The sequence below is a fragment of the Parasteatoda tepidariorum genome, chromosome 2 (assembly GCF_982258835.1).
Source record: "Parasteatoda tepidariorum strain Cologne lab strain chromosome 2, Ptep-v5.0, whole genome shotgun sequence".
In the NCBI taxonomy this organism is placed as follows: Eukaryota; Metazoa; Arthropoda; class Arachnida; order Araneae; family Theridiidae; genus Parasteatoda; species Parasteatoda tepidariorum.
This window is the reverse complement of record NC_141756.1, coordinates 30,735,342-31,278,772: the sequence shown is the minus strand read 5'-3', so window position 1 is coordinate 31,278,772 and position 543,431 is coordinate 30,735,342. Positions and strand designations below refer to the sequence as shown.

General features: G+C 29.6%; 10 protein-coding genes across 18 annotated transcripts; 3 read left to right on the top strand and 7 right to left on the bottom strand.

Annotated features, from left to right (window-relative positions):
* Nucleotides 1-180,768: 180,768 nt before the first annotated feature.
* On the bottom strand, nucleotides 180,769-208,710 carry UGP (UDP-glucose pyrophosphorylase). Its single transcript, XM_043050946.3, has 15 exons — nucleotides 208,374-208,710; nucleotides 206,953-207,078; nucleotides 205,601-205,708; nucleotides 205,329-205,511; nucleotides 204,021-204,154; nucleotides 201,907-201,975; nucleotides 200,419-200,552; nucleotides 198,529-198,617; nucleotides 190,006-190,074; nucleotides 187,799-187,830; nucleotides 186,266-186,362; nucleotides 185,038-185,116; nucleotides 184,114-184,280; nucleotides 183,506-183,610; nucleotides 180,769-182,443 (listed from the first exon to the last, which is right to left on the bottom strand). The coding sequence occupies exons 1-15, from the start codon at nucleotides 208,398-208,400 to the stop codon at nucleotides 182,336-182,338; spliced, it is 1,527 nt and encodes a 508-aa protein (XP_042906880.1). The 5' UTR covers nucleotides 208,401-208,710; the 3' UTR covers nucleotides 180,769-182,335.
* Nucleotides 208,711-218,900: 10,190 nt separating this feature from the next.
* Nucleotides 218,901-231,202, bottom strand: LOC107440884 (solute carrier family 25 member 3). Its single transcript, XM_043050950.2, has 8 exons — nucleotides 231,064-231,202; nucleotides 230,809-230,974; nucleotides 228,879-229,003; nucleotides 227,768-227,947; nucleotides 227,512-227,693; nucleotides 222,101-222,273; nucleotides 221,700-221,810; nucleotides 218,901-219,378 (listed from the first exon to the last, which is right to left on the bottom strand). Exons 2-8 carry the CDS (start codon nucleotides 230,957-230,959, stop codon nucleotides 219,215-219,217), a joined length of 1,086 nt encoding a protein of 361 aa, XP_042906884.1. The 5' UTR covers nucleotides 230,960-230,974; nucleotides 231,064-231,202; the 3' UTR covers nucleotides 218,901-219,214.
* A 150-nt stretch (nucleotides 231,203-231,352) lies between these two features.
* On the top strand, nucleotides 231,353-255,340 carry LOC107440883 (DAZ-associated protein 1). Its single transcript, XM_043050948.3, has 12 exons — nucleotides 231,353-231,489; nucleotides 233,350-233,390; nucleotides 234,609-234,775; nucleotides 236,146-236,184; nucleotides 236,592-236,690; nucleotides 240,633-240,681; nucleotides 246,202-246,284; nucleotides 248,113-248,263; nucleotides 249,940-250,068; nucleotides 251,454-251,642; nucleotides 252,778-252,867; nucleotides 255,165-255,340. Exons 1-12 carry the CDS (start codon nucleotides 231,461-231,463, stop codon nucleotides 255,230-255,232), a joined length of 1,134 nt encoding a protein of 377 aa, XP_042906882.1. The 5' UTR covers nucleotides 231,353-231,460; the 3' UTR covers nucleotides 255,233-255,340.
* Nucleotides 255,341-256,510: 1,170 nt separating this feature from the next.
* Nucleotides 256,511-390,571, bottom strand: LOC107440882 (uncharacterized). Of its 6 annotated transcripts, none has more exons than XM_043050953.3 (12): nucleotides 390,424-390,571; nucleotides 278,861-279,036; nucleotides 274,755-274,858; nucleotides 274,086-274,181; nucleotides 268,003-268,080; nucleotides 266,323-266,376; nucleotides 263,189-263,411; nucleotides 262,156-262,198; nucleotides 261,935-261,976; nucleotides 260,124-260,228; nucleotides 258,586-258,670; nucleotides 256,511-256,850 (listed from the first exon to the last, which is right to left on the bottom strand). In XM_043050953.3, the coding sequence occupies exons 1-12, from the start codon at nucleotides 390,435-390,437 to the stop codon at nucleotides 256,767-256,769; spliced, it is 1,104 nt and encodes a 367-aa protein (XP_042906887.1). In that variant the 5' UTR covers nucleotides 390,438-390,571; the 3' UTR covers nucleotides 256,511-256,766. The 6 variants fall into 6 exon arrangements, with proteins under 6 accessions (XP_042906887.1, XP_042906886.1, XP_042906885.1 ...); XM_043050952.3 differs by lacking the exon at nucleotides 390,424-390,571 and adding an exon at nucleotides 364,132-364,605; XM_043050951.3 differs by lacking the exon at nucleotides 390,424-390,571 and adding an exon at nucleotides 336,400-336,686.
* Nucleotides 390,572-396,940: 6,369 nt separating this feature from the next.
* Nucleotides 396,941-414,897, bottom strand: LOC107440887 (metaxin-2). Of its 2 annotated transcripts, XM_043050955.3 has the most exons (9): nucleotides 414,617-414,897; nucleotides 410,774-410,821; nucleotides 407,062-407,181; nucleotides 406,895-406,971; nucleotides 405,006-405,098; nucleotides 403,312-403,350; nucleotides 401,955-402,080; nucleotides 399,465-399,541; nucleotides 396,941-397,505 (listed from the first exon to the last, which is right to left on the bottom strand). In XM_043050955.3, the coding sequence occupies exons 1-9, from the start codon at nucleotides 414,660-414,662 to the stop codon at nucleotides 397,307-397,309; spliced, it is 825 nt and encodes a 274-aa protein (XP_042906889.2). In that variant the 5' UTR covers nucleotides 414,663-414,897; the 3' UTR covers nucleotides 396,941-397,306. The 2 variants fall into 2 exon arrangements, with proteins under 2 accessions (XP_042906889.2, XP_042906891.2); XM_043050957.3 differs by lacking the exon at nucleotides 410,774-410,821 and having other exon boundaries at nucleotides 414,617-414,772.
* Nucleotides 414,898-426,133: 11,236 nt separating this feature from the next.
* LOC147814907 (uncharacterized) lies at nucleotides 426,134-432,244 on the bottom strand. Its single transcript, XM_087157128.1, has one exon. It carries the CDS (start codon nucleotides 430,382-430,384, stop codon nucleotides 429,623-429,625), a length of 762 nt encoding a protein of 253 aa, XP_087013254.1. The 5' UTR covers nucleotides 430,385-432,244; the 3' UTR covers nucleotides 426,134-429,622.
* Nucleotides 432,245-446,388: 14,144 nt separating this feature from the next.
* LOC107440879 (protein phosphatase 1H) lies at nucleotides 446,389-467,215 on the bottom strand. Its single transcript, XM_016053944.4, has 11 exons — nucleotides 466,868-467,215; nucleotides 462,718-463,042; nucleotides 461,486-461,587; nucleotides 459,693-459,872; nucleotides 458,892-459,004; nucleotides 457,721-457,805; nucleotides 455,895-456,013; nucleotides 455,363-455,426; nucleotides 449,818-449,925; nucleotides 448,627-448,790; nucleotides 446,389-448,066 (listed from the first exon to the last, which is right to left on the bottom strand). The coding sequence occupies exons 1-11, from the start codon at nucleotides 467,101-467,103 to the stop codon at nucleotides 447,895-447,897; spliced, it is 1,668 nt and encodes a 555-aa protein (XP_015909430.2). The 5' UTR covers nucleotides 467,104-467,215; the 3' UTR covers nucleotides 446,389-447,894.
* A 179-nt stretch (nucleotides 467,216-467,394) lies between these two features.
* LOC107440878 (isocitrate dehydrogenase [NAD] subunit gamma, mitochondrial) lies at nucleotides 467,395-484,765 on the top strand. Of its 3 annotated transcripts, XM_087157127.1 has the most exons (14): nucleotides 467,397-467,642; nucleotides 468,693-468,746; nucleotides 469,877-469,980; nucleotides 471,199-471,314; nucleotides 472,634-472,691; nucleotides 474,806-474,938; nucleotides 475,592-475,725; nucleotides 476,298-476,400; nucleotides 477,556-477,702; nucleotides 477,875-477,969; nucleotides 478,563-478,623; nucleotides 481,632-481,714; nucleotides 483,387-483,484; nucleotides 484,557-484,765. In XM_087157127.1, exons 1-13 carry the CDS (start codon nucleotides 467,562-467,564, stop codon nucleotides 483,433-483,435), a joined length of 1,218 nt encoding a protein of 405 aa, XP_087013253.1. In that variant the 5' UTR covers nucleotides 467,397-467,561; the 3' UTR covers nucleotides 483,436-483,484; nucleotides 484,557-484,765. The 3 variants fall into 3 exon arrangements, with proteins under 3 accessions (XP_071033471.1, XP_087013253.1, XP_071033472.1); XM_071177370.2 differs by lacking the exon at nucleotides 483,387-483,484 and having other exon boundaries at nucleotides 467,395-467,642; XM_071177371.2 differs by lacking the exons at nucleotides 481,632-481,714; nucleotides 483,387-483,484; nucleotides 484,557-484,765 and adding an exon at nucleotides 478,734-479,771 and having other exon boundaries at nucleotides 467,410-467,642; nucleotides 478,563-478,680.
* A 5,544-nt stretch (nucleotides 484,766-490,309) lies between these two features.
* On the top strand, nucleotides 490,310-494,003 carry LOC107449229 (uncharacterized). The gene is made up of 2 exons (XM_016064701.4): nucleotides 490,310-490,820; nucleotides 492,989-494,003. Exon 2 carries the CDS (start codon nucleotides 493,018-493,020, stop codon nucleotides 493,984-493,986), a length of 969 nt encoding a protein of 322 aa, XP_015920187.3. The 5' UTR covers nucleotides 490,310-490,820; nucleotides 492,989-493,017; the 3' UTR covers nucleotides 493,987-494,003.
* Nucleotides 494,004-495,621: 1,618 nt separating this feature from the next.
* LOC110282127 (uncharacterized) lies at nucleotides 495,622-540,117 on the bottom strand. The gene is made up of 3 exons (XM_087157126.1): nucleotides 539,778-540,117; nucleotides 502,588-502,802; nucleotides 495,622-500,417 (listed from the first exon to the last, which is right to left on the bottom strand). The coding sequence occupies exons 1-3, from the start codon at nucleotides 539,944-539,946 to the stop codon at nucleotides 500,052-500,054; spliced, it is 750 nt and encodes a 249-aa protein (XP_087013252.1). The 5' UTR covers nucleotides 539,947-540,117; the 3' UTR covers nucleotides 495,622-500,051.
* Nucleotides 540,118-543,431: the final 3,314 nt, after the last annotated feature.

The window sequence follows — 543,431 nt, the reverse complement described above, 5'->3', positions numbered from 1 at the left end:
AATAAGGTTGCCCATAAATATGGTTTGATTGGGCAAACCTCGTAAGATATATATATATATATATATATATATATATATATATATATATATATATATATATATATATATATATATATATATATATATATATATATATATATATATATATATATATATATATATATATATATATATATATATATAAGTTGATTGAATAAGTTAGAAATATGATGGAGAAAAATGTAAAGATTTTTCTAAGAATATTTAAACATTTAAAAAAAAACTGAAACAGAAATAGAACTTATTTAGGAAAAAATGTAAAATAAAACAAAATTGAAAAAGGAAGTAATCAAACCAAAAATTTCACGCTTGTTCAGTAGAGAAATATTTATAAAATTTGCAGATAGCCTACTTTACATGCTGCTTATGCTAAATGACATCGTTCACTGCTTCGATAACAAAAACCCTCCAGCACGATAATGGGCGCTGCAGATTATGAAAATATCTACAGATTATTTTCCACCTCAAATATTTAAGAGAAAAAAATATACAATAAGAGGAGAAGAAATTGCCAACAACGAAAAACCGAGAATAAGTGACAATTAAAGATAAAACGAAAAAGAAAAGATTTTTTCTATCTTCCTTTATAAAAATAAGGAATATATTTCTTTCTTCGAAAATTTGATACCTGAAAATGACATTTAATGTGCATTTTTCTGGTTATTGTTTTATTTGTCAGTAAAGTACACGTAATGGTATGGTAATAAATTTCATTTGAAGAAGCATTCCAATAAGGAAGAAGCAGTAAAGGGCTCCAATAAAAACATCCTTTTCTTTAAGCAAGAAAGTTTTTATTTTAATACTATCCTTCGCAAGCTAAGTTTTTCGTTCCGTTTCGTTTATTGGGCGTAGTATAAGCACTGATTTTTTTCATTTTATCAAAGCTGAAGTATGATTGTTTAAAATTCAAATAAAATTTAAACAAAATAGAGTTTTAGTGAATAATTTATTTAAATTAACAAATTGAGTAAAATATATGTAAAATTAAGTTCAATTTCTACAATAATAATCTCAGCCTGATTGCGTTGAAGTCGCAGGTTGGAAATTTTGAAGATGGAACTGCAGGTTGATTCTGTAAATTCTGCTACCGGACTTCTTGCCTCAACGTCTATTTTTGTTGTTCTCTCTGGAAAACTACCTTTTTTTAATAAGAGGAACTATATGTTTTTTTTAATTTCTTAACTTTTTCTTTGGTTTTGAATACATTCTGCAAGTTTATGATAGAATAACAGACTTTTACTAATGTGATTCCAAACTCTGAAATTTAAATTTGTGTAGATTTGCGTAATAGAAAAATTTTATCAATTATTTGCAGAAAGTAGCATTGAAATCAAATCATAATGTTCTTTGATTTATAAACTCTTTTTAAATTGAATGACTTGCTTATATATCTGATGTTTTACTTCATGTATGTTTTGTATTTTTTTAGAGCTTCATATTAAATATTTTTAGCTCTTTAGTTCCGAGGATTGGCGAGCGCAGTGTGCAGAAGGCAGAGCTTCCCTAGTTCTTTTTCTTTTCTTAAGAGTAAGCCAGGTAGAATCTATGCACTTTTTAACGAACACGAATGCTTCACAAATCATATTGCAGATTTGGAACAATATACAAGGAAAAAAGGTCAGTATTTTAAATTAGTGAATAAAATGTAATTGCGTTTTAAGCCTACATCTAGACTGTCCTTTTCTAGGGAGAAAAATTTTATCTACTACAAGCTTTGAAAAATAAAAACGCATCACGGTTTTAATAATTGATCCTCCTTTTCCATCTGAATTAAATTAAAAGAAAAAGCAAATAGAATAAACATGTTCAAGTTATGAATAATTTAATTATTTTTAACTTCAATGGTTTTTATAGAACAATAAATAAAAAATAAGTTTTATGAAAGACATAAACTAATCGTAAATATTATCATCAGAAATGACACGTTTTTTAAAAAAAGATTTCCAATTTCAAATAAGAATTATATTGCTAACATTAATATAAGATAAACAATTTAAAGTAAGTAATTTATTTAATATTTTAAAATAAAGTATTCAATAATCTCTATAAGTAATACAGACAATAAATATTTATTCAAGCACTGTTTTTATGTATGCTGGAGTAAAATACAATCTCCTCTTCATAAATCTTATAAAATTTATTTGATTTCGATTTTTTTTTCTTTATCGTAAATGAAAAACGACTCAAACAAATAATTGCGGACATGCCCATTTGTCCCACCACAGAAATGTTATGTCATAAATGTTCCATAATTGTTCTCCCGTCATGCCTGATTAATCGCAGACGATCGGAAAAATGTTCACGGAGTAACAAAATACGAAGTACCGTATCGATTTCCATTCATAAAATCCACAAATAATATATTTCACTTCATTATTATTTTTTTATAAGAAAAGAATTATGTTCTTTCGAACAAAAGCTCAAAATCAATAATGCAAAAACTCATCATTAAAGGAGCATTCTTACTGTACCAGACAAAGTGCTTCAACCGTGTAATGAAGTCGCAGTTATTTTTAAACCATTATTCGAAACTCATCGTTTGCTTTTAAGGTGAAATGGATTAAATTTAGGAAAATTCATTTTATCTTTCACATCTTATACGCAATTTGTATAATTAAATTATATTTCAGTTTTGTATTAATGAATTAAATGCATAGAATAAAATAAGCTACGATTAGCTTTTCAACTTCTACAAAAGAGACAAAATTTGTTAATAACTTTATAGATTTGATTGTGATATTACTATTTATTATCGTATATTGCTATCAACTTGAAATTGCTCTTTATAATTTTGCAATTGCATGCTTTTAAAAACTTGGAGTTCTGCTAATTGTAAAAGTCTCAAAGTGTTTGCAATGAAAATGAAGCATAAGAAATAAACTAACGTTTCAGCATAAAATTTCTGTACAATTTGAACAGTAACAAATTCATCAATGCAATAAAATTTCTTATTAATTGATTAGTTTTCGGTAAAACTTTCCTTTATTCATTTTGAAAACATGGCTTTGTGAAACACTTTCCGACAACAAAAAAAAGAAGAGATTTACAAAGAAAATTAATAAGCGTTTTTAGCTGTGCCCATATAGAACCCATATTAGAACCCATATAGTAACATAAAAATATAAATAAAAAGAGGAAATAAATAAAAAAAGAAAAGCATCTTATAAAGAAAAAATAGAAAAACTACCAAAAATAACAAAATTCCTTTAAAAATTTTTTAAAAAAATTAAAAAGCCAGAAAACAAAATAATAAAAATATATAATTATGATTGATGCAATATTGATTCAATATTAAAAAGTACTCTAATTGGGGGATATAAGCGCATGAGCTAAGTCGAGATTATATGTTTTTGTTATTGTTGACGAGATAATATTTTGTTTCCTTCTCAAATATGTCACAAAATATCTTCTTTATTTTCAACTGAAACAATTATTTGAAGAAATGATTCGAGAGTTTCTTTATATTTTTGCACTTCACGCTACTATCAAGAAAATCAAAATTTTTAATTTATTTTTATTTTTTAATGGACGTCTATTTTTAAGATATAAATAGTTTGTTTACGTAAACATAAAACAAATTTTACTTGAGGAAAAGAAAATATCATCTTTTCTTCAAACTTTACTTTCAAACTGAGAAGTCAAACTATGAAAAGTATTTTAAATTGTTTTAAATTATTTTTAATGCTATTAATGAAAAGAATCAGAATATAAATCTTCGTTTGAAATTTTCGATATTTGATGTCTTTCTCACAAAGTAATAAGAAAAAATCTTCATTTTTAGCCAAATACAATGCATGCAAAGTTCACTTGAAAAGGCAATTCTTATCGAAACTTCGAATTATTATCGAATTAAAATGAAGTGACGTATTAGAGATTGCACTGCTCCCTTTTGCCCTTGTTCTTTATAATTATCTCTAATAATTTAAGAGAAAGAAGTTTAATACGGATAGTTTATTTGATTTGCATAATTAAAAAGCATCATTTTGTAATGGAATTTTCAGCATTGTAACAGTATTCCATCATTTGTAACCGGCGTTAACGCTATTGAACTTTAAGCGATGGTCACCATAAACTGAACTACTTAATAATTCATAGTTAAGCAATTTGGAAACCCTGCCAATGAAAGAAGAACATTCTATTAAAATTATATAATAACGGCCCTTATTCTCTGGATGTGTTACTCTTTTAACTTTTGTGTTAATATTTAATGAATAACCTTTTATGTTTAATAACCGTCGTTGAACAATGGACCCAATCATGAGTTAACGACATCCAATGTTCAATTCCGTAACCTTGCAATTTTGAACCTAATCCAGAACACGAAGAAACTACTGGATTAAATACTGGGAGAAGTTTACTTTTGTGGTGGACTTTCTGATGGAACTAACCCACATTTGCTTTACATGGAGAGAAAAACCAGGAGAACCTCCCACGGTTAGCTTGACTACAAGGGGACTCTAATCCATGATTTGTCTACTACTGAGGATATTTTACGTCAGCTCTGTCATCAATGCGAGCCGGATGCAGAATTCGTATCAACAAGCCCTCGCTGGGATTCGTACGAGGGTAACCTCAATTGGAGGTGAGCGCTCTATCCCCTAAGCAAATTTTTTATCCTAAATAGTACTTAGTATTGAATTTAAAACTTCAGAAAAAGGATTTATTAACAATTCTGAAACACATGTGCACATCATACAACCAAAAGAGAAAGGTAGTAAGAACATAAAGAAGCGATGTAGTTTACTAGCAGTAACTTTATCTGAGGGCTGAAATTAGCAATTTTTCACAACAAAAGGCTTCTATTAGTAACAGCTTCTGTACACCTCAGGTGATTTTAGAAATTTATCATGTTTTAAAACAATGCTTACGTGAATAATATCAATAGAAGCTTCTTTATAAAATTAATGTATATTGTTGAATGAAATATTTAACGACATTTTTCGAGTATTCAACTGTTGATTTCAATTGTTTAACTTCAACAAAATGTAAATTAGTAAAACAATTAATTGGGCAAGTTTAAATAGTTATTTATCGATAAAAATATCTGGATGAAGTATTTAGTTTCTTACAAGACGCCAAGCACGCAGCGTAAATCTCTTTTTTTACTAAATTGATAAATTTAGTTTTGTAACTTGTCTTTTATTAGTACAAAAACCATAGATTCTATCCTTTTTTGGATCAAGGCCAACTTTTGATCAACTGTGTTGTCAACATCAAGATGGTCTGTGGTTGCCAAAAAGGTCTACTTATAAGCAAGGGGAAGACTCTTCAATTACACTAATGGGGTTTGAAGGAATCAACTTGAAATGAGTGCTTTAGGTGCAATCCACATCTTCTCGTAGTGCAACCAGTTAAAAACCATGTCTAGTACTTGGGAAAACGTAAGTGGATGGAACTATCTCCAACCTAGAATTATTTTAAGTGCCTGGGGCGCTTGGAGACTGGTAGTTATTAGAGATATATCTGAGTATCTGGATACAGGTTCCGGTCTTCCTTGACATATCCGAAATCGGTGCCAGTCACACCTTAAAATAAAAAAAACCATATTTTCTATCCTTTTTTTGAATTGAGACCCACTTTCGATCAACTGTGCTGTCATCATCGAGATGTTCCGTGGTTGCCAAAAAATCAATTACCATAATGGGACTTGAAGGAATCAACTTGGGACATTTAAGTGCAATCCACATCTTTACGTGGTGCAAAGGGTCAATAACTATATCTATCGTATGGGTAACGTACGTGTATGTATTTAACCCTAACTTGGAATCGGTTAGCGTATCTGGGTAAAAGCGTTTGGAATATGATAGTTTTTAAAAATATCTCTGTTTATCTAGTATTAGGTTCGGTACTTCCTCGATATATTCGGAATCCGAGAGTGTCCCACCGGAGAACACCGCCAAATCTTTCGAAAGTTCTTGGCATCACCGAGATGGTTTTAAAAGGCCTAAAGCACTAATGTCTCCCTAATGTGTCATTCAGAAAGACTGAATTCGATACCTTTTCTTCCAACGCCCAATGAAATTATAGGGAGAATTAAATCGATTCATAGTTTGCCCCGTAAAGGAACGAAATACTCATTAAAGTCACCCGACAAAGTGATATAGGATACATTTCAGAAAATTGAAATAGGTGCTCCTTGTCAAAAGCTAAGATTCACACTACGGAAGCATCTAGAATTCCAAAGAAGAGAATAGTATAAGACATAATGTCCAAAATTTTGATTGCAAGCTACCATCCTAACAAACATGAAAGCAAGTTAATGGATGCATAGTAATTTGAGAAATATTGTCAAATTCTGAGCCAACCTTTATTTTTTAAAAAAGATGTATGTTGCAATTATCTATCAAATAAATTATCAAAAAGAGATTTTCTTTCTTCATCTCCTTTAAACAGAAACTTTATTCTAGTTGAAGGATTATTGTTTGCAGAACGAAAAATTCAGACACATCTTTCAGTTAGCATCAAATTATTAAGTATTATTTGTTAAGGGTCCTTCCGCTTTTTTTCAAAGGTGAGAGAACTACATTCTTTATTTTGTTTTTCGATACTAATTTCAAGGTTAAAAGTTGCACTAGTTTGCTTTCTGTACTGTTTCTTTCATCAGATTTTCTATAAACCAAACGAATATAAATAAGTCAGGAGCAGGGCCATTAAAAAAGTATCAATAATATCGGAATAACGATATTTCTCTACGATACTATTGAATTTATCGTTCTACAATATCAATTGGTGTCGACATTCCAGTTCAATAGTACCGACTGATACTGATACTGTTTGCAATATCATCGAAATAGTTATAACTTACATTTTTATAATAATGTAAATATACTTCGGTGAGTTATTATGCATTTGCATTTATTATGTTTGCTCACAATCACTTTTTGATAATGCCAAACACACAATCCTCAAACAAGAATAAAACAACCTAGCACAAGTAGTTCACTTCAACCAACGCGAAGACTCTGATAAAGCATAAAATTATTTTACCAGTAAAATATTATAGCCGTTGCAATTTAATGTTGTTATTTTACAATTTCTACATTGCTAAATTAAACACAGTGTCTACACAAATTCTTCTTGCAGTAAATCTATAAAAACCTGTCTTATCTTAACATTAAATTTCTTTTGTAGATTGTTTTTCGAAATGTTGCTTTTGTCAACTTCAGTTGCTTATTGATTTACAAAAACTACCAAATGGAGCTTATCGAAACCTAAATCAATATCGGTATCAATAAAGTGCTAATGATATTATTAAGCTAAAACTTAGATAAAAATTTAGTTCAAAGACTGAAAATTAGGCCGATTTTGGTAAGGAATCCATTCACTATAATTAAAACTGGTTTTGTACATAAAAATAAGCTAGAGTTTTTTAAAACTTGTATGTTTGTTTATTTGTTTTTATTTTATTATGAAAATTTGAAAATGTTTGTGTGTGAATATTTTATATGTTTGTCGTAAACTGCACCACTCTCTTTTCCCCCTTCTAATAGATAATAAAAGAGAGAGAGTGAGAGAGAAATCACCTATTTTTTATAAGTCTCGTTGCAATTGAAAATTACCTCTACGTCCTTCTCGGTTGAAATGGTTAGAAATAGATTGAGCTCTTAAATGTTGGTACAGAAACACTCCTGTAGTATCTTAGTAACTGTAAACCGTCAATCGTGTCACAAGAACTCTTTCTCTAACAAGGATCGTATGATCTCTATCTTAATGGAAAGACCTATTTATAGGGCCCCCAACACCTTTTACTCCTCCTCAACGATCCCTATCTACTATGGAAAAAATCAGGCTTTTATAAAAAGCCGTTTTGTCAGCAAAGGTAGGCTTTCCCTGAATTTAACAAACAAAAGTTCTTTATAGAATGATACAACTTTTCATAATATTAAGAATGCAAATTTGGACGAAATTAGGGTTTAATTGCAAGAAACATATTTGGGGAACATATTGTTAAAATACACTTTTATTGGAAAGCTTGAAGAAATTATTTTTAGAATACATTATACATCATACATATAGAATCTCTCAGGAATCAACGTATCTTCTTAATTTAATGCTTTTTAACGCTTTTTGATTTTACTTGAACCGAAAGTTGAAGGATTTGGAAGCTTTTCAATGTGTTTCGTTTCTAAGGTGAAATCTATGGTCATCAACGGTAAAAACTGACTGAATATAACGCATGGCAATAAGAAAATTATTTGTTAATCTTCAATTCTTCACCACTTTTCCCTCAAAAATGCACCACATGTGCATTTTATTAATATATTTTTTAATAAATATTGAATTATTATGAATATTTTGAAATATTTGGAAAATTACTTTATTTCAAGCTTTTTTTTTTGTTAAAATTCTTTTTCATTTTTGAAATGAAACTTGAAATGCTGACCTTTGTAAAATATTTAAAAAAATGTCTTGCATGATAATATTAACTTATTATAATTGTTTGAAATTTTCAATTTTTAAAAAAAGGGTTACATGTTTTAAGAATTAGCCACTTCTAAAAATCTTGCGACTGGCCATTGGCCAGTAGAAAATTTCCTAATTTTTCCCTTAAATTCCTCTATAATTTTCCTTAAACTTTTACAACGTTCAGAAACAACAATTTAGGTGTAAGTGTTGTAGTCAAATCTAATTATCCACCAAAAATTCTTGAATGGTTTAAAAAATTGGGGTTTAAATTTTTTGATATGTTTTCTGGTGAGATACTAAATCGGAAAACCGAAAATTTCCGATTTCCCCGAACGAAGCGTGTGTCACCTTCTTGAAAAAAGTTTCTGAGCTTTTCTCGTATTTTTTTTCTAAATATTTCCTGCAAATGAATAGAAATATAGAAAGATATGTAAATATCGCTTTTTATTACATAACTAAATTATCTACACGTGATCAATGCGAAGTCAATGCAGAAATCAATTCACATACAGTTATACAGACGACTGTACGACTGTAGACATACATACAACGAACAGTCATACAGAGATCAATGGAGATCAATACGAAGCTTGTAACTGTTATCATTTCCGAATACTTTTCAAATTTTAAATTATTTACCAAAAAATACGAATATTTTAAATGCTTTATTAGTTATCGTTCAATATGAACAAGAAAGTGAATTCTGTTGTTGTTGTTGTTTCTAATGGCAATTGCCAATATCAGCAAGCCTTCTTGGTGAGACCAAGCGAATTTAAGGCAGAAAGTGCGATTCTTGTTCTCTAGTGGCACCATATATTGCCAAGAATACTACTTCAGCCACACACACACGTCACAGCCCATTCATAGGGTGGACCCATTCGTACATTCATTCGTTCATCCAAAGATCGTAAATTTAACCTGAACCACAGAATGATCAATCTCGAATTCAATACCCCCAGAGGGATAGGTTTTTTATGGGAACATGGAGGACTTGGTGACCCGACAGATTTGTTCACCAGTCACCAACACATGGGGAGTCTCTAGCATTCCGGGGATCGAACTCATCTCCCCTTGGACATAGGCCTAACGCTTTACCAACCAGGTTATCTCGGTCAAAATGAAATTTAGGACTACGATATTGCAACCATTCATAGTAATTTGACTGAACCATTAATTTTTTTAAAGAAATTTAATGTTAAGTGTTTTATTTAAGGAAGTGAAAAAATATTTCTGTAAAATTAGTAACTACAAATGTAATTATCTCAATAGAAAAGAAAACGTTTTCCTTGATTAAAGTTTGTTATTCATAAAAAAAAGAAAGTTAGAAACTTATGATTGAAAAAAAAGCGGGTAAACTGCTCAAGATAAGATTTTTGAACTAAAGTATTCTTTTGCGTGATGGGGTAGTTCGTTTCTTTGTTTAATGCTTTGTTTCCACACTTTATCAAGACCTTTTTTAACACTTTAGCGACAGAAAAATGATCTTCTGAAAAAGACCGTGAGAGATGCCAGTTGTCTAAGGCAAAATATTTTTTTCCTCTTCATTTTGGGAGCAGTTTTTGAACATAATCTTAAATATGAGCTGCGGAGATAATTAATTCATTATTTCGAAATTCTTAAAAAAGATTTTGCCAAATAAAATTTCCTTAAAATTAACGAGAAAAAAAAGTTTTTTCTCTTTTTTAATTTTAATGATAAAAAGCATTTTTTTCTTATCTCTGCTATTCTTTTTATGTCATACATTTGGTACTAGTAAATTATTTACTATTCTTTTCGAGTTTTAGACGAGGGAATATCGAAATCAAAATTCCGACCTCTTTCAGGCTAAATAGAGTACTTAATTTTCTACTTGAACTGCATTTTGCTTTTCTGCTTCAAGAATTAATAATGTTCTTTTTCTAAACGGAACTTTCGTGAGTTTCGATTCCGACCACTTTCTGATTTCCTAGAGTGCTTGAAACTACTCTGAATCTCTGTTACACACCCGACCTGACAACACAAGTTCTAATCATTTTGATACATCTAGAACAATTTTGTAACCGTCTTTGAACAGCCGACCCAATTTTTGGATTTACGACTATTAATGTTCAACTCCGAAGCCTCGTAATTTTGAACCCAATCCAGAAGACAAGGGAACTCCTGGATCAAGTATTGGGAGAAATTTGCCTTCGTGGAGGACTTTTTGATGGAATAACCCGCATTTGCGTTACATGGAAAGGAAGATCACGAGAACCTCCCACGGTTAGCCTGACTGCAGGATGACTCCAACCCATGATCCGTCTCTACCACTGAGGATATTTCACGTCTGCACTGTAGTCGGTGCAAGCAAAGATGCGGAATTCGTTTTGACCAGTCATCGCCGGGATCAAACCCCAGTTCTCCTCATTAGAAGGCGAACGCTCTATCCACTGAGCCATCGCGGCTCTATGTAGAATCCATTGCCATTATCAACGATATTTCATTGTCAATCGCAATTTTGACAACTTTTCGACTAGCAAAAGTGATAAATTTTTTATTGGAATGCTGCGCTTGACAATACATGTTATATTTGTGTCCTGAATGTTTCAAGCTAAGTTTATTTCAACTGCATTAAAAAGAAGAAAATAATTTTGTTTTTGTCGGATCACGAAAGAAAAAAATTGTTGTGCTCACCAGTTTGTAATAAATTCTGAAAATTCTCTCTACGTTTTTCAAAAGTGATGCAAAAAGTCATTTGAAGTTTAAGATATGGCAAAAATAGAATTTTATCTTTTTCAATCCGTTTAAAAAACGCAATTAAGTTTTTTAATTTAATTATTACTTTTTCTTCGTAAACAGTTAAAACTGTTGTGACTATAAATCAGTAAAATATAAGTTTTTTCAAAGTAAAAGTCAGCCTAAATATACATTCAGTTTTAACAATTCTCCTGATGAAAAAGTAATAGTTTCTTACATCACTATGTTCCCTTATATTTTGAATGTCAGAAAAAAAAGAACAGGCAATCTATTGCAGTTTATGGCAAACTCGGTAAGAAATTCTCTTTAAAAAACTGGCTGAAATTACAAAACTTTTAAAACTCCTTTCTGAAATAAAAGTTAGGCTTTTGAATGTCTCATCTTTTATGAGAAACCTCTTTGCTGAAAGTTCTACAAAGAAAATGTCATAATAATCCTTCGAAGTAGAACATAAAAGTGGAAAATAATGTCTTTATCTCTGAAAATAAAATAATGTTTGGTCGTAATATCTGCTGATTTGATGACAATATATCGTAAAATTGGAAGAATATAGCATTTAATGGCGCAAGGCGGATATCGATCACCATTAAAACACTTTTTTTCTCGTTTTTACGCTTTATCGATTTTTATATTTTAAAAAAGATATTTTAGAATAGTTTTTAAAACTGATATATTAACAAATATGAATTTAGTTTTGAAGAAACATAATGGTATAATTTATGAATGAAGAAGGGAAAATTAGTAAATTGAATTACTTTGTCAGAATTCTTATTCAGTGACTAACGATTTTCATTTTTCAAAAAGGTAAGCTATTCTACTTATTTTTTTTTATCATAAGTGGGGTACACCACTTTAAAAGGTTTCGTTTTTGTTTATAATTAACTTCTTGCCCTAATTTTCATTAAAATTTAAGTTGAAACGCATATAAATAAAGAACATTTTATGCAAAAATAATTTCATATTCCATGAAAAAATTAAAAGTATTAAATACCTATAAATTTCAATTATTTAATTTAATGATAGAAAGCATTTTACATGCATTGCGTAAAAACGTTACATACGTTAACTATATTTCAAAGAATTCTATTTTAGTAATCTATAATTCTATATCCCTTGGATTAACCATTGAAGAATGCAGCTTTTCCTTCTAATTTACGTGGTTATTTTAATCATTTTTGCTTCATTGTTTTACATATATCATTGCGCTGATACGTTATTTAACCAAAGACGTGGCCGTGGTAGCCCATAGTTAGAGAATCAGACTCTGATCCGTAGAAAACAGAGTTTGTTCCTCGACTCCGATAAGATCGACCGAGTACATACGATATACGTGCTTGTAAAATCTGTAGAATCGAAAGTCCTGTGATCGGCCGCGGAGCAGTACCAGGGGTACAGGGATCTGGGGAAAATTTCCTTCCCCTTCAGATCTATTTCTAAATAGAGAAAGTGGTCACACGAATGAGTGATGCCACCACCTATCTGTGGGATCCTGAGTAAAGACGTACTTTCACCCTTGCGGTGCTTTCTTGTCAAATGAAAAGATCACCTCCCTAATTTGATTTGCTAAAAGCTAATGGCTAGAGAGATTGGTTATCCAAATGTCATTAGAAATAACAGCTAAAGACGTTTGTTAAGAAGCCTGAAGTATAAGTATGTAACTCCAAACACGAATTTATCAAAAATACTGTTTATAAATTTGAACTTACAATTTTTTTTAAAAAATTGAACCTATACACTTTTTGCTTGAAGGAAAATGTTTATATAGCTGTGACTATAGCCTTAAATGGAATAAGGTTTTGTTTTTAAACTTTGAATGCATTAAGACACAAATTTAATCGAATATAGTCAAAATATCTAAAATTTTTATCATTTAACATTTTTAGAAAGAGACAGAAATGACAAAAATCGAAAATTGTTTTTTTCTTTCCTTCCAATGCCCACCTGTGTTAACATCCGTCAATTCAGGCAAAAACAGGGCGATTTTGTTGGCCTCTCTTTCAGGCGCACCATATTAGGTGGGCCAACGTCGCTCCCACAGTGAGGACAGACAGTACGGAGAAGGAAAGAATATCCATGCCTTGCCCGGGATTCAAACCCAGAATCTTTCTGATGCAAGGACAGTTCCCTGCCCCCTACACAGGCCGATCGCCGAAAATCGAAAGTTGTTCATTCTAAATTAAATCTAATTATTATTCAAAATTATTAACTCTGTTTTCAAAATTTAAATTTGTTGAAGATTATAAAAATATCTGGTTATTCGTTGAAATACTTTATTTCATTTGACAAAAGCGTTCTCAACACTACCTTAAGTTTTTCTTTGGTACAATCGAAATGTTACAGAAAATTAGTTACATTTTCAGCTTATATAATGGTAATTTCTATCAGATCTAAAGATTATTGTAGACTGTTACTTAACTGTCTTCAGTGACGCTAGGTCTCTTCATAATCCCAATGTCTTTATTTTAAACTGTTCAGATATTGTAAAGAAAAAGTAAGGAAATATATTTATTTATAACACAAAAAATCTCGACTTACGGTTTATATTTTGTAACCAATTTTTTTTAAAGGAATCTGTTATTTTTAGAATCGGAACAAATAGGCACTATTCTATTACAAATGCAAATTATTAACACAAAAATTAGAAGCTCCCCTAGAATTCAGATTCTGTAATAGGTTAATTTGCATGCACGATGGCGCCACTTACTGCGCTGAGGAAAAAAATATGATTAAAATTGCAAGAATATTGTAAAGTTTACCGTGTTTTTGGCTCTATGGAATCTCCGATAAACTTTGTAATATTTACCTAAGAGCTGTGGTAATGAGTTTGGTAAAATTAACAATAAAATAAGGGATAAAATTTGGTAAATGTGGTAAAATCATGGCATAAAAACCATTTGTACATCTAAATTTATTTTTCAATTTGGATTTTTTTCTAAATGTTTGATACTAGGAACTATAATTTTGAAAACTAGATTTTCTGGTAAATCGTAACCATATGATTGAAAAAACTAACAAATGGATGGTTTAACTTCAGTATATTTTGGTTTTATTAACCAGAATTACGTTGTTTTTTTTCCACCTGATGCATTATCATGCAGTTCGGTAATTTCAACAAATTTTTTTTCGGTGCAGGCAAGACTTCTTCTCTTTTTTTTCTTAACTCAATAAATTTCACTAAAATGCTTGCAAAAAGTTACGCACTTGCTAAAGTAGTTTAATACTATTAAAAATGGTATTAAGAAAATAGGCTTCAATAAACTCACAATAAAAATCAGTATAATTAATTAACTCCATCAAAAAAATCACAGATAATCGTGAAAAAAAACTTGTAGAAGTAATTAGGTCAGTATCGTAATTAAAATCTAATTATCTGGAACTCAATCATTATTTTGAATATTCTTGTTAGAGCAAGAAATAATGAAATTCCGCCGTAAGGGAGATTTAATTGATCTTCGACCTCCCAAACTCTAATTGATTGTGAATTAAATTTCCGAAAAGGAAATTAAGAAAGATAGTGTGTTTGGAGTTAATTTCTGTTCTTTATCATTATTTTTTTATTTGTTTATTTTTATTAATTAATTTATTTATTTTTTAAAAAAGTTTCTTCAATAAAAGTAAAACTCACGTTAAAAGAACAAGCGCATATTTCAAGTATATATTAAAAAAGAATTGTTTGGTGTTAAAATTTTTTTTAATAATACTTTGTCTTAGAATTTTGTTGTTTAACTCTAAATGATTTTTCCTCGAAATATTTTATTATTCCTAAGAGTAAGGGAAATAAAATAGATATCAATCAAAGTTTTCCATGTTACATAAAAGGTTTTTTAACGATGTTACAAGCGTTTCCCCAGTGCTTCAAAATGTTTGTTTTTATTGATTTAACACCACATTTACAAATTAAATTTCAATAAAGCATTCAGTGGGCTAAGAAATTGTGAAAATTGTTGTCACATAAAAGCTGTTATTTTTGAAGTTGTAGTAATTAAATTCGTATATCGATATATTTAAAGGTTAATGTTTGAATGAGTTTAAAAATATTGGCAAAACTAAATAAACTCAGGACTTTTTAACACTATAAACTTTAAAATGCAATAATGGTTATTAAAATAGTAAAAAATAATAAACGAATTCTTAGTTTCAAATGGACATTTTTTCCTTTTAATAATAACATTTTAAAAGAAATAAAAACAAGAGTAAAGTTATGTCTAGATTTTTACACACATTGGTTTTATTGAAATGGATTTTTAATTGTCAAGATAATAATTAAATTTGTACACGTAACGACACGAAAAAATAACTTAATTATAAATAATAGTTATGCGTTTATGGTAAGTAGGTGGTTATGTAAGGCACTAAACTGATATTGTTGTAGGACGTTTGATAAAATGGCAACACTCTTGCGGAATTCTTTCATTATATTCTTTTTTTTTATATTTTGCTGTAATAACAATATACTATGTGAATGACACGTTCGCTACAGTTGGCTGATTTAAGAAATATGAATAAAAACAGCAGAATTTGCAAAAGAATACCTATCAAAATCAAATAAATTACTTCGAATTATGAATTGGTGTGAAAGATTACAAATTCGCAAAGTGACGCAAACTGATTTGCCTAACGAACTATTATTTCCAAGGCATACAGTAATTTGAGAAAGCAAAGAGAAAGTTGTTTTAACTTTAATTACAAGAAGTGGGCTTATTGCATTTTTAATAAAGCTAAACTGTTTTTTCAAAACATCTTTAATGAAAAAATCGATATGATCTTTTTAAGTGCTAATCGTGCTTCATTGAATAAATGATTAAAAGCATAAAACGAGGATATCTATTTCTTACTAAAATAACACTGACAAACAATTTATAGATATGGTGCTTACCTTTTCTAACGTAATTTTATATGCTGATTTCAAATCTCTAAAATGTTTTCCTCTATCACATTGTTTTTTAAGATCGTGATAAAATTAATTTTCATAGAACACCGTTTAATTTTTCAGGAATATTATTTAAAGCTTAATAAATTTGTTTGAATACTGTTTAACTTTTGTTAATTTTAATGGAATTCTGTTTAAATATTATTATTTATAAAGTATTACTGTTCAAATTTTATTAATTTAATAAAATATTCTGTACATTTTGTTAATTATAATTGAATTTGTTAGCAACGGGTATAACAATTGCACATTTGCAATAAGTGATATTTTATACTAGAACCACAATATAAAGCTTAAGGAAAAAAGTACAATAAGACAAAACAAAGAAAAGAGAGCATTGGGAAAAAAACATTATAAAAAAAACACAACTTTAACAATTACATGCGCTCAATGATCAAATTTATTCAAGATGTTTCACATTTATTTAATAAAATTAAATTTTGCTTCGAATGCGAATGAATACTTTTTTTAAAAACTTATTAATATCCGAAGTTAAGTTTGAAGCTTGTGGAAAAAACTCTTAATGCATATTCGGTTTTGTCTTAATTGTACATAGTAACAATTATACAATATACTTACATAACAGTATTATTACATAGTAGTATTATTGCACATTGTATCGATTAACAATAATTTCTTGGGAAGTTAATTTTGTGATAAGTTGAAAGTGTTGAAAAAATTATGAAACATTAAATTTTAATAAAAATTTTTTTTTTTAAATCACTGTTGATGAAGCATTTTACAAAACAATTATTGTAAACATCGCAATTAAGAAAGCTCATAGAGTTGCCAAGAGTCCTAAAAATATTGTTAAATGGTATGAAATGCGTAAAGTTTCTTTCAGAAACTTCAAATTAATCCTTGTACTTTAGTTAATTTCTTTGGTGTTATGGCAAAGCAAAATGTTTTACACTACATGTAGTCACATTTTTTAATTGCTTTTTCACTATTATAGTTCTATTTATTCATTTGTTTGCTTGTTTACTAACAACACATATCTTCATGCGCATTAGAATCAATTTATGGCTGCGTTGAATAATCTATTCGTTTAAAACACTAGCACATTTACAGTAATATATTTGCGCTATTCTTTCAAACAATTTTATTAAATTTATTGCACCAAAACTACAGTTCATTCAGAGCTTTAAAAAATGGATTTAGCACACATCATCACCGAAAATTGTAGCAACTATACACCAAAGTTTTTTACAGTGCACTCTGGCGATTAATCTACCTTTCAGAATTAAATAAAACTGATCTTAAACTGATTTTAAAAGCACGTAGAATTTAAAAAAAGGAAATTTGCTGATTTTCCCCAAAATAATGCATAATTGAGACGTCAAAAATTCCAAATCCAGAAAAAATGGCCCCAAGAAAATGTATTCTGGAATTATGATATCACAAGGAAAACCTCTTTCATTTTAAATAATAAGTTTAATCATTCTGAATTTTAGGTCCTAATTGAACTGAATATTTTGATTCCTACTATAATAAATACTTTTTTGACAGTATCATAATATCATTGATATCATTGATATTCATTCAGGAATTATAATATCACGAGGAAAACCTCTTTCATTTTAAATAATAAGTTTAATCATTCTGAATTTTAGATCCTAATTGAACTGAATATTTCGATTCCTACTATAATAAATAGTTTTTTGACAGTATCATAATATCATTGATATTCATCATCATTAATATACAGTACCATAAATTCCTCTTAAGTAATAACAAATTCTATTTTTTAATTCATAATTCAATTTTTTAACTTAATATAATTAAAGAAATAGTTGCTTACTAATTTAGCAGGGCTTTGATTTTTAGATGTACATAATCCAATTTAATTTTTATGCTAAACAGTCCCTAAAAATATTTAAACGAAATTTTAAAACTGCATTAAAATGTTATTGACAAAAATGAATGTATACTCTTTTAATTCAGGCATTATTCATTATGCGAAACAATTCCTCCTAAAGTTACTGCAATGTCGAATCATTATTATTGAGTTAAAGTTATTTTCAATTTAAAGTGAAAACGGCTCATTAAATATCACGCAACTTCAAGAGGAAGTGCTGCTCTCTTTTTCAAAGTAATCATTGTTTCGCTTTTATGTTACCGTCTTGAAAGATTAATTTCTCATTCTCTCAAAGAGAAGTTTTACAAATGGATTTTCTGTGCAATTAAAAGATGAATTTTATATTTCGCTTTTAAGAAAATATGCTAAATTGTAAGGGCTTGTTTGAATATTTGAAATACTTGAAACACATGTCTGAAACACTATTTTTTAATACAACTTTAGCAGTAAATACCCCTGTTGCATAAAAGAAATTCTTAATTGAGTATTTTGAAAATTCTTATTAAATAACGAACTTAAAAACTGGAAAAATAAATTACCTGTAGAGATTAATTTTAGTTTGAAACTGAGTAGAAAAAAAATACTGACAAAGAAACTTTTATTAGAATTAATTAACTTTTAAATTAATTAGTTAATTAATTAACTTTAAAGCTAATTAATTGATTAATTAATTAACTTTTGTATACTAAACAGTTCCTGAAATTTTTTAAATAAACTTTAGTGTTGGAATGAAATGTTATTGACAAAAATGAATATATTCTCTTTTAATTAAGCATTATTTATTTTGTCGAAATAATCCTTACTAAAGTTATTGCGAAGTAATATCATTATTGAATTAATGCTATTTTCAATTTAAAGTGAAAACGACTCATTAAATATCAAACTACTTCTGTGTTACTATCTTAAAAGATGAATTTCCCTTTCTGTCAAAGAGAAGTTTTTCAAAAGGATTTACTGCAAAGGCACATTTTGTATTTCGTTTTTGGGGGAATTTTTCTAAATAATAAAGGCTTGTCTACATGTTTGAAATGCTATTTTTTAATATAACTTAAGTAGAAAATGCTGAACTGGGTATTTTGAAAATTCCATTTAAATAACATGCCTAAAAATGTAAAAATAAATACCTGCAGATATTTATTCTTAGTTTGAAACTGAATACAAAAAAATATTGACAAAGAAACATTCATTAGGCTTAACAAAATTTGGACTTAATTCATTAATTTTTTTATAATAAACAGTTCCTAATATTTTGGAAATAAGCATTAGAGCTGCAATAAAATGTTATTGACAAAAATCACTTTATACTCTCTTAATAAAAGCATTATTTATTATATCGAAGCAATCCCTACTAAAGTTACTGGGAAATCAAATCCTTATTATTGAGTTAATGCTATTTTCAATTTAATGTGAAAACGGCTATCAAGCTACTTCAAGTGGAAGTGCTACTATATTTTCAAAGTAATCATCGCTTCACTTTTACGTTACCATCTTAAAAGATTCATTTCCCATTCTCTCAAAGAAAAGTTTTACAAAAGAATTTTCTCCGTAAAGACACATTTTGTATATCGCTTTTGAGGGAAATATGCTAAATAATAAAGGCTCCTCTACATCTTTAAAATGCTATTTTTTAATATAACTTAAGTAGAAAATGCCACCATTACATAAAAGAAATTCTTAACTGGGTATTATGAAGATTCTTATTAAGTGATATGCCTAAAATTTGTAAAAAATAAATACCTGCAGAGATTTATTCTTAATTTGAAACTGAATATTAAAAAAACTGACAAAGAAACATTTATTAGAATTAACAAAATTTAGAGTTAATTCATTCTTTTATACAAAACAGTTGATAATTTTTTTAAAATAAACTTTAGAACTGTAATAAAATTTTATTGACAAAAGCGATATGTACTCTCTTAATTAAAACATTATTTATTATGACGAAATAATCTTTACTAAAGTTAATGCGAAGTTGAATCATTATTATTCAGTTAATGTTGATGTCAATTTAAAGTGAAAGCGGCTTATTAAATCTCATGCAACTTCAAGAGAAAGTTCTTCTCTCTTTTTCAAAGTAATCATCATTTCACTTTTATGTTACCATCTTAAAAGATTCATTTCCCATTCTCTCAAAGAAAAGTTTTACGATGGGATTTTCACTGCAATTAAAAGACACATTTTGTTTTTCAATTTTTGAGGAAATATACTAAATGGTAAAAGCTTGTCTACACGTTTGAAATACTTTGTTTTAACATGAACTCAGTAGAAAATGTCACCATTAGGTAAAAGAAACTCTTAACTGTGTGTTTTGAAAATGTTTATTGAATAACATGTTCAAAACCTGCATTAATTTATTTTTAGTTTGAAATTCAACAGAAAAACATACGGAAAAAGAAATTTCTATTAGAATTAACAAATTTTAAAGTCGAGTACCCGTTTTAACATTTTCATCATCGATTTACAAAAGTTGCCAGAAGCGAAAAATACAATATTTTTTCTCTATCATATGATTGATTCACGTGTTACAAACGTCAATAAAAAATTCAGAAATATGTATTTATAATTAAATAGTGCACACTTTGAGTGCATGAACCCATATATCGACAATTTTACATTTGGATGCGTGAAAAAAAATTTTCGTTAAATTAATATACCTACATTTTTGAAACCTTTATCAAAAAGGAAATAAAAACTATACACAGGAGACAAAAAGCATGATGAAATGTATCAAAACTACCATGGTAACTTAGGCAATTTTAGAGATATTTCTAATAAGATCCTCACTGTTTCCTCCGGCAATCAAAGAGTTTTGATGTTTTAAGTCATGCTTTCCCTAGTAGTGACTCTAATCCTTTTCTTTTACCTACTTCACTTTTTATAAGCGTTCAAAAATATACTTAAAGAGCTATCATTACAACCCAGTATATAATGTTTCAACCCTACCATACGTAAAAATATTTCAGATGTCGATCTCGCCAAATGGAGCCATGATGGCTCAGGAGATAGAGCGTTCGCCTTCTAATGAGGTGAACCGGGTTCGAACCCAGCTATGGCTGGTCAATATGAGTTCCTTATCCAGCTTGCACAGACCACAGTGCTGATGTAGAATATCCTGAGTGGTAGACAGATCATGGGTTAGAATCCCCTCACCGTTAGGCTGTCCGTGAAATGTTTTCATATTTTTCCTCTTCGTGTAACGCAAATGTGTGTTAGTTCCATCAAAGAGTCCTCTACGAAGCCAAATTTCTCTTAATACCTAATTCAAGTGTTCCCTTGTATTTTCGATTGGGTTCAAAATTACAAGGCAACAGAGCTGAATATCAGTTGTTGTAAACCCAATATCGGGTCGGCTGTTCAACGACGGTTATAAAGTTTCACCAAACGAGCTGAATTTTTAACTAAAAAATTAAGCTTTTTATATACGTACCTGTGCTTGAATTTTTCGCACCAAATGCGTAATACAGATATGTGCAGTTAAACTATTTTTTATGATATTATAAAAACGCTCTCAATAATCAGTAATTCTTCATTTCAACAAAGCAACAACAAATAAAAATAACGATTAAGTAACTATTTAAAGCGCAAAGCTTCTACATAGTAGAAATAAAACTTATTATGGCGAGTCTGGAAATAATGCAGGCGTAGGCGGCGAAAAGTGTTTGGTAAACCATATTTCATTATTATGAAGATCTGCTTATCCTGTAATCACAAAAAATTAGAGGTGCTTAGCTTTATACAATAAGGATTATCTAGAGCATATTTTGCAAAATATAATTGCATTTTTTATTTCCTAACAACGCGATAAAGAGGAAAAAATTAACACTTTTGATTGGTTCTTCTCAATGACTGTAACTACTCTTACTGACTAAAAGAAAAACTTTTTTGTAATTATTCCTGAGAAATACTAAACAATTAAGATAATTCAAATAAAGAGAGAGATTATGTTAGCATGAGACAAACTACCGTAGAACACACATCATCACATTCGCTACCGGATCATGTGATATCACGTCACAAATTTTTTCCTTCAGTTTGTGTCAATATAACAGATTATGTAGTAACAAGATGCATATTATCATCCAAATATTTTAACAAAAAGCATGTTTTCTCATGATAATAACGTATACAATAACGTGACAATAGCAGATACAATAAAGTGGCAATAACATAATGTTGCCTAAGGTTTATCCTGATATTACTGCTTTAGTCTAAGAAGTCATCAATAATTAACCCCAACCTATTCCTATTTCTTCTCATCAAAGACGATGAAACAACATCTACACTTTTCATACTCTCTCCCAGTCATTGCTCATTTGCTCCTCCCCAACTGAAAATTACTCTTGATTTGAATTTGCATTTTATAAAATAATTAAATTTACAGTAATTTTGAATTTTGATTTGAAGTTTTCTATGTTAAAAAATCAATCATAAGAAATTGTTATGATTTCCTTCTGGCTAAAAGTTTTGATATTTGGCTAATTTATTGGCTATATTGGCTAATAATTTGAAGCCCTTAGCGTGGAACTTGTATGTGCATATATATATATATATATATATATATATATATATATATATATATATATATATATATATATATATATATATATATATATATATATATATATATATATATATATATATATATATATATATATATATATATATATATATATACATGTAAATAAAAATAAGCCATGAAAGTACCGCAAAAAGGTTAAAAAACGTACTTTAAGCTGCATTTTTTTTTATTTATTACATTTTTCATTCTTTAAAAAAAATTGGTTTTTGCTTTCTTTAAAAGAGAGGAAGCTCCGTTGAAAGGGGGTGGGGCATTCCTAGTTCGATAAAAGTAGTGAAATTTGAAACGGTGTAATATTTTTTTTTACCGCAGATATTATCGATTGAAAGAAATATCGATATGTATTCTCAAATGGGAGCAACAAAAAAAAACTTCATAACGAAGTGCGTGAAAAAGCTTTTCGATATTTATTGGATTCTTAGAAAGAGAAAAAATTATAACGCTTACCTTTGAAAAAAGTTAGTTCCTTTTTTTATTGTAAAAATGAATTTCCTCCCTTGAAGACTACTCAATAAACGCGACCATATATATTGTTCAAGAAACTTTAAAGGTACTTTCAAAAGAATTTTAAAAATCCTTTCTATTTTAAGATTAGTACTAACAAAGGATCAGGGAAATTCTTACGTATCAACTTAACTTTTACGTATCCTGTAAAAACAGTGGTGCGTTATTTTCCCGAATTTAGTCTTGAAAAGCTCCAAAAATTGTGTGATTGAATACTTTATTTCAAGTGAATACCAAATAAAGCATTTATTCAATTTCAAATGGCGTACCTAAACTTAAACACCATTAATTAGGTAAGCTTACACCAAGCTCAAACGCATTTACTTCATTCATTAACTTTTTTTTACCAACTTCAGCTTAGGTAAGGAAACAATGACAGATTGGGGATTGCAATCACAGATTGCTTACAATTGAGCACGATAAGGTGAAAACTTGTGGTCGCTTCTGATTATTTCACAGAATAAAAAGTTTCAATGAAATGTTGAAGACATGTATATAAAAAAACATGTAAGAAAAGGAGTAAAAAACATGTAAGTTTTCAATGCGTGATAAAGATAATTATTTTCTCATTAGAAGATTTACATAAATCTATCTATTGTATTTAATAATTTTTTAATATTTAATTTTTTACTCATTTCTGTTTTGTTAAGCCTGGTTGAAATTCTTCTTAATGCTCTCTGTGTGCTTTGCATATGTTTGATTTGCAAACTCATTTTATTTTAAGAATCAGTGCATTTATGCATCCTAACTTAATGACTTTTACTTATGGTATTATTAAAATAACTTTAATGACTCTAATGTATATCACATCTTACTGTAATTTTAGATTTTAGCGTAACTGAATATAGCAGCTACTTAACACCAGAAGAACATTTTTGGTGTTTGACTACACCAAGAGCTATCTTTATTCTTGGGGCAGTGAAAAATCAAAGAGCACGAGTTATCCATGGTGTTTCATTGCATCACTTTGGTATGAAGTTGTTGCCACCTTTTTTTGGTGACGAGTTATATACGAACATTTTTTACAGTGCCTGTTAAAATGTCTTTAAATAGCATAAGTAACCAAAGTGTAACTTGTATAATTTACTTTTGTAAGTTTGGAACTCGTTTCTAACTATGAGCTTCAATAAAACTTTGGAGAGAGTCATTTCAGCTTAATGACAAAGAATTTTACTTATCATGAAACTTATGTTATTTTTCTTTTCCTACTTTTTTTCTCTTACAGCTCACAAAGAATCATTTTTACACAAAAAATGAGTAAGTAAATAAATAAAAAGCGAAGATAATTTTTTGTTAAACTAGCTATAAATTGCAAAACCTTGAATGGTAATACAGTCGAATCATGTTATAGCGACCTGCTTGAGTTCCATGTAAAATAATTCTTAAAATAAAATTTATTTATTAATCAAACATATGCGTAGTAAGGAGAGAATATTCAGACGAATCAGGACTAGGCTTAACAGTAAAGAAAATGATAAAAACTATATATTCAGAGACTTGAAAGTTGATAGATAAATATCCTTATAACAAAACCAAAAACAAATATACATATTTTAACTACGAGCTTTTGTTTCTGTAAATGTATAGTAGCATGGAAGACATTAACATGCAATCGCAAACTTATAATCAAATGTAACAAATCTATGGAAATCGAAAGTACGCCAATGTTGGTGCTTTCGGATGCCATATTATTTAATGTATGATGGAAAAGTACGTGAATGTGGTCTAAACTTTTCCCATTATAACTGTTAAGATTTAATTACACCCTTTCAAATTGTAGATGAAAGCTCGATTTGTTGTTAACTCATAAGAAAATAGTTTTCCTTCACACAATTTTCTGGGTATTTTAACATCAAATTCAGAACGATCACAGTTTCTACAGTGTATGAAGAATTCACTTTATTAATTTAATTAGCTTCAAAATATCACTTTTTTCAAATTTGCAGTTTTAATCTCAAGTAAAAAGTTTCACTTTATTAAAAGACGAGGACACCCGGTGGCTGAGTGGTAGCGCTTTGAGCTCTCGTGCCACAGGTCCTTGGTTCGATACTCTGGCCGGGCAAGGTAGACTCAGCCTTTTATCCCTTTAATGGGTCGATAAAATGAGCAACAAGCATGCTTGGGAACTAAACGCTGGAAGTTTCGCGTTGGGTTGACCACCCAACCAGAACATCTGCTCTTGCACCCCAGAGCCCAAAGGTCAAGAAAACTAAGATGGGCACAGTAGGCCTTGGCCCTCTATGGGCTGTCACGCCACTGAGTTTAGCTTATTAAAAGACGAACTAGGAAAAATGATTGCACATCAGTTACGTTTATAGGAAATTACGCATAATTAATATGTTTTTCACTATTTATTTGTATTAATTTTGTTAAATAAGCCCTTAGTTTGAATTAAAAAATATTTGCTTAGATTGCTTATATTTTAACATTTGATGCATTCGACTGCATTGTATCACTCATTAATACGACACTTTATTTACATTAATGTAAATAGCCAGCAGCTATGTTAATCATTACGGATGACCAATTATTATCAGCCTTATAATCTAACCAGCTTTACTGTATAAATCGGAGCAGCGGTAAATTAGCTGTGAGGTGCATAAATGGGAACGAATGACAGATTCTCTATAAATTAATAATCACTATAAACGCGCCGTGTAATAATGCGGCTACGAAGTTAACTTACTGCAATCTCATGATAAACTTAGGGATATCTTGCTGGGAACTCAAGCTTTAAATAATTGCAGAAAATGGGATTTTAATTAAGAAAAATGTAGCTCAGAAAGAATGTGTACTCATAAAAGCGATATTTTTTTTTAAATTTGTTTTAACTAAACTTTATTATTTTTTTAAGTATTTTTAATTATTATTTTAGGAAATTATAACTTTTTAGCATTTTTGCATGTCGTCAGATATTTTTATTTACTGTGAAAATTTTTCGCGTATCTGAGCACAAGAGAAACACCTCGAATGTTCTTCTACACTACTTCGTGTAAAGTACCCGCTACCAGCCACCATATTTTTTTATTTAAGAACAGAAAATTTTTTAATTACAGTAAGATATGATACTCATAAGAATAAGTAGAATTATTTTTAAGAGACAATATAAAGTAAGAATCAATAATTTAGGATGCATATATACATTAACTCTCAAAATATAATGAGTTTGTGAATCAAACATACACGCAGAGAAAATACACGGTGTCCCAAAACGACAGCACAGCTAAATTCCACGTTGGGAGTACATAAAAACTGCCCGAAGAAGCTTTCCTGTACGATCCATAGTTTACGAGAAAAATACGAAAAACAAAGTATGACGTCACTGCCGGTGCAAGGAAAAAAAAAACACTTTATTGGACATATCCACGACGTGCTGAAGCCTGCCTCGACATGCACGGTGGACACTTTGAACATCTGCTTTAAAATGTACATAGTATACTGCTGTTGATATGTTCAATAAAGTGTTTTTTCTTGCACCGGCAGTGACGTCATACTTTGTTTTTCGTATTTTTCTCGTAAACTATGGATCGTACAGGAAAGCTTCTTCGGGCACTTTTTATGTACTCCCAACGTGGAATCTAGCTGTGAAGAGTTTATGCGGTCGTTTTGGGACACCCTGTATTTAGAAGAATTGGAACTGGGCTTAACTGAGCAGGAGCAGATTGAAATTATACATTATATAGTTATGTTATACAGTTTACTGAGACTTGAAAATTAAGATATATGTATCTCTTTACTGCGCAACTAAAGACATACATAAATATTTTTAACGGAGAGTTTTTGCACATAAAAAGCAGCATTAAAGACGCTAGCGAACTTGTTATTGATTGCAAACAGTTTTAGACGAAATCAAAAAGCACCAAATTGTTAAACGCAAATTCAGTATAAGAGTACTATACATATATATCGTACTTTCTAAAATTATCTTTGAATTACATGCAGCATGAATTTATCAACTTTAATGTTCATACTTCTAATTTTGTATTCTTTTAACTATTATATTAATTTAGTTAAAACAGTTTTCCGCGTTATATTTCTGAATTCGTAAGTCCTTCTCCGAAACGGACAGCTAATTCACGGAAACATATTTCTCTGTCCCAAAAGTGTCCACTTTAGTTTCTCAGAATTGAAATTCTGCACGAGAGGAAAATATGCTGTGCCTTGAAAATAACTTATTTCAGCTTGATTGTTACGAAACTCATAGAATTTATAGTTTTCTAATGCTACAATTATTTTTTGTATGGTATTAAGCTCTTCAGCAGAATTTGCTTTACAAAGTGAATCTTCAGCACAATAATACATTCAAATTTGCCTGCGAAAATAATACACTCAGTCAGAGTCTATTAATGTAAAAATTAAGCCTAACATGAGTACTGAAAGTTTAGCATATGAAAGGTAGATAAAACTATATTCAAAATATGTTCTTAAAAATTTGTTATTTTAATTAAAAAAATTTTACTCTTTTAAATGAAAGGTAAGAGGGAATATTTAGAATTTTAAAAAATTAAATTTGTCCCAATGTAGTTTAAAAACAGACGGTTATAGTTTACAGAAATTACAAAATTTATTTAAAAATTTTTTCCTGTCTTGTGAATTTTGTATTTTTTAAAATTCAATATATGTAAAGAACATTATGTGGAGTTTTTAAAAGTCATCACTTTTTTTTTGCTTTTGTTTTCTTTGCAGAGTAATTGAGTATGTTCAGGAATTAAAAATTATTTTCACTTTTTTTCTCTCGGTAATGTTTTGTGCTTTTTTTTTAATCTATGAAATAAAAAATAATTTTCAGAGCAATTTGTTTGTTTTTTTTTAAATATAAAATGAAAAATATTCTGAAGATGCCATGATCAATCTGTGAAGCCCACTGCCGTGCATGAGGATTTCTGTTACCAGGGTATTTAGATAATCTGAGAATTGCTGTGCCAAACCTAAACGTGAAATTGGCCAAATTCGACCACCCGGCACCTGATCCTGAGACTAAAAACCAGGTTCGGTTAATAATCAAGTATTATAATTTTGTCCTAGTAGATCATTTCCGGGCAATTGCTGGTACCAGGTACATCTCTTATAAAGATAAAGATTCATAAAAAAAAAAAAAAAATATTTTAGAATAATTGATTTTTAGTTCGAAATACTTCGTAGTAGATTGCATCCTGACTTGGTGAGCTTAATTTATTTTATTTTTAAAATATGTCCTAATTATTGGGTGACCGAACCAGCTAACCGAATAAATGATTTCTACTTAATATTTTCTTTACAACAAAAGCTTCTCTAATGAGGCGAACTCTAGAGTAAGTGGACGGTGATGGTTGTGATTAAGAAAGAGAAAGACAAGATAAATGGTCACTTCCGAATATTCTTCCCAGCTGAGAGATCATCTGATGTTGGTCAGCATCAATCGATAAACTGAATAAAGGATGAATTAAGGGATCAAGAAGATTACTTGTCAGAGGCACAAAGATTTCTCATCCAGTGTTGTTTGCAGAGAAACTCTTGTATTAGATTATCGGGAAGAAGCTCCTATTGAAGGTTAAACGTCATAAACAAGATACATATTTGTTTGTCTTTCGTTTAAATTATTTTCAAATTTTCATTAATGTTTTTGTGAATTGCTTAATTGAAACATCTTATTTCAGAAATTCATTTAAAGTTTTATTTTATTTTAGACTTGCACTATAAAAACTGCTATTTAATATTTTTCTAAATATGATGTTGAACAACCAAAAACATTGTTTGTTTGAAGGAACACTTATCTGCTTAAAAAATAGGCGTATGTTTAGAAATGATAGAATTTTTCTGCAGAAATTGTTTTTTTGTACTGGCACATCAGATGGCAGTTTTTTTCCTAGCAAACTTAACAGATTTTTTTACAGTGTGAATTATTTCGACTATGCGTGTATTTAGTAATAATAGCTCACTTATTTAGTTTAATTTAAAATCGATGAAATCACGTGTACTTCATAGCTTATTTTTGTAATAAATTTAATTTACTTGTATTAAATTTTAGTTATTGAAAAATGCTTAATTAAAAATGCTTGTATGTTTCTCTTAGAATGTTATTTCTTGTATCTCAAATAATATAATTTTATCCGAACTTTACGGGAAGTCATAAAATACTTTATCGGGAAAAGCGAGAGCGGTGCTCTTTTGGCTGTTAATCCGATCGACGAAGGGGATGAGAAAAAAAATTCCTGGATAATTCAACTGGTCATAAATTTTCTTTTACAACCCACATAAAACTCATACAGGTAGAATTCGGATATGGCAGCAGAAACGAACAACAATAAATGCAATAAATTGTCCCTACTTTTTCTTTTCTTTTTTACATTTATTTATGGATTGGTCTGATCCAAGAACATTTACTTTTGTCATCAATTCAAATATCATATAAAAAGAAAAATACGCATTTTATCTATATTCTAATAAAATAGAGAATATAGCGAAGGCAACCAAAGAGAAATTAACAATGTAAAAAATTATTATTTATTGTAACATTTTGCTTTCGTAATTTCTTTTTTTTTTACAAATTAACATTGAAAAAAATTTGTAATGTAGCATTTTGTATACGTGATATTTTTTTTACAAATTAACAATGTAAAAAATTAACAGTTATTGTAACATTTTGTATACGTGATATTTTTTTACAAATTAACAAAGTAAAGTTGAGTTTAAAATGAAGAAATAAAGAGTTGAACATGAAAGCCCTATATGTACTATAGATAGCTATTGACTGTTTATACTGGAGATGTAGAAATTGGAAATTAATGCTTTCAAAATTTCCATTCATTCATTAATATAATCACACATTATTATATTTGTGAAACTAAATTTATTCATTTTTATACTTAGAAAATTAAATTTGTTCAAAAAACTGCATCCATATCCTTCGATAGTTATAAAATTACATTTATTTTCATTGAAACAATTAAATAATTGCAATTATTCATTAGTTCAATCATAAAATTATATTAGTTTATTCGCAAAATTGTGCTTATTCATTGTTATATCCGCAAATTCGCTTAGTAATACATTCATGAAAGCTTATTTCATTCATTATTATGGTAATAAAATTTATATTATTCGTTACTGTTCTCGTAAAATTAGATTCCCTATGTTGCTTGAATGAAAAAAATATTAAGAGCATAATTGTAAATAGGACTGTCTAGTAAAAAAAAAATAACAATCATTTTATAGAAACAAAATAAAAATTGATTAAGTAGCATACGTAATAATGAAACAACTACTAATCTTTTCTTATCCAAACTGTTATTGCCAATATCATGATAAAAGAAAATCCCTTAGTAGACGCTTGTGGGGATTTCTGCGGAGAAACATCTTTTCCTGAGGGGGTGAAAGTAAAACAAAAAATCAATTATCTGAAGCGATGATTTAGGAGGTCATTGTGGTCATAAAGGGAGGCATGTCGGAAAGAGGGGAAACAATGGCTATTTGTCTTTCTCTTTCTTTTTATTCTTTACATCCTCCCAACACCCTATGCTTTGGTACATATTTGTATTTAGATATTGTATAATGTATACAATAACATCATCACCACTAAATGGAGATGAATGTTTTATGCAATATATTAAAAAACAAATGCAACGCTTATATGCCATTAATATTTTTAATGCCCCTTAAACGTATTCATAATTTCTGTATCCTTTATTTAATGTCTTTCTATGATGCCACCTTTGGTAACATATTTTAGTAGCATTTAAAACTCTTTAAGATTTGTTTTTCATAAGTCTTATCTCGATAATGCAAAGTCGAAGAATTACAAATAACAAATTAAACAATTAATAATTTTGAAGAATTAGTAATTTTTCAATTATCTTTTAAAGTTGACATGAATTTGTATTAACCGATGAAACAGAGAAATACATTTATAAGGATATAAAAAAAACAAATTATTAAACAAAAATATCAAAGAACTGTGTTAGGAAATAAGTTCTGTAGAGAAAGAGATGTAATAAATTAAAAAGAAAATATAAAAATATGTTTACCTATTTGGTTTAGACTCTGAAAAAATTAATTTATTGACTTCTGTTTGCAATTTTTTTTCTACATTCGTTTATAAAGGAAACCCACTTAAATCCACTAATTGTCCAAAGCACAACTGTTGTTTCCATGCTGAAACAGAAACCACTAAAGAATTATTGACAGCATGATAGTAACCAGATGAAACGTTCACAAATGAATGTTATGGTAGGGAAGATTTTGTAATGGTTCAGGCTGTAACGTAATGGTGCTGACTTTCAATTGAAATAAGAAATCACTGAAAGATTCACTGACAAGAATTGATGATCACTGAAAAACGCTCTGAAAAGACTACTGTCATGAATGGGAAATACCGGATCATCCATCATACAGCCCTGACTTAGAAACATCAGACTTTCCTCTGTTTTAAAATTTTAGTATTTTCTAGATGGAAAGAGTTTGGAAAATGATGACATGTTGAATGAAACTGCTACTAACTGGTTAAGCGGTCAGGAGGCAGAGATCTTCGATGATGGGATCGAAAGTTGGTGCCACTACTTGATAAATATGTTTCAGTATGACTATGTTGAAAAATGAATAAATGATCAAATTTTAGTTTGTTATGCAATTTACACTCATAAATAAAGCTTCTCTTTTCCATCAAAAAACGGGTCTTATTTAAAATATGACCACCGTACATTTATTAAAATGCTTTTTTTGACCATCTTGTGTTAGACATCAAAAGAATTTCTTGCAATATCCGTTTTAAAAAACAATCACTATCGATGATGTATCAAAAGCTACATTCCTCCTACGTGTGTTGTATGTTATATTAACCTTTTCAGGAACGTGATCATATTCGATTCTCCCTTCATGGTTCACAGTGTTAAATGAGCTTTTTTGACTCCAGCTGCCCATGATTATACGAACATAATCTCGTATCAAATCACGAATTAATACGTATACGTACTAGTTATTCTTGGAGTTCGCAGGCTTGGGGAAACGCGGCTTCAGTTATTTAATCATTCCCGAAAGGGGTAAAGTTAACTATAGTAACTCTTTGTTTCATAAAATCCCATCAAGGAATAAAATCGAGCAACGATGGCTCAGGGGATAGAGCGTTCGCTTTCCAATGAGGTGAACCGGGTCAGAATCCCAGTCGATACGAATTCCGCATCCAGCTTGCACCGACCACAGTGCTGACGTGAAATATCCTCAGTGGTAGACTATCATGGGTCAGAGCCCCTTTGCAATCAGGCTAACCGTGGAAGGTTCTGGTATTTTTCCTCTCCATGTAACGCAAATGCGGGTTAGCTCCTTCAAAAAGTCCTCCACGAAGGCAAATTTCTCCCAATACTCGATCCAGGAGTTCCCTTGTCTTTTGGACTGGGTTCAAGATTACAAGGCCATGGAGTTGAACATTAGTAGTCGTAGACCTATAAAATTGGGTCGGCTGTTCAACGACGGTTATATATATATATATATATATATATATATATATATATATATATATATATATATATATATATATATATATATATATATATATATATATATATAAATAAAAATGAAATTATACAAATTTTCGTTTTTTTTTTCAATTCCTCAATGGGAAAGGAAACTTTTTTTCTTTTTTCTTCAATAGACACCATTATTTTTGTCATCAACAATCCCACAATGGAAAGTCAAACTATGAAACTCCCATTAAAGTATTGAGAAGTGATCCTGAAACTAAGATCTCACATTTCTACTCCGATAAATAAAAATGAAATCTCGTCCCCATACATCATCCCATATAATGAGAAGATACCGTAAAATAGAAAGAGTATGGACATCTAAATGACTGCTCTGTGGGATCCCGTCGTCATTATAGGCAACTATGGGTTCCTTTTATTTTTATGTTGTGGATCCGGGTAACTTCAGAAGATATATGCTTTCCGGAAAGAGTTCCGGGGAACCGTAATGACCCAGGAACTTTCTTTTAACGAGGCCAATTCACCCGCATTAGAAGAAAGAAAGATAGTACGTGATCTTTTCTTTTGTGCCACGTTAAAAATAACATTGGAACTCTTAGTTTGTTAGGATTGAGAGAATTTCCAGGTTTTGATTCGGGATTGGATGTTTTTGCTCTTTTCTTTATCTGTTATAAAAGTCACGTCAAAAGAACTCCTGTTTTTAAATATAATTTATTGATTACTTTATTTTTGAATTCTTGTTGGAACTAGAGAAACTGCTCACTTTTGTAAGGATTTAGAGTTTTTGTAAATACGCTGCTTTAAACCGGGGCTGTGAACTCGGAGCTGGAGTTAAAGAAAATTTTGAAGGAGTTGGAGATAAAAGTTAAATCCTGCAGTTTAAGAACGAGGAGAAAAAAAAGTTTTTGCTGTCATGATAATTAGTTAGATAAATACTTACAATTAGCTTATGGACGAAAAAAATTACTCAATATTGCGAAAAAATTTATGAATCAAATTCGAATATTTTTGAGCCTATTAATTGGTTGTCATTAATATCAATTTCATTTAGATAAGTTACTGATTTATAAATTTAAGTTACTAAGTTAAGTTTAAACAAATCTAGTTAGCTAAGTAACTAAGTTAAGTTTACTAATTTAGTAAGTTACAAAGCTAAGTTTAAATAATTTTATTCGGCTAAATCACTCAGTTGATGAAAAAAATGAGAATGAATTTATTTTATCATATGTAATAGATGCGAATTTAATATATTGATATTCAGTTAATTTCTCACAACAACAACAACTCACAACTTAAACAATTTCAATATTTTGAACAAATATATATTTTTTTAAATATATTTCCTTAATTGGTGTATTTTAATACAGCTAAAAACTTTAACTAATATACCGCTAACTCTAATCTTACATAAGTGAAAATGAAAATGCTTAATTAGAAATTAAAATATATCTAATAATAATATTAAATGTTGGTTGAAGCTTTAACTGAATATAAATTGAAATTAGAGTAGATGTCTCAGCAATGTCTGAAATTAGATTTTAAACAAACTTGGCTTGATTCTAAAGATTTTAAGTAACGTTAAGTCTGAGTTTTTTTAATGTTTTATAAATAACTTAAACATGCAGGGCCTGATTATCGCCTAGCCCCATTAGGCATGGGCCTAGGGCCCACAATTTCTGAGGGGCCGCAAAAATTTGTAAAAAGTCTAATGGAAGGTGGGATAGCTTTGTGTTGGTTTAAGTACTAAATAAAAAATAATTACAGCCTACAATATAAAAATAATTCAACTAATCAGTGACTTTTAGAAAAAATCACTGATTTCAATTGTTTGTGGTCACCAAACTGTTTTTATTTTGACATAACATTGTTTTGTTGTTTTATATTTTGCTTTAATTTATAGATACGTAAACTTTATCTTAGAAAAATAAGCTTCAATTGTCTGCTTTCAAAATTTCTTAGAATGTTTATCTTGAATCATGCAGTTCAATAGATTCTTTTCTACTGTTAGGACTAATTACTCAAAATATTATGTAAACTTAAGTAATTTAATTTCAAAATATTTTGTAAGGGGCCTGGAGAATTTGGTGGGCTTTGGGCTTGAATTTGTCTTGATCGGTCCCTGTAAACATGCGTGTAAATAAAAGACATGCAAGCAAATAAATTTTGCTTACCTAGCTAAAAATAAACTGCAGAAAATTTTTTAAAAAATTGTTTGCAAATGTGCAGTTATATTAATAACAGAAATTCAGCAGTAAATATTTCGTTGTCTTGTGATTGAAGCTAGTTTTGTCAAGTTGCTAGCTGCTAGTTTGTGGTTAAGTTTTGTCAAATGAATCATAGAATGAGGCTTAATTAGTTTATCTGGTGGTGCCATCTATTGTGAGAAATAGAAAATGCTGTAAATTTTTCTCTTAATCAGCTCTGTGGTGTTGCCAGCTAGGTGTGAATGAAAGATTCTTATTTTAAAAGCACGCGTCTGAAATTGGGGTATGTAGGACACTTGGAACTCTTCATGTGCTGAAGGAACGTAAGAAATACAGTCGAAGCTAGGATTCGAACCACCCTACGGCTACAGCATGTGCCTTGTTGCAAGGAGCTAAATGGCTTCCTAGCATGGGCTCAGTTGGAGTGGATAAAATTCTGGTTGTTTAAACGTATTGGTGAAATGAATCAATAAACTATTTTCTGACAGTTGACAGTTTGAATATCACCCTTTTTTATGATTATTTTACTGTTTTAGTTGAATATGGTAAGAAAAAATTAAATGAATTGTTATTTAACAATTTTTTTAGAGAAGCTTACAATGTAGATTAAAAGAACGACTAAAAGTCAATTAGAGTCTTTTGCGTTGTTTGCATTAGCTTCTGGATTTGTCCCTTTTTTTACGTTTTTAGAACATATTTTTAAAACAAACTAATCTATGAATCTTATGCTTATTTATATTCAAATACTAATATTAATAAGCATGTTTTAAAAAGGAAAGTTAATGATTTAGTTTAGAAAAGTTTATTTTTAAACAATGAAAAAGTTAATTTGATTTAAATAATATAAATTTATTTAAGAAAAATTTAAAAAACGGACTGAAAATTAAAAAAAAAAATTATGGATAGATTTATCACTAAAACTAAAAAATCTTGAGCTAAATGTCCATTTTGAAATTCAATAGGTAAATTCTTTTGATTTGAAGTTGTTTGAAACTCACACTAGCAAATTTAAGTTATTTTAATTGAATTCGAATACATAAAAACAATTTTTATTTTGTTATAATATTTTTTCCACATAACTTTGTATAAAAGTAATTTTTTTTAAGTCAAAAATAAATAAATAAAAATAAATTTAGTAATAAATTAAAAACAGATACTATATTTAAATACCTAAATTTAAGCAGATTTTAAAATATCTAAATTTTGTAAAAAACTTGCTTAAAAATTTTCGATGCCTCAAAATCATAAAGTAACTACAATTATGTCAAATGTATTTATTACTTATTTTTTTAATAATCTTGATAGTGTGTGTTATTTCTGTTTTCAATGTTTGGATATGTTTAGAATTCTAATCAAAATCTAAGAAAGTAATAATCGCAAATTAATATTTAATTAAGAAAATAAAATCCTAAGAATGTTGAAGAATTATTAACGAAAGAAGCGAGTTTGAGGACACCAAAATCGTTTGATCGCCGGAAGACTCTCTCACTGTAACAACAATGCAAAATAGCTATAGTTTTTCGGTAGATACATCAGTAAATATATTTATGAAGCAATCACTGCATAATTACGTCAAATTTATTGCAGTATAATTGTGGATTTAAAAATTTCGTTATTTTTTAAATTTATGATTTTAAAGGGATTTTACATAAACTGCAGTAATTTTGTAAGCAATAACTAAGAAGTTTTTCGAAATAAATTACAGAAAAAGTACTTCAGATTTACAGTGAAATAACTGAAGTAAGAGTTAAGATTGCACTACAGAAAATCTACTGTTGACTGCAAAATAACTTCAAAAATACTTCAGTTCTGTAGAAAGACTGCAGTTTACTTTAAGTTGGGATTCTTTTAAAAAAACAATGCTCCTCATCACCCTCATAGTTTGCCATACAGCAAAATGTGGACCAATGCCTTCCTCTGAAGATTTCTCCATAGCGATTTGTCTTAGAACTCAAATTTTTTTTCATTAATTGCAAAAAAATCAGACTCAAATGAATAAGCTCATCTCAACCACGGCCTTCCTGGCTTTCTTGTTCCAGTGGGTCTAAAAAGAAATATAATTTTCATTGTATTGTCTTCACTTATTCGAATCACGTGGGCCATCCAATTCATTCTATATATTTTTATGTATTTAATAATAACAGGTTGTTGATAAATCTTGTTCAGATCAAAGTTTCATCTCCTTCTCCAGTTATTGTTTTCACATTTACACCACCAAGTATACTCCACAAAATCTTTCTCTCAAATATTGCGATACAATTTTCCTCCAGTTCTGTCATTGTCCAAGCTTCAAGACCAGCCTGACAAGAGTTTTTACCACAATATTATTGACACTAATTATAATTTTTTTTAACATAATTGGTGTCAATAATAGTATGGCGATATTTTACTGTCCCCGACATGAATAAGTATCTTTTATTCATTAATTTTCATTACGTTTTGCTTTTTAGTACAGTGCTTATTTTCCTTCCATACTTAATATTTTTTTAAATTATTTAGTTTTATAGATATACTCTGCTAAAGAGTAACTATAAACAGCATGAACGTATATTTTTTTCAGATAACTTTAGAAACAACATTTAGGAAAGTAGCTATATACCATATGCCAAACAGGTTGATGCATTAAATAAAATTTATGCAGGCATCACATAGTGCATAAATCTAATCGTTAAGTTCTTAATGATTTAACGAATCATTTTAACTGCAACTTATAACAGTAATGGTAATTTGCACCATGAAATAATAACTGTAAAATGAATAATAAGCTTAAAGACTGATTTAAATAAGTATATCATAAAATGTAACGTATTAAATTTATATCGTGGAATAACATTAAAATGAAGGAACAATCCTTTTAGTTCTTCACTCAATTTAGAAAACAGCCAAAATATTAAAAAAAACGCATTAACAACAGAGTAGAATAACAAAAAGGAAGGTAAATACCTGGAAATTCAGTATAACATTAAAACAGCACTTCAACTTTATATATTCTTACTAAAAAGCAGATTCTATTCATAAAATCCAGTTACCTCCTGCAGAAGTTGGTTTTTGCTAGGAATAACACTCTGGAAAAGTGAAGTGCGACGTGGTTGGCAAAAGTATTTTATAGGAAAATAATATTTTTATGAGTATTATTAATTTTATGTTGATGACAACCAAGAAAATACAGAAATAAATGTGGAATAATCTTCCCATGTGGTTCTCTGACCAATAAAATGCACCGTCAACAAGGAAAAGCTGTGTTATGCCATTATGTTTTCATGTATTATCGAGATTATATAGAGGTACGTTTTATAATAAATATTATATTATGGCTTAAAACATCCTTTACATTACTTTTTTAAAAAGTATATTTTTTAAATGCAGCTTCTCAACATTTGAGATAAAATTGCAAAAAGAACTCTCATGCAAATCTGCAGAATTGAAATGAATTTTTTCCCAAATCTATTTATTTGAAATGTCATCGACAATGAAGAAGAAAGGAGCATTTTCATTGAAATCTTGACGATTGTGTACGTGCAGAGCGAGAAAAATATCTTAATATTCATTCAGAATAGAAGATGAGGATAAAGCGGTTATCGGTATCGAGAAGAATGCTAAGAGAGAAGTTTCAAATTCTTCTTTTTCTTGTTCTTGAAAACATACCTTTGAATCTAATTTAAATAAAAGAATTCTTACTCTTTAAGAATAAAGTTTATTAGATCCAGTTGTTTTCTACATTTGTAACTAAGGATAAAGGGAAAATGTAAATCTTAAGGGATACCTAGAAATAAACGTCACGAAATTTTTCATAATTTAAAAAAAAAAATTCGATCATGTGTGGAAGAAACTAAACTATGCTTCTATTTTATCTGAATCCCACAAATCACAAGATAAAATTTACCAATTTTATTTCCCCGTATAATAAATTGTGATTGATACTAAATATTTGAATGATTTCTTATCCACGATAGTTTCTTTTCCTGTTTATTCAACTTTAAAAAGATTTTGCCCAACAGCATGAAGCTTTGAATGCATAATTCTATTATAGAATTTTAATTGGATTAGTCTTCAAGAAATTGTGATTTGTAATTAATATATAAATAAAGATAAAAGAAAGAAGATGGGAATTTTCCAATTTAGTTACTGTTCAAAGTTTTTTAAATTATAATTTCAAAAAATGAAGAACACATGCTTAACTGCGACTGTTGTTACTTTAAATAAACTAAAAAGTTGTTACAACTTCAGTTGTTATGCAATTGTGTTTATAATCATGTAATTATGTAAGTGTTTAACATGACAATTTAAACATAAATGCATTAAATTGAAGCTGAACAATATGCCTGATATAAAAACTTCATTTGCTTCAAAAAATATGAAGATGGTTACAAAAGACGATATGTTTCGCGTGCTTAAGAACAGGTTCTCATTCTCAAGACTTGCCACACCTAAATGAAGACAGTAAAGGAGATTTGAAACAAAAACGTAAAGTTGTCATTGAAGAATGAAAGTTAAAATTGTAATGCAAAAAATCCTGATGACACCTCGATGACAGTCGACAATCACCAAACAGTCTTTTTTTTTCTTTTTACTCATTTATAATTTAAAAAGTTCAAAAGGCCCCCTTCTTCTTACTCCCGTGCTCCTTTGCTTAAAAGAAACAGATTCTTAAGAATATAAATAAATAATAATAACAATAACGAAAGAAATATTTTAAAAGACATGCACACCTTATCTACTTTAAATCTGGTTAACTGAAAAGTAATGGTCGTTATTTTCACTATATTAGAAAAAAATATTAAAAGGAACTGGAAAAAATTAATTTATTAAGATGTTAAATATTTTAGGATTAGATAGAGTAAATAACTACACGTAAATTGTCAGATTATTATTTTCTGAATCTTTGCATACACCTTTACTTTATTTTTAATTCTTATTTTCTGTAATAATTTCTACAATACACAATTGATGAAAAAGGATTTCCCACTTAAGTTACATTTTAACAAAAGTTATTTTCATGGTGATTTCAGTAATATTAATCCCATATAGAAAAATACTAAATTTGATTCAGCATATATTTTGATGTAGTTAAAGCTTAATCTTTAGCGCAATTAAAACACTATATGTTCCTCAATTGCTACTACAATCATTGTACGATACATAAAAAATATATTTTACACCATGCTCGTTTGAAAACCTAATAATTTTTCTATTTGCTTTCACTCCACTTCTTATTTACCGACAGACATTTAAAGGACAGATTCCTCTTGAAAATGTTTTAGAGGGTTCGTGAAAACATTTCGAAAATTCTAAACACGTCTCTTAACAAGTCATTCTTCTTCTTTTTTTTTAATATTTCGCTTTTGACTAACGAAAAAGAGGAGAGGCATAATAATATTACCTAACGAACAAAAATAAGTGAAAATACGGAGAATTTGTGGCATTGACATTTTTTCAAAACTTAAGTCGTCAAAGAGGAGGATAGTCAAATTTTAACACGAATTAATTTTCTTTCTTTTTTACGTAACAAGATAATAAATGCACTTTCGAAAATATTGACATATGAGAGCTCTTACGTTGTCATTTTGGATTTCAGGTTAAACTTCGCCTTCTCGATGTTTTTTCATTCATAGCCAAATTTAATGCTATTATTTAACAGTACTTGGACTTTATATAAATGTGTAAAATAAAGCCGTTTAATTATTAGATTAGAGCGATTGATAACTGATAGAACTATAAATTTTTGCTGAAGTATATAAAGCAATAAAATGATGCCCCTAATCATTTTTGTCACTTAATTTAAAACTCTTCTTTTTCAGCTTTTATTTTTATTAAATTCACTCTCAACACACTTTTTAAGGCATCTCTCACAAAATTGTTTTCGATCAAAAGTTTTAAGGCTACTCTTCCGTTAGCAGGAGCAAGTAAATTAAAATATTTACTTATTTTTGTGTGGAGACCATTTTGTTTTAATAAAAAGGAATTTTAAACAAATAGTTGAATTTGCTTGCCATCATCTAATGGAAAAGTACCTTTCTGAGAGAAGTATTTTCTAATTAATACAACTAATAATTATTTGTTAATACCTAATTATAATTATTATTACTAATAATAAATATTTTTTTAACGAAGATACCGTTTATATATAGTTTTAATTGTTAAAGGTGTTTTATTGCTAGGCTGCTTGAATGAAAACTATATAGGTTGGTATGACTATATATATAAAGATAATAATATTAATAAATAAAAAACTCCGGGCAACTAGCGTTTTCGTCTCATCGCCAACTAACAAAAAGAAAGGAGGGAGGAAAAACAAACTTATTCTTCATAATTAACCGCCCGTTTTGCTTGTTTTCGTGCGAAGAAAACAGTAACTCACACCTGCTCTCTCTAATTAATTCAAATTAGTTTTCTCGGTGTTTGTTTTTGGTACTACAAAATGAATGAATTAATCCTCGGTTACTTTAAATATCGTTCTCTGTAACCCGTAACTTAATCTTCTCACATATTGATCCATCTGTTTCAATGCGGAGATCGTTTACTTCCTCAAGCGTTCGTGATTAATTGGAACCAACTAAAAGATTAAGTTACATTATCGGAGAACTTCTAATACATTCTGCGTTTAATTCGCTTTATATGTAAATAAGTTAGATCGGTGTATTCATATTAAGGCTTCGTAATTTATTTTTAAAGATTAAATAATATAGTTTTCAAACATGCAATCCTTTTTTTTTTCCTCAAAAAGTTTAAAGAAATGTTTCAGATAGAATAGCATAAAAAACATACTTTTTATAGTATTTTTCGTAAACGAGACGTTTTCGAGAAAAAAAAATTGGAAACGCCTCATGTATTGAAATGATGGGAAAAAAATATTATGGTGTCCACGTTGAGAGCAGAACCCCCGTTCAGCTGGTTATGAGATTGGCATCTTAACAATATCAGCTGAAGTATGCATCTAGCTTCAGAGGAGCTAAGGGCCTTCATAAGGCATGCACAAAAAAAAAAAAAAAAAAAAACGAATTTCTAATGGTTGGACGAATATTCTTTTTCTCTGCATTGTTTGAATATTTGTATAGATCATAGAATCAATTTAGACTCTATATTATGCCTTGATCTACGGGTCATGCAGTGTAACCAAAATAAGTCATCTTTGCTTATATCTAAAACAGCATTTGACTTCGGTTTTCTTTTTATAAGTAAATAAATATAAAAGTATCTAAGATTTCGATAAAATTTTCCTTTGTGTTTCCTAGTTTTGTTAAATTGTGTTTTTATATGTATTTAAGTAGCGGTTAAACATATTATTATTCAATATAGAAGAGGTTTAAAGAGATCGACATAAAAAAATTAAAACATTGTCGATTGATTATACTGCTTGAGGAAGCGTCACTACAGGTGTCTCTCATAAAAATTGCCGGATCAAAATACGGTATAAACACTGGCACTTTGGATGCATTATCTGTATAATCCATTTTAAAGTAAAATTTAATTTTACGGTAAAATGTTACACCATGATATTTATTTAATTAGAGGGGCTACTTACAGTAATATTTATTTAATTAGAGGGACTCAATGATTTTACTGTAATTATTGCTGTAAAAATTACGGTATATCAGATTTTTTTATTCGTAACATGCTTCGGTAAAAACGAATTTTACGCTCTAAGAAAGTATTGGTACTTTTTATTGTAATTTGATCCGGAATTTATTACAGTGTTGAGAAGAGAAAAAATCGACATAACATCTAAAGTGAATAGGAGACATTGAAGCTATTGAAAGAATTAGGGCATTGAAGAATGTACAAAAAATATTTTCAGAACAAAAATTCTTTTCTGTGAAATGTTGATTATGAGTAAGAAGAGGAGCAATAAAAGGCCTTGTCATCTGAGCTCAATAATAATTCAATGAAATAAAATAAGAAATTTTATACTTGTGAATTCGCTTAAACTTCCTCAAAACTTCCTCATTTTCATAAGCCTGTAAAGAAAGCAGCCACTTTTTTGTTATTATTGTAGAATCAACATGTTATTTAGATATTTAATGTAATTACTGAATATTTTTATTGATAAATTTCTAAGTTAACTAAGTTAACAAAAATAAAAATATGGAAGTATTATTTAATGAAAATTTTGCGTAAGAGCTACCGAGACAATTTCAATATCAAATGAAAAGTTCTTAATAAAATTTGAAAATAATTTAATAAATTGTTCATCTTTCAACTAACAAAAGTTTTTTTTGTAAAAAAATCGTAAATACCTGGAAATAAATTGAATTTGTATTTTAGATTTTACAAATATTTGCACAAAATAAAGTTGACAAATCTAATTTCATTAAAAAGAGGATTGAAATTAATTTAATAAATTTCTTAAACACATAAAAAGCGTGAGGATTGGTTTGAAAAAGGAAACAATGAAAAAGAATGAAGTGATAACAAACAAGTGTAGCAATTATCTTTGTACCATTTACTATATTTAATAAGGCTGAAAAAAATATTAAAATACGAATTTACTACCTTTTAAAAAGAATGGTTTTCGTTAGAAGTTATCAGACTGATTATTCGATTGTAACATTTTTGTAATAATATTTATTATGATTAAATGTAGTAAAACAGTGAGAGAAAATGTTAAAAAAGTATAATTTCCCACTCTCAGAAATAAAACTCTCACTTTTGATGATTCAGCAATTCTTGAGCAGTATTTCGTTATTTTTTAGAACCAATTTCTTTGCGAAATCACGTGATTTGTGACGAAACAGGAACTCTCAAATGTATGACGAAAATGTTTACCTAATTCGAAACCTCTTCCTATTGTAGGAGATAGTTAACTAGAATAAAGACTAGACAATCTAAAATAAACTGACGAATTACGCTGACCGGTTCGTATGGCGGGCGGTAAGAAACTTCTCTTATACGAGGAAGATCCCGAGTTCCAATCTCTCATCGGGAATGGGTGTAATTTATTTGTCTGCACATATTGTGCCCTCGTTAAAGTGATTTAACAAAAAGTTAAATACATTAAGTGCTATAATTTTTATTTTTTTACGGAAAAAATTGAATAATGAAATATTTCTTTAACTTTGAAGAAATTTGTTTCCTCGAAGAAGGGACGTTAGCTCTTCTGTCACTTAGATGAAAGTTTTGCTCGGAGCATATTCCTGGAAATGGTTTCATTAAAAATGAAGACATTTTAGTGATCATCAAGTATGCCTTTTTTTTCAGTGAAAAAAAGGCCCTTCTGAATATTTCCCCCATATTTATTTACTATTTTTAAGCATTATTTATTTTTATTTAAAAAAGGATATTTTTTTAATTTTACAGTTTATGATATTAAAATCGCTACAGATCGTAGTAGCCGAAAAACAATAGTGACTATTTGGATGAAGATGGTATTAAGAAGTTGCGCTTATCAGATATGTTTCTTTTATTTTTTGGCGATTTATAAAAAGTCTTGCCATTTACTACGGAAAAAAAGAGTATTAAATTTAACATGTAGCGTATCTACCACTACAAAATTACAACTACACTTCACTAGTATATAAGACATGTTAACTCGACTCTATGTCGGGGTACCTTTTCATAGATAACGGTTGACATGGTCTGTAACTACTCTCCCCACATTGGTGACCTTCGGACGTGATGTGAACACGCCTACCTTGGAAGTAACGCCCATTTCGATATGAATACGCCCACGTCGACAGTAACACCTACTTCGTTGGATGGTCCACATTGAACAGTTGACTTGCTACTTGTGACTGCATCATTATCCACCTCCTCACGCTGTTGCTACTCAGTCTCATCTCGATCACACACAACGTTGGCTTGCATACACTCGACTGCTAACGGCAACACAGGAGCGACTACAACCGTGAAGTTAATACACCTCTCACATTCAGCACTCAAAAAAATACGGTGATCTTAATACAGCTCTCCCGACTTCGCACAAAACAGCAATGAATCAACTAGTGGCATCCATTCAACGAATTCTATCATAGCTATAATTCTGGTGGGGGAGTACTGTAGCGTATCTACCACTACAAAATTACAACTACACTTCACTAGTATATAAGACATGTTAACTCGACTCTATGTCGGGGTACCTTTTCATAGATAACGGTTGACATGGTCTGTAACTACTCTCACCACAAACATTATTTTTCAAAAGATAAAATTTAAAGTACGTTACAAATTATGATAAACCTGTAATGATCTATAAGTTTCATTAAGCTACTTAGATCAGCGCCTTAACTTTAAAGAAAAATATTTATAGATTTCCGTTCAATTGCTTTTACATTAAAAAAGAAGTTAACAACTATTTTTATTGAAAAGATTAGAGCATCAAACATATGTTAAAGAATTAAACTTAATAAAAATGTTAAAATACACGTACTACCTATAATGGCTCGACAGTGACTGGATCCAAAAATGATTACTTTTCTTACATAATTGTGTCCAAATAACACGTTTAGTCTTATTTAATGAAACAAAAATAACCCTTTGTTGCGAGACACGTAACAGAATACAAGTAACTGCATTATTGTTCTTTTCAAGTTACGAGATAAATTGTTTTTGTTCGTGTAATTCGTTTTTCGAGAATAAACAAAATCAGTATTTTCTGGAATTAATTATTTCAAGAGAGTCTCCTTTCAGTTTGTGTTGCCACTTTGGGGACTGACAAGTCCTTGATATATTTTTCGTCACTTATTCTCAGTTCGTTCTATTTTCCTATCGATTGACTCGTTCTTTGTTATTCGTAATCTCCTTCGTTCCATCAATGGGATTTATACTCGTTGCTGTTATTCAGAGGGTCGTTCGTAAAGTGTACTTGCAAGATTGAAAAGGATTAAAAGATTATTTTTCATTATCGAGTGAGATTAAGTGGTATTCGTTGTTTAAGCCTTTCTTGGAAGTATTGAAGAATCTTTGAATAGCGAAGATACTGATCGATCCAAACTGAATTAGATTGGTGGTAATTACGCCTTTAGCTCGCACAACACAAAATGCCACTCAGTGATCGGATATGAAAAAAGCTGACTAAAAGTTTGAGAGAAGAGAATATAAAAAATTCTTTTTTTATTCATAATTATTCTTAGCTATTCCTAAAGCAAAGGTAACATTTTATGTTATCTTTTTTATTGTATATGACAGCCGGTTAGTAAAATGTTTAGAAATTTCACTTTCTTACATTTTAGAAAACCCAAATTTCTATCTCAGGTTTTTTCAGAAACTCCGTTGAATTTAAAAATTGTTTTTGTTTTACAGCGCCACGATTTTAAACGTTCTCGTAAAAAAAATATTTATATATATATTTCATATTATCTCTTAGCTTATCCTACTTAATATATTTTCCATTTCATCTTTCATTTCGAATTCAAATATATTTCTTGTATTTTCTCCTCATATTAACTTTAAAGTAATTAAAAACGAAAATGAAAACGAGTGTTTGAGTTTTGAGCGATTCTGTTGTGCCAGTAAAAGTAAATACGATTTAATTACAGAGGGGTTGGTGGTAAAACATTTTTAAAATCAAATTTATTAAACCGAAGTGCAATTTCAAAGACGAAATTTCCTTGCCATTATTTGAAAAAAATCTCCCTCCTTAAACTACAGAAGTTGGAGTTAAAGCAAAGTAAATAAAGTTCTTCTCTCTCTTGAATTGTACAGCTATATATATATATATATATATATATATATATATATATATATATATATATATATATATATATATATATATATATATATATATATATATATATATATATATATATATATATATATATATATATATATATATATATATATGTATGTATATTGACGCTTTAATTATAAGCAAAAATGTATTTGGTATCTTTTAACTATAAAAAAAACAGTGTAATAGTTATAAAAAAACTGTTGATAATCGGAATTATATTTGTACTAAAATATAAATCAGAAAAGAATATGAAGAATATGAAAGAATATGAGAAAGAATTAAGAGTAATTGATTTTGTAAATTAAAGAAATCTCAATGATGAATAGCTGTTTCTCATAGCTCCAAATAACTGCAAATAAGTGCAAATTTGAAAAATTATTGTTTGGAAGTGAGCCGTGTTTGGACGATTTTACCTCTAACGCAGAAAAAGAATCCGGTGTTTCATGCTGTATTTCATAATCATAAAGTACATAAAGTGCTAAATATAATGTTTTAAACTTATTTTGGCCTAAATTAATACAAAATAATGAAAAAAGCATGAAAAATGTAGTTAATAAAAAAATCGAAGTCAGACGTTTAAAGTCTGAAAAAGAATTAGGCGTTTCAGCATGAAATCTATTTTAAAGTATGTACTGTTTATTTTATCTATTGAAAAGTTTCTACATTAAACTTCATTCATGAAATAAAATTTTATTTTTACTAGAGACAAAAAAAAACTTTATTTCCAACTTTATAATTTTTATAAATTGAAATACTTCTGCAAATTTCAATCAAAACCTACAACAAATAATTGATGCTCACAGACTTTAATACTATAAAAGAATAATAGTTAGTAAAATATCACCAACTAAGTTTTTTTTACACCACCATATTAGACTTTAATATTCGTTATTCGTTACATTTCATGTTATTCATTATATTTCGTCATATATCATCATATTCGTTATATTTCATGTTCGTTATCAGAGAAGACCGCTATATCTTAAAAATTACATAATATACAATAACTTATCAAAAGGTGTTTTGAAATATATAGAAAACGTTAGGATTTTCTTTTTAAAAAAGTTGAGTTTTTTTAAATGTGTGCACCATTTAAATATATTTAATTATAATTTCTTTTAGGATTTGAGAGAACAAACTTGTTTGCAAACTTAATGAAATAATAAAAATAAAATCTGTATTATTTATATTTCAATAAAATAAACCGCAATATGGTAAAAAAAAAAAGCTAAGTCTTTTATATGCCTAAAAATAACTTATTATGTCATATTATGCGTTTGCTTTCGGTCATCAGAAAAGTTTCTTTGCATTTTCCAAAAGTAGAACATGCAATTTTAACGAGGAGCTTAATTTTTTTAAAATTTGAATAATTTTTTTTCGATATTCGTTATCGCGCTGCCATAAAATCTTTACCTTCTGAAACTAATTAATTTAAATGAGATCCTCTTTCTCTTGTGTTTGTGTTGCCACTCTAGAGAAATGAAAGACTTAATCCTTTGTTGCACTCTTTGTTACTTAATCTCTTCTGTACGTCCACTCTCTTTATCGATTCTCTCCCTCTTTGTAATTCTGTTCGAAAAGTGTACTCAATTAATTAGGATCTAGTACTAGGATTAACTTTTATCATCGAAAGAGATCAACTACTATTTTTAACAAACTGTGACAAATTGCTTCAGGTTTCGGTTTAATATCTCAAAGTGTAGCATTTTTCCCCTTTGAAATATGTACATATTAAAAATATAAATAATTGTGCTTTAATAATTGCATGCTTTGCACGAATTTATATGTTTTACTTTTATATTTAAACAAACAATCAATGGGTTTTAATTCAATAGATTTTTCATATACTTCCTATTTGTATTTATGTTTAACGTATTGCATTGCAATGTTAACCCCTCCATTGATACACGAACATAAACAAGCGTAAACCGGTTTCAACCACATAAAAACAATAAGGCTGTATAGTACATATAACCTGATAATTAAGACTTTACATGAAATCTTTTAGTGAGTCTAATAATTTGTCCAGGGACCGTATATATATATATATATATATATATATATATATATATATATATATATATATATATATATATATATATATATATATATATATATATATATATATATATATATATATATATATATATATATATATATATATATATATATATATATATATATATATATATATATATATATATATATATATATATATATATATATATATATATATATATATATATATATATACATATATATATATATATATATATATATACATATATATATATATATTGAAAGTTTCTTCCTTTTATAAAGCTTTGTTCAATGTTATAATTATGACTGCCAATCAACTAGGTTTAGGTTTATTTGATAAAATAATAAAAAAACGCTTTTAATTAAAATGCATCAGTTGAAGAAGATAATTTTACTGTTAACTAACTAAATATCATGTTTCTTTTTTTTAAATATTCCTTTAATAACAGATTGGTTTGAAATTTGTTTTTAAATTAATTTTTCGCGTGTACACGAAATCGCATCCAAATTTCAATACGATAAAGATTAGCAGTTTGAGAGCATAACTTTCAATTTTTGCATGTGTTGTAAGTTTAAGAAATCTATAATAATAAAATAACGATTTTGTCTACGTCTTATAACTCCAAAATCATTTGTGTTAGCTGCCCGAAATTCAGACAGCGATTGCTAGTTTCAATTTCAGCGTCAGTTCCTAAAAATTGGTCAAAGATTTCAGTCAGTCAGCCGCGCGGAAAGGATGTAGAAAAATTAATTTTTCTCATAGGTTAAGCTGCATTAGACAATTTTGTAAATCAAATGCAGGCGTTTTTTCTTTTCATTTAGTTAAACTTTTTTTTACCGTTCCAGTCGTAAGTCTGCTTTCAGCCACTGAAACAAAGGACTACATACTGACCTTAAGAATATTAAGATGCGTAAGATGGCTTCTCTTTACTTACCTTTCTACTGGAAATTCATCAATGATCAATCAGTTAGTTACAGGTGCAGCCAATAGGAATACGTTTCCATTGGAATAGGAATACGAATCGTCCAAAAGGAATAGAGCAAGCAAAAATGGATTGAATAATAGTGGAACACTGATTTATTTCAGCCTCTGAATGGGACATCTCTTTTGAGCAATATTGTTTGCTTAAATTGATAGGCTTTGGAGACATATATTTCAATTATATATTTCAACATTATATATTATTAGGAGACATATATTTCAAGACATATAAGGCTAATTGCTTCAATGTAATAACTCTTTTCCTCTATTCTTAAAACAGGCTGAATTTTTTTCTCATAATTATTCGAACTATGTTTGCCAAGAAATAATTCCTACAAGTAAAACAACTATGCATGAACTAAATATGATAACTGCAAAATATTAATTAAAGTAAGTATAATTATTTATGTCTATATGCTTACAATTCCCGCAATTTATAACCTAATTTAATTATTAATATTTCATACCACTGAAAAACGGTATCGTCTAAAATGAATGCTTAAATATTGCTCAGGATACTTTCTTTAAGTTAAAAAGCATAAAAATCGAGCATCATTTGCCGAAAACAGTTTTGAGAATTAATAAACAATTAAAAGTTAAAATTAATTGTTTGAGAACATTCCCCATACGGTAGTTTGGTATCAAGCGCACAATTTATATTCCTTGACTGTAATTAACTCCGTGTTTCACCAAGAGTCACACATTGTTCAACTAATTAATTTATAACTAGTCTCAGGAGAAATGCAACAAAGATTCTGACATTGTGCGAAGGTTCTGATCTTTTGTGTAGCATTATCCTTGTAAGTATATTTGAGTGTCTGTTTTCACTGGACTGCAGATGTCCTTTTTGTATTGTTAACTTAAAACATAAAAATAAAAACTATTACCATTGCAGGCTACATGCTCGAAAATGAACGAAAATTAATTGTTGTAGTGAGTTGGTCAAATTTTTTACCAAGATCGAGAATCATGAGATTTACATTATTCAACTACTCACACCATAAAATTAACTAGAGAAAATGTTTAAGAAAACATGTGCTGAAAAATTCTGTAAATTTCAATGGCAAATCATTGTACTCAATGGCGCAATTGACGCATTGCGCCATTTTTTAGGTGCTTTTAATTCCGTTTCTGGATTAGCGAATGTTCGTAGAGATTCAGTGTCTTTAACACTTTATCTCATTCACTAAAAAATAAATTGTTGTAATTGTAGTTCATTTACGTCGCTCTAGAGCTGTACAATGAGCCATTGGCGACGGTCTGGGAAACATCCCTGAGGATGATCCGCAGACATGCCATCACAATTTTGATCCTCTGCGGAGGGGATGGCACCCCCCTCTGGTAGCTCGATGACCTGCACGCGAAGTCGAGCACTTTACGGTAGAACAGTTTAACGAGGACAAATACCGCACACCCTCGGTCCCTACGCAGACTGATCCAAGTGATCACCCACCAGCACATTGACCGCAGACAGTGAAGCTTGACTTCGGTGATCAGCTGGGAGCCGTGTCTTAACGATCAGTGTTCACTACGGGACAATAGAAAATGAGATCACATCGAATATACATATTGCCGTGCAATTGAAAAATCAACCTAAGGGACAAAAAATTTAAAATTGAGATTTTTACACATTTCTCATCTTTATATACTAAGCTACCTATAGCAAAAAAAATTTCTTTAAATAAATTTTACTTTATCTGATTTTTTAAATTCTATTTTACCGTTCAACATTAGCAAACATTAGCAAAAAAAGTATAAATAGTTTCTCGAAATAAATAGTGAAGCACTTACGTTGTTTTTTGAATTGCTGGGCAGCATAGTTCTACAGAAGGAAGTAGATAGATAAATTAAATTATCTGACTTTTTTAAAATTCGATTTCATAAAAACTGTTTGATCAAATATGGTTCAAATTTTGTACATTGCGATATAGAATTACATCATTTAAAAAGATATGAAAATTTGTTTACCTCGCAATCTAAAATATTTGTGATTGATATTAAATAAAATAACAAACACTTATTAAAAGTTATTTTTTGGGTAGAGTTATTTTTTGATTAACAAATTTTATAATTGCGAGCAAATTTTCAATTCGAGATAGAAGTTCTCGAGATATGGTGAAATACGCAAAAAGTAGATTAATATTTCAGAGTCTAAATTTTCAATCGCTCTCCTGACCAAACTATTGCGATAATATTTGACCACCTCCTCGAACCACTGAAATTGAGTCCTAGTACATGAAATTCAATTCATTAGATTAAAAGTTATCTGGGGTTTTCTGTATACTCTACGAAACACTGTTTAAAATCCGTCAAAACTGATAGAGTGTTATATGATCAATATATATGCTTCTTAATGTCTTCTTTTGATAACATAAACGAGTTTTGTTGAGAATTTATTGCACATTCTATTATGCAACGTCTCATATTATAATCAGAACTCGAACAGAAGCGATGCAGTTATTTGCATACAAATCCAATAAACGTTCCCATTTAACATAAGTTATACAGTCACTGCAAAGTGCATCATTCTCACCAGCTGAACGAATCCCTTTCAGAATTTTAAGCGTACAAATATTATAAAATATTCTAACTATCTCAAATGGAAGTATTAAGATCGTTTAAAATTAAGACTAAAAGGGAAGATTTAATCTAATTACGTACTTAATAAATTGAAACTGTTGGATTATTAAAAAACCTTTCACCACTACCTATCAAAATAAAATGCGATCAAATAAAAATTCGATCAAATAAAAATAGTTAAAGAACATCATATAAATTTTTTTAGACATTTCGATGTTAATTTTTTTAGACGTTTTGATGTTTAAAGTACTTAATCTATTTTTGAATTGTTATATATTATTCAAAATAATGAAAATAATAAATGTATTTTTTCAATATTTGTTTATTTTAGCTTACTTTCATAGTTGCTTTTGAAAATTTAAATAATCTTATGCAGAAACTCGCAAAGATTACACAGAAAGTAATTTTAATAGGAAAGCGAGGGATTTAAAAACAATAGAATATTTTAATTGCTTCATCAAGCACGAACTAGTTTGTAGGGAATAATATATCGGATGAATTGTTTCCACGGTTTAGCTGATACATGTGCACTATTCTGTCAAAGTTTTTAATGGCCGTTTTGCATAAATTTGGCAAATTTTAGTTGGCATAGCTTTCAGTGTCTTTCTTGCTGGTTAAAAAGAGAGAGCGAAAGAGAAAGAATTCATGATCTGGGCGACTGATTTCACTCCGATCGAATTTTAAATATACAACTTCCTTAAAATTCGATTTCTCAACAGCTATTCAATAAATTTTGCTCAAATTTTGTATTTTTTTATATGCAAATTACATACTTTAAAATTACGTAAATTGGATATGCCTTACACTCCAAATTTTTTCGACTATTATTAAATAAAATAATAAAAAATAATAGATATTTACTAAAATATATTTTTTTGCATGGAATTACTTCTGGATAAACGAATTATATAATTCTGGCCAAACATTTTTCAATTCATTTAAAAAGTTGTCGAGATATGACGAAAAACGCAAAAAGTAAAATTAAAATTAAGGGCTCCTAACTTTGGCTCGTTGTCCTGACCGAACTATTTGGATCCATTGAAAAAAGATATGTTTGTCCAGAGAAAGTAAGTTTTTGTGGATGATTTCATAATTTAAAATATCGTCTACACTAATTAACCATCCTCAAACCATTAAGAATGAGCCATGAACGTGAAAATCCGATCATTAGATAAGTTATTCAAGGTGGTCCGATTTTTTTTAATATTTATTATTATTATTATTTTTTTGTTGCGCTATGTACTCGGAAAACAATATCTCCACTATCAGCAAGTTCAGACGCGTAAATAACTATAAGTATGAAACTGTGCTTTCAAGCACATAAAACTTTGTTTAACTGTTATTTCTTTAAAGTTGAGTTTGATCTTCATTACTTTTCTGCAAAAATATTCACCATAAGCAATATCGCACTTAATTGATCAGAAACTTCAAAAATATACTAATTGGAAATAACAGTCGGCATGTGTCAAGCGTTCAAAAAGAGGCGTCCATTTTCAAGACTTGACAGATGTGAATGACTCTCCTCATACTTCCGTCTCATTCACGACTGGCAAGTCTTGATAATGGGGGCCTATTTTTGAGTGCTTGAAACATGTCGACTATTATTTCCAATATGTATATAGTTAAAGCGAATGAAGTTTTTTAATCATGTAACTTTCCGCTTCACTTTCTTGGAAATATTTATTTAATACCTCCCATGTTTACATAATACTGTTTTTTTTATGCATTTCTCTAGAATATGTAAAATAAACATTTTTCTCCTTATCTTGAAACTTATTTTGGAAAAAATTCTTATGTGGAGGAAAAGTTGGATTCCATATTTGTCATCAGATAATCGAATGATAATCCCTTTTCATTCCTGGCATTGCTATCTTTTTTTCATAACTCAAGTTTTACATGCCTGCATAATGAATGATAGTTGAAATCTACTGAATCTCAAAAAACATCACATTTAAAACCTTTATTGAACTTAATAATTCGAATTCAAGTTCATATTTTTATATCAAGCCTTAGTTCCTTTCGTAGAGTTCCACTAATATTTCTTTCAATACAAAAGAAAAACGCCAAATAAAGAAACTTCTCTTTTTCTTGTTCCATAAAAAAACTAAAGAAAATGGCGAGGGTTATCGATAACTGGTGTTCTAAGGCGAACATAAAATTCTAACAGGTTAAATGAGAGGTGACTGTTACGAACACAACATATGGCAGACTGTCCGATCCAATTCTTTCTTTCCAGTTTCTTCCAAGAAGTTTTTCTTCTTTTCAAAAGTTTGTGGATAGAAATTTCTTTCTGTTGTATCACAGAAGAAAAGAAAATTGTTCTTTTTGACGTGCACAACAATTTACCGAGTGCTTAGGAAAGCAAGTCTTTAGAGTATAGTTTGTACTCATATCAGAAAATATTCGGTAGGAAAGGATGGATCATCGTAACCTGAAATAAATTAGCTCTATAGAGCTTTTTTAACAAGAAAATAGTGCATTTAAATACTTTAAATACTATGCTCAATATTTAGCAATGATTGAAAAAATCATTTTATTCCTAAATGCTATCTATTTATGATAATTACATACTATACTCATTTGAATTTTTCCTTACAAATATGTTACAACATGTTTCACAATTTCACGCAATTTACGAAACATTAACGTACAGTGCGCAAAATAAACATACGATACTAACTGCAAGAGTTTTTTTTCCTTTTTTCCCTCAATCTCTTGTCTTATAGTAAATTCAAATGAACAGTGCGCAAGAAACAATTACAAAAAATGAAACAGACTACCCTGAATAACTTTTGATCTATTGATCAGATTTTCAAGTTCTATGATTCAATCTTAATGGTTCGAAAGGGTGATCTCAAATATGCTAATTATAATTAGAACAGACGGTATTTTAAGTTACGAAATCAGACACAAAAACGTACTTTGACGTTTTGCACGTATACAAAAACTCTGCAAAATATCTTTTTTTCAAATGATTCAGATTTTTGACCCCCCCCCCTAAATAAAGGGGGTAGCTGAAATCTGAAAAATATGGTCCCACTTGTTTGATCAGGATCAGGAGAGCTGCGTAAAGCCTGGACCCTTTAATGTTAATTTTACTTCTTTGCGTATTTCGCCATATTTCGAGAAGTTTTTAAGCGAATTGAAAAATTTTTGAAAACAGTTATAAAATTCATTTATCCAAAAATAATTCCAAGCAAAAAATAACTTTTGGTAAATATTTCTTATTTTTCATTATTTAATTTAATAATAGTCGAAAAGAGTTTAATTGTAAGGTATACAATTTCTTATATTATTTTAAAAAATGTAATTTTATAAGACAAAATACAATATTACATTGAAATCGATCGGACAGTGCTTGAAAAAAACAAATTTTAAAAAAGCCGTAGACGTAAAATTCAATTTCCTCGTTTGATTATTAATATGTGACCCTTATGTTTTATTAATAATATTTTTAATATGTGAGTACAATTTTTACGACATTTTTGACAAAGATTCTAAAAAGGATGATCTTTGCGGAACATTAAATTTACTGGTTAAGTCAAGGATGCCTATTTTTCGAATGAATGTTTTATTGTTCAAAAAAGAAATCGAGCACTGTTCTTGGTTATAATCTTTACAAATTGTGGGTTAAAATAAATTATACAATATTGAAAAGCTTCACAAACATGAAACTTTTCCTCTTAAATTATATAGAGCGTAAAAAGCAGTTCTCATGGAAATACAATGGAGCTTCCTATTAACGTCTATGCCGGATTTTTAGTAGGAAAATTAAACATTCTAAACCAATTTGATTTTTTTTTTAAATTTTGATTCTTTAAAGACAAATCTGAATAAAATATGTTAAAATATTCATTGGAACCTAAAAATGCCGAAGCTCAGTTGCATTGAACTTTTGTTTTGAATTGAATTCCCTATTCCGAAAAAAAAATCTTTATTCCAGAAGCATGGAATAATTCTGACTTTATGATTCGACATTCCGCTCACCATAAATAATTCAGAAAGTTTAAATTGGGTGGAATCAGAATACATTTGAATTTTTATTTACATATTCTCAATGATCACATATTGAATGAAACATTTACTTTTCTTAGAAATGTGTTATTATAAATTTGCTTTAAAATCTAATGTGTTAATAGAAATGGAAATAAAACTTATGTTAATAAATCGAACTACAGCGCAGTTTTAAATCGTGGTTGATTAATATTTCCTATAAAGATACTGGATCAAATAATATTAACTACTAAAACGATTATTTTAATACCGGAATTAAATATATATCTCAATTTTCTTATAAAAATTTAAATAAAACAAAAATTTACTTTTAAATGATTGCATCAAATTACTATAGACTTCATGCGTTATTTTAAGACAAAATAAAATATATAAATTAAGTTCTGGAATGTTTCATAATTCTTAAACGTTTATACAAATAAAAATTTATAATGACACTTGTAAATCATAATTGCAACAAATATAATATGCATATATTTGTGACAAATTTTCCAAACTTAATTTTGCAATTAAAACGACTACCAAGCTTTTTTTTTTATCATAGTAATTTTTAGAAATAATGTTCTTACGAACAAGTATTGCGGTGAATAACTAATATTGCGGTGTTTTTTAAATTATTATGATTAAAATTAATTATTCTTGAATTTTTCCAAGAATTTAACATTTTCAGCTGTCTGTCTTGTTTGTTTTAAATTCAGAAATTTTCTTTTAAAGAGGACCCAAAGCCTTTTTTTAACATCCTTTCTATTTGTGAGTTCGTAATTTTTAATGCTGTAAGAAATAAATCGGGATAGTTTGAAATGTATTTAGTATAGATGAAGATTACTTTGACCACTTAAAATAGGAAAAATCAATATGTTTTGTCACTTATGTGTGAAGTTCAAAAAGAAAAATTTACACCTTGATTGCTTTAGAACATCTGCAGCATGAAAAACGGTAAAAAATTCCCAGAATCGCTTGTATTGATTCGAACACAATATGTCTGCTTTTTTACAAGTATTAATAATAACCTTTCATTAAATACCGCATTAATTTATTTTGAAAAACAAACGCTAAAATAAATTGTATGAAATTATCACTATTGAATTTATATCTATAACAGGGATTATCCCCTGATTATTTTATGCCATTTAATTAAAAACCTGAAATCAATTACATGCATCATCAAATTCAAATGTTTCAAACAAAAACTTGCAATTTGCTTTTATATTTTTAAGATTAAACCATATAAATTATCTAGTGAAAGTATATGTTTTTGGGTAATGTAATGTCAAAATCGTAGATGGTTCATTTTGTACTGTGTGAGTAGAAGATGGGTAACATTTTAGCTAAAATTGGTAAACTATTTCAACATAAACTTTTCGTCCCTTTTCTGAAAGTAATGCAAGATTTCAATCATATATTTACGATTCCCATGTACAATGGGTTTCAACACCAATGTAACTAACTTGAAAGGAAAATAGAGCACTATGTACAGTGGGTTTCAACACCAATGTAACTAACTTGAAAGGAAAATAGAGCACTATGAAACAAATTTTTGAAGGAAATAGAACACTATGAAACAAACGTGAGAGGAAAATAAAATACGATGAAACAAACTTGAAAGGAAAATAGAACAAGAAGAAGCAAACTTGAAAGGAAAATAGAACAAGAAGAAACAAACTTGAAAGGAAAATAGAACCTGATAAAGCAAACTTAAAAAGAAATGGAACACAATGAAAAAAATTAAAAAGGAAATAGAACACTATGAAACAAACTTGAAGGGAAATAGAATATGACCAAACAAACGTGAATGCAAAATAGAAGAAGAAGAAACAAACTTGAAAGAAAAAAAGAACATGATGAAAAAACTTCAAAGAGAAACAGAATATAATGAAAGAAGCTTGAGAGGAAAGTAGAACTTAATGAAACAAACTTGAAAAGGAAACATAACACGACGAAGCAAACTTAAAAGGGATATAGAACGAGAGGAAACAAACTGGAACATAATGAACTAAGCATTTTCTTTCCAATATACGACGAAATCGCAAATGCAAAGAACAATTGCTACAGTAGATCAACGAATCAATTTAAAGAAAATGATAAAAAATAAAGTATGCAAAAACAATAATGAAATTTTAAAATGAATTTGACTTTTTAATGCTAAAAAGTAAGAACATCAATTAAATACTTCCCCAAATAAAGCAGTTTAAAGTTATATATTTTTATTGTAACTATTTTTAAAATGTTTTATCTAATTATTAAATCTCTGCAACTTCTTAACCGGTTCACATCAAATTTTGTGTTTTGTCATAAAAAACAAAAACTATGCTAACACACAAGCTGAAAACGTTTTATTATAAGTTTTGTTAACTTCAGTTTTTAACATTTTCTTTTATTTGATTTGCTGGAAAAGAATCCTCTGTAGCAGTTCCCTTTGAATTTGTGACACCGTGATCTATGACATGGCCAACTAAAGCATGGCCAACTTGCTCTGTTTTTCTTAAAATCTTTCAAAATTCATGCATAATATACTTAACACCCATGTAACGACACCAATGTCTGTGGTTAACTATTTTACTAATTTTTGAGCTGTCATCTGTTTCTTAATTCGATAAATAACATAGATATTAAACCCTTTTACAATATAATTAGTATTATCTAATTAAGTATTGTAAGTAATAAGTATTTAAATATAATTAATATTATCTAATTATTCTGGTTAATTAGTATTATTATTATCTAATTTAAATTTTGTAAACAGCTTAGTAAGTTAAGATTATTCATTAAAAGTTTTATAAAATATGTATTTATTTACATTATTTTTCACGTAACGTGAGCTGTTTAGCTTATCATTGGATTAAATATATCCGAAACATTTTAATAAGCAGGGTAATAATATTAACATCTTTGTTACTTTTTAAACTGCAAAGTTTGAGGATTTATTTTACTTGATATTAGCATCAAATTTTAGTTATTTTGAGTAACGTATATGTTATGGCCTGATTAAAAACCTAATTTGCTTCAAATCACTTTTGTTTTTTCTCATTCACATCAGGCAAAATTTAAAAATGAGCTCCTATTTTTGAAACACTTGAAACATGTCAACTGTTAATTTCTTACTTGTATTTTTTTTAAGCGAATGAAGTTTTTAATCAGGTTATATCTTACTGCCTCAGTTTCTTGAGATTACTTATTTAGTACATGTTATGGATAAACAATTATACCACTGTGGGGAAATATATTGCCATGGAAATTTGAAAGTTGTTAAAATTGGTAAGCTTATTAACTGCAGCTTTAAGGTAAAAATTTATTGCATTGATAATAAAATTGGTTTATTGCATTGTGTATTGAAAAAAAAACGAGGAAATAGAAACTCGAAACCTTATGCTATTGATTATTATATGAATATTTCAAAGAGAGAACCCGCTGCCAGAGGGAACATAAAGAGAGTTATGATGAAAGTCACGTGGTATCATGAATGTAAGGAGCAAGATAAGAGAAAGAAAAGGTTCTTCCATTTGAGGTTAAAGAGAAAGAAAATATGGAAAGGGAAATAGCTATTATTACTCCAGTTTCCTTTCACACATTCTATTTCTTGAACTGCGGGGTATTTGTTCCACATCTTTATCTGTACAGATACATATCTGAAACAACAGGAAACTTTTTATCTTTTGGTAAAGGCGTATTTGCTATTAAGGTTATAGAAATTATTAGTAAAATAGTTAGGTTTTTGCCAGCTGGAAACTGTACCAGAAGCATTTAAACCATTTCGATAAGTCCCTTTTCTTCTTTTAACTAAAATCACACTCATTATTTTAAAGCGTAACTTTACCGCTACCTAGAACAAATAATCACAGAAACGTTGAAAAGTACATAAAATTGGTGACACACAACAAATGACAAATTTTTATTTATTCACGAAGTTATTATTATATTATTAATACTTTCAGTATTAATATTTTTATTGTTGCATATTCTAAAGTGTAGAAATGTATATTTTGCTCAAATTGCTATAAAGTCCCTTATAAGTTTCTGGATCGTCTTCTGAACTTTGGAAAAAAGTTAGAATTGCTTCTAGAGAATATAAAAAATACTGTGCTGCCATCTCTTTATTAAAGAACAAGCTAATAATAAAAGCTGTCATTTAGTTTTCTCGGTGCCTCTAACTTAAAGTCTTTAAAAAGTATCGTGCAAATATTGTAATAAATATATCTTAATTTAATGAGGTATAAAAATCAATGAAAAATGACCTTAGAGTCTTTAGCTAAGGTATATGCACCCTTTGTTTGGGGCTTGTTTATACAATTGTGTTGTGATATATATGTGTTATACTTTTCAGCGAAATATTTTAACACGATCAATCTTTTTATCACCCAACAAAAATTACGCCTTTATAAGTCAAAGAGCAAAAAGATACTTAACATTTAAAATTATCGTTATAGCATTCATTCATTTCACGTTGACGGTAGTCAAAGATAGGTGGCTTTTCTTTGTGCATTAAAAATCACATCATGTGATTTTTCTGTCCAATCAGAAGGCAAGAATCAATAATCAAAAAAATTTTTTTGCATCGTACCGCTATCAAAGGATAGAAGACAATAGTTATGCATTATTGAAGATAGATTCTAATTACTATTATGTTGTGTTGTTAAAACATTTAATTAAAAAAACACAGAAAGGCATTTTTTTAGTAATATTTTTCATTTTTCCTGTGTTTTAAATTTTTTAGTTGCATTATTTCTAATGTGCTGAGGTATATTAATATATATTAGAAGTATCTCACATTCTAAGTAAAAGAAAGAATACATCATTTTCTTTTTTAAAAATATTGCAGTTTTAAACTTTTGACTTACCGTAGGCAATGGTAATGTTGAGAGTTTCGATTTTAAAAAATATAAGAATTCTAATTATAAGAGTTGTTTTCGTTAAGGAATTTTTTAAAATTTCTAATGGCATATTATGAACAGTTACAGCAGAAAGCAAGTGAAAAGAAAGAACGCAGAGTACAGCAAAAAAGGCTGAACTAGGGTTCATTAATCTAACATATCTCTAGCATCCCAATAACACTCGGTGAGAAGAGTCTTGCCAAGAGCAGAACAATGGAGTAGATGTGCTGAGTCCATGATCTCTCCAGGGCTGCACAGAGAGCATATCGGGAAAGGAACAATTTTTAGGTCTATAACGATGGTTTCTTAGGCAGTCATGTCCGGTAGCTAGGCGGAATTCAGCGACTACTCTATGCTTTGAGCCATTAAGTTTGGGATGTCATTCTTCCAGAACTTTTGGGAAACACGGTTATAGAGGTCCTTCCGAGCACGGTCTTTAGTAGATATTTTAATGAGATTTTTAATAGTATGGAAGGGCGAAGGATGAGAAATCTTTTCCATAATTAAAGCAAGCTTTTTAGCCCGGAAGTCGGCTTTTCGTTGCCTGGAACTCTACAGAAGGCATTAACCCACTGAAGTACAATAGTTTTCTCAAGTGATGACAGGTTTTAAAATGTCCTGTGTTATGTGATTATTGTCAGAAACGATGGTTTGGGAAATAATCTGCCGAAATTTGGTAATTATCTGTATTGACGGGAGAGGAAATATTGCAAAATTAAGTATAACATTACATTGCATAATTCAGTAAACTTTTAACTACATAATCTGGGTAAGGAAAGTAAAAATTATTGTATTTAAAAAATAGTATCAGTAAATATGAGGTCGAAATGATGTAAAAATGAGTTTTGACTAATTTTACTGAACTTGAGAAACATTTTTATTCTTTAAAAAACGTAAAATTGATATTTTCAGGGCTACTCTGGCCTGAGTCTATAGTGTCAAAGTAGCTGCCCATATTAACAGCTTTTTACATTATTATTGATTTTTTTATCATTTTATGACAATATTATGACATTTTATTTAAAATGTGATTGTCTACGCTCTTTAGTACGTCCTATTTTACAACAACTTTTCAATTGCAACTACCGATGCATAAAGCTCCTTTTGCTATTGCATGTTATTGCAAAATATGCATGTCCGTAATGTTATTTTAATGTAGCTGCCGAAATTTAGACATTTGATACAGATAAAGTTTCAAAGAAATTGTAAAAAAACTTTTTTTCGTTTGATATTACTACACAAAAAAAGTAAATTATTTTGAATCTCTTTTGTAAAAGAAGGAGTATCATGGCCCTTTGAATTCTTAGACTTAGTCCTGGTGGCCGTAGCTAATGGTCATTCATACTCAGTGCAACTTTATTTTCAAAGAATGGAACAAATTTATCAATGATACTTTTATAAGACTATATTCACTCCTTTACTAAAATGTCAGCTCCTTTCTGTGGTTTATTTAACTTAAAACCTGGTTTTCGCAGCTACCTGTACGTATGTTATTTATCGGTAATGGCTACCTAGAACCAACATAGTATTTTTACCTATGAAGTATTATTTTTTTTTTTAAAAATACTTTTACCTATATATTATATAGAATTAAAGTTGCGTTATTATCAATTTTTCTGCTAACTACCAAATTCTTAAAGAAAGCATTGTTTTGTTACATTTTATTTTTTATTTTATAACCGGCGTTGAATAGCTAACCCAATTCTGATTTAACAACTATCAAACTTTTTTTAATGTTTTAAAAATAGTTCAACGACATGTATATGTATCACGCATTCGGTGTATTAAATTCAATCACAGATTTATAAAAAGCTGAATCTTTTAGATAAAAATTCAGCTCGTTTGGTGAGATTTTATTACCGTCGTTGAACAGTCAACCCAATTTTGGGTTCAGTACTACTGATATTCAACTCCATAGCCATTTAATTTTGAACCCAACACAAAAGACAAGGTAGCACCTAGATCATGCATTGGGACAAACTACCCTTCGTGGTGGATAACTTTTTGATGGAACTAACCCACATTTGCGTTACATTGAGAGAAAAACCCCTAAAACCTCCCATGGTTAGCCTAACGAGAAAAAGATTCTAACCCATGATTCGTCAGAAACTCAGGATATTTTACCTCAGTACTGTGGTCGGTGCAAGCCGGGAGCAGAATTCGTAGCAACCGGCCACCACTCGGATTCGATCTTGGATCCTTCATTAGGAGACAAACTTTCTCTGAGTCACCGAGGCTCGTTAAAATTGCTCAGACATTTTATTTTAGGTATGAGTGAATATTTGCAGTATTTTTGTTCACTCACAATACAACAACCTTACATTAGAAAGAACGTTTTTCCCAAACCGCGAATGTCTTTATATCGATCGTCGACTAGATTATTTTTAAAAAATGTAGCATTCACCTAAATTCGCACCTTTATTGGTGTTTCAGTAAAGTGCTTGTGGCATATTAAACTTTAAGAAAGAAAACTTTTAATCCAAACTCATTTGGTTCGAGTCACAGAACTTATAAGATCAATATTTATCTCAACTTCAAAATATTTGTTCGAATGATATACATGTTATTGAAAAGAGTAATAGTTGCAAACCAGAGTCTTGCAAATGATAAACTAAGCTTTTATAAAAAAAATATTTAAAAAAATTTGAATGAAAATAACTGAAAAAGAAAATCAGAAATTTATTACGAAATAAATCATAAATTTGATTTGTAGATTTTTATCAAATGAAAGTTATCCAAGCACGGTCGACTATTGTGACAATTCAAATATTTTGAATACTTAATTTTTAAAAAAAACTTTACAGTAGTTAAGTTTAAATGCTTATTATATATAGCAACAGAAAAGAATTAAATTCATTTGATTTATAAATAAACTAAGCGAGTAATTAATATACATACATAAAGTATACATTAAAAATAATTTAAAGAAATTCAGTTTAAAGATTTCGAAGTAAAATTCAGCTTTTTTATAATCTTTACTCTTTTTCAGGTTTCTAAATAAATGTATTTTCATATATAAAATAAATATGAATAAGAAACAGATATACTGGAAGACTTTTCTCAATAATTATAAGAGTTAAATGCGTGGAGTTTGGTTTATAATAATAATTTTAACAAAAATAGTTCGTGTGCATTCCTCACTTCCAGAGCTGTTTGCGTTCGAATCTTAATATTCATATAGTAGGAAAAAAATGCAATTTTATCCGGCGCTCTAAAACTTGTTGAAAAAAACAAGTTAAATTAATATGCGATTTTAACTTAAAAATGCTTAAAAAAATAAAAATTTAAAAAATATTCGAAAATAAAAAATATTGCTGGTGACAAATTAAAGTACGTATGTCTATTTTTCAAAATAAATTACAAGTTGTTAATGTTAAATTGAATTTTTTTAAGTTGCATAAAAATGAAAAACCTTAATTTCTTTAGTCTTTTAGAATTTTATTTTTATTTTTTACATTTTAATTTTTCAACAATTTCAAGTTTTAAACTTTTTTATTTTGAAAACAATTTTTGGTGTTTTTTTATTGCTTCGTTGTTACAAGAATATAAATTATTGACTTTTTAACGGAAAAACCTTTATAAAAAATATGTGGTGCAATCCTTGAGAATAATAGATGGAGATCATTGTTTAACTTTGACTGATATTTTTTTCTGATATGACTAATTTTTATTTTACTGATACTACTGATATTATTAGTTAACTGATATTTTTAAAATCATAAAATGCAATACTCTACGATGGTTCAGACATGCATTCTGATCTGATAATATAAACCCAGTAAAAAAAAACTCACTTTTATTAATCCCATGGGAAACAGAAAACTAGGAAGACCGACAATTAGGTGGAGAATGACTTTCACGTAGTAAATAAGGAAACTGGAAGAACCTTGCTGCTGATAGGACCAACAAAGACTACTTGGAACTGCCTTGGCTTGTAACAGGCTGTAGTGCCTTGAACGAAGACGAATTGCTTCTTTAAACTTAAAATTAAAATTTTAAAAAAAATTTATAAAAGAAAATAAAGTTTTGTAAAAATTTTTGAGTATCTATTAAATGTTGAAAAACACATAAGAATTTAGCGCAATGCGTGTATTTCTAAAAAAATTAAAAATATATTCTAGATCTCTGAAGCTTCAGAAAATTGAAGAGAGAATGATATTTCTTCCTTTTCAAGTAGTATTTCTGTGTCATAAAGAACTTCAAACGAATAAAATAAATATAACTTTCCATAAATAGCCCTATTTCCCTTTAAGCTGAACATTCAATTTTTTTAAGTGGTTTAATAACCCTCCGCTATAAGGGATAAATATGAGTCTCTTCAAAATGCGAATAACTTTCTGATACGTTTCATATGCATTCAGAAATATGGCATTTTGTTCGGGCTTCGAAACTTTGTTTCGTTCTTTTCGAATATCATAAAAATATACTCTGACTTTTTGATTTGGCTCTTCCATTGTAAAATACTCTTGATAAATAATTCAAAAGCACCCTCAATAGAATATTCTTTTGGAGTATCCAGTATTAAATTAGAATACATTTCTTCTTCCATTCCACGATTCGCCATTTTTTTTCCTAGTTCTTTTTTTCCCCCTGTTCTTTGGAGCAGAGAGCTTTTTGTAAAATTGACACGAAACTCGGTCTGAAATTTTGCAGAATAGAAATTGACAAAGCAATGCAGTGCTCTGACTTGTTTTTATTTTGCATGAACTTTTAGAACCTCGCCAACCATTTCTTTTTTCATTTGGTAAAAAAAGAATTTGAGAGTGAAAATAAGAATTTAAATGAAAGCGCATTGCTCTTCAACTTCATTTATTTGAAGAAGTAAAGATTCGATTTTTAATTTTTTTTCCCGACTCATACATTCTACTTACTTAATTTAGCTATAAAAAAATATTTAAATTTTTGCTTTTATTTTTTTTTCTGTAATTTTTTTTTAAATGTGACTTTGTGAAATGGTTACAACAATTAAAAAAAAGCTTTTGTAAGTTGAATTTATAAATTGTAAGGAATAAGTAATGTATTTTTTGTAAGTTGTAGAGAACTTAATGGGTATTTTATACGCTTAAGTTTGGATTTCGAAGACTTTTGCATATGTTTAAGGAAAATTATTATAAATCATAAAAATTTTCACACTTGGCTTATACGAAAACATATTTCACATATGTTTTAGTGAAAAAAAATTACAAACGAACAAGAAAATTGCTTACAAAATAAACGTTTCGGTTGGAAATAATTTTCCCTTAAAGGAATTATCAAATCACGAATTCCATCACAAATTATCAGATTTCATGACATGATTCAAGCTGTTTGGAGCAAAAGCATCAAGCCTACCTCAATATGCTTCTTTGTCTCTGACTCAGAAACTGACTTACTCTAATTTATTTAATACGTTGTTATTCATATTCTAATCACCTTTGTCTTTGCCATGTCATTGTAAGCCATCCAATTTCTTTTCTGCAACCAGGAGCCCAGAAGACAAAGGCAAACTTCTCTGTTGGCAAACACTACTAATCCGTGCATGGCTGTTTTCTTTTGTAAATTACCTTTCTTATAGTTGGGCAATTCCATATGTGACGGAATGACATTTTGACTTGCGAAATAACAATTAATTGAAGTTTCTATGTATCTAATTTCAAATAAATAAAAATTTTCTCATGCATATCATTATTATTGGCATAATGCGCTTCATAAACTAAAAAAGCAGGATTTTCTATCTTTTTTACTTTTAATTTTACGAACTTTTTATTTGCGTGACGGAATGACATTTTGGCAACCAAGCGTTTGGCATGCCGCTTAGAACTGGTAGTTTCTGCGAATTTTGCAGCTATTATTTTTCTGAACTATTTTATACTTTTAGTATAATGTGTAAGCAATGTAAAATGTGAATTTGGAAAATTAACCTCAGGTTGGCTAGCAGTTATTAACATCTATTTGCTGTGACGGAATGACCGTGACGGAATGACAAAAAGTTTAGTAGAAGAAAGCCTTCATTTAAAAAATGTTTTATTAATATGTAAATGATAAACAGAATGTAACAGATAAACAGGATTAATATTTATGTAAGAATTAGTAAAAATTTCACCATTTTGAAAATTAGGTTGTCTCTGAAGAGGTTTTATATCTAACTTGCCAATGTCACATCTTATCTTCGTTCTCAGGAAATTTATGCATTATTAAGACATGTGACGGAATGACGTAAAAGAAGTTACTTTCATTTTATATATTAAACTTAAAATGTTTAAATTTTGTTCTATATGCATATTTTTATCAAAATATTGCAAAAGAAAGATACATTTCTTTTATTTTAAAAGTATTTTTCAGGAAAACAATTTGAGCACAAATGTGAACAATTCACTTGTCAGTCATGTGATTACTTTAGAATGCTACCAGATTCAAAAAATTTAAAATTATCAAAAATGAAACGGCAATATGTAGACTTTGGCTATTTTTGAATATATTTTTAAAATTAAAATATGCAATTCATAAAAAAAAAAATTTCACTTAAAAGTTGACACTTCCGCGGAATTGCCTAGTAGCAAAGTGTTTGCTTTATTTCAAAATTGATTTATATCTAACTTTAACAGGAGAAATGTGAAGATTCTTTAGTTATTATTATTTTGAAAATTAAATTTTCGAACGTTTTATTTTCTAAAGCATTATACAAAAAAATTGCATTATCCATCGCTTTAGAGTAAAATCCTCCCGCAACAGTCAATTGTTGGTCAGGAGGCTCATGGATGCTATAGCTCCACAATTTCGAGACGAGAAGCATGCTGACTAAAATATGTTTAACATCGTGCACCGGCCACTTTTACCTCCCAGTCAATTTCGGACACCACCAGAAATTATTCATTGGTTCTTCATTAGGATAGCTTAACCAGTGTAACACCAAGCCTATTCACTACTGTTTAATAGAACATGTTATGTTGTGAATATTTGTTAATTTTTAGAATTTTTCAAGGTTTCTAATAGATGTTGTAGCACGAAGAATTCTGTTCCTAATATCTGGCTCAATTCCGTTGCTATTAAAAAATTTTAACTTCTGATTAATTTCTGATTTTACACGCTTTTCAAACTGTGTCCATTTTCGTAAACACGCATTTTGAGTTGTGTCCAAATTTAAAAACTCACCGACAAAATCTATGATAGATGAGCACGAGAATTTCTTAAACATTGTAGACCTTAAAGGAGGAAATTAAAATCTATGCACAATTCGCCACCGAATATGGATTTTTGGGTAATAAATTTGCATGAGTTAATTAATAAATTACCTACTTAATTATAAAATCTAAAATTAAATCCTCTAATATTCTAAATAACTTTCAATCTAATGATCAGTTCTTGATGTATTTTGACTCATATAAAAACGAATGAGTGTAATAAAAGCAAATGGAACTTGATCATAAAAATAAAACTAATAATGGGAAGATTAAAAAGACAAGGTCTCCCAAACGTGATCGTTTCTCTACTGTGCAAATACAATCTATACTATTATTAAAAATGCTCTTTTTCTGAAATTTTTGAAGTATAATAAGCTTTGTCTTAAGTTTACCACCGAATTCAACAAAGTCTGTTCACTTCCTTAAACCTTTCTTAATTTTTTTTGGAAACAAGTTTTTAAAAAAAATATTGATCTTAGAAATAAGCCTCCAGAAACCAATTCTCTTGGAAATCAGCATCCTAATTTTTAATTAAGAAAATTTAACTTTCGACCTAAAAATTTCATAAAGGCTATCTTTTATGAACGGCAAATTATCCAGTTAATTTTTTAACATATAAAATTCTTTTTTTGAAACCGTCTCCTACTTAAGAACATTTTAAAAACATATAAACCGATAACTTTTATCGCTGATAAAATTGGCTTCTTTAAAGCCGCAAATAAAAAAGCAAATCACAAAACTCAATGCACTAAATTTAGACGTTGAGACATTTTTACCCTAGTTCATACTTTATTGATCAAATTGTTCGGATCTTATTTTCGCTGTTGTCAATCTAGTTGAAAGAATAAAGTGTTATTGGCCGCCATCACTTCAGAACACCCCCACCCAATTTCTTGAGTCAATATCTTTCGAGCTAATATTGTCTTTGGGTTGTCTGGCTTAGAAAAATAGGATAAAAGCCTCCTTCAGTCATTTCAAAGATGTTTACCTAATTCTCATTTATGGAATCCTAATAATAAACTATAATATTTCCATTCTCACTTAACTAATGTTTTGAGATAACTATTTTTTCCCCTTTCTCATGCATTATTTTAGAGATTGAAATAGGTCTTGAAATAATTCGCACTTAGAACCATTTTTCCACCCAAACGAACTTAACTATCGTAAGTACGGAGACTGAGAGAATTTTTTTTAATATTTTCATCTCTTATTTTCACAAATAAACCGATGATGAATATTAATGGCAGAGTTTAAGGCTCAGTGGAAAGTTCTAAACTAGCATAGTTAAAAAGTATCTTTAAACGCTCAATACACATAAAAAAAAATAAACGGTCAAACCTGATTAACTTTTGACCCAATTATTTTACGTTCTAGTACTCAAACTTAATAGTTCGAGAGGATGACCTCAAATTCGCTAATTAATTAGTACTAACGATATTTTAAGTTATGAAATCAAAGACAAAAATGAACTTTATCTGAATAAACATACAGTTTTTTCGACGGATTAAGATTTTTGACAACCATTTTGGTTATCGGAGAGTCACAATTTTAGAAATATGGCTTTCATAGTTTGATCAGGAGAGCATCTAAAGTTCGGACACTTTATTACTAATTTTACTTTCTGCGTACTTCACCATATTTCGAAAGCTTTTAATGAATGATTAAAAATTTTGATACTCAATTATAAAGTTCATTTATCAAATGAGGTAACATTGGATTAAGGCCAGGGAATAACAGGATATTTTTGTCAGGTGTTTGCTGAGCTTTGTTTCAACTATAAAGCTTTTTCGCTAGTCATGGTCTAGGGTTTGGATACAATAGACCTCTGGTAGATGCGGCTTGCTTCTTGGAGCTGCCCTACCTCTAACGGTCATTAAGTAGGTGAAAAATTTTGACATCAAACACAGATATCCAGCTAAAATTTGAGTATTTTATCTAGTCGAAACAATGACAAAATTTTTTTATAATTATTTTTTTCTAACAAAATATTTCCACATCTGAAAAAATTACAATCCACTGCTGCTAGTCAGAAATAGATCGAAATATCTATGGATGATAATTTGAATTAGGCAGTATTATGATGATAAATTCTACTTGTGACTGTCATTAAATAGTTGAAAAAATATTGATATCAGACTATATTGTAAGAAAAAGTATTGATGTCAGACAGTATTCAAGCTAGTCAGAACAAAAATAAAATTTTGTATAATTAATTTTTTCTTTAAGAAACACCTATAAATGATCATTACTGTGAATAAGAAATTTCCATAAATGATAATTACAGTTTTTTCAGCATTGGTCATAAATTCTACTTGTCTATAAATAGCTGAAAAAGTATTGGAACCAGACAAAGATTTCCAGCTAAAATTTGAGTACTCTATCTACTCGGAACAAGTCAAAATTTGTATAACAATTATTTTTTTCTGTGATAATATTGTCAAAAAATCCTGGTTGTAGTAATCAGCAAACTTTTGAAACCAGTATTGTCATTCAGCAAGAAATTTCAGCCTCTAGACATCTTAAATAATGGAAAACACGCCATCGGGAAGTATTGAACGACTCTAAATGTAAACTTATTGAACATTTATAACTATACATAAGCCATACTGCGCGTAAATGTAAACTATTTGCATTCTAACTCAATAAACTTCCGGTGTATGGTGAGAATATCTAATGAACTCGGTTTTCCGAGTGAAGGTCTTGCTAATAAGTCCAGTTTACTTTGCATTTGGGACTAGTCTGAAACACAAATTTGGAAACGAGATAAAATAAGTTATTTCCTAAGCTAAATCACGAAGAAGAAAAAAGGATAGCAAAGTAATGTTTGCTAATCTTAAATTCTAAAAAACGGAATCTGCTTTTAAACGTGTACAATCGAATTAATTCGAGCGAACTAAAAAAGTCAAACTGTGCATTCTCGAGATATTTCAAGAGGGGGTCGTATTTTATGCGACCGAGACTTTCATACTCGAGCATAATCAGATTATTACATAAAAATATATTGTTGTTTTTATAGAAACAACAACTCAAAAAGGAAGAATAAAAGTCAATATACAGTGCGTAAAAATAAATAAATAAATAAACGGTCCATCTCGAATAACTTTCGATCTAATAATTCGATCTTTAAGACATAAAATTCAATTTTAATGGACTAAGGGGTAACTTATTTTATTCTTATTAATTAATGCAGACGATACTTTAAGTTACGAAATCAGACACAAAAACATACTTTCTCTGATTAAACATACCATTTTTTCATCAGATTCGGATTTCTGACCCCCCAAAATATAAAGGGAATTATGGTCCCCTTAGTTTGGTCTGGAGAGAGCTCCAAACATTGGATCCTTTATTGTTAATTTTACTTTTTGCGTATTTCGCCATATTTCGAGAAATTTTTAAAGCGAATTGAAAACTTTTCAAGTACAGTTATAAAACTAGTTTATCCAAAAATAATTTCACGTTAAAAATAGTTTTGCTAAGTATATATTATATTTAATTAATTTATTTAATTATAGTCAAAAAATTTTGAATTGTGTGGTATATAATTTTTACATCATTTTAAAGAACGTAATTTTAGATAGCAAAATATAAAATTTTAACAACGTCTGTCGAGTAGTTCGCGAGAAATCGAATTTTTAATATATATATATATATATATATATATATATATATATATATATATATATATATATATATATATATATATATATATATATATATATATATATATATATATATATATATATATATATATATATATATATATATATATATATATATATATATATATATATATATATATATATATATACTAGCTGTACCCTGCGTGCGTTGCAAAGCTTTCAGTTTGAATTTAAATTTTGTATTTAAGTGTGTACATGAGAATTGTGATTATGATTTGAATAGAGAATTTTATTTAATGGTGAAAAAACCAGTGATAGTCTCAACAGTTAATTCTCTAGGATATCGTTAGTGCATTTTCAAACAGACATGTATGGTGATGCACACCGACCATGAAACATATTTTGGATGATGATCTGAAATATTTCTGGATCAATGGCGTCATGAATATTTCTGCTGATATGAGCTGACCAATTTGTCCTGGTGTGAGTTTTTCAATAAGCCAAATCATGTGGCAATTCTCTTTTTCTGCCGTTCAATAGAATGCATCAAACACCGTGTCTCTCTAAAAACATGACTTTTCGCAATAAAACCAAGTTTAGAGCTTAATATTTGTTTTAACTCACGTGTGATAATGCATCATGAAGATCCGATGATGTTTGCCTAAGTTACTAAAGCTCTTTAATTTTAGCTCAAGCAGGATTGCATGTGAATGTAATAAATAACTCTAGCTGTCCATATGCGCACCGATACTTGTAGCAGCACCGAATGAAGTCATTTGGAAACACGAATGTACTGACCTATATTCGCCAAGAAAAGTTTCTATTGATTTGCTTGACCCGATAACAACGTTGATAATGGCTCGGCTGGCGACGTTAAATCTGGTAGTTACACTTTGCCTCCAGAACAGTAAATTCCAGCTGTTTCATTCTTAAATTTGAGAGCACTACAAAACATACATAATTGATCCATTTTTCCGATGATGACGCTTGGGTGAAAGACTATAGTTGGTTGTCGGATCATAGTGAAATGCACTCAGATTCAAATCAGAGTATTGGCAGCGTCTGAATAGCGAAGTGCGTTCTTGATTGATTTTTATTCTTGCATCCCGTTGCTCTGATGTTTCCGACGAACGGGCTTGATAAGTGCGTAGTTGATTTGTTAACAGTCTTCTTTCCCGTTGCCCTGATGTTTCCAAGGAACAGGCTTGAGTAGTGCGTAGTTGATTTGTTAACAGTCTTCTTTCCTGTTTCTCAGACGTTTCTAAGGAACGGGCTAAAGCATTGTGTTCTCGATTAGTTTCAAGTCTTTCTTCCCGTTGCTCCGATTTTTCTGAAACACGGTTAGTTCACTTCTTGCGTGCTTGAGATTTTAATCGACTAAGAGCGATTCGTTTAGGCGGCATATTTTTGAAAATATTCTCTTTCAAACAAAAAGAAATGTAGAAGTTGACAGTGGTCGCAAATTTGCTAATTCGAAAATTCACGTATTTATTTTAAATAATAAAAAAGCAATAAAAATGAAATAAATTAAATAAGAAATATAATAATGATAAAATTTAAAACAAAAATCTATTTTTGGTACAAATATACTTGTGGGTGCCCCTTGACGAAATTGGTAACTTATGTTTATCACCATTCCTGTTTGCGCGGAACACCGCGGTAACAGGAATGGCTGCCGAAACATAATGATATTTTAATAATACATTGGAAAATTTCAGCAAGACATCGGCCAAAACTTTATAAAATTGCAATGAACCCAATGTAAGCAAAATTAATAAACCCAATAAAATGCATTTTGAATCGAAATAAAAATTAATGGAGTAAGCACAGAAAGAAAAGGAAAAAAAAAACATCTCACTTATTCATTAAGCTTGAATTTCCTCAGTTTTAGGTGCACAGAATTCTCTAATAGCAGTTAGATACTGTCTAAATTTATCATGAATAGAATCTGTGTTCCTCCATCGCCACATAAATTCGGCGAAATACGAATTGAAAATGGCGTCTGTGGTATCGGAATGGCGGTGACATTTTTTTCTAAAGTCCTTTTTTTATGACTGCCCACATACCTTCGATCCTATTGATCAGAAGCAAAAGTAACCTAACCAGCCGGTATCCAACATAGAACTAACGGACTTCTGAAATTACATATACCGTTGAACATTTAAAAATAACGCTGAAATTTAAACGAATCAGAATCACGATTGGGATTCAACATCGGCCAGCTTGGAGATCAACCGCTATCACAACTTGGTGAGAATCAAGGGGCACCCTCAAATATAGTCTACTCCTATTTTTTAAATGAAATAATTAAAATGAATGTGAATTCGCAAACTTTGTAATAATAAACAATCTAATAGTTTTCAAATGACAACTGTCAGCAATGAAAAATTGCATACTGAATTGAGCTAAAATTGCATACTAAATATAAATAATTATTAAAAGCGTGCAAGATGAATAAAATTTGCTTTTGCCTTGATTTTTATTAAACAGTTTTCACAATACTAAATCCGTGATACGACCAATAATTACGAAACTTATTCTCGTTGATTTTACGTGCTTGTGCTCACCTGAAATAAAGAACCGAATTATGATTAAATATTAAAGTATATGTAATTTACTTTTCTAAAAGAATAGAGCTATAAGATAGAAAATATCACTGTTGTTATCTTCAAGATATTTGAAAACTGATTCGTATACAGCAAAATTTAAAACAATGGCTAACTTTTAACCAATCAGAAAATTCCATTTCGATTTTCGCTGATACCGCTGGAACGGCTTGTGGCAGAATGTTCTATTGTGAATCTAAACCATTCTCGAATCCTTCTGAAGGTACACAGAAAATTTCATTTAAATCAGTCCAGCCGTTTAGGAGGAGTTCAGTGACATACACACGAACAGTCGAAATATATATATAAAGATATATATATATATATATATATATATATATATATATATATATATATATATATATATATATATATATAAGTTACAGCAAAGAACCGTAAGACAAAAAAGTTAGCTTTTCCATAAAATGACCATATTTTTATAAATATTTAATACTTAATATTATTACACTTCATGCAATTTTCGAAAATAACAATCAAAGTAGTCGATATGAATTACGAACTTATTTCTACATTTTTTGCTATACGGTGTTCAAAAATACTTGTGCTCGTTCATAATTTATTGTCGGTCCTTCAAACATCTCAAATCTCTAAAAAAGTTATTGATAAGTATGAGAAATCACATGACAATAGGAATTTTCAGAGGCTGTAGCATTTAAATTTAATCATAATTTGAGATGTAATGAATGCGTTATTTTAGAGATTCCCTAATCATTTTTTTCTTCAGATAAATGCATACCAACACAACTCTGCAATCTGCATTTTTCGAAAGGTAGTTTAACTAAGTTTACACATTTGTCTGTTTTTAGTTATTTGATAGATATTTTTGTTTTTGCCTAATTTACGTTAAAGAAAACTTTTCTGACATCATCCAAATTGGTTTTCGTTATTTTAAAATGTATTAAAGCTGCATTTTAAAAACCTGAAATAAAAAAAATATGTAGATTTAATTTACTTAATTAAAAAAATCACAAATAGCGAAATTTTATTGCTTCACATATTTGAAAAAGAAATCTGTTGATGAATCTATAGAAATTTATCGAGTATTATTTCTTCTAATCTAACAAGGCAAACGCTTTATTTTTTAATCTCTATGAAAAGTATGGTGTTTTCAAATGACAACAAATATTTAAAAAAACGTTTGAAACAGAATGAAAGAACGCAAGTAAAAATTTAATCTAAAATTCAAGATAGTGGGGTAAGAAGCCTCTTAACATTAAAATGACAAGAAAGGAAAAAACTTCTGCCACATAGTAAAAAAAATATTTGTTAAAGAAATAAATACAATTTCTTTCTTCACTCCAAAAAAAATATTTGATTTCTATATTTTTGAAAACTAGAATTTCATCTAAAAACATTTTCCCTGAAAGAAATTTCGATCGATAATTCTTTTTTCATCAGAAATAGAATATAAAGCATTTTTTCACTAGAATTGTATGAAAATGCCTTAAGAAAAAAAAACCGTACAAAAACATCTTTAAAAAATTGAAAGAAAACTTGTCTATTCAATTTCAATAACCTGAAATATGTTATAACATGAAACGCTCAACAACCAAAACTTAATTTGCATGTTTCCATACAATTTATAATAGCTTCGCTTTATATTAATTTACCGTAAGAACAGCTGCTGCCAACGCCATTTTTAATGCTCATATTCACATCAGCATTTCATCATCGCAGTGAAAATAATGTAGCATCTACATTAAGCTTCATTTTGTTTTACTGAATGAAAATTGTAAATTTTAAAAAATTATAACTATGAAGAAGAGGTGAAATGTGTGCAACAAATAAGATGGAATAAAACAAACTAATATTCGATAGCTTTGAAAACTTTAAACATTAAGACTTGAAGTAAAAAATAACATAAGAGCCACTCTGAAGTTTGCGAAAATGCAACTACAGAGTTGCATAAATGTAGCATCCTGTTTACGCTAATTTTTTTTTATTTGCTTGAAAATTGCTAAACTTAGAAACTTATAAATACGAAGGCGTATAGAAAAGTGTACAACAAGTACGATGGAATAAAACAAACTTATGATCGAAAATTAGTTCAAAAATTTTAAACTATTAACGTGTAATTAAAATTAACGTGCGAATCACTCTGACCACTGAAATGCAACAACAGGGTTAAAATTTGTAATGTTTAAAGGATTAATTTTATTTATGAACTTAAAGTGAAATTTATTATTTTTTTTTTTCAAAATATGGATTCGTTCAAATTTTATTTCAATTTTAAATGTTTTTTCACAAATTTCATCTCTCTTTATTTACTTCACATAACTTTAATAGACTTGTTTTGTATAAATTTAACTTAATTTTCGTTTTGCTGAGCAAAAACTAAAAAACTTAGAAATTTGATATTACGGTAGAAAGTATACAAGAAGTATGATACAATAAAAAAATGCACATTAGATAATTAGTTCAAAAATTACTTACTGTTGAACTTGTAAGAAAATAAATGCACCCAGCTATGAAACCCGTAGATCTGTAGAACTGAAATTTAGAGTGCTAAACAGGCCAGTTTCATTTGTAAACTTACCTCAAATTTTTTTTACGAAATTTTAATTTGCACGAAAATTATCGAAATTTTAAGTATCGAGATACATTGTTTTCCGGTCACTTTGAAACCATGTGATGGATTAATGATCTGTTTTATTTCTGAACCTTTATTTTCCGAAGCTGGTATGATCCTTAGTTTATGAACTTTAGTGTAACAAAAAAAGTCACAAACTTTTTACTACTTCTTTCAAATGCAACTAAATTAATATGCTAATTGAAGGCTATTTATATTTATGCTTATTTGAAGCGATACTATAAATCGAGCTTTATTTTACAGTCTCATTTGGCAACACTAAGAATTTCTTGCAAAACGGGAACTCCATTATAATAACAGACATTCAGTAATTAAAAGAAAGCAATAAATATTTTAAAATTGCATACTTTGTTTAAATTACACGCTTATGAATGAAACGAAACGAATAATAATGTATAATTTAAAATTGCAGTATCATTAAATTAACGTATTTTGTTTCGTGTTATGTAAACTATTTTACTGAGCTAATTTTAAATACTACTGAGAACATGAAAACATATTTGGCAATAAGTTCAAAAGATAAAACAATGGAACATATTTACATGTTCGTCATAAATAGCGGTTTAGGCTTCTTCCACTGGAAACAACATTCTCATTTTCACTTATGTACTTTAAAAAATTTATTATAAATTATGAAAGCAATTTCAATTACAAATAATACAACGCTGTTGCCAACTGTTCACCAGTTTAACTGACGGAAGCTAGGCAAGATCTTGAAAATTTTCCCAAAGTTATAATATGTTCAGTTTTGATTTAATTCTATTTCTAACATTCGTTTCAATTGTTGCTAAGTAATTGAAACTGTTGAGAAAGAATCTGTCTAAGTAAAACTTAAAAGCAAACTTTTTCAACCTTTTAAATTATTTAATAATTTATTTCTTAATGTTATTATTTACTTACAATCATTTATTTTTTAATACAGTTTCTGCATTTAATTATGTTCCAAATTACTAGGAAACATCTTGAACTTGATAGCAAACGAAGCGAGTTTATTTTGCAAATAAGAAATTAGATATCAGTAAGAAATAAGATAAAAGATCCACATAAGAAATAAGATAAACGATCCTCATAAGAAATAAGATAATGGAGTAATCTTTGGGGATTTGCAAGCGTTATCAAGTCAAGAAAGAAATTCACTGGCAGTTAAACCTTACTTTTGTCACAAAAAAATTCTCTTCCTGCTATCAATTCCTAACTAACATCTCGCAATTTAGTGTTAACTGACTTTGGCTTTACTGTGATTTTGAATTACATAATTTATGAGGCTCTTTTGATACTATTCGGCACTGAAGGTACATTGCAAAAAAAAACTTTAGTGTATATCAACACTAAAAATGGAAGCAACCACTTTACACCAATGTGGTGCAGTGAACAATTATACACAACACTTTTTTTTACTTTTTATCATACGGATAAGCTCTTTTATATAAAAAAAATAAAATACTTTCATAGCATGGAGTGAGGACCCAGATAGCAGGCAATCTTTCGGCAGACGTTGTACTTTAATTTAAATTTAATTGACATAGAAAGGTTGGCTAATTAATCCGTTTTTAGATTTAGTAGAAATATTAGTATGCTAAGCTTGCTTCCTTCGCGATTGAATAAAGGTACTACTTCTTAAATAGAAGTGAAAGGTTAGTTTTAATGTAGCAGCAAGCTTTATCAAAAATCCCCAACAAGGCTTATAAATGATAACCAAACAAACCAAGTTTGAAAAAATGTTAAACTAATTTATGCTAGTTAACGCGCAATGAGATTCGCATTAAGCTCGCATAAACAGCCCTTCTATATTGAGATTGAATCTAAAAAATGACATATCATCATTTAAAAAAACGTTGCGTTTGATAATCTTAACATACGAAGGAAAAAAAAGTTCAAAAACAAGTTTTGCAACAAAAGCTAATAATTCTTTTTAGGCTCATGCGTGCCTTTATTCAATCTTTAAAAAAATGATATTATTATTATAATATTTCTGCTTTGTAGAAACAATGATTAACCAATCAATCTTATTTTCTCAATCAAAGAGAAACCACAAGTACAACGCTTGCCTACCAATGTTTGCCTATGAAACTAGAACAAAGTTTACAAATTATTTGTTGCTTATACTAACATTTTAACTTCTACGCAAATTACATTTAGAATTTACGTTAAAAAGGAACAGTACAATTACTTAATGTCTAAACGAAAACAGTTTGATTTTTCTGGTCTTCACATAAAATGCATTAAAAATTTTATTTTTGTAAACAAAATTTAAATCAATTTTAAATCTGCAAATTAGGGCTGTAGTAATTTTTATAGAATTTGAAAGTGTTTTAGATCAGTGTTCCCCAACCACCGGTCCGTGGATCAAATGGTATCGGGCCGCCCATTTCATTGAAACTGTATTTAAATTCCTAGGTTTATACCCCAAATTAAAAATGAATCCCAAATAAAAACTATTTCCATTAAAATTTTATTTATTTAAAAAAAAGGAGCCCCCGAAGGTAGTGACATAAATTTTTTAATGTCTTAAAAAGTAAAAAAAAAATAGAAAATGAAAAGGAAAACCACTGCATTTATTTCCGCTTTCAATTAGTTTTAATTAAAAAAAATCTATCATCATACCTGTAAATATCATAAATAAAACACGAAAGCGCGGCATGAAATTTACATTGGAACTAATGAAGAACTTCGTCTTTTTTTTCAATCGTGACTAATTGATTTAAGTAAGTTAAAATGTTAGTAAGTTAAAAGTTAAAATGTTATATCACTTTATATTTATTATTTGGTGTAACTGTTTTTTATTCAGAAGGCATGTTTAAATAAAATTAAATTAAAATTAATAAATCAAAATAATCTAAAATTTAAACAATCAACGTCCGTCCCATCAGCGGCCTGAGGTAAAATTATCAAACGTTGACAGGTCCGCGGTGATAAAAAAGTAGGGGAACACTATTTTAGATGATATATCAGTAACTGTTTTATTGTTTTAATTTATTTGAATCCTTGTACACATAATCTAGTGTTATTGAGACTGTTTCTTTTTATCATATTTTTTCATATTCTTTGTTATTTAAATTTAATAAATAAAAAATTCAGCTTCTGTGAAAATAATTCTTTTTTAGTGAATCAAGAATATAAATTTTAGAAAAATACAAGCCATCTATTTTTTCCACCGATTATTTGTGCTGTCACATCTACCGATAATTTCAGAAAATACTGAAAAAAAGTTTAATTAAGAGTTTTGTTTACATAAAAGGGGGTAACAGCAAAATCCCACCTACATTTACAACAAAAATTATTAATTTTAAAATTCAAATTGATTTGAGGTAATTAAAAGGAATTTATTTTTATGAAGCAATCTTAATTCCAAAACATGCAATTAGAATTATTATATTGTTAGAATTATAGATATAATATTATTAGAAAACAATAGAACTTAATTAAAAGTTCAAAGTATGTATGCTAATTATAAAATAATTATGCTTTATATGATAGGGAAAAAATTAACGCGTGGTGAAAATATTTTGAAGAAAAAGAAAACTTTCATACCGTTAGAACGTTTCAAACGATTCTGTAAATCTGTTTCACTGCATATAAAGTATTCACGCAGTGAAAACAGAGAATATTATCGACACGCTTTCGTTCAAAGCGTTGAAAAGAATATGGTTTTAAGTGTTCAGGGTCATAATGTTAAGCTTAATTCGTGCAACTATATTTTAATTAAGCTCGATTTTTAGATTAGATTTTACTTAAACATCAGATTATATTAATGTCATTTAACGGAGAAAGCTGTGTGTATTTTATCCAAAACAGAACAAGTAGATTTTGAGTAGAAATATTTCCATTTCCAAGTTAAATTTTTTTTTTTTATCTTTCAATGTTAAATCTCAAAACTTTCATGTCTTCACTTTTCTCTCCCCACAACTTTCACAATATTTTAGTAAAAAAAATTATATTCTTAAATCAGAAAAACTAAATTTAAGTTAAAAATGTAAACTAAAATTTCCTAAAAAAAAAAGGAAAGAAAAAAAGAAAAAACGCAATATTGAAAATTATAATCATCTGATTTTGATGACTGTTTGGCAATGAAACTAAAAAAAATTCCCTTCCTCCTAATTACTTTTGATTTTAATTAAGTACATCGTAAATCTTTCAAAAGAACATTTTTTTAATTAATTACATTTTGAAATATAAATTAAACTTTTTATGAGCTTCGAAGAAGTTCAACGGTTTATTTTTTCCAAATCATAACTTCAGAAAATAACTATTGAAAACTGAACATTGTTAGAATTTTCATTCTGAAATTACGGTTAAATAACCGGAAGAAGCCTGTTCATCCAATTAGTCATAAACTTTACGGTTAGAAACATGTTTTACCTTTACGGTTTTTTAACCATTTATAACCAGCATGGTTCCAGTATCGTAAAAAGGAAATTAGAGCTAGTTATGTTAAGTTTTTCGTCAAGTAATAAACACTAGAAATAAGCTATAGTTAAGTTGTGCTTTGTCAAATGAACCATGGTATTGGATTTGATTAGTTTATCTAATTTAGCCATCTTTAGTGAGTGATGTAATATACTAGTCTTTTTTGTACTAAGCAGTTCTGTGGTGCGGCCAGCTATATGCGAAGGAGAGTTTCATATATGAATAGTCCATGGTCACTGATTGTGGAGTGTAGGACACTAGAAACTTTTCACGTGTGGAAATAATTGAAGAAATATTGGTGTCAATGCTGGGATTCGAACCCCAGTACTACCGTTCACGAGATTGACAGATTTGCCCCCTCGGCTACAACATGTACACGGCTGCAAGGAACTAAGTGGATTCATCAGCGGGCCAAATTAGTGCGGATAAAATTCTAGTTGTTCAACCGTATTAAGTGAAAGCAGTCAATAAATGACTTCTATCACTATTTTTGTTGAATAGGGTAAAATAATAATTAAATGGACTGTTATTTATCCATTTTTACCGGAAAATTTCGAACAGATGGAATATGTTTGGTTTAAGTGCTTTTACAAAAATATTTCAATCAATTAAGGGGAAAATAAAAAAAAAATTATTTCCATCAATTTTTTCCTCTTGAATCCTATGAAACAGAGTATTTATCAAACATATTTTTCATATTTTCTTTCATTATGTATTAATTTAAGTCAAAATAAGTGAAAAGTATTATATTTAACATTTTAATAATTTATGGGTATCAAATACAACCTGAAACACCGGTGTCTTTTTCTGCGTTAAAGGTAAAATCTTCCAAATATGGTTCACTTCCAAACAATAATTTTTCAGATATGCAGTTATTTTGATATAAAGGAAGCAGCTATTCATCAATGAAATTTTTTAATTTTACAAACTCAATTATAAATACATTTTCGAATGTGAACAAAAAAATTAAAACTTCTTTTTTGGATTTTTATATTTTTATACAGATGTAATTCCGATAATCTATCAGATTCTTCTAGTAACTATTAGACTGTTTTTTATAATTAAAAAATACAAAAATAAATTTTTGATTATACACATATATATATATATATATATATATATATATATATATATACTTTTATTTATCTTAACTTTCTTCGTGTTTTTTTGTTTTTATTTGTTATGCTATATATATATATATAGCATAATAAATAAAAACAAAAAAACACGAAGAAAATTAAGAAAAACAATAAGTTTTATTTATTGCGCAAAAGCTGTAAGTAAATAGAACTCATAAAATGAGTTCAAAATGCAGAGAAAGCAAGGGAAAAATTACAGAACAATGAAAAAAAGGGGGGGAAGTAATAATAAAAATAACTAAAAACCGGAAAAAAGGACAGAAAATTATAAAAAAATCCGGAAAATAAAAGATATGATCTTTTCATCAGCATCAGCTCACACGATTATATCTGCAAAAAAGAGTGCTTACTAACATTGCATCAATATAGCCAAAGCAAAATATATCAATACAATATATATATAATAGTTACAGCAGTATCCCCTAAAGGGTTAAAACGAATTTAAGCTTTAATATTAAAGCAGCATTTTATTTTACAAGGTCGTGTCATTCTCGTTTCATATCGCACGAACCGGAAAGTCGATTCAATTATTCTCCCAAACACAACGATCAAAGAATCATTAGATGAGAAACTAATTATTAAGCCTCGGTACATAATGAAATTCCGAAACTTTCTCCATTTCTGACACGGAATCGAATATTTGAACTTGTATTATGTTAACTCTCTTGTTTAAACTCTGGAAGATAATTAGGTTGGTTATGAATTAATTTTACCTTTTAGGATAATAACATCGGTAATCCGAATTCCCAATTATTCACGCAGTCCAATTATTCCATTTCAGTTTTAAATGCTTTTAAATTCTATACGCACAGCTTCTATCAATTGTTTTCTGTCTAAACTTTTCTTATTATCAATCAGAAATTGCTAATATTTTAATAAATTAATAGATGTATTTTGATAACCATGTTTTTATTAAAAAAATTCTTTTCTGGAAGCAAGAAAGTGATAATCAAGAAAATCAATTCTGCATTCAAGATAATCATCTTGGTAAGCTGATATAAATTATTTTCATTTTATACAGCAGTGGTTTTCAAACTATTTTTTTCCACCCTTTGTTATTTATCGAGCCTCATTCCCTCTTTAAGGTATTTAACTAATTTCGACGCAATTTTTTATTAAAAAAATTCTGAATTGAAATTTTTATTTCATGTTTGGTAAGTAGGGCTCTTGGAATTATTAATTTAAAGTAATGTTTAAATTCTTATAAAATATTTCTCAAAATAAAGAAAAATTTTTGCTTGAAAACTGCAAGTTTGTCAAGTCAATTCTAACAGCTCTACTGCAGATTGCAATGTATAATTTTTTTTCTAGATCAATAATGTGATTATTCATGTTTCGAACTAAAATTTTAAAAATTCAAAAAAGGAAAAAGAAAAAAAAATCAAAATAAATACATTGTTCAATATCGATTTTTAAATAGTCCTACTTAAAGCTTGATAAAAATAATAAACTCCCACTTAGATTTTAACTTTTAGTTTTAAACATCGCTAACGTTAAACAAAATCTGCAATCAAAACTTCAAAGAATTCCATAATAAGCATTTTTTTCTGTAATGCTTGTTAGCGTAAAGAAATTTTCCCAAAATGAACGAAATTTTCTCAAACCTACTTCAGAAAATGCATTTAAAATGTAAGAAAGTTCTGAAATGAGGGCAAGTTCGAACAACAAAAAAATTTATAACTTCAAAATTGTAGACTAAAAATAAATTTTTTTTTGTCTTAAAATTATACTATATTCGAATAAATAAGGGTTCATAATAAGTAAATACTCAAAGCAAAACAAAAACATTTCAGTTTCGTTTTCTTGATTTTACTTTCGGTTTCGTCTATCAGCATGCGAAAAAACAACAGTTATTTCATGTCTAAAAAATCGGAGATAAAAATTTTGAAGTGTTTTTAAAAGCTAATGAACTAAACTTTAAATATAATAATAAAAAAATCAAATTTTTTGCACATTCGGATACTTTAAATCTCAAAGCATACATACACTATATTTATTTAAAATTTTTTATTTCTTTATCCGTTTTAAATATTAAAAAGCAAAAGCACATAATACTTTCGTAGAGTTGTATGTAATTATTAATTATTGAAGTGAAATAAGTGAATAATACTTCGCTTATAGAAAAAAGTATTAATATAACAAACGAGTGAGTTATTTTTGCTTAATAGGATGTGATGCATGTGATTGATTTTCTTCGCTAATTCTTGGACATACTGAGTAGTGCAGGAAAGCCAGGTAACTTTCAACATCTATGTCTTTAAACCTTTTTTTGCAGAATAATTAAGAATCACAAAGATAAGTCGACACAACTGTAAAGAATGCCCTGATAGCTCTTTCTGCCGATCGTGGATAAAACTTGCACATTGAAAACTAATATTCTGTAAGTGATTTTTCCGCAAGCATGTTTTTGACTGTTGATCATTTTTTAATCCTTGAAATCCATCTTAAAAAACATCAAGAATATTATTTACAGATAAACGAAATGGAATTCCAACGTAAAATTGACTTCTCATTAGAGAGTTCAGAAAAGCGCAACTTTAAGTCATCTTCTAGTAATAGAAAGAGGTCATGTGCAACCACATTGACCTCTTTCCCATATTTGAATGAAACTTCCCAAAGCAGAATTCCTTTCTAGTCGTAATTAATGTGCATAACTTATCACATCTATAAAAATAAAACATGGTTGTTATTAATAATCATCAGTTATTATAATAACTAGATTTATTAAATTTACTGCAACACATACATATTGTCTAAAAAAAGTATGTTTTCAAAAATATATTTCAATAATCTAAGTAAGTATTTTTTCACAGATAAAGATTTTGTGCTAAAAATTAGTTATAAGCACAGTTCCTCAAGAAATATCGATATGAATTCAAATATTTACTAATTTTTAAAGTAAAAAACGAAAGTTAAAACATCAAAAATATTACGCGAATTAATGTTTCGTATTTTCTTCCATGGAGCTTTACAAGCATTTGATTGATTATTTTTAAGTACTCATGGTTGAAAAAAAAATTAACGTGGCTATTTAAAGGTTGCATCAGAGTTCAAAAAGAGCCAAGTTATTGAATTTCAAAATTACAAAACTTTCCAAAATAAAAAGGAAGTTACCAGGATTGTTTATCAAACTGAACAGTCCGAGGAATCGAAAAACGAAGACCAAACAAAAAAGATTAAACAATGTATCTTATTTCAATTAGTCCTGATGAATTAGTCATGATTTAAAAAAAAACACTGAAATAATTAGCATGTATAAAAAGAGACTTAAATGCAAAAGAATTTTTTTAATTCAAATTGAATCTCATTGTTTACTGTTTGCTTTTATTTTTATTTGTTTTCTTAATTTTTTTTTTTTGTTTTTTGTTTTTTTTTGTTGCTTTTTTTTATTCTACTGATCTGTTTTTTTTTCAATCATCAAACAGAATCTGGTTACAAGGATTTTCGTTCTGAAAATGTCAAATCAGAATGGTAAAATGACGTATTGTTTAGTATTGTAAAGGTAAAGTAGCACTTTTAAAATAAAGGAATTACTTTTTTTTTTTTTTGAGAATCTCAGTGAGCAATTTTTTTTTTGAGAATTTCAAATAAGAAATGTAAAGCGATGATTATTTTTATTTGTTAATACTTTTCGAAACTTAACTAGCGGTGTTTTTCGCACATGTTAGTGGAAACCTATCTACGCTGTAAGAATTTTCATACCAAAATTAGGAAAAATAATCGGCAGCAGTCTGTCCATCCTAACCGTTTAATATGCACCAGACCGTAAACCCTAACAGCATTATCTGTTAAAATCTGTATCAAGTCCTGTATAATCCGTAACCATAAAGTTTACAGTAAAAAACATTTTTTTTACCTTTACAGTTTTGAAGCGTTTGCGAATTGTATGATTAAAAATCATGAATGCAAAACACAATACCATTTTTTAATCATTTGCAACTAGCATGGTTTCAAAACTGTAAGAAAGACATTTAACTTATATTTATAAAAATTAACAGCATTTTGGTGCTGCCATCTATGCGTGAACGAGAGTTTCGTCTTCTTATAGTCCAGGGTCACAAATTGGGGAGCGCAGGATACTGAAAACCCTTCATGCATTGAAGGTGATGGAAGAAATATTGTGTCAACACTGGGACTTGATCCTACGTTCATGAGATACACAGGCTAATCCGCTCGGCTATAATATGTACCCAACAGTAAGGAACTAAATAGCTTCACTAAATAGGCCTATTTGGTGCGATAAAATTCTGGATGTTTAACTGCATTACGTGAAAGCGGTTTACAGTAGCAATTAACATGTTGAATATCATTTTATTTATGGTTATTGGACCGTTTTGTTTGAACATGGTAAAATAACAATTAAATAAATTGTTATTTAATTATTTTTTCCGAGACATTTCTAACAGTATATGACGCTACTTAATCTTTCTTGCATTTTAAAACGTCGTTTACATGACCACCTGTAATATTTACAGCAATGGTGGCTTTAAAAATAAACGTTGATAAAAAATGATTAACAATGACTTATGTACATTTTAATGCACATTACTTATGCCATATGTAAGCATGAAATTAGTTTTAATCCTATGTCTAAATACACATCATTTCTTTTTTAATTATTAGAATTCAGAATGAGGTGTAGTAAATTTCATTGCGACTTTCTTGTTCCGGAACTTAGTGAAAAACCTTCTTTGAAATTCTAAACAAAAATGCTTTTCCGTAGTAAAGTATGGGATCAGAACATTGTGTTATTTAGAATCTGAGAATCGATACTCTTACCGCAGAATCGATAAGATGAATGCTTGTTATCGATAGGAAATAGAGATAAAGTTTGAAGAGTAGAGCAATACGTGTTCAAGAGGCAAATATTCTGTATTTACCAAAGATATTCTTCCTTCATTATTCAGTGCATCTTCTCAAAAGATTATCATTTGTCAAAGTTGAAGCATTTTGTGAGAAGAATAGAAATATATTTGTAAATCGCAATCCTAATGTCAATTATATTAACAATAAAATATTAGGCGAAAATGAGTAAAATTTATACTTTTGTTATTATTTATAAAAAAAACTTTGCATTGTTGTTATTTTTGCGAGTGGGGTACCAACTAAAATTTTTAGATAGTGAAAAAAAACAGTTGCCATAGACTGCCATTACATAAATCATAAGTTTTTAAACTTTTTCTTATTTTTACTTATAAACTTATTTCTTTATTCATTATTCATTGCTTCACTACATTTATTTCCTTCTTTAATTCATTCATTCACTCATTTACTAACTGACAGAAAATGGAAAGAATTTCATTCATTCAACTACTATCCATTTTTGCCCCCATTATTCATTCATATTTATTCAATCAATCATTTATTCATTTATTTATTCATGTCAATATTCATTCATTTTTATTCAATCATTCATTTATTCATTCATTTCAATATTCATTCACTTCAATATTCCTTCGTTTTAATATTCATTCATTTCAATACTCATTCATTTTTATTCAATCGATCATTCATTCATTTATTTGTTCATTTATTCATCCATTTCATTCCTCTTAAAAATCCTTCATTTTTAATCAATCAATCATTTATTCATTCATCTATTCTCTCCAAATGAGGTGAAGTTCTATTCCTAGGGAATTCCGCATCTGGCTCGCACCGACCACAGTATTGACGTAAAATATCCTCAGTGGTAGACGGATCATGGGTTGGAATTCCTTTGCCATCGAGCTAACCGTGAGAAGATTTAGTGGTTTTACTCTCCATGTAAAGCAAATACGGGTTGGTTCCATCAAAAAGCCCTCCACTTGTCCTAATGCTTGATCCAGGAGTTCCCTTGTCTTCTGGATCGCGTTTAAAATTACAAAGATATAGAGTTGATCATTGATAGAAGTAAACTCAGAATTGGGTCAGCTGTTCAACGCCGTTTATAAAATAAAATAACTGGATTTTCCATTTTAACACTCGATACAGCTCCCTAAAGATATAGTTCCTTTAATTTTGCATTTAATCTATGACAATAAATATCAGGAGCTAATTCCTAATTGGTATGAAAAGCTTTTTTTTATTGCTCCACCCTAATATATAATGTACGGTATGCTAAATTTTAGGATCCAAAGCAACGTTAACGTTTACAAACGCGACTTAAATAACGTTTGGAAACAACTAGTACAGCAGTACCCCGAGTATCCTTTTTCCAAAGTTCCCTCCTTAAAATCTCAAAGAAAATAAAAAACTATTAAAAAAATAAATAAATAAAAACAGTTTTTGGTGACGCGAAAGATCATTTATCAAGATAAGCAGAATCAAAACACAGTACAGTTCATTTCTTTCGTAGCATCATACCATGAAATATGATCTTCCTTGGACACAATCCAACAAAATTCCCGGGTATTTCATGCACTCGAAGAAGAACAATACCGGCTTCAGTATTTTTTCATATTATTTGTCTTTTTTTTGGTTATCTTCCCACGAGTGAATTTCGATTTTTTGAAAAGGAAATAAAAATATCTGAGATAGCATCCAGTAATTGTTTAGGATTTCAATTCAACTTGATGTCTACATGTATGAATTGCCTACTTGCAACAATATCACAATTTATTTATTTTATTTATTTATTTTTCATTTTAAAAAAATTTACAATATCACAATTTATTTATTTTATTTATTTATTTTTCATTTTAAAAAAATTTACCCTTAAAAGACGAAAGCTAAAAATATTGTTCCAAAAATTTGTAAGTAAATAATTTTATACTAATAATACCAAAACGCAGGTTCTTAAAGTTATAAATATATCATGAGAAGTTTCAAAGCAGAAAAAAAATAAAAATAAAATTTTAAAAAATATATGAGCTAAAGTAAATTAACCATTAGTAAAAGTATAATTGAAAAGTAAATATTAATATTTTGTGGAAACAAAGTGATCAACAATTTTTATTTTTTTATTAAATAAAAAGGTACACCTGACAAAGGGAGATGAATCGATAAAAATATTATATCTTCGAAACTTATTTCACTGTCATGTATTTTTTTTTCTCCAACATAAAAATTCTGTTAAAAATAAGTATTTTTTAAGGAAAGTAAGAGATAGTAGGGAAATTTTATGACAATGAAATATTTTAATTCATCATTTCGTTAATCTAAGTTGAAGGGAAAAAAATTAAAAAATATTTTTTTTTTACTTTGTGATATTGAATTATCGTTGCACTTGTCGTATTAAAACAACATAAAAAATCAAGCTAAACTCTGGACGATAATAAAATTAACTAAAAGCAAAATGATCTCGGTTTTGTTCAGCTAGATGTCAACCTAAAAAATGGAAAAGAAATAAGTGTTTTTTTTACTAAGATTTAAGGGTATAGCGACGAAAAAATGTTAAATACTTTCTTTAATTTGTGATTTTTTTCTCATTAAAACTGGGAACGCTTTTTTGACTTGATCTTTTTTACTTTTGACGCAAATAAAAAAAAGCTTATAAAAGTTACACAATTTTATAATTTTTTATAAGCTCTATTTTTCATTGTACGAGGCAAGAAAATAAAATAATTAAGGAAATAAAATTTTAAGAATTATTTTTTATTTCGTATTTAAATACATGTGCATTTTCAAGAAAAAAATTTTTTAATGTAGTTTAATTGAGTTTTTGTGATTTCTAAAAAAATTTAAAAATAAGAAAAAAATTCGCAGCTCTACGAATATTTAGCAATAAACCTGTCATCGAAAAAAAGAAGGAACTGTGATTGTTTTTCCAATGATTTAAAATGCGTAATATTTTTTTGAAAAAATAGAGACCGTTGGTAATTTTATTCTCAACACTGATTTTTAAACAATTAAAGGATATGATTAAAGTAAAACATGTTCAAAAGCTTGATTTACACAAACATGTTCAAACACTTTCACGGATTCCGTGAAAAAAGTTATTATATTTGTTGTTTAAATAGAAGAGTATATTGATTGATGAATATTTAGATTAAATATTAACAGTTTTCAGAATTAGGTGCTGTTAGCGTTTATTCCCATCTTTTGAGAAGTTACCGAACACTACTTTCGCTCTCTATTAATTTCTTCACCGATTCCGCGAATTTGCAACGACTAAAAGTATCACATATCGGATTATTGCATAATGATATGTTCACGGTTTTGTTCTTACTAGAAAAATAAATACCAGCTAGATATTTCAGTTATTGACATTATCTGGTTGCATAAGATATAACAGACACTAAAAATACTTATTCAGATATAATACTTTAAGATAAATACTATTATTATAATTTTAAAAAGAATAGAAAGCGAAAAGTAAAAACAATTTGCGAAAATAATTTTCTCTGAAAATGTAGGTATAATTAATGGAGACTTATTTCTAACCCGTTTATTAGTTAAAACATGACTGGTCTAGTATTTCCCGACAAAGGGCTTCATTACATGGACTCTCACTAGTCCTTCAAATACATGGGAGAGAATGAAGAAAGAAAAAAAAAGTCATCAAACTGAAAAAAAAAACTTTAAAAAAAAGATATCACACTGAGTAACGTTTGTTCTAACAATTAAACTTTCGCGCACTAAGAGTCAGTCCTAACGATTCCAGGAATAAAATTCAAATATGCTACTTAATTAGTGCTACCAATTAATTAAATTACGAAATCAGATACACAGAAACTTACTTTCTCAGAATAAACAGACATTTTTTATGTAGATGTCCGGCCCTCAAAATATGGAGGGTTTCCAAGTTTCCCAAAGTTAATTTCGTGTAAAAAATAAATTTTTGGCAATTACTTATTAATTTTCATCATTTAATTTAATAGCGGACAAAAAAATTTTGAATTATAAGGCATAATTTTTTATATCATATTCATTCACGTATCTTTGAACCATTAAAATTGACACTCAATAAGCAAAAATCCAAGTATTAGATAAAAAGTTATTTTGGGTGTTACATTTTCCTTTTCATGTGCCTCGAACCTATGTAAATATTTGCGCCCCTAAGGAGGAAATTTTACATGGATTATATATTGGTGATGATAGCAACAACGGGTACTATCCTAATTTCTGTGAACCTCTTCAGGCTTACTAGGCCTGTGGAAAATATTTTTTACTTTTCGGTAGTTAATTATTTTTTTTAATCAAGTTGATCGAGGAAAAAAATATTTTTTTCATTCCACTGAGAAAAAAAAAGTATTCTCAAAACTACCGGGATAGGGTAAAATGTACCATGCTTCTGATTCTATACGAACACCAAAAATCTTGGTAGATTTTACAGAAAAGCTTTGGTAAGGATGTTTGTAAAATAAACAATAAAATGTGGTTTGATAATATGATAAAGGTTTGCTAAAGTGGTAAAATTTGGTAATTTTATCATGATACTTTTTCTTTATTTTAAAAAAATTTATCGCAATGGCAGGATTATACAACTTTAATCAAGTCTTGAAGGCAATAAATGAAAATGAGTGTTACCCAAGGCGTAACATTCATTTATCTAAAGAACAACACCATCTTGAGTTATTATTAATTTATCTTCTTTGCTGCAGTGTATACCTGAAAACAGAAAACATTATCTGATGTATATTCTATTTCGTACAAAATTTAATTTCAACATTCTGCATATAAAAGTTAAAGTTAAAATTGGTCAGAGATACATTACTCTGCCTCTTCTCATTTCTCTCTATATATCAAAAAATCATAAGTGTCATCTGCATTGTTTTGGATGCACAACTTGTGTTTCATTCTGTTTTGTTGTGAAAAGAACTATAAAAATTAGAGACATGAACTAACGATGGTGTAGAAAAGTGCATGAGTAAGACGGAATAGAAAAAGAATAGGATTTGTCTAAAAGTTCAAAAATTATCAGTTGTTAAACGTGTTGTAAAAAATATGCTGATCTAATACCAACTATTCAAATTTATTAGAAAGTTATCGCAATTAGAAGTGCTTCTTTTCACAAATATTTTTTCACATTTTTTGCTTTTAATAATTTCTATTATTGATTATTTAATAATTTCTGTGAAAACATTTATCTCTCTCTCGAGCTTATTAAATCGTGTTCGACATGATATCAAAAGTAACAGAAAAATGAGTTAAGAAATAGGAGATAATAATAATTATAATGATGATAATGATGATAATAATGATGATAATAATGATGATAATAATGATTATTTACTAATTGTTGTAACAGCATTTATCTCCCTCGAGCTCATTAGCTCGTGTAAAAGTAGCAGGAAAATGAATTTAAAAAATAAGACAGAGATTAGATGTTTTTAGATTTAACAATTACATCGAAATTTTTTAAAATCAAGAAGGATAAAATCCATTTTAATTTGAACTTATATGCAATATAAGGTTATCGTTAAAAAGATTTATCCAGTAAAATTATTTCAAAATTTTTTTTCTTAGTATCTGTATTCCTAAGATTAAATTTTTTTTTTCAAGTGCAGTTAATTTTTTTTTCCGAAACCAAGCAATTGTTCAGATTTTATGAGTAACATATTATTAAAATGTTCTTGCATATGATAAAAATAATTACATATTTTGTAAACAAAATTGTCTTCTTTTCTTTTGGGGAGGGGGGGAAACGAAGATGATGGAAACGAAGAGCATGGCAACCACAGAGGTCGGTAAGCATATATTCCAACTGTTAATAAAGGAAAGAAATTCTTTCGTTTAATTCCGTTATGCTTATATCTTTTAATTTCTCTAAATTCAAACAGTTGAGTTACAGACCAATGTTTTCGCTAAATAAGTCTACTAATGTTTATCATTTCGTCAGCGGGAGGTGCTCCATTCTTAATGCTATAATGTCCTCACATCTAAGATGATAGTTGTCATAGCAACTAAACATGTTGTTCTTCAAAGAATACCCGCAATGATTCTGATGAAGCATTTTACTTTCCCCACTTTTGTGGAATACAAATGATATAACTTAATCAGCTTTCCAAAATTTTCTCTTAATGGTTTCAGAATGCTGATTTACTCATTGTTATAATACTTAATTCTTTTTATGAGTTTAACATGAAATAATATAATACAGCTTGCTTTTACAGTTATTACTTTAATAATTAGATTATTAAGTGTAACGAAAACGACATTTTTTTCCTATTTTATCGAGACAAAAATTCCACAAATTATAAGTCGCAACATTTAATGGGATCACGTAGTTAAACTATTGGTCGTAAAAAGTCTATTTTTTGAATTACAAAAATGTATTAAAAAATTTATAATTTCCGGAATTTTTCCATTTTTTTCAGACTTAAAATTTTTATTTCGACAGAAATTTTTATTTTTTTACGAAAGTTTCAAACTTAGTATACACAACTAAATTGTTAAATCCTGAAATTTAGGTTCAAATTCCGTCTATTAGCAATTTTTTTGAGAAATTTAAATTTTTTAACAGACATATGAGCAATTCTACAAATAAACGCCAGTTAGGCGGCCAAAAAAAAATTTAAAAAAATTTGGGGGGCACACTATTTCTACATGAATTTTCTTCTTCTTTACACCCTAGAAAGGCAAGAAAAAATCGTGAACATGAAATTTTTTCTTTGTGACATACTTTAAATGCGACATACTCTTTCTGACATACTCAGATAAATCTGAGCCATTTATTCAGATAAAACAATTTTTACATAAATATAATATTATTATAATGTTTTTCTAAAATGTATTTATAGAGATTTCATACTATAAGATTATATTTTAGTATAAAAATTGGCGTTTATTTGTAGAATTGCTCATATCGTCGCCTTGAAACTAAACCGTGGTAACTCAAAAAAGCAAATTTTTCAGGAGAGCAATTTCTAACTTTCTGCGTTAACGCTGATCGCGCCAATGCGATAACGATTTATCTGCTCTCTAAATTAATTTTATTGAACTATGAAGATAATACTTTCTTTCTCTAAAAGGGTGATTTTTTTTTACACAAAGTGACCCAAATATCTCATTTTTCGATTTTTTTGAGTTTTACGGTTTTGTTTCAAAGCGACGATATGAGCAATTCTACAAATCAACGCGAATTAGGCGGCCAAACAAAAAAAAAAAATTTTTTGGGGGGGGGGGCACGCTATTTCTACATGAATTTTCTTCTTTTTTATACCCTAAAAAAGCAAGAAAAAATATTAAACATGAAATTTTTTCTTTGTGACATACTTTAAATGACAAAATACCAATTTTGAATTTTTCCCGATTTTTTCAATTTACGAACTTTGATTAAATTTTTTTATTTTTGTTTTTATTCTAAAATATAATCTTATAGTATGAAATCTCTATAAATATAAACGGCTCAGATTTATCTGAGTATGTCACATTTAAAGTATGTCACAAAGAAAAAATTTCATGTTCACGATTTTTTCTCGCCTTTTTAGGGTGTAAAGAAGAAGAAAATTCATGTAGAAATAGTGTGCCTCCCAAAAAATTTTTTATTTTTTTTTGGCCGCCTAACTGGCGTTTATTTGTAGAATTGCTCCTATACATTCTATACATAATCAATCAAACCTTTATAATTTTGTTTATTTAGCAGAACTAGGATTTTGTTAAAAATTATAAATAGAACTAATTAATTAGTGTATTTATAGTCAACTCTAAGAGCTAGTAACATCAATTATTCGTAAGTGAGATATAAATGTCACATGCAAACGATTGATGCTTTTTAGTTCAAAGAGTCGACTATAAATACTCTAATCAATTCATCCTACTTGTTTTTTTTAAACTGCTTCTGCAGAATAAACAAAACTTCTTTGAAAAGATATTAAGTTCTAGTAATGGTATAATTAACTCCTAAAATTTTATCCAGACTCCTCCCATAGTATGCCATATCTTACAATACGGCAGTATAGAGCTATTCAAATAGAAAGAATTTTTATTTAAAGGAAGTATAAAATATTTATCAAAAATCTACAAACAAATAAAAGGAAGTATTAAAGTTTTTTTTTTAAAACAGAGGTTAAAAATGTTTCATGTGGAATCCTTTTCCTGCATGGAAAGCCTCTAAGCGGTAACTAAACCCATTCTAAAAGAACCTAGAAGCCGTTTATGCAACTATGCTTCCTTATTCCAAAGTTATGTTTACCACCGAAGAGCCTACATACCCCAAGGAATCTACAAACCAAAGTGTGTAGAATGTTTACATTCAATTTATATTTCATGGAATATAAGTGAATTAAATTGGGTTCACTATTTTAATAACCCTGTATTTTCATAAAAATAGGAAAACTGTCTCGTCCGCTTGCTTGTTGTAATTAAAAAGAAAATTCCTCCAGTTATATGATTTCATATTTTTGAGCTTTTTCAATTTTTAAGGCGTTTGCAAATACCCGTCATCTCCTTCTCAGTTATATTTAAAAGTATTTTCTGAAATGCATGCAAACGATTTCCTAGAGATAAATGATCGTCCCATTTTCCGAAGCATTTGCATATTTTGATCGCCGTCAAGAGCACTGATGATTAGCATCCAATCCCTGGTTAGGGGAATAATTACACTCTACGTCACTCTCAATACCAGAGGCAATATATATTATAGATGGAGATATATTACCTCCATATTTCGATCAGTGAATCTTCTCTATCATGTTCGACTATTAGAGCAGTAAGCGAACGAAAAATGCCAAGAGCAGATCAATTGGAAAATTTATAGTACGCTTAATCAAAGCTGTTAAGAAACACCCTTTTTAAATTAAAACAAATGAAGAAGACTAAGTTATATATTTTGTAAATAATGGTTGTTGCTTATACAGATAGATTATGCATTCTTAAATGAACGATTGTGTGTTTCAATAGTGAGTCCTATACCATGAGAAAAGAAATGTTAGTTTTATGTGAGAAGGAAATGCGTTTTTTTATTCAGATTTTGGAAATAAAATTATGATGCTCGTTCTATAATTCTTTTTACGTTTTATTTGAATATTTAAATGGCACAAGCTATTATGTACTGTATTATACTTTATCCCATTTCTTTGCGTTTTCATGAAAACATAAATAAAAAGTTTAAAAGAAGAAAATGGCATGTTTTAAGTCAGACTTGCGATTCTCAGAGACTTATAACAATAAAATGGTTAATGTGAAAAAGAAGTAGTTCTTGCATCAAAATTTCATGATATGGCCTTTTTTAATAACCAGAATTCTTAGTTTTAATTCGATTTTTTTTTCAATGGTTGGCTCTAGCGCCTAAATCAAATAAAGGTATTTAATAATTTTGAAATCTTTAAAAAAAATTAAAATTACATTAGAAAATTATCAAAACTTTAACAAGCAGTCTTGAACCACATTGAACCCTTGAACACCCCCCCCCCCAAAAAAAACCGCTCCACAAACCAACGAATCGAGCAAAAGAGTAGTGATACACAAATACTCAAACATGCTATCGTTTTATCAGTACTCAAAACCACTATCATTAACATTAATGTAAAAACAGCCCTAATCATGCAAGAAAACCAGGGCTTTGAAGTCGAAGAAAATTTTACCGGAGTTAGAGTTGAAAAAGTTAGCTTGACTCCAACTCCCGATGGATGAAAAATTGGGCCTTGTGGATTAAAAGGAGAATTGAAGTTTTCGATCTTATGAAAAAGTTTTAATACAAATATTGATAATTAGTATATGAATAAAATTTTATCAAATATTTAAGTTATAATTCTTCAAATTTGAGTGATTTGAGTCCATGCGTGATGAACTATTGAAGAAAAAACATAAGTTCTAAAAAAATTTACTTAGCTAATTTAAAACGTTATTTAAAGATAATATAAATGAAATATATACTATATATATATAAATATATATGTAACAGTTTCCTAGTTACTGTTACAAATATATATAGAACTTATTTTCAGATTTTTTTTTCATGAGATGTTTATACCTGTGCAAATATGCTGATGAGATATTGATATTTAGCTCTTTCCTAGTAATTATTTTAATTTTTATCATATTTATTTTATAAAATTTTATTTCTTCATCTGTTATAATTTGGAATCTGATTTTAATTGAGGAAAGAGAGTCATTTAAGAACCGTTTTGTAATGAATTTTGTAATGAACATTTATTCGCATTTCTACATTGTCACCAGTAAAGTCGGGGCACCAACTTTTGGATCCCGTCATCAAAGGATTTTGCCGCCTGACAGTTGAACCATATAGTAAGAGTTTCTTTCAACATGCCATCATTTTCCAAGTGCTTTACACCAAGAAATTCCTTAATGTTTTGGAAACAGATGGTTGATACGAATTCTTCACGCGGCTCGCACCGACCACAGTGCTGACAAAAAATATCCTTAGTGGAAGACGGATCATGGGTTGCCATCAGGCAATCCATGGGAGGCTTTCATGATTTTCCTCTTCATGTAACGCAAATGTGGGTTAGTTCCATCAAAAAATCCTTCACGAAAGCAAATTTCCCCCAATACTTGATCCAAGAGTTCCCTTGTCTTCTCGATTGGGTTCAAAATTACAAGGCTACGGAGTTGAACATTAGAAGTCGTAAATCCGAAATTTGTTTAGCTGTGCAACTATGGTTATAAAATCTAAACTGTTTTCCAGTAAAAAATTTCTGAAAACCGTCAGTTTAATTTAAGACAAGTCAGTTTAATTAAAGTATTTGGATATTCCAAATATACGGATCGCATTGGAGAATACGATTCAAAAAGAAACTTGACAACACATCTTATTATTATGGCGAAGATTTCTTTTTTAATTTTCTCGTCTCTCACTCGTTGACAGTTTTAATTAAAATCAATAGTAATGTCATGAAGTGTAATATTTGAGGACTGTAGTACTTAGCACTCTGATGTGATAATACTTAACACTCTGATGTAACAGTGACGACACTTGTCTAAAAGTTTATCCTAGCCCAACCGACTCTTGCGTCATCTAGAAAACGCTTAAGGTACCCGAATACCTTCGGAGACAAAATCTTATAATAAAATTTATTATTTAGTAATTTATTATTTAGATTCATGTGTGTATTATACACTAAAAAAGTATATCAACATAGTAGTAAAAAATAATGACTTTTTTTCAATTTCACATTAACTTTCTTACAGTTTTATTATTTTTTTTCATTATTCTTGCTTTTATAATACTCATAAAAATTCATCTTAAGGAATAGATTAGGCATTAGACATATTATTAATATTTAGAGATTTTACAGCAAGTAAACATTTTGTAAAAAGGCTAAAAAAGGCGATTAATTATTTTAATTTTAGCCATAAAATATTAAATAATAGTATAATCCACTGGTCCGTAGTCTATTCTCTTGGCATATACATAGGAAATATCAACACAAAATTTCACGTAATTTTAACTAAAATATATAAGGATATTGCTTTTAAAGTGAGGGAGAAAAAAAACGAAAATTTAGTTTTGAGAAAAATGTAAAAAAAAAAAAAAAAAAAAAAAAAAACACACATATCAATTTAATAGCTATTATAGTTGTTGTTTTTTTAAATCATAAACTTCTGTTCTATTTGACGTAAGAATAAAACTCAAACGGCTTTTGAGAGAGAAAGATTCATAGTTTTACAATATCTAAAAGCAGAAAAACGATATTTTGGTCAAAATCGGCTTAAAAAAGATAGCCAGGTTCTTTAATGGGAAATGATTTGTTGCTTCAGTAGATTTGTACGGTTTTATATTTTTGTCTGTGTGATAATAGACAAATCTTGCTTCATTCCAATAAAAAATATTGAATACGATTGCGTGAAATGTAAGCGCTTTGAAATTTTTTCAAATTGTGCATTTACGTAGAAACATAAAATTTTCTAATCAATTCCTAATCTTATATTTTTACCTTTTAGCTCTACCACGCGTATCTGTCATAATTTTATTTAATCATTTTTATTCCGTTCCGTCATATCATAAATTCTACGCTTTTTGGAATTTAGTCTTTACTTTAAAATCAATATTTTATTCAAAATTGAAATTAATTTAAGAACAAGAATAATAATGAGAAACTAAAATATTTAAAGTAAATCGTAATTTACTTTACTAACTGTGCTTTTTACTTCATTAAAGCCTCACAGCCTAAAAAAATTGATAGCTAAGCATTTGATAGAATAAAATTTTATTTCGCTCTATGAACCAGACAAATACAAATAACTTCGTAAATCTAAGTAAAAATTATGCGAGAAAACGATAAAGCTCATCAATCTAACTAGTAAAGCTTTTTGCCGCAGCAGGGCACTGAAAACATTTAGGAGAATGCAAAACAAAAATGCATTACCTTTTTATATGCGCTACCATTAGAATGGAAACTATATGTGTCTCTGTGGGTATTGTTATAATTTAGTGAAAAAAGTAAATTGTTTATTTACTCTGAAAATATTTATACATTTTAATTTCTTTGGGGAAAAAATTGTTTTTATTTTAAATTAAAAAATGAATGTAACATTGCATTAAACAAATGCTACGATTTAGAAAATAAAAATTTAATTTTCTTTTAAATAAATATATCGCAAATCGAAACTGCCTCCTCTCAAGAAAAAAAGAACGTTTATTACCTCACGTAAAAGAAAACATTATTATTGCTCTTTCTCGAAAAGGAAACATTTGTTTCGTCCAAATTGTACAGAGGAAAGTGAAATTGGAAACATACCTTAAGGCCATAGAGAAAACGAAAAAAAAGTATAAAATAGGCACCAGAAGGTTTTTTTTTTGCGTTAAGGAAGCTGAACAGGAGCAAAAATCATAACAGTAAAGAAATGCTTAGACGTCGATATTACACTGGATAAAACACTTTTCAAGTTTTTAGTGTACAACACTCGTTAAAATTTCATAATGTTCAATGAACATTCATTTTTCCACATTAAAAGTAGGAAATTTGTTACAAACATTACGAAGATAATGCTTGTTACAGAGCTTTTTTTTAAGAAGTTATTTTTCTTAGTAATAAATGCAATTTCTTTAATTCGATTTCTCTACATAATTAAACAATAGTTTTAATAGATTAAGTGTACCACATATTTTGAGAAAGTACACGGAGAAAAAAATTCTGGATCAATTACCACACTGTTTTAAAATTACATTTCTTGCTTAAAATATAAATACATAATTTTGGTTATTAGAGCCAAATTAAACGGTATTTCAAACATTTATTTATTATTTTTTTCGTTCGTGTGGCAATAGCTAAGCTAAAATTCTGGTTTTCAAAATTATAGTTTTTGACATTTCTTCGGGCTAACAATTTACCTCAGTAGAAAATGTATTAAAACGGGACAATGATAACTTGCATACTGCATTTTATTTATTTTCAACCTTCAGTTTTTATTAAATTTTTTGAAAGGAACAAAAACGAAATTAGTATGACTGATTTTAATTACAATTCGGTGACTTTTTTTACTCTTCGAACAGGTATCATCTCCACGACACATTACCACACATTTAGTAATAATTACAAATTAATGATTTTATGATATACTCTAAGGTATTACAAAAATACTAAATGTTACCAAATTTTACCTCATTTACTACTAAACATATGGTAAAAAACAAACACTTCTATGAATAAAAAAAACATATTTTATTGCTTATTTTGCCAAAATCATTACCAAAGCACTTGGGTAAAAATTATCTAGATTTGGGTGTTTCCAAGAGCCAGAAACTCTGTAAATTTTTCTTTATTCCGGTAGCTTTGACCATACTTTTGTTCTCAATGTATATAAATAGAAACCGAAAATTTGTATTTAAACTTGAGAGAACATTCTTAACTCTTTCATGGTGAAGAACGAGATATCTCGCTTCCAGGAATATTCCCTGCGTGCTACAGACGAAATGACTCGTCCTAGAGCAAAAAGTCTCTTCAATATTATAGAAGCGTTTCTATCGACTTATTTACCAACATTCAGCATAGATTATTATTTTTAATTTATTATTTTTAAGCCTGTGAACACAAAATGAGAGTTGTTATTGGTTGCAATTGATTATTATTTTTTTAAGTTAAGTAAATAAGTTTGAAAGAAAGTTGCGTTATGTTTCAATTTTAGTGCAGAAGGTGAGACAAATCGCACTTTTGCTGCATTGAAAGTGTTAAGGGAATTTTCCTTTAGATTTTCTGCGTTATCGGAGAATTAGGTTCATCAGGTTTTTATCTAACTCCTTAGAAATTCCATGATTTATATTCGTAGTAAAATCATTGGAATCAGAAAAATCCCTAACTAAATAATTGTCTTGTTCCGATCCTTAATGTAGTTTTGTTCCACCTTTTGTCACTTCCTACGCGTAAAATCATGTAATTTCTTAAACAATAATGTTTTCAAGAAAAATAATAATAATGATTTTGTTTAAAGTATATAATTATTACAATTTTACGAAGATTATTTTGTTAGCATGTTAGTCGTAACAATTACTTAGGATCAAAGGGATTTACTCAATAATCATTTGTATCTAGCAAAAACAATTTGAACTTAAGAATACAGAATGTTAAGCACAATAAAAAAAATAAAAGTAATTTTACTTTATTACAATACGTAGCGATAACCTTGCAACAATTCAAGTTGAAAACGTTTTTAATTTTGTTGAGTCTTTTATATTTTTAAAAATTTCGAAATAAATGATAAATTTGTGTCAATCAACACCAAATCTCTTTTTCAGGTTTTGTTTAATTTATTCCCTTTACTGTTATTTTTAACATCAAATTAATGGAGAATTTATAAAGTAAAACGAAATGAGGAAATAAAGTTTTCTACAACAATGGAAAAATGGGGATTGTTTAAAGCGAAAAAAGTAGAAATTTCAAAATAAACCCGATTTAAGTTCATAAAAAAATTGCCATTCTAGCTCGTCAAATTAAATTTCAACTCTGAGGCACGAATTGTATTTCTTTTTCTTTTTTGCAAGTTTAACAGTTAATAATCCTCAAACTAATGATTGAATGTAATTCGATCATTCTCCATGGGCATTTTTCTACAGACTTTTGCAATTCCAATTTTCTAAGTTATATAGTTTTTGGGTAAGAACGACGGTTTCACTTTACGATTTTTTCGACAGAAGTTAATTAGTAGCATGTATATCCGATAAATATATTTAGCTCTTGAAAACTTTCTACATTTCTCAAATAAAGAGATATTAAAACTTTTTTCAAAGTTTCAAATAGTGAAAGTTTGAAGACAACACACAAGTATTGGCCATGCAAAATCAATAATTGTAAGACTCTTTAAAATTATTCTTTCCATCCGAAAAGTCTTAATTTCATATTGAATAAATGTCAATACTTCGTAGGGGTTAAATCTAAAGTCAGGCACAAAAAGAAAAGATCGAAGGATGCAGAACAATTTGTCCCTTTTACTCCGACTAATGGGGAAAAAGCCTTCTAATATCACGAGACAAAATAGTAAGAAGAAGAAAATAAATTCAGGGGTTTAAAAGTTTCCTTACGGATAAAGCATAACGTATGAACTGTTGTTTTTTGAGTGTGGAATTAGTCAACTTTTGGAGAAAAAAACAGCTAATAGCAATTTTAACAAGATATTCTCTTTTGAGATTAACAATCACGCAATCAATGGAGCACAGTTCGTGGTTGAATTAATCGAATGAATTTTAGCTGAAAACGTTATTTGCAAAAACACTTATTTTTAAAGTGGGATAAGTCCATTTCTAATAATTAAAGTCTTTTATATTTTATAACCAGCCTTGAGCAGTCGACCCAATATTAACTATTTTTGCCAAACCTACATTAAGTACTTATATTAGTATATTTTATATATGTTTAAACTGTACTTATTTCAAGAATACTAGAAGTATTATAAGTACCAAAAAATAGTTCATCATCAATTGTGACAATAGGATACCTGCAAGTGACGTAGTGTGGGCATCTCGATCCTGATTGGTTGTTGAATCACGGCATTTGTTTACGTTAGCAAATGCTCTTTCCCTTCTATTTCGAGTAAATCAAGGCCGTCAAATATCAATTCTCTTCAGTGGTACATTCTATATTTTTCCACGATGATTCACTCACAAATCTTTCCCTATATATTTCTTACTAAACACAAGGAGAGACACGAAAAACATAACATAACCATCGAACACAAGCAAACTAATTATGCATTGAAGTTGCTAGGTATAAGAAACAAAAAATAAATCACGGTTAGAATAAAATACATTACCAAATAATGAATCTAAGTTAAGTAAAAGACGAAGGCGAGAAAGAATTATGTTTTAGCAATTTTGATGTGCGATACAGCACTGTATTTAATTAACTTCACGTTAATAATTCTAAATAATAGTTTTCCATAACAATAATTCTTTCAAAATAATGACGATTTTTTACGGTTCCCTGAAATAAAAAAAATATTCTCCATCAGATTTGCTTTTTAATTCTTAATTTTTTTTATTTATTTATTTATTTCATTCATTTTTTTTGTTATTTAAATTACCATTGATTTTAAATTTATTTTCATAGAAACACTTTAATAAAGCATACTTATAAACAAAATAAATATGTGGCTCCAAATAATTTAAGAATACAAATTCGCTGACGTTGCCCTTACCTGTTATCCGCACTAATCCTGGGTTTTCTTAAAGTAACGATTAAATAGAGACGTAACTTATTTATTGCTTAAATATAGATGTAAGCTAGTAAAGATATGCTCTTATTCTTATAAACGGCAATTTAATTTTAAGGCATTCAAATTGGCTTAAATTTCTTTACCAAGTATTAATACTCATAAATATGTTCATAATCTTTTTTAAACACTCACTTATTTAAATTCTTCATGCTTGATTATTATTCAAGAAAAAAGCTAGTCACTGATACGGTGCATTAAAGTCTTATAAATTCTGTGTTTGAATACTCACATTTAAGGCTTAGATTAGTTAAGAAAGAATCAACTTTTGGATCTCAATAATGTCAAAAGAAAGTTACTTAACTATCACTGTTAGTCCAACGGGATTCTAATCCATTTTCCGTCTAACACTAGGGCCATTTTACAACACTGTTGGCTGCTGAAACCTAGAGTCGATTAGTTTTCCTTGAAATTCGGACCTGGTCACCTCATAGGTTGGCAAATGCTCTAACCCCTGAGCAATTGCGGTTTCAAAATGAGGTGAATTTGCTACAATTTTATCAGCAAAAACATTTTTAACTCCAATCCAAATTTTGATAATTAACAAACAAGAGCCGGGGGGGCTCAGGGAGTAGAGCATTCGCCTCTCAATGAAATAAATGACCCGGGTTCTAATTATCTCAGATAAACTTATTTTATAATTGTGAGCAAAAAATTCTAAATTTGCTTTAAAAGTTCTCGAGATATAGCGAAATACACAAAAAGTAAAATTAACATTAAGGAGTCCAAACTTTAGAGCGGCCTCTTGACTAAACTATTGGGACCATATTTCCGAGATTGCCGCAACCTCCTATATTTTGGGAATCAGACATCTGAATCCAGCAAAAAAAAAGTATATTTATTCGTAGAAATTAAGTTTTTGCGTCTGATTTCTTATTTAAAACATTGTCCGCACTAATTAAGTAACATAATTAAGATCACCCTCTTGAGCCATTAAGATTAAAACCTAGAACGTAAAGACCTGATCATTAGATAAAAAGTTATTCAGAGTGGTCCGTTTATTATTTTGCTCTTGTACATTTGTTACTGTTCGAGTTCGCTGTAATCGCCGTCTAAAATCCAAATGTTTACTTCTATTAAAATGAACATTGGAGACATTTCGAATATTGAAAAACCCACAGAAGACATGACTAAAAGTGCAGCGAGCAAAAGCAGAATTTGTACTTTCTGTCCACCTAAGAAATGCAGAATTGCGAAATATGTATGCAACTATTGCAACAAAGCTTCTCGTGGAAAGCACACTTTTAACATCTGCCAAGAATGAAAACGATAACTTAAACAAATTTTTAATATTTTATAGAATTTTTATGGCACTTTTTTTGAGTCACGGGGGCTCAGTGGATATAGCTCTTACCTTCCAATGAGGAGAACACGGTTCAGATAACAGAGGTAACTAGGAGATACGAATTTTGATTTCGGCTCTTACTAACCACAGCTCTGACGTAAAATATTCTCAGTGACAGTAGCATCATATATTAGAATTTTCTTGCCGTCGGGCTAACCGAAGGATGTTCTAGTGGTTTTTCCTCTCCATGTAACGCAAATGCGGGTTAGTTTCGTTACAAAGTCCTCTACGAAGGCTAGTTTATCCCAATGCTCGATCTAAGAGTTCTCTTGTCATCTGGATTGCTTTCCTAATTACAAGGCTATGTAGATGGACACCAACAGTTATAAACTCAGAATCGGGTCCGCTGTTCAACTCCGTAGTTTAGAGTCGTTAACCGTTTTCAAACGATACGAGCAGAATTTATCTCCATTTCGACATTAACAGAAAAAATACTATAAAAATTTTAAGAAAAGTTTTCTTAAACAATATTTTTCAAGCATAATGAAAAGGAGAAAAAATCATTTTTGTCTCAACTATAACAAAAGAACGAGAAAATCATCACATTTGAAAATCCTGGGGAAAGTTTTTGATGGTGATAGAAATTTAAGCGAGACCTTGAATGTGAATTTTAGGTATAAAATAATCAAAATATAAAAATAGGAAAATAATCATGTAAAAATAGGTATAAAATAATCTCTGTGTATTTTAGGTATAAAATAATCAAAATTATTATTTTTATTCTCATCCACTTTAAAAACTTATCTTTATTTAAATAAAATATATTCTAATATACTATTAAATGCTAATCCTATGCATCTTATCAAGTTGAATTAGATCAACCATTTTTTAATAAAATTAGCTTCTATAAAAAGGACAGAAACAAGCTTTTAACAAATCTCTCTTAAATTGAGAAAAAAAAATATTCGGTGGAAAATAAACAGTATTTTTCCAGCATTATATTTTAAAGTCTTAAAAATCTAATTAAGCTTCCTAAAAAAATGTTTGCGTCCCTTAACGAACTTAAGAAAATAAGTTTCTTGTTCTAAACGGTGAAGAAAAGTAATTTAATTAATTTTTTCTTCTTCTCTTACCTTGAATATTAACTTCGTTTTAAATCTATATTTTAAAGCAAATTCGTTTAACATTGTTTTAACCTCAAAACCATATATTTTATGATTTTGCCACATTTACTTTAAATACCATTCGAAATGGTAGACTGCCCTAATCTTGTTTCAATTTTATATTATTATTTCAGTTTAATTTTTAAGACATTCGTCATTAATTCATTTGTCGAATGTCATTAAATCATCGTGTAACTTATTTGTTGCTACTGATAAATTAATATCTTCAGGAAATGCTAAAGTAAAAACTAAAAGTTCTTTAAAAATCAACAAAACTAAGATTTAGTTTTAAAAATGTAATTAGTTTTAAAAATGTAATATTTTTATTCGGATTAACTATGAACTTCTATTCAATGTCCAACTACAAACTGGAAAAGAAAAAACAATTTTTTTTAAAATTAAAGTACATTGCCTTTTGATATTCAAAATACCTATTTCTCATCTTAAATAAATCTTTTACCAAAAAAATAGTTCTGTTTAAAAATACAGAATAACGCCAGAAACATAAATGATTGAGTCTCTTTCATTCCACGAATATTTTTAATTTGCATATTTCTTTTTCCATCAAAGAATTCGTTTCAAGAAAAACTATTCATTTCTTAACGTATAAACTATGGCTAAATTAAAAAGAGCTATTTTATTATTTTTCTGGAAAAATTGATTTAGCTTCTTTACATTTTAGTTTTTTAAATGACAAAATTTTAAAACTTCGGTAATTAATCAGTTCTAAATTTTAAAAATATAATCCATTTTTTGTGAATTGAAATACGTTCGAGAAATCTAATGAAGGTGGAAAGTTTTTGAAGAATATTTGGAAAGAACTGTTGATGCGAGTATTTTAGTATTTATGAAACTAAATTTTATAAAAAATCAGATGTCAGAATCAGCATATTTTACATATTTTTTCAAAACAATATATCATAAATCTATAAAAATATTACTGTTGTAGATAAAGAAAAAATACGATATCAGAATCAGTATATTTTTATATTTATTTTAAAAGAAAATAGCTCCAAAATTTAAAAAATATAGCTGTTGTAGATAAAGAAAAATACGATATCAGGATCAATATATTTTTATGTTTATTTTAAAAGAAAATATTTCCGAATCTAAAACATTTTAACGGTTATAAATTAAGAATAAAATAATAGATTACTATCAGCATATTTTTATATTTATTTTAAAAGAAAATGTATCCAAAATTTAGAAAAATAAAGTCCTTGGATTTACGGTATTCTCTTTCATTTCGATGGCAGTATTTAGTTCATGGCGTAACTTTTTGTACAAAAGCAGTTCTTCACAATGACAACAAGTCTTTTTTTCATCAATCATTTAACTTCCATTCAAAAAACATTTCAGTAAAAGAAATTCTAAATCATTTTTCATACATTTTAATTTCATTATATCTTTATTGTGCTTCTCATTACGTTTTAAATTACTACAAATTGATCGGCTATTTGAAATAAAACAAAAACGATTTTAAGGGAAAAATTTTATGTTACTTTTAAAGTTTCTTTAACAGCATCGAAAATTACTATGCGCTGGATTTTCGATGTAAAATTATGGTGAAATAACCGGCAGTAGTCTGTTCATCTAATTAACCGTAAATTTACGGTTGAGAACATTTTTCAGTTTTGAAACAGTTTTCGACTAGTATGGTTAAGAAATCATAAATACAAAACTGTGCTGTTTTTTAACCATTTGAAACTAACATGGTTTTAAAACCGTAAAAAAGAAGCCTAATTGGGTATTGGAAATAGTTTAGCAGCTTTATAGTGCTGCTATCTATGCGTGAATGAAAGTATCGTGTTCTAACAGCAAGGATCGAAAAACGTGGAGTGTAGGACACTGAAGGCTCTTCATGTGTTGATGGGAATGAAAAAATTATAGCGTCAACGCTGGAACTCGAACCCCTGTTCTGTCGGTCATGAGATTGGCAGATTAGTCCTCTCGGGCTATAACATGCACCCATCAGCAGGGAACAAAGTTACTTTTTTAGGTGGGTCTAGTTAATATACTGATTGTTTAACCATATTAGGTGAAAGCAGTTAATAAACGGGTTTTTTTCCAGTCAACAGTTTGATAACGATCTTATTTACGGTTATTTGACTGCTTTGTTTGAATGTAGTAAAATAACAATTAAATGAATTGCTATTTAACCATTTTTGAAAAGAAATTTCTGACAGAGTGCGAACATTTTACTGAAAAAAAATTGTGACTTAGTCATTAAAATTCAGTCAAGATTAATCTCAAAATGTATTTTCCTGTGTTATGAGTCATACACCGTAAAAACTTCCTTATCAAATTATAGTAAAAAATACCTGGTACTTTTTACCATCAATTTTATTTTTACCAGAACATGTTACGAAAAAAAAATTTATGTACCGTAATTTTAATAATAATAACCATAAAATCACTGAATCACTCTAATTAAATCAATATTACTGTATAAATTCCTGTTTTATATTTAACGGTAAAAATAGATTTTACCGATGATGCACCCAAAATGGTACTGTAATTTCATCCGGAATTTTTACAGAGAAGGGAAGATATTTTATTTCAAGAATAAATACCATTCCTAACTAATAAAATGCTTTACCATAATCTATATCTATTTTATTTTTTACTGTTTCCTATGAGAAAAAAATTGAAGATCTACTCATTTTTAGAAGCCATTATAATCGTAGAACTTATTCAAAAGAAATTTGAAATGCAATAACATCATACAGAATTTGCTGACCAAAAACATTATTATTTGTTCGTTTAAAACGAAGTCATTTTTTTATGGAAGTATTTTCTGATAAAGTTCCGGAAAAAGGATATTATAGCAAGAATAAAATCATGAAATAAAAAGTAATCAGCTTCTGTAACTTTCTAGAAATAAGCCATTGCAAAAATTCCTTTTGAAAACATTTAATTCTTTTCCATACTATAGTTTGTGAACGCATTTTTTCTTCTTCATTTTCTTGTTACTTGTTTTCCAAAGCTATATTTTCTCTCGTGAGCAACAATGAATAATTTTTTTCTCAAAATGATCTAACTGAACTACAAATTATATTAAAATATTCTACTATTTATTGATGACTTGAAACAGACGCTTGTGGTTTGCCTCACTTAGTAAAAGAAAACTTATTTAAAGTTAGATTTAATCGTTATAAATGCTCCATAAGGTTTTGATAAAATAAATATGTTTTAAAATCTCATAACAGAAAAACAACAAGATTAATCCATAAATATAGAATAGTTGACTAAATTTTAACTAAATATAATTTTCTCTATATGAGAAATCATTAATTATTATTATTAATTTATGTAAAATAATGATGCGATGTTCATAAATTCAGATTTCGTTTTGATTCTTTAAATAAAAACTTATAATTTTTGTTATTTGTTATTTTTAAAAATTATGCAAATATACAACATAAAACCAATATGAGCTTATAATTTGTTTAAACCGTCCTTACAAAGTTAATATTTACTAACTATTTAAAAAAGCGTTACATTAACAAACTACTGTTATATTTTAAACCATTATAGCAACAAACCGTTTATATTTTTAAACTACTTAAATTATATTCACAAACTAATTTACAATAATATTAAATAAACCAAATTCAGAGAATTTTTTATTAAAAATTCAGAAAATATATATTGTAAAAAATTATAAATCGTCATTTTCATTCATAATACTGCTATACAATTAATTTTGATTTTTTTCTAAAAATAAAAATACTTCCTTCAAAATTAAAAAAAAATGCATTGAATGAGTGAAAAATTTAAAAAAATCCCAGATATAAAGACCAAAAACGCCAAATGATTAAAGAGCTTTTCAAAGAGTTCTGCATCGAATTAAATCTCCATTTTCTGTCAACTCCTCAAACTTTTGAAGGACCACTACAAACACACTCCAAAGAATTTTCTAAAACTTGGAGGAGTTAAATCCAAGTTTTGAAGACAAAAGGGAGCAGATCTTGTCATCCAAAAGAATTGTAAGAGGACGATATTTTGAAATGATTTGAGTAGAACATTCTTGCTTTCCAATATGACAATGGAAAAAGAAGTCCTCAAGGCACAGACGAATAATAAAACGACAAAAATAGAGAAAAGGAGTCAAACATTCTGACTACAATCATATAAATACTGCCAAACAATCAGAGATCTTTGCATAGTTCTAAAAGTAATGATATATTTTTTAGAAACTGATTCGGATCCTATTATTTTATGTAATCGCACATAAACTGACAACACTCAATTGTATGTAAACAATAAAAAATAGCTATAATAAAAGTGGGAAAATTTTCCAAAACGATACGCAAAACTTTAAGTCGAGCTATAATTAAATTAAATAAATTTTCATTTCATTAATAACTTTAATTAAACTTTATATCAGTTGCGGTTGCAAGCATGTCTGTTCTTTAAACAATAAATTATTATTCCTCGAAATTAATTACGATTTAGATTATTTTTTAAAATTGCTTGTAAAGTTCTATTACGTACGACTTGCCTAATTTTGCTCTTTAAACTACAACGACATGTTAGTTTTAGCACAGGTACTCTTTTAAAAAATATCAAGCAGAATTAAAGCAAAAAAAAAGAAAAATTCGCTAGATCAATTATCTAAGAGGTAATAAATTCTGTAAATTAAAAGGGGGATCAGCATTATTATTCGTAGAAATGGAATTTCCTCAAGTTTTCGAATCTAATTAATTATTTACATGTTGAACTAAAACATGAAAAGCGTAATTAGGAAGAAAAACAACATCTCAAGAAGGAATTTTAATTAAATGTATCGATTTGTACTAATTGGTTTTGAAAAGAAAGACTATAGTTAACTATTGTCAAAATAAATGAAATCCATACATGAAACAGCCATGAAAAAATCTAATACAAGGGTAATAGTTAGATAGTTTTCAAGGCGAAACTGTTTTTTGTATATTACTAATGTAAACAAATGATTATTGGGAGTTTAAGGCAACTGATCAATATTTAGAGTTAATGAATAATAATTATTAATTCGAACAAGTTGCAAGTATGTTACTTAATTGTTACTTTATGTAATATGGAATATCTCGAACTTCAAGAATAATTTTCTATTTAATTTTTCTGTTTCAGAATGCAATTTTCATTCACTCTTAAAAATAATTTCAACAATGGCTTAGCAATGTTTTATTAATTTTGAGAGTCATTTCGTCACCAAATCACGTGATTTGTGAAAAACGCGAACTTTCAAATATATGTCGAAAATGTTTCCTGAACTCGAAACCTCATCGTAGTGCATTGCAAGAGATTAGCGAGAATGACGAAACTTGAATAAAGACTAGAGAATCGAAAATAAAGTGGCGAATCCCGCCTATCCGGACTGCATGGTGGCCATAAAGTTAACTTCGTGTCAGGAAGATCGGGGATTCGAATCCCGTTCAGATCATAGGTGTAATTTATCTTTTTGTTCTATCTGTCCTTGTAGTGTACATATAGGAGCCCACGTAAGAGTGATCATTAAAAAATGTTAAATACTATAGGCACTACGATTTTTTTTGTTTTTGTTTTTTTTTTGGTAAAAAAAATTGAGTGTCAAATTCTTACAGTGTGGTTTTTAGTAAAATATTTAAGTTACCGAGAAACGGAGTGACCTTTTTTTAACTCTTTATTTCATTTTTTAGACATTTTTTCGAATAATTTAGAGCCAATTTTTTTTTTTTTAAATTTCTTTATAAAAGGAAAATCATTTAACTTATTACATAAAATTAATTTGGCTTTAAAGACTATTTCTTATGAGAAGTGGAGTGAAATTTTTAGAATTTTACGCACATGAAAAATTTGTTTTGAATTTCGGTCCTATAAATAACCGAATTCATAAATTCTGTGTTTATAACTACAAATAAACTCAATAAGAAATAATCAAATGACCGAATGCATGTTTCTTTTTCGTAATTTATGAAGTAACCAGCCGTATAATTCATAAGTGGGAAAACATCTTACCACTGACATTAAAAATTTATAAAGATAGTGGGAAATGTGCTTACATCGGTCACATAAAGAGTTAAGATGTCTTTTTTTAATTGAAACGTAAATCTCTGTGAAACTGTTTCGTATTGTGGTACGAAATATTTCAATCTTAATGAATAAAGAAAATTTTGAACAATTTATTTCCTGTGGCAAAAAGTTACCCTCTGAAGTAAAAAAAAAATTGCACCAACTACAACTAATATTTTGTTTCAAAATTGACAAAAACTTTATTTTAGCAAGTAGAAAAACTCTCCTTTTTATGGAGATCTAAACATAAAATTATTAAAACATTTCAGCATATTTTAAGAATTTTTTTTTCTAATTTTATACATTTTTTTTAAAGTTTTGTTATTATTAAGTAAATTAAAAAAAATTGTATCTTGTTACTATTAGCAGAATGCTCTTGCATAAAATTGTAAAAATTGCATATTTTATCGGCAAAATAATTTTTAAAAAAAAAACTTGAAAACTTTAGAGGGGGGGAATGAATGAGCAGCAATCACGAGGGCTGGTGAGCAGAACGAGTTGGAGATAAAACTTTCCAGTTCTCAAAGAAAAATTCCACAATTACTGATGAAACTCTTTACTACAATAAATATCTAAGTACCATAAAAATGTGTTTTTAATTGTATCTTTTTTTAAAAGAAAGTCAACTTTTGAAGAAAAACTTTTTTTTGTTTGAAAAAACAAAACTGAGTTTGATGCAATTATGGGGATTGTGAAAAAAGACAGAATGGTATGGAGCTCACAACTATGAAAGAATTTATGAACAAATTCATTTAACATTTCGAGGCGTTCTCTATTGTATTACCAAAAACAATACTGATTTGTTTATACGTTGTTAACAAAAACAGTTCATACTTTTTTTTTAAAAATAAGAGACTGCAGCACTTATTTCTTATAAGAAAAGAAAACTTTTGCTCTTTAAACTTTTCCTATAAGAATAAGTCACGTTCTTTCCAAGTTAATGGCATCGAATTAACCTCGTTAAAAGAAAGTTCCTGGATCATTACGCTACCCGGAACTCTTCGGGAAATTTATACCGGTAAAAACGGGATCTTTTGGGATAAAAAAAAGTATCACACTATTCTTCTTTTAATGATAGTTGATTCCCACCGGCTGCTCTTTAAAGACTACATTCTTTTGAATTTACGATACCTGAACTAAAGTATAAAATAATCGACTCAATTAGTTTATTTTATTCACAGTGTTTTATTCTTCTTTTTTTTAATTTGAGTTAAATAAAGCCATTTAATGGGATAACATTTTTTAATTAAAAGAACGGAGAACAAATTAGTTTTTAAGTATTTACTTACTGCCTCACAAAAAATATTTTACACGTTCTATTTAATTCAACACTTGATAACTATTTCTTTAATAAATATACTTTAATAAATATAATTTTTATTCATCTGCGTATGAAAAACACCGATATGAAAAAGATTGGTAACATACAAAGTGTTTGTAAGATAAAGTGCTTATACCAAGTCGATATTTTTTATTGTCTGCGACTTCAGCTTTAAAAAACACTGTGTCTCGACTTCAGATCCAAGCATGAATGTAAATACTATTCTAATGTAACGACAGACGAAACTGTCTTGTTTCTGAAAAATAAATTCTATAACTGAAATACTTGAGTTGATAACTTTTTCTTTTATGGAAAAGAGACCGTCCATTGAAGAGAACTCTAAGTGTATGTGATAACTTACACGTGATAACTTGCGTGACACGTAGTGCATACAATTGGATACCAGCAAGTGACGTCATCGTTGGTAAATAATGGCATTTGTTGATTCAGAAACCAATCAGGTTCGTCACGTGTGCGTGACGTCGCTTACAGGTATCCAATTAAATCTGATTTAAATCATATAGTTAGGAGTAATAACTCTTCCACTCAAGTTGAAAGTACCGAATTGTGCAAGAAAATTTTAAGCATGATTAAATTTGCAATATTTTTTTTGATAAAATTGAAACATAAAAGTGCAAATTGCAAGAATACAAATAAAAAAAAGAAATCAAAATTTTACAACAACGAAAAATAAATACTCATGAAATAAAAAAAATTATCACCTTTAAAGAACCATGTCTTAACTATGTTTTGATGTTCAAAATTGAAATGAAAATCAGATAATGAGGTCAAATAAAGAAAATGAGGTGACCCAGATTCGAATCCCATGTTGCTCGATGCGAATTCTGCTCCCGGCTCGCACTGATCACAGTGCGGACATAAAATATTCTCAATGGTACACTGATCATGGGTTAAAATTCCTTTGCCGTCGAGTTAATCAGGAAATTTTTCCTCTACATGTAACGCAAATGTGGATTAGCTCCATCAAAAAACCTCCACAAAATTGCTACACCCTAAAAAATTGTGCAGAAAGTGTCACAGAGGCTGCGAATAATTTCAGCTGGTAATAGGTTATCCGATGAGATAAGATAATTTTTCAAAAATTTACCTCTGTCTAGTAACACACTTATACTAAATTAAAATAGCTGTTCTATAATATTGCGTGGACAAAAACAACAAGTTTTGGCAAATAATTCTATTATAGATTACAGATATAGTTAGCCAGTGAGTTTGAAGCTGACTTACTTCTTCAAACTAGACTTCTTACTTATTCTTCTACTTAACTAGAAGTTGATTAACTCCTTTCTTCATTTTCAGTAATTCGGAACACAAAACATTTTATGTTTTTACCAATTGAACTTCATTAAACTGAAAGAAACCATAAGTTTATATTTACATTCATTTTAAAGATGTTTGAAATAGAATTTTATAATGAGAAAAATGCAGTAAGATAAAAATACCTAACGTTTGAAGATCTCAAGAGTGAACAAAAATATCTCTCAATAGACTACCATTAAAAATTCATTTATTTGACCAAGAACACAAATATCTATTATTTGTTTTAAGTAAGGTAGATAAGGGTTAGTTAACACACTGTTGATCAAAATACATCTCGCTTGTGTTTCAATCGAAGAATGAATCCGTTCATTCTTAAGTGGGAAGCAAAATAACAAACTATTGCTAATTTTACATCAAGTCAGTAAATTTTTACCCTTATCTTCACTATATATTTTACTATAAAAAGCATTATAAATTACTATAAACTATACTATTAGCTGATTCTTTTACGGTAATTTTTAATCAATATAATTTCTTTATAAGTAATTCTTTCATGCCAAGACGAGGGGAAGTATGGAGTAGACTTATCGAAATAAACAAAGAAATAGACTTATCGTACAGCGCGTGAAAAAGAGAGGAACACTGTGAATAACTTTTGATCGTATGATCAGATTTTCTCGCACTAAGACTCAGTCTTAATGGATCGAAAGCCTCACTTTACACTGAGTGACCAAATTGTTATGACCACCTCAGAGTTTTATGCAAATGAGTTATTGCGTCGCAGCGTTGCCGCTAGAGGGCAAGATAACCATAACACCGGAATGCTGGACAAGTGAGTCATCAGTTATACTGTGTTGCTTGCTCAGATATGGGAAAGAAAAGTGATTTAACTGAATTTCAACGTGGAATGATTGTGGGTGCGAGATGTGTCGGAACGAGCATCAGCAAAACGGCTGCACTTGGGAAGTGTTCTAGAGCAGCAGTTGTTAATGTGTACAAAGAATGGACAATCAAGCAAAAAACCGGATCTCAACGTCAGACTTGTGGTCGTCACAGAATGCTCGATCAGAGAGAAGGCTGGCCAGGATTGTGCAGCGCAACAGGAGAGCAACAGTGCGACAAATTGCAAGTGATCTTAATCAAGGAGCAACTGCGAACGTCTCTGAACGTACTGTTCGACGTACATTGCGCCGTATAGGGCATGGAAGCAGACGACATAAGGGGTGGTCATAATAATTTGGCCACTCAGTGTATATTCTAATTCTTAGACGATACAGAGGCATATAGGTATATATAACTGTACAAGATTTTTTTTCCTTGAAAAAGTTTTATCTTGACCCCAGTTGAGATAAATATAGGTCCTATAAGAACATGCACCGAGGGACCAATATTGGGATGTCTAGATTCTTTTAATATTTGTTCTCGAATGGCCTGTATAGTACCAATATAGGGCAGACTATATTGGCTGAATAATGAATATAAAATATCGGATGTGAATCTGACAATTCTATATAGGGTCGATGCTGGTGATAAAGCGGCTGTAAAATATCGGGTGAATTGGGCAATTCTATTTAGGGCCAGTATCGGAAAAATAAAGGCCCTTCGAACCCTTCTTGAGCCAAAGATTCGTGAATATTGGTCCAATGAAGTCCAAAGCTATTTGCTGCTGTGGATGTAACGAAATCAGACATAAAACGTACTTTCTCTGAACTACCTTTTTTTCGACGGAAGATTTGAATTCTTATTTTCTTTTAGTACTTAACTTAGTATGTTGTTTATTTTTCAAATTCCAGACACATATAATCTCCAGTACCCATATAGTATGCCAATACATTTCAAAAATTATTTTATGGCATTTTCAATTGAGTAGAAAACCTTATTTTCTTTTGAAAATATTTTCTCTACCTTTTAAAAAAAAGGGCCAAATAAACAACTTATAAGTTCGTAAATCGAAAGGAGAAAGTAGTTCGTTAATCGAAAAGAGTATCGTGCGTGAGTTAATCTCTTGATGTTCCGAACAAGAACATCAAAGTTGGCCGACATATGTCCTCTTTCATGGAGTGCAGCTCCTTTCAGACTCGTGACTTTGAGAGAGAAAGAGAAGGACTGCGATCATGTGACCTGCATTGAAACAAGAGCTCGAGAGTCGTCTATTGAATGACTATGTTATATGTTAAAAGGAAAATTCACTTGTGTAGGGCATAGTCAGCAAATAAACAAATAAATGAAAATAAGAAAAAACTGAACATCTTAAGTATCTTATGATATTAATGATCGCATTTTTATGTTATTTATTTACAAAACAACAATATTATTTAATAAATAAGCAAGCAGTGCAAAAATGAAAAACATAATTGATTGTCATCAAGTAGAAGATTCTGTGCAGGGGACAGGGAAATGATGTATAAAATTATATATTATCAAATAAACAGGAAACCAAACAATACAGAAATGAAAAGCATATTTCTCATCGAGAAGATGATTCCAACCAAGAAACAGGGAAATGATATATAATATTTAATTTGCTTTACTCTTTATCAGATAATATGTTATCTAATAAACAGTAAAGCAAACAACACAAAAATGTAAGCCTTATTTACCAATGAGATGATTCTATCCAGTAGACAAAGAAATGATGGATAATATTTCATAAATTATCTAATAAACAGTAAAGTTAACAATACAAAATGAAAAACATATTTTTCATCAAGAAGATGATTCTAGAAGTGATATGTAATATTTAACACATTATCTAATATAAAGTCAAGCAAGCAATACAAAACCTGAAGGCTTGTTATATTTTATTTTATAACCGATGTTAAACAGCCGACCCAATACTGAGTTTATGACTATCAATGTTCCTCTTTGTATCCTTGTTATTTAGAGCCCATCCCAGAAAACAAGAGCACTGGAACAAATAATCCTTCATGGAGGACTTTTTGATGAAGCTGACACTCATTTGTGTTACATAGAGTGGAAACCACGAAAACCTCTTACTGTTAGCTCGATGGAAAGGGGATTATGACCTATGATCCACCTACCACTCAGGTTATTTTATATCATCAGTGTAGCGATCGTGAGCAGAATTTGAATCGATTCCTGACATTCGAACTTAGATCACCTCATCTGGTGGTGAACACTATACACCCTGAGCCACTGTGGCTTTAATACAATTAGGAGTTACTTATAATTTATGTTTAATAGTTATTTAAACTTATTATCTAAAAGAGGTGAAGTTTTGTGTTTGACCCTGATGTTGTTGTTGTTGTTGTTGGCGTTAAGGCAGAAGGGTGCGATTGTTCTTGTTCTTCAGTGGCGCCATCTACGGCCAAGAGTTCGACTTCTGCCACACCCATACGTCACACCCGTTTATAGGGTGTGACCCATCCATACATTCATTCATTCATCCACATATCGCAATTTTGACCAGAATCAGAGAACAATCAATCACCAATTCAGTACCCCCAGAGATATTGATTTGTTATGGGAACATGGAGGAATTTGCAACTCGACAGACTTAACGTGCATCAGTTACCATTTTAATACACAGGGAGTCTTCGTCCGGCGGGGTTCAAACCCACGAACTCTCGGACATGGGCCCAGCGCCCTACCTACCAGGCTATCCCGGCCGTAACACCCTGATAATAGAGTTTATTATTCCTATCGTCAAAAAATCTGTGCGTGTTGATAGTGTTTATTTATTTAAAGTAGAATTGGGTTTATGTATTCCAAAGCAAAGATAACTTTCCTTGCTTCAATTTTGCTTTAAATCCGATCCCCAGAAAAGCAAAGAGTAAAAACTACTTCATTTGTCTTAAATTCCAAACAAAACGAAAATACACGCTCATTCCTCCAACCTCAAAGAATATAAAGATAAATAAACGGTTTATCGGAAACAGATAAATTTTCCGGACATCTGAAACACTCAGAATAGATAAATCTGAATTGAATCGATATCGATAAAATGAAACTTGATTTGAAAAAAATTAAATGATTAATAAGATATTTGTTTTGAAATTAATTCAATGCAAATGTTTTACAAAAACAAATAAGAAAAATTAAATTATCAATTTCAATTTATTTTAATCACAGTGCATTAAAAGCATTTATCGATTTACATTCCTTTCTTGTTACGATTACTTTTATTTTCGTCATTTAATTATTGCATTTACTTTAAATATATAATTAAAATAACCTAAAACAAAATATTTTGTAATAAATTAATTAATAATTAATAATACGAAAAAAATTTCGTACAAAATCAAAAAGAACATTAAACTTACGTCTCTCAACTATGTAATGCGAAAACATTAAACTTGTTGCTGCCAATTGTTTTCATAATGGATTAAAGAGTTATCTATAATCAAAATTAGTCAAAAGGAAAGCAAAACTCATGTTATATAAAAGGATAATTATATATGTGTTTGTATATGGTTTAGAAACTTGGGCTATGATAGAATCACATGTAAATCGACTAGTTACCTTCGAGAAAAAAAAATTTTAGAAGAATCCTGGGTGCGGTGAATAACGATGGTACATGAAGCCACAGTAAGAATAATGTCTCTCCAAGCAGGCCGCATAGAGAGTTAGATATTATCAACTACATCAAGTAAACAGAATTAAATTTACAACCAGAATCTTCTCGTTTTTAATCGTATAGAACCCGATCCAGAGGCAGGCCCAGTCTAAGGTGGGTTGACTGATTTAATAGCAATTTCGAAGGAGGGAGAGTGAACAATTGGAACACCCAAGAGAAGAAGGGAGCAGAATGGAAAAAAGATAATGAAGAAGGCCTTGGCACACATAGGACTGTCAAAAACACTATGTTTTTTTTCTTCAGTGTGAAAAGTTTTAGAGAATCATAATAGCAAACATGGTAGCAACTACTTTACACCAAAGTGATGTTACACGACACCAAGAACGAAGAGTAGTTCCTGCTTTAAGGAAAGGCTGAGAATGTTATTTTACGATACTTGCAGTAAAGTAGCTGCCACCATGTATTGCATTCAGTGGCGTTAAAACTTATAAATGCAGTAAAATATGATACATAAAAGTCAGTTAAGTTATTTTTATGCTATATAAAGTAAGAACCACTAATTTAGACTGCACTAATTCTTAAAATAAAATTAGTTTGTAAATCAAGCAAACGCGTAGCACAGAGAAAATAATTGCGAACTAGACTTAAACATAGGGAAATTAAAAAGGCATTATAAAATTATTAATACAGGGATTTAAAAATTTAAATATAATTATCCTTATTACTCAACTAAAAACATGCATCTGTCTTTTAAAGGGGAAGTTATGTTCCTGCTGATGTATAGCAGCGTAGAAGACGACGCCAAAAACTCACGCCAACTCATTGCAAACAGTTTACCGGTGATATCAAAAACTCACCAACATTAGTGTTTTCGATAATATGATGTGAGCCGTGGTGGGATAGTTCGTATGGCAGGATGTGCAATTTGCGTTTTAATTTGTCCAAAATGTGCTCGATGGTATTTTAATTAGTTCTTCTTTTTCGCACCCTTTTCGTTAGGCTAGTTGGTAGGGTACTGGGCCCATGTCCAAGAGGTCATGGATTCGATCCCCGCCGGCTGAGGATTCCTCGTGTAGTAAAGGGTGACTGATGCACATTGAATCTGCCGAGTCACGAAGTCCTCCAGATTCCCATAACAAATCATACCTCAGGGGTTACTGATCCAGGAGTTTCCTTGTCTTCTGGATTGGTTCAAAATTACAAGGCTACAGAATTGAAAATTAGTAATTGTAAACCCTAAATTGGGTCATCTGTTCAACGACGGCTGTAAAATAAAACAAAAACCATGGATACAGCTCAAGGGATGGAGCGTTCGCCTTCCAAGGAGGCGAACTGAGCTCGAATCCCAAAGATGGCTGGTCGACACAAATTCCGCACACGGCTCGCACCGACTCTGACGTAAAATATCTTCAGAGCTAGACTGTTAATGGGTTAGCCATCAGGCTAACCATGAGGGGTTTTTCGTGGTTTTCCTCTCCTTGTAATGCGAAAGCTGGTTAGTTTCATCAAAAAGTTCTCCACGAAGGCAAATTTCTCCCCATACTTGATCCAGGAGTTCCCTTGTCTTCTGGATTGGGTTCAAAATTACAAGGCTGCGGAGTTAAACATTAGTAGTCGTAAACCCAAAACAAATTGGGTCTGCTGTTCAACGACGGTTATGAAGTTATATAGTATAATGTGTTAGAATTTGATGCAAGCTTATCCCATTATTTGTGTTTTGATTTAAATTACATCCTTTTAAATGTATATGAAACATACATGGCAACGTTACTTTTAAAAAGTAACGAGTAAAAGTATTTTTAAAAAAAGTAACGAGTAAAAAGTGAAAAGTTCTTATTTTAAAAAGGAACGAGTAAGAAGTACATGTAAAAGTACAAGTACTAAACAAAAAAATCAATGATTTAAAAGTACATTTCTAGGAAATCGAAAATTCAAAGTAACCTAAAATTTTACTGAATAATATTCTTACGTTCTTTAACGTTTTTGCTAAATTGTTGTTATTTATTTAATTATTTTTAATTTTGAAAGCTATGGACATTAATTTATTTTTAAATTCGGAAGAATATTATCATATAATTTTATAATATAATCGTATAATATAATTTTAAAATCAAATATAATTTTAATATCAAACTTTTTATGGATTTGCACGAAAAAGAAATTCTATCTATAGATTTTAATTTTTAGTTTATTATTTTTATTTATTAAAATTACCATTGATTTGAATTGTTTTACTCTATAGAAACGCGTTTTAAAAGCACAAACATAAACAAAGCAAACACGGTGCTTCATATAGCTTTGTGATCTTGAGCTAGTAAAAAATAATTGCATGTGCAGTATAAGTTGAAACAGAATAGTCTACAATTTTACTTGTAACAATGGCTAATGCTGAAGTCATGCGAGAAAATCATTTTCCGAACATTTCAGCCTAACGGAATAATTAAAATTTGTTAACGAATTTTAGTATCAGCGGCTAAATTAATACCTTCGAGTTTTCAAGAGTTAAAATAGTAATTATAATAGTTTTCAATAGCACAAATAGTTCTGAAGTTCTTAGAGATTTGACTGGGCTTTGTTTGACAAGGTCGGGCATAAACATAATTTTAGTAAAAAATGTACTAGGTAAAAATGTATTTAGTAAAAAATGTATTAAGACAAAAATGTATTATTTGTGAGTTCAAAAAGAAAATTGAAAAACGTAATAACAAAATCCAACATTTTTTATTTAAAATGTATGGAATAAATGCATAAAACTCGAAAATGACTGGAAATAACTTGCTAATTAATATTTTTATTCATTTTACAAAATAATTGCATTTCGAAAGTGGTGTCACTGAGTCTGCTGCGAGAATTTCTTAGAACGTGCTTAGCCACGCTGAATAAGGGCTCCACGGGAGCACTAGAAGGTACTGCAGTATTATATTTCACGTATAATTCTTTTACGATTGGATATCGATTCAAAATTGATATGCTTTCCGTTTCGACATTTGAGCTCATGTATGCCATAAATTCTTCTGTCGTTGGTGATTGGCATGATTTTTTCAGATTTAGAAAAATAAGATTCCCTGGGGTTTTTTTCTGTTACTTTATTAGTTATAGCAGAGTGTTCAGCTTGGACAATTCTTTCCAATTTTTTTTTAGCCTCCTCCCTAGCTTCTTCTTCAAACCAATTAAATTTGATGCAAAGTACCAGACCTGCAGCAAACAATAAATCGTCCTGCGATTTCGCATCGCATAACCTTTCGCAGTTCAAAAGAGCCGTCTTTTCCCTTTCAAGAATGACAATTTTAAAAGGTCAAGGTATTTGAACACGAAGTTAGCTGTGAATGCATACATATTGCGCATTAATTTTAAAAATTAAAAAAACATAAGCATTTTTTAAAAAAATATTTATTTTTTATTTTTTTCTTATTTTTAGAAAGCTTACCGAGTTTTGGAAAAAAGTAACGATTTCATTCGACATTTCCGTTACAAATACTTGCACTTTTTCCCTAAAAGAGTACCGAAAGTACAAGTAAAAGTACTAAATTTAAAAAGTTACGAAGTACAGGTAAAAGTACGTACTTTTTAGTTGTACCGGCGGTACAAGTAACGAAAGTAAAAGTACTGTCATATATGGAAATAACACCCCGAAGGCTTTGCAAAAGTCCTGGAAAAATACAAGCAATACATAAAATCTAACCAGAAGAGAAATTTCGTACATAATCTTGAAAATGTAATACAAAAATGAAAAACCGAAAACTTACATTAAATTGGTCAATCAGCAATTTTCTGAAACACACTCAATGTAAAAGACACATTTGAAATAAAAGAAAACAACGCCCTCTATTAAAATGCGCAGTAGAAGAAAAAAATGATAGGGAAGGTTAAGTATTGCGAAACAGATTAATATAATGCTTAACTGGGGCTGCTCAGTTAAGACTTAAATTTCACCCTGTTTTTCTCAATTGTTTAGAGTTAAAAAAATTAAACAGAAAAGGTTTTGTTTTATGGCTTCCGGAGCTGGTACCCCCTGAAGATGTCGGCTTCGGTGGCCATATTTTTATTTCCATTGCTTTTCTTTTTTCTTTATTGCTTCAATTATTCTTTCTTTTGAAAATTTCTGCTGCCTTGCGCGTTTCTTTCAAAGAAAGTTCTGTTATTATACTCGTAGAATTAAATATTTTGTATTCTTTTACTTATTTTGCAAGTCGCCTCTGTTTTTTTCTAGCAAATTCAAATTTGCAATAAAAAACAGGGGTATAATTTTAAGATTCTGAAGTTGACCCCACACTACCTCCGGGGTAGAGATTGGGAGGACGTTCTGTGCATTTGAATTCCTCATTTTAAATGATTTTAACGAGTGTATTTTTAAATTTTTGAGTCGATGTGTATTTCTTGTGGTATTTTATCGTTTCCATAATTTTTTTTGTACCTTGCCTTTACTCAACTACCTCAACACATTTTATTGCTAAATTAACTATTATTTAAACAGTGAAAGAACACGAACAAGCATTGTTGCTTCCTTTTTTCAACCAGAATTCGTTTTTGTTTAAAATGTCAGAATAAGTTGTATCAGTATTCGTATGCTTTAACAATGTAACCATGTATTTTAATAATGATATAGACAATATTTGTTTTTAAATCTTAACGGCTCTTTCATTTAGTCATCGGATTTCTTGATAGTAATCGACAATGAAGTTCGCAAGAAAATTGTAAGTGATTTCCTTTTACTGATAGTTTTAATTATGTTAGTTTTTTGTTGTTGTAATTACATGATTTTTCTTCACAGCATACTATTAAAACTATTTGAATGTAATATAAACAACTTCACTCTTTCGATCTTGAGGTCAAGGTATTAGGACTTAGTTCATTTTTATATTGTTCTACGAGTATATTCCTTAATTTTATATATATATATTTTTTTTAACTGCGAAATCTAGCGTTCTACTAATAACGTTGTTCAAAAATAGAGACCCGCTCAATTGATGGCAACATACAAAATAAGTAAAACGGCTTTTATCTACTTGTTATTTTCAAAATATTATTATATGTAGTTTCTTGCATCTAAAAATTGTTATGTAGTACAAATTAAGTCTCTTAATGACTAATTCAGTACTTTTAACTGAAAAGAAAAAAAGCTGTCATTTTGTTTAATTATAGCTTGTGTGTCCAACAATTAGATCAATCGATCATTAGCCGAATGTTATAACATTTAATATTAAAGAAACATGTATAGATCAGTGTATCTAACCCGTCATTGATTTCCTTCGTGCCCAATTCATAGTTATGGAACGTAAATGTCAATATCAGTATATATAACATTTCTGAAAAGCTTGCAATTGTATCGCTCAGCTTTGCATTAAACGTATCTTGAATTTATACATGGCCTTATCCAAACAATGTGGATTTCCTAAAAAATTAAGAAATTTAAATTTTTGCATTACAACATTTGCAGTTACATATATAGTTTAACTTTTATACTTACTCGGGAAGTATAAAAGTAAAGACATACGCATTTAATCATTTCCATCTAGTGAACTCACCGAATTTCCTGAACCTCCCAAGTCCGGCTCCCCAGTCAAACGACCCAGCTAGGCCACCACCGTGGTGTTAATCTAAAATCCAAAAAATGCATAATTTTTACCATGACAACTGGCCCAAAAGTGCACATCCAATTAATTATTTTACAACGAAGTCTAAAACAAAATAGTAGATATCACAAATTAATGCTCCAACAGAACGAGTGTTTTATAATACGACCATCGACCTCATTTATGTTGCCTCAACAACACTGTTTTATAATGGGCTTCATTAAAATTTTCCAAACACTCCGTTGTCTTATAGTGGGCTAAAATCACATATCATAGTAACAATTGCAAATAGTTCCACTAAGTACAGTTGTCTTCGTCATATGGCAGACATCGGATCTGAGGTAATGAAATACTAATTACATAGTAAACAGAGTTTAAAATAATAGAAAAAAATTTGATATCAGATAAGAAAACAGATCATAAATTGGATAATTAATAATAAAATTTTAGTATTCCCAAGTCAAAATTCATGCTAGTACCAGCAACCATAACAGGCTCGTTTCTTGCTATACCTTGCTATGTCAGCAAGGTATTCAAGCTATTATATACTGCACATTGCTAGCTAGCATCAAATTCTGCATATCGAGTTACCATAGCAATAGCACGATAAGTTATATACAAGTATCTTATCAAAACTTAACTCCGTCCAACCCCCGTCTAGTAGCATCCGGGTACATACAAGTATCTTATGCTAATTTGCTGTTAACGCTTCTTCCGAGGCATGGAGACACATTAACGTGCTATTGTATGCTTTTTAATGCTTGCCACCATAATATGTTTTGTAAGCAGCTTAGGCGGATATAGCATAACGCTCTATGCGTCTGTATGAATTGCTAATTTGTTGGACACGATTTTCCAAACATGAGTGGATAGGTACTTTAATGAATAATTGCGTCGTCTTAACACTTCTTAATTTAATAGGCTATGAAGACATTTTAAATAGGAACGGCATAATGTGCTAGTAAGAGGTCCTTACGTGCTACAAATAACTTGAATGCGAATAATATTAGATTTAATGTAATATTAAATTATATTCAATCTAACATTTCGACTTCTAAACTTTTTGTCCATTTCATTACTTAAAGACTGGGACGACTTTTTTGGGAAGGAACACCTTATATTATTAATAAATAAAGATTTATTTGTGAAAGAAAACAGTAAGTTCTTCATGAAATATCCTTTCTCGTCAATGCAATTTTATACCAGAAAAGTTGATGTTTTCTTTACTAGAGAGCGCTGCATTTTCTCTTTACGAGGGTTGCTATTTATATTTCTGGCCTTGGCAACAGTAAGTGTTGCTAGGCGACCGCAGACGATTTTAATCGAAAGTTTGATATTTTTAAACATAAATTCAGTAGATGATTTACCATTATAGCTTCATTTGTGTTGTTGACAGTAATTTGAAAAGTTCTTCTCTTTCAAAAAATGGAATCGAATCGTGAACATTTTCGTGCCATTATTTTTCATAACTTTCGACGTGGATTGTCTAGACAAGAGTGCTTCGATGAACTTAATTCTTTATTCAGCGATAAAGCGCCATCCTACAGCACTGTAAAAAATTGGTATAACGAATTTAATCGTGGTCGATGTTCGATCCAAGACGAATCCCATGCAGGTCGTCCAAAATCCGTTGTTGTGCCAGAAAAGATCGATGCTGTGCGTGAACTGATAAAGCAAGATCATCATGTGACATACCGTGAGATAGAGGCGTCTTTGGATATTAGTATGACTAGCATCAATAAAATATTGCATGAACATTTGAGCGTAAAAAAATTTTGTTCGCGTTGGATCCCGCATAATCTGACAAACGCTCAAAAAAGGCTCGTGTCGATTGGTGCAAGGAAATGTTGGAAAAATACGTTCAAGGTACATCAAAGGCTGTGTATAACATCTACACAGGTGACGAATCATGGATCTATGCATATGAGCCGGAAACAAAACAGCAATCAACTGTATGGGTCTTCCAAGACGAGGCAAAACCAACAAAAGTTGTTCGAGGAAGAAGCACATCGAAACAAATGATTGCTTTCTTCGGCATTAACGGTCATGTGGCAACAGTGGCCTTAGAGCAACGCAGGACGGTCAATTCTGAATTGTACACGGCCATTTGTTTGCCAGAAGTCATCGAAGAAATTCGGAAAAAGCAGAAGAACAGGCGAATCATTCTTCATCATGACAATGCGAGCTCTCACACATCGACTCAAACAAAGGCATTTCTGACGGAGCGAAAGATCGAACTGATGGGTCATCCGCCGTATAGACCTGGTTTGGCACCCAATGACTTCTTCTTATTCCCACACATCAAAAATAAATTACGTGGACAACGATTTTCGACCCCCGAAGAAGCGGTTGATGCATTCAAAACGCATGTTTTGGAGTTACCTCAATCGGACTGGAAAAAGTGCTTTGAAAATTGGTTCAAACGCATGCAAAAGTGTATTGATCATCATGGAGAATATTTTGAAAAGCAATAAAACCAATTTCGATCCTGCATGTTTGTTTTTTCATTATTAGGCCAGAAATATAAATAGCAACCCTCATACCACCTATATTTCAGAGTTATTATCCGCTGTATTTTGAGACTATTTATCTCAACTTGTTTGGTGCAACAACAGGTGTTTGAGAAGTAATAAAACTTTAAAAATTAGAATAAAATCTAAGCTTTAAAAACACTGATTACCTTATCAACAATATACAAATTTCGAAACTTAAATCTAAATAAAAATTTGAAAAATGTACTTTTTCTAGCTATACTCTAACTAAATACTAACTTTTACGTATGTAAGAACACAAGAAAAACAAATATTAATAATTAAGTCAATCAAAGCCAGATCGGCATTTCCAAAAAAGCGAGTTCTTTTTAAATATATTTTTTTATTGGAAGCAAATTTATCTGTTTGGAAATATCCTCTCCACACAATCAGCTGCAATAACTGAAACTCGTGCAGGTAAGGTGATGTGGATATGGAATCTATAGTTTATTGAAAATTAATTCGAATCACGAACTATAGACTTTTAAAAAAATTTTAAACTATTGAATTGCAACTTTAAGTTCTTCACGTTTGGTTAGGATGTCATATTATATTGGTTCTGATGTAATCGACAGCTACTAGAATGAACGTCTTAGTCGTTTCAAAGGTATTTATAATTTAATAGCTTTTTTTTTTATAAAACTAAATAAGTTTAGTAATTTATAGCTACATGAAATATAAATAAGTTCGGGTACCCGGAACTCGTCGAAAATTTTGATCTTTTGGTGATGCTTCTGTATAATGCATCCGGTTCGCACCGAAAACCGAGCAGAAAAGTATCCTTAGCTGGTTTCTCTCCCTTCTGGCACCGACCACAAAGCTGTCAAAAGGGATCGTGTACACAATATGCGAAAAATTCGCCTAAAGCAAAAGTCGAGATGCGATTGTAAACCTGATTGGTGGAATGTATTTACTTGCAAAAATTTCGGCAGTTAGTGTCTCGTTCTCATCTCCGAATTTATTGCTTTTGTGTTTTTTTTTAATTAAGTTTGAATGAACTTTAAATATTCTCAGTGGTCGTACAGAGACTTGGGGTTAGAATACTTTTGCCATCGGTCTAACAGTGGGACTTTCTCGTGGCTTTCCTCTGCTTGCTATGCAAAGACGAGTTTTTAAAAAAAAGTTGTCAAAAACCAGAGGAAATCGGCAATAAGAAAGGCAAGTTAGTCCCAATGCTTAATCTAGAAGTTCACTTGTCTTCGTGGCTGCATTCAAAATCAGAAGACTGCAGAGTTGAACATTGACAGTAATAAACACAAAAATGGGTGGGTCTTTAACACCTCTCATAATGCAAAATAAAACAATAATGATATCTAAGAACATTTTGCAAGTCAAATCGGGGTTCGTCCTTTTTCGGAAAATTTTAATCTACGATATGAAAAAAAGACAAAGAAACAGGGGCTTATTTTTAAGATATTGAAGTTGACTCCACTCAACCACCCCCCCGGGGAGGGAGGAGATTTAAAGGATAAGCTCTGTAATTGAATTCCTCATTTGATATGATATTACGAGTGTATTTTTCGATTTTTGTGCCGATGTATTTTCGCGGTATTTGACCGTTTCCATACCTTTTCTTTTTTTTTATCTTGTCTTTAATCGACTAACCCAAATCATTTTTATATTAAATTAACTATTAAATAAACAATGTAAAAAAACAATTATACACATTGTTGCTAACACGACAAAATTTATTCTTACATAAAATATCGAAACAAGCTGTAACATTTTTCGTATGCTTTAACAATGTAAACTTTTATTTTAACAATATGCCATAAGCAATTGTTACTTCGATTGATTAAATGCTTTGTCATTTCTTCTCAAAAACATTCTTGACTGAAGGCAACATTGAAGTTCGCATGAAAATTGTAAGTAGTATTATTTTAATGATATTTTTATTTATTTTCGTTTTCCTTTTTTGTAAATTAGGCGTCTTTTCTTCACAGCTTATTAATAAAAGTCATTTAATAGAATAAAGGAAACTTAACCTCTACGGCCTTGGTGTCCCAGTATTAGAACATATTTTTAAATTGCACTATATTCCTTACTTGAAAGTTTTTTTCTTTAATTTATTTCGCAGTGCAAATTAAGACTCTTTATAACCAATTAAGTGATTTTAGCTGAAAAAAGTTCTCATTTTGCTTAATTATAGCCAGTATGTCCTATAATTAGTTCACTTATAAATTAGTTCGATCACGGGCCGAAAGTTATAATATTTCATATTAAAAAAAAACTTATATATAAGGCAATTGAACTAACCAGTCATTGATTTTTATATGCCCAATTCCTAGTTATGGGTTAGTAGGGTCGATATCATTATACATAAAATTTCTGAAAAACGTGCAATTCTATCACTCAGTATTTCATTAAATGTATCCTGCATTTTTGCATGGCTTTAAACAAACAACATTGATTTAAAAAGAAATAAAATTAAATAAGAAATGCAAATTTTTATAATACAGTATTTGCAGTTACTGATATAAATTGACTAGTTTTATTCGTACCATGAAAACAGAATTGGAAATAAGTTTAATAAGTACCTCTTAAAAATGATTAAAAAGTAGTCAAATGAACCCACCAAATTTTTTGACGGAGGGAATCTATGTCCGGTATCCAGGCTAAATGATCCATCCTATCATCTGTGTTCTATCCCCTGAGTCGCTTGATTAAAATAAGAAAAAGCAAAAAAAAAAGGTTTTCACAAATGAAATAGGCTCAAAATTTCAAATCTAATTAATTATCTTACAACAAACTCTTTAGCAAAAAAGTAGGTGTCACAAATTAATGTTCCAGCATAAAAAGAGTGTTTTATAATGGGATCATTTTCATATTTCCCCAACAACTCTGTTGTATAGTGGGCATGATTAAAATTTCCCAAACACTCCATCGTTTTATATTGAATCAAGATCACATATCAATATCATAGTCGATTTAAATGACATGTCACAAATAGTTACACGAAGTACAGTTATCTTCAAAATATGGCAGACATCGGGTAATCAAGTGACCAGGTAATGAAGTTTAAATTGCATAGCAAACAGAGTTTAAAATAATAGAACAAAAATTTAAAATCAGATAACATAATAGATCATAAATTGGGTAATTATTAATAATAAAAAATTTAAGGATTCCCAAGTCAAAAGTGTCGTGCTAGAAATAGCAATAGTAACAACAGGAATGAGCTAGTTTCTTCTATGTATTGTTATGACTACAATCTTATGTCAGCAAGATTATATGCTTCACAATGCTAACCTGCATGAAGTGCTAAAAAGCTAGTCTATATAGCATAAGCATGATAAGCTATATACGAGCATCTTATGCTTATTTTCTGTTTAAGCTTTAACCAAATAGAGAAGTAGACACATTAACGAATTATTGTATGCTTGATAAATAAGCTATGAAAATTTTTTTGGTATGAACAGCCAGCATGATGCGCAATAATTTAATTACTGCTAATACAAGAACTAATGAAATATTCAATAACATTACATAAAATATTATTATAATCAATAATACATAATATTGCATTCAATACTACATAATATTATATTCAATAATACATCATTGATTCAATAATACATAATATCAAATTCAGTAATGTTATTCAGAATATTAAATAATATTCTATCCAATAATTTGACTTTTAAAATTATCTTCCATTTGATTACTTAACAATTGGGACCACTCTTTCAGAGAAGGAGCCCCTCATAGTATTAAGCCAAATTTGAACTGAAAAAAGATTGAGTTTTTTTCTAAATATAGCAACCATATTGCCTTTTTAAACAATCTCTCTATAAGTATCTAAAACAATTGTACGCTTCAAACATATCAGAATAACTCAATATTACTAATATGTTATGAAATGGAACAGATTTGAACTCAGAAATTATATTATTTATTTTATTGGAAGCAAAATTATTTGTTTGAAAATATCGCCTTTCAAAATAAGCTGCAGACAGCAGCTGGTAGGAAAAAACCACACGAATGAAACATTTAAGATTTTTAAAATAATAAGGAAAAAAAATAGCAGCCAAGCTTTATGTAACGATGAACTAAACACATTCTTTAATTTATTTCAGGAATTTTAGCTCCATAGATGAAACCAATTTCGTTTCCATGACAAAATGGGTTAAAGAAAAGGAGCCAGGACGAGGATAATGTCGCAGTCACAAGTAGCAAGTCAACTGTTGAATGGGGAATCCTTCGAAGTAGGCGTTTTCAAATCGAAGGGAAAGTTTCTGTCAAGGGAGGATGAGGTGGAGGGTTGAGGTAGAGGTGGTGGATGCTCTGCTCAAACTTTACGTAGCCTCGCGTTGATTGCGGTTGAAGCTCGGTCTGTAACTGTAAGTTACGGTGACTGTAGCGCCCGGAGAAGAAGCTCGGCTTGTACATTGCAAAGCTGTTGCGTCTGTGGGGGAGGGGGTGATGCTAAGCTCAAATGTTGCGTAGCCTCGCATTGATTGCTTGCTGTTTGCTCAGCCTGTTGAAGTCATTGCGAGGCTACGTAATGCTTGAGTCGAGCATCCACCACCTCTACCACGGGTGTTACAGAATTGTAACGTACAAGCCGATCATCAACTCCGGGCTCCACAGCCCCCTTCACTTACAGATTGCACGCCGAGCTTCAACTGTAGTCGATACGAGGCTACGCTGGCTGTTGCTTCCATAGCTGAAGCTTGGCTTTTACGTTGCAATGCGGTAGCATCCGTAGGGGTGGGGTGTATGCTACGCTAAACGTTACGTAGTCTCGCATCGATATCGGTTGAAGCCTGGTCTGTAACTGTAAGTAACGGTGACTGTAGCGCCCGGAGAAGAAGCTCGGCTTGTACGTTGCAACGCTGTTGCGTCTGTGGGGGAGGGGGTGATGCTAAGCTCAAATGTTGCGTAGCCTCGCATTGATTGCTTGCTGTTTGCTCAGCCTGTTGAAGTCTTTGCGAGGCTACGTAATGCTTGAGTCGAGCATCCACCACCTCTACCACGGGTGTTACAGAATTGTAATGTACAAGCCGATCATCAACTCCGGGCTCCACAGCCCCCTTCACTTACAGATTGCACGCCGAGCTTCAACTGTAGTCGATACGAGGCTACGCTGGCTGTTGCTTCCATAGCTGAAGCTTGGCTTTTACGTTGCAATGCGGTAGCATCCGTAGGGGTGGGGTGTATGCTACGCTAAACGTTACGTAGTCTCGCATCGATATCGGTTGAAGCCTGGTCTGTAACTGTAAGTAACGGTGACTGTAGCGCCCGGAGAAGAAGCTCGGCTTGTACGTTGCAACGCTGTTGCGTCTGTGGGGGAGGGGGTGATGCTAAGCTCAAATGTTGCGTAGCCTCGCATTGATTGCTTGCTGTTTGCTCAGCCTGTTGAAGTCTTTGCGAGGCTACGTAATGCTTGAGTCGAGCATCCACCACCTCTACCACGGGTGTTACAGAATTGTAATGTACAAGCCGATCATCAACTCCGGGCTCCACAGCCCCCTTCACTTACAGATTGCACGCCGAGCTTCAACTGTAGTCGATACGAGGCTACGCTGGCTGTTGCTTCCATAGCTGAAGCTTGGCTTTTACGTTGCAATGCGGTAGCATCCGTAGGGGTGGGGTGTATGCTACGCTAAACGTTACGTAGTCTCGCATCGATATCGGTTGAAGCCTGGTCTGTAACTGTAAGTAACGGTGACTGTAGCGCCCGGAGAAGAAGCTCGGCTTGTACGTTGCAACGCTGTTGCGTCTGTGGGGGAGGGGGTGATGCTAAGCTCAAATGTTGCGTAGCCTCGCATTGATTGCTTGCTGTTTGCTCAGCCTGTTGAAGTCTTTGCGAGGCTACGTAATGCTTGAGTCGAGCATCCACCACCTCTACCACGGGTGTTACAGAATTGTAACGTACAAGCCGATCATCAACTCCGGGCTCCACAGCCCCCTTCACTTACAGATTGCACGCCGAGCTTCAACTGTAGTCGATACGAGGCTACGCTGGCTGTTGCTTCCATAGCTGAAGCTTGGCTTTTACGTTGCAATGCGGTAGCATCCGTAGGGGTGGGGTGTATGCTACGCTAAACGTTACGTAGTCTCGCATCGATATCGGTTGAAGCCTGGTCTGTAACTGTAAGTAACGGTGACTGTAGCGCCCGGAGAAGAAGCTCGGCTTGTACGTTGCAACGCTGTTGCGTCTGTGGGGGAGGGGGTGATGCTAAGCTCAAATGTTGCGTAGCCTCGCATTGATTGCTTGCTGTTTGCTCAGCCTGTTGAAGTCTTTGCGAGGCTACGTAATGCTTGAGTCGAGCATCCACCACCTCTACCACGGGTGTTACAGAATTGTAATGTACAAGCCGATCATCAACTCCGGGCTCCACAGCCCCCTTCACTTACAGATTGCACGCCGAGCTTCAACTGTAGTCGATACGAGGCTACGCTGGCTGTTGCTTCCATAGCTGAAGCTTGGCTTTTACGTTGCAATGCGGTAGCATCCGTAGGGGTGGGGTGTATGCTACGCTAAACGTTACGTAGTCTCGCATCGATATCGGTTGAAGCCTGGTCTGTAACTGTAAGTAACGGTGACTGTAGCGCCCGGAGAAGAAGCTCGGCTTGTACGTTGCAACGCTGTTGCGTCTGTGGGGGAGGGGGTGATGCTAAGCTCAAATGTTGCGTAGCCTCGCATTGATTGCTTGCTGTTTGCTCAGCCTGTTGAAGTCTTTGCGAGGCTACGTAATGCTTGAGTCGAGCATCCACCACCTCTACCACGGGTGTTACAGAATTGTAATGTACAAGCCGATCATCAACTCCGGGCTCCACAGCCCCCTTCACTTACAGATTGCACGCCGAGCTTCAACTGTAGTCGATACGAGGCTACGCTGGCTGTTGCTTCCATAGCTGAAGCTTGGCTTTTACGTTGCAATGCGGTAGCATCCGTAGGGGTGGGGTGTATGCTACGCTAAACGTTACGTAGTCTCGCATCGATATCGGTTGAAGCCTGGTCTGTAACTGTAAGTAACGGTGACTGTAGCGCCCGGAGAAGAAGCTCGGCTTGTACGTTGCAACGCTGTTGCGTCTGTGGGGGAGGGGGTGATGCTAAGCTCAAATGTTGCGTAGCCTCGCATTGATTGCTTGCTGTTTGCTCAGCCTGTTGAAGTCTTTGCGAGGCTACGTAATGCTTGAGTCGAGCATCCACCACCTCTACCACGGGTGTTACAGAATTGTAACGTACAAGCCGATCATCAACTCCGGGCTCCACAGCCCCCTTCACTTACAGATTGCACGCCGAGCTTCAACTGTAGTCGATACGAGGCTACGCTGGCTGTTGCTTCCATAGCTGAAGCTTGGCTTTTACGTTGCAATGCGGTGGCATCCGTAGGGGTGGGGTGTATGCTACGCTAAGCGTTACGTAGTCTCGCAACGATAGCGGTTGAAGCCTGGTCTGTAACTGTAAGTTACGGTGACTGTAGCGCCCGGAGAAGAAGCTCGGCTTGTACGTTGCAACGCTGTTGCGTCTGTGGGGGAGGGGTGATGCTAAGCTCAAATGTTGCGTAGCCTCGCATTGATTGCTTGCTGTTTGCTCAGCCTGTTGAAGTCTTTGCGAGGCTACGTAATGCTTGAGTCGAGCATCCACCACCTCTACCACGGGTGTTACAGAATTGTAACGTACAAGCCGATCATCAACTCCGGGCTCCACAGCCCCCTTCACTTACAGATTGCACGCCGAGCTTCAACTGTAGTCGATACGAGGCTACGCTGGCTGTTGCTTCCATAGCTGAAGCTTGGCTTTTACGTTGCAATGCGGTGGCATCCGTAGGGGTGGGGTGTATGCTACGCTAAACGTTACGTAGTCTCGCATCGATATCGGTTGAAGCCTGGTCTGTAACTGTAAGTAACGGTGACTGTAGCGCCCGGAGAAGAAGCTCGGCTTGTACGTTGCAACGCTGTTGCGTCTGTGGGGGAGGGGGTGATGCTAAGCTCAAATGTTGCGTAGCCTCGCATTGATTGCTTGCTGTTTGCTCAGCCTGTTGAAGTCTTTGCGAGGCTACGTAATGCTTGAGTCGAGCATCCACCACCTCTACCACGGGTGTTACAGAATTGTAACGTACAAGCCGATCATCAACTCCGGGCTCCACAGCCCCCTTCACTTACAGATTGCACGCCGAGCTTCAACTGTAGTCGATACGAGGCTACGCTGGCTGTTGCTTCCATAGCTGAAGCTTGGCTTTTACGTTGCAATGCGGTAGCATCCGTAGGGGTGGGGTGTATGCTACGCTAAACGTTACGTAGTCTCGCATCGATATCGGTTGAAGCCTGGTCTGTAACTGTAAGTAACGGTGACTGTAGCGCCCGGAGAAGAAGCTCGGCTTGTACGTTGCAACGCTGTTGCGTCTGTGGGGGAGGGGGTGATGCTAAGCTCAAATGTTGCGTAGCCTCGCATTGATTGCTTGCTGTTTGCTCAGCCTGTTGAAGTCTTTGCGAGGCTACGTAATGCTTGAGTCGAGCATCCACCACCTCTACCACGGGTGTTACAGAATTGTAACGTACAAGCCGATCATCAACTCCGGGCTCCACAGCCCCCTTCACTTACAGATTGCACGCCGAGCTTCAACTGTAGTCGATACGAGGCTACGCTGGCTGTTGCTTCCATAGCTGAAGCTTGGCTTTTACGTTGCAGTGCGGTAGCATCCGTAGGGGTGGGGTGTATGCTACGCTAAACGTTACGTAGTCTCGCATCGATATCGGTTGAAGCCTGGTCTGTAACTGTAAGTAACGGTGACTGTAGCGCCCGGAGAAGAAGCTCGGCTTGTACGTTGCAACGCTGTTGCGTCTGTGGGGGAGGGGGTGATGCTAAGCTCAAATGTTGCGTAGCCTCGCATTGATTGCTTGCTGTTTGCTCAGCCTGTTGAAGTCTTTGCGAGGCTACGTAATGCTTGAGTCGAGCATCCACCACCTCTACCACGGGTGTTACAGAATTGTAACGTACACGCCGATCATCAACTCCGGGCTCCACAGCCCCCTTCACTTACAGTTACAGGCCGAGCTTCAACTGTAGTCGATACGAGGCTACGCTGGCTGTTGCTTCCATAGCTGAAGCTTGGCTTTTACGTTGCAATGCTGTAGTGTCCTTGGGGGTGTAGTGTATGCTCAGCAAAACGTCACCTAGCTTCGCATCGATTGTTGTTGAAGCTTTGTCTGTAACTGTAAGTTACGGTGACTGTAACGCCCGGAGTTGATGCTCGGCTTGTGCGTTGCAATGCTGTAGCGCCCGTGGTTGTGGATTTGGATGCTCGGCTGAAACGTTACGTAACCTCGCATCGATTGTGGTTTAAGCTAAGTTACGGTGGCTGTAGCTCCCGGAGTTGATAAATGTGAGGCTACGTAGCGTTTGAGCTGGTATCCACAGCGAAGTCTCTTGAGCAAATGCTTCCTGAAGAGTTTAAAGTTTTACAAGTGCCCAGTACCCAAGTGAATTATGAAACCCAAGTGTTGGATATAACTCAAGGGAATGACGAACCTTCATGTGACGAACCTCAAGGGGATGAGGAACTTCAAGTGTGGAATGAAGTCCAAGTGCCTTGTGATGAAACAGAAGTATTGGATATGCCTCCAGTGTTGGTTGAATCAGAAGTGTTGAATATGCCTCAAGTGTTGGTTGAATCAATAGTCTTTGATATGCCTCAAGTGTTGGTTGAATCTCAAGAGCCCCTAGGCATGTGTTTTAACGTGGATTTTTCACTCATTGCACCAAAGGAGGATCAAGAATGGGATACATCTGATACTTTTTAAGCAATTTTTCGGAATCTTTGAAGGCATTGGATTTACGAGTAGTTGTGAAACACTGTAGGAAAAGACAGTATCCATTTAATCCAGAAACACCATTGGATTTATCAGCAAAAAACAAACAAACAAACAAAGGAAACGCATATGTAATGTAAATATTGTATAGTATTGATGGTATTATATTGTATTGTAAATTTGAATGTATTGTATTATAATATAAGTAAATAAAACCCTCTGGGGTATATTTTTTTCACAACTGTTTGTTATTCTTTAAGATTTCATTTCTTGTGACATGGCCAAACAGAATGTCATAACACTTTGTGGACAATCAGAATGCAGCACGCCTTAACACTTCCTCCTTTTTCGCGTACAAAAGGGGATTCAGAGCCAATCCATTTCATATTCCCCATGAGGAGTTTTTTATTAAAATCTACTGGGATTTTTTTTCCTTTCAAGATCGCAGAAATACAATAGCGATAGCTGTGTGAAGCATAAGGTTTATTTTATAACCGTCGTTGAACAGCAGACCCAATTTTATTGGTTTATGATCATATATGGCAACGTTACTTTTAAAAAGTAACGAGTAAAAGTACAAGTATTTTTAAAAAAAGTAATGAGTAAAAAGTTCTTATTTTAAAAAGTAACGAGTAAAGAGTACAAGCAAAAGTACAAGTACTAAACAAAAAAAGTAACGATTTAAAAGTGCATTTCTAGGAAATCGAAGATTCAAAGTAACCTATAATTTTATTGAATATTATTCTTATGCTCCTTAATGTTTTTGCAAAATTTTTGTTATTTATTTAATTATTTTTAAATATGAAAGTTGTGGACATTAATTTATTTTGAAATTCGGACGAATATTATAATATAATTTTATAATATAATCGTATAGTATAATTTTAAAATCAAATATAATTTTAATATCAAATTTTTTTGGATTTGCACGAAAAAGAAATTTTAACTATTGATTTTAATTTTTAGTTTATTATTTTTATTTATTCAAATTACCATTGATTTAAAATTGTTTTACTCTATAGAAACGCGTTTTAAAAGCACAAACATAAACAAAGCAAACACGGGGTTTCATATAGCTTTGTGATCTCTGAGCTAGTAAAAAATAATTGCATGTGCAGTATAAGTTGAAACAGAACAGTCTACAATTTTATTTGTAACAATGGCTAATGCTGAAGTCATGCGAGAAAATCATTTTCCGAACATTTCTGCCTAACAGAATAATTAAATTTTGTTAACGAATTTTAGTATCAGCGGCTAAATTAATACCTTCGAGTTTTCAAGAGCTAAAATAGTAATTATAATAGTTTTCAATAGCACAAATAGTTCTGAAGTTCTTAGAGATTTGACTGGGCTTTGTTTGACAAGGTCAGGCATAAACATAATTTTAGTAAAAAATGTACTAGGTAAAAATGTATTTAGTAAAAAATGTATTAAGACAAAAATGTATTATTAGTGAGTTCAAACGAAAATTGAAAAACGTAATAACAAAATCCAAAATTTTTTATTTAAAATGTATTAAATAAATGCATAAAACTCGAAAATGAATGAAAATGACTTGCTAATTAATATTTTTATTCATTTTGCAAAATAATTGCATTTCGAAAGTGGTGTCACTGAGTCTGCTGCGAGAATTTCTCAGAACGTGCTTAGCCACGCTGAATAAGCGCTCCACGGGAGCACTAGAAGGTACTGTAGTATTATATTTCACATATAATTTTTTTGCGATTGGATATCGATTCAAAATTGATATGCTTTCCGTTTCGACATTTGAGCTCATGTATGTTATAAATTCTTCTGTCGCTGGTGATTGGCATGATGTTTTCAGCTTTAGAAAATTTAAATTCCCTGGGGGGTTTTTTCTGTTACGTTATTAGTTATAGCAGGGTGTTCAGCTTGGACAATTCTTTCCAATTTTTTTTTGTAGCCTCCTCCCTAGCTTATTCTTCCGACCAATTAAATTTGATGCAAGGTACCAGACCTGCAGCAAACAATAAATCGTCATGCGATTTCACATCGCGAAACCTTTCGCAGTTCAAAAGAGCCGTCTTTTCCCTTTCAGGAGTGACAATTTTCAAAGGTCAAGGTATTTAAACACGAATTTAGCAGTGAATACATATATATTGCACATTAATTTTATAAATTAAAAAAAACATAAGCATTTATTTTTAATTTAATCTTTTTTTTTTTAGAAAGCTTACCGAGTTTTAGAAAAAAGTAACGATTTCATTCGACATTTCCGTTACATATACTTGTACTTTTTCCCTAAAAAAGTAACGAAAGTACAAGTAAAAGTACTAAATTTAAAAAGTAACGAAGTACAAGTAAAAGTACGTACTTTTTACTTGTACCGGCGGTACAAGTAACGAAAGTAAAACTACTGCCATATATGATATGAAAGCTCCATTCGTTGTGAACCAGCAAAAAAGTGTTTCTTTACACAATTTTTGGGTTTCTCAACGTCATAGTATATTACTCCATAGTTTTTACTGTGTTTCCGTATTACTTTCATTTTTGTTCTTTTTAAAAGAGGCACACTTTTTCTGATACTTATTACCGGTTGCAGTAAATCTTATACAATTTTTAGAATTAAATTTTATTTAAAGTGAAAAATTGCCCACCATAGACGTTTTAAAAAATCTCAAAAATTTTAATTTCTATCTCAAGTAAAATCATTTCTATTTAATTTTTTTTGTTGTTGCAATAATTATCTTAAATTTCATTTTGCAATAATTATTTCAAATTTTATTTTGAAGCACTTATTTCATAACTAAAATTACTAATTTCAAAAAATTACACCTCTTTAGCATTTTATTACCTATCGTTGATTCTACAACACTTAAAAGTTAACTTGACCATTTCATAGCTTACCATTGCATTAGAGTGCCTGAATTGGAAGAGCAGTTTCTGAATAATTTGAAACAGTATTCTTTGTTTTCTTCAACAACAACGTAGCCAAAACGCATGCGATAAAATCTCTTATCTCTTTCAATTAAGGCATTTTCACCGATCTCTATTATTTAAATCGAATACTGATTCAATGCTTCGAGCTTGAAGTGGACGTTGGCGCAGTACTGGGGTGAGATGAAGCATAGGGCATCTAGAATTCTAACATTATCGCACTTTCATTGTCTCATAATTTTCCCTTTTTGTGGTATTCATCTGATATTATTCGAATGCATATTGTTGAGTGTTAATAGTAATTTTATAGCATACATGGGAACATGTACGGTATAAAATAACTATAACTTTATAAGGAAAAGTTTGTTCAATCAAATGAGAGAAAGAAATAATTGTTCAATCCAAACCGAAGAACCTTTTTTTTTTCAGATAGATCTCAGGAGAAGAAGCATGCCTTTTATTCGCCTCATGATTCTTGGCGAGAATAATAAAGGAAAAGTAGCCAAAATTAATCTCTTATAAGAAATTAAAATGAACCATAATTTCTTTTATCAGTGCAAATGCTCGAAAACTTCATAAGAAGTATTGCCAAAGGACCGATTATTTTTTAATTAAAGCAATTTGGTAATTTTAAAAGTGCAATTCACACACATTTTTTGAACAAACGAACAACAAGTTTGTCAAACAAACGGCTGGCACACGCGTAAAGTGGCTTACAAGTATCCAATTAAGGCAGCGACTTGATCCTCCTAGAGTTTCTAAATGACACCGTAGGTTAGGGTTAGGATGGTCGGCTTTAAATTTTCCCGAATATAAGGTAGTTGAGAGAAAAGATATTGGAGAAACTTAAAACTCTTGTTGGATGCTTTCTTCAAACTTCGCTTTCTTTCTTTGTGTTCTCAAAGAAAGTACGGAAGAGTTTCCATAAAGCCTTATTGCCCAGAGACACGAAAGCTTCGCCGATTGCAAGATGGCTAATTCAGCTTTTATATAAATACAAAAAAAGCGTTTTTTTTTTTATTTATTTCATAAAATTCTCTGCCAGTAATTACGTATTAAATAATTAAGGAAATCAATATTTTATCACATACTTTCACGTATATAAGCTTCAGATATAAGTAGCATAATTTCAAAAGATTATTATTTCCCGCAAGAAGATATTAAAAATAAAATTTGCATATAATCTTTCTTTGCATAATTAAAATTAATTTTAAAAGCATAAAAAAAGAATAAAAGGACCTTAGGTGCTTACTTGAACTCAAAATGGTAAATAATTAAAGATAAAATTGCTTCTGGCATTGGTTTAATCTAGTAATAAACATAGATCTTTGTTTGTAGTCAAGGTCTGCTATATTTATGCAGTATTAAATACAATAACAGTGTAATAAGTGCCATAAAGTGAAACACTAATTGTTGTGTAATGAATTTTTATATTAATTTTTAAAGTAACTGGCACAACCAAATTCTAGTAAAATGTAGGTTTAAGTAACTTAGATACAAAACAACAAACGCTCAGCTTTAGTACTTCATTTCCAAATCCCTATAATAAATAAATTATTGTCCTTTAGCGCGTTTAGAAGGGCTTGAAATGCATCGTGTACCCATCACTGATGGTTTTTTAATGTAAATTATCGCTAATTGGTATTCGTTACATTGATATATTTTAAGAGTATTTGCTACATTGTGTTTTAAGGTAACGTGTCATTACCCGATATATCGTACACTGATTTTTTTTTTAAATTGAGAGCTATTGCCCGGTATTTCTTACAATGATATTTTTTTCTAATCTAAATTGTATAAGATTTGTAACCACCACCGGATGAAATAAAAAACAATTATCCCAACTACTGGAGAACTAATAAATAAATATTATAAAATAAAGATCAATACAAAGTGTGGGAAACTCGAGCGTCGAAATACTTTTAAATGCATTTTGTTATAAAGAAAGAAATATTTTATTTTCGATTTCCAAAATCTGAAATTGAAAATAATTTCAGTCCGCAGTATTTATTTCAGGAAAAATACTGACAGGCATTCTCCTACCTTTGTCCACTTACAAAAGATATGAAACAGTCCTCTCCCAATTATGAGACAGCTTGGTATTGAAAAACTAGAGATGCATGCTTGTTGTTTGGTAATCTTTCAACTCGGGTAGTATAATGTCTGCATTTTAAATACTGTGGTGTGATACCTATACAAATTTGGTGTAGAAAAGCTCCAAATATTGTGTAAATGAATACTTTATTTCAATTTAATATCAAACCAGATGATTATACACACTTTAAAGAGTGTAGTTAAAGCCAAATACCAATAATTGAAGAAGCTTACACAAAGCTCAGAGGCATTTACTCCATGTACGCTTGGAAACCGTCAGGTGACAATAGTAGATTGCTTACAATAGAGCACGAGAAGGTGAACTTTGTTAACGTTTGCAAACATACTGAAAATGCCACAAAAGTGGAAATTAGCTATTATAAAAGGCATGTATGTTTTTTGTTGTGTAATAAAGATACTTATATTCTCTTAAGAAAATTTATATAAAACTGCAGATTGTATTAAATAATTGTTTAATACATAATTTCTATCCGCGTGGTTTTTTTTTAATCCTATTAATCAAATTAATTATGATATTCCCTCTGCGCTGCGTGAGTCCTTATCTAATTAATTTTTAAGAATTAATGTATGTATGTATCCTAAATTAATGATTCCTATTTTATAATGCATCGTAAAAATAACATTATTGTCTTTTCGTGTACCATATCTAACCAGTAATTATAGATTTTAGTTCAACTGAATACCAAAACTAGGGGCAGCAACTTTACACCAAGTAGAGTAAAAGAACATTTTTAGAAAAACCAATAACCAAAAGTTATGTATGGTGTTTCACTTCGTTGTAAAGTAGTTGCCACCATTTTTGGTGTAGACACAGTTTTTCAGTTCGAGAAACCCACCAAGAGCCAAAATATACAGTTTTTCAGTTCTAAGAACCCACCAAGAACCAAAATATGCAGCTTTTCAGTTTTAAGAACCCACATCATAATATAAAGTTTCTGTTTACATTATATTACCTCTGTAAGAAAAAGTTTTGTTCGAAAAAAGAAAATTTTTTCTATTCGGAAACATTTCGTTCTCAACCAATCACAGACCGTGTTACTCACATGTCACTACTTACAAACCATCGTTATGATGAAAGATACTTACCCATTCCCAATAAGGGGGAACTGTGTTCTGAAACAAATGCTGCTTTATGCGAAAAATAAATAAATAAACCTGAAGTGAAATCTTTCCAAAATGAAATCTTAAATTAATCGTTAGGTTATTCGTTGAAAATAAACAATTTCTCAGTATTCAATACTGGAAAAGTGCAAAACAATTTTCTGGTTTGTCATTCGTTCCTTTGAACATTAAGGAAAGATTCGAAACGATGTTGCCTCGGGCGACAGAAAAGATTTCTAATTAGTTTTCTTGTGAAGAAATCTTATAAATTTAATCAAAGGAGGCCTGCAACTTAATAGCCCATTTGTTTCCATTTTAATTAAAATGCAGATTCCGGTTTAAACGAATTTCCCGAAAACAGGAATGAAGGAGAAATTACCTTCAACGAAGAAATTCTTTAGAAAAAGAATGGCTTGTCGAACTAAATTCCTCTAGATTAATATGAAAGGAAGAATTCTGCATAAATTGAGTTCGTTAAAAGAGCAAATTGGATTCTTATATTTCGACACAATGAAGAATTTTTTAAATAACCCAGTTGGGGTAGCAGCCCCTTATTAATTTCTTCTAAATATTCATCCATATACTTACAAAAGTTTTCTTTTATTTAAATTACTTTCAACTGCATTTTTATTTATTTGCTTTTGAGTGATTGACACTATAGTCTTGCAATCGAAATTTGAACAGCTTCTCGACTACTTAGAAGACCCAAATCTCAGCATCTCTATTGAATCTCAGTACTAAAATGGAAGACGTTTCCTGACTAAACAAATGTTGTTTCTAATGGCACTTGGACAAGCTCGTCAGTTGTTAGCCTTTTGTAAATTAAGTCAGAACGTTGCGCCTTTCGTTTGCCGAGAAAGCACCGCAAGGGTGAAACTACGGCTTTGGTCAAAGGCTCCATTGATAAACAGCAGCACCACTCATTCGTGAGGCCACTTCCTCAGTTCAGGCTTAAATCTGAAAGGGAAGGAACATTGCCTACATAGATGATGATGGGGGAGGAAATTTTCTCCAGGTCCCTGTACCCATGGTACAGCTCAGACCTTATGTACTCTGTGGGTTTTAGCGGAGTCGAGGATCGAACCCTGCCCCTCTGGAGAAGTTCAGACTCCGATCCTCTAACCATTAGGCTACCGTAGCCCTTCTACAAATTAAATTTATTGTCATTAGAAAATCATTCGAAATAATCCGTGTCTGATGATAAGACTTGCTTCAGGCATTTTTTTTTCTTTCGTAGTTGCAAGCAAATTTAATTTCTATTGTAACGCCAATCGATATATTGACCACTTGTGAACGCAAAGTAATAGACACGAAAATAAAAAGATGAAAACAATAGAATAACTATTTTTTCAAATAGACGAAAAATAGAATTCTATTTTTACCACACCTAAAAGGAGCAACGTAATCGCGTAACTTTATAAAACCTTCGAGGATGGATAATCGGTGATGATAGAAATTTATTTCGTAAGTGATGGACCCTCATTTTTTACGTCTTGATTTTTAAAGTACTTGAAAATCGTAATTTTTAGAATTTTTTAATTATATTTTATTATTTTTTCCTTTCATGTTGCGTGACTGTTTATGTTAAAAAGTGTAAGTTTTTTTTTCAATTTTATTAATAACCTCGAAGATTGAGTGCTTGGTTTAAAATATAGAAGTTGAAATATGTAATTTACTCCGAAATACTTTTTCACAACAGCAAAAAAAGAGCTATTTTATTTAAATCTTTATTAATCAATTTATTTGTGTACAGCAAATACATTTATAAACTAAATAATAAAAATGCCATTTGTGTGTAAATTACCTTTCAGAGGTATCAGGAAGTGTCCTTGAATGATATTTTTGTTGAAATTTGAAATTAAAAAGAGATTAATAATGGACAATTTTGAACATTATTAAGTCCAGTTTCAATATGAAATAAGTATAATAGTATTTTTCACAGGTCTCAGATGAAAACAAAACTTCAAACAAAGGAAAATTATGTTTCCTATTTCTAATGCAACTTGGCTTTTCCGGCAAAATTAAATTCCTAGTGCACTTTAGCATCCAAATAGAGTCTCGGTGCTGCCATCTAGTGTGGCAGAAACTAGACGTCCAAATTAACATGACCAACGGTATCTCACCCATTGTGGTGGTCCTGAAAAAGTGGATACCACCTTTGGAGAACGCACTAGGTCTGCTCATCGGGAATAACTAATTGTGCAGCTCATTAGAAATATAAAAAAATTCTAATGCTACTTAAAATGTGCTTTGAAATGATTTTTTTTTTTAAATTAGTTTGAATAAAATAACACTTATTTAAAATTTTCGTCAGAATCATATGCTATTGGCTTTTAAAAAATTAGAAAACAATTTAAATTTAGAATTGCGTATTTTTTACTGTTTCTTAAATTTTTTTTTTGAAAAAACAAATACTTTGAATTTTTGATACGTTTGAAATTTGTTTATTTAAATTGTTATATTTCCACTAGTCTTGAATAAAATTATTGTAAAGAGAACTCTGGAGTTTCTATGCTAAATTCAGAAAGACGCTGTGTAATAAAAAAATATTCTAATTAGTTCACTGGTATAAAATCTTCCAGGGTAATTTTAAGACCTTAATGTAATTCTCTATTCCATCCATGAGTTAACTAAAATAATCCTCATTTAAGATTTTAATTGCAAGTACAGGAAATTCCTTTTAAACAGTAAATTCTCTGCAGGAAAACTAATTGCGAAATTAAATTATGCTTCAATAACTTAAAACCTTACCCTTTATGTGTTATAATAAATTTTTTCAGGCTCTGAAATTTTAAAGTATTTAAACGAAAATACTTTCACAGGAAATTCCACAAAAATACTATCAATAAAACACTTTTCCCTTAATTTTTCTGTTATGTTGAAAAAATTTAACTGCATAAAGTGAGCTAATAAATGATGTAATAACTTGAATATCTTTTGATCTAATAATCACACTTTCTGTCTTAATAATTTGAAGGACATACTTTCAACATGGTAACTATTTTTTGCTACCTACAGTTGAAGTTCAGAAAAAAAACACGAACTCCCCCCTTCCATAACTATTTCATGGCCATACAATTATTAAAAAATGATAAACATGATGTAGTGAAGGTTTATCACCAAGAGATTAAAGGCGTAAATGAAGGCCATAGTCGAATTCAGGAAAACATTTAAATAAAATTAATAAAAAATAATGAGAAGCTTGTCTTTTTTTTTTTTTTGCAGAGCTATGTTTTTGAACCTCAATCAAGTTTTTCTAGAAGTCATACTTTTTAACATCATTCCTTCGGTATTGTCGAAAATATTCGGGTGATTTTTTTTTTATTCTCATCAGGTAATCATCTAAAATGTAGCATAAGATTTTTTTTTTCTCCATTTTTCCAGTTTCGAGTTTTCTTATAATCTTTTTCAAGTTCATTTTTTCTTACAAAAAACGACCTAAAGTTGCATTGCTTTTTTTAGACCCATTAAAATTTCGAACGAAGTGTGGAAGCTTCTACAATTTTGATAAAAATAGCATGATTAGAAAAAAAGAAGATCTCCAAGAACTCATATCATTATTTATTGCCTCAATCTGAGTTTCTTCTGTTATTCCACTTGCCTTGACTTTTATCGTTCCTCCAGGAATGAATTTACGGGAATCCAGAAAATTGCAGCGATTTTTTTTCTTTTTATCTTCTAACACTCCTGAAAGTTAGGAGAAATAACGGTGACTTTCCCGTCTAAAATATGTAATTTTCCATTTATGGGTGATTGAGCATCAGAGTTGAAAAAAAAAAGTATAATTTTGCTGACTACTTTCTCCAAAGAGGATTAGATCAGAAGTATAAAATCAATTTTCTGTCACCAAGATTACATTATAAGAAAAATAATCAAATCTGTTGTTCATTTAAACATAACTTTGTTTGCATGAATTTGAAACGCTTCCTTGAGGAAAAAGAAGCCCATATCATTAGGAAAATTGAAGGCTGTCCTGTAAAACTATTTCACCACAGTTGAAACATTTATGCAGAGAAAACACGGAATAATATCAAAGCTTTATTCGTTTTCATCTATATTCAGTGCAGAAAAAAATATAAATACGCACTTTAAATGGCATCTTTCCTTTCAACCGAAATGAACAGTCAAAATTATGAAACCGGAGGATGGAAATTCCAAATATGCGCTTAACCCTCCTTTTTGTTTAATGTTGGATATTTACTCACTTAACTCGAAAATGCCTTTTGAAACATATAATTTACAAGATCGTCACCCTATCAAAATTTTGGGAATACATTTTTGAGATTTTTTATTCATTTTTCCTGATAAAATTAAACCAATAAAATTCTACAGTTAGCATTTTTTTCGTTAGGTATTAAACATTTGTCTGTCTTTGGATTTTTTGATATAGATTTGTTATTATGTAATTCACATTAAAAGAAATTTTCATCATCAATTTAAACCAAGCACGTTTGCCAAATTTTTTTTACTCAGTGCACTATACTAATTAACATGCATCAAAATCAGATAAAAATAATGACCGAACCATGTATTCTTATTGGACAGATATATCACATGGTAGAATGCAGTTTTTCCTTACATGAAAATCCAGTTTCTTTGGTTGTCATCAGCATAAAATTAATTAAATTTACAAAGGTGTTTACTTATAAAATATTTATCCCTTTCTTAAGGGTATTTGTATGTAACATAATTTATTATTCTTTCTAAATATTCTCTGCTAATATAATGTTTTTATTTTGATCATTATTCAAAATTCAAGGCTCAACACTAAACGCAATGTGTTTTTATTGTTAAAAACCAATAATATTGAATATTCCATTATCATGCAAGATTTTATGATAAACATCCTAAAAACTGGTCTAAGTTTATGAATCGTTTTACAGGTACTAAACAATGAACAAGTTATATTTGATTTTAAACTTTGAGTAAAACTTTGCCTAATCATCAACACATGCAACTTAAACAATGAATTCAAAATTATAAAACATTATGATTACTAAACAATCACCGGTACGAAAAGCATTTAACAAGTTTTTATGGAAGCTTGAAGCGACGTGACATCACACATCATATTCTGCATTCATTGTTTTTATAATTATTTAATAACTTTAAGTTTGTTTTAACTGCAACTTCAATTCCTACTTTTTAGAATTGCTTTTTAATGTTGTTCTATTATTATATGTTTTCTTATTCGCATCTTAAATTTTTGATGCCGCATTTAAACTAAACGAATTGTGTATAAATTGTAAATAAATGTAAATATTAATTATTTAAAGTGTTTATTCTTCAAACCATTCATTACGCTTCACTGGTGACTTTCGGACGTGATTTTGATAACTCAATTGCAACCTTCGAAAAAGCTATGCCTAATACTGGAGATACAGAGCTCGATAATCCAAGTACTTCTAAATATATTGAAGGCGTCTCAGTAAAACCTCCTCCTTTTTGGAATGAAACTCCGAAATTATGGTTTGCGCATATTGAAGCTCAATTTAAGAATAGTAATGTTTCAGCTGAAATTACAAAGTACAACATCACCGTTGCTGCCTTGGAACAGAAAATTTTGAATACGGTAAGTGATATAGTTTTATCACCTCCCGAAGAAAATCAATATACCGCATTAAAGGAAGCACTTATTGCTCGTTTGAGTGATTCCGAAAGTGTTCAACTAAAAAAGCTCTTCTCCGAACTAGACCTTGGCGATAAGCGCCCTAGTCAATTGCTAAGCGAAATGCGAAATTTGGCGATGGGTAAAGTAAACGACAATGTCTTAAAACCACTTTGGTTGCAACAATTGTCACAACAAGTTCAAGCCATTTTAGCTGTCAGCACTGAAGCTCTTGATAAACTGGCTGAAATGGGCGATAAAATTTTAGAAACTTGCGGCAGGTACCAGTGCGTTGGCGAATTTTCTGCCAATAGAAATCCAGAAGCGACTAAATCAGAAAGTCTGAATTTATCAACAATATTAGACAAAATTAATGAACTTTCTAAAGAAGTTAGTGAGCTGCGAAGATCACGCAGTACCTCTAGAAATAAAAATCATTTTAATCGCCAAAATTCCAATTATAGGAACCGATCAAAATCTAGAGAAGGTATTTGTTGGTATCATCGTCGTTTTGGTAAAAAGTCAACCAGATGCACTAAATCCTGTTCATTTGTGGCTGATTTCGAAAAATCGGAAAACTAATTAGGCCATCGTTGGCGGCGCAAGACGATGGTAGCCAGAATTCAAGTCGCCTTTTTATTAATGATCACTCTAGTAAACGAAATTTTCTTATCGATACTGGAGCTGATGTATCTGTTTTACCCGTTTCTTCGAAACAGAAAAAAAGTCCTGATCCAAAATTTTACTTGTATGCTGCTAACGCTTCGCAAGTGCACACATTTGGAACACAGCGACTTTTCCTTGATCTGGGCTTAAGAAGAAAATTTTGTTGGACCTTTATTGTTGCCGATGTTTCTAAAGCAATAATAGGTGCTGATTTTCTTAAAGAATACGGACTTTAAGTTGATATTAAAAAAAGAAAATTAATAGATCCTACTACATCTTTAAAATCCTTTGGTCGACTTGCCCATGTTCCGTCAACTAATTTGACTACTGTGTCGTCTAAAACTACTGATCCTAGAATTTACCAACTGTTGAATGAATTCAAAGATATAACTGTAGAACATTCGACAGTCAAAGAGATCAAACATGACGTCACCCATCATATTATAACAACTGGTCCACCAGTTTTTTCAAAACCTAGACGTTTGGCACCCGATAGATTAAAAATTGCACGAAAAGAATTTGAGTACATGATTGAGCAAGGAATCTGTCGGCCATCAAAGAGCGCTTGGGCCAGTCCTTTACACATGGTACCAAAGAAAAATGGAAGCTACAGACCATGCGGTGATTACCGAAATTTAAATGCTGTCACTATACCTGATCGATATACATTGCCACACATTCAAGATTTCAACAACCAATTACATGGTTGCAAAATATTTTCGACAGTGGACTTAGTCAGAGCTTATCACCAGATACCGGTGTCGAACCTAATGACGTTGAGAAAACAGCAATCTGTACCCCATTTGGCTCCTTTGAATTCATAAGAATGAGTTTCGGGTTACGTAATGCCGCACAAACCTTCCAAAGATTCATCCATACTGTACTTCGCGGATTAGATTTCTGCTTTGCCTACCTTGATGATGTACTTGTGGCTTCCAGAACCGAAGACGAACATCTTTCACATCTAAGACAAGTGTTTCCAAGATTTCAAGAAGCTGGTTTGGTCATCAATTTAGAAAAATGCGTCTTTATAAAATCAAACATTAATTTTTTGGGACATCATATTTCAGAAAAAGGCCTCAAACCAACAGATGACCGGATAAAAATTATTGCCGAATATAAAAGGCCAAATAATATCAAAGAACTGCGTCGTTACCTTGGTATTATAAATTTTTATCATAGATTCATACCGAATGCTGCTGAGAAATTGGCGACACTTAACAGTTTTCTCAAAGGAAAGAAGAAAAATGATAAATCAATTATAAATAGGACGGAAGAAACTATTCAAGCCTTCGAAAATAGTAAGAAAGAACTATGCTCTGCCACATTATTGGCACATCCAGATCAAAAAGCGAAATTGGCTTTAATGGTCGATGCATCTGATCATGCGATTGGTGGTGTAGTGCAACAAAATATTTCAGGTGTCTGGGAACCACTGAGTTTTTTCTCCAAGAAGTTGACAGACCCTCAAACACGCTATAGAACCTATGACAGAGAGCTACTAGCAGCCTATTCTGCTGTAAAACATTTCAAGTATTTCTTAGAAGGACACAATTTTACCATTTACACTGACCACCGTCCTCTAATTTACGCATTTCTGCAGAAAGGTGATAAAGCATCACCGCGACAAATGAGGCATCTAGATTTTATCAGCCAATTTACAACTGATATACAGCACATTTCTGGTGTAGATAATGAAGTAGCTGATGCATTATCAAGAGTTGAGGAAGTTGTCCTTCCGGAAACGATTGATTTTAGTGCACTAGCCAAGGAGCAAGAAACTGATGAAGAGCTCAAAAATCTCATAAAATCAAATACTAATCTAAAGTTTGAAAAATTACCTGTTTTTGGAACCGATAAAGAAATATATTGTGACATTTCCACAGGAAAACCACGACCTTATGTGACAAAGGCATTTCGAAAAGTAATATTTTCGTCAATCCACAATCTATGTCATCCAGGGGCTCGAGCTACAATACATCTAGTGACGAAAAAGTTTGTATGGCCTTCAATGAACAAAGATGTCAAAGAATTCACTAAAAACTGTCCGTCTTGTCAAAGATCCAAGATACAGAGACATGTGCATAAACCAGTTGGGGAGTATGTACCAACCTCAAAAAGATTTGGCGAAATTCATCTGGACTTAATTGGACCTTTGATAACTTCCGAAGGACAAAGGTATTGTGTAACCCTAATAGACAGGTTTACTCGCTGGCCAGAAGCCATACCGGTGCCTGATATTAAAGCTAACACCGTTGCAGATGCAATTTATAGTGGTTGGATTTCTCGCTTTGGACCACCGTCAATAATAATTACAGACCAAGGAAGTCAGTTCGAGTCGTCTCTTTTCACTGAACTTGCCCATCTCTTAGGAATCAAGCGAAGGCGAACCACATCTTACAATCCTGCTTGCAATGGGTTTATAGAGCGATGGCATCGAACTCTGAAAAATAGCATCATGTGCCATAATAATCCTCAGTGGACGAAAGTTCTACCTACTGTACTACTGGGGCTACGCTCCACTTTCAGAGAAGAATTCCAAACGACTCCTTCGGAATTGGTTTATGGTTCAAATATAAGATTACCTAGCGATTTTCTTCATGAGACACAAGTATCTACTGACATTTCTACTTTCGCTGGTCAACTAAGAAAATACTTCTCTCAAGTTAGGCCTGCTCCACCTTCACGACATGGAAAATCTCCCATTTTTGTGACGAAAGATCTTAACACTACTTCTCATGTATTCGTACGAACTGACGCCGTTCGTCCGCCACTTCATCCCCCATATGAAGGACCTTTTAAAGTACTTTCCAGAAATAAAGATTACTACACACTATCAATAAAGGAAAAATCTCGAAATATCTCTATTAATCGTTTAAAACCATGCTTCATAGAACAGTCTGCAGACTTGAAGAACAACGCCTCTTCCTTCAGTTCAATGCCTACAGTCGGCACACCTTCAGTTCTTCCGAAAATTGATGCTTCAAATATCAAGAAGAAAAGGGTTACATTTTCTGACGAACCGCCTAAGAAGTCTTTTTTTAACAAGACATCACGTGTTGGGAGACCTATTAAAGTTCCATCTAAATTTCTCGATTCGTTCGAATGAGGTTCTCACTGGAAGGGGAGTAATGAAGCGACGTGACATCACACATCATATTCTGCATTAATTGTTTTTATAATTATTTAATAACTTTAAGTTTGTTTTAACTGCAACTTTAATTCCTACTTTTTAGAATTGCTTTTTAATGTTGTTCTATTATTATATGTTTTCTTATTCGCGTCTTAAATTTTTGATGCCGCATTTAAACTAAACGAATTATGTATAAATTGTAAATAAAATGTAAATATTAATTATTTAAAGTGTTTATTCTTCAAACCATTCATTACGCTTCACTGGTGACTTTCGGACGTGATTTTGATAACTCAATTGCAACCTTCGAAAAAGCTTTGCCTAATACTGGAGATACAGAGCTCGATAATCCAAGTACTTCTAAATATATTGAAGGCGTCTCAGTAAAACCTCCTCCTTTTTGGAATGAAACTCCGAAAAAAAGTACGGGCATTCAGATGTGTTACATTACAAGAAATCTGATATACCGTAATTTTTACTGTAAAAATTACCGTAAAATCACTTAATCACTTTAGTTAAATAAATATTACCATAAAAATTACGATACAATATTTTATGCTAAAAATAGATTTTACGGATCATGCACCCAAATTGACGGTACCTTATACTGTAATTTGATCCGAAATCTGTTTACAGTGTAGATGCAGTTGCAATGAAAAATAGAATATTTTTGAATCCATCTTTTTAACTCAATTGTATTGCAAAGATATAATATTGATAAAGGCCCACAATATTCAAAAAGATATTTAAAAAAATTTTTAGATCAAAAAACTTAATACTTCTCAACTTTCTAGGTGATAGTAAAATTATAAGTCCACAGCTTTTTTTTTCATCCTAGATTGCTCCCGCTAAACGACAACTTTGGCGATAAGAAAAAATTGTTGACAGATGTCTTCATAATCTGCAATGTCATACTCTAATGTAGCTTGAACATACCAGTTTAGCGTGAAAAAGTAATTTACCGTAACAGCCATATTTTCTTGTTCAGAAAAGAATTTTTCTAATATCAGGCGAATGTTTAAAAACTTATTATTTTGAGAAAATGCGAACTTTCAAACGTAACTTTTCAAATGGAACAAAGTTAAACTTATAAATTATATTCTAAGTTTTGGTATGGAATTTTACAAATTGTAATTTTAAAAATTGATTTTATTCAAGCTAAGTCATCTTCTATTCTGCTATTTCCTTATGTTACGTTAAAGCTTCTATATAGTTTTTATTTTCATTCCGAACTGCAGGAATCCTACATTCATAGCTACAATCCTTCTTGCTACTTTTTTTAGTCTTTTTAGCAGTGTTTTTTCTTCATTATTTAGTTTGTGAGTTGATCAATATAATTTAAAAGGATTTTGATCACCAAAGCATATTAATAGTTTAAACAAATGAGATTTAAAACCTTTTTTGATTGTTCTGTGAAACTACATAACTTTTATAGAAATTTGAAATAAAATCTGCTTAAATGTTTCATTTCTGTTTTATTTTGAGTTCATTTGACAAATACATCTGTGTTATTTCACTATAGTATTGTCCTTAAAATTAAAAAGGAATTCCCGTTTATGTTTTAATGATAAGAAAGTATTTAAGTTTATGTTGAGACTTTATCTTAAAAACAACACAGCAGTGTTTTTTAGAATTGAAAACAATCACTTAAACTTTTGACTTGTTCTGATAACAGGAATTCCTGAACTGAACTCTATTAAACATCTGGGCACCAGGGGCCGCTTGTGGCCATTTTACCATTCATCTCTAACTTGAAATTTGTGGTATTTCGAAGAGGTTCGAAGAGGTAGTGGAATGCAAATGAAATAAAGGAGTATTCATGAGGATAGATGATCATTGAGTTCTGACTGTGTAGTTATATGCAGTAGGGAGGTAAGACCATAATGTAAAAATATAAGGTATAACTTGAGCTAAGTTGGTATGTTGAAAATTGATGTAGGGAATATGATGCATCACTGCAATAGTATGCTACTTTTGATCTGATATTCTGGTCTTCAGTTAAATTTTCATATAGGAATATTGCATTGAAATTTGCTGAAGAGCAAGAGGTTGCTTTTTCAAAAAATTCTATATTTAATTTAGCAATATTTTGTCGATTGCATCCATTTTGAGGTCGTGGTGTATTGTGGAGTTTTGCACGAACCATCTGGCTTTTGCTATCTTTCCTAGTATTTTATTCTGGTAAACTATTAAATTGCTTAGCTGAGTTTGTGTCAGATTTGTCAAAACCGGTGAGGCATATGTAAGGATGGGGCGGATTACGGATAAATAGAGTAATCTTTTATGTTTTAGTGACATTGATAGAATAGTACCTGGAGTTTGCTGCAAACTGCTTGTGCTTTACTGGTTATACTTTTGATGTGAGAGCTCCAAATTAATTTGCTATTAAGGAAGAGTTCAAGGTATTTGGCTTTATCAACTCTTGGTATTGTTTCCTTGAATGGAATTAACTTGTTTTGTGGTAGTATTGTTTTCCTCTTTTAATCGATTGGAAGTTGTGATTTTTAGCCATTTACTTGAAATTTCCACACCAGGTAGGGGAGAGTTGGATAAAACGGGATAGTCGGACAAAACGGGATACGTCGCCTAGGGACCAGACTATTGCAGCTATCTAGTGGACAACGACAGAAACGTGTTATTCGACCGTGATTATATCATTCTTGGTGCGTCCCGCCTCGAGATCACTATTTGATAGAAAGTTGTAGGTCTCAGAATTTTTTTACTCTATTTTTTTGCCATTTTCTACATTTACGTGCGTTGCTTTTTACATTGTACTGCCTACATATATGGAAATAAAATTCCGGTGAGTATTAAATTTAACTAACCATTTATTTACCAATATTTTTAAGTGCAGTCTATCTAATTTTCTTTTCACATTTACGCAGCAACCATGTTTGTTTCAAAAAGTGACGGAGTCGGACAAAACGGGACACTTGTGAGTTGGATAAAGCGGGATAGAGTTTTTCATGTCCCGTTTTATCCACCTATTTATTTATTGGATTATTGCATTTTAAAATAGCCATATATTAATGTAGGCCTAGGCTTTTCAAACAACTTATTTATATTAACTATATATATTTTTTGAATAATTTAGTCTCTTTATATAGTAATGCAAAATTTGTTTATTAACGGTCATTATTAAGCATTTTATTTTCGACTCTAGGATTTCACATCTTTCTTTAGAGCTAATTGTAATGTATTTTTCTGATGAAGACTTTTTTATACATAAACAATTATTATACATAAACAATTATTTATATATTTGCATTATTTATTATTTTATCTTTATATATATGCAAAAAATTAAACATAGTAAACCCTATCCCGTTTTATCCAACCCAGGTATGCTAAAACGGGATATGTAAGAGTTTGGAAATGATTTTTTTTTTCTATTTCGCTGTCATTAAAATTAGTTGAAAATATGTTTTTTGTGTGCTTCAACAAATGTTGTAGCTACAAAAAAAATAATGTATTGTTTTCCTTAACAGATATTCCGTAGTAAATAAAAACAATAATGGTATCCCGTTTTATCCAACTCTCCCCTACCACTTTTCTATGTCTTGTATCTTTTCTTGTAGTTTATTGAGGGCTATGTTTGAATTTTTGGATTTTACTATTATCTCGGTATCATCATCATAGAGAGCGGTTATACTATTATAGTCTTGTCTGTTTATTGGTAAATCATTTGTGTAAAGAATATATAAGATTGGCCCTAGACTATTTCTTTGTGGGATTCCTGCTTTGATGTTTCTTCTTGTAGATTTAATGTTTTGAAGGCTGATTTGGAAGTTTCTGTTATTTGGATAATGTGGAATGATCGTAATGATGTCAGTTTTGAAGTTTAGTCGGATGGGTTTGCAGATGATACCAGGGTGCCAGACTCTGCCAAAAGCTTTTGAGATATCAAGCATAAATATTGCTGAATATTCTTTGTTATGGAGTCCTCTTCCAACTTAATCTACTATCTCAAGAAGCAGCTTGGATGAATCTAGATTTTTCCTGAATCCATATTGTTCATTGGTTAGTACTGTAAGGTGAAGCAAAAGTCTGAAGTATATTATTTTTTCCAGGATTTTTCCAAGTGTGCATAGCAGACTGATTGGCCTGTAGCTGGTTGGGTATTTAGGATCTTTGTTAGGTTTTAGTATTGATATAATGTTGACTGTTTTCCAGTAGTTTGGGAAGTAGTTGAATGTTAGTGATGCATTATAAATATTTACCAGTCTGAGTAAGAAGTTTTTGAGCAAATTTTTAATCATTTTGTTGTCACAGCCTGGAGATTTCTTAGGTTTTCTCTTTTTAATTATTTCCATAACTTCCAATTCTGTAGTATCTTCTATGGGATTCGTTTCTTTGTTTTGTTTGTTGAAGGTGTTGACTTCACTGATGATGGTTGATAACAGGGATACCACAAGCTACTATTTATATAAAAAGTGGTAGAAACTCAACTCACTTTTATTTAATTATTCTCTCTTCAATTATAGAATCGTATCTACCTCTATTACATATATTTCATATCATTCACATACAAATTTTTTTGCATACTCGTACAATGGTAAACTGAAATAAATGATCTATAAAAAAATGTTAATTTTAATATGTTTTAATAAAATTTTGAATTTTATTAGTTATCACTTTTTACATTTTTAGTAGCCCGTGGTAACCCTATGATAATCAAAATATCGTGTTTCCTCCAAGCATCGATTAAAAATATCACAATTATTCTGCTACTATTTAATTTTTAATTTTTATTTAAATGTAAAACTTAGCGTTTTTATATATTATTTATGAACAAAGAGTATGTACGCAAAGTTTTTCTTTGCTTTTTCATTGATATAGGTCTAGAAAAAATGTTAAAAATATTCATTATGAAATTATTTAATAAGGTTGCGTTAAAAACAAAACATCCATAGCAACTCTTTATAATGTTTTAGCACATCTTCTTTTATTCGAAAAGAACAATACAAACGGATCTTTCACCGAAACGCCTCGAGACACAAAACTTTTGTTTTGAACAATAGATAAGAAGAAAAAAATTTTAAATAAATGACAGAACAACTAAATTTTCACTTCCTTTGCTCGCTATCTTCAGACTTAGAGAACATTTTTAAGAATGTTTTTCGCCGGAAGGCAGCTGAAAAATTCAAATACGAAGAAATGAAAAATGTATATATAGTCATCAAAATGTTCTCAACTTGGAAGTTCTTTATGTCATTTTCTGGCTGTACTCAAAAAAAATAGTTTGGAAAAGGACTGAACTAATTTACTCTGAATTTCATTAAATATATTTTTGTTATCTTTAGTCGTATATTGTAGATCTTGTATTTATTTGGTTAGCATTGTTTTTTGTAGACATTTTTTAAAATACAGGCTGTCTGAAAAATGTTTAATTTACACTAATCTAATTTTTTAATTGCCGTCTAACAAGGATAAGTATCGTAATCAAAGTTTAGTTCATCATAGAAAATTGGAAAGGAAGAAAACCTCGATACACTGGCACGAAACGACGTGGACCGATTCATTTTATTTTATAACCGGCGTTGAATTACAGACCCAATTCTGAGTTTACGGTTATCAATGGTCAACTCCGTAACCTTGTAAATTTGAACCTAACCCTGAAGACAAGTGAACGCCCAAGATCAAGCATTAGGAAAAACTAGCCTTCGTAGAGGGCTTTTTGAGGGAACGAACCTACATTTGCGTTGCATGGAGAGAAAAACCACGAAAATCTTCCACGGTTAGCTCGACGACGTGGGGATTTTTACCCATGATCCGTCTACCACTGAGAATATTTTAAGTTAGCTCTATGGTCAGTGAGAATACCGGGAGCAGCATTCATATCAACAGCCACAGCTGAGATCGAACCTGGGTCACTTCATTGGGGGGCAAACACTCTATCCCTTGAACTACCACGGCTCTGACTATTCATTGATTCTAGCTGTCACATGTAGAGGATCATAGAAACATAAGATAGCACATATAAAAAGAGAAGAAATCATCACATTGATCTAATTGTTTATTGACAGTACATCATCGTGCAATCTGTGATAAGGGCTTCAACTTCCTCGTTTTTTAAGAGTCGAATAAGTTCTTGAAAGTTATCAATAAATCAGATTTCAGTCACAATTTGCTCACTTCGGCGGTGTGGGCCTACTTTTTTTGACTTTGAAAGAAATAATGGTCTGCCGCAAAATTCCCCCACCTAAATGAAATATTGCATTTAAATTGAACTTGTCCATATGATTGGCATTTAAAACACTGAATTTTAAAACCTCCTTTTCTAAATCTCTTTACCTGAATTGGGTAATCATTGTAATAGTGCAGATCTAAAATTAGTCGTTGTTCAGTTGCATCAGATAAGTGTGCAAGAAAGAGTGGGAGAAACCTAATGGCCTCATCTGTTTTTCTTTAAAACTGAATGATGCTCGTGGTCTTTAAGTAATTTTATAAGGATCAGTTTCTGCTGGAATACCTCTGATAAGTACTTTAAAAAATGTCTTAGGAGCATATATAGCAGTACTTTTACTTTCGTTACTTGTACCGCCGGTACAAGTAAAAAGTACGTACTTTTACTTGTACTTCGTTACTTTTTAAAAATAGTACTTTTACTTGTACTTCGTTACTTTTTAAAAATAGTACTTTTACTTGTACTTTCGTTACTTCTTTTGGGAAAAAGTACAAGTATTTGTAACGGAAATGTCGAATGAAATCGTTACTTTTTTCTAAAACTCGGTAAGCTTTCTAAAAAAAAAATTTAAAAAATGCTGTCAAAATGCAATTATTTTGCAAAATGAATAAAAATATTAATTAAGAAGTTATTTTCATTCATTTTCGAATTTTATGCATTTGTTTAATACATTTTAAATAAAAATTGTTGGATTTTGTTATTACGTTTTTCAATTTTCTTTTTGATCTCACTAATAATACATTTTTGTCTTAATACATTTTTTACTAAATACATTTTTACCTAGTACATTTTTTACTAAAATTATGTTTATGCCCGACCTTGTCAAACAATGCCCAGTCAAATCTCTAAGAACTTCGGAACTATTTGTGCTACTGAAAACTATTTTACAATTTTAACTCTTGAAAACTCGAAGGTATTAATTTAGCCGCTGATGCTAAAATTCGTTTACAAATTTTAATCATTCCGTTTGGCAGAAATGTTCGGAAAATGATTTTCTCGCATGACTTCAGCATTAGCCATTGTTACAAATAAAACTGTAGACTGTTCTGTTTCAACTTATACTGCACGTTCAATTATTTTTTACCAGCTCAAAGATCACAAAGCTATCTGAAACCCCATGTTTGCTTTGTTTATTTTTGTGCTTTTAAAACGCGTTTCTATAGAGTAAAACAATTTTAAATCAATGGTAATTTAAATAAATAAAAATAATAAACTAAAAATTAAAATCAATAGATAAAATTTCTTTTTAGTGCAAATCCATAAAAAGTTTGATATTAAAATTATATTTGATTTTAAAATTATATTGTACGATTATATCATAAAATTATATTATAACATTCCTCCGAATTTGAAAGTAAATTAATGTCCATAACTTTCAAAATTAAAAATAATTAAATAAATAAAACCAATTTTGAAAAAACATTGAAGAACATAAGAATATTATTCAATAAAATTTTAGGTTACTTTGAATTTTCGATTTCCTAGAAATGTACTTTTAAATCGTTACTTTTTTTGTTTAGTACTTGTACTTTTTACTCGTTACTTTTTAAAATAAGAACTTTTTACTTTTTACTCGTTACTTTTTTTAAAAATACTTGTACTTTTACTCGTTACTTTTTAAAAGTAACGTTGCCATATATGCTTAGAAGTCACAGTTACTTGAACAGGATTTGCTTCGGTCGTCTCCGGAACATCAAAAACGAAGACGAAATTTCTTTCACATCGAAAATCGGAGCACTTGTGTGGTGGCAGGTATAGCTGATGAATCCGAGTTGATTGATTTTCAACCATTTTTCTTGTTAGAAAAATTAGGGAGCGAAAAATTATCAGGTACATTTGCAATCTAGGAAAATAGATTAGAGACTGGAATAGCAAGAATCGAAGCCTCCATTAAAGCTGGAAATGGAAAAATCTCAGTTGTTGTAGCAGGAGTAGTTTCTGTTGAGCAAATCTGTGAAGTAGAATCCATCAGCACTTGCCTATTAATAGACTCAGCAGAAGACTCAGACAGGAGAATCCGATTGCTGAGCTGGAAATCTCAGCAATCGGATTTAATGCTGCTGGATTTAATCTGGATTTAATGCTGCTGGACTGCCCCATTAAAGCTGGAAATGAAAAAATCTCAGTTGTTGTAGCAGAAGTTTCTGTTGAACAATTATGTGAAGTAGAATCCATCAGCACATGACTATTAATAGACACAGCAGAAGACTCAGACAGGAGAATTCGATTGCTGAGATCACTAAATGGCATGTTCGAGCGATATGACCTGGGAGCTCCTTCCGGAATAATGAGCAAATTTGAAAACATTCCAAATTTACGTTAAAAAATTAATCTAAATGAGAGGTTTTCTGGGTCTTTACTATCAGGATACGAAATTTTGGTCGATGATATAGGAACAGGATCTGAGATACAATTATAGTCGGAAGAAGAAAATTAAATGAGTTTAATCCAACTAAGTTTAATCCAACTAAGTTTATAAACAGGAACTGGCTGAACTGTAGTAGCACGGTCGCAAGAAAAAACTTTTCCGGAAGGACATATTCTTAAACAGAGATTAAAAAAAAGAACTCTAAAAGCAGACGATATTTCTCTCAAACGAAGCAAAAGAAGACAAAATCCTTAACAATCCGTAAAATACTTAGAGTGACAGTTTTGAAGAAATTAAAATATTATAATAGCAGTTTAAAACTAAAAATTTTGGGTTATAGGATTTAATGATTAATTTTGCAATTCATTAATTGTCATAGTCTAGCACAGTTATTTTTTTACTCAATATGTTCGGTTGAAGTTAGCTTTCAATATTTTAGTATTACGAATTGATTATGTTAAAACAGTTTAATAAAAAAAACTTGTATAATTTTTTATGAAAGTTAAGATCATAAGGTGAGAACTATTAGTGTCTTCCTTAAGTTCACTGAAAAGTACCAGAACGTGAAAAAAAATGTAAAAAATAAAAGTAAAAGTGCCCTATTACACCCTTGCTCTTTTCTAATGACTCTAAAACTGAAAAGTGTAGTTCCTACGCATCTTGTTTAAACATGGTAAAAAAAAAGCTTTGCCGATGTTTTTTCTTATGCATACCAGCCTTATTTACTTTAAAAACAAATCCACAGAATTCTTTAAAAAAAAAAAAAAAGGCTTAATTTCTTTGCTGCCAGATCTCCGGATACAAAAACAGCAGACCGGATCGTTTGCTCCGAAAACCACGCAGGAGTAGAACATAGAAAGAAGATCAATTTTCTCTTAAGAGGCAGCTGTCATTCTCAATGGAAGCTACCTGGAATTCGAGACACAAGAGACTTTGGAGAAGAGAATAAAATAAACGAAGAAAAAGAAATCCGAGAGCCCCTTAGCTGTGTGACAAATGGATTCCGTCAACAGATCAATAAGATATAAAGTACCATTTCTTCTTTTGGCTAACTGGAAACAAAATACGACTTTACAAATTGAAAAACCTTCCTCCTCTCCCTCTTCTTTATTTTCCTGCCATTAAATATGATATAAATGTTTGGAAATTCACAGTTTTCTAAATATTTTGATAATTTAATAATAATCATTACAACGTCGTTGAATGGATAAAAAAAAACAATATTACCAAGGGCACTATATATATATATATATATATATATATATATATATATATATATATATATATATATATTATTATTATTATTATTATTATTATTATTATTATTATTATTATTCAAAAATAAATACTACTTAAAAGATTTTATTGATAAATGCATTAATTGTTATGATCAATCATCAACCTAACGCAATTAAATTTATTAATACTAAATTTTGGGGATTAAATTTATTTTTAATAGCAAACCTTTAAATTTTCTGAAATTAGATAGAACAAAAATTATTTCAAAAAAAGATATTTCTAATTTTTTAAACATAGTCCAAGACCTAACTAAATACTTGTTTAAAAATAAATATAAGCGCAAAAATATTCCCAAACCAGACTATTTAATTTCAGATTTTACGAACAAAAATTTTAATAAATTCAACTTAAACACAATACTTTATAAAAATAAAAACTTTCGCCCTATTCAACTAAATTGTAAACCCAATTTTAGACATTCAAAAAGTTTAAAAAATTTAATTTGCAATTATAGGGATTTACCTACAGATAATTTGAACTATCTTTGTAATTCTGATGAAAATAAAGGCACTTCTTTTTTTTATACCTTCCATAATCATGTTGCTACAGGAGATTCAGATATTATTAATAAAAACGAAATTAAAAAAATCATATCTTTAGGTTCTAAATTTGGACCCTTTTTTTCAACATCTAAAAATAGTGTTATTTCTTTTTTTAATTAAAACTCTTGATGCGTTAATTATAAAATTATCTTACAATCATAATTTCCCAATTGAAAGTTTTTATGAATGGAGAAAAAATATCATTAAAGATTTCAAAATTAATATAAAAAAGAACTAATTAGTTCTTCATAAAAAGTAAAATTTTTTATTCTGAACTGAAACAGGACACTGAAAAAATTCAAAATAATTTTTGCATTACCACTGTTGATAAAACTAGTAATAATTTTGCTATTATTTGAAAATTATTTTATGAACAACTTCTTTCTAATAAATTTAGCAGTAAAACATACAAAAAGCTCAACAGTGATATTATTATTAATAAAATTAATGCTATTTATAAAATACTTAAAATTAAACCAAATAATATTAACAATTTTCCTTTTCTTTTTGCTAATCCAAATCCAAAATTCCATAAAATCTCAACCAAATTCAGATTTATTGCTGGAGGCGCAAAAAGTAATATGAAAAAAAATCGGCATTTTCTTTGAAAATATTCTTAAAGAAGTATGCAATAAAACTAATAAGCATAATAATCACCTAAATTGGAAGATTAAAAATAGTATACAGGTTTTAAAGACACTAAAAACTTTAAATATTGTTGATTCTCTATACTGTTCTGATAACGAAAACTTAAGTACTTCTCTTCCAACAATAAAATTCTAGATGAAATTCCTTAAATTCACAGCTTGTTTAATCTTAGTGATATTATTGATGAAGTGAAATGGAAATTTCTGTTTCATATTAACCTCAACAACAATTATGTTCTATTTAATGACTGATCTTTTTTCACAAATTAATGGTATCCCCTTGGGAAATAATTTTATTACTCATGTTTACAATATTTTCCTTTTCTACAATTCGTGAAATCATACGTTAATCTTCCTACAAATTCCTTCTTTCGCAGATGATCGTTTGGTAACTAATTTTGACAATTTTGATATTTTAGCTAAGCAAATTTATTCAAGTGAATTAATTATGAACAAAGCTAATATTTGAAAGTCATCAACAAATTTTCTAGATTTAACTCTTATTGTTAATGAAGATAGGAAAATTACATTTAAACTTTTTGACAAAACAAATTACTTTAACTTTCCAATTAAAAAGAGCATTGATTTTAATTCCAACTTAGCCAATAAGGTTTTTCCAATATTATTACCAATCAGATTCTAAAGTTTTACAGAAATAATTCCACCTATAAAGAGTTTTTAAAAGAGACTGATAAATTTAAAATAGATTTAATTAAGAGCCATTTTCCTAATTCATTCCTTCGAATTCATTTTTAAAAAACTTGAAACCACTTAGAACACTAGAATTTTTATATTTATATATATATAAGAAAATATTTTCATTTTTTTTCTTTCATTAAATATCTTATTTCTGATTTTAGAACTAGCTCTGATTTATTTTTAAGATAGGAAGTAATTATGATAAGCTATTTCTAAAGTTACTGAACGGAATTGTTTGGATGTATGATCTTTTATACTGGATCAATTAATTTATTAAGTAAATTTCTAAATTAATTGTAGCCTTTATAAAACAACTTCAGTTATTTAATTTTAATTGTTCAGTGTAATAAACAGTTTATTTATTACTATTATTACCATATAGTTTGGGTTTTTTTTTTTTAAGTCCGGAATGGGTTTTGGCTTGTGAACAACCATTTTCGATGAATGCAGGTAATACGTGTGTATTTTACTGCTGTGAAAGAATGTATGAATGAAGTATTAAGTCTGTAAACGGCTTTCTATCCATGTATGCAGGCTCTGATATATAAACAGCCACCCTATGACAGGAATATCAGTAAAATGGTTTATTCCAAATTTACGTCTGTGATTTAAACTCTACAACGGTTATCCATTTGAAAAAAATTTTCTTTTTTTACAATTTAATTTTAATTTTTTTATATTTAATTTTTTTAATTAATTTTTTTATTAATTTTTTTCTTATTAAGGGTTCTGCTAATTAAAATTTTCAAATATTTTCTATTAAAGTGTTTTTTTCATAGATGGCAACACTGAAATGTAATTTGCTTCATATTTTTTCTCCCAAATATATTTTGAAAAATTGTTTTATATGATTTAAGCTATTAGGACTGTTTTATATCTTTTGCTTCTTGGCGAATTTTCGTTAACTGTTAGATTAGTATATCTTATTTTTAAGGCATTTTAACTTTTACTCCACGTCGGTAAGTTTGCTTTCTTTTACATCAAACTCATTTTCAATTGCATTTTAATTTTTCAGCGATATAGACGCATTATAAAGAGTAATGTTTATCTTAGGATAATTATTCTTCATTTTGAAATATCGCATTTACCACCGTAAAGAAATGCATCCTGAAGAGAACCTTTACGCTCTCCCATTAAAAAAAAATTCTATTCCTATTATATATATATATATATATATATATATATATATATATATATATATATATATATATATATATATATATATATATATATATATATATATATATATATATATATATATATATATATATATATATATATATATATATATATATATATATATATATATAACCGGCGTTGGAAAGCCAATCCAATTCTGAGTTTGAGACTATCTATGTTCAACTCCGTAGTCCTGTAATTTTTAACCCAACTCAGAAAATAAGGGAACTCCTGGATAAAGCATTTGGATAGACTAGCCTTCGCGCGAACTTTTTGAAGAAACTTACCCGCAATCGCGTAATATGTAAAAAAAAAAACACGAAAAACCCCTAGAGTTAGCCTGACGGTAAGGGGGTTCTCACCCATGATCCATCTACCACTGAGGATATTTTAAGTCAGCACTGTGGTCGGTGCGAGCCGGTACCAGAATTGTATCAAAAAGCCACCGCTGGGATTCAAACCTCATTGGGTGGCGAATGCTTAATCACCCTCAGACCATAAAATGTGAATGAAAATTGCCTTTTATTGTTAATGTATTTATTTCTTACTTGCCTTAAGTTAAGAGAGTTCAACTTTATGAGCCCAAGAAGCTATGTCAATAAATCTGAGAAATCCCATGAGCCAACCTATCTGCAAGCCACATACGGTACTTTTCAATTAGACAGACGCAAATGAAAGTCACCAAATAATTTAGACCTGCCCCAAAATAAAATTTTAAAATATTCAACTACGATCATTAATTATAAAAACTGCAATCACATAATAATTGTGGGGGTTCGCGAGCGTAGGGTGTAAAGAGCAGATGTTATTGTCTTCATAAAATAAAAAAAAGGACTTCACTCTCAGGCATTTAAACGAATTAAACTTTTTTTAACTCTTCATTTATAATAAAGCTTTAACTGTTTCAACAATTCGGAGCCCACTCTACTGGCTCCGTGTCTGAAAGCACGCCCCATGTGTGTCAGCCTGGTAAAAGTGGGGAAAATCTTATAAATAAAACTGCGACGTCATCGAGAAATAAAATATGGGCATCCCATTAAAATACACCAGAAATCTGCATATAAACAACCTTGCACAGACACAGAGTGGTTATGCCGAAAACGTCAGATCATTTGTCACGATAAAAATGAGCTTCGACCCCCCCCCCCCAAACAAAGATTATTCTGTAGAAGAAGGAATGGGGTGGAAAATAAAGAACAATATGAAGAAGAAGAAAAAAAATTATAGCGGGAGAAATTTAATCTTTGTGGAATCCTTTTTCCGGGTTGTGATTTATCGCGTATCTGTAATCTCATTAACTTAGAAATTACTTTGAGAGAAGAAAAATGCCAGGATTTCCCGTCTAGGTCACCCTCTACCCCTCATCTTCTATGTACCATTTTTTTTTATTTAAAACTTGTTTACATACATAAAAGGAAGCCTTGATTACAAGCTCGGCGTTTCTGTTAGTTTTTTTAATACTCGATATATATTTCATTAATAATGCGCGTTAATTATGTCAAAACAGGATTTTTCGTGGAGCTAAACACATTTCAGTTAACCTAGATATTACTTTTCATAATTTTCCAATTTGAGAGTAACTAAGTATTAGCTAAATTATATATTTTGATAAATGACGCCAATTCCATTTTCAAATGTTTGTTCGACTATACTTTCCTTTTATGTATTACAGAGAAAAAGAATCCACTGTTAGCTATTCATCTTCAGGAATAAGTTGAAAGAAAAAATATATCCAATTAATATTAAATTAGAAATTTAGCAAATGCCATCAACGAAAATCATTTTTATTGATCATGTTAAAATAAAACTTATACACTCTCTGCTTAAAAGTATCTATCATGTTGTGTAGGGGTGTTTTTCTTGGTTTAGCCAGAGAGTGCATTTGTTCCTGTAATTGGAAACATGAATTCTAAGATTTATGGAGTCATGCTGAACAATGCTGCTTTTCCAAATCTGTGGCAAAGTTTAGGGGAAGATCCATTTCTCTACCAGCAAGATAACTGCATAAATTCATACATCCAGACGCCTGCAGCCATGATTTTTTATTTTATTTTATAACCATCTTTGAACAGACGACTCCATTTTGAGTTTACGACTACTAATATTCTCCAACTTTTCATTACGACTTCTAATGTTATTTCCCTTTAATTTTGAGTCCAATCCAGAAGACAAGGGAACTCCAGGATCAAGTATTGGGAGGAATTCGCATTCGTGGAGGACTTTTTGGAGAAACTAGCCCGCATTTGCGTTTCATGGAGAGAAAAGTCATGAAAACCACCCACGGTTAGTCTGATGGCAAGGGGACTCAAGCCCATGATCCGTCTATCACTGAGGATATTTTACGTTACCATTTTTATTAAAATAGAATATTTTATTAAAACAGAATTTTATTAAAATAGAATTTTATTAAAATAGAATTTAATTAAAATAGAATTTTATTAAAAACTCAGAATACTTCTACTCTTTCACCAAAAAAAAAAAGGATTTTAGAAAAATCACTATTTTATCTAACTTTAGAAGAAAAAAGACATGGTGGCTCAGGGTATAGAGCGCTCGCCTCTCAATCAGGTGCCTCGGTTTGAATCCCAGCGATGGCTGATAGATACGAATTTCACCCCCGGCTAGCACCAACCACATTGCTGACGTAAACTATCGTCAGTGGTGGACGGATTAGGGATTACAGTCCCCTTGCCGGGGGATAACCATGCTAACCGGGGGATGTTTTCGCGATTTTCTTCTCCATGCAACGTAAATGCGGGTCAGTTCGATCAAAAAATCCGACACAAAGTCGAATTTTTCCCATTACTTGATCCAGGAGTTCCCTTGTCTTCTGGAATAGGTTCAAAATTACAAGGCTACGAAGTTGGACTTTGGTAGTCGTTAACTCAAAATTCGGTCGACACTACAACGATCGTTATAAAATAAAAATAAAAATTTAACTTAAGAACAAAAATAATTTTTCTTAGAAAATATGTATTTCAGATTTCTATTCTGAGAATTTTAAATTGGAAAGGTAAAAAAGAGATTTGTTCGAATATTTTTTCAGAAATTTTACAAATTATTTAGAAAGACTATTTGAAACTCAAAAAATGACGTGATACACATTATTTACATAGAAAAAATAATTCTTACACACAGTTTAATGCTGAGTTGTTTTAAATTCATTCCGACTATTCTGTGTTTGTCAATTTGACGCATGCAGTTTTTTTTTTTCCTTAACTCTACTTTTGAAGTTTCGGATATCCAGGAGTTCTAAATTTCACATTCAGGAAAGGTGGGTCTAAGCTTTAAGACGTCACTAAAAGGTTGTGAGGCCTAGTTTTGTAATAGGCATAGACAGTGCAACAAAGTCTAGTGAAAAATTAAGCAGCATACCTGACGACTTTTACTCTTTGCAATAACGATTTTCCTAAACTGTAGTGAAATTAGAATTGAAAGATCATCAATTATAAGGCAAAAATATTTCTGTATTTTTCCAAATCTTAAACACACCTTCGCCCTACTAGCATGCGCTTATGTTTAATTTATTCAAATATTGGGGTGTCTATAATCATTTTAAATTAAATTTATAAATTCAAAAATGAAATAGAAAAGCATACATTTTGCCATCACATTAAAAACAGAAATAAAATCTTCCCAAAAATCTGAAAGAATTGGTAGCTATGAAATAGTAACAACTAGTTAGTATTAAACTTCATCCCTGAAATTTACCTTTCAGTATTGATGTGAAAAGTGCCAATATGAAAAAAGTGAAAGGACACTTTCACTTAAACTAAATGGAGAATTTTTAGTGCTAGCTACCACTTTAGTTTTTTTTTTTTTTTTTTTTTTTTTTTTGGAAAATAGCATTTACGAGACTTTATATTAGGAGTAATAAATCATGATGATATTTATAATTAGTTATACATGAGGCTGGGATATCCTGGTTGGTAGGACACTGGGCCCATGTCCATAAGTTAGGTTCGTGGGTTCGATCCTCGCCTGCCGAAGACTCCACGTGTAGTCAATGGTGACTGATGCACGTTAAATCTGTCGAGTAGCAAAGTCCTCCATGTTCCCATAACAAATCAATACCTCTGGGGATATTTATCCAGGAGTTTCCTTGTCTTCTGGATTGGATTCAAAATTAAAAGGCTACGGAGTTGAACATTAGTAGTCGAAAACCCAAAATTGGGTCGGCTGTTCAACGACGAATAAAATAAAATAAAAGTAGTTATACATCATGCTGAACCATAGCATCATGCTTCTCAGAAAAAAAAATTATCAGTCATTACTTTTTTGAAATAAAGAAATTTCCCAAAATGAAGAATTCAACATTTTAGAAATTAATGTTGAAATTAAGCAGGACCTAATGAGTTTATTTAACTTCAAAACTTTTTTTTGTTTGTAAACGATTTCTCTTGAAGTAAAACCAAGTCTAACTTATGGAAAAGAAGACAAAACTTCGATAGTCAGTAAATTCTATATTACGATTGAAATTGGCAAAGAATATTGCTTTTAGTGATCTGAAAACGATTAAAACTTGAATTGTCATCAAGCAAGGAGCTTTTGTACAGATTTGAACATACTAGATAATTACAAAGTAGTTAAAATTCTGATTGTAAGATACCACCTTCACTTACACGAAAGCGATATAATGAAAACATTGCCTTAATAATAAATACAAAGTTTTTCTATAATTAATATTATGGAACAAAACCATTAAGTAAGGAACTACTTTAAATACAAATAAAGTTATACATTCTAAAACACTCCAAAGAAAGTCATACATTCTAGAACACTCTAAATAAATTTATACATTCTAGAACAAAATTACTTAGTAAAGTTTTAAGAAAAAAGTAATAAAAAATTAACGACTTTTCAGTTTTGACATTTTAAATGCATTTATACAACCAATAACTACCTAGAGAGTATTAAAAAGCAATTCGCCAATTAATTCCACGGGAAGGAAAAGAAGAAAAGAAAAAAAAAACTTCGCCAAAGTTCTTTCCAAATCTAATTTCAACTTTTCCTCCATTTCCGGTACATTATTGAGTCTTCGCTTTTACCCGGGATTCTTTTGCGAGAACAAAATGCTATGAAAAGAAGAAATGGAAATACCCTTTCCTAATCTAATCTTATCTACCCTCAGGAACTGTGAATCTGTCTTTTTATTTTTTTACCAATTTTTCACAATAAATTGTCTTTCCAAAGAAGAAATGTTGATAAGTTTTGAATTTAAAATTAGAGCTGCAAGCGATAAATAGCCCTCTCGTTGAAGGAGAAAGAGTGACGATATGTTTAGTAACGAGGCGAAATGAATGGAAATAAATGTTTTTTTCTTTTTTTAGACTCATATTTATTTAGAAAAGCTCCAGTTTCCAGTTCAAAAAAATTTCTTCAAATTTAAAGTCTTCAAAACAATTTAAAACTTTTTTGTATACTTCTTTAGTTACATTTATTAATATCTTACAGACAGCAGTGTAGTTTATTGGCCTTTTGCTCGAGAAAAAAAATAAAATAGAAATTCACCAAATCTTGAATGCCAGGAAAATGACATACATATTAGCTTAGAAGTTTAAAAAACAGTCATTTTTAGTTAATAGTAAGTAACTCAACTTAAGCATTTATGTTAGATGGACCATAAATTGGAATTCTTTTTATCCACTATAGAAAGAATCAAAAAAAAATTTTGTTGATATATGCAGAGTAAAATTGTGTATAATAATCAATCATTAAATAAATAAATAACTTTGATTACATCCAACCATATTACAATCATACATAAACTTGGTATAAAGTTAATATTTGCTTTTCCTCCTTACATTAGGTTAATATTTGCTTTTCCTTAGCAGCTAAAAAAAATTCTGATATCACTTCAATGTCCAGGTAACAATTCATAAGCCAGGAAAATGACAGACAGGATAATGACAAATTCGCCATTTTATAGCATATAACTTTACTTTAATTTAATATTTTGTCCTAAGAAGTTTACATTCTGCAGAAAACAACAGGATTTCTTAAAATAACTCAAATAAATCTCTGTAGTTTATGTTATTAATGATTTCAAGAAGCCAGGAAAATGACAACACAAAAACCTACTCACCTTGAAAAATTCTTTGGAATAGATTTTGAACCAGAAAATAGGGTCTTTATTCATGCAACAAGACATGTTCATATAGGAGGTTATCTAATCAATCTATTAACATACAGGATTTCTTAAAATAACTCAAATAAATCTCTGTAGTTTATGTTATTAATGATTTCAAGAAGCCAGGAAAATGACAACACAAAAACCTACTCACCTTGAAAAATTCTTTGGAATAGATTTTGAACCAGAAAATAGGGTCTTTATTCATGCAACAAGACATGTTCATATAGGAGGTTATCTAATCAATCTATTAACATAAGATATTGATTGCTGGCTCTATCTATTTTGGTTATAAACCACTAAATGAAATTAGCCACGAAAATGACAGATTTTCTTGGGACAAACAAATTATTGACAGAAAAAAATATTTTAAACGAAGTTTTTGTAAATAATACCTTCTGCGTATATTCTAGAAATGCTTACACCGGTTGAGATAAAAAAAAGTTAGATATTGAAAAATTTATGGGAGGTTTTGAAGCTAGTTATTATTGGAGACATTGTTTGGGACATGCCAGGAAAATGACATTTTGAAGTTCAATTAAATTTTTTAACTATTCAAAACAGTCAATGCTAGTGCAGAGTCATTTTAAAATGCCAACAGCAATGCAATTTATTAATTTTTTTTAAAAAAAAGTTTTTTTAGTATTATAGTATTAGATCTTGGAGCAAGGGACAGTGAAATGTCATATTTCGTGAGAATCACCCATATATACATATATACAGGGTGATTCTGAAAAGATGGGCACAATTTTAGGAAGTGATAGTACACACCCAAACAAACATTTTTATCAAAGAATGCATGGTTGAAAACAAAACGCAAAGGTGCTGGCACATTTGGAAAGTTGTTTCATGCAAACGTGAAAGCTCTATTCCTGTTGCGAGTTACCGAGCTGCGAGTTATTATTTGCATGTTATGGGAAGAAGAGCTCATATACAAATTTTCGTCGCGATTCATAGATAAAAGCTGCTGATTCGAGAGTGCATTGTCAATCGCGGTAGTAACGTACCAGAAGATGTTGCCCTTCTCTAATAAGGAAAAGGTCGATATGCATTTTGTCTATGCATTTGATTCCAACAGAACGCAGCCCCATCTCATTATGTACGAGAAGTGCGAAGTTGTCTGGACGTAACCTTTCCAAACCAATGGATTCGGCGAGGTGGCCCTATAGCTTGGCCACCGTGCTCACCAGATCTATCATGTATCGATTTCTTTTTATGGGGACACAGCTGAATGCTCTTATGTATGAGACTCACATTGAATCTGCAGAAGAACCAGTCGCCAAGCTTTCGGCCGCTGCAGGTGAAGTTCGCGATATGACTGGTGTGTTCAAAATGTTCGCCAATCTTTTCTTTGTCGTTGTATTGCGTGCATAGCCAATGCTGGCCATTGTTTTGAACACTTATTGCAATAACATGTCATTAAATTTACTTTTATAACTTAATTTCATCGTTCTTTATGTGTTTTTGCTTCATATAAGAATGTAACTTTTGACGTCCTATAACGGATTTGTGTTTTGTTTTCGACCATGCATTCTATGATAAAAATTAATTGCTTGGGTGCGTACTATCACTTTCTAAAATTTTGCCCATCTTTTTAGAATCACCCTGTATATAAAGAGGAAGCATTTATATTTTACCCCATTTTCATTTTGAGATACCATCTGTGAACCGAAATTCAAAAACCTGTAGGTCAAATTGGTTACTTTTTATCTAGAAAATCTAAATTTGCAATAAAAAATTGACAGCAATTATTTTTTTTTTTCATTTTTTTTAAATATATTCCAATTTAAAATAAAACAGTCAATTGGTTTTGTAAAATAAATTAAATGAAATGACTTTTAACTAACTGTAACTTTTAAATAAAATTGAAGAACGTGTTTTTGAGAAAATCACATTTTCAAGTTTCGAAAGGTAAGATAATAATATTTTATCTAACTTGCTTTTTACAGAGTTTTCCTAAATGCCTAGAAGATGAAATTTTGGAAATGTTACTAAAAAAAAAAATAATAAAAAAAATTAAAAAAAAAATAGTTAGTCCTAAAAAAACATAAAACGAAGCGCTCCATTTAGCATACGAAAAAATTACAACAGAAATGGATGCCAAGTTTTTCGAACGAATTGAATGATTATCAACAGGCAAATGCAAATTTAACTTCCAGAAAAGATAGAGAACTGTTTAAAGGCAGCTTCCTCGATTTCCAAGGCTACTCATCTCTTGTTGCCAAAATATGCAAATAAAATAGTAATTAAGATGTCTCATAACGGAACGACATTCAGCCATCTTCCAACTCAACTCGAGTTTCATTTCGTACACATTCTGTGTCCTCTTTCAATAAACGGGGGGATCAGAGAATGGTGAATATTCATGAAGATCGTATTCTCCTCTAATGATTCTGGATTTGCGAACGTTCGAAGCAATTATATCATTTCAAGTTAAATTTGAAATAAATGTGAACACAATGCAGAGTTCCAATCAATATTATAATTCCTTTAAAAAATAACTTTTATTGTTTAAAACACATGATCAATAGGAGAAAAAATTAATGAACGAAGAAAAAATAAACAACCAAATTCAAAACCGATAAAAAAATAGAAATGTTCAAACTATATTGGTTCCAGTTATTACAAGGAGTTTGTTTCACTGTTTAAGCGTTTTTATACTATATTTTACATCAAATATAAGCAGTTTGAGAAGGAAAAAAAAAGTGTTTAATTTACTCGTGCAAGCTAAAAAAATTTTAAAAACATTAAGTGTTGCCCTCGAATGTTATACCACACATTTTAATTAAAAAAATATATCTATTTATTAATGAATATTCGATTGTAGGCTGAATCACTACAATATCGGTTGGCTGATTTACTATAATACGATGATTCACTTACTTCTCTTTGTTCTTTTATTTTTTTTCATTCACATACTGTAACAAGAATCCTTGTCAATAATGGTTACCAGCATAACGACTCGGAACTATAATAATATGCATCATACATAGATATATATTGTGATGTTGAAAGAATTATATATTAAATATAATCCATAAAAAGAGCTCAAATCTAACGCACAATCACTGAAAACCTATCCCACAAAAGTAATAATATTGATCTAATAATCTAAAAAAATATGATGTGTCTTAAGTAGCTTGGAAAATTGATCAGTCCCACGATACTAAGACCTATTAATATTTAAAAATATTTTCCAAAAAGATATTAAAAAAAATTTCCAAGGTCAAAGTGTCTCTACTTTATCTATCCACCAGCATATAAAGCTCTCATTTTGGGGCCTCTGGGCCTTACTTAAATAAAATTCTACTATCTCTCCACACGTTCCTGTGTCTATTTCCATTAAGCACCGGCCACACTACGAAATTACAGTGTGAATGCTTCCAAAGCATATATATATAAATCAATTTTTACAATTTCTTCCGATTCCATAAAAGCGTGGTCTTATACTTTGTGGCAAACGGAGTTCTTTATATGCACAAATTACAGACGAGTAGTTAAATAATAGATGATGACGATTAAGACTATAAATAATTGCCTCCAATTTCGTAGTTATTTGAAACCTGGGAATAGGTTCAATCAATTCTGTTAAGTAACAAGCCTTACTTAGAGAGGAACAAGCACGCTTCAAAACCAGTGTTTGTTTAAATTTTGGACAGTTTTGGCTTAAAGCTCGGATAACTTACAAAATAAAAAGATGACTAATTGTCCATTGGTTTATGCATACCTGCCAACTTTTACGCATTTGGCGTAAAATTTTATTTCTATATTTAAAGTGGTAGTAAAATGTATGCTTTCTATATGTTCCTTGTATTTATAAACTTAATTTATAATATTTTTGATCCACCACTATTTTTAAAAAAATTATGCATATATAATAATATGTAACCCTGTTGTAATAATCCGCATAAGCTTGTACAAAATACAGCGAATTTTTCTGCTTAATATTGTATTTTAAATTTTATTTTACTACCACTGGGGAATATCATCCTTGAAAGCATTAAAAGTTGGCAGGTATGGTTTATGGCAACTGAAGTATGTGATAAGAAGGCGTTATTTATAAACCAGTACCGGTTTCAAACTAGAACTTAATTTCTTTTGCAGTTGGGAAAAGTTGCATACCAGCCTTTATCCAGAGAGGAAGTCTATTTTCAATTTCAGAATTACGGAACAGTTTGCTTTTTTTTTTTTTCCGGTTGCAAACTGGCTAATGTGATTAGCATCTACGATCGCTAATATAAAATACCAGATTAGAATATATCAGGAAAAGCATCACTGTAGGGAATACAAGGTAACGGAACTCAACCTTAAAAAATATCAGTCCTCGGGAAAAAAATGGATTTTTTATTAATTATTATTATGATAGGAATTTATCTTTGGATAAACAAATTTTATATGCAAAAAATTTTAGATTCGCTTAAAAAGTTACCGAGATGCTGCGATATATGCAAAAAGTCAAATTAACATTAGGGGGTCCAAACTTTCGACCGCTTTTCTGACCAAATGATTGGGACCATATTTCCCACTCTGTTTCTAATCGTCGATAATTCAGAAATAAAAAAAGCATGTTAAAGGTTGTTGAAGGAAAGTACGTATCTGTGTCTGATTTCATAACTTAAAATATCGTCTGCGCTAATTAATTAGCATATTTGAGGTCATCCCCTTTTAAACCATTAAGATTAGCATTTAGTTCTTGAAAATCCGATCATTAGATTAAAAGTTATTTAGGGTGTTCCTTTTTTTTTGTGTGCACTGTATGCTGCTAAAACATTTCTTTAACCATAACATAACGCCAATTTTTCGCAACCTTAACAAAGTGTATTTCGGAACTGCAATCCAGCGCCAACTAAGTGAAAAATATGATATATTTAGAATATATTATATTAGGTCGTTGGCAGGCTTGGTTGTTAAACTTATAGACATAAGATGTTTGTTATTCATTAAATTATGCGCCCATATTGTCTATACGCATTTGCTACACCCTTGTGCAAATTAATTGAAACAAACTTTTTTTTTTCGTGTTTTTTAAAGAAGATGTTTTGGGGTTGTTTCGGTTACAATGGGGTTGGACCTTTGCAGCCTATTGACGGTATCATGCGTTCTGAGCAGTACATTACTATTCTGGGTAAAAAAGTTGTTCCAGAGTTGAAGAAACGATACCCTGATGGAACAGGGATTTTTCAACAGGTTTTAGCTCCTTGCCATACGTCCAAAATTGTCAAGAAATTCATGTCTGAGAATCAAATTGAGACATTGGAATGGCCAGGGAACTCTCCGGATATCAACCCAATTGAGAATCTCTGGGCCATATGCAAGAATCGCCTATTAAATATGGACTGTACAACTATGGAGAAGCTAATCACGGCGCTAATTCATGTGTGGCACAAGGACACAAATATTATAAATGACTGTAAAAAATTAGTGGAATCCATGCCGAATCGTGTCCAAATGTTAATAAAGTGTCGTGGAGATCATATTATGTACTAAAAATTTTTGAGTTTGTATAAATTTAAATAAAATAGCATTTTCTCTTAGTTTTCTGAATTTATAGAGTTTGCTTAAATTAATTTGCACAAGGGTGTATATAAGTGGTAAGTTATTCACACCAGTGGCCTAAAACCCTGGTGGACGCGATACGATAAATTCTTGCAAAGCCGTTTTACAGCTTTGTCTGAATTTTATTGTAAATCTGTTACACAAAATGTCTAAATAGAAGAATATATATTTAAAGGGAGTTTGAGAAATAATAAAGTTGGAGAAATAAATTTCTCCAACTTCATCCACATTGAGAAACATATGAAGTTGGAGAAATTCAAATTCCTTCAGCAGTGTGTGGACTAGCAATAAGACAGGAATAAAGCCGATGTTTTGTCCAATTCAGGCTGTTTCCCTACGATTTGCATAATTTCATCTAGTTGGTTACGGTTTAAGCAGGGCTCGAAAAACCACCCGTCCACCCGTCCTCGGCGGTCAAAAGTTCCCTGCGGACAACAAATTTCTCGAATCCGACGTCCGTGCGGACGGCCATTTTCCCGTTAATATTCGTGATACATTTTCAATTTTTTTTATCTTACAAGAGTCTAGCGCCTCAATTCTAAAATGACCCTCTAATCTAGAAACACAGCAACATACTGCGCTTGGTGGAATTGATGTTTTCTCTGTCTGTGAGTACTGCAGTGGTTGAAAAAGGCTTTTCAGCAATGAGCTTACAAAAAAACAAATTACGTACTGGTCTTAAACAAGAAGCGTTAAACGCAATTATGAACATCCACCTAAATGAGAAACCCCTTTCCGATTTCTGTGCAGAAACCACCGTAAATCATTGGCTTGATTGTGGAACTGGCAAACGTCATATTTGTTTCATTTAAAAAACGAAGTACCCTCGGATAAATTGACATTCCAGATAACTTGACCTTAGTCATTTAAATTATTTCATAAAAGAAATAAATTATTTCATAAAAGAAATACTAGGTTTTACTATTAAAAACCTAGTATTTGTAATCCTAGTAACTACTAATTCAATGTGCAATGTATATAAATGTTTGTAATAAATAAGGGAAAATTATATTTTTATTTATTTAGAAGCTACGGGTTAGTTTCAAAGGAGGACGGGTACATTGTTGGACAAGCCGTCCTCGGGGACGGGTAAAATTTCTGACTTTCTTCGAGCCCTGGGTTTAAGGTAGGCCAGTCTCAATAGTGAACTTTAGTTCATTATTCCAGACTATCTTTTGGCTCAGTTGTAATAATTGGATAAATCAAATTGGTTCATCCGAGTAAGAGTAAATCAATTTGATAGTATGCTGCATAGAGCCAAATATATTATTAATGTTTCATAAGAGCACTCACTTCACATAAATGCACATTACATGCAATTCTTTCCGACAAAATAAATTTGTAAAACATATTATAAATATTTTAAAAGCTTACAATAAATACAGGAATACAATAAATTAAGGAAACTTACTTACAATAAATTAAGGAAATATTAAATAATAAACTGTTAAATTTATATATAGGAACAGTAATAACTATAATATCCAGCTTAATTTCGACAATTTTCTAGGTGAGATAAGCACATTCTACTGATAAAAAATAATTTTAAAAAAATCAAAAGAAAAACAATTCGGTTTTGATTACAATTTTTATATTTTTTTACAAATCGTAATTGAGAAAAAATTTTCAGAACTTTTCTTAATAAGGATAAAAGTTTTATCTTATACCTCGCCCCCCCCCCTCCCAAAATGTGCAATGCTTACTTTATTTTATATACATGTACGAAGAAGAAAAATTTTCAACCATAGTTAAGACGAATTTTCTTAAAAATGGATTTATAAATAAATATTCAGCAATATAGATGATATTCGACAAGGATTAGAACATCGCAATTCAAACTAGAATTTAAGAAAATTTTTAGACAATTATCACATTAATATTTGAAAACTCCTTCCAAAAATTTAAAAGTTATTTTATTTTGTCCACTTCCAAAAAGATACCGTAATGTGCTCAATATCTTTCTGATTAACTTTAACAAAAATATTTAAAAAACCTCTCTAACAACGCACTTGTGAGCGGTACACTAGAAATTATCTTCGTTTTATGATTTTAAACCTGATTATTTTCTTTTTAAGTAAAATGTTTTTAAATTTATTGTAACTATTTCAAAATGATTTTAATACTTAGACTCTTAAAAACTCACATTCAACAAAAACCTATCTAGTTTGTATGAAAAACATACTTGAAGGTGAAAAATAATCAATATTTTAACAAAAATAAAATAAATATTAACAAATTACGAAAAAATTAATTAATATATAAAAGCAATTTTGTAAATAGAGTTTGTGTTTGGACACAGTTCTCGTTTATAAAACTGAAACTATAGTATGATCTTTCTGCTCTTTTATTTGTGCTCTACTCAAATTTGTTTTGCTTTTTTCAAAAGAAAAAAATATTTAAAATAAACTTGTGAAAGGGAACATACCTTTTTTTATGTTAATTTTAATAAAACATTTTCTACTTTATTGTACATTGATAAAAATTATTTTAAATCTAGTATATTACTTTTTAAGAAATATAGATTTATTAAAATAAAACTGGAAAATTTTAAATTTTATTATGATTTGAAAAATGAAAATTTACAAAAATCTCAAATTTTGGGGAAAAAAACTTTTTGTGTGTTTTTTTAAAAAAAACACAAATTTTTCTGAATTTAAAAAATGCATTGTCATTAAAAGTATCATCTTGCAGTTCCTTAAATTGTCTCTAATATACTGGGAAAGAAAGAATAATTATTGAATTCTATCTCTATGAAATTTATTTATATCTTTTTTTTTCACTAAAAAGAAAACTATTAAATTCTAATTAGTTAGACATATATAAGACAGAAATTTTCCTTATTAGAAAATAAAACTACAATAGTTTTCTAATTGATATTATACTAACTTTATGTGCTGTATTTCTGAAGCCTTACATAACTTTTTAATAATAAAATAAAATTCATTTCTTTAAAAATAGGTTCAAAAATATAAAAAAATATAAATATTAAAAAATTTACAATATGGAAAAAAAATTATACGCATTTTAGTTTATAACAACTAATATAATTTTAAAAATAGAAAATTATTAAAATTCAGTTCTATTACAGTTATCAATGATTAATAAAAAAAAAAGGAACTAGATGAAAAATTCTGAATTTCAAGCTTCAAGAAATTTACACTAAATAATTCCTTTTATTTTTTCTCCTGTTTAAAAATCTATTCTGAAATTCCCTTAGTAAATACATACATGAAAAACGAAGCAAACAAAATAATTTCAAACAACATTTATTGAATCTGTATACAGATAACATGGTGATTGACATGCTTTTATCTAAACACTTTATAATATTATGGCACTATCTAAAATTTAACATGTATAAATGCTACAGTTTAAAATAAATATTTTTTTCTTAAGTTAAAAATACTCCAACTTTTTTTGTATAACAAGTAAATTTAAAATATATTCCTTGTTATAATTGTAATAAATATGTTAGTAATTCATAAACAACCACATAATACCACAATTGTTAAACACATCTTCACATTTTACATCCAGTCAATGAACACATAGTTTGGAAAAAAGAGGACTACTACACTAGTTGATCAATAAATGATAATAAAATACAAAGCTCAAAAGAATTGCCCCAGATTAATAAGAGTACTACCAAAAAGCAATAAATATATTCATTAAAATGTACATACTGGAGCAGATCAGTGGTAATTTTGAAAATTCGTCAATAGATGGCGCTAGAATTCCAATCGTAAATCAGCGTTTTCAGGAAAACTAAACAATACCTTAGTTAAATGGTGTATCTACTGCAGACAAATTACTCTTACCATTGCCACTATGATACCCAGATCAGGCTACAAGGAATTTTCTTTTTGTCATGCTTCATAAAAAACGTGTGTTAGTGACGCTTTGTTCAGGAAACACTATTGATTTGAAAGTGCATATCACAGCTATCGTCAGTGTCGATAGAAAAGCAAGTTAGCTGAGAATCATATTTCCCAGTTGATGTATTCCATAAAATAAAAGCACATATCGAACATTTGCAAAAAGTATATTCGCAACTTATTTAAATTATCTCAGCTTGTGTATACATTTTTAATGAATACATTTATTACGATTTGTATAGTTCACCTAAGAAATTAGAGTACTGATTAGGACTTGTCCTGTATTTGTAAAATTGATTTATTTTCTTATATTGTGGAAGGTATTAACACAGCAGATCGTTTCTTCTCCCCTTATATAGTGACAAAAAAACAATAAAAGTAAAGTATTTAATTTAACTGCATTTATCTGAATTATAAAATGCTATCTTAACAATATTAAACATTTCAAATGATTCACTCAATAAAATGATTTCAATAACTAATTAAAAACAAAAGCATAATCTTTTTCATTAAGAAAATGCTATAAAATATAATACTGGTTCGAAAATAAAAATTTGAAAGATTGTAACTTATTTTTTTCTCATACATGAAAAGCCTGTAAATAAGAAATATATAAAAAAAATATGCCTGTAAATTAAAGATATGGAAAAGATTATTTTATATTTTATCCCTTAAAATTTTATTTGGTGTCTTAAATGCAATTAGAATTATAACAAAATACTTAGTCCATATAAATGTAATATTTCTATTACATTTTCAGAGACTAAGGCACCTCTGAAAACTGATATGTCAGAACAATATTTTTTGTTTGATTAACAGATCATTTTAAATGCTCATTAATTTCATAATGTAACCATTTTTTTTTAAAATTGTGCATGCATATTTTTTTCATGGTGTATAAATAAAATGAGATTACACAAGCTACATAAATAAAATAAAATATTAGTGATCCAATATTCTAAGATTACCAGACACTATTTTGTTCTCTAATACTGACCCAGGTGGAATGTCAATTCTATCTCCATGATTAGCAATAATAATGACAGTGCCCTGTTAAGGAAAAGAAAACTATAGTCAGCCATAAATGAGATTCAAAATACCGTTCACTATCACATCAATCACTAAAAGTTACATTAAAAGAGAAACAAGGCTGTAATTTTCTAAAAAAAAAATTTAAAAAAGTTTTTTTTTAAATTAAAGAATACAATGGTTCCCAACAAATGGTCCACAGCCCACAAATGAGTTGCGTACTGAGTAGTACAAGGCCAAGGATGCTGGTCCACAGTCTAAGCTATGATCAAACTTAGGGGTTTAAAATCAGTTTTTTTAGAGGATTCACTCCTAGTGAGAAATGGCATCAGAAGATGAAATTTGCAAACATTAGAAGATGAAATTTGCAAACATTATACGATGAAATTTGCAAACATTAAAACTCAAAAAAAAAAATTCAGATGCTATACTAAGAAATAAACGTTCTGTGGTACTTTCTGTTTTACTTTCACTGGTACTTTAAAATTTAAAATTGAGAAAAAAAGTGAGTTTAGGAAGCCTAGAGTAAACCATAAAGTTTAAAATGCTGAGAAAAGGATTTCAAAATACAAAATTATTGCCCAATAACTTGCTTAACTCCAAATAATCCTGCCATAATTTGCTTGCATTTTGATATCTTGAAAAAGCATTTTCAGCATTTGAAACTTCCTGGTTAACTTTCACCTGAAACCACTTTTTCCATAGTTTAAATTTCAAATTACTTATATAGGTAAAAGAGAAATCGACATAAATAATTTCTCCCACAATCTAGTGTACTCTTAAAACGGACTTAAGCACCATTTATCACAAAATTTCTGAATTTCTCCTGTTACATAAATTTGATGCAATTTTTTTAAAATCATATATTTTTTTGTCATAAATTTTTAAGTCTGTTAGTCTAATTTAGGATACTCAGAATATATATATTTTTTAATACGAAGCTAAAATTATTTCATTATATCTAACATTTTAAAACCTCATTATTTTACTTTTAAAAAACCATTATATCAAAATATTATGCAACCACTTAAATATTACAATAACTATTTAATTATCAACTTAAAAATTAAATATGTTATTCACCTTTAAAGACACGCCTCTCCCAAATGTAACATCACCAGATACAGTTAAATGATCTAATTCCAACATATCAGGAATACTAGCAAAACGTCTCAGAAACTCCTGAATCTAAAACATGAAATGAAGAAAGACCATTATTCATATTTCAGGTCACAACATAATTACATATCCGTTTTTCGAAAAATAAAATATAATTTTGAAACTGCAGTAAAACCTCCAAACAACAGACCCTTTGAGACTGTGCTTGTTGACCTTCGTTAAGAGGTGGCCAATATTTGGAGTTATCAATCTGTATGCCCTTCAAATAGTACTGTAGTACTAATACAATAGTAAAGTATATGTGCAACTCCATGATTGCCTTGCAGTGAGTAGTGAATATTTCACTCCAATGTAAGTTAAGTTTATCAAAAATTTGATCAACAATCTTTGCCCATATCATCATATATAATATAATAACTACCAATTAAATTTCTAAATTATTATTCATAATTTTTTTCAGATATATTATTTGAGTTGAGCAGCTAAGACAAATATTAAAGCCCTATGAGTTTATTTGAACAGGTGAGTTTATTTGAAATTAATTAAACATACATAAATAAAATAAAACTCACTTTTGCAAAATGGTTGTCTCCTAATTTGACTAGTGGCACAGTGGGGAAAGCTCTCAAATTACTCATAACCAAAGTGCCATTCTGCATGGCATAGAGATTGCTTTTGACGAGCAGCAAATCAGAAGTCTTCTTCACCGGAAGGAAACGACTCCTTGGCACATTTATTCCTGTTGAGAAATGAAATCTTATTGTCATTGGCAAATTCATCATCCTATTCACCGTCACATTTTTTTTAAAATTTTTTTTACTAGTTACAGAAGTAACTAGAAATATGAAAGAAAAACAAGATTAAGAGACTAAAACTGCAGTCATGGAAAATCTATTAGGAATATTTTTTTTTAGATTACTGCAACCTAGTTTTAAGGCAACTCTGTCAACACACTGACAAATTATGGCTATTCTATCAACAGATTTACTGATAGTGATTATTCTAACTACTGATCAACCAAAATTAAGAAGCTAAAACTTTTGACTGTTGTCTTGAATGAATTATAAAGAAAATATTTCCACGATTACTGCAACCTACGTTCAATGAAGACTAGGCTTTCAATGCACTGATAAACGGCGATTATTCTATCAACAGACTTAACTGATTATGATTATTCCAGACCAATTATTATTAAATAACTAACACTTCTGACTGCTGTCCTGAATATATAATTGAGACTATACTTTCCACCTACTTTTGAAGTTATTTTATCAACTGACTGACAGACAGTGGCCATTCTATTAACAGATCCAACTGATAATGGCTATTCCATTAACAAATCTACAAATTGCCTCTATTCAAGCTACAGGACAAGAATATTCGTATCAACTTTCACCGATTTGAAAAAAATATGGTATTATTCTCTCAATTCTTTTACCTAAAAAATAACACAAAAGATCTACAATAGCAATAAATATTTTTAAAAAAATCATTACCAAGTGCTCCACAGAAATCTTTCATGGCAGCACCAGCAGCTCTTTCTAACTGTATAACATTTATTCCACTGTCTAAATGCTTTAATGGGAAAAAAAAACATTCTGAATATACTTTAAATATACATACATACATAGACAATGAACATCAGACTGGAGATTATAAAAAAAATATCATATGCAAAAATATTCTGAAATCTACAAATGTGAAATACAATTATTAATGCTATACATTCCAAATACAATTTTTTTTTCTATTCTTGAATTTTATGCAGATTAAGTTAAGTCTACGTATGAGATGAATAAAAGAAAGAATTGTGGAAAGGAAAATATAAAAGAATAAATTTGACGAAAAACAATTAAGACTATTTTAGGCAATTAACAATATTTCTATTTAAATGGTGCTACATGGAATAAAAAGTAAAGGTAATACAATTACAGTTATTTAATAACATTATGTTTTTAAAGGGTTAACACAAGACTTGAAAAATCACATAAAGATCAACAGGTCAGAAAATGATGAGTTCAAAAAGTGTTCACTTTATCTAGGAATAGTGGTGCATTTGTAACCATGTTTTAACTAAGATTAAACTACTTTAGTTTAAATAAATTCAGATATGGAAGATTTAAACAGCAAACTCCAGACTAAAATTTTTATTAAATTGGTAAAATGTGTAATAGCGCAAATATAAAATTGAGATTGATTTTGTTATAAACCACATTAAAAATATTCAGCACTTGATCTGCAAAGAAAAGCTTAAAGACCTCAAATAATGAAAAAACCTTAAGACGTTAACAACTTAAGGCTTTCCTTTGTTTTATTATTTATTTTATTGTGCATTATCCAGCTCCCTTGATAAGTATTAACATCTTTAAGAAAATATGATAACTTCGAAGCATAAATTAAAAAAGTTAAGAAAAACTCAACAATCCTAATCTTTATCAATCATGACGGCATCGCTTTGGATTGAAATAAGATGAATTTTATCAGATCTTTTTCGAAATAGATATCCAAATACACACATAATCAAAACATAAATAATTAAAAAATTAAACTTTAATGTTGCTATTTTTTGAACAACTACAACATTGCGTACCCTTAAGTGAACACAGAAAAGCAAGAATCACACTATACAAGTTATTCAGTTTATGGAACCTTAAGAGTTATAAAACACATGGTTTTTTAAGAAAGACTCAAAAATTCATAAAAAAGATGGTATTTAATTCATACCTTAGGATTGACTATAACTTCCATGTTTAAAGAATCTTCTTTTACTAGACGGGCAATAGCTCCTAACTTGATCCACAGGTTATTTGTATTAAATATTCTATAATTCCCAAAAATAAATAACTGTTTTAGAAGCATTAGAAACAATGGTTAGCAAAAACTAAAATATTATGATAAAAGGCTTAATAGCAGAAAAATAACACAAAGTCATCACACAAAACTACCTAGTAAAATAACATTGGGAAAACAAAATACAATTTTTTCCCAATAAACGCTAAAAATTATTGTAATTATTAGAACAACAAAGCAATAATGAATTCCCATACATTTAGATTACATCAGCGTCAATATAAGTCCAGAATTTTAATGACTCTTGTTGTTTTCAGTTCTCCTTTGCCAAGGAAATTATACAAATTTCTTTATGAAGTTTTTTCAACTAATGCCAGACATATTACGTCCTTTTATGCTCCCCCCCCCCTTTTTATCATTATTTTCGTTAAACATTATGTAATAAATTTCACAATGAGATAAGACTAATACTTTTTTATCCTTATCTGATTAATACAGGGGAATTTTTTCAAATTTGAAAAATGAAACCCCTGCAACAAAAGGACTAATGGTCCAAATGAATTGAAATTTCAACGGTATGCTCCCAAAGCAATGTGCTTTATAGTGTGGTTAAAAAAGTAATATCTCACCAACAGATGGTGTTGTACATGTAGTAAAGACCGGAGAAAAGCTTGCGCATGACATGCATACAGAAGAATTTTATTGCATTTTATATGTTTTTGATAAGAGTAATATAGTTTATTTCTCACAAAGCATCCTCCATTTCTTCCAATTGATGATATATTTTTTTCTGTTAACTTACAGTGTTCTCTATTGTTGTGATCTTAAGCTGTTTTTAATCACTTGTAAAAGATTCACTTTGATTTGGGAGCAATTTCACTTATTTTGAATCAGTGGTTCTTTTGTTACAGAGGTTTTTATTTCACAACTTTAAAAAAAATCCCTCTATATAATGGTACCAAAACAATGTAAGGAATTAAAAATAAAATAATAACATTTCAGCAATTTTCCATAATTCTGGCAAAATTACACAAGCAAAGAAAACCTAACACTATACGTTACATTACTGTATATCTACTTTAGATTAATACTTGATTTCAGTTCATTTCAAAAGCAGCTAACTCAGATACCAAGAAATTGTTAGATTAAGTACCAATTAAGTAGGTATGTAAGCAAAAATTCAACAATTTTCCTTAATTCTGGCAAAAATTCAAAAAAAAACCTAACCTGAACACTACTAAACATTACATATATCTATTTTACATTAATACTTGATTTTAGTTCATTTCAAAAGCAGCTAACTCAGATATAAGAAGGAATAAATATTCCCTTTCAACATGTGATGTGTGTTCCTATAAATTCTACAAGTATTTTTATAATGCATTCAATTTCCTACATTTTTTGCTGCATCCTGATGAAAATCTCTGGTAGGATTTATAAACTTATTTATAAAAATATTAGACTTACTTAAACTTCTTCACACTCTTGAATTCATCAACCTTTAAATAAAAATTAAATAAGGTAAATAAACACTTTCAAATACGAACTAAACATTTAAAGCAAAATTTTTATTTTATGAAATCATAATCGAAACTAATCTAAATTGGTGATCAAAACTGAATTCCATTTAATTAGCAAAAAAGAAATTATTCTATTTCATAATCTTGAAGTTCTAAGTTACAGCAGTTCTATTTAATTCAATTTGCTGTACATTTCTAAATATTTCTTTCAGGAAAATTTTCTTTATAATTGTACACACAAATATGAATAAACTTAAGCGTCCCACCAAAACAACATCTGTGCACTTTTTTAGTTATATGCCTTTTTTATCGTTAATTTCTGACAGGGAAATTTTCCTTTATTTATTTTTTTTTAATAAACCAAACATTGAAAAAGTTTTTATCCCTTCTAAATGAACTAATACTTTAAACAATTCAATTTTACAAAATACAAGTTTTTATATTACATACAGTAATAAATAAAATGTATTGCATACATTTTATTTATTATTGTTTATTTATTTACTTTTTATTATTAACAGCTCTTTATATTAATCTAATAAAAAGAGAATGTTAAATACATTTTAGAAGTTATAGCAACAAAGAAGTAACCTTTTTAAATCATGCTTAAAACATTGCACTTATACAGCATCATTTTAATGAAACAAATTATAAATTATTTTCATGAAAGAAAATTTTGTCTTAAAGACGAATAAATGTTCAGGATTCCAAAATCTAGTTTCAGATTCTATTAGTTTATAAATTTTGTCCTAGAGATATTAATTTATAGCTATATAATTAAAACGGATTTTACTAATTTTCTCACATCAGAGTTGGTTCACAGAGAATTTATAATAGATTTTCTCTTAATGTCTCATTATTTAAGAATCCTGTATGAAATTTTACTTTAAATGCTATTGTTTTAAAAGATGAACATTGTAATAAAGTCAATTTTAATATTTGATTTTTACTAATATGAACAGGTTTGAATTTTAATCTTACAATATTTATTATTAATATGTATTTGAAGTTTTTTAATTTTTGTACAACTGAGTCACTATTTCAGGTGTAGCAAGGGTGGAAATTTTCTGTAGACAATCAGAGTGCTACTAGTAAGGGAAGGCAACAGTGATTTTACGACCCTGTACCTTTCGATACATACGATATATGATACATACGATATACGATACTATACATACGATAAACTATACGATACTATATACGATATACTACACATACGATAGTACCAGCATATAGATGATATTCTGGTTTAAGAATCAGAACTGGTTGGCAATAGAACAAAAATCAGTATTTATAAAACATTAATTCAAACCAGAAGTCTTCTACGCCAGTAAAAGCTGGAGATTGACTAAACTTATAAAAACAGGCTACTAATTTTAGAAAGAAAAATACTGCACAACATTTTCAGAGCCGTACAAGAAAAGAAAATATGGAGAATTTTCTACAATCAATATATGCAATCAGACATTGTTTTTGTCTTCAAATAAAACTGAATAAAGTATCTTTGTCACTCACATAGATCAGTGGATTATAAACCTAGAAAAGATATTAATCTTCAACAAGCCAGGTGGTATTAGAAAACGAACAAGACCATCACTTGCATTAGATGGCTTGATGACATAAAGAAGCAGACTCCATAGAGAGAAACTTCTTGGGGTGGCCCTGGCCTACTCTTAGCTGTAGTACCAAGAAGAAGAAGAACCTCTTAAAAAAGTATCTATTAGTCAGCTAAGGCATCTCTTACACAGCTGGTGGAGAGCAAACTTTTCATCAGTGACAGCTAAAAAACTGGTGGGCATATGCAGAAAGGCATTCATTAAATCAGACATGACTGATAATCTTCTTGTTATTTGTGGTAAGTTTGAAGGGTAAGTTTAAGTTCCAGCTCAGGTGCCGTCCATGTCAACTGACCACAACAGAATTATGCAGCAGTCTTACCATAGCTGTCAGACGATAGTGCCCTGATGAACGAGGCTAGATGTTTGGCCAGGGATATGTAATTCCACTAAACAGATAACATTTTCTGTTTAGTGGAATTAAAGTACATATAAGTAAAGTGGAAATAGTGGTAGATAAAATTAACATTAATAAGTTTTTTTTAATTTAGAAGTAGAGACCAAATTACATATTTAATAAAACTTAATACAAACTTACATGTTCTTTTGGCACTTGAGCAATTTCCATTAAACACAATTTACCTTCATATTGTATAAGAGTACCACCCTATAATGAAAAATAAATATTAAAATCAATGAAACCAGGACATACAGTTAGAAAAACAAATAATAATAACACCAGCTGAATTAATACTGATCATAAACAGATAGGAGCTTCTAATGGTACTTTCCACAGAATGATTTTGGCTAAACTAGAACAGGTTGGAATTCTCAGTTTTTGCACTAAGACAAAATCTGTTACCAAAGACATGAAATACTGCTGGCGTCAAAAGTGATATAAAAATAAGCAATGTTCAAATGCTGTCATTAAAAAAAAACTTTATTATCAAATTAATGAAAATTAAATCATTCATTTTGAATTTAAATTCTATGTAGGTATATAATAAATTTAGTCAAAGAAATTTGAAATTTAAAAACTAATTCAAATTCAATGCGTTTCTATAAATTCGAACTTTTCATTCCTATTAAGTCACTTATTTCTTTAAAAATTCTCTTTCATCATTTGCAAAAATAATTTTTATACTAAATCTCTTATATTCGTAGGCAGATAGCATTTCAGTATTCAGAAGTACAATAAGCAAAGGTACCAAAAATATAGAATATTGATATTTTATTCATTATAAAATTAAATTGATCAGTGTTATAGTTTTGGGTTAAATTAGAACTAATATTTTTTATCATAGGGCATTTGAACCACAAAGAATTTTTGCTCACAGCATTTCAAACTATTTTCTCTCCACTTATATTCTCTCGCTTTTCTATAAGGAGAAAAGATTTAAGTTTTTGAATTACTTATTGGAAGGGAGGGAAATGAGATTTCTTAGCTTTTTTTCACTTCTTGTTTCTATGAAATTATTTCTGTTTTTTATTTATTTTTTTTAGAATTGTTTGAAGAATAGAAAAAACTATTTGTAGATTAGTCCTAAACAAAAATAAATTCATATATCTCAGTAGTTAAAAGGAAAAAATTTTTTTTGAACAGATTATCACAAAAACTTTTAAAAACGATAATTTTTATTAGTCAACCGTAAAACCGTAATCTTGACTATAAAGTAGTAAAAATAACAGATAAATCATAACAGCTGGTACCTCTGAATGACTGCAAATAGTAAAGGTTTTGGATATTTAATTGAATATAATTTTCATAAACAAATTTAAATGATTTTACTTTTATTATAAAGTGAATACAATAAAGCCCTCATTATCTGACACAAATGTAACCAGGGACATGTTGGAAAACCAAAATCATCAGATTATCAAAGGACCTACTTAAAATCAAGTGTGCAAGTATATAAACATAAGTATAACTAACTAACTCAGTGGCGCGACAGCCCATTAAGAGGGCCAAGGCCGACTGTGCCCATCTCAGTTTTCTTGACCTTGGGCTCTGGGGTGCAGGAGCATATGTTCCGGTCAGGTGGTCAGCCGAACGCGGAACCCCCAGTGTTAGTTCCCAAGCATGCTTGGTACTCATTTTATCGACCCACTGAAGGGATGAAAGGCTGAGTCGGCCTTGCCCGGCCCAAGGATCGAACCAAGGACCTGTGGCACGACAGCGCGAAGCGCTACCGCTCAGCCACCGGGCGTCAAACATAAGTATAGTATATAAAATAATATACATATATAAAATAAAGTATGCAAGTATATAAACATAAGTATAATATATATAAAATTGGGTGCTCAAGTATACAAACATAAGTATAGTATGTATAAAATCAAGTGTGCTAGAAGTAAAATTACTAAATACAATTAGGAACTATAATGAAGTTTAATACCTTTACTTGCATTTTAATTTTTTTGATCAAAAATAATAATACAAAACCATGAAGAAAAAATACATATATAACTTTTTTTTTATGTTCAATTGTAATTTAATAGCAAATAAATTAACAGCAGTAATTGGATTAAATTTAATTTAAAATAATTTTAAGTCACATGAGGTACAAAACTGAAATGCAGTTATTGGGTAATATCAGCATCCTAACACAACATGGGAAACTTTAAACATGTCTTGTAAGGGATGTCGGATAACCAAAGAGTTGGATGAAAAAGCATTGATTAATTAATTAGGCTTCTGCTGTACAAAAAAAATACTTAAAAAGTTTAACAGCTTCTTAATTAATTTAAATATTTGTATACAACACAAACTTTTAAATCACATGCTCCTATTTCTCAATATGCCCATGTTAATGGCAATCTCGAGTTAATATCCATCATTTTCTTATCAAACTAATAATCCTAATTTCTATATAAAGAGCTAGAAAAAGGGTGGTTAAAATTATTGAATAATTTTTTTTGAAAACTGATGTCAAAGGAATTTTGAAATCTCAAAACTAATGCTATTAAAAGGAAAAAATTTAAATAATTTAATCAGTTCAACTGATTCATGGAGTGCATTTGAGAAAACACAGTATAATATGTGTGATTTAGCAATTAGCGGGAAAAAGAATGTTTCATAAATTTTTACCTGACTCGGTTGTTGTATGGACTTGGAACTATAAAATTAAAGGTGGAACATTTGGATGTCTCACAATTCAGTTAGAATTTGTCACAATTTACTGGAATTGGAGATGAACTTAGAATATTGAATTATACATCGAAAACATTGAAACACTCCACACACAGGAATCGATACACATACACTATTTATTTTATCAAGCTCAAAGAATAATTAATTAGGATGCGCAAAGCGCCATCTGTGGACTGTAGTATTAAACATACCGCCCCCCTTGAAACACAGAGGGGTTTCAAAATTAATGAATTTAGTTAAACAATAATTAAGTAATCGCCAACGGTCGCAGTGACGGATGTTGTCTGGAATCGTAGGTTGTGGAATAGCTGTTAATGCCTTTCCTATCAGGAAATGTCCTGGTGTCAGAACAGACGGATCATCTGGACTGCTAGATAATGCACATAGTGGTCTTGAGTTAAGGCATGCCTCGATTTGGCATGACAGCGTGGCCAGTTCTTCGAAGGTGAGACTAGCATCTCCAACAACTCTTTTCAAATGAAATTTGAACGATTTCACTGTAGCCTCCCAAATGCCTCCGAAGTGGGGAGCAGATGGAGGATTGAAGTGAAAGGCGATGTTGTCTGTTACCAGGAATTGTTGAAGGGCATCTTCCTTCATCAACTGCCGGAACTCCTTTTTGAGCTCTCTGCTAGCTCCGTAGAAATTGGTTCCCTGATCGCAGAAGATATCTGAAGGTCTACCTCTGTGTGCCACAAATCTTTTTACACAAGCAATAAATGCTTTTGAGGTTAAGTCGCTGACGACTTCAAGGTGAACTGCCTTCGTTGCGAGGCAGACGAAGACGCATATGTAGCACTTAGTATTGCGGTTGCCTCTTCCCTTGGAGCTCCGTATTAAGAATGGGCCGGCGAAGTCCAGACCAGTTCGTTGGAAAATAGAAGAGGGACAAACTCTGGACTCTGGAAGATCTCCCATGATTTGCTCGGCGAGCCTTGTACGATTTTTGAAGCATGGGATACATGTTCTCACCACTCTTCTAACTGCATCTCTGGCTGAGAGAATCCAAAATTTCTCTCTGAGAGTTGCTAGGAGAAGTTGCGGTCCGGCATGAAGAAGTTTCAAGTGATAATCCGTGATAAGTAAGTTCACAACATGGTCGGTTTTAGGAAGCAGGATGGGATGCTTCTTTGATTCAGGAAGCATTGAATTTTTCAGTCTACCACCGACACGAATTATTCCGGAATCATCGCAGAACGGAGTCAAGGGAATAAGCTTGTTATTCGAAGGAAGTTGCTTGCCTGTTGAAAGATAGGAGACTTCCGTCGGAAAATGATCTTGTTGGATGAATTTGACAATTCTCTTCTCGGCTTCATTCAATTCTGCCGTTGTTAAGAAGGATTTGTTTCTTTTATCTGCAGCGACAGAACAGTTCTTCATGAATCTAAAACAATAGGCAACTACTCTTTTCAGTTTGTTCCAAGACGAGAATTTTTGAAAAAACTCTGCCTTGAAAGTAGCATCAACTACATTCAACATTACCAGCTTGGTTATTTTGGCTTCGGCAGTCATGTTTTCTTTTAATTGTGGATCATCTTCAAACCTTCCATTAGGAAAGGTAGAACTATTTAACCAATCAGGTCCGTTGAACCACAAGTCGCACTTTTCTAGTTTAGTTGGTGGTATCCCTCTCGTTCCACAATCAGCTGGATTCTCCAAACCGCTCACAAAGTTCCAGTGCACGTTAGGAGTCAGCTCTTGAATTCGTGCTACTCGATTAGCTACGAACGGTTGCCATCTTCTTGGTTCGGACTTCAACCATGCCAGTGTGATCTTGGAATCCGACCATGCAAATGTCTCAGAGATTGGCACAGTTAGTGTCGGCAAGGTAGCTTGTAACAAATTGGCCAGAAGTAAGGCAGAACAGAGTTCCAGTCGAGGTAGAGACTGTGGTTTCACTGGAGAGACACGTGTCTTGGAAGTTAGCAGTCTAGATGTCACGACTTGGTTTGCATCTTTGGAACGAATGTATATAGCAGCACAGTAGGCCTTTTCTGAAGAATCACAGAATCCGTGTACTTGTACATCGGTAGCCTGTGGAATGAGGATATAGCGTGGAATCTTGATATTTGTAAGTAGAGGAAGCTGTTTCTGGAATACTCTCCATTGACTTGCCAGAGAGTCTGGTAGCTCCTCATCCCAGCCTAGATGATGACTCCAAAGCTCTTGGAGGAAGATTTTGGAAGTGATAACTGTAGGTGCCAACCAGCCCAAGGGGTCAAAGATTTTTGCGACTTCGGAAAGTACCTTGCGTTTAGTCCATACGTCGCTCTCATTGACGGTGATGGTAAAGGTGAAAGTGTCAACATCTGGAAGCCAAGCTATTCCCAGAATCTTGACCGGTTGGTCGTCGTTGATCATGTGTTTGGAATCAACGGTCTTTAACTCTTCCGAAATGTTTGCTAGTACGTCAGGATCATTTGACACCCATTTGCGTAGAGAAAATCCTCCTCTCTTCATCATCTCCTGCAGTTCGGACACCAGTTGAATGGCTCCCTGTTTTGTTGCACTCCCGCTCAGCAAATCATCAACGTAAAAATGACAAAGGGTGGCTCTTGAAGCGTTTGGATAATTTTCTTGTTCGTCTATGGCAAGCTGTCGTAAGGTTCTCGTGGAGAGGAATGGTGCCGAGGACGTACCGTACGTAACGGTAACAAGACGATACTCCTTTATTTGTTCGGTTGGAGAATCCCTCCAAAGAATTCTTTGCCAGTCTACGTCTTCCTCATGAACTTTAATCTGGCGGAACATCTTTTCAACATCAGCGCAAATGGCTACACTGAAAAGTCGAAACTGGATGAGAATAGGGAAAAGTTCTGGTTGCACTCTTGGACCAACCAGGAGCAGATCGTTGAGAGAGAATCCGGATGAAGTTTTACTGGAAGCATCAAAAACTACACGAAGCTTTGTTGTGCAGCTAGTGTCTCTGACAACTCCATGGTGAGGAAGGTATAAACTTTCGATTTTATTAATGTCAGAGTCCGGAACCAGTTCCATGTGATTTAAATCACGGTATTCCTTCATAAATTTTCGATAGAGGTTGTATTTCTCAGGATTAGAAATGAGATGACGTTCCACGCTGATTAGCCTACTAATTGCATTTTGTTTTGAATTACCTAACCGCGTGGGAGAAGTGTGAAAAGGCAACCTTACTGTGTATCTGCCATTCTCATCCCTAGAATGTGTCTTTACGAAATGATCTTCACAAGCCTCTTCTAAAGAAGTTAAGGGTTTGACGCATGGTACAGAATCTAATTCCCAGAATTTATTGATTAGAAGATCCGATTCTAACTGAATATGATTGACATGTAGAGAATTTTGACCACCAGAATTTGCCTTACCACCAATTATCCAACCCAGTTCAGAACGAATGGCAAATGGCTTATCCTTACCTAACGATAATGTTTGACCCTTTAGCAATGGCAAAGTAAGGTCAACACCAAGGAGTACATCAATCGGAGCACTCTTGTAAAATGCTGGATCAGCCAGAGAAATATCCCCAAATATTTCGCGCATTGAGGAATCTAAGTCGTGATGTGGAATCATGCCTACAATTTTGTTAATCACATAGACGGATGCATGAAAGGAATTTTGAGATGAAAAATGTGAGGTGAATTGAATCTCAGCAACCCCATTTGTACGCGTATTGGATGCGCCTAAGCACGAAATGCGAACATTGGCCTTTTCCTTTTGCAAGCCCAATTTCTCAATACACTCATTTGTAATAAGCGAAGCCTGGCTACCGCTGTCCAGAAGACATCTACAGGTCTGATAGTTACCCCAAATATCTCTCACCTGAATCAGAGCAGTGCAGAGGAGAGTTTGAACGTCTGGCCCCACACCCGAAATACACGATGTAACATCTACCACTCTAGAATTATCACTTAATTGACTAGTACTTGGAATAAGGGCAGGCGAAAACACAGGAGCGTTGATAGAAAGTTCACTAGAATTTGACTCATTTATAGCACCCTGTTTTCCCCTATCGCTAACATTTTCGATATGAAGTAAAGAGTGGTGGGGTTTTTTGCACCTTTTACATCTAAACTTGCTGTTGCAAGTTTTCACACTGTGAAATCGAGTTAAACAGTTAAAACAAACATTATTCGATTTAACGAAATCTAAACGACCTTGAACGGATAATTTTAAGAACGTATCACACTTCGACAATGTATGATCTCCATTACATAGAGGACATTGTGACTGGGCGTTGGACGCGACCAAAGTCACCTTTCTTTGAATGTTTCTCTTAGTAGTTGAACTCGGGATAGATCTAGCTTGTGTTGCAAGGAATTGCAACAGTTCGTCCAACTTCGGAATGACATCAGTTTGAAAGGTTCTCTCGAACCAAGTTCTTGAATTTGCATCAAGCTTGAACAATATCATGTGCATTAAAAGGGTATCTGTAGTTGGATCAACCTTGTATTCCAAGGACTCCAACATTCTTACGAATTCCTTAGTGGAATCTATCAAATTTAAAATTTGTGTGGATGATTCTCCACTCAAGGGCGTTATATTGATAAACTTTTTCATTAAGGAGGACATAATTTCTCTTTTGTTAAAGTATCTATCTTTTAGCAATTTCCAAGCGATTTCGAAATTATCATTGGTAATGGATAAAGAGTTTACGATTTTTAAGGCATCTGATTTTAAACTCCCCTTTAAATATTGCAATTTTTGCGCTCCCGTCAAATTTTGATTGTTCGAAACTGCAGCTTCAAAAAGATCGGAAAAGGCAAGCCACTCCTCATTTGCACCAGAAAATGTAGGTAAAGATAACGTAGGAAGTTTCACTTCAGCAAACTGAGATGAGACAGAAGCCTGGCCTGAACTTTGGTTTTTAACCTCAAAACTAGAATTCACTACGGGAGGCAAAAGCCTGGTGTCGATATCGACAAGTACTGACTCTAACGCATCTAAAATGTCGTCCTTTTCCGTAGAATAAGTTTCCTCATCCTTTTCCTCGCAAATACTTATAATAGAATCTAAAATCTCTTTTGCCTCAGTTCTAAATTCCAAAAATCTATTTTTCCGAGCCAATAAACCCGCATTATTTAAATTCCCAATTTCCTCTTCTGTTTTCTTTTGCAATTTAGTAATCGATGATTTAATACTCTTTTTTTTCTTTAACAAGGCTTCCATATCCATTAGAATATATTAGAATAAGAAAAATAATTTATTAAATCAAAAACCACAGAACAGAGCTGTTTACAAAAGTCTAACTGTCTAGCCCAAACAAAATGATTCCACTGACGCCTGTGAACGTGAACGGGGGAGAATGCGAAATTGCAAAAAGAATTACAGCGGTATAAAACGAAAAGAGAACAACAATAAAAGGGAAGGGTAAAACGAAAGTTTTTTGTAAATTATATTACAGGAATGACAATGGCAGAATACATCAGTAATTTAGCACATAAGTAAGTAATCAATCAAATAAGTAAATAAGCACATTTAAGCAGATTAAACCCTTTTGAATACACTTGAATTTGAAATATTACACTACGAACATTTCTTTCGTTTTAAAGCTTAGCATATATGAATAAAATTCGAATGTTACTTTTTTGAATTATGACAATATTTTAGAAAAAATATTTGCCGAAACAACAACAAGGCAGGAATTTTGAATTAGAATATTTCAGCTGGGTTCCGGCGAGACTTGACCAAATGATTTAGCAATTAGCGGGAAAAAGAATGTTTCATAAATTTTTACCTGACTCGGTTGTTGTATGGACTTGGAACTATAAAATTAAAGGTGGAACATTTGGATGTCTCACAATTCAGTTAGAATTTGTCACAATTTACTGGAATTGGAGATGAACTTAGAATATTGAATTATACATCGAAAACATTGAAACACTCCACACACAGGAATCGATACACATACACTATTTATTTTATCAAGCTCAAAGAATAATTAATTAGGATGCGCAAAGCGCCATCTGTGGACTGTAGTATTAAACAATGTGTTACCTTCACATCAGCATTTGTCTTGTCAGTCACTTCCATAACGAATTCTGGAGACGGTGGTTTTGTTGGGTTTAACAATGAATTCAAAATATCTAAGCTGATGGTTAAGATTTTAATCTTTTTTTTGAACATTTTTTTTATTATAATACAATTTCAAATATATCAAAGCAATACCAAGGAAAAAAGTAAAAAGATAGGCTGGTTTAAAAAAAATATATGTGCTTTCTCTATATTCTACTCTTGCATTACTTATACAATTATACATAAATAAATAAAAAATACTTTTTATTTTACAGCAGTACATGTGAAAATAGTGTTATATTTAAAAGAATATGCGATAAATAATTTCCCTTACTAATATCTTACACGTTTCATGTTTGCAAAGTTTAGTAATCTCATAACAAAAATATAAAATCCTAATGTATGTTAATATAGGGTGGCAAATAAAACATATTCTTGATAACTAAACAAAATTTAATATAACATATGTAAAGTACGAAGAACAAAAAAGACACTTATAGAAATAGCAGGGAAAAGAACGTCTCTTCTCTTCGTACATATTCATCGTCTACCACTCGTTACAAGATCATTGTCTGCTCGTTTTCTATTGTTCGATGATCAGCTATTATCGCCATCTGGTGGCGTGTTATAGTTACGTTCAATTCAATGGCACTCAACATTTATATAGGGCAAAATTAATGCTCACTACTGGCCACAGGCAACTAAATATAATAAATGGTGATTAAAATATTGCCTGCATGTCTCCATCCAATTGCCACTTTTTTGTCAAAAATGCAAACCATGCGCCTTTCATTAATATGTTTTTAAAAAAATAAACATGCAATTATTAAAAATATTTTATAATATTTTAAAGATTAATTCCTATCCCACTTGTTTCTTAAGACATTTCTTCATTTCGAAATGAACCTTGTAATCTTACCCTATTACGAGAATAATAAGAAAAAAATAAATTCCTTACTTTATCAATAACTGCAAATTGTTTTACTGCTTTAAAAGCTTTGAAAAAGTAGCCCCATGTTCTAAAGCCCATGTGTTACACTGCCAAAAATGCTACAACTGCCTATTGACCAGCAGCAAAATTTCCAAATTTTGCTCTAGAATACTCTATTAATAAAGCATTTACGTATGCATTTTATAAATTAAGTCAATCAATGACAAATTACTGACTCACTTGATTTATCACATTTAATTATGTGATTATTAATGATGACTTCGTGTTTTGCCTTAATTTTCTTTTGCATGATAAACATTTATAAATCAATTAAAATTAATTCTGATTTAAATTTTTTAATATAAATAAACTATAAATATAATAACAATTTTTAAATATAAATAAACTATTTAATATAAATATAACCTTTAAAATAAAAATGATAATTTTTTTTACCATTTTACTTAACTGAGACTTATTTTACTTAAAATTGAGAAATGGAAAAAGAAACAATAATTAATTCCATGCACGTAAAATTCATATGATACATTTTTTCCTATATAAAATTTAAAATTCAAGCAAAGAAGAAAATCAATTCAATAAAAAAAAAATTTTTACTATTCATTTTCACTAAACTTACCAAATTTTCTTCTACAAAATTTTCAACTTAATTATTATTATTTTGACTTTTATAATACAATTCATGTATATATAGGCACATAAATATTTCATTCAAAAATAAAGTAAATTAGATTTAGCTACTATTAAATTTAAACCTGAATTTAATCTTTATCAAAAAAAATCTTATAAAATAATCTACCAAACTTTAAAGGAGATAATTTTATGCTATTTTAGGAAAACTGTTAAAAATTTGCACGTTGATACATTGGTCAGCACAGCTTTTAAAAAAAAAAGAGGAAAAATAAAAGAAAAAAGGATACTTATATCAACAGTTGCCCCAAGATTATCTATATTTGAGATGAAACAATATTCTCTACCTTCTGAAAGAAAAGCTTCACACAAATTGGATTTATAAAACGATTCATAGAAATCACCATGGCCAGGTGGGTACCAACTAAAATAAACAAAAGTCCTAATAATTCAAGTTCCACTTAAAAACATAAAATAAAGACATTAAAAAATATAAAACCTAAGAACACATAAAGAAAATATGAAATAATCAATGAAAAATATGCACTAGGAAAAAAAAGAAAATAATGAAGGCATAAAAATAAATAGACTCATTAAACACTGCCCACTCATAGTTCATGTGTTGGTGCTACCTCAACAAAAATATATCAGCAAATATATGTATTTTCAAGCTTTGTAGTAAATTAGACATAGACCATCTGAAAAATCTGATTCTTTGCTAATATTTTGTTTCAAGGGGCTTATTGGAAAACACTTCAGTCATTTTTAATCTGCCAGTTATTTTTTAGGCTTGTTAGAATAAGCCTAATGGCTTTAAGCTAATAAAAACACCTGCAAATAATCACTAATTCATTTCTGAAGCTACTTGAACAATGAACGATGTATTTTCTACTTAGCATATGCCAGGACAGACAAAACCTGGGAGTCAGATTGCTAAATGACAAGAAAAAATAATTTTAAGACTAACTTTTTAACACATTTTTCTACTATTTATTATTTATTATAAGCATGAGGATTAGTAAGAAAAAAAGTCGAAATTCAATACTTTTTCTTCAGAACTGAATCAATTGATAAATGGTATTTTAAAACTAAAACCTAAGGCAATGTTAATGTATATATTCACTTAATGTTTTTGTTAAAAGAAACAATATTAGTTTACCTTCTGTTTTAGCAATTATTTCATAGTTTGTTTTATTAAATTATAAGAAATTACAATTTAAAAGGCTTGTTTTCGTAAAATTTTTGCTGAATTAGGTCCTTTTAATTGAATATTTAACTCCTTTACTGTGAAAAGACACACATATAACCCATATAATTAAAAGTTAGCGATAAGTATATCGATCAGAAACTTTTTTTTTAATTCTTTTGCAGCAAATGCAATGAAATCACAATACTTCCGGGTGCCATCTTTTGAAATTTTGGTCTTTCAACATGTGCATTCATTTTGATTAGCCTAAAAAAATTCCAGACTGATTAGAAAAGACTAGAAACTTTTCCAATTAGCCTGATGCATTACAAAATAAAGGCAGCTGTTCACAAGGAGCCAGATTTTGTAATTAACCTATAACATATACACAAAATTGTACAAATAATTCTCGTTGTATTATCACCTTGTATTATCATTATACATTAGAATTTCTGCCTGATGCCTTAGTGATGAGCAAAGCAGAAGAAGTGTTTTCTTAAATAAAGTATAGTTTTATTAAAAAAGAGATATTTAACAATCAATTTTAAAGATAATTCAATGAGAGGGACACCATACAAAAGTTGTTACTTACCCTTCAGCATCATCCTCATCAAGTGATGAAACAATAGGCATGAAACTCTCTTTATTCACTCTAGGATACCTGCAGACAAAATAACAATCACTAATTGTATATTATTTTTAAAAAAATTATCCACATCATTTGATACACATTTCCTTTAAGTGATTATAAAAATATACAACAACTTGGTAATTTCTAAAAATGGAGCTAAAATGCTACTTTAAAAATGGATTTACTTCGTCATCTGTTACCCATGCTAAATCTTTTACTACACCGAACAATTAAGTATTCAGCTAGCTGAATCTTAATTTTTTTATATATATATTTAAGGTATAAAAGAGGAATTAAAAAGATAAATATCACAAATCACTAGACATCCAAAGTTTTAAATAAAGTGGCTGGACCACAGAATTGTGTAAAAAAAAAATTCAGAGCATTTTTTTCAAAAATTTAAAAGGATTTAACAATTTTTATGCATCAAATTCAAAATTTTATTTCAAATTTTTGAAGTTAAAATATTACTTCAAAATCAAATGTTCCAATTTTGGGACATCGGCATTTTAAAGCTCTATTTTTAAATTTCATATGAGTCAATGAAAACTATTGCTTGCATTCTATTCAATTAATAATATGAAATTGATTCAATAAAAATAATGATGTTGAAAAAGAAAAGGGATATGAATGTGTTCATCTACTTTTGACCATGAATATCAGAAATAGCATGAATTTGTAGGTAGCTGATAAGAATGTTAATGACAAAGGTTATACATAGAAAGCAATGCAAGAGGTTATACAAGATAAGCACTCATTCATACTCAGAAATTCTAACTATTGAAAAATAGTTTTTGAGAAGGTGATAAATTTCAGGGGGGGCTTTGTCTTTTGTCATGTTTATTCACAATGATAAAGTTAAAATTGCACAGTGTCAATGTCAACAGGACAATTGTCAATGTCCCAACAATAATATTGTATAGATTCTTGCTAATGGCAGTTTTTTAGTGATTTTTTCTAATGGCAGTTAGTCAAATATTTGCAAAATTTAGTTTGTAGTTATTTACCGTTTTTTAAATTATTTTGGCGTGCCTGGAGCAGTTGGCATCTCTGTCAACATTCCGTTGTGAGTTGTTGCTTACAGTGTAAACAAAGATCATTTCTATATCAAGAGAGGATATGTCAAGAGGTTAATGGAAAAAGGAGGTTTGTGATTTGCTTACTTTTGTTAACAAAGTGATATGATAGATATCAGTAATATTTATGTAAAGCATCAAAACTTCCTTATTTTCAAAGCAGAATAAAAAATGCAGTAATAATAGTACTCAAGGAAATTTTTTAAATTTGAATTAAAAGTTGAATTCGGAGAAAGGAAAAGTTGGGAAAAATTTCGTCAAAAAATTTTTAGAGGACAAGAGGTCAGATTATGAAAAGAAAACACAAAAGACTCCTTAAGAATAATCAACTTAAAATTTTATAAAGTAAACTGAAACGTACATTTTATTTATGTTAAGTTACTTATATTGTTTGGATTTAATTCGGAAATAAAATTGCTGCATTAAAAGTCAAAGTTAAGCAAAATCCAGAAGGGTGTTCCTATTTAAGCATGGGAGCGGATTTATAATTTGCTTATTTTTGCTGACAAAAGAGGAAGGGGAGACCAAAATCGGAAAAAATATGTTTATGTAATATTTAAACGGCCTCTAATCATGGAAATCACATTTACATTGAAACACATTTGTTGAATAATAAATAAATATTTATTAATAAATTTATCTAAATACAGCCAGTTTACACAGTAAGTTTTACAGTCAGTACCCAAAGTTTCGCATCCAATGAGGGAAAGGTTGAAATATTGTTAATTATTTGATTTATTTATTTATTTTACAGAAAATTAATTTTCTGCAACATACAATTTTAATTGAAGCAACAATGTCTAAATTACATGAATTATTAAGTAATTTGCAATTAATTTACAATTGATAAGTCTAAAGAAAATGTTAAAAAAAATAAAATTTCCAAAATTCATTATCTAAAAAGCATTGCAAAGTGTCTTTCTTTGAAGTTAGTCATTATATATAACATAAATATTATGAAGTAAATAAAGAAATAATAATGAAGTACATTTTACATACTTGCTTTGTGTAAATGTATATATTTTTATTCTAAATCCTCTGTACTTTCTCAGAACTTTTTGAGTATCTTCTTCAGTATTAAAAGAATTCATAAGTACTAGAGGAACATCAGCATCATAATGTGTATTTAGATGCTAACAAATAAAGACAAAAATTTTAAAAATTGCTTTTTGCTACTGAACAATGTTTAAAACAATATTTTTAAATTTTAAGAGTACCATAATTTAAAAAGCACAAATATTTATTCATGCAAATCAAAACAGGCATTATTGAAAAGTTTTAAACAATTAAAAAATTCATAAAAAAAGTACTACAGAAATAAGTGACGCTGAATATTATAGATTAATCATTCAGTAACTTACTTCAATAGCTATAGAAATATTGTATAAAAAGCACAAAAATAAAATCTTTATACTAAATCAACATTGTACTCTAACAAATAAATCGAATAAAAAATAATCATTTTCAAATAAAAGGTCATGAATCATTAAAAAAATTGAAGAAACATAATATCATTCGAAAAAAAACATATTTTATTTAAAAATGTGAAAATAATTGCTTAACATATTTTTGTACAGTATAGATAGCTATAAACATACTTTTATTATATCTTTTCCAAAAATAGAAATAAGCAGTTTTTTTTTTTGTTCTTTGAAAGAGAAAATATATCTACCTCAACTATAAATATGAGGCATAACACCTCATTACTATTATACATATATTTTTACCTTCCAAATACAAGAACATTTAAAAATTGCTATAACATTTGCTTGTCCTGAAATTGAATATTTGCTTGTCCTTTAAAATTTGCTATTTTCTTAAAATACTACTTATAACATTTCACTATTTTTAAGATAAATTTATAGTTTTTTTTACAGTAATACATAATATATTACTAATCAACATGTAATTAACGCTGTGACCAATGAGAACCTAAATGATTTTAAGACATGGTCCTTTTCTGAAAAAGCCTATTGTCACAGTGACCTGTGATGATTACTATTTATTTTGATCTAGGATTCGTTAGTTTCAGTCATTTTGTTTAAGCTATTTTTTTTCTATCGAATATTTAATAATTCTTTTTTTTGTCTTATTTTTTCCTTTTAGAATTGTTGATGTTAATTTCTTGTTTTCCTAGAATTTTCCCTTGCTAAACACCATTTGTACACCACTACTTTTTCATTCAAACTGTGTTTATACGACACATTAATATTTAATTTTACTACATAATAAATACCTTTAATTTTTTTCACTCTGTAACAATTATGTACTCCTATAATAAAATATTTAAAATAAAAAAATTATCACCTCAATTTGTTGAACAGTCAGATCAAGAAAAGTAAGATCATTTCTAACAGGTATTACAGATTTTGGCCCAGTACATCCCATACTTGTACCAAGACCGCCATTTAACTTTATGACAACTAGCTTGTTAAGCATACATTTTATAGAAGACACGGGAGGTTCTGGAAGTGATGCATAATTTTTTACCTGTAACAGTAAAATTCAATTAGATTCAAATAAAAATTTAAATTATATATATTGAGTTATATTAAGAAAAATGTGTGTGTGAAACTTACTGCGTCAACTGGTAGAGGTTCAATTTTTTCCCATTGAACAGATGGCCCAGTTCCTTGTAGAAACTGACGAAATAGTTTTTGGAAGCCATTGAAATCCACTTCATATTTCTTTGTAAAAAAACATGTCTTATTAATAAGGGAATATAATGTAATAAGGTATGCACTTCAAAGTAAAAGCAAGATCTCAAATTAGTAGTATTATTATATAACTTTCAATATTTATGTTTGTACGAAACAAAATTTTAAATTAGGAAACAGTTTAAAGAACATACATAAAAATTTCAGCTAAAAAATACCAACAACCATTTTTTTTTTCAAATAAGATAGTGATAGTTAGTTCTTTATTCCAGAATAAGTTAGAATAGTTTAATAATAAGATAGTTTAATAGATAAAATAGGTAACTGGAGTTTGTGGCAGAAAAAATAAAATTTAAAAATATACATAAATAAAAGAATTACAAACTGTATTTCTATATAAAACAGTCCTTATTAAAAGAGTTGGCAGTTGCAATCGGAAATAATCATAAAGAGATAAAAAATTTATTTGTAGAGCATTTTTAATTAACTTTCATTTTATTTACTTATCTCTATTTTTAATTAACCTTTGCATCGTAAATTGGAGTCCAATACGAAGACCGCTTTCTTTTTATATCCATATTTTCATACAAAAAAATTTATATATTTAAATAGTCAAACAAAAAAGTTGATGACTACCAGCATTAACTAGTACAAAAAATATTATAAACTTAAAATTGAAATCTTCTACCATCAGTCCAATCTTCTACCATCTCAACAGTGCCAAAGCTTAGAATAGCCTATTGAGGTGGTAGAAGAAATCCATTTAGAACATTCTGTTCTGCTGCCTTAGTGGAGCAATTTTGAGACGGCAGGCGATATTAAGTTAAAAAAATTAAACCTATTCTTGTTCAGAAATTGTAACTTCTAAGCTTTACTACAAACTTTAAAAAAATACTGAATTTTTTCCTAATTTTTTGAATTTTAATCATTTAGTATTACTGAGATGGCAAAAGTAGAAGAGTTTTAAGATTTTATATGTTTGATGATGATGATGATAGTTAACAGCTTTTCCACGTATATCATTAGTAACTGACAGCTTCTACCAATATAAAGATGAACTGCTGTCAGAGATCACAGCGAGAAGAGGTTAAAAAATAAAGAAAATAGTTGCACAAAATATTTCAATGGTATCTAATGAAAAAATATTTGTAAGAACAATGAGCTATTAAAATTATCCAGAAAATTAATCAGTTTATTTAAATATTATGAAGTTGTGCAATAAATGAAGAACGTAAAAATGAGGCTTACATGGAATGTTAAACATTTATGCCTACCTCTTTATCAGTGGTAGCAGTAATGAGCAATTTTTCCAATTCATGACAAAGCTGAATCTCGGCATCTTTTTTGGTCAGTTCTTTAAACTCTGTCGTATCACTTATCTTTTTCTGATGACCAAATTTCTGTAAAATAACGTAAGAAAAGTTGCTTTCTATTAAATATAAAAGTAAAATGCTTCATAAAACATTCTAAAATAAAATAATAAATAAAATAAAATAATTTTTTTTAAAAATTACATTAACATTATTATGCTACGATATTACATGGCATGACAATATTAGATTAGTTATTAAAAAATTATTATGTTAAACAAATTTCAAAACGTTCAAATTATCATTAAAAAAATTTTAATACATATAAAGTATATTTTGACAAAGAAATTGACGAAGATTATCAATCTCTGAACATATCCATTTAATCGAATGGATGTAAAAAAAATATTTGTTACAAAACGATCCTTTCAGAGCATAAAACTCCAAAGAAAGTTGCCTATTTAAAAATAATAGCACAAAAATTTAAATGTGCTTTGACATCTTATTTAAACAAACCATTTCTAATAAACCTAAAAACAATTTAATGTTGTAATTTCCATTAAAATATAAAATATTACTGGATCAAAATATTAAAGAAAGACAGAACCAAGCAGTTTCACTTAGCGCTGATATTAATTGATATAGAAGTAATACCAACTGATTTTTTACTTGAAAAGTAAATATTTACTTAATAAATTTGGACAGAACTTTTAGAATGAAAAATGTAATTTTAATTAATATATATACAATTATGACAAAAGTATTAATACAATCTGAAAATAGTGAATTTTTTTGAAAATCTATAACAATAATAAGAAAGGCTGTTCTGGAGGTAATGTAACAATCAGGAATTATTATTACGGAACTTAACAAAAAAATTATTTTCCGGACAAAAATTATAATTTCTTTAAATAAACAATAATTAAGTTTTTAATCAATAATACAAAAAATGCTACGAAGATCACCTAATTTTATTACACTATCTCCTTCAACATATAACTTTAATTTTAATTCTGTACTTTAATAATAGTGTACTATTCATTTCATAAATATTTCAAATTGAACTTTAAAAAATGTCAGGGATAACTTCAAACATTAAAAATCAAAAATTTGAAAGCATCTAAGGAATATTATAACTTCAATAAGTGAAAAGGTGTTATGAATATAACGAAAATATCATGCCGGATTTTCTTATATTTAACAAAATATTTGCACAAAACTGAAAATAATGAGATAGTATATTTCGTTAGATAAAGTATACAATAAGACATTTAGAATAAATTCAACAAATATTATCTTCTGATGAAATTTTAAAGATACCGACTTTCTCACAACAAACAATATTTCAAAGAAAATATTATTTTATTAACGTAAGGTAAACTTACGTTCTTAACTTCAAGGTGAACACTCATTTTGTTTTGGCAAATGGAGTAGCTGATATGGTTTGAAGAAAATGAAGAATGCGTCAATAAATTAATGAATTAAGTACGAGAGATCAAATGACCATACCAAAGTCACCTGCAGTGTCAGATGAAAGGACACATTTGTTTTGTTTTGATTTTTATGACAGATATTTCAACAATCACAGTTAACAATTTGGATAAACACAAACAAAATATGTTCATTGATCACAAATGCACCACAAAGAAGCCATTCTGACTGCACTTACATGAGACGATTCGAATATCAATCAGCACCTATCAGGTACTCAATAGACAGGGTTAGTCCTACGTCATCAACGACGTCACTAGCACGTGCCGTTCGCCGTTCCAAACAAAGTTTTGAACGGAGCAAACAATATGGCGTTTCTCATGTAGTTAAAAGTGGGTCAACTAAATCTTTGAATATATTAATATAGAGTCGAATTTAACCACTGACATGGCAAGAAAAAGTGTTGCATATATTAATATTACGTTAAACTCTTTTTATGATATTAATTGGAATAGCTTATTAATTGCAAATGATTATGAAAACTTTTTGTATATATGATTGAGAGAATTTGTATTTAATATTTACCATATAAATTGTATTTATAGTCTGGAAATCGGAAATTTGTGAATTTTATTATTTGGAAAAAGTTATTTCTAATTTATGTTTAATTTTTGTTAAAATATGTATATTATATTAAATCAATTTTTTTTATAATATTGAGACAACTTATTAATTGTAAATAATTATGAGAATTTTAAAACAAATTAAAAAGTTATGTAAGAAGCATGAATAAAGTCAGGTAAATTAGTGAAAATTATAAAGCATTTTAGATACACGTTTTTAAAATAGCTCAAATTAATTAGTAAATTTACTAAAATGATAGGAAGTAAAAAAAAAAAAATTATGTAAGCAAAAGAGTTGACAGGTCTTAAAACATATTTACAACCGAATTATGAAATAAATATGGATGACTTGAATGTTACGTTCACTGCAACAAATAGAATATTACTATGAAGGTAATTTAAAAAATTTTTATTTAGACTGTCAAATGCAAATTTTATTCTATAAAAAGTGATAACAGTAACATTTGCCAAAATAAAAGCTGTATAACTAAATATGCATACATACATTAAAGAATTAAGTTTCTAAATTAAAAAATTTCTTAAAAATTTGAATTATATTTATTTGCAATGCATGTGAAATTAATATTATTAAATAAGTAAAATTTAAACATCTATGTGAATACATAGATTAATAAATATGAATGTTAAATAAAAGTTTATGTATGGGATAAGTGTGTTTTAAAGAATTCTAAAAAAATTCATGTTCCACTTTCTTATCGAATAAAATAGGAATCTGAGATTTTTAAGATAAATTCATATATAACACCTAAAAAAAATTGTTCCTCTCACATTTTAAAATGAAAATTAGAAATTTAAAATTCTAAAATAATTTAGCTATTCTATATATTAAAATTCTGGAAACTAAACATAATATTGACCCTTTTAACATATCACTACACTGTACTATGATAACACTACACATTAATATAGCACTACACTACTAACGTTAAGAAATAATCTAATATTATTATTAGATAATAGATACCTTATTATCTAATAATAAGGTAACTTAATTTTCTCAAATAATTAATGCATAAAACTATAGTTAAAAGCTAATTAATGATGATGTTGACAAATATAAACAAGATAAAATCTCAAGTCAAAATAAATCTGAGTTTAAACTAAAACTCTGTGCAGATTTAAAATTAAATAAGTTAGTTACATAATTTACTCCTATTTAGTAGTTAAAAACTAAAGCTTATGAGAATTAGCATCAATAATCAGAAAATCTTAAGCAAACAAAGTTTACAATAACTACAAATTTTATCATCAGATATAATTAAATAAACAGACATATTAGTATTGATAAATACAATCTAATTATAGATAAAAAATTAATTACAAAACGTTTTAAAACAATGCATGCCTATCCATAACTAAAGAAAAAAAATAAATGTAGGTCAAGAATATGTAACAAATTCTAAATAAAATAAGACATTATTTTAAACATGAAACAAGAGTTAAAAATATTGACGCTTAGATTTTTATACATCAAAATTAAAGATAACTTGACCATTTTGAAACTTTTTTTTATAGCATTTAATGCGCTTAACTCGTAAAATCTACTGATACCCCGTATAAAGAAAACTACTTAAATTAGGAATAAGTCCCTTAGAAGCGCTATATAAATTTATTTATTTCAATAATAAACTAAAAATCTTGCCGTCCTAAATTCACATAGGAAATGCCATTGAAATGGTTCGTTCGAAAAATTGTTTGGAACGCGTTTGGAAGGAGGCGGGGTTTGACGTCATAAAATACGTCATCACTGTCCCTGTCTATTAGAATCAGGGTCTCATTTTCTCTCGACAGCAATCGGAAGTGCGTCAACTGCGTTGTGAGAATAGCCCTGATAAATTTTCATTTTTGTTAAAGGAGTGCACATTATATTGCACCTTTCTAATATTAGATCATATCTTTTTGCTACCTGGGTCAGCGCCAAAGAACACGTCTTAACACTCCTCCTTACTATTCATCCTAACTATTAGCAGATTTACATTTTTTTCCAACGTCATTAATCACAGCCATTTAGGACAAAAATCACAAATAACTCAGAAGAATTTTTTCCCCAGCAGATTATCGATGCCAAGCATTACTGGCTGCGGTCAGTGTGCGGGTGGGTGAAAATTGTGATGGCATGTCTTCAGATCATCTTCGGGGATGTTTCTCAAACCGTCGCTAATAGCCCATTGTGCAGCTCATGTATGACGTAAATAAACTACAAAAAAAAAGAAAAAAGTAAAGAAAAGAAACTGAAGACGAAAAACAGATGGAGCAAATTTGTTGTGAAAAATGTCTTATTAATTCTCGTGAAATTTTTAATGAAAATATATATATATAGTATATATGTTACATTTAGAAAGACCCTGGCCTTATGATAAATACAGCTTTATTTTAAGTCACCCCTTGAGCCATTAAGTTTGAGTTTTAGAACGTAAAAGATCCGATCATTATATTAAAAGTTATTCAGGTGGTTCGATTATTTTTATGTGCTCTGTAGATAATTAAATGATATTTTAAAGGTATTCAATATATAACATATATTCAATATATAACATATATTCAATATATAACAATTTTGTTAAAAATTAATTTAAAAAATGAAAAATAGTTGTAGCAGACAGTCCCAACACAATTTGTAGGTTTATAAAAATTTTTATGAATTTATAAATTAATCCTCTACCCCATAAATTAATTCACTGCTACTAATATACTTACTCGTTGTTAATATGCTTATTCACTGATCTTAAAGCTGTGTTAATCTTAAACATGAAACTTAAAGCAATTCCCTCTTGTTTGTTGAATGATTTAGAGAAGTCATCCTACTTGGAAAATGCGGGGCTTTTACTGCTGTACACTTTCATTTCCAACTTTAGTAAAACTTATACATAAAGAACTCTAATTATAAAGAAAGTTAATCTAATAATATGCAATTAAAAAAACTATAAATTCATTTTTCTAACGAATAATATTATTAAAAAATAATCTAACTATTATATCTGGTCTCTTACGGTGCCCCTCCAACATTTCACTTCGGGTTATCACTCATTGTGAGTGGGAGACAGTGGGTATTTGTTCCACTCGATACTTAGCTATAGTTAAACTAGGAAAAAAATACCTTATCTTTTGAAACAGAATTTTCTTTTTCAGAAAATTACTGAATTCTCATAAAGTTTAAAATATTGAATCCTGCGAGTAATACGCTATATGCCTGAACAATGCTAATAATTAGTGAGCAGTCCCCAAGTCTGTTTTATTAAAAAATGTTGAATCGAAAATCCTATTTTTTAATTCTTTAAATCAGCCGACCGGCATGTGTAGGGATTAGTGAACTGCCCTTGCAACAGAAAGGTTCTGGGTTCGAATCCCGGGCAAGGCATGGATGTTCTTTCCTTCTCTGTTCTATCTGTCCTAACTGTGGAAGCAACGCTGGCCCACCTAATATGGTGCTCCTGAAAGATTGGCCAACAAATCTGTCCTTCAGCTGCCTGTATGACCTAGGTCAGTGTTCCCCAACCCCCGGATCAAATGGTACCGCGCCGCCCATTTCATTGAAACTGAATTTAAATTCCTAGGTTTATACCCGAAATTAAAAATAAATCCCAGCCCCCGAAGGTAGTGACATAAATTTTTTAATGTTTTAAAAAGTAAAAAAAAAAAAAAAGAAAGAAAGAAAACCGCTGCAATTATTTTCTTTTTCAATTAAAAAAAAAATCAATCATCATAACTGTAAATATCATAAATAAAGCACGAAAGCGGAGCGAGAAATTTCCATTGGAACTAATGAAGAGCTTCGTCTTCTCTCACGATCGTGACTGATTGATTTAAGTAAGTTAAAATGTTTAATCACTTTATATTTATTATTGGTGTAACTGTATTTTATTTTGAAGGCATGTTTAAATACAATTAAATTAAAAAATCTAAATAATCTGAAATATAAACAATCAACGTCCCCCTCCCGGGCCGCAGTAAAATTATCAAATGTTGACAGGTCCGCAGTGATAAAAAGGTTGGGGGAACACTGACCTAGATCATTATCCAGGTGGCATTGGGTGGGGGGGGGAATCCTTTAAATCAATAATCAGCATTTGCATTCGTTGAAAATGGGATGCTAAAAAAAAAAAAATTAGAAATATCTAAAACAGCACAAAATATTTCTCAATAGGAATATTAGTACAACTACAACCCGGGCTACTTTTTCTAGCACAGTTTTTACCTTCAATTTATTGGAAGGTTTCTTTGAGAAGCCCTTAAACAGGAAGGAAATCTTAGTATAAAAAAGTAGGTAGGGAGCACATCTATTGATTGCTCTTTTACTTTTTGAATTTAAAAATTTTAAATTTAAATCATAAATATATAATTGATACTAAACATATAATCATAAATATATAATTGATACTAGTAAAGCTCAATTGAATAAAAATCAAAAATATGAACTTAATATTAAGAAATTGCTACTATAGATCTAGATTTTTTACATAGATTTGGATTAATCTCGAGAAATAAAAAAACGTAGCTTCTGTGAAATTTAATAATTATTTTTTTGTCTGTATGAACATCATGGGTGTAAGTTGGAAAAAAGGCCAAGACTGAAATACCAAAATATCTAAGAAAGCTTTACCATAATACATCAAGTTTAGATACTATACAAAAATTATTTATTCATCTCTCTTTTGAGAAAATAACAGGACATAAGAAAGTACACCAATAACGTAGACCTAAAAATATTTTTAAGTAGTAGAGAGTAGACCTAAAAAATATTTTTAAGGACAGAAAAGAAAAATTTCGATTTCCGTCTTTGAGTCAGTCTTGTTTCCGTCCTCGGACATTTACGAAAGACCGAAATCCGTCCTGGGGACGGAAGACTTGCACCCATGATGAACATAGAATTTATGCTACAAATATGTTTCATTAAATGTTAAGATCATAACTTTTTCTTACAGCTCATTATCGCTTTGAAATCTAGTGATAATTCTTCTCGATATTCCGCTCTTATATGTTTGTTTTAAAAATAATGTGAAAATGAATAGATTCTTGACTTTAAGATAATGCGAAACAATTTGTTTTTTAAACGCATAATTAGAAATAGCGATGAGTTATTTAAAAAAGCGATATTTGTTATTTTAATTAGCGTGAATATTGAAAATAATAAAGCTAACGTTACGAATTTATTTTTCAAAGAAACGTACGGGTGGAGAGAAAAAAATTGGATCACAATGAATAATTTTTGATCTAATGATCGGATCTTCACGTTCTAAGGTTCAAGGGGGTGATCTAAAATATGTTAATTATTTAGTGCCAGCAGTATTTTAAATTAAGAGATCAGACACAAAAACGTTTTTTCTTTGTATAAAACATACCTTCTTTCTCGAACAGATTCGGTTTTCTGACACCCAAAATATAGTGGTAACCTTGTCCTGGGAAAAAGGGTGACTATAGTTTGGTCAAGACTGAGTTCAAGTTTGGAACCCTTAATGTTAATTTTACTTTTTACGTATTTCGCTATATCTAGCGAACTTTTTAAGCTAAGTGAAAGGTTCTTGCACACAATTAGCCTATCTAAAGATTATTCTAAGCAGAAAATAACCATTCAGATTGAGTGAAGATCCGATCATTAGATCAAGTTATTCAGGATGTTTGATTCTTTTTAGCACATAGTGGCACCCCCCCCCCCAAAAAAAAAAAAAACTCCAATTAATTCATTGTACAAAAAAATACGATTATCCGCGTCAAATTCTGCGGATGATGATATATTTCCGTTATTGAGGTAATCAATGTAACAAAAAATCTGCTAAGAAAGTGACTAATCGTATTCAGGAAACTCTTAAAAAGAAAGTCATTTTACCCACTTATTCTCACACTACAATATTTACTTGAACTGTTTCATGAAGAAAAAAAAAAAGAGCCAACAAATCCATCGCTTATAACATATACCCAGGGACTAATATAGGGGATAAGGACATTTAACTTTCCCGGGGGGGTTTTAGAAAAGCAACACGCTTTTGACAGACCGGTTTTACGCACAAAAAGTGGCGTTCGCGTCGTCGTAGTGATTATTTTCTGACATCCCCGCCGTACCTTTGCATTGCGCGTAATCAGTGTTGATCATTAAAAAGCAATTTAATTTAAATTCTAAAACTTTTTCATTTCCGTAAACCAGTATATTATTTTGTATATTGCTTAAAGATGTCTATTCATTACTTATAATTTATTTGTTTGTTTATTGAAGCTTTAAAAGCAGAGATCATTCAGATTACGAGCAATAGTTTTGGTTTTGTTTAGTTTTGGTTTTCAGAACTTAGATTAATTAAAACCGAAGGAAGGATATTTACTTATCCAACCATAGTTATTAGTTTGAAGCGTCTGGTTCTATTATAACTGGAGTATAGATGCTTATATTAGCATTTTTTTATATTTAAAAATATGATTTAACAGAAGGAGTTCGAAACTAAAATCCTTTGAATTTTATAAGTTTATTATTATTGTTTTAAAATTGTAATAATTAAAAATGCACATCAATGACACATTTTTTTAAAGCCATGCAACTGTAAATTTGTTAAAATTTCCGATGAGAATTAAAAATAAAAATCTTTTTCATGAAAATAATTATAATATATGTATATATATATATATATCAGTATCAAAATCTCCCAATTCATTACTTAATGTCCGCGTAAGACTATGTACCTTGCTAATTAATTGCCCACAATCAAATGCTCTTCATTTTGTTTTGATTTACAAGGAATATAGATAAAATAATTCATAATTTATGTAAATATTTAAGCATTGCTGCCTTTATGAATGTTTTTTTAAGAAAATAATCATATTTTGCGTTACACGTAAAGGGAAACCACGAAAATATCTTTCAGATTGCTTGACGCTTAAGGAGTTCCAGCGAAATGCTCAGTAATCGTATTGAATTTTTTTTATATAATAAATAATTTTTTTACCGTCTTTGACAGACAGTCAATTATTTCGGTGAATATAGCGAGATGCTCTTCATATTTTTTGTAATTTTTAACTCATTCCAAAAATCAAAGTAACGTGCAATTTAAATATCGGCGTAAAACAATGTTTATAAAAGTTATAAAAATAATTTATTTTAACCAAGATTAAGTTGAAATTAAAGTAATAAAATTTTGCGTTACACGCAAAGGAAAACCTAGAAAATGTTTTTCAGATTGCTTGGCGGTAATAGGATTTCAACTAAATGTTCATCTTTATCTCAATGAAATTATTTTTTTTATAAGCAGCCATTTTTTATTATTAATCAGGCCTAGCCGTTGTGGTTCGAAAGATCAGGAGTCTCCTTGAAGTCAGGCTAACCGTGGGATGTTTTCCTCAAAATGTAACGTAAATGCGGGCTAGTTCCATCAAGAAGTCCAATATGGAGGCAAATTTCTCTCAATACTTTATAAAGGACTTTCCCTGTCTTTTGGATAAGATTTAAAATTGAATTTACGGAGTTAAACACGAGTAGGCGTAAGCACATAATTAGGTCGGCTGTTCGACGACGGTTATAAAATTATGAAATAGATAAGGTATCAACTTGCTGAATATAAACGAAAAGCTCTTCTTCTTAACTCAACCAGTAAAACAAAATAAGCCACAATTTAAGTATCGAATTACAATTATATACTTATGAAAGTTATAAAAATAACCTGTTTTAAATAAAATTAAATTATCAAATTTTACGTTACATGCTAAAGAAAACTACAAATGCGTTTTTCAGATTGTTTTTTATCGGTAATAGGTATTCCAGCTAAATGTTCATTATCTAAAAGAAGTTATTTTTAAATAATCAATAATTTTTTTTCTTCCCATCCTTGATAGATGGCTTAACATCTTTGTGAATATACGGAAACGTCCTTATTATTTTTAATTCAACCCAGAAATCAAAATTACTCATAAGTTACTTGGAGTACAATCATAATCATTAAAGTTATGAAAATAACTTATTTCAATTAAGACTAAATAGAAATAATCAAATTTTGCGCAAAACCGCAAAAAAGTCTACTAGATTGCTGAACGGTAATAGGATTCTAGCTAAATGTTCATTATCGCAATGAATTATTTTTTCAACAATTAATTTTTTTTATCATCCTTGAGAGACTAATTGTCATATTAGTTGATGTTGTGAAACATTTTTTACTTTTAACACGACCCAGAAATCAAAGTACCTTGCAATTTAAATATCAGAGTAAAATCATGTTTATAAAAGTTTTTGTAGTAACCTATATATTATTTAAAATTAAATTAAAATTTAGACAAATCAAATGTTTCGTTAAATGCAAAGGAAAACCACGAAAAAATCTTTTAGATAACTGAACAATAATAACATTACAGCTGTATGTTCATTATCGCAATGAATTATTTATTTAACCATTAAGTTTCGTATCATCCTTGACAGACAAATTGTCATCTTAGTGGATGTTGTGAAATACTTTTCTTATATTTTTAACTTTTAACACGACCCAGATATCAAAGTAACTTGCAATTTAAATATCAGAGTAAAATCATGTTTATAAAAGCTTTTGTAGTAACCTATATATTATTTAAAATTAAATTAAAATGTGGACAAATCAAATGTTGCGTTAAATGCAAGGAAAACCACGAAAAAATCTTTTAGATAACTGAACAATAATAACGTTACTTTGTGTGTTCATTATCGCAATGAATTATTTTTTTAACCATTAATTTTCTTATCATCCTTGACAGACAAATTGTCATCTTAGTGGATGTTGTGAAATACTTTTCTTATATTTTTAACTTTTAACACGACCCAGATATCAAAGTAACTTGCAATTTAAATATCAGAGTAAAATCATGTTTATAAAAGCTTTTGTAGTAACCTATATATTATTTAAAATTAAATTAAAATTTAGACAAATCAAATGTTTCGTTAAATGCAAAGGAAAACCACGAAAAAGTCTTTTAGATAACTGAACAATAATAACATTACAGCTGTATGTTCATTATCGCAATGAATTATTTTTTTAACTATTAATTTTTTTATCATCCTTGACAGACAATTTGTCATCTTAGTGGATGTTGTGAAATACTTTTCTTATATTTTTAACTTTTAACACGACCCAGATATCAAAGTACGTTGTTATTGAAATAGAGGAGTAAAATCGTACTTTGAAAAACTTTCTGAATGAAAATAATTAGAATTTCCATTACACACAAATGAAAACCAAGAAAACGCTTTACTAGCAATCTAATTGTACGCTAACAGGCTAGCTTGGAATGTTTACTAAAATGTTCTTTATTTTATTTATTTATTTATTTTTTGTAAGTACATAAATTGTGTGTTTTATTTTATTTCAAATATTTGAATTTCAGAATGATATAAAGAATTAAATTTTAAAAACATATTAGTTTTTTTTTTTTTAATTTTACGAATTATAAATCTTTAAAAAAATCTGGAAAAAAAAATGTGTCATAAAATTTGCGAATTTCAGATTTTTCTGGCAAAGAGACTGAATGTTATCAATTATTATTAATCATTACAACTTATAAAAATCAAATAAAAAAAGGAACAAATTATGTACAGCTGCAATAAACAAGCACCGCAGTTCACTAGAGGGCGTGGATATAGAGTACAAACTAGTTACTAGACCAGTGATGTCAACGTTCACCGTGACGTCCGTTTGGTCGAGTGATTGATCTTTCTGCCTTTATATCTATGCATATACCACAGTAAATGAGGAAATAGTCGCCGAAATTTGCAAGAAGTCCCCACTTTAAAAATTGTTGCTTTCCTGGCCAAAATGTCTATAGTCGCCTAAAATAAAAAACAATCGCCAGTGAAAGATTACTTTAATGATCTGTTACAAACACCATAAAACAAAACTCTTTCCAGAATAAATATTTATTAAACTCAATGGATATTGAGAATTGCCAGACATGATCACAATCAACAATGAAGTATAAAATGAGTAGAATGACAAAAAAAAAAAAAGATATGAATTTATTGAACCTTTTAAAAACTAAAGACTTTTTACAATCTTAAATATACCTCTTCTAAGCGTGATTAAAAATACAATGTATAAACGTTGGAAAAAAACTATACACACAAATATTGCGATACTAGTTTTTGAACAATTTCATTTTGGAAAGGTGAATTGAATTTTAAATTAATATTCCTTTTTAATTACATTCTATTCAGATTATTTTTGGTGAGCTTCTAATTTCTGTTTTAAGCTTTCTGGCATCTGGGGTGGGGGAGGTCTGGGCAATCTCAGCCAGACTTTGACTGCATCATAGATGAACCACTGCAATGCGGTCAATGTACCAATCATAATTATTCTAGGAGTCAATCCCTTCCATAAACCTAGAAAAGAAAAGAAAATCTTACTCAAAACTTTATAAGTATTAAACAAAAGATTCCATAGCAATTAGCCTCAATATTGGTACCGAGAAACCGACATTGGGATGTCTAGATTTTTTATGTTTGATCTTAAAACGGCCTATATTGGCTGAATAATGAATATAAAATATTGGGTGAATCTGACAATTATATATATGGACGATATCTGCCATAAGATATCGGGCAATTAAAATAATCTATATAGGGCCAATATTGGAAAAATAACGGTCCTACAAACCCTTATTGAAGTAAGATTCGTGAATATCGGTACAATGAGGGTGCAAGTTATTTTTCTGCTAGGTTTGTCATTGATTTTAATATCGGTTCAAAAGTATTTGCACATTTTCACAAGATGGTTAGATAGCTGCTTAAAAAGTAAAAATGTTACTTTTTCAGGTTTCTCACTCAAATAAAAAAAATATATATAAATAAAATCAAGAACTTCTCAATGACTTTCAAGGAGCTAAAATCAAATTTTTCTAAGACATACTTAGTATGTTAAAATACATGTCAACCAGTTTCTAAAATTATGTTGAAGCAGAAATTTTAAATTTTACAGGCACAATACTTAGTTGATAAAAATATATATTAAATTCATCAATTTTACATTGTTTAATAGTTGTAGCACTGCTTATTACGTGTAGCCCACAACTAACAATGCAAATTGTTTGATAGTTATATTGGCTTCAATTCAGTTTTGAAAACTTATCCAAAAATTTCTAAATGTAACTAGCTTACTTGTCAACTTTTAAAACTGTGACCAGTAAAACATTATGAAAAATTTAATGATTATTATAAATAATTGTAAACTGCCAACCTGCAGCATATAAAATGATTTCATCAATCATGTAAAATGATTGTCGCTTTCATACTCTGGACCGACAGTATGCCAAATTGGGTTGTAGTTGAATTAATTATGAAATAAGCACCTTTAAGCACTTTTTTAAAAACATTATGCACCCTGTATTACACTACATAAGCATTATAATAAAAAATTGATAGAATCCAATAAGTAATTGCACAGATTTTAAATGTGAAGACTTCTTTTTAACTTGTTAAATTAATCTTCAAAAGAAAGTATACATAATTAGATAAAATATAAAAAAATATATCCATTTAGCATATCTGTTATATAACCTCTGAACATCAGTTATGTATTTTGAGCAACAAAAAAAATTTAAAAACCTATCGCAGTACAATATTTTACTGATAAACTAAAACTCAAAGCTTTTTTTTCATTATTCAAATTAAAATAATAAATCAAAAGCATGATTTTTGAAATTCTGTAAATATCCACTATGAATAATTTTTATATCATAAGTATAGGAATCGCGATTTGTTATATGTAAATCAAAATCATATGAAACAGGAAACAAGTCTTGCAGATCCCATAACTTCTATATCACAATGTGTGACTCACAAACTAAAACTGAAGTGCTGTGTTTCGTAAATCAGGACATGAATAGCAAACGATACACCAGTTAAAGTATAATTCGCGGAATCTGAAGGACTAAATTTTACTTATTTGAGGTAAAAATTAAAAGTAATGTAATATGGAAATTTTTTTATTTTGCACTATAATGCTTTCTTCTATACACTTTTTTTTTTTAATTGAATAACAGGAGAAACAGGACCACTTAAGAAAGCAAAAATATTGAATGGCACTAAATGTCAAATAGCAGTTAAGGAAGACCCCATTCATTCCTTTAATTGCTAATGTTGAGAAATTCAAAATTTCAGCACATATTTTGTAAAGTTGTAAATCAAGGTCAGTCACTCAAATCAGGTTTCAAATAACCCTGATTTTTTCAGGTGAAAATCTTTAAATTTCTAGGTCAGCAGTTTTACAAGAGAAATTAATGACATTTCAACAGTTTGGCAACAAAGTTTAGTCTAAAAAAAGTGGGTATAACGGATAAAATAAATTAATAGTAAGAAAAAATAAAGTTAATTAATAATAGTAATAATAATATAAGATAAAATAAATTAATAATAGTAAGAAAATTAGTAAAATTAAGAAAATCCAAGAAAAATATTCAAGCTTTTCGTTAAAATTCCCTGATAATTCCAGGTGGATGGCCAACTTGTAAGTGTAATTACAATAAATGAAAATTACACCCAATTAAATGATAGAATATACATAAATGTAAAGAAAAATCACAATTTTTATTTTTCTACTTTTACAAAAGCTTGGAATATGTAAAAATGACCACTTTTTGTATAAATTAACACAATTGGACAAACAAAAACAAAAAAGGTAATGAGGCACAGAAAAATAAAATTACCTTTCATGCCCAATTTCTTGGCTGCTTCAATGGCTGTACTGCCTTTTTCCTGATTAAGTTTTGATACGACAGTATCAGCAGGATGTGAAACAATAGCACAAAACACTCCAGCTGCAAGAGAAAAATATCTTAGAATTTACCAGACATCAAATCAATATTTTTTTACTTGTTAACTTAACAATTTTTCTAATAATTTATAATAGTTAACTAGTTAATAATTCTTAACGGTAGATGGTTAAACATGAAGAAAAAACTATCATCAGAAATAACATCCACTAAAGAACTTTTAGTGACATAGTCAGCAATTTATTGCAGTGTCTAAAAATCGTTTTTCTCTTCTTATTTTGAAATAGCTTTCTTAAAACAAAATCACATTACAAATATAACAAAATGATACTAACCAATGTATCCAGCAGCAAAAGTAACAATAAGCTGCTCAGACTTAGTACACTCATCTCTGGGTTTTGGTACTATGTGTTTATAAATAGCCTCAACAGTTCTTTCAAAGCATGCAAACTTCATCATGGTGTATGGAATCTGTCGCATCCACAAGGGAGATATTCCTTTATAGAATCTAAATTAGGAAATGCATCACTTTAATTCAATATTAGCATAAACAAAATTAAAGGTCAGGCAACAGTTTAATATTTTTTAATGGACTAAATTGCAATAAAATACTATGACTTTAAACCAGATGGAAAATTATATTCAATAATTAATTACCAGGCTTTTTTTAAACAGATAAAGTAAATCTTTTTAAAAAAGAATTTTGATAGGACAATTCTAAACACACACAATTATAATATATATACACACCTCAAAAAGTTCCTAGAATAGGTAAATTACAAATTGTTAAAAAATAGAATAATAATTTTACTTTATTGGCCTTCTAATTACATTCTCCCTCATCCACACACTTATCTCAACATTCATATAACTGTTCAATATATTCCAGGAATCCATTTTCTTAAGAGGTTCTTCAGTAGTTTTGTTAAATTTGTGATCATATACTCTGAAACCAACAAAATGCTGTGCTTCCAACATCATTTTCAGCCGAAAAATAGCTAAAAACCTGTTGGTGCTAGGTGAGGTCTGAAGTCAGTTAGGCCCACAGGAAAAAATTTGTAGAAAATGACTCCCTCTTACTCAAAAAACACTTCCAACACCACTTTCCCTTTGCTTTTGTCCAAGAGAAAAATCTTCCTTTTGTTACGTTTTCGCTTTTCATTCATTTTACTGACGTTTTGTTTCAGGATCGTAAAGGAAGCCCCACTTCTCATTATCTGTTATGATTTTCTTCCATTTGGAACCATGCGCAAACACAATGCATGATCAAATCTTGAAAAATACTAGGAACTACACTACTACAGAATTCCAGATGTGAGTCTTTGTTAGTAGTGCTGCCAACTGAAGAAAAAATATTTTTTCCTCCAATTAACACCTGCGTGAGTTTTGCTGTCCATTTTGGTAATTTATTAAATTTAAAAAATGGTAAAGGAAATTATTTTTTTGACACGATTATCAGATAGTTTTCATAAAAATTCAGCCAAGCAATAAAAAGAAAATTTTTTGGAAAAATACATAAAAGATTCAATTGTTGTATTTTAACCAGTATTTCTTTAACATAACCGTATTAACCATAGAAGTGAGGTACTTGTTAATGGTAACAGAAGGACAAAGAGTTCCAAATTATAAAATTCAATTTATAATAGCTAAAAAGCAGGGTTCCCACTCTTCCTTCCACAAAACAAGAATTAAGCACTCATGAGAACTTTTTTTGAAGAAATTAAGGACTTTTTTTGAAAACTTAAGGACTTTTTTGAAAAATTAAGGACTTTTTTGAAAAATTAAGAGCTTGCAAATCATCCTTTCTTATTTACTACTGAGGGAAAAAAATTATTTTTGAAAAAACCCCAGGTTCTTGAGATGGGCTAAAATTTTTCAAACCCTGTTTCGTAGGAATCTGTTTAATTTTTAGTACAATCATGAATTTTAAAAAATGTTATGCTTTCTATAAATTTACAGTCACTTATTACACATTGAAATATACAAATTAAGTTAAACCAAGATTTCAAGAAATAATTTTAGTTATGGATTCCAGTTAATTTGTTTGCTTTTTTCTTCCATTTTCTATTTTCTTCAAGATACTTCTTTTCTTAGCATCTTATTAATTCCTATAAGCAGATGCATTACCAGTTGAACTGATTTTCTTGAATTCTGTCAATTTTAAAGTTTACTGTGCATCTTCTACTTAGGTACCTTGAAACTGCCCCCTCCCCCAAAAAGAGCGCTATCTCTTCCATGTGCAATATTTCCATTGTCCACACAATTCTTTTCTTTTAGAATGCTCCACTCTTCTCATAGAGTAGACTATATTAATGAAAGAACCAATATATTAATGAAAGGACATGTTTCCTTCCTGCTTGTACCCGCCCCTTAACACACATTAATTTTTTGTTTCTCTAAGATGCTTTACCCTCAATGCATGATCTAATTCTATGCGATAAAAGAACTCCATTTTGTTTTAAAAATTTGAACTAAAAAATTGTTTCTATCAACCATAGTGATGCTAAAAAATTAAGGACTTAAAAACCTTGAACAAAAATTGAGTACTTTTAAGGGCCCTTATTTTCCAAAATAAAAATTAAGCAGTTAAGGATTTTTAAGGACCGTGTGAACCTTGGAAAGGCATTCTGAAATTTAAACCTACAATTAACAATCCCTCATTTAGCTACGAAGGCATTATAAAATTTAAATCTACAACGAAGTCTTATATAAGAGTTATCTGAAGTATTTTAGGATTCTCTAGTTTCTGCATAATTTGATCAAAGTGAATCCAGCATTTATCTCCTTTCTCCGGAAACATTAATATCCTTCCTTCATTATCATGCTTTCTCAAACAGAATATTTCTATATATTCATCTATATGAAGCATCTGCTCAACATAGTTTTTTTTTTTATGCCTCCTTTCCATTCTACTAACAGAAATAGCCCAACTGTTAATTACATTCTCTAGCATATTCTCATAGCTTGGTGTATTCGATTCTTCTATACCTTCACCTGTAACAGGGTGCGAAGTCAAATTATTCAACAAAAAATAAGAACCTTTTAAGCACTTTTCAAGATATAAATTATTTTTTTTAAGCGCTTTAAAAAAATATAATTAGGCAGGGTTGGAAAGCTTTTGACAATTGACAGTTTTATCTTGTTTTAACCGTCAGGTAAAAAAAAAAAACTTTTGGCATTGTTTTTTACTATTGTCAAAAATCAAATTTGGATCACCTAAAACGAATGGCGTTTTCTTACACTATGGACTGACAATATGCAGAAATAGATTGGAGTTGAATTAATTGTGAAAACGAATAGAACACTCTGAATTGTATCTTTTTGCATAATTCGAAGCAAAAATCAACATAGTAAAGGAAAAATCTCATTTTGAAAAAGGGAAAATTAAGCACTTTTTAAAAACACCCAATGAAAAAAGCACCTATAAGGGCTTTTAAAAAACAAAAATAAAAAATAAACACTTTTTAAAAACGCTACGCTCTCTGTGTAACATTTATAATAATTTATCTGCTCTTTTTAGAGTGAAATCCTTCCAGTTCAGAAGAAAAAAAAACTCACGATATTTAATAACATAATTTCTTACAGGTTTCAAACAGTGAGTGTTGTGTGTGTCAGGAAGAGAATTGGCATTACATTTTTCTGTAAGATCTTCTTTGATTTCTCTTTTATTCTCGTTATCCCTTTTTTTGAAATAAATGCCACTTTGAAATTTTGGGTATTCTTGCAGTAACTTTTGAAAGTCCTGCAGTTGTGACCCACCTTCCAGACAAGATAATTTCCTACACTGTGTCTTATAATTCCATCAACAGCCTCTTTCCTACGGCTTGAGGTGAAAGATCCAAGAAAGATCCTATATTGATTTAACGTGAATTCCAAATTAGTAAAGATTAATTAATAATAAGTAATTTTTGCTTAAATTGGTTAGCACCGAAACAGGTACGTTTCTGTGATCCATTTCATCACTTATAAACGTATATACAGTCACTTTCTCTTGTTTGTTCCAAACGTAACAAGTGAAAACCATCTCTTGTTGTCAATGAACAGCTCGGACCTCATTTTGCATTCTAATAGTAAAATTTTCTACGTATACAACCAGAGACTTTTCATTTGATTTTCTTATTTTTTATTTGAATCTTTAAGATGAAGGCATTCTTTAATTGAGCTTTCAAATCCTTTCTTTTCCTCCACAGACTTTTCTTTTCTGCGATTCATTGCTCCCATTTTAAACAATGTAAAAAAAATTTTCGCAAAAATCTGATATTTTGTATCAAAATTAATTTCAAACTTTGGTTAACAAACATATAGTTTTCACTATTCTGATCACATCAAAGAATTACAAAAAAAAAAAAAAAAAAAAAAAAAAAGGTTCTGTTCAAATATCATTTATATATAAGAATACTAACTTAAAATTTGTTTGTTTCACTCTAAAGATTCTATAAATATGCATTTAAATCAGTTTAAAGATAAATGTTCCTCATTGCCATATTTTTTCCTTACGTTAATATATTTACAGGGTTGCCATAGAAAAAAAATGAACAAAATAGTTGCTTTTAGTAGCCTAAAGCATGAAAATAGTAGCCAAAAACTAGGAAAATAGTTGCCTAATAAGAACAAAAATTCATCAAAAATATGACTAAAATTTTGTTAATGACTTAATTGTCATATACCATGATCCATTCAGTCAAGTTGGTGGCAAATATGATAATTTTCATATAAATGTTTATATATATATATGAAAAGTGATTATAAAAATTCGAAATTCGTGCATTGCAATACCGTTAAAAAAAATTTTTTTTTTTTTTAAAATAAAAAAAATCATGCAGAATTTTGTAGCAATAATCATTGAAAAGGTGATCGAGAAATGAAATAGACTTACAATGGAATTTCTGCAGATTGAACGAATTAAAAAGTGAAGACTCAAATTTGCAATTCAAAATTTTTAATTTTTTAAGAAAAAAAAAAAGTTCAGTGTTTTCAGGAACTATTTAGCAGGCCGCAGATATTTCACCAATTTATGCTTGAAAAAATAAAAAACATCTCTAGGAGTACGGAAAAGTCTCCCAATAATCTCCTTTTCTTGAAAATAGTTGCTTTTTTAGCCTTTTCAGGCAAAAAAAGTTGCCACAGTCGCCTCATGCCAAAAATAGTTGCATTTTAGTCGCCTGTGGCAACCCTGTATTTTCTGTCCTTCCGTAACCATTATAAAGCTACTAAAATAAATACCCATTAAATTTTAACTTTTCTTACTTATTAGTGAAATATTTATGCTTTGTGTATAAAAAAAAATGCTAATTTCTAGTCTAAATAGGTCATAAAGTGAGATAGTTGAAACATAGTATTTTGGTAATGGAAGGATAATCGTAATATCACTAAATAACAATTCACAGATAAAAATAATTTGTTTTCAAAATTACTTAAATGAAAGTTTTATTAGACACTTAAGTTAACCTATACATTATATATGGGAAATATTCAAATGACTATATGTAACAAAATTGAGATTTTCAACATTGCAAAATTATAAAGAGTAAACTTCGATCGTGATTTTCCGAAAATTTATAAAGTTAATTGGAAAAAAATCTGTTAAGATCCAAGAAATTCATATATTTCAGAAGATATGACAAGTGACCAAATTTTAATTTCAAAATTAATAACTGTTTGATACTTCATTAATAAATCTATTAATGAATGATAAAAATAACTAGTTAATCTAACAATGTTTAATTATAGACACACAAAATATTACCCCATTATTCCTTCATCTCTGTAAATTGCGGGTGCAACTTTACGCAATAAGGGAGAGCATCCTGGTTGAGTCTGGATTCTAACTTTGCAAGCTTCCATAGGGCACAGTGCAATATCTGCAAAGAACTCTGCAGATGCACTAGCAGCCAAGTAGAGAGAAGTTCTCCATGTGTAGGAGAGTTCCTGAAATATTTCTTTGTTAAAGCCAATCTTAAAACTAGTTTAAAAAACTAAGTAAAGAAAGAAATGAAACTTACTTCTCCGAGCATACCACTGTAGATTTTCTTGAAAACTTCATAGAAACCAAATTTTCCTAAACCTTGTAGAGAATAACCAATGGCAGTAGGTGCCCATCCTTTGCCAAGACCTCGCATACCATCTTCTTTGATCGTAACAGAAAAGCCATTGAAGATACCTTTGTATTTTGCAGGGTTGGTCTAAAAGTAAAATTTTTTTAATGGCATTACCCAAACATGGCTAAAAACAAAGCTTTGAGTTCTTAATTTTGTAACTACGTTTTGAGTACTTTTGAAAGTCAACCTTCTACACACAATTAAAAAAGAACATCCATGTAAATATAGATTTTCTCAAAAATGTCCAAACTAACTTCTTGCTTTTCTTTGCATTAAAATAAATGGTTATATACTAGAGTAGGCCAAAAAATAAATTTCTTGGAAAAGTGACACATAATAATAATAAAACATTTGTGTTATGCATTTAAATTTAGAGGAAAAAATACTAAAATAAATAAATGTTTAGGTCGAACAAGACTTTCAAAGTTTGATAAAAAAGGACAAAAAGTCCAATTTTAAAAATGTTTATTGAAGTATTAATATTATTAATGTGTTCAATACCATTCACGAGTGTTGCGTGTCATAGATATACTTTACCAAGTCCTTAAACTATGCATCTGTATCATGCAATTGTACATTCTTTAATCAAATTTCTCTTGAAACAAGTACTACTTTCTTTCACCAATCAAAGTATATCCTTCCCACACTTGATTTGAAATCAGCGTTTAATTATCAAGGTTGCAAATTCTTGACTAATCAGCTGCACATTTTTAATAATTAAAGTTACAATAGAAGGTGTAATAGGCTTCATAAAACAACTTAAGATGCACCACACACTGTACGATGAAATCGTACAAGCTGGTAGGTATGAAATTCTAAAAAAAGTTTTTTTAAAACACAAACGCAAATTTACGTCAAGAAAAGATAATTATAACATTACAATTCACTTTGAATATCATTGCAAATCTTTGACTGAAATTAAAGTTTTAGATCTTATGATTTATGATAATTTTTTTTAAAAACCTAGATATAAAATTCTGAAAATGCAGAAGTAGGAATAGAAATGGTTTCATACCTGGATTCGACATTTGACTAAATCTAATGGAACTACAGCAGTGTGAGTAATACCACAACTAAGTATACCTCCAAAGCCACAAAGAGCATAATATTTCATACTACCATATTCACAGCTGTCTCCTTCTGAAAATTTTAAAAGATTGTGAAATGTGCACAAATAAAAATTTAAAGCATAAATTAAATAAATATGAACAGATCTGTGACATAATTAATGATAGTAAAGAAACAATAACAATAAGTAAAGAAGAACTTAGAATATTTTATTATATGTACCATACAAAATTAGTTTTGAAATATAATTAAATATCAATGTAAGTCCTGCTTGCAGGGGTCTCAAGGTTTTTCTGAAAGGTATCTATTTTCTGAAAATTTAGACATAATTTGTGAAAATTAAAAATTATATTAAAAATCAACACAAAAATATAGTAAAAATATAGATTTATCGTTTCTTATGGGATACAAAAATTAAATTTTAAGAAAAAGTATTTTGTGAAACTACAGTTTTTCCTAAAGTTGGATTTGTGAATGTACCGATAAATGGTAGTAAATTTGGCTTGCACAGACCCCTGGCCTGTTATGTGCAAAAGCAAGTTCTATTTTATATATAACTTTACTGAAACAGGGTCAAAAGAATTTTTCAACGCCCATATGGTACCACCACCTGAAATATTTCTGTATAAGTACCTATTCAATTTATAAGGTTTTTTGAAATGCAAAATTTACATTTTGAATAGAGATTTGATTTTCAAGAATTCAATTCAATCAAGAATTCAAAAGATCAACAGGTCAGAAAGTAGCAATTGAAAATTGATCAAATAATAAAGTAATGTTAGTAAACATATTTCTATGAAATTAACAAGCATACCAACTAATATTGACATTCTAAAGTTATAAAAATAGACCATTAATGACCAGAAAGACTTTTCATCATACTTAGACCTTTTGTGAAACTTAATACTGTCTACTCCTGTGCTTAAAAAATGTTATTTGCCAAAGAATTGCTGCAAGTTATACCCCTAAAGTTGGTCTTCTGTGATAATTTTGGCATGCTATTGCCTAATTACAGCTAGAATTTGGAGATTGATGGCGTAGGTATCGTGCGGCAATTTTCCCTTCATTATAGACTAATATTTCACCAATCAGGTTTTAACCAGGTTCTGCCGTGAGAAAGGTCTCACACTCAACTCTACAAAATTTAATTTAATTAACTTAGGCAACACCATCAGTTCACTCTCATTTAATTGCACTCAAATTTTGTAATTGCTTCTTTGTATTAAGAAAATTTTTACTAGGTTATTTAGCATTGTTTCAGAGCCATAATACAGTGTTGTTCTACAATTAAATGACAGGGATAGTTCCATATCGTGATCTGTCATGCCAACTACAATCACCAAGGTGCCAAATAGATTACTTGCAAACTTTTAAAAAAAATAACATAGATGTTTGCCCAGGAGTGGCCAGAGTAACACCTTCCAGGTTGGTCCTTTTCTGTGTTGTATTTAAAATTTTTCGTGGGCCACTGCCCAGAAGTAACCAAGACTTTGCGCTTATTCTGCCACAGATCACAATACAGAAATATCCCCTAAATGAGAACGATTCTTTTACATGAAAACAAACGCACATCACATTCTGACTAAAATTTATAAACTTAATCTTTAGAACCCTAAAAATAATTGTAAATTCAATTTTTTTTTCTTCTAAAACTTAATAACGAATGAAAAAATAAAAGCAGTAGCTGGTATATTCAGACCTCTGAAATAAAAGAAATTAAAACTACAAAACAGTATATTAATTTAGTGCAGCTAGTTAACAATAAGCGGCCTTATCTATCAGTGGTAGTCAGGACTCGGAAATAATTATTTACCCAAATCCAATGAAGTGAACATATGAAGAGAAATTTAATAAACACTAAAATAAATGTAACTTACCAGCAGCAGCAGCGGCTGAGATAGTTCTGTTGGGTACAATAAAATTTGTTGGTTGAACTGCCCGACTTTCACCTTGAGCTGCTTCACAGCGGGCGAAAATTGGAGTTACAAGTTGACTATTTTTTGCCGTTTCAAAGAGTGAGGAAAACATGATTGGGCTTTTAGCCTGATTAAAATAAATACAAATAGTTCAATACAAAACAAACGGTTAAGAAATTATCAACTTATAATTAAGAACAATCTAAAGTTACTTACTAATGCCAAGTGGACTTCAAGAGAAAGAGAAAGTGAAAAAGTCAGACAGGCGGCGCAGGTGGTGTTGAAATATTACAGTTGTAGTTAAAATTTAAGAAATAGTTTTACTTCATCAATTAGTAAAACAGAATAAAGCTATTAAATTTTTATATTATAACTGAATAATACATTCGAAGTTGATTTAAGAAATGATATTTTAATCTTATTAAACTCGAGAATAAAATTGAAACTAAAGTCCTAATAATCTTTCCTTATTAACTGTAACTTGATGTGACAGATCGTTCTCGTTCCTTTTTCTTTTTTCTTTGGTATTTCGCAAGTTGTACAGAGTAGAAGGGAGATATATTCCTGGAACGATATTTTTATAAATAAAGTGTTTTAAATTATTTTTAAAAAAATGACCATGACTGACAACGATGAAGCTGGGTATGTATTATAATCTCAATGTATAATAAAAAGCTGTTCTTTCATACAATAACTTAATATAAGTTGTATAAGTTTAGAACCAATGAAATATCAACACATATTCACGCCATTTAAAAATCTGTTTGTTTTTTTCAAAATTATAGTTAAGAATCGAATAACAATATCGATTGCTATGTTATCAAAAATTACATTATTTTCACGTATAATACTTTTTTATGGATGATTTAAATTCTTAGCCTTTCTTTTACATATGTTTAGTAATAATAAGGAAGAACGGAAAGGAAGCATAATTTACGTTCCGTTTTAAAAAATGAGTTTTTGCGATTTGAACTACTGTACTGAGTAATTTTGCATAGAAGATTACAAAATTTTGCATTGATGCTGAGGTTGCTATGGTTACAGAATATGCAAACTAGTTTTGACAGGTTTTCCCACTACTTAGAAACAAGTCTTACTGAAATTAAATTTCCTTTTTTTACGAGCATGCTGAAAATTTTTATAATTAAAGACTATTATAAACTATGAGTAGATATTTGAAAGGAAAAGAGTATAGATTAAAGAATCAAAATATTAAACATATGTTTAGAGCTGTATTGGTAAGAAATAATTAGTTATAAATGTTGTTGTGTGGAATACAATATGTTAAATATGTGTGGAATCTTTTGAAATTGTATTTTCTAGTGATTCAAATGTATTGTATGTGGGGATACTTCTGTAAGGGTATCTGTTCAAGCTAACTACCTTTGTCTAAGTTATATTCTTTTTGCTTCCAAATATTTAAAAGCAAGTGTTGTGGTTTGTTCAGAAGTGTTAATAAGTTGTAAGCTTTGATTTGGTCTCCTTCTGTTATTATTTTTCGTTTCTTGGGGGCTAGTGACGAGAAGTCGCCAAAACCTGACAATTTTGCTGCACATACTGATACAAAAAACTTACCTTTTATATGTTTCCAAGTTTTTAGTGACTTTTTGATTTTTAGTTATTTTAATTAAACTTGTTGTAGTGTGATAATAATACAGAAATCTTCTAATGATTGATATAAATGCTGCTAATGTTACGAATGGTGACTTTCTAAGGCTCGTCACTAAAACCTGAAAGATAAATATAAGCAAAAGCAATAAAAAATAAACAATAATAAAGGAGGACAAAGGTAAAAAACTAAATGAACTACCTGCTACAGTATTTTAGTGGAGCTGGTGGATGTTTTGATGACTCAGATATGTTTTGATTGAGCAATTAAATAAAACAGAGTAAAATACAGAGTTTGATATATTCAAACATACATACCTAGAATTTGTAGAGTAATTTCATGTCATATGTGGTGTTTGCAATTTTTAAAATTAAATCACAAAAAAACAATTTATTGTTGGTATAAAGAAAAAACTGTTAATACAAACTTAATAGTTCATTTTAGTATTATTATAGCTTTTATTTTTGATTGTAGTGAGATTAAGTTCAACAAATTGTCTTGGTTCTAACGTTCTCTGTATATTATAAATATATATTATTACTCTAGGTTTATGACTGTCTGTATAAACTGTTCTCATTTTACAGAACAGCACATAGAAATATTTTTGCTTTATATATATATTTTTTTAAATTTACATTTTTCAGTTAAATGTTTATCTTTTTAGGACTAATTTTTAAAGTTTTTTTTACTGATAAGTGATATCTTAAAATTTTATAAATAAAATTATTGATATTTGAGTTCTTCATAATATTTAAGATATATTTTTTTCTTCATTATTATCATTATATTTTAAGATATATTTATAAAACCATGCTAAAAATTGTAGTTTAGGGAAAAATTTATGATTTATTACTTGATTCTAAATTTAAAATTTTTTTTAAAAACTTTTTCAGGAAACTATTTGTTGGAGGTCTAAGCTGGGAGACAACTAAAGGTATATTTGGATCAAAATTAGTTATATCGAATTAACTTTTTTTCAGTGTACACATGTTTTGAAATGATTTTTTCTTGTGGGAGGATTAATTCTTCTTGCTGCTATTGAAATGCTTAGTTGTGTGATAATTTATAGGATCAGGTTGGTTACATGGAGTAAAGTGGATATATGTTATAAAAGCATCTATTTTTCTCCTTTTGAATTGAAGTAATTTGTTTAATATTTTTGTAGCCATTTTTGGGATTGCAGCAAGCATTTTTATTTCAATTTTAAAAGCTGATAAGAAGTTTCATGTTGACAAACTATCAATTTATTTTATGATCAACTTATATAGTGTGTTAGTGTAAGCTGTCGAACTTTCTTCTAATATCATTAAAAACTGGCCAAAACTATTAATTTTAGTTCAAATTAATAGAGTGACATCTAAGCAACAGATCTACCTAGAAATTTAAGAATAAATTTTAAAATTCTATTTATTATGAATTTTTTAAATATGTAAAGTGGGTATAGACTTAGCTACGCTAGTAGTTTAACACTGCTTTAGTAGTTTTAATTCTGAAAATAATTTTATTTTTATTAGAAAAGTATAGGGAGAAAAAAACCAACATATTAACAATTGAAAAATTACAAAAATTAGCATAATGTTGAGCATATTTTAAGATATAGATGCGTTTTCGCATAAGTTTCTTCCTTCATTTGGCAATTTTTTTCATAAAAAGTGAAGCAATATCCTTAAAGTAAATAAATTGAATCTACACATCTGCTATAAATAGCAAAAACTCAGTAAATTACTGTAAAAAGTTACAAATTTGTTGGAAGGTCAAGTCCAGAAGTTAATGGTGTTTTTGTGTTAGTCTAATGATGGTGACCTAGTAAGATTTTAACCTAATTGTTTATTTGAATTACTCTATCCGTATTTATGTTACTATTTGCTGATGGAGATTTCCCACAGTAGTTTTATTTAATCAAAGACTTTGAGATGTTCTAGAAATCTGATTTTAGCCCATTCTCGTGATTTTAATTTTGAATGACGATATGCCTCACAACAATACTAATCAAATAATATCTTTCACTCTCCTAGAGAAATAGGTTTGTTAATATCTAACTTTCCGACATTTGTTTAAAATATCATTTATAAATAAATTTCCGATGAAAATAATTGTTATTTATTAAAAGTGTGAAATGTGAATTTTAATGAACTGTTTTTCTTTTTAATAGAAACTTTACAGACTTATTTTAGTAAATTTGGAGAGGTAGTTGATAGTGTTGTAATGAAAAATAATGAAACTGGACGATCCAGAGGATTTGGTTTTGTAACTTTTAAAGATCCAAGTTGTGTATCAATTGTACTTCAGACTAAACCCCATGAATTAAATGGTCGCACTGTAAGTAATGATTTACTGATCATAAATACTCATTAACTTTTTCAATTATCATATTTTGTAGTTTACTTACTTTTCATTTTTTTTTTACTTACTTTTCATTCATATTTTAAGCAAGGACCACATTTTACCAAAAAAGACTAAATAATGTGAAAGTCCTAGATTCTTAAGACCTATTTCCAGAGTAATAAAATCACTTGTCAATGTATCAAATAACCATTGGTCAATGCTTGTGTCTAGTCTAAGTCACAGCTTGTGCAACTCTGGCTTACTGACTAAGAATTTAAAATTAGATAGCTTAATAAAGATATATTTTTGTAATATTAATAACCATCCCTCGATATTACTAAGTCAAGATAGTTATTCTCTGTCTTCTGAAATTATGTATGATAAATTCAAAGCATTCAAAATATTTTGTCTTTTTTATAACACTAATAATAAATCGCTCTATTTTTCCTATTTCTTATATAATGCTTCTTAACTCTAGTGCAGGGCTCGAAAAACCACCCGTCCGCCCGTTCTCGGCGGTCAAAAATTCCCCACGGACTACGAATTTCTCGAATCTGACGTCCGCGCGGACGGCCATTTTCCCGTTAATGTTGGTGATACATTTTCAATTTTTGTTATCTTACAAGAGTCTAGCGCCTCACTTCTAAAATGACCCTCTAATCTAGAAATGTAGCAACATACTGCGCATGGTGGAATTGATGTTTTCTCTGACTCCCGTACTGCAGCGGTTGAAAGGGACTTTTCAGCAATGAACTTACTTACTAAAAAAAAAAAAAACATTACTTACTGGTCTTAAACAAGAAGCGTTAAACGCAATTATGAACATCTACCTAAATGGAAAACCCCTTTCAGAGTTTTGTGCAGAAACCTCTGTAAATCATTAGCTTGATTGTGGAACTGGCTAACGTCATATTTGATTCATTTAAAAACAGAACTCTCGGGTAAATTGACATTCCAGATAACTTGATCCAGATAACTAACCATTTAAATTATTTCATAAAAGAAATAAATTATTTTATAAAAGAAATACTGGGTTCCTATTAGTAACCTAGTATTCCTTTTATTACTGTATAATACAATCCTAGTATTTGTATTCATAGTAACTACTAATTCATTTTGCAATTTATATAAACGTTTGTAATAAATAAGAGAAAATTATATTTTTATTTATTTAGAAGTGACGGAATAGTTTCAAAGGAGGACGGGTATATTGTTGGACAAGCCGTCCTCGGGGACGGGTAAAATTTTTGAGTTTTTTCGAGCCCTGCTCTAGTGTATTGAAAATATTTTGTTTAAGTTAATCTAATGTATTAATCTAAATTTGACCATAAGCCAAAAATTTATAATATGGTTTGCTATTTCAGGTTGATGCTAAAGAGTGTACCCCACGAAGCATGCAAAAGGTACTTTATATTTTGATTTCACGATTTATTTTATCAATCTCATGCTCTATAATTTTGTGTGAGAAACTGTTTTTAAGTTTTTCACTTCTAGTTAATATCAGTATGAAAAAGAATAATATTTAAGCCAATTAGGATTAACTTTAAAAGAAACATATGCTCTTTTAAAACAGTTTTCAATGTCTTTAATTTGTGTGCATATAAATTATTTGGTAAAGCAAAAATTAAAAAGTGCATACATTATACTGAAATTAAAATGCTTGTATTTTTAATAAAATGTCTTAAATTATTTTTAAAAATTAAATTTTTTTTATTGTTTAGTGAAACAATATGTTAGAAAATAAATTTGTTTGCATCTTAATTGCTGGATTTCTTTTTTATGTCTTCTATTTAATTTGTTTTATTTTCAGAATAAGAAGGGACCAAATCCAGGTAAAGTGTTCTTAGGAGGCCTTCCCCCTGATATCACAGAAACTGATATTCGATCTGCCATGGCTCGGTATGGTAAGGTGAGATAAATTTGATTTTCTTCATAACTATATTATAATTTTATGAAATACAACTGAAAGCTTATTTCATTGACTAATAAAATAATTATACTCTCTTGCAAATTGAAAAAAGACCATTATGGTCTTGTATTTAAGTAATCTTTATATACTTCAATTTTGTTTAATAATAAAGTAATACAAATGTCAAGTCTCTCAAAAGTCAAATTAGTTTGTTTTTTTTTGCCTGGTTCTATTTTCCAGTTCTTAATTATATTCCTTATTTTGAAATATTGAGTATACCTTCAAGAATAAAAAATATATATAACCTAGGGGTGCTATTATCTAATTTTTAAGTATTGCGCAATAGTAGTTGAGAGTAAAATTAAAAAAAATAGTAGTAATATAGTGCAAAAAGGTGTAAATATATTTACATTATCTTGCTCTCAATATTAGGATTCGAATTTAAGCTAATAAATTGTTTGATTGCCAAAAAAAAAATTTTTTTTTAAGGTTTATAAATGAAAGTAATTTCACTTTGAGGGAATTCTTCACCAATCTCATTTTTTAACAATTGCTCAGAACATTTTCATCAGTCGCTACGGATAATTGTAGAGGAAAAAAGAATTGGTTATTTAATCTTATTGTAAAGCTTTTATACTCTAAAAATTGCCAAGTTTTTAACTTGGGGACCATCCACTAATGTATACAAATGTTTCTAACATTTGATATTATTTTTTGTAACAGAATATTTTTTGTGTGTCTCGATTCCCCGAAATTCTCCAGTGATAAATTAAAATATCATTCACTTTTCTTTTTTTTTAATTTACAGTTACAAACTTACAGGATGGTGAAGATTTGAAGTTTTAAAATTTTTTTTATTTGGTGAACTGAAGGAGAATCCACCAAATTACTTTTATAGAAAAATGTTTAGGCACATATTAACAGCATTTTTTTTTTTTTAATATTATTGAGATTCAATGTAAATTACTTAATTAGAAAAGTATTGAAACAAATTTTATTTTTGATTTTTCACAAAATATTAAAAAATTAATAGTTAATATTTTTTTGAAAATAATTTTCCATGATTTTTGTTTAAATTTTTAAATTCAATTCATTATGAGAATTGAATTTAATTGAAAATTAACTAAATTAAGAAACTTTTAAGCAGCTAACATTTACAACATTATTATATTTGTTATAAGTATTTTTTGTAATTCATAATATACTTTCATATCTTAATAACTTTTCAACCATAAACATCTATTATATATAATTCTCTTACGTGGCTCCCAAATTTTGGCTGCATTTCTTTTCCACCGGTGGCAACGTTTGCTTTGTTTTGAAAACACCAAAGCATTCTGCCTTTTAATGATGTGTTTCTGATCTAATATATATAATTCTCTTACGTGGCTACCAAATTTTGGCTGAAGTACTTTGTATAACTAAATAAGATTCTTTTCACAACAGTTAAATATTTACTTTATTTTCTTCATTCATAGAGAAAACAGGCGGCAAAGAATTCTGTTAGGTTAAAAAACATTTCGCTAAAAAAATAACGAATTCTAAAAGAAATAAAAATAAACAACTTAAAAAATAAAAATGCTGTTGCCAGCCACAGAATTTTATTGAAAGTTGACTTAGCAACATAAATCAAAATGACATAGAAGCGCAAATAGATCAAAATTATGATACCTGAGCGCTTGACGTAACAAATCCTTCAATTCTAAAAGTGTTGTATCGCCAAATGCCCAAATTAATAATTGTGTTCTTAAAGAAATTCTATAAAAAGTTTTAAATAAGCAACCTACTTCTACAACTGCTTCTTGAAGAACTTGGCTCATTGATTAAAAATATTGTTTTAATTTTACAGTACTAACTTTACTTCTACTTTCATTATTTGTGTTTCAACTTCACAATACTTCCTTAATTTATACTTTAGAATTGCCTCGGAGAAATTTGAATTGTTAGCAATGACTTAAACAAAAAGTTTTATTTTAACTGACAAATACTATATTATAATTTTAACTTTTTCTATGACTATACTCATTTTCTTACTCTTTTCTTTGTTTTTTATACATTTTCTATTTTTGTGATAAGATAAAAAACTTATAGTTGTTCCGCTTCTGAACACTGATGAAAACACAAAATGATGGGCTTCATCAACAATCAAAAATGTATACATTTATTTTACAAGTTCCATATTATAAAGGTGGCGCCCTTCAGAGAATTAAAAATACAAAATTATCTTCATCAAAGCCGATACTTTACATCCGGCGTTCAGTGGCAGACTACAGTGGCAGCAGTTGTTTTACAACACATGTCTTTAGCCTTTGGTGGGAAAGACTTTAAAACAAAACTTACAACAGTTACTTTTCTCAACAACTGAAATTTAGAATAGTGTGATTAAGAAAAATATGTGAACTGTTTGCAATTTCAAATTAATATTGAAATGAACAGGTTTAGAATTTTCTACAGTGAAAAGTTTTCAGAACTTCAGTATTCAAAAAAGTATACAAAAACTAGACGTTAAGAACGTATCCAATGAGCGAGCAAAGCGAGCATTGGATTGCGAAGCAATCCGAAATGAAGTGCGAAAGCAGTTCCGGGGGTTGGTGAGCGCCAGCGAGCAGGGGGCGAAGCCTCCTGGTATTATAAAATTGTCTTATGTATAATATTGAAATGTCCCAAAGAATTTTTTAGCAGCACTGCTGTCTGTATAATCCAGGGATGAGATTCTTCCGCGGATTCGCGGATTTCCGCTTTTTTTAAGATTTTTCCATTTTTCCCGCTAATTTCCGCTGAATTTTTTTTTGCCCAAGTTAAAATGTTTTATGAGGAATTTAATTTTCCGCGGAGGGAAATTGTTCAAGTCCCTTTTCCTCCCTCTGAAGTTTCTCTAAAAATCATTTCCTTGGGATAAAACTGGTTGACCTTAATACAGGGATGAGATTTTTTTTGTCTCTCGAATTTCAGCCTTTTTATCAAAAACTCCGATTCTCTAAAAGTTTCGTTTTTTTAAATAAATATCCCGTTTTTTTTAAATTCAGTCATTGAAGTAAAATAATTATATTTATTTACGATTTTCAAAGATAAACAGAAAATTCAATCTACGCCCTAGCTGCTAACCCTTTCGCATTTTTACTTATTTTAGCTATTTTCTCCGATTTCACGCACAGAAAATAAGATTTTCCGTATTTTTTATCCGTCGGCTGGATAGCTCGTATTTTCGTAATTCAGATCTCGATTTTTATTCACGCGATTTTAATATCAATCATCGATTTTCGTATTTACCTGATTTAAAAGTTGCACATTGCGATTCTTATTTACGCTATTTAAATATCGTATATTATGATTCTTATTTACGACATTTAAAAATCCAATATCGTGTTTTGTATTTATGCATTTTTAAAATCTCGATTTTATTATCAAATCTCGATTTTCGTATTTACCTGATTTAAAAGTTGAACGTTGCGATTCTTATTCAGGCAATTTAAATATTGTACAGTGCGATTCTTACTTACGAGATTTAAAAAATCATTATCGCGATTTGTATTTACGAGCTTTTAAAGCCCTATGTAGCAATTCGTATTCACGTGAGCTTAAAATCCAATATCGTGATTCGTTTTTGTGGTTGTAATATCGCGCGATTTAAAAATTATGCATCGTGATCAAAAAATTAAAAAATCATGATTTGTATTTTCGCATTTTTTAAATTCGATGTAGAGTTTCATATTTACGTGATTTAGAAGTCTCATATCGGGATTTATATTCACATGGTTTACAAGTTTAAAAATCGCACTTTTTTGTCAAATTTTTGTTTATATATATATATTTTTTTTTACTCTTTTTTTTTCTTTCTTTTTCTTTTGTTTTTTGGATTTCCTCTTTTTTACTTTCTGACTACTCTCATCCCTGATAATCTGTGTTATTGTAACTGATTTTCATTCTGCATTATTTTTGCAGGTGACTCAAGTATCTATTATGTGTGATCAAGAAACAAAGAAATGTAGAGGTAAATTTTAAATATCATTTAACATTATATTGTGATGAGTTGTTTAGAACTCATTATAAGAATTGTGATGAGTTGTTTAGAACTCATTATAAGGATATGTTTTAAAAAATTATACAATTCAGATCAAATGAGTATTTATATCCTCATCGTATTAATTTCTATTCTTATTTTAATATTACGGAAGTTTTATCTAGTTACCTTCCTTGTAAGAAGTTTAATTTTACACATGAATCTAATAATGTAAAAATAGATTATGCATACTATAAATAAGACTTTTTTTTTAAATAAATGAAGTGCAATTTCCTTACTTGCGAATGCTATTTTAAATACCTATGTATTTATTGATGATTCTAATAAGTCGTTTAAAAGACCTCTTTCATTTTGTCTAGTAGCTTAATACAGTTAAATAAAAATTTTCTGTATACCACAGAGCAAAAGTTATTGCATTTGCATAAATTCTGCAAGAATAAGGTTGCTTATGAAAATATTTTTTGATAATGTATTTTTTACGTATCAAAAGATAAGCTAACTTAAGTATTTGTTAGAATTTGTTTGCCTTTAGTTTGTGTTTTACTACTATATAAATTATGTATTTATCCAATAAATATGACTGTTAACTAAATATTTTGCTTAGATATGTTAAATATAACATCTCTGCTGTGGAACAAAAATCTTATTTCATTATTTGACTTAATCTTTTAACAAATCTGTTTTTAACTTAGATTTTTTTAAAAATTATTTTATTAATTACTTCTTTAATTTTAAGATCTTATTTTGGTATATTGTCAATATACCCATCCATTTATCCACCTAGTTAAAATCAAATTAATTTAAAATAACTTCCCAAAATATTGTTTTTACATTAAATAATCAGTAATGTTTTAGAGTTAGCTTTTTTATAGCTTCTTTTAATTACTACTACTACTTGTAAAAATTTTAATATTTAGTTATTTTTAGAGGGGTAATAAGTGTGAAAAATCATAATTTCTATTACAATGACTGAAGTGATAACTCTTGCATTATTAATAGTATTTATTAAGTGCTTTGTTATCTGGCTAACTTTGGGCTCATTTTTTTTATTTTTTACTTTGAATTAAAATAAATATTTTGCGAAATGTTAAATGTTTGCTGTCTTATTATATTTTTTAAATTTATCATTTATTCATTTTTCTTGCAGTTGGGGAAGTTATCATTTTGTTTACTTTTATAATTTTATCTATTTTTCATGTATATTAAGCTAAATTAGGTTTATGTTAGAAGGTTATGTTATGTGCTATTTAGGCAGAAAAATATTTATAGTTTTGCTCATAACTTGAAGTTTTAATGAACTTTATAACATAACAATTTGCTGCTTCCATTAGTATAGATTGATTAAATTTTCAAAATATTTTCAAATTATTTTTTCAGTTATCATGTATATATTTTTTTGTGAAACTAGATAACAAATAGTTAAATTTCAAATTCCAACTTTAACACAATCTCTATTTTCTCGTAACCCTGTTTGTTTAAACAACAGCTCAGTATTATATAAAGATTAAAGATTTTGCCTTTTTGTTAATGTCATTTATTTTATAATTTTGTTTTATTATTACATAATATACGAAAATTTAGAGGGGGATATATATCCTATTATTTAAATTTATTAATATATAGGACACTGTGTTCCTTCTGAAACAAACTGGAAATAACTTGTACTAAATTAAAATATAAATATATTAACAACTCTCAATTAAAAAGAAGTCTGTCATGATATAAACCAGAATTACTGGTTAAACTATTAAAAAGTAATCTAGAAATTTATAGCTATGTGATACCCTTTGTTTAATTATTTTCAAGACTTTATCAAATTCAATTAGAACTATACATTTTTATGTTATTACATTTGTTGCTGCTACATTTATGATCATATTTGTGAACTTTGATAGACTTTTAGGCTTAAATTTATTGAAAGTTACATTAAATCTGCGAAAAGTCTAAATATCAATGCTTGATCGATCTTGTAAAAGTTTAATCAGAAATACTGTTAGTTACCAATTAAGTACCTTTAAATTTTTTCTACTTAAAATCATGGTGATGCAGGATAGCATGGACAAACAGCCCCTAAGAGACAAAAGGGGAAAATGTATTTTATTTGACATCTACATGTAACTGATTTAAATTATATAAGTACGACTATATTAAACAATGCAAGCTTATTATTTTTCAACTTCCTAATTGAGCCAGTTCTTCTTTTTGAAAATATCCCAATCACTATGCATAAAAATAATTATTATAAGAGTTGAAATTGTGATATGTAAGCTAATAAAATAGCAACATTCTTTTAACGTAACTTATTGAGGGATATGTGCTTGCCGATATTTAACAATCTTGATAATTTTGCTTCTTTGTTAATAATAAGGCTCTGTATTTAACTCCATCAATGCTTATTTGTACTTAATATTTTCTTGTTAATAATACTGAAGATGAATACGTCTTTGTTAAGGATACTTCTGATTTATACTTAAAATAAAAGGTTTGATGTTATTCCCGCTTGTCTCAACAAACTAATTATAGGTACAGCGGCATGCTTTTATTATTATATTTATTCAAGGAAGGTGTTTTGGCATACAATTTGAAGATTAATATGCCTGGTAGGGCACTTAAAAATTGATTTTTTGAGCCCTTGTACCAAGTGCATTTTTTTATTCAATGCCTCAGTGTTAAAAAAAAAAATAGTAACTTACAGTTAAAACTTTTGAATTGTCTTGATTCTTATTTTGTGACTTCTTCTCATCCAAAAAAATCTCTAAGTATTCAATTGAGGTTCAATGTGCCATTTTCTCCTTCTAATGATAGATTTGAAAACAAATGTTTTTTCAAATTTTGGTTTGACTTTTCAGTTACAATTTTCTCAATAAAAGAAGCTAAAACAACAATAAATAAATTGGGGGGAAAATTATTAGCTTCTTTTAAAATGATTAGTTTTTTTTTTTTATTCCTTTGAGTCTGATCTGAGAATATTTTAGTATTACTCTACTTTTCAAGCTGACTTTGTTGGTGAGTTGTTTAGTTTGATTTCTTCAAAGTTGTTTGTAGTTTCCATGATGCTAAATTGTTTCTAGAAATTGTAATGTGTGCATGCAGAAATTTTGGATTTCGTATGTGTTAATGCTTCTTTTTAAAAATCATCTCCAAGTTTGTGTGATGAATATTTCCTTTTTATATTCAGTGAGTTCTCCATTTTTCCAATCTAATTTTAGTTTTTTAAATCCTTGATGTTAACTACTTTTCGGTTGGTATAAGTATAACTGTAAAGAGCAATTTTTAATCTGTATGTGCTTTTTATTTTGGTTTATTGCCATTTATAGTAGACCAGCACTCTGAAAATATCTCCTTTGAATGTGTTATGAAGCTGCTGAGCATAGGTTGTAATTTACTGTGCCACAATAAAGAATATTATTAGTAGTAGTTCATACATTTTCAGTGACAGTGAGTTTTGATGAAAAGTAAATAAATTTACTTTGAAGTTAGGTATATTACCCAACAATTATACATTAGTTACCCAGCAGCTATACTTCTTTAATATTCACACCACAAATATGTCTAAAATACTAAACACTTTCACACTTTATACTTATTTTAAGGGAATATTAGTATGAGTTTTTTTTTTTTTTTAATTTCGGCATTCTTTAGTAGCTTAAACTAGTGATTGTTTAAATAAATAGTACTTATGTAAGCCAATTTTTGCTGGAAATTAAGAAACGTCACAGATCGGATGGTCGCCTCAGCTTTGGTTGTTTCGGTAAAATAACAGTAGCGTTAGTTACCATTACCATCATCTCTATTTGCATATCTTGACACAATGTTAACATCATTATTAATTATTATTTATTAATAATGATATTAATATTAGAATTAATATTTTTCAGTTATGCATGTTATTTAAAAAGACTTAATGTTCAAAGCTCTCTATCTAGTTGTTAATAGGCTTAAGTAACTGTTTTTCATTCTGATTGCTTTAATTTAAACAGGTCTGTGTTAGAAAGCTTTAAACAGCCTATGTCCGTTGGCTAATAATTGATTAAAAAAAAAATTTAAAAATTAATTTTACGAGAATTATGGTTACTACTCAATGGAATAGTTTTTATTTCATCAGTGTTTACTTCATTTGGGGAATCTGTTAAGAATTTAGAGATTTACTCTTTTTTTTAAATAATTTTTTATATGCTCTGGTCACTTATATTTTAACGTTAGATATTTCAACATATGTTCAATTATTGTTGGTTAATCATCGTTTTAATGAACTTTTTACAATTATGAAATTTTAATTTAATCATTAGCTTAAAAGAGTACTTTTTTGCTATTAAAACCTTCATAATAGTTTTTATTTTTAAAGTTTAATATTACAGTTTATTTTCATCTAAACTAACATGCATAGTATGTATGCCTTTGGGCAAGCTATACTATCTTTACTTTATTAAGCTTTAAATTGCGCTTTTTGTAGATGGGACAAGTCCTATCATAATTAAAAAATAAGACAATATTTCTTACCATCTATTTCTTTCCACCTTATTAAATAATTCTTTGAATGAGTATTTACAATGCTTGGTACAAATTTACAATTATTTTATCAGCATGTTATTAAATTTCTTTAAAGTGTAAGAAATTTAATAATTTAAAGTATGAGAAATTTTATTCGCTTTGTATTATAGCTGTTTTTTTTTTTTGTTTTTTTTAGTAATTTAAATGATCAATGTGCTGTATTTTTATTTCTTGTTCTCTCGAAAATATTTGTTTAATAAGAGAAAAAATTTTAAGAATATTAAAAACTATTAAATGCAATTTCTTAACTTTGAATAGCAACGTCTTATCTTTTGATTTTATTTATATTTTTGTTTCCATGTAAAGCTGTAATATTTTATCATTTAAATCTTATATTATTTGTCCCCACCATTTTTTCATTGTAAAAATATATTATGCTTCAAAGCATTATTCATTGATTATAATTAAAGTTTTGGTAAAATATGATTTTGAACAATTTTTGACACAAAAAGGGAAATATTTGCCTTCTGTTATATTTATTTTTTGTTCAGATTATGTACATCTTTTACTAATGAAATTATTTAGGTAATGCGAAAAAATCTTTTCTGATTGTGGGAAGCGGAGATAATTGTCCTTAATAGTAATCAGTCATATAAGTAATAAATTTTTTTTTGTTCTTAAAATTAAAATTAACTAACAAATATTTGAGTTGAATATTCAATTGTTTTATCGCTATCAATTTATTTGTTTTGAAGTGATTATAATTTTCTGACCCATTGCTATAACTATTTAACATTAAACAATTTTTCTCGGTGGTTTTTTATTAAGATGGTGAGAAATATTGGCTTGAATTTTAGAAACGGCCTGGTGTTATTTTATTCTAATGTTTTTGTTAACTGACTAATCCATCTATATTACCCAGGAAAAATGAATAAATGCCTATCACTCCATGTTTTCTGTAGTTGTAGATATGTAAGATTATGCTTCATTTGAAATTAGGCTTTGGATTTTTATCTTTTGATTCTGAAGACAGCATTGACAAGGCATGTGCAGAGCGCTTTGTGATCATCAACGGGAAGCAGGTGTAGTTTCTTATTTAGTATATATTTATTGTTTCTTTTGTATATTTTTGTATTTGGGAGTCATCACGTCTTTATTTTCTAGCTACTTTCCTCCGGTTTTCAGTGATAGGCTGTGTCGGTTATATTTTACCAGGCCTTAAGTAAAGCGCTTTCAGAACTGCCTCTTTACTAACAATATATTTTTGGAATTGACATTATATAATGTAACTTAACAATTAGAATTTAATAGTGTTCTTCAATATTAGTCTTAAGTATTGTTAAGGCTAAGATATTTTAAGTTTAGATTTTATATATATTAGAATTTTTTCATGAAATAGCAAAACTAATGTTTAAACATGTTTGCTTATACAATTTTTTTGAATATTTTAAGACATTGAAGTGTTTATAGGTTGCATTTATATCGTCATAATTTTTTTTTAAAAATAAACTTTAACATATTTATCATTAATTTGAAATAATATTAAAGTGGATGAACTTAACAAATCTGAGCGGTTTAAATAGTGTGGGTTTGTAAGAAAGCAGGTTTATTTCTTTCGAAGCTACTTTGTAAACTTTATGTATGACTTTTATTGACATTGCAAACTATTTTGTAACCTCATGATAATACATTAATAATATGAATAAAATTGTTGCATTTACTTTTTATATTCATATGATTCCAGAACTTTTTGATTTGTTGCATTTATCTTTAATTACAAGAAATTTTCTGGAAAAAATTAATAACAAATTGCTACCATATTGTTTAAGTACAAATATTTAAATTGTTTTTCATTGTTAATGGAGTAAGTTATTTATTATTTCCATCTAACAAATCTCTTTTAGTGTATGATAAGGCATATGTTTTCAATGCAGCATTCTTAATTATAGTGAAAACTAAGTAACGGATTTGTAATTTTTTTTTTTGTTGAAATGATTTAAGGAAACTTTAGAAAAAAAATTTCACTCAACATAAATGCAAATATTAAATTATTTTAATAGTGAATTAGTTTACTTATTCCATTATAGAAAACAACTGTAAATTATCAGTGGTTGTTTTATTATTTTAATATTGGTCTTTGCAATAAATATGTTGAACCTTTTAATTTTAATGATTAAGACTTTTTAAAAAATTTTTTTCCTTAAATATTTAATTTACTGTTTCATTGTTGATATTGTGTATTACTGCTAGAAGTTCACATTCCTGTTCTTTTGCATATAAATAAAATTACTTAATAAGTGCTTTTTCGAAAACTTGAATAGTTTTCTTGCCAAAATTTATTGGTATGTTTTAACCCATGTTCAACTTAAGTGCATTCTTGCTCTCCTTGTTATTCATGGGGAAGCAGAATATAAAGGGAACAGATGCTAATTAATTTTAATTTTCTGAGTTTTATTTGTTTTAACAGAGAAACAAAATACTTATTTCTAAATTTAGTATCACTGGACTCGTTTTTAGAATACCATTTTGGTAATAGGTTTAGAATACCTATTTTAAATTATCTCTCTATTATCCTAGAAAGTTTTGCTAAAAAGTTTGAAAAATTTAATTATATTTTTATTGCTTATTCTCTTTGTCACATATTTAATTTGATATTTTAAGTAACTTTTTAATTAAACAAGTATCATGCAATTTATATTTTGGTAAGGGAAAAAAAATCAAAGATCATAGTAGAATCATATATTATCAGAGTAAGTAAGTTTTTTTTATAATAGTATATGATTTGTAGGCCTATTTGAGGTATTTTTCCTATTGAAATGCTTAAGACATTCGTGATGAGAAAAAATCTTTTTGTTCCGTGATTTCCTTTCTTCAATCTTGTTAACAGCATTTATTTTTTCTTGTCCAAAGGTGGAATGCAAGAGAGCTGAACCAAGAGATAATTCAAGACGCAATCAACAGTTTGGTGGGAGCTCTCCAAACGGTGGTCCTCCAGGTTCTTATGGAGGTGGTCCTGGTTATCAAGGAGGAAATTGGAATCAACCTTTTGGAATGCAAGGAGGTATTTATTAGCTTAACTTTTTTTCCAAAAGTTGAAATTTTAAAAACTTTTAATGTAACAAATTCTGTGATAAGCTGTTGGCTTTTCAGTGAGACGTGAATTCTGTTGTGCAATAGAAAAATCATTGTAAACAATAAAAAATTCAAGATTGAGGTTTTTATATATTTAGTATTTTTAAACTAGCTATACACATTGCAAATAAAAAATATAAAAAATTCTTTTTTTTTTCTAAAAGTAAATTTTCTTCTATGAAAGTTTTTGAAAATATATTTTCGCCACATGCCATAAGTGATAGAATCAATATACTTGTTAAGCCACTTTTCACCATTATTGTAAAGCACTTACATTGTTTCTTGAATTGCTTAACATAATTCTCCAGAATTTATTATTTATTTATTTATTTTTTTGAAGATTTGCTACAAAATTTTTATAATAAGTTTTAAATAATAAGAATTATTTAATTTTTTACTTTGTGTTAGTGTCGAATAAATAATGTTGAAAATCATTAAAAGAAAATTTGAAAAATAAAAACTAGTTGTAAATAAAAATGATTTTTTAAAGATAAATTTGTTCTTAAAATGAATTTTTTTTAATTAAGGTTAAGTTCATGAAAAAACAAGGTTTAAAAATTAGAAATCCTAATTTAATGTATTCTTTCAGTGTTTTCATTACAGAAAAAAAATGGGAGAGAATTTCTCACCCTTTCTCAAAGACAGGGTGAGATTTCAAAAAGTTAAGTGAGATTTCTGAAAATTAAAAAAACATGAATTGACTTGGAAAAAAAATACTTTAATTATAATACATTTTTAACATCTTCTAATTGAATATTTTTGCTGCATAATCATATGGAAAATGTTCTATATCTACTTTTTCATCAGCTATTGTATTTATTTGGCTGAAAAATATCCATATTTGTTTCGTTTTGACCGTTTCTACCAACATTTGTTTCATTTTCATTTGTCCATTACGAAGTAGAAGATGTTGCCCTAACAAGGTATTTGTCCATCTTACATTCATGCAGAAAAAATATAAACATCTTACATGAAGAAACCTTACCTACGGTGATCATGTGGTTGCAGAGAAATGTGTTCTGAAAGGGGTTCGGTGGGGGGGGGGAGGTTTCTGCTGTTCGCATTGGTTCTGAACAATACTGGTAAATAGGGAAACTGGATAACTAGGACCGATGTTCAAAATAATGAAAGATCAAGGAAGAAAAGTGAAACGGATTTTATTCAAAATGGCAAAAGACGAATTTTTTTCCAAAATTCGCACATTTTGAAATTGATTAATAGAGTGCGCGAACTTCTCACATTAATAATTTTTTATTACGAGAAAAGAAAAAAATATGCAAGATTCTCGCGTTCTCTCTCTGTAGTGAAAACACTGTCTTTCATTAGCTTCTGCCACCTAGATTAAATTGTATTAATGCTCTTTGATTTATTAAATCTATGCTTTAGAAGTATTTTTATTATCTTTATTGCACTAAATTCAATATTCCAAATATACTTTTTATTTATAGTTTTAAATTGTCATAAAGTCTAAATTAATATTTGGTTACACTAACATGCCAATTTATAAAAAGTTGTACTGTTTATTATGATAAAGGAACTACTTTTTTCCCCGTTCTAATAAAACCATTTACATTTTCTCAATATAATTGTATGATATCTTCTTAGGCAATGCATATGGGAATTATCAGCCTTATGGAGCTCCTGCTGCTACCCCTTATGGACAGAGCCCAGTGCCATATAATGCAGCTCCAAACCCGCAATACCAACAACAACAGCAACCTTACGGGAATTATGGTATTAATTCGAAATTTTGCTATAATTTTGCACTTTTCTAGTCTGATATGTAAAAACTGTTTGATTTTTGTTAAAATAGTTTTTAAGCATTGTCTTTTATTGTGTGCAGTTATTTTTGTTCATGTTTTAGTTCTATAAAAGTTCATTTTACAGCCTTTTTATTTAAGAAATTCTTGTTTTAAGATATTTGTGTATTATTTTTGGTCCAAATCATTTTTATGTGCATAATCTGCAAGAATGTATTTTTCAATTTTTTTTCCTAATTCATTTATTAAATGAGTATAAAATATTGAATGCTTTTTAAGGTATTAAATTAAGGACTAGATAAATTAAGGACTAGATTGTTTTAAAAAGCATAATTTATTCATAGTATTTAAATAGCTATATAACTTATTGATGGGCTTCTAGTATAAAGAACAAAATAAATTTAGTTTTTCTGCCCTCCTTGTATCATTTTTATTTTGGTTTTAAATTACTTTTGGAAAAAAAAATATTTTGGAAAAGTTAATAGAAAAATTTTGGAAAAATTAATATTTCAATTATTTTAAAAAAAATTCTTATATTTTTATAAAAGCATTAAAAAAAAAACTTTTTTTATTTAAGTTGAAGCAATTGGAACATGGATTAAGACACTCATTTTAATAATTTGATTTAATTTCTTGACTGCTTGTCTATATGAAAATTTTGCTAATATTCCAATATTTTCCCTTTCTGTTGTCTTGCTGGCAGTTTTTAGTTGTGCCCCTAAAAATTTCTTAAGAGATTGTTTAGTTTGGTGTTAAGTAACCTATAATATTCCTCATCATTTTTTTCTTCAGGAATTTTTACTTTCAGTTTATAACCCCACTGCATATTTTTCACTTTGCACTTGTGTTATGGTTGGCATGAGTTAAATTGCATGTTCTTTTCTAAGAATAGGAATTTTAGTACTGATTTTATGAAAAAACATTGATTCAAGTTGAAAGAAATTTATTTTTTATTATAATTTGTAAATATATTCTTAAAATTAGGATTTTTTATTTTAAAAAATACGATCTCATTGATATTAAAATTTTTATCCTCATAAATAATAAAATAGTAATGTATATGAAGTGTTATTTAACCATAAAAAAAGAAAACTAAACATAAAAACCAACTTAGGATTAAAGTGATATGGAATTCATTAAACATATCGTTTAAATTTATGAATAATGAAGAAAGATTTGTTCTCCTAAGAGTTTAATTTAGAATGTTTTTTTAAAAATGTTTCCTGATCCACTTCAGAAATATTAAATGCTTTGATGCAATATTGTTTTTAAATAAAATTAAGCATTAAAATATTAAGCATACATTTGTAATCAAAACTGTTAATGCTTATCAATGATTCGCTATATTTTAATTAATAGGTGGAATGGGTTATGGATATCCACAAGCAGCTGCACCTGCTGGCAATAACTGGAATGCAGCTCCCACTCCTGGAGCTGCAGCAGGCTATGGTCAACAACCTGCTGCTCCTAATTATTCATCTCCTGGTTATCCTCAAGCTTCTGGCATGAGTAATGAAGATAAACCTGGAGCTTCAGGATCTTATGGAGGTATTCCTATTAATTTTCACGATACTATATAAAGTGAAATCTTCTTGACCAAATTATGAAAGTTCTGACTTTTAAAAAAGAAACTTTCTAGCTAATCGATCTTACAAAACTGGTTTATTTAACAAAAACATGCAGGTTTAGAAGGATTAATTATGCTAAATTGTTATAAAGTTTAGTCTGAATAATCGGAGAAGCTTCTTCTGCATGGATCCGGAATTATTATTTTTTTGTGATTAAAATCGTTGATAAAAGTAGATGCATCTATTACAAAATAATCAAAATTCATAGTTACTTGCAAATGTATAAAAGGCACAATAGGAAATGATTTTTTTTATGAAGCTTTTATATACCAGGGAAATATCTATTACAATATTATGTCAGCTGAGTATTGGTAATTTTTCATCACCCTGTAAATATCCACTTAAAAAATTATTGGTAATATGCCTGGATTATTTCATCATACTTTAATATGTTTGTGGTGGAAAAATGAGTAATAACAGCAACATTTTTTGAACTTATGATCAAATGAAGATTTAACTTAATGTGTTATTTACTAAAGGAAGTAGTATGAACATAAGGGTACTAAAATGGCTATCACACTCCTAAAAAAACTACTGGAGTCACATTTTACACTTAACAGGTTTTTTTATCGTTAAAAATTCAAATCCTTAAATACAAGGTAGGTTTAACAAACGAAAGTATGTTTGTCCTTTTTTTAAAGTTAATAATTAATATGCACTCATTATTTTTAGAAGTCCTTGCGATTCTTGAACCGCGGTTGCAGTCTCTTACATGTAGATTTGTAGTGCAGTGATAATTAATTGTAATTTTGAGAGGCCGCGGCCATCCGGTTTCTTTTTGTTCATACCGTCTTTCTTAAGCATGCAGTTTAATTCTGACTGACAACACTTGAGGTTGTATGAGGCTGAGATTGCAATTTAAGTTAAAAATTTCTGTTTTATGAACAATTGTTAAATTTAAGTTTTAGTGTTTCTCTAAGTCTATGAAATCTGAATCACTGTTGCAATTTAATTACTGGATCAAAGTTTATTCGAAGTGTTGTTTTTTTCTCTGTGCATTGGTTTGGTTTGTATTGGTATTGGTTTGTTTTTACACAGTATTTTCTCTTTTGTAGCATCTAATGCCTATCAGGGTAATTCATCATATGGACCCTCAAAATCATATGGAGGAGGTGGAGGCTATCAGAAACAAAATAATGGAAATGGTTAGTATGTTTTGCACTTTTTTTAAATGGTATATTTATCTAAGTAATAGTTATTTGATTAGATATTTGCTAAATTCTCAAGTTGGAGTCTGCAGGGGTCTGTCTAGGTTTTTCTGACAGGTACCTATTTTGTGAAAATTTAGACGTAATTTGTGAAAAATTAAAAATTATATTAAAAAATCAACACAAAAATATGGATTTATCGTTTCTTAAGGGATACAAAAATGAAATTTTAAGAAAAAGTATTTTGTGAAACTACCGTTTTTCCTAAAATTGAATTTGTGAAACTACCGTTTTTCCTAAAGTTGAATTTGTGAAGGTACCGCTAAATGGTAGTAAATTCGGCCTGGACAGACCCCTGGTCTGTCAATATAGATATTAAATGTGTTAGAAAATTACCTAGTTTCTCTGAGGGAATCTTTTTTGTTGTTGCATTTTGAAAAAGTTTCAGATTAAAAGCAAGATATCTAAGTTAAAACTTATTTATGAACTTCAAAACAAAACACGGGAAAAATTTATAAATTTTTTTCTGAAATTAATTCTGTACTTTCTGAAAATTGGTAATTGGTCCTTATATATTAAGCTGGAATAGAACACACAATTGTCATTAACCCCTCTTAATTTTTGACCAACCGTTTAGTAATTTAGTTAAGCAGAAGTATATCACATTTTTCCTAAAAAACATATTTTTGGAAACATTATTGTTGCATTCAACTTCTGTTTTCTTTTATGTCTCTAAATATCTTATCAAGATACTGAAAAGTTTCTTGGAATTTAATAATTTTTAATTATGGTAATTGCAGGATGAGATTTTTCAGCTTTTTAACGGATTTCCACCTTTTTATCAAAAACTCTGATTCTCTTAAAGTTTTTTTTATATATATTCTTTTATATATATTCTTTTTTTATATTATTCTGCTTTTTCTGAAAATTCAGCCGTTGAAATGAGATAATTACATTTATTTCCTATTTGATATATAGATATAATGTATCGAAAAATTTATAGAAAATTCAAACTACATAGCTGCCAACCCTTCTGCATATCTACTTATTTTAGCTATTAGCTTTTACGAGCAGAAAATAAGATTTTTCTCATTTTTACCCGTTCGCTAGATAGCTCGTATTTTCATAATCCAGGCGTCGCTGCATTTTAATATCAAACATCAGTTTTCGTATTTACCTGATTTAATAGTGCCGTGTTGCGATTCTTATTCACGCAATTTCAATATCGTTCATTGCAATTCTTATTTACAATATTTGAAAATCCAATATCGTGGTTTGTATTGAGGCGTTTTTAAAATTATATGTATCAATTTGTATTCATGCGAGTTTATCCAATGTCGTGATTCGTTTTTACTGTTGTAATATTCCACATATTTTTTCGTATTCATGCCATTTACAAATTATGAATCGTAATTCGTATTTACGCGATCTGAAAATTGTGCATCATTATTTGTATTTTCACATTTTTGAAATCTAATATCAAGTTCCAAAACACGTGATTTCAATATCGTGATTCATATTCACACCATTTGAAAATCTAAGATCGCGATTCATGTAAAAAGTAATTTTTTTTTCTTGTATTAGTTACTATAAAGGTGGCAGTTTTTCTATCGATGATTATTGGTATATATAGGCATTACAACATTAGTGAAACTAAATGAGAATATGTACTGATATTTTTGCTATAAATCACGTAAGAGTTGTGCGCCTGAAAATTCAGCTTTTTTGCCTCTCGGCCAATCTCATCCCTGTAAATGAATAAAAATAAAATAAAATTGTTCTTTTTTTCTTTCGTAACTATTATCATTTATTTATCTTAATTTTACTAATTCAACTTAACTCCACATATTGCTGACCCCTATATGAAATATTTTCGTTTAATTGTTGAAAATTTTAGTTAATCAAGTCTGTACCTTTAATAAAATTTTATCATTGATGTTATAACCGTTGCAAGTTGACCACTTGTGAAATATCACTTTGGAACCATTTAGGCATATCATCAACTTACAAAGGAATATATATTACAAACTTATTTTTTGCCAGTTAGGTACAAGATCACTGAAAGATAAACTTAGGTTATCTGCATGCAGAATTAATTAACAGAACAGAGTTCATTGAACCTAACTTAATATTGCATAACAGATTTTTGCTATCTGGCAAATTGCTGATTGATAGAGGAAATATGTTGCCATCTTTATGTCCGTTAAACCATGTCTTACTCTTATTATGAAAATGTATTGCATTAGCACATTATAAGCTTCTTTCTTAAAGGTGTGTGTGTTGTATTTTTATAGGTGGGGGTGGTTACAATAATCAGAACAGTGCTGGCAGAGGTCAAGGTTATCATCCTTATAGACGTTAAAGTTTGTTCATCAAAAGCATGTATTAAAACATCATATATTATTTCATGAGAACTTTATTGATTTTTACATACTTGTTGTACTTCATTAAATAAAAAAAACAAAAGTTACATTTGTATTTTTGATCTTTTATTTTTACATTTCGACTCATTGTAATCTTGAAAACTATTGACAAGTGATAGTGTAATTGATAAGAGAAGATAAATCTCCCATTTATAATCAGCTTAGTAAATTTCTTTTTAATATTTGTTATATTTTCATTTTTTAGTGTCACTTGCATTTGTCACAGGGTGCGTAGCGTTTTTAAACAGTGCTTAAAGGTGCTTATTTTTTTAAAGCCCTTAAAGGTGCTTTTTTATTTGGGATTTGCAGAAAGTACTTAATTTTCTATCTTTTAAAAGGAGGTTATTATTTTTTTTTTTGCAGTATTTATAGTCTTTCTATATTTCAAAAAATACATGATTTTCATAATTTTCTCTGCAATATCTATCAGAAACTAGTTATTTTATGATTATGTAAAGTGTCTGAAAATGTTTTTGAATTTTATTGGTTTTATGATTATAAATTAAGTACTTTAAACGATTGAAATTTTTTTATTACTGTACTTTTTTTGGAAAGTGATTTAAAATATCTTTTGTGTGCTTATTTTTTGATGAAAAAATCTGATTATGCACCCTGTGAATATATATATATGTGTGTGTGTCTCTGTGTGAATTTAAAGCAGTAAATTCTTGATTATATATTGTACAATTTTTTCTTATAGTTTTTTTTTTTATTTTTTTTTTTACTTAGTTCATTAACATATTTGAAGAGAGAATGTATCATTGGATTTACAATATATTAGAGCTCTGAAATTTTGTATAGTTCTATTAACATATTAAAAAAAAAATTATGACATGAATTCTTCTCGTGGGTCTACGTTTATGACGGTGTCCCACTCTTTGGGTTTGAGTTGTATGTTTTTATATATCCTGTCTCTAAGTATAGTGTTGAGTTACATCATACGGGTTACAACTTGTTATCAGTTGAGAAACCTAAATAAAGTTTCACAGTAGAATTAGCAATTAATTCATGGAGGAGGTATCCATATCCATTGCATTGAAGTCATTCTTTTTTGCAACTCTAGTGGGGATAATTTTAAAGCTGGTTGTTATATTTAGATGTAGAGACTCTTGACTTCTGTATCCCATTATTACTTAAATTGTTGTAGAAAGTTCAATGTGTGGCGAATTTCAATCTTATTTATTGTTTCAGGTGTTTAAAAATAAATCAAGACACTATTTTTTTTTTTTAAATATTCTTTATTGTAAAAGAATTGCTTCATATTTTTTTTAAACTTTCAAAATATCTAAACAAAAAAAAGCACAACAAACAGCATACACGCACTCCATGTTCAAGACCAGCTTGTCGGTGGAGTGACGGTATGTATTGCAGTTTCATAAGAGAGGGATTATCTCTCATTCTCTCAACAAGTTCAGTTTATTTACAAATCCCAAAAATAAAACTTCCATTCCAGAAACATCCTTCCTGGTCTCATCACGTACCATATTGAGAAATGGGTGTACTAGGCACTTCTCGGACATTGGCCTTAGCTACGAGTTTTTCTAGAGTTGTTCTAACCTGAAACAGTAAGAATAATTTAGAATATTTTATTGAAAATAGAGAGTACTAGTACATCATAATGTTATATAGTAAAGCCCATCTCCTTAAAAAAAGGCTTTGTCCAAAATGATTTCTGATCTAATATTTGGGCATTCAGCTATTTCTGGCTGTCTCAAAAATGGCCGAGGATTTGAAAATAAAATAAAGTTCGCTGAGTTCTATTTAAAAAAAATAACTAAACTAATTTGTTGTAACAAGTTTAAAAACTTGTTAAAAAGGTCAATTGATCGCATTCATCAATAAAGAAAATATAAAACATTTTCCACTGCGTGTCGGATCATTCTAACTGAAATGCAGTTACAATTGGAAAAATAAGGTATGGTTTGTTGTGTTCTGCTTGAGAAATGAAGTGATATGTTCTGAAAAGTTTCAAAATTGGTAAAATGTTTGTGCTGCCCTTTTTTTTTAAAAAAAAAAAAATTATAATGGCATACAAAATAACGCTCATGCAAAGTAACAGGGAACATGATATATAAAAAGAAAGAAGTAACAGCAAGAGAGGAAGTCAATGTCCTTGAAGGAATGTCCAGCACTCGAAAATTCATTTTACCTCAAAGTCTACACACAGAGCTGAAAATCTCATCAAAGATTCCTGTACATGACTTCATCTATCTCACAGATGTTGCAAATTGAAATCAAAAATACTAATACAATGAAGATGGTTTGCCAAGAAACCTCGACAGCTTTTTCAGAGAGTTTATACGAATTATCTCTGTCCAAGTTATTCCAATTTCTTGAAGAAAAACAAACATCAAGTGTGCTATATTCTCCCATTTTGTTTCATTAGATTTTTGACATAAAGTTTTGTGGAATAAAAGACGTTATAAATATGTGCTGCCCATCACATTCTAACTAAAATAAAAAAAAAAGCCCGCGTGTTAGCTATTTTTCTTCTCAGATTCTGCCATGTCGTTACTGCAAGTAAAGGTTATTTTGAAAAGATAGTTTTAACCAGTTACGTACCATTTATTGATGAACTTCGTAACTAGTTTTAAAAAGTATCGGCTGGTTTTCCAAAGCATGAAACAGTATAAACTGTACTTTTCTATTTCCTATTTTTTTCCACAATCATCGGTCATTTTGATAGGACAGTATACAGTTTCTGAACACATTGCTATTTATTGGTTTAAAAAATGGAGCCCTAACCTTCATGAATCCCTGGTCCACAGCGGACTATTGAAAGAATTTATTTTTACTCCCAGACTACGAAATCTAACAAAAACAAATTTTACTCTAAATAGTAATACTCTTTTTCAACGCATTTGGTCTCGTGGCATTTAAACATTGGGCAATTTTTCAATATAATTTTTTTAATCTAAAGAACTACTTTTTCAATTCATATTTTGGGAATACTTTGTCCCGATTTTTTTGAATTTTTGGTTTTTTGAGAGAAAGTGAAGGAAGATAAATGGGACTCAGTTATTCAATTATTATTAAATATTAGAAACTTGTTTGCATTAAACCTGTTCTGGGTAACAAGTTTTATAAGCATAATATGCAATACTTTTTTTAATTCTAGAGTACAGAAAGTGTTAAAATTAGTAGTAAAACAAAGATTTTGAAGAATTTTTTTTAAGTTTTTGAAAATTGATTGCGTAGTTTTTTTTCCTCCAGAAAAACCACATCATAGGGAGACATTTTATACCCGGAAGCAGAACACACTTTCAAAAAAATATCTGACTAAAATGAGTACCTCTGCTAGACTCTGTATTCTATCTTCTAAGCTTTTAACTACATTTGTGAAATCTGTTGGAACAAGCTCACTAACTGCTTCAAACCTGCAAAAAGAAATATAAAATACTGTATAGAATAAATTGAAATCATTAGAAATTAAAATGATTATAAAATATACATATAAAGTCTGTTTTTGTCACTATACACATAAATTGCGACAACTTTTTTCTAGGTTGAAAAAAGTTGTATTTCAAGGGAACGAAAACAGATTTTATATGCATTATTGAAAAAGTTCTTGAGCTTTGATGAAAAGTTCTTTGATGTATTTCTTGTGAAATATTAAATTGCGATGCTACCAATGCTCTTCACTATGATCGGAGATCAGACAAAACCGCGAATAGGTCTAAACCCGAGCATTTCATTAATATCCATTTCCATAATTTTATCTCCAAAAATACTATTGCATAACAGTTTGCTAGAAACATTAAAAGTTTAAAACCTCTTGTTCACTATAAGTTGATTTCTTGTTCACTTCAGGTTTGGACAAGAGCCCAGTATTCCTTACATTAATTTCATTAAAAGTTATGAGCCATTGCCGGTATCTACCATTATGCTATTATAATCACAATTTTAAAACGAATCACAGAAATTCCACTTATACTCTAAAACCGCATCAAATTCGTAGTGAGAAATGCCCGCCCCCCCAAAAAAATTTTGAGCGACGTCCTACGGGGTGTGTGATTTCTTCATCAAGAAAATTTAAAATAAAATAAATTGGCAAAATTAAACAAAACTTTTTTTAAAAAAATAAATAAATGAACTGCATTGATGTTTTTATTAAATGCATAGTGTTTGATCAGTTCTCAATAAAAACTTAGATTCCAAATATAACTTCTTTTTTTTTTAAATTCTTGGTTTTGTCAAACAACAGATAGGATCCTTATAAATTCAAATACTATTAATAGATAAAGAGGTAAAAAGAGAATTTGCTCAACGTCACAGTTTCTTTAAAAAAAATTCTTCTCTTGGAAACTACCTTTCCTCCCTCTAACATTTTATCCCCATATGTTTGAAACATTGTTTAAAGTGTTAATTTACATTATTTAATGTAGAATTTTTTTAATTTGCTGTAGATTGGAAATATTTAAATTATTTACTAAGGACCCACTCTTTTAGTAAATAAAGATTCTGAAAATTTGGATCTTGTTCTAATGAAATATAAGTAGCTTTTAAGTATGACGTACTAAACGCCAAAATTCCTGGTTCCCTAGGGTCCGTAGTTTCCGAAATCTAGTCTTGTGGGGGAATTACTCGGCAATATTACCATTTCGCTGCAACTGTTGAAAAGCACAAAATTGCTTTGAAGAAATTCGTTTCTTCAATTCATTTTAGCTTAACTGCTCCAAAAATAAACAGTTACAAAACTAGGCATTTTTCACGAAATTGAAAGAGTGGAATTTGTCACGTTTACTTCACAGTTAAAAGAATCTAACAAATAGAGCTTTATCACAGGGCAGCCGGAATTTTTGAAAAAAAAGAAATGCATTGAATGTTTACCTTGGAATGTTGTCGGCGTAGAAATCATCTTTAATTAGAAGTTTCTGATGTAGGAGGTGAATTCGGTAGAGAAGAACAGTTGTGGAAATAAACAGTATTACTAATCTGAAAGTAAAATGAGTGAATAATTTAGTAATTAGTCATTTAAATAATAATTTTGTTAATCATGGTAAAGTAAAATATGTTTATATTGTCATTATTTGTAGTTAAATAGAAAATAATTAATATTTAATATAGTTATTTTAATGAAATATCAAGGTTTTAATTAAAAATGTAATTATTAACTTTGCTTTTTTATGTAAAGTAAAACATTGCCTCAAGAGTCCGTTGTGGGTCATAGACCATGGTTCCACAATTTCGTGACCAGCGGCATGATTGTGGTTATGTGGTCAGCCTTATTAATTTCACAGACAAGCTGGAACACATCGAACTGAAACCGGGTGGGCTTCAGGTCGCCTCTGGAGATTGAACCCTAATTCTTCACATTGCCAGTTCAGTGCTTTAACCATAAAGCCAGCTTTTTTTTTTAATGTAATAATAGAAAACAATCTATTTTTTATAAATTAACGGCCCAAGTTTTCACTTAATGATTTTTTTTATTCATCACAAAAAAGGAATTAGTGTATGCAATTTTACTCTACAAATATTTTTTGTCACAAATTAAGGTAACCAGGCGTTCAAAAAATCTTGAGGGCAGACCTCGAATTTTAAAAGTTGCCCTCAAAGAATTTCAAAATCGTCGAAGACAGAAAATGGTCTCAAATCTGTATATATATCCTCAAATGTTCTTGAACTGTCCGAAAACATCTAATCGTTTTTTATATGCATTGAAGTATCAAAAAATAAATAAATCGGAAGCTTTGTTATATAACTATTACGAATAGTATTACTTTTCGATAATTTTTTTCTATTTTTCGAGAATTTTAAGAAAATTATTGAATAAATTAAAAAAATAAGAAAACTTAAACCAATTCTCATAATTTTCAAACTTAACAAACAAAACTCATAATTTTTCATTTTTTTAATCAACACAAGTTTGATGCTTAGTAAGAATTGAACTAAAATTTAAGAACTATATAGATATTTTATTTCATAACAATGAAGAATCGGTAATTAGTTATTATCAATTCAGGAAATTTTAATTTATAAAAATCTGCTTAATGCAAAATAAAAAAAACACTATATTCAATATTTTTAATCTGAAGTTTTTGATAATCAATTGATATTTAATGTATTGATCAATTCTGCTCATAAATCATTCTAAACAGTTTTAATTTAAAAAATCTACTAAAGCCAAAAACTAAATTTAAAAAAAGCAACATATATTTAATATTTATAATGATAATTTATAAATAGTAAGAAATATATTGATAAAGTAAAATAAATAAAGAAATGAAAACTTCATAAAAATAGTTTGTAAGTATTACAATAATAATTGCTGCAACATTTTTCACAAAAATTTTAGTTTGAAATATAACAATTTTGAAAAAATAATTTTAAACATTATTTTTTTTTACAAAAAATATTAATGCGCCACCTATCAATCCGTTAGATAATTAAACAGTTTAAAGTAAGTTAGATCGCATCGTTTGAAGTATAACAATATTGAAAAAATAATTTTAAACGTTATTTTTTTTACAAAAAATATTAATGGCTCCACCAATTAATCCGTTAAATAATTAAACAGTTAAAAGTAAGTTGGATCGCATATTGGGACAATATCTGCTTGCTATTTTTGTATAATGAGTGGCTTCAGATATAACATTTTCTAAATAACTAATAATATCCACATTAAAGGCATGATTACTTACAGAAACGTAGACACCATAAATAGTAAAGAAGTTCTGGATACTCTGCAAGAGATAAAACTCCATCAGATATTTTTTTTAAGCTATATTTATTTTTAACTAACTTTTTGCAAATATTATTATTAATAATATTTTTAAAAAAATCTTAGTTAAAAATTTGTAATTGTTTCAGAGACACTTTTGCTTTTTTACTCTAAATAATATAGTTTTTAAATAATTCTCACCTAGATAATTCTTTCACTAATTCATCTATTTTGATCAAATAACCTAAAATAATATTAAAAAAAACAAATTAAATAAGAGTATATAAAATAAAGTATGCATAAGTTTATAACATATGTTTGAAGCTTTTCCCTTTCATTCTTATTTACGGGAATAATTAAATTTCTTTATATTTCCTCTTCGTCTATTTTATCTCCGAAATTGGATTTATGAACATAAACTCAAAGAATTCAAGTTAAAACTCGCTTTCGTGGAGGACATTTATTTAAAGGAAACTTTCCTACATTTGTGTTACATAGAGCGGAAGGACAGGAACACTTTGCATGGCAAGACCAACAACAAAATTCGACTAAAACTCACACTGTAAAAACTGTGGTGTAATACCCATCCGAATTTGGAATTGTCTCCAAGTTCCCCATAACAAATCAATACTTCTAGGGAAACCGTGGTGGCTCAAGGGATAGAGCGCTCGCCTCTCAATGAGGTAACCCGGGTCCGATTCCAGTGATGGTTGGTCGATACGAATTCTGCACCCGGTTCGCACCGACCTCAGTACTAACGAAAAATATCCGCAGTGGTTGACGGATCATGGGTTAAAGTCCTTTTTCCGTCAGGCTAACCGTGTGAGGTTTTCCTCTCTATTTAAGGCAAATGCGGGTTAGTTCCATCACAAAGTCCACCAGGAAGGCAAATTTCTCCTAATATTTGATCCAGGAATTCCCTTGTCTTCTGGATTGGGTTCAGAAATACAAGGCTACGGAGTTGAACTTTGGTGGTCGTGAACTCAAAATTGAATCGTCTGTTCAACGACGGTTATATAGATAAAAAAAAATACCTTAAGGGGTACTGAATTTGAGATTGATCGTTCTCTGGTTCAGGTCAAAATTAGTGTATGAATGAATGGGTCCTCCCGATAAAGTGGGCTGTGCCTTATTTTGGAATCATGTTCCGTCAATTTTATCAATGAGTGATCAATCTGAAATGTATAGTATATGGCCTGTCTTCGTCATGAGGTGATAATAGAGTGTTCTTTACCTTTAGCGAAATTGAGGCTGCATTTGGAAAGGATGGCACTTGATTTGAGCAGAGGTGCTGCTGTTGTGGTTGTTCTCTTTTTGGGGAAGGGGGAGGTGAGGAGGGCTGTTTTGATGGGCGACACCACTTCCGGCGTGGTGGCCATCTCAGAGGTTGTAGGCACTTCTTCGGACGCCATGTTGCCAGATGCTCCACTGCTCATCGAAGATTCTTCGTCTGCAAACTGTAATAAAAATTTAAACAATGATTAACATAAAATCCTATTAAACTCAGATCTACCCACCAATTTCATATCCAACTTTCAGTATTTACTTGAACCGATCAAAAACGAAAATAATTCCCACTGCTCAGCAAATTTTTCTTTTGTTCCTAATTAACTATTAAATTTGTTCGAATCATAACTGTGGAAGGAAAAATGTTCTTAGATATTATAGAGATTTTGCACTCCTCTCCACCTGGTTTATTTCTCCCGTCCGCTTAACCCTTTAACTATTAAATATATTTTCCATAAATTTTTTTTATTATTTTGTATTAATTTAAATCAAAACAAGTAAAAAACATTATATTTGGAGTTTTAGTAATTTATGATTATGAGACACAGGATGAAACACTGTTGTCTTTTTCTACGTAAAATCTTTCAAACACGGCTTACTTCTAAACAATAGTTTTTAAATTTGCACTTATTTTGATCTAAGAAAAACAATTATTCACCATTAAAATTTCTTGATTACAAAATCAATTGTTAATAAATATTTGAATATGAATGTAAAAAAAAATTTCAAACAACTTTTTTTTTATATTTCAATGCAATTCCGATAATCTAAAAGATTTTTTAATAACTATTAGGCTGTTTTTTATAATTAAAAAGTACCAAAATATATTTTTGCTTGTAATTTGATCCCCAGAAAAAATATAAAAAAGAAACACCGGTGTCCCATTAGCGTCAAAGGGTTAAACAGATAATTACTCCGCAGCCTTTGACTTGTCATTCATTACTTTAAGTTTGTGTTTTTCTTGGGAGGCTCTTCCGCTGGAACTTAACTGCCGAAGAGGTGGAAAAACTCTTAATATGCTTTTAATCCTTTTCACAAATGGCTGATATTTACTCTATTTGACACTATATTTCGATACATCTAAGACATAAGGCAGTAATCCAATCAGAATTTGATAAATAAAGTGCGCAGTATTTATATTTTCTGTTAATCTTTTTCTCCCAAAATTATGCCTATACAAATCTGCATTCAACAGTTTTTGAAAGATATTTAATATTTATTAGTTTTTTGATAAGTATTTATTTTATTTTTTTTTAGTTTTCATGCAATTAACGCTTAAGAAAATTTTTAGCGTCATCCAATTAGATTTTCATAAATTTAAACTACAATGAGATAAATTTTAAAAAATCTAAAAAATGAGAAACGTTGTTTTAAATTAATTACTCAAAACCACAAATTGCATCATTTTATTGCTTTAAATTCTTGTGGAAAAATTCATAGAAGTTTTAAAAGTAATCAAACGCTATTTATCATAATCTAATAAAGCGATTCCTTTTTCAAAAGTATTGCGCTGTTTAATAATACTATATTATCAAAAGTTTGTTGGTTACTGCCATAAAATATCGAGAAAGTGGATCTAGTTAGGGGGAAAGGAGAAATTATCCAGATGGACAAAATTTCTATAATATTTAAGAACATTTTGTCATTGTCAAAAATTTAAATCAGTATGATTCGACTTCATTGTTAGCTCAAAACCTCAATGCTCGTTTGATAATTATACTAATCAAACATAGTGCAACAGATTATATTCAACTATGAAGAAACATTCGTATTATATTAACAAAGAATATGTACAACATTTGCATTTAAAATGCTTTAAAGATGGTTACATATGTTTTAGTAAGTAGTATAGATTAAAGATCGAGTAGAAACTACATAATCCAGTACAACATCAAAACTTAAAGCTTTTTACTTAAAAAGTATTTTTTACGATATAGAAAGCTTTATATTTTTACTGTTAAATGTTTTTTTTTAAATATAATTTTAGATATTTGGTCAATATTCAACGGTTAAGTATGAAGCTTAATGTCAGAAGTTTTAACCAGACCTATGATCATTAGCGTAATATGAAAAGAAAAAAAAACGCGTTTAAGATTTGTTTGTACATATTTAGCCAATTATTATCAATAATATAGTGTAAGCTGCTAAAATACTTCCATTTTGTATTTAATTATTCAAATGATTTAACTAATAAAAGAAACAATTTAAAAATTTTATTAATTAAACTGTGATGTGAATATTAATGTAATCATTGCTTAAAAATGCTTTTGTTTGCAATAGCTGTGTTTTTACATTTTTAGAAAAAGGAAAGTTTTACTATTAAGCAGTGGTAAATAGTTGTAAAAACATATGTTTGTATGCGGTATCGTAACTGCAGATAAAACTAACTTTATGATTCTTAGTATTAAAAAGAAATATAATAATAATTTGCTGTCGTATTTTGTTGATATTCTTAATGGGGATTGGTAGCTGGGAGCTGCCCCACGACCGTTAATGGTTAATAAGATCTTATTTTCAGGCGAGAAATGTATTAACCCTTTAATGGGCCCTTTATTTCTAGTAAAGGTAAATTAAAGTATTTTTGGAATTGAAATTGTTTTAAGAACAGTAATTGATATATATATAAAAAAACTCATTTAGTTTATAAAAATGCCATTTTTTTGGTGGTAAATATATTTAACATGACCTATTAGGAACTTACTGACTTTTATTTTTCTTTATTTATAAAATAAATTCCTTAAATGCTACAAACTTCAAAAGGAATTATGTATTTTATAACTTTTATACGTTTTTTGAAAGTGACAAATGGTTACCAATTTTATTCAAACTCATTTCAAGAAAGCTGAAGTTATTGAAAAATGGAAACCTAAATTAAAAGTGGTAAAACGTGGTGGTAAGTATACTTACCACGGCCTTCAAAAGGGTTAAAATATGTTTATGCATTTATTTTTTATAAATCTTAAACACTTTAGCACAGTTACAGTAATATTTTCAAATTACAATAGTATATGCATGAACATGAACAATAAGTAGTCAAAGCTACATGTACGGAGGAAAAAATTAATTTTTATTTTCACTTACCAGTGCAACAGCTGGAGAAATTTCACTATCACTGTCGTCTGGCAAACCTAGACCCTGTAATGATTGAAGAATATGTCTTTCAATTTTTAAATATGAATTAAATAATTTGATTTCTGCTAGTAAACTATTATGTTTTACTATTTTTAATTTATTTATCCCTAAATTCAACGAACATGTGAGTCGAATAAAGTCTTATAAATGTCTAATATGAAAATTGATAACAAACGAGATAAAATAAAATTTCAGAGTGTTTTTTTCCCCCATAAGTTATCAGATAAATATTATCACAGGTACAGCGTTGCAGGCAACCCAGAAACTTTAATCAAATAAATTTTATTGATAAGATTAATAATTTTCTTTCATATTCTTGTTCTAAATTTTAAAAAAATGGAAAACCATTGTGAAATAAAACGCAACCTTTTTGTAGCATATATATTTATTATTATTTCACTGTTTGAGTGATGCAATTTAATTAAAGTATTCACTTATTTTGATGACGGAGATGCTAGCTAGTCAAAAAATGGTCGAAATTCTGATTGACAGTAAATTCTATTTCGCGATAACATGTACTTGCAGCGTTCATGGAAACAGCCCATCTGTTGACCAATACATGAACTACAAATTCCATCAATAAAATTATATTAATACTAAATATTTGGAGCGTTGGTGACTTAGAGAATTGAGCGTTCGCCACCCCATAAGGTGACCCGGGTTCGATCCCAGCTATAGCTGGTTGATTCGAATTCCGCACCCTGCTAACATCGATTACAGTGCGGACATAAAATATCATCAGTGATAGACGGATCATGGGTTAAAGTTCCCTTGTCGTCAGACTAACCGTGGAAGGTTTTCGAGGTTTTCCTCCCCATGTAATGCAAATGCAGATTAGTTGCATCACAATGTCCTCCACGAAGGCAATTTTCTCCCATTACTTGATCCAGGAGTTCCCTTGTCTTCTGGATTGGGTTCAAAATTACAAGGCTACGGAGTTGAACATTAGTAGTTGTAAACCCAAAAAATTCGGTCGGCTGTTCTATATGGTTATAACATAAAATACTAAATATTTGCATATTTGGCTTAGAGAGCACAATAATAACACACATAAGGTTCAATGAGCAACTATGCAAGTTTATTTCAATTTAAAATATGTTTTTTCCTCATTTAAATTTAACTTTACAACACTTTTTAGCCTATTTTGCCATCATAACACAGAGTTCAACTGCACGTCGAAATCAACGCGAAATAGATTCGAGCCTCAGTCAAATTCTCAATGTCGACGCCGAAGCTTGACGTCTTCATTGCGTATCAGATGTCGCTGGCGTTCAACAGCGTGAACCTGTCCAAATGATTTGAGTGTTCTGAATGGAAGGAATTTCGGTGAATGATAAATATAGCAATATATTCTGCAAGACAAGGATTGATTGAAACTTTCCATACCATCAATCAGGATGCTTGATCTTCTAAAGATTAAAACGATCTAAATGGTTCGGAAAAACGTCAAAATTCCGATTGCAAAGTTCCACCCACACATTCTTGAAAGTGCGGTAATGTTATAAAACAGTGGATCTAACATAAACCCCAGTAGTTAACTTATACTGCTGCCGAGCAATGTCGCAAGAACAATCTATGATATACGAGGTTTACTGATTCCACAAGGAAAAGGAGTAAATTTAAACTTACCGGGTCCGTGGATTGAATCCAGATTTGTTGTATAACACGAAAGGCCGTGTCTCTCGATAACAGGGAGCCAAAAATAAACTGTCAAGAAATAAAGTTACAAATTAATTTCAGGACATTCATAAGCACATAGCAACAATGGCGTCATCAATAAAAATTCCAGAAAGTCAAAATGTAGCGATGAAAGAATTTTTACTTTTAAAATTATAATATTTTTTTTTCCCAATGGCAGGCACTGAATTTGAATCTTTGCCTATACTATGCCAGAATTGTTGCTCATTTCGCGTTACCCAGTGGGCACATGTGAACCAAAGTCACGGAGGCGAGCAACATTGCCCACGCCACACTGCCACAAACCCGTTTATAGGGTGGGCCACTTTCACACATCATACACACACACAACAGAGGACAGCACAAAGAGAGAGAGAAACATCCATGCCCAGAGCGGGATGCGAACCCGCAGCCTATGGCTTCGCAGTCAGGCACGCTAACCGCCGGCAAAAAAAATTATAATATAATTAATTAGCAAAAGAAAATTCGAGTTTATTGTAAGAAAGAAAAAAAAAATGGAATTATCTTTCCTCTGAAGATCTTCAGAGGAATATTTTTTGGGCGTATAGTAGTCACCAGTTTTTGTGTTGAGCTAAACTAAAATTTTTTACAGTTCATGTAGTCACGTCTTTTATTTACTTTTTTACTCTTATAGATTTATTTATTTATTTTTTGTCTGTTTATTTGCTTAATGATACACACACTTAATGCACATTAGAATCAATTTAATGGCTTCTTTGATTCCCTATTATGACCTGTTCAGAAGCACACCAGGAAACAGTTAATAAAAGGGAAGTGCCCCTAGCGGCGTATGATGACATTTTCAAACAAGGGCTCTAAAGCAATTTTAATCGTGATGATGTGCCCTAACTCACCTAGAACCTCCTGTCATATAACGTTTATATAACCCTATATATAACGTTTTCAAACTAGCGCATCTCGTCCATAAATAGACTAAAAATGTCATTCAAAAAATGTAGCTTTGAAAGAAAAACCGATTGCAGATTTTAAATCAGCGTATCCCAAATCCGTTAAAAAACCTCATATTCCCCAGCATTATTGAATGCTGTTAAAATAAAAGAATCCACAATTTAATTTATATTTCTACCCAATTTAATGGTTAATTTATGGCCAAATTAAATGGTTTAAGAGTTCGTTCAACAACAGAGTTTTTTTTCTTCAAATTCTATTGTTAAATGATCAATTTAAGTTGAGAGAATTTTTTCTCCAATAAAAGTCTGATAAGTTATTCATCATAACAGGTTTTCAAATCATTTTCTTTTTCATTCCACGAGACCAAATGTGAAAATTGCTTTGGTTTTATAACTTTAAAACAACTCAACCTGTTTATTCAGTCTCTATGGCAATGAACTACTGGTGACGCTGGGGTGGAGTTTTTCTAAACTGTCAATCAACTGTTATGTGAAAAGCATTTATTTTAAAAAGAAATCATTTTAAATCACTTAACCACATGCATAATAAATCTAAAATTTCCCTTGTCTAATTTGTGATTATTTCTTTCCGGTTAATAAGTTTGCTGCCATAGGTGAAGCTCAATGTTAGTTTATTATTAGTAGAAGGTTTGTTCACCAACCCTGGTAATTACTTCACATTCATTATTGTTTTTTTCTTTTAAAAGTCTTATTTGTTAAAAGAATATACTATTATTGTAGTTTCATACGTAAATATTTTGTAAGTACCGTCATGTGGGGCTACTTTGTGCAAATTCGAATTTGGCACTTTTCAAGTGCTGCTATTCAGTATTATGTTTTTTTCACGTTAAAAATGTGTGGAATTTGAAGATAGAAGTCTCCTCTATTACTAAAAACATTTTTTTAAATTTTAAAACAATCTCAGAGTGTGTTTTGTTTATCCAATGTCAACAACTTTCCGAGAACGTCAGACGTCGAAAAGTGTGCGTGGAAACTTTAGCTGTGAAATGCAAAGACGTTGATAAAACAATCGTAGGTGCAAAAATTTTTATTTATATATTAATAAACAATTATATCATGTTAGGGTTGAAATTTTTTTTTAATTAATAACAAATAAACGGAAAATGAAAAAAAATGCATTTTGGGGCTACTTTGTGCTAAGTTTCATTCGTTTTTTTTTTCGACAGAAAAATTGTCAGACGTTATAAAAAAATACCTGGAACGAGAAATTATCGTGATTACACTTTAGAAAAGCTGCAACAATGTTTGCAAGCAGTTGCTGGTGGTATGTCGATTGCAGAAGCTTCTCGGAAGTACAAAATTCAGAGAAATACTATCTCTAATAAAATTCACAAAAATCACGTGAAAAGTGCTGGTAAACTATTATTTTTCTTCTACAAAGATTTTTCTAATGAATTTATCAAACAATTTTACACATAAAAATATATTTTATAGGACATCAGGTGATTTTGGCAGAAACTGAAGAGCAAGTTCTGTCATGTTCATTTAAGCATGTTATGTTCAAATTTATCAATATTATAAATGTTAATGAATATGTAATAATTATTATTTTTTAAATTTCATCCATTTCAATGCTCAAAAATGAATATGGTTTCCTTTTGTTTAAACTCAATTGTTTTGAAATAAACATTCTTTTTAAGAAAAAATTCTTTATAAAAAATGGTATTTTAACGCTGAAAATTATTATCAAACTAATATCTTTACATATCTTGATGTTTTTGTAATTAAAAATGTCAACAATTAACTTTTTTAACGATTTTATATCAATATTTTACTAAAAACATGATTATTAAACTGAATTCCTATCGCTGCACAAAGTAGCCCCACTTGGGGGCTACTTTGTGCAAGGTATGTTTTGACTTATTATTCGTAAATATTACATACAAATAATGCCAATATTGATCAAAATCACTTGTCTGAGTCCAGTTTTGAATATAATATCTATAAATTTTACTAAAGTTTGAATTAACATAGTTTTTTACATGTCAAAGTTCAAAAACTGCGAAATCCTGCACAAAGTAGCCCCACATGACGGTATGTAACGAAATAAATTATTGTGGACTTGAAAAATACTTCTCAAAAATATTTAACCCAAGTAATAGATTGAGAGACTCACAAAAAAGAAATGAGAATTAATTTTATACTATAACGAGATTTATAACTGTTCAACAGAGAAACGATTTCGATACCTCTTGTGTTAATGTTTTTTAATTTTAAAAAATTCAATATAAATGTTAGGATTTAACATCTAATAACACCTTATCTCTCTCCCTTATATATATATTTGTTACTATTGACATCAATTCAAGCGTGAGCTCATAAAATAAAGATCTCAGAAAAGAGAGAGAGATTTTTTACTACAATATATAAATAATTAATATTTAAATAAAAAAAACAGAGAAAAATTCACTGATAATCAATTAAAATTCCAACAATTTCAAACAAGTTGGAAATTTTAAAAAAGTTAACAAATAAAAATAGCTTTCTAGACACGTTATGGCTTACCTAGTGTTTTATACTACAAGTTTAACAGTTAATAATTCTCCCACTAATTATTGAATGTTAATCTTTTTATCCCATCGTTTCTAAAAACATTTGAATTTGTAAGTTAAGTTTGAAGTCAAATTTTTTTATTCTAAATTTTTATGCAGTAAAACAAAATGTAACGTAAAGGCGTACACCCAAAATAGTGGCGTCAGTGCCGCTTACTATCGTTTTTCTTTTAAAATATATCGATTTTATGGTAGACCAGAACTATGAATGTGTTAACAAAAAGTAATTGCTTAGGAAAATTTAAGAAATGCAGTCTCCTTACCGTCTATTTTGTTTTTCACTATTACAATTAATTTTAATTTTGTATAATCGATAAAAATCTGGCATTATTTTGTAATTTATTTATGGAATTGCAGGGTACAATTTTAAGTTACAATTTTTTTGAAATAAAAAAAAGAATAAATAATGTTACAAAAAAGGAAAAAATATTAAAAAAATTTTAATTTTGCAAGATTTTGTCCAGTTATATTGAATTAAAGAAATCACACTAACATTGGTCAGTTTAACAAAAAAGAAAATTTTTTTTAGCTGAATTAACTACTTTTAAAGACCTAGTAGAAATTTAAGCAAAATAATAGGTACTTATCCATTTCACTAGTGAAAGTGTTCTCAGTCATTTTATTTGTTCATTCAATTTTTTATTTTATTTTTTCAAATTAAAAGTAATAATAATAATTTTAAAAAAAACAACAATTGGATTTACTTTTTTTTTCATTTTTCATTGGCCCTTTATCACTTGCCTGGCGAGATGGATGAGTACCACAAAATACTACTAATCTGTTAACTTTTTTTTAAAATTTATTTTTAATAACAATTTGTAAAAACATTAAAAAGCTAACTTTTCTTAAACTAAGTTTTTAACATCGGTCATGGTAACATTCGAAATCATATCTTTTGTAAACAAAATACATTGAGCCATAAATAACCAAGAACCGAGAGATTTTCGCTGTCGCTTTCAAAACTAAACGAAACAGTTCACCTCATCTAAACAATACAAAGTTGTGTAAAATCTTTCCGCAAGGAGGACTCTAATTTTAGTCACGAATTATAGGTTTTGAGTGAAGAAAAAACTCTTATGTCACCGACTGGCATAACACTCAATTTGTCTGAAAACTGCCACGAATAAATTGTTGCAGGACAGCAGGTGTGTAGTGTCAGGCGTAAATGTAGGTGCTTAGGGAAGGAAAGGCTTTTTTATTTGTTTCTCTCGGAGAGAATTGCGTGATTTTGCAGCTCCTTTGGGTTATTAGAAACTATAACAACGTCACGCGAAAGTTGTTACAAAAATTGCTTCCTGCTCAAAAAGAAAGGATGGTTCCTTTATTCCACATTCTACAGTCGAGTTGCGCTCGACTCTTTGCCTTTCCTCATTTTCTATGCGCCTCGAGTAATTGCTAATTATCATGCGGAATCAGAGATGTTTTTTCTCCACTGATTCTTCTTCGAAATAGTCTCGTTCAAAAAAATACAACATGGTATAAATTAAAGTTTTTTTTTAGTGTTCATACTAGGAAATTATTCTAGAAAAATGTTGTTTAATTAACATTGCCTTATTGTATAAAGGTTTCAATCTCATGAAGATGTTGCTACAAGATGCATTGAATACTGAGTTGAATTCGAGTGAATGACCGTCTGTTATTGATTCATGGGGTACTGGGGGGTCGCAATTCTATACACCAATTCTGCATCTTTCCATAATCTCTACAAAAATAATGGTTTTGCAATTTACATGCCTAAATTGTAAAAAACTTTATAATAATTTGTTATAATAAATATTCTTAAATTGAGATGGGGTGACAGCTAACACATCCAAATTTTTCAAAAATAACCCCTACGTATGGTGATTCATTTTGATAAAAGTATATTATACAGGGTGTCCCTCCTGTATTAGGACAAACTTTGAGGTGAAGTAAGGACATCACAAGGATTCAAATTTGCATAGCAACTCAGGCTTGGAAACGACTTCGTTCGCCACTAGGTGTTGTTGTTCACAAGATAGATTGGGCTCGGTGAACCGGTTCCTTGGCCACCATGCTCTCCTGATTTAAACAACATGGAATTCTTTTCTTGGGGTGCATTAAAAACTGCTGTGTACGCAACACCTGTGGATTCCGAAATGGATCTGGTTGCAAGAATCGTCTATACTGCTGCGGATATCCAACAAGATCCAGGTGTATTAGAGTGGGTCCACCAATCCATGGCCTAACAGTGTAACGCATGCATCGCTAGCAATGGTGGAAACTTTTTGCGACATTTTCAGATATTATCTGCCGCAGCACATGCAATATCTTTGACCAAAAATATTTCAGATGATCTCAGTCTTGCGTCTCTTTGGTTCTTGTACCTGTTGCTATGCAATACTGAATCTCCGTGATGTCCCATATTTCCCTTTAAAATTTGTCCCAATAATCTTGAATATATGAGTAGAGTATGCTTTCGCTAAAATAAATGTGTATTTTGACTTTTTAGAGTTAATTGAGAATTATGAGACGCATTGTTAAAAAATGACGAAAAAAGAGTCATTCATACTTTTTCTGAATCGGTGTAGACTCCGACAGCATTAGGAATGATTTTGGCGATTTTTTCTTTAGTGACTTTCACCACATCTGATACCGGTATCAGGATCTGAAATAGCAAAATAGTTTATCATTCATTTATGCAGATTTTACAAATGATAATAAATAAATAAATGAGAATAAGCTGTCAGTAAGAAAATTATCCGTAATAATATTTGATTTAATGATGATACATTCTTTCCCTTAATTGTAATTTATTTACTTATACAATATTAGCCGAATAATTAAAATAATTTTTGTCTCATTTCTAAATGACATTTGCTAAGAAATAATACTTTAAAGAAGTTGTGATTTATTTTTAAAGGGTTCATGAATTTTAGAGTATATCTGTAATTTTATAACAGAACCAGAACGTTTGTACCAGAATTTTGTACTGATAATAATGTGTAAAGATTTCTTAAGCTTAATTTCGTAGCGGAAAATATAAGTAAATAATGATTGCTGTGCTAATAAATGTAAAATAGAGGTTGTATAATATATATTGCTTTATTGAAATAATGTCACGTTTTCATTGCAAAAAATAAATAAATAATTGTATTAAGAATTTATGCTTGGTTTGTGAGTTAATCTTAAGTTAACTTGCACTTGCTTTGTTAGAATGAATGATGGAAATAAAACTTACTTGTGTTTTGTGACCGAATATATTGGAGTAGAAACCAAAATAGTTTTTTGTGATGAAAAGATGTCCCTGAAGAAGAATGTCCGAAACAAGGGCACAAGAGAAATCTACAGAAAAAGAAATATTCATTAAGAACAACAACACATAATATAATATAGAATATTTAATTTTCACAACCAGAACACTTGTTAATGTTCTTTAAAACACCAACTGTTTTTCTGTTTTTTCCGATTTAAATTTTGTGAGTTACAGTTGGCAATTAAAGTTGGAAATTGCTTTAATTAAATTTTCAAAACAGTAATATTTTTTAAAAAAAGACGGTATTTATGTTCTTTCGAAGAACAATAATGAAATAAACTTTTATAAATTGCAGACGATACGAAATGGCGCTAATACAATAATTTTATGAAGTCAGGAGAACTTCTAACTTTATTTGCGTTTTTTTATTTATTTATACTTCCCTGCGATATGGAAATTAAGTAGTAATTTTTAAAAATAAACAGAACTTCTGATTTATTTCAACGGTGCTTAGAGTCTGCAGAATAATTATATGTATCTTTTTTTATACATAATATTCAAATTTTATGGCATTATCCTTAAAATCATTTTAGAATAAATTTATTAACTGAGAATTAAAATTGAAATATTACTTTTGCTACCACTGGAAAACAACTTTCTTAAAAAGTAGAACGTTGGCAGCTTTTTTCGATTTACCAAAACTAGATTTTTCAATAACAATTTCTGGTCCGAAATTTCAATTCGCTGACATCATTTAGCACATTATTTATTTAAGCTAATCCAAAGGAAGCTACGGATAATTAAAAGTTCTTTCATCATATGGCATAATCACATTCTAATGCAATTTAATTATTTTGATTGCTACATAATAAGATATCGATGCAAGATAATTTATAACTAAAAAAAAGATTTTATTTATTTTTTTATATAATATGAAAGAAGTTAAAAAAAATTAGATTTTAAGACCTAACCTAAGGATTACCTAATTTGTGGTTATCACCATCAGGTTATGTGAGTGAAATGGCCCTGACCCACCACTTTTAATTGTAGTGAAATTTTAATTGTAATCTAAATTATCTTAAAATGCGTAATATTACTAAAGTTCCATTTTCTAAATCTATGTGGTATTTAACTTAGAATATTAATTTAAAAGGAATCTACAAAATTAGCGTATATGGTATGTACAATACATTAGCAGTCCAAATCAAAATTGTATTTTAATATTAGGAAATATGTGATTAAGTTTCGTTATTCTAAAACCTAACAGACTGTGATTTTCTTTTTAAAATATTATAATTGTGATAAGATTTGAATTTCAACATTTTTTCTTAATAAAAAATAAATAAAAAATGCAAAGGTGTAATAGGAAGAGAAAATTTCAAAATTTACAAATATAGGCAGATAAAACAGGACCTTTGTTACACAAAAAATTCATGTTAAACTAGCTTAAAATATATAAACTTGTTTAGTGAAATAACCGAAAATTCATGCAGTACGTAAGACTTTTAAAATATAAGAGTCTATTATAAACATATTAAAAAAAAGAATTTGTTCCTAAGTAATTAATCAATAACACTCTAAGTTCAATATAGCTAGTTAACCCAAACATTTAACCCTCTGTTCACTCTGTTGTTGTCTTATGCCGCATGTTTATACTGACCAGCTTATTTTAGGACTGAGGGGTGAGCTTCTTCTTATGTTCTAGTGGCACCAGTTATGACCATGAATTTGACTTCCGCCCCACATATTTCAGTCCGTTTTATAGGAAGGACACATTCGCACACCATCCATCTGGAGATCGTAATTTTGACCTGGACGAGAGCACGATCAATTTCCGATCCAGTACCCCCAGAGGTCCTGATTTGTTATAGGAATTTGGAGGACTTTATCACCCCGTCATATTATTTTGAGTGCACCAGTCACCATTTTGTGCATGAGGAGTCTTCGGACGGCGGGGATCGAACTCCCGATCGCTTGGACATGGGCCCAACGCCCTACCAACCAGACTGTCCCGGTCCACCTGTTCATTCTAATTATAGAATGTTAATTTTATTTTTATTCTGTCCAACTTTTTGTGCATTTTTTGTTGTGTTGAAAATTTCAATTCTGTAAATGTATTTCTGTGGTCTGTAGAGTGGTCCGCATTGCATTTTTTAAGACAATTTAAGTTAATACTTCTAGAACTAAAATTCAATTGCAAATTTTTTTTTCATTGTACTCTCTTGTATATTTTTCTACACACCTTCGTAATTTCAAGTTTCTTTGTCTTATAGCTTTTTCGCAGTAAAGACAAATGTAACGCGAAGTTGAGCACCCAAAACAACGGCAGCGGCGATAACGATTTTTTAATGTAGAGAGAAGATACAAAATTTTTTCTCAGATTAAACCTTTTAATATAATTTAAATACAATATGCATAACTGGCTTTTTTAGAATGCAGAATGTGCAATTAATTATTTCAAAAAATGATAATCTTCGAAAGAAAAAGTCATCTTCACAAATCCATCAAAAGGAGTTGTTTAACAATAAGATCAGATATCTAATGATTTTCAACATGCATGATTTCATTTACCTCCTACCCAACAACATTGTGCATTACTTAATAGATGATCAAATATTTACTCAGTTCTTGCGGAATCGATCAAACATTTAGTTCTCAAATAAACAGTTTTTTTTTTTAAAGATTCAATCTGGCGATCTAGTTCTGGCCCAGTGAGATTCAGGAATTTCCCCCCTCTTTCACTGAACGCAATAACATAATGATAGAAAAGTATCTAAAATATTATGTAGAAATCGGAATGAGCGATTTTCCTTTTCAAAATAATTTTACAAAACTAAAAACAAATAACTGGAAAAAAAGCGCTTATTTTTCGGCAATTGATTTATTGAAGGGGGGAAAAAAAAAGAAAATGAAAAATTATTTGAAACACGCAATTTGATCAATCTTTGAAAATACTAGTTATCCAGAATGAATATATTTGTTCAGTGGTTTGATACACATTATATTAGGGAATATGATATGGATGACTTAACAAAAAATTATATTGAAAAAATTGAATTGTTTTTTTAATTTTTTGTTTGAAAATCGCAATTTTAACAAAAAAAAAAAAATGTTCTAAAATGAAATTATTGAGGTAAAACATAAATTAGAGTTATGTCAGTAGCTAAACTACAGACAATATAAGAATTTAGTAAAATTCTAATGAGGTATGTTAATAATTGTTCTACAAATATCGTTTGAAGTAAGTAGTTCCTACAAAAATATTAATATTGCTTAGAATATGGTTAATTTTTTTTTCTTTTTTCGATCGCAGAGATTGTTAGACAAACTGCGTTAGGTGTAAAAAATATGCGTATTATGTCACGGAGATGTGATATGAAATATTTAAAAAAAGGTGAATTTCTGTAAATTTAAAATTTTTTGTTTAAAAATCGGAATTTTTAAATTTTTTTCTTCCTAAAATGGAATTATTTGAGTAAAATATAAATTAGAGCAATGATGTCTGTAGCGTAATAAAAGAATTTAGTAAAAATCCTGTTAGTTATGTTAATAATTGTTCTAAAAATATCGTTTGAAGTAAGTAGTTCGTGTTAATATTAATATTTGCTTTGATGGTTCTTTTATAGTTTTTGTCCCTTTTGTTGTTGTGATCGCAAAGATCGTTAGAGAAACTGAGTAAGGTGTAAAAAAATCATAATTAAGAGAGATATACTCACAGATACATATGAAATAAACTGATGTAATACTACAACAATTACTTTTTAAATTATTTTTAAAATTAAATTTTCAATTTAAAACTCGGAATTTTAGCAATTTTTTCTTCTAAAATGGAATTATTGAAGTAAAATACAAATTACTGCTATAACGTCTGTTTATTTAACTACACGCAATATAAGAATTTAGAAAGATTCCTATGATGTTTACTAATAATAGTTCTAAAAGCATCGTTTGCAGTTAAGTAGTTCGTGCTAATCTTATTATTTGTTTTGATGGTTCGTTGTTGTTTTTGTTTCTTTTGTTGTGATCACAGCGATTGTTAGATAAAGAGCGTAAGGTGTAAAAAATGATAATTAAGAGATAGATATACTCACAGTTAACGAGTTTCTCATGGTCGGGTACTTCCGGGAACCTGCGGCGGAATCGACTGGCCTGCAGTTTCAACCACCGAGATCTGTAAACGACGACGCTTGGATCTGTCTTATTTGGGGGCGGCGACTCAAAGGAGGACACACTTGGCATACTTACGCATCGTTTCTCTTGGAGACACCTGTGAAAAATACAAAAAGTTAGAATTCGAAGATTCTTTCTTATTCATTAATTTACAATAAATAACAGTTTTTCGTAAATCTTAAAAACGCAATGTTGCACTTAAAAGACTATCAAAAATTTTGTGATTAAATTTAATAAATTCGAAAAAATAGTATTTTTAAAGGATTTTATTTTATTTTATAACCATCGTTAAACAGCCAACCCAATTTTAAGTTTTATCAATTTTCAACTCCGTATCCTTGTAATAGTGAACAGAATTCAGAAGACAAGGGAACTTCTGGATCAAACATTGAATTAAACTAAGCCTTGTGCAGTACTTTTTGATGAAACTTACCCATACTAGTGTTATATGGAAAGGAAAACCACAATGCCTCCCACGGTTAGCCCTATAAGAAAGCGATTCTAACCCATGATCCGTTCTACCACTGAAGATATTTTACGTCCGCACTGTGGTCGTTGCGAGCCGGGAGCACAATTCGTATCAACGGCAGAATTTGAATCTGGATTGCCTCATTGTGAGGCAAGCTCCCTATTCCCTGAGCCAACATGGTTTTTTAAAGCATCAAAATTATTATAATAAATATAATTGTTATAATAAATATAATTGTTGTAATAAACATAATTGTTATAATAATGTTTATAATTACTAAAAATCATAAGTAAGTATTCTCTCATCTGCTCGCTGTGAGCCAAGATATTCATTGAGGATAAGACGAGCCGCACACATTGAATGAGCGAGTGGTGCGCAAGAAGCATACGAGAGGGCAAATTCTTTACGTTTGTATTCATACGTGCGTATCTCCACTGTGTATCCCAATGCAAAAATATTGGAATTCGCCTCCTATATGACTCTTGCTTACGATTCGCAAGTAAGATCAATAAAAGTTGATTATATTGATAAATCAAATTGTAAAAATAAAACTTTTTTTAAAATTTGATTTCTCAGGAACTGTTTAACCAATTTAGCTCAAATTTTGTATTTTGCAATATAAACTTAGATTCTTTAAAATTATGTAAATATAAATAAATAAAAAAAATAGAATAATTGTACATCTTAAAGTTTAAGATTGTTCATTTCTAGAAAAATAAATATATACTGTAAGTTATTTTTCGCATGAAATTATATTTGGAAAAACGATTCTTATAATTGTATTAAAAAAAATTTCAGTTCGCATAAAAATTTTATGGCAAAGTACGCAAAAAAACAAAATTAACATTAAGTGGTCCAAATTGTGGACCACTCTCCTGACAAAACTATTGGGGCCATATTTCCCGGATTGCGACAACCTACTATATTTTGGGGGTCAAAAATCCGAATCCATCGGGAAAAAAAGGTATGTTTATTAAGAAAAATGACGTTTTTTGATTAATTTCGTAACTCATGATATCGCCTGCACTAACTGATTAGCATATTTAAGATCACACCCTTGAACAACGAAGATTAGGTCCAAGAACGTGAAGATCTAAAAAATCAAAAGTTATTCAAGGTGATCCGTTTTTTATTTTAGTTTGTTTCATTTTTTTCCCTTTCCTTTGCATTCGTTACATACACTAACCTTGAATATGATCGCCCCACCTGTATAAGCTGAAACTCTTAGTTAACTAATCCACAAAACACTTCACCTTCACTTCAAAATGAGTGTTCCCGTTAGTGCGACATTTCCCGCCATAAACTCTTACTTTTATTTACACATCTGGTTCTATCTTCGTTTTGAATAGAGCCCGTCACTGTTTAAGGTTGAAACATGCGCTTAATAGTTTCAATGTAAATAGCCGAATTATGCGATGAAGTAAGAGAAAACTTGCGCAATAAACCCATTTGTGCCAAACGTCATTTTAAAAGGACATCTCCTTTTCACAAAACACAGAAAAAAAGTGGTAGTACTAGTTTTTCATTATTAAGATTTATTATTTAGAAATGGGTCTGCTTACCGAGATATATTGATTATATAAATATTTATAATTCGATCTGAAGTAAAAGCACGCAGTACTTTTCTGAAATGGTAGGGAACAAAAAAAAAATCTAATTGTAAAAACAAATATAAACTACCAGTTTTCTTACAGAGGCAGTTTCCATATCTGACTGGACATAAATGGGTAAGACAAAGTTATCTATCTATCTATCTATATATATATATATATATATATATATATATATATATGTAATACAAAAATTAAATACTTTTGTATTAATAAAAGCATTAAAACTTCATTCGTTTTCATAAAATATCTTTAGTAAAAGATAAGGGTAGAAATTCTATTTTGGGACTTCAAGGCTAAAAACATGCCAATGAATAATAATTAGATTAATACTTCAAAAGAGAAGTTATTTTAAGATCTTTCACTTCCATATAAGGAAAGATTAAACGATTTGCTATGAGTAATAAATAAATTGATGAGGCGTAAGAATACAGAAAAAGGCATATGACTGGGCCTCTTTACAACTAAAAATCATCCTATAAAATGCAGGAGCAATGTTTTTGCGTGACTTTTTTGGTGTATAATGTTTACAAACTAAACTCCGTCGGATCTGACTGGAACATTGTCCCCCCCTCTCCAGACGGGAGAGCGGGGATGTGACTTCGGCTTCACGATCTATTTAGTAAATAAAATCTTGTGCACAATATGTTCTCATTATTCTTGCTTTCTTGACAAATAAATCCACCAAAATATAGGGGTTGTTGCCCTTATATTAGAAGTCTTCATTCGTTTTCATAAAATATCTTTAGTAAAAGATAAGGGTAGAAATTCTATTTTGGGACTTCAAGGCTAAAAACATGCCAATGAATAATAATTAGATTAATACTTCAAAAGAGAAGTTATTTTAAGATCTTTCACTTCCATATAAGGAAAGATTAAACGATTTGCTATGAGTAATAAATAAATTGATGAGGCGTAAGAATACAGAAAAAGGCATATGACTGGGCCTCTTTACAACTAAAAATCATCCTATAAAATGCAGGAGCAATGTTTTTGCGTGACTTTTTTGGTGTATAATGTTTACAAACTAAACTCCGTCGGATCTGACTGGAACATTGTCCCCCCCTCTCCAGACGGGAGAGCGGGGATGTGACTTCGGCTTCACGATCTATTTAGTAAATAAAATCTTGTGCACAATATGTTCTCATTATTCTTGCTTTCTTGACAAATAAATCCACCAAAATATAGGGGTTGTTGCCCTTATATTAGATATATATATATATATATATATATATATATATATATATATATATATATATATATATATATATATATATATATATATATATATATATATATCAGCCTGTTGTGGGCCAGGGAAGTCAAAGAGTTTAAGCCTCCATAAATTTGTGACAAACGGTATGATTGTGGTAACGTGGTCAACATTGCGCACAGGCCGTCTTTACTTCTCAGACAAGTTGGTACGCATTGATTTAAATCTGGTTGTACTTTAAGTTCCACCAGTTCAACCAGTTTTTCCAATGACAGTTCAGTAGTTCGATCACCGGCGGCCGAAGACTCCCCGTGTAGTAAATGGTGACTGATGCACGTTAAATCTATCGAGTCGCAAAGTCCTCCATGTTCCCATAACAAATCAATACCTCTGGGGGTACTGATCCAGGAGTTTCTTTATTTTCTGGATTGGTTCAAAATTACAAGGCTACGGAGTTGAATATTAGTAGTATTAAACCCAAAATTGGGTCGGCTGTTCAACGACGGATATGGAGTAAAGTAAAATGGCATTTCAGTGGAGCCATGATGACTCAGGGCATAGAGCGGTCGACTTCCAATGAGATGAAGAGGGTTCGAATCCCTGCGATGGCTGTTCGATGCGCACCCATCCCGCACCGACTACAGAGCTTACTTAAAATATCATCAATGGTAGGCGGATTATTGGTTAGAGTCCCTTTCCCTTCGGGCTAACTGTGGGAGGTTTTCCTCTCCATGAAACGCAAATGTGGTTTAGTTAAATCAAAAAGTCCTCCACGAATGCAAATATCTCCCAATGCGTAATCCATTGTCTTCTGGGTTAGGCTCAAAATTACAAAGCTACGGAGTTAAACATTGGTAGACATAAACTCAAAATTGGGTTGGCTGTTAAGCAACGGATATAAAATAAAATAGTTCACTGACATAACGACCACGCCACATTTCAAAAACCAAAAATAATATGCGTTCTGGAAGAAGAAAAAAAAACATAAAAATTTAACAGCACTAGATAATAAATGGATGGTAATTTATATTGTTGCACCAAAAAACAGCTTTCATCAAATCTACAGATTTTAGAAGATAGATTGAATGTTAGAATTTGCCTCTCCTAAGACTCAAGATAAGACGAACGCTGCACTAGAGTTAAGACACAAAGCCCGACACGCGCTTACGAGCTCAACAAGTATGAAAGAGTACGTTCGTTTTGGTAATTAATCATAAAAAATAAAATAAATATATAAAACTGATTCAGTGTAAAGAATTCAAAAAATGTGAAATCTTAAGGTCCTTAAATAAGTAATCTTAATATTTTAGTTTTTCTCTTTGCCCATAATAAGTGTTGGTTTGCTGGTTCAAGAAAATATTATCGATCTCGAGCGAGCTAGAGCCTTAAAAGTGAGTTGGGACTCAACCCTACAAAACGTCTTGATGAATAAGCGTGTCACGATACAGTTTAAAAATACTGCTTAGTTCCATTTAAAACGTTATCTCTGGATTATAAATATAGCGAACTACAACTTTCCTTAACCTTACACCTTTATAGAGACAAGATATATCCCCCTTCCCCCCCATTTGGGGAAGACACGATCTTCTACTCGGAGCTTCCGACTTGTCTTACCTTTTATAAAGCGTCCAAAAAACGCGACTCATCTTTAAATCTTCTCATTAGCTACCTTCGGTCAATGAACTATCGCCAAGTCAAGAATGAAAATAAAAAAGACTTGGCTCGTTTTATAACCAGAAAAATTGTCTCTCCGCTCAATAATTTTTTTCTCTTCTTCTCTCCGACCCTAGTAATGGAATAAAATAAAAAAAACCTTGGCTTTGTTGGCAGTATATTTGCTATGCAATAGCTGGCAATGCAAAACGATTTAAAAGAATGAAATAAAAATGTATACATTTCCTTTCTTTACAATTCTTTTTTAGTGTCAAAAAGTATCTTTTCAGAGATTGAATCCTGAATCCTGATTGGAGCGTATACTGGTTCTTCTTCGTCTCTCTCTCTCTCTCTCTCCCCCCCCCCTTTAATGGACAACTTCGCGTTATTATTGAAGTTTTTTTTCCCGCTTGTACCGAATCCAAATTTTAAATAAATAATTTTCTTTTTTTTTAAAAAAAAAGGTAAAACTAATCGGACTCATTCCTTCTAAAAATGCCCCAGAGTTCACGGAAATGATTTTTTTCTTCTTTTTGACATGTATAAAACATAAAATATTTTTTTAATACTCATTTCATTTAAATTCTACCAATAGTGAATTCCGACCTAAAGTCCGATTTGGCAATGTCTAGAAGAAAATTGTTTGTTTTAATAATTTATTGGTATTCAACAAATGGTGTTGTTAATACAAATGGAAAAGTACATTTTTCTTTAAATATATAATTTTAGAATTTGATAACTGTTTGCAGTTTATTATGAGTTTTTACAACTTTCACCTTTGCTTTCACGTTAGAAAGTTTAAACTATATAGAGAGCAACATATTCTTTGATTAAACTGTTCATTTTGCACCATTTAATACGGCATTTCGTACTTCGAACTTAAATGACGAGAAATAGATTCCAACTAAGGCTTTTATGTCTACATTGCGTGTATTAAAATAAATAAATAAATACTGAGTTATTGAGTTTCTATCGCTCATAATAGTAACAATATACTATCATATAAAATTTGGTGACTAAAATCGAACGCCTTAGGTAAAAAAAAAATCTAATTAGCAGTTAAGTTAACAACACTCTTTACGCTAATAACATAAAATAATATCAAAATACAAGCAGATACAAAAAGTAAGTACAATGAAATATATAAGCATAATATAATAAAATAAGCAAAGTATAATATATAATAAAATAATATTTGAAAAAAAGGGTGGATATTTAGTTTGAGTCTATGGAAATAAAATAATATGCCGGTTACCATGGTAACCAACTGTTCCCAATCAAGGATTATAGTCGTTAAAATAAAGCAATTTCCTCTTTATGATGAACGTCCCGAAGAATTGGTTGCAAAGGTCAGCTGCCTGTGAGGGGGAGGGGGTCAATAGATGAGTGCCTTCCTCCGGTTAGAACATTAGAAGGATATGTAACGTCCACGCGAGACTCATCATTCAAAAAGATACCAAACCGAGGCAGCCAATTTGTTTATAAAATTAAACAGGGCGAAATAAGCAATTTATAACATTTTAGCGATTTAAGAAGAATTCGAGAAAGATTGTCGTCAATCTCAATCTATCTTTTAGTTATGAAAACTGTTGGAAATAAAATTGATTTTAAATTTTTTTTGACTGAATTATTGAGCAATAATGACATAAATAGTGTGTACATTTGCAAAAATCGAAAAAGTTGTTATTCGAATGCAATTATATTTTACAAGTTATCAATCAGATTTTATTGATCGTGATCGCCGATTACATTTGTAATCGTAATTGCATTTTATCTTTTACTAAGATTACAAGTAATAGTAATCGAAGAACAAAATTGTAATCGTAATTACAGCTAATATTTAACTACGATTATAAGTAATACTGACTTACTGAAACAAGTTACAGTGATCGAAGAATACAATTGCAATCATAATTACAGCGAATATTAAATTACGATTATAAGTAATATTATCCCACTATTAAAAATACCTAAATAAATTTGATTTAGGAATCAAAAAAATATCACTGCTTATTAACATAAAAATTCCGTCAAATAATAATTCAATAAATCAATTTTAATCTCAAAAACGTTCAAATATGATGAATCTGAGATAAGTTAAAATTTGAATTATTATCGCAATATTCATTTGGGATATATTTTTGCAAAAAAAATTATAAACATTTGCCAAAATAATTTCCGTCAGATCGAAAACCTCTTCTCTTCTTTTTACCTAAAGAACTAACAACTTTTAACTGGTTGGCATAAAATAAAAAAAAAATCATCATGGAAGTTTTTTAGGCGCCAACTACGACACCAACAAAATTTTCTTCCACTCCAACTCGATTCCAGTTTTTACGAACTCTGAGCAAATTCAAGAGATAAGTTTAACAACATTTTTGCAGAAAGAATGAGTGTATTTTTTGTTTACAACATTAAAATTATGAATAAGATCTCTTCAATAGCTGAATGGAAAGGATAAGAAACTAAATTTACTTCTAGAATATCAAAATTAAACTACTGCTTCAGGATCGAGTATTGCAAACTATCAAATCGTAATTTACGAAAGAGAATTTTGACGAATAAAAAAAAAATTGTAAGCCTATCGATTCGTGCCATCAAATGTTCCTAATAATTTACGAGAGAGTATAGATTTACAAAAAAAAATCTTGCACGCAATTCTTGACTCTGCGAGGCGAAACATTTTGCTTTTTATTCAATTTCTTTCAAAATAGAACATTTTCTACTTGATTTCAGATTTGAGGCGGCGGCATTAAGAGAAGCATACATTATTAGATATTCCCGAAGTTTTGATTGTAACTGGTTTCCTAGGTAACGTAACTCCTCGTAACTATCACATACGTCTTTTTTATTATATTTTTAAATGGGTGACTAGTAATAGTTGTAGGGGTATGAAATGCCAAATGAAGGTTAGAAACTTTTAATGATCGTATTGATACGTACCAATCGTTCAGGGTACACGAACATAACGATTTATCTCGTGAATGTTCGTTTCTAGAAATAAACAGATATTTTTACTCACAAATGTTCATATTGTGATGCAAATTTAACATTTGAGCTCCCCCACTCACTGAAAGTACAGGTTTCGTGTTAATAACGATGCATTTAGTATACCATGGTTTGATAAAATTTCCTTTAAATCAACAGTTCCCAATATTTTTCCGGCTTTGGAACCCTAAATGATCAACTTTCTTACCTGGAGACAGCTATCTTTTAACTCCTTATCATTAAATTGTGATCGCATAAAGCAATAAAAGTTTATTTTATTTTGAAAACATTTAAAAAGAGGAATGAATTTTTTCATCGCTTTTTTTTCCATTAATAATTTTAAATTAAGTTTTAAATTCGACAGCTGTATACGCTCATATGTAGCTGTATCTAATTTAGTTTTAATTTTGAATTGTTTTTGGTATGCATTCACTAGCTGTAAACGAAACAAATAAGCCGAATTAGGATTTACGTTGAAAATAATTACCAGAGAAACAGAGTTTCATTAACGAATTGCGTCATTTAATTTTGATTTGAAAATTGCGATGGGAAATACTAAGGCAATTTTCGATAAATGTCAGTTCTTTTCAAAATTTATTTAAGATATTGTTATTCGAAAAAATTTTTTTTTCTTAAAAATTGCTTTTTTTTATTTTATTAATATTTTCATTTATTTTTATTGGCATTCTACTTTAAATAATTTCATCAAGATAACAAAAATATTAAATAAGCAATAGTTTATTGATTGGATCCGAATATAATTAAAGGCTTCAAAATTCATTACTAGTTTAAAAAAACGTTCTAATTCTCGGGACCCTTGTTGCTTCTCCACGAAACCCTAAGGTTCCATGAAACACTTTTTATGATCAGCTACTTTAAATTATAACATTTAATCGAATAAATTCATTAAAAAATAAATTAATTAAATTAAATTAAATAAAGTATTAATTAAATAAAGTATTAATTAAATAAAGTATTAATTAAATAAAATTATTATAATTATGTATTTGATAAAAGTTATACTTTTTAATAAAGTTTACAAAACAAATAATATATTCTTAGGCGTATTATCTAGTAGCTCCATACTTAACCTATGTGGACTAAAAGGACGCATTACTCTCTTTCGAATCATGCGATTTGATACTTGCAAATTTAATAATTTTTTTTATTTTCTATAAACTGAACCAAACGGAATTATGTAAGGTACTAAGATAGTCTATAAAGTAATAAAAATGGATATGGTAAGAGTATATGAAATAGTAAGAATTGATCTGGTAGCAAAGCCAGTAGATACCCAAAACTTCGATGACAGGATTTCATTAACGCAAATTTTAAAATAATCAGGGTATAGGAACTGGCAAAAAAAACAATATAAGGAAATGTTTTAGAGAAGGCCAAGGCCCACGCTGGGCTGTCGTGCCAATGAAATGGTGATGAAGGAAGATAATTTGAAATAGTAGTAGGATAGTAAATGAAAAATTGGTTATGCGCAGTAGCTCGTGTCGGGCAAGACTACGGGATGAGCTGCGGCATGCTTGGTAGCTAGGATACTGGGAATGATATAGTGGGAAAGACGATTATACAAAATTGCTGAAATTGTAATATTATACAGGGTGATTCTAAAATCAACTTCTAGGGTGGTAAAGTACATTATAAGGATTGAGAATTGCATAGGAAACCATGATCATTAGAGGCGGTTTTCTGTTATGATCTGATTCTAATTGTGCCTTTGAACAGAAGTACTTTTTATAATATAAATTGTCCTAATCTGACTTTACGTTTCCAATAATATTTGTCAAAAATTGCATTCAAATAGGCAAAGTAATAACTGTTTTATCGTATTTTAATGATTTTACGAGCTTTCCTGGTTAGTCGCCAAATGATTAAACCAAGAAAAAACAAGACAATTTCAACGAAATGTTTGGCAATTAAAAAAAAAACATAAAATAAAGATAATTTAGATAAAAAATATTTGTTTTCAGACACAAGTAGAAATAGTTAATAATATTAAAGAGCCACTAGCGGCTTACGATGATATTTCAGATCGTAGTTTCCTATACAATTCTTAATCCTTATGACCTACCTCCCCTCTATGTTTGTGCCATAATTATAGAATCACTCTGTGTATGGCTGAGCGGGGGTGGTTCAAACTGCTAATTAGAAATCCAGCGATAGTTTGCCACTTTGTATATTGCTCCGAGCTCACACTGACTACATAGCTGAGAAAAAATATCCCCAGTTGAAGATTTATCATGAGTTTGTTGCAATCCTGATCCAGGAGTTTCCATGTCTTCTGGGCTGGGTTCAAAATGACAAGGCTGTTAGAGTTGAAAATTGATATAGCCACAAATATAAATTCGGCATAAACGGTGACAAAAATATAAAATCATACAATATTAGCCTTATTATAAAGAAAATGCCCAATCGCAATTTATTATACAGTCTAGATAAGGGAAAATACAATTTAGGTTAAGGAGAACTAACAGTTAGAAATAAAACTTGAATTTTATTGGCTGGATAGTTCAAAAAAGCACTCGTCTTATTTATTGCTATCTTAGGTATTTTACTGGAAAAAAAATCGATTAGGATAAATGAAAAAAAAAGAAAAGAAATCTTCATGTCAGAGCAACTAATCAAGGATAAAAATAAATAAAAACAGAGGGTCAGGTTTAAAAAGAAAAAGGGCTGTTCTTAATTCACTTTTCATCACCTCCCAGCCTCTGCTCCAAATAAACTATTTCTAGAGACATAAACTATTGTCTATTGTTTATGGATGCCATTTTTTTTCCATTCTGTTTCTATTGTGTTGGTTACAACAATAACACAAATCGCTTCACTTTCTGCGTTCCAAATAGTTTCAAACATTAAAAGGTAAACGAATCCCGCTTCATATTTGCGATCTGATTTGAAGTAATGGGATCAGCTTTAAAAAAGAATAATAATTCGATTGAAGAATACTTTAGCGTGGATAGCAAAGTTCAAAAGCAGAACTATAAAACTTTGTTTCATGGCGTTTTTATGACGTTGACTTGAAGCAAATCATTTATTAACAATCTTTATTTTTCCTCTCTATGCTATCAAATTTCTGAATACGACTAGGAAAAGAGAAATAGTATATAAACACACAATAGCGGAAAAAATTATAAAAACTCGATATTTGTCCTCTTTTTTAATGATCAAGGTGTAATTTTTTTTTCTTTCGGTAAACAGGAAATAGAGACATAATACATATTTTATTATTCATATATAGAACATATAAAAATGAGAAGAATAAAATTTCATTTACAGCATTCATAAAAAACCATATGTGAATTCAAAAAAAATTTTGGAATAAAATCAATGAATTGTTTTTATCAGTTTCTATTTTATAGTTTTATTCAGAGCTGTGGACTTCGGTACTTAAAGGCTTGACTCCATATACTCGTTTACAACATAAACTCCATTAAAGCTTCTACCCAAACTCCAGATAAACATTAACATATTAAGAAATTGATAATTTCTGTTTTTTTTATGTACGATTAAAGCAAAAGAAACGTTTTATTTAAAATTTTATATTATGACAGTTGGAAAAATAAATTGAAAAAAATATATTTGTTTAAAATATCGAAATTGTGTTAAGCCTTTACAAGCAAAGAACTAATAATCAATATCTCACTCGCACATACATAAACTTCTTTTGACAAAAAAATTGTTTGGAGAGAATATTTATGAACTAAGAAACTATTATAATTAATACAATAAGCTTATTTAGATATTTTTAAATTAAATTTTACTTAGATGAATAAGTTTGGTTTTGGAATTTATAAATTAGATTTTTAAATAATTTTAATGATTCTGAGTGTTTTCTTTTTCAATAGTCGGTTGAGTCGCGATGCCTCAGGGGCTTAAAGCGTTCAACTCCCAATGAAGTGACAAATGTTCGAATCCCACAGGTGGCTGGTTGATGCGAATTCTGCTCTCGTCTCCCATCGAACACAGTACGGACGCAAAATATCCTTACTGATAGACGGATCGTGGGTTAGAATCGCCATTTCGTCGGGCTAATCGTGGGAGGTTTTCCTCTCCATGTAACGCAAATACGGATTAGTTCCAGTAAAAAAGTCTCCACTCTGGTTTGTCCCAATGCTTGTTCTAGGAGTTCCCTTGTCTTCTGAGTTACAAATTACAATGCCTCGGAGTTGAACATTGATAGTTGTAAACTCAGATTTAGGTCGGATGTTCCTAGCTGGGTATTAAATGAAATAAAATAGTTTGGTTTTACACGGGCACAAAAGCATTCAAATGCGATTCAGTTTGTCGATAAGTAATAATTTAAATATTTGTCATACTATTCATAAAAGCAACACGTTAGTTTGCATTATCATAAATTTTTATCTAAATAATTTTCCACTTCTCATACCCAAAACAAAATAAATTTCAAATATAGGATAATTAAACCACAACATCAAACAACTGTTGCAGGTAGGAGAAAGAAGGAGTTGAAAGACGTTTTTTAGAGCTACCTCTAGTTTCAATAGGCAATCAAACAGGTTTTGATGTTTTATAATGAACAGCATAAAAATTATAAATGTGAAAATAAATGCAAAGTTGGATATATAAAAATTATAAAATATCAAATTATTTTAACCTATAGTATTATTTTGATTTAATAAGTATTATTTAAACTATAGTATTATTTTAAATTATAATATTATTTTATATTATCCTTCTGAGATACGAGTTTTAAATAATGACAGAAAATGCTATGTTTAATAATAAAAAAAATATGCAGCTTAGAAGATAAACTCATAAATGCGATAAATACTTTTTTTTTTTTTAATTTAAGTCACTAAACTTAATGAACTTTTTTCAGTTATTTTCAATTATTACATAAAAATGATAGATTATATTTTTAGTATATTTTGCACAGGGTAGAAAATTTAATAGGTATTTCTTCACATTAAGGTCATGAAACAAAAGCCAGTAGATTCAAGAAATAAGTTATGAATAACTCCCAAACAGGTTACTTGCACCGTTTATTTTTTACCTTTCTTATAATTTTCAATTTTAATTAAAAAATCTCGACCAACAAGAGTTAAACAAATTTTAATTTTACATAGGTAATCGTTTTATAAAGACATAGAAACATAGAAAAATGACATTAAAATAGTTTTTAAGTGATAAAATTGAATCATATCTTGTCCAACATATTGAACGCTGGGTCTTAGAAGGTTGAGGTTGTTATAGAAAATATTCATTCCCGATGATAATATTATCCTTTAAGTGATATACGAAAATATTATTTTTTAAGTGATATATGAAATTATTATTTAAGTGATAACATTATTTTTTTAAGTGATAAAATTGTTTTAAATGTTGTTCAATATAATGAACGCTGGGTCTCAGAAGGTTGTAAAAGCAAATATTCATTCCAGATGATAATGTTTAATATTTTTAAGTGATAAACGAAAATATTATTTTTTAATTGATAGACGAAAATCTTATTTTTTAAGTGATAAAATTATTTTTAAGTGATAAATTTGTTTTAAATGTTGTCCAATATAATGAACGCTGGGTCTCAGAAGGTTGTAAAAGCAAATATTCATTCCAGATGATAATATTTAATATTTTTAAGTGATAAACGAAAATATTATTTTTTAAGGGATAAAATTATTTTTAAGTGATAAAATTGTTTTAAATGTTGTCCAATACAATGTACGTTGGATCTCATAAGAGTTGTAAAAGAAAATATTCATTCCAGATGGCCCGCGATATTTATTCATGCTTTCAAAATAAGCAAATAAATAAAGAGTCCTACCCAACAATTACACAAATTAAATATTAACAGTTAACGCACAACTGTATGGACTAGATATGAAAAATATTTCCCAGCTATTTTTGGCTTTTTAATAAACCCCCAGCCGTTCTTGGCACCTTTACAAAACAAACTCAACATAACAAAAATTGGGCGCCCGAAATTACGCTTATTTGGCAGAGATCTAAGATGCGCTTCCGTGATGATTCCGTCTTACTAGACATTATTATTTCATCCTAACTACTAAGATAGGAATTGACTAAAAATGGAATAGTAAATTAAAGAATTAAAAAAAGGGAAGATAATTCGGAGGATGATTGTTGATTTGAGCTGAATGTCAGAGTTTACTGTGTTATTCATGGATTTTTAGGGACGAAACGTAATGGAGATGTCAGTTTTGGGCATTTCAGTTTCTTTGACTTTTGCGTTGCCTCTTAATATTCGAGTTTCTTATTAATTTTATAAACACAGTTATAAATCATAGTCATAAATAGTTTTCACCTATCAATTTTAACTATAAGGAGTAAATAATAAATACTTGTCAATAATTAAAAATGCAATTTATGAATTGTGAAAGATGATCCAGATATACAATAATCATATATCAGGGCTTCAATCTATGTTTTCAGCAAAAGATCCTGTTTTTCTGAAATTTAAAAAAAAATCTGCAAATAATTTCGAGAATCTAGTGAAAATAATCACATTGATTTTCGAAAAAATCACAAAAAACCAAGGTCTGTCCAACATTTTAATGAAAGATCATGTTTTGAATGAATCAGTGAAAATCTATTCATAATTTTTTGAATCTAAAATTAGCGTAGGATTAGATTTTTGCTCTCAGAGACTTGTTTTTGTGAATGTAAGAAAACAAAGTTTTGTTTATTCTATCTTTTTCGTGTGAAAAAACACAAAAAACATGCATTTTAAAACATGTTTTCGTGTTTTCAAAGAAAAGGTAGTTTGTACTTAATGTAGTTTCAAATCCATAAACTAATGAAGCCATCGTTTCCGTTTTTTTAAAGAAACATCGGAATGGTCCATTTTTAAAATAAGTGTGCATAGTTGAGTTAAAATAGTATTTTGTAAAATGTGCGTTATTACGATTATTAGTGAAGGATTCGTTAAAGGACTCAAATTTCTCCTGATAACAAAAATAAATTATTTATAATTACACAAATAAAAAATATTGTGCAATAATAATAAAAAAAACTTGACAAACCAAGACATGAAAATTTTGAATCATTATAATTTTACTTCATAACGTAATGTTTCTTATCTTTCTTTATATAGACTTTAAATCCTATAATATGTATGCAAATATGGTTTAATAAATAATATTAAAAGCGTGAAGTTTGTTATGTAACATTTGGGGAACAAATTTTTATGCCATGAAATCTTTTACTGAAGGCCTCGGAAATATTTTTCAAAAATGGTGCAGAAGTTTCCAAAACTTGTTACCTTCTATTTATTAAACAAATCAGATTTTTTCAGAAACTAAAAAAGTAATAAACAAAAACGATAAGTAGTCTATAGAATAAACGTAGTACTGTTATCATTCAACTAAATTGTTTAACTCCGATGTTTCATCACTCTTTAGCAAAACTTCACACTATAATTATTTTTCTTGACTTCAATTGGTTGTTAGGGCAATTAACAAACAAAATATTCATCACGTGACTAAAGTGTCTTTCCAAGATCAAAAAACACCGAGCGTTGTAGGTCATGCGCATACACACTATCAATACGTTAAAGTTTTCGCACAGTCTTTTTTATAGGTGAACAAATAACGACTTCCTTATAGCTCTCTTTGCCCGGCCTCTTGAGAAAGTCTGTCAACACCGGAAGATGGAAACTGAATGAACCGTTTTGTTGAGATGATTGAACTCATCGGAAGAGACTCGATAAAGACGAAGATGCTATTGACGCTCGAGAATTGCGAAACGGATATTGTTTATAAATACAAATATAGTAGGCAGAATCATGAAGGGAAAAAAATAGACAGTTTTAAATATTTTTACATTTTGTACGCATGATCACTGAATGAAAGCAAAATGATTGTTCTTAGTGTGGGAGTTAAAATCAAAGCTCTCCTTCCAGACATTTCTGAATATCCAACTCGATTATAATTTTTACCTAATTTTTAGGAAATTATGCTATTACCAAGTTTTTATTTTTTATTTTAATATTAATTTTTTAATATAGATATTTTTTTAATATACGCATATAAATAAATTTTATTTTAAATCATGTTCTGACTTATAACACAATAGTTTGAGAAATAAATTTTAAAAATTATATTTGTATTGTAGTTAATTGAAAGTTTTCAATATAATTGCAGAAAAAGGGCTAGATATCAATATCACGCATGCATACTGGCACAAATAAAAACATTTTATAACAGGATAATCTTTTTTGAATGCGAATATTTATAATATTATTACTTAGTAAATATTAATGTTGAATTATGTATTTCTATTTTTATATGCATGCTATTTGAATTAAAGTTTTTTATTTTATTTATATACTTTATATTAAAATTCAACAATTTAAGAAATAAACTTTAAGAAATATATTGCCATAAAATCCTTCAAATTAATTACAGGGAAAGAGCAACGCATCAATATCTCGCATGCTTATTCGCCAAATAAAAACATTTTATTATAGAAAAATTTAGTTAATATTCATGAACAAGGAAATCAATACAAATATTTTGGACTTATCTGCACTATCTAGATCTAGTTTCTAAGCTGAGCAAATTAAATTTAACTTTGAATTCTATAAATCAAAACATATTTTTTAAATAATTTATTAATATTGATGTTTCAAAAGTTCAAACAAACGTGGGTTTAAAAAATATTCAAATGAAATAAATTATATTTGCAATACGTTACAATTTAAATAATTGACGTGATATTTATTCGATCAATATTTTTGCTTGAATAGTTTTAATAGTATTCGTCTAGTTATCGTGTGATGAAAGATTTATTTCACCCAATAATAAATAACTTCCAAGTAGAGTCAGAGTCAAGCAAATTTTTCTAATACTACGAAATCGCTTTTGACATAGATTTCTCTCTAGACTATATCTAGATCAGTGGTTCCTGATTTTTTTCGGCAATGGAACCCTAAATAAACAAACTTCTTTCGGTGGAACTCCTTTTTCATTAAAAAAGTCTATAATGATAATTATGAAAGTATACAACAATAATGTAGTATTTTACTTGGAGATTATTTTAACGAGTGGGTGGTGTCTAATGGGATAGAGCGCTAGCTTCCCAAGGAGGTGAATTGGGTTCGAATCACAAAGATGGCTGGTAGATACGAATTCCATACTCTGCTACTACCGATCACAGTAACGTAAAATATCCTCCGTGGTAGACGGGTCATGGATTAGAGTCCCCTTGCTGTCTGGCTAACCAGTCCCCTTGCTGTCTGGCTAACCATGGGAGGGCTTCGTGATTTTCCTTCCCATGTAACGCAAATGCGGGTTAGTTCCATCAAAAAAGTTTTCCACAAAGGCAAATTTCTCCCTAAACTTCCTCCAGGAGTTCCCTTGTCCTCTAGATTGGGCTCAAAATTGCAAGGCTACGGAGTAGGATATTAATAGTCGTAAACTGAAAATTAGGTCGGCTATTCAAGATGTTGATAAAGTAAAATAAGACGAATGATTTTTTCTCCATCATTTTATCATTAATAATCTTGAATTGGATTTTATGCCCTACAGCTAAATTCGCAGTTCTGGAGCTTTGTCTAGTCTAGTACTGATTTTGTTTTAGATATATATTACAGGGGAGAGTCGGGTAGCCCCGCCCACCTAAGGAGTTTTGCTTATATTTCTGTATAATATTGAGTAATAATCAATATTTTTGTATGTTTCTATTGTTTTACCATCTAGTTAAATAATGCAAAAAGAATAAACCAAAAAAAGAATAGTTTAACTCAAAAAAATAGAAATTTAAAAAAACATGTTTTTTAGCTCCTTTCAAGATGTGTCGGGTAGCCCCGCCCAGTTACAAAAATTGGGTTTTTTGGCTATTTTTTCAGGTGTAAATGAGAATGACCATATTTATATATGACCATTTATATCGACCATATTTTAATGAGAATTACATATTTATATACTTTTAGTGAATTCTATCATTTAATAACAACAAATGTCATACCTTTTATCATTATTAATGTATATTAATATATTATAATATTAATATATATTTATATTAAATATTTAATGAAAATACACTGGTTATCATAAATTAAGGAAAAATCACAAAAATAGCGATAACTCTTTCAAAAGTAAGCCAAACCGTGCAAAATTTGCATATGTTGTCCACTAAGAGTAGCTGAGTAAAATTGCAATATGCAAATTAGTGGCGCTGCACTCGGCTTACGTCATCTGCCTGGAGCATAAAAGTCCAAGTTTGAGAGAAAGCACACAAATTTTACTGTGATTGCGACATTGAAAATCTGAGATAGCCAATTCGTAATAATGACCTCTAGGCATCATTTGCCTGAAGAACTACGATGGAGAGCCATCGGGAGACTAGAGGCAGGGCAGAGTCAATCAGAAGTGGCCAGATGGCTAAATGTGAGTCCATCTGTGGTTCATAGACTTTGGAGGCAATTTCAAACCACAGATTCGGCATCTAGGAGGTTCAGTCAAGGACGGCCAATTAATGTCCGATGGCCTATTGACTTGAAAAAATATTCTATACACATGAAATTGACTGTGGGCGGGGGTACCCGCTGGGCGGTGCTACCCGACTCTCCCCTACATAAACATAAACTGTAAAGAATAAAATCAGCGAAATTAATGTTTTGTTTGAAATGAAAACTAAAAAGAATTGCTATAAACGTTGAAAATAATTATTGGGAAAACATATTTCTGATTAGCAAATTCAGTTAATTTGGTTTGATTTGAACAGCCTGTTGGCAAACAGGAAAGCAACTTTTTTGTTTAAATGCATGCTGTTTTCCTAATTTATTCTTTGCATTGATATTAAAAATTATATATTTCGTTTCTTAAAAAATGCCATTTCATTCTTATTGGCTGTTGTTGCTAATTTACGTCGCACTAGAGCTGCACAATGGGCTATTGGCGACGGTCTGGGAAACATCCCGGAGGATGATCCGAAGACATGCCATCACAATTTTGATCCTCTGCGGAGGGGATGGCACCCCCGCTTCGGTAGCCCGACGACCTGCGCGCGAAGTCGAGCACTTTACGGTAGCACAGTTTAACGAGGACCAATACTGCACACCCTCGGTCCCTACGCAGACTGATCCAAGTGGTCACCCACCCGCACATTGACCGCAGCCAGTGATGCTTGACTTCGGTGATCTGCTGATAACCGCGTCTTAACGATCGGTTCACTGTGGGACCATTCTTATTGGCATTTTAGCTTAAATAATTTTATAACGATAACTGAAATATAAAATAAATAACGACTTATTCATTAGATTTAAATACAATTAATAGTTCCAAAATTATTGCTGGTTAAAAAAAGCTCTAACCTCGGAACCACTTTAACTCTTCGAACGGAACCTTAGGATTCCGTGCGGAACACCATTTGGAAATCAGTTGTCTAGATAAAATCAAACGTACGTTAACACATAACTAGGAACAATATTCCAATATTTGACAATAGGCAACCAACCCGATTTTTCGTATTGTGAACTGAAACGAAGTAAAGTATAACTCTAAAAGCCAAGCGTAGATCATATATTTAAGTTTATCTATTTCGTCATAATCATGGCTGGCAAAGAAGAGGATTCTTGGCTACGTTAAATCTTTTGCATACGTAACATATCATTTGAAATTCAAATAAACATAAACAGTTTCTATTGCATGTTCTGAATAAATATCCGGCTCAATTTCTTACATACCTATGGAAAATTCGGTCTTCATTCGATGAATGCCAATTCTTTCTATTTATTTTTTAGTACGATATACGAATACAGATCTTTGTTTCCACTTGAGTAAAAAACCTTCGACAATTTTTTTTAACCTTTTTTTCTAGTTTTTGTTCGATTGTTTTCTTCTTTGTGAAACATCTTTTCTTTAACCTTCTATTGATAGATTCAAACAGAGTGAAAATAAACGATCCGGAACGATACACAATCCAAACTCATCAAAATTGAAAGAAAAATCCAAAGACATAATTTCTTAATTTTCTGGAGAAAAAAAAAAATTAGTTTTCACTGGATATTAAAAAATCGTAAGTGATGCCTCCGCGACTATATTGCAGTGTTAAACTTGGTGCTGCCTTTCGTTTTGCTGCGCAAAAACTGTAAAACTCGAAAGCTTGGAATTGCGAAGTTATATAGAAAAATGTACAGGGAGTACGATGCAATAAAAATAAAATAAAATTTTACAATCTGTTCGAGAATTATTAAAAGTTCAGAGGTGCCAACTTGCTCCGGGCAGCAAATATATATTTTAAAGTGGTAATAAATTCAATTTAGTAGATTTTTATCCACCACTATTTCTAAATAATTCGTAGGCTTACAGATATGCCAACTGCTCCGGACACGCCAAAATAATTTAAAACGCAGTAAATATATTCCAACTAAAATTTGCTAATATTTGACTAGTTTTTTTTAAAATTTTCAAAGGCTTAGCATGACTTAACTATAGCAGAGGAGCCAATTATGCAAGCCTTCGAATTAATTAAAAACAGTGGTGGATAAAAACCTAATAAATTGAACTTATTAAACACAAAATCACAATTAATAAACTACCACTCGAAAATATTTATTCGCTGTCCGGAGCAAGTTGGCATCTCTGGGGCTTATATAATTCACCACTTTATGGCACTAATGTCATGCTATACCTTTTAAAAAGCAAGCAAAAATAGTCAAATATTTACAAAATTTACTTTGTAGTTGTTTACCGTTTTTTTTAATTATTTTGGCGTGTCCGGAGCATTTGGCATCTCTGAGTGTTAAACTTGTATCTATGTATCCCGCAGAAATCAAACTACAAAGTTGAAACTTAACGCGTTGGAATAGTCACTTTTACTTATGAATTTAACGCGAGTTTCAAAAATCCAATTTTTTCGAATGTTCGAGTTCTTTTTTTCCTCAATTTTTTTTAATTGATTTTACTAATTCTAACGTAATGACTTTTATTCTAACGCAACGTTACTAAGAAATGGCCTTCTAAAGAGTGAGTCATAAGTCGAGCTCTCATAAAAGTTCGGAGTTGAATTTGGAAAGGGAGTCGAATATTTTAACAACAGACATCACGCTTCTTCTTTGATGTATTCTTTTTATTTTAAGCTACCACTTTGTAAAATCTTTTCCAACGACAGTATAAGTAGACAGCCATGCAGTAAACCTTCCAAGCAATCAAGCTCATCTACGCCATGGGTAAACATTATTACCAAAACAAAGTCATACATTTTCTAAAGATATTAGGAAAAAAAGAAAATGGTAAGCGTGGAATTTCCATATTATGAATGCATTTTGGAGATGGAAAAAAAGAGAGTGAGAGAGACCGTGACGGACGAGAGAAAAAGGAAACTCTCAGCAGCAGAGTTGATGGCTTCATTTACATGAAGATTTAAATCCTCCGGATATTCCACCGGCCTTGACGTTGAAATCCTTATTCATGGAACTGAGGCAATTCCTCTTGCATCAAGTTATGCCTTCAATGCATAAAATAGCATTATCATATAGAGGGTTTCCGAATATTCGAGGAGTGTTTACTCAAATGGAAGAAAAATATAAAAAGCAAAATACGAAGTTAGCTATAAGGATTGACTGGATTGTAAAATTTTATTATTGTCAGAATTTTTACTCAAATGGAAATAAGTTAATCATGAAGACGAAGAAAAGCATTCAATTTTTTTTATTAGTTAAATATATATTATGTGGGACCTATGTGGGCACTTTTCAAAATGTGGGAACAATAACGTTAACAGTAGCTCATTCTGAATTCAATTGATATTTATGATCTATGCACAAAATATTTACTAGTTATGCAATATAATTTTCTGCTTAAATTAAATGAAAAGTACACTAAATTTTTTCATTAGCATCTGGTAATCTTCAACAATAAATGTATTGGAAAAACTATAAACCTAAGGTAAAATACTTGAGAAAAAAAAGCAATTTCATCTCCCCCCCCCTTCTTTTTTCTTTTCGGAAAGATCACACACAAAAAAATTCAAGGCTTGTGTTTTGCTCTCAACTTACTTGAAGGAAGAAAAAAGCAGAGGAACAAATGATGGATAAGCTTCAATTGTCATCTTGTTCAACACGGAAACAAAATCAATCTAATATTGATAAAATTAATACTACAAGTTGTTTTCTGATTAGATTTAAATAAAATATATAAATGTATGGTTGTAAATTCGTAGAGTAGTTTCCCGTAAATTATATTAGGGCAGGGCTGATAAGGAGAGAACAATAACATAAACAGCAGCTAATTGAGAATTCGACTAATATTTATATAATATGCATTAATCATTCTCTACTTGTACAATTAAAACTAAAATAACTTTTTTCATCGACATCAGATTATCTTAAGCAATAAAATTATGGGAAATTGGTGCTCCGTTCGTTACATTTCTTAGACTTACCCAAATTTCACATGTAAGAAAATGTCATTATGTTTCAGACATACATCATAAAAGCATAAGAAAAAACTTCGGTACTCAAAAAATTATTGTAAGGATGGATAAATATGTCTCAAGTTCTTACTTAAATCCATTTTTAGTTAAAACAATAGCGAAGTTTCGCACATTACTTTTTTAGATTAGCATCCAAACACACAATTGCTTTTTCTAAAAATCATTCACACGGTAGCATAACTTGTCAATTGCTGCCTTTTATTTAGGATGTCATGCCGACCGGCCTGTGTAGGGGTCAGGAAACTGGCTTTTCAAAGGTTCTGGATTCGAATCCCAGGCAAGGCATGGATGTTCTTTCACTCTCTGTACTATCTGTCCTTACTGTGAGATCAACGTTAGCCCACCTAATATGGTGCCCCTGAAAGAGTGGCCAACAAATCTGTCCTTCAGATGCCTGTATGACAAAAACTCATTCCCCAGGTGGGTATAGGAATAAAAAAATTAGGATGTCATCAACACCTATTGAGACTTTATATTCTTTTTTTTTTAATGTTTTAATTTACTATTCTATGCTTTGAAAATTTAGCGTTATTTTCAACACCCCTAACAGCAAAATAACTTGGGTCCTGATTGGGCCAATATTCATGAATCTTGGTCCAATAAGGGTTTGAGGGGTTAGTTTTCCGATATTGGCCCCATATAGAATTTTCCGATAAACCCAATATCTTACAGCCACTTTAGAACTAATATCTGTCCTATATAGAATTCTCAGATTCACCTGATATTTTATATCCATTATTTAGCCAATATAGGTTTTATATTGACCAATGAAGGCCCTATATAGGCCGTTCTAGGACCAATATTAAAAAATCTGAACATCTCAATATTGGTCCTTCGGTGCATGTTCTTACAGGACCCATGTTGAGCCAATTTTGACCCCAACTGGGGCCAAAGTAAAATTGTTGCTAGAGACTACACATAAATAATTTAAAAGTTTATATGAAACCCCACTTTATTCTAATTCTCTCGTGGTGAGGCTTTTAAAATATTGGATGGGAAAATACCTAAATTTTAATTTTTAATAATTCACTACTCTCCAAATTATTCGAAAAAACGTAGTAGTTGCCCGCCCTGGATAAAATTAATTTAAATTTTAATGTTATTTTTGGTGGTAAATACGTTTGCCTCCCTATTAGATATTATTAAAAAATAAGAAATTTCGTTATTTCTATTCAATGTATAAAGTTATAAAGCAGTTATAAAATAAATTTTATAACTGCTGAAAACTTAAAAAAGGATGATATATGATAGCTTATTTTATGCATTTCCTGTTGTTGTTGCTGTTGTCATCGGCCATTAAGGCAGAGGGGTGCTACTGTTCTTGTTTTCCAGTGGCGTCATCTATGATCAAGAATTCGACTTCTACCACACCCATACATCACAGCCCGTTTATAGGGCGGACCCATTCATACATTCGTTACCGTTTATTCATAATTAACCACAGAAAGATCAATATCCAATTCAGTACTCCCAGAGGCTTTGATTTGCTTTGAGAGCATGGAGGACTTTATGACCCGACAGATTTAACGTGCACCAGTCACCATTTACTACACGGGGAGTCTTCGGCCGGCTAGATTAGAACTACCGTTCTCACAAGCGTGAGTATACATTTCCTAAAACTGGCATATGGTCGGATTAATTTTACGTAATCCTTAAGCTTTACTTTAGAGATGAAGTTATTACAAAAGACAGTCCAAATTAAAGGTGGAAAAATAGTTTATCATGGACAGTTGTTAATTGGTAAATATGCTAACTAACGGCCTTAGAAAGATTTAATTGAGTATTTTCTTTGATTAAAAAATAAAATACATGATAAAACACAATAACTCATTTTTAAGGCACAATTAAATGAATAAATGTGCTCGAAAGAACAGTTTGAAAAGTTCTTTTCACATTCACAAGATATAGTAATTTCATGAGCTGATTTGAAAGTTCAATTAGATTTGCAAAAGTATAAGTACGTTATCTAACTTTTAAACCAAACATGAAATTCAAATTTGTATATTTTTATAGTTTACTGTTGATTTTATAGTTTTATTTGCATCTTGAGTAATAGAAAATTTTCAACCAGTCTTATTTCCAAAAAGGATTTGTATTCGATATTTCCGGAAGGGCATGTAGCCAACGACGATCGTATCTGTTCCCGGATAACGATGCAGGAGAATAAAGAAAAAAGTATCGACACACCCGGGATCAGGAAAAGATGATCTTTGGAAGAGGGATCTATTCAATTTCCTTTTAAAGGCTTTTTTTTCTTTTTCAAAAGATCAAAGGGTTTTAGAAAGAGTCGCTGAACTTTGAAGGAATTTTCTGTTGCAAAAGAATTCTGCTAAAAATCTCATAAAAGCTAAGGAAATAAAAATGGAAAATAGGGAAGGGAATTTTAACTTTTTATTAAGGCAGTAAAATAAATATATTAAAAAAGATTTAAGTGAAATGTACTGTATTGTATAAGAGATGAATTCTTTATTAGATAACTTTTTTAGATAGTTGGAACAAGAACTTTTTAAATTAAGGCTTTATTGTGAGAAATTGATAAGTCAATAATAAATAAAATTGTGCTGAAAAATCTGAAAATAATGTGTTGCGAATATAGGTTCTTATTCAACACTGTAAAAAAAAAGGAAACTTATTAAAATTTATAGTAAATATTACTGCAAATTGTTTTCTCCATGAGGCTACTCCTGGTCACCTTTTAAAAGAGAATTATATGGGAAAAGATATAGAGGGCCATAATAATTTTATATAGGGCATAGGAACAGTTTTTTAAGGAATTGTGTCTGTTTTAATTAATGTGAACCATTTTCACTTCAAAAATAATTAAACCAATTAAAAAAATTCCTTTTTTTAAAAAGTGCACCTCAAAGAATTAAAACCATTCACAAAATGTAACATGATTTATTAGCGCGCGCAAGGTTATTTTCATAACATTATATAATGCTTCACATGAATGTGGGACGCTCTCACATCAAGAAATTCGAGAAACAAAAGCTTAACTTATTTTTAAAAAAAGATATACGAACATTTTATTAACCACAGTTTCAGCGTGTTTGTCTTATAGTAAAAGTATTAAAAAGCCATCAAAAGCATCATAATAATAAAAGCATATATTATTATATTTTTATCTTTTAATTCGACAAGTCGAACTAAAGCTTCGAATTCGATTGGTCGACTAGTTAGTCGAGCTAACAAAAGAAATTATTCAGATAATTTAAACACTATTTAATGTACTGCAGGTATTTTTATAGATCAGAAATATTTTCATTTTACAGAGTATTACAATATAAAAACTAAGAAGTTATTGAATTAAATTAAAAGAACTGCCTTTAAATTCTAGTTTTTCATCTATGTATAAAAATTCGAATGTATTTAAATATGTATTTATTTTTTATGCATAAGCAGAGGTTTTGCGTTCATACTGTTACTTTAAGATTTTCTACGTATTCATAAAAACGTATATTGAATTTAAAATACATGAACTTAAAATATATGACTCACTGTTCTTAAAGCATAAATACAGTTAAAGGTTATACAAGGAAATTTGGTGCATTAATTAATAAAATTCATAGCATTAGTTAGTAAAGTGTAAGCCTAAAAATATGACATTTCATAGATACCAACAGGAAAAAAAGACTTTTTTACAAATGGATTCTTGAGGTAAATACAAATGCAAGATATATATATATACACCGAAGAGCCATTATATTATAACCACCCTGCTAATAACATGTAGGACCACCTTTAGCCCTCAAAACTGCTAGTACCCGCCGTGGCATTGATTCCACAAGGTGCTGATAGGTAGTCTGAGGTATCTGGTACCAAGCGCTCACATTGCGAGGGGGTAGCATGGCAGCACGAATTTGATTTTCCAAGTAGGACCACAAATGCTCTATTGGATTAAGGTCAGGTGAATTTGACTTGAACGTCACTGGAATGTTCCTCGAACCAATCCATGACGATTCGACCCTTATGACATGGTGCATTATCCTGTTGGTAAACACCATCCCCCGCAGGAAAATCTGTTGCCATGAATGGGTGAACCTGGTCTGCAACTATGTTCAAGTAGCTTACAGACGTCAAGGATTGTTCTATGAGGATTATGGGTCCTAATGTGCCCCATGAAAACATTGTTCCTGGGCGAGTCCATTGTTATAGATGGAGGGTGGTCATAATGTAATGGCTCTTCGGTGTATATCAAATACTAATCATTTGCAGTCTTTAATCACTTATTTTTGCTTAGATTTAAAAAGAATTGCAGTTTGTTGTTTATCTTTTAGTTATTAGTTTGTATGAAAATATTGTATAAGAGATTATTTTTAAAGCATTTAAGTTGTTTCTTTTGTTTAAAAATGTTACATATTTTATCCATACTAAATATAAATATCTTAAAAGACATTAAGATATTTATAATTAATCTATTGAGTATCTTAAAAGACAGCACAAAAACTTTTAATTACAATATTTTTTTTATTTTAATGACTTAAACCAATGCTTTCCTTTAAAAAATTAGACTGATTAAAATCACGACATAAATCATTAAATTCAAACACTTGATTTAAATCATTGACATCTTTGATTATTATAACTATAAATCATGCAGTTCTCCGTGAACTGTAAATAAAATAAAATTTCAGTGTAAAGTCAATAGTTATTTACTTTTTTACTTTTATGTTTCATCGAGTTTTTGATAAAATTCAGGACCAGTTAAAACAAGGTTTAGATTAAAATTTTAAGTTGAACAATGACCGACCTTTATTAGCTCAATTATATATTTTAATTTTTTAAAAAATAGTAAAATAGCGATAAATAAGAAAGTGTAATAAAAACTGTATACGGTTAAACCATCCAGGGAATCTTTTCATAAAAATTTATTAAACTTCTAATGCAAAGATATATGAATACATTTTTATACCTGAATTTAGCGACATATCTTAAAGTTAAATTCATTTTAAAAAATAAATTTTTATTTACTAAAACCTATGTGTCCTAACCTATAAGATATAATATAATTCCATTATTTTTTCAAAAAAATAAGTAAATAAATAAACTTTTCAATATAACTCGCTATTGGTCCGCAAGATGTCAGTGTTATCTGTTATTTTTTTATTAATAAAAAACACACATTTTTTAGAAATTAAATAAATTACATTGAGGAGAAAAAGAGAAAAAAAACAGACTTATTTTAATATTTTTTTATAAAATTTATTCGAGTGTTTAGAATGGTATTTCACATTTTTTTAGAACACTTGTGTAAATAATAAGTATTTAAGAAGGAAAATTAATTGTACAACTACGAAGTTGAAAGTACGAATTCTCATTAAAAATTGACTTCTTAAACTGGTTTATATCATTTCTTAATTTTATTATTATAATGATTTATGTCTTAGTGAAATATATTTCCTTTCTAAGAGACTGAATTATGATGATGACTTTTTGTTTCAAAAGCAAATTAAAAACACAAGTAAATGTTAAACTGAAGAGTTTTTTTTTTTTTTTTTAATATTCTATAAAATAAAAACAATACAATACGTTTAAAAAACAATTGAAAAAAAATATTTTTACAATACATTAAAAAAAATTACTACATGAAGTTCAAGCAAATAGCCTTACCGCAGTTAATAGTCTCCATGGATTTGTAAATAAAACATAGTTCCTAATTCCACTTAGTAAACACAAAACAGTTCGAAGAAATTTTCCACAATGCGACCGATGTGATCGCAAGCAAGAGCATCGTCTGTCTGCTCTAAAAACCGCCGCGGTTGCAGTGAGAGTTTTGTTCTAGTTCGAAATATAACCGCCCATTGGGCTATGCCATTGGTCGAGCGGTAATTCCCGGGAAAAACGAGATAGAAAAAGAAAATAAACAAAAATGAAAGTTCTATCTTAAAAAGAGAAGACTTGAAAAAAAAAAGGATAAGTCGGACGCTTTAATCTTTATTTCCTTTACTTCGTTGATCTTGTTTAATCGTCTGCAATTTTTAAGCGTTAAGTTTAATTCCAGTTTGAAAAATGACCGGAGAAATAGTTGACTATCCTGTTGAAATATTTCCAAGTCTTATGACAAGTTAAATGTATTGCATGGCTTTCGCAATGCGTTATTTACAGCTCTGACATTTCTTGAATATTCATTTTTATTTATTTATTAATGTTTTTTCTTTAAATGGACTAGTAAAGCAAACACATAAGAAGAAAAAAAATTTAATCTTAAAAAAATAATTTTAAATAGTTGATAGCTAACATAAACTTAAACCAGGATTCTTTATCTTATCTAAGTTTTAACTTTGACTTTTTTCATTTATTAATTACTGTTGTTTATACCGTCTTATATATAACACTTTTAAAATTAAACTGAATTCGTTTGAAAAATGAATGATAAAGTAAAGATTAAAATAAGGAAGAATTCTAATAAACAAAATTAAACGTACTTGAAAAAATTTGTTTTGCCAAAAAATTATTTTGCGACTATTTAGCGGGATAAATGGTTTAAAATTAATTTAAATTTTATTCCATAGCTGGAAAAGAATTTTTTAAAAAAATAATTAATTAGAAAGATTTTATTTTGTCTGAAAATAGTCTGAAATTTTCAAAATATTAAGAATATACTAAAAAGTTTCAATATATTATGCACATTTTCACTTCGAACAATATCATTTTTAACAGATATTTTTTATAATTCAGTTATTATAAGCTTATATTTGTAGGATAGAAAAAGCTGTGGTTATGAATGCTAAATAATTATATGGATTTTAATAATTCACTTAATACGTAAATCTTTGAAGCTTAATAGTTTGCCTCGGTGGATCATTCGAAGATAAAATTGTGTTTGTTGCCTTAGTAACATTAAAGAAAACGTTGAGTACATAATGGATTAAAATTCAATCTTTAGTCTAAATGACTCAGTTCATGATTAAAGTAAGTTTGTTGTTTCATAAATAATCAACAATAATTTAATACGTAAAGGTTTACGGTTTAGTTTTTAGTCTCCATGGTTCATTTAATGTTTGAATTTCATTTCTTGCTTCACTATCATTAAAGGATCATTAAATATGCAAATGTTTAAAACTCACTCTCCATGAATATCGAATTATTTAGTGATTATATTTATTGCGCATCGCTATAATTAAGGATCGATTAACGTATAAATTATTTAAATGCATTATTTTTCCATTTTAACAAAATAAACGCTTAAGCGATAAATTATCAATTTTGGGTCGTTTTCATAAAATCATTGTTTATGTGAGCAGCTAAACTGTATTTATAACCTTTTAATTAAAAATCTTTTAAGAATCTTTGAAGTGAATTTGTTAGACAACATGCATAATTTAATTTCACGTTTATTATTAGAATAATTTAATTAATAAAATATTAACTTGCATTAGTTTTTCGCCAGTAAGGAAGAGTTATTAGTTAATAAAAGATTAAAATTTCATAGAAAATAAACCATTTTATTATTTTATGATTAAATTGCATTTTTTTTTCTGTTAACGTCGTATGATTTAATACTTAATAAATAAATCTATTGATCTATAAAGCATGTAATATAAATGATGAAAATGTATTTGTTGCATAGTATTAATAACTGCCTTTCATAAATAAATTTTATAATATATATATTGAATTAAAGAAAATTAAATGTAAGTAAATTATTAATTTCATCTTTTTGGTCTTCAATAATTTATGGATGAATGATTTAAAAAGGAACAACTTAATAGCTAAATCACTTAAATACTCAACGTGCATTATGAAATTTGTTGTCCGTCGGTCTAGGGGTAAGGGGTTGTTCATAAAGTATTTTATAGTTCATAGTAAGTTCATAGAAATTTTTTTTCAATATTTTAAAACCCTCCCCTCCTATGAAAAAAGTTTCACCCTTCACCTTCCCTCTCCCCCTCTTGTCACGTGACATGTTACATTACATAAACATATACTAACGATTCAGAAATTAAGTGAGCGTTACAGATCATATTTCAAATTTTTCATGTAATTTAATGAAATTTGTGAGTACTGTAAAATAATTCTAGATCAAATTACGGTAAAAAATACAGGTATTCTTGTTGGTACTTTTTTACCGTAAAATCCTTTTTTACCGGAGCATGTTTTGGAACAAAAAATCTGATATATCATAAATTTTACAAGAATAATTTGCGTAAAATGATTGAATCACCAATTAAATAAACATTACTATAAAAGCTACGGTACAATATTTTACGGCAAAACTGGATTTTGAGGATGATACACCGAAAGAGTATCGGAACTTACACCATAATTTGATCGGGAATTTTACAGTGTACGATAATGAATAGATGTGTAATTATTTTTGATGAAAAATAAGAAGAAGAAAAAATATGTCACTGTATGAAAATAAAGCAAGCACTGCGGGAAAGGGTTTCTTAAAAGTAATCAAAAATGTGTTTCGACGATTTCGAAAATTCTCATGTACTCATTATTGAGTACAGTGATGTGTGCTCAAAATTGAAACAGCTTTGAGGATCCGTCTTCATTTGTAAATAAACATGGCGGCAAGTTAGGAAAGTGTTGATTACCGAGTTGACATTCTGTATTCGGGAAATTAGTTTGGGATAAAGGTAAGTGCAATAAACTTTTATTTAATTAGTTTTTTTTTTCCTTCCGAATATTTGGTCGTTATAAACTAATTGGGTTGAACTTAGTTACATTTGATGTTGAGTCATTTTGTCATGATGTGTCATCTTTGAGACTATGCATTTCCCTCAAAACTGAGTATACGCTATTTGAATTTTGAGCGTGTCACTATACTCAATAATAAGTACATGATAGATAATATTATATAGTAAATATAATAGGATGATATTTGCATCTAAAATGGGAATTAACTGCAGTGTTGTTGTGTATGAATATCGAGTTTTTTTTTTTAGTTTATTTATTTATTTGCTTAATTTTTGACAGTTCTTTGAGCAAAAACGACGAACTCTTTTAAAATAAAATATTTGTTCAAAATGTCGAAGAGAAAGGATTTTAAATTTTTAAAAAATTATTAATTTATTTTTTAAATTCTTTTTCGTTTTGAAATAATTGAATGTTTTTAACTTCCATAGGAGTTTAAAGTCAAGACAGGATTTTTCATTTCCCATGTCAGAAAAATTTGCTCATTTTTAGGATTATAAAATTTAAAGTGAAATACACATATCTTTTTTTTTTTCGCTGAAACATTCGTCTCTATTTTCATTTATTTCGCCATTTTATCTCATAAGTGTAACTTTTACAATGTGCAGACAAAAGCCGTAGAACTGAATTCTGGCTAAGAAATGATTTTAACCCATTTTTCAAGAAATTAAAATCCGAATAAAAAAGCAAAAAAACAAGTTTTTTTTCCAATGAATCCTATCGCAAGATCATCAGAATGTTATAACGCGTTATATCATTATGTTCGAATGGTCTGCTTTAGTTTCTCGTAAAATGTTTTCCATATGATCACGCTTTCGAATAAATGTCTTCATAGCGCAGATAAAGAACTTTTATTTTTTACGAGATGACATTGTTTAGCGGGGGCGAAGAAGACGAAGATCGTACGCCAACGGTGAGAATGTAAATTTTCTATTATTCTTTTGTTTTTTTCCAGGTATTTATGTTTTACTAGATGGCAACACCAAGCGTGACGATCAATAAAGAAGTAGAGTTATGTTGCTGCGAAATGCTGTACTTGACGTAGCAGTTATTTGATGACAGCGGAGGAAAATATTTAAATGAAATATTTATTTAAATCATTGCTTTTTTTTGGACATATTTTATAGAGTTTTCTCAAAATATAATAAATGCATTGTTTTAGATTTCTCTGAAGAAAGTTTTCATAAGGAGGATAAGCGGTATTACGTTTTGTACTTGTGAAATACATACGTTTTCTAACGTCGAAAAACAAAAGAGTCTTAATTTCGCAAGAAAATGATGGCCGTTTATAAATTTTGTTTTTTATGAAATGTATATTGGTTTTTACTTTACTTTTTTAAAACTTTTTTAAACACAAATAAGTAATAAAAAATTCGGTAATTTTACATATTTGCATAATTTATATTTTGTCAAATACGTAATTATATTTATATTTTTAAGCGTTCAAACTTATATTATACTACCAAAAAAAATTTGCACATTTGACTAATTTTGCCCAATTTTTGACGTTTTTAAAGTTTTAATAAAATAACAAAATAATTACATCAAATTTCTTTCATCATTTACTGAGATAAAGTATGATCAAAACTACTATAATATGGTAAAATTTACCATGTTTATAGCTCTATGGGAACACCAAAAAGCTCGGTAATTTTTACCAAAACGCTTTGGTAATGATTTTGGTAAAATTAACAATAAAACATGGATTATAATATGCAATAAAATTTGCTAATTGTGGTAAAATTTGATAATTTTATTATGGTACCTTAGAGCGTGGCATTTTAATCATTTATTCGGTTAAAATCACTTTTAAGGTTTGTATTTTTTACTAAATATGTGGTGATAAGAACTATAACTTTGAAAATAAGGATAAAATAGGCAAATATAGCACAATATCCAATGCTTAGTAGGAATAGATTAGAAATATTTTATGTGATTAAAAATAAATTAATTCAGATTTAAAAAAAAGGAAGAAATTTTTTTTTTTTTTTAAATATTGAGCTAAGAGTTTATTTGGATCTCCGCAAGACATCAAAACACGCTGCCAATCGTAGATAAGATCTTAAGTATTTGTAAACATATATATTTTTTCATGCATTTCCCAAAAGCGTGTTCAGAAAAATATCTTATTTTAGAACAATTAAAAAAAAATTATCTTTAACTTAAGTTATTGATAAAAGAGTAAATAAGTAAGAGAAATCGTTTTAGAAAATGTACGAGTAGTACGGCGATTGACGCAATCCCTATGTTTAATTAGATGAAAAATTTATCCAAATGAGTGATTCAGAGTCAGCGAGCCGTTCGATTTTTGCACAATCTTCGCCATTTTTTTTTTTTTTTTCCTTTCGGAAAGGTCATACAAAAACAATCAAAGAGTGTTTTTTCCTTTGAACTTCTTAAAGGAAGAAAAATCAACCGAGGAAATAAATAAGTCTCATTTGTTATTTTGATCAACATAAAATAAAAATCAATTCAATTAATAACATTAATACACGGAAAAAAAACGTTTGGTCAAAACTACCAGAATATGGAAACATTTACCTTGTTTCTGGCTCTAATGGGAACATCAAAAAGTTAATTTTTAATTAGACTGTTCGGTAATAAATTAGTTAAAATTTAAAAAAATAATAATAATTTAGTTTAATGATGTGTGATAAAATTTGGTAAATGTGGCAAAATTTGGTAATTTTATAATGATCCTTCTGAGTATGGTATAAAAACCATTTATTTGGTCAAATTTAATTTTCAGTTTTGTATTGTTTACTAAATGGTAGGTTTTTATTACCAAAATTATTGAACTAGTGTTGTTTTTTTTAACCAGAAATGCTATACAGTGCTGTAATTTGATCAGATTTTGTTTCTTTTTCTTACTATAAATTATTTTCTGTTTGGATAGAAATAAAAAAATAAATAAAAAGATTAATAAATAAAATTCTCCGAGAAACCCTCTACAACTTTTATTTAAGCACTTCTCGAAAATTAACATTAACAGCAGATGACTCTGAATTTTTTTTTATATTAATGTTATCTCTACTAAATAAGCAAAGTACTTTTCAATTGAAATACAGTTTACACTATTAACACTTTTTACACATTAATTGGTCGTTTCCTCACTGGACATCGGTCATCAATGACTTACATCGATGGTAATAAACATTTCGAAATCTGCGCTAAGTGTTCCGTTGCCCAGGCCTCCCCTGACCACATTTTATCTTGTCTGGGACTTACCAGTCAGGACCTGGTTCAAACTCCCCTGTTGGTCTAGAGCAGGGATGGGCAAACTACGGCCCGCCGAAAGGTTTTCTCCGGCCCGCGGAGAGAATTTTAATTTGCCGATCAGTGGTAAATATAAACAATATACATCCATTTTCTTGTCAACTACTTAAAATTATTTCTGTTTTTCCTTTTTTAACAAAGTATTGATGACCTTTTTACTTTCTCTATTTTTGTTCTACAACACATAAATTGATGGAAATAGTTAGCACAGACAGCTTCAATTGGTAAAATGTTGAAAACAGAAGTTCTTCATAGAATAGCCTTAGATTGGCTCTAACTAGCGTTTGTCTTTCTCGAGGAATCTAATATAGGTAAATTGTACTTCACATTTGGCAGACTACGCATTTTAAGATCCCACGCGCGAACAATCTAACAATCATCTGAAGCAGTTGTTTCTAAATGTGCCACAGTTTTACAAATCCTTACCAAAAGCTAGTTTCCAAAATTTAATATTTCATGCCCAGAAAATCAGCTCTATGTTTGCTTAATCTTATATATGTGAACAAGAGTTTTCAACTATGAACCTTAGAAAAAATAATTTTAGAAGTGTACTAACAGAAAAGCATTTAGCCTTGTTCCTTAAAATAAGCACATCGTACTTCGAACCTTAATGTAAGGAACTTTTAAAAATGAAATCGCAATTTCATTCATCGCACTAAATATTTAAATTAAAACTTGTATATCGCTTTTTTTAAAATTTTGAAAGTTTTATTTGGCCCACCAAACATTTTTTTTCTCGATTTTTGGCCCACGACCAAAAAAGTTTGTCCATCCCTGGTCTAGAGTGAACGAGCTCATGGACCTGATCTAGCTCTGCTGGTCATGGGGATGAGAACAACAACAACACGCATTAATTGAGGTAAAATTTGTTAATTTTTGTCATGATACCTTCGAGCATGGAATGAAATAAAAAAAATCTCGGCTTTTCAGTTTTGTATTTTTTACTAAATGCGTGATAATAAGAACTATGCAAAAGTTCTCTTACCTAATTTATTGCACTCTCTATCCTAATTTTTTATAATATATATATTGAAATATGTGTCTTAGTTAAATTTCAATTAATAAGTGCAAGTCTTGAAATTGAGTAATTGGTATTAATAGATATTATTAAAGTATTAGTTATTGAATCATACACAATGCATTCTTTTAAGAAGACATTCCTTACTTTGCAATATCTGAAGATATTTTTGTGTTAAAACTAAGTGGTGAAAAACACAATCAGAAAATATAAAACTTTTTTATGAAATAGTAAACAAAAAATAAAGGCTTTCAATACTTAAAATAATCCAATATAATTTAATGAAGTAAAATAAATTTTATAGTAAACTTAACTAAATACTTTTTTTGTACTTAAATACTTAAACTTTTATTGGGGGTGTACCTTAAAATGTGGCTTTTTTTACCATACATTTATTTACTTCTAAATTTGAACATTCAGAATAAAGAAGGAAAAAAAATTTCTAAAAAGTAAGTATTTTTGAAAAATTATTAATAATAAAATCATTAATATTATTAGTTATATAAACTCAAATTACCAAATAAGAAACAAATAATTACTAAAATAAAAATTTCCTTAAAGACAAATTATATTTTGAAATGATATACAATAGTTTTAGGAAGAAAATTTCTTTGTTCTTATTTGAATGTCTTAAAGGAAATTTTGTTCAAAATGAGATTAAAATGAAGATTTAAATGAAGGAGAATGATTTTCCCTAAATGTATCATACTTATTGAAGTGCCTATTCATCTTTCGATTGCGCGAGTATTGCTTTGTGACGTCATTCCAAACGTCATATCGCATCTAAACGGCACAAAAATATAACATAATGAACAACTTAAGTATAAATAAATGATCACAAAAGGTTGAATTTTTCCCCCTTCTCATTCTTAAAAGACAAGGTGAGGTAAAGTTCAACCTTGAAAATCAATAGAAGTTTTTCCCTTTTTGATTTCCATTCTACAAAAACAGTTAATTGCGTTAAAAATAACTTTCTTTTTACAAACGTTTAACAAATGCCATATTCTTGACTTATTTGTTTAGCAATACGGTAAAATTTAACATTGATATTTAAGACTTGCCGTCGTGTTACTCGAAGGTGAAGGTTAAAAGAAATTGTGTTTTCGTTTAAGATTAAGACAGAGCAAAGCAAAATAAATGGACAGTAAATTTTCCCATCGACATAAATCTAGATTTATTAAATTAAACAAAGACTGATTGATTTATTCAGTAGTTATTGATTTATTCAGATTAAGTTATTTACAAATTTGTTTATTCGACTGAATAGTAACGACTGATTTTCGTGCGTATTAGTAAGTTATCAAATTAGTTTAAATGATGAATGAGGTAAATTTAATTCGATGTCGTTTTTTAATAATAGTGTACTTTTTTCTCCTTAAAAAATCAATTCGAATGTGAAATTAAACCATTTACAATGCGAATTATTAATTTCTAAAAAACTCTTCGAATTACAAAAACAAAACTAAAACAAATTGTCATCTTTTATTTTAGTTTGAAGCTTCAAATTTTTATTTGACTAGAGAAACTAGCTACATGCTCGATCTTTATTATAAATTTTATTTTTAAACTTTTTCCTTAGGGGACATTAAAGGTCCCCTTTAGACCAAAGAGGAATACTAAGTCCGGCCTGTCTGTTAACCTAAGGATAAGTATGTGTCTGGAATTCCTTTATTAAGTAACTAATTAATATTTTTCAATATTTCTTGTATTATATTATTCAAAGAAATATGTTTAGTTGAATATTTTTGAATTTTAAGAATGTAAGTATTATTTGTTCAAGTTTTAAAAATACTTATTCAAAATTTGACAGCGAAGTTCAATAAAAAGATTTAAAAGAATAAAAATAAGCAAAAGTTATTCAAAATTAATAATTAATTACTTAATAAAGGAATGAATTTCGGACATATAATTCTCCGTAGGTTAACGTAAGAGGAAATAAAAAATCTTTTCATGTCTGAAGGGGAACCTTTTAACTCCGTATTCATAGTTTCTACAAGAAAATTAGCATTTAAATTTTATCAGTTATGACCAAAGAACAATTATATTTAGCAACAGTACCTCGTCAAGCTTTATTTAAAAAATAATAACATTGAAAAACAAAAAAGAGAACATACAATCAAAATCCGCTTTAACGCCCAATGCTAAACAAATGCAACTTCATAAGGACAGACATATGTTTAATGAAGTAAATGATATCATGTGCTTAATTTTCATCTATTCAGTGCAGTGAGTTACATTTTAAGTACAAGGTTTTTTTGAAATTCAAAATCTTGAAGGGGAATAATATTTAATATTATGATCAATAATATTATGATCCGAAAATATTATTGTCTCTATAAAGCAGCAATTAGTTATTTGTCTAATGTCATTTATTGTTTATGGCTGTTTCATAAATTATAAAAAGAGAAAAAGAAATTTCGCTCTTCACTAAAGGAACATAAATGATTTGAGTACAAATAACAATACATTACACACTCATAAAAAGCGACACCGTTATTTTACAGTCCTCCATAAAAGTAATTTAATCACTATTAATAATTCCGAAAGAATATTGACTTGATTTAGATTTTATTTTATTATTTCGGTCTAATAAATTTCGCTGTGTAACTTTTGGATTTTAGAAATTCGTAAATATGGCTGAAGAAATAAATTAATAACCGAAATTTAACTTATTCATGATATTAGAAAAGACATCTTTTATTACTACATATGTAAAATCATCAACTTAAAACAGGGACTAATTTTTATGAAGCTCAATTTATCTTAATTAAACACATAATAGCTAAAAGACTAATTAAAAGGTTCATTTACCTATCAAAGATTACATAATCATGTAATATTTAGAAGTTCTAAATTAATTTTATAAACTAGTTACTTTTCTTCAATTTGTTTGTGGGATATTTGTATATGGAGTATTTTAAAGACCAAAATGAAAGTATTAAAATATTCTCACCATTTCAAAAATGTCCGAAAAAATATACCTTGTAACATTCGATTACAAAACTCTTGAAGAATCCTAATAAACTATGACAAAACCTTGATGAAAACTATTTGAAACCTGGGCTAAAGAGAATAGAAGGGCTAGTTCATTCCGCTCTTAGAGCTGAAGTTATGATTTCCCTCCTCATGACGTCCCGCTGTACACAGATCTCGGAGATCGCAAGAAAAGATATTATGAAAACTTGGTATCATTCTCTCTATAAAAATAAGTTCGATTTTTTCTTGATATTAGCTTTCAAACTTTATGTAATTAACATATTATTTCCTTTAATAAACGTAGTTTTAAAAAAAAATTTTGGTCAAAATATTAAATTAAGTACCATTTTGAACTAATAAAAATATTTTACCAGTTGTCGACACTTTTTTAGCTATATATTGTTCGATAACAATAATTTGTAAAGTTAGAATAAATTTAGAATCTCGATTTTAAAATATGCTGTTAATGGCAATTTGTTTATACTTAATCATTAGGAAACAAAAACCTTAAACGCTAATTATTCTAGCAAAATAATAATTTAGGTTCATAAAAATATTAGAAATTTTACAATTGCTTATAGATATTTAAATTTAAAAGAATATGATTATATTAAAGAAATTATATTACAATTAAAAATATATATTTAGAGTAACTACATAAAAAAATATGATATAAAACTAGGAGAATTTTAAGTTTTTATTTTCTTTGACTTATTCATTTTTTAATTTTTTCGTCTGACTATTTTCTTTTTTGAAGTAGCTGAGCGGTTTTACTTTAGATGGCGTATTATTATAGAAGTTCTGAAATGCAAAATAAGTGTTTGATTTACTGTGGGATATCGTCCCTCTAATTCACTTACAAATTCTTTGATGACACTTTTCGATTTTCTGTCCCATGCACACTTTGAAAAATGTTCTCAAATTCCTGACACACTTCCATCCATGCTGCTGACAAGACAATTAGTCCTCCCTTAGATAAGAGAGCACTTGGTAGAGTTAGAGCAATTTTAAAATCATTCTAATCGACAATCCAAGCAAACGATTTCTCATATCATCTTCATAATCTTCTTTCAAGAAATGCATATTCGTTCATATTTAATATTAACTGGGTCATTTCGTTCGCAATGTTGAACGAAAATTATGTTTTTTCATTTTGTGTTTCTAACAGAATTTTTGTTAGTTGCAATCGCACAAACTGTCATTTCATATAAATAATTTTAAGTTGTTGTAATTCACTTTACAAAATGGAGAAAAATCATTATAGGAAACAAAGAATGTCTTGGAATATGTCACAAAAAAGAATGCTCCATTATTAATTAAAGCTAGTTAGACCGAACGCTTCTTTCGTGAAGTAAAAGCTCAAGCTTTGCGCCACCGTGACATCACAGGCGAAAATCGGAGGTTTGGCTCGGCGAGAGTTTCTTCTAAGGAGTAAACTAGCCCTTCTATTCTCTCTTTAGCCTTGAGTTGAAACACTGTTCTTAGTGTATATTAAATAGATAATAATAAAAGATAATAATGAAAGGCTTATATAGCAAAACAATTATTCAAAGTCATACTTATTAATTTATTTAAACTAGATATTGTGTAATGAAGAAACATTATTTTCCCCCTAATTTTATTTTTGCTCTACAGCTAAATTTTCATAGTTAAGAGTTATTAAGGGACTACTAAGTAAAGCATATCTTTATGGGTTATCATGGATGATGAAAAAATATTTGGGCAAAACAAAAAAAATTACCACTCTCTCTTAATTACAAAAAAGTGAGATTATTATGAAACAACAGAGGTAGTATAAATTTTTTTTTCATTTTTTTCCTTCTCATGGATATTTTATTCCTTCTGAAAACAAACTACAAAGGTAATGGATTTTTTTTCTTCTCTTTTCCGCTGGACGGACGAGACATGCAGAGTGCAGATGATTTAAAAAGCACTGTGTCAAGACTGCTATTTATCCGAAAAGGATAAAAAAAAAAGGAACTGGTAGTAAGTAACTGGTACATTCTACCTTTCTTACGGGGAAGGTAAATTCTCCGTGACTACCACCACTCTTGTAAGGTAAAACATTTCTATTTACTGTATATGCTTTAGAAATGCTAACGAGAAGTAATTGTTCTAGCTAGTATAAAGGGGAAAAAAATCAAAATGCTAAATAAGGGAACAAAAGAAATTTTTTTAGTGCCAGTTTTTTTTAAAAATCTTTTTCTTGCAAGGGTAGCAGCTCCCCAGTCAAAACTCGGCGTTCTTTGTCTGCGGACTCAAATATAAATATTTATATTACCAACACATGTTACAGTAGTCCGAACTTTATTATTTCTGCAAAGTAAAACCCAATAACCACACTTATGCTACCACGAACCGTCTTTTAAAGAAGATGCTAGGCACGAATGGGTTTTAAATTTCTTTTAAAATTGAAATCAGACAAGGAATGAAAATAACCCTGTTGCTAACACTCACCCGTGTAAGATAGGCGTGAGTCTCAGAATCCTTTATTTGCAGATCTTCGCCAAAAGCCTCACCTCATCTTCAGCTCATAAGGAGGAAATGAGAGAAGCATCATCTCCCGGATATTCTATTAGCTTACATAACACAGTCTCACTCCTTGTTTATGATCTTTTTCCCGGACCCTTATGTTCTCCCGAAGCCACGAGGTCTACAGTTTGATAGTGTTGCCATGACGATAGTGGCATAAAGCAGTGGGATTCCCCCCATTTTGAAACACCGCCAAGACATCTCAACCCCCTTTCCATAAACTGTTAGTCATTGATCCAAATCACAGCAATTTTGAATCAATTATTTGTGGAAAAGTGTAACTGATCTTCATGATGGAAGGTTTTTCCAACTGAGGTATGATCTAATACCAAACTATAATCTTTTCTCCGGTGCTGATTCTTTTTGCCGATTCCTTTTTAAAGAAGATAGATTTATTTACAGAAAAATAATTTCACTAAATAAGGCACTATTTGAATTTAAAATTTACAAATAAAACTCATTTATCAATCTAACCCCGTTATAACGAACTATGGATATAGTGAACATTTGGTTGTTGTTAATGTTCTTAGTGGTCCCGTCCGAACAGACAGATGTTATTTCCTACGCTTATAGTGAACAGCTTAGAAATTCCTTATGCGTTTATTGTGGACTCAAATTTTTTTCCCTCAATTTTTAAGTAAATGATACAAAATTTTTAATGTCAAAAAGTATAATTATGACTTTTCATTAAAAACGAAGTAATGCTAATTCGAAAGGAGTTTTTAAACTGAGAATGAATAATGCGCGCGATTCCAAAAGCAGGCACATGGTTGCACAGAAATTTCAACTTTTAATTGCAACTAAAATTGTTTATAGGAAAACAACCACTTCGTTATATGAGGAATATTTTTAACGCTTTGTAACATTCTATTTAAGAGTTTCATTGTAGAGATACGCTACATATTTACTTAGCAACTAATTTATAAAACGAATTATGTACTGTTGGAATCACTATTTCCAACAATACTACTTTATTGTTTCAAAGATTTTGGATATAATGAACGCTCGTTTATAGTAGACTTCTGTTGGGTCTGCATATGATTCATCATAGCGGCATTCGATTGTGATTCGTTACAGGGATGCCAATTGCTCCGGTTTCAAGAAAGTATTATAAAAAATGGTAGAGAGCTACAAACTAAAATTTGCTCATTTTCGCTTTATTTTGGCACCTTTTTAAAAGGCTTAACTGTATTGTTTATTTGAAAGAAATACATACATTTGAAGGCTTTTGTGCTCAATTTAGGCTTATAAACCTTTGTAAAATAGAAAGACAGCTAGCACAACATGTACGAAGATAAATCCAAGGTAATAGCGGGGTTCGAACCGCTACCTACACGCTTAGCACAGAATTTGGCATACGATACGCTACCACTTGAAAATATTTATTTGCTGTTCGGAGCAAGTTGGCTTCTCTGTACGTTATGACCAATTCTTTTATTTATTAACATTCTTTGATTTCCAACTTTTACAACAACTGCTATTTTGAAAGCTGCAAAGACAGTACTGTACGGTCGGGTTCGGAATTCAAATCGATCAGCCATCGCTGGGATCGAACCCGATCACCTCATTGGTAGACACGCGCTCTATCCCCTGAGCCACCATGGCTCCCTTTTTTGTATAGAAGAAATTGAGTTTTATTTCAAACATGAAAAAAAATTATTTTGTACCAGTCCAATAGTATACCTAATGTTCAGTTAACGCGTGCAAACTTAATGGTGATAATAGAAAATAGAAAGTTTTATTTCAAACCAAAAAACCGAAATTACTTTCGTGCCAGTCCAATAGTATGGGTAATCGCTGATAGTTTGCTTCTTTTAGCAGAAAGGTTTGAATGAGATCTTATTACCAGTACCGTCATTCGGGGCTACTTTCTGCAAATTCGAATTTGGCATTTTTCAAGTGCTGCTATTCAGTATTATGTTTATTTCACGTTAAAAATGCATGGAATTGGAAGATAGAAGTCTCTTCTATTACTACAAACATTTTTTCGAATTTTTAAACAATCTAAGAGTGTGGTTCGTTCATCCAATGTCAACAACTTTCCGAGGACGTCAGATGTCGAAAAGTGTGCATGGAAACTTTAGCTGTGAAATGCAAAGACGTTGATAAAACAATTGTCGTAAGTGCAAAATTTTTTATTTATATATTAATAAGCAATTATATCATGTTAGCGTTTAAAAAATTTGAAAATTAATAACAAATAAACGGAAAATGAAAAAAAAATGCACTTTGGGGCTACTTTGTGCAAAGTTTCATTCGTTTTTTCTTCTTTTTTTTTGACAGAAAAATGGTCAGACGTTGTAAAAAAATACCTGGAACGAGAAACTAACGTGATTACACTTTAGAAAAGCTGCAACAATATTTGCAAGCAGTTGCGGGTGGTATGTCGATTGCAGAAGCTTCTCGGAAGTACAAAATCCACAGAAATACTATCTCTAATAAAATTCACAAGAAACACGTGAAACTTCCTGGTAAACTATTATTTTTCTTTTACAAAGATTTTTCTAATGAATTTATCAAACGATTTAACACATAAAAATATATTTTATAGGACATCAGGTGATTTTGACAGAAACTGAAGAGCAAGTTCTGTCATGTTCATTCAAGGATGTTATGTTTAAATTTAACAATATTATAAATGTTAATGAATATGTAATAATTATTATTTTTAAAATTTCATCCATTTCAATGCTTAAAAATGTATATGGTTTCCCTTTGTTTAAACTCAAATGTTTTGAAATAAACATTCTTTTTAAGAAAAAATTCTTCAAAAAAAAAATGGTTTTTTAACGCGGAAAATTATTTTCAAACTAATATCTTTGCATATCTTGATGTTTTTGTCTTTAAAAATGAAAACAATTAACTTTTTTAACAATTTTATATCAATATTTTACTAAAAACATGATTATTAAACTGAATTCCTATCGCTGCACAAAGTAGCCCCATTTGGGGGCTACTTTGTGCAAGGTATGTTTTGACTTATTATTCGTAAATATTACATACAAATAATACCAATATTGATCAAATTCACTCGTCTGAGTCCAGTTATGAATATAATATCGATAAATTTTACTAAAGTTTGAATTAACATAGCTTTTTTAGTCAAAGTTCAAAAACTGCGAAATCCTGCACAAAGTAGCCCCGAATGACGGTACTTAATATATACTGAAAATCGGTATAAGGTATTGAAAATTAGCAGCCCTAGTTAAAACTCTGTATTCCCCTTTAACAATGCTACTGGTTATTTTTACCTCTTTCGTGCCCTTACTTTCCGATTAAAAAAAAATTCTTCAAAAATTGTAGGTATAGTATCTACACCTACAAAGCCATCTCCGACATGTAATGCCTTTGTAACAATTGGCTCCTATTGTTCACAAAAAGCCCAGTGATTGGCGCAAAGTGGCGATTCTACCGTGTAATTAATAATGCCTTACAATGATGGAAGAGAGCCAAAGAATGCTATCATTACTGGACTCATAAAGATAGCAACATCAAAAAAGAAGAGAAAGAAATAGGGCTTTTTATCTCTTCTAACTTGATGGGAGGGTTACCTTTGGCAAGAAGAATTAAGGCTTCAATCATACAATAGTGTAGAACGCAGTTTGCAAACCACCGCCAATTCACCTCTTTGTCTAATTGGTTTTTTCTTTTCTTTTGTTGCATTTTAAATAAAATTAAGGATAATTGTTACTTATTTATTATAATCGGCAAAAAATAACTGAAGATAGGAATGTACTGTTGAAAATTAAAGTGAATGCTAAAACGTACTTATTTTGATTAAATTCAGTAATGAAGTAGTTTTCGCAAACACTATTTGTTACCATAGCATCTAATTGATACAGTTCTTGTGAAAGACTTCCCCCTGTGGTAGACAAATAAAGTAAAAATTTCTAATGTAAGAAGACTTTGTTTTAATAGATCAGCTTAGCAAAAAAATTGAGCTCCTTGTGATTAAGATGTAATATTATAGGTATAGGCAGTACATGATTTTAAGATATCGGCACACTTTATATTCCATATATAAGGATTATACTAAAGGCAGAAAATGGGCTAAAAAAGAAATAGATTTAAATATTATCAAAAAATGAATGAGATACTGGTTTCAATTTTATTTTTACGACTGATTCAAGTGAAGTCAATTCCTAATCGAAAGTATTAATAGTTTAAAAGTTATGAAGGTTTTATGTTGAAACGTTACGTTATAAAAGTTTTAAAAAAAACTTTTATAACGTTTGAACTATTTATTCTATCGCATTTATTTACGTCTCATTCAATTCTCCGTAAAAAACTAGCAGAAACTATACCTCTCTTGCCTATTCCAAAAGCGAAAACAGGCTAAAGTCGAAGTTTGCACTGTTTCTTAAAACTTGATAACTTTTTAACTATCAGTTCAACCAACATGGGTTTAACTTCATTTCATTCAGTATTACATCGGCAATGAATACCTCATTTGTCTAGACAGCAATATTTAAGTCTATACCTCTAATCTTTTTCCCATTATTATAAACCTTAGAGATGGAATATAGAGTGCAAAGATGACTTAAAATCATGTTCCAGCAATGATAAAAATTTAATACTTTCATAACAGAAAGAAGAATTACTATGTATACATTTTAATACCATGCCGTTTCACTATATTATAATAAATTCCAACATCACTTTAAAAAAAAAACATTACCGCTTAATTTTGTGCTATGATTATGCTGATTACAGCAGGCACCATATCTATTTAAAATGTCCCGCAAAACTTATAACTAATCCAAGTAATATAAGTATACTAATTAAACAAAAAAAAACATAAAAAATTTTTAGTTCAAAATCAGTGTTCATATTGTCTTTAAAAGTTTAAGAAATGGTAACAAAATTAAAGAAATAATGTATATTTTAACAAGTTCATATTTACTCAGAGTTCTTACGGTTCTTAAAAAATTGAAAAAGTGGATTCAATATTCTGATAAAGAAGTTACAAATTTCTTTTTATTAGTTTCCACTTTCAAATTAAATATTTCAAATTTCGCAACTAGATATATATTTTGAGCTCCGTGGTCTTAAATTGTTAAAATATACCTTATTTCTTATTTTTGCTGCCACTTTTTAAATAATGTGTACTGAACTAGTCTTGTATTTACCACATATCTTTATCTGTTTAATTACATTATAACTATAGTAGTAGGAACGGTATAGAGTGCATAAAAGTGGACGCCCTTAATAATCTTCGATCTAATGATCAGATTTTCACATACCAACACTCAATATTAGCACATTGCATGCAGGCAACTTTTCCAAAAAATGCATTACATCTGTAATGTATTTTTTGGAAAGTGAGATTAGAATTTTAAAAAAGTGGTAGGTAAGATTTCATAAAAACTGGAGGAAGCTTGTCTCTTTAGCTACAACCACAATTTAAAAGGAGAAAAAATTATGATGAGCTATTTTTTGCCTTTTTTTTTTTGTCGTGTGCCTGTTCAAGTAGTGGGTGTGCGATTGTTCCTGTTTTTCAGTGGCGCCCTCTATGACCAGGAATTCGACTTGGCCACGCCATCTATGGCTTCCTCTATGGTCACGCCATTCACACAACCCATTTATAGGGCGGGTCACATTCACACACAAAGGAGAAAGGACATAGAACACACAGAGAGAGAGAGAAAGAAACATCCATGCCTTGCCTGGGATTCGAACCCAGAACCTTTCTGATGCAAGGACAGTTCCCTTCCCCCTACACAGGACGGTCGGCATGATGAGCCATTGTAGTACTTATTACATATATACTGAATCCTTTATGTTTGTTGTAATCACAAATGGATAATTTCTTTGAAAAAAAAAGGGGAAAAGAAGTTATTTTGCTGCCAATTTTTAAACTGTTATAAGGATTGCAGATTTTCAAAAACGTATTTTTACGGGATTTCTGATTCATGACCCTTAAATATGGGTAGCCGAAAACATAAAAATAGGGTCCCACCAGTTTAGGCAGTCTAAAGTTTGAGCTCCTTGATGCTAATTTTAATTTATATGCCGGCAAGCTTCCGAGCATTAGAGTGCCTGACTACGAAACCAATGGCTTCGGGTTCAAATCCCGTTCGTGGTATGGATCTCTCTTTCTTCGTGTTTACTGTATGATGTGAGAGCGCAACTTAACCTATGATCGGGTATCTTTAGCAGTGTGGCGTGGTTGAATGTTCCTCATCTCAGTGACTCAGATTCACAAGTGCCCATCATAGAGTTGAAATAGTATAGTTGAGAATTTTAGAGTTGCACCATAGAGTTGAAATATTTCAACTCTATGGTGCCCACCGGTCAACGCTAAATAAGCACCACTTTCAGCATTTTCCGTTTCGATAAGTGTGACGCCTAGTGCCAGGCATTAGAAAAAAAGTGCATTTTGAATACCTTGAGACTTTTTGAACGATAAAAATTTTTGAGAGCAATTATAAAATTATTTATCTACGTAAACAATAATTTTTAAAGATTATTTACCATTCTATTCAACAATGGTTAAGAAGTTAATATACTATAAGTTTCACAAATGTTTTCCTCATTTAGAAGTATGTATTTTTAAATGTCAACCTGGAAAAACAGATCAAAATCGGTCAAAAAGTTTTTGAGAACTCAAATCTTAAATATATGACTTAACTCAGAAACTGTTCGACCACTTTTGTATTTTGTAGATCGAAACTACATTCTGTAAAAAGATGAAACAAATTGTGTGACTTGCAATGGTAAAGTTTTTCGACCATTTTAAAATTAAAAAATAATAAATAAGTACTAAAAATATAAAAGATAATTATTGTTGGTTATTTTTAAGTAGAATTATCCTTGGATAAGCGAAATTTATAATTGTGTGCAAACTTTTTCGAATCTTGAGATAACGAAATAGTTATTAAGTACGAAATACATAAACGAAATAATTTTTAATTGATTATGACATAACGAAATACTTATTAAGTTAAGTGAGATTATTTTTAATATGAATGTTCGACTGCTCACCCTCCTAAACTATTGGAACATTATTTTTCAGATTGCGACTACTTCTCATATTTTGAGGGCCAAAAATGCAAATCCAAAATCCAATGATCGCCAAAATCAAGAAATGTCAAAAGTGTTCAGAAAAGAACGTTTTTTGTTTTTGTTTGATTTCTTAACTTAAAATTCGTCTGCATTAATTAGTTAGCATATTTAAAATTAAGTCCTCGAAGCATTGAGATTAAGTATAAAATAAATAAATAAAATCCGATGATTAGATCAAAAATTATGCGGGGAGTTTATTGTTTTAAGCACATTGTGCATGTGGGCAGGCCGTCTTACTAACACGCAGGGCCTACGGGCGCAGAAATGTTTTGGGACCTTATAACCGGTCATACTGCTTAAAATCGAACTAAAAAACTTCACATACACAAAGTAAAGCATTTTTAACGTATGCAATAATTTGAACAAATTTAAATACATTTTGATTTAAATATATTTAAATTTGTTTTTAATATAGACACAAAAAAACTGAATTTACATAAAAACTTCATTGGAACGTAGAAAAAATAGATTTCGGTTGTTTTTTTAAGTTTCCCTGGTGATAAACTATTCAAATTATTGTTGTTCGCATGATAATCAATCACTATTTGTCGAAAGAAAAACAAATTACACACTTCATACAATAGAATATATTTATTTTAAGAAAATACTTAACTCTTTCGCGCCGACTGTCACAAATATGTGCCAGCATAAAACCGTATCAATCAGGGTAAAAAGATAAAACTGGTAAACAAAGTATTTCTTTAGCAGTTTATTTGTGGGCGGAGTTACAATTGTTTGATTTATTTAATTCACCATTACTTTGTTCAAAATAAAACTATTTAGTTATACTTTGAATTAACATTGATTATATATATGATTAATCTAACAATAATTAAAGTGAAAACAAAGTAAGTCTGTCAAATTAGTAACGACTACATTTAAGTTACCGTTTTTTGAAGTTATACTTCTTATGCGACTTCCAACAAGGTTGCGTTAAACGTTTAACGCTAAATTTTTATTGGCGGGAAATTACGTGGTAGGATCCAGTTTTCCCTCATTCATTTCCATATTGTTTTGGTTCTCACTAGCATAAAAATAATAAAAGTCATAAGAGTATTGTTTTTCTATAAATATTTTTTTTAGTTTGTTTTGATACACATATAATTGAATAGGGTAGTATTTTTTATTTTCAAATTTAGTGGAAACAATTGTAAAAAATGAGTGAAAACAATCCCACGGACAATGCGACGGATTTAAGGTTATGTCAAGGTACGTCTCTTGTGAATATCAATTGATTGTTAAGTTTTCTCTTCTGAAATTACATTATGACGCATTCACATACATTATTAATGCAAATACATTTTCTCGGGCGAGACGATGAGTCAACCACAAGCACTTCCACTGGTTCAAGAGGTCCAGGAGGGAAAAATGTACAATATTACCGTGATTACAGAGCACGGAAGCGAGCGGAGCAGGAAAAAGAGTCGTTGAATAGAACTAGTGATCCTTCTACCACTGCTGATTCTTCTACAATTAACGTCACAGGTTGCGAAGTTTAACTTCTTCCAAGCGGAGGGACTCCACGCACTATTTTTTTATTTAATTCCAACTTGATTCTGATTTTGTACGAATGCTTTTCTGAATCACCCGTCCCCAAGGGGATAAGGCAATTTTGTTTATTTTTAGTTCTTTTTAAATACAATTTGTAAAAAGTGAGATCACTTAGCCCCCAAAGTGCCAGCGGCCCTCAGGCACTGCCCGGTGGTGGCCATGCGTAAAGACGGTACTGCATGTGGGATTTAGATTTGAAATATATTAAGGTAGAAAAAAGAGTAGTGCCATTAGTGGTCAACAACGTGGTTAGAGCCGGGATATCCTAGTTGGTAGTGCGTTAGACTCATGTTCGTGAGAACGGGAGTTCGAATCTATCTGGCCGAAGAATCCCCGTGTATTAAAATCTGTCGGATTCACAAAATCCTCCGAGTTCCCATAACAAATCCATACCTCTGAGGGTACTGTTACAGGAGCTCCCTTGTCTTCTGGATTGAATTCAAAATCACAAGGCTGTAGAGTTAAACATTGGTAGTCGTAAACTCAAATTTGGGACATCTGTTCAACGACGGTTATAAAATAAAATAAAACAATATGGGTATTATCCAACGTTGTGTTTAAGAGTTAATAAGTTCCCACCTCTCTTGTAATCTAGTTTCTCCCTTTCCTGTGAGTTAGTTCTCCCTCCCTTAATTTATTTTCCACTACCGCTTTAAAAAATGTAACGGCATTCTTACTTGGAATTCTTATGACAATCTATTTCAACACATTTTTTTATCAGCTCAAGCAAAAATATAAATTTTTTTTTAAAAATAAACATCGAATAGGGGAGTTTAATCACCCGAAATTATCAATGAAAAGATTTAACCGAATCAAAACAATTACAAACGTGATTTTTTGTTCTTTTCTTCCTTTATTTTTAATTTACTTTTTTTTTATTAAGTTCAATTCTTTGACTCTTTTAGTTTGTTCATATCTTGTCTCCTCGTGAATCAGATATGGAAATGTTTACAATGGAATACGTTATGATAATTACCGACTTTATTGTGCAAGATTGCTGTTAAGCGGATAGATAAATGAATAATTGTATTTATGCATGCTTGTACTGTGCAAATAATCTGTAAAAAGATGAATAAGGAATCATCCATGCCTCCCATCGCATTCATACGTGTATGCATATTTGTGTATGCCATGTACGTAATCAGTCACAATTTAATGATACAATTATGGTCGTGCTTCCTTTTTGAGTGACATAAATTTTAAAAATTGCCCTTTTTGCTTCGTTACTATTAGGGATCTTTGCAGCTTAGTAAGCATACACTTGACGTGCAAGTTTTTTCGTTCTTTTTGTTATTTATTTATTTTTTTCAACTCTTTTTACTATACCACCTTAATATTTTGAGATCTTGCAAGACTAAATTTTTATACAAGTATTTTGTTGATATAACGCAGAGATGCCAACTGCTCCGGACACGCCAAAATAATTTTAAAAAAAACGGTAAATAACTACAAAGTAAATTTTTCAAATTACTTGACTATTTTTGCTGGATGCTGGATATTAGGGTTATCTCGGCGTTTGGCGCGAAGCGCCACTAACCGATTCATCGATTCTGTTTTGTTGTATTCTGGGAGGTCCTATATATCTTTGAAGTTGTAGTATGTTGTAACAACAAGTCAAGTCCTTAAGGAGTAAATCTTTAGTTTTGAAGGGAAAATCATCTTTGGAATGGGGAGATCCCCTTGAGTAGAGTTGTATGATAAAGTTAATAGTATTTTGATAGTATGCAGTCTGAGCATAAAAAGGCGGTAATTGGGCTGAAATTCGAATTATCACTGATTATATCAATATCGAACAATTTATTGAAATCTGATGTGGTGCATGTTTTTGCGTCGCTGTAAAATTTTGTGGTCAATTTAGCTATAAAGCAATTGATATTATCAATGTTTAAGTCTTTTCTGAGCAATCTATTGCTAATCGCCCTTGGGGCGCCAGTCATTGTGCGTAAAAATTTACCTTCGGTTGTAGATAGCTTCTTTTTTAGGTTGTTGCTTATAGTAGTGAGGGCTGGGCAAGCATACGTAAGAATTGGTCGAATCGCTTGTATATAGATAGTTCTTTTATTTGCTAGATCAAGCTTTGAATTCTTATGCAGGAGGACTTTGAGCGCAAAAAACGCTCCTCTGGCTCTTTTGATTATGTCGTTTATGTGAGTACTCCAGCTCAAATTATATGAGATCGTGACGCCGAGGTATTTAACGTGTTTCACTGGTTTGATCTCAGTATTGAAGAGATAGATGTGGGGAGTATTTTGTTGTTTTTTCTTACTATTTATGATTAAGAATTGACTTTTGTCGGGGTGTAGTTTTGAGCGCCATTTGCTGCACCATGTTTCAACTACTTGTAGTTTATCTACTTGACTATTTTTGATTGCTTTTTAAAAGATATAGCATGACATAAGTACTATAAAGTGGTGAATTATATATATAAGCCTACGAATTATTTAGAAATAGTAGATAAAAATCTACTAAATTGAATTTATTAAACCAAGAATCACAATTGATAAACTACCACTTAAAAATATATATATGCTGTCCGGAGCAAGTTGGCATCGCTGCTAAACGTTATTTTCTACGGCACCACTTTACGTTATCAGAGATGCCAACTTGTTCCGGACACCAAATATATATTTTTAAGTGGTAGTTTATCAATTGTGATTTTTGGTATAATAAATTCAATTTAGTAGATTTTTATCCACTATTTCTAAATAATTTGTAGGCTTATATACATAATTCACCACTTTATAGTACTTATGTCATGCTATACCTTTTAGAAAGCAAGAAAAAATAGTCAAATATTTGTAAAATTTACTTTATAGTTATTTACCGTTTTTTTAAAATTATTTTGGTGTGTCAAGAGCAGTTGGCATCTCTGGCTTAGTGATGATCACAAATGTATTAAGTGAGGAATATTCTTCTTATTGTTACCACTATAAACTAAATGTAAAATTTTTGAGGTTCTTGGATAAAGGTGAACCTAGATACAAACCCAATTTAGACTAATGTTTCATAATTAGGCAAACTCTGCACCCATGCATGGGTTGAAAGTGAGACGGAAAAGAGGAAGAGCTGGTAGTAAAGCCACTTCAGTTTTAACTAGTTTTCAGGAGGAGTAAATCTATTCCCTTCTTCATACTATTCAACAATATCTATTTTTTCTAACGAAAGAAGCAGTTTTACATGTATGCTATAATTGTTATAAAACATATCTCGCTATTTACAGAAATTTAATTTTTCTGGAAAAATTATTGCTAGAATAAAATGCTTTTCGTGCAAGTTTTTGCTCTTTTTCGTGGTATTTATAGGCTTCCAATACTGTCTGCACCTGCGAATCAGTATAAGATTATTATTTTACATGACTTAATAGTACATGTTCTCACAGTATAGATGAATTGGTTGATGGTTAAGTTATCCCAAATTAAGTTAATCCCACTATCCAGCATAAGATGCACCTGCGAAGCCCAGCGATCGGGGGAAGGCGAAGGAGTCAACCCCTTTTATTTGTATATGTCCGTAAAAATTGTAAATTATTTTTTTGCGTTTGTCTCCCTTGTACATATTTTTCAATTAATACTTATTTTCATTTGTTATTTACTTATAACTTCGTTCTAACACGAAAGTAAACTTTTCACCCAATTTAGACTTAGCTCTTCGCTATAAATCCTCTCTCCTTATCAAATTAAATAAAAGAGAAAACAACTCTCTGGGTTAGGTACTTTGATTTAAATGTATTAGTCAATTAGTGAACCTAGATATCACACAAAGATAAATGTTAATAATGAAATCATTTTTTACGTTTTGAAGTTTATATTTTATGCCTGTCTCATTTTTATACTTGAAAAAAAAAACGATAATAAGTTACGCTCTTAAGTAGCTTTCGTTTTTCTCACATTCTGATAAGATTTTTTATTGCGGTAGAGATATAAAACTTAATTTTAAAATTGTAAGCAGAAATTATTTTAAATACAACAAACATTTCATAATTTTAAGAAACATAGTTTGGAATGGTATCTAATTATTTCAATTATAGTAAAGATCAAAATCATTCTAAATCAACTTTGTTGAGCAAAGAAACAAATATTAACGTATGCATTTTGTTACTACTTTAAGCATAAAAAGAAAATCTCCCACGAAAATCACGAGATTCGGTCGATATGGTCTTAAAATGATGAAGTATATTTCTATGATTTTAATAAGTGAAATATCTAAATCGTATTTAAAATTAAAATATATTCAATCGTTTCCAGTTGAGGCATAAATTGTTCATATGATCAATAAAAAAAATGCAAAAGTTCACGGGCAGGACTTACGTATGATTTCTATAATTGAAATATATAAATCGCATTTAAAATTAAAATGCATTTATCTTTTCCCAATCCAGACTTAAATTATTTACATAATCAATAAAAAGGCTACAAAAGTTCGCGAAAAGGATTTATGTATGATTTCGGTAATTGAAGTGATGCATAAATCGTGATACATAAATCCAAATATACAAAATATATGAAATATATATATATATAAAAAATAAGAAATAAAAATACATTCTTCTTTTCCTCATAGGAGCTTAAATTGTTTATATAATCAACAAAAAGAATGCAAAAGTTTAACTGAAGGATTTATGTATGATTTCGATAAGTGAAATATCTAAATCACATTTAAAAATTAAAATATATACAATCGTTTCCAGTTAGGGCATAAATTGTTCATATGAGCAACAAAAAGAATGCAAAAGTTTGCCGGAAGGATTTATGTATGATTTCGATAAGTGAAATATCTAAATCACATTTAAAAATTTAAATATATACAATCGTTTCCAGTTAGGGCATAAATTGTTCATATGAGCAACAAAAAGAATGCAGAAGTTTGCGAGAAGAATTTATGTAAGATTTCGATAAGTGAAATATATAAATCTTATTTAAAAATTAAAATATATACAATCGTTTCCAATTAGGGTATAAATTATTTATACATAATAAAAAGAATGCAAAAGCTCACGCGAAGCGTTTATATATAATTTCGATAACTGAAATATATGAATCATATTTAAAATTATAATATATTCAACTGTTTCCAATCGGGGCTTAAATTACTTATATAATCAGCAAAAATAATTTGCGAAATTACTCAAGAAAAGAACAGCCATTCTTGTTCTTGTTCTGTGTTAGCAAACTTAGAAAGAATGTGATATTCTTGTAAGAAAACTGAATATTGCGCAGCTATTTTGAAACATTGGGGTTGATTTCGCGGAAACCGTGGGTTTCTTTAACCCACTTTGAACTCTTTGCGACATATTTTGGGCTGACAACGGAAATAGATACTTTTCCAAGAACTGGAGAAGGTGATGTTGTTGATGTTTAGAATAATGTGTATTTTGTTATTAAACAAGAACAAGTTCCAAAGTTTTTTTTTTTTTTGAAACCCTTACGATATTTAATAAAAATAAACGGAAGCAATTGTTGGTATGACATAATGTCAGATTGAATTGATAAGAAACAGATGAATTCTTACAACAGATGTTTCATTTCAATAATATCATCCGATATTGTAAATGGAATAAGTATAAAATGAATATAACTTAATGCATGGTTTATTTTTCTTCGTGTTTATGTTTACTAAATATAATTAATTCTATGTTTACTAATTTCCTCCACACAAATACATTTTTTTCTTGGATTAAATCTAGGACAAGTGTGTTAAGTAATCAGTACGGGGAATAAGAAATGGCCCGTTGATTAGCTAAAAGAGATCAGCTAAGATACTAAATAGAACGCTATTTTTCCCATTAAATTTGACTTCACTTTCACACCACATTTCAATTTTACTCCACTTTCACACCACATTTTAATCTTATTTCACTTTCTCATCACATTTAAATTTGATTTCACTTATTTCATTTTTATTTCTTATCAAGTATTTTAGTTCCTTTTTTTATCCCAAAGAAATTATAAATTCACATATAAATATAAATTTAAATATTTATTATAACTATTTATATCTTGAGATGGAATAATTCTTTTTGAACTCATATTAAATATTGAATAAAAAAATGGTATACAAATCATGAAGCTGAAGAATTTTGTAATAAATTCTTATTTGGGAAAAAAAAAATTTTTTTTTGAAAAGAAACAAACATTTTTTCAAACTAATTTCTAAATAAGTTTTTAAAACCTAACCTTAGTTTCGAGTTAATAATTTGAATGATAGATAACTGTAACTTGCAAATTATTTTATTCAAATTAGCATGCGAGAATAATATCAAAATTATGATAGAAAAGTAAAGACAAATTAAATAACTTCATTTTAACATGTTCATTCACTTATTATTTTTCAACATTTAAAGTAGATATATTAAAAGTTTTATTGATTTATTTGGAAGCTACAACTGATGTATATTTCAGTTCTCGTGGTTATAAATAGAAGAAAAGATACAAAACTCACTTCTATTAATATTTTAACGATGCAATTTTTCGCATCAAATTTTAAGTAACTTTTAGGTAAATGAAATATTTATTTAATGACAAGGATAATATTAATCAAACTCAAATAGAATTCTCAAATTTAAGCTTTTTCCGAGATCATTTCGTTCAAAATGTTTAATTATTGTTTTTCTCACTTAGTTTTTACAATAGAAGATCGATTTTTTTAAACTTTAATTGAGTTCGTTTGCTGAATTGATTTTTTGAGCAGAATGGTTGCAATCTCTATGAAGTTTTAAATGCCTTTTATTTTTATTTTTTCCTCTTTCAGAAAAAAAAAATTGAACAACGATGAAGATTAGGAATTTTTAAAATATAACTCCTTTAAAATCCAATTTCTCAGGATCAATTTCGCTCAAATTTTGTATTTTGTCATGCAAAATTACATTCTTTAAAATGATGTAAAAAATTTTATACCTTACAATTCATAAATATAAATATGAATAATAAATATTAATTAAAAATGTACTTTTGTATGAATTTTGTCCTTGGATAAACGAATTATATAACTGTGGGGAAATACATCCGATTCGCTTAAAAATTTCGCGTGATATGGGAAATACGCAAAAAGGGGAATTAACATTAAATTGAGAGTCAAAAATCCGAATCCGTTGGGGGAAAAAAGGCGTGTTTATTTAGAGAAGGTACGTTTTTGGGTCTGAATCAGGGGTGAAAGCGAGACGGAAAAGAGGAAAGGCTGGTAGTAAAACCATTTCAGTTATAGTTAGTTTTGGGGAGGAGTATTCTTTTTTTAAATTTTTCAACAATATCTACTTTATCTTGGAAAAGAAGCAGTTTTATATATATGCCATAATTATAAAAGAAATCTTGATAGTTACAGATATTTCATTTTTTTCGAAAAAAATGCTGAAATGAAATGTTTTACGTACCAGGTTTTTCTCTTTTCCGTCTTGCTATATAAGGGCTTTCACCCATGGTCTGAATTCCTAACTCAAAATATTATCTACACTTAATAATTAGTATATTTGAGGTCACCCTGTAAAACCATTAAGATTGAGTCCTAGAAAGCGAAGTTACGATTATTCGATCAAAAGTTATTCAGAGTGGTATTTTTTTTGGCTCACTGTGCGTTTAAAATCAATCAATTTAAAATCCATAATGTATGTTTGTCAAAGTAAATTACGTTATAAATTTAGATTTTTACAAGATGAATAACTTTTAAATAAAACGAAATAAGTAAAAATATTAAAACAAAAATAGAAAAAATATTTTAATAAATATTTAGATAATATTTGTACACATATAGTTATTTGTTAAAAAGCAAAAACCTTTGATTCCCCGTGCTCTCTAAATTAGCTTGCTTCAAAATCAATTTGATCCAAAAGAAAAAATTTAATTAAAAACTAAAATGTTTTTGAGAATAAAAATTATCTTTTAATCTTAAAACACGTCCTCTGTTTAAATGAAAGAAGTTTTCTTAATTTCTTGAAAATAAATGTTTTTACTTGCATAATTTATAAAAATAAATTAAATAAACTTTTTAAAGTGCAAAATTTACTCGATATAAATAAATCTAATTTGGTCTATTCAAGAACAACTTACTCTCTTCCTTTTAGAGAGGTATTTGTCCGATCTTTGAACGTGTGGCGCCTCTTTTCGTCTTTTGGGTTGGTGGTGGACCACAGAAACTTATACTTCAACGAGTGAAACATCCGATCTGTTCCTTGTTCAACTCTTTCGACACCGCAAGAACAACTCTCTCTTTCCCTCTCCGAATAAAGTAATTCGAGCGTTTGTAATTCCAAACTGTATCACACGTGACTTAGAGAGGAGTTAACCAAAATAATAATAATAAAAAAAGAAACCACTTTAAGGTACCTGAAATAAGCGATATCCGGACCTTCAAAGAAGATAAATAAAGAAAAGAAGATTAAAAAAAAAAACTCTCCATCTTATCTGCTGGTGGACAATTTCGTTTACGTTTAGTGTCTAGCGACGTTAATTCAACTGATAAGTCGGAAAAAAAGTAACAAGTATGTCTATTGAACGGCAAATTTTGAAAGATTTTTAAAATAATTGGGTTAAATGCGAATTAATAATTGAAAATCAAACTTATTTCAGATTTTTACCCATTCCAGATGACTATTACGTAAACGCAACATGTTGTCCTGATGTAATGATTTTGAATGATTTTTAAAATAATTGGGTTAAATGCGAACTAATAATTGAAAAACAAACTTTTTTCAGTTTTTTAGCCATTCCATATGACTATTACGTAAACACAACATTTTGTCGTGATGTAATGATTTTGAATGTTTTTTAAAATAATTGGGTTAAATACGAATTAATAATTGAAAAACAAACTTATTTCAGTTTTTTACCCATTCCATATGACTATTGCGTAAACGCAACATTTTGTCGTGATGTAATGATTTTTTAAATAATTGGGTTAAATGCGAATTAATAATTCAAGATCAAACTTACATCAGATTTTCACCCATTCCAGATGATTATTACGTAAACGCAACATTTTGTCGTGATTTTGAATGATTTTTAAAATAATTGGGTTAAATTTGAATTAATAATTGAAAAACAAACTTATTTCAGATTTTAACCCATTCCAGATGACTATTCCGTAAAAGCAACATTTTGTCGTGATGCAATAATTTTGAATGATTTTTAAAATAATAGGGTTAAATGCGAATTAATAATTGAAAAACAAACTTATTTCAGATTTTTACCCTTTCAAGATAACTATTACGTAAACGCCACATTTTGTCGCGATGTAATGATTTTGAATGATTTTTAAAAAAAAAATTGGGTTAAATGCGAATTAATAATTGAAGAACAAACTTATTTCAGATTTTTACCCATTCCAGATGACCATTACGTAAACGCAACTTTTTGTGTAGTTCTGTAAATCTTTATAAAAATAATGATGGGGAATTAATTAGTGGGCAGACTAATTGGTTATTTTCTAACAGGACAAGATATCATCGACTAGCAAGTAACAAATTGCTAGTTAAAAAACACTAAATGCTAATTACAGAAAAACGCAGTAGCAAAAATTGCTAGTTACGTCTGACGCACAAAATCGGGTCGGCTGTTCAACGACGTAAAATGAAATAAAATAACGTCTGATGATATGGATTTTTGATCGTTTTCTCGTCTTTTTTCACGTGATTTTTCAAATTTTGATAATTTTTAATACGATGTTATTACGACGACAAAATTTCGAATCAGAATTATCACTTCCTGACGTTTACGATTGACGACAATTCCATCCGTAATTTTCAGTTTTTTTAAATAGTTATTTTGAGTTTTTTCGGTGATTTCCTCATGATGTTTCAAATTCGGCGTTTTTAATACAATAACATTGCGATACCCTAAGTTAGAATTTGAATAAATACTTTTTGATACGCATAATTCACGGTTATTCTGTTATTAATTCACATTATACTTCTCGGTAGTTATTTGAGTTACTTTTCGTTTTTACGGCATTTTTACATGGTCATCCAATTTCCGATATTTTTAATACGATGTTATTGCAACATGGGAATTTGAAATTTGGGCAATATTTTTGAACGTACCCAGTTTGCGACGATGCCTTCGTAAATCCCCCTCGTTTTTTGATCGTTTTTCTGGGAGTTATTTAGTGATTCTTCGGCCGTTTAAACATGTTTTATTAAATTCCGATTTATAGAATACGATATTTCGACGCAGAAATTTCAGATTTGAGTAATCACTTATTGACACGCTTTATTCGTGACGATTCCATCGTTCATCTGCATCGTTTTCTCCGACCATTTTCTCGGTAGTTATTTTTCGTGTTTACTGTCACATAGTTTTTCAAATAACAATATTTTTGATATGTTATTACGATACATGCATTTCAAATTTGACTAATCACTTTTTGATGCGTTTAATTTGTGACTATGACATTCTAAATCATCTAATCGTTTACTCGGCAGTTTTCCGATTCGGCAATTTTTACATCGTTTTTAAAATCTCGATACGTTAAATATGATATTATTTCAATCAACTTTATCGGAATCGCGCATTTGAGTAGTTACCCTTACATACGAGTATAAATACTTATTTACCATTCAAAGATTTCTTTAAATTGCAATTGATAACATAGAAATGATTAAGTTGAATTTTCTGCATTACAAAATGTATTGCAATACCGCTTTAACCCCTTTGGGACGGGTGATTCATAAAGGCATTTGTATAAAATCGGAATCAGGATGTAACTAAATAAAAAACGGTAACTTAAATGTAGGCATTGCTAATTTGGCAGACTTACTGTGCTTTTACTTTAATTATTGTTAATTTAATCATATATGTAATCAAAGTTAACTCAAAGTATAACTAAATAATTTTATTTTGAACTAAAGTAATGGTGAATTAAATGAATCAAACAATTATAACCCGCCCACAAATAAACTGCTAAAAAACTACTTTGGTTACCAGTTTTATCTTTTTACCCTGGTTGATACGGTTTTATGCTGGCACGTATTTGTGACAGTAGGCGCGAAAGGGTTAAAAAATGCGTGTACTAAACTTGCTTTTGCTAGTATTATTTTTTAGCACTAGCAAATTCTGCTACTGATTTTATCTACTCTTATTTATAAGATTGATTTATTCGCATTTAGTGGTAGTCAAAATCATATTAAAGAAAATTCATAAATTCCAAAAATTAAAAAAAAATTATAAGATTACTACCTAAAAATGAAATACTGAAAAAATGAAAAATTACCTAAAAATGAAATACTGAAAATTATGAAATACTGAAAAAATGAAAAATTACCTAAAAATGAAATACTGCGGACAATCTGTACTTGTTGGCAGCCATCTATAAATGTTAGTGGAATACAAATAGTTAACTTAGTTTAATTTATTCATCACTTAAGAATATAACCACGCGTTTGAAAGGTCTTTTAAATAATGTAACTATTGTAGATTCAAGCATGCAGTTTTTACATAAAATACTTTTAAATTTTTTGTAGATTTTTAGTTTAATTTTAAAATTACTGAAATGGAGGTTTTTAATTATTTTTTTGCTGATTTATCAATTTCAGAGTTAAGTATCGATAACTTTGCACATTTTTGGATGAAATTTTAGAGTAAGAGGTAAATGTTAAATTTATGTCTCCCATTCAGATTACAAGTTTAAGGGAAACACCATTTATGCCCTTTGTAAATAAATAAATAAATAAAGAAAGAAAAAATATTAAAAAATGACTGTTTTTGTAGATAAATAAAGTCATAAACCTCGGGGGAGGGATTTCTGATTATCTTTATACAACTACTATACTATCCTATCGCATGGAACTATATTCTTCGTAAAATGAAGGTAACGACAAGTTTGTATCTAGAATTCGTATGATTATAAAAAATGATTCAGGATGCTGCAGTATAGCACCTATTGATGTTTTTGCAATCGAATCAAACATGATTTTACAATTCGAACCTATATCATCATTTAAAATATAGTTCGAAATATTACGTAAATGTCGATAAAAATATCTTTACGTGAATCGATTCTATCTTGAAATGATTATTTTGAACAACTTGTAACAAACGTCTAATAAGCAATGGGATGATTTGCTTAAAAATCATGACTAAGCAATTATCCGAAAATGGGGACTTTTTAAAATGAAAAGGCTAGACTTTAGCATGACGTTACGTTTAGATTCTGCAACTGATAATTATAACCTGCCATTATAACATTATATAAATTGGAAGGTTTGTGAAAGTGCTCGTGAAAATTGAGAACAGAGTGGTTCGAAAAAGGAAATGGTTCGAAAATAAAATCCTTTTACCCTCTCAAAACTTCGAGTTAGTAACAACTGAGAACAGTTTACACAATTCTTATGCAAGTAACACTTAAATTAGTTTATTTTATTATAACGGTACGGAAGCCTAAATAAAACTTTTGAACAAAGTCCACAAAGGAGCCTGCACAAATCTTATGGAAATAAACTTTGTCAACTTGACTGAAAATGTAATATGTCGTAGTTCAAAATATTCTGATCAAAGGTGTCCATTACAAATTAATAATTAAAACGTAGCTGTATAAGATATATTTGTCGGCTTACGTATTTTAATTTTCATCCTATCAGCTTAGCTAAAGTTCATACTTTTACAATATAGTCTTATCACCCTACTACATATAATTACACAGTCAGAACCTCAATGATCCACATGAATACTCCTTTACGTCATTTGCATTCCACAACCTCATCGAAGCACCACAAAGATCAAGCTAAAGGTGAATGGGTAAAAGGCCGCAAGCGGCCTCAGGTGCCCAGATGTATTTTTAAGTATTTTAATTTTTATACAAATTCCTCCAAATTCAATGTTTTACTACATTTTTATGAAACTTTTTTTTAACTACTGTGCAAATCTGTACCTTTGGTATTACGTAGAAACAAATGATTTGTAATTTTAACACATTGCAAGCGGGTCACGAAAAAATAAGTTTTTGAATATACAAAAGTTTAAAAAATGGTAGCAAAACTACTTCGTTTCCGCTATGTTTTTTAAAGAAATCATCCATTCGTGATTACCACACACATTAAGCAGTCAGTATATGCGTAATCAGTACTACAATCGTCCGTCGTAAATTTTTCCTCAATTGAAATTGTAGCTGTAGGAGCAAGTTTGCACCAACTTTTATGAAATCTTGACGACCACTTTTTAAGCATTTTAATCTCCTACATCTGTAATGCATTTTTTGGAAAAGTTGTCCGCATGCAGTGTGTTAATATTTAGTGTTGTTACGTAAAAATCCGATCATTAGATCAAAAGCTATTAAGGGTGTTCACTTTTATACGCTTTATACCGAAAACAGGTACAATATTCTGAAAAAATTTCTTACCAGTTAGGAGCAATTGATAAAAACAAATGAAAGAAGTTTTATAAGAATAAAGTACTTCTTACTTTATTTAGTATAGGTAATATTTTTCACGTTAACCCTCTGAAAGGGTTAAATTATCAATATGTCATGATGGTTTCGAATATTATGATTTTTCTGCTTAACACTAATAATGAATCAATACCATACCTTCTTTTTTTAAAAAAGGTAAAAATATTGTGTAAAAGTTTCTTACCTGTTGGAAGTAATAGATAAAAACAAATGAAACAAATTTTGTAAGAATGAACTTTATGTAGTTGAGGTAATATTTTTCATGTCGGATAATTTGACGGAGCTAGATGTTTGACTTAAAATAAACAACATTTATGTTCAACAACTTACTACATCATAGAAACAAACGGTAGAAAAACAAAAGGTATAGTAAGTGTTTGCTGAAAACATCTAAATCACTCTGATTATATGTAGAAGTTAATAAAAGTCCAATAAAAGTCAATCAATGCATTTTTTTCCGATTGGAACGGCTGAGGATTTTATTGATAAACTGATGATCCATGATCAAATTTTTTATTACAACGGTTATCTTTTTATTTATATTACAAGAGTCACATTTTTATGGAACCAAAACTATTCATATATTTATGTCAAACATAATTTCACTGTCAAATAAAAATCTACCGGTGTTTTCTGTAAAATTAAGAGCAGTGTAATATTTTAACATTTGACATTTAAAAAAGGTAAAGATTATTTACGCGAACACTTGTATTGTCACCAGTTCCTTTACTGTTCAGAATATAAATAACAGTAACACATTTTTACAACGGAAAGATGTCGATTTGTTCAGTTTATGCAGTTTTTTAACTGCAAATTTTCATAATAAGTTCTAGTCAGGTAGCCAATAACAATCACAGTCCTAGAACGTTAGAAAATTTAACGGCTTAAGTACCCAAGTCTATATTCTTGATGGTCATGTCAGAAAATTTTGATGGTTTATATCGGTTTCAGTGCGATTCACGAAGGTCCAACGTCATTTGATGGTCACCATCATCCAACATTTTCCATTGAGTGTTCATGGTTTTTGATATGCATACAAACTTCCATCATTCCATGATGAAAAATGCTACTTTAATACTATGATGGTTAGCCATCAAAAGATGTTTGAACACTCCATCATGAATCGTGATGGTTCATGATAGTTCCACCTATACATTTCAATGATGGTTTAGTGGGAATTCCTGTTGGTTCTCAGGAATATACTATTAGAACTATTTTCTTATGCTGTACTATTATAAATCAGTCCGAATTCCTACATTGGGATGGTGATGGCGGTCATTCATGATCGTCCCAATATTTGATTTCTAAGATACTATGATGGGAATTCATGATGGTTCAACATGAACAAATTCCTATATTGGACCATCATAAATCAGTCCGAATTCCTACATTGATGTGATGGTTACTTATGTTGGTTACTATAAAAAAAAATACAATGATTCATGATGGAATTATTGATAGTTACCATCAAGACTATGTTGTTCCATCAATGGAAAAACCATCAAAAACTTTGACTTGGGTTTACTTTAACTCAATGGTATTTAACGAATTGTGGATGCTAAAGAAGGGGTTGGCCGTTTAAAAAGTAAATTGTTTCTCATTTCTAGTACTTTTTAATATTTTCGAGATAAAAGTTAGCAGATACCTTTAATGCAGAATTTTAATGAAATATATTTTTCATACTTTTTATTATTATTTTGAATTAATTTAGGTCAAAATAAGTGAAAAATATTTTAATAAGCATTTTAATAATATCTGATTAGGAAATACAGTATGAAACACCGGTGTCTTTCCCCCCTTTATTTCCTTTTCTTGCATTAAATGCAAAACATTTCTTTAAACAGGGCCAAACAATAAATTTTCACTCATTTACAGTTTCCATCTAAGAGAAGCATTTATTCATCATTGAAATTTCTTTTACTAAATCAATTATTGATAAATATTTGGATATGAATGAAAAAAAAATTTCAAGTTACTTTTTTTTAATTTTAAACTTCATATTTTAGTGCAAATAACATTCTGATAATCTAACAGATTTTTTTTAGTAATTTTTAGACTTTTTTTTAAAATTAAAAAGTACCAAAAATTTTTTTTGGTTGTAATTAGAGCGTCAGAAAAAAAAATACATAAAAGAGATACCGATGTCCTATATGTGTCAAAGGGTTAATCCATAATCAAACATGAAAGAATTTAAAGCTAAACCATATCCGGCACAGAAAACTTCGGTTGTCAATTTTAGTCAGAGAGCTCATTCGTATTCGCGATAGCACTTTCAAAATGAAGATTAACTTTTTGTGTTACATAAAAATAGTTGTAGCAAAAAGTATTACCTTTCTATAGTTTATAACATTTTCGAAATAAATGCCTACTTCCCAACTTTTACGGTTTTCAAAGAAGTTTTTTCCAATTGGTGAAAGGACAATTGAATTGACATTAAAAGCTTATTTTCAATTCACATTTATACAACACAATATATCACCAGTTTAAGAATTTTGTAAATTTCATAGAGGTCGGTTTATATACATTTTTTCCTAAATTTGTTTTCATAATGATTTATTGTAAATGCGTCATGATAGGCTAATATAACAAAATCAGCTTTAAGTCAATAAAAATAAGCAATAAATTCATTAAATTTTAAATCAATGTCATTATTCAATTAATTAGTGACGTATAGTTATTGAATATTAACCAGATTATAGTGAATCAAAAAGAAGAATGCGTGATAAAAACAAGAAAACCAATAAATTATCAGTATTTTTTTAATTATAATTCGAAATCGTAATTATTTATCTAAAATAATTGTCGTTAAATTATAGAACAGTGTGGCAGATATTTTTTTATGGATAGTCTTTTAAAAATTGGCTTATGTAAAAAAAATATCTAACAGTTAAGACTTAGAAATTAATTTGTTAAGAATGGCTATAAATTATAACAAATAAATAGCGAAATATCGTGAATCGAACATAACGTTTCACTAAAAGAACAAAAATAATAGTTTCATTTTTGAAAAAATACGCATGTTTATCGTCTGCTTATCTCTTTTTCTTTTTTTTTTCTTTTTTATTTCAAAGATATAATTTCCTTTTTTAAAAGAAGAAGCTGGAAGGTGACATTTACTTGATTGTGAAAATGCCCCAGTGTTTTTCGGAAAACTTATGCAGATAAAAACAGATTGAGTGTGAAAAATATTATGTTTAAAATTCAGATAAAATACGATCTTCCCGAATTTTCTACTGCAGAAGACACTGTTTGAAAATATTTTACCCAAAAATAGGTACAATGATACAAAGAACAGTAATTACAAGGGTTCAAAGATAAGATTTATTTAGAATTATGTTAGTATTTTTTCCTCAAAATAGAGTGGTATTTTATTTTGTACTATTAGCTATAGATCTAAACAATTCAAATATTTTCGTAAAATATAGTACTTCTGTTCTCAGAAGTCACTATTTGTATCAACATTCTTGTAATGTATGAAAAAGTGAGGCACACGTACTCTTTAAGGAAGGGAGTTTTAACGCGTGGCCTACAGTGCTCAAAAATATAAATAAATTAATTAAAAAAAAAAACGGACCACCCTGATTAATTTTTGATCTAATAATCGGATCTTTACGTTCTAGGACTTAATATTAATGGTTCTAGGAGGTAGCCTCAAATATACTAATTAATTAAAATAGATAATATTTAAAGTTACAAAATAAGATACAAAACTTACCATTCGAAATAAACATTTTGGTCGGATTTGGATTACTAACTCCCAAAATATATAAAGAATAGCCTTAATCTGGGAAATATGGTCCCAATAAATTCGTCAGGAGAGCTGTCGAAAGATTGAATCCTCTAGTTTTAATGTTATTTTTTGCGCATTTCTCCATATCTAGATAATTTTAAGCAAATTGAAAAATGTTTGCACACAATTATAAAATTCGTTTATCCAAAGATAATTCTAAGCAAAAAAATAATTTTCGGAAAATAGTTATAATTTTTTGTTATTTTATTCAAGAATAGTCGAAAAATTTTTGAATTGTAAGATACGCAATTTCTTTTCAACATTATTTCAAAGAACTTAATTTTACATTGCAAAATACTAAATTTGAGTCGAATAGTTTCCAAAAAAAATTTAATTTCACAAAACTCATGTTTTTAAAATATGTTCATAAAATAAAATTTACATTAAGAGGTTCAAACTTTGGATCGCTCTCCTGATTAAACTATTTCGACTCCATTTCCCAGATAGCGTAAACTCCCTATATTTTAGAGGGCGAAATCCGAATTCGTCAGAAAAAAGGTATGTGTATTCAGAGAAAGAATATTGCGTTTGATTTTGTAACTTAAAATATAGTCTGCAATAACTTATTAGCATATTTGAACTCACCCCTACACACCATATAGATTGAGTCAGAACGTGACGATCCGCTCATTAGATTAAAAGTCATTCAGGGTGGTTCGTTTATTTATTTTTGCATACTGTACACACCTCATTCAGTAAATAAACATTGGTAAGAAAATAAAGTAAAAAAGATTATAAAAAGACTATTATAACAGGTAATAAAAGAGAGCATAAAAGCCGTGGCTGGTACTTACAAAATAAATTTAATGGTACCTATAAAATTTATAGATTATAAAATAGATAGAAATGGATATGATTATTTATTAAGACCGATTGCTTCAACTTACACGGCTTTATTTCAATCTCTTTGTACACCGATGTCGCCTTCGAGTACTCATCTAAAGTAAATTCTAAAACTTAAAATTTTTGTACCCTAATCATTAGTAACTACATTATTTTATATATTTTGAAAATTATATAAAAATATTGCACTATGTTGATCAAACAACATATTAAAATGTTTGGAGGGCAAAAGGTTAAGCAGCTTTAGCAAAGATATGGTTTTATGCATGCTGCTTTTGGAGCAAATTCATGGTTAGAACTTATAATAATTGATCAATATTGAAATCTGTTAAACCGCTGGTGGAGAGCGGGGGTCGTTATTTCAATCCTGGCAGCTGGCTGATCAACCGACGTGTTTCTAATAATTCTACCGTGGCCGGAAATTCTATAGTTGATTGGAGTGTGGTAGTTTCGAAAGAGAGATACCAGCTCAGATACTGCTCACGTCGTTTGACCGGGATCTAAATAATATGGTATTCCTTTCATGATCGTTAAAAGATAAAGCTCTGAAAAATAAGGTTAGGGTCTTGGCTTTGAAATGGATTGGTTAAGTAATATGTGAAACTACTCTGAGAGTATCCCTTTATGTACCATTGATATTTTAAATCACCACTTTCTTCCCTTCCTCCCCCCCTCCCCACGAAAAAAGGATTTCAAAATTATTATTTCTTTTTCTTCATTTTTTTACATATCAAGAAAATAAGTATTTGTTTCGATAGTTAGTCATAAGTTCATTTCTTTGGATTTGCTTTTGAAAAAAGTGTAAAAATACTTTTTTCTGAATCTAGCTAATATTTTTTACATTGGCTTTTTACATTGAGACAGAATTTTGCGGAATTGTTGACTTTCTCAATTTTATCATCAAATCAATAATATTTTGCAAAATATAACTTAAAATTCCAGACTTGGATCTGATTATTTTAGCCAAATTTATTAAAAAAAGTATCATTTCCTACTCTGTCATCATAACTAAAATATAGCCCTGTAAATAGAACGTGAAATTTGATCTCTAAAGTAAAAGAATTATTGCATAATTTTGAACTATGTATACGGGTTATGATGCATGAATAGCATTTTATAAAGTTTTTATTCCTGAAATAAAATAAAAAATAATAATGCATAAATAAATATTTACATTAAAGTATTGTTGATTTTTTTCATAACTCTCCAAAGAAATATAAGTTGAAGCATTTATATGATATGGAGTTACATTTCAGACTAAACTCTTTTTATCTTCTTAAATATGCAGAGTTGGAAAGAAATTTAATGTTTAAAAAAAATTCTCTACGGTACGTAAATAAAGGCTGACTTAACTCTTTGTCGCAGACTTTTTATTAAACATATTTTTAATACTTTTTCATTATTTTGCATTAATTTAGGTCTAAATAAGTGAAAAATATTATATTTAGTATTTTAATAATTTATGGTTATGAAATACAGCATAGTGTATTTTTCTGCGTTAAAGGCAAAATCTTCCTTAACACGACTTACTTCCATCAAACAATAATTAATCAAATTTGCTCTTATTTGCAGTTAATTAGATCTAAAAGTGAAACTGTTATTCATGTTATTGTTAATTTACGAAATCAATAATTGATAAATGTTTAAATATGACGAATTTTTTAATATAAATATAATTCCGGTAATCTAGCAGAATTTTCTTAATAGCTATTAGACTGTTTTTTTATAATTAAAATAAATACCAAAATATATTTTTACTTGTAGTTAGAGCGTCAGAAAAAAATATATGAAAGATGACCTCCGCAGACACGTCTGCCTCAAAGAGTTAAGCAAAGACTTCTACTACGTAATCTCAGTAGTTTTAGAAAATATTTTTCTTAATAAATTGGAATTGAAGGCATATTGCCCATCATTAATATAAGTAATTTAAAAAGATACAAAAAGTTCTGCTTTACTTCACTAGCACTGAAAATTATAATTCGCAACCAACCTCAAATATTTAATATCTCAGCCACTTATATCCCAAATAACATTACAATTTACGAATATTTGCCATCCAGGCTTCAATGCTACCATTTTAGAAAAAAAACGAGGACTTTATTTTTATATAAAAGTGACGAGTATATTATTGTATTCTTATAACTTATTTTTGCAAAATTAGGATGATTGAATAGCTACCAATCTGGAATTCCTATCTTCTCAGAATATTTGAAGTGGCAGCCAAATAACAATATAGCTAAATTTGTCTAATTTTGTGAAAGCATTTAAAAACTTCTCTGGACAATTAATAGGTTTATTTATACATGTTTAAGTAGGGGTGGATGAAATTATTTTAATTTATATATATATATATATATATATATATATATATATATATATATATATATATATATATATATATATATATATATATATATATATATATATATATATATATATATATATATATATATATATATCGTAAAATGATAAATCACGAAATTTTCTTTCACTCTAAATATTCAAATAAAAATGTTCCGATTAATCGGAACTGCGGATCATTTTCTGATTGATCCGAACAAGTAGGTAGGAATGCGTTTTTGTTCCATCATAAAGTAATATTATTATAAGACATTTGCAATACCAATGTGAACTTTGGAAGTGCGTACCTATCCCAAAGAGCTGTCTGCTCGTTCATCGAAAATAAAATGGAAATAGGGGTATGGAGTTTGAGAAAACAGTACTACATGATGAAAATTAAAACACTATAAAAGGTTAAGCTATACAAAATAAACATACAATATTTACGCTATTTACCATAAGTACATTTGCAAGGCTGCAAACTCTTGGTTTTTTGGGAACATTTCTTCTAGTGGTAACCACGTTTATGTATAATTCTTTGCTTTATACGTTTGGTTTTGAAGTTACTTTCTACACCACTACAGATCAATGATTTAAAAGTTTATATCAATTGCCACTTTGTTGCAGCTACTTCTTGGTAAGGTGTTAAAATGATTTTTTTACTTTTTTTAAAATCTTTTCCGGATGTGTATTAGCCCGGAACAAAGGTAATTTATAAGGATTTTGAAGATATTATGAAGTATTATGAAGAAGAACAGATAGATAATTTTAAGAAATATATATGAAAGTTCTAGTAATTTTTATTTCATAAGAGCCCTCCTTGCCGTGCTGATCATTGGTAATCTTGGATGTACCTTTTTCTGATTTTATAAGGCCTATGTGTGTAAAAATAAATATTCATTAAAAATCTTACGTTTTTGACATTCTAAAAAAAAATTCCGTCTTGTCGTCATTGTAAGACTAATTTCTAGATAACAACTACAACAACGAATCTTGAACAGAAAATGTTAAGAATACTGCAGCTATGAGAATGTGTACGTTCTTACTTCTGATATCGAGATGTAAAATATCGACTGCAAAAAAAATTAACTAGCACACATATCAGGTAATAAAGTGTTGTTCGGATTATTAACCATTTCTTATTACGACTTACTCGCGTCTTGGAAAACTGAAAAACTGGTAATAAAGTCTTTATGTATGTTTGATACAAATAAGTGTGAGTATTTGAATAATTAATATGTTATCGCAATCAAAATTCCATTATATCAAACGATTAAAAAGCAAAATTAATCTTTACAGTCTAGCTACCATTGAAAAAAATCTTCAATAGCAACAGCTGAGACATCGCAGCAGTTGGAGGAAATACATACCATCCAACTATGATCGTATTTCCCTTTTACGTGAAAGCAAATGTGAGTAATAAAATTAATTTAGGCTATAAACTTCAATATCTAATACACAACTCAAAATAACGTATTATATTTAAATTTCGTGATACTCGTGCAATCACTATTACAGTCATCTGATCAATTTGCCTTTTAAATCGTAAGAATAGTACATGATTCATTACTGCAAAACCCACTCCTTTTGTCTATATTATCTAATTTTTTGATGTGGCACATAGAACAAACAGCAGGCAAAAAAGAGTGAAATTCGGATTATTAATAGAATTTATAATTTCTACACATTTTACATACTGTGTGAAATGTTTACCCAATTGCTAATCAAACATTGGCGACCTTCAGATAGTAATAAGTGAGATTATGCAGCGAAGAAAAGAAGGCTGATCACACGACATATCTAACCTTCTAGAAGGTCGAAATCAAATAAAAAAATATCTCACCGATATTATTTTACAGTTATTGAAAGGAATACATATCTGAGAATTTCTTAAGTCACGTGAATTCGGTTTTTTTATCTCCAAAAGTCAAAGGATACACGTGTAGCAAATGGATGCCTCGGTTCCAGAGTTCAGCAGCAACAGGTCTTCTTATTGCAAACTGACGTTTTTTGCATAGATAAGAACATCAACGACTTAATATCGATAACGAAACACTTCTTACAACGTTTGATACTTATTAACTGCCTCTAAAGGTCTTTTGTTATCTCGTTTGAAATGTAACTGTTGTATGCAAATGGAAAAATGCAGCTCTTTGTAAATGTTGCCGGACTGCATTTTCTCCTTAGCCTGTTATTTTTTAGGCTTATTAAACTTAAGGTTTATGTTAATTAAAAAAATAGGAAAGACCTTTCAAATAAACCTTCAATAAGACTACTATAGACAAGCTTTCCCTATTCAGAATTTCTTGCAAACTCTATTATTCAGATTCATGACACGTTGCAAATCAAAAATTGCAACAATATGATCGGATTTTCTTACGTATTTTATAAGCAGAAAGAAAAAAAAGTTATTACATCCCTTTTGCATGCTTTTCTCCCTCAAAAATTCTTTTTGAACGTGTTATACCTAATACGTGGAATAAAGAACAATTTTTCTCGCAACACTTCACTTCGTCTTCGAATTTGAACTTTTTTGACTTTGACTCTATCTTCAACTTATACTCAGTTAACACTAGATTGCCCTAGGAAGTCATTTTGACTGCTTTTTAATTTCAATTAGAATAACAATGATGTATATAATGACACAATTTCTTAGATTTCTGGGACTTTTTATATAACATATACTTTTTTTAATTGTTAGTATTTACTAATATCTTATTACATAACTGTAAATAATATAAAAAATGTTAAAAAATAATTTTAAATAAATTTCTATAAACTTTCACAATCCAGTCATTTTGACTGCTTTTGGGCAATACTAATATTAATCTGGTACATACTAAGTTTCAGTCTTGCTAGTGTTAAAATTTTAACCAAATCTCAGGAAAGTATTAATACACGAAAGTATCAGGAATTTATAAGAAATTGCTGATTTCAAATTACACATGTCTCTCTTATGCACGATTAAAGTAAAAAGCACTTCATTTTAAATTTCAATTCGTATTATAATATAACACTTCAGGAAATAAATTTTGAAAAAAAAAACCATTTGAGGGTAGGTCAAATATTACGTAATTTTTTTTGTAATTTTGACCCTCCCTTCTTACCAGTACAAATAAACAATCACAAACCCTCTTCCATGCTTTCGTATGAAAGTTACAACCACTACTATTTGGTTTTTCCTTTCCCCTTGATATTTATTGTAGTAATGTAGCTCTAGGATTAAGTTAAAAGAAAAAGATTTAACTTGACATCAAACATAATTTACGTTTTAACCTTTTTATAAATTTTTGAGTAGAACAGTATTGAAAAATCACTTGTGTTCATAACTCTTGATATATTTTTTTTCAGCTTTTTCTTTTCCCGAATTCAACTTTTATTCCACATTCAAAATTTTTCTATATGTAATTTTTTGTTACGCTTTTTATATTGCTTATTAAGCAACTTTAAGAAAAACTTGAAAATTTGAAAATAAGGCTTTTCTTAACGTCTTACGTAAGCATTTTGTTTTATTTTATATCCTGCGTTGAACAGCCGACCCAATTTTGAGTTAACAGCCATCAGAGTGAAATTCCGTAGCGTTCTAATTTAGAATCAAATTCAGAAGACGAGGAAACTCCTGGATCTAATTTTCTAACCCGTGATCCTTCTACCACCGAAAATATTTTATGTCAGGACTGTGGTTGGTGCTGACTCAACTTGCCAACTCTGGGATTCGACCCTGGGTCACCTCATCTGCTCATACTCTCTCCCTTTTGTCAGAAAAAAGCAGGAAATCACAAACCCCTTCCTCTCGTTAGGCACTTACGTAATATTTGAACAGCCCCATGTACAAAATATTAAAATTGCCTGCAAAACCATCATAATAAAAGAACTACATACCAAAATCTGACATCACGCCCACTGGCACACATATAGACGTCTTATAATTAAAAAAAGTTAAATAAATACTCACTTTTAAGAAAACTAGTACAAATGATACATTAATTTCATTCGCTTATTTTTTTAAAATAATTTAATAACTAGACTAGATAAATTTGGATTTGGTATTTCGAAATTGAAAGAGAACTTATTGATAGTTCATTTATTAATCATGATTTTTCAATAGTTTCAACATTTGTCTGTGTATTTCTCTATAAGTTCGGTTTAGCACAAACTCAAAGACGTTCAAATGGTATTAGTCAAGTTTGTAATAAACAATAGCAGTGGTGCCTCGAGCTTCTTAAAATATAAGAGAAGGCAGAAACTTAATTTAAATTTATTTATTAAATCTATTTAGTAATTTAATTGTAATTATCACCATGAACTACATTGAAAATTATATATATTTAAAGCGAAAAATTATTCCTGATTTCTTGGAACACGTTCCCTTCCTACTCAAAATGATTTTCATTCCTTTTACTCATAGAACCAACAAAAAGAAGTTCAAGTTGGAAGGGGAAAAGGGCACAAGTGGCACGAGGAGCTGTGCTAATAAAGTCAATTCAGTTCCTTGTATTCACATTCAATGATAACTGAAAAAAAAAAGTTAGAAAAAAAATTGCCAATTTTAATCTTTTTTAATAAATGTTTGTTTGCTTTTAAACAACTATGAATGCTTATCTGAATGATTTTTTCAAGATCAAAATATTTCCGTCCTCTTTTTAATCTATTGCATTTAACCTTCACTTAACCGGAGTTGGAGTTGAGCAAATTTTTCGACTCCGACTGCGAATCCAGCAAAATTTTATTCTGCTCCGACTCTACAGCACTGGTTTTTAAAATCATTTTTTCACCTGATACTATTAAATTTCTATCTAAAAAATAAATTGCGGTTGTTTCAGAAAATTTATAAACCATATGACTTTCTTTCCCTCTATCTCAAACGAAATCTTCTTTTTTCATTCCTACGTATTTTCTACAACTCTAACATGAGGCTTAAGATCTGTAACTGCTTCACGGAGTGACATTTCTAAATGTTGAATCCTAAATAATGATTTGGGAAAAGAAGAAGAAAAAAAGGAACGGGGAACTTTTTCCGCGTCATTAGAATCAAAGAAATAAGTGGTATTGACTCTAATTTTTTGGTTAAAATTCGTCATATTTTCCTTAATCAATGCTGGCATCAAATAATGACTCTGTCTGAAAGGAAAAATATGTTGATAATAACGTACATAATTTTATTTTACGTCAGAAACATGTGGAAGCTTCTTTCCAAAGGGCATCGGATGAATGTCAAAAGAATTTATAATAAAATGTTTAAAAAATATTTAGAAGAAAAAAAAACTTTTAAAACTGCTGTTCTGCTTTTAATTTAAATATATTCACCTTTCCTTAAACTTCAAACAAATGTTTTAAATGCTTTTAAAACTAAATTTATCTCATGCGTGCCTAGTGTGCATTTAGAAAGACAGTGTTAGTAGAATTAGAACAGTGTGATCCGAATTATTATGACTCTGCCCGTCTTCACGAAGGAAAAGAGATCATTTGTAGTATCGAATGCGTAACTAACGCGTGGAACTACCCGACTCAGGACTCAGTACGGCAGTGTTTCCCAAAGTGTGGTACGCGTACCCCCAGGGGTACGGGAGCAGTTTAGCGGGGTACACGCTCTTATGCGAATATCTTACAACAAAAGAACATTTCAAAATTTTTTTTAAAAAAAAACAAAGCTCTCCATGAAAATTTACAATTAAGTATTTTTCTATTGGCTATTTTTTGCTGAATTAACAGTTAATGATTCGTATTGTCAAAAGCCAGTATTAATTAGACCGAATTTTTTAATTCTGCGTTTGTAACTTCAAATTAACTCAGTGGTACTTGGAACTTTTATTTAGGTCGCACTAGAGCTGCACAATGGGCAATTGGCGATGGCTTGAGAAACGTCTCTGAGGATGATCTGGAAACAACATGCGTACGTCGCAGTCCATTTTACAGGGAGGACAAATTCACACACCATCCATCCAAAGATCGTAATTTTGACCTGAACCAGAGTGTGATTATAACTTAACTCAATGAGGAATGATCAAATAAAAGAACACGCAAGAGAAAATAGCTCCGTAGCATTATTGGAATTTCGTTTCTTTGATGTCAAATGATAAAATTTACTGTTACTCACATTTATCGTAACAAATCCCTTTATTACTTTCATTTTATTTATTTTGATGTATTTTCTAAAGTTTATGGCAGTACAAGTGATGAAGAGAAGCTTTCCGTTTGCTTTTAATACTTTTTGTTGCGAATCACGCGATATCGTAAAACGAAATTCTTCGTAGCAGTTGTCGTCAGTAAATCATATCAAATCCAAGATGCTTTAACCTAGAGCCCCTGAATTAGACTGATAGTATAGGAGCCTTACTTTAACCTTTGTTTTTGTTAATGTTAACCTTTAGTTGAAAAAGCTTTAATTGTTTTATTATTTCATTGTTTTATTGAAAAACCTTTCATTGTAAAACCTTTAATTGTTTAAAAGTATTTTTTTTTTTGCAGAAAATATTTCAACCTATTTCTCCCCCCCCCCCCCTTATTTTTTATACTTATTATTTATATTTATTTATTTTATATTTATTTTATATTATTTTATATTTATTTATTATCAAAGAAAAAAAACCCAGAAGTTGGAATATAACAATAATTCAGAAGACTCAGTATGTATGAAACTTTTCCTAAAGTAAAAATAATAATTTTCGGATTTATCTGATAATATCGGATCATGACAAAGACCATCTTTGTAATATTCCGAAGACACAGAATCATTGATCTGAGAAACCTTATTCGAAAATATCATCTTCGCTTGCCAAAACGAGTATAAATCAAGCGAGCTCGATACTTATGGCTTCGTTTTCGATCCAAAAATAGAAGTTCTCGCTACACAGGATAAGGGATGTGTAAAAAAGGGGAACAAAAAATGAAAAAAAACGCAAGAAATTTATTAAACATTCAGAGAATTATTAATGTACTCAATAATAAATACACTAATGGCAACTTTTGTCTTTGTTAAAGAAGCGTTTTTCTAGTGCTACAAAGTTACAACTTGCTCTGCTTTGTGAAGAAAAATGTTTTTAAGTTGTTAAAAAAGTTTTTAAAAAAAATGACTTGAAAAATTTTAAGTCCCTCTTCCAATCATTCCGTCTCCAGTAAATAAACAGAATTCTAATCATTCCGTCTACCATCAAATAAACATAATTTAAACATTTATATTTTATACTTCTTCTGTATTCTTTTAATAGAACGGAATCACAGACAAGGTAGTTGCCAGACTGTCTATCACTTATATAACCTTTTCTTTGTCGTGTACATAGTTGCATAAATTTTCTCGATTATTTTCTATTTTCTTACAGCTTCGTAAATGTTAATATTATTCTGACCCCTGTAATATTATTATTCGATTTTAATCTCAAATGTATTTAATTTCCTATTGACTTCATCATGCCCTGGCACATGGCTCCCCCAATTCTACTCCCACTGCAAACATTCCCCCTATATATGTCTCAAAAATCCGATTAAACAGTTAATGCCGCTTCGTGATTGCGCATTGAGATTTGAGCTATGTTTTAGTGTCCCCATTTAGCTCGTGGGCCTCCCTGGTTGTGCGGTATCACCCATAGAGTTGAGATAGTAGGTATCCCATATTTCAACTCTATGGTAACACCCGCCAAACGCTGTGCAAAGCATGGAGTTAGTGGGTTCGAATCCTACTGTTACCCTGGATGTAACTTCGTGCTGTCCTTTTCTGTATCACGTTATCTGTCCCATTTGACAAAGATATATAAGCCTAAATATAGCACACAACCCTGGAAATGTATGTAATTAAAATAAATAAAACTAAACAATAAATTTAACTCGTGTAATACTTTTAAAGAGTTTTAGACACTAGCCCTTGCGAACCGACTGTCACAACTACGAGCCAGCATGATGTTGTTGTTAATTTACGTCGCACTAGAGCTGCACAATTAGCTATTGGCGACGGTCTGGGAAACATCCCTGAAGTTGATCCGAAGACATGCCATCACAATTTTGATCCTCTGCGGAGGAGATGGCACCCCCGCTTCGGTAGCCCGACGACCTGCGCGCGAAGTCGAGCACTTTACGGTAGCACAGTTTAACGAGGACCAATACCGCACACCCTCGGTCCCTACGCAGACTGATCCAAGTGGTCACCCACCCGCACACTGACCGTAGCCAGTGATGCTTGATTTCGGTGATCTGCTGGGAACCGTGTCTTAACGATCAGTCCACTGCGGGACACGAGCCAGCATGAAGCGTTGTCATTCTGTATAAAAAGATGAAACTAATAAGCAATTTAATTCTTCAGTTACTTATTTGTGGGAAGGGTTACAATAATTTGATTTGCTTAATTCACTACTTTTGTACCGTCTAGGGTCGCACCTAAAGTTTTGTACCTAAAGTGTACCGTCTAAGGTCGCACTTGCTTATATCCTGCCTGATACATAACTTGTTGCTTATATCCTGCTTTTATACATTAACCACTTTCGGCTGTCGGACATTAGATACCTGCCATCACTTCTGGAATTTCGAGAAGATTTTATCTAGTATTTAATGTGGTAGCAAAATTTTTACATTCAAGTTTTACTAAATTTGATTTCTTATACTTTCAACTGCCATTACATTTAATTAGTTTAAACATAGACCGGGTAGTTATCTTAGAATGTGACCGGTTAATTATCTTATTGTGTGTTAAGTTGTTGTAGACTAACAAGGCAAGGGATGCGATTATTCTTGTTTCAAAGTGGCGATAGCTATGTCCAAGAATTCGACTTCTGCCACACCCGTTTATAGGACGGATCCATTCATACATCCATTCACTCATCCACAGATCGTAATTTTGATCTGAACCTGAGAACGATCAATCTTCAATTCAGTACCCCCAGAGGATGATGTTATTATGAGAGCATGGAGGACTTTGTGACACGACAGATTTAAGGTGCACTAGTCACCATTTACTGCACGGGGAGTCTTTGGCCGGCTGAATTATGTGTTAAGTGATGGTAACAGGTGAACTAGGTATTTGTCTGCAATACCACCTTGCTGTAATAATTATTTCACTAGGTATTTGTCTGCAATACCACCTTGCTGTAATAATTATTTCACTACCACTAGGAAACAAATTAATTTAAAATCGTAAAAGTTGACAGGTATGGCATTAAATTAATTAATGATTCGCATTATTCTGTGATTGTTAGCCATTCTGTTAAAAATATTGTATAATACATTTAAAATAACATTTTGAAGTACTCGGAGTGCAACAATCTAGTATTTTGTTAGGAGTACTTCAGAAACAAATAGTTTTTTGTTGTTTTAACTTATATAAACGTAGTGCCTTATTTTCGCTTATCTGCAACTGTCACGTTACGATTCTTCATATCATGTTTTCCATTTTGACATTTGTTGCATACATTTAGTCCAATCTTTTACGACTAAGATATGCTATTTAAATATGTTTTTTCTCATAATATTTGGAAGAATTTGAGATATTTTAAAATAATCTTTTTTTATTTTTTCCCAAGTTTTACATGATTTCAATTTTTATAGTAACACCGAACTTCAAATAATCTAAAATTTATATATTTTTTTCTTTTTTTGGAGAGAAAAGTAGAAATGTTTAAAGTTAAAGAATACTTGCCTTTTGAACAAAATGACTTTTAATCGTATTATTATCATCAGGCCTGATATATTTTGACTTTGAAATTGTTTTATAATAGTATCTAAATTTTGAAAACTTAAACATACTTCGAAGTATAATAACTGCTAAAAATACTTTCATTTCCTTTATCGGGATGTGAAAACTTCAAAACTAATTTCATAAAAGTAATTGGAAGTTAACTTGATGAAAGTTTAAGATATCTTGAGATAAAGTTCGTCACCCCACTGTTTAATTTTTCCAAGCGGTAGTCATTAAACAATCAAAAGATTTAACTTTTAGAATTTTGAATGAATTATCCAACATTTTAACTTCAACTTCGTTTGAACTTCTATTTTATTTTTTAAAATAACACGTGCGAGGTTAGTTTTGGAAACAAACTTATTCATTTAAATCATCAGGATGTCCTGGTTGTCAAAACATCTTATTTTAATCTAGAAAACTTGACGATGAGTGTCACAGTATACCAACACCTTATTCATTTACTTATTATTATTTTTGAAGTTATACTTCTTATGCGACTTCCAACAAGGTTGCGTTAAACGTTTAACGCTACATTTTTATTGGTCGGGAAATCACGTGGTAGGATCCAGTTTTCCCTCATTCATTTCCATATTGTTTTGGTTCTCACTAGCATAAAAATAATAAAAGTCTTAAAAGTATTGTTCTTCTATAAATATTTTTTTAGTTTGTTTTGATACGCATATAATTTAATAGGGTAGTATTTTTTTTATTTTCAAATTTAGTGGATAACAATTGTAAAAAATGAGTGAAAACAATCCTACAGACAATGCGACGAATTTAAGGTTATGTCAAGGTACGTCTCTTGTGAATATCAATTGATTGTTTCTCTTCTGAAATTACATTATGGCGCATTCACATACATTATTAATACAAATACATTTTCCAGGGCGAGACGATGAGGCAACCATAAGCACTTCCACTGGTTCAAGAGGGAAAAATGCACAATATTACCGTGATTACAGAGCACGGAAGCGAGCGGAGCAGGAAAAAGAGTCGTTGAATAGAACTAGTGATCCTTCTACGACTGCTGATTCTTCTACAATTAAAGTCGCAGGTTGCGAAGTTTAACTTCTTCCGCGCACTATTTTTTTTATTTTGACTTGCAGAACATAATTCGCGATCGCAACGAACTATAGGGGGCGTTGTTGTATGAGACTAATACCTGCGATTTCTATATGAACAGTCATTCAGTTACTCTAGCGACGTCGTTAATGTAGCACGTAGCATTGCAACGTTCCTTCTTTATTGTGGCTAATTAAATTTAAAAAAGAAAAATGCTTGATATTCTTTCTTATGCAAACGAAAACAAAATGGTATCTCTTTTTATTAGAGAAGGAATATCCAAAACACATCGGAAAAATATTTGAACATTAACAGAAAAAAATATGTATATTCTTATAAGAGTTAAAACCTAATGCCCGAGAAATAGTTGTACTATGAAAGGCCTATGAACATGAAAGGCCTATTTAAACTTTACATTCCGTAGTTTTAAGAATCATATTACTTCAAAAATTAAAATGAACAAAAAGTATACATAAGCCTCATAATTTTATGAAATTTAATTTTGTAAACAAAGTTTTTTGACAACAGTTTTTATCAAAAAATTTCAAGTTTCAATAAAAATCATTATTTAGAAACTAAGAAACGTAAAATAAAGAATGCTGAAGAAACAAAAACAAAAAATCAATTCTTTTTTGTCGCTATTTTTAGTGCTACGAAAATTCGTCTTTGGGATTTGCCAAAAACAAAACAAGATGCAATTTTATTTTTTCAGGAGGGAAATATTTTACCGAAAAAACAAAAATGTACCAATTCCCACAACATGAAACTTTATCTTGGTAAACGTACGTTTTGGAAATGTTGTTTCATTTGAAATCTTATTTATCAGAGTTCATATGGCGATATGATTGTTTTGAATCTATGCTAAACTGTATATCGGCTCATTTTCCACCGAAATCCGATTGACTATTTTGATTTTAAATAAAGTGCTTTATTTTAAGGAATTGTCGCAAAAATTTTAAGTGTAGATTGGCGGCACTTAAAAACCGCCAAATCTGTAGCGGCGGTGGCGTTAATACGTAAGTACCGAATTTTTATTCCATACTTTTCTGAATCATATTACTTCAAACATTGGAATATACAAGAAGTATACATAAACACATAATGTTATACCATTTAATTTTTCGAAAAAAGTATTTTGAGAACAATTTTTATCAAAAAATTATAAACTAAAAAACGGAAAATAAAGAATTCTTTGGATAAAAAAACGATTTTAAGAATTCTTTACATTGAAATAAAAACTTTCATATTGTTTCTTTTTTTATTATTCTTATAGTTCTTAATTAGACGTAAGAAACCATTCTGTAGAGAACCATCATCAAATGAAAAAAAAAATATTTACAAGCAAATTTTTTATTGTAAAAATCATTGCACTTACCTGATTTATAATTCCCGGAGAATTCCAAAATGATAAGTTCCTTGTTTGAAAACTTTATTCTCAAATAATAGATACATAGTTTATCCCTTCATTACTTTTAGATAACATACTACACAGCAAAATTTTATAATTGATATGAATTTGAATATGTAGCTAAAAACAGAATAGCTGAATTCTAGTTGAACTTATTCTTTCAAAACTAAAAAATACTTACCAAGAAAACGATAAAAAGTAATTAAGAATCAGCACAAATGGCACTATTTCAAGTAACTTGGATAATTTTTTATTGTTGTTTTCCGAATTATATGGATACAGAAATATAAACTATTCCATAACGAAGAAGAATATGCTATAACTATTACAATTCTGTATGTTCTGAATTCATATTTATTCACTGGAATGACGAAAGCAATGTTGACTTCACTTTAATTCGTAATGAATTGAAGACAGAAGAAATGCATTTTATCTTTATACACACATCTGTAACAGTATCCAAAATCGGAAGTCATCAGTTGCAAGTTTGTTGATAATAGAAATAAAAAATTATTGAGGAATTTTTCTTCAAATGTTTGGCGTGTTCTGTTCCTGAAAGAATTACTAATATTCTGGAAATTTTTTTCAAGTTCTTCGGCCTTTTTCTTAGGGAAATTTTGTTTCTTATTTGCTGCTAAAAAATGGCGTCTTATTCAGTCAATGATTTTGATGGAACTAAATGAAAACGTGATAAATTAATGTCTGATATTTACAGGCTCCCGCTAGACGGCGTACTCGAGCGTTGCGATCGCGAATAAAGAATGCACACGTAGAAAAAGTGGTAGTTAGTTTAATCCTGCTTTGTTTAACCCTTTCGCGCCGACTGTCACAAATACGTGCCTGCATAAAACCGTATCAACCAGGGTAAAATGATAAAACTGGAAATCAAAGTAATTCCTTAGCAGTTTATTTGTGGGAGGAGTTATTATTGTTTGATTTATTTAATTCACCATTACTTTGTTCAAAATTAAACTATTTAGTTATACTTTAAATTAACATAGATTATATATATGATTAATCTAACAATAATTAAAGTAAAAGCAAAGTAAATCTGTCAAATTAGAAACGACAACATTTAAGTTACCGTTTTTTATTTAATAACATCCCGATTCTGATTTTGTACGAATGCTTTTCTGAATCACCCGTCCCCAAGGGGTTAAACTAAGTGGATATTTTTATTTATTTGAAAAATATGTTGGTGACCAATTTTAGCTGAAAATATAATTTTTTTAAATTATTTATTCTAACATTGTAGGCATGGATATTTTTAATTGTTTAGCCTAGAATTGATCTATTAACATTTTTCAGCATTTTCAAAGAGAGACTTTTAAAGAAATGCCTCCTTAAAAGAGTTGAATTTGAATTTAGAACATTTATAATAGGTCTAAAAATACTGCGACGTGACGGCTCAGGGGATAGGGCGCTCGTCCTCCAATGAGGTGACTCAGATTCGAATCCCAACGATGTCTGGTCAATACGAATTCCGCCTCCTGCTCACGTTGACCACAGTGTTGAGATAAAATATCCTTAGTGGTAGACGGATCATGAGTTTTAGAGTCCCCTTGCCGCTAGACTAACCATGCGAGGTTTTCGGTTTTTTTTTATCGCCATGTCATACAAATGGTAACCATGCAACGCCATGTAGTTCTATCAAGAAGTTCTCCACGAGGGAAAATTTATCCAGATGCTTGTTCCTGGAGTTCAATCGTCTTCTCAGGGTTCAAAATTGAACATTGATATTCGTTAACTCAGAATTGGGAAGGGCTGTTCAACGCCGGTTATAAAATAAAATAAAATGGGTCTAAAAATTTGGCGTAGGTACAAATAAATAAATTTTTTTAAACTTCCAAAGTTGATCTTGTGATCTAACGTGCATTCAATGTCAGAAATCTTTAATACCTTTGACAAAACAAATAAGAAAACCTCAATTTAGTTACAACTTAAGCTATAAAGTAAGGAACTAAAGTTATTATTTTGTGCATACATCTTTTGCAGCAAAAAGCAACACTAAAACAGAAAAGTGATGCGGCGCTTACATATTACAACTTAGTTGTTGACTGGTAAAAACCAGCAATTTTATGCACATAATTCCAATTGGACAATAAAAACTAACCCTTCTTTTCCCTGCTTTTATCCATATCGTTGCTTCTCATTAATAAAAAGAAGAGAGAATAAACGAACAGTTTCTTTTTCGTTTTATGCACCAAAACAAATTAATAAATTACTTTTACTCATATTGTTAGAAGGAAAATGTTCGTGACTGTTTGACGTCAAACTATTGTCTGAATATCACGCCAAGAACTGGATGAATTCGTTTAATGCTCGCATATTTATACCGCACGTGATGTAATTGAACTAAGAATGTGTGCGACTGAAGCTTTTCATCACTCGTATAATTCCAAAGTTTTCATGCTTTTTTTTCCTCGAAGTTTACCCTCTGAGGAGCATTATTCCTGACTTTTTCCGAACTTTGAGCTACAAGCTTTTCTGCATCAAATTTAGCATATTTGTTAAATTTACCATTGAAGTTAGGGCTGCCAACTTTCTACGCTTTTTTCAAAAATTTATTCCTACCTTAAAATTAAAACATTTTTTGACTATTTTTATAAATTAAAATAATAAGCATAGAACAAATAAGTTTAAAAATTACTTTTTACACTGAATCATATTGAGTAAGCAAATTTCATGACTGCTTGCAAATATTTTTGATTAAAAATTTCTTAAAAAGTTTTCCAGATATGACGAAAGACGCAAAAATTGTAACTGACGTGATTTAAACTTTTGACCGTTTTCCAGACTACACTGTTGGGAAATTATTTCTACATATTTTGAGGATAAAAAATTCCGATTCCGATATGTTTATTCAGAGAAAGTGTCGGATTTCGCAGCTTAAAATATCGTCTGCACTAATTATTTAGCATATTTATAGTCAGCCTTTTTGCCCATTAAGAATTATTCATTCCTACTAAGCGAAAATCCAATCATTAGATCAAAAATTAGTCAGAATGTATGCTTTTTGTCGCACTGAATGAGAATTGCTGCAAAATGGTTCAAATAATTATCTTATTTTTCAAAAATAAATGGAAAGAAAGTGAAGCGGTTTACTACAAAACTCAAATATATTAATGAAATAATTCGAAGTAAATTTAATCTAACTATTTTGTAGTCATGAGCAGTTTTAAATTGTTTACTAATGCAGTAAACAACGAGAATGAAACAACTTTAAGATCAGCATATTTATGCTCATATTATTAACCGAGCTCTCTTAATATTTGTAAGCATAATATTTGACTTACTTCTTTAGAAGCTTTATAACTTTCTTTACGTCATCCATATTTAAGAATCTTCATTTAACATTCAAAGAGAAGAAGAATTGGCAAAATGGTTTTGAAAAATAGTTTGTTGGATTTGTCATTGTATATTCCGTCTTATGCGTTTCTTCGATCCGTTAGAAATAATTTTACCCCGTAACAACCATTACTCTTATGATGTTTCATTAAATTCCGTCAAACGATATTTTTTTAGCAGATACTACCAAACAATATGTTTTCACTGAAAGCCATCAAACGATATTTTTTTATCGAATGTCTATGAATATTATATTCATCAAACTGAAACATTTCTCCAAAAACATTAAACTGATAATTAAACTGAAACTAAATCACAAGCCAAAGAAACGGAATTTTCGTAATTTGAAATATTAAAGGAGCTACGAATAACAGAACACACAGCTGCGAACAAACGAATATCGTGACGAACTGCTACTGAATGATTGCGGGTGTAATCTCTATCATTTTTCACCTTTTTTCCGATTTTTACTTCAAACCGCTTAAGGTAATCGCCTTTTGATACGATTTAACTCTCATCTTTCATCCAGCGTTCGAAATTAGTTTTTAAATTCATATCTTTCTTTTTTCTAGGTGACTGTCACAAAGCTTCGAAATCCATCTCTAGAACATTTTGAATGATTTTAGTTTTTGGTCAAGGTTAGCGTCAAGATCTATTAAAAACGTAACTCAATGCACTACTAAAATAATTTCTTTTTTAACTAAAAAAAAAAAAGAACTGTCTTGAGCAAGAAAATAAAACTACTTCTTGTAGAATTTTCCAGTTCTCTGATCTGTTTTACGTCAGTATCAGTTTCTGATGCCACAGGCAAGGTCAAAATTCAGAAAGGTAACCAGTTCATTGCCACCGTTTAAAATTTTCTTCTACTAATCTTTTAAAAATTACGCAACATATCACGTACTACTGTGCCAGCAAGGTGAGAGTAATAGAGGGCTGTGGGGAAGGTGATAACTGGATTCACTTATAGCTTGCTTCTTTACTTGAAAGAAAATTAGAGATGTGTGCTTGGCATAATTATAGATGCTTTATGAAAAGTAGTTTTCGGTAGGCATAGTTTTTTTTTTAGTGTAAAGAAAGTAAAGTTTTACGCATTTTAACACTTTGTTAATCGACAAAGAAATGCTTCGTTTCCAAGATTTTACATCAACATTTTTATTATATTATTGTTGGGCAAGGATGCATGCCTTATCAAAGCTAAATATTACTCTAATAATTCGAATTCTTATTGTTTTATTATTCTAATTCTAATTGTTCTCTGTATTCGGCAAGCCTTGTCGAAGGAAGCACCAACCGTTCTGAATGTTGTATATACATTCATTATCTAACTTGTCTAATGTGTAATAAGTTAATTATAGTAGTTGAAATTGTATTATGATATCGATTTTAATTATTTGAAGATAGAAAACTCGAGAGCATTTAAAAAATTTTAAATGCACGTTTTATTTACTTGATGCATTTTTAACAAAAACTAACCCTAAAGTAATTGAACACGTTCAAGAAAATTTCAGTCATTTTCTTCTGTCATGTGATGCAATGGACCTTCTACATACGTCAACTCATACACATACGTATAGTACGCTTGATGTGAGTAGACGTGAAGTTTGTTCTATGTTTTTTCACTCTTTCTTTTCCGGTTTCAAAAAATTTAAGCTGATAAAATAAAATGGTGAATTTTTTTTTCCAATTGTGTTTATAATTTTCTGTTATTAGCTTTCATTCTGAAATAATAAAAAAAAAACTCAACCGACTCATACCTGCACTTGGAGTTATTAAAAAACCACAAACAGGCTAAAACAGTTTTTTCCTTATTTTTAAAACCCTTTTTTATTTATTATTACGATATTATTATTGTTCGCAATTGTTATGGGGCTCGTACAGAATTTAATTACGTAATTTATAATTATGTTACTTTGGAGGAAATGGTTTTTTTTGTTTTTAGCACTAGTTCTTGAACATACATTCATTGACTAATGTGTGACGAACACACACAGCACAAACCTATGACGCATGCTCTAACATGAGATGTAATACGAAAAAAATCAAACTAAGATCACGTCCATGGGATCATGGGCTGCTGGAAACAGAAAGGTTCGTCTCATATAAGATACCGTGGGCAGTGAAGGAAGAATCACACGATCATATATGTATATAGCTGGCAATTCTTACGTATTTTTAGAAAAATTTTACTTTTATATTTAAAGTGATAAAAAAAATTCTAATTTATTCTTGGATTTATAAATTTATTTAAGAATAATTTTAACTACTACTTCATATGAAATAATTAAGGAGTTATATAAATATATGATAAGCATAAGTTCGTGCAGTCAAAGTTTGACTGAGAGACGGCAGTGAAAAGTTTGATTCTGACCCACGCGATTACGAAGGCAGTTTTAGCTCTGATTCTTGGAGCTTGTGGTGATAGTTATAAGAATGTGTGTAGTCTAACGCTAGTAGAAAAGATGGTTTAAGCAGTGAGAAAATTGCAGTCAATTGCAAGCTTACTACTTGTGGTAAATATTCAAGTGAATATTTTTTTTTTTTTTTTTTTTTTATATTATTATTACTATTTTGCACTGAAAGTATACAGTGAATTAAGCCATGGAGGTCCAAGATCCAAATAGCAATGAATATCCTATTACAACAACTACTCCTCAGCCAGGAGATATGGCGCAACAACTCTCTATCATGAATTTTCGGTTATGTGCTCTAGTTGAGCAAGTCGCAAAATTAAACGAACAAATAGAGGATCTTCGCACCAAGAACTCTCAATTGGAAGCTGAGAAAAGACATCTGGAAAAAGCTCTTGATAAAGCACAAGAACCAGTGATTTCCCCAACCCTTCCGATTACACATAAAAAACGCAAGATATCAACTAAAAAGAAAACGAAAAACAAGCAAAATACAACTGCGGCAACTAAAAATGACGCCACCAGCAACAATGAAGACAAACAAATATTAAACGATAATAAACTAAGCGATTCATTGGAAACCGATGAAGAAAACGCTATGGAACTTGAAAAAGTTATTGATACGCTTCCATCAGCAGAAAGCGGCGAAGAAGAATTCAACAAAAACAAGAAACCTCGATTTGAAACTGATGACAAAAAACAACGAGAAGATGAAAGTGACTTCTTTCAAACTCCCAAGTTTAAAAAGCAACGCATTCCACCAATCCTCATCAAAGATCCTAATTTCAACTGGAAAAAAATCAAAGAACTGCTTCAAAATAACAACTGTTCAGACTTTACGGGCAAAGTGTTTGGTGATCAAATCAACTTAAAAGTAGCAGATGACGATGCTCATAGAAAAATCACAAAAATCCTAGATGACAACAAAGTCGAATATCATACATTTCTTCTTCAACAGGACAAACCACTCAAAGTCGTGCTCAAAAGCATACCTGCCGAATACGATGCAAATGAAATTGAAAACGAACTCATCAAAGTGGGATTTGTCCCAACTAAAGTTACCCAAATGACAAAATTCACTGAAAAAGGCAGAATTAACTTGCCCTTATTTATAGTGACATTACCAAAGAATAATCACAACAAGGAGATTTACGACCTCACGAGACTTATGAATTTAATAATCACAGTAGACAACTACAAAGGGCGCGGTGGTGTGACACAGTGCCATAGATGTCAGAATTTTAACCACGTTCAACACTTATGCAGACATGCTCCTAGGTGCTTAAAGTGCGGTGAAGGGCACTTAACATATACCTGCCAAAAATCCAAAGATACTCCGGCCAAGTGTGCCAATTGTGGTGGTCCCCACCCTTCAAATTATAAACAATGCTCTAAATATCCTCAAGTTGAATCCAGACACAGTTACAGCTCCAATAACCAAAATAATGAAGTCTACCGAAATAGAACTGCTCCAACTGCAACATATGCCTCAACCCTTAAAGAAGCTAAGCTTCGGGATCTTCAAAATGCCCAGCAAGAAGACAGAAGTCTGGTTCAAGAAGCACACACAATCCTGAACGAACTTAAAAACTTTGTGGAAATTTTAAAAAACAATGAAGGATTCAACCTAATTCGCCAACTAAAAGCAACAGCGGAAGCCGTAAAATCAACCAACTCCTCAACAACTAATGAATAAAGCCACTTCTCGTAAAGCACCACTTCACATTATAAACTGGAATGCAAACGGAATTTTTAACAAAATACGCGAATTTAAAGACTTTATTTCTGAGTATGACCCAGATATTATGATTATCACAGAGACTCATCTTAACAAACAGCATCACATAAAAGTTGCCAACTACACGACCTACAGGTGTGACAGGAATTTCAGAGGCGGAGGAGTTGCCCTCCTGGCGAAGAATAGCCTAATGACAACCGAATTTAACAAATCAAACCAAGCTGGATATGAACAAATCTCAATTTTTCTTAACTACGATAACAAAAACATCAAGATCACTGGAATTTACAATGCTCCAGGTAATGCTCTCTCAGACGATGACATCAGACAACTTTTCCCAACAAACATAGAGACAATTGTAGCTGGAGATTTTAACTCGAAACACACAACATGGGGATGCAACAGAACCAACCGCAACGGACTACAGCTCAAGAATCTCGTGAATAAGCACGCACTCACTGTTATCGCGCCATTATGTCCCACATATCTACCAAACATGAGAAATCAAAGACCGGACATTCTTGATTTCGCTATATCCAACTTGAATACACCCATAGCAGCTGACGTTATAAATGCATTATCTTCTGATCACCTTCCAGTCTACATCTCGATTGGGATATCCTTATCACAGGCGAGTAAGCAGATCCCTAGAACCGACTGGAATCTTTTTCAAAATATTCTCACATTAAATAAACCAAACCTTGCAGCTCTAAAGAGTACCGAAGAAATTGATACACAAATTACAATTCTTCAGAATGATATAATAACGGCCTATAATAAATCAACTGTATCAAAAAAACTCGCTTCAAATTACCTTAAACTTCCATCCGAAATCAAGTTTTTAATCAAACAAAGAAACTGGTGCCGAAAGAAATACCAAAAAACTTCTGATCCAGACTACAGAGAAGAGATGATTAATCTTAACAAGCAAATAGACAAGAAATGCCGTTATTACAGAAGAAGACAATGGGGAGACAAAATTGAATCGCTCAGTACGGAGGATAATTCTGTCTGGAGAATGATAAAATCACTTCAAGCCACACCTCAAGTGGATAAACCCTTACATAAAGATACCGGGTATGTCTTCACAGCTCAAGATAAAGCTGAAACTTTTGCTGACTCTCTTGAAAAACAATTTTCTCCAAACCCGGATTTCAATCTGAACAATCACAACATGGTTATCGAAGATGTTAAGCAATTCAACGTAATGCATTCATCTCCAGAGATAATTGAACCGACCAACACGGAAGAAGTTATAAACCACATCAAAAAACTAAAAATGAAAACAGCTCCTGGTTGTGATAATATCAAAAACAAGATGATCAAGCTACTACCAAAACAGTACATAAAACTAATAGTTCATATCTACAATGCTTGCTTTACCTTAAACTACTTCCCTGATGCCTGGAAGAACGCAAACGTCATACTTTTCCTTAAACCCAGCAAAGATCCTACTTTACCTGAAAGTTACAGATCCATCAGTCTTTTGTGCAACTTAGGAAAGCTCATGGAAAAAATAATCTACGCAAGGATCAAGCCTCACCTTACTTCACTACCAGACGAGCAGTATGGCTTTCGGAAGCATCTTGACACAACCAAACAGCTCCTCAGAATTATCGACTATATTGGACGTGGACTACATAACAAACAGAGTTCAGCACTACTGATGCTAGATATTGCAAAGGCTTTCGACCGAGTTTGGCATCAGGGTCTCATCTTCAAGCTTATACAACTGAAATTCCCAACTGGTATCATTAAAATAATACACTTACATAATAGAACCTTTCAAGTTAACTTTAAAAATATGAAATCAACAAACAGGAAAATAACAGCAGGAGTACCTCAAGGAAGCATACTTGGGCCCATACTATTCATATTATTTACCTACGACTTTCCCATCGACCGACAAGACTTTAACAGCATCACAGCACTTTTTGCAGATGATACAGGAATTGTCGTGAAGTCCAAAAATCCCAACATTGCCTTACAAAAACTCCAAGAAAAGATCACAGAAATAGAAACCTGGTGCCTAGACTGGAAGTTTAAAGTAAACGGCCAAAAATCGAAACTACTAATCATTCAACATAAAAGAAAAACGATCCTCCCTAAAAATCAAGTTGTACTCTTTAACGAAACGATACCCATAGTCAAAACAGCAAAATATCTTGGTCTGGTCATAAACAGCAAATTTAATTGGAAAGATCACGTCAAAACAGTCATCAACAAAGCACAAACAGCCTACCACAGATTACAAATCCTTCTTCAGAACCCTAAAATGGAGCTCAGACTTAAACGTTTACTTTACATCTCGATGATCCGTCCCATCCTGACTTATGCATCTCCAGCTTGGTGCAACATCTCTACATCACTCCTTAAAAAACTCAAAATATGCCAGAACAAAATCCTCAGGAAAATAACAAAAGCAAGATGGTTTATCCGCAATAAAAACATACATAGCGACCTCAACATAGATTTCTTAGATCATCACATTGCAAAGCAAAACTTCAGATTTTTTGAAAAAACCAAATATTGTGACACCGCAGGATTCAACGAAATTTTTACGTTCGAAAACTTAAGAGAAGACATAAACCTCAGGCCGATTGCAGCTCATTTTTGTAGTGACATAATTTTAACTAAAATACAAAATATTTGATTTCCTCTTATTCCAGTTACCAGAAAGAACCACCTTAAAGATTAAATACAAGATGAATGGGAAAAAGGCCGCTAACGGCCCCAGGCGCCCAGTTATATTTCGATGATGATGATGATGATGATGAAGTTCGTGCAGTTAACCTCAGATAAAATATATACATATATTTGTGTGCAATGGATTTTTCAACATGAGTTTAGCTACCACTTTGCAAAATCATTTTTGAAGAAAGGAAAAGCTGTCAGGTATATGTGCATGTGGTTATCCTGAACGAGTTTAGGCGTAAAAGATAGCTCTTTGCATTTTTTCCTATTTTACAAAGTTTTATGCAATTTTGAAGATTTTACGAAATAAACTTTCATAATAATCATAAAAGCAAAATTAAAAAAAAGTATATATATACATAAAATTTATTAAAAAAATTCATATAATTTTATATTACAAAAACTTCTAACAATTTTCATTTTAATGATGTCATACTGATCATGTATATGCTTATACTAAACGGTTTAAGGAGTGAGGGATAGGAATTTATTCCTATTTTACAAATTTTAATGCAATTTTGCACATTTTACCAAATAAACTTTCATAAGAATCGTAAATAATAAACAAAGTTAAAAAAATATATCTGTAAAATTTGCTTAAAAAATCCATATTAATTTAAAATAAAAAATTTCTAATATTTTCCCTTTTATGACTGTTGCTTTCTCTTAACAAAAAAGTAAATATCAGAAACACCAGCCAAAATGTTAACGTCCTAAGTTGTTTTCTAACTCATATATCTCAAATATCATAGGTTAATAGTGCTCTGTTCTGTCGGACTTCGATCTGTTTATGAAAACTGTTCTTCCTTTTAATGAGGCGGAAATGGATTCAGTGGATGATGTTCAATCAAAGAAAAGAAAAAAAACTCCATAGTTTATATTGGCTCAATCAAAAACCAATTTATGTTTTTAAAAGTAAGATATGTTTTTTTAGATCAAGGAAGGTTAAGATATATTTTTTAATGCCAAGGTGGCCACACGTGGATAAAATAAAATTATATATGTATATATAAAATATATATAAAATATATATAAAATATATATATATATATATATATATATATATATATATATATATATATATATATATATATATATATATATATATATATATATATATATATATATATATAAAATGTTTTTTTTTCTTCTTTAAATTAGAGCCTTGCTTCGGAGATTTAAGACACTCAAACTTAATTTAATTTTCTTAGTATAAAGAACAATTTTAAAAAATACTTTTCGACAATTGTTTGGTTTTACTATCTCTCTACCAATAAGGATTTGAAGAACCCTTATAAAAACGAAAAACAGAATTTATTCATATTCATTACTTGGTAGAACGTCTACAAAAGACAATTTCAAATTTATTCCTCTGGGATCAAACTTTCTTTAAGTTTGCGTATGACGGCTATTGATATTTTCATCCACATAACTTGGAGAAGGCATAAAAGTTCTTTCACTAATTTTAGACGGTTGTTGCACCTTTTCGTCTCAGTGTTCATTAGGGTTAAGGTCTGAGTACTGGGCAGGCCAGTCCATTCCATCAATCCCATTGTCACCGTGTCAATTCATGGTATGCTTTGCAATATGATGGCTAATGTTATCGGTTTGGAAGAAACATGGGTATAGCCAATTACCATCCATGGGTCAAATGCATTGTCATTCATAATAATGTAGCAAGTGTCGACGTTGAGTTTACCATGAACAGGAATCAAGAGTCCCAGACAACATCTTTGATCAGGGCAGCCAAATTCTTCGCTTTTCGAAAATATTTTATAGAGTGGTAGACACTTAAAAAACTAAAGCTTTCAGAATAATTCGTAATTTGACCAACATTTCAAAAGCCTCACACCGAAAAAGCTGGACTTACTTTATTTACAAAAATTGGTCACCTGGGCCGCGCAGAAGGCCCATATCCCATACGTCATGTATTATTGCAGAAATTTAAAATAAAAAACAGCTTGAGTTCATCAGTCTATGGGGTGGCTGCGAAAGAGATGAAACAAAATGAAGTTTCATATGACCTCATTCACATGAAGTGGTGTGGAAAACAACTTCAAATTTACAAAAAAATGAGTCATTCATTAAATTATAAGTTCATCTACAGCAAGAAAAATTTTTTCCAAAAAGAGTAGAAAGGTGGCAGCTTTGTCTTAACTGAGTGACTCCTATCACTACCATACCAGAGAAACATCTCCAGATTCTAGTTCCACCTCCGGGTATCCAAATACTTATAGGTAGATAGTGTACATGCAGAACATGGATAATTTCTTTCAATCAGATTCATAATTTGATGTTACCTCTCGGAAGATTAAGGCTCAGCAACAAACATATTACTTTCATTCCAAATTTTTGAACACTCATAAGAAACGAGGTGTCAGAAAAATCAGGAAATGTTGCTGTCACAATTCACGAGACATACGCGGAGTGTCTCTAAATATTTTTTTGAAACTAATCCAAGAGCAACACCTATTCCGACAACAAGGCGAGGAAGCAAGTAAAAAACAAACAAATGCGCCCCCCCCCCCTTTTTTTATTTACCAACCGTGAATGTGTTTTTCAGGTGTTTTCTTTAGAAATCTGGAAGACAACCAAGAAAAGGTCCCTGACACGATGACAACAAGAAAAAAATTGTCGAGGAAAACTGTAATTGAGTTCAATGCTTTTCAACGTCAACAAAAATCATCATCTCAAATAAAATCACGTGTTGATAGTTTAATTCTCATTTTATCGTTAAAATATTCCCCTTTAACCTTTTCGGGACGGGCGAGTCATAAATGCATTCGTACGGATTCAGAATCAGGATAGTAAAAAATAAAAAGCGGTAGCTTAAGTTTGGGCATAGCTAATTTGACAGACTGCCTACCAGGTGGTCGAGCGGTTAGCGTGCCCGACTGTGGTGCCAGTAGCTGCGGGTTCGAATCCCACTCTGGACATGGATGTTTCTTTCTCTCTCTTTGTGTTCTATGTCCTTTATCCTTTGTGTGGGATTGTGTGAATGTGACCCGCCCTATAAACGGGTTTGTGGTTGTGTGACGTGGGCGACGCTGATCCACCGCCGTGGCTTCGCCACAGGTGCCCACTGGGTAACGAGAAGAGGGTAGCAGTTCTGGCACTTTCAGAGGCCAATGGACAGTAGTTCCAAGGGCCTGCCATTAAGAAAAAATTTGACAGACTTATTTTTGCTTTCACTTTAAATCTAACACACCCGATCCCTGCGTGTTAAAAGTGTAGCTATACAATTTTTAATTTGAGCTAAGTAGTGGTGAATTAAATAAAGCAAATTATTATTACCCCACCCACAAATAAGGAGCTATAAAAATAGTTTGGCTATCAGTTTTATTTTTTTTACCCTGATTAATCAACACCCTGAGAATGCATATGACTCGCCCGTCCCAAAGAGGTTAACGAAGGCCTTGAATGTCAAAATCGGACAATGATACAGCATCCAAAATTAACTTATTTAGATCAGAGTTCTTGGAGAGTTTAATGGTTAAAAGGAGAAAAAATGATAGATCATCGTGTTATATAATTAAGATTTTTTTACCAAAAGATAGTTAGACAGTTATTTCTGTCATAATATATTAATATGAATAATTGAATGTAACGTTATAGTACAGTTTTTTTTTTAAGGCGAGAGTGGTAGGTGTTTAGAAAATTAGGTTTTAACGAAACATCATCACCCACACGGTTCATAGAATGAAATTAGCTCTCAGTGATTACCGCCTGTTTCCTAATAGTATGATACTTTTGCCCAAAAAGTGATTCAGTTGCATGGCGAGGTGAAAGATGAGGTCGGAACATGGCAGGAAGCTGATATGACATGAGCATATAAAAACTGCCACTGTGGTTAAAAATAAGACATTGGCTGATTTGGTGATTATAATAAGAAAAAAAATAGGCAAACGTGCAATTTTTTTTTGAAAAAAAAAATAACGGATTTTTTGTGTTTGTAAGAAAATATAGGAGAACTTTTTATCTTTTTATTATAGGACAAAATTAAGTAATATTGCTACTGGCCAGCGGTCAGTTAAAACATTTTCAACAGTGGCCACTTTTTAAAAAAATTGAAAATTGTAAATTTATTAAAAAAATTTTATGTTATTGAAGGGCATTTCTTTTGAAGCATTTCTAAAAATATAGTAAACAAGCTTAATTTTTAGAGCGACGAAACATTTCAAGAAACAAGTGTAAAATCAAGTAGATTCTGAAATATTATGGAAATATTCATAACAATCTCTTATTTATTAAAATAAACTGCAAATGGGGTGCATTTTCGATGAAAAAAGAGCGATCAGGTGACGATTAGCAAAAAATGTTTTAAGTGCTATTATTTAAATTAAGTTGTTCAGAAAAGTAATTTCGTAGTTTTTGTTTTGTTTTGTTTGATGAATATGAATTATAGAGAATTTTATTGAATCATTTATTGTCTATTCTGGTCCGATACATTTTGCCAACATTCTGGCATGATTCCACGCGCTCAAAAGTTTTGTTTTTTTACTGGCAAAAAACTGAGCTTGATTTGCTTCTCAAACGTCAAGAAAATTATTCAATTTTGAAGCCCATCATCACTTTGAGACGAGAAATGGGTTATCTACAACAATGTCTCTACAAAAGTTTTGATAAGGTCAAACCATTACTTCAAATAAGGCGGTCAATAGTGTTCGGTTTTTTATTTTGCGCACAGTTCATTTTATAAATGTAATACAAATAATATATGTAAAAATACCAAATCATGTTTTTAAAAGTATCAATACCATGTTGTTTCCATTCCAAATATTTAAATGCGAAAGGCATTGGGAGGATAAGCATTCTTAAGTTGACAACGCTTAATGTTCTTTCTCGTTATCACCACCCCATCTCAATGTTGAGGCTAAATTTAGTTGCAGTAATCCTGTGAATTTTAGGTTAACTCTTTCTTCCACAGCCTTGCAAACACATGTGCTGAAAAATCTCGGGAGTTTTTTTTTTTTTAAACCCCTCAATTCAAAAAGACGTTGAAATCAACTATGAGCCTTGAAAATTGTCCATGGTGATTAAGGCACTTTTTTTTTTATATATTTAAAGCACAATAACAATCATCAGAGATCCTTGGACAATGTTGTTAATGGAAGGAGAAGTGCAATGTGTGAAGAAATGTTGCCAGCTCTGGACGTTTTGCCCTATATTTATTTATGTTCTACATTTTTATTTGTAAATTCTTTTCATTACCTCTAAAGTAATGAGCTATAAGCATAAACAACAAGTGTATTTTCTTTGCAACGGAAACAGTTGACTTTTTACATGATTTTATTTGCGTGAATTTGCTATAAAATTGACTTAATGTACCAATTTGAAGAGAAAAAAATGAAAAAACTAAGGAGAAATGAAGTTAAAGTACATAATTAAAATAATCTAATTAAAAAAAAGTTTCTTTTTTAACAATTTTTTAAAGATAATTTCAAATTCTGCCAGCTCTGGACGTTTTGCCCTATATATATTTATGCTCTACATTTTTATTTCTGAATTCTTTTTATTTCTTTCATAATAAGCATAAACAACAAGTGCATTTCTTTGTAGCAGAAGTAGTTTACTTTTAACATGATTTTTCGTGTGTGTGTATTAGCTATAAAGTTGACTAATTGAACCAATTTTGAAAAAATAAATAAAAAAACTAAAGAGAAATGAAATTAAAGTACATAATTAAAATAACCCAATTAAAAAATTATCTTTTTAAACAAGTTTTTAAAGATAATTTCAAAATTTAAAAATCTAGTCTCGCATAGGTTTTAGAATAAATCTCTAATCAAATGTTTCGAAAAATGTGTGTGTTTTAATAGGAACGCATTTGAATTTTTAAAACATTTCTTTAAAAAAGTGACACAAAAGGCTTATATTTAAGAAGAATAGTTTTGTACTCACTTTATGTAATGAATATTTAAACAGATAGAAATAAAATTATTTAAATTTTCACAAAATTGAAAAGAAAAAAAACTTATACAAAATACTTTTGATTAAAAAAAATTTACTTGTGTTTCAAATCATAAATTTTAAAATTTCATGTAGCGTACGTTTCAGACATTATTCGTGCCCAAAACTTTAAAAAATTGTAATTTTTTTCTCCAAGCATTATTGTGCAGATAACATTTTTAATTATGTGTAAATAAACAAGATTATTCCTTTTCTTAAAAAAGTTAAGCGTAGTTCCTTAACCCTTTCGCGCCGACTGTCACAAATACGTGACAGCTAAAAACCGTATCAATCAGGGTAAGAAGATAAAACTGGTAATCAAAGTATTTCTTTAGCAGTTTATTTGTGGGCGGAGTTATAATTTTTTGATTTATTTAATTCACCATTACTTTGTTCAAAATAAAACTATTTAGTTATACTTTGAATTAACATTGATTATATATATGATTAAACTAACAATAATTAAAATAAAAGCAAAGTAAGTCTGTCAAATTAGTAACGACTACATTTAAGTTACCGTTTTTTATTTAATTGCAACTTGATTCTGATTTTGTACGAATGCTTTTCTGAATCACCCGTCCCCAAGGGGTTAAAAAGTAGTTTCTTTCCTTAAAAAAAGAAAAGAGTGGTAACATAAGTATTTCGTTATTATAAGTAGTTGATTATTATTTATTTCTCAGAAACAGGACAGTTTTGTGCACCATAATATTTTTTCTAGTAAATATTTAAATTTAGATCTGAACCCTTAGCATGGTGCTATTTTAAAGCTAACGTTGTAGATAAAAAAAAACTTATTATTTATTTTTTATAAACAAATACGTACTATCACTGTTTTCATGTGAGTGTTTTTCATATAAACTAACCACTTTTTGCTAGGCATTATCTGATTATTAGCAACTTAGTTGAACTTTTACTTCGGTTTTTTTTTCTCAATCATTCTTTGTCGCAGTGATAGTCAAAATTTAAACAATTTATTCGTGAGAAATTTTTCGTGTCATAATTATTTTTCAATTACTATTTATGTGGAATAATCATAATTAATAAAAATCATAATTAATAAAAAATTTCTTTCATAAGCAATTTTTCGGTTTTTATACTTGCAGTATTCAGTTTAAATTATTAATTTAATCACTATCGTAATCTAGTTTAAATCATGTTGTAATCCAAAATTCCTATATTTAAAATGCGTTTTTTTTTAAAAAATTTAATGTATTATTTTTTACTTTAATTTGAAACATACAATTTTTAAAAGACAACGTGCTAAATGAGTGTGAAATAAATTTAAAATGTTTTAATTTATTCATTTGAACCTCGTACTACATATTTGATGTGCCAGCTTTAAATTAAAATATGTATATCAAATTTTGTTATCATTCGATCTTGACAGGGCCGGATAATACTGAATTTATCTATATGTGATGTTGATTCTACTATCCCATAGAGTTACGTATAAACTACGCAGTTAATGAAGAACCCTTATACTGTTTGGAAATAAAGCAAATTTGGTTAATTCATCGATAGTAGGAAAAAATAGCTGAAATTTTTCTCTTTTTCTTTTTTATTACTCAAAAAAAAAAAGATCAATTACAAGGGTGTGAAAATTCCAATTATGTTGCTGTGAAGAAAACAAAAAAGAAAACTGGAATAAATGATAATCAAGCATTCATTTGAAGTTGACATTAATTACAGTAGATTGGTCAATTCTGGACAACAAGTTGAGTTAAACCATTCATGACGTCACCTGCAGACGATTTATTACGTTGACAACCTTAAATACAAGAAGGAAATTTTGACATTAAGGAACAATTTTTTCTCCTTAATGATGAAATGGGACAACGTCATATGTGAAATAGCAGTTAAGCAAGCTGTATTAAATATATATATATTTGTAAAATTCTGCCTCGATTTGACGATCATAGGAGAATAAAACAGTATAACTTCCCTTAATTATCGTTTTATTATCCACTAAGCGATTTTAAGCAATCGCTTTCCAATCTTATCGTCCGATGTTATCAATGGAAGGATGACAATTTTTTTTTTCAAATGGTGAATAGTAGTGGAAACATTATTTCATAATTAACATTTATGTTGTATGAGCAAAATATGTGCATCTTTAAATATGAATACGAAACGTACAAGGAATCATTTTTATTCAAATTAAAATGGCACGTAGCAGAAAAAGAAATTCTTTTAAACATAAGAAAGGAGCAAAAAAGAAAAAAGGATTTAGCAATAAAAACGGCCTTTTTTTTATTTATTTTTTTATTTATTAATTTTGACATATCGCATGCCATCATATGTTTTTAACAAAAATTTTTCAATCATTCAAAAAACGATGTTTTGTTCCACTGATATCTAAAGAGTTTCTGTTATAATGAATTAATATTAATTTTTAGAACACTAATATCGAATGACAAGTTGAGAAAATGAGAATTTTCGACACCTTCTTTTTGCTTAAAATCAAGTTTCTGAAGCAAAAGCTGCTCTATATATAGCTGCAAAAGCTGCTCTTGACATTTGGGTTGTGTATGGAGAGGGTTCCATAGCTGAATCATTGGTATGGCAAGTTTAAGAATAGGATCTCTAACCTCAAAGACGCATTTCGTTTTAGCTAAAGCCCTGAAAACTGGATAATCCATGTCTTTAGTCTTAACAATTCAGTTGAGTTCGATGAAGAGAGATGAAATCAACTTTTGCAAGGAAATTCATGAGAAACTTCAAGAAAACTGGTAGAGAAAATGCTTCCATACAAGAAATGCTTGTAGAATGCTCCCATACTTTAAATTTTTAAAACATAAAAATAAATGGCGGAAATTTAGTTGTCAACCCAATATTAATCATTTTGAAATTAAAGGACAGATTTGTTCGTAATCTTGTGTGGTAAATTATTCTATGTTGATTTTTCGTAAGTAATTTTAAACTTAATTTCAGCATATTTTTTGAAAGAATTGTGCTGAGTTTCATATGTTCCTCATACGCCACCGATTTGATTCGAAGTAGTGGTGGCTAAAAACTTTGCAAGTCAGATTCACTTAACATACATAATAATTAATGATACGTAAAAACATAAATTTTTCTACAACTAAAAAAAAAATTTTCACTAAGAGGAGCAAGCTATCATCTCTGCATATACTCATATACATTTAGTCGATACAAACTTCTTACCCTCCTCTTATAAAATTGGAAGTGGTTGAAGAATAAGGATATTTTTCATCAATTTATGAGTTAAACACGATATTTTCACTACCAGAACATGTTAATAATTCACATTAAGTTCCAAAACTCACAGAATAAAAGCTACTACTTAACACGTTCACGCCGGGAATAGAGAAAATACTGGTAGAAGAACTATTTCAATATTAGATAATATTCGGGAGGAGTTAATCTATTCTCAACAATAACGATTCACTGTAAGGAAATTTATCACGGCGAAGAACCAATTCAATATAAAAATTGCATCCGTTAAAAACAATTGGTAGTTATGGATTTTTATTATTTCCGGAAAAAAACTAAAAAATGAAATTTATTGTTACCAGTTTTTACTCCGGTGCGCTGCCAAGATGAGACAATCTAGCGTGACCCACCGGTGGATCAACTCGGCGTGAACGTGTTAAATACTACGTAAATTGTCTACTGCTCGGCAGAGTCGGAAAAAATCCAAGAATTACGAGGTTTTTATTTTTCCGTTACAGTAAAGTGGATGAGGCGACAACAGTTTGCATTTGAAAAATATCTTATTATAATTAGGATTTTCAGATAGAAAAATTCGAAATAAGTCCCTTACTGTTTACTTCATTAAGTTAAAATATTTTGCCTAAATCTACCCATTTTTTCCCCACAATACCTAATAAGTTTTTTTCTTTCTTTCTGGAATCATTTAATTGATGCTATTCATATGTATTTAATGACTGTCATTCCGTCAAAACGACTTATTTACGTTAAAAGGATGTGAACCTCAAGGGAAATTCATTCATGTAATTCAATTAAGCCTTGCAGAATATTATAGAGTAGATGAATATCCTTTCTCTATCGGAAAAAAAAACTTACACCGTCATTTTCATCAGAGTAACCTTGGCTTAAACAAAAAGCATTCCATCAAAATACAATGACATTTACTTGACTTGGAAAAATCATCGGGAAGCATTATTATAATGTAAATCGTAATAAATAATATCCTTTTCATTATTCAGTACTTAAACATTAAAAAGTATAGTTTTTATTCCATCAATTATGAAATGAAACGCAAGAAATATGACATAAATAAATATTCCAGAAAATGTTTTCGAAAAACTTTCAAAAAACGCGAAATGAAATGGTGATTTTTTCCCCCTGCAAAAATTTATTATTTGAATAATCAGAAAAGTTCAAAAAATATTACCGATATTTCAAGGAATAAATATCCCTTATAGCATAGGTCTACATAAAAAAAATAATAAATAAATAAATAAAACATAATAGTCTAAAACTACTTTTCATTGGCAAGAAAATCACACGGTAAAGTTTTTTGTTGTACAAAAGAAATCCAAATCTCTTTGGTTGTCATCAGCATAAAATTAGCGAAAGCTGTAAAAGTCTTTTTTACCTGTAAAATATTTTTTTACCCTTTATTTAACGGTATTTGCCTGTAATATTTATCCATCTTTTGTTCTTGTTAGTATTATATTCTCAGTGCGCCGCCCGATGAGACAATCTAGCGTGACCCAACGGTGGGTCACCCCGGCGGGAACGTGTTAAGTACTTGAAACTCGTGAAAAGTGAAGTATTTACACATAAGTACGTGATTTAAACTATATTTTATTGGACACTTGTAAGCGACGTCAACGCGTGAGTATGAAAACCTGATTGGTTTCCGAATCGACAAATGCGAGCGTTACTTGCAAGTATACAGTTATTATCACGTTTTAGATTATGATTGTTCTCTAATTCCATTTGAGCGTCACAGAACATGCCTAAAAAGTTCCCAACAAACAGTAATATAGCCTAATTGGAGGAAAACAAGGTTAGCGTAATGGCTACCGAATGATAAATCATATGCAAAATCTCTTTATTATTTCAATTTAAAAACTTAAAACTAAGAGTGGTGATTTTATTATTCTATTGAGCTTATTACGAAACATTTTATGATAAACATAATTAACCTTCTGTAGTCAACTGATATACGAAATATCAAAAGTCTTTGAAATGTGAAATTTCTATACTTAATATTTCGTTAATACTTAAATATTTTTTAAAATGATATTAGTTGTTGTATAGTAATATTGCCGTATATTTAAGAAATTTAATGCTAATGGTTTCTGACTTATTAATTATTTTAAAATTATTAATCAAAATATAAGTTGTATTTACTTTTAGATTAAGCTTTCTGTAAAACTGTGTCTAGTCAACATATGCAATTAAAGAAAGTGAATACGAAATTTTACCCTTTTCTCACACAAATATTAAACAATCTCAAGTTTTTATACACTCGTTAACCTTTTGGGGACAGATGATTCATAAAAGCATTCGTACAAAATCAGAATCAGGATGTAAATAAATAAAAAACGGTAACTTAAATGTAGGCGTTGCTAATTTGACAGACTTACTTTGCTTTTACTTTAACTGCTGGTAGTTTAATCATACATATAATCAATGATAGTTCAAAGTATTACAAAATAATTTTATTTTGAACTAAGTAATGGTGAATTAAATAAATCAAACAATTATAACCACGCCTACAAACAAACGGCTAAAGAATTACTTTGATTATCAGTTTTATCTTTTTACCCTGATTGACACGTATTTGTGACAGTCGTCGCGAAAGGGTTAAACTTAATAACAAAAAATAAAATAAAATCTTAAAAGAAAAAGTTGCAATGGTAACCAAGGAAAGTTATTAGGTTTTAATTTTTTTCCCAATAAAATTGGAAACTAACTATTCAGAACCAAATTTGTGTTCATTGGAGTGCAATAAAAACTTATCTTACACACTCAGTAATATAATACACACCACTTAGTAATAGTCCAGGTTTAACAAATCTAGTTATTAAATGGCTTTTATAATTTAGGTTTTCTTTTTTCTAGGTACAAACAGCGCTGAAATTCCACGCATACCTGCAAACTTTTAATCTTTTCGAGGATGATTGTCCTACGTGTTAGTAATGTTAAAACTATATTACAGTCACTTGCAAAAATAAATTTTTTGTTTGTAAGAGTTCAAACGCATCATCATAGGAATACCATACTTTTATATATATGTTTAATTTATTTATATTCAGTGATGATCAAAATCATTTCAAATATAAATTTAAGAAATAATTAGAAACCATATATTTTGCTACCACTTAAAATATAAAGATATGAGCCGTGGATCTTCCATGGACGGATCGACTTTTCAGACTAGCGGTCCTTAAGGTGGTGCAAATTTATTAACTTTTAATATTGACAAAACAATCTATGTATCGCTAAGGCATAAAAATGGTTTTGTAGCAATCCTGAGGATTGGCAAGGACAAGCGAAGGGTGAAGCCTGTTAGCAAAATACAACGTATAGTCTTTGTTGTTTGATAATTTGACATCTTTCGTAATTGATGTTAAGCCACTCATGTTGGGGTCTTTCCCTTAATTCGACATTATTCATTGTTCTATACCTATTTACAACAGTTTAGAAGTATTCGTGATGGTTCATTTTTTGGTCCATATCCAACACAAATCTGACTTCAGAATATGTGTCAGTAGTTCGTGATAATCTGCTTTAAAAATACCTATTACGCAACAACAAGGTATGTTCCACTCACTTTGAGTATTCTCTTTTTGGCTCCCCAACATACTCTTTCTAATCAGAAAGATAGAACGCCTTATCCTTCGTTCTTACATATTTGAGGGACGCCATGTTTCTTTTTCTTTTCATTACAGATATTGTTTGTTCTTAAAGCGAGATAAAAGCTTACACTTTAACTAATCCAGGGCAGAAACATCACATTTTTCTCTCTCTTGGTGGTCGCATAAATAAACTTCAGCGACTAAACAGAAAGTCAGAAACGGGGAGATAAAAATATGTAGGTTATTTTTTTTTCCGGACCAATCTTTAGAATAACTGTAACTGTGTCAAAATATGTTTATGTTGACGCGGAAGCTTTAAAATCGGTAATTATTGATTATACGTTTGCAAAATGAATTTCGTAATTGTGATAAATTTTTAATCATCATTCCTTGATAAATGTAAACCTCATACATCAATTTTAAACACTGTGAGCAATATTTTTCAGTTTTTTCATGTTGTTAAATTGCTCTTATTCTAAATAGAAAAAGAGTAGAATGTTTACATTTAGTATACGTGAAGAATTTATTTTCATGTCACAGAAAAAGAGGGGAAAAAACTACATATGATTTCAAAATCATAAAAAGCATTTTACTACAAATTTTTAATGGCGAATATATAGCAGTAGATGCCAAATTGGAAGTCCTAACTCCAACCAATGTTTAAAGTGTAAGGAAACTATGCTAAATTCGTTAATTCACCAGCTTTTAAAATTTTTACTGTGTTATTATCATGATACACTTAAATAATTAATTAAAATGTTGGCATATAGTTGTGGTCACAATAGTTGTAAATCGAATGGTAAAATATAAAACTTAACATTTCTTTTTTATATAGTCTATAGAAAGATTTCCAGTAAAAGGAAAAGGACGAAGTCTTTAAACACATTACAAATCACATTAAAACATTTTCGGACTATAGAAAATCAGCTGTAAACCAAACAACTAAGCTAAAGTAAAGTTCCACATAAATGTTCAAACCCCTATCAATTGATTACAACACGAACCCATTATCATAAACACATATACAACCCAACACAAGTACCAAAATACAATGGTCATGAAGGCTACCGTTTCTAAAATTTTTTACACCATGTATGTATTAAAACTGTAAATAAATAAAGACAACTAACGAATAGTTTAACACAGAGCTACCAATCGGGTACTTGCAGTTCGAGAAAAGGTGAAGTAATTACGCCTAACCATGTGATTTAAATCAGATTTTATTGGGTATCTGGACGTACGTTTATACTCACGCGTATGTTTCGAACCTGATTTGCTTCTGAATCGACAAATGCCACGATTTACCCTACGACAACATCATCTCTATTGCAGATATCCAATTTCGTATTCTCCGGATGACTTTATTCTTATACTACTTAAAGCAAGAGAAAAATATACCCTTTTCTTTAATACCATTCTTGAATTTCTAAGTTTAATTTAAAATAAAATGATTTTAACCAACACTGCACATTAATAAATTGAACCTATATATATATATATATATATATATATATATATATATATATATATATATATATATATATATATATATATATATATATATATATATATATATATATATATATATATATATATATATATATATATATATATATATATATATATATATATATATATATATATATATATATATATATATATATATATATATATATATATATATATATCAGGGCTCGAAAAACCGCCCGTCCTCGGCGGTCAAAAATTCCCCACGGACGACGAATTTCTCGAATCTGACGTCCGCGCGGACGTCCATTTTCCCGTTAATGTTCGCGATACATTTTCAATTTTTGTTGTCTTACAAGAGTCTAGTGCAGGGATGGCGAACCAATGGCACGCGTGCTATTTATGGCACGAGACTCAATATTTTGGGCACGCCACCGCTCACAGTTGTTTTTTACACTATGAATTGTTATTACACAAATGTTATTACTCTATGAAGCATATGTAGCAATTAAATTAAAATTCACTAAAACAAAATTATAAACAATTATTAATAAAAAAATTAACAATTAATGCTAAAACAATTAATAACCATAAAAAACAAGTTAACAATAAATAACTAGCAAAAAAAATAACAGTCTTGCTTAAATTAACATCTTACAACCAAATATAAGTTATTTGTCATCTAATCTGCAGCAACAGAAGTCACACTAATGTTACTTTAAGTTGTTTTAAGTCATGGCAAAATGTATTTTTTCCAATGCAAATAAAGAGTTTTGAGTTGAGATTATTTTCCCAATAATCACGAAGTCAAAATTATTTGACGGCGCATCTATGACCTCATTAAACAAATTTCTAGAAAAATTGGCACGTTGGTGTATAAAGGTTCGCCACCCCTGGTCTAGTGCCTCACTTCTAAAATGACCCTAATCTAGAAATACAACAACATACTGCGTATGATGGAATTGATGTTTCCTCTGTCTGGGAGTACTGTAGCGGTTAAAAGGGGCTTTTCAGCAATGAACTTACAAAAAAACACATTACGTACTGGTCTTAAACAAGAAGCGTTAAACGCAATTATAAACATCTACTTAAATGCAAAACCCCTTTCAGATTTCTGTGCAGAAGTCTCTATAAATCATTGGCTTGATTGTGGAACTGGCAAACGTCATATTTGATTCATTTAAAAAAACGAAGTACCCGCGGATAAATTGACATTCCAGATAACTTGACTTTTGTCATTTAAATTATTTCATAAAATAAATACTAGGTTACTAATAGTAACCTAGTATTTCTCTTATTACTGTATAATGTAATCCTAGTATTTGTAATCCTAGTAACTACTAATTCATTGTGCAATTTATATAAATACTTGTAATAAATGGGAGAAAATTATGTTTTTATTTATTTAGAAGCTACGGGTTAGTTTAAAATGAGGACGGGTACTCGGGTATATTGTTGGACATGTCGTCCTCGGTGACGGGTAAAATTTCTGAGTTTTTTCGAGCCCTGATATAAATAAATATATATACATATATATATATATATATATATATATATATATATATATATATATATATATATATATATATATATATATATATATATATATATATATATATATATATATATATATATATATATATTCCCAATGCCCACCTGTGTTAACATCCGTCAATTCAAGCATATACAGGGCTGTTTTGTTGGCCTCTCTTTCAAGGGCACCATATTAGGTGGGCCAACGTCGCTCCCACAGTGAGAACAGATAGTACAGAGAAGGAAAGAACATCCATGCCTTGCCCGGGATTTAAACCCAGAACCTTTCTGATGCAAGGATAGTTCCCTGACCCCTACACAGGCCGGTCGGCTTAATCCTATTTATAAATTCACATAATCATATATAAAAATGATTAATTGCACAATTATGTCATGCGTTGCAATGGCAAAATTTATTTATTTTTCAGTTTTCGCTTCAATACGTTTTCAAAAAATTATTCTTTGAGTAAAAACTTGCGAGTATGAAAAAAATTAAGTAATGAAAATGTAAGCAGCAGATTTTTTTAAAGTACTTTCTAATGGTAAATATTTATAACTCTTCTGTCCAATTTCAATAAATTAGTTAAAACTATTACGTAAAATTGCAAAACATCTTTTGGATGTTTCATGAATAAATGGGATGTATTTAGCCAACTATCAGCCATAGAGGGGGAAATAAAATATAAAAAGCATATTTTAACGCTCCAAAAAGCAGGATATTCAAGGAATCACCCAACTATTGCTATATTTTACAGATTCCATTAAGAAATGAAACATTTTACGAACGTTCCGTGGTTCTTTCAAACCTTGAAATTTAACACTCGCAGCACGATTCATTCGTCATTTTTATTTAAACAGTTGAATGTGTTGTATCTTTTATTTATATTCAGAAATTTATCTGCATTTTTATCACGTACGGGCATTCCTCATCAATATTTCTCCAAGTTGGTGAAACTGTATCATATGTATTACGCTATAAGCCGTTCGGTCAATCTTTTCGCGATTTTTATAAAACTTTGGTCTGTAAAATAGGAAATAATAGTAAAAAGAATGTGTCATAAAGTGTGCTTCTGGTAAAAATGTGTAATGTATTTATTTACAGTTATAAAGTCTAAATAACCTTAAAGTAGTAATAGTTAACTTCAGAATAACAACTCTTGCTTATTGGCTACTTTGTCCCCCTCTTTTATTTTATATATTTATTTTTAATATTTTGTTCAAATTATTTCATGCTTCATTCTCGTTAGACACAGAGTTCAATATATTACACAACAATTAGCACGATTTCATAACTTATAGTAGTATTTTATGATTATTATTTCTGATTGTTTGCCTTTACAAAGCGTTTGCCTGTGTAAAAAGTGAATTGAATTTAACCTCGTTGGTAGTTGTATTTATATACCGTGAAAAATCGTAAAAAATTAGATTCAATCAATGTTTTGAGTAACGTATATCGCGAAAAATTATTTGACTTAAATGGATTTCGTTTCATGAGCAAAATGTTAACAAATACGCAAATATTATATACAACAATATGTAAAAAAAAAACTGCTACAAATTAAAATTTATCATTTTTCGCACTAATTTACAGTAATTTTAAAAAATAAATAAATTTCAATTAACTGAAATGAAAAAAGCTGTCCATTATTATCTTACCTCATAACGAATTATTTTATAGAAATGATTAAAAATTAAAATGATTTAAAAACGAATTATAATTTCCTGATAACATAAAAACGGGTTTTTCCATTTCAATAAAATTTTTAAGCAATGAAGTAATAAAATCGCTTTTTTCAGTTTTTGAAGGGCTTTATACATTAGTGACTACCACAACTACTGATAATGAAAAATTATATGAAGGAATATAAAATAATCTTGTATGCATAGTGGAGGCTATAAGGGTAAGGATCAGAGAAAACAAGAAACGAAATAAAAAAGAAAAAAATATTTAAACGAGAAAATAAAAAATCAAAATCATCGAATCTACTTTGTGCAAATTCAGTTTTCTAGCCAACACAAAGAAACAGGCAACAAGGTAATTTTTCTTTGGTGCTTCTGCCACTATTCTATTGATATATTTTGCTTTGGCTAAATTGATTCAATATTAGAAAGTACTTTTTTTTTTTGGCGGATATAATCATGTGAGATAATGACGAGAATATGTCCTCTCATTGTTTTATTACCTAACTTTAATTCATTTTTGAATTTTTTATTCTGTTTTATTAATTTTTATTTTTAATCTTCTCTTTAAACTTTATTTTTTCCTCTTTTTTATCTATTTCCTTTGAACTTTCATTTTATATTATAGGTTATATGAACTTGGAGCTTATGTGCAATTAATAAATTTTCTTCAAAATTTTTTAATACCATTTTATTTTTAAAATTTTCACAACAAGCATAAACATGAATTTTAAAATTATATATGTATTCTAGTAGACACGGGTAATCTTTTATTACGCAGTATCATTCTCATAGCAAAATACCTTTCACCACTTTTAACGTTTTCAGCTTTTTTGTGCGAGAATAAATACGACTTTCAAATTACATCTAGTTGTAAAGAGCTAATCTCTCTGAACTTGTTAAAATTTTGTTTTGAAACAAACGGTGGAGAATAGAATAAGTCAAAGAATATTCCGCCCATAAACAAATTGATATATCAATATTTTCTCTACCACCCTTTTCACTTCCATCTTTGTTGCGTTGGCATTTTTTGATAGAGGAATGACATAAGTAACTGAGACGCAATTGCACGCCATTCAAAGAATTAAGTTTTCTCCACTTGAGAGATTTCAGGTTGGAAGATGGATTTTTGTTTTATCATCGATTCCGATTCTTAATAAAATTTTGATGATAGATCTTCATTTCATAGCATGATAATTTGAGACAAAAACAAAGCCATTACCTCACGAATAAAAATATCTAACATTTGTCTGGAAATAACCCCTATTGCCTCCCACAACTATAGCGTATTTTTATGCAGGATCCGTTCATCATCAAATAAGATAAATTTTTTAAGCTTATGGTCAATTTCGCATTAACGGCTAATTAAGTTACCAACTCTTCCACTTTTGGAAACATTTTTTTTATTTATTAAATGTTGTCGAAAAATTTTGGCTTTGATATTTTATTATACATTTGAAACGTCACATACCATTCTCTTTTTTTAAAAGCACAAAGGTCGTGTTTGTAAAAGTCATTATTCATTTGATGAAGCTTTAAGATGCTTAAGATATTTTAAATATTTTTATTTACTGTTATCAGAGCAATTGTTATTTCATTCCCAATAAGAAAAACGGCATTTAAAAATATCGATGTTACAATGATTTAATTTTGTCGAAATATTTTATAGAAATGTAACTTAAATTTAAAACATCATCCCAAACAGCATACATTTCTAAGCTTTGGCCATAAGAAGCAGATACTTTATGATGGTATCTGATGACGAATTCAAATTTCTTGCTATTACAACTTTTATCCATACTTTTGTAATTAAAAAAAAATTGATCAACAATACAAAGCAATTTGTACATCCCCCCATACATTGCCAGATTGTTTTTGAGATTGGCGGCTGGATCTATTCTAAAGTTCTATTTTGTGAGGGAAATAGTTATCAAATGTTTTGTGTTAGAGGGTTAAATACAATAAGGAACTTACTTATTAATTTTCATGGTTGCTTTACCAGTCGTAAGTAGAAATCATGAATATCCATATGATATATCGCGGCACGCACACACCTTACGACACCTTTAATTCAGTCTTGTCTGTCTCATTTCATTCAGAAGAACAGAGGGTGAAAGAAACAGACTTGAAATAGAAAAGTTGGTTCGAAGCCCAGAACTTTCTAACGCATTTTTTCCTCCGGTACGCTCGGCATTCCACTTTTTTAATTTTTTTATTTACTAGTGGTAGACAGAGAGGAAGAGAAATGCTTCTCGGAAAGAATTCGATTGCAGACCCCCAGGAAGGGTGGTTTGGAATATTTTATTCTTATTTTTTTATCCTTCATACCGATGAGCAACAGGAAATGAAACAATGCGCCAACAAAATCTAATTTAACTGCGTATTCAAACTTACGACTTCGAAACTCAATTTTAAAATTTCATTAGTTTAAACACATCACAGATATTGCCAATTTTCATTACAACTTTTTAGTTCTTGTCAGGAAAGTTACATGCAAAATCACAATAAGTATTAGTCACTACTTGCAGACAGCAGGTCGAAAAAGCAAGAAGAGATATTGACCTACCGTCAGTGGGAAAATTTTGTAAGGAATCTTTCCCAGGAAAGTGGTACCCTCTCTTTGGTAGTGAAATTATTTCGTGTCTAGCTTGTTTTAGGAGTAGAAAAAATATTCAGGATTGCGTTTTTCTACGAAATTGTATATATATTTTACTTGTCCCGAAAACAACCAGAAATGAAATGGTTTTTTGACCAAATTTTGCTTATTTCCAAGTAAGGCTAGATGCGAGAGTTTTTCTCGCGGTGAAAAGTCAAAAACTATATTAAGCTATTTACCAGTAAACTAAGCAAAAATGTCGAATACCATATTAAATTTTACAGTTCAAGATCAGGTATTCCCAGCGTGTGTCGTGACAACCAGTGGTGCCATGTAAAATGATTAGGGGTACCTATGATAAAGTTTCGAAAATTCCTAAAAAATGAGTATCTCATTTTAATAACAACTGCTATGTGTGGTCTCAATCTCTTTGCGACTTCACCGCGCAAAGAAAAGAGAGTTTAGCGATTCTTGATGTCCTTCAAATATTAACCCGTAAATGCTCAGCTACAGAAAATGGATTACATAGGAAAAATAACTATGTGAAAGAAGTGGTAATACATAGATGTTTATACCTTCCATTACCTACAACTGATTGCTTTTAAAAAGCACTCTGCTTTGACTTCAGATCAAATATAAATACTTATATTATTAATATATTATAGTAGACGGAAAAATTTTGTTTCTGCAAAATAAATCCCATTAATTAAACACTGGAGCTACCATTTCCCCTCTACTTTTTGAAAAAAAAATGGAATCTTTTTTTTAAAAAAACGTTAGACACAAATAGGTTAATATCAGATGATAAATGCACTCTTAGAATTTCACTCTGAAATTATGGTAAAATAACTGGCAGCAGTCTGTCCACCCAATTAACCGCAAAGTTAACTATAAAGAACATTTTTTACTTTAACAGTTTTGAAACAGTTTACAACTAATATGGTAAAAAAACCATGAATACAGATAAACTATACGGTTTTTTGACAATTCACAACTAGCATAGTTTTGAAACTATGAAAAAGAAATGTAACTGGGCATTGGAGATAGTTTAGTAGCTTTATGGAACTCTACGCGTGAATGAGAATATCGTATTCTAATAGTTCAGGATAACAAATTGGGGAGTGCAGGACACTACAAACTCCTCATAAGTTGAATGAATGGAGGAAATATTGTTTTATCAACACTGGTACTCGAACCCCAATTCTGTCGGTCACGAGACGGACAGATTAGCCCTCTCGACTTTATTATGTACCCATTTGCGAGGAACTAAGTGGTTTCATTAGGTTAGTTCAGTTGGTGGGATAAAATTCTGGTTGTTCAACCGTATTAGGTGAAAACAGTTAATAAACGGGTTTTCTTACAGTTAACATTTCGAATACCATCTTATTTGCAGTAATTTGACTGTTTTGTTTGAATATGGTAAAATAGCAATTAAATAAATTGTTATTTAACCATTTTTTCCCGAGAGATTTCTAATAGTGCGCGAGTGTCTCGATAATTTCTTATTATGTGATTCGTATTAATGTATCGTGATTTGTTTGCATGTTGAACGGTAATTTTATTTTGGTTGCACATTTCTTTTTTTCATCCAATGTTTCTACCGCTCTATATTAAAAAACCATAAGAGACACGGCTGTTTTAGGTGTTCAACTTTGCATTTTGTTTTGCTGCACAAATACTATATATAGTAAAACTACGATAGTGTGCAAACAAATGTACTGGGGGTACAAGGAGTGATTGTGACACAAGGTGAAACACAGTGAAAATTTTATGTGCATAAAATCGATATCAATATATATGTCATACAAGTTTCGTATTTAACATATTTTTTTAAAAAATATGATTTATAATTAAATAACCTACCAATGAAGAATATAACACTTTTATGGTAACTAATTTAAGGAAACTCTTAGGTTGTTACAAGAATCGCGATGTTGAATTTTTAAAATCGCGTGAATATGAAGCGCGACATTGGATTTTAAAATCGTGTGAATATGAATCATATTGGATTTTAAAAACACGTAAATACGAATCACAATGTGTAGCTTTTAAATAACGTAAAAATAAGAAAATCGATGATTTTCTTATTTTTACGATGGTTGTTTGATATTACAAACGCGTCAATAAAAATCGCAATATTGGACTTAGAAAATGCCTAAATACAAATCGCGATATTGGATATGTAAATCATGCGAATACGAATAGCACAGGATGATTAAGAATCGCGATATTAGCGGATTCCGACGCAGTCCTAAATATTTCAATTGGCGAAAATCCACAAATTAAAAGAATCATATTGGCGGATTTCTGCCCAATGGCGGAAAAATCACGCGTATGTAAGCATCTCGTTAGCGGGAATAAGTAAAAGTTTAAAAATTTGAATTTTAAATTCCTCGAAAATTTCGTTGGATTATAAGTTTTGATTAGCGAAAGTCCGACAAACAATGGCGATTTTCCCAGAAAAATCATAAGCCCTGCTACTAATTTTTAGACCAGGAAGGATAATACGAAAAACCCGGAATTCCAAAGTAACCTCGGAATACAGCCACCCCTATACAATGGAATAAGATTAAAAAAGTTCTAAATTATTAACTCGTCTGTGAGTTTTTATATCTGCACACAGCTCAAAATGCGTGCTAACAAAAATAGACATGACATTTGATTCCGTATTTTAAACTTCTTTCACAAGTATTGTTCTTTTTTAGCTAATGAATAAAAAAAATACGAAATATTGTCCATTTGCATAAATTTTATTAAATTAGTCTTTATTTCAAATAACTCTAAAAGTCAACAGTTGATTTTGCAAGGTTGCCACGACAACTATAAATTTAAAATAGTGGTAGCAAATTTACGTGGTTGAAGTTTCAGAGTTTAGAAACTTACATTATGTCCTAGAGTTCTGAATACGAAGATATTGTATTGTCATGAAATGATTATGCTGAAACGTTGCAAAAAAATTTCAGAAACTAATTTTGACTCGCACAAAAATGTTTTCGAAAATCTCAGAGAACTTTATTTAATATCATGTTTTCCAATCAATTGCGAAATATTTCTTTTATTTTCAAAAGTAGGAAATTGAATCGCATTGACGCTGATCCTGGTTTAGAGTGCAGCATAGCTACCACTATTACAAAACACACTAGTACATAACACATGTTTACACGCTTGAAGTATCTTTTGATAGACGACGGGTTGAGACTATAAGAAGCCAAACCCCACAAGAAGTTTCTGAAATACAATTAACAAACGCTTCAAAATATGGAAAAAAATTCGAAATTTGTAAGAAATGATCAAAAATATTTCTGAAATACTGAAAAGTGTTTTAAAATATTACAGAAGGAAGTTTCCGAAATATTTAGAAACGTTTTTGAAAACTACATGCACCATAGCTGTTCCATATATTCAGAAACATTCCTGAATTTTTTTTATTTTTTACAATGTAGTGTTTAAATAAGTAAGGAAACGTAAGCACTAAAGTGGTTTTTATTAACACGGGAATTTTTTTTTTTTTATATTGAATCTTTCACAGCACTTCCTAAAAAGGTACCATTAGGTATGAAACTAATGTTAGAAAAATTTCAGCTCAATAAAATAATATTTAGATCCTGCCCACTAGTAGTCTTCAAAATTTGGAAGGAAAAAAAAAAAAAAAACATGCCATTCTCAAAACATAGCACAATTTTTGCTATAAAATCCGAACAGGTGGTTGTAGAATATAAAATTGGACTAGTTTTTAACTTCATCTATCTTATATACTTGAAACCTGTTTGTAAAACAAATCGATGAAACACACACTTTTTTGACAATCCTCCCAGTAAAATCAATATTTTAAGGAGAATTGAAAAGAAAAAAAATGCATAAATTCTGTTAACAACTGTAAAACATCTCAAGAAAAATAGTTACGAAAATTTATTACGAAATTTATTACGAAATCGATATAACAAAAATATTAGAGATTGTCAGAAAAAAGTGAATAAAAACAGATTAAATTGATTTTCCAATGTATTTTCGCTTTTGTAAATGGAAGTCTAAGAAACCCAAGCACACTAATTTTGTATAATGAAGAAAAGCAATAGCGATTGACATAAATTATAGCGATTTAATAACAATGCCAATTTTTTCATAAATATGTTTTTTCTTTCAATTGGACATTTTATGCTCATCTTGCTTTAACAATTTTAGGATAGTGACCAATTGTGTGCAATTTTCCTCGTACCTTAAAAAATCAATTTTCTTTTCAGGTAAAACTAGGAAAAACATCTTAGATTCTTTAATCTGTTCATTTGAAAAAAAGCTTTAACAATAAAAGTTTTAGTTGAAAGCACAATCTGAAAAATAAGGCATGTTTTTTGTTACAATAACTCTCGGAAAATTTCCGAGAGGAAGATTTCCTTTTTTTGAGAAAAATCATGATTATTTTCAAATTTTGATGCTTGTTGGCAGAGTCTAAATTTAATTTTTGTGCTGAAACTTCCAGAATATTAGTTTTACATTAAATGGTACCTAATAAGGGGCGTCAAAGAAATTTGAACCTTTCTTTCTTACAACAGCCCTAGTAAGCACATAATTCCTCATTTAGTTGTAAAATTTAGGTTGCAAGCTGATAAGCTGCATTTTTGGTGGAGTCCATATTCTTAAACATGTGTTTAAAGTTGCATCCATTTTCTTAAGCACACATTTTGAGGTGTGTCCATTTTGGTATAAACGCATTTTGAACTGTTAAACTTCTTGCAAAAAAAAGTTGAAATTTGACGTTCTGAAAAGGTGATTTTAATTTTTGAACTTAACAACTTTTTTCTGCTTCCAATTTGTTCAATTTTAAGTGCTTTCTTTCGTAATTTTTGTTCATTTTTTTTGTCTTAAATAATTACTATTAATTCAGTGTTGTAGGAAATTTTATTTATTTTTCTTTTATAAGCTTGAGCTTACAAAATATCCAGATCCAAAATACACCAGATCAGCTCATTAATTAAATTTTGAAGGGGTTTAAAAATTGTCAGAAAAGTAGTTGAGAGGTTGCAGAAGCATTTTCAGAATCATGTGTAAGAAAAAAGAAAGACATGCGTTACAGAGAAGAGAGACATGTGTTACATGCAAAACATGTAAAAGTCAAAGTTATGTCTCTTTCATGATGTACTTTTCTTTGAAGCATGCTTTTTATTTCACTGTTTAGCCTCTTAACTTGTGTGCTTGATTAAATTGGAGAGCGCCGAACAGGGCAACCTGTGCACACTCATGATCATTTGAGCGGCGTCGCATTTTATACTGCTATAATTTTTCACACTCGAATATAATCAAGAATTGAAAATGTGTTTCTTCTGTGTTCTAAAGTGCGTTTTTTTGCATAAAAAATCCATTTTTTTGGCCGGTTTTTTTTATTTTAAAAATCTGCACGTTAAAGGGTTAAAGCGTTGAGAAGATAAGTTTTATAAGTAAAAGAAAAAGCAGAATTTATAAAACTCTTAGATAACAGAAAACAAATTATGTAACATGTAAGCAATTAAAAGAGACAAAAGTTTTCAAAGCTAAGAAATTGTTCAGTTCTCAACAAAGAACTTTGAAGCAGCAAATTGCATAAATTGTTTTTTTTTCTTTTTCTGTTAAGTTTTTTTACTAACTCTGAGTTGAGATTCAACACACATTTTTTCGACCCGAGATCTTCATTGTATGTGGTCCTATTGTAAAAAAAAAAAAAAGATTTAAAAAAAAACAGCACATGGTTTAATATTTATGTATAAATGCAATTTCATTAATATTTGCAATGATTTTTAAGGATCATAACAAATGCAAAAGTTTTTTTTCTTACATCCCTTTAAAACTCTAAATCACACAAAACACAATACCTAAAAATAGAAGTAAAGGCACATAAAAACAAATAATTAACAACCCTCATAATATAGAATAAACTATTATATTTCAAATCATTTTACATCTACAGCGTTTTTATATTCTGACAACTATCAATATATAACCAAAAGTAATAACCAAGATGTTAAATTCAAAGCAAAACATAACAAATAATTAAATTTTTGGCTTTTATCTCAAAACTAAAAATAAAGTGAGGCAATTCAAACTCAGCATTTGTCCTTGATGTAAGATAACTCAAAGAGAAACATTTAAATGCTAATAATTCAATAAATAACCAAGAACTACCATCCTCAAGTGACAAGATATCGACATCCCTCGATTTGCACCTTTCATTCAGATCTTAATATGTGGAGTCAATTAAAGAAAAAAGACTTAAACCTGAACATAAAATAATTATTCATCAAGTACAAGATTTTCAATGTCTATTTCTTCTTCAGCTGCATGTTTCTGAAAATAATTAATGTCAATATGTTGGCACAAATCTACTAAATTTTGGTATTCTCGCAAAATAGTGCAAAGTCGATTGTCGGGTAGAGGAGTTGTCAGGATAGCAAACAGGTGACCAAATACTATGGCATCAAGTTCTGTTGGCCTGAAAGAAAAAAGAAAACTATGTATCAGTTGTCCTAAATTAAATTATTGTTTCTAAAAATTAATAGTAGGAAAATTCTGTGTGTGGTTACTCTAACAATTAACAATAATTATCAATCATGTTATTTGAAAAAACAAACCTTGAGATTGCGATGCAAGCTTGAGCAATTTTTTAATTATTTAACATATAACTTTAAATATAAATTTATTATAAATATATCAAATAGTAATAAGAGTAGACTTTTACTAATAAATAATATTAATTGGTTTCAAAGTTGATGCATTTTGCAGTGATGCAGAGCTTTTTGTGTGATTTAGTATAGGCACTAGACTCAAAAATGGACCGTACACTGCAATCAATGGAATTGAGATCTGGGGAGTAGGGTGGCCATTTTTCAGATGATATATCTGAAAAATGGGTCTGGTACCACTTTAGTTTTTGGGCCTTATGAACTGGTGCGGAGTCTTGTTGAAACATCCAGTTTACATTGCCAAAGTGCTTTTTGCCCCACAAAAGTATAACAGTTTCTAGAATGTTCCGATGGTACACTTTATAATTTATTTTAATGTATTTGCTCATAAAAACATGAGGTTTTCTGACACCCAGACCATGAACGACTTTGAATTTTGGTGATGTTCAACAGTTACCGAAATTCTTGGAGCATCTGTAAACCAGATCTTATCGTTCTGGGAGTTATGAGCTTGTTGGATGGTAAAGAGCTTATCATCAGTGATTGCTGAAAATTTCAATAAGCATGTGCACCTCAGCATTGCTGCAAAAAGTGGCCTCCTTAACAAACAAAAAAAAAATTTATTATTTAAAATCTACTCCTAGTATTTTCTAATCTATTTTTAATAAAGTTACATTAAAAATTGTCTGTTAAATTTTTTTTTTGGCTACACCAGGCATTTGCAAATTTTTAATTTTAAAATTCAATTTTTTTAAGAAAATAGCAAATTTTCAAAAACAATACAAAAAAAGAATAAATATTTATGAATAATGATGGCTTGAAAACTTGATCATAATTAACGTTCCTAAAAATTATTCCAGTATGAAGCATGCAATACATAAAATGAAATCCCAGAGAAGAGACAGATGACTCTAGTCGTCTGACTGCTATTGAATTGACACTTGAAGATGCATCAGAGACATTGAATTAGCAAGACATTCAGAAAAGTGGTCTCAAAAAATGGAAGAATGAACAGTAATTGGTTTCTTACGAGCAAAATATTTGCCCACCTCTAATACTCCCAGTAACACACATAAAGTTATCTGATATCAACACCATAACATGCTGAGTGAGGGTATCTTTCATGACAGGCCAAATAAAACTCAAGCATAGTTGCAAAACATCAAGTGAGAAATCTGGAGTCATCCCCCATATTGTAGCAGCTGAATCTCATGGTTTTTGTAGATTTTCTTTTTATATTTAAAGTGGTAGCAATATTTATATGTTAATATTTTAATCTTGGCTTAATAAAGTTGATTTATAATGATTACGACCACCACTAAATATAAAGAATTGAAATAAATATGTACAATATTCTATAATACTATTAAGTGCTTGCATAGTTACAATAATTACTAATTACAATCTGTTGTTATAACGATACCACAATAAAACTTATTTGGAGCAAAGTTCTCTGTAAAAACAGCAGTAATTGAGCAGAAACAGAACTGCAAAACAGCTGTCATTGAACTGGCTCAGTGGGCAGGTCAGATAAATATTTCAGTGGTCAAAACAAGTTGATGAGATAAATATCTAGATAGGCTTGATATTTATGCAGAAGAGTGATTCATTTATTATATTCTGTGTACTATAAATAAGTATTTGTTATTACCCTATATTAGTCCTTTGAATCTATCCTCATGTATATGTATCCAAGTTGAAACAAACATTATCATTTATCTTTAGTGTGCTTAAAACGCAATAAAAAAATAAAAGGTAAGAAAACTTACTTGTCACCAAAAAAGAATTTTTGTGCTCCAAGTCTCTCAGACAAAGCATGGCAACAGTTGTCAACCATTTCATAAATCTGAAAATTCCAAATACAATGTATTGATAACTTGCAAGCTGTGTAATGTATTATGCTTAATACTATTATTGAATGTAGACTCAGGGCTGGCTGGCTTAAACCAAACAGTATCATTGAAAAGAAATTTCCATAAAAATCTTTATAATCTTGAGTTAAATTGCCAATGTGAGCTTACGCAACATTAAATAAATATATGTGACATGCAATTTTTTAATGTTTAATAATTATTACTCTTCTTATGCAAAAATGTATTTTTAAAATAAACTAATTTGTGTAAATATAAAATTTAGGTATAATGCTTTTAAAATAATACAGACTATCACCAACTCCATTTTCAGATGGTTTTTACAAAATTTTAAAAATGAAATTTTAGAAAGAGTCAAGATCAAAAATTGCTCCTTTTGTAAAAAAATCTTTTTAAACAATACATTGTGCATGCTATAATCAAAAACATAAATGGGAAGAAGTATTTTTCAGTTTATTTTAAGTAAGAACTTTTTTCTGTTATCAGTGTAAATAAATTATTTATAGAATGTATGCAATTTGTTTTTATTAATAGTTATAATATATTTTAAATTGTAATACTTATATAAAAGAGCATAATTCAAAAAATATTTAGAATTCATTTAAAATAACTTCACAATAAATTATGTTCCTTAAGGCTGCATTATTTATAAGCACTGCTATGCTGAAAAATTCATTGTCTTAACATAAAACTAAAAAAAAAAAAAAAGAAGTTTATTCTATATTATTAAATCACTTGTACCAAAACATACCTGTTCTTTACTTTTTATCTATGTACGCACTTCATCTGATATTTTTAGTCCTTTCCATCATTCTACTATTTACTAATATTTTCTAGTATTTTTTAATTGAAAAAAACATGTTACCTTACATTTTTCATGCTCCTTTAAGTAAAAGGTTAAAATTTGTAAGTATTCAATTAAAAAAAATACATGATCATTTCATTAAGTAATTTGATGTGAATAATATAAATTGAATACTGTAAATTAATGATATTAAATAATGGTAAAGTATCACTTTTCATATGTACTCACAAACTAAATGGGACTCATTCTTTTACATACTTCATTACTAAGGCCCGGATTTTGATGACATTTGCATTTTTTTGCATTTTTTGTCCTTTAGAGCATTTTTTTAGATTTATAGGGCATTTTTCTTTAAATTTTGGGGTGTATTTTGCATTTTAATGTATTTTTTAAAGTTTTTTGTTAATTTTCTCCAATTTTTATTATTTTTTATCAATTTTCATTATTACACTGGCTTCCAAACAATGAAGAAAATCTATAGGATATTAACAGGTGAAGCAAAATCTTTTCAAATTGAAGAAGAATTGTCAGTAAGTGAGACAGTCTTTCTCAAGTACACATCTATAACATCAGTAGACGTTGAAAGAAGCTTCTGCAGGAATGAAAATTTACTTTCAGACAAGAGACTCTAGTTTACATTTCAAATTATCCAAAAACATTTAATAATCCAATGTAATTCGGATATTTAGTAATATTATGAGATGGAAGTTGTTATATCCATTTAAGTTTCTAAACAAAATAAAAATATTTTGGTGTCAATATATTTTCCTTTTTTTGTTATTTTAGGATATAAAACATATTTTCCAAACTTTAATGAATGCAGAACAAGTATTGCAATGCTTTAGATTTTTTAAATGACTCATAATTATTTTAAAGAGCAAAACATTTTTTTAATTCAATATTTTTACTTTATTTAAGGCATTTTTTGCACAATTTTTGCATTTTTAAGGGCATTTTTTGCCCTTTTTAAGGGCATTAGTTGAAATTTTTTAGGTCATCAAAATCTGGGCTCTAATCATTACTAATTTAACAATTTCACATTAAAGTTTCATTTTCATGTTAAGATGAAATATAATGATAAACATATTCAATCCAAATCTTCAGAAATTCTTTTTTATCATGTTAGTATGTTTATAGAAAGAAAGTTAATGTCTTTTAATTATTTATTGATAATATTAATTAATGGTTGAAAACATTTTCGCTATAATATTTTATAATAGCTTAAATAATTTAAAGTCAGAGCATTAAAGTATAATTTAAATCTTTATTCAAAAAAAAAAAGAAGGAAAAAAAAAACAGTTTGAAATAAAAGAAAAGAAACGTTTTTTTTTCTTTCTTTTTTATTGCAATTATAAAACATTTAAAATTTTGCAATTATAAGACATTTAAAATTTTTATTTAGTATTTGAAATAAATTTTTTTAAAAATTTCTTCCACTTGGCTTTGAGGAAACCTATTACTTCGGTGCAATTTTTTCAATGGTCTAATAGGATTTTTCGAAATGTGAAAGTAACTTATGATCCGTGTTTGTAGATACAGCAGTTTTCTAAATTATTGATAAATTAAGATAGAAATCAACTTACATCTTCGAGTGATTTGTTATTCCAATCCACTGATTTTAACTTTTGCTTCATAGCATTCTTTGTTTGCCAGCAAATAATGTGATTCACAGGCCATGGAAGACAAGAAGTAAATCTTGGGTGAGTCACCTATACAAGAAAATAATCAATAAAATTTTAAGAAGGGAAGAAATATGATAGTTTTAATATGTAAAATTAGCAACTAGTAATAAATATAAGGATTTTTTTTCCGTGTTCAGACGTGCAATCTCAATTATGTGGGCATTTCTTTTACCGAAAAAAAAATCATATGCAAATTTTACTGAGATAAAAAGAATTATAAGAAGTATTGTTGTATTTGGAGTTTAGGTGTTGTCCCATACTCAGAGCACGATATTTTCCTAGATTTGTGATTCAGTTGGAGCCGTTTCTCAACTTGAACAAATAAAGATAAACATTGAAAAAAACTCTTTTTTAAACATCTTATGTCCATTGAAAACAAAAAATTTGAAGTTCTCGTCATCCGATAAAATTGTATTTTGACTTAAATGGCATTGATTATTAACCTCTCAGTTCTTTCTTTTTCAAAATTACAAAAAAAGAAGATAACAATTTATAATCGGGATGCACATGGTTTCTTTCAGTTGCAATAACAAATTTGTAATTCAATAAGAGCTGGACTAAGCTAGTTCAAGCATTGAATCCAAGATACCATATAATTTAACAGAAACTAGGTGGACCCCTATTTTTGTTCTACAAATCATTTTCACAAGGTTTGAAGTATGTATTGCAAAATCAAAATTAGGCATGAAACTTCAAAAATTTAAATTTTTCTTAAGGGAGCCAAAATAAACCCTTTTGGCTGTTTTGACTAGTTCTACAATTATTTATTTTAATAATCAGCATAAACGTATAAAAGTTTGATACAGTATACTTAAAAACAATTTAAGAAAATCAAAAAATATTAGCTACGAAGATGACGTGTATCTTCAAAAACAACATAAGAATTGAAAAAAATAATCAAAATGACCTCAATGATGCTTCTATTGTTAAGTTGCTCCAGGGTATTCTTCGTATGGTTACCAATAATAACATTATTGTAATATAATATTATTAACCTTTAATAATAATTTTAAATATGAGAATATACCGATTTTCATACAATAAACATTTTTACATAAAATCAAAACTCTAATTTTATTGAAATAAAAGAAAATCTTAACATATTTTATTCTATGTAAATATATTACATAAAAAAGAAATAATAAAATTTATGTCTACACATACAAAAAGCAAAATTATTTTTAAAAAAATCATATACATTTTTAACTATACTTATTTTATTGAAAAAACTAACAGAGAAAAAAAAAATAATGCTTACCTCATGATAAGTAGGTTTGTCACACCAAGACACAAAGAGCTTAAAATAAATTAATTAATTAAATAATACAATTTTACAAACATTCAAACTGAAACATAAACTCTTTAATTTAAATTTTGCAATTATCATTCAATAATAATTATGTGCCATGAGTTATCTTCACATACTACATGGAAGCAATTAATACAATTTTAATAACATTAATTTTCATTTTATTTTCAGCTGAAACAGAGGGATACTGAAAATTAAGCAAAAAACTGCAAATTTCGATACTAAATTGACTAAAAATACAATTAAATTCATCAAAATAAATTAAAATGATTTTAATACTGCTTATTTATCCGTAGAAACGAATAACTAAAAAAAACAGTAATAATGAGCTCAGTTTGTTTTGCAGAAAAAGAATTTATTCCTAAAAAATTTCCACCCTAAGATAATTTTCTTGTTTTAATATAGCTTTGACAGAAAACTAATCCTGATAGAAAATTAAAAATTCCTTTTTTTTTTTTTTTTCAAAAAAAAAAAAATCACTAATAAATATTTTTTTATATATATAAATAAATTTAGTCTTTATTGAAAGATAATCAAAACTTAGATGTATTACTAATATGGGGTAAAGGAAAAAAAAATGTTTAAAATAATTAGATATTAAGATAATTAGAAATGTTTAAAATAAAGAAAAAAACTGACTAACAGCCATTAAAAAAAAAAAAACTATAGTCGTAAAGATGAAAAAAAGAGAAATAGAAAAAAAAATTGTTCTTAGTTCTGAAATATAATTTTCTATGTTACCAGTTATCTGTCCTACTGTAAAAAAAAAAGGACAACAAAAGAATAAAGTTTATCAAAAACATTCTGTTAAAATGCTGCACTATAGTTATTATATAAAAAAATTAGTGAAAAAGAAACAAATAAAAAAATCTCAATTTTTAAAACATTAAGTGTTGAAAAAATAACAAAATTTACTTGCCTGAATAAATTTTAAAAAAAAGAAAGGAAAAAAAAAAGAATCACTAATACAAAATTTATGGTTGAGTATAAAGTATTCTTGTTTCAATTCTTCAAATTACCATTTGTCTTTCAGAACATAAATTAATAAGTTTTAGAACTTAACAAATATGTGTAAAAACAGTTTCAAATGATGTATAGTAAAAAATATGATTTTAGATTACTCTTCATTAAATCTATTCAACTTTTCCCCCAAAAGAAAAGTTAGTCGAAAAATACTTTTCCAAATATTTGGGCAAGTATTCGGCCAACCAAATATTCTTTACATCCCTAATTAGGACACTTCTTATTCAAACAAAAATGGTCAATATAACATGAGGTTGTTAGATCTTGAGTACACAAAAATAACATGTTTATTCATAACTAATAAATACTGAAATAATTTTGACAAACCATGTTATATTTAAAAAAACAAGTTTTTCTTTGATGTATTTATCCATTTCTCTTCAGTGTCACTTCTTAACAACTCTAATAATACATCATGAACTAATAGGAATCAATTTTTCAGTTTTAAGCGTGTCAAATTTATGTAAAAATGCCTTGAATCATTAAATGATTAAAATCAATTGCACATGGGTACAAAATTAAAACACAAAGTGAAATGGCAATTTATGAAAATAACAATAATTTTATAAGGCATAACGAATTTCAGATATAATGAGATTTTAAAAATAGATACAAAATACCTCAGCATTGTGTAAAACAATATTTACTAAAGATATGTAAGCTCTCATGTCTGCTTTTCCAGAATTATCTAGATGGCTACTTAAGCTTATACCCTGAAAAAGAATGATAAACATAATTTTTAAATCATCAACAGTTATTATATTATCATAAATATTTATTTATTCAAAGTTTAATTTCTGAGACATTTTAGAATTATTATTTTTAAAACGAGTTAAATTTTTTTTTAATAGTCTTTAGGGGCCGTTTAAAAAGTACCTACACAAAAATGGAGAAATTTTAACCCCCTCCCCCCTTCGTACATAAGGTCTTACTCCCCCCCCCCCTTAGAGTATGTACATTTTATTAGTCTACACTTTTTCATAAAAATTAAAATAATTATGTTTTAAAGAAAATTAAAGGTTTTGGATTTCGCGGCGGCAGTGCTGTGATTGGAGGAGGATGTTTTCACCCGGAAAGTTTGGTGTTTGCAATTTTTTGTTTTGTGAGACAACTTTTTTTGCGAACTGATTTACTCATTCTAACAAGTGGTCGCCGTATGATGCAAGAACAAACATATGTATGATACATGTGTAGGAAAAAGTCAAAATTAAATTTGGTGTATGCTTATAATGTATGTACTTTGTATAATACCTCCCCATCGTACTTTGTATAATACCTTTGTACGTACTTTTTGAACGACCCCTTAGACGGTTTATTGAAATTTATACAGAGTGAGAAAAGTGCATCCCATTATATCAATTTACTCTAGCAGGTGCTAAATAACATGTTAAAACATCTTGAAATAACCTTTTGGCATGCCCGCCAATTCCACTAGATTTTGTTAATTTATCCAAGTCAACTTGTGTAGTCAAGAATTCTCTTTACGTTTGGGTATTTTAGGAAACTCACTAATGTTGGGAAAGTTTTGAAGCAGAATCTCTATCAAAATGGATTTTTTGCATTGTTTATTGCTTGCCAGTGTATTTAAATAAGTATTACTGTGAAATAATGAAGCGAGTCTTATTTTTTGTAATCAATTAAAAAAAATTTTTTTCATAACTCATTATTTAAAAGTTAAGTAAAAAAAAATTCTGTAATTATTTATAACAAATTAAATGCCTATTACTATTCAATATGAGTATAAAAAAACAATAAACATAATAAAAATATTTTATATTCAAGTTCATTTATTATCAATCATAAATGGAAAATATTTCAGTCAATTTGAATTTATAGTTCATTAGTGCAATGCAGTTTTGTATTTTGTTGAGTATAATAATCCAAGAATTCCAGTGTTTAAAATATTAGTATGTTATGCAATACTTATGAAATTTTTATTATTTTGCAAAAATTATTAGATTTTCTCAATTTCGATCTCGGCAGCTAAGCTTTTAGGATGCTCTATTTTTGATTCACTAAATGAATGAGGGTAGGTAGATGTTTTCAAATTTGAATTCTTCAGTGACTAGGAACATTCGAGAACAAAGATAATGTAAAACAGTCAAGATATATTATACATATTTATTATATATATTTTGGCAGTTGTAAATTAAATATTATATATATTTTGGCAGTTGTAAATTAACTTATAACTTTTGCTGTATGCCTGGACAGTAAAGATGTAATGATCAGGGTCACTTACCATTGACTTTCTGTGGTTCTGTTTTTATTAAATTTCTCTTATTTGAAGTCTATTATATTTATATTAAAAGTTTTGTTTTTGAATAGTTGCTTTTGTTTACATTAATTACATGAAGGTTTTTACATTCATGTTGTTACACAAAATTATTAAAGTTTTTGTAAATAATTAATATATATATATATATATATATATATATATATATATATATATATATATATATATATATATATATATATATATATATATATATATAAAACTAAAATTTACCTTAGTATGGATAAAATTTATGATTGGTTCTACATCTGCTACAACAAAATTTCCACACCTTACAAATGGAACACTACCTACAAATAATTTTTCTTATTATTTTATACGACATTAAACAATAAAATATCTTTGATCAAATATATTTAATAGGAAAATAGGAATAATACCAGAGGGTGACATGCTTTCAGCATTTGTCCTCATCTCTACTTGGAAATTTAGACCACACATACGCAAGAAAGCTTTAACACTTAGGCAGGCAGCATTATCAGGTAACAGTATCTGTTCCACTGAAAAAATAATAATTAATGAACCTAAATTAAATAAACATCTATATTTTATTTCATAATATTAAAAGTTATCTTGGTGTCACTCCAAAAAAGTCATGTGTTATGCACAAGGATATTTTACAAGAGTTTCACACAACTCTTATCCACTTTTACACTAACTTTCTTTTAATTTATTAGTTTATTTTGAAATTATAATAATCTACATACACATCTCTTTCATTATTTCTTTAGATACAACCTTCAATATCAATATAAATCAGACTAGTGATTTAAATCTCGATTTTAATCATGATTTGAATCATGCCAACCCTGACTAAAACCATGTTTTTTCAGCCATCTGAAATAAAATTTTCTGCACTAAATTTCTTGATATCGTAAGATTTTGGAAAGGAGATTCATTCCTTAATGCCTTTGAGAGGACACATTTATTGCCCCCTTCCTCTGCAAATATTTTACAGCCCAATGAAGGTGGGAAGCAGAAGGAATAGTTTATTCAACAAAATAACAAGATTCTTCTTTCTTTAAAATATTGAGACAGGAAGAATACATTTCCAGTAACATTTGCTTTTGAAACATGCATAGAGTACACACATCCTATTTAAGTAACAAGTTTTAAAGATATAATAGACAGAAATAAGCACTACCAGAATTGAAGAGAAGTTGTCTAATGTCATAGCCACTTTTAAAACAGAGTGTCTATTACACCTATCTATTGTTAAAATAAGATTAAATTTGCTATTGTGCCAAAGCGAATTTCAATCAAACACAGAGCAGGTTAAGTTCATGAAACTTTTTCTTATTTATTTTTGATAAGTATGACAGCCACAATTGTTACAGGAACAAGTTTTTTTTTCTTATAAGGAATTAAAATTAAGATACGCTTCACTAATGACTTTTAAGGTTAATTGCATCTGCCTGGTATCAATTTATCAGGAATACCTTAATTCTTTTTTTAAAGGTAAACCATCAGTTTAGATTGGTTAAATGACTTTAATATTATCATACCGACTCAGAAATCGGTTCAATAACATTACTGCTACTGAACTAAACTCATGCTCAGATTATTTCCTATGAAGTGGCCCAGATAAATTTGTGCTCCAATAGTGCATCAGTAATGTGAACTAGACATTTCAACAAGACTCTGCACCAACTCAAAAGGCCAAGAAGACACGAGAGTGGTGCAAAGTGCATTTTCCAGACATGATATAATCTGAAGAATGACTATTCTACTTGCTATATCTGAATCCCATCGATTACAGTCTATGCTTCTTTTTGTCCATGGCCTGCACTAAAACATAGAAAAGTTTAAACACCCTAAAACAATCACTTTGGTTGAATGGGACAGATTAAAGGTAAAAGATTTTCAGCCCAGTGCTGAAAAGTTCAATATACGTTTGTGCTTCTGCGCAGCTGAAAGTGGCCACTTTGAAACCAATTAAATTTACTTATTAGTAAAAGTCTACTCTTATTATTATTTGCTATATTTAGTTTATTTATTTTAATAAAGTTACATTAAAAATTGTTGTCCAGGTTTTTTTTGCTGTAGCCAATGATGTACCAATGAAGCCAAAGATTAGGTGGAACAATGCAAGACTTGAAATTGATGTTCCGTTGGCCACAGACAACTAAAATATTACTTGGACCACCATAATATAATAATAAGTGTGATAACTTGGATCAGAAACTAATTACCATCAATGAATGCAAAGGGATGGTACTTTACCGTCAGATTTTAGCCAGGCAAAAAAAAAAGTTGGTTGATATCGTTTTTTAATTAAAACATTTAAAAAGGACGGCCTTCATTAGAACCAATATTCTTCAAAAACTGTTTTAATTTAAATGGGGTATAAAATTGTTAATTACTAGAGTGGTGTGATTGTATTTTAAGAACAATGTGAAACGATGGAGATTTAGCTAAAAATTTAATAAATTATTATTTTAACGCAATTTAAAGCATCACTAAGATGAATTAAAACATGATTGAAATAAGTTTACAACCAATTGCATCAAACAGATCTGGTTCTAAAGCAAATATGAAACAGCAATTAATTACAATATTAAACAATGTCATTTTTTAAATCTATTTATGAAATAAATGCCCTTATAATAAAGTTTTTTAAAAAATCATAAATTCAAAGGGGAAGCATAATGTTTATTTACATTCTGGTCTACAATTTGAAGATATGAAAATATCTTTTAATGCAATCATTAAATACAAAGTTAGGTGAAACAACGTTAAAGAGCACAAAAAATATTTAAGAAAGCAGACAGCTGTTTCAGATGCTCAAAGGGCAACCTTCATCAGTGCAACAGAGAAAAATAAGAGAAACCAGGGTAAATATATATAGAAAGATGATGTCACAAGAGGGTTTAGAGCAACGGTCAATAGGAGAGAAGGGTGAATAGGGAGCAAGGACCTATTCGTCGTCATCCATTCACCCTTCCCTCCTATTGGCCGTTGCTCTAAACCCTCTTGTGATGACATCTTTCCATATATATTTACCCTGGTTTCTCTTATTTCTCTCTGTTGCACTGATGAAGGTTGCCCTTTGAGCATCCGTAACAGCTGTCTGCTTTCTTAAATATTTTTTGTGCTCTTTAACGTTGTTTCACCTTACTTTGTATTCCAGCACAAAGGTCGCCCTTATGTGTATTTCAATCAGTAAATATCGATAATAACACAATCATAAATAACACATAGTATTGACTGTTTTCATCCCATCAGCTATTAAACTTAATATTCTATCTTGCTGAAATATTGGATAACTGATACATAATATCTTAACACATTTTACTTACATTAATAACAACTGAATAGTCATATGTCCAATAATGTAATACATGTATGTTTTTTTGGGGGGGGCGGATAATAAAATATAAAAAAAGATATACAGAGTGCTTTTTTCTTCTTTTTTCATAAATAAAAGCTGGTCTTTTTAATAAAACTGACTGGTCTTGTCATTTGCAGAAAAGGCCAGGTTGTTTTGCAACTCTGGATAGTTTATCTTTTCTTATAAATTTTTTTCTTTGATAATTTGATCTGTGATTCTATAATAAAATTTTGAATCTGTATTTTCATCAGAATTATTTTGAATATCATATTTTGTTTTTAATTCCTCATCCAATTTTCCCTTAATAACTGCATTTTACTTATTTACTCATTTAGTTCTTAATATAATATTGCTTACATTTTGCGATAAAAAAATTTTTTAATAATTTATATCAACAAAATTAATTTTAAAAAAATACCAGGATGCAAAATTTTATTTATTTTGTGAAAAAAGATTTTAAAAAAATATCAAAATAAAAAGAACAGATTTTTAAAATATTCTATGAATAAAATATTTATAAAAAATTATGTAATGTACACAAAGTATGTTATGTACACATTATGTAGGTACAATACATAAAATATACTGTCTCTGCATACAATATATTGGAATGTATTATTATTACCATGCATTATTAATACTATGTACTATTATTACCACATACTTAGGTTTGATTAGATAAGTTATAAAATAAAAATGGTAATACTCTTTTAATATAAATTATGATAATGTACAATAAAAAATGTAGTAGTATAAGGTACCTTCAAAAGGTTGGTATAATTTAGCATCATCAGGCCAAGATTCAGCAGCTATAATAATAAAAAACTGATTATATAGTAACGTGAAAATATTAGATATTTAGCATGTGGAATAAAGCAATCAAAAACTGCACACTTCATTGATATCTTGGAAGATTATATTTCTAAGGGAAACTTTTGCTTATCTATTTCATTCATGGATTTATTGTTTAATTAAGAATGATATTTACTACCACTACAGAAGTATATATCAAGTGTATACATAAATTATTGATAGTCCTGTTTTGGTATGTTTAAGCGATAGCAAAATATAGACATTCCTAATTATTTGTAATTCAATTGTTTATTTTTCAATTTAAGTTTTACTACCAATTTGGAAAAAAATAAAGTTGCCAGAGATATGACTTATATATTTAAGATATATCCTTAAGATGTATTCTAAAACGGAAATAAAAATATAACATTTGTCAACCTCACAACTTAATATATATATTGATATACTGATAATATATTTATGAATAAAATAAAATTGATTGTTTGAACATTTTAGTTAATCAAATTGATTCAGAATCTTGCCTTTCTAAATTACTTGATTTTTTTTCTTTCAATTCATGGTGAAATGGTCCCATTAATGATAAACTCAGTGCTCATTAATAATATGGTGCTGATAATGCAGCAACACAATTTTCAAAGTTAACTATCTCATTAAAAAAAGATGGGATCTAGATTAAAGCAAAAAAACATGAAAACACTCAAATGAATGTAGAGAACAAATTGTAGTTATGTGATATCCTCAGTGTCTATACACCTAATGATAATAGAGAGAAAAGATTCGAACAAACAGTGAAAAACACAGAGGAATCAGTTTAAAGAAGGCAATAAAAAAGGAGCAATAAAAAACAGGTCTGAAGGGATTTGACAGAAAACGCAAGGTGCAACAGATTAAATTAAAAAAGACTTCTAAATATTGGGAAATGATGGAGTACTAGAAAGATCATTAATAAATTAAAATTTTTCAAAATATGGAGTGACTCCCAAAAATCAAGTTCTGTAAACGAAAGAGTAACATTGAATGATTTTAACACAAGAAAACTCAAATCTGTGATTAGAAATCCAACTAAGTAAAGCTATGGAAGATCTATTATTGTCCTCATTTTTAACATATTTTTCAAATTCTTCAAGTTGAAGTTTAAGGGTACTCATTTAACAGTGTAAAATTTATTAAAATGAGTAATATTATGTAATAACTGAATTTGATCCTCAACAATTTTTAAATTAACCTCTGTTTATTTATATTTTTAAAAAATAATTCTCATAAATATTTAGTCTAAAAAATTTGTAGTTACTATCTCTGTATAAATCTCTAATAAATTTGTAGTTAATAAATATAACTAAAGGCATGCTAAGAGAACTCTATGCATAATGTTTTTTTCAAAAACATTAAACTAAAAAAAAATATGATTAATTAATAAACAACTTGAAAGTTTTTTTCGATTACTTAACTTGAAAATTATGAGAAAATTAACATTCAAAAGGTGCATTTTTTAAAAAAAAAAAAATAGGTATTTATTTAAAAAAATTTTTTAAATTTAAAATCATTAAAAAATTTATCAATATCCCCTTGCTAAAAGTAAATACTTATAACAGCAATCAGAATTAAACCTATAAACAGATAATTTTACTAGTGTGTTAATTATTATTTGTATTATTTAAACAGTGAATTAATTTTTTCAAAATGGAATATGAATTACGAAGGCAATGTTTTTTGTAATGGCAGCTTAATTTTTACAAAAAAAGTCTGCATTTATAGGGATCAAAGGGCAGGCTGCCCTTCTAAAAATGCTTACGGAGTTAACTATGTTGGTCCAATATACGCAAGACCACATTAACATAAAATTTCATAATATCACAGTTATTACTATCAGTAACAGGACCTTAAGGGTTGGTGAAATTTATTTAACTTACAGGAGAAAAAACAATTTTAAACTGAAATTTATTTAAAATCTTAATAATTTAGGAACTGATTTTCATATAATATGGTAAAACAATCAGATTGTTAAAATTTGAATTAGGGAATTAGGTAGATTGTGAGATTAATTTCCCATAGATTGAACCAATAATATTAGAAGGAAAATAGCTATCCATAGTGATAGCTTTTAGGTAAAGTAAGAGAAGAACAGCATAGTAAACAAGTGCGCATAAGGCATTTATCTTTTGATTGGAAGGAGGGGATGAAAGGTTATAAGGGAGGAGCAAATCCGCAAATGGTTTCCGATAAACAATAAAAATTTAACATGAATTATTAAAAGTGAAAAATTTAACACCATTACAAGTAATAAGAACGCCTAAGAAAGGTAAAAACTAATTATTTTCCTGTTCTAATGTAAATATGAAAGATTTAAATTATTAGACAAAGAAAGATTCCAAACCCTATGTTCCAAAAGAATGGGATCATTGAGTAAGCTAGATGCTGTATACCACGGATAGGCAAACTACGGCCCGCGGGCCAACTGTGGCCCGTCGGAAGGCTTTATCCGGCGTACATATAGAATTTTAACTTGCCGATCCGTGCCGAATATAAACAATATACATCCATTATTTTTTTTACTTTGTTTAAAGCTATTTTTGTTCCTTTTTTTTTAACAAAGTACTGATGACCTTCTTACTTTCTCTATAGATGGAAATAGTTAACACAGACATCTTCAATAGATAGCATGTTGAAAGCAGAAGTTCTTTATAGAATAGCTGCAGATTACCTAAAACGAGAGTTTGCTTTTCTCGAGTAGCAGACATATGGAATCTAATATAAGTGAATTGTGCCTCACATGTGGCAGACAGCACCTTTTAAGCTCCAAGGAGCAGATTTTTCAACCGGTGCGATTACTAACATTATTTATTGCGTATGGAAAGATTGCACACTATTGTTGTTTCTAAACATGCCAAAGTTTGAGTTTTGGAAATCATTACCAAAAGCTAGTTTCCAAAATTTAATATCTCATGCGCAGAAAATCAGTGCTGTGTTTACTTCATCTCATATATGTGAAAAAGTGTTTTTAACTATGAATCTTAGAAAAAATCACTTTAAAAGTAGACTAACAGACAGGCATTTAGCCTCCTTCCTTAAAGCACATCTCACCTTGAACCTCAATATAAGGAACTTTTAAAAATGAAATCACAATTTCATTCATCTCATAAATATTTAAATTAAAACTAGTATATTGGTTTTTTTTATTTTCGAAGTTTTTACTCGGCCCACCAAATTTTTCTCTCTCAATTTTTTGCCCTCGACCAAAAAAGTTTGCCCATCCCTGCTTTATACCTTAGAGGCCAAATTATGTAAAGAGCCCAAGTAAGAAGAAGAAAATAGTAAAGTGATATTATAATCATAAAATAAAATATACCCATGCACTTTCAGTTGCTAGCATATTTATGTAAAAATTTGAAATGATAAAAAGGTTATTCATTTTGTTAAATTTTGCCTGTGATCAAAATTTTTAAAGAAATGAAACACAGTATCTTCCATTTGATTTGAGAGATAACTTTATGTGTTGATGCATTTAATGTACAATAATACTCACTTAGGTGCATTTTGCGATAAATTATAGTGCACAATACGTTAAATATAAAGTGATGCAATAAAAAGTTTGACAAAATTAAAACGATACTAATGAACTTTTCATTGCCTTAAAAACAATGAGAAATTGATGACAAAATTATTTGTCAACACCAAGAGGCTCTTTAATCAAAAAAGCTTGAGAATCACTGAAGTTAACAAAAATTTAACAATTGTTGAAATCTTGCTTATGTTTAAATTACCTCAAATCAAATACATAATACAGAACTTACCACTTAATTCTGCAATAAAAGATTCTGATAGTAGCACAGAAGGCATCGTGTAAATTAATCCTGTTTAATTTATAAATTTGCTGTCGTTCTCCGCAAAATGAGATGCTCATCAAGGGAAATGCGGTCGAAAGGTAAACAAAAATCGGGGGAAATAATCAATTATATCAAAATTGATTGTTATGAACTGATGAATTAAAATGCTACAGAAATAAGCAGTCGAAACCAAACCAACAAGAGGAAGTGAAAGTCTTATCTTTACGGAGGCAACGAAAAATGGGTTACCTTTCTATCTGTTAAATCGCCAGTGTTCATATGGATGTGGTGTTTTCAGTAGAAATGACTATCTCGAGCTATATGTCTGCTCTTGTTCCGGTCAGAAAGTTTGTAGCTGCTTACTACATGTTATTCTGCGAGGCGATATTTTCAAACGGATAATTTTGTTTTTATTAAAAAAAATAAATTAGATAATTTCTGAGCTCAAATCTGCCGTATTTCATAGGATATTAATGTTATTATGTAATTCTGGTGAGTTTGAAGTGAAAATTTGATCAAGGCCGGATTTACGCATAAGCTAAATAAGCTGTAGCTAGAGGCCCCGAGATTGAAAGGGCCCCCAGATTCCACTTTTTCTTTTCTTTTTAAAAAAAGTTTTATTCGGATCTGGGGCCCTCTGAAGCCCAAAATACATTTTTTTTTTTCCTTTTTCGCATTGTCGGACGATTTTCAAAATCTAATCGAAGTGTTTACAAATATAAAATAATTGTCACTCTTCCCTGAATATCCTCGAAAATGAAATATCCTCGCTTTCGCAACTACCACCCACAGAGTTGTCAAAAAGCCGATTCATTTTACACTGGGGGAAAATGTTTTTAGCTTCTTTAAATTGCCTTGGGCATTTTTGTCCATACTTCGTAAATATCGGATATCTACAGAAACACCCTTTTTTCTGGTCATAAATTGCTTGGAATAAAAAATTTCTAGGGCTGTAAATAGGGGGAGGGTCTTGTTAGGATTACTTTGGGTCATTCTGCCTTGAGATTTCTGTTGTGCCCCATTCTCGTTAAAGTGGTTCTCGTTCCATTCTAATTTTTCTTTTTTACAAAATTTAGATATTTTTTCTAATTTATTATAAAAGCTTTTCTTCCTTTTAATTATCCAAAATGTTTCAACTAGCCTAATTGTTTAATTTACTTAATTATTGTAATTGATTTTTTTGTTATTTTTCAAATTAATGATTACATGAATCCGTGAAGGCCGAATTTCTATATCAAAATTTTCGTAGGATATTAAGAATAATTTTTATACCTTTGGAGGTAAGCAAATGTTTTTATTAAATCAACTTTGGTTGTGGTTAAGAAAAACATGGAAGGTTTGCACAGTTTTTTATTTATATATATTTTAACACAATAGTAAATATCAAAGTTGAAATTATTAATTATCTAATAGCTTATAATATTTGCCCTCTGTTTACATCGATATTTTTTTACTTAAGTTAGAAACTATGTCAAATTAAAAAATATGTTTTATAAATAATTTTTTAAGAGCTAAAGAACTGAGTCAAACCTTCTCACTAAAGGGTAATTTGTCCCACTCTGTTTTGAAGATGAGTATTTAAAGAGCCAAGAAAGCAATAAGTACGTGTCTAAAAAATGCGATAATTTTGTTTAAAGAAACATCAAATCTAATGGAATAGTAGTTATTTACTGAGGAAAAGTAAGAAATCTGAAGTAACTTTATTAAAATGAATATTAAGGTTGATCCAGTAATTTGAACTATATGGAGAGAAATATATCGTATTGAATTGTTCAGTTTTTTTTATTTTCATTTTTAATATTTTGTGATCCTTTTTTTCACTTATTTAAATGGTGGGCCACTATTTAATTTACTCTTTGACAGGCCTATCTGCCAAAATTCTTGATTTGGACAATTCTGGATTCCTCGTTTTATCATTAACAATCATTATATTATTAATAAGGTTTTATATCCGACAGTTAAATTTGCAGTTCTTGTGCTATATCTAATCTAGTTTTAAATTTATTTCTGGTGTATATACATAAGCTGAAAATAAATAAAATAAGCCGAATTATGGTTTACTTCTAAATGAACTGAAGAGACTTGTTATAAACGTTAAAAATGGTAATTTTGAAAGCATTTTCTTTTATAAAAGAATTTAGTTATTTTATCTTGATTTGAAAAGTGCGATATGAAATACTAATGTAATCTTTTATAAATGATTATTCTTTTGAAAATTAGGAAAAGTTAGATTGTTCAACATTCAACATATTGTTTTTAGAAATATATTTTCATTTAAAAAATGCCATTTCTATATAATTGGTATTTTACTTTAAATAATTTAATAAAAAAACCGAACGATTATATAAGATATAATTTATAGGTTGGATCTAAATATAATCAGATATTATAAAAAGTACTAACTAAAAGTTATAAAAGTATTCATCCCTAGTTATAAAAAGTACTAATTCGCGAAACTTCTATAACTTTCCCCGGAACCCTTAAGCTCCATAGAACACAGTTTGAACTGCTTTTCTAAGGTATCATGATGAAATTACCACAATTTACTACCGAACAGCAAGGTAAAAAACTATATTTTTATTATGTTAATTTCATGAGAAGTGATGACCAAATCACTACGGAAAAAAATTACCCTATTTTTTGGTGCTCTCATAAATACTATAATTTATATACATATATATATATGCATATATTATAATAAATATACATCATAAATTTTACTATGCTATGTTCTAATAGTTTTGACCATTCTTTTTTTTCTCAGTGCGGTTAGTACCTTGGTTAAAAGGCACTGTATTGCCGCATACAAACAGATGTGTTTTTCTCAAAATTTCAGATAGCCTTCTACTTTAGCACCTCAAATTTAAAAAAAAAAAATATCTTTTCGCAAAATTGAAGAATCCCCCCCCCCCCGAAAAAAAACACGTATCTATTCGTTTTACACAAAAAACATATCCGGAAATTTTCAACAAAATCAAGAATGTCAAGTATCCAAAAGATTCGTAGTTTATTAAATTAAAAAAAAAAAAAAAAAAAAAAAAACCAGCAAGACAGGTGTGTATATTTGGGTCTCATGATTATGAAATCTAATGCAAAACTGCGAGATCGTGGATTCGATTTCAACTGATGAAAGTGTTTAATTTTTATTTCTTAATACTGAAAAATGTTTTTCTTATTTTTTAAAAAATATGCATGTTAAAAAACTAATAATTTAACAATTATTTAAAAAACTAGAAGTCTCCGTCCTTTGTTCACTTTGCTCACCAATGCTCGAGGTTACTTCTCATTAATCTTTGCAGATAAGAATAAAAACAGTTTATTTCCCTTTTCTTTCTTTTGCTAAAATTACGATTGAATTGCCATTTACATTTTGAAGATGACAAAATTTAGGTAAACCAATAAAATTGGTTGCAATCAATAAAATTGGAAAAGTGGTACCTCCCGCAGAGTTATTACTCAGTGAAGATGGACTCAAGAGTTAGAGCATTCTCCTCCGAATGGAACCGGATTCGAATCCCAGTGATGGCTGGTAGATACGAATTCCACACGCGGCTCGCACCGACCACAGTGCTGACGTAAAATATCCTCAGTGGTAAACAAATCATACGTTAGAGTTCCCTTGCTGCCAGACTAACCGTGGGAGGTTTTCCTCTCCATATAACTCAAATATGGGTTAGTTCCATTAAAACAACCTCCACGAAAATAAAAATTTCTTCCAATACTTGATCCTAGAGTTCCCTAGTCTACTGGATTGGATTCAAAATTACAAGGCTACGGAGTTTAACATTGGTAGTCGTAAACTCACAATTGAGTCGGTTGTTCAAAGGCAGGTGTAAAAAAAATAATCAAATTGTATTTTCTTGTATTCTTTCTAACTCCTTGCATATTTTCTGCACAACTTCATAATTTCATGTTTCTAAGGCTTATAGATTTTGAGCAGCAAAGCAAAATGTAACGTGAAAAAAAAAAAAAAAAAAACAATTGAGAAAAAAATTTGCAAAAAATCATCTAAAATTACAAATAACATGTATTCAGAATTAGAAAAAAAAAAAAGAAAAAACTGTTAAATATATAATGGCTTTTTCTGCATGCCAAATTTTTACTCTTTGCTTTAAATGTGCTTATGATGATCTTAAAATATGTTTCTGTAGTAACTTTTTTTTCCTCGTTCAAAAATTATGTGCAATCAAAGAAAGGTTCTCATCACAATCACATTTAGCAATCAAATAATATCAATTTTTTTTAACAATTTAATGTTAATACTCAACAATAAAAAATAATGACAGTTTACTTTAGGTGTATAGAAAGAGAATTGAGCTTATAAGGGCCCCATCATTTTCAGTAGCTTAGGGTCCCGCCAAGCTTAAATCCGGCCCTGCGAGTTATTCAAAATCTAGCAACCGTTGGCGTATTGACAAAACATACCGTAGATTGTAAAGGGGTTGGCGAAAATATCTATCGGCGTTGAAGGAGCGTCTCGCAAATCGCCAAACAGCTGTGTGCTTATGCTTTTGTTTAGTTTTCGGTATCACGTATCTATCATTCACCAAGTTATATATGGGTGTCACATTTCAGAGTTTCAAATAAGCTGATCTTCATTAGATTCTTCTGCATTAAATGAAATATAAAGCGTATTTTTTTGTTATAGCTCCGACATAATCGTTTGTATTTGTTAACATAATTGTGTTTATTAGCGTTTTTTAGAAGATCGTAATAAAACTAAGATAAAAAAAATTATATATTATTACCTCCATAGCCCCCTTCTGTATTTTCATAACTTTCATTAAATGTATACGCGTATTTCGAGTAGTGAACTTCTTTACCTGCTCATCCACTTATTAAAATTAATAATTTCACAATAACCTCTAATCCTTAATAATGAAATGATTATTACAATAAAGTTTGTTTACTTAAAAGATTAAAAAAAAAAATTATTGTTCAGCAGTGACTTTGCTACTAATTCTATATTCATTAATTAAACTTAATGGTTCTGCTCGATAACCATTTACAATTTTTTTAAAGTTTTATTTAATTTTCAGTTATTATGGAATTCCTTAAATATTTTTCGACGTAGAGGTAATAAATGCGAAAAGCTGAAATTTATAAATGTATAATATTTATAAATGTTTAAGAGAATTATTAGCAGCTATTTTGTACTAATTATTTTAGTTGAAATGTTCATTATACACAGTTTTATAAAAATAATCGTAAAATTCATTGAACGATGGAGACATTGACATTTTAAAATGCAAGTAGAATTCAATAATCATTTCATTTTATAACTGTAAAGCGGTAGATAAGTAACTTCGTTATCAAGTTTTACATGATACGAGAATATTATGCTATTGCTTTATAATGAAAGAACAACATTTTAAGTTCTAAACTTTTTGTGGAAAAGAAAAAAAAAACGAAATTTTTTTCCTGTCATCGGCGTTAGCGATTAGAGAGTGTTTTATTGTATAAATGTTAAGTCAGTACTGTTCCATTTTAAATAAAAATGCATTTTGCTCCGGAAAAAAAATTACTTGAATTTGTCAATAGAAATTCCCTAATTATTGTAGCAAGAACTTTCAAATTCCTAATCAAACTTTCCTCTATTATAATTTTGTGCAAATAATTATTATTAATAATATAAATGACTATTAAAAGGAATTAATTGAGAATGTTCAATTTTAATAAATTAACTGTTTACGCAATCAGATTAATAACTTTTTTCATAATTTACAAATGGAGAAAAAGTCTTTTACAGTTTAAAAGTGAAAAGAAAAATAAAGTTGAGATTAAATTTATAAAGTAAGCATAACTCGAAGGAGGTTGAAGTAAGGGCATTAAAATCAAAATTTCAAAAGAAAAAAAAATTCTCCTTTTAGTGTACAGTGAGCAATAAACGAAAAATCTAAAACTAACTTTTGATCTAATGATCAGATGTTTACGTTCTAGGACTCAAACTTTAGATTTAGAATTTCCTTAATTCCCTACCACTATTGTAGATATTTACTTTTCACCTAACTTGTAAAATTGTAAAGTTTAGAATTTCTTACAGAATCACTCAGACGAAGTGATTGTGTTTTATTTAAATATTATTTAGAAAGAATTTTTCTAAAAGTATTTCTTTTAAAGTTTTTATCAAACTTTTGTTTTTTATTTATCTATAGTTATTGAAAGTTAAGTTGATGATTTTTAAGTTGAAATGAATGCCGCCCTGCTTTGCATATTTCAAATATTATTTCTAAAGAAATGCATAACTTAACATTAAACATCCAGGACCTTACAATTGTAAATCAAACAATCACTACATTTATTTATTAAAAAACACTCTTATGACCTGATAATAAATTGATCTAAATCCTAAATGTGAGTTTTATAACATATAATTTATTTAAACTCAGCACATACATCTAACCTCTGTGGTCGCCAATGTCTCAATTTTAAAATATAGTTTTTCTTTTATAAATTTTCCGATATTTTCATATAAAGGATAGTATTAATTTCTAGAATTAAAAATTTGTGCCCAAAAAAGTTGCTAAAAATTATAATTATTATTAATATATGACAACAGGAAGTTTTTAATTGAAGGTTGAAATTTTTTTTAATTATGTTATTTTTTAATTATATTTTTAATTACCAAACTCATATAACAGTATTTAGGAATCTATAAATTTCTGTTACGTATGATAGTTGCATTATAACCTGTACGCAATACGTGTAAATAAAATATATTTTTAAAATTGTGAATTTTCTATTAATTGCATTTATTATTCTTATATTGAAAAGGTATCAAGTTATCTATGACCTCCATAATGAATGAAGTATTTACCGACTTTTATGTATATTAAGGAATTGAATCAATTTTTCACAAAGTTTAAAATCTCATCTCATTCCAAAAAAAAGTTATTTCATAAAATTATGCAAAAAAGTAATTTAATATATATTTTTTTTATAATGAATGCTTCTAGTAATGAAACAAACACTTTCAAACTTTATTTTAAAAATATTGATTATTTCGTTTACAAGAAACTATTACTTTAAAGCGTGATTACATTTTTGAATACTCTATTTTTTTTCTAGTAAATAATATGTCTTTGTTAATTTCTAAAAAAATAATCTTTATAAAAAAGCTTACATTATTCTTTTATAGAGAATATTGATTTCATAGAAAATATCACTAAAATAAAACAGGTTATGTTTTCTTACAATAAAAGTTAAATAGAATTAATTCTTCAAAATAGCGTTTCAATAAAACATAGTAATAAAATGTTACGTTATTTTTTGTGATTGGTTCATTAATAAATTATTTTTATTTCTTCGCAAACACAATTCTTGTAAAAAAAATTAAAAAATTTAATCTGTTTTATCAAAAAACTTGATCGTTTTATAAAATATAAATTATAGCGCTTAATAAAATATGAATACAGTGTATTTGTAAAGTGATCCTAACAATAAAAAGGTGTTATTTTCTTTTTTATTTTCTCTGCTAAAAGGAATTAATGAGTTATTTTTATTCATAATGGCTAGTCGAGGAGAAGAAGAAAATATCGAATTACACTGCTTAGGTTAATGTAATTTCGTTCTCCCACCACATTTACGCGTAATCCATCGCCAACTCCACCTGCAATCGCCACGTTTACAATCTACGGTATGTTTTGTCAATACGCCAACCGTTGCTAGATTTTTAATAACTCGCTTTTATGGCAGTCTTGATTTGGCCTCTTTCCATTTGTGTATTACTGTTTGTTCGTGCTGCAAGCTGTGCACCAACTTACGTTGGTGTTATTGTTCGAGGAGCAAGATAAAGTTTACACATTATAATTCAGGTTTAAATTTGAAAGTTGGCATATATTATTGACAAGGTAAGAGGTGTTTTATAACGATTTTTTTTCATATGTTAGGTTTACATATTTATTATTGATCAAACCACATGTTACTACTACTTAACACTACTATTCCACAATTAATGTTAAAATTATATACCCTTTATGATTTTAACATTAATAAAATGTGCTCGTTGTGAGCCAAATGGCTTTGAAATACACCGGAAACAGTAACCCAGAAGTATAAGCGGTACACAGCTTGCAGCGCTCCCTAGTGTCGAAAACACCATCCCTATATTTGTTATGGCTTGTTAAATACACTTGCTGAAAGTTTACAGGAACATCCATTAAAGTTATAGACAATTATAAATACAGGGAACTTTTTATACATTTATTTGTCCCGCAATGGACTGATCGTTAAGACACGGTTCCCAGCAGATCACTGGCTGCGGTCAGTGCTTGTCTTTTCTGTTGGCGTACGTCCGGTTTATGAACGAAAATAAAATATTGAGGAGAAGCTTTTTGCTTGATTGTAATGTAAGAATCCAAAAGTGAATCTATTATAAATACTGTCACAAGATTATTTTAAAGAGAAAAACATTCCTCTTGCGAATATTATGTTAGTTGCCTCTGATGGTGCTCCTGCAATAGTGGTTCGACAAGGCGAGAAACCCACGTGGGTTTATCTCGGTTTTGAAGAGGAAGGTACCAGATATTTTAGCTGTTCACTGCGTGTGATTCACAGACATCATATAGTAGGGGGGAAAATCTCGGTGACTGTTTGCGTCAGTCATTGCGATATGTCATATCTGCTGAGAACAAAATTCGCAGTAATGCTCTCAACAATTGATTCAGACAGCTGTGTAAAAAAAATGATGAAGAATATCACTTGCTACTACACTCCGAGATTCACTGGCTATCCAAAGGCGCCTGTCTCAATAGGTTTTTGAATCTTTTCGACTCTGGGCTGAGTTTCACAAAGACAGAGGTGTAGCTATGAGAGACAGATTGATAGATTGACGCTGACGGTTTTATTTGCAAAATGTAATGGCATTAATTTACAACTTCAAGCTCAATTTGATTCCTTCAAAATCAGTTATTTCTACCTTTCTGAAAAAATTCACGAAAGCAGAATTTAGGTAGGAATGAGTTTAGTCAATTTCTAATCTTATCGTATATTAAAAAGAATGACGAAATTCTCTCTGGTGATACACAAGAATATTGTCAACACCTTGACTCTTTGTACATGGACTATTCGGACCGTTTTAAAGATCCCTAGAAGTCCCTCAATTAGTTATGAACCCTTTTGCGAATATTGAAACAGCAGCGGTTCACATTCAGGAGGAATTGGTCGAACTTTAAACTAATGAAGCTTTGAAATGGTGAGTGTCTCACAAAATTTGGCTTCAATGTAACGCTAGTCGCCTCTACCCCCTGGACTGTGGACTATATAACGTCAAATTTTTTTTTAATTGCCCTCACTTTCTCCTACCTTGTCGAACATGGATTCAGTGCTGTTACGGATCTAGTCGCAAAAAGAGAAATCGACTCGAAATCGTGCAACGAAGATACTTGCGTCTTCACCTCACTAAAAATAATTAAATCGAACGTTAAGAAACTGGCTCTGAACCATCAAGTACAATCATCCCATTGACATAGTTACTTTATTGTTCCGTCGATATTACTTTTTAGTGCAAGGAAGTTATTTTTGGGTGTTTTTTTTTTTTAAATTATTTTATTGAGATTAAATGACTCTTTTTAAGCATAGTTTGCTTTGTTGTATTTTTTTTTTCATTACCGTATTTATTTTGATTATGACAATTAGACTGTGATTACCTGGCAGGAGAAAAGTATCGAATTAACGTACACATTATTAAAAAAAAACGAAACAAATTTAACGCATTTTTTTTTCTTAAAAAATTATGCCTTTTATATTTCAATACACCCCCTCCGTCCCCATGCTCTAAATAACTGGACTTTCAACAAAGGGGGAGGGCTGAGATGTGTTTTGCTCCTTAAGGGATAGGCAACGTTAAAAAGGTTGAGAATTGTAAACTCGTGTAGTTTGTAGTAAGTATAGATCAGAAGGTGAATTAACTTAACAATAATCACAAATTCACATAACCAACTTAACAAGTTTTATTACTACAGCGCAGTGAAAGTATTAAACGATAGGTGGCGGTCGCCACAGAATCTATGAGCTAGGTTAACGAAATTCAATTCAATTATTGAAAATAACAACAGAAGTAATCATTGCAAGCTGACCTATAAAAAAATAGATACTGACTGATATTGAATTTCAAGAAGAGCCTCAGAGCTCATATAAATCTTGATAGGCTAAATTAAGCCTTACCTATTGAAATACAGAGCTATAAGCGAAAGCAGAGAGCTCGTAGCACTTTATAATACTCAAAACTTATAGGGTGTTCAAAAATCCTTGTTTTTGTTCGCAATTTAATGTCGGTCCTTTTAACCTGTGAAAGCTTTGTAACTTATTTATAAATATAAAAATTGCATGACCTTAACACCTTTAAATTACAAAATAATCGTGTCTGTATTTTTTGAGAAATTTAAAAAGATGTCAAAAACTGAAAGTGTCTCTTCTTTTACTATAGGGTAATGTATGTTACACAAAATAATTTTGATGTAGTTGTAGTTAATTTACGTCGCACTAGGGCTGCACGAAGTGCTATTGGCGACGGTCTGGAAAACACCCCTGAGGATGATCCGAAGACATGCCATCACAGTTTTGATCCTCTGCAGAGGGGATGGCATCCCCGCTTCGGTAGCCCGACGACCTGCACACGAAGTCGAGAACTTTACGGTAAAACAGTTTAACGAGGACCCATATCGCACACCCTCGGTCCCTACGCAGACTGATCCAAGTGGTCACCCACCCGCACACCAACCATAGCCAGTGATGCTTGACTTCGGTGATCTGCTGGGAACCGTGTCTTAACAATCAGTCCACAGCGGGACCAGAATTTTGTAGCAATAATCATTAAAAAGGCGATTGAGAAATGAAATAGACTTATAATGGAGTCTGTGCAGATTGAACGAATTAAAAAGTGGACTCAAATTTGCAATTCAAAATTTTCAACATTTTTTATTTTTAAGAAAAAAAAGTTAAGTGTGCTCAGAAACTATCTTGTGGGGTGCAGATTTTCCACCCAATTTATGCTTTAAAAAAAACATTGCTAGGAATACAGAAAAGTCTCCCAATAGTCTTCTTTTCCTGAAAATAGTTGCTTTTTTGACTTTTCAGGCCAAAAAAGTTGCCATAGTTGCCTCATGCCAAAAATAGTTGCATTTTAGTCGCCTGTGACAACCCTGTACTTAGGAAGGTAAATTAAGAACTGTGGATAATTATTTTCTAATAAAATAGATTGAAAAATAATTATTCAGCAAATGGAAAATCAAAAGTAAGTTTTCTAGCGCATACCTGATAAATCTAGAAAGATTAATAATATCAGTTAGTAACTGTCGTCACAGGTAACTACATACATTGAAAGTAAAAGTTCACCACTAGATGCCACAATTATCTAAAATAATGCAAAATGCAACACTCACTCAAGTACAAAAGTAAAAAATTCTTAAAAAATAAAATAAAATAAATTGTAAAGAATGACTTTAACAAATTTAAAAAATTTAATTAAAAAATTTGCATATGCAATTTTAAAGTAAGTGAATTTTATTTTAATTGTCTATAAACAAAAAATAGAAATATATTTTGTACAAGATATAGAAATTGTACTAAAAATAATATTTTTTAAAAAATATCTTTGAAAATTTTTTTAAACTTAATTTCTTTATCCATTATGTTATAATACACAGTATAAGTATAAAATTATATAAAGTACATTTTATTTTAAACCGTCTCTGGAAAAAGAGTAATATTTATAACAAGATATTGAAAATGTGCTGAACCATTATAAGAAAAGAACTACAAATTAAATATCACACACTTATACATCAGGACCTCATGACAAAACTTTTTTAAGGAATGATCTCGGCAGCTATTCCAAAATGACTAATTAAAATCATTTGCCTATTAAATTTAATTAAATCTAGTTAAATAGTTTTTGGAATTAAGAAAACTTAATTATAATTTACTAATTTCGATTATTTTTTAAGAGTTTGAGTATGCTTGTGCATTCTTCAAATTTTTGGTTGAATATAGGCTCAAAAACGTTCAAATGTGATAAAAAAAAAATTTATGATAAGTAAATATTTAATAGACTTGCCTTGAAGAACAAGAAATTGATTCTATGAAGCAATCTGCACTACTTTATATGTTTCATAAATCAATTTTACTTCAAAAGAAAGTAAACTTTCTAACATAAAATACTTTGTATTTAAAAAAAAAAAAAAATTAACTGTACAACATGTGTTAGGAAAGATTCATTAAATAAAAGATGTTACCGGTAATTTTTAAGTAAAAGTTGCTATAAGTCTTTTTTATTCCTTTTTTTACATGAAAAAAAACATATGACCTTTAACTCAGGATTCTAATGCTAAGAAATTAAATAACAATTTTTATTTTGGTCAAGCGTACCTGGTTGTAAATAAAGTAGTATAGTCCATGAAACCACGGTTAATGTCAACTATGATGTGTTTGTAAGGCTGTTTATTATAGGCCTTATTTCTAAATAAATACACAAAAAATATAATTAAAACTGCATCATAAAAATTTCAAAATAAAATAATTATTTAATTTCATAAGACTGCTTTTAATCAAATGACACTTTCGTGAAAAATGCAAAAAGGAGTTTTATCCCAGTTATTTTACTTTATAGTGAAAACATGATGCAAGAATACATAACTTACATCAGTACGAGTCAGATCACAAGTATGAGTCAGAATATGATAAGTTTAAAGAAAATCTTTTTTGATATGCACGACAAGAATAAGGTATCTCACCAGATCAATACAACTATGGTTAGTTAGATCAGCTGATGTTATGAAACACTTATTGCATATACTACAAGAATATTGCTTTAAAATCAACAAGAATATGAATGCAAACATTTATATCACTATTACTTAAAAAAACTATTTATCACATACTTCAAAAATACAGTGTGTCTCTAGTACAATACTGTACTTAGACTACAATACTGTATCCAGTAAGATGACATTTCTGAGAAAAACTCTTACTCCATTATGCTACAATAAAAAGGTTTCTCATCAGCGAAAACACAAACTAGAAATTCAGCTTTTGAAAAATTAAAAGAATGAGGTTTTACACCAGTATGAATAAAGCTACAATAAATTAGTTGGACCTCATGCGAAAAAAAACAACATATAAAACATAAAAATGTACATAATAATGTTTATTATTATAACATCATAATAAACATACTGCTTTTAACATATATAAGACTACCGCTTTTAAATAGCATGAACACGACCGTGTGTAGTGAGATGACCTTTTTGTGAAAATCTTATTACATATACTACAAGAATAAGGTTTCTCCCCAGTATGCACACGCCTGTGTTCAATCAGAAACTCTTTCTGAAAAATATTCATTACACATACTACAAGAAAAAGACTTCTCCCCAGTATGAAAACAAGACTGTGTCGTGTCAGATTATTTTTTGTGAAAAACTCTTATTACATATGTTATGTTGGGTTGGTGCTGTTATGAAAAATAAAAAAAGGAGCTAATGATAATAAAAATTTAGGAGAGATAATTAGGGCCGAACAAATCTATATAGGTTTGCACAAAACATCATGCTGCAATTTTTTTTTTACCCAGAAGAATACACTTCACAAAAAACATACCTCTTACTCTCCATGGAAGTTGTTTTTTTTTCACCAACAAGAAAAAATCCACTAGTCCACTATAAGAATGAGTGAGTCCACTTTACGGGCACTAACATTTTTTATTTTATGCAGATCGCTGAAAGAACACAATGTCACAATATTCAAAGGCAAGGCATCACATAGCACAGTAACTCAGGAATGAGAGAATTTTTTTTTAAAACAGAGGTACAACTGGTGGGTATCTGGAGCGGTGGGCAAGACACAACATCGAAGACACCACAACATGGCATCGACTGAAAGAACACGTCACAATATTCAAAGGCAAGGCATCACATAACACAGTAACTCAGGAATTAGAGAATTTTTTTTCAAAACAGAGGTACAACTGGTGGGTATCTGGAGCGGTGGGCAAGACACAACATTGAAGACACCACAACATGGCATTGACGCTATCTCGAAATACTTCCATTTTGGCGTGTTAACTATATCGAAAAACCATAAATTGACTCTTTAAGAAGAGATGGTCACTTCAAAGAAAACTATGCACAACGAAGACAGCACAAATAACTTCCATTTTAGCATGTTAACTATATCGAAAGCCATAAATTGACTTTTTTTTTAAGAAGAGATGGTCACATCAATGAAGACTATACACAATGAAGATTGCCATTGAATGTCAGCGGAAACACCCTCGGGGGGTGGAAGAAATAAATGTGAAAAATCTCTGTTAAGAGATCGTAGTGGATGAAGATGTTTTTACGTATGCTTCTCCCTCCCAAAAGAGGGCGGTATTTATAGAAACAGCAAGATTGAAGTTAAATTCCCTAAAATGCCGCAGAATCGTGTCTAAAAGGGACTTGAAGTGAACAGATGAACTGCCAAAAATCAAATCACAATTATACACAAACTGTGACTATATCGTTCAAACTGCCATGTGCTGACATCAAAGGCTGCCGAAGGTCACAGGCATGAAGGTCGACAGACAGTGAGGCGTCACAGGAAAGGGGTCGGCCTAATTTTTAGGTCATAATCCCTACAGAAAATTGAGATTAAGTGACACAATGTCACAACATATATTACAAGAATAAGGCTTCTCACCAGTATAAACACAACCGTGTGTAATAAGTTCACTTGTGAACTTACTACACACACTATGAACACGACCGTGTATAGTGAGATGACTTTTTCGTGAAAAACTCTTATTACATATATTACAAGAATAAGGCCTCTCACCAGTATGAACACAACAGTGAATTTTCAGAAATACTCTTATGACATATACTACAAGAAAAAGCTTCTCACCAGTATGAGCAAGACTGTGCTTAGTCATATTACTTTTGTCTGAAAAATTCTTATTAAGAATAAGGTTTATCCCCAGTATGAACACAACTGTGTTTATTCATAATCATTCATTGAGCCTATCTTATTATATATACTACAAGAATAAGGCTTCTCACCATTATGAACACGACAGTGTTTTTTCAGACTACCTTTTTGTGTAAAACTTTTATTACATACATTACAAGAATAAGGCTTCTCACCGGTATGAACACGACTGTGTCTTTTCTGACCACACTGTCTTGAAAAACTCTTATTACATATAAGACAAGAGTAAGGCTTCTCCTCAGTATGAACACGACTGTGTCTTTTCAGACTACCCTTTTCTGAAAAATTCTCATTACATATATTACAAGAATAAGGCTTCTCACCAGTATGAACACGACCATGTGTTTTGAGATCACTTCTTCGTGGAAAACTCTTATTACATATACTACAAGAATAAAGCTTCTCACCAGTATGAACACGACAGTGTTTAATCAGATATACTCTTTCTGAAAAACTCTTATTACATATAAGACAAGAATAAGGCTTCTCACCAGTATGAACAAGACCGTGTCTTTTCAAACTACCTTTTTCTGAAAAATTCTTATTACATATATTACAAGAATAAGGCTTCTCACCAGTATGAACATGACTGTGTCTTTTCAGTCTACTTTTTAGGTAAAAACTCTTATAACATATACTACAAGAATAAAGTTTCTCACCTGTATGAGCAAGACTGTGTTTAGTCATATTACTTTTTTCTGAAAAACTCTTATTACATATAGTACAAGAATAAGGTTCTTCCCCAGTATGAACACAACTATTCATAATCATTCATTTAGAATATCTTATTACATATACTACAACAAAAAGGCTTCTCACCAGTATAAATTTTACAGTGTTTGGTCAGACTTTTCACTAAAAACTTCTAATTACAATAACAAGAATAAGAGTTACTTACAGGATGATACTTATTCTGAATTAAAGAAGGACTTCAATAACATATGATACAAAAAAAAAGAGCACGCTGTATCAAGTCACTTTTTTTGACTAAATTTTAAATTAAGTAAAATATAATACTGAAGAAATAGGATTTAGTAATAGGTGCATCCATGAAAGTATTAATTTAAATCCTATTTAAAGGTAAAACTTTTGATTTTTCACAACCCAACTTTAATATTTCTCTATTGTCGAACATACCAAGATACTAAACTGAATTAAATTATTTTATTTTATTATATTAACATGACAATAACTATTATGAACATGAAATTATCAAATTTGATTTCATTACCATTTTAATCACAAAGACACTGCTGAAATATTGTTCATTATAAACCAAGAAAGGCAAAAAATATTTTTTTACACTTACACTAATTTAAATCAAAGGCAATTTTTATATCAATGTTCTATCATGCACAATAAGAGCAAGCTCTTATTCATTAACGTAAATACGAGAAAGTCAACAAAGTTTATTTCCATTTATGAGTATTAAATTGCACAAACTGAATACAGGAATACAGAAAATATTTTCTAAAGTGTGAACAGGAAAATCAAAATTTCAATATCTTGTGAATAAATACATGTTTTATGAAAGTGACACACAGTTAATTTTCTGTAACAGAACAGTAATTTTAATATATTTTAAACTAAACTGTTTAAAAATGCACTGCATGAAAAGTTCGTTTTAAGTGTTACTTAAACCAAATTATTCTTTTTTCCTTTATTAATTTATCACAATAAGTGCTTAAATAAATTATTTCCATATTATGAACACAAAGCAATGAAATGAAACTACTTCTTTTTATAGAATTCTTAGAACGGAAGCAAAAAGTTTTATAATAACGAAGAATAATTATGAACTATACTTGGAAACTTATCAACACAAACATTAAATTTCCATGTATGAAAATAATTTTCTGTTATAACATCATTGCAACTATGACACACATTGCACAGAGATTATTTGTTGTTAGTGTTGCTACATAGAATGAGATTGCCTTTAATAATAATATTTGTTTTACCCTTGGCCACCAGAATCTCATCATCTATCAGAATCCATCAGATTATCTTTGTTTGCCAAGGTTTTACCCATGGAGAATTTTCACACACTGAATGAATAGTTTATTGATTTTATAAATCGTACAGAAAATACAATATTCTTTAAAAAAAATATTTATGCACGCACAATATGAATTTTATTAACTGTCAGCAAGAAGATATTTTGTCAATCACATCGATTTTTTTTCCGAAGATAATCTATGAATTAGCGCTGCATGGAAATAATCTTTTTAAAACACTTTCTATGTATGGTGTTTTCAGCAGAAATGTAAACAATAACAATCTCGAATTGTATGTCTTTTAGAAAGTTTGCAGCTGCTTACTGCATGTTATTTTGCGAGGCGATATTTTCAAACAGATAATTTTGTTTTCAATAAAAGAAATAAATTAGATAATTTCTGAGCTCAAATCTTCCGTATTTCATAAGATATTAATGTTATTATGTAATTCTGGTGAGTTTGAAGTGAAAATTTGTTTCAGTTACTTCGAGATATATTGTTAAAAAAGGTGACATGGTTGTTAGATTTTGAATAACTCGCTTTTTTGGCAGCCTTGATTTGGCTTTTTTCCATTTGTTTATTACTGTTTGTTCGTGTTGCCAGCTGCGCACCATCTTACAGCGCATCATCAACTTTTCGCACTGTCTTGGCTGACCGCCCTCTTATAACGCTAAACTTTGGCGATCTGGTGAAATGGGTGATTGCCAAACGAAATCTATCGCCAACTGCTTGGATGCCCGCTTTTTGAACGTGATTGAAAATGGCGAAAATGTTTGAGCTGGAAAGATGTAACGAATACGCTAGGAAATACATATTTTTTACTACAATATTTTTATTCATGCAAAGTGATTTCTAGATACTGGACATTAGTATTGCAGCGCTTGCTGAATTAATATAAAATAGCTCTTGGTGTCGACATTTTTACTGGCTAGCATTGCATATTGCAGCTACCTCACTACTTGAAATCAGTAAAATTGCAGGTATCATTTTCATCACTTTTCTTAGCATTATTGTCGGATCTGTGTTTTTATTTAAAGCAAGAATTTTTGTTGTTAATTATAAAGATTATTTTTGTGTGTGTGTGTGTGTATTGAATATTATTTGAAAGGAAATATGAATGACAAATAAGTTATAACTGTAATAAAACAAGGTTGGATGGAAACCACTTTTTTGTTTCTTATGAGTAAAAGGTTAAATTAATAATATTTTGCACCGTGATTTTAAGGTACGCATTAAAATTATCAACTTTTCTTGTATGAATATGCTTTAGTGGTATTAAAATAAAAATATTGATTCACATTTTTTTCATTGTTGGTTTTAAAAATTTGTTTACATGTGTTAAAGTTCTCTGTTTACATATTTTATTATTTGTTTGATGCTTCTATGATTACATTACTACTATAAATGATTTTTTTTAAAATTTAGAATAATATTGAAAAGCACAAGTTGTATTGTAACACAAATTGTGCTTCGTGATTTGTATATTCAGTTGCAATGCTTCTAGTTTAGTTCTAGGTTGTTATCATCATCGGTTACATATGGAAATAAGGCTCCTGCATTTACTGAATTTCTCACAGTTCTGACCTGAGTATTGTCACGACTACCAGGTCAGTCTTGTTGAAAATCCAGTTTTGATCCTTCAGTAGGACCTACAGAAATAGAAATCTAGGTGAACCAAATGAATGTTATGAAGAAAACTGATTGGATTAGTATACATTTTAATTTGTTTTAATGATGTAGTTAATAGTACTAGGGTAAATTAGAGTTAATATATTATATATAGTTTACATTTCTTATTATTTGTGAGATTCTGCTTATTAAACATTACTATAAGTGACATTTTGAAAATTGATATTATAGTTTGGAATAATACGAAAGGAGTAGAATAAAATTTTGATGGTTGATAGGAAGCACAAATATGTAACAATTGTAATGTAATGATGTGTTGTTTTGTTATAGGTTGACTTTCTTATCAACTCATAAAACGCATTATTTTAAAGCTCCTTCAACAACCTCAGTGTGCCTGTATGTCTGAAGTGGGAGTTATGTGTAATTTGTTAAATTACTTCTGTGTATTGAATTTTCTTGAATGTTATTTGAAAGGAAAAAGGAGTGACAAATGAGTTATAACTTTAATAATACAAGGTTGGAAGGAAACCACTTTTAAATTTCGTATGAGGAAAAGGTTAAATTAATAATATTTTGCACCGTGATTTTAAAATACCCAATAAAATTATCAACTTTTTTTGCATGAATATGCTTAAATGGTATTCAAATAAAAATATTGATTCCCATTTTATTATATTGTTGGTTTTAAAACTTAGTTTACATGTGTTAAAGTTCTCTGTTTACATATTTTATTATTTGTTTGTTGCTGCTATGATAACATTACTACTATAAGTGATATTTTTAAAATTTAGAATAATATTGAAAAGCACAAGTTGTATTGTAACACAAATTGTGCTTCGTGTTATGTATATTCAGTTGCAATGCTTTTAGTTTTGTTCTAGGTTGTCATCATCATCAGTTACATGTGGAAATAAGGCTCCTGCATTGACTGAATTTTTCACAGTTCTGACCTGAGTATTGTTACGATTGCCAGGTCAGTCTTGTTGAAAATCCAGTTTTGGTCCCTCAGTACAGAAATAGATATTTCTAGGTGACCCAAATGAATGTTATGAAGAAAGCTGATTGGACTAGTATACATTTTGACTACTTGAAAGTAATGTTGATTAAAATAATGTTTTGAACATTTTAATTTGTTTTAATGATATAGTTAATAGTACTTGGGTAAATTTGAGTTAATAAAGTATATAGTAGCATTTTTTTATATCATCCTTTTTTTTATATTGTGATTGATTAACTCAACACCTTAGTACATTATCTCTCTCTTCTAATAATAAATGTTTTTAAAAAAGTTAATTAAAAAATTTTAAAGCGCAGAATATAGAAGTGATGGAAATATAAATATTATTCTATTATAAACTTAATAACTAGAGTTGATTTGTTATAAAAAGCAATGAAAAAAAAAACAATTTTTTTTTCGGGTTTACCCTGATCTCAGTGTAAAATCATTGAGATCTAGTCATATGGCTCTGTTTTCCTCTACCCCTATAATGGCTCTGGTATTGCAATATAAATAGTATTTTAGAATGTTTTGTTTCATTTTATTACATAAAGTGTCTTAACATTAAAAAGAAATACCAGCACTTTTGTAATTTCAAACATGATTGTTCTAAACTGTTGTCAAATTTTTGTCATTTTGTTTTCAAATTTTTGTAGCATGCCTATCATATTTATATCTTGTAATCTAAAACTTTCAAAAGTTAAATAGGCGCCTAATAAATATTTAGAATTATGAATGAAATGTATGACTGTCACTCACATCGAAAAGTATTACTTTTGGTATTTTATTTATCTTAACTGCTTTTAAAGTGCTCCTGTAAAAGAAGAATTTTACATTTTGTTCATAGACTAAAAATTTTATTTATTTAATTCGTAAAATGTACTGGATTTTTCTTATAATGTAGGTAGCTGTGGTATTTTTGATCCAAATGTATGTCTAAATTGTTTTCATTTTATAATAAATAAATGATTTTTCTACTGACTTAGTCTCTCTCTCTTCCTTTTTTTTTTTTCTCTTTGTGTTTACTAAAAAAAAATTTATAAAATGAAGAGGAATACTACTTTTAAACATAAATTGAATTTTTCTAAATATACTTAAAAGCTTAACTTCATAACTAATTAAATTAAGTTTTATAAAAGTAATCATAATTGAAATACACTATGAAAATTAAATTACAACAGAACATTTCATGCACCAAAACATGTAACTGCTTTATAGTAGTACATAATCAGGGCTCAAAGTAATCCTTAATTTCCTTTAAAAAAATAAGATAAAGAAAGTATTCTTATTTATTAAACATTTCCATAGATGTCCCGAAATTTTTGTGATTTTAAAATTTTGTTGAAATTAATAGGGAGAAAAATTACTATTTATCTAAAAAAATATTGAAGAAATTTCATGAAACAAAATAAATAACAAAATGAACTACGAAGTCTTCATAGCTCTCAAGTACGATATTAATCTACTTCCAGTATTAGAGACAATTACTCTTAAATTGATAGCATATTCGATGTGTGAGAGGAATATAGAAAAATCTCTTACCTCACTACTCCCATCATACTCTACTGTTTCTCAAAAGAAAATCCTCGTATTTTGCTACAACTTAACGATTTTCTATATTTAGGCAATTTTATTCTCTCTTTTGTGAGAAAGAAAACACATTTTTAAGAAATATTTCTTTTTTCACTTAAGTACAGGAACTACTAAAACTATTAACAATTGAATATCTGCGAATTCATGTTAGCATTGTACAGTGGACCAAAAAAAAAAAAAATAATTATAATAATAATAACTTTCCCTCATAACCACCCTCAATAACTTTCGTTCTAATGATCTGATTTTCACATACTAAGTGTCAATCTTAATGGTTCCTGAGGGTGACCTCATATATGAAAATTATTTAGTGCTAACTATTAAGTTTCGAAATCGGACACAGAAACGTACTTTCTCTGAATAAAAAAAATTTTTTTTTGCATATTTGGATATTTATCCGTTTGTTTATAAATTATTCATAATTTTAATTCGGTTTTTTATAAGTACTGAATGGTCAATACTTTACTGTAGGTAAAATTTTACAACTCATCATAGGTCTTAAAAACTAAATTACTTTTAGGCAAACTATAAAAAATAATAGGCTCCATGAACTTTATTTTACAAAAAAATCTGAAATGTAGTTTAACATAAATTTACAAAAAAATAGAGGGTTCGTTTAAAGAGTTAATAATGCAAATAGTTTTGAGAAACTAATTTTTTTTTTTGCAACAATACATGAAAAATTTAAAAATAAAATCAGATGCTGATTACAATTTAATACACTTAAGTAATAAGGAATTTATTTCGAAATATATATCTTTAAATTACGAATTTTCAACTTAAAAATACAATTTATTTGCCTCAAATGCCATGTTCTAGCTGTATAATACGACATATTCAATACCCAACTAATTTCTGTGATGGATTTTCCATTTTTATATAGTGCCACTATTTTTTCTTTTAGAATGTATGAACAGTGGAACATTATTTTCTCTACTAAAATTAAATTCAATTAAAATTAGTAAAACTCCAATAAAAACTTGCAAATCTCTAAATAATCTACAACGGCAAAACTCAACGAAAAACTCTAAGTAAAATTTACTCTGCAATTTACTAGAACCTTCAGGACATAGACGTCAATTTTTGGCGAATTTTAATTTTTTCAAAGATTTGAAACTCTTTTTATTTATTTTCTTAAATTTGAAATTTCATTTAGAAAAATTAAGTTTTTATGCTTGTAGTAGTCTGTATCTTAATATTTTAACAGGACTTATATTGTCCTTAATAAATTAAGAAAACTGTAGCATTAGTGTCGTAATTATAAAGTTAAAATTAGAATTTGAAAAATCACACATTTCGTTACCACGAATTTACAAGTTTTTGAAATTAAATATTGAATGTTGTGGTGAATATACACATAATAAAATACTTCTTTTTAGTTTTGCTGCCACATGTTTAACTTCTTAAGGACCTAGATGGCTATTTAGCAAGAACTGAACAGGATAGTTTATCTCCATTACTATAGCCAACCAAATTAGCAAAAACTTATTTACAACCATTACCTATTTTTCGTTTTTAATATACTTCGAACCTATAAAAAATTGAAAATTATCTTACTTCCAATGTAACATAAACTTGTTCTATCTTTCAAAGAGAAAAAGAAATACTGAAATGCCAGCAAAATATGACATGTAAGAGGATGATACTGAATTTTATTGTCAAATCTAATTTGTTCCGACTTATAACAATTTTGTCAGAAAAAATCTGTTGAAATATTAAAATGTTGCAAGTTATATATCTCACATTCTGATTTTATAATTAAAATCAGAATTTAAAGCAATATAATTAGCTTTCCAAAACATACTGGTTAATTGATTTAATAGCCTTCATTTGATTATTTGTGTAGATTAAATTACGCAGATTAAACTTATATTTAACATAGTAGAGGAAAGAAATCTCTACAGTTGTCAAAACTGCTATTGAAATATGTGAAATGTTGCAATAAGTTTTTACTGATCCATTATTGAACTAATAAATGAACACATGGTATAACAATTAATGCTGTAATAAAAATTAAACTTCTCCAGAGATCTTGATAATTTTATTTTATCCTTCTTGATTACTTTATGAATTATTTTGAATAAATTATACATTAATGTCTTATCTGCAACCAATCTTTTCTTATTTATATGGAATATGCACAAAACAGAAAGACATAACAACACAATTAAAAAAGAAAAAATGATTTTAATTTCTTTATTTAGTATTTAATTTGGCCCTAAAGTGTGACTTTACATATTTATAATGAGAGAAACACATTTTCAGTTTTGCATTATGATTAAACTTGCTCATATAATACACGAAAAAGATTTGCTTGAATTTTAAGAAACATATTATTTTACTTTGATTAAAAAATATAACTTAATGTGTTCATTTATATTAACTCAATTTAGAAGTTAAACGCCAATTTTTAAGCTGAAATAGTTTATTTACATGAATATCTAATTTTAGAAAGAGATATTCTATCCTTATAACTTTTTTTTTATATCTAAATAAAATTTATCTGTTAGATAAATATTAGTTCAAAATAAAATCAATTATATATTGTCTATATAATCTTTTCTGCATTGATCTTATTTTCTTTAAAAAAAAATTTTTTTTTTTAAATTCAGTAAATTTTTTGTGGGAAAAAAACGAGGTAGTTATTCTTTAGAGAATATAACCTATAATAGTTAAATTTATTCCCGTTTTGTGCTTTGCTCAAATGATTGTTCCAATCGTATACAGTTTATTAACTTTACTTAATTAAAATAACAATAGTTATTACTTAGTTAGATTAATAGTTATCTATATAACAAATTTATAACGAAATCGCGTAAATATTAAAGGAGTTATCAAATACCAGAGTTTTCAAAGTACTTAAAAAAAATTAATTAAACATTTCTAAAATCTTGCTTTATACATCTCAGAATGCATGCAAAGAATTCTTTTATCTCTAAATAGTACAAAAAATTTCTCAAAATTTCATGAAATTGACTTACATAAAGAATAGAAGAAATTGAATGAATTTTCAATCCATAGTAGTAAACTTGACATTTAGTGATAATCAATATACGTATATTCATTTCATTTACAGATCATTTGAATATAATATTAGTTAATGAACTCACTGTTAAGTGTCATAGTAGAGATAAAGTTGCGGAAACATACATTATAGTTTTGAAACAAATATTTATCACTCTGACACAAACCACCAGAAAGACTGCATGAAATATTAGATTTTAAAATTATTATATTCATTTCACTTACAGAACATTTGAATATAATGTTAGTTAATGAACTCACTGCTAAGGGTCATAGTACTGAGATAGAGTTGCGGAAACATACATTATAGTTTTGAAACAAATATTTATCACTCTAACACAAACCACCAGAAAGACTGCATGAAATATTAGATTTTCACATGCTTATGTAAAAACTGAGATATGTTTTTATCTTGAAATTATATGTAATTAAATTAAATAAGTGGCAATGAATGATTTAAAAAAAGAAAACGTAACACATTATTAAAAAAAGAAGGAAAAAAAACCAAAGTATTTACGCATGATATTGATTACTTTTTTTTTCAAACCTCTTCTTAACGTACTTTATGAATATTCAACTAATCATCTAAATAATAATTTTCTAAGAAAAATTACGATCGCAACAGAATTACATAACTGGGTATAAAGTATTATACAGCTAAATTTCCGAAAGCAAATATAGAAGGAAAAAAAATCTATGCACAGAAATCAATACTATATGTACCTTTGTACTATGTTAGCACTTTGTTGTAAAATACCTTGATAAGTATGAATACTCTTTAATTCGTTAGAATCCGGAAGAAAGAAAAAGAGAGTACATATAGTATATTTATTTGATTTGAATTAACTCGCATGAGTCTGAAAAAAAAATACCCTTGCAAACCTTTCTTGCAACGATTTTTAAAAATAATTATTAGACGATTTCACCACTAATTTAAAAAACATATCATCAAAGAAAGCTCTTATTTTATTAAGCATTCAATTAATCCCTTCACCTCAGTTAATAAGTTCATTGACAGTTAGATTTTTATTGGATGTCATTGATACGTGACACCGATATGGTTGACACTGAGATATGATCACACACAAAAGTATCAAATTTAAATTAAATAACTGCCATTTTTGAAGAAGATAATTCAGTTGTTCTCTAATCCGGGCCGTTAATATATATTTTACGAATCCTTATAAGTAATGGAATAAAAAACGTGTGTAGGGATCAAATTAATATTTAGGAGAGAAAGAACGCAGACACGCTGCTGAACTTTGATCAAAAGCATGATATAACGAGGTTAATAAGAGATGAAGGATTAAAATCATCTGAAATTATTTTTATCGATAACAAAGTTTTAAGGCGTTTGTGATAGAAAGTATATTTCAAAAAAATCAACAGGTATTTTTTGTCTCTTCCTGACTCAAAGAACATTTGGTTAGAAATTTTTTTTTCTCCAGATATTTCAGTATACATATATCAGATATTTCAAAATACATATATCAGATATTTCAATATAACATATATCAGATATTTCAATATAACATACTAGAATAAGTTATTAGTAAAATAATAAAATCATAATACATATATCAGATATTTCAATATAACATATATCAGATATTTCAATATAACATATATCAGATATTTCAATATAACATACTAGAATAAGTTATTAGTAAAATAATAAAATCATAGGAACCCGAGTACTTAAGTTTTTTAATTTTAACAATGTAAAAAAAGTTCATGTTTATTTTATCATTTGGATATTTTCGCCATTACAAATACAATACTATTTGCTCGAATTTTATTTTCAGATGTTGACAAAAGACAACCTGATGAACCGTCAAATTTTCTAACAGTAATGTAGAAGAATCATTTTTCACTTAAAAAAAAAAAAAAAAATAATGGTAAGAAGGGAAGCAGAAAATAAATCAATTTATTGAATCAAAATATACAGGCAAGTTCATCATAATTCCAAATTCTGGACGCATCAGTTTTATAATAAAGTATTTACTCTGGTTTTTGGAGTGGTTAATAATGGTATAAATATTTTTCTTCCTTGCTTGAATAAAAATTTGAGAAAACAATCATATTTTGCATTATACGTGAAGGGAAACCACGAAAATATCTTTCAGATGGCTTGATTCCATTTAGAAGTTCAGTAATCGCAATGAATTTTTTTTATAATGAATCATTTTTCAGCATCTTTGAGAGACTTCTTTGTGACTATAACGAGATGTTCTTCAAATTTTTGTAGTTTTTAACCGAAAATCAAAGTAACTCGCTATTTTAGTATCGGAATAAAACCATATTTACGTTATAAAAACAATTATGTTTATAAAAATAATTAAGTTATAAATAAATTATAGTTAAGTTAAAATAATTAAGTTAATTAATTATTTTAATTAATTAATAAATTAATTAATAAATTAATTTTAATTAATTAAGTTAAAATAATTAGGTTAATAAATAATTAAGTTAATAAACAATTAAGTTGTAAAAATAATTAATTATAATCAAGATTAAATTGAAATTAAAATTATCAAATTTCGCGTTATACGCTATGAAAAACAGACAAAAATGTTTTTCAGATTGCTGCTATTGGTATATAAAATAAAATAATTTGCAATTTAAGTATAGGAGTAAAATTATAAATAAACATTTTTTCATTATTATTATCCTTAATAGATAGGGTACCATCTTTCTGAACAGAACGAAAAGCTCTTCTTATTAACTCAACCCAGAAATCAAAGTGTGAGCTTTTTTATTTTGTGAATGTAATGAAACACCCTTATTATGCTTAATCCAATTCAGAGATCAAAGTAATTAACAATTTAAGTATCAGAATACAATCAAATTCATGAAAGTTACAAGAATAATTTATTTTAATGAAGATTAAGTTAAAGTAATCAAATTTGTGTTACATGCGAAGGAAAACCACGAAAAAGTCTTTTAAATTGCTTAATAGTAATAGGTTTCCAGCTTAATGTTGATTATCGCAATAAAATTATTTTTTAATAATCAATAATTTTTTTTATCATCTTTGATAAATAGTAAATGCTGTGAAATGCTCTAAATTTTTTTTGTACTTTTTTGAATTTTTGTAGGCAACCCAGATATCAAAGTTACTTGTAATTTAAATACAGGAATAAAATTATATTTTGAAAGATTTTTTGAATGAAAATAATTAGAATTTAGATTACGCACAAATGAATATCATGAATAAGTTTTAATAACTAACTAACTGAACGCTAACAGGCAATTATGAGACTCTATCTCAGCAATTATTAACATTTTCCAATTTATTGTTCATCATGAAATTAAATGCTTTGGGCAGCTTAGATTGCTTATAAAACTGTTCTATTTTATTTTAATCATTTTATTAATTTTTTTAGTTATTTTATATTTCTTATATATTTTTAATAAGCACTTAAATTGTTTTTTTTTTATTATTATTTATTTCAAGTATTTGAATTTTAGAACAATATAAAAATCAATTTTTTAAAATACATTAATTTTTTCATTTAAAATTTACAAATTATAAATCTTTAAAAAAAATGTGATCAGATTTTTCTGGCACAGTGACAGAATGTTATTATTTATCATAACAATTTATGAAAATCAAATAAAAAAAAATAGAGACCAGTGATGTGTCCAGTGTCAAAGTTCACCCTGACATCTGTTTGGTACAGTGATTGATCTTTCCATCTTTATGTCTTTGTTTGAGTTACACGAGCAAAGGAGGGGATACAAGCGTCTATATTCTTTGTCTACGAAGTACTTAGATTGGTTTGAATAAATTATCAAACTGAGCATGCGCGTTATTAAAATTGCGCCAAACAAAAATGCTAAAAACGCCATTCTAGTAAACCTGACCAAACGATGAAGAGATAACGATGAAAACGATGATGTAGTCGACCAATCAAATGCCTCTATTTATTAAAAAGGCGGTCAGCCAAGCAACAGCCTCAACTTTTATAGTACGTTAGTGTAAGCATATTGTTCGAGGAGTAAGATTAAGTTTAGTAATAAATATTCAAAATCTACGTTTGCAGGAATCCTAAAACACGTTGTGAGCCAAATGGCTTTAAAATACATCGGAAACAGTAATCCGGAAGTATTAACGGCATAAAGTTTGCAGCGCTTCCAAGTGTCGAAAACACCATCGTCCATATAAATGTAAATAACAAGCTCAATACCTGCTACAGTTCCTGTTAGAAAGTTTGCATCTGCTTACTACAGCTTATTCTGCGAGGCGATATTTTTCAAACGGATAATTTTTTTTTCAATAAAAGTAAATTAGACAATTTCTGAGCTCAAATCTGCCGTATTTCATAAGATATTAATGTTATTTAGAAATTCTGGTGAGTTTGAAGTAAAAGTTTGCTATAGGTTAGATATATGGATGGATACGCTGCAAGCTCCATACCGCCTATACTTCCGGGTTACTGTCTCACATTGCGGGGTACTATCTCACATCCATTTGGCTGACAACGTGATAATTGTGTTTGAAGCATGGAAACTGATACTATGCAATGTTTTTTAAATCTATTTTGCGACAAAAAAAATAAAAAAAAAACGTTTTTTTTTGACAACTCACGGCTCTTACACAAATTTATCACCCATTAATTAATGTTGCCTTCTACTTTTCTCTCCCCCTTTACTTTACTTACCCCTATACTTTCAGAATTTCTAATGATTTTTTTTTTAATTTAAAGAATACAGTTATGTAGATAGTAATTTTATATAGACAATTTATTACTGACATTTCTTTGCTTTTATATTTTTTGATTTTACATTTATTGTGAGTTTAAATATATTATTGTTTTGACTGGAGAAACAAATTTGTGTGAAAAACTTTCTTAACCCTACGTTGCTTATAAACAAAGATAATCAAAAACCTAATACATGATGGTAAATTACTTTTTCAAAAAAGCTTATTAAGAATTGTTTATGATATAATATTTTTGGAAAAAATATCTTGGGAATCCAAAATACCATATGCTCTATATTTCTTAAATTCTAAACAAATGTCACTCTTTTATTTCATTTGTTCAGAAGAATACTCCTAAGAAGAGTAAATATTCAGCATCAGTTTATTTGTGTTACCTTCAATAGTCGAGTTCGATCTATTGGTAAAAAACTTAACTTATGAATTAAATGACTTATCCTAGATTGCAATGCATGAGATGCACAGTCTAGGTACAAATAAAAAGTTCATTGTTTATTTTACCACAGCAGTATAGCTTATTTATTTTATTTTACCAATGGCAGTTTGATCAGACAAGCATTTCATCATCAGTTTTGAGTATTAGTTCCTGATCTCTACCATGTCACTTTCCACATCTATCAACTCTAGTTAAACAGTGGAACCCTCTCTTTGCTGTATTACGCTCAGTAACACTAGACATGCTTTTTATGTGGCTACCACTTAAGGGTCATTTTCACTGAAGGTGATTTTTTTCACATGTGAAAGAGAAACTGACAATTATTTTAAAACAACGAAAAACTCACCAATCAGGTTTTGTTTTGCATGCGAAAAAAACATTAGTTGAGAAAAATTCTCCGACGCGTGATAAAGAAATGACAATGCATTCCTGTGACACAGGTCTTGGGTTCTATTCTCAGGCCCAGCAAGGTTGAGTCAGCCTTTCATTCTTTAAGTAAATTGATAAAATTAGCACCAAGCATGCTTAGGAACACAACACTGGAAGTTCCGCATTTGGCAGACCACCTTCCCAACTGGGACATCTGCACACTAGAGCCCAAGGTCAAGGAAACTGGGATGAGCAAAATATGCCTTGGCTGTTGCACCGCTGAGTTTCACGTTTTTTATTTAGAGAACAGTTCATTGGATGTTTTTCAGACAGCAAACTTAGAAGTCCCTCTTTTCATTTCTATTTAGAAAGGTCATTCATGTCTAATTTATACTTCTTTAAATAAAAATTTACAAAATTGTGTCAATTTCGTGTTATATAATGATTAGGTAAATCCCTACATGTATTGTGTATTTTGAAAATTCCTATAGATTTGAATAACTTTATTGTGTCAATCTATTTGAATAGCCCTACATAATTTACATATTATATACTGTTAAAAATATTTTACATTGATCTTTCTGAATATGATATCCCTCTCACAAATAGCCAAATCATTTTTGTGAAACTAATTTAAAGTATTTTTTTTTTAAAGCTTTATATGTATAGAAACTATGATGAGCAAAAAAGCAAAATTTGCCATGGGAAACTCATCAGTCTCACGTTAGTAAGATCTATTAAAACTTAAATATATTACGCAGAAAAATATAAAAACTCTCTCCAAGATTGAATCTTCATCCTTCTCAACGTAGCAGTCATCATGTAGACATCTTACTGTTACGTACCGGGATTGGTTCCGCTTTTAAATAAAATATTATTCCTTTATTTAAACCATTACATTAATGTATGTGTGAAATACAATTTAAAAGATTGAATTTTGAGAAGTAAAAGAAATAAAACACATATAATTCCAAGTCTAAACAATAGCAAACTGTTAACATTTGATGCTAGTTGAATTATTACTGACTTCTGGTTATTGATACAAGTTGGATTATTCTTGCTTTCCTGCTATTGCTTGGATTCGTGTAAGGTAATTTATTTTAATTTACATTTTTTCTCAAATGCAAACATATATATGAATGGTCAGTTGCCCGGAAGTGGCTACCAATATACTTTTGTCCCCTTCTGGTCCTGCTGTGGACTGACTGGTATAACACCAAAGTCAAGCATCACTGGCTGCAGTCAATAAGCGGGTGGGTGACCATTTTGATCAAACTACGTAGGGACTGAGGTCGTGCGGTATTGTCTTGCTAAACTGTTTTACCATAAAATGCTCAACTTTGCGCGAAGGTTGTTGAGCTACCAAAGCAAAGGAGCCATCTTCTCTGCAGAGGATCAAAACTGTTATGGTATGTCTTCAGATCATCCTGAGGGATGTTTCCCAGGGCCCATTGTGCAGCTCTAGTGTGACATAAATAAAAATACCTACCTGTCCCCATCTCTGACAGATTTTCATCAGTTTTTTGCATGTGCTAATTCTCAGACCATTTTGGTGCAAATACCAATACAAAATCATTCTTTATACTTCGGGTTTGACCTAAGAAGTATTAAAACTTAACTTATTAAAAGGGCTGTAATAAAAATTGAAAGAGAAACTCAGATAAACAGAAAATTGTTTAACTTTTTTTTTTTTTACTCAAAAGGTATTGGCTCGATATCATTTTGGTATCACCAGAATTTATCCTAATTACGAAAAATAACCAAATTGTAGATCAGATTTCATAGAAGTCTTCAAGGTTTAGTTTGATCGAAGGTTCAATAACAGAAAAATTTATATATTCCAAGATTTTAGCCAGAAGCTAAAAATTTTATTATTTGAAAAAAAAAAAAAAAAAAAATAGTTATATAGGTTCTCATCATGAAAATTTGTTTATATTTCAGATTTAAAAAAAAAAAAAAGAGATAGAAATAAAATATGTGCAATAAATGCATATGAATACACAAAAAGAAAAAATTAAATAAATTTATTTACAATAATACTTTTAGTCATATTATCACTTTACATGCTCAAAACATAAGTTTGTTTCACTTAGGAGATATTTACAGTGGAGGTATTATTGAAAAATAGAATAAAGCTCTAATATGAACACAGCTCTATTATTTAAAATAATCACAGATCATAATAATAAATCAAGGTTTTTAAATTATGCAACAAAATTCAACCTTCTAAAAAAACATTTCCATAAAATAATTATATATGAGCAAAGCTATAAACAAAATCCTAACATGCAAGCAATGCTAACCATTAACACAAGTTAACTATGTAAATAAATTTTGATTTAATTGTCCATGCAAAGCTAATCAGTTCAGGTCTGAAAATCATTTTAACCCACTTAGAAAAAAACTTTTTTTAAAAAACAAAAACTCATATATATGCTTTTCCTTAGTTAAGTCATGACATTTTATTCTTCTATATTCGAAAATTTACTATTAACAGTCAATAAATAAATGTATTTCTATAAACATAAAATCATCTTACATTAGCATATTAGAAAATAAACAATTTTTTAAGTATTATTTTCTACTGTCGAACAATATAAATTAATTTTGTTAACTTTTTTTTAATAACTTATTGTTATTTAATTACTATTGTGATTTCAGATTTACTTAATCCTGAATTGTGAATATGAACAGTGATGTTTAATTCTCAAGCAATACAAATTGTTATTTGTAAATACATGTTACAAATAACATTTAAAAGATTGAGTATATTTGAATTACAGAGCACAATTTGAAAATCAGGAAACCATTAAGGAATCTAGGAAAAGCTAAAATTTAAATTAAGAGGGCAAAACAATTATCAAAGACAATAGCATATTTATTTTTTCTAAATTTTCTTAAAGTAAAAATTTAGATTATTATTGAAAATCCAAAGCTAACAAAGTGTTTGTAAATATCCAGTATCGACAGAAATTTGACTAGTTTTTGTTAATCAACAAGTACACATGTTTCCCAATCATTCGAAGATGAAATAAAAAAAATATTTGACTATGAATTTAACTATCACCTTCTATTAACTTCGAGATACAAGAATTAAACTTAAAAATAAAAGGCACACAATAGTAATGCAAAAACAATCAACAACATTCATTCGTGGAAAGACAAACAAAAACCAAAGCTGTACAAAAAAAAAAAAAAAAAAGATAAAAATCATGTACAAAATATATCTTCATATTATTATTAACTTTTTTTTAAATGCTGATGCAGCAAACTTTTATACATATACAAAAACAATAGACTTAAAAAGAGAGAAACAGATATTTTTGTTCATTAAAAAGTTTTCACCAAAGAAAAATCATCCAAATTTATAATAAATAAGTTTATATACAAGTTATATAATTTTTACTAGAAATCAATATTTTAAAATGTTTTCATTCTTCAATTGAATGATCCCATTAACATTAAAGAAAAGTTTTTCTGACATCACATGACAGGTCCAATAAGAAGACTAATTTAATTTAGACTATCAAGCCACTGAATATATTCATCTTTGTAATGACGCAGAGGTATGACAAATACACTGATATCATCGATTGTTGCCATTTTGCTGTCAGCAGTTCGCCAATTCTTCTCACGCAGTTTACCCCGGGAGTGCATCACCAAGTCTTGAGCAGCTGATGTGTATCTGACCAGGAAAAAAAAACATTGTGAGTGCAATAAAAAATGTAAAGTTTAATTTTTATTACCTTTGTATCCTCAATATCATAATTTACATAGTCGTTTAGATCAGTGTTTCTCAATCCGATTTGGTAAAATATAAAAGCTTTTTTTTTTTAATCGTAAACCAGTAAGGTTAGTATTTTGAATTGGCATGATCTTTACATTTACAAAATTGTACCACAAATCAATCAACAAAATTAATTATTTAATTTCATGATATTTGGTATTTTCAGAGAAGGTATGGTAACATAAATTTTTAAGTTGAAATAAAAAAAACATGCCTGTAGATATTATAAATTTAAAGAATTCATTTAAAATATCACCATTTGATAATTTAAGATTTTACATAATCTGCATTTGCTCACAACGACCCTATTAAACTATACAAACTAAAAAAAAATTTATTCAGTAAATTAAAACTTCTTTTAAAAAAGATGCCCAATCTGAATAAGAGCAATACAAATACAAATAAATATTATACAATAAATATATAAATAAATACAATACAAAAAAAATAAATATTACCTATACTTATATCGTTGAGCATCGTTGGCAGGAAAATGATCCAGGGATTTTTGTACAACTTCTGCAGCTTTTTCATTTGTGGTCACATCCCATAATCCATCAGTACCCATTACCAGAACATCAGAATCTGTCAAATCTTCTTTCATTAGATCAAACACAAGGACCTTAAAATAACAGATACATACAATGTTTTTAAGTTAGTGCAGAATTTTCATTTACAAAACAGAAAAATCTTGGACAAAATAATAAATTTAATAAAATACAGAATAATAGTTTTTGGGTTTTATTACATAGCATTATTAAAAGAAACTTCTATTTATAAAACAAGAAAATTTTTAAACAAAATAAAGACTTTCTTAGCACCTAACTTCAAAGAGAGAAGAGAATCAATATAAAATATTTCTAACATTGGTGTTAATCAGGACTGTAAAGTCAGTTAGGGAAAATGACCCACACCTGGAATTTTAAAACTTCAAGATTCCTTAATATATAAGTAAACATATACTTATGTGCTACAGCTATATATATATATATTTTAAGTATAAAAGTAATAGATGCTACAGTAAAAAATTGAGGGCAAATCAGATGGAGGAACTAATTTAAATCGGAGGAAAAGCTGTTACCATTACGGCTATTTCTTGATTTATATATATATGCATGTCAATATGTGTGTATGTCTTATTTAAATATGTATGTCTTGAAAATGCTAAATGTCATGAAAAATGAATTAAAGCTTGTTTCTGTGCTTCACATTCACTACTTATTAGGACCGTTTTTATACATGAATTCAGCATATTTGAATCAACCACAACTACAAATTACTTATTTGCATTTGTGTCAAGCAGACAAAAAGAAATGAACTAAATACAATGGTTCTTTTTTCCCCCACACTATTTCATAGCGAAGTGTAAGATTGGCTGACACCTTTAATAGCTTTTAAGCAAATGGTAACCTTCTTCTCACATAACGTGGAAGAATAGTAGGAAGATAGAATTATAATAACTCTAATTTGAATAATTAAAAAACTCAAGACAATGACATAAATTAATAGACTAAACTTTTTGGTTAAAAGTTGAAACACTTAAAACTTCTCAGACAATGCATTTTAATAGCTTAAAAATTTTGATTAAATTGTTTCTTAGATTACATATTCTGTGTTATTTCAACTTTGGAGCAAACTGCTGTTAATACCTCTGGTTCAGGTGACAGAAATGGTTTGATGTCAATATCTGTATTCAAAGCTTTCAAATCGTGGTCTCCAAAACCTCGAGTGACACCAATAGTTGCCAAGACCCGACTCTAGAATGAAAAATGAACTATAAGTTAAGAAATCGATAATTAATGTAAAGTAAAGTAAATTATATAATTTATGGAAAAGTGGGTCAAATTTATTTTAATGTCATAAGGTTGGCAGTTTAAATTGATATGCGAAACGTTCCGGAAAGCCTGTACCGTTTCCATCTACTGTCACAATAGTGGTAGTGTCGCAGCTCCTTGCATTTTCACATATTTCACCACCAGACCACGTTACTGAGCATTTGAAAAATTTAAGATGATTGCTGATCCACTGGCTGTGGCATGCATTCTGCAATACAATACTATGAAATTACATACATTACAGCTGGACCATGTTAGTGAGTATTAAAAATGTTTAAGGCGATTGCTGATCCTGTTGGCTGTGGCGTGTATTTTGTAATGCTGTTCATTGATGCAATATGGATACTATGAAACATTGTGAAAACTGTTGCATGTGATTCAATACAAAAGGAATGAAATGCTCAGTAAAAGGATTGTGTTGCTCTATAACAGTGTTTCCCAAACTTACGACTTTCATGTACCGTTTCAAAAATTTTTCGTAACGCTGTGAACCACTAATAAAAAAAATGAATGAATTTTTTTCTATCATAATTTTTTTTACTAAAGTTAAAAATCGCAAATGGCTGTTGCACCACTCATTATTAACTGTTAACTCTACAAAAAATAGACAATAGAAAAATATGTAATAGTACATTTTCATGGTTAGCTTTGTTTTTAAATAAAATGTTTTGAAATTTTCGTTTGTTATCGCATAAAAACGCATACCCCCGCTAAACTATTCCCGTACCCCTGGGAGTACATGTACCACATTTTGGGAAACACTGCTCTATAACAACACACATCACTATAGCTCAATAACCTGATGTACAGTCCTGACCGTGCACCTTCAGATTACAGCTTCTCCTGAAACTTGAAGAGTAATTTTAGAGGTAGGCATTGTGACAGTCATTCAAAGCAAAAAACAATGTTCAGTAGTGACTGTTTGCATCATTTTTTGAAGAGGATACTGACAAGTTGGTTTCTTGCTATGACAAATGTCTAAACAATAGTGATAACTATGTAGAAAAATAATTTCCAAAATGCACTCTCATGCACAAATAAATTTTGTTTGGAAAAAACTTTTTGTTATGCTAGTTTTCTTTAAAACGACGCATATTTTGAACATTTTGCATTATTTTAATACAATGTGCAGTTGGATAGACTTATGATCTTGTATTTAAGAAGATTCATGATTTACTGATGAAAAAGGAGTATTCTATTTAGTATACAAAATAAATGTATTAGGAGCGTATTCTTTAGAAATTTTTTTCTTTGCCTTTTTTTATTTAGCAAGGGAAAAAACTTTGGAAGTATGAAATAATTAAATACAAGTTTAAAACAAAAAAAAGAATGACACTATCCAGCATTACAAACTGTTACAGGGTGCGTAGCCAAATCTTTGAATCAAAAATAAGCACTTTTTAAAAATTTTTCAAGCACTTTACAAAAGTTTTCAAGCACTCAAAAAATTCATATTCAATCAATGATATTATTGAAAAACAAAAACTTTTTATAAACAGTTTTAGCGTTAAAAAAAAACCCAAAAAGAAACGGGCGTAAATCGACACAATCAGTACTTTCCCACATCACCGAGTGAATTCAACTTGACCTTGAACTCAGAACAAAAGTACCCTTACCCCCTACGTCAAAAAAGTGTTAGAAGTAAAATAAAATAAACAAGAACAAAATTAAAATAAATTAAAAAGAAAAACATTTCATAAGGATCTGATACTTTCTATCCGAATTGGAGCACTCGGGCTTCGGTTTCAAGTGTGCGCGCATGCGCAAGTCATAACGTGGGTACGACATGAAGTCCGCGTGAATGATTACGTAGCAAACTCCCCATTTTTTGTGAAATGCATGGGATCCACCAGATATCACTGAAGGGAAGAAAAAAAATTATTCGGAAAAAAGCACTTTTTAAAAACGCCAGCTGAAAAAAGCACCTTTAAAAGCTTTTAAAAACGATATCCACAAAAAAGCACCTTCAAGTACTTTTTACAAACGCTACGCACCCTGTGTTACATAAAGGCTGGGTGGTTTGAAATATGTAGTGTTAGTAATTGCAAGTAGTACCATTCTTAACCTGGTTGCAATAAAAGAACAATGGACAGTATAATGACGTTTTAAACATGAAAAGGTTGCAATAATATAGATCTTGAAATCTTAACACCATGTATACTTTCTAGTGATATTGTCACAGAATGCTTAAAAAGGTGTGTGTGTGGGGGGGACAAGTCCAATTTATAAATAAGAAAATGACACTGAAATGTAATAAGCCGCAGAGTTCTTACAAAAATCTTCAAGATTTTTGAAGCTATTGAAAATAGAGATTAACAAGTATTTTGGGACAAATATCAAGAGATTTGTTTTTAAAGCTAAACATGTTTTCACTTCTTAAAAAAGATTATTTTTTTTAAATGTATGAATCTTTTGTATTAAACTTGAATTACGATTTAGCAGGCGAACAAGCTGGATGAGAAAGGTAGCAAACAGAATTGCGATTTAGGGTGTTTTTCTGTTATCCAAACCATTTGTTAAATATGGGTCTTACAGCATATGTTTATTAGTACATCCCAAATCATAGGACTCATCTCAGAAGATAAGTAAATAAAAGTTTCACCAAATATAAAAGTACCAAATAAAAAAACATCTAAAAATTAATATATTGTCATCCAAACTTATTTAAAACAATAGGCAAATGTTGAGCTCTATATTTTTATGGGCGATACTACTGATTATGTTATTTTTATTTATTTAATTAGGGCACTTTTGTTAATTAATTGTATGCTTTTTATTCCTGGCATGACAGCAAATTACTTTCGCACCCATTGAGATATGTATGTTAGCAATAATTATTTTTTATAGTAAGACAGATAATTTCAAATTTTTCTTGAAATAAACAAGAAATATAAAACAATCGAACACTGAATCTGAGACAACAAAAATTGAAAACAGCTCGTTAATTGCTAGCTCTTCCTTAGTATTTAGTTTATATGAGGAAATTTTTAAAAATAAATAAATCATATACACGTTATGATTATCACAATACGAAACAAAGAAGATAAAAAGAAAGAAATTTTTGAACATGTTTTTACGAATATGTTACAAGGTAAACAATTTTATATTTGATCATAAAAATAAATACTTCTTATCAACATGCTAAAGACATAAAGATATACTATATAAACAAAGATAAAACAGGGAAGGAATATTGTATGGATGTAATCTATTAGTTCTAAGACTTCAGAAGAAACTGGATGAAATGTAAGAAACTAAAAAAGACCAATACTATTTAGAAGCAGGGTTTGTTGATTTAAATCACGATTTTAATCATGATTTAAATCAAATGATTTTTTTAAAAAAATCATTGATTTAAATCAACTGATTTTTTTTATCTGTATATATTGATTTTAAAAGTTAAAAAACAGTGTTTTAAATTTTTGATACTTTTATTATTTTCTTTTCTTAGTATTAAAATTTAATTTAAATAAATTGCTGCATTAATTAATTTTAGTTAACGAAATTACTTTCTTGGTTTGTGTTAAATTCCAACACATTTGAAATTACATTTTTAAAAATCTTTTAATTCTTGAGATTGAAAGTACAGATTAAAGTAAACATTTAATGCTGTCTTAATATAGACTTGCATAGCTGTAGAAAGTAATTAATAAACATGAATTTTTTTCAAAAAATAATACAAATAATGTTAATTAAAATTCTACCTTTTGAATGAAAAAGCGTGAATTAAAATCTACATCATGTTTTATTGGTGGAAAATGTATATTTCTGAAGCTTGAGGTTATATTAAAAAGAAATTACCCTAATATGCCAAAAACAGAAAAAGAAGAAAAAAGGGCTGATGAATTCAGATGTTTTTTTTTCCTAATATAGTGTCATTCTTCCCTTTCAAACTCTTTCGAAGTCTATTTGATGCAGTAGGGTTATTAACTGGTATTTTTTTCTCATAATATGTTTACAGTATCTTTGACATTATCTGATTTTCTATAAAGAAATTTTGTGAACAAAAATTCCAATGAATACATAGATTTTAAAATTTTTTTTTTTAGCTTAACTTATTTATTTTGATATAGAATTAAAAATGAATATTTTAATATAAAAATATATAGGTTAAATATTTATTTATTTTTTGATGAATGACTACATTTATAAACACAGTCTGCTACATTTATTTTGTCATTTTAAAAATCAAGAGAAAAAAAAAAAAAGAAATCACAATTTTAAATTAAAGTTATGGTTTGCTAACTGAAACTTTGTTTTAATAGTTAAAGCACAGGGGCCTGTCCAAGCCGGTACCTTTACAAATTCAACTTTAGGAAAAATGATAGAATAATCACACAAAATACTTTTTCTTAAAATTTTATTTTTGTGTCTCGTAAGAAACAATAAATCCATATTTTTACTATATTTGTGTTGATTTTTTAATATAATTTTTAATTTTCACAAAATAGGTACCTCTCAGAAAAACCCAAACAGACCCCTGAAGTATTCTTTAAATTCTATACTTCATCTAGTCTTTAAATTTTAATCATGCATTTGTTTCAAAATGGTTACTATGCATTCAAAGCCATGTATTATAATGAAAAATTATTTTAGTTAGAGCTTCTAAAATATTGTTACAATATAGTTTTAATATTAAGTTAATTTAATTAAACATTTATAATTTTTTTTAATCATAAATTAAAGTTCCTACAGTGTATTTGAATAAAAATAAAAAAAATCTGATTTAAATCAAAAAAATCCGATTTAAATCAAAAAAATCTGATTCTTTTGATTTTTTTTAAAAAAATCAAAAAAATCACGAACCCTGTTTAGAAGTAATATAAGAATGGCTTAAATGTAAAAAAATTAAATTTAATACAATACCATAAATTAAACTTAATTTCAAAATAAATATTTTGGATATACTATTTGTAATTGTAAATTAAAATGAGTTTTTTGGTAGTGTACATGTTTAATATGTAATGTGCTAATTCAACAGCATTAATAAAACTTGATTATGCTATTTAAACAGTTTTCTCTGTATCATTGTAAAAATAGGTTTTACTATATTTATTTACATAAAATACTACAAAATTCAATTATTTCAATTTCTTTAGACATTCATTAAATTAATTTTTTTCTAATTGTTGCCATTCTGTTTTCACTTATTTAAAAATGATACATCAAAGAGCATCAAAATTTAAATGAGTCTTTAAACTGGTTTGCAATTACAAACTGTTTTAATATTTGATATTAAATTGAAAGAAATCTATTTTATGCAAGATGGTTTTTTCCAAGAGGAAATATTTTTCCATCCTTAGTTTAAAACAAAAAAAAAATAATGTAAACTTCAATTTAAGAAAAGAAGATTACTTACTCTTTTCCCTTCTCCATAGATTAATGGAAATTTGAGATCTGGGATGCCAATGCTTTTATAAGCCCTAAAATATTACAATCATTATTCTACTTATAACTTATATATGGAAAATTCTAAGGTAATGAGACAATTTTTATTACCAGTTAAAACATTGTATTAATATTAAAAAAAAAAAAAAAAAAGGAATACACTTGATATTAAAACTTTATTCGACACAATAAAACAGAAGACATAATTTGCGGTAAAGAAATGGAATTAAATATTTGAATTATAAATGTACTTAAAGCACATACTTGTATTCTTAAAAATAGACTAAGTAAAAGAGAAAAAAAGTTATAAAGGCTTTAAAAACTTAATCACATATGAATATATCAGTTTGAATTGACTCTGTGAGTGATTGATTTTTGAATTTTTTAAAAATTGTAGAAGGATAAGATTAGTTTGAAAGTTGTTAACAGTATGTTAATATAAGAATCTAATAATACATTTATTATATGTAGCCTCATAATTAAAAAATAAATTTACAACTTACCAGCCAGACATGTAAGCATCTCGATATAAAATTTTTTCCCCAATGTCTTTCCTAGCAGGCCGTCTTGCGAATTCTAAATGTGTGAATTCTCCACCTAGTAGTTCAGGCCGCAAATGACCCTATAAAGAATAAAACATGTATTGGAAAAAATTCAACAAAACATGGGACCTGATAGAGAACGATGATACCCGATAGTTTAAAAAACAAAATATAGTTCCACTATTTTATTATGAAATTTAATTCTTTAGCTTTTCACCTTAAACTAAAAAGAGTAAATTCAGTGGCATTAAGAAAGAATTTTTTTCAAACAATCAATAATTCAGATATTTTATTAATTCTTCTCAATCGTAAAGCAACTGAAAAGAGGTTCACAAATGTTTTCTGATTTTTTTATGGTGGCAAAGCAATGGACTTGTCAGAGAAAAATAATCCATCAAACATCTTAAAGTCAGAAATCTTTCTTCCCAGTGAAAATTAAATTTTGGCCAGAGAATTGATAATTTTTGCTCCAAGAAACAAATAATAAGATGAATAAGTATTATTTTGCGTCATGAAGAGAAAAAAAAATTGCTTAGCTATTATGCACTTTTAAATTTGAAGTAATAAAATTATAAAAAAATTTATTCTATAAAATTTTATATAATAAATTTTAAAAAGGTGAACACCCCAAATTTTAAACACAACTTAAGAAATTAAAAACAATCATCAGGCTTATACAGATTTTCAAGATTTAGCAAACAGGAATGAAATAATTCATTAGAATAAAATATTGATGAGGGTTGATTCCACAACTTTTCAATAAATGGTCAAAACTTCAGGCCATTGTGTAGATATAGTTAGTGGAATAGTTGAAAATACTAAATTTTATATATTTTTTTTTAATCATTTGAATATTATTATACATAGCTGTCAACTTTCATTAATTTTTTGTAAGATTTCATTTTTATATTTAAAAATTTATACTTTCTTTTCATATCCTTGATTTAATAAATCATTTGGACCACCAACATATCTGAATAATTTAAACTAACATATAAAGGCATGATAATCAGACAATGGTGTGTTCAGTTTCTGACAAAAGGAAAAAAATATTTTGGTCTCTATTTGTAATTCAATCGCAATCTAACTACTACTTGGAAAAATCATTTACGACGAGAGTAAAAGTCTGCAGATATGGCTATACATTTTTGAAATTTTTTGCAGCATTATAAATTTAAGTAGCTGTAACTATATCGATATTTAATATAGAGAGCTAATTTTTGTGTTTAAGTTTTCAGAAATTAAGTAACGTAGCAAAGTTATTTACAAAAAATATTTTTTTTAAAATTAAATATTTAAAACTCACAATAACTTTTTTTTTTTTTTAGTAATGTCAGCAACATGATATTGGATATTTTCAATTGATCATACAGGAAGAAATAACAGCAACAACACATGTACTAAATAACACAGTATGTGCCATTTTAAAAACACTTCTGATAAAAAAGTGGCCTATTTATATGATGTAAATGCCAAACTAGAAAATATTTCTTTATTTTTTTTTTAAAAAAAAAGTCAAATGAATTAAATATTTTTCTAAAATATTAAAAAAACTTTAATTTTGAGTTTTTTAAAATTAATTTTTCTCAATTTTTTAATTAAAAAAATATTTCATAGCAAACATGCCAAATATCATTATAATATGTAAACATCATCTGTATAAATTGTTCAAAATCATCTGTGTATAAATTGTTACCATAACTCTTTTTTAAAATTCTTATTGATTGATTTAATGTGGAATTATACACAATAAATAATTTATAATCAAAAATAAAATTTTAACATACCAATTTCCTTATTCTGTCCCTTTCTGTTTCAGGAGTGAAGTCATTAGACATGGGACTAGTTTTCAAACCTCGACAAAGAACAGCTCTAAATAAAAAAAATACCAATAGCAGTTCATTAAATTTTGGAAGAAAAAAACAGATAATAATTATATAACAGATAATAAAATTCACAGAAATAAATGTAGAGCATAAATTAGCAATGAAAATAGAAAGTTTTTTGTAAATGTTTATATTAATTTATGTTATAATATATATTATATGCATAAACTTAAGCATTAAAAAGTTTTATTTCCATTTTAGCTAAAAAGCAAATAAACTGTCTAGAAAATTCCAAACGAAGTCCACTCCATACATTGAATGTTGTTTGAAAATTACTCCTATTTTGCCACCATAAATAAAAGCTAACACACCAAAAATATAACTAAATTAAACTTGAAATATATGTTTTCCAGATTTAGAATTCTTAATTGCTCAAACAAGGTGTATTTAAAAAGGAATAAGTTTAGAAAATGATTAACAGCAACATTTACATAGTTTCAAGCTAGTAGGCTAAAAAATAGCACCCTTTTGACTTAAGATAGAGCTTTTTATTGAACTGAAGTGAGTACCAGACTATGTTACACATATTTGTGTATTTAATGTTGTGTTCTGTTTTACTGTGATACAGCAGATAAATATTTTACCTTTAGAGAAAGTTGAATTTAGCATATTATGAATTAGCACATAAAATAGAACCAAAATAAATTTATATATATATATATAATTTTTTTTCCTTTTCATTCTGACTATATTTATGTTAGCAATACCAGGAAGAAATTTATTTATATTAGTAATAATATTTCAATTGATCTAAAAGAATTGAACTAAAAAAATTATTTTCGAGGAACATATGTTTCATTAAAAAATAAGTTACTTTTAGTGGAAGGTTCAATCGATTTTTAAAAAGCAATAGATTCAACACATTTACACAGGACTCAAGTTTCACCAACTTATAAAGAGAAATACACACTTTCTTTTAATGCTATGTAAGAAAAACACATATTCATAACAAAAGAATTAATTAACAGTTTACCTTTACTAACAAGAGCATTTATTAACATCTACTTGAGCCAGATATTTTTCTCTATTTTTCACATGGTTATGTAAACATATATATATATATGGAAATTACCTGCTGTCTCCAGCATTAGCAACGTAAAGTTTGCCAAATACAAAAACGGCAGCTAAAGCAGTACATCCACCAGTCATCGTATAGTGTTTCTTATCAACTGATATTTGCCGGTCCTATTAATTAAGAACTAATAAGTCAAAAATAAACTTCTAATTACAAGAAAACACTCAATGCACATATACATATCATATTATAAGTAAAAAAAGGTACCCTTCCATCATTAGATACAATTATAGACAGTACATAGCAGCCGCTTTTAAGTATTCGCATGAGATTATATTTAATGTTTATAGTGGTAGTAAGAATGCAAGAATTCATACTTTTTTTTATTTAATTCTAGAATCTATAAATATAATTTAAAATGAATTTGATTATCATCTCATATCAATAAAATAAACAGTGATATAACTGCATGATAATCATTTAATAGTAAGATTAAGATCTGACAAAAATATATGTTTCGATCTACAATTGTAATTTCAATATCACTTGGGAAAAATCATCTCTGAAAAAGACTATATTTAGCCTGGCAACAAATTTCGTTAGGTATGCATTTCAGTTTAATGACATCATTTTAGCAAATTTACTCATGTATGTACATTATTAATTTGCTTTGTGTTTTCCAGTATTTACAATTGTAAATTAACTAATAAATTAAATGATTTCATTTATTGTTATATTTTTCTTAATTTCAAAAACCTATTAATTAAATCGGTAAATTAGAACTTGCATATTTTGCAATACATTTGTGGGTCTTATAACATAGAAATATTTTTGTCTTGATATTTCAAATTAAATTACCATTTCCCAAAAAGCAGATTCTAATGCTCCAATGATGAGACTGTCAGCAGTTACATCCCTGTCAGTGGTAAAGCCAAGAAAACCTGGAGGTTGAGAGCTGCGCTCATGGCTTCCTTTAGCAAAGAGGTTTAATCCTGTTTGAGGTAATACTAATAGGTCTGCTACTTCCTGTAGTTTTGTCTAGAAAATGGAAAAATGTATCAATTCACTGAATTTTAAATGAAAGAAACAGAAATTATCTAACCTAAAAGAATCCATGAATTCATTTTTATTATTTATTAAATTAAAAGAAAAAAAAATTAAAATACAGCTAAATGAATTTTCTTGAACAGTTTAAGCTTTTATAAAATGTCTTTCATATTGTCAGGGTCATGTGGGATTAAGTGTTCATATGAAAAGAAATAACTTTTAAAAAAAGATTGTTATTCCAGTTTTAGAATTTCAAAACTAAGTTTAGTAAAAAAAAAAAAAAAAAAAAAAAAAAAAAAAAAAAAAAAAAACGTATATTAAAGGAAATATTATAACTGAGAAAAAACAATTTTCTAGTCTGTTGGTACAGCAATTTTTTATTCTAATCCATCACATTAAGCATAATAATGTGATTACTTTATCTATGATCTCATTTACAATGAATGGCAATTACTTGTTAGGTTTACTTGTTCAAGCAATCTCTCTGAATGCTAAAATATACACAAATTCTTAGATTGGCACTCAATTTTGACATAATAGAATAAAAAATAGCTGAGTTTCAATAGTTAATACAAAGCTAATTCAGCATCAATGAAAAAAAAAAGAAGCCATTTATGGCAACATTTAAAAATTGACTAGGGACATATTCGCCTTTAAATTTTATTCAGCAGTGTGTCATACCCTAGACTCATTCTATATAGTTATGCGTGCTACTTCATATTAAATCAAAAAAGGAAATAAAAACTAATAGTTTTTTTTTAATTAACCCCCAAAAATTATGTAGTTTAAGAAAATTATAATTTACATTTTGAATAATACATAATATAATTTATAACTTTTAAGAAATATTGTTTATTTATCATTGAAGCATTTTTGTATACTTTTCATATTGTGAAATATTTATTAACAGCAAAAGTTTAACATACTTATTTTTATTTAAAAAAAAAAAAAAAAAAACTAATTGAGAAATTAATTTTAAATAAATTTATAAATTCTGACAGACACTAACTTCATGATGATAAATTTTTTTTTAAAATTTAATAAATTGCAAGAGATATAAATGCAGCATTTCTTAAAAATGCAACATTTCTTATTAAAAATTTTTGGAATAAAAATACGAAGAATAAAATAAAACTATTAATAATTATAATTCTCTGCAATAATAATAATAATTAAAAAAAAGAAGAATCACGAGAAATTTTAAGGCTTATTCAGAAAGCAGAAAATTTCACTTTACTATTTTTTTAATCTTCACAAATTGGACTTCTCAGTAAATTATTTGCTTAGAAACCCCATAAACATTCAACAAACATTTTTTCACTTTCTTTTCTATTACTTAATATGATGTAAAAGTTAGAAGAGGATCACATTATTTCTTTTCCTTTTCAGATAGTGGCATTCTTTCCTAGCAAAGTTGGTCACTCCTAATTTAGATATAAAATTTAAAAATTAGCAAGAAAAGAGGGAGGAGGAGGCAATAAATAAAGCAGCTAGATTTTTTTTTTAAGTAATGAACTTTTGGTGAACTTGTGTCCTTAACAAGTAGTCATGTAGGCTTCATTCAGCAATTAGTTTTATGCACATAATGACTTTATTTTTTTCACCTGTATTATTTTTTGCAAAGAGTTTGCAGCTGCAACAGCTACTCCAGATCCAGCATGTCCATCAAATAGTCCAAAGTAGACCCATGGAATAGTGTGTTCCAGCTAGGAAGATCAAGGTTTTTCATTGTTATTATTGAAATATTTAATAACTAAATAACATCAGTTGTTATCATTGGTGAAATTCTTTAATAAAAAATTTTGCATATGAACATTCATAGATAGAAATCACTAACTGAAAAATCAAAGTGTAATTAAAGTAATAGCACTTTCAAATTAAGGCTTATAACGCACTGACTTAAAATTAAATAACCTTACATTCAGGGATGTAATGAATATTTGGCCCCTATTCAGCAATCGATTAAAATTATACATTCTGCTTACATTAAAAAAAGTCAGGCTAAATTGTGTATTTAATATTTTTTTGCAGTTCTGCAATTTTATACAAATTAAACTTTTGTTAAACAATATAGATTAAAAAAGTCATAATAAAAAGTTTTTGGGGTAAAAAAAAAATACAGAAAAGCTCTATTTTTAAAATCATTTTGCAAAAATAATTAATAAAAAAAAAGAGGGGCTTAATTTTGAAGTAGGAAGTGTGAACTTTATGTCAGACTTTATCAAAATGGAAAAAAAAAAAAAAAAACTTGAAAGACTTACCGAAGACTTTTAGCCAACACAAAATTTTGAAAATTGAGCTCTGAGATAACCTATTTGGAAGCCAATCACTTTGTAGTATTTAGGATTACAATTAAAAAAAAATAAAAATAATTCAAAATAATAACATATTTATTTAAAAATTCAAATTTTTCAAAAGGTTAAAAAAAAAAAAAAAACTACTGTGATTTTTTAATTCAATTATTTCTTTCATTATTTTAAGAAATTGCCGATATCACATGAAGATGGCAATAAACAGTGGTTAAATAGATTTGCTTTAGATCCTGGACATTTTAGAATTTTCTAAATACACCAATCCAAATTTACAATAAGTTTGAAAACCAGACAATGAAGAGCTTTAATTATATAGCAAAACAAATTTAGCACCCACAGCAAACAATTGTAATGCATATTGTTGAAAAATATCCACTTCGAATATATATATTATTCCAAGTTTGACTTTTTATAATTTATATACACCTAGAGAAAGTATTTCTAAACATACAATAAATTTAAAACCACTAAATCAAACTCCATTGAGTTAAAAGACCAAAGTAAAATAAAATAAATTAACTAACCAGTAGTTTCTGAAAAGCTTCGGGAGAAGTTTGTGTTGATTTAGGATCATCAGGATTTAACTCATTCAGTAGTGCTGCGTCTTCATCAATATTTGGTTTAGGAGAGGAATCTATAATCGGTGGGACGGAACTTACATCCATCTCTTTATTTTCCATGGAACTTTCTGTAGTGGCCACTTGGGACTCTGCAGGCTGGGACTCACTAGTTGCATCTGAAGGTAAGCCTGGAACATTTTTTTTAGAAATAGCTACTAAAGTGTTCAAAAAATGTCTAGAAGAAGCTGCTTGGTCTTCATTCCGCACACTTTTACCAGCATTTATGGCCCTAAAAGAATACAAGCGTGTGACATCTAAATAAATTGTTAAGAGATCATACGAAATAATAACCGGAAAATTTTCTACAAAGTAAATTTATGCATAGCAGAGTTCTCACTAAGAATAAAAAAAGGGCAAGGTGCTACCTCACAGAAAAGGGCACTCACTCAACACTGTAAAAATTTATTAAAATGAATAATATCATGTAATAACTAATTTTGATCCTGACCTTTTTTTAAGTTACCGTCTTCTACTATTTTATGCGCATACTTCAAAAAGTAATTTTGACTCATTATGTAAATAAGAGAAAATTTGTAGCTTATAAATAGTAATTAAAGGCAGGTAAGACCATCCCGTGCTTAATTTTTTTTTTTTTTTAAAAAGTGAAAGAAAAAAATTATTTTTAGATAAATATATTGAAAGATTTTTTTCTATAATTTATACTGAAAATTATTAGCAATAAACATTTAAAGGTGCATTTATTTAAAAAAGAAGGTATGTATTTATTTCAAAAATAATTTTAAAATCGCTTAAAAAATTTATTAATATACCCACTTGAAAAAAGAGAAACTTATAGAAGTTTAACCAATTGAGAATAATCCTAACAAGGTAAATATTTGTATAAGTAGTAATCAGAATTAAGCCTATAAATAGAGACAATTTTTGTGTGTAATTATTATTTTTACAGTTTACAAATTTTTCTTAAAAATGGTATATGAATAAAAAGTCAGTGTTTCGAAAGGATGGCAGCTTATTTTTACAAAAAGGGCAAAGAGGGTGCATTTATAAGGATCAAAGGACAGGCAGGGTGCGCTGCCCTTCTAAAAACGCTTAAGGAGAACACTGTGTATAGTAAAGGAGACTGCAAAGGAGATTCCTATATCATGACATGTGGCAGTATAATAGCCAAGTTTTAGCCTCTTTCGGGCACCGGCGTGATAGAAATTAAAAAAAAAAAGAAAGCATCACAGAAAGGGACCAACTCGTACCCACCCCCGGGAAAAAAATCTACATGTTTTTCTAAAAAAAGTTTCCTGTTTAAAATTCAGGGATGAGAGTAGTTGGAAAGTAAAAAAGAGAAAATTCAAGAATGAAAATATATATATATATATATATATATATACAATATATACATACACAAAAATTCGACAAAAAAGTGCAACTTTTAAACTTGTAAACCATGTGATTATAAATGCCGATGATTAATTTTAAAATTGCATGAATATATAAATATGAATCACATGCATGATTTTAAATTAAGAGAATATGAATCCCGAAATGAGGCTTTTAGATCACGTGAATATGAAACTCTATATTAAATTTAAAAAATGCGAAAATACAAATCCTGATGCGTAATTTTTAAATAGCGCGAATACGAATCCCACTGTCTAATTTTTAAAGCACATACAAATAGGAAAAACGATGTTTGATATTACAACCGCCAAAAAGAATCGAGACATTGGATTTTAAGCTCGCGTGAATATGAATTACTACATAGGGTTTTAAAAGTCCATAATTACAAATCGCAATATTGGATTTTAAAATCTCTTAAATAAGAATCACAATGTACGACATTTAAATTGCCAGATTAAGAATCGCAACGTTCACTTTTAAACAGGGTTCGTGATTTTTTTGATTTTTTAAAAAAAAATCAAAAAAATCGGATTATTTTGATTTAAATCGGATTTTTTTGATTTAAATCAGATTTTTTTTATTTTTATTTAAATACACTATAAGAGCTTTAATTTATGATCAAAAAAACTTTATAAATGTTTAATCAAAATTCAATTAATATTACAACTATATTATAACAATATTTTAGAAGCTCTAACTTACTAAAATAATTTTTCATTATAATGCATAGCGACCATTTTGATACAAAGGCATGATTGAAATTAAAAGACAAGATAAAATAGATAATTTAAAGAACACAAAGTTTCAATTAGCACAGCATAATTTTAATTTAAAATTGTGATCTCTTTTTTTTCTCATGATTTATAAAATGGCAAAATAAATGCAACAGATTGTGTTTATAAATGTTGTTATTCATCAAAAAATAAATATTCAATCTATATATTTTTATGTTAAAATATTCATTTTTAATCCTTTATCAAAATACATAAGTTAAGCTAAAAAACATTATTAAAAAAATCTATGTACTCATTGGAATTTTTTTTCACAAAAGAAAATCTGATAATTTCAATGATACCGTAAACATATTATGAGAAGAAAAATAAAAACCAGTTAATAACCCTACTGCTTCAAATAGACTTTGATAGGGAACAATGACACTATATCAGGAAAAAAATATCTGAACTCAGTTTCTTTTTTTTTTCTATTTTTGGCATATTAAGGTAATTTCTTTTTAATATAACCTCAAGCTTTAGAAATATAGAAATTTCCATCAATAAACTATAATGTAGATTTGAATTTCATGCTTTTTTAATCAAAAGGTAGAATTTTAATTAACATTTGCTTTTTGAAAAAAAAGCATGTTTATTTACTTTCTACAGCTATGCAAGTCTATATTAAGACAGCATTAAATATTTACTTTAATCTGTACTTTCAATGTTAAGAATCAAAATATTTTTAAACATGTAATTTTAAATGTGTTTAACACACTCCAAGAAAGAAAGTAATTTCGTTAACTAAAATTAATTATTGCAGCAATTTATTTAAAATAAATTTTAAAACTAAGAAAAGAAAATAATAAAAGTATCAATAATTTAAAGCACAGTTTTTTAACTTTTAAAATCAATATAATATATATATAAAAATCAGTTGATTTAAATCAATGATTTTTTTAAAAAAATCATTTGATTTTAATCATGATTTAAATCGTGATTTAAATCAATGAACCCTGCTTTTAAATTAGGTAAATACGAAAATTAATGCTTTAGGGAGGAATGAGGACTTCAATACTTTCGCTTCGCGGAAAATTTAATTCCTCATAAAATCCTCAGCAGAAATTAGCGGGAAAAATCCAAAGGAAAAAAAAGCGGAAATCCGCAAAAGAATCACATCCCTGAAAATCAATTTGGCAATTGTAGTTGCCATGGTAGATCACATTACAGAAATATCTCCGGACTACAAGATGGCAGATTTCCACATAGATCAACCCTTGATTTTGTCTCCTATTTATTATAACAAGCAATACTAAAATATTTTCCACAAAGGTGACAATTTCACCCTCAGTGGCATTGATGTATATCATGCATATCTGTTAGGTAACAAATAATAAGGTTAGTTCCATATCATGATCTGTTGCTCTAACAATTGCCTAACAGACTAGAAGGATATAAACCAACATAGTTTTAAATAAAATTTTCAAGTCTAAAATCTGTTTGTGATCTGTAGAGCTGTTTGTGAACTATAGTTGCTAAGACACCAAACATATTTTAAACTTACATTTATAAAAAAAAATCATGCAAAGGTTTGCCTGGAGGTTGCTACAAGTTGGTCCTTTGATGGAGTTTTTATTTAATTTTTTTAGTTTCTCGAGAGAACTGCCCTGAAGTAGCTAAAAATCGACGGTTATTCTGCAGCAGATGACGATACGGAAATAATCCCAATCCATGTTCAATCATTACAATACTTGATGTAAATTATGAAATTTTACAAAAGCAGCATATAGAATATCAGCTGTGCTGAACATATAATAGCAAAATAGTATATACGATTCAACACAAAAGAATAAGATACAATAATACATGATAAACTGATACCCATAGGAATAAGTTTTCAAACAATAAGAAATTATGAACACTTGTAGAATTTTCAATCGTACTTCATTTTTATTGGAATAATTTTAGAATCAAATTCAAACACCCCTTACTCTGCATATCCAGAATTCCAAGGCAACTGCGTAATGTCTCTTGGAACAATTATAGGACGAATTACATGGTCTGCTGACACCTGAACTTCATCATCAGATGTCAATTGTAAAAATTTTGGTCTTGTGTAACGAAATTTTAGAGGAGGTCTGTCGAGTGTTTCTCCATCTTTGAGTGCAGGATATGCTTCCAATCCACCAACGACATTATATAAAGCATTTCTCACCCGATTAAACATAATTCAATTTAAAAAATTACGAGTAATCCGATAAAACCAAAACGTAAACATTTACATTTCACAGTACGTTGGCATCTTGGTTCGTCACTCGTGATAATTTGCTTACGGTTAACGTTACAATGCTCAATAAATTCAACTCAATAGTTTATTTTTAAAAGCGTATAAAATTAATATTCTTCCAGTTTTTCAAGAAAAAATAAGATTTTTTTTATATATTTGATGATTTTGAGATAAATTAATGCAAGTCTCAATATTTAAATTTATCGTAAAAAAATACTTAAAACTGTAACCGTAATTAGTTTATTGTTTTTATTTACTTTCACTCGATTTCTATTGAACTTGACTCATGCCGAAAATTTATTGTGTCTAATTATATTTCAAATTCTAAAAAGTTGTTTTTTGTTTTAACATTTGACTAGTACAATTTTTTTGAATTGAAATCGATCAAATTTTATAGGATGCTTTCAAGATTGACTCCTTTGGTACTTTGTAGGAGAACTCATCTCTGTTCCTCATTTTATGGATACTCAAAATTATTGGTAAAAACATGCTTTACTTATTTGATAGATTCACTTTATATTACCAACGATGGGAACTAGTGCATACGCGCATTGAACTTTAAAATTTTAAGTCCAGAAATGGATCTAGGAATGCACCCATTTTTTTAGGAAAGCATTAAAAAATGTTTGAAAAGTCGATATCACGTGCAATTAACTTGAAATTTTCTTTTAAAAATTAAAAGTAGGTTTCATTTTTTCATTAACTGTTTATTTTTTCTTTTATTTTTAATAAAATCAATTTAATTAGGCTGATTTAGTTTGGAGTGTATTCTGAAGAATTCAAAATGTTTTCATGAATTCTTCAATCGAAATATTTAAAAATGGAGCTTAGCCCTCTTTATTAAGAACTTCAATAACTTTTTTGACGAATTTTTAAATTCACATTCCGTTCACCGGTCAAATTGGTTCAATTGTTTCAATGTAGTCAAATGTTTTGGTCAGTGGTTTTGTAATCATATCTATGACCTTTCACATTCTGTTTTGTAATTTATCATTTTAATTCACTAAAATGATTTATTTATATATTTTTTTAAGAAGTGAACATCATATGAAAGGACCAGTCAAAATGTACACGAACTAAGAATATATTTTAGTTATATATCCTTGGTTTCTCCCACTTCTATAATTTTAAAATGTCAATATAGTTATTATTTTGACTAAAATCTTTAAATTTCAGGAATTTTTGCATCTACTTTTCAGTTTGACATTGAGAGTCGCCCATACATATATTCTATAATTTAAAGTCCAATGTGCTTAAATCTTAAAAATTCTGTAAAAGTAGATTTCTTTCAAAAAAAGCTGCAAAAATTGTTTCAGCATATTTCTTTAATGATTTTAATTCCATAGCTTCATTTTACTTAAGCTGCTGTTATTAGCTGTCTGTTAGGTAAATAAGTTTTATTTTTATAACTTTTTTCAGCTAATTTTTTTTAAGCATATATATTTGATACTAGTATAGATTTTATGTTGAAGTTTTCTACATTTAATAAAACTAGTTGTTTTATCTATAATGTATAAATGTATTTTTAGGGAGCCTCAAGTTCAACTACATTAGATAGATTTAGAGGCATCAGCACAGCTCAGGTAGGTTTTGTGAGAATTTTTATTTTAAGTAAAACAGTGTTTCAATATTTATTGTCATTTAATATATAGATTTATGTTTTATTTAATTATTTATTTTAAGCAATAATATATTATTGAATTAAAAGGGTAGTTCAAAGTTGGAAAGCTTTTGGACAAAATTTTGAAAACTAAGCTGTCTAAAACTCGACCATAGCTAGATTTTATTGAAGATTATTTAAGCATCATAAAAAAGATAAAAGATATCGTTAAACAATATTGCAGAATTATCAATTTGTAAATTAAATTATCATTAAACAAGAATTCATGTTTTGTCAAATGTTTTTTATGAAAGCAGTTGAATTTAGTTATCATTTCTGTCTTGTCCAAAACAAAATATTCTACTATGAATTATGTTAATGAGTTACAATGCTAAAAATTTATATAAAGTGAAAAAATTTGCAAATTAATAAATGCTCAGATTATGTTTGTGTGTTGATTTGACTCAGTCTAACATGTTCGCAAAGCGAAAAACAAATCACCCTTAATAACTTTTGTTCTAATGATCGGATCTTCACATTCTGGGACTCTCTTAATGATTCGGGGTGGTGACTTCAAATGTGCTAATTAATTAATGCAAGCTATATTTTCTCTTACAAAATGAGATAGACATTCAGATTTTGTGGCGGGGTTGTTCTTGCTTTAGGCAAACTACACTCTACATTTATTAATAGATAATCTACTCAAATGCAGACTGTCACTTAAACACTCTTCCTATTTTTTTCTTCCTCCACCTCCAACTGAGATTTTTACGACTGATTGGCAATATCGAAGTACTAGTACTAGGCCAGTTGTGATGAAAGCGTGATAATCAAGAACCTACTACTTCTTTATATATTTTTCAAAATTATTTTCAATAAAGTTATGGAATATTTTTTTCTTTCAAATCAATAAAATTTTTTGTATGCCTTACTTAGATTTAAATGAAATTGAATTGTTCTAGAATGTTCTATGATTCAAAGTAGTTTTTGATCAACTTATAAATTAATGTTTAAAATAAATTTTTATTTACAAATATAAATTATCGACATGTAAGCATTAAAAATGATGGCTTTTCCATATAAGTTGATTTAGTTTGGTTTTAAATATTTTAGGCTGACCATCATAAGGCTAAGTATGGAGGTCGTTTCATGGTCAGCATGTTGCCTGGGGATGGTATTGGTCCAGAGATGATGGGTCATGTAAAAGAAATATTTCGGTAAGTATTTCAACTTTTTTTTAAAAAAATGTATTTTTTGTGTAATCATATGTCTGTTATATTCCTTAATTATTTGTTTCTTTCTTTTATTCTACAGTTTTTTCTCCCAGTGGCAAATTGATTTCTTATTTAATTACTTTATTTCGAACATGTTTTAATTTACATTTTGGTTGAACATGAGTCAAATTGTTTATTTTATTTACAGAGATCTTAAAATATTAGTATACTGTTTGATTAGTAGAATCTGAATTAAAATATTCGATCTTGTTTGGAAATCGAACTAGTTTTTTTTAGATTTCAATATTAGTATATGGATAAAAACTCATAAACATTTGGAATTTATCCTTGTATCTCAAACTTTCCATTTAGGCATGTTGCTTGTTAACAAATTTAATTCAATAACAAACAACTTTAACACAAATGGATCATGGACCATTTGAAAATTTTTCATCAATATTTTGGCTCTTCTTTTTTATGAGATAAAATAGCAAACAGAATGGATTTCCTTTTTTCATATGATTTATCTTATGTAATAAATAAGCACTTGATCTCTCCTTCAATTTATTCACATTTGAATTCTTTTTCGTGTCTGCTGAGCGAGATTAATTTTTCTTCACTGAGTGAAAGTTAATAAACAAGTCATGATCATTGACATGAAATGAGGATATGCATCCAAAAATGTGCTTAATTCTATAGTATTTTTTCCCCTCTCTTCTTATTATTTAGTGCTCTCACTTGTGTTTCAATCTTTTTCAACTTTGACTCCTTCTCCGAGTACTGTAATTTACACGCCCGTAGCTTTGTTCTTTTTGCTTGAAGTGGCAAACTGAAATCAGTTATCCATATGCTGCTTATAAATCATTCAAAGCTCAAAGATAAAGTATTCATAATAGAAAAATCTTGATTTTATTCTTCATTTTTAAAACTCATGCCCAACAGAAGTTTCATTTTGCTATTTTAGAAAACAATATTTAAGATTTTATGAAAAGATGGTTTTAACATGTTTAGATATTTTAATGATTCTTTTCTTTGAGTTTTGATTTTAAAGAGTGGTCAATTTTATAATTCAGTGATTTTGTGACTGTCTGTTATATATAAATCAATTTGATTCATTAATTGTATTTAATACTGCTGTAAAATGTTTGATATAATTTCTGTTACTAGAATGAGGTAGTATATTTATTTAGTAATTTTTTGCATTTCATTATTTCTGTTAAGATTGGGTGGTGTACCTGTTGATTTTGAAGAAGTGTACCTTGATTCTACAGTGCAACACATAGATAATGTTGAAGAAGCTATTATATCAATTAAACGCAATGGTGTTGCAATTAAAGGTAAGTTGTATTGCTATGAAGTTCTAACATTCTTAATGTGTGTTTTTTTTAAAGCTACACAAATTTTTGTTTTTTAACCCTCAATTTCTGTCCAACAGTCTTATGCAGAAAGTCTGCAATGACAATAAATTCAAGGCAAGTGTGGAGATGGTCACCAAATCCACATTGTGAGTGTGTCAATGAGTATGAAAAACTAACATGCTATTTTTATGCAAAGTCATGAAATTGTGAATTTTTTTTTTATTGATTTAGATTCTGAGACACCATTATCCTAAAATTGCAAAAAATTGGTTGGTTATTTTCATGAAGTCGTGAGTAATCTACTCATAATTTTGTGAATTTGTTAAAGTATGGATTGATTTTTTTAAAAAATTACAAAAACCAGTGGCTGATTCAAACTTTTTGTGAAAGGTCGGTATTTGTGTAATTGAAAAAAATCTAGTCATAATTTTTTTCCTCTCTCTTGGAAGAAAAAAGGAGTTTAAAAAAAGAAAAAAAAAATGAATTTGAGCCTTTATTAGTAGAGATTTCTTTGAGGGAACTGATTTTATCGTAAAAATTTTGTGAAGAGTTCTTATTTAAGATTAATAAGTTTTTGTGAGGGGTCCGTTAATGGAGTCGAATTTCTTCTAAAAAGAACTCCTGCTTATGTACCTAATAATGTTTCACAATTTTAGGACTCTTGACTAATATTGAAAAGAAACTTAATTAAATTTTACTTTATTGAAAACTTTTACTGGTGAATCTGGATTCATTTTTAGTAAAGATGAATCCAGATTATAAAATTTATCATTGACAATTTAAAAAAATTAAATGAAATCATTTTATGTTGGCAATTAGATGTTTCGAAAATTTGAATTGATCTCTTTGTACAATGTATTCCAAAGGATTTTTTTGTTCAATTAACAATTCATTATTAAAAGAAACTTTAAGATTGTAAACCCGAATTAAGGACTCAACAGCCATTTCTCCAGTGCCTAATAGTGTTTACTGCAGAATGTAAAGTAAAAAAAAGTGATGGCGCATTTATATGACTAGAGCTAAGTCTAGTGAAAGCTTCAGCAACTACCTAAGTTTCAAGATCATATTGTGAGATGATTTCATGCATAATAAAGTTTAATGCATTTTATGATGACTAAATTTGTAGCAAAATAATAATAAAATTAGAATGCTTAATTTGTTCCCATCTACTGTTGTTTTCCTCTCGTAGATGATATTAAACCTAATGAATTATATTGCCATATTAATTATAAAATAATGATATTTATACTAAGCTATAATATTCTAGACAGCTTATTCTTTGTTCTCTTTATTTCTAGGTAATATTGAAACAAGGGCAAACAATCCACAATTTAGATCAAGAAATGTTATTTTGAGGTATTTTATTTTACAACTTTCTTTTAATTTGAAAAAAAAATGTGTTGTTGGTTATTTTGTACGATAATTTGCATGGTAAATATTAGAAATGATAAAGCAGGTTTGTATCAGTGGTGTAGCCAAAAAAATTAAAAAATTCTGCTTCCTTTTTTCATAAACTACTGGAAATATTACTAAAGTTATTCAATAAATTAGTTTTTGCTTCATGGTTGTCCAATAGCAAGACTCATTAAAGGCTTTATAGGTTTGAGTTGCTTATTTTTGAATATGTAATACTTGAACAGTATTAGAAATGGGATCAATTGTTAGAGAAGAGTAAGGAGACATTAGAATAAGACTTATATGATTTTAATTTCATAATGAATAATTTGAAAATTAGCAACAAAAAAAATTATAATAATTTATTTAAAAATTTGTATAATCTTTCTTTTTTTTGTGCAGTTGTAAAATTACTCAAAAAATATTAAAATCCATTCACTTTATATGGTTCTAATAAAAGAACTCAGATTTCCATATAAGAACTGATTCTATTTATGACGTTTATTAATATTAATTCTTTAAGTAGAAGGATTTATTTAGAAAATACTATATTGCCTTCTTGTAATATATTTGGCTAATGTTATGCTGAAGATAATGTGTACAGTGCAAGCTGGAAGTATGTTTATATTTATCCACTACTGTTTATCAAATGATTGAAAATTAAAAACACAATACTAAACAATTGTTAGAACAGACTTTAATTGTGCAACAAAAAGTTAGATTATGGAATCATTCTTCATCATGGGTTCAACTTTAACAGCTAAAACATTTTGCTTAAAATGTTTCATAGGCTCCATTTTTGATAACTTTAAAAGCTATTCAAGATTTTATAATGTCTCTACAATGCCAGTACATGTGTTTTTAAATATAATTTCTTTTGAGAGCCATTATATACCCTTGCTTTAAATAGTTACACTGAATAGCATGATGGACAACAAAATCTACTTAAAAATCATCCTGTTTTAAAACTCATTTAATTCAGTTAGCTCTCTGTTTAATGACTTTGAAGGGACTGTGAAAAATAATAGTTATGTAGAGTGCATTTGGGGAAAAAAAAAGAAAAAAATTGTGTCAAAGTTACATTTTACAATCTTTTTCCTTTACACTCTAGCATGTTTAAAACTTTCAATTTATTTCCTAGCAAGTTAGAGGTTAGTGCATTTGAATTTTTTTTAAAATTTCATATTAGATCGTAAAAAATAAAATTATATAAGAATGAAACAGAATTACAAAAATAAAGTAAAATGGTTCAAAAATAGTAAAACTATTTTTTTAAAACAACAATGCAGTAGATGCATCTGTGTAAGCATTTATTTAGCATGTGTAGCATGTCATTTCATCTGCATCTCTGAAAGATCTCAACGGAGACAGTGTTTTTAAATAAAATGTGTTTTTAAATAAAATTTCTTTTAATAGTCACTACATTCACTTGCTTTAAAGTCACACTGAACACACGACTTTTAACAGCCACACTGAAAAGCATGGATAGCAAAACCTACTTTAAAATTATTCTGTTTTAAAACTCATTTAATACAGTTAGCCCCCTGTTTAACGACTTTGAGAGTTGTTTAGATTATCTTCATTAAAGTTGAAGGAATGGTCTATCCTAACCATTCCTTCAACTTGCTCTATTTATCCTGAGGATAAATAGAGCATAATTAAATAGAATGCCATTTAATAGAGAACTAATTGTAGTTTAAAAGGATTGATTATGTGTTTTTTGTTTAGATTATTTCTAATATCATTTTATGCTTCCGAATTGATTTCTGTAGTTAAATCCAAAAAGTTGCTTAACTGAAAAACAAAACATCTATAATATTTTACTAAACAAAATCTAGTCTATTTTCCGCATTAAAATAGGAATCTTCAGTTCAAGTTTGCTGTGAGTGGGTCCAACTGTTTTGATAAAGTTAATTTTTTTGTAGTTAAATATTAATTTAATTCTAAGTATTACTAGTAAGTAATGGATGCAAAATATTTTTACAATGATTTTTCACTTTGCTTTTCACTATATTTTACTTATCATGATTTATTTTGCCCGTTACGTAAATATAAAAATATTCTTTTCTTTTTAGGTTGGAGTTGGGCCTCTATGTGAATGTCTTACATTGTAAAAGTCAGTCTGGAATAAAGACAAGGCATAACAACATAGACATTGTACTCATCAGACAGAACACAGAAGGGGAATACAGCTGTTTGGAACACGAAGCAAGTTTTTATTAAATTTTCTTTTTTAACATTGCTCATTATTATTATTTATCTGGTTACTAACTGTTACAGACATTTTTTTTTTAAGAAAATGTTGGATAAATAATTCTTTAAAAATAAAAATTCAAAAATTATATTTTTAGATTGAGGTTTATACATTTAGTATTTACACTAAAATTGTGTTGTGAAACTGTAGATATTCACAGATTCAATGGCTGTGATGTTTGCCACAGGTCTTCTCTCCTTTTTTTTAATGTCAAACTTAGTTTATCACACTATTTGATCAGTCTATGTACTCTTTAAGTATGGGACAATAATTGTGCCATTAAATTTTAAATTAAACTTTTCTTTTCATTCTTCAAGTCCCAATGCTAAAAAAGGCTGTGTGTTTTCATGCTTTATGTCATTCAAAATACAGATAATTTACTTTGAGTTTACTATAAGGTTAGCTAGCTTAGAAGGAAATCTAATCTTAATCTTAAGTAATCTATTTTTTCTGAAGTTCAATGATTGACAAAGTTACTTAATTGTGGCAATTTTTATTGATTTCATGCAGATAACAATGAGTAAAAAAGCAATTTTTAAATAACTTGATTTACCTTGTTCAGTAAAAATATTGTAGTCAATGCCTTTGATTCTTTTTTTTTTTCCAGAGTGTTCCTGGAGTTGTTGAAAGTATGAAAATTGTGACTAGGAAGAAGTCTGAAGAAATTGCAAGATACGCTTTTGATTATGCTGTCAAGCACAACAGGAAGAAAGTTACTGCCGTTCATAAAGCTAATATTATGTAAGTGAAAAGTATTTTTTTTTCCTCAACATTAAAATTTTAGGTGTGCAGAGAGAAAAAAAATCAGAAAGTTAAAATATTTTATTGACCTCTAAATTTGACTTTCACAAAAATAAAACAATAAATACATGAAATAAAAGTAGTGTTTCTGATACAGTTACGAGTTAACATGTTTGACATGTATGTTGTTAGTATCTCCATATGTGAGTTAGCTCCATAACTTGCATGTTATTAGTTGACATGTTATGGGGATTAGTTAACATTAGTTATGGAGATTTGAATCAGTAACAATATAATATTTTAAAGAAGGTTCAAAAGTTAAATTAAATCAGTTACTTGCAATTATAAAGCTTGGTGGGAAAAAAACTTTCCATTACTTTTTGTTTCTTTTATAGTTTTACTTAAATCTTAAGAACAGCTCAAGGGCAATAAGGAAAAAGACTTCATCTGCCATATTTGTTCAGCAGGCTTGTTCATACAAGCTAACTGTAACTGAATATGTTTAAGTGTATACTGAACAGGTTTAATATATTTCAATACATGTTTTTTTTTTATTTCAAACTTTTTTACAGGAAGCTTGCTGATGGATTGTTTTTGAATACATGCATTGATATTGCTAAAGAATATCCGCAGATAGAACTTGACAATATGATTATTGATAATTGTAGTATGCAGGTAAAATAATTTCTCTACAACAAATTTTCTATTTTCTATTGATGTTTTTAATTGTTTTCTTTGAAAAATTATGTTAATCATATATTTGATTCTGTGTATAAATATATAAATTTAAAATTTTCAAAGTATTACCAGATAAATCAATATTATGTGTTATATTTTTTCATACAAATATATTCTATGATCCTATAGCCTTTGATTTCTTTGTTTACTTATCTCAATGCTGTTGTAAATCCATGTGGAATTGCTAATGAATCATCAATAATTTAGTGCAAAATACGCAATTCAAAGTTTGTTGAGCAAAATAATATTTAATAAAAGCATTGAGATTTTAAAAACCAACTGAAAGTCTGTTTTAATAATTACCACTGAAACAATTGTTTAAACCAAATAGAATAACTGTGGAATTGTGGCTAATCGAATGGATTGAGAAATGAATACTAACTAAAATGCGTAATTCAGAATTTGTGGTATGTTATAATGACATATTGAAATATGAAGATTTTAAAAACCGTGTGGAAATCTATAACAAAAGCTTCAAAAATAGCACAACGCAAGACACATAGATTTATTTGTTGTTCATTAATATTGGAAGTATATTATATTCTATTTGTTATCTTTTAATGAATAAGAATGCTTTGATGCTTATTTGCTTTAAAGAGCTATTATGACAATTCTGGGATGGAGTTTGCTCCACTTTGTGTGTGTATGTGTATGTATATATTATTCAAAATTCATTACAATAAATTTTAAAAAGGACATCATTAAAAAAATTGCTATTGATGTTCCAGCTTACTTTATAAGAGTTTTTCTTTCTTTTTTTTTGATGTAAAAGTTGAGTATTAGTAATTTAAATTTAGTTTGTACATTTCTGAATTAGTTAATTAGTAAGTTACCGGAAACTGAAAAAAAATTCTAATAATAATAAGTAATAAAAAAATGAAACAATTTATAAATTGTTTTGCACTTGTTTCTAAATTCTAGCATACAATTAAAATGTATATAAGTAGACTACATCTTTTTATGTAGTCTTTTAAAGTAATATTCTTTGTTTCATTTAATATTAATTATATTTGTTTATAATCTGTATTTTAATATTGCAAATAGTCAAAAAAACTGTTTGCTGATAAAAATTAATCTTGTATATAATTTTAGCTTGTGTCAAATCCACATCAGTTTGATGTTCTTTTGCTTCCAAATTTGTATGGAAATATTTTGAACAATATTGCTTGTGGCCTGGTGGGCGGACCTGGTATCACTTCTGGTCAAAACTATGGAAAAGAGTATGCTGTTTTTGAAACAGTAAGTTCAAACTATCTTTTTTTATGAATTGGGTAGGAATTTTTCTTATATTGTATTTGATGTAGGTATACAAACTTGTTTTTGATGATTGTTAGATTTCTTATGTTTTGATAAAGGGAAATTTTTTTCCATTCAAATTTAGTAGTAGAATCTAAATGAATTTTTGTTTTAGGGCTCTAGAAATACAGGCAAAGGTATTGCCGGAAAGAATATAGCAAACCCTGTTGCTATGCTGAATGCTAGTGTTGATCTGTTACATCACCTGGGGTAATTTTTTTATGCTCTTAATTGCCATTATCTCGTTTAAATTGGTTTAGTTTGCTTGAATTTTAAATTTTTATAAATAATTGTCACTTATTATATATATATAATCTAATAAAATCTGTTTTAGAAAGCAATAAGGTTTCTTTTTAAATTTAGTTAGTTGGGAGTTATCTGTAATATGCTCTTTCAATGTGTTTAAAAACTATTTGAAATTGCTAAAGTTAATTCCCATTTAACCTTCCCCCTGGAGGAATGTGGTGCTGGTTTTTGTATTTTAAAAGAGTCATATGCTTCTCCTTATACTGCATTGAAAAATTGATTTGAGTACAGCTTTTGAAAAAGCTATTTTGTTTTATAACTATGCTCAAAGGAACTGTAAAACCAAGATTTTAATTCAATGAACTACAAATTAAGTATCATGTGAAAATATTTTAAAAACTAGCTTATTTTTGCATTGTTAAAAGTAGTGACAAAACTACACAAAGAGCAATGGTTTTTTAATTTTATGCATGTTAATTTAAATCAAATATGTTATCAAATATGTGCATGTTATTTTAATTTTGAGCATCTTAATCATTTTTTGTGTTCTTTTTCAGGCTGGAGAAGTATGCTAAAATTATTGGTGATGCTGTTGATAAGACTGTGAATATCGACAAAGTAAGCAATTAGAAATATTACATCTTGTTAATAATATTGGAGAAAAATTAAAATGTGGTCATCACAAAAAACTAGTTGGATGAGGAATATTTTTATTTTAGTTGCCTCAGCTTTTGATTTTAGGGCATAATCAGTGTGTTTTTAATTCAAGTTGATATATTTCATTTTAAAATTAGGAGCCGAGGCTTCTGAAACTGCTACCTAGTTAATTTCAAATTGTTCCACGATCTATGCTTGTTTTTCTTACTCTTTTTTCTTTGTCTTATTTGATGGAGGTTGCGTTATGCTGTATTATTGTCAATACCATTGTAAATCCATGTAGTGTTTCAATCATTTCATTGCCTGTTATTGTTATGAATTTTCTCAGAGTTTTTTTTTAAATCCCTACATTTTTTTATACATTATAATTCTGACACGTAAAATTCGATTCGTGAATTTGTAGTCACTTTTTGAAGTGGCAAAATCGTTGTTTTTTCGATCGACTTTTTTACGGCTATTGTTACTAATGTAAGGCTTTTTTAAAATTCCGATCTTTCCATATGATATTATTTATTCCTACCTTTTCATATGATATTATGATATTACTATTTCATATGAAGACGATATTATTCATTTTGATATGCTCAATTTGTGCAAAATTCATGTGGTGTTTCAATTGGTTTACTTTTTTTGGTCGTTAGGATGTTTATTTTCTAAAAACCTGATTTAATTATGATACAGACAGTTTTAATCTTTTACCTGAGTATTCACTATTTGAGGAATTTACAATAATTTGAATTTGACTATAATTCCATGTTTTTTTTTTCTTTTCTTTTAATCAATTTTTCAACTGTGTTCATTATTAGTTTGTGCATATTTTTTTCCGAATCTTATGTTTTCATTCAGCATTATTTAATTAAATGTATTTTTGACGCATCTGATTCATATGATTTTGTCAAAAATATACATGGTTTTATCAACAATTGTTTTTCAGTTATTACCATTGATTTCACAGTTTTTTAATTTTTTGTCTTGCAAAGTGAGAAAATGGAGAAATCTCTAAAAAAAAATTTCCACATATATACTTTTTAAAGCTTATAAATGTTACTTTTGTGCATAAAAATTTCAGTCTTTTATTTATTTTCTATGTACAAAAAGAAAAAAAAAAATTCTGTGAAAGAAGCGAAAAAACTTCCCATAGAAAAAAAAATTCAGGTAATTTCTTCGTCCTGCAATCACATGTCTGTTTGATGCATCGACTTTAGTACTTTAATATCTTACATAGTTTTTTTTTTTTAATGTACTAAACTTATCACTTACAGAATTGCTTTTTGAGATTAGAGATTTAATATACATACGATTTATATACATATATGTTATTTTTGTGAATAATAAATTTTGGATCCAAGATCACCTTCTCTATATTATAATAATGTATTTAAAATTGCATATATACATAACATAAGAGCATAATGGTCTAACACAGTTTTCCATTATTGTTGGTGCATTTTTATTGGTCAGAAAATCAGGTGATAGGATCCAGTTTTCCCTTATTCATTTGTTTATGTTGTTTTGGTTGTCCTATGCATAAAATTAATTAAAGTTATAAAGGTATTGTTTTCCTATAAATATTTTTGTACGTATCCTTAGTTTAAAGGTATTTTCCTGTACTGCTATTATTATGCTTTTGATATAGGAGTTTGAAACTAAGATAATTTTTTCTGTTTTATTAATTATTTTTATTGTAACATAATTCTGCACTACATTTTAAGATAAAATTATTTAAAAAATGTTTAATCTTATTGACTGTTTTACAATTATTATATTTTGAGTAAATAACATTAGTATATTGTTATAAATTACCATTACAGAGATTCGTTAAATGATTTAGAACTTCTCGATCAGCACAATGTGATGTCAGCAGAAATAATAGCTCACCAAGTTTGTTAGATCAACATAATGTTTTATAATGTTAAGATAAATGTTATTTTAAAAAATGATTTCTTAGAAAATTTACTTTTGTTCTCCAATATATCTAAATATTTATAATACTAATAAATAGTGATATTTGGACATGAGAAGTGGAGGCACAAGCATAAGTAAACAGAATTCTTTTTAGTATATATATATCAAGTGAATATTTTCAACGTTTGTTAAAAGAAAAACTCTTTTCTGCCAAGAAACAACAGTTATTGCGGGGCATTCATCAGGGTTTTTGAGCTGCAGTGAACAGGGGCAATATATATATATATTTATATAAATAGCCCCCTAGCATATATATATATATATATATATATATATATCATAATCACTTATTCTAGTTAAATCTATACAACTGTAGGTGTTTAATATTGGCTGAATTTAAAGTACAGTCAAACCCCACTATAGTGAACCTTCAAGGGACCGAAATTTCGGTACACTATACCGGGTGTTCACTATATCCATTATGCAGGCAATTTAACTAATGGTTCCCAAACTCCTCCCTTTTATTACATTATATTCAAATAAATGACTGAAAAATATTATGTAGTAGCAAAAAATGTGTTATTTTTTATTACTCTTCGTCTTGCGTACAAATGAAAATTAGTAATCTTTAGCTGATGAGCAATCAGATATGGAAACACTTCCCGACTCTCAGATAATTTTTCCTGAATTTCAGTTATTCCACTTTTTAAACCTGTCTAACCTGCCATTCGAGCACATAAAAGTAGTCTCTATAGATGGTTTTAAAAATCGGTACATGTATTTATTTTGAAGTAGAAATGTCAAAATTATTACAAAAAAATGGGGGGGGGGAAATCAGTTGAAGGTTCATTATATCCAACTTCCTCACTTTTTTGGTTCACTATATCCACAGCATTATACGTGTATAGCAAGGGACGGGACCGAACATTTCGTTCACTATAGCAGGGTTTGACTGTATAACTATTTGACTTGGCTACTTTTGGCAGTATAGCAATGATATGTTTTTTAAAATCTATGCATTAATTTTAGTTTTCACCTTCTTTTTATCCATTTAATTTGTTTAGATTCATACTCCAGATCTTGGTGGCACAGCAAACACGTCAGATGTCATTGAAAATGTGATACAAATAGTGAAGGACAAAACAAGGTTCTGAATTCTGTAGCAATCTTTTAATTTTTTTTTCTTTTTAAACTGTTTGTAGTAATTGCAAAGAACTTTTCTGTGATGTTCATTTAGTAATGCCCAAGTGCCTTTCTAAATATGAACATTGTTGTATTTAGTAAAAAGATAATGTGCTATTATACTCGAAATATAATTAGTGTATAGCATTTTAAATTTTCTTTTATAAAATTTTTTTTGATTGCAATGCCATGAGAAATTAGCTGAAGGTAAATTTTCATGAGTAAAAATAGTTGTTTACTAAGCTATTCAAGTTTTGACTTTAATATTACTTTTTAATAACTATATTTTCCCATGTAGTGCCATATTGCTTAATGCTAGTTATTACTTTTTATATTGACTCACTTCACGGTCAGATTACTTTTGGCATCAAGTGCCACAAAATGATCAATCAATATATACTAAAAAAGTGCACTTTTTTTAATATACATTTTATAATTAATGTTATAATGTAAATTTCTGGTTTAAAAAGTAAAAAAAAAAAAAAAAAAAAAATGAAAATTTACCTTCTACATAATGTAGATGTCAAAATATAATTAAACTTTATTCTCACATTTAGTTATATGAAATATGTCAAAAAAAGCTTGTTATCTGAAAAATAATTTTAAATTACAGCTTAAAAATTATTTATTAAATTTTAAAAAAAATGAATAATTTAATTATAGGTGGAAATGATTAAACTGCATATAGTGGTGCTTTTAGATTATTAATATTTTTTGATTTATGTTTTGTGTACAGATAAAGACACATTCTGGATTTGTTTGGATTGTTTTGAAGTAATAGATAGTGCAAAGTATAAAAATTAAAGTATTATAAGTAGCGTTTAGTGATATTTTGTTATTGAGAGATAGTTGAAAATATTTGATAAGACATAGATTGGATTAAAAACACAAATATAATTAACGTCAGTAAAATTAGTGTGGCTATTTTATTTGGTATATGAGCAAAAAATTTACTTGAAAGCATACTTTGGTACTCCTACAGAAAAGTAAGACTTAGACTATAGAAAAAAAGGTTTTGTTATTTCATTTTGTAAATAAAAATATTTAGCATATCAAGCACATTTTCTAATTTTAGAATTTTTTTTTATTGTTCTATTGTATAATATCACCATGCAAAAAAAGCATTTTTTCCCATCAGTCACTAAATTATACTATTTCGCCTATTTTCTAGACATTGCTATTGTCTACTATATCCCTGTCTTTTTTTTTTTATTACTATTATTAGTTCACTTAGTCCTCATTATTTACTTATTTCTTTTGCCATTTTAAACAATAAATCTCATGCTCCTATCTTGTGTTAACAAATCAGTCATTACAGATTATTATATAATCAGAACTATTAATTAAAATTACAAATATGACTTGTTTGTTTTAAAGTGATGGCCTTTGTTACATGTATTGTATTTTATTCATAATGATTCACTACTGTCTAAAGGATATGTTTTGAATTATTTTGTTTTGCTTTATTTATTTCAGTACTCGTAACTTTGTTTTGCTTTATTTTTGTTCCATTCTTTTGATTTTGTTTCACATTATTCCTTATTTATGTTCTGTTTGTATAATTTTAGAAATTGTTTTTCCAGCCATTATTTTAAACAAATCATCTAAATGTGTGAGTAAAAAGATTTTTCTTTTAGTTTTAGGTTAGAAGAAAACTTTTTTTTATCCCGCGCATGTTTATATTAAGAATAATTAATTAATATAAATTACAAGGTTTGATTTATAATTGTAAAAGGTAAGGTATGATTTATATTACTTAAATATTTACAAAAACCCACTATTGAGTTGGTTACTGTTCCATTCATTTATTAAAATTTTAAATGCATATATATATTTTTTAAAAAAATGTAATAGTAATTTCTTTTAATTAAGTTGAAATGAGAAACATATTAAACGTTATGCTGACACTTATCCTTTGTTATGCTAACACTTTTATCCTTTGTTTGTTTTTCTTTTTTCTGTAAAGAAGTAAATAATTGCTTTTGTTTAGCTTTCTTTCCTTCATTAAACTAGACTTATCTTTTTTTCTTAACTTTTTTATGAGCTTAGTATATTTGCTATCAATGAGTAGGTAACTTTTGTTTCGTTGGTAACCATGGTTGATCTCTAAAATGAAGAAAATTTTTAAGAAGCAAGTTTGAAATAAAATTACTTTTTGAACATTATTAAAATTTTCATAATAATTCCATATTTATTAAAAAAAATATATATTAAAATGCACATGGTGTATTTTCAATGAAATAAATGATGATAGGGTGGTGACTGGCACACAATTTTTTAATCACCATTTACTAAATTTAGTTATCTAGTAAGTGTTGTAATGTGTGTGTAAGTGTTAATTTTCCCCTATACTTTCCATGTAATGATACTAGATTTGTCTTCTCATTTTGTTTGATAAACAAACTCGATTTTTAATTAAAAGTTGTAAAATGACCTCCACTATTTCATCTGTCATTGATAACTTTTTTTTTCTCTTAAAGATCTCACAAAACCTAAAGAGTATGTTATAATGGCTTCATTTTCGATATAAAATGGTTCAAAATTGTATTGTATACTGAGGGTGGTAATTAAAAGCCATCTGTGTGCATGCATGCGTTGTTGATGAATAAGTGATTAAAAATTTCTTTCATATAATTTTGATATCAAAAATTTATTTTATTATTCTACTTAAATTATAACTTATTCAATTATATTTTTCATAATACTTATTAAAGATATTTTATAATATATATGATATGATATGATATATTTTTTGAAATTAATTACTTAATGAAATTTTATAACATAAATATTGTTTTCCTATTTAGCGCATCCTATTCACAAGCGACATGAATCCTGATACTGACCTCCATTATTGTTCACATTTAAATTGTCTTCTATCCAGATGTAAATAGTACAATTCTGTTGTAGGCAAATAGTTAAGTTATTATTAAATGTTAGAGCTACATGTATGTTATCAGGATTCTATCATCTGTATATTTATTCTGGAAAAAATAAAGTTATAGCGTTTTAATAAGGGTTTTTGTTTTCCTTTCCGTGGTTTAATATTTATTACATTATTTGACAACACATGTTTCATAATAATTTACATCAGTAGAATATCTATATAACCCAGTTCTATAAATTTAAATTCTCCATTAACTGTGCAGCTGTAAACAGCATAAATCATATTCAAGAAATTTCTGAAACTGAGCAAGAATCATTAACTGTTCTCAAGCTGCACAAATAAAAATAAATGATTTTGTAAGAGCTTATAATCTCTAAAGCAAACCATAATTGGTACTTTTTGTTGTTGTTATTAATGCTTTTAATAATTTCAGTTTTTTCCATTCAGTTTTAGATATGAAATATTTAAATGCTTGTTTTAGTTTTTTAAAATAATTTGTATCCAAAAACTATTTTAAAATATTTAAATATTGATCTATTCTAAATATATATTACCATGTTTAGTAGGTAAGTTAAACGATCTGTGAAATGTATAACGCTAAATTTTATCTATCGCAAAACCGCATGTTTCCACGTTTGTATTACAAAGATCTTCTATCATATATAAATCTCTCATATGCTGAATTTGTTTCTTTCAGAGGGCGATGGTTATGAAATAATTGCATTATAAAATAATCTAAATTCATGGAATGAAAATAGTATTTTACTCTGAATTTGCATTCTGTATATTTAAATTAAACTATTGTATATATTTTATAAACTGTAAATATCCTAAAAAAATTAATAGTTTAAATCATTTTATATCACTATCTCTCTATTAAAAATAGGGTTCCCTCTGCTGTTTTGGGTGTTCAATTAAATGTTGCATTTTGTTTTGAAATTAAGACTTAGAAACTTGACATTACTAAGGTGTGTTGAAAAGTGTAACGGAACCTCGATGGAATCAAAATATTTAACATCCGGTAATTTGTTAGAGAATCATTACTGTTAAACTTGTTTGAAAAATTACCATACAGGCTGCAGAAATGAAACTACAGAATTGAAATTCGGCATGCTGAGAGGGCCAAATTTGTTTATAAACTTAACACAGGTTTTTTATATTCGAAAGTTATTGCAAATTTGAGTGGTTTCTTTGCAATTTTGTCACGCTTTACGTTACATTTGCCTTATTGTTCAAGTTCTATGAGACTTAGAAACGAAGGAGAGTGAAATTACGAAGGAGTGTTGAAAAATGGTGAACAAAGAGTTCAAAATATGATTTTATTATTAGCTCGAGAATTAAAAATAATTAAACTTAAAAAAAAACATACTGGTTGTTTTACAGCCTGCTGAAATGCAACTACAGAGTTGAAATTTTATGTGCTGATAGGACTATTTTGTATAATTATTTTAAAGAAGTTAAAGTGCTTATTCGTAATTTTTTTGCTACAAATATTAACTACTTATCCATTGTAGGAAATGTATTTTTCTTCACGAGATATTTATTTCATAATCTCGCGATCACGTAGATGTTAATTAAAAGTTAGAAAATAAAAGAGGTCTCATGTTGCCAAATATAATTTTTAACAATCATCGTGAAATTTTTGATTTAAAATGTGCCCATATCGTTTCCAATATTCTTTTTAAAACTTATACACTCCATACGTTAGATTTTTAAAAAAAAGAGGAAACTAACAAACATAAATGGGACATTTATGTTTGTTGCTCATTATTATTGAGCTCATTAATTTATATTCTGCAAATTCAACTCGTGGTGTTTATGAAGTAAAAAAAAAAAAATGGTTGAGTATAAGTAGCAAGTATCAAACACCAGTATCGCAGTGGGCGGAATTTACGCATTACTAGTAGAGAAACTACTTGTAGTCGCTACAATTCTTCTTAGTTTGTAGTATAGTGTGCTACTTTTTTAAAGAAGTAGTGCGATCAGAAAAAACAGTAGTTTGTAGGGATTTCTAGCAACTACTTTTAGCGTTATCTTAGTAAAGAAACACGTCTCTGACGCAACTAATTTTTCGAATTTGATGGGTTCAAATCTTCGCTGGTCCGTCAATGGATGCAAAGAAAATGACCCTTTGGCTGCAGGTGAGCGTAAACAGGAATAACGTATTTTAGAATCACGTATGACAAATATTTAAACTAATCATTATGAAAAATAGATAATTGGGTATAATATGAAAAAAACACAACTACTTCCACTTCAAAAATTTTACTAGGAATAACACTTACCTTTTAGTTTAATTAATAAACTGAGTTTTAAATATGTTTACTAAATTCATAAACTTAGGTAAAACAACAAAATTAATTATTTCCAAAGGAACTAGACTAATACAATTCCAACCAGGCGAGTAGCGACTTATAACAAGACACTTCGTTTGATGCTTACTTGTTGCTAGAAATCAGGTTCGCAGAAAATGCTGTTTACTAGTTAAATTTAGTAGGAATAACACGATCTGTGACGTAGGCTAAAGTATACCCAATTAAATCACTTTCACTTGCGAATGTGTACTCGCGAATATTTCAAATGAAGGGAATGTACACTCTATAACAAAAAAATCGACGCACCAAGAAGGAGTTGTCCAATTGAAACGAAAATTGGTGGATAGGAAGGCAATGTACAGAATAGTAAATGATTAAAATTTCAGAACAATGGAATAATTTATTGCAGAGTTACAGTAACAAGTTCAATAAGGTGTTGACCCGCCTCTAGCCTGGATACAAGCTGCCACACTGCGTGGCATAGACCGATAAAGCTCCTGGATGGTCTCTTGCGGTATTTCCTGCCAAATTCGATCCAATTGTCGAACGAGGTCATCAACATTCCATGCCAGATGCAATCGACTTCCCATCATATCCCAGACATGCTCGATGGGAGAGAGATCTGGTGATCTGGGAGGCCAAGGAAGAGTTTGACAAGCTTGCAGATAGTTCATAGCAACACGTGCCGTATGTGGTCTGGCATTGTCCTGCTGAAAAACCAGCCCAGGGCGCTGCAAAAGGAACGGTAGAAAAACAGGTCTTAGGATGTCCTCGACGTACCGCTGTGCAGTAAGTGTACCTCTAATAATGACCAAAGGGGTCCGGCTGTCAAAGGAAATGGCACCCCAGACCATAATGCCTTCTTGAGGGCCGGTGTGGCGTGCAATAGTGAAGGCAGGATCCCCCCTCTGCCCTGTGCGTCTCCAAACACGTTTTCGATGATAGTCAGGACACAGTTGGAAGCGGGATTCGTCGCTAAATTCGTCTTCCCCAGTCGGCATCATTCCAGCCTGATCGAGCCAGGCACCACTGTAGTCTGGCACCAAGAAGCAATCGGATGATTGCTTCTTGGTGCGTCGTTTTTTTTGTTATATAGTGTATTTTTGATCTACTTAATTTCTGAGAGAAAATAAAAGAGCATTAAACAATTTAAAAATTTCAAGTATTTGATAAATTCGTTTTTCTCAAGTTAAATATTCTCAGTCGGGAAAGACATAAAATTGAAGGTTAAATGAATAAATTCGGAAACAAATGTTTTGGAATAACAAACTGTGGCTCATGTAAACTTCAATAAATATTTCTTTACATTTAATGTAAGTTTGTCTCCTTAAAGTGGAAGTAGTTACTAAATTCCAAAGTAGTTTGTAGTCACTACATTAAAAAAAAAGTTTTTATAGTTAACGACCTTTGCAACAGAGTAGTTATAGTTAACAACAAAAATAATGTAGTTTTTCCGCCCACTGCAGTATTGAATTGTCTTTTATTTATTTATTGACAAGGTATTTATTAAATATTGTGCTAAATTTCACATTTTTGTCCCTAGTCTATATTAGTTGAAAGTAAAAATCATCAGAGTATTATTTGTAAATGAGATAAGTTTCCCAAAACTAAAATGAAAGTACAGAGGGATTTTGTTCTTTTTGCTTTTTAAGTTGTGTATATTTTCACATAAAAATAATAATATGGATATTTGATTTCTACTAAATGGATATGTCTACTATATGGATATTTACTGTGTGTATTACTTCTTTCTATAATAAGTTTGAAATGCAAGTGTTGTCAAAATGCCAGGCAGTTTTGTACTGTACGCCCTATTGCTTAAACGAGAATCCTAGATTTATGTTTTCGTATCAAGCAGGGGCGTAGGAATAGGAGGTCGCTGTGATCTCCCTAAGATTTTCACAGTTCAGCAAAATTTGCTTGGCATTCGGCATATTTACCAAAATTCCTTTTCTCTCATTTTATTTTGAAAAAGCAAATGAATTTATTAAGTATTACACCTGATATTTTGCTGAAAAAAAGAATGCATAAATATTGTTTTAATTTATTCGTTTCTCAATTCTTATACCTTCTTTAACAAATCTAATAATGTCCGCGCCATTGAAAAACCCATTAGTGAATTACTCGCATGAATCTCCTATTTTCCAATGCAAATGAGCTGGTTTCATAAGAAATTGAGATATAGAACCAATAAACTTGTTTTCAAAAACCTGCTTTTCCTTCTTTTATTAAAATGAAAAATTCAAAATGTGAATAGGTAAATACAGTTAGGTTAGTTTTATAAGCTAATGCTGCTTGAGTTTAATATAAATCTTTCTCTTCTACTCCTTTTACTTAACTTTGATTTACTGTTTGTTTATGTATTTATTGTAACCGCTATATATTTTTGTTTTGTGTACCTGGCAACTTCGATGCATAATTAGTTTACTTATGTTATACGTGGCTTCATGCCTGCCCTTGTGTTAAGTAAGAAATATATAGTGAAAGAATTGAAATCTTTGAGTAAGAATATAGAATGTATCATTTAAGAGAATTGATTCTTGAAAGGCTTGGCTTACTCGAAATAGAATGGAAAAAACAGTTACTAACGTAAACAAATGCCACGTTTCAACAACCAATCAGAATCGAGATACCCACACTACGTCACTTGCAGGTCCCATTGGATACCTGCAAGTGACGTCATCGTTGGTTAATCGTAGCTTTGTCGATTCAAAAGTCACGCAGCTTCTACGCGCATGCCTGACGTTGCTTATAAAGCATTCAATTAAATCTATTTTAAATCACATGGTTAGGTAAATTCATTTCACTTCTTCTTAAGTTGTAAGTTTCCAATTAATGACAACTAAGATGAAGAAATAAAGATATTTTTTTCTTGGAATTGGGTACTTGCAACTCCAGAAAAAGTAAAGCGATTATGTTAACCATGTGATTTAAATCAGATCTAATTGGATGTCTGTAAGTGAGTTCACGCATGTGTGTTTAACCTGATTGGCTTTTGAATCAACAAATACCCCGATTTACCAACGACGACTTCACTATCAGGTATCTTATTGGTAACAAAACAGAAAATACTATAAAGAACAAGATCAACCTACTTGAAGATATGAAAATGATAGGCGACGAAAGCTAATAACGAAATTCGTAAATAAGTGAAGAACAGTTTCTCGTTTCAACAAAATTTCATTTTATAAAATTTTTTCAAAAGAATATACTTGAGTTACATATTTTTCTTTTATAAATATTTTGAAATTTTCGCGTGGCAAACGAAAAAATGTTGATAATTTTTTTTTTATGGTACACATAAACTGGAGAAAGAAAAAAACTGTCCTTGTTAATTATTAGTCGAGTGCTTTGATAACAGAAATTGAGTTTTCTGCAATTCCTGAAATCTATCGATTTTCAAAGATTAACCTTCTTCGAAATTTCATTTATACTCGATATCAACTATAATTCATGCAATATTAAAAAATATTATGCTTCATTAGTTTATTGAAATTTTAAAAATTAATTTATTGAAATTTCCACTCCTTTACCCCATTTTCATTAAAGTAGATTCCGTGCATTTAAGCGCGTTTGATAAAAGTGATCTTCGTGCAGAAAATGAACTTTTAATTAATATCTGAAAAGCTTGTGAAATTATTATCATCCATCATCTTGATCGAAATTGCGTTTTGCCTTACACGAACCTTGCTTTGCATAAATTATTTTTCTTCCATCTTCGAATTTAATAAGTATTCAATCAACAACACTTCAGAATCTAAATAGTTAATGAGGGCAATTATATTTTATGAGTTTTTTTAAAATATGTTTCCCTTGTGCTTGATGGGTAATTAGTCTTTTATCACGTCCAAAGTGAAATCACGAAATATGTAAGTAACTTTGTGTATTCATTTAACTTGTAACTATAAGAGTAATTGCTGCATTTTTCATTTTGTGCGCTGTTCTTTAAATTGAAGACAAGCTTGTTGATTAATTCAGTTTAATTTTTCTAATTTAAATTTATCTTTGTGTTACATTGTGTTTTGGTGACTCTGTTTCTAATGTAGTTAAAGAATTAGCTTCAAAATTATTCGAAATAGGAAAATATGGAAGACTATTTTCAATCTTTTGCTAAATTTTTGACTTCAAATCTTTATTTCAAATCTTTGCTAACCAAATCGATGCTACTTTTTTTTTAAAGCCAAGGAACACTCCTACATATGAAAAAGTCATCAAAATTGTTGATCTGATTCAGCTCTTTTTAACATAAATTCTCTTGTTATTTTTACAAGAAATAACTTCTTTCGCAAGGCAAAAGGCCCAGAACAAACAAAAGTGGCTGCTTCCACCTACTCACTACTGGTATAAAGCAAAAAGACCAGGACTCTCCCTATCTCTTCCTGGTGACAGGCAAACCAACACTTGCTTATCCCGACTGGCCAGTGGACACCTGAAAAGTCTCACATTTTCTGCTAATCAAAAGATTTTTCCTCTTTGCCCTAAATGCCAACAAAAACAGGCATCACCTGAGCACATCTTGAACTGTTTAGGGCTCTGGACTGGAACGACATTCATTCCTCTCCCATTCTGGTTTCGGATTTTCTTAATGTCAACGGATTTATTGATCTGGTCTGACCCTGTCAGACCAGATGGGAATTAGCAACAACAACAGAAATAACTTCTTTGCAAGAAAACTAATGTTTTGTAAGAAGAAAAAAAATTACTTATTTACTTGGCATATAATAATGAGTAAATGATATAATGAAAGTGGTAAGCAGGTACTTAGCCATTTCACCAGAGCAAGTAAATTCAGCTATTTTATTTATTTATTGATTCAAATAAAAAATTTAGAAAAAGCAGTTAAATTTGTTATTTTTTTATAGGCGACTTTATCGCCTGTGAAGGAGAAAGGAATAAGTAACGCCAAGTAATGGCGATCATAATTTTTGAATGATAATATTTCACATATTAATTTAATATTATTTTGTATATAATAGATTCTTTAAAGAGTTACAGTTACTTTTTAAAGTACGAAAACGAATGTAAGTTTATGATTCCGTCCGATAGATATATACTTTGACGAACACTTTATGAGGAAATGATATCCTAATTTCAGGAAACAGAATAGTTTCTGCGTTATTCTTGGTTTAGTAAATTCGATCTACCAATTTATAGAATTTTTACTCATCACTACTTGTAAATAATTCAAAGGTTTACTCGATACCGCTATTTGTTACAGTTAAGCCGGGGCATCCCTGACTGAGCAGCATTACCCGCCATACGCTGTGCGAAGCGTGGTGGAAGCTGGTACGAATCCCGCTGTTACCGTAGATCCATTTTTGTGCTGTCCTTCTACTTGAAAAAAATTTATAAGCCTTAATTGAGTACACAAATTTGCAAATGTACGTTGTACCAGTAAACCAAGAAAATTAACCCGTGTAGTCTTTTTAAAAGTTTGCAAAATTAACCGAAAATTTGTAAATTTTAGCTTGTAATTCTCAAAAATATTTTGTCGAGTTAATAGCAGCTGGCAGCTCTGATATTAAACCACAAATACAGCCTATTTTAGAGCTAAGTATATCTGGTAGGAAAATAATGGTGATATGGAGCTCGAATTATAGTACCACAAAAGAGAAATATATATATTAATATTTTTATAAAAAAAATATTTTGTAAATGTGTATCTATGCCTAAAGTATCTTAATACCAAGTGTGAATACATAAAGATAATTTTATTTACATTCATAAACAATCGGTGTAAAATTATAATTTCTTGGAATCGCACTTGGGTTTATTTTCATTATTTGTGTTGGTATTTGATTTGTCTTACCGTTTTGTGCACGATTTCCTAACATTGTTCAGTACTGATTTCATGATGCTTATTTTGACACTTCTTCAGAAGTACGGGTATCCAGCTAGTAGTAGCAATAGTAATAATAATAATAATAAAAAGTTTAGGTAGCAATCATGAAAGTTAATAAGTGAAGCCCCTAACTATTTATTATAGGAAATATATTGCAAAACTATATATATATATATATATATATTATAATTTTAGCTGAGCAGTTAGTTGTGATTCTCAGTGACATGGAATTCACTAATCATGGCTGTACTGATGTCACTAAACCATCTGGACATGCCGGTCATTACGAACCATTTTGCCACTGTGATTACGCAACTCCGCGTCGAGTAAATTTCAATTTGGGAGATGTGCCCAGTACAGATCTTGAACAACGTCTTCCAGAAGATTTTTCAGGACCTTACAAAGAGTTCAATCCACCCGGTGACAGAACTCCAGCTGTTGGCGAAAAAGAATGGGGAGATGTCCCCTATTTGCCATCTTACTTAGATGAGGCTCATCGCCAGAAAATCCCTTCTTCCGGACCTCCCGACAATTTGTACAGCCGTGGCCCGTTCTTTAAAGGTGTCAGCGAAACACACGAAGAGTTTGTGAACAGGGGTGGAATCGAACCCAGGAAGTATCACACATTTGTACGCCACTACGAAGAACCCGGAATGAAATACGATAAAAGCATCAACCAAACTGATTTTTGTCCACCGTATCCCATGACAGCTAAAGACAAGAATCCGTGTCTTCAACAACCTATTCAAAGAGAATCCTATTCGTCTAAGAGTCGTCGAGCGAAAAATCCTCACATCAAGGAAATCGAGTGTAAATCTGTTGAACCCAAACTCGTGTATATTGACGAGGAACCTAAAAGAGATTTCAGCACAGAAACGGGTGAGAACTACATCTGTTTTCAGAGGGCAAAAACCGAGAAAAAGTTAATGGATTACAGACCATCTCCAAATGAAATATTCCAAGATTATGTTAGAAGCAGTCACTGTGAGTGCCCCTATGACATACCTTATCATTTACAGAATGCTGTCATCGACTGCAGTTCAACTCCTCATAAAGATCTTTGTACCATGTTGGAATGTCCTCCAGAGCGCCAAATAATGAGCCAAGACATCTCAGAATATGCGCCAGATGAGAAAAATGCTTCTCTGTCAAACAAAATTTCGGATTATCCTTATAAATGTCATTGCAAATAAAACTATTGTTCCGTATTATTTGTTTCGTTCCAAACTTATTCTTTTTTCCTGTTTCTTGCATACAAAATGTATGCATCATTGACTGAATTTTGTGTTTGGTCATAATTGTATATATTTATCTGTTTAATTCTTGAGACTCGAAAAAGAAAAATACTTAAAATTTTTAATAAAGTGTACAAGAAAGAGAGAGATCAGACTGGTTTTTAATTTAATGATCGGATTTTTAGGTACTAGTATGTAATCTTAATAGTTATAATGGTAGACCTTAAATAAGCTAATTAATTAGTGTAGACTTTGTCTAAAGCTGTGAATTAAAGACACAAAAACATACCTTCGTCAAATAAACTTACCTTTTTCCTTATTTTTGACCCTTAAAATATGAAGTGAGGAATATAGCTCAGTTTAAAAAATGGGCCTTAATAATAGCATCAGTAAAGAAGTCGAATGTTTGAGGCGAATTTCGACTACTTTATTTTTTGCGTATTTTGCCCTATCTCAGACACATTTTAAAGAATAAAAAAATATGCACAATTTTTAAAAAATAATTCAATGTGAAATATTCAATAACATGGAATTTGATAATGTTTGAAAGTTTTTTGAATCGTAAGGTATTTTAAACTATGAAACTTAAAACGAAAAGTTCAAATATTAAACCATGGCTTTTGTATCCCAATATTTATTGTTTAAATTATCAATATATAGTGGTAGCAAATAAATATTCTTATGTTTTATCCATTGTAAGATCGTGGGGAATATACTTCCCACCATCGTCAAATTTTAAATTTAAAAATGCAGCATAGCGAGGGCGTTGTGAGTAGGTACTAGTATTTAATATAATATTGTGTTATTATCAAAACTCATACAAAATATTTTAATTTCTTGCTCGTCGGTTCGTTAATTACATTTTATTAAACTTAAAAGTGAAATCATAAATTTTGCTACTTTAGCAAAAATCATAAAAATTAGCATTACGAGTGTAATCATTTTATTACATCATGTATTTGCCTGTTTAGATGGCTTTGTATTAGATCTTTGAACTGGTTTATTATTTTAGGCAGCTATAAGGCACTAGCATATAGTATTTTTTTTAACATTAATATTTAATTTAATTACTAATAAATACTAATTTCAACTATCTACTATTACATGGGAAAAATACTCTGTTTCTAATCCAGTTGCAGTCCATCTTTCACAATGTCTCTCACTACAGTGTTAAAACTCAAAGATAAAGAAAAATAGGACCACAAACAGCCCCAAGTGCCCCAATAAAAGTGCCAAGTGCCCAATCTAGATTGGCGAAATAATATTTTAAACTGAAGTTGTAAATATAGCAATAAATTTACGCCAGCTTTAAAAAAATCCCGTCCACTTTAAATTTTAATCGATGACACCTAAATTATATTTCATTAAAAGAAAACTATTGAAAAAGTAAGCAACATGCAATGTATAGAATTTCTATTTAATTTCTAATTACTATGATAACTAGTTAAAAGCCAGAAAAGTTCATTTCAAATAATGCCTTATAATTTCATATTTAGTATTTTTTGCATTTGTAAACTGTAAAGTTGGTGTGCAAAATGTTAAATTTATAAGGGAGTCTGAAACAAGAATGCAATTGTAACAAAACAAGGTTAATAACTCTATAAAATGTACATTTATTAACACAGATATGTACAATTTGATTTTAACATCAGATATGACAATGTGCAATCAGAACACATATTCATTAATTAACACTTTACATTCTAGTTATGTTCTATTTCAGTAAATCAGACTAAAAAATACTTTCATTTGAAAATATCATAATTTTCAAGCAATTTAATTTCTCTTAACACTAACATACTTTAGTATTAATTTGTATTATTTTTAACTGACATGTTCCCTAATATAGAATCTAAATATTAACATGTTTTCCGCAACATTTAATTGCATAATTTGCTGAGGAAGCATATTGCTCACAAAGTAAAGTGTGAAATAGAAACCATTCATCCTAAACAGTACAAAATAAAAAATATACAGGAATTATTTTTAAGACATTGAGATTCATAAAATTAGTTGGTTAAAGTTCAGAAAATCCATTCAAATATATAAGTGTAAAATTATTCATTTTTGATAAAAAGTTTTAACTCATTTAAAAAATATTTTTAATAAACAATAAACAATTACGATGCACGGTAAAATGGATAGAATAAATATATACATTAATTTCTTAGTAAAACATATTTATGATTATATATTAATCAAGCTTCAATAATAACAATTTTAATAAAAAAGAAAGAAAAAAAATCAGAAATTATATAAAAAAAATAAAGTTAAATTTATTATATTAAGTATAGTATCTAATAAGACTCATTTTCTTTTTAGTAACAATAATGATGTATCTCACTGAACTATATAAATATAGAAAAAATAAATAATTACATACATTGCCTAAAAATTAAAATATATTTAGGAAGAGAGCAAAGGACGAAATAAAGTGGTTGAAAAAAAATTGGAATTGAAAAATTTTTTTTTTCAATTTCTCAAAGAAGCAGTGTTTTTCAATTAATTTAAAACAACACTGTGGCTGCTGCAATAAGCGTCAAATGTTTTTCAAAATACAACAGCTCTAATATAGCCAAAAAAGCAATTTTTTGGTTACATCCGACTTTTCCCTTGCAGGGAGCTCAGAAAACATGCAGAGGAGCACGGAGGGGTTCGAAAAAAATTAAGCGTTTCTGTCCTGAAATTATGTTAAAAGCATCACATGGTTCATGTCATGGCAGTCGATGTCACCTGGAAGTAAAGGTATTATTTGTTCGCTAAAATTTAGAATATCACCAATAGAGTTACAGAGGCAGGTCTGTTTCGAGGATAAAGAAAGGGTGCCCCGATTCTCTACTGTGGGTTTGTACACCCAATTCAGCTGTTGGTAGAGACGATCTAGGATTTTTCGGTTCTGTTGTCGCCCATTTGCAAATCGTCTTCTACAACTCGCAGAGACCTAAGCTTTAAATAATGACAGAAAATTCGATTTTTGCTTAGAAATACGTAACTTCGAAATATGTAACTTAGAATATATGAAAGAAATATGAAAACAAACTCATTTTTTCGCTTAATACATATCGACTTCCATATAACGCCGGCTGACATAACTTACGACTGTCACTTTCGGTTGCACAATCTAATGCAATAAGAGCTTATTTTGCCTTTCTATAACGTTGCAGATATTTTCTGAACACCCTGTGAATTTTATTTTATGTACGGGTCTTATAAGATTTTACCGATTTTTAATGTATTTGTTTTAAAATACGAAACACGCATATCATTATAATGCTAATGGCATACTAACGTAAATATTAATTTAGAAACTGAAATAAATCAACAAAAAATAATAACATAAAAAAAATGTGCGTTTTTTTAAAAATGAAATCAGGGGTTGTACAGTTCTTGATAACATTAAAAATAGAGATAAAAATATTATTTTATATTTAGCCAATTTTTAATAAATGAATGACACCTGCAGAAACTTAAATATATTAATAATTAAAAGAGATATAATTTGATAGATGTAAATTGTTACTTAAAATAATTATCCACAATCTTACAATTAAAACACTTTTTAGAAACTTTCTCCAGTACTGTACAAACCCTGTAAATGCATTCAAGCAAAACTGTTATTACTGCACTAGGCAATTATCATTCGTTATTGTCTGAAAGCCATAGCTTTATTAACAAAAATTTTTTGGTGTAGAAGTATCGTTTATGGCACAAAATTGAAATAAGTAGAAAGAGAAACACAGATTACAAATTTAAAATTTTTTTGTTGTTGTTTCCTTTGTATTTGGATTAAGTATTCTAATATATGAGGAATGCAAGCAACTAATTTTTATGTACTCCAACACACAAAATGTGAATCTAATAATAGTAAATATAATTTATTTTAAAACTATACTTGTGTTTCCTTAAAATTAAAATTTAGAGTTAATCTATATCACAGATAAGCAAACAATGAAAATTTCTTTTATGGACCCCAATACCTAGAATTGAACTATTTTTTCTTCATTTATTTTTTGAACAATATTAGTAAAAAAAACGAATATAAAATTAAAGAAAATTATATTTATTAGAATGAATTAGTTTTAAGTTATAAGAAGACAACCCGATTTAAAAACTATTTGAAAATTAACCCAAAAACGAATTGTTACCTCTAATATTTGAGGTACGGTTTTGGATTTTTTTTTCAGTGGTAGCAGATTTAAGTGAAATTTTAAATTAAATTGAATTTCGATGTAGCTCTTATTAAAACTACAAAACAATTCTGTTCAAACATATGACTTTAATATGTCTGTTTGAATCCTTTATATGAAGTGGTGGACAAAATGTTTTTAATTCTAATTTATTAAAATATTCATATATGGGGCCGTTCAAAAAGTACGTACATCCCGAAGGGGGGGGAGGGGATTTGCTATTATGTACGGTTTTGTACGATGGGGAGGGGGGGAGGTATTATACAAAGCACGTACTTTATAAACATACACCAAATTTAAATTTGACTTTATCCTACTCACTCCTTACGTAAATATTTAATTTTATTTAAAACATAATTATTTTAATTTTTATGAAAAAGGGGGGTAGACTAATAAAATGTACGTACTCTAAGGGGGGGGGAGTAAGACCTTATGTACGGTAATGTACGAAGGGGGGGGAGGGGTTTGAAATTTCTCCATTTTTGTGTACGTACTTTTTGAACGGCCCCTATGACATTTGCTACCACAAGGAAAAAATAATTTTTGATTCGACGGAAATTCCTTAGCATGTTTCTAGTAATGAATGCCTCGAAATCTTGGAAACTATCTTCCCTTAAAGTTAAAGTAGGTAATATTTTCTGAAAAATAACTTAAAAAATTACTATTCAAAATTCTATATAGCCTACAAACAGCAGATGCAAAATAGTTTTAATTCCATAAAACTGCCTTACAATGATTTATTCGTCATTGGAGTGAAAAAATTGAATATAAGACTTTTAGTTTTTAGAAACAATGTATATGATAAACGACACAGAACTAGGATTTTAAGAAACAATTTTATCAATTTTCAACTTTATTTTTTAGGAAAAAACGTGATTTAAATAAAACTCTTTTCAAGTGTTCTACCTTTCCTACTTGCTGTACTAGTTTATAACTATAATTATAAATTTTGATAATTCAAACCCTTTTTTTTTTTACAAAAGTTTGACGGTAAAGATAGTTCTGTGGACTATAGGTCTTAAACATCCCTACAGACTCAATTGGATATTTTGTCAAATATATTTACGATGCAGTTTAAAGCATAACTATGCATCCCTTTTATTATCTCATTAGAATGCGTGTTAAAATTCAATATTCCAATAACTAATTTATGATAAAATTCCGTTAAAAGAACTGCAGTAAATAATTCTGAAAAATTTAAATATGTTGGATTTTAATACTCTAAAAAATTTATGATGAAATTTCATTAAAAAACTGCAGTTATTTAATTACGTTGAGTATTTAAGTAAAATAATAGATCTTTATTGATCAAATAAATTAGAGTACTAATAAATCCTGCCCTAGCATTAATAGGTGCTGCCATGGTGAAATAAAATCCATAATATGTAATAGCTTGGAACATAGTCCATACTTCAACATTCGAGGAAATAGGCTTAACATATAAATAAGATTTTGCCATTTTTTTTCTACTGCTAAATAGTATACTTTCGTTTAAATTGCGAGATGTCATCATGGTACTTCGTGCTGAATGCGAACTACGTAATATTTCAAAATGATGTTTTATATTAAACGTAAACGTTAAGTACTTAGAACTATTCAGTAGAATTATAAGAATCATTGCACAAATTGTGGGGGAAAAAATCAGCCCTGATTAGTAGTTCTCTGCTGTCAGCTTCATTTTTACAATTGAACCAATTTATTTTACAACGGCATTCGAAAGCTATGTTTCTCAACAGAATAATTATTCCATTCAAGAACGATAAATAAATCTTAATCGTCTGAAAGATTGAATGGAATCTCTCAAAACAAACTGAATTATTACAGAAATGCATCCTTTTAATACAAAAACACGTGATCTCCATAGATGACCTGGGCATCTTCCTCGGGGCTATCAAAGACAGTATCATCTTCATTGTCAGCTAAGTCTTCATCGTCCCCGTCGTCGTCGTCATCTTCCCTGTTTTCCCTCCGCGATGAGGTGTCTTGCTTTTTGCTCGCCTTCTTTGGTTCTGCGTCTTCGAGCACGAAGTCGTCTTCTTTGCTGGCATCTAGTTTATTGTTGCCGCCATCGAAATCGTCGTCGTTGTCATCATCGCCGTCTATCGTGAAGACAAATTGGTCATCTGATTTGGATTTGTCTATCGTGTCCAGAGCATTGCCATCTTGAGGTTCTGAATATGTGTTTTTGCTGGTATGTCTCACCTATTTAACAAATAACAAAATTAAAAATGAGTTATTCGAACAGGACTACTTAATGAAATAATTAAAAAAAAAATTTCTGTGGTTCTGCAACCAATTGTTCACACAATTTTTATTATATGAATCTTATTCCTATTCCAAAAGAAACGAATTCCTATTGGTTGCTACAAGTAAGTGATTGATCACTGATGAATTTTCAGTAGGTAAGTAAGTGAAGCGAAATAATCCCAGACATCTATGTAACGAAAATGGAGTGAAATGCCATTATGAAAAGTGATACATCTATGAAAACTAAAGGGTTTGTGATCAATTTTTTAATAATTGAAAATTTACTCTAACGTTTCATTATCTGGGTATCACAAAAATGTATTAAAGTTGAGAATTATTGATTTTAAATTTCGCCAAGGAGGAAAAATCTCGCCAAATTGGAGATTTTTAAAATAGTTTAATACATTTTTTAAAAAAATATTTAAACTATTTGCCTATTCTAATGCTAAAATAATTATTTATAGAAAGACGGTTTCCATAGTTTAAGCCTTGTCTCGAATTTAAGGCACATAAACAGTCTAATTTTCTTTCATTGGCAAATAAACTTCAAGAAATATCCTTAACTCACTTCCACCTCTGAAGATGAAATCAACGTGGTGGTAATTTCCTCACGAGCTAACAAATATCAGTTGTGCAAAAAAATAGCGATGTTGCATGATGACCAACGAGCGCATCGAAAACAAAATGGCGTCGCATAACGTATTGTAAGATTGGAAAATTCTTGGGCAACAGTATAAGAATATATAACAAACTATATTGTAGGGCAGTGTTTCCCATAGTGTGGTACGCGTACCCCCAGGGGTACGGGAACAGTTTAGAGGAGGTATGCGTTCTTATGCGAAATATCTTGCAGCAAAAGAAAATTTAAAAAAATGTTATTTAAAAACAAAGCTAGCCATGAAAATTTACGATTAGGTATTTTTCTATTGGCTATTTTTTGCAGAGTTAACAGCTAATATTTAGTGGTGTCAACAGCCAGTTGTGATTTTTAACTTCTGTGCAATTTTTTATGGTAAAAAGTACATTCATTTTTTTATCAGTGGTACACAGGCGTTACGAAAAATTTAGAAGGGGTACACAAAAGTTATAAGTTTGGGAAACACTGTTGTAGGGTAACAGAATCATGCTTTAATATGATTGTGCAGCTACACAATATTTGACCCATTAATACATAAGTTGATGATCATCTACCGTAAAGGTCTGATTTAGCACCCATGCATTTTGTTAGTATGCATGATTTTTGAAGGCACAAGATGTACAAAGTACATGTTTTCGAGTTACACCATACGGAATGTTCATTGATGTTGGTTCACACGTGTGCAAAAGGGTATCGGTTATTGCAGAGAATATTTTGATAAAAATTAAAATTATTTTTAATACATAATCCTTTTATTTTATTTCGAATACAAGTATTTAAAGAGTAATATTCTATAAGGTTCTCAATATAGAAATATTCATAAGCAAATTCAAATCTTGAAATTTTTTTGTGAATTTTGAATCATTTTTTCATAGAGCAGGGGAAAAATAAGTAATAAAGTATTTTTCTTCACTTGGATTTATTTTCACGATTTTTTTAAGCATTTTTAAGCATAATTTCTCACTAGTTACTGTTTTTGTGTATATATCTATATACATTAGTAGTTCTGAATACATTACATGCTTCTCCTTCCTCAATTTAAATATAAGGTTTTTTTTAAACCAATTTTTAATTACTGAGAATGCCATGATGAGCGACTAAAGGTTGCAAACGCCTTACGAGAGTAACGTATGGAGAAAAAAAAACATTTACAAATAAAAATTAAATTAACCGACTTTGACGCACGATTTTGCACTGATGATCTCCAACTAATTAACCCACTCAAGCCACACTTTTCTTTTTTACAAGAATACAAAACGGTAACAAAGGCGTTGCATAAGATTATCTGGATAGGCTTTTTAATGTCCATAGGACTCTGATTTGAAAATCAGGGACAAAAACATTTCAAACACTTAGAAAAGTAAAACAATCAGGGAACTGTAACGTTGATCAAAACTTTGTATGGATATTGAAAAATTGAACAACAAGGAAATTGAAAGCACTGGCCAAATCATTTTTAGTGAAAAGCAGAATAGTTTAAAAAATTACTTTTATGATTCCTGATTGGTTATCGTCATCGTCTTCTAGCATCAGCCTGGTATCGGTGGGTTGCATAAAAAGGAATTCAGAGTCACGATTGTTGTTATTCTCGTCTTTGTCTGGTTGTACGACGTCGTCGTCATCCTCGTCGTCGTAATCCTCGTAGTCTGGGCTCTCTGGGATTGAAGATGGCGATGCTGAGATTTCCTTCATCCAACCACCACCTGAAGACAGAAACTAATATTTAATTGTCGTACAAAAAAGATTTCCAGAAAGGCAATAAACTGTAAATACATTTATAGCTGCAAAAAGTGAGCCTCAAAAAATATCGCCCAAAACAATTTTCCAATTAAAGATACCGTTTTCCTGTATTTATAGATTACAATGGCCCCTGAAAGCAAGAGCCCTGTAACACACGGCTAAGTTCTTGGCCATTGTGGGCGATGTGTGTACTGAGATGAAATCTTAATGATTCAGTGGTCGTATCTTAAGTATGACAATTAAGTCGCTTTTATAAATTTACCACTTTGTGTGAGTCGCATACATCATACCTTTTACTGTTAAAGAAAAATTGCTGTCATCTATTTATTGACAAAGACAAGATGGTTAGGTGGAAAACATGCAAATAGCTATTCTGAAGTCAAACTTAACACTTATTGGTTGACTAATCAAAGTTGCTACTTGATGACGATCCATATGTGACGTCATCACAAAGCCTTATTATAAGTTTCTTTTCATCCCATTCACCCCTTTAGCAATATTAGCGACTAGTTCACGCTGTGGATTAAAAGAGTAGCACTCAACAATTTATAAATTATTGTCGCTGTCATACCTTCGTTTACCTCTGTTTATTTTCTATCGATGTTCCAATTATATTTATATCTTTAAATTTAATAGTCTTTTGTTGTTTTATTTCAGTAAAAGTTATTGAATCAAGTTAACCTTATGTTAATATTTGTTTTGTAAAACCATTTATTATTCTGTGACATTCTATGACATTTATTATTCTATGACATGAACAAAATTAGTTAGGCCTATTACCGCAGTGAGGCGCTGTACACATTTAGTCGGGAAAAGATGCCCCTTTGTCACGCTTTGAAAAAGCTTTTCGTTTGTCTTTTTAAATGCTCCAGAATTAGGAAATTCTTTATATCTCTGCAAATGTGTGTTTGTAATAGTAGTATCACTAAAGTTACCAATTTATTAACGACAAAATCATTTTTTTAAACAAAACCATAAAACGATACTCCAAATGATTTAATCAATGTTATCACGGGATATCTATTTCAATTTAATAACATCTCTCAGTGATATGAGCTGAGCAATGATTTATGGGATATCTTTTTGAGGAGGGATTTATTCAATTACCTAAAAAACTCATAATGATTTCATAACGGTCATAACATTTGCACGCAATTCCTCTTTCTAGTCTGCCATCCATCATAATAATCAACCCCCCTGTCACAGTCTCTACCGGAAGAGAAAAGAACCAAAATAGAAGAAGTGGTCAAACCTCCATCTTCTCCCATCAGAATTCACTCGCATGAGATATCAGACGAAGGAAAAAAAAAATGAAAATAAATGCCCGAAAAATATTCTCTTTGGAACTAAAGACATATAAAAAGAAAATGGCTATTTTCGTTAATGGTAGAGTCAATTACATGCCCTGAAGACTTCGCTACGAGTTGTCATCCTAAGCTGCAAGAATTTCTTCGCCATAGACTGGCAGTAGCGATTATTTCCCTCCCGGTGGTTGTCATGACAACCTGTTCCTCGTATTTCCCTTCTTCACTTCAGTTCTTTCAATACCGTCGGAATGAAAGAAGTACATAATAATGGAACTTCTTGGACGAGAAATATTTCGTCTTAAGCAGAGTGGATTGGAGCGCCGTTAATCGTCATTCTCTATAACGAAGGTCACAGTGGAGCGGAAGATAGTCATAAATTCATCTGGGCTTTATTTTCCAATTACGCTACAATAGTTTTCCAGAGGGGTTTACTTAGAATTGTGGAAAGAGGCGTTTCAATAAGTATTAAAAAAACTGTTCATTACTTCTATTACGAAGTAGAATTAATGGAATAACATTTTCCTTTGGCATAGCGATAAAACATTATAGTAATGGTTAGAATTGAAAGTTTCTATTTATGAGTAAAAATAATGACTTTGTTTAAGTTTAAGATGTGTTTTACAGCGTTAAATTATTCTATAAAGTTAAGCTAAAAAGGAAATTAACAATTATAGTTTTAAGTAAAAGTATTTACCCAGAATTCTATACGACATTAATAAAACTTAGTTACAATGCGTATATAAGAAGAAAAAAAATCCGCGCCGAAATGCACAAACCCAAAGAATATAGACCCAAAGAATATAGATTGCGAGTCGAAGAAATTTCAGTGTTTATCCAACGTTACCTATTCAATTATTTTTTTCTATATTTGCCCACTTATTTAATTGGATGTTTTAATATATGAATTAATCAATAAGAATTCTCGCCATGATATTTATTGGAAATTCGTTTATTTGTTGATTTTGAGTTCGAAAAGTGGCCTAATTTTAGTGTATATTTTGATTTGTGGTATAAGCAGTTATGGTAATATACAAACGGAGGGTCCTCTCATTTTCGGCGATTTGCAAATAAACGAATATATAAGTAAATAAACCAAAAACCAATCACATAAAAGTATAAACAAAAGTTGCGGTAACCCGAAGGTGACGTCATTGAAAGCAAATCATGTTAACCAGAAATGGGATTTAAGCAAAACTGAATGAAATTTTATCGCCAAACCAAGAAGAACCCGATTCTACACTAGAGCCGCAATTAAAATCAACCTCTGCTCGGCATTTATTTCAAAAATAATAAAATACATTATAAAGCTCCTTTTTATTTTTCCAAAAAATCACCCTCTGATAGTAAGTTTTTTTTTAAGCCCAATTGTATTTTCCAAACTATAAAAATCAAAACAAAAATATTCATTGCATCGGATTTAAACAGTATTAAACTAAGTTAACGAGTTCAGCATTTTGTTTACCTGGATAAGACTTTATTTAACATCACATAGTTAAGCAGAATCTTATACAAAATTCAAGTTCAATTTTTTAGCATTAATAATTTAAATATCCTAATAAATGAAACATTTTATTAATCGAACAACGAAATTATTGTCCTTGTTCAGCAAGATGGCCCAAAACAGAATATATGGTGCAAATCTAGCACTAAAATATAAAAACGCATTCTTCTAATAAAGCTTTCAATATTTCCCCCCAAACTTCTTTCTTCAAATTTCTTTTTAATATTAATAAAATAACGAAATTATTCGTCTTAACCGAGTGCTCAGCAAGATTGGCCTAAAAAAGAATATTTGGTGCAAGTCTAGCACTAAAATATAAAAACGTATTCTTCTAATAAAGCTTTCAATATTTCCCCCCAAACTTCTTTCTTCAAATTTCTTTTTAGTATTAAAAAAATAACGAAATTATTTGTCTAAACCGAGTATCATTCAGCAAGATTGCCCTAAAAAAATATTCGGTGCAAATCTAGCATTAAAATATAAAAACGTATTCTTCTAATAAAGCTCTCAATATTTCCCCCCAAACTTCTTTCTTCAAATTTCTTTTTAGTATTAAAAAAATAACGAAATTATTCGTCTTAACCGAGTATCATTCAGCAAGATTGGCCTAAAGAAGAATATTCGGTGCAAATCTAGCACTAAAATATAAAAACATATTCTTCTAATAAAGCTTCCAATATTTCCCCCAAACTTCCTTCCTCAAATTCCTTTTTAATATTAAAATATAACGAAATTATTCGTCTTAACCGAGTGTTCAGCAAGATTGTCCTAAAAAAGAATATTCGGTGCAAATCTAGCACTAAAATATAAAAACGTATTCTTCTAATAAAGCTTTCAATATTTTCCCCCAAACTTCTTTCTTCAAATTTCTTTTTAATGCTAAAAAAATAACGAAATTATTCGTCTTAACCGAGTGTTCAGCAAGATTGGCCTAAAGAAGAATATTTGGTGCAAATCTAGCACTAAAATATAAAAATGTATTCTTCTAATAAGATTTTCCATTTCCCCCTTCCCGAACTTCTTTCTTCAAACACTTTTTTAATATGAAAATAAATAACGAAATTATTCGTCCTAACCGAGTGTTCAGCGAGATTTACCTCAAAAAGAATATTTAGTGAATATCTAGTACCTACTAAAATATACAAACGTATTCTTCAAATAAAGTTTTCAATATTCATAATAGGTTTCCGTATTACCGTGGGAGGATTTCGTGTTTTTTTTTCTCCGTGTAATACAAAAGCAGGTTAGTTTTTATTAAAATGTCCTCCACTAAGGCAAGTTTGTACCAATGCTTGATTCAGGAGTATCCTTGTCTTCTGGGTTGGGTTCACAATTACAAGGCTATGGAGTTGAACGTTGATAGTAATAAACTCAGATGTTCAATACCGATTATAAAATAAAAATAAGATTTTTTCTTTCTTTAATCCACAGCTATCAGATTTTACCAATATTTCGTAAGATATATATTTTTTTAATAATTGAAATGGTAACAAAGTGCATGCTTTTTCTTTTCATATTTTGATTTCATAAATTACATTTAACGTGGTTTTTACAAGCAATACACATAAATTTGTTTTCGTTTTTATTTATATATTATATATAAATGCATGAAAGATATGCAATGCTGTTAACAGGCTCTGGCAAAATGAAAAAAATTTTTGGAAATCAAATTTTAAATTGATTGTCGCCACATTACAACTCGCGAAAATCATTACCGGAAAAACCAATATTTGACAGGTATACTTTATCCTTTAGATAATCAATAATTTGCATTTTTTTAAAAAAAATTTTTAATATTGAAAAGAGCAGTATAAAATAACAGGATGAATGCAATACGCATAAATCTATAGATATATTATTTAAAAATAAGTAAATGAAAAATTAAAGAATTTTCTTATGTTTTTAACGAATTCTTTAATAATGAAACTGAGAATAATTTCTGTCAGTTTGAGAAAAGAAAAAAAAAAACATAATTAGGAAAATTAAAACTACGTAAAGCGTTCACATCACAGGATTTTCAGGAGCGAAGTCATTCATAAAATGTTTCCTCTTCGAAATTCAATTGAAGAAGCGTTTCTGTAACGCTTTCAGCAATGCTTTAAATTGAAAATTCTTTCCTTCTCGAGTAATTCTTCTATGAAATGACTCTTCACGTTTGAACATGAATGGAACTTTTCGAGAACAACCTGAAAACATTCCATGACAGCACTTTCCCCCGCCTGCTTTCAAAAGAGTCCTTCAAAAATGGGGGAGAGGAAAACTGGATTCACTTTTAGCAGATTAGAACGATTTCTCTCCTGGAAAATGCTCGAGAGCATATTTCACCTTTTAAAACAGGAAAAGATTGTGTGAAGCGTATTTTTGAAATTTGTTTAAAAATGGAGAAAGTTTAAGATGAAAAGGAAGAAGTTGTGACATTTAAAAGTTTGTTTTATTCGAATCAAATATCCGGAAGGTTTATGAAATGTTTGATTAATGGAAGAGGTGAAAATCAAAATAAAGGAGAAAATTATTTAAGTCAAATTTTTGTAATCATATTTTAAACTAAGAACTTCTAATAGAAGTATATTTTGCATTAAAATTGTTTGAGAAATTATGTTCAACAGCGTTTAGGTTAACTACTGTAAGGTGGCAATTATTGGGTTATATATATATATATATATATTTCACCTGTAAGAATGGAATGGAATCTGGTTTATGAACAGCCACCCCGATGAATGCAGATAATACGTATAGACTTTAAAATTATGTAAGGATGTATGACTGAAGGATTAAGTCTATAAACGGCTTTCTATCCATATGTGCAGGCTCTGACTTTCAAATAAGTCACCCTATGAAAGATGTGATGTCAATGAATGAATTATTCCTTATTTAAGTCTGTTATTTAAATTACAACGATGACCTACTTTGAATGTTTTTTTATAATTAAATTTATATTATTGTAATTAAATAAATAACATTTTTACATCTTATCATGGGTTTTGTTAAATAAATTTTTTTCTGAATAAAAATCTTTTTGCTAGTTCTTCTCATAGATGGCAGCACTGATATGTTACTTGCTTCAATTTTTACGACCAAATTTATATTATGATTTTATTTTATACGATTCAAGCTATAAGCACAACTTTAAAGATTTTTCTTCTTAGCGAAATTTGTTAACTGTTAAATTAGCATTTTACTTTTAAACCTAAACCACATTTTAATTTGAGACATGCAGGGAAGTTTGGTTTCTGCTTTTTTTTACTTCATATTTTTCTTCAACTAAATTTTTTAACGATATCGGCACATTATAAAGAATAATTTTCATCATAGAATAATTGTTCTTTATTCAGAAATATCGCCTAAAATTATACCGAAAGATGTGTCCTGAGGAAGACTTTTGGTTTATATATGGGTCATTCTCACAAAAACAGTCATTTTCATGTCCCCAGTATATTTTATGTTTGTTTTACAACTTACGAAAAAAAATTTCAGGGAAAGTGTCCTTCAGAATGCAGGCTAACAAAAGAATAAAAATAAAATTATCAATTTTTATTTTTTATTTATTTTAGGTAATTAAAATATACCAATATGTCATTCCCTCACTTGTCCCACTGCTGATTTAAAAAAAGAAAAAAATTGTTTCTTGAATAAAAATTTTTTTTTTTACAAATTCGTGTTTTTTATTTCAGAATATTGAAATATAGAATTCAGAAAATCAATTTTAAATTTAATTTCTGATAAAAATATTAACACAGCACTATTTTAAACTTTGTCCCTAGTGTTTCGCGTCATTCCCTCACATCAATGTTCTTATCTCCTTCAATCTTCTTAGAATAAAAATATTTTAATAAAAACTTTAGCAGTTAACAACTGGCATCATAGAACAAAATTGCAGTATGTTTCCATCTTCAACTTAAAGAAGCTTTGCTGTGGAATAAATTTGAATGAATCAAACCAGGTAAAATTTTTTTACATTTGTCATTCCCTCATGTCATTTTTTAGAGTAAAATAAAATATAACTTCATCGAGAAAGTGGATAATTATATGTTGCTTTCTTGTATGAATATAATTGCATGTAATTAACTTCAGAAATTAATTAGGCCTAACTGTTATTTTTAAATTTTGTTAAATTTGTCATTCCCTCACTGTGTATAAAGTGAGGGAATGATGCTGAAGTGAGGGAATGATTCAAGATGATAATATTATGAAATTTTTTTTTGTTCAATCGTGCCAGCCAATTTTTTTTCCCAAACCTGTAAAAACTATTAAATATATAAAACTAAATTATAATAAATATTAGATATACTTAGTATGTTATCATTTTCAAACTTTAGGTAGATGTAACTTAGATAAAAACATGTATTAAAATAAAATATCATTCCCTCACTATTAGTGTCATTCCCTTACTTTTTAAATAGTGAAATTAATTAATTAATTTATTAATTAATTAAAGGAAAATAATTAATAAATTAATTCATTAAATTAATTAATTTATTAAATTACTTAATTAATTATTAATTATTATAAATTAATTAATTATAAATTAATTATTTAAAAAATTAATTAATTTAAATATTAAGTATAATTTATAGGATATATACTTTCTTTATAATGCCATTACATATTTCTATTGATATTAAAAGTTTCAGAGCTTTTTATTCACTTTACTTTTTTGGGATTTTATGAACTGAAAAATGACAGTTTTCGTGAGAATGACCCATATATATATATATATATATATATATATATATATAAATATATATATATATATATATATATATATATATATATATATATATATATATATATATATATATATAAATATATATATATATATATATATATATATATATATATATATATATATATATATATATATATATATATATATATCGATGCGTTCACTAAGGGATTCTACACGCGTACACAATGGTCATTAATGTCCTAATTAAATCTTGATTCATCACAGAAGATGACCTGATTCCATTCAGTTGCATTCCAATCTAGTCGAGAGCGACAACACTCCAAACGGAGGCTACGGAGGTTGTCAATCCCGCCAATACTGTACAACAGTAGACCGTTTCTATAGCTGGTATGATAGCTTGAGGTGCCTTCATATATGAAACACGATCACCCCTAATATTGCGGTAGGAGTTCGTTCGTGACATCTTACAGACATGACATCTTCCCACACATGGCAGAAGTCCCTTGGAACTGTTTTCCTACAATTTAATGCTCTGTCACACACAGCAATAGTGTCGCAGAAGTGTCTCTCCCAAATTACCACACTTCCCTGGCCTGTTAGATCCCTAGACTTGTCACCGAACGAGTATATCTGAGACCGCTTAGAACGGACTTACATACCTCAATGCCTGACAGTATCACATCCTGCGTTTGCGTTAGAGGGTTTGTCCAAAAGGGTACTCCATTCAATCGTATTTTTTTCCTGCAATGAATGATCATTTTGGTTTGGTTTTTTGTTCACTTATCCTATAACAGCGTTGAACTGATGTATGTCAAATTCCGTTCCCCGATGGCAACTCTTTTTGGTGTATTAGTTTTTATGCATGGCAATGAATATAAAAAGAACCTAATAATTTTTAAACTATTGGTGAGATTCAGTTATAACCTGGCGATAAACGATATGCCACGATGGGACTATAATTTTTAATTTTTTGAGCATGCGCACTCTCATTATTGTTGATTATTCCATAGAAAATATAAAAATTTAGCATTTCTTAAGCGTATATAGGTCATCAAGGCCACCCTATTCTCTGGATCTCAGTCCTTGGAACTTATTTTTGTGCATTATTAAAGATAAAGTTTACACACATAATCCTAAAATCACAGAGTTTCTGTGATGAGTCCGTGATGTTTTGAGGATGTATTTCTTATGGAACGGGCCAGATCACTGAGGAGACCACTAACTATTTTAACTCTTTGGGGAATCAGAAGTCGTCTTTCAGCAAACATCATCAGAATTAGTATGCACTATTTTATTTTATAATCGTGTTAAACAGTCGACCCAATTCTTAGTTTACGACTATCAATGTTTAAGCTCGCAGCCTTGTAATTTCGACCCCTACCCAGAAGACAAGTGAGCTCCTGGATCAAGAATCGGAACAAATTAATCGTCGAGCAGACTTTTTTGATAGAACTAAGCTGCATTTGCGTTGCATAGAGGAAAACCATGAACACCTCCCACAGTTATCCCGAAGGCAAGGGGATTCCAATCCATGATCCTTAACTACAGAGGATATTTTACAACAGTGTGAGCCAGGGGCAGAATTCATACCAACTAGCCACGGCTGGGATTCGAACCTGGCTGACTTTATTGGCAGTTGAACGCTTAATCCCCTGTGTTACCATGGCTGCACTGAGAAGATGTTTTTAATGCACCATAAGACTGGTTTTATAAAATGACCGTTTTGAGTTCTTACGAAAATGAAATCTAGCCCTACTCAATGTTTTTTAAAATAATTAAAATAATTTATAAGAAAATCAGGGTCATCATGCATCTGCTTTAACTGTTTTCACAGTTGAAAAAAAAAATTCAAAATATTCGCCTGCTGATCTGTTGCCAAATTTGTGATTGAAAGTGAATTGGTAGATATCAATTTCGTTAACACATTTCACGAACGGAAAAAAATAAAACTAAATATTCAAGACTAGAAAATTGTGTTTTGCACTCGCAAATTTGGCATTCAGATGAGACTTAAAACAACCTTGAAAAAGGAAGAGGAGAGGTGGATTTGGCAAAGATAGCAAAAGAGAAAGAAATGGAATGTTTTAAAGTAAACATTATAAAGTAAAAATTTGCATTCTAAATAAATTATCAAAATAATTGGAAACACTCCAGACTTTTTTTTTTTTTTTTAAAAATTGAAATCTATTTTAATTTCTCTAATACGCTGTTGTTTTTTTAATTCACGCTTTTAGTTATAGCAAATCGAAAACCAAGCAGACTTCACTTTTTATTTTTTAAATATCAACTTATTATATTACAGGAGGGGAAAAAACTATTCCTATCTTTGTACCTTCAGTTGGTTAACCATTACGATATTAAAAACAATATGCGACAGCAGCAGGTTTTTCATTTGCCACAAAATATTTCACAAATTCAATTATATTTTCATAACAAAATAATAATTATTGTACTTTAAATTAAGTTATATTAGCAATTTTGTTTCATAAATCCGAATATTTTTGAATTAAGAGTGCAAGTTAGAAATTATAATTTTATAGTTTTTTCTCCTTGACTATGAAAAAAAAAGGATCTTTTCCTGTATTCGTTTGGGACTAAAATATTAAGATATTTCAGTTATATATATATATATATATATATATATATATATATATATATATATATATATATATATATATATATATATATGTGTGTGTGTGTGTGTGTGTGTGTGTGTGTGTAATATAGAATTTCTCATGCGAGTCTTTCTATATTAACTGATAAGCTTCAAACATCTTATCAAGTTAGCTTTCTTATCAAGTTTAAGATGTAGAAGTCGGTCTCTCACAAAGAGGCATAAAAAGTCAAGATGAACCAGATAAAAGATTATTTTCCGAAGTTAATGGGCAATAATTCGTAGATAAAGTACGCATTAAGATAGTCCCAAAAATTTCCCACCGTCAGAGTGACGATATCCTTTTAGCGAGTCAAAATCTCAAAATTTTATCAATTGAACGACGTTTCAGTGAGATAAGAAGATCCTTGCAACCACTCTCTTTCAGAACCTCACTTTAAAAGCTCGGGACAGACAAAAATGCGTGTCCTTTTTCATATTTTCTATGGTTAGATAAATCTAGGCCAAATCCAAAAAATCCCTGCAATAGGGAAACCTACAATCTAATAGATGTAAAACTCCAGTCAATAATGTTTTCAATACTTAATATAACGTAATAAAATGCCTTTGTATATAAATCAGCCTAAGTCTCTTAAATTATCTAGCCTTTAAAGTCATAACATTACATACGTACATACATACATACATACATATATATATATATATGGGTCATTCTCACGAAAACTGTCATTTTTCAGTTCATAAAATCCCAAAAAAGTAAAGTGAATAAAAAGCTCTGAAACTTTCTATATTAATAGAAATATGTAATGTCATTATAAAGAAAGTATATATCCTATAAATTATACTTAATATTTAAATTAATTAATTTTTTAAATAATTAATTTATAATTAATTAATTTATAATAATTAATAATTAATTAATTAATTTAATAAATAAATTAATTAGTTTAATAAATCAATTTATTAATTTATTAATTTATTTTTCAAATTAATTAATAAGTAAATTAATTATTTTCACTATTTAAAAAGTGAGGGACTGACACTAATAGTGAGGGAATGATACTTTATTTTAATACATGTTTTTATCTAAGTTACATCTACCTAAAGTTTGAAAATGATAACATACTAAGTATATCTAATATTTATTATAATTTAGTCTTATATATTTAATAGTTTTTACAGGTTTGGGAAATAAAATTGGCTGGCACGATTGAACAAAAAAAAATTTAATAATATACTCATCTTGAATCATTCCCTCACTTCAGCGTCATTCCCTCACTTTATACACTAGTGAGGGAATGACGAATTCAATAAAATTTAAAAATAACAGTTAGGCTTTATTAATTTCTGAAGTCAATCACATACAATTATATTCATACAAGAAAGCAACATATAATTATCCACTTTCTCGATGAAGTTGTATTTTATTTTACTCTAAAAAACGACATGAGGGAATGACAAATGTAAAAAATTTTACCTGGTTTGATTCATTCAAATTTATTCCACAGCAAAGCTTCTTTAAGTTGAAGATGGAAACATACTGCAATTTTGTTCTATGATGCCAGTTGTTAACTTCTGAAGTTTTTATAAAAATATTTTTATTCTAAGATGATTGCAGGTGATAAGAACATTGTTGTGAGGGAATGACGCGAAGCACTGGGGACAAAGTTTAAAATAGTGCTGTGTTAATATTTTTATCAGAAATTAAATATAAAATTGATTTTCTGAATTCTATATTTCAGTATTCTGAAATAAAAAACACGAATTTGTAAAAAAAAATTTCTTATTTCAGAAACAATTTTTTTCTTTTTTTAAATCAGCAGTGGGGACAAGTGAAGGAATGACATATTGGTATATTTTAATTACCTAAAATAAATAAAAAATAAAAATTGATAATTTTATTTTTATTCTTTTGTTAGCTTGCATTCCGAAGGACACTTTCCCTGAATTTTTTTTTTTTTCGTAAGCTGTAAAACAAACATAAAATATACTGGGGACATGAAAATGACTGTTTTTGTGAGAATGACCCATATATATATATATATATATATATATATATATATATATATATATATATATATATATATATATATATATATATATATATATATATATATATATATATATATATATATATATATTGGGGGGGTGGAGTGGGGGAGGGAAATGATATTTTTATGAACTTCATGCTCGCGAGTGGAACAAAACCGTCGAATTACTAGATATTACTTATACACCCTAGATATTACTTATTTATGTTTCTAAAACGGGACAGCAGTGCTTAAGGCAATAAGCTATCATAATAAAGAGCTGGGTTTGATCCAAGGTGGCGGCTTGAAGCACAGCCAGCTTCAGATTGATGACGTCTGATGACGAAGATTGATCTGACGGTCTGACGATTGATGATGTATGGGAAATAAATGATTGTCAGGAAATTGAGAAACCTCAAATTCCATGGCACCTCTTGGCCGACAATGGGCTTTTTCGGAAATGCTTTACTTTTTTTATGATATCAAAACAGGGACTTTATTACAGTACAGAAAACAAAAGAACTAGAAACACTGTCCGAACATCTAAAAAAATCTATTAATAGCCACGCTACTTCCACAGAAGTGTCCGATTTAAATTATACTCAAACCAACATACATTTACTGCATCTCGCATTACTCATAAAAACAGTAGTTTTTATCACTCTTAATATATTAAGACATAAATTATGATATTAACGTAGCGTAACGTTCCGGGGCGATTTTTCTAATATATTCACCCTAATTTTTCACCCTAATATATTCTATAGATATGCTAAGCATAATAGCTGCTTAACACAAGTAGCTACAACATTACTTTAACATTTCTATTTAACGTTAAAGTCTCCTAGAAGTTTAAATAATTGTACCATCATTCACAAATCTGTCACTTCACAACGTACTGTTGTTCTCACTTGTACCATCACGTATTGCGTTTCTTCCCGTGAATGCATTATTATTAAAAAGCGAAATCAATGTATGTTGAGAACATTTATTATCTATATTTATTTAGTGTATACCGGGCATTGGTCCTGAACATTCAAAAAATTAGTTTGTGTAAAGACGAGAATGTAGGGGATGTAGGGGAATGAAGAGAATGTAGAATGTAGGGCAGTGGTGTCAAACTCAAAAGCTAACTTGGGCCAAATAAACAATGCTTAACTTTAGGTGGGCCGCAAAAAAAAAAAAAAAAAATCAATGTTCATAGAAACAAATATTTTTATTTTGAATAGTACATTGTAATAAACATATATAAAGTTAAATTATTGTCTGATACTTGACATCTCTTCTCTGCTACTATCTCTCCGATGTCGGGAGAAATTTTATTGGCCGAGACTACTTTCAAAATTGACCCAACGTGAGCGTTATTAATACGGTTTCAGACAGGAGATTTATTTCCATTCATAACAGAAAATAATTGCTCCCACTGATAAGTACTTCCAAACATGGAAATAATTTTATATGCGAATTTTCGAGTATTTTCAAACCTTGCCGGTAAATATTCGTAAAATTTAGGCACATCCACTTCAATGAATTTTGCCTTCAAATTTGAGTCGCACTGAATCTCAATCACTTCCATTTACATATAACTGGGTACTGAGTCTATATTTATTGAGAAAATCGAATAAAACAAACAAAATTTGACTTCCAAAGAATTAAAATCGTTAAACCTTGCTTCAAATTCTGTTCTAAGATTTGAAATTTTTTCTGCGTATTTTTGATACGATGCAGTATCCCCGGAAGGGCAGGTGCCGCAAGCCAATCAGAATGTTACATTTTCGCGTGTACAATTTAAAATGATCCGAATAGTTTACAAATAAAGTATATTATAATTTTATATGCTAGTTTCCTTTCTAATTCACATTTTTATTTTATTTTCACTTTGCGTTGGATATATTGACTGGGCCGCAAAAATGTTCATCTCGGCCGCGAGTTTGACACCCCTGATGTAGGGGATGTATGGGTGATGTAATTAACATGCATTTTTATCACAATCTTTCCAAAAGATGTATACACTATTAAGTTCCTAATCCGGCTGGTATGTATTTGGGCTATTGATAGGTATGTATTTTTCGGTATTACCTGAACTGAATCGTTTCTTATTTTAATTAATCTGATATTATAAACATCAATAAATATTAAAATGCCAAATAAATCAATATCAAGTAAAATATAGCAAATATTTCGGATATTCACTAAAATGACTATATCAGTCTCGATGCTCAACAGAAAATGTTGACATTCATAACATTTCGGACATTTCCTAAAGCGATTATTTTAATGTCAATATGAGAATGCCGACATTCATCACATTTTAGACATTTCCTAAAGCGTCCATTTGAATGTCTATATTCACCAGACGTTGTCAGCATTCACCGCATTTCGGGCGTTTTCAAAATCTTAAGGGACAAAACGAATTTAAATGCCACTGGAGAATGTTACATTCACTACATTTCAGATTTTTACGGCAATAATAAAAAAAAATTGTAAAAATTAGGCAAAAGTATATATTTATATTTAAATGTAAAGTATTCTAAGTATTACATTTTAAAATAATAATAAGTTTCCAAGTCGATCTATTCCGAAAAATGGATTTTGTTTCCTCAGGAGGAATCTTTTTGAACTAAAGTAAAGTTGAAAGCAATTAACTGTCGTCCAATATCCATTCTCGGTGAATTTCAAAAGACTTACCTGCAGAGGTAAAGAAGAAAATTGATGAAGTCAACCTCCCGTCTGGAACGAGAAGCGGTGAGCGAACGATATCGATTTTTCAATTAATCGATTTTGGAAAAAAGCGCACGAACGAAATGTGTCCTGCTTATCAGCAAAGGTTGAGGTATCGTGTCGAAAAACACCTCTGGATATTTTAAGTTATATGCATGTGGCGTTACATTGGTTAATAGATAAACAACTACCGTAGAAGGAAAAAAAAGGGTAGGGAAATAAAAAAAAAATCGAAAAGTATTTTTAAAGTTTTTTTAGGGAATATATTTTGTTTTCTTTCGATCTACCCCGTACTTTATGAAATCGGCACGTACACAATAAAAAAAAAAAAGAAAAATTGAAAAAAAGAAATTTCTGTAATAAATAAATTGGAAAGGCGACATTAGTTTTCGAGAGCTGAATTTTTCTATATTCTTTCTCAAGTCCTCCCCTGCCGAGAGGACAGAGATGTGCATCTTTTTGCATTGTTGTGTAAAAAACTTTTAAAGATGAAGAACAAGGAAAAATTTCAAAAGTGATTGAGAAATATAGAAAAAACAAATCGTTTTACTAATTCTAATCTACCAAAATATAGTTTTAAATTGAAGGAAATATTTGTAGATCACAACCTATACAATTATGTTACGAACGCAACATAATCTACTGCAAAACCATCACGACCGGAGTTTCTCGCTATCCGTACACTCCACTTAAGGAACTTCTTTCGAAAAAAGAACAATTTTAATTTATTTTCTAAAACGCTGATCAATGAAATATCAATCAATAATACAATCAATGAATTGCTTCAATGAAATATATCTATTTGAAAATCTAAGAAGTTTGAAGACAAGAACATCAGACCAATAGCATCATATTATGCATCATATTCCGGACATCAATAGCATATACATAACCTCATTTTCATCATATCAGCTTAGCAGAAGTTCATACTTTTACAATATAGTCTTATCACCCTACTACATATAATTACACAGTCAGAACCTCAATGATCCACATGAATACTCCTTTACTTCATTTGCATTCCACAACCTCAACGAAGCACCACAAAGATCAAGCTCAAGATGAATGGGAAATGGGACGCAAGCGGCCTCAGGTGCCCATATGTTTTATACAGTTTCAGTTTCCAAGTTAAGTAGATATCGTTGAATAGTTTGGAGAAAAGAATAGAATTACTCCTCTCGAAAACTAGCTATAATTGAAATGATTTTGCTAATAGCTTTTTCTTTTTTCCGTTTCGCTTTCACCTTTAACGTCTAGTGACGTGGCATGTAACTTTATTTCGAATTCATAAAAGAAGGAATCGTACATTAAATTCTAAACTGAACAACCCTGAATACTCTAGTTTTTTGTTTAAAAAATAGTAGTTGCTAAGAACAAAGCAAATAGTTTTACATTTCTATTCGTTTGCAACGTTTGTTGATTTAGTGTTGCCAAACTGCCTACACTGCAGCGGAAAGGGTTAAAGCTGACCAATCTAGTGTCTAAATAAAGTGAAATTAAAACTTTTTAATAGATTTACCAGTAGGCTCTTGTCACAATTTCTTGACCAACAGCATAAGAATGTAATTTGGTTAAAAATTCACACCAGCTGCCTTTACTACTAAGACCAACTGGTATACAGTGATCATATTGTCCTTCAAGCCACCACTTGGCATTGGAACCCATGTAATATCTGTACTTCTACTAATGAGATATTCATAGAGCCGTGGTGGCTCATGGGATAGAGCGCTGGCCTTTCAATGAGGTGTCCCGGGTTCGATCCTAGCAAAGGCTGAGTGATACGAAATCGGCAACTGACTCGCACCGACCACAGTGCTGATATAAAATATCTTCAGTGGTAAGCGGATTATGGGTTAGAGTCCCCTTGTCGTCAGACTAACCATGGGAGGTTTTCATTGTTTTCCTTGCAATTTAATGCAAATGCGGGTTAATTCCATCAAAAAAGTCCTCTTCGAAGGCAAAATTTCTCCCAATACTTCATCCCTTGTCTTCTGGATTGGGTTCATTATAACAAGGTAACGGAGTTTAACATTAGTAAGCGTAAACTCAGAATTGGATTGGCCGTTCAACGCTGGTTATGAAATAAAATGATTTGTTCATCAATTTTTAGTTATGCGTTCGTGACAGAAGAAAGTAAAATAAAAGGGGAAATAAATTGTATCTTTTCTAAAAATGTATTTCTACCGGGAGGCAGTGATAGGCGGCATTTCCGTTCCACAAAAAAAAAAAAAAAAAAAAAAAAATGAAAGCTTCGCGATAAAATTTCCTAATTCAAGAAAAAATTTCACTCCAAAACTTCAAAAGAAGTAACTAGAGACACTATTTATAGAGAAATAGAACTTTGGTTTAAAATTCTCCTGACAGTTTTAAAAGCTGATAGTTTACTCCAAAACAAGACACTGCCCACAACACCAAATCCACATCGTTGTGGCTGCTCACAGTTTCATATTGAGAGTCTCAAATACCCAAGTCAAACTATAGTCATTACAGATAACAAATTAGATCAATAGAAAAGGGTAGAAATTATTTGATTTCCTACTTCTAAAACTCTCCGTTATAAGCGAACACCATTGTAATAATCTAATCAAATTACTTCACGACTAATTATATTTCGATTCTAACAGTTAACAGAGATACTACATCTGTAATAGGCTTAATTAGATTTCCCAAGATCTCATTTTCAATGACAAAAAAATGTAATTAACAAATGTTAAGAGAACTAACCAGATTTTTATTTAATTGTATTTTCCACCCCTGTTCTAATAAGATTGATGTTACACAGAACTGTATTTTTGGGAAGATAGCCAAATAGATGAGCACCTCAGTTTTTTTGCCAAGTGAAATTAGATTTTGGATTTATTGTCATTTTACCAGTTTCATCATTATAAAGCTTATTGAGAAACAGAAATAATAGAACTTGGGGAAAATACTTTGAATAATTGCTAGTTAACGAAACGTAATGCATAAAATTATTAAGAGATTCGAGATTATTGCACCTTTCTCAAGGTTTACACTTAGGTCTAATTTACTTTAAATATGAATAATTTGAAATGTAAGTTACAGCTGCAGTTACGATGAAATCATTAAAAGAATAATAAATAAAAGAATGAATTGAGTTTCTATCACTTTTTTACATTTTTAGTTGCCTGTGGCATCCTTGCTTTTCGCTTCGAAGCAACTGGAACAATAGATATTCATGTTTCAATGCTTTTAAAATTAAGAAAAGATAAGAAACAAATTTCAAAATAATAATAATTTTTAGAATATAATAGTTGTTGTTGTAGTTCCTTTACGTCGCACTAGAGCTGCACAATGGGCTATTGGCGATGGTCTGGGAAACATCCCTGAGGATGATCCTAAAACATGCGATCACAATTTTGATCCTCTGCAGAGGAGATGGCACCCCTGCCTCGGTAGTCCGACGACCTGCACGCGAAGTCGAGCACTTTATGGTAGAACAGTTTAACGAGGACCCATATCGCACACCCTCGGTCCCTACGCAGACTGATCCAAGTGGTCGCAGACTGACCCGCGCACTGACGCAGCCAGTGATGCTTGACTTCGGTGATCTACTGGGTCACTGCGGGACTAGAATATAATAGAAGAAATAAAATATTATTTGGAATTTACTTTTCATTATATTCCCGAAACTATATGTTTTTAAGACGGTAAAGAATCATTAATCCATGTCTTATTTATTAAATAAAACAATACTTTTAAGTCAATATTCAATAGAGTGAAACAACGTGTTAGCCAAGATAAATTATTATGATGTTATATTATATAATGCGGACATGATAGTAGGATATTTTAAAAAATTAAAAAGTGGCAGCAAAGCTCAAAATATATTACATATTTTATTATTATCGTAATCATCACAACAGTTTATTAATTCCAATTGGGTACTTGTAACTCGTGAAGTGATTATGCCTAATCATGGGATTTAAATCAGGTCGGATATTTGTAAGCGACGGCATGTGTGTGTGTCGATCCTGATTGGCTTCGAAATCGACAAATGCCACGATTTCCTGCAATGACGTCATTAGCAGGTATCCAATTAAATATAAGATCCTCAGCAGCGCGTCAGTCTCGAGTATAATTATTAAATTTTATGCTGATAAAACGAAAGCTAATAAAATGAAATTTGTTACTTTATTACAAAATCACACTATCTTCAGAAAATACGACTGGTGATTATTTTTTGTTCTTCTGTTAAATAAGAGTTTTAAACGGTTCTTCACTTAAGTGAATATTAAGTGCCCTTACTTCTCTGCTACGTAAGGAATGGCAGGAAGAAAGGGATAATATATTTAAGCTTATGATGTGATACGTAAGGTCATATTTTCTTTGCCTGAAATGTTATTTTAAAAGGAGCAGACAAGTGCATTTGTAAACTGCTGTTTGTAGAAAATGCAACACCATGAAAGAATCATCAGAATCAAATGAAATTTAATGCAGAAACGACTTGTACTGATACAAATAAATGATGAAATTTTCAAAACAAAAGAAACAAATTAAGCGTCCGAAATCAGTATTTGGTGCAGCCACCACGCGCTGCAATAAGTGCTGCTATACGACGTGGCATGGAGTCAAACAGATGTTGAATATCTGCTTGAGGAAGAGAATTCCATATCGCTTGTATGCGCAACCAAAGTTCGTCTTTGGAAACTGCAGGACGCGGATCACGAGTGAGACGCCGACCAACCATATCCCACACGTGCTCAATAGGCGACATATCCGGCGAATAAGCAGGCCAAGGAAGAAGTTGCATGCGTTGTGCTGAACAGAAGTCTCTAACAGTCCGCGCAACATGTGGGCGTGCATTATCCTGCTGAAAGATAGCTCCAGGGATGCCTTGAAGGAAAGGAACGACTTCGGGCTGTAGCACTTCACGGACGTATCTGTTGCTATTGAGATTACCCTCAATTCGTATCAAATTGGATCGTCCATGATACGAAATCGCACCCCAGACCATAACTCCGGGTGTTCGACCACTATGTCGTTCAATAATACACTCAGGAAGGCAGCGTTGACCGGCATAACGTCTAACACGAACACGGCCATCATGGGTCCACAAATTGAAGCGTGATTCATCTGAAAAGACAACTTGGTGCCAATCAGCTCGCCAGTCTCTGTGCTCAAGAGCCCACTGCCGACGCAGCCGTCGATGATCCGCCGTGAGGGGAATCCTGTATAATGGCACCCTTGCACGCAATCCACGGCGCAGCAGACGACGACGAATTGACGAAGCCGACAATTGTACACCTGTAGCAGTAGACCAATGTGCTGCCAGCTGCCTGGAGGAAGCTGTGCGATCATTCACCGCCATGCGGAGCAGGTGTCGATCATCGCGCTCTGACGTCACCTTCTGTCGTCCAGTGCCTGTTTTTCGAGTTGTTCGGTGCTCGTCGGTCCACTGCTTCCAAACTCGCATCACTGTGGAACTGTTCCGCTGCATACGAGCTGCTATTGCGCGATAGGAAAATCCTCCTTCTCGAAGGCCGATTATCCTCCCTCGTTCAAACTCCGTAAGTTGCTTGAATTTCTTATTCTTCCGTCGTGGAGGCATACTCAGGTCTCACTAAACGTTTGCCACTAACAAATAATCATAGACTATTTTCAACGTCCCGCTACAGCACTTTATTTATACGCTTTCAGCATCAATTCAGAGGGCGCTGCGCGCGCCACGCACGCGCGATGGCTCTGAAACTTTATTAATTTGCATAATATCCTATAATTGACATTTGCTGCGAATTTCATTTGATTCTGATGATTCCTTCATGGTGTTGCATTTTCTACAAACAGCAGTTTATGTATATAAGACTATACGATATTTATAAACTTGCAAGTTCAGGCAAAAAATAAACTAAACTAAAAATATCATTTAAAAAAAAATCTGTAGCTTTAAGAACAAAGCAAATTTCCGATTAGAAATCCTACTACCGAATTAGGTATGATCAAGTACTTGCATAAATCCAGCGTAAATTCTGTTTTCCAATGTAATTTTTTTAAAGGTGATTTATTGATATTTTAATTACTAAGAACTAAAAGAATTTCACCCACTACTACATGTAAATAATTTAAACAGGTATAGTTAAAATCAGATAGCGAATTTATCATCAGGAAAAATTTCTACTCAACTTTAGCATTAGAAGCATGATAGTTCTGGCTACTATAATAAAGTATTAATAGCATAAACAGAGCTGCCAACCCGGAAGTTCTAGCTCTCCACATTATTTAAAGTGGTAGCTAAATAAGCCGAAGTTCTTAAAATTTCGCCATTATCTATAAAGACAATGTGGCTTAAATTTTCCGATATTTTCTGTATATTTTTTGATTATCCATATATACTGGTGGTTTAAATAGTTTTAAAACGCATGTTAAAAACAGAATTTTTGCTACCACTTTAAATATGTGAGAAAAAACTCCGACGAAACAGAGAAGTAGGTAGGTCTGCATAAATAGTCATATTTGTTTTCGAAGTCGGAGCACAGTCTTGTATTTCTTTTGGATCTGGGCGCCTGGGCCGCGAAGCGGTCCCTATCCCATTCATCGTGTAGTATTCGTCATTTTGTTTGACTTCGTTGAGGTTAGCAAGCAATATGGTTGCTGTCAGGGGGAATCAAGCACTTTACTTAAATAAATAATAATAATGAAAATGAGACGGAGCAGCAGTCGGGGAGCAATGGTTTTTTTTCTTTCCTTATATTCTTTTTTTTTTCAAGTTAAAGTGGTAGGTAACAGGAATTTTTTATTTTTATTTCCAATGAGCTGCATTCTCTAGTGCGTTCTCCAGAGGTGGTATACACTCTTTCAGGACCACCACAATGGGTGAGATACCGTTGGTCATGTTAATTTGGACGTCTAGTTTCTGCCACACTAGATGGCAGCACCGAGACTCTATTTGGATGCTAAAGTGCACTAGGAATTTAATTTTGCCAGAAATGCCAAGAGCCAATAAGGCACTCCAGGAATCTTTTACATGCCGCATAATCATACGACATGGCAGCTGAGGACTTTCTGCATCCCGAAAATCTGGTGTCTGGGTCGGGGGTTGAACCCGCAGACTTGGGCTCAGAAGGCCGACGACAAACCAACTGCGCCACCCAGCCACAGGTAACAGGAATAAGCATCCACGTTTTGTAAACAAACAAGAACTACAGATTTTTTCATATTGTTTTCTTCTTCTTCTACCTGCACTAGAGCTAGTTGCCAGCCTTGAATATCTCAAGCTGCTTGTTCCAACTCTTTACACCTACACTGCTCAGGCACTTTTCCACACCATCTAGTATGTGGTCTGCCTCTCTTCTTTTCTCCCTCAGTCTTGTGGAAAGTATATACCACAATACAGACCACATTTTGTTTTTAAGAATGGAACAAAATTACTGGCCGCGACCGGCCATAAGGCGGCTAAATATAACAAATGGCGATTAAATAATTGTCACCCAGTTGCCACCCGATCACTACTTCTTTTGTTGAAAATGCAAGTCCATTCTATTAGAATTTTTTTTAATAAGAATGGAATTATTATAAATATTTTATAAACTGAAATTTTTTTTCAGGCTTATCTCTTAAAATTTGTATTAATTTTAGAAATAAGACTTGTAATGTTTACCATGTTTTAAGAAATGCTTAAGAAAGTTCTTGACATCAGCGGTTCTCAAATGGTGTTCCCCGGAACCCTAGGTTTCTGTGAAAGTGTAAAAGAGATTCCACGAGTTAGTACTTTAACCAGTAATCAGTTTTTAAGCTTCTGATTATTTTTGATTCAGCCTATATTTAATAATTTATATAATCTATCAGTTACTTTGAAGAAATTATTTCAACTAAAATACCAAACAAATAGAAATGGCATTTTTTAAAAGAAAAGAAAATATTTCTAATAATATTGAACTAATTATGAAAAAAATAAGCTTAATAAAATATTGCTTTCGTATTTCTTATAGCGCTTTTCAAAACAAACTAAAATAATCCTTTAGTAAATAAATATGTTTTTCTAATCATTTTCAATGGCAGTTTTCATCTCGAAGTAAAACACTCATTCAATCATGTATAGACACCAGAAACAAATTCATAACTAGACTAGATATAGAACAAGAACTGTAAATTTAACTGTAACACGAAACCTACTTTTAAAATATTAATGATAAAACGATGAAAAATCTTCATTCCTCTGATTAAATATTAAGGTTATAACGTTCACAATTACCTTAATAAGAACTATGTATAAAATCGGGGTTGAGCTGAAAGAAGGTTGAATTGGGAAAAAAATTGGGAACAGTTGCCTTACATTATATTAATAATTTTTTTATAACTGTTTAAAATTTTTGATTTTTGAAAAAGTAACCACTGTTGAAATTGCTATATTTTGCTATAGGCCAGTTGCAAAAATTTCCCAATTTTACCCTGTATTGCCGGGTAAGACGCATATTCTATCATAACGCATGCTCATTATTCAAGAGACAGAACTTGTTTTATGACCAAAAAAACTGCTTGATTTGCGCTTACAACCTCTAGTTTGTAAGGCAAGAATGATTTGTTTTAGTTTGTTCAACTACATCAATTTATATCATGTACATGTATTCCAGAAACACCTCGTATATATCTTTTCTTCTTTACTAACTCAAATGTGCTGTAATAAATAAATCAGCAAAAAATAAACATATAAATAAAATTTAAAAAAAAGCTGACTTAGAAGAATTCTCGTTTCTAAATGTATAGAAAGATAGGGGTCCATTCAAGCAAGATTATAAGACTCTTATAGGAGAGGAACAAATGAAAGGAGGAAAAATCGTTTTTGGAACAAAAAGTGGAATTCTTTTCGGGTCGGAGTGTTCTTAGAAAACAAAAACTGCACTTAAGAAACCTAAATTTGGGAATGGAGCCAAAAGATCGCTTGTTTACGCTGTAGCTTTTAAACAGAGCACAAGCAAGCATTAATGAAAATATGCTTTGCTTTTAGTGAATTTTTTGGCGTAGTTCGTAGGGAAAAAAATGAATGCTTGGCGCGTTCTCTCTGACCTTGACAGCAAGCAAGCGAACAACTTGTTGGGATGAGCAGGAGATAATTTTAAGCCCTTTCAACGCTTATTTATTTTTTTATGATTTAGTGAACACTCCTTCACGTAATTAGAATCGCGATAATTACGTCACTCTTTGCTTTAGAACAAATACATGACCCGTTCGTTCAGTTGTGAATTATGCGTTGAGTAAGTTCTCATCTTCAAGACAAGTAACTTAATCAAAAAGATGACTGATGATGAAATATTTGAAGAAAGAAAAATATGTCTTTTATGCTCATATCATATCACAGTCGATTGGAAATTATTTGTTAAAAGAAAAAAAAAGTAAAAACTGGTGCTTCAAATATGTTTCTCGCTCAGAATTTAACCATACAAGATTTTTTGAGTCAAAGACTTATTGGGGCACTTTTATTTGCAATAAACAAATTAAAAAAACATTGTTTATGGTTCTGAATGTTTGCGATAAGAGGGTTTCTGTTATTCTAAACTAAGAACAAAGTTTTAATAATCTTTATTGAAGTATACTCTTTATTTATCGTTTTTTTTTTAAAAACAAATTTTATACCATTTTTTTTATAAAAAAAAAAAAAAGAGCAATTGATAACTATTTAAAACATTTTATTTCCTCGACTTTTTTTCACCAGTTTTTAATTTTTTTTTAAAATGTGGCCACTCTCTGATCTCATATAAAAATTTTATGATCCATGTCATGATTTTATTTTAATAAAAAGAATAATAATTAATAAAAGATTAATAGAAAGATTCTTAACAGTTTTAGGCTTAATAAGTTTTTTCTTTTTTTTAAAAAAAAAATTAAGATATTTAACCTATGGCTTAATCCATTTCAGAGCTAACGTCACCATGAACTTTTTTTTAAAAAAGTTAAAGACCGGTAATTTAATTATTTCATTTTTGAAATTTATCTCATTCTAATCTGCAAATATGAACTTTCATTTTAAATTATAATTTGAACTTTTCAGTTTCAGTCTTTTATAAAACAAATCAAATATTAAAATTTCTGATCAAGAACTTAAATTAAAGCAAGCATTTATTTTCAACAATGCCTTTCGTTTGCGGAATGAATAGAACTTGACTATGTATTCAAGAAAAAATTGTAGTTTTAAAATATTAAAATTTCTGATCAAAAACTTAAACTAAAGCAAGCACTTATTTTCAATAATGCTTTTCATCCCCTTTCACCGTCAGGCTAACCGATTTTCGTGGTTTTCCTCTGCATGTGATGCAATTGCGGTTCAGTTCCATCAAAAAAGTTTTCCACGAAGGCAAATTTCTCCCAATACTTGATTCACGAGTTCCCTAGTCTTCTGGATTGGGTTCAAAATTACGAGACTACGGAGTTGAACATTAGTAGTCGTAAACCTAGAAATTGGGTCAACTGTCCAACGAAGGTTATAAAATAAAATATAAAATGCTTTTAGTCTGCGGAATGAATAGAACTTAGAAATGCATTCAAGGAAAAAATTGTAGTTATAAAAAAAACTTATAACTTATAACTATATGAATGATTTCCGTCCGACTTTTAAAAAAACAAGCTGTAAAATTAAAATGAAAAAAAAAAATATTCAATCAATTTGGTGACCATCTATGTAGGTGATTTCAGTGATTTTAGAATTACAGTTCTTTTCGTCTGCAGAATGAAAAGAACTTGTAAATGAATAGAAATAAATAATTGCAGTTATAAAAAAAAACTTATATAACTTGCAAATTACTCATAATAGGCAATATTAATTATATAAATGATTTCCGCCTGACCTTAGAAAACTAACTGTAAAAATAAAATAAATAAATTCTAAAAAAAATCCACCTTAATTGGTGAGTGACACTTTGGTGACCTTTCTTTCAGTGAGTTTAGAAAAATAAGTTCTGAAAAAACGCAACAGCTAGGAGCAAACTGTTTACAAGAAAATTAGCAATTCCTGATCTCTTTTAAATACAACTGACAATAGCGTGTTCACATCCGGATATATTACGGATATTAATAATAATATTAAGGATAATATTATATAAAAAATATCACGGATTGTCCGTAGTTTCAGAAGATATCTTTTCTAGAAGCAGCAAGGGAAATGTATTGGGTCACCCGCAAAGAGCTATTTATTATTGCTCATTATTAGCTGTTTAGCTTAGAGCTTATTTATTGTTCAACCCCATATTCCATAAGGATATTCTAGAGCTAAAATCATAATTTTCCACAGAAATTGCGCTTTTATTTATTAAAAAATTAAGTTCCATAACACAGCAAATACTTCTTTAAGGACAAAGTATAGATCTGATGTTGAGAACCAGCTAAATCCTTTAATCCCTTGGGGACCGGTGATTCATAAAAGCAATCGTACAAAATCAGAATCAGGATGTAAATAAATAAAAAAACTGTAGCTTAAATGTAGGCATTGCTAATTTGACAGACATACTTTGCTGTACTTTAATTATTGTTAGTTTAATCATATATATAATCAATGTTAGTTCAAAGTATAACTAAATAATTTTATTTTGAACTAAAGTGATGGTGAATTAAATAAATAAAACAATTATAACCCCGCCCACAAATAAACTGCTAAAGAATTACTTTGATTAACAGTTTTATTTTTTTACCCTGATTGATACTGTTTAATGCTGGCACGTATTTGTGACAGTCGGCGCGAAAGGGTTAAAGTTTTACCCTAATTATTTATTAATTTTAGGTCAAGCATAGAAATGTTATAAAGTATGCTATTGTTTTAATTACATTCATTATGAAGACACAAAAGAAAATTGTACACGAAAAATATATTATTTAAGAATAAAACAGTGCGTATAAACTGGTGTTTACTCAATATTGACCAAACGAATGAACAAACCATTTAGTTGAACACTAGTTTTTCATGACATTTGTTTTATTTTTATATCATTTACAGAACTTGCAGCTTTAATCCATTATCAAACCACATATATTTAGTTGAACACTAGTTTTTTATGACATTTGTTTAATTTTTATTTTATTTACAGAACTTGCAACTTTAATCCTTTATCAAACCATATGATTAATCACAAGTGGGATAATTATACATTTTCAAAGAGTCGAATTTGTCAATAAATGTTTCAGATTAGAAAAAAAACTAGCTATTTTGAAATTTTTTCAACTGAAAGTGTTTACTTCAATTGAATAACTAATATTTTATAGATGTCTTCAAAACCCTTAAAAATAGCAGACAAATACAATTATAGAAAAATATACTTCACAGTGTTAATAAAATATATTTATTGAAATGCTGCGTTTATGCACTTGGTCGACTATGGGCATGGTTAAAATCCATTAATTTCATAACTACAGAAAAAAGGGATATTAGTTATTATTTAATATTTCTTCCTTCTCAACCATTCAGAGCATGCGTAAGAGTCTATTGAAGGAGATAACTGTCTAAGGGGTATTTTATAGAAAGATATTATGAAGATGGACGATGATAGGAAAACTGCGAAATCGATACATATTGGCAAGAATTTGATAGCGCAAAATGCTTCTTTACGACGAAATGCAAACAAAAATATATTATCATTTAAGGAACTGGCAATTTATTAATGTACAGTGCTCAAAATAGAAAGGAATTACTCTAAATAACCCTTGTTCAAATGATTAGACTGTCATTAACTAAGTGGCTATCTTAAGGGCTCAAACATGTAACTTTAAACATGCTAATTTAGTGCATTAAAAGTGGCGAGCACTTTATTCGGCTTTCGTAAATTTAAAATTAGACAATTTGAATTTTTTTCGAGTATTCGATTCTTTTAATGGGTTTACGTAAACGTAAGAACAATGAATAAATTTTTTTCTTTCAAAATATGATTTTTAAGTGACAGACAAATTGCTGTTAGAACTCAAAGCTCTAATGATTTTTGTGTACGACTTTATTCCTTCATAATTACTATGCCTAATTTTTTTGACGAATCCAAGCAGTTACGGATATAAAAGGAAAGGGGGTTCCCGTCAAAGCTGTCTGATTGAAGTCAACGTTGCATCATTAACACTTTTTTGAGGCAGAAAAACTTAATCAAAAAATTTAGTAAGGAAAGTCAAGAGAATCGCATTCATTGTATGCATATCCACTTTCTTTCTTTATTTATAAAAAAATGGGCACCTGGGCCGCGCAGAAGGCCCAGGTCAAAAATAATGCATCATGAAATAGAATAAAAAGTTCAAATAAAAGACAGTTTGAGTTCAGCAGTCTATGGGGTGGCTGTTGTATGCATATCCACAATGATGGAATTTGCTTCATGCTTACATTTTACAAAACAAAAAGTGGTTAGTTAAAAATGGCGTTAAGAGACAAAAACTACAAAAAATTTCAGTGGTTCATGTTATTGTCAAAAATAAGTGAGACAATTCTTATCCCATCGCCCCTAAAAAGCATAAAAACAGCAATTAGATCCCCATTTGTTAATTTCTGTTACAGATTGAAAAAATACGCAAGGTTGCCCACCATTCCGCTTTTAACAAAATTAGCAAAATTTTCAATTTTGCTAATACTAAAAAACCCTTACCATGCAGTAAGAAACTGGTGGGCACAATTGCTATAAAAACAGTGTAGGGGTGGGCACATGCACTTTACATATCATATTTACTGTATTGAGTATCATACATTAGAATCCTACCACAAAAAATTCCAACAAGTTGGCATTTCTGCAGTAGGGAATGTTACTAAAAGAATATAAACACCAACATTTTTTTTAAACGAAAAGCAAATCTATAGAAAGAAATTGATGAAATTTAAATGGTTAGATGTACTCAGACATTACTTATTGCATGATTTGAAGTATTTAAGGAAGTGCCTCTGATAAGATATGAGCAGGTTTCAAATGGAGCTACGAGTGATGAAGTCACAAGAAAAATTAAAATGAATTCGAGGGTTTACCAAGATTAACTGGCTAGCAACTTTATCCTCTTAGATGGACACACTGACAACATTTCAGCATTGTTGAAAGATAGTGTTTCGAAATACTAATCTCAAGTCCATAGTCATCAGAAAACAATACTAAAAGACTTAAATTTCCTGCTGAAAGTCCGCCGGATTCATGCCCCTTGGAAAACTAGCCAGGGGTCTATGCTATTAAAAAGCGATACATGTCGATTTCTGAGCTAAAATCGGCTGTTAAAGTGTCATGGAAAACATTTCTCATCGCTATTTGCACAATTCTGTAGAAATTGTTCTAAGAAAAATATTCGACTGAAGGGCAAGATGAGACTAAATCTATGATCAAAACCCATTTTTGAACCCTTCACATTGAATAATATCATAACTAGAAAACATTTCCTAGATCACATATTTTCTTAAAATTAAAAGTAATGTATTGACAATATAAGGAAGGTTGATTTTATATCAATTAAGTGTTCTTCTTCTATGCAATAAATGAATGATGATTTCCATCAATGAAGAAAAAGCTTATTTTAAAAATTAATAAGTAGTCTCAAACATCTTCCGACTATTGGTTTCTGTATACATTTGCGTGTGTACTTAAATCTTGAACATTTCATCACTTTTTTATTTTTCATTAATTTTTAACCCGGGTCCTTCATGTATGTTATCAACTGTTTATTTAGTCCTATCGAAGTTAACCTATCTAATAACAGCTCAAATATAACAAGGAATAGCTGCTAAATATACGTTTTTCGATGGAGATTTTGAGGAAAAAGGAATGTTATATCAGACAAATTTAACCCTTTGCACTCGGATGTCCCCACGGTAGCACCATCAACAGTCACCACTTTAAAATTAAGAAATTTTATACGTTAATAATTAGTAACCACATTATTTTAAGAATTTTAAAATTTTATAACAATAGTATATTGCGTATTTTAAATGCTATAGTGCTGATATTAAATCGAACAGCATTTAAAAGTACTCGGCGTGCAAAGGGTTAAAGGAATCTTATTTTTTTAAAATATAATTCAAGCACTTAAAAGTGTAATTGCAAATTTATCAGGTTCTTTATCCGTCGATTGAGATAATAATTACGATTCTCAAAATTATTAGGTCTACGCAAAATTCTGTCCATGAAAGAACACGCCCCATTATAAAAGGATGCAAAATGTGTCTTAATAAAAAAATGGTTGTGGGGCAATTACCCTTAGATGTATATATCAGATGTACAGCTTAGGTTACACTCGTTACAAATTTGAATATGTATGCAGATGCTTGTTTGTGTCATATGTCACGGTTGTGTCACTACAATAGGTCTCAGAATCTCATCCTTCTATCGGCGACCAGTCAAAGATCCATTTCAAATGATATGGAGATTGGTGCGTCAATTAATGGAGATGGCAGCATAGACCATCACTCCCCCACAGCCAAATCGTACACTTAACGTGCACGAAGGTCCCAAGGTTTAATCTCAAAGCTCGACACATGTGTTCCTCATGTTCTTGTGGAAATAAATTTCCGTTGTTGCGTAGACGTATGTTCTTTGCTTCGCAAACGTCAAGAAAATTATCCTTTTTTAAGACGCGTTCTCACTTGGGGACAAAAAAATTGGTAGTCTACAACAATGCTCCAGTTTTTAAAATTTTTTTTCAGAATTCAAATGAGGAGGTCAAAAATCACCTGGCTCAGTTTTTTGTCAGGAAAGAACAACAAACTATGAGCGTGGAATCACGTAGAAAGATGGCAAAAGGTATTGGACAAGAATGCACAATATATGATTCAGAGTCGTGGTGGATTCGAATCCCATCGATATCTGGTCGATATGAATTCCGCAGCCGGCTTGCACCGATGACAACGCTGACGTAAAATAGTCTCAGTGGTAGATAGATAACGAATTAGAGTCCCCTTGCCGTCATGCTAACCGTGGGTGATTTTCCACTCAATGTAACGCAAATGCGGGTTAGCTCCATCACAAAATCCTCTACAAAGGCAAATTTCGCCCAATATTTGATCCAGGAGTTCCCTTATCTTCTGCATTGGGTTCAAAATTACAAGGCTACGGAATTGAACATTAGTAGGCGTAAACCCATAATTGCGTCGGTTGTTCAACAACGGTTATAAAAATAAAATACATAATTCAATAAAATATTTATTCACTGTAAGAAAATCGCCTTTATTTTCATTAAAAGAATGAAATAAATAAAATAAAATAAACGATATTACTTTCCGAACAACCCAATAATTTGAATTCAGGACATGCCTGCATTTTGTTTTGTACATTAACAAAATAAAACCATAAAGGCTTTAAACACGCAAAATTATATTCTTAGTAGAAAGATGACATCGAATTTACATACATTACAACTAAATTGAATTTGGCACACTCGACTAAGATTGCCGGAAAAGGAGAGGGCAGAGAAGACAATGTCGTTCCCTCTACCCTATCTTGGATACGCCCCTGTAAAGATAACTCTATAAACGTTTAAAAACTGGAAGAAGACATAATGACTATCTAAACGGTTTCCGAAATTACCCTCTCATTTTATTACTGTTAGTTTCATTTATATCGATCAATAATAACCTTGACAACAGAATTTTGATTACAAACGTAATTGATTTCCTTTGGGAGCCTATATTTCTGCTCAAAATTCTTCTCCTGCAATATTTTCTTCTCCATTTTATGAATCAATAAAGTCTGAAAAGGAGTAATAATATTTTTTTAAAAATATAAACTACACGCAAATGAAATAAACGTTGTAGAACTTAAGGATTAATTTTTTTATATGTACTAGAATATATGCTTATGTATGAATTCCAAAAATGATTATTCAAAGGCTTAGTATTATACAAATTTCTTATTAATATGCTAACCAGCTTATTAGTATGCTGATCCAAACCCAGAGGCAGATTTACGGATCTTCGGGGCCCTGGGCACAAAGCTACTAGAGAGCCCTCCAAAGAGAGTCGACAAGTTTCAGTTAACATGGTCGCAATTAATATTTGAAAACTCACTACTTTACCTTTTTCCAATTTAATACTATAAGAACAGAAATCCTTCGCAGATATTCTCTAATATAATTTTTAAAAAAATAATATCTAAGGTACAGAAAGCAGTTTTCGATTGACAGTTTAATTTGCTTTCAATTTTTTAGTTTTGGAAGGTCAGCTTATTTTTAACATAGATATATGTTCTCGAAATAAAGCTTTTTTTAACCCTCCTGACACGTTTAAAAAACACGTCTATACCTACCATTCTCTGAGGTGTCAACTTGCTATGGGTAGCAGATAAAAAATTTCGAGTGGTAGTCTTTTAATGCATAATTCCTGGTTTAATAAATTCGATATACAGGGTTTTACTCACCACTACTTCTACATAGTTCAAAGGCTTATGTGATATGCCACTTTGTCACAATGAAGTTGTGCCCAGCTTTTGTTAAATAAAGTAAGTAAGTAACAATGAAGCCGTGTTAAACCATGCAAAAATCTACAAATTTTAGTTTGTAGTTCTGTACTGTTTTTTCTTAAAAAATATTTCGTCGAATCCAGTCGAATCAAATTGTTCTGCATTTAGAAGGTGTGATAATTTGAGTTCTTTCCTTTTATCAACACGTTGAATGCTATGGGGTGACTGGTACTGAGTTGGTTCGTAGCTCCACGGGGGTCACCGGTGACAGGCGAAGCCAAGGTTATTAGAAGCACATAATTCGTGTAAATTTTTAATTGTTTTATATTATTATCGTTACTAAAATAGTTTGAAGAAATTAATGAAATATAGAACACACAAAAATAGTTTTATTTATATACACAGAGATGCCAACTTGCTTCGGACAGCGAATAAGTATTTTCAAGTGGTAGTCTATTGATTGTGATTCTTGGTTTAATAAATTTAATTTAGTAGATTTTTATACACCACTATTCCTAAGCAATTCGTAGGCTTATATAATTCATCCCTTTTTTCGATTATGTCATGATAAACCTTTTAAAAAACTAGCAAAATCTGCCTAATATTTGTAAATTGAGTTTGTAGTTATTTACCGTTTGGCCAGACGGGCAAGCCATGTAAAATTAGCGTGGCAGTCAGAGTGTTAAAGAAATTCAAGTGTAAACTGCTATGATACTGTTTTTTAAAAAAAAGCTTCACGGGATTAGTCAATTTAGATTTCACACAGGTTTTGCATATTTAAAAATAAGGTAACAAAAAGAGAAAAAAAAATTATTCATTACTTATACGCTGCTTTTGCAAATGAATACAATCTTTACTTATTTGAAGCGAATAAATGTGTATCAAAATTCCAAGGTTTTAGAGCTCTTGCCATTAAAGCGATAACTATTAATATTACAGTAAATTTTGAAGTTGGTAATCTTAAAAGGTTATTCATTTGTATTTTATAACCATTTATATATTTGTGATAGGTAAAAATGTTTAAAAACAAATATATTAAACCAGCAGTCAAATATAAATGTATCAATTTTGTAAATTGTAACAACCAGGAATAAAAAAAAACCATTGTATCTATTCTACCTGGCAACTAAAAAGTCGACGCAAGCGACAAAAAATTTAAAATTGGGATTTTTATAATATTGTATAATAAACTACGTATAACAAAATTATAATTTGTTAGTAGTTTTGAGTTATAGCTAAGCGTTAATATACCAGTAACAATAAATATATAGTAGTAGCCCGAGGAAGGGTTATAGCAGTTCCAAACTGTTAGGACATTTTTTTCAACCCGTAATGATTTTTGAAACCCATATTTATCTTCAGATTCAATCATTAATTCATTTTTTACTTAACATATTGAGTGTCCTAAGAAAGTTATTTTAAGTAAAATTCCAATAAAAAAGAAAAGCCATTTTTTAAAAAATATCTATATATATATTTCTCTTACACGGCGATAAAAAAAAGCCTCATTACAACTCCCCGAATGGCAACGCTAGAAAATAGACCAATGATTACGGCTAAAAATGTCACATGCCATATCTAGCTAAGATGGCTCAACATATAGCGCTTTTAAAAACGGAAACTGAAATAACCAGGGAGAGCATAAGCTAGGCAGAAGTCTTTGTCGATAGATCTCTATTTTGGTTTTTTGTCGAAAGCGTTTTTTTTTCACGAATTTATGTATTACGAATTTATTTGACAATTTTTGATTTATATCACGAATTTATTTGTTTTACTAGAATTTATTTGTTTATGCAGATTTTTCCATTGCAATTCACTTATTCAAATTTTTAATAGACTTAATTATAGCCGAAATTTTAATCTTTTTAAAGAGATATCAGTTTTAGAAATTTTATCTTAAGATTTTATACTATAGCACATTTCTAATAGATTTAACGAATTACATGTCATTTATTTGAATTCAAATTTATTTTAAGGATTCAGTACTTACTAAAAAGATGTAATTTTTTTTAGAAAAAAAAGTTGTTATATGGATTTGAATGATTGTTTTGAATTCTTAGAATTTTGTGCATTTGCAATGTACCTAAGTTAGTAGCGAGCGAAGCGAGCTTGGTTTGCGGAGCAAACCATATAACATTGCGTAGCAATTTTCGGGGGTTGGCGAGCGTCAGCGAGCAGGGGGCGCAGCCCACTAGTATATAGAATTTTTCGAATAACAATGTAATGAAAAAGTAATGAAAACGACATGTATTTATGAAAAATTGCATTATAATTTTTCACAGTTCTTTTGGATTCAAAATAAAATAAATCAATTCCTTAATACAGAAATACATTTCCATGGTAACCATTTTCTGAGTTTATAGCAGTTCTTTTTAGCTTTCATTTTACGAAAACCATAATTTGTTCCATTATTTGTTTCATTCATATTTGTAAACCATTATCTGTTTCATTTTCAATTTGTGTATATACACCAAAAACAAATTTTGAACTAAACTATATACAGCTTCAGGAGGGCGAATTAAACTGTCAGACATAAAACCTAACTTAAGATTATTAATGGTAAAAATATAAATAAAATTCATTTCTCATATATTTATATTATAAAACCGGCACCTTAACAGCTGACACCAATTTTGAATTTATGACTATCAATATTCAACTCAGTAGAGCTGTGATTTTGAGCCCAACCCAGAAGAAAAAGGAGCTCCTTGGTCAAGCATTGAGGCAAATTGTCCTTCGTGGAGGACTTTTTTGATGGAACAAACCCTCATTTGCGGTACTTAGAGAGATAAACCACGAAAACCTCTCACGGTTAGCTCAACGACAAGGGGATTCTAACCTATGATTCATCTACCTCTGAGGATCTCAGCACTGTGATCGGTACGAGCTGTGAGAAAAATCCGTATTAACCAGCTACCGCTGGGATTCGAACCTGGGTTACCTTATTGGGAGGCGGACGCTCTATCTCCACTGCTCTTTCACTCTTCATATTAATTATTTTTAAAATATAGTAGTCTTTTATTGGTTAATACGTTCAAAAATGTCTTTTATAAACTTTCTGTCTTTAATGTCTTAATCGTTAATGTCTTTAATAAATTTCAGGGTTCCGCAGAAAGAATCTCGATCATTAGTTAGAGTTCCACGACCGATAAAATATGGGAAACGTTTATTTAAGGTAATTATAACCATGTCGATGAGTTAGTTCATTTCTTAAAGCCGTTTTTCGAAGACTTCGTCGTAATATGAAATGATGCTTTTTTGCGAATAATATACTATTTTCAAAACTGCTGTGAGTTTTCAACTGTTACTCATGACTGTTACATTCAAGTTTAGTCTATATAAAGCCAGCGAAGTCAACGCTTATTTTGAAAATATCATGAAATTGGCGATTTTTAAAAAAGTTTAATAACTTCTAAAATATTTAGGTGATTTGTTAGTTCTAAATCCCAAATAATTCTTCACGGAAAGATTACATATATAAGTTTAAAATTATAGCATTGCTTCAAGTGCAAGGCATTTAAACTATGGGTTTTTTATTTTCCTTGGCGACAGAGCTTCGAAAAGCAGCGTTCATTAAAATTCGTTCTGAACTATGTTTTGTTGCCCTGAGTACTTCTGGAAGCAGGAAGAAAAAGAAAAAATCAAAAACAATAAGCGCTTGTTATTTGAAGGTATAGAATTTTGCAACAAATTAATCACATACATAATAAGTATTAGACGTTCTGTTTTAATGTCAAACCGGTTTGAGGTGCTTAATATCCCATTGATTATTTACTCTCTCATTACCATAATTCTTCTCTTTCTTCTTTAGAGGCAAGCTTCAGTATTCGATAATAGGTGCATAATTATGTCGTCCTGAGTTTCAATTTAGGAACTATTCTATCATAGAAATGATTTATCCGAACTATTTTATCATAGATTTATTAGAAGGCGGAGCTAATAATTCTTAGCCTCATCTTATTAATCGCAACCGAGTTTAAAATTAAAATTATGCAAACGTACTCAAAGCTAGTGAATTAATTATGCTGAAATGAAAGTGAAACCAAAAGCAATTCAGTTAGTGATAGTCATCAATTCTCTTAAAATAAATATAGAGCTTAAGTATTTAGCCAATCAAAATTTCACATTTTCCGAAAATTGACAGTTCTGGCAAAAAACTTACCTTTTTTTCTTTCAATAATTGACTTACAATTAATATCATAAACGACAAACTTGCTGCGATTTACCTCTTTTAAAATAAAAAATATCTATGACTTCTTGTCTCGTTAAAATTTAAATCATAGTCGATTATATCGCATATTATTTGACAATATTTAAATTTTATTAGATTGATATTTTTAATTTGTTCTAACAATGCATCACCGAAAAAATATAGTTTTTAGTTTAATGTATATTAGGACTTTAAAAAATATTACTAATTTGTGAAACAGTGGAACATTTTGGCAAAAAATATTGAATATGCAAATTTATCATTCATTATTCTTGAAATTTGCATAGTTTGCAAATAAAAATCATAGAGTTGTCATCGATGAATATCAATTAACCATATTTATAATTTATTCAAACGAATGTTTTTAATTTGTTCTTAATTAAGCGCCACTGAACACAATATGGTTTTTTACTGTAAATGCGTGTTTGTAGGTGTTGAAAAAATTTTATTTGTGGAAAACAATAACAGGAAAAAAAATACAAAATCGAATACATAAATTTACTAAACGTTATTCTTGGAATTTACATACCTTCCAAATCAAAATCATCGTCTGAATCGTCCCAAGATGCACCGTCGTCAGTAACGACTATTACGGGATCAGAAGATGTAGTTTCGGTATTGAATTGTCTCCTCGTAGGCGAAGCAAACACAACGCACGTGCATAATGTCACCCAAATAAACACTTTGGAGGTCGCCATCTAAATCACACTTGATATGTCACTTTACTGATGATTTCAATTAAGCTGACACTTTCAACGGAATCGCCGGTTCATATCACGGACTTCGGCGGATGAGTTTTGTCGCCATTGCCGAAGAATTTTCATCGCTGCCAGTGGAGAATAAACGAGAGCAGCGCCATCGCTCGGCTTAAATTAAAATATTTTCTCCTGATCGATTGCTTTTTTTTAAATTTATATTTTTATAGATTTTTTTTAAAGGGAGGTTAACAACCTCTTTTTTGCTTTTTTAAAAATATTTGTATGTGTGTTTATTACATAGAAACTGACCAGCATCCTCAAAAAACTTTTCTTAACGGATATTTAAAAACTCAGTACTTTACCTTTTACATTTTTTTTAAAAACAGTAATCTGTCGTATAGATTAACTAACAAAAAATAACTACAGAAAATAATTGCAAAGGAGATAAAATGAATTTTAAAATGTTTCTTCAGAAATTTTGCAACCAATGTATTCATTATCTATGTTACTTAAAGTACATTCCTATGTTTTTTTAAAGAATACACCTTTGTTACTTAATACATGTAATTGTATTATTACCATATTTATTTAACAGGTATACCTATGTTAATTTACTTGTACTCTTATTGTTACCATGTTACATACACTTATGTTATTACCCATATTACTTATGATATATTACCCAGATTACTCATTTACTTATACATTTTATTACTCATCACCCACAATAATCATGTTATAACCCATATTTTTTACTTATGTGATCCTCTAGATTACTTATGCTATTACCCATATAAATTTTATTAATATCTAGGTTGTTACGTATTATGCATACACTTTATGCTTTATGCATACACTTTTACTTCACGTTTGTTATTTAATACAGCGGTTCCCAAATGGTGTTCTGCGGAACCCTGGAAGAGCTAATGGGGTTCCACGAGTTAATGTTTTTTATAACCGGTGGTGAATTTTGAAACCTCAGATTATATTTAGATCCAACCAATTCATATTTTATTTATTTTATTAAGTATCGTAAACCGGGGCGAGTCTACCCATTTTTCCAGTTTGTCAACTTTCAAGTGGTCAAACTTTTGTAAATATTAAAGAAAAAAGGCTTTTAATAGGTGTTTCGGAATCGCTATTTATCCCTCTTTAAAGCTGTGAAATCGATTTTAGAAAATATTAACAGTTACGCTGTTACTGTATATTTTTATAGAACTGCTGACAAATCTCTCGTATGGGGCGAGTCTACCCATTCTACTAAAATGAATGTTAACATTGTAAGTAATCAAATTTTACTATTAAATTGTTATTTTAGTTACTATAAAGGATATTTATGAAGTAAAATTCATAACTTTATTATATATTCCATTTTTTTATTCATGAAATAACACAAATTGAGTATTTGATCGATTATCACATTTTGATCACAGTTTTGTTTTTATAATCATTAACATTATAAAATAAAAGAATTTTCTGATTATTGCTGATAAAAATAAATTAAAATTAATATAAATTTACAGTTAAATAATTAATAAATAATAATAATTAAAGATTATTAACAAAACCGAAATTCAAACATTGAGAATCATGAAAAATCCTTTTCCCATTCTTTTGGGAGGTAATAATAATTTATAAATAATAATTTATTTAACTTGCATTAAATAAAAAAAGTTAATTTTGTAATATAAAAATTGAAAAAAAAAGGTAAAATAAACATATTTTATATTTACATTTACATTTAACCTATAAATTTTCTTATTAATGATAAATTTATCAATGCAGAATTAAAATAATATACTCAAATTCATTTAAAATGACTTAATTTTAATATGAACAAAGTTCTAAATTATATTATCATGCTCTATTAAAACTAAATACGAATGGGTAGACTCGACCCGCGAATTCTGGCTTTTTGTTTACAATCGCAAAACTTACATTCTTTTTGTTTTTTTTTTCATATAAAATTAATGTCATCTTAGTCTTAGATAAGTTTATCACTTAACCAAAGGGAAAATAGTAATAATAATAATATACTTACGGAGCACCAACTAAAAGTTTGCTGATTTTCAATACAAATCTCTCAAAAGACGTTTGAACAGGTCGGTTAAAAAGACACCAAATAAATAAAAACGGATCAAACTACTACAGCGCCATCTTCCTTAGAGTCTGAACTAAGTCCTCCGTCGGTAAAAATTTTTTTATTTGCAATTTAAAATAGTGAAATTTGAATAAAACTAAAATGGGTAGACTCGCCCCTGGATGGATAGACTCGCCCCGGCTTACGGTACCTTTATGAAATTATTTTGATTAAAATGTCAAGGAAATAGAAATGGCATTTCTTAAAAGAAAAGAAAATATTTCTAATAACAATATATTGAACAAGTTGTGAAAAGAAGCAATCATAAAATATTACATTTGTATTTCCCATTATGCTTTTCAAGTCAAAATAAAATAACATTAATAAAGAAATATGTTCGCTGTTTCTTTTAGTTTTCAATTCAAAGTAACCATAATTTATCCTATTTTATTCATTTTCACCTTAGGTATATAAAACCAAAAACAAATTCATAACTAAACTATATATAGCCCAATGATTGAAACTCAGCCGCCGGGGATAAAACATAATGTAAAATTATTGATAATAAAACAATTAAAAATCTTCATACCTCCAATTAAATATTTAAAAACTATACTTTTATATAGGTTATACCGTTCACAATTACCTTAATAAACTCTGTTTATAAAGTCGGGGTTCCGCTGAAATGGTTATTATTATTATTATTATTATTATATATATATATATATATATATATATATATATATATATATATATATATATATATATATATATATATATATATATATATATATATATATATATATATATATATATATATATATATATATATATATATATATACATATATGGCAGTACTTTTACTTTCGTTACTTTTTTAGGGAAAAAGTACAAGTATATGTAACGGAAATGTCGAATGAAATCGTTACTTTTTTCTAAAACTCGGTAAGCTTTCTAAAAAAAAAAAAGATTAAATTAAAAATAAATGCTTATGTTTTTTTTAATTTATAAAATTAATGTGCAATATATGTGTATTCACTGCTAACTTCGTGTTTAAATACCTTGACCTTTGAAAATTGTCACTCCTGAAAGGGAAAAAACGGCTCTTTTAAACTGCGAAAGGTTTCGCGATGTGAAATCGCAGAACGATTTATAGTTTGCTGCAGGTCTGGTACCTTGCATCAAATTTAATTGGTCGGAAGAATAAGCTAGGGAGGAGGCTACATAAAAAATTGGAAAGAATTGTCCAAGCTGAACATCCTGCTATAACTAATAACGTAACAGAAAAAAACCCCCAGGGAATTTAAATTTTCTAAAGCAGAAAACATCATGCCAATCACCAGCGACAGAAGAATTTATGGCATACATGAGCTCAAATGTCGAAACGGAAAGCATATCAATTTTG

Bases quoted from the DNA above. Each gene is read 5' to 3' on its own strand.
- LOC107440878 (XM_087157127.1), top strand. From the start codon at position 467,562: ATGCTTTCAAGATTGACTCCTTTGGTACTTTGTAGGAGAACTCATCTC. The intron at 467,643-468,692 runs GTAAAAACATGC...ATGTATTTTTAG, and splicing joins ATGGATACTCAAAATTATTG to GGAGCCTCAAGTTCAACTAC. The intron at 478,624-481,631 runs GTAAGCAATTAG...TAATTTGTTTAG, and splicing joins AGACTGTGAATATCGACAAA to ATTCATACTCCAGATCTTGG.
- LOC107440883 (XM_043050948.3), top strand. From the start codon at position 231,461: ATGACCATGACTGACAACGATGAAGCTGG. The intron at 236,185-236,591 runs GTACTTTATATT...TTTTATTTTCAG, and splicing joins CCCCACGAAGCATGCAAAAG to AATAAGAAGGGACCAAATCC. The intron at 236,691-240,632 runs GTGAGATAAATT...TTATTTTTGCAG, and splicing joins CCATGGCTCGGTATGGTAAG to GTGACTCAAGTATCTATTAT.
- LOC110282127 (XM_087157126.1), bottom strand. From the start codon at position 539,946: ATGGCGACCTCCAAAGTGTTTATTTGGGTGACATTATGCACGTGCGTT. The intron at 502,803-539,777 runs GTATGTAAATTC...TTCTGTCTTCAG, and splicing joins CGATGATTTTGATTTGGAAG to GTGGTGGTTGGATGAAGGAA. The intron at 500,418-502,587 runs GTAATTTTTTAA...TTTGTTAAATAG, and splicing joins ACCAATCAGGAATCATAAAA to GTGAGACATACCAGCAAAAA.
- LOC107440882 (XM_043050951.3), bottom strand. From the start codon at position 336,509: ATGTTTCACTCGTTGAAGTATAAGTTTCTGTGGTCCACCACCAACCCA. The intron at 260,229-261,934 runs GTAAGTAATCAT...TTTTACTTTCAG, and splicing joins TTTATGGTGTCTACGTTTCT to ATTAGTAATACTGTTTATTT. The intron at 256,851-258,585 runs GTACTCATTTTA...TTACTGTTTCAG, and splicing joins GAATACAGAGTCTAGCAGAG to GTTAGAACAACTCTAGAAAA.
- LOC107440884 (XM_043050950.2), bottom strand. From the start codon at position 230,959: ATGTTTTCCTCACTCTTTGAAACGGCAAAAAATAGTCAACTTGTAACT. The intron at 222,274-227,511 runs GTAATATTTTGT...TTCCTAATTTAG, and splicing joins AGAGATGAAGGAATAATGGG to ATTCTATAAAGGAATATCTC. The intron at 221,811-222,100 runs GTTAGTATCATT...TTTCTCTTGCAG, and splicing joins TTTTGCTGCTGGATACATTG to CTGGAGTGTTTTGTGCTATT.
- LOC107440887 (XM_043050955.3), bottom strand. From the start codon at position 414,662: ATGCCTTCTGTGCTACTATCAGAATCTTTTATTGCAGAATTAAGTG. The intron at 407,182-410,773 runs GTACCTTATACT...TTATTTTTTCAG, and splicing joins ATTATACCAACCTTTTGAAG to TGGAACAGATACTGTTACCT. The intron at 399,542-401,954 runs GTAAGTTGATTT...TGGAATTTTCAG, and splicing joins ATAACAAATCACTCGAAGAT to ATTTATGAAATGGTTGACAA.
- LOC147814907 (XM_087157128.1), bottom strand. From the start codon at position 430,384: ATGATTATGAATAGTTGTGTTCATACTGGGGAAGAACCTTATTCTTGT.
- UGP (XM_043050946.3), bottom strand. From the start codon at position 208,400: ATGAGTGTTCACCTTGAAGTTAAGAAC. The intron at 198,618-200,418 runs GTATCCTTTTTT...CCATCAGCTTAG, and splicing joins TGGGGCAACTGTTGATATAA to ATATTTTGAATTCATTGTTA. The intron at 187,831-190,005 runs GTAAGTTTGTAT...TTTTATTTAAAG, and splicing joins CTCAAGTGCCAAAAGAACAT to GTTGATGAATTCAAGAGTGT.
- LOC107449229 (XM_016064701.4), top strand. From the start codon at position 493,018: ATGGAATTCACTAATCATGGCTGTACTGATGTCACTAAACCATCTGGA.
- LOC107440879 (XM_016053944.4), bottom strand. From the start codon at position 467,103: ATGTTTAATCGGGTGAGAAATGCTTTATATAATGTCGTTGGTGGATTG. The intron at 461,588-462,717 runs GTTAGTTAATTT...TGATCTTCCTAG, and splicing joins AAGCTTTTCAGAAACTACTG to CTGGAACACACTATTCCATG. The intron at 448,067-448,626 runs GTAATATTTATT...TTTCCTGGTCAG, and splicing joins GCTCAACGATATAAGTATAG to ATACACATCAGCTGCTCAAG.